General features: G+C 43.9%; 5 protein-coding genes and 2 long non-coding RNA genes across 13 annotated transcripts in view; 5 read left to right on the top strand and 2 right to left on the bottom strand.

Annotated features, from left to right (window-relative positions):
• Nucleotides 1-9,284, top strand: part of TCN2 (transcobalamin 2) — a 38,970-nt gene extending 29,686 nt beyond the window's left edge. The window contains exons 9-10 of the mRNA XM_033957264.1: nt 74-195; nt 8,739-9,284. Coding sequence (XP_033813155.1) covers nt 74-195; nt 8,739-8,800 — 184 coding nt within the window. The 3' untranslated portion in view covers nt 8,801-9,284. The remainder of the gene's footprint in view (nt 1-73; nt 196-8,738) is intronic.
• Nucleotides 9,285-25,368: 16,084 nt separating this feature from the next.
• SLC35E4 (solute carrier family 35 member E4) lies at nt 25,369-50,378 on the top strand. Its single transcript, XM_033955796.1, has 2 exons — nt 25,369-26,298; nt 48,538-50,378. Exons 1-2 carry the CDS (start codon nt 25,794-25,796, stop codon nt 48,951-48,953), a joined length of 921 nt encoding a protein of 306 aa, XP_033811687.1. The 5' UTR covers nt 25,369-25,793; the 3' UTR covers nt 48,954-50,378.
• Nucleotides 50,379-51,225: 847 nt separating this feature from the next.
• DUSP18 (dual specificity phosphatase 18) lies at nt 51,226-95,364 on the bottom strand. 2 transcript variants are annotated; one of them, XM_033955798.1, is made up of 2 exons: nt 95,306-95,364; nt 51,226-53,928 (listed from the first exon to the last, which is right to left on the bottom strand). In XM_033955798.1, exon 2 carries the CDS (start codon nt 53,870-53,872, stop codon nt 53,303-53,305), a length of 570 nt encoding a protein of 189 aa, XP_033811689.1. In that variant the 5' UTR covers nt 53,873-53,928; nt 95,306-95,364; the 3' UTR covers nt 51,226-53,302. The 2 variants fall into 2 exon arrangements, with proteins under 2 accessions (XP_033811689.1, XP_033811688.1); XM_033955797.1 differs by lacking the exon at nt 95,306-95,364 and adding an exon at nt 94,776-94,835.
• On the top strand, nt 95,063-179,712 carry C8H5orf52 (chromosome 8 C5orf52 homolog). The gene is made up of 3 exons (XM_033955799.1): nt 95,063-95,170; nt 148,313-148,421; nt 178,704-179,712. The coding sequence occupies exons 2-3, from the start codon at nt 148,332-148,334 to the stop codon at nt 178,947-178,949; spliced, it is 336 nt and encodes a 111-aa protein (XP_033811690.1). The 5' UTR covers nt 95,063-95,170; nt 148,313-148,331; the 3' UTR covers nt 178,950-179,712.
• On the bottom strand, nt 138,342-193,267 carry LOC117365400. The gene is made up of 3 exons (XR_004540408.1): nt 193,152-193,267; nt 167,129-167,259; nt 138,342-138,557 (listed from the first exon to the last, which is right to left on the bottom strand). It is a non-coding gene; the product is annotated as an uncharacterized LOC117365400 (long non-coding RNA).
• Nucleotides 193,268-206,270: 13,003 nt separating this feature from the next.
• Nucleotides 206,271-539,831, top strand: OSBP2 (oxysterol binding protein 2). 6 transcript variants are annotated; one of them, XM_033956742.1, is made up of 15 exons: nt 206,272-206,717; nt 231,510-231,628; nt 231,884-232,092; nt 289,834-290,084; nt 363,802-364,000; nt 429,806-429,923; nt 439,611-439,677; nt 453,402-453,563; nt 458,283-458,528; nt 463,515-463,635; nt 472,310-472,413; nt 482,787-482,882; nt 507,045-507,229; nt 528,347-528,567; nt 539,483-539,831. In XM_033956742.1, the coding sequence occupies exons 1-15, from the start codon at nt 206,586-206,588 to the stop codon at nt 539,623-539,625; spliced, it is 2,373 nt and encodes a 790-aa protein (XP_033812633.1). In that variant the 5' UTR covers nt 206,272-206,585; the 3' UTR covers nt 539,626-539,831. The 6 variants fall into 6 exon arrangements, 5 of the variants coding, with proteins under 5 accessions (XP_033812635.1, XP_033812633.1, XP_033812634.1 ...); XM_033956743.1 differs by lacking the exons at nt 231,510-231,628; nt 539,483-539,831 and adding an exon at nt 530,892-531,029; XM_033956741.1 differs by lacking the exon at nt 231,510-231,628 and having other exon boundaries at nt 206,273-206,717.
• A 7,614-nt stretch (nt 539,832-547,445) lies between these two features.
• On the top strand, nt 547,446-576,321 carry LOC117365121. The gene is made up of 3 exons (XR_004540358.1): nt 547,446-551,015; nt 552,428-552,430; nt 576,277-576,321. It is a non-coding gene; the product is annotated as an uncharacterized LOC117365121 (long non-coding RNA).
• Nucleotides 576,322-576,716: the final 395 nt, after the last annotated feature.

Below are 576,716 nucleotides of genomic sequence, written 5' to 3'. Positions count from 1 at the left end.
GGTGTATATGAGTGTCCTGGGAGATCTGAGAGAGTAAGTACAGGAGTTAACTGGTATGTCGTCCTTTTGCTAGGTTTGAAACAAAGGTTACTTTGTCTGGGAAAATGCTGACTGCTGTGAAGGGCATTGAAGCCTCGGGAGCTGAGAGAACATATTGGCAGATCATTAAGGCACCAGACACTTCTCTGTTGGAAGGTGAGTCACATAAGTTAATTCCATGTCACCAAAGCAAGGACTGGTAAAATCTCAAAGCCCCAGTTTTTGGTACACTTCATTGATCCCATAGCAAAATAATCACAGTTAGAAATCACTGGAAGAGAATTCTTAGAACTTTTGCTTGCTGGAACATCTCTCCACTTTCTCATAGGATCTCCCCTCTCTTCTTAATAACTAAATCTAGGGCCCCTAAGTATTCTGTTTCCTTTTGAAATAGTTCTATGCTGGGGCAAAATAATTCTCCAAAATTTTACAGGAACAAGACCAAATTTGGCATAGGGGACATCCAGGGTAAAGACACATCAGATCAGAGTCCCAGCACAATTCTATGGGATAAGCAATTCTAAGCTCTGCAGCATAAAAATATCAATACAAGATCATCTTTTGGGGACAATTTTTCCAAACAGGTGAGGTTTGCTCATATGGTGACAGGAATGAACCTCATTCCTAAACCAGGGTATGTGGAGTATGATCTCGGTCTCTCAAATTAAATGCTAACGCTTGCTGTAAAAGTTGCCAAAGAGATCTTCTTTCTGGAGTTCATGAGATGGAACATGTATAGGCAATTTATCCAGGTATGCTTGGAAATGATTTTTGATCAAGCTTGAGGCACCCAAAACAATGGGAAATATCTCTATCTTTCTGCCACATTTTCTTGGTCTTGGTCTAGCGTTTCTTGGTACTGGAGGATCTTCTTTCTCTCCATGCAGAATAATTGCTTGGGATCAACACCTCTATAGTATAATCAATGCCATTCTAGGGTTCTTCTCTTTTTCTACTATATCTGGTTCCTTGGCATCTGCTCTAGACCATTCCCAATGAATGGGGTATATGCCCTCCTACTGAGAACCACTAATGAGGTCACTATGGTCCTATGCCAGTCTCCTCAACAGATGGTAGGTAGTTGCCTGTTCTGTTCTGTCCCAGTGGACCTTTACAGCTAAATTTCCTTGAGAAAAAAAAACCCAACAGGAAAATCTATTAAGGTTGGTCATACTGTTTCCATTTTGATCTTTGGAACAACAGATTGAGCAGCGCTAAGATGATTGCATTTACCACATTCTCTGTCAATGATTTCCAACATTTAATTAAACATTGATTGAAGAAATATTTTCTCTGATTTGTTTTAAATTTACTACTTTGTAACTTAATTGTTTACCCCCTAATTGTTCTATTTTTGGACAGAGAAAACAAGTGATTCACATCTCCTGTGGGCCTCTACAAGGGTGCATTTAGGGAACTGCTCCATATAAACCAGGGTGGATAAAAATCAATGGGGTTCTTTTAATCGGAATTTTTCTAAATTTAAATTGGATGTTGAAAAATAAAATGCTGTTTTGAGCAAAAATCTATCTAATTATAGTTTTCTATTTAAGATACATTATAGTGCAAACGTTATTCATCATAAAATAAGGATTCTTTTTAAATTATGTAACAGAAAGCTGTATATTCATGCAATATTTACATTTTTTGGTAAATGAATTTCATTATTCTATTCATAACATCAAGGGCAATCTTTCTATCTAGAAGATGATTGGTTTTGCAATTCTCAAAACTGTGAATTTGTGTCTGCAGAGAGAACATGCTTCTTCACGGCAAAAATCTTTCTGTAGAAAACCATGATTTAAATTAGAGAATGACACGGTGAAAAAATTGGTCCCCGTCACCGCCCCGTCCCCGTCTCACCATCCCCGTCACCGCCCCGTCCCCGTCTCACCATCCCCGTCACTGCCCCATCCCCGTCTCACCATCCTCTTCACCGCCCCGTCACCGCCACTGCCACCCCATTCACCGCCCCGTCACCGCCACTGCAATCCCATTCACTTTTCTTTATTTACGTATAAAGGAAACATTCTTTAAAACTTTAAAACTTAGTTAAATATTAGTTAATAACTATACAAAAACAAAACACGCAGAGAAAAAATTAATTAATATAAATTCTCAAAACTGACACATTTTGATCACTAAATTTAAAATAGTTATTTTTCATACAGTTTTTCAATCACTAATCTTCCACCACCCCTGGGGCTAGCAATGCAAAAACAAACACGACATGTACTTTAAATGCTGCCGTGATTAGCATAGTGACCGCGGCTACGGCTGCAGTCTCCCCTCCCCCCAGCGATCACGGCAGGAGGGCACCCAACCCCTCCTGTAGACCCCCCCAACGGCCCTCCCGACAATCGCAGCAGAAGGGTACCCAACCCCTCCTGCCGGTCCTCCCAATGGCCTCCCCTAAGATCGCCGGCAGGAGGGTACCCAACCCCTCCTGCTGGACCCCCCCCCCCAACGAACCCTCCCACCCCGGAACCCCCTTAGTCTTACTTTCCAAGTTGGACCGGACGGCTCCTCACACGTATGGCCAGCAGGCTTGCCTCCGTCCAAATGAGGCGGGCCCGCCCCTACCCTGCCCAACCCACAGGATCCTAGGGCCTGATTGGTCTAGGCACCTAAAGCCACTTCCGCTATAGGAGGGGCCTTAGGTGCTTGGGCCAATCAGGCCCTAGGATCCTGTGGGTTAGGCAGGGGAGGGGAGGGGCGGGCCCGCCTCATTTGGACGGAGGCAGGCCTGCTGGCCAGACGAGCGAGGAGCTGTCCGGTCCAACTTGGAAAGTAAGACTAAGGGGGATCCGGGGTGGGAGGGTTCGTTGGGGGGGGGTCCAGCAGGAGGGGTTGGGTACCCTCCTGCCGGCGATCTTAGGGGAGGCCATTGGGAGGCAGGGGAGGGGAGGGGCGGGCCCGCCTCATTTGGACGGAGGCAGGCCTGCTGGCCAGACGAGCGAGGAGCTGTCCGGTCTAACTTGGAAAGTAAGACTAAGGGGGTTCCGGGGTGGGAGGGTTCGTTGGGGGGGGGTCCAGCAGGAGGGGTTGGGTACCCTCCTGCCGGCGATCTTAGGGGAGGCCATTGGGAGGCAGGGGAGGGGAGGGGCGGGCCCGCCTCATTTGGACGGAGGCAGGCCTGCTGGCCAGACGAGCGAGGAGCTGTCCGGTCTAACTTGGAAAGTAAGACTAAGGGGGTTCCGGGGTGGGAGGGTTCGTTGGGGGGGGGTCCAGCAGGAGGGGTTGGGTACCCTCCTGCCGGCGATCTTAGGGGAGGCCATTGGGAGGCAGGGGAGGGGAGGGGCGGGCCCGCCTCATTTGGACGGAGGCAGGCCTGCTGGCCAGACGAGCGAGGAGCTGTCCGGTCCAACTTGGAAAGTAAGACTAAGGGGGTTCCGGGGTGGGAGGGTTCGTTGGGGGGGGGGGGTCCAGCAGGAGGGGTTGGGTACCCTCCTGCCGGCGATCTTAGGGGAGGCCATTGGGAGGACCGGCAGGAGGGGTTGGGTACCCTTCTGCTGCGATTGGCAGGAAGGGTTGATCTGACAAATGAGGAGCACGGTGAAACACAGGTAAATAGCGGTTCCTAGAAGGGGGTACATTGGCCCGCGGGGACAAACCTGTTCACCGTTTCCGCGGTCGGTGAATGGCCTTGTCCCCGTCACCGCAGCGACTGCTAGTTTTCTTCCCCGTTTTTGGCGGTGACCCGCGGCTTAAATGCGGTGGCCGCGGGTAAACCGTCACCGTGTCATTCTCTAATTTAAATCACATCCACCTTGATACAAACTGCCTCTCCCTTCTCTACTCTCCTAATCACAAGCACATACAGAGCGCTGAGAAACACATACAAACAAAACCAGAGATATAGAGTAGATAAATATACACACACAAACATATGCAAAAGAATTAGTTATAATTCCATTGGACAGGGTCTGCATGCTTTCCCTGCTGCTATTACTAATGCAGGTTTCTGCTGGGTGCTCTGAGAGGGTTTCTGAACTGTAAGCATCGATGAGCATCTAGAAAGAAATAAACTTATAATAACAAGCTGTTCTGCCACGTATTTGTCTAACAAGGGTATGTAGAAGTCATCTCCAACAAAGCTTCAGAGTAATATGATTCTTTATTGCATACACATCAGATAATACCAAATAATGCAGATAGACATCAGATAATATACAAGATATAAGTAGAAAATATCTATATACACCGAATAGAATACTTCACCGTCTGCCACGCCCCTCTACAATACTGATCTGGAATCTAGACGCTCAAGGGAAAGGTACAGTCCACGGCTCTCCCATGGCTGCAGCAAGATTCAAAGTCCAGTCTGTGACTCTCTGTCTTTTATAGCACAGAAAGTGCTGAATTTATCAAACACACAGACACTGCTGTTTCTGCAGTAACAACAGGTGTCTCCCTTATCTCCTAACGCTCACAGATGGAATGTGTTCAGGCCCTTCCTAATTGTAGTACCATGAGAAACCTTCCTCGGCAAGACATGAAACAGTATAAGAGATATGATACAAGTTTATAAACAACTTGCTCTCATGAAAGTAAGTTGTTAGGCTTCCTAATTGTCTGGCACAGATGTAAGGCAAGGACTGCAGCTAAAGCAAGCAGACATTAAGATTCATACCTAATAGCCAAAGTGACTACTTGCCATGCCCTGGCCAGCCATGGGCATAACACAAGCCAACATGGCTTCTGCAGGGGAAGATCGTGCCTAACGAACTTATAACACTTCTTTGAAGAAATTAACAAACGTATGGACAAAGGGGACCCCCATAGACATCGTATACTTAGATTTACAAAAAGCCTTTGACAATGTAACCCATGAATGCCTACTTCGGAAACTGAAGAACCATGGGGTGGAAGAAGACGTACACAGATGGATCAAGAATTGGTTGGCAGGTAGAAAGCAGAGGGTAGGAGTGAAGGGATACTACTCGGACTGGAGGAGGGTCATGAGTGGTATTCCGCACGGGTCAGTGCTCGGACTGCTGCTGTTCAATGTATTTATAAATGATCTAGAAACAGGGACGAAGTGCAAAGTAATAAAATTCGCAGACGACACCAAATTATTTAGTGGGGTTAGGACTAAAGAGGACTGCGAAGATTTACAAAGGGACCTGAACAAACTAGGGGAGTGGGTGACGAGATGGCAGATGAAGTTCAATGTAGAGAAATGTAAAGTCTTGCATGTAGGAAACAGAAACCCGAAGTACAGCTATACGATGGGAGGGCTGTTATTGGGTGAGAGTACCCAAGAAAGGGACTTGGGGGGTAATAGTGGACAAAACAATGAACCCGTTGGCACAGTGCGCAGCGGCCGCCAAGAAGGCGAATAGAATGCTAGGTATAATCAAGAAAGGTATTACAATCAGAACGAAAGAAGTTATCCTGCCTTTGTATCGGGCGATCAACCACCCTTTCGGAAAATATTTCTTCACCGAAAGGGTGGTTGATCGCTGGAATAATCTTCCACAACAGGTAATTGAGGCCAGCAGCGTGCCAGATTTTAAGAAAAGATTGGATTGGCATGTGGGATCTCTTCATGGAGGTAGTTAGGGGGTGGGCCATTAGTGTGGGCAGACTAGACTTTTCTGCCATCATGTTCTATGTTTCTATGTTCTATGTTACTGCGTCCAATATTGGTCGCCGTACCTTAAGAAGGATATGGTGATACTCGAGAGGGTTCAGAAGAGAGCGACATGTTTGATAAAAGGTATGGAAAACCTTTCATACGCTGAAAGATTGGAGAAACTGGGGCTCTTTTCCCTGGAAAAGCGGAGACTTAGAGGGGACATGATAGACTTACAAGATCATGAAGGGCATAGAGAAAGTGGAGAGGGACAGATTCTTCAAACTTTCAAGAACTACAAGAATGAGAGGGCATTCAGAAAAATTAAGAGGGGACAGATTCAGAACCAATGCTAGGAAGTTCTTCTTCACCCAAAGGGTGGTGGACACCTGGAATGCGCTTCCAGAGGGTGTGATAGGACAGAATACAGTACCGTGGTTCAAGAAAGGATTAGATAATTTCCTGAAGGAAAAGGGGATAGAAGGGTATAGATAGAAGATTACTATACAGGTCCTGGACCTGATGGGCTGCCGTGTGAGCGGACTGCTGGGCATGATGGACTTCTGGTCTGACCCAGCAGAGGCACTGCTTATGTTCTTATGTTCTCAGTGGATTAGTGACTGAAAAATTTACTGGAATAGCACAGCTAAATTTAGCCAGTCAAAAACATGGGGTCCTAGAGGCATGCTTGGGCAAGAACAACCACATTTTGGCTGGCTAAATGTAAGCGCATTTTTAATTCTTCAATTCTTCCCTTCCCCAACAATGTCCCAACACTTTCTTCGCAATCTTCCTTTAAATCTGAAAGTAAAGAGTAGCTTCGGCAACCACCCAACTTCCAATTTCTCTCATCTATTGTGAAAGTCCAATGCATCCAGCAGCCCCTAACCATTCTCCCAATATTAAAGTAAAAATAACTTGCTGATACACACCTGCTTGATCTTACTTTCATCCCCCAGAGCTCCCAAAAAAAAGTTCCCAAGGCTTGCAGATAGGCTCATTCCTGTTACTGGCCTGAGGTTCAGCATTGCCCAGCACTGAGAAAGTTTGTGGGTACTCTAGGTAAAGGTTCCTCCAGAATTAGCTCTCTGGGACAGGAACACAGCACTAAAAACTCTAGAACCAGAAATAGGCAGGACACAGATTCCCTATTTACCTACTTTATTTATAAATTTAAATGGAAACCTTCACCATAGATTTCTTACTAATAATTTTCCATGCTTAAACATATAACCAGTTGCACAACTTAACCTAAAGCAGTGTTTTTCAACCGCTGTTCCGCGGCACACTAGTGTGCCGCGAGATGTTGCCTGGTGTGCCGTACGGTGCAGACACTGATTAGGCCTCAGGCCGGGTCCCGCACGCGCTCCCATGAGACTCCCCCGGTCCCCGCTGCTGTTCAGTTTCGATCTTCTGCTCTGACGCAACCGGAAACAGGAAGTTGCAGCAGAGCAGAAGATTGAACACTGAGCAGCCGCGCGTGCGCGGCTCTTTGGGAAAGCGTGCATGTCGCCGAAAAACAAAACCTACAAACTAAGGTGAGGCGAAGGGAGAGAGCTGGCTAAACAGTAGGATCGATTGGGCAGGCGAGTGGTGGCTGCGGGGACCGTGCGATCGCTCGTGTTCCCGGCTCAAATTGGAAGGAGGGAGTGAAAGGGAAAAGGATTCTGGGCCAAGGGGATGAAGATGGAAAGAAAAACCCACAGCAGGAAAGAAAGGGAAGGACAGGCAGGTGAGCCAGATGCTAGAAGCAGGGGGGGGGAAGAAAGCTAGATGGGGTTGAAAAGAAGAGACACACTGGTATGGAAGAGGAAGATAGGGGAAATCTGGACACAGGAAGGTAACAGAAAGAGGGGAAATTATGTGCATGGGGCATAGGGACAGAGACATAAAGGGGACATGCCATGGGGATGGTATATGGACACGGGGGGGTAATGACAGATACATAGGGGAGATATTAGAAATGGAGAAAATAGGAGCACAGAAGCGAGATGGTTTGTGGGGATGGGACAGGGACCGAGCTCGCAGGCTCCAGTGGCTTGCACAAATTACATTGTAACGTGCCGTGAGAGGAGCTGAAGGGTAGTAGAAAGGAACAGATGGTAAAGGAGGGAGGGAAGGGTGGTGGTGGAAAGGAATAGGACAGACATTGAAGGAGGGTGGAGAGGAACAGACCCCGAAGGGAAATGTGGAAGACAGAGTGGGAAGAAGACAGATGCCAGACTATGCGGGAGCGGAGGGAAGAAGATGGGTGCTAGACCAATTGGGGGGGGGGGGGGTGAAGGAAGGAATTGAATGAGAAGATGTGGAAAACCAGACAACAAAGGTAGAAAAAAAAATTATATTTATTTATTTATTTTTTGCTTTAGGATAAAATAGTATATTAGTTGTGTTGATAAAACTTTATAAACAAAGCCCTGCCAGCTGAACATCTCTTTCTCTAGTTCAGCAGCGGGAACTTTGATTTATAAGAAAGGAATAAGCTAAATATTACAGTACTAAGGCTTATATGGATGCAGCGGGGACGGTGACGGGGCGGTGAAAGGGATGGCGGTGACGGTGACGAGGCGGTGAAGGGAACGGCTGTTGACGAAGAGCTACATGTGTGTCTTTCTTCGATTCCAGCCAAAATATCAGCTTTGTGTTCAGCCAAACAGGCCCAGGTTTCGCACTGAATAAAGTATTTTATAATTTTTCACTATTCTGTTTACTTAATATTTCAAAATAAAGTAATTATAAAATACTTTCTTTGTGTTTATTTGATTCCTATTCAAGAGAATTACTTTATATATAGTCAATATAGGCACAGAGTTAAATTTTTTAACATTTTCTAATGGTGGTGTGCCTCGTGATTTTTTTCATGAAACAAGTGTGCCTTTGCCCAAAAAAGGTTGAAAAACACTGACCTAAAGAACTTTCCTCAAACTACAACATTCCCAAGATCTTTTCTGTCCAAACTGCAGCCTGTAGATCTAATAGCAAACTCAGCTTTTGGTTCTAATCATCAACTTTGTAGCTTTCCTGGAAATGTCCAGATAACCTCTTATGTAATCTGCCTTGAACTGCAAGGTAATGGTGGAATAAAAATCACTAATGTAATGTTCTTGTTCTCTGCCTGCAGGTATTGAAGATTACGTACCTAAAGATGGTGAACATATTATTCTAAGATTGGCAAAGTGGTAGAAGATGGTCTACCTGAATTTCTCCTTCTATGAACAGATTGAAAAGTAGAACCACTTAGCGCCAACACATAGCTGGAGTGTGGACTTGGCCTCAAGGCTTGATTTATAAGCTGCATTCGACTTGTAATTTTGATCATGCATTTTAGAAAAGGCAATTTATAACTGCAATCAAACTCAAGATTTTTCCAATTATTCGGCTGTGATATGTGTTCCAGCTGGCCCACAGAAAATCACATTTATATTGTAATCCCATCATTAATATCAGTTGATTGCATTATGTTTTTGGGAACAGCTATCCTTATGGGCTTTCAGCTCAACTGGGACCTTTTTTGTCACACACATGGGCATTTCTCATGGAATGACCTTCGTTCATGGCAGCTGGAATTTTCTCTTTTCCATACCATAAATGTTAGATCTGGCTGTGAACTGAAGCCCCCTTTGGAACTTGGTTGAAGGATACCCACTATAAAATCAGTTCATGTTAAGTGGAAAGTGTTGCGTCCTTCTGTCTGGGGATTGTGATGGCTTCTGGCAGAAGGAGCAAGTTTGAAATTTGTATGTGGATTGCCTGTATCACTGTATCAGCCCTCAAATTGTTTTGGTCTTGTGACTAACGCATCTCTTCAACCTTATTTCAGTTTGTGCTTACTGAAATGAGACAAAATGTTACAAGTGTGATAAGGTAATGAAGGGCCAGGATCTTAAAACTACACACATGAAGGTCATATGTTAAATATGTTCAAGGTAGTTTACCATAGGCAGAGCCTTTTGTAAAACACTGATAAGGACTTAATACCACATATAGAAGAAGCAACCATCTTAACAAAAGTAAACTAAACTAAACTAAGCCTTAAGTGTATATACCGCATTTTCTACACAGAAGTGGAGCTCGGCACGGTTTACAAACAAAAGAAGAGAGATTTACAGGAGCATATAAATAGAGGGAATATAAGCAGGGAAATAAAGTTATATGTTAGAGAATAGCCAGGTTTTCAGTTGTTTGCGGAATAATTGGAGGGTGCCCAGGTTCCGCAGCGGGGTAGTGAGATCGTTCCAAAGGCCTGTGATTTTAGAGAGTAGGGATATTCCCAGTTTGCCTGCGTAGAGGATACCGTGTAGAGAGGGGAAGGATAGTTTATGTCTGTGGATGGATCTGGTGGTAGCAGGCCTCGAGGCGTTAAAGGATAGTGGGATTAGGGGAGGGAGGATGCCGTGAATGATCTTGAAAGCCAGGCAGGAGCATTTGAAATGAATTCTGGGAATCACTGGGAGCCAGTGAAGATTGGTTAGGAGTGGGGAGACATGGTCAAATTTGCGTTTTGCAAAGATCAGCTTGGCTGCAGCATTCTGGATAAGCTGGAGTCTTTGAAGATTTTTTTTTGTTAGGCATAAATATATGGCATTACAGTAGTCGAGTTTAGAAAGGATGATGGATTGGACAAGGACTGCAAAATGATTTTGGCGAAAGTAGGATCTTACTTTCCTCAGCATTTGGAGGCTGAAAAAGCATGATTTTGCCAGGGAATTGAGGTGATTGTTGAGGGAGAGGGAAGAGTCAATAATGATGCCGAGGACCTTACTAGAGAACTCAAGGTGTAGAGCGGAGCCTGTGGGTAGTGTGAAGAGGGTGGGCAGGTATTCTAATTTAGGGCCGAGCCAGAGTAGTTTTGTTTTTGACTCATTTAATTTCATCTGTACCGAGAGGGACCAAGCGTGAAGTCTCATTATGCATGAAGTAATGTTCTCATGGAGGTTTGTGAGGTTCTGGTTTGTTTCAAGGGGGATAAGGATGTCGTCAGCGTGTGTGTAGATTGTTTCAAGGGGGGAAAGTTTGAGGAGCTTCAGGGAGGTCATGTAAATGTTGAAGAGAATAGGGGATAGAGGAGAACCCTGTGGGACACAGCAAGATGGAGCGGACCTGGAACCATTTGTGTTGACAATGTAGGAACAAGAGCGAAGGAAGCTTGAGAACCATTTTAGGACGATGGAGTCTATTCCTATCTCAGAAAGTTGGTAGATTAGTATGTCATGGTGGACGACGTCAAAAGCCGCGGAGAGATTGAATTGTAGCAGAACAGCAAATTTGTTTCGAGAGTGTAGTTGTTGCACCTTTGAAATTAGGGAAACTAGGAGGGACTCGGTGCTGAAGTTGGGTCTGAATCCGTATTGGTAGTGTTGGAGAATGGAGAATCTTTCTAGGTAAAAGAAGAGCTGAGTAGCGACTATGGTCTCTAGCAGTTTAGTTAGGAGAGGGATATTTGCTATGGGGCGGTAGTTCAATGGTAAGGTAGGGTCAAGATCGGCTTTTCTCAGAAGAGGGGATAAGGCAATGTGTCCCATTTCTATGGAGAACAGGCCCGATAATAATGCTTTGTTTATAAGGCTGGTAAGGGGGGAGATGGCCTGCGCAGGAATGTTTTCATAAAGGTAGGATGGGAAAGGATCTAGGATGCATTTGCAGGATTTAAGTTTGAGACAAAGTTTCGAGATCTGGGGTTCGGATACGAGTTAGAAAGAGGTCCATGATCTGTCAGCAGGGATAGGGTTGGAGTCATTCGGAGGTAGAGAATTGTAAGAGACAGCTGGGGGGAGTGAACTCTTTATGGTAGTGATCTTTTCATTGAAAAATTTGGCAAGGTCATTTGGAGATGGGAGGGAGGGGGAAAAGGTGGATTCGTTTTTTGAAATTAGGTTGCGCCAGATGTGGAACAATGTCCTGTTTTGGTTTTTTGACCTAGAGATTTTGTCTCCATAGAAATTCTTCCTAGCTTTTTTTAATACGGTGTTATAGAACTTGATGTTGTCTCTCCAGGGTTGTCTGTCTGAAGGGGATTTCGATTTTTTCCATTTTCGCTCCAAGGCTCGACATTTCTGTTTTAATTCCCTGTGGTATGGGAGATACCAGGGAGCCTTGTGGGAGTAGGAGATGGGTTTGGTGGATAAAGGGGCAAGAGCACGGTACTTGGTCCCAGAAAGAGTTACCCAGTTGTGCCAGTTTGAGTCAGAGTCCGCATGTTTGGGAAAAGGAGGAAGTTTGTTGAGGAACTGGGACCAGAACAGTTCACTTGTGATTTTTTTGCGGTAGGTGATAGAGTTTGTGGCTCGGGGTGGAGTACCCAGGTGTGACATGAAGATGGGGAGGCAGAAAGAGCCTAGGAGGTGATCGGACCAGGGGACATGTTCCCAACGGGTCTCATCGGTGGAAGTTTTGTGCTCAGTCAGGTCAAGAAAGCTGATGATGTCAAGAGAGTGCCCCTTATCGTGGGTAGGTGTGGGCGGAGGAGCGGTGAAGCCTAAGGAAGTGAGGAAGTCTTTGAAGTCAGTTGTGTCCTTGTTGGTGTTATCGTCTAGGTGAAGGTTAATATTGCCAATGATCAATAGTCTATGGAATTTTAGGTAGGCCCTTGTTATAGTCTCAAGAACCAATTCGGAGGATTTGTTCCAGGGGGTGGGTGGGCGGTAAAGTAGCAGGATACCTAATGGTTGTGGATGAAGTTCGTCATTGACTGAAGCTAGCATGAATTCTAAAGAAGAATGGCTGCCCTTTTCGAGGAGCTGGACATTAAAGAATGATTTGTAGAGTAGAGCCAAACCTCCTCCTTTCCGGTTTATTCTGGGAGAGAAGAGGTCGTGGTAGCCTGGGGGACAGAGTTCATTTTGTGAGAATAAATCATCTTTTTCGATCCAAGATTCAGTGATGCACAAGAAACCCGGGTCGTACTCTTCGAGTAAATCTTTTACTATTTGGGTCTTATTTCGGACAGATCTGGTGTTACAGTAGAGTGTAGAGACTGGGGTGAGAGAGTCAGAGGAAAGGTTGGGTAGGTTTGCTGGAGAAACAGGCTTTAAGGAGTTGAGGTTGACTCCTCGGTGCTTTTTGAAAGGGTGGGTTCTGGTAAGTACTAGTGTGGGGAGAGTTTGGGGGGAGAGGTTTTTGGCAGTGGGAGGTGTTAGTGAGGGAGCAGAGAAGGAGAAGAAGGGGCCAGAGCGATGGCTTCATGGTGGGGGTTAAGGAGAGCCAAAGAGAGGGGGGTTGGTCGGAGAATTGCCAGGAGGGAGGGAGGAGTGAGAGAGTCGAGGAGAGGGCTGAGAGCGAACGGGAGAGGGACAAAAACTGAAGATGAATTTGAATCCAGCTGTTTCTAGTGCGGTACAGGACAGGTTGGAACTTAAAACAATTGCTAATAGAGCGATGACAAAATGAGGTGGAGCTTGGCTAAATATGCAGTAGCTGGTTAAATACAGGCTGTATAGGTGGTGGCAGGTTTAACATGCATTAGCTGTCTGTATATGCAGGTAGTGGCTAACACGTGCAGTAGCTGGTTATGCAGCTAACCACGTAGTACAGACTATACTGCGGAAACAGGTTTTTCATGCAGTGACAGGCTATAGATGTGGATTTTGCAGAGTTTAAACAGGCTGTAGAATAGATTAATAACAAACTGTAACAAGCTGTAGATTAATAACAAAATATAACAAGCTATAGATTAATAGCAAATTGTAACAAGCTAAAGATTGTGCAAGATTTAACAGGATTATAGATGCAAATTAAAAGAGCATGCAATGGATAGAACGTGCAATTGATAGTAAGTGAAGGAGTACATCCAGAGGCCCGGGAATTTTGTGTGGATTCGCCGACCTGGGGTGGGGGGCAGAGCTGGCTCACACTCTTGGTTGTAGGGCGGCGGTTTTGGGGAGGCTCTGTGGCCGGAGCTGGCCCCGAATTCAAATGCTGCGGATTGCAGCTGAAGAGTGCCCTTAAGGATCAATGTAGGAGCAAAATTGGAAAGCTCTGTGGGGGAGCTGGAACTGAGGACGGTTGAAACCGGCCAGGAGCCCTTCCCTAGTTGAAAACCGCGTGGTTTTGCCGACCTGGGAAGGTACGGAGTTGGCTCACACACCCAGATTAAAGTCGGGCAGAGTCAGCCTGATTAGAAACCTGCACCGGCAGGGGCTTTCCGCGATCCTCGGTGGCTGGAGGAAGCAGGGGCTTTTAAGAGTGTAGGAGCAGAGCCCTCCTGCTTGAAAACGGCGTCGGGCGGAGGAAGGAGGGACAAGATGGCAGAAACTTCCTCCTTCCTCAGCCTTGGAAGTCGCTGGGGGGAGAAACTTTTCGGTGGCCCTCAAAGGCTGAAGAAAATCCGACGATTAGAGTCGGTTAGAGTCAGCCCGATCAGATACCTGCACCGGCAGGGACTTTCTGCGATCCTCGGTGGCTGGAGGAAGCATTGAAAAAAACACATTGAAAAAAAAAAAAAGCATGGCCTCATTTGGGGTCCTGCATGCAGATGTGTGATGGTGAATTATGTAGTCCAGATATTTAAGGACAATCATGTACACAGGTAAATGCTGAACTTCACAAACTGGACCTTCAAAGGGAGACAGTTAAGGAGCCAAGCTTCAAAACTGACATTTTGGGATGTTTGAGGTGGTTTTAAACACCAGCAAGGTAACCCACAGTTGTCTCTTCAATCACTTCTCCAAAGCCCACATTCAAATGACCAGTCACCTGACACTGACCTTTGTGACCTCAGGCCAATGTAAAAATGTCAATGGGAAAATATTTTAAGGTAAATTCACTGTTTACAACCTTAACTTCCTTCATCCTGGAAGGTTATCCAGAATGGACATTGGAGCCCTGGTTCTGTGTTCTAGAGCAGTGATTCCCAACCCTGTCCTGGAGGAACACCAGGCCAATCGGGTTTTCAGGCTAGCCCTAATGAATATGCATGAGAGAGATTTGCATATGATGGAAGTGATAGGCATGCAAATTTGCTTCATGCATATTCATTAGGGATAGCCTGAAAACCTAATTGGCCTGGTGTTCCTCCAGGACAGGGTTGGGAACCACTGTTCTAGAGCACAGTCACACCTTTAGCCCAGGTTATGGCTATGGAGCAGGCTGGACTTTCTAAACTACTACTGAAAAAATATGATCATATTAGCCCATATTATCAGCAGCTACACTGGTTGCCTTTTGAAGCTAGGGTGCTATTTAAATTTGCTTCAAAATGTTGTTTGGCTTGGCTCCAGCTTACCTATCTTCACAGTTTGAACTATATGGGATAGAATAGTCTGCTCGAAGAATCAATTTCTTTGCCTATCCTACACTAAAATATTGCCATTATAAAAGATTTCTTGATAGAATGTTTGCATTTTGGGCAGGCAAATTGAAAAATTGGTTAAGTATAATAATTTCCCAGACTCAGTCTTATTACACTTTTTGAAAATCTATGAAAACGTATCTTTTGGAAATATTTGTAAATTAAACGTCAATTATACTCTGTATTCTCTAAGAATGTATTGTCACTGAACTGTTCAGTTTCTCTTGAATGTGAATCGCCTAGAACTAAATGGTATGGCGGTATACAAGAATAAAGTTTATTATTAGTATTTCTATAGCGCTATCAGATGTACACAACACTGTGCAGAGTCACAAAGAAGGCAGTCCCTGCTCCAAAGAGCTTACAATCTAAACAGACACACCAGATGTCATGGATACAGTTAAGGGGAATGGTTAATCTGCTGGCTGGGTGGTATGCAGCGGGGAGTAGGGTTATGGATTGAAGGTTATAGCAAAAAGGTGGGTTTTCAGTCTGCTTTTAATCAAGGGAAGGGAAGGGGCTTGGTGGCAAACTCGGGTAATTTATTCCAGGTTTAGGGGGCAGCTAGATGAAAGGAAAGACATCTGGAATTGGCAGTGAAGCAGAAGGGTACAGCTAAGAGCAGCATATCTGAGGAACAGAATTCTCTGGGAGGTGTATAAGGGGAGAGATATTGAGGGGCAGCAGAATGAACACACTTGTAGGTCAGCAATAGAAGCTTGAATTGTATGTAAAGGCAGATAGGGAGCAAGCATCTTGCTGAGTTTATCAAGTGTGAGAGGAAGAATCTGTTCCTTTGAGAGGGACCACAGAGTTTTGTTGTGCTCCTTGATGAAAGAAGCTGCTTTGATGATCTTATCCCCAAAACATGAACAAACCTTTCCTGCATGGTGCAATGGAACTCTGATGCTCTCAGCCGTTTAGAAGAAGCTCTAGATGCCATTTAGAAAGCATGAAAGCTTGGCCTGAGCAAATGCTTTCAATACAGTGTCTTATGTACCACAATTCTCTGCAAGGAATCAGTTTACAATAAGAAGTAGATCAGGATTTGCAAGTTACATTATTAGAGTGGGAGGTGGTTTATGGATGAAGATAATAGAGCGGTTATAGGGAGAAGAGGTGTGTCTTAAGTTTCTTCCTGAAGTGGGTTGTCTTTGTTGTAATGTAGGGAGTTTGGTATTCAAAGGTAGCCTCAAACATCTTTCGCTGCATTTTTTGAGGTGATGGGAGGGGTAGTTTGAAGTGTTGTATTACATGTGAATTGAAGAAGGAATGTGGGACTTTGATATCAGATATCCACACCCTTTGCCTGTGGTGAACATAGTTTTGTAGATTTGTCATGAGGGAAAGAATCTGAAGGGCCATGAAGGGCTGGTGAAAAGAGTACTGCAATCAGTTCTGAAATAGGATCTAGTGTCATCGCTTCCTTCCTAGCCATTGCTGTGTCAGATTTTGATTTTTGTATTTCTCATGACATTGACGTATTTGCTGTCTCTAAAGAATTATGAAAATCCTATTGCTTCTATGGCAAGACTCTAGGAATTGACTCTCTGGGTTTAAAATGAGGAGATTTCTAAGTCCAAGTCCAAATTTAGTTGATAAAATGCTTATATAAAGATAGTCTAATCTAATCTAATCTTCATTTTACATACCAAATCTACTCCCTAAGGAGCTCGACTCGTTAAAAAATGAAACATAAGTAAAAACTGTGGGATAAAAACAGAAACTGGTTAGATTAGATGGATGGAAAAAGTTAGAAAAAAAGTATGTTGAATTGCTTAAAATTACTATTCGACAAGTAAAATCAAATTAACTATTGTCGAAACAACTCAGGTTTTTTAACTTTTTCGAAATTGATATAATTGATCTACCAGTCTTAGAGAATCTGGAAGTTCATTCCAAATTCTCACCAATTTAATTGTAAAAGATTTACTAAGCTTCCCAGTGCATTTAATAACTTTCAGAGAAGGAAATGCTGATTTGTGAATTGTTGTAATTCTTGAATAGCAGGATCTAAAGCAGGGGTGCCCAATAGGTTGATCGCGATCGACCAGTAGATCCTGAAGGCAAACAAGTCAAATTGTAATAATACCTCATATTTATTCTGTAACTGTAAATTTTGAATTTTTGCAATTAAAGATATCAAACGAGTTTCTGTACTGAACGTAGGTCTAAAGTACAGCCACACCTTTTCAATTTTTCACATAATTTTAGGACTTGAAGTTCTGAAACAGGATCAAATGCCTTCTAGAGACAGTCCATGAAGATTAGTGTAGGTTCATTAGAACCTAAAGTAAAATCATCAAAATTAATGGCTGGAAAAGTATCTCTAATAAGAGTAATTTTTTTGTTGAAAGATTTTGCTAATTGCTCCGCAGTTGTAGTATTATTATGTTTTGGTTTTGTATTTAATAAAGATAGGGATCGCCAAAGACTTTGATTGTTGGATTTAATTATCTTGGAATCATAATTTTTTCCTGCGGTTCTAATTTCCAAATTATATTTCTTAATGTTAATTTTCCAATTCCTCTTATCAGAATCTAAATTAGTTCCAATTTTCTACAACCATGTTTTAGTGACCGATGTTGGGGTAAATACCAGGGAGCTGAACGAATATAACTCACTCTTTTAGTTGTTGGAGGAGATAATGGTTTACATAACATAACAGTCTCAACAGATAGGGCTATAGGAACCTATTAAAGCTATCTTATATTATTAGAAATTAGTCACAAACGTACTTTTATAGCTCATTTCTGGGTTTTTTAACCAAATTCAGCCACGTTGCATCCACCTCTAATTTATACATACATCTTCAGTTTGTTAAAAAAAAACCCAAACTATAAACTAGGATGGTGGTATATCATACAATGTGAACTGGTTTCAGTGCATAGGACCTCATATATCTATGTTATCCCAGGTCCGTATTCTGTTCAGTTATGAATAATCATCTATACCAAAAAACCTCCTTCCCAACCCTTAATTGATTAATTTAAAAAATCTTTATTAACTTTGACTTTAACATTTCATTAAAAGTGAATTTACTTAATCTTGTAAAACTTCATAAAGTGTCTTATCTTCTGGAAAAAAACTAATATATCATCATTGATTAATCTTCATAGTTACTTCTTTATCTTAAAATATCTTCAATAAATGTCAGCAACGCTTATTTTTAACAGCACATTGCTGGTCCAACGTTAGTTTTTCAATTATAATTGCCCGACACTCTCATTCCGCACGAGCGTTTCAGTCAACAAGACCTTCATCGGGGGAAAATTTCTGGTTAGAACATAAGAATTGCCATCTCTGGATCAGACCCTGGGTCCATCAAGTCCGGTGATCCGCACACACGGAGGCCCCGCCAGGTCTACCCTGGCATAGTTTTAGTCCCCATATCACTGTATGCTTCTCAAGGGAGATGTGCATCTAGTTTACCCTTAAATCCTAGAACGGTGGATTCTGCAATTACTTCCTCTGGGAGAGCATTCCAGGTGTTCACCACTCGCTGCGTGAAACAGAACTTCCTGATATTCGTCCTGGACCTGTCCCCCCTCAGCTTCAGTCTATATCCTCTTGTCCGTGTCACATTGGACATTGTAAACAACTGCTTTCCCTGCTCTATTTTGTCGAATCCTTTCAGTTTTTTAAAAGTCTTGATCAGATCCACTCGCAGTCTCCTCTTCTCAAGGGAGAACAACCCCAGTCTCCTAAGTCATTCCTCGTAGTCCAGGTTCTCGATACCTATCACAAAGCTGGTTTGATCAACAGCGCGACTCGCTGCAATATTACATAACATAACAATCAGCTTATATACAACAGGGCCATGAAGTTTTATGTGGTTTACAAAAGAGAAGATATACATTTAAATTAAATAACCAAATGATTAGAAAATAAGTTTTCAATATCCGTGTAAATTCAAACTAATTACCCAAATATTTAGAGAACAAATACGTCTTTAAATGTCTCCTAAATTCCACATAGGAATTAGAAGACATGATCAAATATTCCAGATCCTTGCCCCATAATGCTGCCTGGTATGATAAAAGATGTTGATGATATATTTTAAGTTTACAACTTTTAACACGTGGGAAGACGAAATTCAAATGCGAACTTCTGTGTTTATTAGTTGCAAAGAAAAAGAGATTGATTAAATATTTAGGGGTAAGACCAACAAAAACCTTGCAACAAAAACAACCAAATTTGAACTTCATCGGTGCTCCCACCGCCAACCAATGCATTTTCGAATTAGAAGGTGTTATATGATCATATTTCTTCAGGCCAAAAATCAGTATAACAATTAAAATATATGTGGGGGAAGCAAACAAATATTATTTTTTTAAAACCCAATAGATTGCAAATATAAAAGAACAATGACAAACACAGGAGAGCAATTATGAAATCACCTATTTCGACACGCTAACTTTGGATAAGGTAAACCCAAATAATCATGTTTAGGAAGATAGAAGGAACCAGGTGAAAGTAGGGAAAATCCTGTTATAAATCCTGTGTTTTAGGGTAGCACTGATAGAACCTGCAGTTTTGTTTAAAATACTGTGTTTTAGGTGGTATAGAGCCTATATTTCTCGTGCCTGTGGCTCAGGGTGACTAAAGTAGGGAAAATCATGTTATAAATCCTGTGTTTTAGAGTAGCACTGATAGAACCTGCAGTTTTGTTTAAAATACTGTGTTTTAGGTGGTATAGAGCCTATATTTCTGGTGCCTGTGGCTCAGGGTGACTAAAGTAGGGAAAATCCTGTTATAAATCCTGTGTTTTAGGGTAGCACTGATAGAACCTGCATTTTTGTTTAAAATACTGTGTTTTAGGTGGTATAGAGCCTATATTTCTGCCTTACTAGTAGTCTTACTTATAGTCAACACCAATGCTTCCCCCATCCCCATCCACTTCACTTTGCACCGATCAGTAAAACCCAAAACCCCCACATATACCCACCACACCACACAAGACTACCCCCAAACCCATCCGCCCATTATCCCCCCTCACCCCCACAAACCGACCAAGCTCCACCCAAAAAAAACAAGAACCCTAAAAAAACTTGCTTACTCCCACCACTCCCCAATCAACCATTCCAACCACCAGTCCCTACTTGGCTTTTACCTAAACATCAGATCAATGCGAAACAAAGCGTCCCTGATCAAAGATTGGCTGATTGAAACTAACCCCGACTTCGTCCTCCTCACTGAAACCTGGTTTCAGATAAAGATATCATCATAAAAGATTGTCTACCACCTGGATTCAAGATTCTCTCACTAGCCAGAACATGGGGAAGAGGAGGAGGACTAGCAATAATCTTCCGAGACCACCTAAACGGTACCATTCTCAACACAATATCTTCGCCCAACTCTGAAATCCTAACCATCTCCCTAACTTCAAAATCTCTGCCCTCCTCACTAACCATAACTTTATTCTACATACCTCCAAAAAAATGGACCACGATCAAAGAGAACTTCGCAGAATCCCTCCTAACCAACTCTTTAACAAGCCCCTATAACCTACTATGCGGGGACATCAACCTACACCTTGAAAAAATGGACCAACCAGAAATCGCGGATCTATGGTCACTGCTCTCCCAACTAGGCTATGACAAACATCCCCCTGTCACAACCCACCAAGGAGGTCATCAGTTAGACCTGGTGACTCTCTCCTCCAAGGAACAGTCTAACCCCACATTTTATTGGAAACAAGGCAACTGGTCAGACTCCCTCTGGTCTGACCACCGCCTATGTACCTTCTCCATCGGATGCCAACACAAACCCCTGAAAAGCGGCAAAACAAGATCCATCAAAATCCACACTACCAGAGGAAAGATTAACCCAACGGAATTCTGGTCCCACTTTGAAATTAACACCAATCCAACCGAAGAAACGGAACAACTCATAACCTCCTGGATCCAGACCAGTACCAACATACTAAACGAGATTGCCCCCCCAAAAACCCGCAGAATTAGAACCCCCAACCAAGAAGGCTGGTTCGACCATGAATTGCTGCTATGCAAGAAAGACCTCAGAAAAGCTGAAAGATTATGGCAAAAAAACGGATCCCCAGAACACAGACTGGCCTGGAGACAAAAAGTAAAAAATTACAAAACCCTCACTAATGAAAAAAGAAAAAACTTCTACTCCCTCAAAATCGGAAACATAAAAACCAACAGCAGTAATCTCTTCAAACTGGTCAATGACCTATATAACTTAGAGACCTTCACAAACATACACGAAGAATCCACCTTAACTGCCGACTCCCTTGCTGACTTCTTCAACACCAAGATTCAAAAATTAAGATTAACACTACCCTCCAGGCCCAATCCCCTCGAGCTGTTCCCCATTTTCCCAGACATCCACTTATCAAACCCAGACCTAGGAGCCAGAGTTGACCTTTGTTGGAAACAATTCGCAGTAATCGACTGGCAAACCTTCAATTCATACTACAACAAATATACACACTCCCATTGCAAATTGGACACATGCCCACCAAATATCATGAAAACTGCACACCCCCCCACTTCAAAGCAAAAATGATGACATGGGTTAATTTCCTATTATCCTCAGGAAACTTCCCGTCTGAGCAAGGCCATATTATGATCACCCCTATTATAAAAAATGCGAAAGAACCACCCAATTCCCCATCTAACTATAGACCGATCACCAGTATCCCCTTATTCACCAAAATAGCGGAGGGGCTGGTAAAGGCGGAACTCTCTGCATACCTAGATAAATTTAACATACTAAGCGACTATCAATCAGGCTTTCGCACGGACCACAGCACGGAAACCATCTTAGCCTCCCTTCTCGACCACCTCCACACGCTCTTTAGTCAGGGCTCAAGTGCCTTAATCATACAACTTGACCTGAGCAGCGCTTTTGACCTGGTAGACCACACCATTCTCCTTGAATGCCTGGCTCACATTGGCATCTCAGACCAGGTCCTTAACTGATTTCAGGGGTTCCTAAGAAATAGATCCTACAAAGTATGCAAGAACAACTCTTTCTCTTATAGCTGTGACAACACCTGCGGGGTCCCGCAGGGCTCCCCCCTATCCCCCACCCTATTCAATATCTACCTGGCCTCCCTAGGCAACCTTCTTCATAACCTCAAGCTCAAATTCTTCATTTATGCAGACGACATCACAATATCCATCCCACTAACCAATTTCTCACAAGAAATACTCGACCACATTACAAACATTCTCAACCAGATTGAACTCTGGATGCTATCATTCAGACTGAAACTAAACCCCGACAAATCTAAATTCTTCCTAGCCACCCCCAATGACAAAATCAAAGAAGCTACAATTCAACTGAAAGGAATGACCTTCCCCCTCGAACCAACCTTAAAAATCCTGGGAGTCACGCTGGGAGTCACGCCATCTATCTCACGCTGGACAAAAATCTTTCCTTAGAAAATCACACCGACCTCATCGTCAGGAAAAGCTTCTCTGCACTTTGGAAACTTCGCACTATAAAAAAATACTTCAATGACACTGCCTTCCGCCTTCTTGTACAATCCTTCATCCTCAGCATTCTAGATTATTGCAACATCATATACCTTAACGCCACGAAGAAAACAACCAGGAGACTAAAAATAATCCAAAATACTGCCGTGCGCCTCATCTTTGGCCTAAAGAAATGGGAACACGTCACCCCATTCTACCACCAACTTCACTGGCTGCCATTCGAGTCTAGAGTCCTTTTCAAATTCGCATGCTTCTGCTACAAGGCTGTAAATGGTTCCTCACCAAGTTACATCAACCCCCACTTCAACCTCTATCGCACCAACAAGAAATCCCGTCGTATTCAGTTGTTCGCCTTCCCCTCGCTCAAACTTTGTCACTTCAAAAGATTCCTTGACAAAACTTTCGCCTTCCAAGCAGCTAAGTTGAACCCATGGCTAGCACAAATGATACTAGAGGCCCCCACTTACCTCGGCTTTAGAAAATTACTTAAAACCTACCTATTCATCAAACAAGACCCGAATTGTCCCCCCCCTGACAATAACTCCCCCCCTCCCCACAATAACTCCCCCCCTCCCCACTCCGCCTCCCTCATGAGGCCTTCCCCTTTTTCCCTACTTCCCTCTTCCTCTGTCTAGTTCGATTAAAGCTGATAAATAATTGTAATTCTGTAATTCTGATAAATAATTCTGTAATTATGTAATTCTGACAAATTATTGTAAATCTGCCTGTCCATGCAGACCCTAATCTAATTCGATGTAAACCGCCTTGAACTCGCTGGGTATGGCGGTATATAAGAATAAACTATTATTATTATTATTTTAAGGATCAATTAAACTCTCTGGTTAAGAAATGTTTTTTCAGCTTACGAATGTTGAGGAAGATCAGATCTCTTTTCCATCAACATCATTTTTCTGTTTTGGTCCAATCTATTACATTATCCCGGTTAGATTATTGTAACGTCATTTATCTTGGCATCACTAAGAACTGCCTTCAAAGACTACAATTGATTCAGAATACCGCCGCGAAACTGATCTATGAAAAGAGCAAATTTGACCATGTGACTCCTTTGCTTTTCTCTCTCCATTGGCTCCCAGTTTATTTTAGAATTCAGTTTAAGTGTTTATGTATTATTTTTAAGATTTTACATGGTATCTTTGCTCCTCTTGTTCTTCTGCTATGGAATATTTATAGATTTTCATATGCGAGAGACATTCATCCATTTGAACTTTCTCTTCCTTCTAGGAAAGGAATTCAAGGAGTTAAGAATTTTAGCAGCTCTCTGGCGTTTAAATTTCCCCAACTATGGAATGAACTTCCCCTAATTTTGAGGTGTCCCAGTTCTTCCAACTCTTCTGTAAACTTCTAAAAACTTTTTTATTCGCTAAACATTTTGAAAACTAACTCTCTTGTATTTCAGTTTACTTTATTTTTTAATTTATTGTTAACTGCGTCAAGCTTCCTTTGGTTTTGTTGTTTTGGGGTTTTTTTTAAGTTTAACGTATTTATTAATGCAAAATCAAAAAGAATACACAGGCAGAATGCCAACAGCAGAAACTTACATCAATGCAAATAGAAAAACAAAGCAGTACCCCATCCTCCCAAATAAATCAACAGAATAGACATACATATAGCAGTCACCCCCCTAACCCGAGTCAAAAAGCAAATAATACAGACCCTCAAATAAGAGTCCACAGTCAGCAGGGGATACCTCTCCACTGACTATAAGAAAGCCAGATGCGAAGGAAGGAGCCATAAGTGTCAGTGCGCAAGGCAGTCATTTTAGACATCAAATAAATCTGGTCAAGCTTAGAAAGAAGGTCAGCTTGGGTGGGAAGGGATGGCTTTTTCCACCATCGAACTTCCTTTGGTTGAAGACCCGGTATATAAGGTTAAGTTTTAGTTTAGTTTAGTTTAGAATTTAAGAAAAACAGGAGAGCATAGAAGGCTCTTAGCATTTGCAGTGCGCAATGGGCCAGAATAATGCTCTAGACTTGCAATTCCCAATGTGATGGCATGAAGGATGGTTTCAGGTTTTGACGGGAACTATAAAAGGCCTCAGAAGCAGGCAATTCCTAATTAGTTTTCTGGGCTTGCAGCAGACTTACCGCCTTTATTTTCTTTCTTCCCTCTTCAGCCTAGTAGTTCTCACTGCTCTGAAAGTACTTCTAAAGGGCATTATCAACATTTTAATACACTTGAAAGAGAAGTGGGAAATGACTCTGCTTATTACTGGTTAGATCTTGGCCTAAAAGCAGAAGATCCCTCAGCTGGTTTTGTGGAGTCCAGTCTGCCTCATCCTAACACCCAGTGGTGTAGCAAGGGTGAGAGGCACCCCTCCCCTGCCCTCATCTCCGCTCCTTCCCTTCCCCCGCACCTCTAGTTGGTCACTGCACAAGCAACAACTTCAGCGTGCTCTTTGCGACTACATTGGCTCTCCCTCTGACATCACTTCCTATGCATGATACCCAGAAGTGACATCAGTGGGAGCTGACGTGGTCACAAGGAGCACATTGAACTTGTTGCTCGTGGCAGTGAACAACTAGATTTACGTGGGAAGGGAGAGCGTGCATGTGGCAATGGGAAGAGGTGGGGTGGCGCCTGGGGCAAACTGCCCCACCCCCTCACTATGAATTCACTCAAGGCGGTGTACAGCAAGAAAAAGTCAAACATAAGCAATAGACAATCACAGCAGTCAAAATATTTAAATAACAACCAATCATTACGCCACGTTTACCTCTGAATGGAACCTGCCTCAGATTCTGAGCCAAATTTAAAACCTAGGATCAGTAATTGTAACTTCTCCCAACCGTGGGATCCCTCACAGGGACTGGCAAAAGTAGGCTGAATGTTTACATATTGAGTTTCACAATCTCTTTTTACAAGCAGAGGGTTCTATAAATATCATGGAAATGAGAGTCTCTTTGCAAAGGTTGGGTACATTATGTACTGCACTGGGACTTCAGATTTGTCCAGTGCACATTATAATGCATTAACACATGGTGGCAACACTACCTGTTGCTTTGTCCCCCACCCCGTTCCCATTACTCTCACATGGGACACAGATGTGGCCCCTGGGCTGGAGCTTCTCTGCTTATAGGATATCTGAAAAAAAAGAGTTGATGCCAAAGAAAAGAGCTGAAGGTGAGTCAGCAGCACAAGGATGCCTGAATCCTTCTCCTTAGCAGCTCCTTTTATTTGTTCCAAATGCAGCAGGAAATGTGCTGGTTTATTGCTCAGCACACAAGAAGTCAGGAAGGGAGGCTTCAGCTCCGATGAGTCACAGGCAAAGGCAGCTCAGATGGGAAAGGGACGATCAGGACTTTAGATGCATTGCAAGCTACGCACACAGAGCCTAGGCGTAGCACCGCCTAACTGATGGAGACACCTTCAGGGTGAGCCCAGCAGACATGAGCTGCCAAGTGCCATGGCTTGTGCCGCGGCAGTTGTTGTCTTCACCTGGTTAATCACTGGCATCACCATTTCCAGTCTTAACAAATGGATCTTTGCTGAGTACAAGTTCAGGTGCCCACTGCTGCTCTCTTCCCTGCACATGCTGGCTGCCATTCTGCTCAGGTTGGCCTTGCTCAAGTTGAAAGCTGGCAAGGATGGGACTCTCACTGCCAAGGCCAGATCTCGAGTCTTCCTCCTCAGCCTGTCCTTTTGTGCCAGCATTGCCTTTGGCAACCTAGGACTGAATGATGTGCAGCTGTCCCTGGCACAGATGGTCTACAGCACCACACCGCTCTTCACCCTTGCCCTGTCCAAGGCCCTACTGGGCACCCAGCATCACACGCTCAAGTACATAGCTATGGTGCCCATTTGTGCAGGAGCGTCCCTTAGCATGATTGGGGAAGCACAATTTCATCGCAGTGGCTGCATCTTCCTTTTGCTTTCCACCTTTTTAAGGGGATTAAAGTCCATACAACAAAGTAAGTACTGTAATTGCATCTTATTCATGCTAGTCAGGGCTTTCTATTTGATGCTGCGGGATAGATTCCAAGTTGGAATTTCCCTGGACAGGAGACAGAATCTACTATTGTCACCAAAAACTCAATCTAGGATTCTTCCCCCACTTGTGCTTTGGGGGGTAATTTTTATAAAACATTTTCTATAGTTAAAAGCTGTTGAACATTCATAGGACTTTTATGAGCATATGCATGTATAAATTATAGGCAAGGAAAGGGTGATCTGTGCATAGGTACTCCGTGGGTGGAGCAAAGGCAGAGCTGCAATACACAGAGTGAGGCAAAAATAAGTAACTTCATAGCAGTGCTGTAGCGAGGGAAGATGGCACCCTCTGCACCACCCCAAAATTACTGCGTTGCACCCTCCCTTTGTCTCTTTCCCATTGAATAATGTAAATTAAAGAGCTAAGGCTTGCACAGTCTGTGTCTCACATATGATGATTTGGTGTAGGATGGCCTGGGGAGGGCATCGATGGGAACTCCACTAACTTGGCACATGGCCAGACTTTATGGTAGATATCCTGCAAACAGGATGGTTGGAAAGACTGGAATGAGCTTGGACAATACCAGGTGGACTTTACAGGCTACGACCCAGAAATATCAGAGAAGAGACAAGTTCATTTCATCATGTATTTTTAATGGGTATAACTAATGGGCAGACTGGATGGACCGTTCAGGTCTTTATCTGCCATCATTTACTATGTTTTGCCTGCAGAGAGCAGGCTGGAATAGCCACTGCTCACACTATCTGATATCACTTCCTGTGCTCAGGAAATGATGTCCAAGGAAGGATGCGGCTGGCGTGACACGTAGGACTGCAGGTGAAATTGTAAAGAGGTATGGGGGGGGGGGCGATGTCAGGGCAACAGGGACGAGCAGGGGAGTGAAGAGGAAAGGTGCGGGCACCTCCCTTCCCCCAAGTCGGCAGTTGGGCTGATCCACATGCCCCATCCCCCCTTACTATGCCTCTGCTATTTTCTCAGCAAATGTTTCAATGTGAAATAGAGAGTTGCGTGGGAACTGAAATCAAAACTGTCCCTACTGAAATTGAATAGATCCATGCTTGTCCCCACAAGTAATTTCTTCTCTCTCCACCCATCCCTGTAAACTTCAGAAGTAGTTATTTAATCTAATTATGCTACTGAATTAAAGGCTTTGGTAGAGACCTGTTTACAGATAAGCAAAGACACATTATTAATTTGAAAATATTAATTGGGAAGAATACTTTTTAAAAAATATATTATTATTGAAAATGGCAGATGGTCCAAACAGGAAATCACAAAGGATAAAGGAGATGTACAGGAGGCATTAGAACACAGGTGTCAAAGTTGGTTCTCGAGGGCCGTAATCCAGTCGGGTTTTCAGGATTTCCCCCATGAATATGCATGAGATCTATTTGCATGCACTGCTTTCAATGCATATTCATGGGGGAAATCCTGAAAACTCGACTGGATTGCGGCCCTCAAGGACTAACTTTGACACCCCTGCATTAGAATAACAGGAATATTCAGCCGAGCCAAACCTCCCCAAACTATAGTACGCCCTCACCTGGAATACTGCATCCAGCACTGGTCGCCGTACATGAAGAAGGACATGGTACTACTTGAAAGGGTCCAGAGAAGAGCGACTAAAATGGTTAAGGGGTTGGAGGAGTTGCCATACAGTGAAAGATTAGGGAAGCTGGGCCTGTTCTCCCTTGAAGAGAGGAGACTAGGAAGAGACATGATCGAAACATTCAAGATAATGAAGGGAACATAAGAACATAAGCAATGCCTCCGCTAGGTCAGACCTGAGGTCCATCGTGCCCAGCAGTCCGCTCATGCGGTGGCCCAACAGGTTCAGGACCTGTGCAGTAATCCTCTATCTATACCCCTCTATCCCCTTTTCCAACAGGAAATTGTCCAATCCTTTCTTGAACCCCCGTACCATACTCTGCCCTATTACGCCCTCTGGAAGCGCATTCCAGGTGTCTACCACACGTTGAGTGAAGAAAAACTTCCTAGCATTCGTTTTGAATCTGTCCCCTTTCAACTTTTCTGAATGCCCTCTTGTTCTTTTATTTTCCGAAAGTTTGAAGAATCTGTCCCTCTCTAATCTCTATGCCCTTCATGATCTGGTAAGTCTCTATCATATCCCCTCTAAGTCTCCTCTTCTCCAGGGAAAAGAGACCCAGTTTCTCCAATCTCTCAGCGTATGAAAGGTTTTCCATACCTTTTATCAAACGTGTCGCTCTCCTCTGAACCCTCTCGAGTATCGCCATATCCTTCTTAAGGTACGGCGACCAATATTGGACGCAGTACTCCAGATGCGGATGCACCAATGCCCAATACAACGGCAGGATAACTTCTTTCGTTCTGGTTGTAATACCCTTCTTGATTATACCTAGCATTCTTTTTGCTCTCTTAGCGGCCGCTGCACACTGTGCCGTCGGCTTCATTGTCATGTCCACCATTACCCCCAAGTCCCTTTCTTGGGTACCCTCTTTCAATAACATCCCTCCCATCGTATAGCTCTACCTCAGGTTTCTGCTTCCCACATGTAGTACTTTACATTTCTCAACGTTGAACTTCATCTGCCAACTCGTTGCCCATTCCCCCAGTTTGTTCAAGTCCCTTTGTAATTCTTCGCAGTCCTCTTTAGTCCGAGCTCTACTAAATAGTTTGGTGTCGTCCGCAAATTTTATTATCTCGCACTTTGTCCCTATTTCTAGATCATTTATAAATATATTAAATAGCAGCAATCTGAGCACCGAGCCCTGCGGAACATCACTCCTGACCCTCCTCCAGTCTGAGTAGTGGCCCTTTACTCCTACCCGCCAACTAATACCTGATCCATCTATGCACGTCTCCTTCCACCCATGGTTCTTCAGTTTCCGAAGTAGGCGTTCATGGGATACCTTGTCAAAGGCCTTTTGGAAATCTAGATATATGATGTCTATGGGGTCTCCTCTGTCCATCTGTCTGTTAACTCCTTCGAAGAAGTGCAATAAGTTCGTTAGGCACGATCTCCCCTTGCAGAATCCATGTTGGCTGGTTATCAGAAGTTTGTTTCTTTCAAAATGTTCATCAATGTTGTCTTTTATCAGCGCTTCCGCCATTTTCCCCGGAACCGAGATCAGATTGACTGGTCTGTAGTTTCCTGGGCCACCTCTTGATCCCTTTTTAAAGATGGGCGTCACATTGGCTATCTTCCAATCCTCCGGGATCTTGCCTGTTTTCAGGGATAGATTGCAAATTTGCTGAAGTAGTTCCTCTATTTCCTCCTTTAGTTCCTTCAGAACCCTTGGGTGGATTCCATCCGGACTCGGGGATTTGTTAGTTTTTAATTTTTCTATCTGCCTGCATACGTCTTCAAGGCTCACTTCCATGGATGTTAATTTTTCTGCTTGATCTCCATTGAAGATTTGCACAGGTATGTTGGATGTGTCTTCATTTGTAAATACAGACGAGAAGAACATGTTAAGTCTTTCTGCCACTTCTTTCTCCTCCTTCACCACTCCCTTCCTGTCTCCATCGTCCAGCGGTCCCACCTCCTCCCTAGTCGGCTGCTTCCCTTTAACATATCTAAAGAATGGTTTGTGCACTTTCCAGTTCTCCTCAGTTTTGTCCTTTTTCCATTTCCTGAATGAATTTTTCTTATTGCCTATCACTTCCTTCACTACTTTAGTTATCCAAGCCGGGACTTTTGTTCGACTCTTTTTGCACCCCTTTCTGAATCTGGGGATATGCAGATTTTGCGCCTCGCTCACCGTGTCCTTGAAAAAAGACCAGGCATGTTCTAGCGTCTGCCATTTCTTGGAAGTGTTCCTAAGTTTCTTCCTTATCATTTCCCTCATTGCTTCATAGTTTCCTTTCTTGAAGTTGAAAGTAGTCGCTATGGTTCTCTTTCCTTTCGGTATCCCTACCTCAACCTTGAACTTGATCATATTATGATCGCTGTTTCCCAACGGTCCTACTACTTTCACTTCCTTTGCAGGTCCCCTTAACCCATTTAGGATTAGATCCAGAGTGGCATATCCTCTCGTTGGTTCTCTAACAAGCTGCTCCATGAAGCAATCTTGTGTAGCCTCCAGGAATTCTGTCTCCCTAGTGCATTTTGAGCTTCCAAGACTCCAGTTTATCCTGGGATAGTTAAAGTCTCCCATAATAACTGTGTTACCGCTATTGCATTCTCGCTTTATCTCAGCTTCCATTTCTTCATCGATATCTCTAGTTTGCCCGGGTGGATGATAGTAGAGGCCCATCTTTATTTCAGGCCCTTTCCTTCCCGGTATTTTAACCCATAGCGATTCCAGATTGTTGATTGTCTCTGCTGTGTCCACTCTTGTCGATTGTATGCTTTCTTTTATGTATAGGGCTATTCCACCTCCTTTCTGTCCTGACCTGTCCTGGCGATAGAGCTTGAACCCTGGCAGTGCTGTATCCCATTTGTTTTCTTCATTCCACCATGTTTCAGAGACTCCAATGATGTCTATGTCCTCTGCATTGGCCATGGCTTCTAATTCCCCCATTTTGTTTCTTAGGCTCCTTGCATTGGTATATATGCAATTTAGATCCTGGTATTTTCTTGTCTTCATTTCCGCTCCCTGTGCTTCGATCTTTAGTTTCTTCTCCTGTGCTATAACCCTTCCAACCTCCTCTTCTGGGTTAGTCAACTCCTGTAATTTTCCCTCTCCAAGGTAGAGAGAACGAGAGGACACTCTCTGAAGTTAAAAGGGGATAGATTCCGTACAAATGTAAGGAAGTTCTTCTTCACCCAGAGAGTGGCCTTTTCTTTATCAGCTTCTACATATTTCTCCCCTTCACCTTTGAGTCTCACAATGCCACTTTTGTACTTCTTCCTATCAGCTATTTTTTCTTCCATTTGCTTTCCTGACTACACGACCATTGTTTGGAATAGTTGAATAGAACACAGAGACATCTGCTATATACATTTCCAAAGCTAAAGTATTTCAGTCAATAAATTCCTTCTTTTTTTACCTTTGTTGTCTATTTTTACCTTTGTTGTCTATTTTTTCATCAAGTCAGTTCATTTTTCTTTTTCTGCTTTCATGTCTTCTGCATTTCTTCCTCTCTCTCCTCTATCCCATGTGCAATATGTCTCCATCTCTCTCTCTTTCCCTCCCTTGCTGCGATGGGAGTGGGAAAGGAGAGAGAGAGAGAGAAAGAGAAAGATATAAAGGGGATCTAGGGTGCATCTCTCCCACCTTCTTTACTGCCAAGTGCAAAATTCTCTCTCTCTCTCATCCCCTGGCTACTGTACAGCATTTTTTTATCCCTCCCTACAGCCCCATACCCAACATACTCTTTCTATCAACCCTCTCCAACACCATTCTGTATCTCTTTCTCCCTTCTCCACCACCAAGTTCAACATTCATTCTTCTTGCATCCCTTTCCATCTATCCCACCCTTCCCTCTCCACTAGAACATCCAATATTTCTCCCTCTTTCCTCTCCACCACTATCATATCCAACAATTCTCCCTGTCTTTTCTCCATGCATACAATCTCTCTTTCTCTTCCACTCCACGCACCTATATATTTAAAATAAATGAGCTTGTAAAATTGTTAGACCATAATTTTATTGATGAGAATAGATGATTGGAAAATGCATTTGCCAAAAGAGTGTAATGTCTTGGCTTCTTTGTCTGAAGGAGCAGAAGCTCAAGATCGTGAACTGCATGAATGCTTGAGGGCAGATTCCACAATTACTGAATGGTGCTGAATTTGAGTTTGTTCAAATCCTGGACACTTATATATTCTATAAATTGTGTCTATCTTTTTAGGATCTACCTGCACTGAGAAGTGTGTTCTCCCAGTTCTTAAATAAAGTATTCTTCATGATCCTATGCAAAGGTACTTTGATGCATTAATTTGGTGATGCTTCATCCATTTTAATGGGCAAAGCCTGACCTATTTGCCTGATAAAACCAGTACAAGAAATACTTTCTGACAGAGGTGGAGGAGAAGGATCAGAAGGTATACCATAGGATTCTTATACTGAGTATTCTAGCAAATTCTTATCTGAATGGTTGGAAATATCCAAGTCGGACTCCTTGAAGTACTCTCTGGTAGGTTAAACAGGGAGTGTGCATCAAGCGGAGTGTTGTCTGTAGTCTGACCAAGGAGATAAATTCTCTGCCGATAATGACAACGATACTCGACGTCGAGCAGGGGTGCATGACCTCGTCCGTGATTGATGCTTTGATGTATTCTTGGGCTGGGATGAGGCAAGCATGAAAGCCTTTAATACCTGTGAAGCCTGCATCTGCAATAACTCCGAGAGCTCTTGTCTGAGCATAGCCCAGATCTCCTCATGGAGTGATGGTGCCAGTACCAGAAGAGACATCAGCATGGAAACAGTCTGCTTTACTGGATGTTGGTTGTGGGAGACTTCACTGTTGAGGCACACCTATGAGGAGACATCAGCTGGATGGAAAAAGAGTGGCTGTGCGTGCATTGAGGGAGTTGACGCTTGGGAGATTGCAGTGCTATGCCTAGAAGGGGAAGCATGATGGTGCTCCTTAGCTTTCTTATGTGCCGTGTCTCTCGACAAGGCATAGTTGAAGATGATGTAGAGTCCTGCCTCTGTAAGGAGCCTGATGCCTGATGCTCTGGATGTATTTTCATGCACTTGGCGCTGATGTTGATACCTGCATCATATGAGGTTGAGTGTCAGGTTCCAAGTCCCCTGCCATGCTTGAGCCAATGCGGCATTGACATGTTTTTTGAACTGAAGTTTTTGGGCTTTCAGAGGCCTCTTTTGCATGCAGGAGCAGAGGTCACAGCGAATGTCCTGATGTTCAGGATCCAGACACTGGACACACTAATTATGTGAATCAGAGCCTGAAATGATCCAATTACATGGGGAACATTTCATAAAGCCACTCAGTACCCTCTTTGACATGGAGGGGAACATGAACATCGCTAAGTCAAAGGGCTCAATGGCCCAGGGAGCTCAAGTGACTAAGATGCCGAAAACAGTCAGAGCTCCTGGGAGAAAAAAGGGTTTAGAGGGTTCAAAGGCCAAAAAAGATAAAGTTCACAAAAATGAACCAAACTTGGGTAAAATACTGAACAGGATGAAAAGAATGAATTATGAGGAAAACAATAAAAGAGTAAGTAAGGGAAAGCACAGAATAATGGTAAAGGTTTGATGTGCTGAAGAGAAAACCAAAGACACAGCTTCTCAGCTCTGTGGAAAATGAAGAACTGATAGTCCCATGAATCGACATCAGGTGGGAGGGCACTGTACATGCATGGTATGGGCACTGCCTAAAGTTTAAAGTGACAACCCTTCTCTCAAACCGTCTCCTGTGGTTTGGGACCTCAATGTTGTCCTTGCTCAACTAATGAAGCCTCCATTTTAACCAATTGATAAGGCTCATCTGAAGTATCTCACTTGGAAAGTGGTGTTTCTCATAGCCCTCACTTCTGCTCGAAGAGTCAGTGAGCTGCAAGCTTTAGTTGCTGACCCACCATTTACAGTGTTCCATCATGACAAGGTGGTTCTTCGTACTCATCCTAAATTCCTTCCTAAAGTGGTCTCGGAATTTCATCTCATCCAATCCATTGTTCTTCCAATGTTTTTCCCAAAGCCTCATTCTCATCCTGGAGAAGTTGCTCTTCATACTCTGGACTGTAAACATGCTTTGGCCTTCTATTTGGAATGCACCAAACCACACAGAACTGCTCTTCAACTTTTTGTCTTCTTCGATCCAAACAAGTTGGGACATCCTATTTCTAAGCATATCATCTCCAACTGGATGGCGGCTTGTATTTCATTCTGCTATGCCCAGGCTGGATTACCCCTTCACAGTAAAGTCATAGCCCATAAAGTCAGAGCTATGGCAGCTTCAGTAGCTTTCCTCAGATCTACACCTATCGAGGAAATTTGTAGAGCTGCTACTTGGTCCTCGGTTCATACCTTTACTTCTCACTATTGTCTGGATACTTTCTCCAGATGGGATGGACAGTTTGGCCAAACAGTATTACAAAATTTATTCTCCTAAATTGCCAACACTCCCACCATCCCATTCTGGTTAGCTTGGAGGTCAGAACTATTGAGGAATGCAAAGATCTACAGAGTGACCTGAACAAGCTGGGTGAGTGGGCAAATAGATGGCAGATGAGCTTCAATGTAGAGAAATGTAAAGTCTTGCACATAGGGAAAGGGAACCGATGTACATCTATAAGATGGGAGGGAGGGTATTGGGGGAAGGCAACCTTGAAAAAGACTTGGGGGTATTGGTGGATACAATGATGATGCCAGCGGCACAATGTGCAGCGGCCTCAAAAAAGGCGAACAAAATGTTGGGTATTATCAAAAAAGGCATCACCACCAGAACGAGGGAAGCTATCCTGCTGCTGTATTGAGCGATGGTGCGCCCGCATCTGGAGTACTGCGTCCAATACTGGTCGCCGCACCTTAAGAAGGATATGGTGATGCTCGAGAGGGTCCAGAGAAGAGCAACAAAAATGATTAAGGGCATGGAAAACCTTGCTTATACCAAAAGGCTGGAGAGGCTGGGGCTCTTCACCCTGGAAAAACGGAGACTTAGAGGGGACATGATAGAGACCTATAAAATCATGAAAGGTATAGATAAGGTAGAGAGAGACAGATTCTTCAGGCTAGCAGGGACATCAAAAACAAGAGGGCACTCAGAAAAACTGAAGGGAGACAGATTCAAAACAAATGCTTGGAAGTACTTCTTCACTCAGAGGGTGGTGGACCCCTGGAATGCACTTCCAGGAGAGGTCATAGGACAAAGTACAATAACGGGTTTCAAAAAGGGCTTGGATGACTTCTTGAAGGAGAAAGGGATTACAGGGTATAGATAGAGGGGTACTATACAAGGTACTTCAGGATTAGGGCATAAACAATTCAGATGGAGGGAACTTACAGGTCAAGGACCTGGAGGGCAGTCGCGGGAATGGACTGCTGGGCGCGATGGACCCTTGGTCTTACCTGGCAGAGGCAATACTTATGTTCTTATGTTCACCCATATGTGAGAACACCTGCCTGCTTGTCCTGGGATAAAGCACAGTTACTTACCGTAACAGGTGTTATCCAGGGACAGCAGGCAGCTATTCTCACAACCAGGCCGAAGGGTAGTACTCTGTATTGAAAATGCAGATTCCCCACCCGAAATCTGAGGTACTGATGGGAGGCTGGATGAATGGGGATATGAGTGTAGGCCTCCTTGAGATCCAGACAGCATAACCAGTCGTTCTGCTCGAGAAGGGGATAAAAGGATGCCAGGGACAACATTCAAAACTTTTCTCTGACTAGAAAATTTCTTGAGAGCCCTGAGATCCAGAATGGGCCGCAGATCGCCCGTCTTCTTCGGAACAAGGAAGTAACGGGAGTAAAAAACCCTGTTCTGCTGTTCCAAGGGAACTGGTTCGATGGCATGGAGACGAAGCAGAGCTTGAGCTTCCTGAAGAAGAAGGGCGGTCTGGGATGGATTGGAAGGATACTCTCTTGGAGGAAGCTCTGGTGGAATCTGAGAGAAATGAAGAGAGTATCCTTCCCTGATGATGGAAAGCACCCAGAGGTCGGATGTAATTATCGTCCATTGGTGGTAAAAATGATGGAGACGACCTCCTTTAGGAGGAATATGAGACAGAGTCAGAACGGTGGCGGTTATGCTCCATTTTAAACAGTCAAAAAGGCTGAGTAGCCTTAGGTGCAGCAGAAGGTTGAGGTTTCTATTGTTTTTGAGGCTGCTGTTTCTTTACAGGAGGGCGATTATAAGGAGCCGTCCTCAGAGTAAAACGCCGCTGATAGATAGGTGCAGGGCGTGCAGGTTTTGCAGGAGCTGGCTTCGGCTTGGGTCTGACAATAGATGCAAAGGATTTCTCATGGTCAGACAATTTCTTGGTGGCTGCCTTGATGGATTCATCGAAGAGGTCATTGCCGTCACAAGGGATATTAACCAAGCGGTCTTGGAGATTAGGGTTCATGTCAATGGTACGAAGCCAAGCAAGACGACGCATAGCCACAGAACAAGCAGCTGCCTGGGCAGTCAACTCGAAGGCATCGTAAGATGACTGCAGGAGACGCAATCTGAGTTGGGACAAAGAAGCCAGGACTTCTTGAAATTCAAAATGATTTTGAGTATCCAGATAAATCAAAAACTTTGGCAATAGAGAAATAAGGAATTCAAAATAAGTGATGAATTGAAAATTATAATTGAGGACTTTAGAGGACATCATAGCATTTTGATAGATGCGACGTCCGAATTTGTCCAAAGTTTTCCCTTCCCTTCCAGGAGGAACGGTGGCATAAACCTTGGAAGGATGGGACCTCTTTAAGGAGGACTCAACTAGCAGGGATTGATGAGATAACTGAGAGTTGTCAAACCCTTTGCGATGCACAGTTTTATACCTAGAGTCCAATTTTCCTGGAACAGTTGGTATAGAAAAAGGTGTTTCCATGCATCGACCAAAAGTCTGATTCAAAAGCTTATGAAGTGGAAGCTTAAGAGACTCTGCCGGAGGTTGAGGAAGATGCATGACTTCTAGATACTCCTTAGAGTATTTGGAGCCAGTATCTAATTGAAGATCCAAGTCCACAGCCATCTGACGAAGAAAAGATGAGAAAGATATATGATCTGCTAATGCTTTGCCTTGAGAAGGACTCGAGGATGTCGAGGCAGCCTGGGTCGAAGATGAAGCTTCTGCAGCAAAAAAGGCATCAAAAGAATATGATGACTTGGACGAGGCAATTGAAACCGGGACATCCTCGAGGTCCGGCATTGGAGACCTCGAACGAGGAATCGGTGGTCTAGTCGAGGTTGGAGTAGATCGAGGCTTAGTGGAAGAAGGTCTTTCTTTAGAAGAAGAACTATGCCTGGAAAGATGCCTCGAAGAAGGCCTCAATCATCAATGAGAACTATGCCTGGAAGCAGATCTCAAAGATCGAGGAGACTTTGCCTCGGAGATAGAAGCAGCCGATGATATCAACGAATGTATGGGACTGGAAGCTGTAGATTGAAGCTCCAGAGGCTTAGTGGAGGAACCTCGATGCACTCCTAAAGACTCTGCTCCTTGTATAGAGTGTGAGGATTCCTTCCGAGGCACTTGCAAAGAATCTCCTCCTTGCTGTACGTGCACTGATGCCAGACCAGACACTCGCAGAGACTCTGCTCCCTGCAAAGTGTGGAAGGTCAGTCTGAGGCAGTGGAAGCGGCTCAACCTTGCGGGATACTGCTGAATGCCCAGGCTGGATAAGAGGAAGAAGCTTCGGTCCCATATTAGTAAGGAACTGAATGAACTGCTTCTCCAACATGGTCTGGAAAGAAACCGGACCACCTGCCTTGGATGAAGGTTCCTTCGAGGTAGTGTGAGTGTGCTTCGACTTGGAAATCTTAGGCACTTTAATCACTACCGCTGGAACTGACTGCTGAGCTATCTGACCTGAGGAAACAGGGGAAGATACAGCAGATGTCGTCGAAGAACGAGCCGCTGCAAACGACAAAGGTTTGATGAGGCTCAAGGTGGAAGCAGTAGAAGCAGGAGGAACCTCGGCAGGAGTTGAGGCCGAGGTTGCTGTTGAGGGATCAGTAGAAGATTCCATCTCGAAGAGCTCATCCACCAAAATACAACGATGACTGAAAGCTCGAGGCTGAAGTGTTTGACAGCGCAGGCACGATCTAGGATGATGTTTAGGCCCAAGGCACTTGAGGCAGCGACGGTGTGAGTCTGTAAGAGAGATCGCGCGCTGACACTTGTCACACTTCTTGAAGCCCATTACAGGCCGGGACATAGAAGTGAAAATAGCCGCCGCAAGATCGAAGCCCTCGGACTGCAGCCGAGCGGCCTGTCCCGTAAAACGGACGGAAGAGGAAAAAAATTATTATTTTTGTTTTAAACTGAAAATAAAAGAAAGAAAATAAGAATAGCGATTCGTGAGGAAAAAATAACAAACCGCGGTTCGGAGAAGGCACAAGTAACGAAGTTAACGCAGAGAGTCAAAGACGGACTTCTCGGCTCCGCAGAAAACTGAGAACTGAGGAGACGCGCCCTGTGCTGGGCGGGAAGGCACTCACGCATACGTGGTGCGGGCGACTCGAAACATCGAGTTTCTTCAAGCAAGTTTGCTTGTGAGGCATCCGCATCCGGGCTCCGTCGATGACGTCACCCATATGTGAGAATACCTGCCTGCTTGTCCTGGGATAATGAAAGTATCTAAGTGGTTTACAAATACTCCCCCCCCTTTACAAAGCCGTGTTAGCAGCTGCAGCAGCGGTAATTGCTCCAACATCCATAGGGAATTAATGGACGTCGGAGTGTTTGCCGAACGGTTTTATAAAAGAAGCCCAAAATGATCAAATTCAAGTAGAAAATGGGGGGATGACCACATGGCAAAAGACCAAAGTTACAACAGCGGCATCAGTGTCAGGTTTTCCTCTTTGCCGGGTCCTGCCTTCGCGGAAGCAGGAAGTAGGTAGGACTGGCAGAGAGGAAGGCTTGACATCGGCAGAGCAGTGAGTTAAGGCTGCTGACAGAGAAAACTCACATACCTCTAGGCCTGCCTTCTTTTTTTTTTTTTAATTATGTTTATTAAAAGAACATTGCACAGAAGAAAAACACAGAATCCATCTCAGAAAAGCAAAAGACATAGTCTCAAACAAGAGATGTCACAAATAAGTACATGTAAATAAATTTCAATAATCACAGCTCTTATAGCAAGTAACTAATATATAAATAATGCTCTTATTAAAATGTGAAGTGCTCAGACCTTATAACCTGTGTTTTTTAGTGTAATCACCAAACGAGGTTAACAAGGGGACCATCATTGCCTTCACTGTCCCCCGACCACCTGCATTATATAAATAAACTTTCAACGTGATTTGTTCATAATGATAAAAAATGTACTTATCTTTGCTAGGTGGTAGTTGATGATGTTAAACCTCGTTCAAACAAACGTGAACCAAGTGGTGTGACATTAAAAGATTTTTTTCTCTATGTGTGCGATTCAATTTATGGTCCCTGTCCCCCCGACCTAGGTTTCGTCTCTTCGTCAGGGAGGGACATTGATGCTAGAGAAAATCAATAAAAACAATAAACTTCTTTATTATAACTACTATTGTTAAAAGATCCAAATTAGTGTCTTAAAGATTACTCGTAATCTTACAATGATAAATATTATACAAAAATTATATAACAAATATCGATAAATCTACATACCTATTACTGGCTCACTAGGATTAGACCGGACCAAAGAGTGGGAGAACTAAAATCCAGAGACCGGGATTGTAATTTTATAGGTAAAACAACCGGAACTGATGAAATGGATCCAACCGGAAATGAGATCAAACAGAAAATGTCATATCGTTCACCATTGCTTTATATTAATAGCCATTCAATGTCTGAATTTAGGCGCACCCTTACCCCAGATGGCCTAAATTCAGACATTGAATGGCTATTAATATAAAGCAATGGTGAACGATATGACATTTTCTGTTTGATCTCATTTCCGGTTGGATCCATTTCATCAGTTCCGGTTGTTTTACCTATAAAATTACAATCCCGGTCTCTGGATTTTAGTTCTCCCACTCTTTGGTCCGGTCTAATCCTAGTGAGCCAGTAATAGGTATGTAGATTTATCGATATTTGTTATATAATTTTCGTATAATATTTATCATTGTAAGATTACGAGTAATCTTTAAGACACTAATTTGGATCTTTTAACAATAGTAGTTATAATAAAGAAGTTTATTGTTTTTATTGATTTTCTCTAGCATCAATGTCCCTCCCTGACGAAGAGACGAAACCTAGGTCGGGGGGACAGGGACCATAAATTGAATCGCACACATAGAGAAAAAAATCTTTTAATGTCACACCACTTGGTTCACGTTTGTTTGAACGAGGTTTAACATCATCAACTACCACCTAGCAAAGATAAGTACATTTTTTATCATTATGAACAAATCACGTTGAAAGTTTGTTTATATAATGCAGGTGGTCGGGGGACAGTGAAGGCAATGATGGTCCCCTTGTTAACCTCGTTTTGGTGATTACACTAAAAAACACAGGTTATAAGGTCTGAGCACTTCACATTTTAATAAGAGCATTATTTATATATTAGTTACTTGCTATAAGAGCTGTGATTATTGAAATTTATATAGATCATCATCACAGAGTATAATTATTTATTCCTCTAGAGTTTTGTTTACAAATAAGTACATGTCCACATTCCAGAAAGCACAAAGCCAATTCCTCAGCAGTAGCCTCCTCACCCAGTCCTCCGCCACCCAGTCCAAGACCCAAGTAGGCTTCCATGTCTTCCCAAGTTTATACCACCCCAATAATGTGTTAAACTCAGAGGTGACGGACCGAAAAGTTTAAGTTTAATTAGGATTTTATATACCGCCTATCAAGGTTATCTAAGCGGTTTTACAATCAGGTACTCAAGCATTTTCCCTATCTGTCCCAGTGGGCTCACAATCTATCTAACGTACCTGGGGCTATGGAGGATTAAGTGACTTGCCCAGGATCACAAGGAGCAGCACAGGGTTTGAACCCACAACCCCAGGGTTCTGAGGCTGTAGCTTCAACCACTGCGCCACACACTCCTGATCCAAGGGAGAAAAAGTAGGAAACGAATTTCCAGATGCCCAGAGCACCAAACAGTAACTGCGAAGTTGAAGATAGGCTAGCACTGACCTCACAGTCCATCCCCACTGGTCCTGACAAACTTGAAAAGAGGGGACCACCCCAAACCCAACTCAGCAACCTGCCCTACAAACCTACAGCCAGACTTTCGGGCTTGTGAAAAAAAAACAAAAACCCTGCAATGAGCCAGCAGGGAACTGAGGGTTACCCACAAACTCTAGAAAGGGTGAGGGACCTGCCGTGCCCCCCCCCCTCCCGAGAAGACCACCACCAGCACCACACCGTGCGTAAGGGCCGAAGCATAGAGGCACAAGTCTGCGTTCAAGTATACCCCCAAATACTTAAGCGTACCCTTGGACCACTGCAATGGAAAGGTAGGGAGGATTGATTGCCAAGGCCTCTGACTTATCGAAGTTAATCCGCAGCCCGGAAAAAGCACCAAATTGATGAATAAGCTTGATCAACTGAGGAACTCCCATTGCTGCATCTCCCAAAAAAATGAGCATATCGTCCGCAAATAAATTAATTTTAAATTCCTGTGACCCCATCCGGATACCGCGCAAGGTCTGGTGCTGGCAAAGTTTTGCTGCCAAAGGTTCTAAGGCCAAGACAAATAACATAGGAGAAAGGGGGCAGCCCTGCCATGTGCCTCTAGCTAAAGTGAAAGAAGTAGTGAGCTCCCCATTGATCAAAATCTGTGCAGTAGGTTGAGCAAATAAGGAGTGGATCCCAGCCAGAAAACTCCCCAAAATGCCTAACTGGGGCAAGACCCTAAAGAGGTAATCTCACAAAACCTTATCGAATACTTTTTCATCATCCAGACTAACAATGGCTGGCCAGGATACCCCTCCAAAAGCCCAGGATTCTGCAACCCCGAGAGTGCGTGCAGGACATTAGCAGACGAATACCAGCCCGGTACAAATCCAGCCTGATCCGAGTGGACCAGGCATAGTAAAACCTGACCTAGTCGAGCAGCCATTATGGCCGCAAACAACTTTATGTCTTGATTAAGCAAAGAAATGGGCCAGTAAGACCCCAACTGGTCCTCCAGCCTGCCCGGTTTCGGTAGAACAACGTGAGCATGGGTAAGCCTATGCAGAAGCAGCCCCCCTCCCAACAAAGGGCCCTACATAGGGCTTGAAATGGACCTACCAACTGAGCCCCTAACAGCTTGTAATATTCAGGATCGAGCCCATTAGGCCCTGGCGCTTTAGCTAACTTCATGGCCCGAATAGCCTTTTGAATCTCTAACCCCTGCACAGGAGCGTTCAACACATCCCGTTGCTCTTGCCCCAAAATCAGAAGTTGAAGGTCCCGAAAGAAAGCAGCCGTTCTGCATCACAAGTCCCCTTATCGTACAGAGCCTGGTAAAAGGCAACAAAACTTTGTTGAATACCCTGCAGTGTCGACACCTCACTCCCATCCGGGGCCTTTATTTTAGAGATAAGGAGCTTTTGAGCTTTCGCAGTAACCAACGAGACCAACAATTTACCTGCCTTATTTCCCCACCTGTGCAGGCAATATTTGTACATCTGGATATCTCTAAGGGCTCTTTCAGCCAGTAAATCATTAATTTGATGTCTTAGAGTCAAATACTGAGTCCTGGCAGTGGGAGCGTTAGACTTGTGTAGACTTGTCCCCCCCCTCACAACTCCCAAACGATGTGCTAAGTCCAACAGTGCCCTATCTTGAACCTTCCTTTTCCGCGCAGTGTACTTAAGTATTTTACCCCATAAAACAGCTTTACTGGCATCCCAAATAACCACCTCTGAAATAGGATTATCCTCTATATAGGAATCCCATTGCTGTCCAAGGAAAGCATGAAACTCTGCGTCCTCATACAGAGTGGGATTCATATGCCAGCCAATGTGCGACCTTTGTGACACCTGTAGATTAAGCAGCTCCATCCAGACCAAGTGATGATCAGACATAATGCCGTCCTCAATCATCACCTTTGTTAGTCCGGACAAAAGGGAAGAGGCCACCAATAAATAGTCCAGTCGACTATAGACATCATAGACTAGGGCAGTGTTTTTCAACCGCTGTTCCGCGGCACACTAGTGTGCCGCGAGATGTTGCCTGGTGTGCCGCAGGGCCGCCATCAGGGCAGTACTACCAGTCCTGCATTCAGGGGCCTGGAGCTGACAGGGGGCCCGAGGCAGGGGCGCCAGTAGCTCGCCAAGGCAAAGTGAGTCGATCACCCAGGACTCACTTTGTCTTGGCGATCTAATCTATCGAGCCGATAAGTCTTCTTCTCCCCGACGTCAATTCTGCAGTCAGAGAGGAAGTTCGGGCCAGCCAATCGCTGCCTGGCTGGGCGGAACTTCCTCTCTGATTGCAGAATTGACGTCGGGGAGAGCATGCGTCGGCGTCGGCTTTGGGGCCTGTTATCCATTGGTGGGTCCTGTTCCCCGATGGCAGCGGCAGTGGCTTGGGGAACGGCAGGGAGAAAGAAAGAAAGGGGGCAGGCAGGGAAACAGAAGGAAAGAAGAGAAACAGAAAAAAAGAAAGAAAGGTCAGGGAGAGAGGAAGAAAAAGTTGTGGGAGGGAATGAGGTGTGGAGGAGAGAAAGCATACAGGCTGATAGAAGGGAAGAAAGATTGGATGCACAGTCAGAAGAAGAAAGTGCAACCAGAAATCACCAGGCAAGGTAGGAAAAATGATTTTATTTTAAATTTAGCAAAGTGGAGGCAGTATTACTACAGTTTTCAAAGGAATTTGCCCAAATAACTTAATAGTTAACTGGGTAAATTCCCAGAGATGAAAACTTCCCTTCACTTACTATGCACAGTTCTGAATTTATATCTGCTGTCTATATTTTACAATATGGTCTCCTTTTACTAAACCGCAATAGTGGTTTTTAGCGCAGGGAGCCTATGAGCGTCAAGAGCAGCGCTGGACATTCAGCGCAGCTCCCTGCGCTAAAAACTGCTATTGTGGTTTAATAAAAAGGATGGAGGGTATATTTGTCTATTTTTGTATGCTATAAAAACCAAATACAGAGAGAGACTGAGAGCTGTTGACGAAGAGCTACGTGTGTGTCTTTCTTCCATTCCAGCCAGAATATCAGCTTTGTGTTCAGCCAAACAGGCCCAGGTTTCGCACTGAATAAAGTATTTTATAATTTTTATTTCGTAATAAAGTAATTATAAAATACTTTCTTTGTGTTTATTTGATTCCTATTCAAGAGAATTACTTTATATATAGTCAATATAGGCAGAGAGTTAAATTTTTTTACATTTTCTAATGGTGATTTTTTTCATGAAACAAGTGTGCCTTTGCCCCAAAAAGGTTGAAAAACACTGGACTAGGGAATGGTAAGTGAAATCCAATTTGTCAGGATGGAGCGTGTGCCACAGATCCACTAGGCCCAGCTGTCATGTGACAAAATTTACCCCTTTGTAGTCACCCCCTTGGGAGGCTTACAATCAATGAGGGGGTCAGCAGTAATGTTAAAATCCCCATCTAACACCAGCTGATATTCTGAAAGAGAGCAGCCACTAATACAGAAAAGAATTTAGGGTCATAAAGGGAGCAAAAGACATTTTTTTCCCCCAAAAAGACCCCGGCTCAAATCACATAGCGACCCTCAGGGTCCTGAACCACTTTATGTAATGTGCAAGGATGTTTTTTTGTGAAAGAGAATCACAACGCCTCGCTGCCTATTGTTGTATGAAGCAGACGCCAGCTCCCCCACCCAATCCCTCTTCAGTTTGGCGTGCTCGGAGACACTTAGATGAGTTTCCTGCAGGAGCAGAACATCAACCTGCAAGTTTTTACAGTATTGAAGCACCTTACTGCGCTTAACAGGGGAATGCAACCCATCAGCATTGAAACTAGCAATCTTAACCATACCTGGCATGTCAGAAAAACCCAAAAGTCAACAGCCCATGTGGGGCAGCAGCATCGGCCTCCCAGCCGGACCAACACGCCACTCACCTGTACTGTGGAACAGACCCAAGCAGAGTCCTAGGACGCACCCCTCCTGCTCCCCCTCCCCAAACTAGTCCACCAAACCCACCCCACATGCTCTACCCCAGGTGGTCCCCCATATCTTAGTCACTCCCCATCCAACCATAGCCCCCACACATACCCAGAGCCCCAAAGCAACCATCTGCCACATGTTACACTCATACAAGTCACTCATGCTCCCTCCCCCATCAGCTCTCCAGATGTAAAAACAGTACCATAAACCAGTCCAGAACCAGTGTCAATATAAAACATTCAAAACAAGTGAAAAGTGAAACAGGGGTGGAAAGCCACCATCAATAGTGCAGCAAAACTTGTTGAACTCAGCGGTGCAAAATCCAAAACTAGCCACCACAAGGCCAGTGAAGCCCCAGAATCAGGCTGCTCAGTCTCCCAATGAAGCAACTTGGTCTTCTGTCAGGCAGGGCTCAAAGAAGGCAGAAGCCGAGACTTCCTGAAGTAAGTGTCAGCAAGTTCAAAAAACAGAGAGGTAAATCCAAAACCCCCGAGCCCTGGAAGAAGGGAGAGAGTTACTTAGCATACTCAAAGACAGGAGCTCCCAAATTCCTACAGTGTCCTTACTCCGCCGGCAGACTCTCGATGAACCGCTTCAACTCCTTTACCGTAGACAAGGTGGGGGTCCGGTTCTCGTGGGTCAGATGCACCTTGGCAGAGTATAGAAACGCCAATCAAATCCCTCACGTGACCAGCTGCGAGCAATAAGGTGTGAAGGTTCTGCGCTGTTCTGCAACTTTAGTAGAAAAGTCCTGGAAGAGCATGAGCTTAACCCCATCATAGGCCAAACTCCTAGATTTCTTGAACAATTCCAGAAGACACACCTTGATTGCATAATTATGGAATCTGGCCAATACAGGTCGCGGGTGGCCATATTCCTCACCCTCCTGGTGCTGCCCCACGTGATGGACACGCTCCACTACTACAGTACCCGCTTTCTCAGGTAGGCCCAGCTCTCTTGGCAGCCATCTCTCCACCACTTGTAAAAGCTCCAAATCTTTCACGCTTTCCGGGAGCCCTATGAGCTGGAGATTCTTCCTACAGGCCCTGTTCTCCTGGTCTTCGACCCTTTCTAGGAGCTGGCAAACTTTAGCTTCAAGTTGGCCGTCTGCTACCACTGCATGGTCTTCTTGGGCCGATATGTGCTCCTCCACATGTTGGATTTGCGCTGCGTGGCCAGGCCAGCCAGGGCATCTTAAGTTCATCCATTGAGGCATGCAACTTTGCTAGTTTGTCGTCAAATAGTTGCGATAAGTGCCTCATGGACACTTGCAGCACCTCATCAGGAGAGCGATCCACCGGTGCCTCCATTTGTGCCATCTTGTTTGACTGGGCCATGTTGCTTTTTGGCACTTTGATACAGCGAGTCAGCATCCCGCATGTTGCCAGGTTGAAAACGCCACCGCGCGGGCCACAGCAGTACACCCATGATCCAGTGAGTTTGTGAGCCTGTTTGTAAGAAGTTCCACCGACTATTAACCAAAATAAGAGGGTTTTATTGGGGAGTGAGAGCAGAGCTGTGCTCGGACATCCGCTTAGGTACCAGCCATCACGTGACCCCCCCAAGCCTGCCTTCTAAAGCAGCAGCAGCAGCAGTGGTGATGGCTGGCCATTGGAGGCAGAACTCTGATCCCTTGCCAGGATCTTCCTTCTGCTGTGTCACTGATGATGCGACAAAGAGAAACTCTAGTGGAGAAGGCCACAAATAGCCTGTTTGGCGCAGCTACTAATTGTTGGCCATTGCCACCGCTGCTGCTGCAGTTGGAGGCCTGAAGGAGTGTCATATCTCACAGTGGGAGTGTCAGTTGGGTCCGGAGGTGCTGCACAGAGGGTTGGGAGGGAGGGATGGAAAACGGGATGGAAAGCTGCTGCACCTGGGAGGAGAGAGGAGAGAGGAAAAATTGTTGGACATGGGCTTTAGAAGTGGAAAGGAGATGCAATAAAGAGAAAGAAAGGGGTGAGAGGGAGAAATCTTGCTTATGGTGGAGGGGAGGGAGACATGCATGGAGAAGAAAGAAGAAATATTGGACATAGGGTGAAGGGTAGGGAGAGAGAAATATTGCACATGATAATGGAGGGGAGGAAGGGAGACATGTAGCTTGGAGGAGGGGAATAGAGATGTTTGACCCAGGGCACAAGGCAAGGAGAGAGATGATAGTGGAAAATAGATAGAAATATTGGATATGGCAATGGGAGAGAAGTTGCAGAGATAGATGGATGGTGAGCAAAGAGAAAGAAGAAAAAAACATCAAATGGGCAGGAGATCCTGGACAAACAGAAACTAGAGCCTAGGGCCAATATGATTTGAATAATAAAATGACCAGACAACAAAAGGTAGAAAAATTAATTTTATTTTCTATTTTGTGATTACAATATGTCATATTTGAAATGTGTATCCTGCCAGAGTGTGAGATAGGACCTAACAGAGAGGAAAAGTCTTTTTTATTTTGTTTACACCATAGCACTAGCATGGGGTTGGAGAGGTTGTAATTCTATGTAATGTTATATTGTAACACTGGGGAGGACGGGCTATAAAAATAAATTAATAAAATTAAAATAATATTAATAAAATATTTTTCTCTATTGGGGTGAGGGGGGGGGGGTGTAACAAATGATAGGCCCCAGGTGTCACATATCCTAGGTGTGCCACTGACTCCACATCTCTAATCTTAATGATAGTTGCAAAGGGTTTAATATCACCCTCTACCAATAATACATTTGTCTTATTGGAGTTTAAGTTTAAGCTTATCACATCAAAAATCTCTTACAAATCCCCACAACTGTCAACAATACGGTCAGTTGGGAGAAGGATGTAATCTGCATAACTGAATAACAATCCCCCCTCCCCAATCTATACAGGTCCATGCGAAAGAGCAACTGTAACCCCTTGAGCTAGTAAAAATTAAACCCAACTTCTTAAAATAAAGAGACATTCATGCTTGTGCCTAGCCAGCTGCGTAACGAGCTCCTTCTAACCTATATTTCAATAGAAATAAACTAGAGATCACACTAAAACGACCCTCCAACAGCCAGGAGTATAAATTAAGAGAATTTGGATTTTACTAGAATAATCTGAAAATTTACTCTGTCCAACTAAGCTTCAGCAAATGTACGATATGCTCTGGTGAATTAGTAACACTGAAAAGACGATATAGGGCTGAGTTCAATAAAGGACACTCAGTTAGGCACTGAACAACTGGGCACTAAGCTATTCTCTTGTGGCACATCTGCACACCAGCTGTTCCAGTGACACATCCAACCTTAGGTGCAAGCACGCCTGCTGTCTATGGCTGGCAAATGATGGCATCTAAATGTGACAGTTGGTAGGCAGATCGCCCCTGTGGCGCTTAACATCTCCTTTGCAGTTGTGCATGAGCATTTAGGCGCTCACTGCTTTTTAATGCCAATTAGCTAATCATGTTAATATTCATGTAGCAGACCCTGTTCTATAAGCAGGCACCATTTCTAGAATTTGGGAATTGTCTGAAAAGGTGTGGCTGATGCACTAAATGGGGCAGATGAGGCATTCTGAATGGGGAGCAGCCCTACAGTACTGTAAGTGGCCTTTTGGGTAAAATGTGGTGTTTTATTTTCTTTCAGGCACTCTGCTGAAAGAAGAAAGAATTAACTCAGTGACTTTGCTTTACCTAATGTCCCTCCCCAGCTTCTGCATCCTTTTCACAGCTGCCCTAGTGCTGGAGAACAGGGCAGTATGGGAGATTCCCTACCAGCAGGACAACACGCTCTGGCTCTTCATCCTTCTTAGCTGCGTGGGCTCGGTCCTCTACAACTTGGCCAGCTTCTGGGTCATTGCTTTCACCTCTGCTGTCACCATCCATGTTCTGGGCAATCTTACCATGGTAGGGAATCTGGTCTTGTCACAGATTCTCTTTGGAAGTCATCTCACAGGCCTCAGCTATGTTGGCATCGCATTGACTCTGATGGGAATGTTGCTCTATCACAACTGTGAACTCATAGCTGGCAGCCTCAGCTCCAGGACTGCCAAATCTAAATGACTTATCTGCTTTTAGGGTACTTTTCTACTGGAAATGTTTACAAAACATCTAGGGCTCAGCAGATGCCTGAATTCTTGAAAACTGATACCAGCAGACTTAGTGGCTAGAATAGCACCCTTTCTCTGCCAGGCTTATCTGAGGAGATGGATGACGGGGAGCTGGTTATGTACCTCTCTTCTGAGTATGCAGATAGGCATAAAGGCTCAGTCAATTCCACATGTCTGCCATACAGGCATCCTGCACAACTGGGGTAGATTCTGTGATAGGAGGACGAGTATAATGACACTCCAGACAATTGTACAATTATTTAAAACAAAAGGTTCCACTGGAAATGAACATCAAATAATTACAAAAAGCAGAAAAATGGTTGCATCATTTCTTCTGGGACACACTCCTTCCCTTCCTTTGCGTCCCCTCTGGCTCTTGCATGAGTCCTGCAGTTGATACTACTAGAAATAGGTCCTATCTGCACAGTTTTTGTTAAGTGATCTCAAAGACTGCCTTTCCACTCCTCAACCACACTTACCCACACAATATAATGATCACCTCTTACCGTTTCTTCTATTCCACCCCTGATCTCCTCTGTTTCTTCACCTCCTTCTGTCAGGGCCCCAATCAATGGCCAAAAGATTCCTTTCTCCAGGTTTCCCCTGCAAGGACCTGATCTTGTGTGTCTATCTTCCATTAGCCTCTTTAGTTTCCATAAGTCATATAGATAAACTTGGAAAATGAGACAGATGAACAGAAAACCCTCAGCAGGAACACAAGATATTCCATCAGCTACATAAAGGAGAGTTTGCCAATCCCCAAATCAGACCTTCATAGAAATCTTCTCCCAAGTCAAGGTAATGTGCAGCATTAGCACCATCAGTACCTTCACTCCTACAATCTTAGGGAGGGGGGGGGGGGAGTGGTTCAGTTGTGGTGAAAGGCAGAATAACCTTTCGAGCACTGAGGTCTGCCACTTGTTATCCCCTGATTATGTGCCCACTTACCAGCAGGGCCATTCCTCTGATTCAGCAGTGGCATGAAGTGTTTATACCCACCAGGCACACTGATGCCTTCCACACCTGGTGGTCAACCATCTCATCCACCCCTTCAGCATAACTGAACTGTCAGAAAGAAATGGTTGTACTGGCAGGCTGCAGATTATTATTGAGAGGCAGGATTGAATTATTTATATACGTAGAATGGAGACCTTTTTGGATGCAAATGAAATGACATGGTTTGGCAATGGGATATGTGAAGCGCCTTATGTGAGGGCAGGTCTCCCTGTAGAATGTCAAAGTGAGCAGCGTATCTTTTGCTGCAACACATTCTTTAAATGAAGACCAAAGGTGCTTCTTAGTTCCGGCATGAAATAAATTATTAGTAGGAAACCATTACTGGATCTGAACACTGCTTGAATAAAAGGCATGTCATGGCTGTGGCTGCATCTTGGTTATTACATCACTGAACCCCCTCCCCGGGTTGCATCTCTAGCATCCTACATGAAATGCCAATAAACTCCATGTGGCTGACTGAATTATCATACATCACTGGCATAGCTAGATAGCCAATCTAGGGCAGGCTTGAAACCAAAATAAGTGGGCCAAAAATGTTTATCTCATCTCATTTCCGTACCCCCTCCAAAAAACATAAAATACCTATGGTGGCAGGGATCACCAAACCTTGCCAGCTGAAGACGGGCTACTGACCCAGTAAGGCTATTCTTTCGGCACTAAGGGCAGACCCTACTGGCTCTCAAAGCTGTAGTCGGTGCTCTCAGGCAAGGCGTACAGCTGAGGCACCACTACCAAGAAGGGGAATGGGGGAAGGGACTCGGCCATCTGAGTGCAACATCCCCGAGGAAAGAAGGGACTCAGCCTTCATCCGGACAAGAAAAAGGGCCAGAAAAGGCCACTGCAAATCCCCTCCAAAAGTCTCTACCTAAAGGCTTAACAGAACTGCATAGGCTTCCCACTTTCACCTGCTGGAGACTTAGAACAGACTGATCTTAAGGGGGACTGCTAGAATTCAGTTTATTCTCAGTCTCCACCTGCTGGCAGAGGAGCATAAACCCATCTGTCTTTGCCAGTCTGGAGGGATGCTAAAGAATTTAGCATTCTTTTGGAGTTCCACATTATAAAAGCATGCTTCCCCTGCACTAAGCAACTGGTATGAATTACATCAGGAGTCAAAAGAAAAGCATGAATTCTTTCCACGTGTGCATTTGAATGCAGTGGTAGCCAAACATTTCATTGGCTTAAGAATAAAATGAAACCAAATATAATACAGTATATAAAACCATTATTTATTTTAAAATGTTTACACTGCCTAAACCTAGGTGGTTTCCAAAAAACATACAAAATATATCAAGACACAACTAACAACCTGTTTACATGAATACGCTAAGAAATAACTGTGTTTTCAATAGCTTAAAACTAACATGATCTGCACATAAATGTAATTGGCCTGGCAAGGCATTCCAAAGTTTCCTGCTACTGAAAACATAGCAGCTCTGGTACTTTTAAAACTCTATCACCAACAACCTCATCCCATTTTCTGTTGTTCTTATGACCATAATTCCCTCCCTGGTGAAGTATTAACAGCACTTTGTACTGCAATCTTTGATACATAGGAAGCCAGTGCATTTGTTTCAAGATAGGTGCTATATGTGCCAGCATTCATCAATAGCTGCAGGTACTTGCTCTTTGGTTAGTAACAGATTGCAAAGGATAGACTTTACAGTTGAAAAAGGATGCTACTGGCACATGGCAACAGCTACTGCAATACCTGTCCAGCTCATTCACATGGCCTAGTGCACAGGATTGGAGTTTAGTGGAGTGCAGGCAGATATAGCATGTATACATGTAGATCATACTCTGTGTGTGCAGATGTCTGGTGTGGGCAGAATTGATTGCAACTACTTTTAAGGCACATTCTCTGCCACATACAAAATTTTAAAATAAGTCAGCGCCTACTTGTCTTTATGAAATAGCACCTACCCATTTATTTATGTAGTCAAATTTCTAGCCCGTCTTCCCAGAAGAGCCCAGAATGGGTTACAAGTTTAAATACACAGTAGAAGGTTTAGCAGCAAGATTACAACTTCATATACAGCAGACAGTCAGAAGAACTAATCAAAAAGATGACGAGCAGTAGTAGAAATTCCTATGTACATGGCAAACGATGGGTAACAAGGATGCAAATTCACATATAAGATATTCAGAACACAAGATTTGGGGGCTGAGCACAATAGCATGGCAACTGATAGACCCTATAAGTAAAGCAGCTAGAATTACAATACATTCGAGGTATAGGACAGATTTAGGCATTTATGGTTTGGGTACATGTGGTAGGGAGATAAGATCTTGCTTAGTTTCGTACCAAGTATGCCCTTCGAGACTTAGTTCTGCCTGTAAGTCAAGTGGAGAGCACATTCAGTGTGGCAGAATCATTTTGCAGAAGTAGAAATAGAGGTTAGGGGCGTGTTGCAAGAGTTGGGTAAAAAGGTGGGTTTTTACTTCTTTCCTGACGTTTAATAAGCCTATCAGTGATCTAATGGTTGGTGGGATTGAGTTTCATAATTTGGGTAGGAAGTATGAGTAGGAGTGACCCCCTAGATTAATTTTACAAACACGGTGTGACCCGATAGGTCAGGCTAATAGGGCTCAAGCACATGCTTGCCAAGTCATTAGGAGCTTTCACAATGAACTAGAGAGGGAACTTTACTGTATGTACGTTCATTTTTGAATTCTCTCTTACGGTTCTGTCACGGTCTGATACAAGGAAGTGTGAAGAGTAAGGAAGTAGCATAAGAAATCTACTGAGATCTTTGCTCCTTCCTGGTCACAAAATAAGATATGCTTCTTCCTTCCAGGGATGTTGCTACCAACCCAGCTAGTATATCCTATCTTGAGGACATGATTCCATATGCAAAATGGAGCTACAGAATGACTATACTTTTGAGTTGCCATGGACTGCTTCTAGCACCTCTCTCCAGTAATTCACAGAGGGCTGCCTCCAAAGTCACTTAAGCTATTACAGGCAGGCTCCAGGTTAAGAATGAGTTATGTTTTTAAAGCTGTTCTTAAATCGGATTTGTATGTAACCCAGATTTTAAGATTCTTGCTTCTCACCTCTGCTCACAGCTGACAAAAGAACCAAGTGTTCCCTCTGAGGTACAGCTTGCACAACCACACACTGTTCTTAATATGGCCATGCATCATTCCTGAACCTGGCACTGGAAATACTGCTCAGTGAAGTTGCAACCACATTCTTAAGTACGAGTCATACTTAAGTCAGGCATCTGTAATTCAGGGACTGCCTGTATTCAAGTCTTTGTTATGCTGTCAGCCTACTTTCTTTCACACATGAATCATTCCTCTAGTTTCTTTTTCATAAATATCTGGTATATCTCCAAATGAAGAGCTGAACATTTTAATTGTGTTTTCCCCAAAAAGTTTAAGCTCGTAACTAATAAGCTGTTTCCAGAAACCAGTGTTGGGCCTAACGATGGGTCGGCAGGATTTCAGCCAAGCATGAGCATCCAGCAGTGACATGGAATTGTACTTCATCAGGTAGGCCAAGCACAGGGTTGCAGACCTGCTGATTCCTGCATCACAGTGCAGTAATGTTTGACCTCCCTGCATTTTAACACTGTGGATTTTATCTGCCAAAGAATCAAAACAATCAGATAAGCATGAATCGGAGGAATCGGACACAGGGACCTGCACATACTCCACAGTGGGAGAGGTGGAGTTCAGCTTCTCCTTAGAAACTGTGATGACGCATGTAATTTCCTTGGCAGACAGGAGAGCTGTGTTATTTGCTGCAATACCATTGCTGATATAGAGACCATTCGTAACCTGGGAGAGGCCAGACAGGGTTGGATTCTTGCTCAAAGCAGGCACGATTCTTCTCTTTGGTATAGCCATTATTTAGAAAATTCAGAGTAGTCATCAAATTTTTACCCTCTGTTTCTTTTCTTCACCTTAAGTTAAAAAAAGAATCAAGATTATTAGTTGGCCTGCTGGCTCAGTGACAGTGCTGTGACCAATCAAATATGCACACATGAGCCTTAGAGCCTGGTCAGCCTAAATGCTCTATACAGGAAAAAAAAGTTATGTTTCCTTCCTTCGGATACTAACTAATAAGGGAGGGTGAAGGTCTTTATTTGCGGCAGGGGAATTCAGAGACAAATGAGTGCAACCATTGGCATATCAGAGAATGAGGCCCAAAGAAAGGCTAGATGGGTCCAATTTCCAGTGACAAAAGTTTTGTACCATTCTGCAATGGTGTTGACAGAATCCAGACTGACAGGGATGGAGAATCAGAGATTTTTTTGAGGTATGAAAGAACAGTCTTTTTAGCCAACGGTGAAGAGGGGTCGAGCAAGTCATTTCTCAGACTGGAAGGCAGCCTGATGAAAGACTGTAGTCGCTGAAATAGAGAGGAGACCTAGAGAAAAAGCCCTAATCAAGAAGAAAGGTCTCTTGGAGGCCAAAATAGTAGAGAACTCCAGAGTTGACTGAGAAGTTGAGTACAAGAGGCACTGGGAGAAGCAACATGAGCTAAACTGAATGATTTGGCAGGAAAGCAAGATCCCGGGACTGAATTGTATAGGTTGGTCTATTTAGCCAAAGAATCAGTACAAGACAAGAAGTGAGTAGAGGCCTATGTAATACGTTTTGTGACTTGTGAAAGATGTTTAGTGGGGTTGAAGGAAAAATTATGTTCTTACCTGTTAATTTGCTTTCCCTTAGACGCAGCAGATGAATCCAGAGACCAATGGGATAGCTCACATCTACCAGCAGGCGGAGATAGAGAAACTGATTAACAGGTGGTCCTATTGGCTGGCACTTCTCCTGTCTCATCAGTATAGCTCCTTGCCCAAGCACACGTAACCAGCAATAGGCATAGCATGTAAAAAACTTCTTTCCCATAACACATCTCAAAATGCAATAATTCAGAAAACAACCTGCCTTAATAACAAACTGCGAAAGTTGCAAAAGAAAAAACCGAGAGACAATATCCAGAAAGGGTGGGGCTCTGGATTCATCTGCTGCGTCTAAGGGAAAGAAAATTAACAGGTAAGAACATAATTTTTCCTTCCCTAGCAACAGCAGCAGATGAATCCAGAGACCAATGGGATGTAGCAAAGCAATCCTCAATCTGGGTGGGAAGCAAACGCCGCCTCCACAACAACCGAAGCACAAAACGCCCCTACCGCATGCGCCCCCACATCCAAGCAGAAATGCAGAGAGAAAGCACTCTCGGAAGACCAATTAGCCGCAAGACAAATCTCCTCCAAGGAAAAAACCTCTGGGCCGAGCCCATGAAGTAGCCATCGCTCCAGCGGAATGGTCATGAAATTCTTTCGCCAACCGCTTCCCTGCCAGCAAGCAAGCATAAAGAATGTCCTCCTGGACCCATTGAGCTATGGAGGCTTCAGATGCCGCCAAACGTTTGAGGCGTCCCTTGAAGAATACAAAAAGGAGATATAAACAACTAAAAGTCGTTAGAAACCAAGCTCACAGAGAACGCTACGTACATATCAAAAAATGCAGGAAATAAAAGTACTGCTCCCAATTTCTCCTCCCAGGAAGAAGGAAGGAAAAGCGAGCATGACATAAAAGAAAGGATGACACCCCCCTAGAAAGAAATAATGATACCATCCGAACTGATACCCCATATTTCGGAAATCAGAAATAGGAATCCCCGTTGAACAAGGCCTGCAACATAGAAAACTGCAGAGCTGAAGCATGGCCACAAGAAACCCCATGTTCAACGGTACAGCCCTTTAGAGTCCCAAAAGACAAGGATGAAATGAAGCCTTCGGTAAACTGAGAAGAAGTACATGAAGATTGTACTCCAAACCGTGCTTTCTAAGAGGCGCATGAATATACCGCACTCTGTTTAGGACCTGAACTACATGAAGCTGAGAAGTAAGCGAAGAGCAATATACTTAGCCCTTGTAACAAGCCAAGAATGGCACTAGAAGCTGAAGGGAATTGAACGCTAAGCCCTCGGCAATACACCTGTGCCAAAAAGGAACTCTGGAGTGGTTCAAACGTTAAGAAGCACCCAAGAAAGGAAAAACCTCCAAAAGGAAGCAGAAGCCACAGGAGAAGAAGTCCGTAGCACCTGGATAAGAGAAGAAACAACCTGCTTCGCATAACCCTTACACTTCAGCCAAAAAAACTAGGTCGTAATACTAAAGTAGTACAAATATCCATGTTGAACGGACCCTAGGCGAGCAAAGCCGGAGATACCAGGAAACTTCTTAGTCCGGCTGTCGAAAGACTCATCAAATCCGCAAAATAAGGATGGCGCCGCCAATCCAGAGATTCTACAAATACTGTGCCCGGAAAGCGAGCTCGAGGTGGCAAATCCAAGCCATCATCAGCCAGCGGAAAACACTGAAAAAGAGAAGGCAGAAGCGAGAAAGGAGCCATGCAGCTACCCCCTCTAACTCCCACTCCCTGGGCCCGCCGAAGAAGCTAGGAAGCTTAGAATTGAGAGACGAGGCCATGAGGTCTAGGTCAAGCAAATCTCACGTCCATAAAAAGAGCTAGAACGCTTGAGCCACAAATCTCAATATCCAGGATGCAGAAGATTACACTATTACTAACATGCACACTTTCCAGAGCGTACACAGCGCTGTACACTGTCACATACAAGAAATGGGCCATGCTCAGATTCCGCGGAGAGAAAGTCTATCCAAAATCTTATCCTGATCCATAAAAGGATCTGCCAACAGAAGACGAAGATGAGAGTCCACCCATTGAAGCAGAACAACTTCACCTGCCAATGAGTACAACACCTACTGCCCAAGCAGTAGAGAAATACCCCCATCCTAATACTGACCAAAAGGACCCTTAGCGGCAATCCGGAAGAATGATCTGAAGCTCCAGAAAGGTAGCCTGACCCTGCTCAAGAGCAGAAGAATGAACAAGTACTGAGTCGCCTCTGAAGACCAGACTCCAGGAGCTGAGGATGGAAGCCACGGAGCCCCCCAACCCGACAGCCCGGGATGGTCGGTGGTCATGAGATAGTCCAGCAAAGACCGAGGCATGCCTTGAAAAGAGAAATCGCGCTGAGCCACCAAATCATACAGAGTGATGCAGGAGGAGCATACCAAATAATTGGTGCTCTGAGATACCGGGAACCACCGGAACAAAAGTGACTGCTGTAGCGTAAGAAGGGGAAAGCAAGCCGAAGTCCCCAGTGGAGTCAGCAATATGGATCCAAGAAACTGTACAGAATCCCATACTCTTGGTCATGGTAAGCGAAGAAGAATACCAATCTGAGACCAAGACCCCACGCCCAAGTCTCCGGAAAGAAACACATGTCTCTCCTATATGAATAAAAACATCACCCAGATATACCTATAAATAGTACAGGAGAAAAGAGCGCTGTGCAAATTCAAAGATGCACGTGTAAAGAACTGAGGAAAAGATATCACCCTTTTCGTGTCAGTCAAATGGCCCGACTGGAAGTCGTCCGAATCAAGCAGGCAGTCAAGAAGAAATTAGATGAATCGCCTGGTAGCGCCAAAACGGTACCACCGCCCACATCACCTAAAACGTTCGTGAAGCCTTGGGTAGGCGAAATGGCATGTGCCAAAACCGAAAGCGCCGCTCCAAGAGAGGCAGGCAAACCAAGTGCCGATTCGGAGTCCATAGAGAAAATGTAAATATACTCCCAGGTTGTCTGCAGAAATGTGTAACCCCGAGAAACTAATTCAGCAGAATGGGATCCAGCCTGCCCAATGGCCCCGTCTCGGGCACCTTGCAGTAAGTGGAACAACGTCCCTTAGTTCCTGAAGGACTACAAGAACTGTCCTGAGGACCAGTAACACTGAAAAGGGAAATACAAAACATAGAGACTCCAAGAACGAACTGGAAACCTGAGGAGGATGCAAAGATGCAAGCATCCTGAAAAATCTTCACAGCCCCCTGACCTGACATTATAGCATCTTCTCCCTCATGAGAAAGCCTGAAGAGTCATTGGAAGAAGTCAAGATCCCCTCAGAATGAAGTGCAGAAGGTCAGGGAATGGCAGGATGAGACTGTAGGATCTGCAAGAAGAGTCTCCTAGGAAAAATCAAGTTTCACAATGTAAAGAGGAATATACTGGAACCATGAAAACAGTACTAACCCCATGCAACATGAGCGAAATACGTATGTCCTTTAAAGTGAATACGTACTAGACTCAATCAAGGTGTTGCATCTACCGCCCTGTGGAAAACAACAGCATCCTTACAGGTAGCAGACAAAGCTCACATCGCTAATGAGAGCTTCAGGGATGAGGCTAACAGCCACATAGCGCGTGATCCTCCGTGGGTTTGATAGAATAGGTGACTGGCTCTTGGTTAAAAGGAGCTGTACAACCCTTCCTGTCTGTTCGGGGGGGCCCGTCTAGCATGTGCCATGAGAAAATGGTGACAGGAGAAACCAGCGTGATAAGCATGGAAATCTGAAGTCCAGTCCCCCTCAGAAATAGAGAAAGAGAGTCCTGGCCACAGGAAGATGCGCAGTGTCATTATGCCCACAGAGACAGCCCAAACTTGGAAACTGTTTGTACTACCTTTAGGCATATATATCCTGTGCCACTACTAGACACATGCAGCTCAGCACAGAGGCCCAAATAAGAACAGTTACCAATAGACAAAGGCTCAATCTGCAGGGACCCCCAAGAGAGACAATGAGATAGATACCTGTGTGAAATACAGGGCACTATCTTACTGCTGATCTCACCGTGCCGTGAGTTGCCGTATGTCGCCCCAGTCCAGAGACAAACCGAGACTGGGTGACCTAGCACAGGTCAGAGTCTCTCTGATAAACCCCTTGAGTGCTAACCCCAGAGTCCGATTAAACAAGCAGCTTCCTTCAAGGGAGTACAGCAGGAACACAAACATAGACATATAAAGCTGCCCAAGCTTGTCCCAAAGCTGGTGAAACACATACAACTTGTCTGAACCGGAAAGGAGAGAAGCCTCGGCATACCCTGAGCAAAGTCAGCTGGAAATAAACTACCGGAACGCCGCAGCTCTCCTGCCATCGCCGGAGACCCAAGCACACGCCTGATTCTGACACGTGGCCGCTGCATCAACGCTCCTAGAAACATAGTCGGATTCAAGCCCCGCAAAATTTACCCTGACGCGGCTTGCATAGAAATAAAATCAGACTCAGGGAATAACCAGAAGAACGGCCCACAGCACCGGAAAAAACATGTTCCATCTCATGCTGCTATAAACTGGCACCTGCACAATCAGCTGCACATGGCCATGACAAACATAGATGAAAGAGAGCCTCAGAATAAACAGGACTACTGCTGCACTGAAACCCAACAATGAGAACAAGTGCGAGCAAGAAATCGCACCGCTACTGCCGCGCTGTAACCAACAAGGAAACCAAGCGCGTGCATGTAAAGGGCGGGAAGTCCTGGCTCCCTCCAAGGATTTCTAGTCATAAAACTTAGCCACAATAAAATATCCATGCCTTAAATGTACCCACAGTACTAAGACTCCCAAACAGAACCTGAAGTTCAAACAACTGTAAAAGCCAGACATACTCACAGCTTGTTGTTAGGGCCGGTTGAAGCCAGTTTGCAGCAAAAGCATGGCAGAATGTAACAACTGTGGTCTCTTTTTTTTTTTTACAGAGAAAGGAAAGAAGAAAAAAATTGAGACCCAGTCAGACCCTCTAGCAATGGAGGGAGGGTGAGGCAGGGACAAGGGGGGGCCCAAGTGTAACCTCTAAAGCTGGCACCGTTCAGCCGGACACCCCTGTCTCACTGAAGAGAAAAATCTCAACAGGAAGATAAGAACATAAGCAGTGCCTCCGCTGGGTCAGACCATAGGTCCATCCTGCCCAGCAGTCCGCTCCCGCGGCGACCCAAACAGGTCACGACCTGTCTAAATCACCAGAAGGGGCCCCCATGCCTCCTTGGTTTCCTAATTGAGTCCTATCTTCCTATCAAAGTCCTAGCCCTCCGGTCTTGCACCTGCACGACCTGGTTGGGTTTCTACATTTATTTTCTGGTTAGCTTTTTCAGTATCCCACGATCCCTTTATCCCTCAGGAATCCATCCAGTCTCTGTTTGAATCCCTGTACTGTACTCTGCCTGATCACTTCCTCCAGTAGCGCATTCCAAGTGTCCACGACCCTCTGGGTGAAAAAAAACTTCCTTGCATTTGTTTTGAACCTATCTCCCTTCAGTTTCTCCGAATGCCCCCTCGTACCTGTTGTCCCCTTCAGCCTGAAGAATCTGTCCCTATCCACCCTCTCTATGCCCCTCATGATCTTGAAGGTCTCTATCATATCACCCCTGAGTCTCCTTTTTTCCAGAGAGAAGAGCCCCAGCCTATCCAACCTCTCAGCATATGGGTAGTGTTCCAGCCCTCTTACCAGTTTCGTTGCTCTCCTTTGGACTCTCTCAAGTACCTCCATGTCTTTCTTGAGGTACGGCGACCAATATTGAACGCAGTATTCCAGATGCGGACGCACCATCGCTCGATACAGTGGCATGATGACTTCCCGCGTCCTGGTAGTTATGCCCCTCTTTATGATGCCCAGCATTCTGTTGGCTTTTTTTGAGGCCGCTGCGCACTGTGCAGATGGCTTCAGTGATGCATCCACCAGCACACCCAAGTCTCTCTCAAGATTGCTTTCTCCCAACAATGCCCCCCCCCAATTTGTAGTTGAACAACGGGTTCTTTTTCCCTATATGCATAACCTTGCATTTTTCCACATTAAAGCGCATTTGCCATTTGTTTGCCCAGTCTTCCAGCTTGTCTAGGTCCCTTTGCAGGTCCTCACACTCCTCCCTGGAGCTAACTCTACCGCACAGTTTGGTATCGTCTGCAAATTTTATAACCTCGCACTTTGCCTCCTTTTCCAGGTCATTGATAAATATGTTGAAGAGTAACGGCCCCAGCACCGATCCCTGCGGCACACCGCTCGTGACTCCCCGCCAGTCAGAATATTGGCCCTTTACTCCGACTCTCTGCAGTCTACCCGACAACCAGTGCTCGATCCATCTGTGCACATCCCCTCCCACCCCGTGGTTCCACAGTTTCCTAAGCAGCCTTTCATGTGGTACCTTGTCAAAAGCCTTTTGAAAATCGAGGTAAATGATGTCGATGGGTTCCCCATTGTCCACCCGACTGCTTATTCCCTCAAAGAAGTACAGAAGGTTCGTTAGGCACGACCTTCCCTTACAGAATCTGTGCTGGCTTGTTCTCAGTAGGAGAAACAGAATGGCAGTCTCACTGAAGAGAAACCTTAACAGGAGAAAATAAAGTTCCAGCCACAGCCAGAATTCAGGAGCTAGTTGAATAGCGACCTTTTCCTGCTGGGAGAAAGAGATTACTGATGAGACAGGAGGAGTGCCAGCCAGCCAGGAGTGCCACCTGTTAATCAGTTTCTCTATCTCCGCCTGCTGGTAGATGTGAGCTATCCCATTGATCTCTGGATTCATCTGCTGCTGTTGCTAGGGAATGAGGAATTCAATTCCTAAAACAGTCCATCTTTGCCTGTTTAAAAAAAAAATTGAATGTACAAAGTTCATGCTTATAATGCAAGTGAAGCTCTGAGAATGATGTTGCTGCAGAAGGAGTTCAGCCCAATTCAGAGAGACATTTTTAAATTTGATCTATTGAATCAATTTTTTCATTCGATTCACTTTTCCTACCCAATCAAACATTCTGGTGGGTTTATTTTGTAGCCTCTCCAACCCCACGCCAACGCTGTTAGGTCTTAGCTCATGCTCATAAACACCAGCTCTGGCAGGTCACACATTTCAAACCTGACATATTGTAATCACAAAATAGAAAATAAAATTATTTGTTTTCTACCTTCCATTGCCATATTCAACATTTGTTTCTTTCCCACTGTCTACCATCTCTCTCTCTATCCCTACCTTGTGCCTTGGGTCAAACCTCTCTATTCCCCTCCAAGCAGCATCTTTCCCTTCCTCCTCTCCATGCACCATCTCTCTCCCAACATTTCTTCCTCTCTCCTCCATGCATGTCTCCCTCCCCTCCACCATATGCAGGATTTCCCCCTCTCACCCCTTTCTACCTCTTCTCTCCCTTCCTCTCCTCCATCTCAACAATTCTTCCTCTCACCCCATGTGCCGCATCTTTCCTCCCCCATGTGTAGAAACTTTCCATCCCTCCCACCCCCTGTACAGTAGTTGTCCATCCCTCGCTCCCCAACTCCCTGTGCAGCAGCACCCCACTAACTCTCCCACTGTGAGACCTGACATGCCTCCTAAAGCAGAAGCAGTGGCCAGTAAGCAGCAGCATCATTCTGAATAGGCTACTTGCGACCTGCCCCGCTAGGGCTTTCTTATGCCACATCAGTGACGCAGCAAAGAGAAAGCCCCATTGGGGCAGGCCGCAGAGCAGCCCATTCAGAACGATGCTGCTTTAGGAAACCTTGGAAGTATGTTAGGTCTCACTGGGTGTGTGTGTGTGTGGGGGGGGGGGGGGGTGTTTGGTATCTGAATCAAGTGAGTCCAATTTTCTCGAACAATGAATCAATTCACTGATGTGAATCAGACAGCATTACTCCAGACCCTTCACTTAAGGAGTTGGAGGCTTTGGTGAAACCAGGGTGCCCTGCATCAGGGTGGGCATGTATTTAAAAGAGAAAGGAAGACTAAATGGCAGCCAGTGTGGTTAACAAGAAAGATGAAGGAAGGTATTTGAACTGTTGAAACTATTCCATTATAGCCCCAACATTCAAGAAGGAACAATCCACCAGGAATGAGGATTCCCCAAGGAGACCCCTAGGGGGCTTCCCAATCCTGTAGTGTTAATACTTTATAATAGCAACAAAAATAAGAAGAGCAAAAAGGCTGAAGTCAACAATTATTTATTAAAAACAAAAAGAGGAAGTTCTAACTTTTGTGCTGTAAGGAAGTGATCTCTCTTAAGTAGTGCTGCCTGATTCAGAAAAAAAATTATTTGATTCAGCCTATTGAATTGAATTTTCGATTTGATTTTCCTGCCCAATTGGGTGTTTTTTTCAAACATCCTAATGGGTTTATTTTATAACCTCTTCACTTCCTTTGCCCTCTCCTACCCACACTAGTGCTGTGGTGTAAACAAAAAAAGACTTTTCCTCTCTCTGTTAAATCCTAGCTCATGCGCGCGGTCAGGATACACATTTCAAATCTGACATATTGTAATCACATAACAGAAAATAAAATTATATTTTCTACCTTTTGTTGTCTGGTCATTATTCAAATCATGTTGGTCCCAGGCTCTGGTTGTCTTCTGATAACTCGCTTGCAAGGGTCTCCTTCCCTGTTAAACCCCAAAATTCTTTTAAGTCGGGTATGCTGGAATGATTCTATCTGGTCAGACCATAGAATTTGTAATTTTAAATTAAGTTGGCAGGTGAGAAAAGAGTGTAATTAAAAACTGACAGGACAGAAAAGAATGTAATTAAAATAGGCTTTGCTGACACGGCAGAATTTTGGTCTCATTATGACTTAGCAGTCAAATTGTACTCCGAGGCAAATTTTCCAAATATGTGGAAAATGATTAGTAATCAAATTTTAGATGAAATAGCTCCATTGAAGATATGTAAAAGAAAACAAAGACCTCAAAACGAATGGCATGATGCGGAATTACTGGTTTTTAAGCAGAAATTAAGAAAATTGGAAAGGATCTGGCTAAAAACAGGTAATGAGAAAGACAAAGAAAATTGGAGATGTAATTAAAAAATTTACAAGAATCTTATTAAAGATAAACGCTCTAATTATTATGCACAAAAAATAGGCACAATCAAGATAAACAGATAAAAAACCCAAAAAAACATTAAAAAGGGGGACAAATCCTTCTTCAGGTATATTAGTGACAGAAAAAGGAACACAGGCGGAAGTTACGTGGAAGCAGATTCCGTTAAAGCCGAACTACTGAATGAATACTTCTGCTCAGTCTTCACCTGTGAGGCACTGGGACACGGTCCGTAGTTGAAGGCAACACAAAGCACAGAAGACCCGTTTCAGAATTTTGAGTTCAGAGGTGAAGTTTACAGTGAACTGGCAAGACTCAAGGTGAACAAAGCCATGGGACCAGACAATTTGCACCCAAGAGTGCTCAGAGAATTGAGCGATGTCCTGGCGAAACCGTTGGCTGAGCTATTCAATCTCTCCCTAAGTAAGGGGAAAGTTCCCCTGGACTGGAAATTAGCTAATGTCGTTCCTCTGCATAAAAAGGGTTGCAGGGCAGAGGCTGCGAATTATAGACCGGTGAGTCTCACATCAATAGTGTGCAAACTCATGGAAACACTAATTAAAAGCAAATTGGACACGATCTTGAATGAAGGGAATCTTCGGGATCCCAGTCAGCACGGATTCACCAAGGGTAGGTCCTGCCAATCCAATCTCATCAGCTTCTTTGACTGGGTAACAAGAAAGTTGGACTTGGGAGAATCTTTGGACGTCGTGTACCTGGACTTCAGTAAAGCTTTTGACAGTGTCCCACACCGCAGGCTGCTAAGCAAGATGGAATCGATGGGGTTAGGAGAGACACTAACTGCATGGGTCAATGATTGGCTGAGTGGCAGACTTCAGAGGGTGGTGGTTAATGGTACCCTCTCTAAAACATCGGAGGTGACCAGTGGAGTGCCGCAGGGCTCGGTCCTGGGTCCACTCCTGTTGATGCCCCTGTACAGGTCATTGGTGAGGCCCCACTTGGAGTATTGTGTTCAGTTTTGGAGACCGTATCTGGCGAAAGACGTAAGAAGACTTGAGGCGGTCCAGAGGAGGGCGACGAAAATGATAGGAGGCTTGCGCCAGAAGACGTATGAGGAGAGACTGGAAGCCCTGAATATGTATACCCTAGAGGAAAGGAGAGACAGGGGAGATATGATTCAGACGTTCAAATACTTAAAGGGTATTAACGTAGAACAAAATCTTTTCCAGAGAAAGGAAAATGGTAAAACCAGAGGACATAATTTGAGGTTGAGGGGTGGTAGATTCAGGGGCAATGTTAGGAAATTCTACTTTACGGAGAGGGTGGTGGATGCCTGGAATGCGCTCCCGAGAGAGGTGGTGGAGAGTAAAACTGTGACTGAGTTCAAAGAAGCGTGGGATGAACACAGAAGATTTAGAATCAGAAAATAATATTAAAGATTGAACTAGGCCAGTTACTGGGCAGACTTGTACGGTCTATGTCTGTGCATGGCCGTTTGGAGGAGGATGGGCAGGAGAGGGCTTCAATGGCTGGGAGGGTATAGATGGGCTAGAGTAAGTCTTAACAGAGATTTTGGCAGTTGGAACCCAAGCACAGTACCAGGTAAAGCTTTGGATTCTCGCCCAGAAATAGCTAAGAAGAAGAAAAAAAAAAAAATTTTAATTGAATCAGGTTGGGCAGACTGGATGGACCATTCGGGTCTTTATCTGCCATCATCTACTATGTTACTATGTCACTCCTTTTCAACATATTCATAGGGGATCTGACTCAAGGGCTTCAAGGTAAAATAACACTATTCGCCGATGACGCCAAACTATGCAATATAGTAAGTGAATGAAGTTTACGGAATTATATGGTGCAGGACCTGCTTACATTGGAAAGTTGGTCCTCAACCTGGCAGCTAGGCTTCAATGCTAAGAAATGTAAGGTCATGCACCTCGGAAGCGGAAATCCATGCAGGACGTACTTCTTGAACGGAGAAACTTTAACTAGGACTTCAGCAGAACGAGATTTAGGAGTAATCATCAGTGCAGACATGAAAACTGCCAATCAAGTGGAGAAGGCTTCATCCAAGGCAAGGCAGATATTGGGTTGTATCAATAGAAGTTTCGTCAGCCGAAAGCCTGAAGTCATAATGCCGTTGTACAGGGCCATGGTGAGACCTCATCTAGAGTACTGTGTGCAATTCTGGAGGCGACATTACGGTAAAGATGTGCACAGAATTGAATCGGTTCAGCGGACGGCCACCAGGATGATCTCGGGGCTCAAGGGTCTCTCGTATGAAGAGAGACTGAACAAATTGCAGCTCTACACTCTCGAGGAACGTAGGGAGAGGGGAGACATGATCGAAACATTTAAGTACCTCACGGGACGTGTCGAAATGGAAGATGATATTTTCTTTCTCAAGGGACCCTCGGCCACAAGAGGGCACCCGCTCAAACTCAGGGGCGGAAAATTTCATGGCGACACCAGAAAGTATTTCTTCACAGAGAGAGTGGTTGATCATTGGAACAAGCTTCCAGTGCAGGTGATTGAGGCAGACAGTGTGCCAGACTTTAAGAATAAATGGGATACCCATGTGGGATCCCTACGAGGGTCAAGATAAGGAAATTGGGTCATTAGGGCATAGACAGGGGGTGGGTAAGCAGAGTGGGCAAACTTGATGGGCTGTAGCACTTTTCTGCTGTCATCTTCTATGTTTCTATGTTAAATTAGTGAAAACGTTGACCGATACTGCTTCTTTAAAGCAATCAAGTAATGAAAAACCTCCGTCTGCTGATACATTAGCAGAATTTTTAAAAATTTGTACCTTAAGGGCCACTTTACAATTTACTAATGATCTTCCCTATTTTCAACCAGTGCGGCTGAGAGAAGGTGTAAGGGCTGATATGCTCTGGAATGAATTTGATATCCCAGATTGGCAACAATTTATTAAGCTGTATAACAAATATGTCAAGTCAAGCTGTTTATTAGATACGGGTTCTCCAACTATTATGCAAAAGGCCCCAGTTACCTTTAAGGCAGATCTGTTTAAATGGATTAGTTATTTTTTGATAAATAGGCTATTTCCGAATGAGTTGGGTCATATTTTGGTTACTCCTATTATAAAGAATCTATATCTACTAAAACAAATTTATAGACCCATTGCAAGTATACCTTTGTTCTGTAAAATAATGGAAGGTCTGGTCAATTTAGAATTAGTTAAACATCTAGAACAATTTCATATTCCTCATGTTCACCAATCGGGTTTTAGACAAGATTTCAGTACAGAAACAGTTGTAGCCTCTTTGATTGATCATATTCACTTCTTATTCAGCCAAGGCACTAGCAAACTAATACTTCAATTTGATCTTAGTAGTGCCTTTGACTTGGTGGACCATAAGCTTCTATTGGGTTGTTTGGATGCTATGGGAATTTCTGGAAAAGTTCAAGACTGGTTTCAGGGTTTCTTGGAAAAAAGATCGTATCAAGTCTTTAGCAATGGTCAGTACTCCAATTCTTGGAGTAACTCTGGTTCACCATTATCACCCACGTTGTTCAACATCTATTTTGCTTCATTGGCCAATCTTTTACATTTATGCTGATGACATCACAATACTGATACCAGTCATTTCTTTTACCACTGAAATAAAAAATCTGATTACTTTTATCCTAAATCAGATTGAACAATGGACCATTGAATTTAAATTGAAATTAAACACTGAAAAAAACATATTCTTTTTGGCTAGTTCCAACAATAAAATTACGGATAAAACTCTCTGTTTAAGAGTACAAGAATATCCAATAGCCTCGTCTCTTAAAATTTTAGGAGTCATACTCGACAACCATTTAACCCTGGGGGAGCATACTGATATGCTTGCAAAGAAATGTTTCTTTGCATTATGGAAGTTGCATTCCATCAAAAAAATACTTTGACCCTACTTTTTTCAGATTACTAGTTCAAACATTAATTTATCTATTCTTGACTATTACAATATAATCTATTTGGGAGCTTATAAAACCGTCTTAGGAAGATTAAGGCTAATCCAAAATACAGCGGTCCGTTTAATTTTTGGATTAAAAAAATAGGAACATGTCAGCCCTTACTACCGTCAGCTGCACCAGTTGCCAATGGAAGCAAGAGTACTTTTCAAATTTGCTTGTATTTGCTATAAGATGTTATTTGGATTAGCTCCGCTGTATCTCCTCTCTCATTTTGAATGGTACCGTTCAACTAGGCCTACTCGGTGTACTGGTTTATTTAGTTTTCCTAATCCCAAAAATTGCCATTATAAAAAATATTTTGATCGATCTTTGGCTTATCATGCAGGTAAAGTTAAAGTATGGTTTGATGACCTGATTCAACAATCTGCATCTTACTGCACCTTTAGAAAATTGGTTAAGACCTATTTGTTCAAAAATTTTGTTACTTGATTGATGACTATGTCATAGTTTCTTATTGTATTTTTCACTATTGAAATATTGTACTGCTTTTCTGTGTGCTTTGTATCATCACTGGAATGTCCAGTCCTTTTTATTCTGTGAACCGCCTAGAACTTTTTGGATGTTGGTGGTATAGAAAAATAAAATTATTATTATTAATCGTTTCCTTCTTTCTCTGTGCTAACCATCCATCTTCCATCTCTGTCCTCCTCTTCCATTTCCCTTTCCTCCCCCGGAGGTCTGGCATCTTTCCTTTTTTTCATCTCTATCCCCACAGCTGCAGCAATGGACCACACCATCCCCAGATCTACCATCTCTCCTTTTCTCAACTACCCTTTATCCAGCATCTCTCCCAACTTCCCCACCACCCCAGGGTCCACCAGCTCTCCCTTTCTCTTCTCAACTACCCTCCTATCCAGTATCTCTATCCCCCACCCCCCTCCACACCATCCCTTGTGTCTAACTTCTCACCCTTTCTGTTCCTTCCCTCCCGCCATCCCATTTTTCACCATCTCTCTCCCTCTCCTCTGTTTTTAGACCCATTATTTCTTCCCCCCCCTCATCCGGTATATGCCCGTCTCTTTGAATCCCCCCTTCCCTCCCTCCATGTACTTCTACACCAGAGATCCCCCCCCTCCCGGAAGAAACAGGGACAAAGTGCGAAATAATAAAATTTGCAGATGACATCAAACTATTTAGTGGTGCTCAGACTAAAGAGGACTGTGAAGAATTGCAAAGGAGCTTGAACAAACTAGAGGAATGGGCAACGAGATGGCAGATGAAGTTCAATGTAGAGAAATGTAAAGTATTACATGTAGGAAGCAGAAACTCGAGGTACAGCTATATGATGGGAGAGATGTTATTGAATGAGAGTACTCAAGAAAGGGGGTAATGGTGGACAAGTCAATGAAGCCGGAGGCACAGTGTGCTGCAGCTGCTAAGAAGGGTAATACAACCAGAACGAAAGAAGTTATCCTGCTGTTGTATCGGGCGATGGTGCGTCCGCATCTTGAGTACTGCGTACAATATTGGTCGCCGTACCTTAAGAAGGATATGACGATACTCGAGAGGGTGCAAAGGAGAGCACACGAATGATAAAAGGTATGGAAAACCTTTCATACGCTGAGAGATTAGAGAAACTCGGACTCTTTTCCCTGGAAAAGAGGAGACTTAGAGGGGATATGATAGAGACCTACAAGATCATGAAGGGCATAGAGAAAATGGAGAGGGACAGATTCTTCAAACTTTTGAAAAACACAAGAATGAGAGAGCATTCGGAAAAGTTGAAAGGGGACAGCTTCAAAACAAATGCTAGGAAGTTTTTCTTCAACGTGTGGTGGACACCTGGAATGCGCTTTCAGAGGGTGTGATAGGACAGAGTACGGTATTGGGGTTCAAGAAGGGATTGGACAATTTTCTGTTGGAAAAAGGGATAGAGGGGTATAGATAGAAGATTAATGCACAGGTCTTGGACCTGCAGGGCCACCGCGTGAGCGGACTGCTGGGCAAGATGGACCTCAGGTCTGACCCAGTGGAGGCACTTCTTATGTTCCCTCCTTTTTGCAGGGTCCTCCAGCTTACCCCCTGGCCTCCCGCTCTTACCTTCAGATACTGGTAATTAAGGCAGCCTGCAGAGAGGATCGCCATTGCTGTAGCAATCCTTGCAGGCTGCCATCGGCCTCCGCAGCACGTTCCCTCTTGCCGCAGTCCCGCCCCTCCTCTGATGTCAGGGCAGGATCGCGGCAGAGGGAACGTACTGCTGAGGACAACCGCAACCTGCAAGGATCGCTACAGCAATGGTGATCCTCTCTGCAGGCTGCTGTAATTACCGGTATCTGAAGGTAAGAGCGGGAGGCCAAGGGGGATGCCGGAGGACACTGCAAAGAGCACCTAAGCTTTGTAGCAGTTCCCGACTGACCCACCCCCTCGCTCCCTAAAGCGGCAGCGGCTGTGGATGGCAAGCAAGAGGCAGTGCTGCTGCTCCTGCTTTAGACCTGAAGGCAAAGGGAGGAGGGTTGGGCACCAAATTGGCGAGGCCGATTTTTTAAAAATACGAATCAATTCACCCTAAGTGAATCAGTAAATTGATTCGAATTGGAAATTGGGCAGCACTACTCTTAAGCTATGTCACATAAATTACAAGACAACAATTTATATAATACTTGTTCCAACCTAATTGCATATACATTTTTGTGGTTACATTTAAATATGCATACATTGTTCCCGGAAGTAAGTAACTTGTCTCTTAGCCCTCTCCTTATATTTCCCTTAACTTTCCCCTTTTCACTGTCCGACATAAGCATGAAATACATACTATTCCAATATTACATTACATTAGGGATTTCTATTCCGCCATTACCTTGCAGTTCAAGGCGGATTACAAAAGAATTATCCAGGATGTATTACAACAAGAACTTACAAAAAAAAAAAAAAAATTGGTCATTTTCAAAGAGAGTAAGAAATGGGTAAGGTTATTTGTTTGGGGTAGTTGGCTTTAGTGAGTGGTGGAGTTTGAAACTTGCGGTATTATTTCTTTTTTCAGGGTTTTCTTGAAGAGTATGGTCTTTATTTCTTTTCTAAAAGTCTTGTAGTCGAGGGATGCCGTCAGTAGATTGGTAATTTGGTTGTCTAGTTTGGCTGCTTGAGTGCTTTCGTACTACAAAAAATAATTTTCCAAAAACTCTTGTTACATATTATAGTCCTAACTCAAATATAGATTTAGAAAAATACAAGTACAAGCTCCAAATTATTACGTCTAGTCTTTTTCATTACTCTAGCTAAAGCAAAGCATCTTCTTCTAACAGCTTATCCTAATAGCTCTAATCTTATTTATCTCTATTTCTAACTAATGACTATCTTTGGTTATATAATGTTCATTTCTTTTCTCCCATATAGCCTATGGGATCTACTATTTGATATATATGTCACAAAGTCAACACCAGATGTCAGTAGGAAGTTTCATATAATACTGTCAATTATTGCTGTGGCCTATTAATAACCAACTTCACTTGGTTTCTACATTGGACTGGTATAGCAACATATCAGCAAGAAACATATAAGTAACACTCCATAGTCTCAACAGAGCTAAAGGAAAATCTTTCAAAAAGCGGAAGGATCCAATTGAAAATAATAGGAAACAGCATAAGGAATGTCAAGTCAAATGCAAAACACTGAGAAGTCAGAGACATTGAAAAGATTACGTTGGAGGCAAACATACATACGTGTTTCCCCAAAAATAAGATCTACCCTGAAAATAAGCCCTAGCATGATCTTCGGGGTAGGTCCTAATATAAGCCCTACCCCAAAAATAAGCCCTAGTTGGATCGACCCCTGAAGCCCCTTCCAAATGTCCCCGACACTCCCCAATTCTCCAGAGGCAGCGCTTTCTCTCCTCCCCATGTGCAGTATCTTTCCTCCCCTCTCACCCATCCCTTTGCACAGCATCTTTCCATCCCTCCCTCCCATCCCAACCCCGTGGGGGGGATGGTTGGCGGGGTCATAGGGAAGATGTGGCATACAAGAACAATACTTAGATCTAATGCAACACAATGAAATTGCTTTCAGGGTTCTGCTGCACAGGAAGGGATGAGAGGGAGGGATAGAAAGCAAAGTTACTTACTGTAACAGTTGTTATCCAGGGACAGCAGGCAGATATTCCCACACATGGGTGACGTCACCGACGGAGCCCCGCAGCGGACAGCCTCGAAAGCAAACTTGCTTGAAGATCTCGAGCTTTCGAGTGCTGCATTGCGCATGTGCGCGTGCCTTCCCGCCCGAACTAGGGGGCGCATCTCCTGTGAGGATCCTCAGTTCAGATACCAAGCCAAGAAGCCAAACAGGGGAGGTGGGAGGGTTGTGGGAATATCTGCCTGCTGTCCCTGGATAACAACTGTTACGGTAAATAACTATGCTTTATCACAGGACAAGCAGGCAGCATATTCCCACACATGGGTGACCTCCAAGCTAAGTAAAAAGGGATGGAGGGAGTTGGCAATTTACGAAAAAAGATTTTGCAAAACAGATTGGCCAAAATGGCCATCCCTCCTGGATAAAGTATCCAGACAGTAATGAGAAGTGAAAGTATGAACCGAGGACCAAGTGGCAGCCTTGCAAATTTCCTCAATAGGTGTTTATCTGAGGAAAGCAACAGATGCTGCCATAGCTCTAACTTTATGGCCCGTCACTCGACCCTGCAGAGAAAGACCAGCCTGAGCATAGCAGAAAGAAATGCAAGCAGCCATCCAGTTGGAGATGGTACGCTTCGAGGCAGGACATCCCAACCTATTTGGATCAAAAGATATGAAAAGTTGAGGAGAAGTCCTGTGAGGTTGAGTACGTTGAATGTAAAATGCCAAAGCACGTTTACAGTCCAAAGTATGCAGTGACGCTTCACCAGGGTGAGAATGCGGTTTAGGAAAAAAGACCGGTATAACAATAGATTGATTGATATGAAAATCTGACACTACTTTAGGTAAGAATTTTGGATGTGTACGAAGAACCACCTTGTCATGGTGAAAAACCGTGAAAGGCGGGTCTGAAACCAAAGCTTGTAACTCACTGACTCTACGAGCAGAAGTGAGGGCAATCAAGAATACAGCTTTCCAAGTAAGATATTTAAAATGAGCCAAGTCAATAGGTTCAAATGGAGGTTTCATCAGTTGAACCAGAACAACATTAAGATCCCATACAACAGGAGGCGGTTTGACCGGAGGGTGGAGATTAAAAAGACCCTTCATAAAGCGAGCAACCAGGGGATGTGCAGAGAGAGGTTTCCCATCCAGAGGTTGATGAAAAGCAGCAATCGCACTAAGATGAACTCTAATAGATGTGGATTGGAGGCCTGATTGTGATAAATGAAGCAAATAGTCCAGAACTGACGCTAAAGAGGAAGACATCGGTTGAAGACGACAACTGGAACACCAAGTCGAGAATCTAGTCCACTTCTGGCCATAACATTGACGAGTGGACGGCTTCCTGGAAGCCAAAAAGACATCTTGAACAGACTGAGAGAATTGAGAAGAGTCTGTTAAGTAGAAAGAAACCAAGCCGTCAAGTGGAGAGACTGCAGATTGGGATGAAGTAAGGACCCCTGACTCTGAGTGAGCAGAGAAGGAAAAACCGGCAGAAGAAGAGGTTCCCTGATGCTGAGTTGAAGAAGAAGGGAGAACCAAGGTTGTTGGGGCCACTGAGGCGCTATAAGAATCATCGTGGCATGATCTGACTTCAGCTTGACAAGCGTTTTGAGAATAAGAGGGAAAGGAGGGAAGGCATAAAGAAACTGACTCCCCCAGTCCAGAAAAAAGCATCTGCCTCGAGTCGATGAGGCGAGAAAATGCGGGAACAAAACAGATGTAGTTTGAAGTTGCTGGGCGACGCAAAGAGGTCTACCCGAGGAGTTCCCCACCGAGCAAAAACTTGACGAAGTGTGGGGGAATTGAGCGTCCATTCGTGAGGCTGAAGCAGACGACTCAATTTGTCTGCAAGGCAGTTCTGCTGACCCTGAATATAGACGGCTCGAAGGAAGATGTTGTGAGAAATCGCCCAATGCCACAACTACAGAGCTTCCTGACAAAGGGAGTGGGATCCCGTCCCGCCCTGCTTGTTGACATAATACATCGCCACTTGATTGTCTGTCCGAACCAGGACTACTTGGTCGTGAAGGAGGTGAAGAAAAGCTTTGAGAGCAAGAAAAATCGCTCTGAGTTCCAACAGATTGATGTGACATCAACGATCTGCGGTTGTCCACAACCCTTGCGTACGGAGACCATCTACGTGGGCCCCCCATGCGTAGTCGGACGAATCTGTCGTGAGCACCTTCTGATGAGGAAGATGGTGAAACTGTAAACCTCTGGAAAGATTGGAAGAGACCATCCACCAGCGGAGAGACTTCTTCAATAAAGGAGTCACCGCTATATGTCGAGCCGGCGGTTCCAGGGCCTGTTGCCACTGAGACGCCAGGGTCCATTGAGGAATGCGAAGGTGTAGTCTTGCAAAGGGAGTCACATGAACCGTAGACGCCATATGTCCGAGAAGGACCATCATTTGGCGAGCCGTGAGAGTCGAAAGGGAAGCCACTCGCTGACAAAGTTGCAAGAGAATTTCTTGACGATTGAGAGGAAGGAAAGCTCTCATTTGAACAGAATCCAACACAGCGCCAATAAATTGGATCGACTGAGTTGGAATCAACTGAGATTTTGGAAAGTTGATATGAAACCCCAGACTTTGAAGAAAAGAAATAGTCTGAAGGGTCGCTTGTGTAACCCCTGGAAGAGAAGGAGCTTTGATAAGCCAATTGTCAAGGTAAGGAAAAACCTGGAGACCCCGAGCACGGAGGGCTGCAGCCACCACGACTAGACACTTGGTGAAGACCCTGGGAGAGGTCGCCAAGCCGAACGGAAGAACCCTGTATTGAAGATGAAGGTTCCCCACCTTGAACCGGAGATATTTGTGAAAATTCGGATGGACAAGAATGTGAGTATAAGCCTCTGAGGTCCAGTGAGCACATCCAATCTCCCTGATCCATGAGGGAGTACAAGACTGGAAGAGAGAGCATGCGAAACTTCTCTTTGACTAGAAATTTGTTGAGAGCTTGGAGATCCAGAATGGGTCGCAAATCCCCCGTCTTCTTGGGAACTAGGAAATATCTGGAGTAAAACCCCAGATTGTGCTTGGAAGGAGGAATCTCCTCCACTGCTCGAAGGCGAAGAAGTGCCTGAGCCTCCTGAAGAAGAAGGGGGAGTTGTGAAAAACTGGAAAGACACTCTTTTGGAGGGTGATCTGGAGGCACCTGAAGCAGGCGCAGAGAGTATCCCTCGCGGATGACGGTGAGAACCCAGAGGTCCGATGTAATGGTTTCCCAGACAGATATATAAAGGGAAAGATGACCTCCGATGGGCAGGGAGGAGTTTGGATGCAAGGAGGTTGGAACGCTCACCACTGGACCGTCAAAAAGACGGAGCGGGTTTGATTTGAGCGGGCGCCTGGGACTTCTGAGGGCGTTGTTGTTGAGGCCGTCTAGGTGGAGGCCGAGAGAAAGCCGGAGTGGATTTCATGGGATAGCGACAAGCAGGAGGCTTGTAAGCTCTAGTCGTAGAAGGTTTCGGCTTAGGGCAAAGAAGAGAGGCGAAGGAGCGCTCATGCTCAGAGAGCCTCTTTGTAGCTGCCTCGATCGAATCATCAAAGAGTTCAGAACCTTGACACGGCAGGTTTGCTAAACGATCCTGCAAGTTGGGATCCATGTCAACTATTCTGAGCCAGGCGAGACGGCGCATGGCCACTGCAAATGCCGAGACCCTAGAAGAGAGCTCAAATGCATCATAAGATGCCTGCAACATGAAAAGGCGTAATTGAGACAGAGATTGAATAATCTGTTTGAAATCCGAAAGACGCCCTCTGGGCAAGTCTGGGCAAAAAGATGACAACTGTTTCAAAAAATAATTAAAATATGAAGTAAATACATAGTTGTAATTCAAAATTCGATTAGTCATCATTGAATTTTGATACAGTCTGCGCCCAAACTTGTCCATAGTGCGACCCTCACGCCCCGGAGGGACTGTTGCAGACACCTTAGAGGGATGAGCCTTCTTAAGGGATGATTCAACCACCAAGGACTGGTGGGAAAGTTGTGATTTCTCGAAGCCCTTGCAGGGAATAGTGCGATACCGAGATTCTAGCTTCAAAGGGATAGCTGTCACAGAGTAAGGAGTTTCCATATTTCGCAGGAAAGTCTGCTTCAACACCGGAGTCATGAGCAGCCTCAAAGTTTCCTTAGGAGGATGGGAAAGCTCCATATCCGCCAAGTATTCAGGCGTGTATTTAGAATCAGAGTGCAAGTCTATTTTAAGAGCCTGCCCCATGTCGAAGACAAATTTAGCAAAAGAAGAAGACTTCGAAGTTGATGCTTCTTCAGGGGAGGCAGAACGAGAGCGAGGAGCCACTGAGAACGAGGGGGAAGCCTCGCGAGAATATTGAGAGACCGGCTCCGAGTCCAGACGTAAAGTGATGGAGGATGCTCCACTCCCTGTCAGAGGCGGAGTGATCGAATGCTTCCGCTTAAGACTTCTAGACGGAGAAGTTCGCGGAGTGCGAGGCTTAGAGAGAGGAGACACATCCCGAGGCAAAAACCTTGAGGGAGGAGTTCTCGACCTCGAATGCCTCGATGATACAGAGGAGGCAACTGTACTCTGAGAGCGAGGCATATGCTTCGAAGGAAGATCCGAAGGCCTCGAGCTCTTCGAGGAAGGGATCTTCGAAGACCTGGACCGATGCTTCGATCGAGGTAAAGAAAGTTTAGAAGCCCGTTCAGGAGAAGAGTCTGATGAGGAGACCCTAGTTCGAGACCTGTGTCAAGGAGACTGCCGACGAGGCTCAGACTGCTGCTCAGGCTGGACTTGCGAAGCCAGAGTCGAGGCCGGGACCAACTGAGCTACGATCGAGGAAATTTGAGTAGTTAAGATTGACTTAAGCATATCAGACCAAGGGACTCGGAGTCACAGGAGGTCTCGTGCGTTCCAAGGAGGGCGACCTCGAATGTGAGTATTCCCTGGACTTGGAAGCACGTTTCGAGGATGGGCGAGAAGACGGAGTCGAACCTGGAGCCCCAGGTTGTGTGGAAATAGACTCCGTCTGCTTCTTGGGTATGGCACCTGAAAAGGAAGCAGGAGACTTACCCCCCAGTCCAGGCTTCGAGGACACCGCCGAGGCCTTCGAGGCCAAGGACCCAGAGGTCTTCGAGGCCGAGGCCGGCAGAGGAGGCGAGGTCGAGGGTTTAGCACTCGATGATTGTCCCGAAGTCGAGGGCTTAGAAGATGCCTCGACCGAGGCCAAAGCTTTGTCAGGCTCCATTCGAGAAAAAAGCTCGAAGAACCTGTCACAGCGGCGCTTAAAGGTACGAGGTTGAAGAGTGAGGCAGCGAAGACAATCTTCCGGGCGATGAGTCGTCCCCAAACAGAGCATACACCGACTATGGGGGTCGGTGATCGAGTTTGTTCTGCCACACTGGTAACACCTTTTAAACCCGGTTACAGGCCGGGACATAGATAGGACAAAGTCCGTGTCGAGAATAAGGGAGAGAGGCCTAAGCCTCAGATCCCCCAGAACCCAACCCCACAAAAGAAAAGAAAAATCAAATAAATTTAAAAAAAAAAAAATTTTAGAAAAACAAATGAATAACAAACACAGAGACCGAAAAGAAAAAACTTCCCAGCCGCGGTGAAGAGAAGGCACAACGCTACGGAGACAGAGTTGACGAGTCTTCTCAGCTCCGTGGAAAACGTTGAACTGAGGATCCTCACAGGAGATGCGTCCCCTAGTTCGGGCGGGAAGGCACGCGCGCATGCACGATGCAGCACTTGAAAGCTCGAGATCTTCAAGCAAGTTTGCTTTCGAGGCTGTCCGCTGTGGGGCTCCGTCGGTGACGTCACCCATGTGTGGGAATATGCTGCTTGCTTGTCCTGGGATAAAGATGCTTCACAAGGGGATGGGTGAGAGATGATCATTGTATATACACACAAAAAAAGACATCCTCGAAAATAAGCTCTAGCGCATTTTTTGGGAGTGTGTAGTGCAGTGGTTAGAGCTACAGCCTTGGCACTTAATCCCCATTGCCCCAGGTACATTAGTGAGAGTGGGAGCCCACCGAGACAGATAGGGAAAAATATTTGAGTACCTGAATAATTTGTAATCCGCATAGAATTGTAGAATATGCGTAATATAAATTATTATTTTAAAAAAATAAGGCAGCATCTTATTTTTGGGAAAACACTGTAGTAAAAACTTTATTCCCTAATTCAGTTCCTCTATTCCTGTTGCTGCCCTGGCCCGCCCACCCCTCTCTTCTATTTTGTCTACAATACAAATTAAGCCCTGACGAGTGTTTTTGCAAAATATCCCTCCAAATTTTCTGAAGAAATTGTAGTACTGTACAACTTATACCAGTGTATAGCAAACTGGGTGCCTCCTAAGATTTCAGGTGTGCCATGGCACAATGGGGAGGAGAGGCGCTGGCTGACTGTCTACAACAATGTATCTCAAACTGTGTGCCTCAGTACACTGGGGAGGAAGAGAGGCGCCGGCACCAGCTGACTGCCTACAGGACATGCCTCTCCTGTCCTGGAAGCAATCAGTGGGCGCCAGCGCCTATCTTTTCCTCTGGCCCTCTTCCCTTCTGGCACCTCCCACTGGTGTCTCAGGACCCACCCGGAGGGCCTTCACACACATGCAGACATCAACATGATGATGTCATGAATGCGCATGATGTCATCATGGCAATATCCGCGCACTTCCAGGTGCCTCGAGCCATGGCTTGGGAAAGTATGGACACTGGTCTAAAGATGTGTCTCTCACGGTAAGAGGCACATCCTGTAGGCAATTAGCCGGTACCAGCATCTCTCCTTCTCTCCAGCCCTCTTCCATGCTGGCACTCCCCACTGGCGTCTCAGGGCCTCTCTAAAGGGCCTTTGCTCATGTACATGACATCATGGCTATGCCCACACATTTCTGGGTGCCTCACGCTGCGGCCACTACCTTTAGTGTGTTGCAGAGTTTGCGGGACTTATCATTATACACTATTCTCTTCATACAACTTGTTTGTACATTAGTGTTATACTCCCACCTTGTGAACCATTTCTGTTATACAGACATCCTGTGGCTTATACTGGCCAGATTAACTCTGGTATCTAAAAGGGTCTCTCTTAGGCTACAAATACTGCATGCAACCCACCCCTTAAGGCTCATCATTATGCATGCAATTCTACACGCGCACCTTAAAGTAACATGGTAAGAGCATATTCTTTTTTTTTTTTTTTTTTAAACTTATGTTTATTGAAAGTGAAAAAGGTTACAACCAGACTCAGGCAGAATACAAAACTGAACTAGAAATACAGCCAAAGGGCCCAAAAAGGCAATCAGAACAATAAACACAACAGCAACATCCCCGGTCACAGCCCCCCCCCCCAAATACTCAGCAGAAGCGAGAATGCTCTATGGGGCAGGGCACAGTAGTCCCAGGGATGGCTCAACCAGCCAGGAAAATACAAAAATAGAAAGATCCAGCGTCACAACCTTCCACTATTTTATATGTAGATGTCCCCAACCGGGACCAATCCCTACACACACTCACCCACTCACACCTACAGTCAAACCATATCTCAGAACAGGCTCCCATACATAACAACCCCCTCCAACCCACCCCCAGAGCGCCACCAGAAGCAAGATCATACAGACCACCGAAAAGAATAGAAAGCAAAGGGGAGGAAGAGAGAGAAGAGGGACGAAAAGAAGAAGAAATGAGTAAAAGGAAGAAAAGGGAAGAGAGAAGGAAAGAAAAGAAGACAAGAAGAAGAGAGCAGAGAGTGCGGGCATGTCAGTACGCCCCCTTGTCTCAAGCACCCCTCAAGCCTCTACCAACTCCTGCAGTTGCTCCCACAAGCGAACATACAGCACAGTTACTTACCGTAACAGGTGTTATCCAGGGACAGCAGGCAGATATTCTTGACTGATGGGTGACGGCACCGACGGAGCCCCGGTACGGACACTTTTAGAGTGATTGCACTCTAAGAACTTGGAAAGTTCTAGAGACCGCACCGCGCATGCGCGAGTGCCTTCCCGCCCGACCCCGACGCGCGGTCCCTCAGTTAAGATAAGCCAGCTAAGAAGCCAACCCGGGGAGGTGGGTGGGACGCAAGAATATCTGCCTGCTGTCCCTGGATAACACCTGTTACGGTAAGTAACTGTGCTTTATCCCAGGACAAGCAGGCAGCATATTCTTGACTGATGGGTGACCTCTAAGCTAACAAAAAGAGGGATGGAGGGAAGGTTGGCCATTAGGAAAACAAATTTTGCAAAACAGATTGGCCGAAATGTCCATCCCGTCTGGAGAAAGCATCCAGACAATAATGAGATGTAAAAGTATGGACTGAGGACCACGTAGCAGCTTTGCAGATTTCCTCAATGGGCGTGGAACGGAGGAAAGCTACAGATGCTGCCATAGCTCTAATTCTATGTGCCGTGACAGAACCTTCCAGTGACAGTCCGGACTGAGCATAGCAGAATGAAATGCACGCAGCAAGCCAATTAGATAGCGTACGTTTAGAAACAGGACGTCCCAATTTATTCGGATCAAAGGATAAAAAAAGTTGGGGAGATGATCTGTGGGGCTTAGTACGGTCTAAATAGTAAGCTAAAGCCCGCTTACAGTCCAAAGTATGAAGAGCCTGTTCCCCGGAATGAGAGTGAGGTTTAGGGAAAAAAACAGGTAGTACAATAGATTGGTTGAGATGGAACTCAGAAACAACCTTAGGGAGAAACTTTGGATGTGTACGTAGAACCACCTTGTCGTGATGAAAGACAGTGAAAGGTGGATCAGAAACTAGTGCATGTAGCTCACTGACCCTCCTGGCAGAGGTGAGAGCAATAAGAAAAAGTACCTTCCAAGTGAGAAACTTGAAAGAGGCAGTAGCCAAGGGTTCAAATGGAGGCTTCATCAAGGCGGAGAGAACCACGTTCAGATCCCAGATCACCGGAGGTGCTTTGAGAGGTGGTTTCAGATTGAAAAGACCTCGCATGAATCTGGAGACCAGGGGATGAGCTGAAAGGAGTTTCCCCTGGACTGGCTCATGAAAAGCCGTAATGGCACTGAGATGAACTCTGATGGAAGTAGACTTGAGACCAGAAGTAGACAGAGAAAGCAGATAATCCAATAGAGGTTCCACAGCAAGAGACCTGGGGTCATGATGATGTAGGAGACACCAAGAAGAAAACCTCGTCCACTTTTGATGGTAACATTGTAGAGTGGCTGGTTTCCTGGAGGCGTCCAGGATGGAGCGAACAGGCTGAGATAACAAAGAATCAGTTGAAGTCAGCCCGAGAGATACCAAGCTGTCAGGTGTAGAGATTGCAGGTTGGGATGGAGGAGGGTTTCCTGATCTTGTGTAAGCAGAGATGGAAACAGTGGAAGTAGAAATGGATCCCTGGAACTGAGTTGAAGTAGAAGGGAGAACCAATGCTGTCTGGGCCACCGTGGTGCAATCAGGATCATGGTGGCTCGTTCCCTCTTTAGTTTGAACAAGGTCCGAAGCATGAGAGGCAGAGGAGGGAAAGCATAAAGGAACAGATTGGACCAATCCAGAAGAAACGCATCCGCTGCCAGACGGTGAGGAGAGTAAAGTCTGGAGCAGAATTGGGGTAACTGATGATTGTGAGGAGCTGCAAAAAGGTCCACCTGAGGAGTGCCCCATTGTGCAAAGATGGACTGTAGAGTCGATGGGTCGAGAGTCCATTCGTGGGGTTGGAGAACTCTGCTGAGCTTGTCCGCTAAGTAGTTCTGTTCTCCCTGAATATAAATTGCTTTCAGGAATAAGCGGCGCGAGGATGCCCAAGACCAGATTCTCTGGGCTTCCTGGCATAAGAGGCGAGAGCCCGTTCCCCCTTGCTTGTTGATGTAGTACATAGCCACCTGGTTGTCTGTGCAAATTAGAAGGACTTGAGGAAATAGAAGGTGTTGGAAGGCCTTGAGGGCATAGAACATTGCCCTGAGTTCCAGGAAATTGATGTGATGCTTCTTTTCCTGAGGAGTCCAAAGGCCCTGAGTTTGGAACTCGTTCAGATGAGCTCCCCATGCATAAGGGGAGGCGTCGGTGGTGATGATCAGATGATGAGGAGGCAGATGGAACAGAAGGCCCCTGGAGAGATTTGAGGATATCAACCACCATTGCAGAGACTGACGAAGAGACGATGTCACAGATATGTGTCGTGAGCAAGAGTCTGTCGCTTGAGACCACTGGAGAGCCAGGGTCCATTGAGGAGTGCGCAGGTGAAGCCGTGCCAGGGGTGTGACATGAACTGTGGAGGCCATGTGACCCAAGAGAATCATCATCTGCTTTGCAGAAATGGAGTGCTGGGACAGCACCTGCTGACAGAGCGATTGGAGGTTGTGAAGACGGTTGTCCGGCAAGAAGGCTCTCATCTGGACCGTGTCCAGTACCGCTCCAATGAATTGAAGTCTCCGCGTAGGAAGAAGGTGAGACTTGGGTATATTGATTTCGAACCCCAGGAGTTGTAGAAAAAAGATGGTCTGGTTGGTGGCCAGAAGAACAGTCTGAGATGAAATGGCCTTGATTAACCAATCGTCCAGGTAGGGAAAAACCTGAAGGTGGTGGGAGCGTAGAAATGCTGCCACCACTACCAGACATTTTGTGAACACTCTTGGAGAGGAGGCAAGACCGAAGGGGAGCACTCTGTATTGGTAATGACAGTGATTTATCATGAAGCGAAGGTACTGTCTGGAGGCCGGATGAATTGGAATGTGAGTGTAGGCCTCTTTGAGATCGAGAGAGCATAGCCAGTCGTTGTGATCGAGGAGAGGATAAAGCGTAGCTAGAGATAGCATCTTGAATTTTTCTTTGACCAAACATTTGTTGAGATCTCGCAGATCTAGAATTGGTCTGAGGTCTCCTGTTTTCTTGGGGACTAGAAAATACCGGGAGTAGAATCCTTGCCCTCTTTGGTCCAGAGGAACTTCCTCTATGGCGTTTAGAAGTAGGAGGGACTGAACCTCCTGACAAAGGAGGGCAGATTGAGGAGTGTGCAAAGCAGACTCTTTTGGTAGACTTTGGCCCGGAAGGGTGTGAAAGTTGAGAGAGTAGCCGTGGCGGATGATGTTGAGGACCCACTGGTCCGAAGTGATAACTTCCCACCGGCTGAGAAAGAAAGACAGTCGTCCTCCTATCGGTTGAGGGAGGAGAGGAGATGGTTGAACGCTGGCTATGCCCTCGAGGATCAAGTCAAAAGGGCTGAGTCGATTTTTGTGGAGGAGGCTGCTTAGCTGGTTGTTGCTGCTGAGGTCTAGGTGTTTGCCGCTGCTGTTGACGCTGCCTCCTAGGTTGCTGAGTGGAAGGCTGCAAGGGGCGAGCCACAAAACGCCGCTGATAGGCCGTTTGCTGTCTGAATGGCCGTGAAGGTGGAGGTTTCTTCTTGGTCTTAAGAAGGGTATCCCAGCGGGTTTCATGAGCCGAGAGCTTCTGGGTCGTTGAGTCCATAGAATCTCCGAACAGCTCATCCCCTAAACATGGGGCATTAGCCAACCGGTCTTGATGATTAACATCAAGCTCAGAGACTCTGAGCCAAGCCAAACGGCGCATGGCCACAGAAATGGCTGTTGCTCTAGAGGTAAGCTCAAAAGTGTCATATATAGACCTTACCATGAATTTCCTAAGCTGGAAAAGAGCTGAAGAGCACTGATGGAAAGCCTCACGATTCCCCACAGGAAGGTACTGCTCAAAGGAAGCCATGGTGGTAAGGAGATGCTTTAAATAAAATGAAAAATGAAAAGCATAGTTACCAGAACGATTAGCAAGCATCGCATTCTGGTAAAGTCGCTTACCAAATTTGTCCATGGCTTTACCCTCTCTGCCAGGAGGGACAGAGGCATAGACACTAGCTCCTAAGGACTTCTTGAGGGTGGATTCTACAAGAAGAGACTCATGAGAGAGCTGTGGTTTATCAAAACCAGGAATAGGGATTACTTTATAAAGGGAATCCAATTTGCGAGGGGCTCCCGGGATGGTAAGAGGAGTCTCCAGATTCTTGTAAAAGGTCTCCCTCAGGATGTCATGTAAAGGGAGTTTCAAGAATTCCTTTGGAGGCTGGTCAAAATCAAGAGCGTCCAAAAAAGCTTTGGACTTTTTAGACTCAGCCTCCAAAGGAATGGAAAGAGATTCACACATATCTCTTAAAAAAGAAGAGAAAGAGGTGGAATCAGGTTTGGAGGAAATATCCTGCAGAACAGGCTCGTCTTCCTCTGATGAACACTCCCCTTCTGACTGAAGAGGTTCTTCAGAGTCGCCCCACAGATCAGGGTCTCGAACATGGGGACCACGGTCCCGAGACTCAGGGGTGGATGGTTCTCGGTGTCGGGACTTCTGTACCGACTTATCCGACCTCACCGACGCGGTACCGGGCGATGTTATCGGTCGCACCGGAGCCGATGTCTGTACCGATTGGTGATGAGACCTAGGCTCCGGTGCGAGGACAGGCATCGATGCCGATGAGGTCAAGTGTACCGGTACCGAAGGAGTGGATGGTGACAATACTGGCTGTTCCACGATCGGTACCGGTTGCTCAGTGGGGACCGATACCGGAGGGCTCGGTGTCAGGAGAGCTGGAAGGAGTTGTTTGAGCTGTTCCTTCAGCTGTACCTGCAAGATGGCCGCAATGCGATCATCAAGGGAGGGCACCGGTACCGCTTTTTTCTTCTGCGGTACCTGCGGTGCCGCTCGACGCCCCGGAGATGAGGAGCCCGATGTCGAGGGACTCACCTCAATAGGGGCGGAGCGCTTCCGCTGGCGCCTCACGGTCGGCAGGATTGGACTCTCTGCAATGGAGACCGGAGGACGTTCCAGCGGGGAAGGCTTCTTAGCCGGCTTACCTGCATGCTGCGACGCCGACGCGGTATCGCGTGGCGTCGATGAGGTGGGTGCCGACGAAACAGGTACCGAGACCGGCGCCGAAGACGCGGGGTCGGACATGTCGGTGCCGAAAAGCAGTCTCTGCTGTATCTCTCGATTTTTGAGAGTCCGCTTTTTCAAAGTGGCACAGCGGGTGCAGGTAGAGGCCTGATGTTCCGGACCCAGACACTGAAGGCACCAGTTGTGCGGGTCTGTAAGGGAAATAGGCCGTGCACACCGCTGGCACTTCTTGAACCCGGGCTGGGGGGGCATGAACGTAAAAACGGCTTCTGCCAAATCGAAGGCCGAGGCCTCGATGATGGCAGTAGGCCCCGCCGGGTCAAATCAAGAAACTTGACAAAAACAAGAGAAATTTTTTTTTTTTTTTTTAAAAGAAAGAAAAACGGAAGGGCAAAAAGAACCCGAAAAAGTTTACGCGAGCGGGAAGGCGAATGAAAAAATATTTCAACAGCCGTTGAAAATGCGACTTCTTAGCTCCGCGGAAACTAAGAAACTGAGGGACCGCGCGTCGGGGTCGGGCGGGAAGGCACTCGCGCATGCGCGGTGCGGTCTCTAGAACTTTCCAAGTTCTTAGAGTGCAATCACTCTAAAAGTGTCCGTACCGGGGCTCCGTCGGTGCCGTCACCCATCAGTCAAGAATATGCTGCCTGCTTGTCCTGGGATAATGTCTCGTATCCCGGTACGGAGATCTAGCATAAGACCGTACCTCAAAGCGGGCCATCTCCAGAAGTCTACTCCGCCACCGAGACGCCGGAGGCGAATCCTCCGACATCCAATAAGTCAAGATCAACTTTTTAACAAGAAGGATAACATTATAAAAGAAACGACACTGAGGGACAAGAAACCCCTGATCCTGGAGGGAATGCTGCAGCCCCAGAAGGAGGAACCCATAGTCCCACTCCACAGTGCGGCCCACTACGCGCTCCAGAAGAGGGAGTGCATCCCCCCAAATACGCAGCGTGGGACACTCCAAGAAGGAATGAAGGTAAGTTCCGGCCTGAGTGTGACACTTTACGCATAGGGCACTATCCCAAAGCCCCAAACGGGCCCCCCGCTGCTTGGTAAAGTATGCTCGATGAAGGATCTTAAACTGAAGCTCCTGAAAGTCAGCGGATTTAGTGTAGGTGTAAAGAGTCTTGAAACAGGTCAAAAAGTGCGGCTCAGGAAGACTCAACCCCAACTCCTGCTCCCAACGAGAGCGTAACGGGGCAAGCACAGTCAAGGAAATGGACGATTTCAACAGACGATACCAGTAAGCCAGAGTGTTAGCAGTCTCAGGGGTCACCGCAAAAAGGGTGTCCAGGCGCCCCCTAACCCAAGCCCCCTCCCGGCCTCTCCGTTCCGCTTCCCAATAATGTCGAAGTTGTAAGTAAGAGAAGAAATATCGGGAGGGGAGATCCCACCGCTCCCTAAGCTGTTGAAAGGAAGGAAAGCCCTCAGGACTCAACTCTAACAGTTGGTCCATACTCACACAACCCCGGGCCGTCCAACCACGAAACACTGATCGACCCCAACCGGGCAGAAATTGAGAATTGCCCTCAAAGCGCACAAAGGGGGAGATCTCCCCGGGCAAACCCTGTCTACGCCGCCACCACCGCCACGCCATCCTGAACGGACGAAGAAAGCTAAGACTTGTCTGGGACCGCCGCGCCAGGTCCGTTTGGGAATGAAGAAGATGGATAAATTGAAAAGGAGAACACCAGCCCATCATCCACTCCCCCGGGGAGTATCGAGTGTGCCCGGTATACCCTTCATGAATCCACCTAAAAAGCGCAGCCACATTATACATCCGAAGATCTGGAAGGCTAAGACCGCCGAAACATTTATCCAGGGTGAATTTAAGCATCCCTATCCGCGGAGCCCTAGCTCTCCATATAAACCGTGAGATAGCTGCTTTAAACGAGAACTCGTCCCGGCGATGAAGCCAGAGCGGCATAGTCTGCAAAGGGTATAAGATATTTGGTAACATAACCATCTTAACCAGAGCCACCCGCCCCAAAATGCCCAGCGGCAAGTCCTGCCAGGACCGACATAACTTCCCGATGGCCTCCAAGGGTCGCTGGACATTGACTTTATAAAGCGTAGCTAAGTCCGTGCTAAGAAAAATGCCCAGATAACGCATAGCCTTAGTGGTAGGGGGAATAGGTAGCAAGGCGTGCCATGATACCGGGGGACCCCCGCCCAACAACAAGAGCTCCGACTTGCTACAGTTGACTTGCAGACCGGACAAGGCTCCAAATGCCCGAACGACATCCAGAGCTCTAGACAAATGGGGGGTGACCTGGTCGAAATACAGCAAGATGTCATCAGCGAAAAGGCTAATTTTACATTCCTGACCCCCTATCTGAATCCCCTGAATCCCCCCATCTTGCCTTATTTTAGCAGCCAACGGTTCAATAGCCAGGAGAAAAAGGAGCGGGGACAGAGGACAACCCTGACGGGTACCCCGCTGCAACCCAAAGTCCATAGTGAGTCCCCCATTAATCAGAAGGCGCGCCCTAGGATTAGTGTATAAAGCAGACACCCAGGCCAAAAACCACCCCTGGAAACCCCCCCGTCCCATAACCCAAAAAAGATAGTCCCAGGAGATACTGTCAAATGCCTTTTCCATGTCCAGACCCGCCACTGCCTCTAACCCTCCCTTCCCCGACCGGGCATAGATGGCCCCCAAGACTTTCATCAAATTCATAGAGGCATAGCGTCCCGGGACAAAACCAACCTGGTCCGCGTGAATCAGGGCCGGAAGATAACGGTTCAACCGGTGCGCCAGTATCATAGCCAAAAGTTTAATGTCCTGGTCCAAGAGGGAAATAGGCCGAAAGGAACCCACCAGATCCGGATCCTTGCCAGGCTTGGGGATCAGGACCACATGGGCCATGTTATCCGGGAATGCGCCTCCCTCCGCTGCCACTGCATTATACATCTCGCACAGGGGCTGCGCAATCAAATCAGGCAGAATCCTATAGTATTCCGGCCCAAACCCATCCGGCCCAGGCGCCTTGGTGAGTGTGAGAGTTTTAACAGCAGCCCTCACCTCCTCCATAGTGATCGGCTGACTAAGAGAAGTGGCCTGGGCATCATCCAACCGAGGAACCTGAAGGCCCCGAAAGAAAGCCTCCAAGGCATCCCTGTCCAGCGGCCGGCGCCCATAGAGAGCTTCGTAATACTGTACAAACTGAGCAGCGATCTGCGTCTCCCCCTCATGCCGAGTCCCCTGGGCATCACGAATAGCCGTGATAATTTGCCATTTTTTGAAGGGTCGCACCAAATTAGCAAGAAGTTTCCCCGCCTTACCGCCCCATCGATAGAGATTATACCGTTGGTAGGAGAGAGATTGTTCTGCGCGTTGAACAAGCAGGGCCTCTATCTTCTTCCTCACCCCCTGATAGGCCAGACGGTCCGCCTCAGATAAAGTGGCTATATGCGCCCTAAGGAACCCATGTAGTTGCTGAGTAAGAGTCAAAAGCTCCCCCTCTCGTTCCCGTCGCTTAGCAGCTGTATAGGCTATAATGTGGCCCCTCATAACCGCCTTGGAAGCATACCAAAAGGACACCGGCCCCACCTCCGGAGTAGCATTAGTAGCCTGATAATCTACCCATCTTGCCCGTAAGAAAGTGCGAAACTCGGGGTCACAGTACAAGTGCGGGGACAATTTCCAGGAGGACGCTGGTCGACCCCTTGATAAAGTCAGGGTGAGTCTCACCATCGCGTGGTCAGAAAGCGTGTTCTCAAGAATCTCAGCTTTATGAACCCAGGAGAACAAGCGTTTATCAAGGAGATAATCCAACCTGGCATAAACCTGGTGAACATGGGAGTAAAAAGTGAACTCAGAGTCAAAAGGGTGTAAGGCACGCCACACATCAATAAGAGCTAAATTGTGCATCAGAAAACCCACACCCTTGTCGTCATGATCCCCCAGTCGAGCCCTAGGAGGCTTGCAGTCCACCCCCGGAGCCGCCGTGATATTGAAATCACCCCCCAGGATCACTTGGTACTCAGGATATGTGGACACTAAGGACAGGATTTTAGAAAAAAATTTATGGCAGTAAACATTCGGAGCATATAAATTACAAAGGAACACTTTCAGGCCCCAGACCTCCCCCAGAACTATGATGTATCGCCCATCCCGATCAAGAATTTGTTTATGCAGCGTAAATGGCAACCTCTTGTGCAGCAGAATCGCCACCCCACGCTGCCTCCCACTAAACGCGGAGGAGTAGACTTCCCCAACCCAGTTGTTCCTCAATTTGGCATGTTCGCTCTGAGTGAGATGGGTCTCCTGCAGATAAACTATGTCCGCCCCTGCCTTTCGCAGGCCAGTCAGAATACGAGACCTCTTAATGGGGGAGTGGATACCATTCACATTAAACGAGACCACTGTCAAGTCCGCCATAGAGAAAGAAGACAGAAGGATACCAAAGCAGAAAGACACTGGAGAAAGAGAAAAAGGAGAGAAGAAGCAAGAAACAAAGGAGGGATACTCCAGCTCCCACCCCCCCTCAGCAAAGAGTGTGGCTCATCCCGGGTCATCAGGCCGCTCATGTGACAACTCAGCAGAATCTGAAAGTAGGGGAGCAAGCCTAGCCTCCCAGCCGAGCTCTGCCGCTCCCAGAAGGTAGTGTCGCAGTCTCTTCTCCCGATGAGCCCTCCCCCTCCCCCCTGCAGTACCCCCAAACATCCCCCATACACACATACACACCCACTCGCAATCTCCTCGCATCCAGCCCACCAACCCACCTCCCCCTCCCCAACCTCCCAAAGCAAGCGCACCCCTACGGCACACAAACCCAAAATCAGATCCCTCCCAGCCTACACAGAGACCTCCCGCCCCCTTCCCCCATAATCTCCACTCCCGTTCCCCCCCAGTCAGCAAGTCCGGACAAATCAGCGGAAGAGTGGAGAAGGTTCAAAGAGAAGCAGGTGTAAGTTCAGGTCCAGGGACCAAAGCAGAGATGGCAGATCTCAGAATTCAAGCGGGTCCCACCGGAACAAGAATCCTAGGTCTCTCCAGATGCCAGTCACGAAAAAAAAGCAGCCAGGCATACTCAACTGCTGCTTGCAAGGCGAAGTGACGTTCCCACACCACCAAGGCCCGCAGAAGGCACACCATGGCACCCAGAACTCAAGCATACCCCAAAGGAACCCCTCCGAAGCATGAGAAGAAATCAAAATCAAACGGCCCCCTTGGTCATCTCAGGCGGGCAGTCGCGCCATCAGTGCCCTGGCTTCCTCAACTGTAGACGCGGTGTGGGTTACTCCAGCATGCCATACTCTCAACTTTGCCGGAAACACCAATGAGAATCGCACCCCTCGATTGTGTAGATCTGTGCAGAATGGTGCCAGAAGCTTGCGTTGAGCTGCAACCCGCACGGAGTAGTCGTTGAAGACCAGCACCCTGGAGCCCTCATAGTCCAGAGCCCCCTTCTTACGGTAGGCCTGGAGGATCAGCTCTTTCTCCCTCCAGTTGTTATAGCGGGCAATGGCAGAGCACACTCTCCTCCCGTCTGCAGGCTTGGCTCCGATGCGGTGGGCTCTTTCACAGCCATAACGTGTCGCCTCCGCGGGCAGACCCAAGGTAGCAGGGAGCCAGACAGAAAAGATGTTGTACAAGTCCTGATCCCCCACCGTCTCCGGGAGCCCAACGAGCCGCAGGTTATTACGGCGGCTTCGATTCTCCTGTTCCTCCAGTTTGTCTTCCAGTGCCTTGGTGGTCTTCCGGAGCTCCGCCATTTGTGCAGCCAGGCCCGTGCACGTGTCCTCCTGATCGGACACTCGCTGCTCCACCTCTAGCAGACGTCGGCTGTGGGAATCAAATTTCTCATTTACCTCGTCCACAGCCGACTGCAGTTTATTCAGCCGATCCGCTAGCGCAGCCGAGACGGACTTAGTGATGTCCGCTATCCAGTCCCCAGCCGGGATCGTAAAGGCAGCATGCTCCGTCGCCATCTTGGGAGCCGCAGGCAGACGCTTGTCCCGAACTCTTCGGGCCGCTCTAATGGGCATACCCGGCGCAACCGTCACCCCCCGAGGGTATCCCCGCGGCGCAGGGAGGTTACCCGACCAGCTGGAGTAGGAGCCACACCGAAGGGAGCGGGAAATAGCAGACGTAATCGCCGATTTTGGGTCAGTGGAGCGGGAGCTCTCCGTCCCTGCGTCCAACTAGGTAGGCTGCATCACGTGACCCCCCCCAGAGCATATTCTATAGAGCATCCGGGCACCTAGATTCCACAATAGAATCCTATATAATAAAAGGCTTGACGCGCATGCGCACTCCTATTTGCGTGCTTCCGTGATCAGTAGGTCTGTGGTCGCAGGAGCCCCGATCGCCTCCACAAGCCGGGATCGCAGCTATCCGCCGATCTCCGTTCCTCCAGCGGGGGGGTGGGGGGAGAGGGATCGCGGCCGCTTAGCGCCCCCACCGAGGAGCACAACTTTCCGCTGCCCGGGACCCGAGTCCTTTGCCGCACCCCCTTCCCTTCCCGTGGGCCCGACTGGCGATTTAAGCAGCGTGTGCAGCAGTCTTCACACGCTGCTTCGGGCCCTTCTACTGCCCTGATTTGCTCTGCCGCATCTCTTATGATGTCATCAGGGACGTGCCAGAGTAAATCAGGCCAGTAGAAGGACCCGAAGCAGCATGTGAAGACTGCTGCACACGCTGCTTGAATCGCCATGTGTAATCGGACCCGCGGGAAGGGAAGGGGGGGGGGCGGAAAAGGACTTGGGACCGTGTTTGTAGTCGGGACCGCGGGAAGGGAAAGGGGGGTAGAGGAAACGCTAATGCTGCTGCACAGAGAACTGGTGTGGGGGGAGGGAAATGGAGGGGGAGGGAATGCTGCTTTGGACAGACAGACGGAGGGAGGAAGGGAGACAGAAAGAAAAGAAGAAAGACACAGGGGCAGGGAGATACACAGAAAGACAGACAGACAAAGGGAGCCAGGGACAGAGACAGACAGAAAGAAAGACAGCGGGAGTCGCATCAGGAGGGGTGCGGGATGCGGCAGAGGAAACTTTTCCAATGGGTGCAACTGGGCGGCTGTCGGGAACCTCTGATCAGGGGAAGAGCAAGGTAAGTGTATCATAGGGATAAGAAGGAGGAGGGGGGAGAAAAAGTAAGGGACGCCTATTGCTGGACAGGGGGAGAAGGAAAGAGGTGCTGATGGACAGGGGGGTGAAGAAAAAGACTAACGGAGGCCTAATGTTGGACAGGGGGAGAAGGAAAGAGGTGCTGCTGGACAGGAGGGAGATAAAACAAAGGGAGAAGGGCTGCTGCTGCATAAGGAGAGCAGTGAAGGGGTGCTGGTGGACACAGGGGACGTAAAAGGAAGGGACAATGGACAGGGGGAGCAGGCAAGGGGTGGACAGCCAAGGAAAAAGAAAGACAGAAAGAAAGAAAGGGGCTAAGGAGAGAGAGAGAAAGAAATAGAAGACAGACATACACACATATATTATAGCACCCGTTAATGTAACGGGCTATAAGACTAGTACTGGTATAAACACATACGTCGCTCACCAACTGCTTATGTGTCTGCAGTTATACCATCAACAGATGTGACGTAAAAGAGGCAAGGGCACACATAACCTAGTTCATTTTGTGGCAGCCCTGCTTATGCCCCTCCCATGCTCTACCTGTTTGAATGCACTGCTTTGTGTAAGTGCTGATTTTCTATACATATAAACGCGAGTGGCTTGTAGCTGTAAGTGCCCTATTACAGAACATGCTACTGTCTCTTTTGGGTCTGAGGCTCTAAGCAGGCTCACTGCAATGTCCTGTAAGTTACATTTTCTTTTTGCCTATATTCAACTCAAATGTTGGGAGACTAGAAATTATCCAGGTCTGGTGATATTTGGTGTCAGTGCCTGGAATGTATAAGTAACAGCTCTAACTTGCTCAGATGGTTACCTGGATACCAGCACTAACACTGGCTACTATCTGGATAACTTTCGGCAGCCAGGCAACACGCAGATATTCAATGCTGGTGCCCGGATTAGCCCTGCATTAAATATCCAGGTCAAATTTAGCCCACAATGGTCAGCGCCTTAAAAATTGCTGGCTAGTACCAGTTGAAAATCAGGCTCTTTATTTCAATTTTTTGAGGCCAAATCCAATTAAACACCAATTACACGATGAACATGAAGTACCAAGCTAACTACTAAGCAACAGAATCTATACACATTGATCTTGTTTGAGACTTCAATATAAGCAGAGGAAGAAGAAAGGGAGAGCCTTTCATTCTGTTACATCTTCACCCATCCCTACCCTCACACAGGGGATGCTGTATTGCCTAGAAAATTATTTAGATGCATTGGGTCATAAAAAGAAAACTTATTAAGAACATAATGTAGCCTTTATAGGGTCAGACCAGTGGTCCATCCAGGGTTGGGCAACGAGGGCCGAATCCAGTTGGTTTTTTAGGATTTCCCCAATGAATATGCATGAGATCTATTTGCATATAATGGGAGGCAGTGCATGCAAATAGATCTCACACATATTCACTGGGGAAATCCTGAAAACCCAACTGGATTGCGGCCCTTGTTGCCCACCCCTGATTCTAGCCAAATATCCTGTCTTCATAGTGGCCAATCCAGATCACAAAACCCAAAGAGTAGCAACATTCCAGAATAGAGAATGACACGGGGAAAAAAACGGTCCCCGTCACCGCCCCGTCTCACCATCCTCTGCACCGCCCCGTCACCGTCATCCCTTTCACCGCCCCGTTACTGTCCCCGCAGCATCCATATAAGCCTTAGTACTCTAATATTTAGCTTATTCCGTTCTTATAAATCAAAGTTCTGCTGAACTAGAGAAAGAGATGTTCAGCTGGCAGGGCTGTTTATAAATTTTTATCAACACAACTAATATACCACCATAATGTTTCTGACAGAGGACAAGTATGCAATAAATGCATTTTGCTGTTTCAATGCCAGTGCTCAGCAGAACAGACAGCAATATGGACATTCACCTTATGGACTGGGTGATATACATTTCAAATGTAGTACTTTTTTAATATATAAAAATAGGCAAAATTAGTTGCTATTTTATCATTATATTTTCTTGCCATTGGTGCCACACATGATTTTAAAATGATAAACCAGTTCTGCTAAAGAGGGGAGAATACCCACAACGAAACAGTATTTATATATTACAGATCTATGAAAGGACTAGCAGCCCCCACCCTCCCTCCACCTCACCTTATATTCCGAGTTTGCTGGCTTTCTTTTTCCTGAGCTGCACGCATTCAAAAAGCCGTGCATGTACGGCTGCGCGAGTTAATCAAACTTCTCCTATCCTGCAACTTCGTTTCCGGTTGCGTCACAGGAGAAGATTGATTGACTTGCGCAGCCGCGTGTGCACGGCTTTTTGAACACGTGCGGCTCGGGAAAAAGGAAGCCGGCAAACTCGGAATATAAGGTGAGGGAGGGAGCTGGCTAAACGCTACGGGCGGACGGGCAGTGGTGGCGGGGACCACGCGATCCTTGATGCCTCACTGCGGAGACAAGACCATTCACCGCTCCATGGGGCGGTGAATGGCCTTGTCCCCGTCCCCGCAGCGACTGCTATTTTTCTTTCCCTGTTCCGGCGGGTTACCCGCGGGTAACCGCCACCATGTCATTCTCTATTCCAGAACCCCAAAGAGTATCAAGATTCCGGAACCCCAAAGAGTGACAACTTGTGGAGTAACAACATTCCATGCTAGCGATCCAGAGCAAACAGTGGCTTCCCCCATGTCTATCCTCCAGGAACTTGTCCAAACCTTTCTTAAAGCCAGCTATGCTACCTGCTCTTAACACAACCTCTGGCAACGCATTCCAGAGCTTAACTATTCTCTGAGTGAAAAAATATTTCCTCCTGTTGGTTTTAAGAGTATTTCCCTGTAACTTCATCGAGTGTCCCCTAGTCTTTGTAATGTTTGATGGAGTAAAAAAATCGATCCACTTGTACCCGTTCTAGTCCACTCAGGATTTTGTAAACTTGAATCCTATCTCCCCTCAAGGTGAAGAGCCCTAACCGTTGTAGTTCCATCCCCTTGGTCGCTCTTCTTTGAACCTTTTCTAATGCGGCTGTATCTCTCTGTAAAGATTTTATGACACATCTGTGGAAACGTATCCCCCTCCCCCAGCGCATTCTTTATGTCATAAGAGACTTTTGAGATATCAGGAAACAACGTAGCTCGTCGACCCGCAAAACCAACTTTGTCGCCTGAGAGAGAGCGATGGGGGAAGGGATTAAGCGAAACCTACCGGGAAAAGGCGCGCGCGCCGCTGTTAGTTCTGCTGGCCACGCCCCCTCCATCAACGGAAATTACAGCGAGGGGGCGTGGCCGGCAGAACTTAGCAGCGGCGCGCGCGGGAAACGGTCTTGCGCGCCTTTTCTTGGTGATTTGAACGCCGTTGACGTCCACGAGCCGGAGAGAAGCGAAGAGAAGGAGCCCAGGGAAAGGAGAACAAGGCCGATGCCGCCTGGAGGAGGCGGACATGATGCCGCCTGGAGGAGGCGGACATGATGCCTAACGGCAGAAAAGAGAAACAGAGGCAGGGGAGAGAGAGAAAGGAGATGACACATATGGGGGGAGGGGGGTCGAGAGGAAAGGAAATGGGGAGCCAGATGAGAGAAAAAGATGGAAAGCTGTAGAGAGGTACAATTTAGGAAAAAAAGGAAATTGAAGAACAGTGGCATAGCTAGGGTGTGTGGCACCTCTCCCCCTCCCTCTTCTATGCCTCTCCTGCCGTGCACGGGCCTTTACCCCCCCTCTCCCCCACCCACACCATACCTCTATGTCTTAGCTGGCATGAGCAACAACTCCAACCTGCTATTCCTGTTAGCTCTCCCTCTGACATCACTTCCTGGGTGTGGGATCCAGAAGTGACATCGGAAGGAGAACCAATTCTCGTGTGAGCAGCAAGATGAAGTTGCTACTCACACCAGCCAAGAGATAGGTGTGGGGAAAAGAAGGTGCCTGTGTGGCAGGAAGAGGGGTGGGAAGGAGCAAGGGGCAGAGAGGAGCAGGGGTGCCATTACCCTCACCAAGACAGCGCCTGGGGCAGACTGCCAGCTCCACCTTACTACGGCACTGTCGAAGAGTGGATAGTAAGAATGAATGTATTCTCAGGCGTGAAACTCTTAGCGTGCCCCTTTATGAGCGCTTCTTGGGCCTCTAAGTTGTGCTTCATATAAGTCATGAATTGGTGTTAGTCCTTCCTATCCTTCCGGGCCCTGTGGCTATAGGTAAAGAGGGTTCTGCTCTGACTAATAATTTAATCCCAGTCTAGCACAGCAGGTTTTCATATATTTAGGCCTAGGGAAATTCTCCCATATCTAGGATAAATCTTACTGACTACTGAAGAGGTCATGCAGTTCACCCCGTTCCCATATCTAGGATAAATCTTACCGACTACTGAAGAGGTCTTGCAGTCTACCCCATTCCATTCCCATATCTACATTACATTACATTAGTGATTTCTATTCCGCCAATGCCTTGCGGTTCAAGGTGGATTTCATCAAAATTACCAAGAATTACATTAAAGTATGAAGGAATAGCATAAGCGAAGTCAGATATTTACTTAAGAAGTACCAAATGGAATAACATAAGCGATGTCATAATATTTACTTAAGAAGTACCAAGGAGTAGTCGAGATCTTAGGTGATAGATGTTGGGTAATAAGAATTACCAAAGAGAAGTCGAGATCTTAAGGTGATAAGTGTTGGGTAAATTAGCAGCATTTTAGATTTTGTTGGGTAGTTAGAAGCGCATTGGGGTGTATTAAGGGTATTGAGAGGGTTGGAGGGGATTGGGTAGGGATTGGTTGTGTTAGATGGATTTTATGTATTTTTTGAAGAGTATGGTTTTAATATCTTTCTTGAAGGTTTTGTAGTCTGTGGTTGATGATAACAGAACGGTGATTTGTCTGTCCAGTTTAGCTGCTTTGGAGGCTATTAGGTTGTCATATAGTTTTTTTCGTTTGACATTTTTGGATGATGGGTGTGTGAATAGTGAGTGGGTTCTCCTGTGCCTGGTTGAAGAGGATTGAGTTAGTCAATTATTACAGTAGGTTGGACTTTCTCCGTTAATAGTTCTCCCCTTTTTTCCCATTGTTTCTCGTGGGTTAAATAAGTTAGTTTACCCAAGTATGTCTCACAATTTAATTTTGTATGTCTAATTTGTTAAAATATTACTTTCCTTATTAACTTTTTAAAAATTTTTGTTATGTACAACGCTTTGTACCTTTGGATAAGCGTTTAATCAAAAACCTGAATAAACTTGAAAAGTAGGCAGTAGAATTTGAAGTGTACTCTTGCTAGTATTGGAAGCCAGTGTGAGTCATGGTAAGCCTCTGTGATATGGTCATATTTTTTTAGTGAGTAGACGAGTCTCAGGGCTGTATTTTGTATTGTTTGTAATTGTTTTATCATGGACGCTGGGCATGGGAGGTAAAGTATGTTGCAGTAGTCTATTGGTCCAAGGATAAAAGATTGTACCAAAAGTAGGACTTGTTTCCTGTCGAAGAATTTTCGGATTTGTCTTAGATTTCTCATGGTCTAGGATAAATCTTATTGACTACTAAGGAGCTTTTCCAGCCACCTGCATATTCCAGTGTTCTTTGGTCAACTCCCTTGTCCACCTCATTCCACTTAGGGTGTCCGCTCCAGGTGTCTACTCTTTTCTCTTTCACCTCAATGGCTCCTGTCACCTCGTCTTGATACTGACTTTTTCCATTCTCTTTCTCCACCCCAAACCACTGAACTCCTAAAGACCACATTGACCACTTTTTGAATTCATCACCTCACTTTCCCTTTTGTCTTCTACCCTCTTCTCAGCTCTAAAGTGTGTGGTGCTGTGGTTAGAGCTATAGCTTCAGCACCCTGAGGCTGTGGGTTCAAATCCCCCACTGCTCCTTGTGACCCTGGGTAAGTCACTTAATTGCCCCAGGTACATTAGAAAGAGTGTGATCCCACAGATAGGGAAAAATGCTTGAGTACCTGAATGTAAACCACTTTTATATAAATACTTAAAAAAAAAAAATTATTTCTCTCATTCATCCATCCCCACTTTGCATCTTCTCTGCGGTACAGTCCTCATGACTCTGCTACTCTTTTCTGTAATCTCTTGCTCTTTCTATTGCTCTCTTTCAAGGATATCAATCCCAATCCTGGTCTTTCTAATCAACTGCTCTACTCAAGCAGGTCACACCACAATGTCTACAATCTTATTTCTGTTCCTCTCCTTCCCACCTATTCTCTGCTTTTCTCATATGCCCTGTGAAATGTCCGCTCCATCTCCAACAAGCTTGCTTACATCTAACACCTCTTTATCTCTCAAATGCTCTACTTGCTTGCACTAACTCAGGGGTTTCAAAGCCCCTCGGGCCGCAATCCAGTCAGGTTTTCAGGATTTCCCCAATGAATATGCATGAGATCTATATGCATGCACTGCTTTCAATGCATATTCATTGGGGAAATCCTGAAAACCTGACTGGATTGCGGCCCTCAAGGAGGGACTTTGAGATCCCTGCACTAACTGAAACCTGGCTCTGCCCTGAAGTCTCTACTGCAGCTGCTGCGCTTTATCATGAAGGTTACCTTTTCTCCCATACACCTCGCTCAGTTGGTTGTGGAGATGGCTTTGGGCTGTTACTCTCACTTTCTTGTAGATTTCAACTTCTTTTACCTCAATCTCGCTTCATAACATAACATAGTGCTTTAGACCGAGTAACTATAAGTTCAATGCGGTTTACAAATGATTATATAAAAAATAACAAAAGAAACACAATTGAACTAATTAGCCAGATATTTTGAAAAAAAAAAAGTTTTCAACTGAGTACTAAAATGTTTATAAGAATAAGCTGTAAGCAACAACGGTTGAAATTCTTTATCGTATGAAGCTGCCTGAAATGCTAATGTATGATCAAGAAATTTTTTGCTTTTACAACCCTGAATGGATGGAAAAATGAACAGGACATGTGATCTTCTATTATACTTATAAGATGCCGTAAGAAATCTATCGGCCATGTAAAGTGGAACAGTATCATACATAACTTTATAGCAAAGACAACCCAGTTAGAACAAAACTCAAGCTTTCATCAGAAGCCAATCGAACTAGCGGTAGAACGGCGTTACATGGTCACTTCTTCAAGCCATAGATCAACCTGACTGCCGTATTCTGAATCAGTCTAAGTCTGGCCATATCTTTCTTGGTACTTGTCAAATAGACACTGTTGCAGTAATCAAGAAGATTCAACAGTGACTGAACCAGAAGTTTAAAAGCCAAAACCTCAAAATACCGCCTTATGGTACGCAACTTCCATAAAGTGTAATAGCCCTTTTATACCACGATATTTATCTGATTTTTCATGGTCAGATGCTGATCAAAAACAACTCCCAATATTTTAATCATTGGGTGAATTGTATGCAGAGTTGCGTCTATACTGATTGATGGTTCATGGGAAATGTTTTGCGGTGATGCAACAAAAAACTTAGTTTTATCATGATTTAATTTAAGCTTAAATTTCTGCATCCATGAATCCATCAATTTCAGTACAGACCCAATCGTATGTATAATATGGGACAAAGCTGTGTTACAAGAGATAATGATGGTAATATCATCGGCGTAGCTGAACAGCTTTATGCCCAAATTACTCAAATGAAGACCCAAGGAGTCCACTCCATCTGTCAGTTTGCTCTACTATCTCTCTGAATAGCAATCATTTATCCCAGGAAAAGCAGGCAGCATATTCTCACATGTGGGTGACGTCATCAATGGAGCCCTGGTCTGGACAGCTTTAAAAGTTCATCACCACTTTTAAGTTTTCAGAAACTTCGCAACTGCCCACACCGCACATGGGCGAGTGCCTTCCCGTCCGACGTAGGCTCGCGATTCCTCAATTCTTCATTTTCCACGGAGCGAAGTTGTTTTTGGACTAAACTCTGTTCAGTTTGCCTTGCCTTCCTGCTTCGTGTCTTTTTCCTTTAAATTTTTTGTCTAATTTTTTTTTAGTATATTAATTTTTTCTTTCTCCAGTTAAAAAAAATCAGAAAACTTTAACTCTTTTTTTCTTTTCTCATTGGCTTCGGCCTTTTTTTCTCTCTGGCAAAATTGAGTTTAATTTTGCTGAAGCCATATTCCCATCCATATCGAAACCGTTAACAGGCTTTAAAAAGTGCTATAAGTGTTAGAGGCCTATTTCCCTCACCGACCCTCATAGTTGGTGTCTCCAGTGTCTAGGCCCTGAATACCAGGTGGAGACTTGCGCCCGGTGTTCCACCTTATAGAAGTGCTCTGTCAAAGCTCATTGGTTTCAGCAGGGGAAATTGTTTGACGCGGCCATGGACATCGAAAAGACCTCGCAGACATCAAAGACTCCTGCATCGACATCGGTATCAGGAGACCTTGCACCATCAGGGAAGCCAGCTAAGAAACCGCCAGCTTTCCCAAAGCGTCGCAGGTCACAACAGCATTAAGTTCCTTGATGCAGACCAAGCACTATTGCGGCTTGTCTCTCCTTCATAGTGTGCATCCTCGTTGAGGTCACCCTCTTCAAGGCAAGCTGCTGCACTGATGGTACCGGCAGATAAGCCAACAGTAATGGCGATTTCATTTCGGGAGAAGCTCGATGAGTTCTTCCAGAGAGAGATTGGTGATATTTTCAAACTCCATGCACCAGTGCTTACATCAACTCCCTCGGTTCCGGCCCAGTCTGAGCATGCTGCCACAAGGTCCCAAAGTACCGCAGTCAGCTATCCTTTGGAACGTCAACATGGATCTTCATCGAGTAATTGATCCTCAACTCGATGTTCTACTCCCCATCAATCATCGCATCGACTGTCCAGTTCTACATCGGTGCATCAATTCATTACTTCGAGACATCGACCTTCTGCTCAATGTTCAAAGTCAAAGAACCATTGATCTTCATTACTTACTTCAAAGCGCAAAAGAGCTTCTCACTGATCCTCATCATCTTCCTCGGATTGGTACCAAAGTCATCGAAAGCTTCGAACCCTCGAAGCACAGCTTCTCCATAGCTTCTCTATGATTCTGATTTACAGTCTGAATTAGAAGGTGACCTTTCTGGTTGTGCAACTGAAGCTTATGATACTTCTTTGGAACCATTTCAGAAAACTCCTCCAAAGACAAGATCTACAGAAAGACTCTTTTACTAAATATATTAAGCAGCTAGGCAAAGACCTGCCTGTCAAACTGGAAGCTGACTTTGGCTTCAATGTTGAATACTTGAAAGCCTTGGACTATGATTAGCTTCCCAAAGAGCTTGTCAAATTACCACTGCATATTATTCTTAAAGAGACTAGTTTCTTAAGAATTGGGAAACACCCTTGACTGTCATAGTAGCTCCAAAAAAGCTTGATTCTTTCTATTTATAGAATCATTTCTTCTCCAGGGTTTGATAAACCACAACTTCAATATCAGTCATTACTTGTAAAATCAACCTTGAAAAAGTCTTTTGCTTCAAAGATCTATGCCTTAGCGTCACCAGGGCAAAAAAGCCAGGCTATGGACAAATTTGGACATCGCCTTTACCAAAATTCTATGTTGGCAAACAGAATCCTTAATTACAATTTCTACATGTCCTTAAACATCTAGTATGAAAATTATCTTCCTTTGACAAATATATTTCTACACAACATCTTCAGGAATTTCATAACATAACATAGTACAGTGGAACCTTGGTTTACGAGCATAATTCGTTCTAGAAGCATGCTCGTAAACCAAATTGCTCGTATATTAAAGCGAGTTTCCCCATAAGAAGTAATGGAAATTCGCTTGATTCGTACCCCCCCCCCAAGGCCACAGGTGCTGCTCCCCCTCCCCCCCATGAGAACCGGCATCGCTCCCCCCTCACTCAAGAACCGGCATCCCCCGCCATCCCAAACAGAAGCCTTACTTCATCTGGGACCGGCCTGCAGCCCCAGGACATGCCAGTGCCGGTGAACGAAGATCCTTCCTGTTGCCTGGGCCTTGAGAATCTCGGAGAGAACGAAAACCAGAAGACCTTGAGCATGCGCAGATGCTCAAGGCCCAGGCAACAGGAAGGATCTTTGTTCACCGGCACGTTTTGTGGGCTGCGTGCCAGTGCCAGATGGGGGTAAGGTGCCAGATGGGGACGGGAGGATGCTGGTGCGCGCGGGAGGAGCAAAGCTGGTTCTCAGGGGGGAGGGTCGTTTGCGGACAGGGGGTAGCAAACTGCGTTACTCGCAAACCAAGGTTTGACTGTACTTTATTTGTAGACCGCACAATGCCTTTCAGTTCTAGGTGGTTAGAGAAGGAATACAATATAGACTGTATTTAACAAGGAGTGAATACAGAATAGAAAGAATTGTTAGCACTAAAATAGATATTCCATAGATATTCCTAACTTTCATAGGCAGGAACACAATATATGCAAATAACATTTAAAATAAATTATAGGTAATATATACGTATAATTGATAAAGGAGTACAGTAGTTAAACACAATAGAGGAAGAAGGAATGAAAGAGGAAGCATTAATAGAATTCCAAAAATTCAAATAATAAAAATAAAAAGAATAGGGGTGAAAAAGGAATAAATTTAAAATAATTTATAAAATGGAATAATTTAAAAACAAAAATCAAATAAGCCTGACTGAAGTCCGGCTTGAATTGTTTTTATTGCTTGGCTGCTAAATTCCCTGAAGCAGCTCTGTTGCCTCAGCATATCTTTAAGCAATCCCAATGGCCAAAGGACAGCTGGCAGGGACCGAAGGCATCCTCGGATGCCAAACCAACACTGGTGATCTCAAGCCGCACAATTCTCTGGACTCCCAAGGGCAGGAACTGACACAGCACACCACAGCTGAGCAGTACAAGAAACAGCCGTGTCGACATCAGGACCTTGTCGTTACCGAAGCCGCAGTACTTCACAGCCAGGTGCTTCCAACAGGGCAGATCCCTCAACCATGACTGCCACGACAAAAGCAACTACTGCGTCAGTCCAGGACTACAGGAAACCCCAAGGCCATGCTCAATGACCACAAAGGAAGGCAGATCTCGCGAAGAACTGGAACTGTGACGACTGAGCTCCACAGGCCAACGGCTGAAAACAAAGTCCGGAACCTCCATCCTGAACCAAAACTAATTCAGGTATAAATTGAAAACAAAACTCAAGAGGAAGAATAAGTGAAAGAAAAAATTAACCCCCTCTTCTACAAAGCTGCGTGGCAACAGCCCCGAAGCCCTTTAAATCTCTATGGGCTTCGGGGCCGTTACTGCATGGCAGCTGCTAGCACGGCTTTGTAAAAGAGGGGGTAAGGGAAATTGAAAATAAAACTGAAGAAAACTAAAAAATGAGGAGAAACTAAAAATGATGTCCTACTCAGACACCATTTTGGGGGGAAAAAACCCACAACTTCAGAACATCTTTTGAACTCTCCCAAACCAGAAAGTATTTGGCAAGATCTGCTTATGATGCCTTTGAGTTATCATCTAGAGCAGGGGTGTCCAACCTACGGCCCCGGTCAAAGGCGATGAAGTGTTTTCCTCTACTGCTCCCGGGTGTTTACCGTCTTGCCGGCTCCCTTCTCTGTCTTGCTGCAGCGTTTGTATGTTTGTGCGGCTCAGAAACATTTTTTTCAGCCAATGCGGCCCAGGGAAGCCAAAAGGTTGGACACCATTGATCTAGAGCATCTGCTATGAAATGCCTAGCGTGGTTGAGGGTCTCAGATATGGACATCAATCTCCAAGACCGATTAGCTAATATTCCCTGTTTGGGAGAAGAACCTTTTTTGTGATTCCATTGAGGTGCCACACAAAAGTTAACATGAAAAGAATTGGAATTCTTTAGTAAGGACAAAGTATAAGTCTCCCTCGGCTTCACGGTCATCTAAACCTCCCTCTTCATATCAGAGGCGATTTTCTGCCAAAACTTACATAGTAACATAGTAGATGACGGCAGATAAAGACCCGAATGGTCCATCCAGTCTGCCCAACCTGATTCAATTTAAATTTTTTTTTTTTCTTCTTAGCTATTTCTGGGCGAGAATCCAAAGCTTTACCCGGTACTGTGCTAGGGTTCCAACTGCCGAAATCTCTGTTAAGACTTACTCCAGCCCATCTACACCCTCCCAGCCATTGAAGCCCTCCCCTGCCCATCCTCCTCCAAACGGCCATACACAGACACAGACCGTACAAGTCTGCCCAGTAACTGGCCTAGTTCAATCTTTAATATTATTTTCTGATTCTAAATCTTCTGTGTTCATCCCACGCTTCTTTGAACTCAGTCACAGTTTTACTCTCCACCACCTCTCTCGGGAGCGCATTCCAGGCATCCACCACCCTCTCCGTAAAGTAGAATTTCCTAACATTGCCCCTGAATCTACCACCCCTCAACCTCAAATTATGTCCTCTGGTTTTACCATTTTCCTTTCTCTGGAAAAGATTTTGTTCTACGTTAATACCCTTTTAAGTATTTGAACGTCTGAATCATATCTCCCCTGTCTCTCCTTTCCTCTAGGGTATACATATTCAGGACTTCCAGTCTCTCCTCATACGTCTTCTGGCGCAAGCCTCCTATCATTTTCGTTGCCCTCCTCTGGACCGCCTCAAGTCTTCTTACGTCTTTCACCAGATACGGTCTCCAAAACTGAACACAATATTCGAAGTGGGGCCTCACCAATGACCTGTACAGGGGCATCAACACCTTCTTCCTTCTACTGACTATGCCTCTCACCTCAGCAGAAGAAGCAAAAGCAATAGTGGCCTCAAAAATCTCAACCAGCAGCTCCTCAAAAACCTGCTCAGTCTCGGGCCAAATCTAATTACCCTGAGGGCCCAATTTGTCCTTGGATAAAACACAGATACTTACCATAACAGGTGCTATCCAGAGACAGCAGACAGATATTCTCACAACCCACCCACCTCCCCTGGTTGGCTTCTTATCTTGCTTACAGAACTGAGGTACCATGAGCAGGTGTCGGGCAGGAAGGCACTTGCGCATATGCAGTGTGGGCAGTCGCAAAATTTCTTAAAACTTAAAATGACAGTGCTCCATGGATGACGTCACCCATATGTGAGATTATCCCAGGACAAGTAGGCAGCCTATTCTCACATATGGGTGACATCATCAACAGAGCCCGGATGCGGAAGCCTCGCAAGCAGACTTGCTTGAAGAAACTAGAAGTTTCGAGACGACTGCACTGCGCATGTGCGAGTGCCTTCCCGCCCAGCGTAGGGCGTGTCTCCTCAGTTCTCAGTTTTCCGCGGAGCCGAGCAGTCCGTCTTTGACTCTATGTTTAACTTTGTTACTTCGTGCCTTCTCTCAACCGCGGTTTGTGTTTTTTTCTTCACAAATCACTTTTTTTCCTACTTTTATTTCTTAAAAAAAAAAATTTATTTTCTTCCTTTCGACTGCCGGGGCAGGTCGCCCGGCCGCAGTCCAGGGGCTTCGATTTTGCGGCGGCTATTTTTTCTCCTATGTCCTGCCCAACTATGGGCTTCAAGAAGTTTAGCAAGTGCCAGCATGCGATTTTCCTTATGGACCCACACCGTTGGTGCCTTAAGTGCCTTGGTCCAGACCATCAACCAAAGTCGTGCGAGCGTTGTGCTACTCTACAACCTCGAGCCCTTAAACTTCTTCATCTTTTGGTGGACAAGCTCTTCGGGATGGATTCTTCCTCCGATCCCTCGACTTCGAAGGCGGCCTCGACCTCACCTTCAACTGAGCCTCCTCCTGCTTCGACTGCTTCCATCTCGAGCCTCATCAAACCTTCTTCGTTTGCAGCAGTTCTCTCGTCGACGAATCCTGCTGTGTCTTCCCCTGTATCCTCAGGTCAGGTAACTCAGCAGAAAGTTCCAGCAGTGGTTCTTAAGGTGCCTAAGACTTCCAAGTCGAAGCACATTCCCACTGCCTCTGTGGAACTTCCAGCCAAGGCAGGTGGGCCGGTTTCAGACGTGGTATCCTCCTTGCCAGCTGCTTTCCAGACCATGTTGGAGAAGCAATTCATGCAGTTCCTTACTAATACGAGACTGAAGCTTCTCCCTCTTATCCAACCTGGGCATTCTGCAGACTCCCACGAGGTCGAGCTGCTTCCTTTGCCTCAGTCTGAGCTTCGACACTCTTTGCAGGGAGCAGTCTCTGCAAGTGTCTGGTCTGGCATCCAAGCACGTCATGCAAGGAGCAGATTCTTTGCCAGTGCCTCAACAGGAATCCTCACACTCTATCCAAGGAGCAGAGTCTTTGGGAGTGTATCGAGATTCCTCCACCAAGCCTCTGGAGCTTCGCTCTACAGTCTCCAGTCCTATCCATTCATTGGTATCATCGGCTGCTTCTGTCTCCGAGGCGAAGTCTCCTCGATCATCAAGATCTGCTTCCAAGCACCATTCTCACAGAAGATTGAGACATTCCTCGAGGCATACTTCCAAGCACAGTTCTTATTCTAAAGAACGTTCTTCTTCAACCAAGCCTCGATCTACTCCTACTTCTACTAGACTGCCTACTCCTCGATCGAGGTCTCTACTTCCAAACCTCAAGGATGTCACGGTTTCGATTGCTTCGTCCAAGTCTCCATATTCATTTGATACTTTTCTTCCGACCAAAGCTTCAACCTCAACTCAGGCTGTTTGAACAACCTCAAGTCCCTTTCGAGGCAAAGCATTGGCCGATCAGCTATCTTTTTCATCCTTTATTCGTCAGATGGCTGTTGACCTGGATCTTCAATTAGATGCTGGTTCCAAATACTCTAAGGAGTATCTCGAAGTTATGCATCTTCCTCAAGCTCCGGCAGAGTCACTTAAGCTTCCTCTTCACAAGCTCTTGTCTCAGACTTTTGCCAGATGCCTGGAGACTCCTTTTACAATTCCAGCAGTTCCAGACAAATTGGACTCTAGGTATAAAACTCTACATTGCAAAGGGTTCGACAACTCACAGTTATCTCACCAGTCCTTGCTTGTGGAGTCATCCTTAAAGAGATCCCATCTTTCCAAGATTTATGCCTTCTGGAAGGGAAGGGAAAGCTATGGACAAATTTGGACATCGCATCTATCAAAATGCTATGATGTCCTCAATTATAATTTTCATTTTGTTACTTATTTTGAGTTCCTCATTAAGCTTTTGCCAAAATTTTTGAATTATTTGGACACTCAAAAACATTTTGAATTCCAAGAAGTCATCGTTTCTCTATCTCAACTCAGACTACATCTCCTTCTATCATCCTATGATGCCTTTGAGTTGTCTGCTAGGGCGGCTGCTTGTTCTGTAGCCATGCGCCGCCTTGCCTGGCTTCGTACTATTGACATGGATTCTAATCTTCAGGACCGTTTGACTAATGTTCCTTGTGAAGGCAATGACCTCTTTGATGAATCCATCGAGGCAGTCACCAAGAAAATGTCTGGCTATGAAAAATCCTTTGCTTCTATAGTCAGATCTAAGCCAAAGCCAGCTCCTGCTAAGCCTCCACGTCCTACACATATATTTCAGAGGCGTTTTGCTCCCAGGACTGCTTCTTACAATCGCCCTCCTCCTAAGAAACAGCAGCCTCAGAAGCAACAAAAACTCAGTCTTCTGCTGCACCTAAGGCTACTCAGCCTTTTTGACTGTTTACAACAGAGCATAACCTCCACCGTTCTGCCTCTGTCTTCCCTTCTCCCCATAGGAGGTCGTCTCCATCATTTTTACCACCGATGGATGACGATTACATCCGACCTCTGGATCCTAACCATCATCAAGGAAGGATACTCTCTTCTTTTCACTCAGGTTCCACCAGAGCTTCCTCCAAGAGAGTATCCTTCCACTCCATCCCAGACCGTCCTTCTTCTTCAGGAAGCTCAAGCTCTGCTTCATCTCCATGCCATCAAACCAGTTCCTTTGGACCAGCAGAACAGGGGGTTTTACTCCCGCTACTTCCTTGTTCCGAAGAAGACGGGCGATCTGCGGCCCAATCTGGATCTCAGGGCTCTCAACCAATTTTTGATCAAAGAAAAATTTTGCATGTTGTCTCTGGCATTCCTTTATCCCCTTCTTGAGCAGAACGACTGGTTATGCTCTATGGATCTCAAGGAGGCCTACACTCATATTCCCATCCATCCGGCCTCCTGTCAATACCTCAGATTTCGGGTGGGGAATCTGCATTATCAATACAGAGTGCTGCCCTTCGGCCTGGCTTCATCTCCCAGAGTGTTCACCAAGTGCCTAGTAGTGGTAGCAGCAGCTCTACGGAACCATGGTCTTCAGGTTCATCAAAGATTCAACTTAGGGGGTTATTGTAGCGACCCAATGGACTATGTGGTTCCTACAAAGTTTGGGGTTCAAAATCAATTTTCCCAAATCCCAACTTCAGCCCTCACAGAATCTACAATTCATCTGAGCTGTTCTGGATACTGTCCAACTCGGTGCATTCCTTCCACAACAACGTCTAGAAGCTCTTCTTCAACTCTGCCACACAATGTCTTCCCGCTCTTCCATCTCAGGGAGACACATGATGGTACTCCTAGGTCACATGGCTTCCACAGTACACGTGACTCCTTTTGCCAGACTTCACCTCAGAATTCCTCAGTGGACCCTGGCATCTTAATGGACGCAAGTTTGCAACCCACTTTCTTGATACATATCAGTCACTCCTTCATTGAAGCAGTCTCTCCGTTGGTGGATGCTCTCTTCCAATCTCTCCAGAGGCTTGCTGTTTCAATCGCCCCCCCCCCCATCAAAAAGTCCTAACAACAGATTCTTCGACCTACACTTAGGGCGCTCACCTCGATGGTCTCCATACACAAGGCCACTTAGCCAGTACGGATCGTCAGTGTCACATCAATCTGTTGGAACTCAGAGTGATCCTCAAGGCTCTCAATGCTTTTCAACATCTTCTTCACGACCTGGTAGTCCTCATTTGGACAGACAACCAAGTCGCCATATACTATGTCAACAAACAGGGAGGGACGGGATCTGCCTCCCTTTGTCAAGAAACTCTGAAGGTTTGGGACTGGGCAAATCCGCCACAACACCTTCCTCAAAGCTGTCTACATACAAGGGGCGAAAAATTGCTTGGCGGACAACTTGAGTCATCTTCTGCAACCTCACGAATGGACTCTCCATTCCTCACCTCTTCATCAAATTTTTTCTCAATGGGAACGCCTCAGATAGACCTCTTTGCAGCACCCCACAACTACAAACTGCCTCAGTTCTGCTCCAGGATATACTCTCCTCATCGCCTCGAGGCAGATGCTTTTCTTCTGGAATGGACGAATCTCTTCCTCTATGCATTCCCTCCATTCCCTCTCATTCTCAAGACTCTGGTCAAGTTGAAGAATGATTATGCCACCATGATTCTGATTGCTCCTTGGTGGCCAAGACAACCTTGGTACTCCCTTCTACTTCAACTCAGCAGCAGGGAACCATACCTTCTTCCAGTTTTTTCCTTCTCTGCATACACAGATTCATTGGTCTCTTCTTCAAACCCAACCTGCAGTCCTTACACCTGACAGCTTGGTACCTCTCAACATGACTCCTCTTCAGTTTTCTCAATCTGTAAGAGACGTTTTAGAGGCTTCTAGGAAACCTACCACTAGACAATGCTATCTCCAAAAATGGACTAGATTTTCTACATGGTGTTTTTCTCACGACAAGGAGCCTCAACATTCTTCCTTATCTGCTGTTTTGGATTATCTTTTGCACTTCTCCACTTCTGGCCTCAAGTCTACATCCATTCGAGTCCATCTCAGTGCAATTGCAGCTTTCCATCAGCCTGTTGAAGGAAAACCACTCTCTACTTATCCGGTGGTTTCCAGATTATGAAATGACTTTTCAATGTCAAACCTCCTCTCAAACCCTTCCTGTGGTTTGGGACCTCACTGTTCTTGCTCAATTGATGAAGCCTCCATTTGAACCAATGTCTACGGTTCATCTCAAGTATCTCATTTGGAAAGTGGTGTTTCTCATTCTCACTTCTGCTAGAAGAGTCAGTGAACTGCAAGCTTTAGTTGCTGATCCACCTTTTACTGTCTTCCATCATGACAAGGTGGTCCTCCGTATTCATCCTAAATTCCTACCTAAAGTGGTTTCAGAATTTCATCTCAACCAATCCATTGTTCTTCCAGTGTTTTTTCTTAAGCCTCATTCTCATCCTGGAGAATCAGCTATTCATACTTTGGACTGTAAACGTGCTTTGGCCTTCTATTTGGAACGCACCAAACCACACAGAACTGCTCCTCAACTTTTTGTCTCCGATCCAAACAAGTTGGGACATCCAATTTCTAAGCGCACCATCTCCAACTGGATGGGCGGCTTGTATCTCATTCTGCTATGCCCAGGCTGGATTACCCCTAACCAGTAAAGTCACAGCCCTTAAAGTCAGAACCATGGCAGCTTCAGTAGCTTTCCTCAGATCTACACCTATTGAGGAAATTTGTAAGCCTGCTACTTGGTCCTCAGTTCATACTTTCACTTCTCACTATTTCTGGATGTTTTCCCCAGACGGGATGGACAGTTTGGCCAAACAGTATTACAAAATTTATTCTCTTAAATTGCCAACACTCCCACCATCCCATTCTGGTTAGCTTGGAGGTCACCCAAATGTGAGAATAGGCTGCCTGCTTGTCCTGGGATAAAGCACAATTACTTACCATAACAGGTGTTATCCAGGGACAGCAGGCAGCTATTCTCACAACCCACCCACTTCCCCTGGTTGGCTTCTCTGCTAGCTATGGTCAACGAGATGGCAGATGAAGTTCAACGTTGAGAAATGTAAAGTATTGCATCTGGGAAGCAGAAACCCGAGGTACAACTATACAATGGGAGGGATGTTAGTGAACGAGAGTACCCAAGAAAGGGATTTGGGGGTAATGGTGGACATGACAATGAAGCCGACGGCACAGTGTGCAGCGGCTGCTAAGAGAGCGAATAGAATGCTAGGTATAATCAAGAAGGGTATCACAACCAGGACAAAAGAAGTTATCCTGCCACTGTATCGGGCAATGGTGTGCCCGCATCTGGAATACTGCGTCCAATATTGGTCGCCGTACCTTAAGAAGGATATGGCGTTACTCGAGAGGGTTCAGAGGAGAGCGACACGTCTGATATTATCCCTTTTATCAGACGTGTTGCTCTCCTCTGCACCTTTCATACGCTGAGAGATTGGAGAAACTGGGTCTCTTTTCCCTGGAGAAGAGGAGACTTAGAGGGGATATGATAGAGACTTATAAGATCATGAGGGGCATAGAGAGGGACAGATTCTTTAAACTTTCAAAAAATATAAGAACAAGAGGGCATTCGGAAAAACTGAAAGGGGACAGATTCAAAACAAATGCTAGGAAGTTCTTTACCCAGCGTGTGGTGGACACCTGGAATGCGCTTCCAGAGAACGTAATAGGGCAGAGTACGGTATTGGGGTTTAAGAAAGGATTGGACAATTTCCTGCTGGAATAAATAGAGGATCACTGCACAGGTCCTGGACCTGGTGGGGCCGCCGCGTGAGCGGGCTGCTGGGCACAATGGACCTCAGGTCTGACCCAGCAGAGGCATTGCTTATGTTCTTATTATCTGAACTGAGGAGATGCGCCCTACGCTGGGCGGGAAGGTACTCGCGCATGTGCGGTGCAGTTGTCTCGAAACTTCTAGTTTCTTTAAGCAAGTCTGCTTGCGAGGCTTCCGCATCCGGGCTCCATTGATGACGTCACCCATATGTGAGAATAGCTGCCTGCTGTTAAGTAACATCAGGGCTTTCAGATCCTGATTTTTGTTGATTGGACTGTGAGTGTTTGTGCTCATAGCTTTCCAGCTACCATTCTATGGCAATCTCATTTTATGTTCGATGTTTAAGGTGTTATAGAACAATTGTCCACTGAATATGCGTTCTGTGCTGCAGTAGCATTGTCCCTCACATGAGTTACACTCGTTAGATAGTTTATGTTTGGGAGTTCTGTCATTGCAGGGTGTTAAGCTTTCAGAGAATTATAATTCAGTGTTTTCTGTGCAGTGCCTGGTGTCTTAGAATACCTTTCCGTTAGCATTAAGACAAGCTTCTACATTTTGGCAATTTCAGAAAGGGCTGAAAACAGTGTTGTTTGAGTGCAGTTTTGGTGTGAGTCCTGTGACAGCTTGAGCGAGGTTTTTTGGGGGGGTTTCTCGACTTTTCCCTTTTGTTTTTTTATCTAGTTTGGCTTATGGGGTTAAAAAAAATTTTTTTGTAATGATTTATTCTTGTGTTGTATTTTAATTGTATGTATTATTTATTGTTATTATGTATGTGGGTTTATTCTCTGCTTAGATTTGTGGATTGGCGGGCTATAGATAAATAAATGTGTATAGTTTTTAGTTTCGTCTCATTTCCTGTTGCATTGCTATGAAGTGAACTGTTAATACTCTATCGCAGTGTTTTTCAACCTTTTTTGGGCAAAGGCACACTTGTTTCATGAAAAAAATCACGAGGCACACCACCATTAGAAAATGTTAAAAAATTTAACTCTGTGCCTATATTGACTATATATAAAGTAATTCTCTTGAATAGGAATCAAATAAACACAAAGAAAGTATTTTATAATGCTGCCACCGCCAACAACACCGTTGGCGGCGGTGGCACTCAAGTGGCTAAAGAGCCGCAGTTTGCCGGCCTAGGGACAACACTGGAGGGTGGCCAGCTGTGCACCCCCTTGGGACGTAAACCCGGGGTGGGGCAGACCGCCCCCCCCCCACCCTGGTATGCCACTATCTGTACCTCACTCCCTCCCTATGACCAAAAATTCTCCTTTCTTCTATTCCCTGTGTACACAACCATCTCTTTCCCTCCCTTCCTCTCTCCAAAGTCCATGCCTTCTGTGTCCAAACACTCATTCCCTCTCCCACCTCAGCATCTCTTTCCCTCCCTTCCTCTCTCCCAAGTCCATTTCTTCTGTGTCCAAAAACGCATTCCCTCCCCCACCTCAGCATCTCTTTCCCTCCCTTCCTCTCTCCCAAGTTCATGCCTTCTGTGTCCAAAAACGCATTCCCTCCCCCACCTCAGCATCTCTTTCCCTCCCTTCCTCTCTCCCAAGTTCATGCCTTGTGTCCAAAACGCACTCCCTCCCCCCTTTTGTGTTCCGTGTTTGCCTCCCAGCCCATCTTTGCAACTTTCTCAGCAAAACGAAGCTCAAGCCGCGAGGCTTGTCTTCTGCTTCCTGCCTGCCCTGCCGCACACAAATAGCCGAACGGAAGTATTCTCCGACGTCAGGCTTTGCTTAAGCCCTCCCTCCGACGTCAGCGCTGACATCGGGGAACGCTTGCGATCGGCTATATGTTAGCTGCAGGGCAGGCAGGAACAGAAGACGAGCCTTGTGGCTCGAGTTGTATTGAACTCCGCGGGTCCCCCGTCCAGCTCTCTCCTGTCCACGTGGGGCGGACCGCCCCTCTCCCTAGACTGGTGGTACTGCCCTGATGGCGGCCCTGACCGTACGGCACACCAGGCAACATCTCGCGGCACACTAGTGTGCCGCGGAACAGCGGTTGAAAAACACTGCTCTATTGTTGTTTTCATTGCTGAGTTTAGTACCATCATATCTTGTCTTGGCCTCTGGAAATGACCTACTTACAATACCCCTCCTTCTAGTTTAAATGCCTAGAAATATATTGCCTGAATTTCTCAGAAAGAATTCTTTTTCCTGCCATAATAAGGTGCAGCCATCCATTCAAGGTCTCTGTGCATTGTACTCTTTCCATAAGTAGGCAATACTTCCGAAAAAGCTACAGTCTTTACAAAAGATTTTAACCGCTCCCTGAGCTCTTGCGTTGCAAGTAGAAACATAGAAAAAAGCAGCAGAAAAGGGCTATAGCCCACCAAGTCTGCCCATTCCAAGTATCCCCTCCCCTGAATTTACTCCCTTAAAGATCCCACGTGAGTATCCCATTTTCTCTTAAAATCCGTCACGCTGCTGGCTAGGTCATTTGTCCAAAGTAGATAACTACATTAGGGTTTGAATCCTATATTAGTATTTGCTAGTGTTCTTGGTAGCCAAGGATCCTGGTAGGCATTTCACTATTTTGGGCTCCTTGTCCTGTGTTCCAAGGTTAATCCCTCTTATGGTGGAATGCCCTAGAAGCAATAATTTTCTGGTTTGAGCTTCAGTCCGTCCTAGTATGGCCATGTTTATGTTCTTATGTAAGTTTCTAACAGCCTATTCATTCATTAACTGCAACTCCATGTTAAAACAAATTAGTGGGGTCATATATTCTTTATCTATAACCGCCATTCCCTGCCTCAGACTTTTATTATCTTTAATTCTGCATGAAGTAGGACGCATAGGGTTACCATATGGCTTCAGAAAAAGGAGGACGGATTGAGACATTGAAAGGAGCGATTGTGGCACATTGATTAAAACTACAGCCTCAGTAGTTGGGGGTTCAAACCCACGCTGCTCCTTGTGACCCTGGGCAAGTCACTTAATCCCCCCATTGCCCCAGGTGCATTAGACAGATTGTGAGCCCGATGGGACAGACAGGGAAAATGCTTGAGTACCTGAATAAACTCATGTAAACCGTTTTGAGCTCTCCTGGGAGAACAGTATAGAAATTGAAAAATAAAAAGCAATGGAAGTAAAACAGATCTCTCAATCCCTCCTCTCTTTTTCTGGACCCATATGGTAACCCTAAGCATAACTAATTTAAGAGGGAGACAGCTGACTACTCTGAAATGTTAGGGAATTGGTAAGCAATAGAAATGGACATTTGTTTTGGTCAAATTAGAGAAATAAGTTGTTTTCTAACACTGCTGTATAAGCTCTTATAGCTTAAGCTTAGGTCAAAGTTTGTCTCTATGACATCATAAATCCTGATGATGTCACAGGATAATCCTCTTTATAAGAGACTCTTCATTAGAAATATTTCTTTTCTATTTGCTTTCTTCAACCTCCTTCTCTTCTTTCTTTGATCTTTACTTGATTAAATGTCAGTAAAATCTTCAGATGGGAAACCAATAGTGACATTCTGCAAAAGGAAAACTGCATTTGGATCTATCCTGTTCAGGTGTGTGGGGGGTGTTGGGGACAGCTACAAATAGGCTACCTTAAATAGATCAAAAACACCAACCTCTTCATTGGTCTATTTTTAAAAATATTCTTTTAAAGTGCTTATTAGTGTGTTTATAAAGAATCTATTTAAAAGATCAAAGATATTGAATAGAAAGCACTAATAAGCACTTTAAAAGAATATTTAAAATATTTAAAAAAGTAGACTGAGAAGAGGTTGATATTTTTGGTCTGTGTGTGTAAAACGCTATACTACACACAGTAGCACCGCTGAGGTTTGTGAGTGCAATATTTAAGGTATAACAGATAATCTATTTTTCAAGATATAGACCTTAAATTAAACACTTTGAAAGTTTGAAGCCTTTGTGTGTTTGTATTTGACAAATAGGCTACATCATTTTTCAAGCAAAAAAATAGGCCACTAAATACCACAAAAATGCAAAGAGAAGAAATACAGTTTCTTATTATATGTACTTTAAGTTGGGAATACTACTCTAATTAAAAACTCATAGAACTTTCAGGAATATGCCTATAGCCACCCCTATCGAAATTACAGGATCAGAGAAGTTGCAAGCCCATGATCCATTCCCAGACATAGCAATTTCCACTTCCTCCTGGCTAATACTATAATTGCTAAAGCTCTGTCACCCAGAAATTTGTCCAAGCCTTCCTTAGAAACCCTGATATACTATTAACCTTTACTACTGTGACTGGGTGTTGGGCTTGGTTGTAAAGATCAAGCCTGTATATATCCCAGCTCATAGGCCAGTTTGAGCAGATGTTTGGAGGGGTGGAGAATGTGGTGCTATAAAGTTTATGAAGTACTAGTTTTTTACATTACATTACATTACATTAGGGATTTCTATTCCGCCTGTGCCTTGCGGTTCTAGGCGGATTACAATATAGAAGATATCTGGGCATTTCCAGTAGAATTACATTACAGGATAAGAGTAAGTTACAGGAACCGTAAAGAATTATGATACTTCAATTTCACGGAAGATAATACATATCACAGAAGATAATATATATCACCATAGATAATACATATCACAGAAGATAATACATATCAACTGAAACAAGTTAAGTCAGGTGGGGTGTAAAAGAGTTACAGTAATTTTAGATCACAGACATAGAGATACTATAGGTGGGTGTTTCCAAAGGTGTTGATTGGGAACTCATTGGATGGTGGTTAGAGTGATGGGAGATATTTTTTGAACAGTAGTGTTTTTATTTCTTTATGAAACTCTTTGATGTCTGTTGTTTTGGTCAGTAGTTTTGAGATGTCAGAGTCAATTTTAGCTGCCTGTGTCCCCAGAAGGTTGTCATAAAGTTTCTTACGACGAGTACCGTTGAGAGGTGGGTAGGTGAAAAGGTTCTGTGTTCTCCTTCTTCTGGGTGAGAGGTAGTAGTGAAAACGGTTGTTTAGGTAGCTGGGTGCCGTGCCGTGGGTTACTTTGAAAAGGAGACAGTAGAGTTTGAATTGTGTTCGTGCTTTTATTGGTAGCCAGTGAGATTCTAAGTATGCATTGGTAATGTGGTCGTGTTTGTTGAGTGAGTATATGAGTCTGAGGGCTGTGTTCTGGATGGTCTGTAGTTTTTTTATTGTGTTGGTAGGGCAAGGTAAGTAGAGGCTGTTGCAGTAGTCTACAATACTTAGCACAAGGGATTGGACAATGATCCTGAATTGGTCTTTATTAAAGAATTTTCTGATTTTTCTTAGATTTCGCATTGTGAGGAATGCTTTTTGGGTGCCCATTACATTAACGGGTGCTAGCAGCCCTTCTTCCTTACTTTTTTCTCCCCACTGTCCAGCAACACCCCCCTTTCTCTGCTCCTACTGTCTAGCAGTAGGCCTTTTCCCTTACTTTTACCTACCCCCTGTCTAGCAGCACCCCTTCACTGTTCCCCCTGTTCAGCAGTAGCCATTATCCTTTCCTTTTATCTTCCCCCTGTCCAGCAGCACCATTTGTTCCAAATCTCCTCCTCTTCCCGTTGCCAGTGTGCCTGCAGTGGCGCTATCTCCAATGCTCACACTCTCTCCCTGTCTTCCTGCTCCAGGGTAGAGAATGACACGGTGGCGGTTTACCCGCGGCCACCGCATTTTAGCCGCGGGTCACCCGCCGAAAACGGGGAAGAAAACTAGCAGTTGCTGCGGCGACGGGGACAAGGCCATTCACCGCTCGCGGGGCGGTGAATGGTCTTGTCCCCGCAGTGAGGCATGAAGGATCGCGCGGTCCCCGCAGCTCACACCCGCCTGCCCAATCGATTCTAGTGTTTAGCCAGCTCTCTCCCTTCTCACCTTAGTTTGTAGATTTTCTTTTTCGGCGACCGGCACGCTATCAGAGAGCCGCGCACGCACGGCTGCTCAGTGTTCAATCTTCAGCTCTGACGCAACCAGAAAAAGGAAGTTGCAGCAGAGCAGAAGATTGAACACTGAGCAGCCGCGCGTGCGGGGCTCTCTGATAGCGTGCGGGTCGCCAAAAAAGAAAATCTACAAACTAAGGTGAGGAGAAGGGAGAGAGCTGGCTAAACACTAGAATCGATTGGGCAGGCGGGTGTGAGCTGCGGGGACCGTGCGATCGCTAGTGTTCCCGGCTCAAATTGGAAGGAGGGAGTGAAAGGGAAAAGGATTCTGGGCCAAGGGGATGAAGTCGGAAAGAAAAACCCACAGCAGGAAAGAAAGGGAAGGACTGGCAGGTGAGCCAGATGCTAGAAGCGGGGGGGGGGGGGGGGGGGGGGAAGAAAGAGGGAAAAAAGCTAGATGGGGTTGAAAAGAAGAGACACACTGGTATGGAAGAGGAAGATAGGGGAAACCTGGACACAGGAAGGTAACAGAAAGAGGGGAAATTATGTGCATGGGGCATAGGGACAGAGACATAAAGGGGACATGCCATGGGGATGGTATATGGACACAGGGGGGGCAATGACAGATACATAGGGGAGATATTAGAAATGGAGAAAATAGGAGCACAGAAGCGAGATGGTTTGTGGGGATGGGACAGGGACCGAGCTCGCAGGCTCCAGTGGCTTGCACAAATTACATTGTAACGTGCCATGAAAATAAGAGGGAGGAAGGTAGATAGATAAGCCAGGTGAGAGGAGCTGAAGGGTAGTAGAAAGGAACAGATGGTAAAGGAGGGAGGGAAGGGTGGTGGTGGAAAGGAATAGGACAGACATTGAAGGAGGGTGGAGAGGAACAGACCCCGAAGGGAAATATGGAAGACAGAGTGGGAAGAAGACAGATGCCAGACCATGCGGGAGCGGAGGGAAGAAGATGGGTGCTAGACCAATTGGGGGGGGGGTTAAGGGAGAGGCACAGTAACAGCAAATGGAAGACGTAGAGAGAAGACACACAGTGGATGGAAGGAATTGAATGAGAAGATGTGGAAAGCAGAAACCAGACAACAAAGGTAGAAAAAAAAATTATATTTATTTATTTATTTTTTGCTTTAGGATAAAATCGTATATTAGTTGTGTTGATAAAAATTTATAAACAAAGCCCTGCCAGCTGAACATCTCTTTCTCTAGTTCAGCAGCAGGAACTTTGATTTATAAGAAAGGAATAAGCTAAATATTACAGTACTAAGGCTTATATGGATGCAGCGGGGACGGTGACGGGGCGGTGAATGGGATGGCAGTGGCGGTGACAGTGACGGGGCGGTGAAGGGAACGGCGGTGACAGGGCGGTGCAGAGGATGGTGGGCCGGTGACGGGGCGGTGACGGGGACAGATTTTTTCCCCGTGTCATTCTCTACTCCAGGGTGCTCAATTTCCCCCCCCCCGAAACGGACGTTAGAGTTGATTGCGCAACTGCGTGCGATGGTCTTTCGCTTCCTGTTTGTCTCCGTAGGCAGCGTTTAATTTTTTTCATGTAGGTCGGCTTCCAACCGCCGCTCGCACCGCAAATAGAATATGGCCACGGAGGCACACATCATGGAGGCAGGGATCACAGCGTTGTAAATGCGCATGCGCGCTTAGGGTTTTATTATAGAGGATAATGTCACAGTATCATCAGAAAACAAGATTTTTCTAGTAACTGGGTCCCAATACCTACCAGCTTCGGTCTAATCAATTGTTCCAGTACTTCCTCTTTCCTTTTATGTCACAAACTTTCTTCTTACTTTCTGTCCATGTTTTGCCACTAGCCTTATCTCTGCTAGCCCAGACTAGAATCTGCTTCAGGTAATGCGTGCAAACAGTTTTTTGGATCCTTTGTGTGAAATGTGAGAATTAAGGGATGGCAAGAGTCCTGAAACACAATTGAACTTTACTTATGACTAAAGCTTAATGGTGTGGGAACGAACCATCCATAAATGACTAGATATAATAATCCTGCCCTATTCCCTTTCAGGTTTCAATATATCAGAAGTTCTGCATTACTACATTTCAGGTGTGCAGGCCCTGCAACATTTGCATTTTATTTTCTTACTATCAAGAGGACTTCTTTTGCTCTGCAACCATACAGTCTGCTAATACTGTCAGCAGCAAGTCCTTTTATCCCATCAATGTGAATTCTGACTTATATCTTCTGTACCTTTTGATTGGGGTGCGGCTTTAACACTTGCCTCCAGAAAACATAGCTTTAGCAATGTTTGCTCATTTTCCAAGGTAGTAAATTAAGAGGGGACAGATTCAGAACCAATGCTAGGAAGTTCTTATTCACCCAAAGGGTGGTGGACACCTGGAATGCACTTCCAGAGGGTGTGATAGGACAGAGTACAGTATTGGGGTTCAAGAAGGGATTAGATAATTTCCTGAAGGAAAAGGGGATATAAGGGTATAGATAGAGGATTACTGTACAGGTCCTGGACTTGATGGGCCGCCGCGTGAGTGGACTGCTGGGCATGATGGACCTCTGGTCTGACCCAGCAGAGGCACCGCTTATGTTCTTATGTTATGTTCTTATTTCTTGTTCTCCATCATACTTTCCATAGGCAGATATTCTGGGCTGAGGTGACCCTGCACCACCCCTTTGAGCCTTTCCCAAACTGCCTCCTGGGAGGCCTCACCACCTACATTCACCTGGATATAATAACTGTCAATAACTGTCTGAATCCTAAGTAAGATCATCTAAGAGGCCATCGTCTAGCCTCCAATAATTATTACCCGTGTTCTGAAAGACCCTATCTACATATACCCACACATGTAAGTGGTCAGACCAGAACTGTGGCTCAATTTCGGCTCAGCCCACTCTGTGTAGCAAATCTTTCTCCACCAAAATGTAATCTATATGAGAGTAGGAGCGATGTACAGATGAAAAATACGTGTAATCCCAGTCCCTAGGGTATAGCCATTGCCACCCATCTTCCAGATATTAAGATCACAGAGGAAGCGGCACAGTTCTATCCCTCCTACATAGGTCACCTGACTGCCAGATTTGTCCAAGGATGGAAAGAGTGTCATATTCAGGTCTCTCCCAACAAATCAGTGAGCCCTCTTTCTATTGCAGTATCTTAGATGTCATCTCGTGAAAAAAAAACCCTTTGCCTCTCATTCGGTGCAAGATTTAACAAAGATATAGGTGCAACCATGGAGAGCTCCCACTACCAAAATATAGTGGACCTGAGGGTCTCGAACCACTATTGACCTCTAGGGACAGGATCAAACAGAATACCCACCCCTCTCTTTTTGGAAGCTCCAGTAGATTCCCAATATATCTAGGGGAATTATAGAGTCCCACAAGTACCATTCATGGGCTCTAGAGAGATGGGATTCCTGCATAAAGCATACCTCCGCTTAATGATGCACTAGCTCTCTAAACAAGGCTTTACATTTGTGTGTGGAATTTAGCCCCCTAACATTAAAGGAAACAACCTTGAAACCTGCCATATATCAAAGTGGAAAAAGAGCCCTCTGCCCATGAAAACAGTGATTTGTGATTCCCCCTCTCATTCAGCCCCTCCAGTGGATTCAACTAGACTTCCCACCATACAATCGGGAAGTAAACATCTTCAGTAGAAAAGATGCAGTAACACACATATGACAGATATTCACCCTACTAGAAGGATTTACAACTCAGGATCACCCCAATCCCTCAGGAACAACACAGACAGTTGCCCCATTACCCCTTAAACTCATAAGGCCATCCTGAAGGGTGGCGAACATAAATAAAAGAGAACTCGGTGCACGCCCTTGAAAAACAAATTCTTTAACGCCCCCATAGTGCTCCACAAAATCCTGGTGAGAGAAAGCTCACACCATCCCTCCATCCAACTCCCCCACCCCCCCCAATATAGACACTCATCAACAACTGTTTACATATATCCCCCTATATAAGGAGCCATAACCTCACCAAATCCCTCTCACACCCCACAGTTTACAGTTCAGGCTTGTGGGGCAGTGAACAGTGATCTTGGCCAACTGTCAGGACAAATTCCCAGAGAAAGCATAAACAGGGCGTTGATCAGCGGTCTCAAATTCAAACCCTTTGCAGGGCCACATTTTGAATTTGGAGGGCTGCAGAAAAAAATATGAAAACTGCCAATCAAGTGGAGAAGGCTTCATCTAAGGCAAGGCAGATATTGGGTTGTATCAATAGAAGTTTCGTCAGCCGAAAGCCTGAAGTCATAATGCCGTTGTACAGGGCCATGGTGAGACCTCATCTGGAGTACTGTGTGCAATTCTGGAGGCCACATTACAGTAAAGATGTGCGCAGAATTGAATCGGTTCAGCGAACGGCCACCAGGATGATCTCGGGGCTCAAGGGTCTCTCGTACGAAGAAAGACTGAACAAATTGCAGCTCTACACTCTCAAGGAACGTAGGGAGAGGGAAATCATGATTGAAACATGTGAATGCATGGTTGAGGAGATGGTGCCAGGAGGAGGGCTTCCACTTTGTGAGGAACTGGACGTCCTTCTGGGGAAAGAGTAAACTCTACCGGCGGGACGGCCTGCACCTGAGCACAGCGGGAACTAGACTACTGGCAGCCAATGTGAGAAAGGAGATCGAGAGTGCTTTAAACTGAGGAGAGGGGGAAAGCCGACAGCTGATCTGATGTTGACGCTTCGGACAACGGTATCCAGAACAGATGCTGAACGGGATGACTTCAAGAAGGAAGTAGAGAGACCGGTGGATCTTATGATCAGACAGCGAGGGAAACATCAGGTAAAGGGAGCTTGCTGGGAGGAGACTAAGGGGCATGGAGACACAAGGGGACTGGGTGGCACGAGGGCGAAAGCTGAGGGCAATATAGGGGTGCCACAAGGCGAAGGGGATCAAACTGAGGCTCAAGGGATGATAGCCCAAGAGGGGGCAGGTAGGGCTAGAAAACCCAGAGGAAAAGCGGGGAAGTGGGGTGGCGGGAAAGTGGGGAAGCCGAAAGCTACGAGGGTAAAGGCTGATGGCAAAGCAGAAGCACAGGAAGCAGAACTGCCCATAATTCAAGGGGAGGCGGCCCAGGTAAATGCGGAGATGGAGGAAAAACGACGGGACCTGCGGTGCTTATACGCAAATGCAAGAAGCCTCATGGCCAAGATGGGTGAACTAGAGGTCATGGCCAAGGGGGAGGACCTGGATATAATTGGAATTATCACAGGACAAGCAGGCAGAATATTCTTGACTGATGGGTGACGGCACCGACGGAGCCCCGGTACGGACAATTTTAGAGTGATTGCACTCTAAGAACTTGGAAAGTTCTGGTAGGCCGCACCGCGCACGCGCGAGTGCCTTCCCGCCCGACAGAGGTGCGCGGTCCCCAGTTTCTTAGTTTCCGCGGAGCTAAGAAGACGCGTTTCCTCAACGGCCGTTGAAGAAATTATTTTGCTCTTTCCGCTCGCGTAAACCTAGCTTGAAATAAAGATTTCTTTATTTCTTTTGTTTTTTTCTTAAAAAAAAAAAAAAAAATTACTTTAGTTAATTTCTTTTTCAGTTTTCGTTTCGCCCCGGCGGGGCCTGTTGCCACAATCGAAGCCTCGGCCTTTGATTTGGCAGAGGCTGTCTTTACTTTCATGCCCCCTCAGCCCGGGTTTAAAAAGTGCCAGCGGTGCGCTAGGCCAATTTCACTGACAGACCCGCATAACTGGTGTCTGCAGTGTCTTGGTCCCGACCATCAAGCGTCCACTTGCACCCGCTGTGCAACTTTGAAAAAAAGAACACTTAAAAACCGCCAAATCCAGCAGCGGTTGCTCTTCGGTGCCGAGATGTCAGATTCCACCGTACCGGCACCGACATCGGTCCAATCTCAATCGGCACCGACTTCATCGACACCGCGCGATACCGCGCCGGCGTTGCATCCAGCAGGTAAGCCGGCTAAGAAGCCTTCCCCGCTGGAGCGTCCTCCGGTCTCCACTGTAGTGAGTCCAATCCTGCTGACCACGAGGCGTCCACGGAAGCGCTCCACTCCGATCGAAGTTAGCCCCTCGACATCGGGTTCTTCGTCGGAGTGTCGAGCGGCACCCAAGGTACCACAGAAGAAAAAAGCGGTACCGGTGCCTTCGCTGGACGAGCGTATTGCTGCTGTTCTGCAGGTACAGCTGAGAGAGCAACTCCAACAGCTACTTCCTGCCCTTTTACCCCAGAACCTTCCAGTTCCGGTCTGGTCGGAGCCACCGGTACCGATGGTGGAACGCCCTCTTTTATCGGCATCCACTTTATCGGTACCGGTTCTTACCACCTCATCGACTTCGATGCCGGTTTTAGCTCCAGAACCTAAATCTCACCACCAGGCGGTACAAACCTCGGTACCAGCACAACAGGTTGCATCGCCTGGTACCGTATCCATGAGGTCGGGCAAGTCTACCCATAAAACCCGACACCTGGAACCCTCCACACCAGAGTCTCGACACCATGGCTCTCAGGTTAGGGATCCTGACTTATGGGGTGATTCTGAAGAGCCCTTTCTGTCCGAAGGTGAATGCTCTTCTGATGAGGAGGAACGGCTAGTTACAAATCCCTCTTCTCATCTGGATTCCACATCTTTTCCATCTTTCTTAAAGGAAATGTGTGAATCCTTGTCTATTCCCTTGGAGGCTGAGTCAAAGAAATCTAAGGCATTTCTTGATGCATTAGACTTTGACCAGCCTCCAAGGGAATTTCTTAAACTTCCTCTCCATGATATATTGAGAGAAACGTTTTATAAAAACCTAGAGACTCCCCTGACTGTCCCAGGAGCCCCTCGTAAACTGGACTCTTTATACAGGGTGATCCCTAATCCTGGGTTTGATAAACCCCAACTCCCGCATGAGTCTCTTTTAGTGGAATCCACTTTAAAGAAATCAGCGGGAGCTAATGTGTATGCCTCAGTCCCTCCTGGCAGAGAGGGCAAATCAATGGACAAATTTGGCAAGCGGTTATATCAAAACGCCATGCTAGCCAACAGATCAGGAAACTATGCTTTTCATTTCTCATTTTATTTGAAACAATTTCTACTTTTGAGAAATATCTTCCTGATCGCAAAAAATCTAATTTTAATGCCTGTACTTCCTCTCTTCTCCAGTTGAGGAAGTTTCTAGTAAGATCAATTTATGACACCTTTGAATTGACTTCTAGAGCCACGGCTATGTCAGTGGCTATGCGCAGGTTGGCATGGCTCAGGGTCTCAGAACTAGAGGTAAACCACCAAGACCGTCTAGCGAATGCACCTTGCTTAGGGGATGAGCTGTTTGGTGATTCTGTGGATTCCACAACACAAAAACTATCGGCGCATGAGACACGTTGGGATACTCTCCTCAAAAATAAAAAGAAGACTCCCCCTACTAGGCCTTTCCGACAACAATCGGCCTACCAACGCCGCTATGCTGCTCGCCCCTTGCCTCAGGCTACTCAACAACCTAGACGTCGGCGACAACAACAACAACGTCAACCTCAGAGGCAGGCGCAACAGCAACAAAAACCTCCACCACCTCAAAAGTCTACCCAGCCCTTTTGACGTGTTTCTCCTGAGCATAGCCAACATTCCACCATCTGCCCATCTTCCTCAACCGATAGGAGGGCGCCTGACCTTTTATCTCAGCCGTTGGGAGATCATTACATCCGACCAATGGGTCCTCAACATCATCCGCCACGGCTACTCTCTCAACTTCCAGACTTATCCCGATCAAAGTCTGCCAAAAGAGTCTGCTTTGAACACTCATCAATCCTCTCTCCTGATTCAAGAGGTTCAATCCCTCCTTCTTCTAAACGCCATAGAAGAAGTTCCTCTAGACCAGAAAGGACAGGGATTTTACTCCCGTTACTTTCTAGTTCCAAAGAAAACAGGAGATCTCAGGCCCATTTTAGATCTTCGAGATCTCAACAAATGCTTGGTCAAGGAGAAATTCAAGATGCTTTCCTTAGCAACTCTTTATCCTCTTCTCAATCAGGGCGAATGGCTATGCTCCCTCGACCTCAAGGAGGCTTACACTCATATTCCCATCCATCTAGCCTCCAGACAGTATCTCCGCTTCATGATCAATCACTGTCATTACCAATACAAAGTTCTCCCCTTCGGACTTGCTTCATCTCCAAGAGTGTTCACCAAATGTCTGATTGTGGTGGCTGCTTTCCTTCGTTCACATCATCTTCAAGTTTTTCCTTACCTGGACGATTGGTTGATAAAGGCCAATTCTCCTCAAACAGTGCTACTGGCCACCAATCAAACCATCTTGTTCTTACAGATTCTGGGGTTCGAGATCAATTTTCCCAAATCTCATCTCATCCCCACTCAGAGACTTCAATTCATTGGAGCGGTGCTAGACACGATCCTCATGAGAGCATTCCTGCCGTCCAACCGTCTCCACACTCTTCAGGTTTTGTGTCAACAGGTTCTTCCTCAAAGTTCCATCTCTGCCAAACAAATGATGATACTATTGGGACACATGGCTTCAACAGTTCATGTCACCCCTCTGGCACGTCTTCACCTGCGCACACCTCAATGGACCCTTGCTACCCAGTGGTCCCAAGCGACGGATCCTTGCTCACGTCACATATCTGTGACATCATCTCTTCGTCAGTCTCTACAATGGTGGTTGGTATCCTCAAATCTATCCAGAGGTCTTCTGTTCCATCTACCTCCTCATCAACTTGTCATCACAACCGATGCCTCCCCGTATGCTTGGGGAGCTCATTTGAACGAGTTCCAAACTCAAGGCCTTTGGACAACCCAGGAAAAGAAGCATCACATCAATTTCCTGGAACTCAGAGCGATGTTTTATGCCCTCAAGGCTTTCCAACATCTTCTCTTCCCTCAAGTTCTTCTGCTGTGCACAGACAATCAAGTGGCGATGTACTACATCAACAAGCAGGGTGGAACGGGCTCTCGCCTCTTGTGCCAGGAAGCCCAGAAAATCTGGACTTGGGCCATAAATCATCATCTATTCCTGAAAGCGATTTACATTCAGGGAGAAAAGAATTCCTTAGCGGACAAGCTCAGCAGAATTCTCCAGCCTCACGAGTGGACACTCGATCCTGTAACTCTACAATCCATCTTCGCTCAATGGGGCACTCCTCAGATAGACCTCTTTGCAGCTCCTCACAATCACCAGCTGCCCCTATTCTGCTCAAGGCTATACTCGCCTTACCGTCTGGCAGCGGATGCGTTTCTCCTAGATTGGTCAAATCTGTTCCTGTATGCTTTCCCTCCTCTGCCTCTCATGTTGAGGACCTTGTTCAAACTCAAGAGGGAACGAGCCACCATGATTCTGATTGCTCCGAGGTGGCCCAGGCAACATTGGTTCTCCCTTCTACTTCAACTCAATTCCAGGGAACCTTTTCTTCTTCCACTGTTTCCTTCTCTGCTTACACAGCATCAGGAAACCCTTCTACATCCCAACCTCCAGTCTCTGCACCTGACAGCTTGGTATCTCTCGGGCTGACTTCGAGTGATTCGCTTTTGTCTCAGCCTGTTCGTTCAATTCTGGATGCCTCCAGGAAACCGGCCACTCTGCAATGTTACCATCAGAAGTGGACACGTTTTTCTTCCTGGTGTCTTCTTCATCATCATGATCCCACTTCCCTTGCAGTGGAGACCTTGTTGGATTATCTTCTTTCGTTGTCCGACTCTGGCCTCAAGTCCACTTCAATCAGAGTCCACCTCAGTGCTATTGCGGCTTTTCATGAGCCAGTCCATGGAAAACTCCTCTCAGCTCATCCCTTGGTGTCCAGGTTCATGCGGGGTCTTTTTAATGTGAAACCACCTCTTAAAGCCCCTCCTGTTATCTGGGATCTCAATGTGGTTCTTTCCGCTTTAATGAAGCCTCCATTTGAACCCTTGGCTACCGCTTCTTTCAAGTTCCTCACTTGGAAGGTACTTTTCCTTATTGCTCTTACCTCTGCCAGGAGGGTCAGTGAGCTACATGCACTAGTTGCGGATCTACCTTTTACAATCTTCCATCATGACAAAGTGGTTCTGCGTACACATCCAAAGTTTCTCCCTAAGGTTGTCTCTAAATTCCATCTCAACCAATCCATTGTTCTACCTGTCTTCTTTCCGAAACCTCACTCGCATTCTGGAGAACAGGCTCTGCATACTTTGGACTGTAAGAGGGCTCTAGCTTATTATTTAAACCGTACTAAGCCCCACAGATCATTCCCTCAACTCTTTCTGTCCTTTGATCCAAATAAATTGGGACGTCTTGTTTCTAAGCGTACGTTGTCTAATTGGCTGGCAGCGTGCATTTCATTCTGTTATGCTCAGACCGGACTGACACTGGAAGGTTCTGTCACGGCCCATAGAGTCCGAGCTATGGCAGCATCTGTAGCTTTCCTCCGTTCCACTCCTATTGAGAAAATCTGCAAGGCTGCTACTTGGTCCTCAGTTCATACTTTTACATCTCATTATTGTCTGGATGCTTTTTCCAGACGGGATGGACACTTCGGCCAATCTGTTTTGCAAAATTTGTTTTCCTAATGGCCAACCTTCCCTCCATCCCTCTTTTTGTTAGCTTGGAGGTCACCCATCAGTCAAGAATATGCTGCCTGCTTGTCCTGGGATAAAGCACAGTTACTTACCGTAACAGGTGTTATCCAGGGACAGCAGGCAGATATTCTTGCGTCCCTCCCACCTCCCCGGGTTGGCTTCTTAGCTGGCTTATCATAACTGGGGACCGCGCGCCTCTGTCGGGCGGGAAGGCACTCGCGCGTGCGCGGTGCGGCCTACCAGAACTTTCCAAGTTCTTAGAGTGCAATCACTCTAAATTGTCCGTACCGGGGCTCCGTCGGTGCCGTCACCCATCAGTCAAGAATATCTGCCTGCTGTCCCTGGATAACACCTGTTACGGTAAGTAACTGTGCTTTACAGAAACATGGTGGACAGAGGAGAATCAATGGGATGTGGCGCTGCCGGGGTACAAGCTCTACAGGAGGGACAGGACCCACAAAAAGGGGGGAGGCATAGCAATATATGTAAAGGACTCTATCTACTCGGTCGGGATGGATATGGCAACGAAGGCAGAGGGGCTGGAATCACTATGGATCAAATTGCCAAGAAACAAGGGTGCAGGCATGAAACTGGGGCTGTACTATCGCCCACCTGGTACGCCAGAAGGAGTCGGACACGACTTGGAAACTGAACTGAGACAGGAATGCGGGACTGGAAGTGTAACAGTGATGGGGGACTTCAACTACCCGGGGATAGACTGGAGTACGGGTCACTCCAACTGCACTAGGGAAACAAGATTTGTAGAAGCTGTGAGGGACTGCTTCATGGAGCAACTAGTCAGGGAACCGACGCGAGGGGGTGCTACTCTTGACCTCATCCTAAACGGATTAGGGGGGCCTGCAAGAGAGGTAGAAGTGGGAAGACCACTAGGCAACAGTGACCACAACACGATCAGATTCACATTAGAAAGGGGGACACCCATAGTAAGAAGGACCGCAACAACTGTGCTCAACTTCAGTAAAGGGAACTATGTTGCTATGAGGAAAATGGTGGGGAGGAAGCTCAGAAACATCTTTAGGATGGAGACTATAGGAAGCGCCTGGACCCTATTCAGGGACACCCTGCAGGAAGCACAAAGAATGTACGTCCCCAGTTTCAGGAAAGGCTGCAAGAACAAGCGGTCAAAGGACCCGGTTTGGATGTCAACAGAAGTAAAGAGGGCAATAAATGACAAAAAAGTATCCTTCCGGAGATGGAAAAAGGACCCAACGGAGGAAAATCACCAGACGCACAGGAAATGCCAAAAGGAATGCCACCGAGAGGTTAGAAAAGCAAAAGGGAAATACGAAGAGGGGCTGGCCAGGGAGGCGAAAAACTTCAAGGCATTCTTCAGTTACGTTAAGGGGAAGCGACCAGCGAGAGAGGAGGTGGGGCCGTTGGACGATGGGGATAGGAAGGGAGCGATTAAGGAGGATAAAGAGGTAGCTGAGAGGTTGAACACGTTCTTCTCGTCGGTTTTCACGAGAGAAGACACATCTAATATACCGGACTCAGAGGAGCTCATGAGTGGGGAACAGGCTGAAAAATTGGAGCACATAGAGGTAAGTAAGGAGGATGTCCTCAAACAGATAGACAGGTTAAAATGCGGCAAATCACCGGGCCCAGACGGGATCCACACAAGGGTTCTGAAGGAACTAAGACAAGAAATAGCGGGCAAAATCCAACATGTTTGCAACCTATCCTTGAAAACTGGAGAGGTACCAGAGGACTGGAAATTGGCAAATGTCACACCCATCTTCAAAAAGGGATCGAGGGGTGACCCCGGGAACTACAGGCCAGTGAGCCTGACTTCAATAATAGGGAAAATGGTGGAAGCTATGATCAAGGACGGCATTTGCGAGCACATCGAGAGAAATAGCCTGAGAACAAGCCAGCACGGATTCTGTAAGGGAAGGTCATGCCTAACAAACCTTCTGTACTTCTTTGAGGGAATAAGCAGTCGGGTGGACAATGGGGAACCCATAGACATCATTTACCTCGATTTTCAAAAGGCTTTCAACAAGGTGCCACATGAAAGGCTGCTTAGGAAGCTGTGGAACCACGGGGTGGGAGGGGATGTGCACAGATGGATCAAGCACTGGTTGTCGGGTAGACTGCAGAGGGTCGGAGTGAAGGGCCAATATTCTGACTGGCGGGGAGTCACGAGCGGTGTGCCACAGGGATCGGTGCTGGGGCCGTTACTCTTCAACATATTCATCAATGACCTAGAAAAGGAGGCAAAGTGCGAGGTTATAAAATTTGCAGACGATACCAAACTGTGCGGCAGAGTTAGGTCCAGGGAGGAGTGTGAGGACCTGCAAAGGGACCTGGACAAGCTGGAAGACTGGGCAAACAAATGGCAAATGCGCTTTAACGTGGAAAAATGTAAGGTCATGCATATAGGGAAAAAGAATCCGTTGTTCAACTACAAATTGGGGGGGGCATTGTTGGGAGACAGCGGTCTTGAGAGGGACTTGGGTGTGCTGGTGGATGCATCACTGAAGCCATCTGCACAGTGCGCAGCAGCCTCAAAAAAAGCCAACAGGAAGCTGGGCATCATAAAGAGGGGCATAACAACCAGGACGCGGGAAGTCATCATGCCATTGTATCGAGCGATGGTGTGTCCACATCTGGAATACTGCGTTCAATATTGGCCGCCGTACCTCAAGAAGGACATGGCGGTACTTGAGAGAGTCCAAAGGATAGCAACCAAACTGGTAAGAGGGCTGGAACACTGCCCATACGCCGAGAGGTTGGATAGGCTGGGGCTCTTCTCTCTGGAAAAAAGGAGGCTCAGGGGAGATATGATAGAGACCTTCAAGATCATGAGGGGCATAGAGAGGGTGGATAGGGACAGATTCTTCAGACTGAAGAGGACAACAGGTACGAGGGGGCATTCGGAGAAACTGAAGGGAGATAGGTTCAAAACAAATGCAAGGAAGTTTTCTTTCACCCAAAGGGTCGTGGACACTTGGAATGCGCTACCGGAGGAAGTGATCAGGCAGGGTACGGTACAAGGATTCAAACAGAGATTGGACAGATTCCTGAGGGATAAAGGGATCGTGGGATACTGAGAGAGGTGCTGGGATGTATCACAGGTATAGAAAGCTAACCAGGTAATAAGTATAGAAACCCAACCAGGTCGTGCATGTGCAAGACTGGAGGGTTAGGACTTCGATGGGAAGCTATGACTTAAATGGGAAACCAGGGTGGCAAGGGGACCCCCTCTGGGGATTCAGACAGGTCTTGACCTGTTTGGGCCGCCGCGGGAGCGGACTGCTGGGCAGGATGGACCTGTGGTCTGACCTGGTGGAGGCACTGCTAAAAAAAACAAATAAGTACCTCGAAGTGGAACATGAAATTTTCTTTCTCAAGGACCCTCGGCCACAAGAGGGCACCTGCTCAAACTCAGGGGCGGAAAATTTCATGGCAACACCAGAAAGTATTTCTTCACAGAGAGAGTGGTTGATCATTGGAACAAGCTTCCAGTGCAGGTGATCGAGGCAGACAGCGTGCCAGACTTTAAGAATAAATGGGATACCCATGTGGGATCCCTACGAGGGTCAAGATAAGTAAATTGGGTCATTAGGGCATAGACAGGGGGTGGGTAAGCAGAGTGGGCAGACTTGATTTCTAATGTCTTATTAAAGAAATGACAACTTTGCATGAGATAAAACTCATTATAGTTTATAAATCTTTCCTTAATTTTTTTAAATATATGATTATTGAAAGTGAAAAGGGTCACAACAGGTCAGAAAGCAAACTCAGAAAAAAATGCAAAAGCAGCTAAATACAGGAAATATACAACAATATCAACGAGTCCTGTAAAAGAGCCACTCATGCAAGAGACCCAGAATTACAGTATGACTAAAAGGAAAAAAAATCATTCCTTAATTGCTTCTGATAATTTCAGCTATACACAGCTGAAAGCAGTGCAACATGCAGAAAGTGAAGTTTAGATAGTTTTTCACTTTCTGCATGTTGCACTGCTTTCAGCTGTGTATAGCTGAAATTATCAGAAGCAATTAAGGAAAGATTTAGAAACTATAAAGAGTTTTATTTCACGCAAAATTGTGATTTAGATTCTAAAGTATCAACTGCAAGAGACAAGATTTTGGTGTAGTCCTCTAGGCTTTTTTTGTAGAGGGGAGAATCAATATCCGACGTGCCTGGAAAACTTGTGCCTTAAGTGTCCGGTGGTCGCATCCACAACCGCCTTCAGCTCTCACCTCCTCCAGCACTAGACACAATCGCCATCTTATATCAGGCAGTCAACGCCAGGAGAGGTGCCGAATTTCACGAACATTCATGAGATTACATACACACACACAAGCTGCACTGCTTCCAATGGTTACCTTATGTTCTGGAATGTTGCCCGCCTCACTGCTGTAACCTCACGCAAGCGCTTTCCTGCATCTGTATGCGATTGTCCTCTCCACTCCACCTCACAATCGTGTACAGACGCAGGCATGTGTTTGCATGAGGTTACAGCAGTGAGGCGGGCAACGTTCCAGAACAATGGTAACATACTAAGGGCCTCAAAATAGTACCTGGCAGGCCACATGCCCCCGGGCTGCGAGTTTGAGACCACTGGCGTAGATAATCTGAGACTAGTATCCACGCTCAATAAATCAGGACGTAGAGCCCGCAGCTGAGGCCGCCAAAGCGACTTCTGCCACCATCTGCACCAGCGATCCCCGTCTATGCTCCACATGCTGCCATCTGAAGGCAGACAAGCCCCGCCACTGGCAGACTCAGCAGGGACCTTAATCCCTTTAGCAAGAAGGTCCCGGGCTTCTCCAATAGTGGCGACTTGCTTAGGGACTCCATTCAAATTGATCAGCCACCTAATGGTTCGTGTCAATGCCCGGGTCACCTCTCAAAACATTCTTCTTTTTTGCAGGATACTAAATGCAAGGTCTTGGTAGAGTTCCACATGGTGCCTGATCCATTGAAGGGATCCCAATTCCCAAACTCTGCAAAGGCCTTTTTCTTTGAATGCAAAACTTTAAAGACAGACCACAATATCATGGGGCTGTTCAGATGGTTTAGGGCTCAGGGCTCTATGTGCCTCTAAGTTTCCAAGTTTATTTATCATTTGATATACCATCTATCAAGCAATAGCTAAATGGTTTAGAATAGGCATAATATAAGAAAATTATGGTAAAGAAAAAAAGAAATTAAAAACAATATCAGATATGATATATTAAAACTGGGGTTAAAAAACAGCAACCATCTGGCTAAGTTGGCCCTCACCGCCTTCACATTTTTGTATTCACTTATGTCTGGGACTCCCCGAATCCATAAATTGTTTCGTCAGGCCCGATTCTAAAGGTCCTCAATTTGTCAATCGGTTCATGCAGTTAAGATCGCACGTCCTCCAGACCTCGCTGCACCCCCATGGCTGACTCCTCACAGGCATCCATTCAAAGCTCAACAGGGGACCCGATTTCTGCAAGATCCTGCTGCAGCTCCCTGATCGCCTCTGTGACTTGAGAGGTCACTGTTGAGATCTCCGACTTAACCTCCATTACATTTCTCAGAAATAGGCCTTAGTGAGAGTTTCCATGGTGCTTCCACTACTCTCTGAGGCTTTCACAGGCAGCGATTGTATCATGTCCAATACAAAGGTAAATTCCATGCTTTCATCCTATGGCACTGCTGTGCGCAGGTCTTTTTGGGCGCGCGACTCTGTTGACAATCACTCTCCATTCTTTTTTGACACCATGAGGTGCACGAGGCTTTAATTCACCAGCCACTCCACCAAAGCTAGCGCTTTCTCAGCTGGAAAATTGCTTTTCAGGGGAATTATGATGGCCAGAAGACGAAGCCTCGAGTTTAGGCAGCCATCTTCGCTGATGACGTCGCTTCCTCTCCACAGTTCCATTTTTAAGGCACAAAAGAAAATACATTTCTGTATTAGAACCCTTGTCTTCTTTGTTTCACTGCTGCCCCACCCCAACAGGGTTAGGATAACCCACTAAGCTCAAGGTCTAACTCTAGTCAGAGAAGAACAGTCCACAAGTTCAATATCTTAGTAGCTTACCTCAGCCAGCAGAGAACCATTCTGTTTCACTCAGCTTTTCCCTCAGTTTCAGAGGCAGCATTCAGATTCCCAAGGCTTCTGCCTTAGCCCACATCTAAGGAAAGCTGGGAAATCTCTCTCTCTCTGCAAGAGACCTCCCTTAACTGATCTCAGGCTAAAGCATATATTCAGCTGCCTGTCTGACAACCGCCACTGTGACTCAGCAGGGTTGCTGAGCCTAGTGTATCCTGGGACCTGTAGTTCATCCCCTCTTGGGCTAGCACCCCCTTCTGCCCAGTGGTTCAACTGCATTTCCAGTGAGTGAGGATCCCTGACTCCCTCACACTATGCAAACCCACACTCACATATACACATTGCACCTACCTAGTATGTGTAGGGAAATAATCCCCAAACCTGAATATGTAATTCATCCTTGAACTTGGATTTGAAAAAAGGTGAGTAATCTAAATTCTAATTCATATGATCCAGGCCCTTACAAAGTTCTAAAGGGTCATGGATTTGATATACCACCTTCCTGTGGTACAAAGAAGTTTACATATATTATGTGCAAGCACTTTCTTTGTCCCTAGTAGACTTGTAGTCTAAGTTTTGTACTTGGAGTAGTGGAGGATTAAGTGACTTGCCCAGGGTCACATAGATCAACAGCAGGAAATGAACCCAGTACGCCAAGTTCTCAACCCACTACATTAACCATTAGGCTATTTCTCTATGGTAAACTTTTTTTCCCAAATTCTCTTTTCACCTTCCTTATCACTGCTTTGCTTTTAACTTGTCGGTCCTGTTTTCTTTATTTGGATCGTTTAATGGTTTTTTGAAAGATTTTTTTTTGGCTCTAATAAACATAGTTCTCGTGCAATAGGTATGTCATTCTGAACAGATGGGTAATATTCCAGTGCTCACAAGTCAAGCAGAAGGAATAATAATAATAAATAATAATAACAGTTTATATACCGTAGGACCATGAAGTTCTATGCGGTTTACAATGATTAGAAATGTTACAGATTGAGTGAATAAACAAAGTTACAGAAGGAATGAATAAACAAAGTACAGACTTAGCGATTGGTGGTTCTTGCGGTCGTTTGTTAAGGACTAAGATTGAATAGGTTGGTTTCCTAAGTATTTCAGGAATAGATGTGTTTTCAGGCGTTTCCTGAATTCTCCATAGGTAGTAGGCACAAGCAATTGTTCAAGGTCTTTACCCCATAATGCTGCTTGATGTGCGGAATCTACTCCAGCTTTTGAATCCCTCCTCCTTTACTTGAGGGCTCTGCTGCCCCTTCAGTTTTACCTTCTGCACACAAGCTTGAAGGAGTCTTTCTGATCTGATCTGTTTATTTCTTTATTTTTCAGTCTTTTTTTGTGGTATTTTGATTGCTTTCAGTGCTAATAACTCCCCTAGTCGAGGGTCTAGCTCTGCCTAAATGGAAGAGAAAGACTGAAGTCTGTAGCTGACAGGCCAATCTCTCTGTAGTATCTGTTGGTTGGCCTACAGAAACCTTTTGGATTTTGGAGTCCATTCCCCTTGTAGCATTGCTCACCTACTGTGTCGCAGGGACTTGAGTGCAGGCCATCGTGCATCTGTTGGAGGCTCAGCGGGATCTTGCAGGGTACCAGCTGTGTTTTGCCTACCCCCATTTCATGTCCACGAGTTTGGGGTGGTTCAAGGCTCAGTCAGACACCGGTCCGACTCATAGCCTGAAGAGTCAGTGCTGGATGAGCAGTCTGTTTGAGGCAGTGGTTTCTTCTCCCAGATCTAGCTACCTTTAGAGCTGAGGTAGGCTGCAGCACATTTCCAGCACAAGTAACAGTGAGTAAGGCTGTTACAGCCTATGAGGAAAATTGGGATGTCTGTAAACCTGTTTTTGTAGTTTTCTGTCTCTTCCCTTAGGTTCCCCCACCTTTAAAATCCTAAAAATTGCAAGTTTTTAAAAAATTTTTTTAAAAGTGTTGGAGCCATGACCAAAATGCAGCTTTGGCGGCCATCTTGGATGTCCCAATTTTTAATTTTATTTTTTAAAATTCTCCAGAAGCTTCAAATCGCCTCATTCTGCCTCAAAGCTGACAGATATGGAGTCCTCAGGCTCCTTTACCCCTAATTCATGCCAGGTTTGTGCTGGATGGGTGTCCGAAGAGCATCCTTCTGTTATGGGAGGTGTGAGTGGTTGGCTTAGCCTGTCCTTTGCTCTCTAGGGCCGAGGAAGTCGGGGAGTCCTTTGGTTGAGATTATATCCCTTCTAAAGCCCTGGAATGATGGTCATCCTAAACACAGGGGTGTGGAGTTCGCAGAGCCCAAGAGAGCACTGCCTAACATGGCATTTTCTCTGGAATTTGTCAATTTAATGTGGAGAGCCTTCCAGGATGGCTGAAATTTCCAAGGAGTTTGGCAGTGCACCAGGAGGCACATGAGGGGGACTGGGGTTCCCAGGTACATCTGCCTCACTTTCAGAAGCTGGCCAGGATCTGGTGGGCCTTTTTTGAGGGAGACTCAGAAGATGAAGGGTCTATTGCTATGCCCTTACTATCACAGAGTGAGCCCTTTCTGTCGGGAGATGCAGGGTCACAGGCAGGTGCATGTGCTAGATACAGTGGTGGCTCTTGATCAAGGGGATGAGCCCACAGTCCGCCAATTGTTTAGATCCTCAGCTCTGTTAGATCTTATTACTGATTCTCTGCGGGAGTTAAATTTGGTCTCCCAGAAGATTCCATCTCCTCCCTGCTCTGTAATGAGCAGAATAAGAGCCCAGTCTTTGTTTCCCTGGCATCCTAATATAAATGTATTGGTCATAGAGCATTAGGATGCTCCTGAAGGGCCTTTTAAAGTAGCCAAGACAATGGCTTCGCTGTACCCGATGGTGCAGGAGTATCAGTAGCTGTTTGCTCAGCCCTTGTTAGTGCACATCCATATCAAGTGAGGGAGGCATGGTATTAAAGGATATGCAGGATTGCAGAGTGGATGTATGTGATTCTCAAAAGACAGTTTAAAGCCTTTTGATTGGCATTGCAGAACTGCAGAAGAGTCTAGAGCAGTGGTTCCCAACCCTGTCCTGGAGGAACACCAGGCCAATTGGGTTTTCAGGCTAGCCCTAATGAATATACATGAAGCAAATTTGCATGCCTTTCCATCATATGCAAATCTCTCTCATGCATATTCATTAGGGCTAGCCTGAAAACCCGATTGGCCTGGTGTTCCTCCAGGACAGGGTTGGGAATCATTGGTCTAGAGCAGTGGCATATGTCAGTCACCAGGGAGGCTGGGTCTGGAATATTGCTTACTATTCAAGTGGACAGAGCTTAATATTCAGGCTCTCTCAATGGCATGTAGTGGGAGTGGATAATGTTCAAGCTTGATTTCCTCAGCAGACAGACACTGGATCATAGCAAGTGGACTCTGTCTGCAGCAGCCTTCCAAGCCATTGCTTGTTGCTGGGGTCACCCAACATTTGATCTCATGGTGACAGCACAAAACAAGAAGGTCGACAGATTCTTCAGTTAAAGGCCTGAGCCCAGAAGCACGGGTCTGGGAGATAAGAGACTGATAAGCATTGACGGAGAGAGGGACCTTGGGGTGATTGTGCCTGAGGATCTAAAGGCATCTAAACAGTGTGATAAGGCGGTGGCTGCAGCCAGAAGGATGCTAGGCTGTATAGAAAGAGGAATAACCATCAGAAGAAGGGAGGTGTTGATGCTCCTATGTAGGTCATTGGTGAGCTGCACTTAGAATATTGTGTTCAGTTTTGGAGGCCACATCTGGTGAAGGATATAAAAAGACTTGAAGCGGTCCAGAGGAAGACAACAAAAATGGTAAGGGGTTTGAACAAAAAGAAGTAGGAGAAGAGACTGGAAGACCTAAATATGTTTAGTCTTGTGGAGAGGAGGGACAGGGGAGATATTATATAGACATTTAAATACTTGAAAGGTATTAATATAGAACCAAATCTTTTCCACAGAAGAGAAAATGGTAAAACTAGAGGGCATAATTTGAGGTTACAGGGAGGAAGACTCGGGAGCAATGTTAGGAAATTCTTTTTCACGGAGAGGGTGGTAGATGCCTAGAATGCCCTCCCGAGGGAAGTGGTGGAGAGGAAAACTAATGGAATTTAAAAAAGCATGGTATAAACATAGAGGATCTCTAATTAGAAAATGAAGGCTGTAAATTAAAGAACTAAGGCCAGTACTAGTGGACAGTCTTGCCCAGTCTGTGCCCTATATGTGGTGATTTGGTGTAGGATGGGCTGGGGAGGGCATCGATGGGAACTCAACTAACTTGGGACATGAGAATTTTACTGGCCATACTTTATGGTAAATATCCTGCAAACAGGATGGTTGAATATGCTGGAGTGAGCTTGGATGGCAACTTCAGCATTTGGAACCTAGGACAATACCAGGTGGACTTTATACTCTATGACCCAGAAATATCAAAGAAGAGACAAGTTAATTTAATCATGTATTTTTAATGGGTATAACTAATGGGCAGACTGGATGGACCGTTCAAATTTTTATCTGCTGCCATTTACTATGTTATTATGTTACTATGGTGCATTAAGGAGAAGGAGAAACCTTTCTCTGCTCCAATCTCCATGGTGTTAGCTTTCCTCCAGGTTGACCTTAACAGAGTCCAAGTGGTGGGACTCTTTTGTTTCAGGGCTCACAACCAAAGCGCTTCGTTGAGATTCCTAAATTGGGCACTGCATCTCAGGCCCCCAATAAAACCCCATGTTCCATTCATGGAATCTCAACATGGTTATGCAGGGTCGCAGTCAGGCTCCTTATGAGCCACTGAAGGAAGCGTCCTTCATGGATCTGACCTTCAAGACATTTTTTCTTGTGGTCATTACCTCAGCGAGAAGAGTCTCAGAGCTACAGGCTCTTTGTTACAGAGAGCTATTTCTCAAATTCACAGAAGCCGGAGTTTCTTTGTGCACCATTCCATCCTGTTTTAAATTCTTTATTCATTTTTGCACATTACAACAAGTGTAGCAGATAAACTCATATGAACTTATAAATACACACTTGATTAATTCTCATATAACACTTTAAGTATAACATTTCATTACAAATTAAAATTCACAGAAGCCGGAGTTTCTTTGTGCACCATTCCATCCTTTTTGCCAAAGGTTGTTTCAGCATCCCATGTCAATCAAGAAGTCAGATTGCCAGTGTTCCAGTCCACATGTTCCAAGAAGAAGAACTGAATTCTGAAAAAGTTGGAAGTGAGAAGAGTATTACATTACATTAGTGATTTCTACTCCGCCTTTACCTTGAGGTTCAAGGCAGATTATATAAGAATTGTTATGATATTAAGAAGTACATATTGTTAAGATATTAAGAAGTACTTAAGGAATAGTTTGAACATTTTGTAATTTGCTAAGGAGTACAAATTATTGCAGGAGGATTTTGGGACCTGTCTGGTTGCGTTATATTGGTTTTATGTATTTTTTGAAGAGTAGGGTTTTTGTTTCTTTTTTGAAGGTTTTGTAGTCTGTGGTCGAAATAAGCAGATTGGTGAGTTGTCTGTCCAGTTTCGCTTTTCTGGTGGCAAGTAGGTTGTCATACAGGTTTTTTTCGTTTGACATTTTTGGTTGGAGGGGTGTGAATATTGTGTGGGTTCTCCTGTGTCTGGTTGAGGTGGATTGAATTAGTCGATTGTTCCAGTAGGTTGGGCTGTCTCCATTTATAGCTTTAAATAGTAGGCAGTGGAATTTGAAGTGTACTCTAGCTTGTATTGGGAGCCAGTGTGAGTCATGGTATGCCTCTGTGATGTCATATTTTTTTAGAGAGACAAGCCAGGGGAGCCGGAGAGAGGAGACAGAGGCCGGAGACCAGCTACAGAAGCGGCGAGGAGCGGGTAGCAGCGAGAGGAGCCTCCGCCCACCCCCACCACGTCAGCGCAGCGTCATCGCCCAGACTCCACCTTGAAGGAGGGGAGCCGCGGCGCGAAGGCAACCAGAGCCACGTGATAGCAGCGGTGAAGAGAGGAGGAGTGAGAGGAGACAGGGGCCGGAGACCAGCTACAGAAGCGGCGAGGAGCGGGTAGCGGCGAGAGGAGGCTCCGCCCACCGCGTCAGCGCAGCGTCATCACCCAGACTCCCCCTTGAAGGAGGGGAGCTGCGGCGCGAAGGCAACCAGAGCCGCGTGATAGCAGCGGCAAAGAGAGGAGGAGTGAGAGGAGACAAGCCAGGGGAGCTGGAGAGAGGAGACAGGGACCAGAGACCAGCTACAGAAGCGGCGAGGAGCGGGTAGCGGCGAGAGGAGGCTCCGCCCACCCCCACCGCTTCAGCGCAGCAGCATCGCCCAGACTCCCCCTTAAAGGAGGGGAGCCAACGGCGCACAGCCGTTCGGCACGCGGCGAAGGCGAGCGGAAAAGGCGCTCGCCTTAGCGAGAGCGCCTTTGCGAAGGGCCTTAAGAAGGGCAGGCCGGGTCACTACAACCAAGGACTCCAAGAAAGGAAGACAGCAAGGTAAGGAAGTATACACATACACGCAGACACACAAGTAAAAAGGCAAAAGGGAAGCAAACACAGAAAAGAAGGAAGGAGTAGGCCCAGGAAGGACCACACTTCAAAGGAACGACAGGCAAGGAAGGCACTGAAGAACAGAAGCAAGGGCAGAAGACAGGGTAGAAGCAGGCCAAGAAGGTAGCGCACACACTTACACAGAGACAGCAGTAACAAGCTCAGCAGGACAAGAAAAGGCGGACTCAAGAAAGAACACGAGCTAAAGGAGGAGGCAGCCACAGAGGGCAAGCAAGAGGCAAATAGCACACGTGCATAAATAAAAGGAAGCGGAAGACGAAGAAGGTAAGAAAGAGCCAGGCACAGGAGTGATCACACTAGCAAAGAGCAACAGGACTCCTAGAGAGCAGACAAATATGGAAGCGGAAGGAACCCGAAGGATGAGCTTCCCAGTGTACTGCATGGACTGCCACATGTATGACTACCTCCCCTCCGGGCGGCAGTCATATGTGTGCGGACGATGTCAGGAACTGGAGAGCTTGAAGAGCGAAGTCAGTCGTCTGAAGCTCAGGATCCAGGAGCTGGAGGGACTCTACATCTCAGAAGCCCCCTTCCAGACAACCGAAGACCCCATGAGAGAGAGGTGCATCGAGGAACAAGTCAGGGAGCTCGAGAAGTTCATCGAGGATGCATACAGGAGAGTGGAAGAACAGGAGCCCGGAAATGAGGAAGACACACAGAGCAGAGGACAAGAAACTTCTGACACCAAGGTAGAGGATACCCACGGAGGAACCTTGCTGGAAGAAACGAAGAACACCAAGGACACAGACCTGCGACCGAAACAGAGGCTGAAAGAAGGGAAATCTGCAATCCTGGTGGGAGACTCAATCCTGAGGCACGTTGACAGTCACATAGCAGGAGGGAGAGAGGATCGGCTAGTGACCTGTCTCCCAGGAGCAAGAATGAAGGACATCGTTGACAAGATTGAAAGAATCCTGGAAGGAGCAGAGACGGAAGAGACAGCAGTGATAGTCCACATCGGGACGAACGATGTCACCAGGAGAGACTACAGCAAGAATGCACTGACTGAACAGTTCAAGATTTTAGGAAGGAAACTGAAGATGAGGACCCAGAGGATAGCCTTCTCAGAGATCCTGCCAGTACCAAGGGCAGAAACGAAAAGGTAGACGGAGCTACAATCAATTAATGCATGGATGAGAAGATGGTGTGAGGAAGAGGGTTTTCTCTTCGTGAGGAACTGGACAACGTTCTGGGGAAAGAACAAGCTTTTCAAGAAGGATGGTCTACACCTGAGCAAGGCGGGAACTAGACAACTAGCAAATAACGTCAGAAGAGCGATAGAGCAAGCTTTAAACTAAGTAGAAGGGGAAAGCCGACAGTCGACCTGGTATCGACGGTTCAGGAAACAGTATCCAGTGAGGGTACTGAGGGGGAAGACTGCGGGGAAGACACAAGTGGCAAGCAACAGACTATGAACAAACAAGGGAATCAGATGAAGCAAGAGGGGGACAGGATGAACATACTACAAGGGGAAGTCAAAATGGGACTGGATGACGAGAAGGAACAAGAGGAGGACAATAGGAACACGACACAAGGGGAAGGCAATAGGAATCTACCACAAAGAGAAGACAAAAGAGACAATACTCAGGAGTTGGCAGGTCAGGAAGGGGACAAAATGAAGAATGGAATGCAAGGGAAAATAGCAAGGAAGGGAAAATGCCAGGACTTGAACTGCATGTATACTAATGCAAGAAGCCTAAAGAACAAAATGGGAGAACTAGAAGTCATGGCCAATAATGAGAGACTAGACATCCATAGGGATCACGGAAAATGGTGGAACGAGGAAAACAAATGGGACATAGTACTACCAGGATACAAACTCTACCGAAAAGACAGGACTTACCAGAAAGGAGGAGGAATAGCACTATACATAAGGGACACCATTCACTCAATCACTGTGGACACACCAGCGACAAATGCCCAACTGGAGTCATTGTGGGTCAAAGTACCAGGAAGCAACGGATCCGAGATAAAGATGGGACTGTTCTACCCTCCACCTGGGCAAACTGAAGCTGAGGATACAGAAATAGTAGCTGTCACAACCCTAGCCCTGAAGCCCGGCTTGTGTTAGGGAAGGCTGCGCCTAACCCTAAACTTACCTTGATAAGGGCTAACCAGAGTGACAGGCTGAATACAGATAAGCAGATTCTTATTGGTGCCTTTAAAGAAAGAACAGCCTAAGAGGCAGGCACACAGCACAGCTAAGACACAACTGCTGGACCCAATTAGGGCTAATCAGAAAGCCCAGCAGAAGCAGCAGATTGTCCCTCCCCCTTTCAGGTTAGGGCGTACCCAGCTCAGGAATTTAGAGGCTGAACTAAGGAGAAACAAGTCAGTCTGTCCTGGGGCAGCCCAGGAAGGAGGCTCAAGGAACTGGGCTCCTGAATCCTCTCAGTTTCAGGATGTTGAGATGGCAGATGTTACCTCTGTCCCTGAGACCAACCAGCCAGCCAGCCAGGATACCATAGAACTCATGGACACTTCCCTGGAACCAGAAGACAGCTTCATGGACCAAAGCTAAGTTTGATTTCTTTGTGGTTTTTGGTGGCTGCTGAATCTGGTTTTCTTTTAAGGCTGTCTGGAAGCATGAGGCAAGGGCAGGCAGTGTGAGCAGTGCTAGGTTCACAGCTGCAGGTGTGCCTTATTGCTGAGGACAGTGAAGAAAGTGTTTTTCTTGTTTGAACATTTGGACTTTTATTTTTCTTCTCTGTTGGGATGTGACTTTGTGGCTGCCCGGGAGAAAGGGGTAGTACTGGGGAAGAATCCACACAAGATCCTCAGGGAGGGATTGCGGGGCCAATTTTTGGCAGTCTTTAAATTAGTGGATTCAGCTACTCCCCTCCCCCACCAGCTAGTTGTTAAGTTGGCTGGGGAAGGCCGGCTAAAACCCAGGCTTAGGCAGCAATTGCTAACTGTGTTTAACAAACCCATTGTAAAGAACCAGTGTAAAGACTGGGGAATTTTGGTAGCCTTAGGTTGCCCTTTATGGACTGTGGAACTATCAGGGCAAGGCTACCATAGAGACATTATTTTTGCACTTACCTGCAAGAAAGGTGAGGGCTGTAATTTTTGTAAGCCCAGTTTTTTTTTCTTTTGGTTTGTGTTTGAATGCAAAGACTGCACTATAGCTGTTTGCTATCGCAGGAATAAAGTTGGACTCAAATACTTTTGAAAACCTTTATTGGTCCTGACGTTTGTTTTGTTTTATATTGATAAGAACCAGCAGGATCTTCAATTTCCGTTGAAGGCACGTCTAAATCGGTCTTTGCTGAACCCTGGTCGGTGGCCTTCTGGAAAACCCAGCACCGGCAGGTCCACATAGCCGAGCTGAGAAGGGAATGCAAGAACCCAAACACCATAGTTATGGGAGATTTCAACTATCCTGGGATAGACTGGTGTCTTGAAAATTCAAAATGTGCAAGGGAAACGGAGTTCCTGGAAGCTGTTCAGGACTGCTTCATGGAACAACTTGTCGAGGTACCAACGAGAGGATCAGCGATTCTGAATCTGATCCTCAATGGGCTGAAAGGACCCGCAAAGGGTGTGGAGGTCGTGGAACCACTAGGAACCAGTGACCACAACATGATTCAGTTCAAAGTGCAAGTAGAATTGCCTAAGGGAAAGAGAACCAAGGCAACAACGTTTAACTTCAAGAAAGGGAACTATGATGCCATGAGACAAATAGTGAGAAAGAAGCTCAGAAACAGCTCCAAGGAAACTCGGACTGTGGAGCAAGCCTGGTCCCTATTCAAGGACACAGTAAACAAAGCGCAAAACCTATATATACCAAAATTTAGGAAAGGATCCAAAAAGAATCAGATGAAGGACCCTGCATGGATAACCAGTGAAGTAAAGAAAGTGATAGGAGACAAGAAAAAATCATTTCGGAAGTGGAAAAAAGACAAAACCGAAGGAAATTGGAGAGAGCACAGGCAGCATCAAAAAGAATGTCACCGAGTAGTCAGGAAAGCCAAGAAAGAGTTTGAGGAGAGACTGGCCAAGGAAGCAAGAAATTTCAAACCATTTTTCCGATATGTGAAAGGGAAACAGCCAGTGAGGGAGGAGGTGGGGCCCCTGGATGAGGGTGACCGGAAGGGAGTGGTGAAAGAGGAAAAAGAGATGGCTGGTAGGCCAAACAAGTTCTTCTTGTCGGTCTTTACAATAGAAGACACATCCAGTGTACCAGAACCGGAAAAAATCTTCAGGGGATATCAAGAGGGGAAATTATCATGCATGGAGGTAAGCGTCGAAGATGTTCTCGGGCAGATAGATAGATTAAAAACTGACAAAGCTCCGGGCCCAGACGGGATCCACCCGAGAATACTGAAAGAGCTCAGAGATGAAACAGCAGAGTTACTGCGGCATATTTGCAACCTGTCCTTGAGAACAGGGGTAATCCCGGAGGACTGGAAGATAGCGAATGTTACACCGATCTTCAAAAAAGGATCGAGAGGCGACCCGGGAAACTACAGACCGGTGAGCTTAACCTCTGTTCCGGGGAAGATGGCCGAATCACTGATCAGGGAAGGTATCAATGAGCATATAGAAAAAAAATAATCTGATGAGATCAAGCCAGCATGGTTTCTGTAAAGGCCGATCATGCCAGACGAATCTACTGCATTTCTTTGAGGGGATAAGTAAACAATTGGACCAAATTGACCCCGTTGACATTGTATATCTAGATTTTCAGAAAGCCTTCGACAAGGTGCCCCATGAATGCCTACTGAAGAAACTGTGGAGTCACGGGGTGGAAGGGGACGTGCACATATGGATCAAAAATTGGCTGGCGGACAGGAAGCAGAGGGTAGGAGTAAAGGGGCACTACTCTGACTGGATAGGGATCACAAGTGGTGTTCCGCAAGGGTCAGTGCTGGGACCACTGCTATTCAATATTTTTATTAATGATCTAGAAACGGGGATGAAGTGCGAAGTTATCAAGTTCGCGGATGACACAAAACTCTCCAGCAGGGTCAGAACTGTTGAGGAATGCAAAGAACTGCAGAGCGACCTGAACAAACTGAGTGAGTGGGCAAAAAAATGGCAGATGAGCTTCAATGTGGAGAAATGTAAGGTCTTGCACATAGGGAAGGGGAACTCCAAGTACAGCTATACGATGGGAGGGAGGGTACTCGGGGAAGGCAGCCAAGAAAAAGATCTGGGGGTATTGGTGGATAACATAATGAAGCCGGCGGCGCAATGTGCAGCGGCCTCAAAAAAAGCGAGCAGAATGTTGGGCATTATCAAAAAAGGTATCACTACCAGAACGAAGAAAGTTATCCTGCCACTGTATCAAGCAATGGTGAGCCCACATCTGGAATACTGCGTCCAATACTGGTCGCCATACCTCAAGAAGGACATGGCAATACTCGAGAGGGTCCAGAGGAGAGCAACGAGGATGATAAAGGGTATGGAGAACCTTTCATATGCCGAATGGTTAGACAGGCTGGGGCTCTTTACCCTGGAAAAGCGGAGACTGAGAGGGGACATGATACAGACTTATAAAATCATGAAGGGCATAGAGAAGGTGGAGAGGGGCAGATTCTTTAGACTAGCAGGGACAACTAAAACAAGAGGTCACTCAGAAAAACTGAGAGGAGACAGATTCATAACGAATGCAAGGAAGTTCTTCTTCAATCAGCGGGTGGTAGACACCTGGAACGCGCTTCCCGGAGAGGTGATAAGACAGAGTACAATTCTGGGGTTCAAAAAGGGACTGGATGACTTCCTGGAAGCGAAGGGGATAACAGGGTACAGATAGAGGTTTACCTTATAGGACATTGAGCGAATAGGGTATGGACATTTTAGGTTAGATAGGGAACACTTTCAGGTCAAGGACCTGGAGGGCCACCGCGGGAGCGGACTGCCGGGCACGATGGACCCCTGGTCTGACCCGTCAGAGGCAATGCTTATGTTCTTATGTAATAGATAAGTCTTAGGGCTGTGTTTTGTATTGTTTGTAGTTGTTTTATCGTGGTTGCTCGGCAGGGGAGATATAGTATGTTGCAGTAGTCTATTAGGCCTAGGATCAGTGATTGAACCATGAGTTGGAATTGTTTTCTGTCAAAGAATTTTCGGACTTGTCTTAGGTTTCTCATAGTTGCAAATTATGTTTTTATTATTTTGTTGATTTGTGGTTGCATGGTACAGCCTCTGTCTATCAGCACTCCGAGGAGTTTTTGCGTGGGTTGAATGGGGTATGAGATTGAGTTTATTACTAGGTTAATCATGGTTGGGGTTTTGCTATTTTCTAGGAGGATGAAGTTTGTTTTGTCAGGGTTAAGCTTTAGTTTGTGTTCTTTCATCCATGTTGCTACTGTTTCAAGTGTTCTGTGTATTGTGCCTACCATGGAGGGTGCTGATTGGTCGAAGGGGAGGAGTATGGTGATGTCATCTGTGTAACTGTAGGAGGTAATGCCTAGTTTGTCTAGATAGGAGCTTAGGGAGGCAATGTATAGGTTGAAGAGTGTGGGAGACAGAGGTGATCCTTGGGGAACTTCACATGGGTTGGATCATAGTTCTGATTTTTCTTTGTTTGTTTTGACTCTATAAGTTCTGGATTGTAGGAATCCTTTAAACCATATTAGTATCTTGCCTGTAATTCCTATTTACAGTACTTCTCCATTATCTTGAGGTCATCAATGAAATCAGGCTATTTGACCATTTTTTTGTCCTTACTAGTCAAGCTAGACGTCATGCACCGGCTTCCAAAGACATGATCTCCAGATGGATCTATAGGGCCATTTTGTTAACATACATTGCTTGTGGAAAACAGTCACTAGGTGCATGCAACTAAAAGCATGTCTTCTTCATGGGCGAAAGTTCAGACAGTCTCCTCTGAGGAGATTGTAGGGCAGCAATTTGGTCCATCCTACAAACATTTTCCAAGTTTTACAGAGTGGATGTAGTGGCAAGGGAGGACTCTGTCTTTGGGTCCTCTGTGTTACGAGCTGGCATAGTGGTCTTGTCCTAGATTTCTGGGACTGCTTTTGTACGTCCCATCTGTCCAGAATGATATACCTATTGCAGTAGAAAAAGAGATTAGGCTCTTACCTTGCTAATATATTTTCTAGTAGATAGGTGTGTCATTCTGAAGTCTGGCCTTTCAGTTATTTCCTGCGCCTGCTTAATGTCTCAATCAGAAAGTTCGTATCCAAACCTAAAATTTGGATGTCAGTCAGATATTAAGGGTATGAAGAATAGTCTATTGCTATAATACATTGGGGTGTTTAAGCTTCCTAAAGGTTTCTGTTTGGCATGTTTGTTTCACTGTAGGGAGAATGAAAGGGCACTCTCTAAAGTTAAAAGGGGATAGATTCCATACAAACGTAAGGAAGATCTTCACCCAGAGAGTGGTGGAAAACTGGAATGCTCTTCCGGAGGCTGTAATAGGGGAAAACACCCTCCAGGGATTCAAGACAAAGTTAGACAAGTTCCTGCTGAACCAGAACGTACGCAGGTAGGGCTGGTCTCAGTTAGGACACTGGTCTTGGACCTAGGGGCCGCCGCAGGAGTGGACTGCTGGGCACGATGGACCACTGGTCTGACCCAGCAGCGGCAATTCTTATGTTCTTATGGTTGTTCAATGGCAATGTTTAACATGTTTGTTATGCTTTCAGAGCAAAACAGAGTTGTACTTTGAGGAGTTTCCCCGTTCCCTCCTTCACATGTGTTTCTATATGGGTCTATCGCCTGCTTTGGTACAAACTGAAGGGGGCAGCAAAGGCTTCTAGTGAAGTAAGACGGATTCAAACACTAGAGTGGATTCCTTCTGCATGGCTTGTGGGCACTGGGATATTACTCGTCTGTCGAGAATAACACACCTATCTACTAGAAAAGATATTAGTAATCTGTTTCTAGGTATTATTAGTCATTTGTAATTTATCTTTGAAATCCAGCTTGGTACCAGAAGACTGGAGGTTGTCCAGTGTTATGCCATATTTTTTTTTTAAAAGGGTTCCAGAGGTGATCTGGGAAATTATAGACTGGTGAGCCTGACATCAGTACTGGGCAAAATGGTAGAAACTATTATAATTTTAGAGACTATTGTTATTTTACCCATCACTTACGACCTTAAGATCTTGACAACTCTTTGGTAATTCTTATTACCCAACATTTATCACCTTAAGATCTTGACAACTCTTTGGTAATTCTTATTACCCAACATTTATCATCTTAAGATAATGACAACTCTTTGGTAATTCTTATGTAACTCTTATGACATCTCTTATGCTATTCCTGTAAAGTTTTATGTAATCTCTGAAAACTTTTATGTAATCCGCCTTGAACCGCAAGGTATTGGCGGAATAGAAACCACTAATGTAATGTAATTAATGTAATAAAGAACAAAATTATAGTGAGGCTTGAATCATGTGCGTTGCATAGGAGGCAAGATGCTAACATGCCTCTCCTCTCTCCAGTTTTTTGCAAAACAACGAAATGGCTGCACAAGGAATAGCTTCCAAGACTCACTTGTCTAGGGTCATCATTCATGACAATATCAGCGAGCGACGCATCCTGGAGCTCAAGGTAAGGTGCAAGATACTAGGTAGAGGGTCCAGGAAGTAGGGACATGGGGGGGGGGGGAGGCCTGCCTCAGCTGCTGCTTGAGACTGCTGCATTCTGCCTGCTAGCTACATAGAGAGGGCTTGGGACTGGAACAGAGACCCTAGCACTGTGAAGCCTGCATTGGAAAAACACCGAAATGGAACAGCAGAATCATGGAGGGAATTAAAAAAACCCAAATATCTGTTTGTGGGTGACAAATGGGAGTAAGACCTTACAAAAGGCATGTTTCTATTTCATTATCTCTAATCACCTCTGCCTTTACCCTAGTTCCCAGCTCTCTCCCCTTCTCCCTCCTCCCACGCCAAGCTCTTTTATCTCTGCCTGTGCCCCTTCCCATGTTCTTTTCTCTTTAACTGTGCTCCTTTTACTTCGTGGCCACCAAGCCTTTCATCTGCTAAGCCACCTCCTCTGATGCCCTATTTTACTTCCTCCTGATAATGCACTGAGTAGAAACAGATAGAAGCTGCCATACTAGGTCAGGCCAGATGCACATTGGTGGCCAATCCAGATCATAAGTACCAAGTTGGATCCCAAAGGATCAATCTGTCTCTTTTTATTTACACATAAAGATAAGCTGTGGCTTTCCCAAGTCTACCTTTTGGATACAAACTGTTTTATGATTGTTCAATTAAAGACTTGGCATCTTATACATCACTACTGCAGTTTTTGCCTTTGTTCTTCTACGTGATACTTCACTGCAGTTCCGTTGGATTTTTGTTTGTTATTGCCTTTCGGACTCACACTTTCTACCATAAATGTACTGGTTAGAGAGGCTACCATAAATGTACTGGTTAGAGAGGCTTTCTTTCACTTGCACATTTGGAAGTGGTTTTTGCATCCTGCTGCTGGGGTGCATTGCTCAGTTTGTGGATTGCTACCAACTGTTCATCTGTCTCACTAAGATGATTCATAACGACTTCTGATGACAACACGTTATTTATGTATCAGAACTGGCTGTGTCAAGCTGAGTTGTGTTCCTTTTTCATGTGATACTCCAATAAAGATTGTGTGTTCCTATGGAAGGGCTATCCTTTGTCATCACTTTTTTCTTTTAGAGGGGCTTATGGGCCTGGGTCCTCCTCTCTATGGCTCATTAGCTCTTCCACCAGGCTACTTAAGACACCTGTGTGATGCTCTACCACCCTTTCCCATACCAGATGCTGCTGTTCTAGAGACAGGTATGTACTCTTTCATTCATATTTTTGGGGGTAGGAGGAGGTTAGTGACCACTGGGGGAATGTTGGGGGGGGATCATTACTTAATCCCTCCAGTGGTCATCTGGTCAGATTGGGTTCCTTTTTGGCACTTAGACACTTTTAAAACAGGTCTAGTTCAGAACATCTAAGTTCATCTAAGGACATCTTGGAAAAGGTTTGATAGGTGCAGGACATCCAAGTCTAAGCACGCCCGAAACCTGCCTCCCAACATGTCCCTTAGATCTTTGGATGCACAGCGGCTAGAATGCCTTGCAAGTTGTCCAGAAAGCTGGTTTTGAAAATCAGCACTTGAACGTCCCAGCGATTAGGACATCCAAGTGCCAACTTATGATGGTTTTTGGATGTCTTTATTTTATTGATTATGAGCCACAAAATATAGTTGTTTAATTTCACAAGATGTCCCAGAAAAGAGGACTAAGTGGTTTTTTAAAAAGTGCATTATCCCAGGACAAGCAGGCAGCCTATTCTCAACATGTGGGTGACGTCATCCACGGAGCCCGGATGTGGATATCTTCGCAAGCAGACTTGCTTGAAGAACTTTAGAAAGTTTGCGACTGCTACACCACCCGACTCAGGGCGCACGTCTTCTCAGTTTTCTGTGGAGCCGAGAAGTCCTTTTTTCAATGCTCTGTGCTAGACTCAGTTCTACTTTGTGCTGTCTCTCACTGCAGCTCATGTTTTATTTTTTACAGGGTCGCTGTGATTCTTTGCTGAGGCTATTTTTCCGTTTATGTCTCAGCTGGTCACAGGCTTCAAGAAGTGTAAGAACATAAGAAGTTGCCTCCGCTGGGTCAGACCAGAGGTCCATCGCGCCCAGCAGTCCGCTCCCGCGGCGGCCCATCAGGTCATTGCCAGCGCACAATCTCCCTCACTGACCCACATAGGTAGTGTGTTCAGTGTTTGGGACCTGACCATCGTCTGGAGTCGTATGCCCGCTGTGCTACCCTTCAACCTCGAGCTATCAAACGTTGTCGGTAATATGCTTGCCAAACATACTCCTACCTCGACTCTGCTTCCTGCAGTCCAGTCTGAACACTTAGCAGTATCACGAGGAGTCGAGTCCTTGGGAGTGCCTCGAGCTGAATCTACTCACTCTATACAAGGAGTCAAGTCCTTGGGAGTGCCTCAAGAGGATTCTACACACTCTATGCAAGGAGTCGAGTCTTTGCGAGTGTCTCGTCTGGAGCTTAAGCACGCTACTCACCTAAAAACGCAAAACACCTAAAAACCTACCTGTTCTTGAAATACCTAGATAACGAACCAGAACATCAGCCCCCCTCATAATACCACCACATACCCAAATCTGTAAATTGTAAACCACAACCCAATCACTAACCATGAACACTTCATTCAATTTAAGGAATATTTCTAATCTTGTGTAAGCAGCATGGCACACAAACTGCTGTTAATATTATTAATGTTGGAATTACCAGATGTACAATGCTATACCCTTTAATTCGCTGTATGTACAGTTTCTCTTTATTGTATCTACAGTTTCTCTATATTGTAAACCACTTCTCTTTATTGTAAACCGCCTAGAAGTCGCAAGATTGTTGGCGGTATATAAGAATAAAGTTATTATTATTATTATTACTCAGGGAGCTGAGTCCTTGTCAGTGCCTTGAGATACCTCGACACCAGGAGTTCAGTCCCTTTTGGTGTCTCGATCTCGATCTCCAACCTCCAGCCCTCCTTCCTCGCATAAGGCATCGCCCTTTCCAAGGCATAGGGCGAAGACTCCTCGACGTTCCTCTCAGCGAGACTTGCCTGGTTCGAGGCACAGTTCTCCACATCAGTCGAGGCATCCATCGAGGCACATATCCTCTTCTTAAGACAGGCCTCATTTCTCCAGGCCTCAAGACTCTTCCAGCTCCGAAGTTGAGGACACTACCTCCAGAGCCTTATACCTATACTTCTCCTGCGAGGGATTCTATATATTCTCTCAGTGAGTCATCTATACCTGCATATTCAGACCTCAGGTATCAGTACTCCAGAGAAGCTTCACCTTCGTTCTCTGCCTTGCGAAGCGCCTTGAGGTCACCTTCCCCTTGAGGTCAACCTTCCTTGGAGCAGATATCTTTTTCTTCTTTCCTACGTCAAATGAGTAAGGACTTCAATATTACTTTGGACTCTGATTCCATAAGAACATAAGAATTGCCGCTGCTGGGTCAGAACAGTGGTCCATCATGTCCAGCAGTCCACTCATGCGGCGGCCCTCTGGTCAAAGACCAGCACCCTAACTGAAACTAGCCATAACAGCACACGTTCTTGTTCAGCAGGAACTTGTCTAACTTTGTCTTGAATCCCTGGAGGGTGTTTCCCCATAACAGCCTCCGGAAGAGGGTTCCAGCTTTCTACCACTCTCTGGGTGAAGAAGAACTTCCTTACATTTGTACGGAATCTATCCTCTTCCAACTTTAGAGAGTGCCCTCTCGTTCTCCCTACCTTGGAGAGGGTGAACATCCTGTCCTTATCTACTAAGTCTATCCTCTTCAGTACCTTGAATGTTTCGATCATTTCCCCTCTGTTCAAGGGAGAAGAGGCCCAGTTTCTCTAATCTTTCGCTGTACAGCAGCTCCTCCAACCCCTTAACCATCCTAGTCGCTCTTCTCTGGACCCTTTCGAGTAGTACCGTGTTCTTCTTCATTCCAAATACTCTACGGAGTATTTAGAGGAAATGGGTATGTCTCCTCCTCCTGCGGAGTATCTTAAATTGCCCATCAATAGACTTATTTCTCAAACTTTCCAGTGGAATCTTGAAACACCTTATTCCATTCCTGCTGTACCAGGAAAGCTGGAATCTCGTTACAGGATGGTCCACTGCAAGGGCTTCAAGAAATCTCGGTTATCCCATCAGTCCCTTCTCATGGAGTCTTCTCTGAAAAGGACCGATCCTGCCAAAGTTTATGCCACTGTCCCTCCTGGAAGAGAGGGCAGGACCATGGACAAGTTTGTTTGTCATTTGTATCAAAATTCTCTTATGGCAACTAGAATTACAATTTTGTTTTCATTTCTTATTTCAAGCATTTGGTTGACACACTGCCTGAATTTTTCAAATATATTCCTCAACACCATCTTCCAGAGTTTCAGCATGTGATTACCATTCTGACCCAACTCCGCATGTATCTCCTTCAATCTTCCTATGATGCATTTGAACTTTCCTCGAGGGTCACTGCCTTCTCAGTGGCAATGTGCCGGCTTGCCTGGCTCCACACTGTAGACATGGACCCCAATCTTCAAGATCATCTGGCCAACATCCCTTGTCAGGGCAATGAATTGTTTGATGACTCCATCGAGGCAGCTACTAAATGATTGTCTGAACATGAGAAATCATTTGCTTCCATCATTCGCCCAAAGCCTAAGCCTTCTACCTCTAAAGGCTTCAGGCCTCTTCCATCTTACCAGAGGCGTTTTCCACAGAGAGCAGCTCTTATACACGAGCGCCTCCTAAGAAACAACCACAACAGCAGCAAAGGCAGCAAAAAGCTCAGATTCCTGTTGCACCTAAGGCCTCTCAACCTTTTTGATCATCTAATACAGAGCATAACCTCCATCGTTCTGCCTATGTCCTCTCCCCTTCCCATTGGAGGTCATCTCCATCATTTTTACCACTGCTGGGAGATGATTACATCAGACCTCTGGGTGCTGTCTATCCTCAAGGAAAGGATACTCTCTTCGTTTCCTCCAGATTCCACCAGATCTTCCTCCAAGAGAGTATCCTTCCAATTCATCGCAGACCGCCCTTCTTCTTCAGGAAGCTCAAGCTCTGCTTCGTCTCCGTGCCATCAAAGAAGTTCCCTTGGAACAGCAGAACAGGGGTTTTAACTCCTGTTACATCTTAGTTCTGAAAAAGACGGGCGATCTGTGCCCTATACTGGATCTCAGAGCACTCAACAAATTTTTAGTCAAAGAAAAATTTTGAATGTTGTCTCTGGCGTCCTTATATCCCCTTCTAGATCCGAACGATTGGTTATGTTCTCTAGACCTCAAAGAGGCTTACACTCACATTCCCATTCATCCAGCCTCTTGACAGTTCCTCAGATTTTGGATGGGAAATCTGCTTTCCAATACATAGTTCTACCCTTCAGCCTGGCGTCATCTCCAAGAGTTTTCACCAAGTGCCTTGTTGTAGTAGCAGCAATTCTGCAGAACCATGGTCTACAAGTGTTCCTGTACCTGGATGACTGGCTCATCAAGGATTCAACATCTCCAGGAGGTTATTGTAGCAACCCAATGGACTATTTGGTTCCTCCAAAGTTTGGGGTTCGAAATCAACTTTCCCAAATCCCAGCTACAGCCGTCTCAAACTCTACAGTTCATCGGAGCTGTCTTGGATACTGTACAACTCTGAGCATTCCTTCCTCAATAGCGTCAGAATGCTCTCATTCAATTTTGTCACAAAGTGTCTTCTCTCACTTCACTTTCAGTGAGATGCATGATGGTTCTCCTGGGTCACATGGCCTCTACAGTTCATGTGATTCCTTTTGCCAGACTCCACCTCAGAATCACTCAGTGGACCCTGGCATCTCAGTGGGCTCAGGCTTTCGACCCACTCTCAACATATCAGAGTGACTCCGTTGAGACAGTCTCTCTACTGGTAGATGCTCTCTTCCAATCTCTCCAGAGGTTTACTGTTTCAAACGCCCCCTCATCAGAAGGTCCTTACGATAGATTCTTCGACCTACACTTGGGGGGGCTCATCTCGATGGTCTCCGTATTCAAGGCCATTGGTCCAGCACAGATCGTCAGTGTCACATCACTCTGTTGGAACTCAGAGTGATGCTCTCAAATGCTCAATGCTCTCAAAGCTTTTCAGCATCTTCTTCATGACCAGGTATTCCTCATTTGGACAGACAATCAAATCGCCATGTACTATGTCAACAAGCAGGGAGGAAAAGGATCTCTCCCTCTTTGCCAGGTAGCTCTGAAGGTTTGGAATTGGGCAATCCTTCACAACACCTTCCTGAAAGCTGTCTACATTCAAGGAGAGAAAAACTGGTGGACAAATTGAGTCGTCTTCTACAACCTCACGAATGGACACTCAATTCCTCGTCTCGTCATCACATTTTTTTCTCAGTGGTGGACTCCTCAGATAGATCTCTTTGCGTCTCCCCACAACAACAAACTGCCTCAGTTCTGCTCCAGAATATACTCCCCTCACAGACTGGAGGCAGATGCTTTTCTCCTGGAATGGACAAATCATTTTCTCTATACGTTCCCTCCATTCCCTCTCATTCTCAAGACACTTGTCAAACTCAAACAGGAACATGCCACCATGATTCTGATAACTGCCCAGGCAACCTTGGTTCTCCCTTCAATTTCAACTCAGCAGCAGAGAGCCACTATTTTTACCAGTTTTTCCCTCTCTGCTTACACAGAGTCAAGGGTCTCTACTTCATCCCAACCTGCAGTCTCTACACCTGACAGCTTGGTACCTCTCAACCTAACTGTCACTCTACAGTTTTCTCAATTTGTACAGGACATTTTAGAGGCTTCTAGGAAGCCTATAACTAGACAATGTTACAATCAGAAATGGACTAGATTTTCTGCTTGGTGCACCATTCATCATAAGGAGCCTCATTCTACCTCCTTGTCTTCAGTTTTGGATTACCTGTTCCATTTGTCTCAGTCGGGTCTCAAATCCACATCCATTCGAGTCCATCTTAGTGCAATTGCTGCTTTTCAACAGCCTGCTCATCCTGTGGTTTCCAGATTTATGAAAGGTCTTTTCAATGTCAAACCACCTCTCAGACCTCCTCCAGTGGTTTGGGATCTCAATGTTGTTCTTGCTCAATTGATGAAGCCTCCTTTTGAACCAATGGCTTCGACTCATCTCAAATATCTCACTTGGAAAGTGATTTTTCTCATTGCTCTCATGTCTGCTCGCAAGGTCAGCAAGCTACAAGTTTTAGTTGCAGACCCACCTTTCATAGTATTCCATCATGACAAGGTGGTCCTCCGTACTCATCCTAAATTCTTACCTAAAGTGGTTTCAGAATTTCATCTCAATCAATCCATTGTACTTCCAATGTTTTTTCCAAAGCCTCATTCTCATCCTGGAGAAACAGCTCTTCATACTCTGGACTATAAGCATGCTTTGGCTTTTTACTTGCAAAGCACTAAGCCACACAGATCTGCTCCTCAACTTTTTGTCTCCTTTGATCCAGACAAGTTGGGACATTCAATTTCCAAGTGCACCATCTCCAACTGGTTAGCTGCTTGCATCTCTTTCTGCTATGCTTAGGCTGGACTGCATCTATAGAGTCGAGTCACAGCTAATAAAATCAGAACCATGGCAGCATCAGTAGCTTTCCTTAGATCTACTCCTATTGAAGAAATCTGTAAAGCTGCCACTTGGTCCTCGGTTCATACCTTCACCTCTCTTTTTTTTTCAATTATCTTTATTAACAATTGCAAAGGGAACATACAACCAGGAGCAGAGTAAGCATAAAAACAGATCAGCCAGAAAAACAGCACTTGAAAACTATAATAGCAAAAAGTGCACCGTACAAGAACCCAATGGGAGTATGCCCTTCACAAGTGACATTTTGAAATATCAAATCCCCCAATCAAATCCACCCATACCTCAAGCATACGGCATCAAATCCCAACTAACAGACAACAAACACTCCACAAGCTTACCTCCACACAGCCAACCACCCAAATACTCACACCCGCACACACACCAGTGCAGCCACCCTGTGGAAAAGCAAAAACAAAAAGAGCAAGAGAGAGCAACAGCCCTACCAAGAAGAAATTTATAACAACCTGACCATCCTTCATGTATAAAGCAAAACAGAGCGGCGACATTATAATAGCGCAAATCAGGAAGGTTCAAACCACCCCTATATTTATCCAAAGCTAAGGTGGCATAGCTAATCCTGGCCCGCTTATGACGCCAAATGAAAGAGGAGATAATCGAACGAAACAGACGCACCTCTTTATCAGTAACCCAAAGCGGCCTGCAACGGATACAAAATCTTGGTGAGAAGTACCATCTTAGTCAAAGCCACACGACCCGAAACACCCCATGGAAGATCTCTCCATTTATCATACAAACGCTGAATCGCTTCCAAATGGCGTGTCACATTAGAGTGGTACAAAAGCTTGAGGTCCGGGCTTAAATATACACCAAGGTAACGCATCGGCCCCTTCACTGGTGGTATCTCTAGGCTCGCATGCCAGGTCTCCACCTTAGTGGACCGTAAGGGAAGAAGTTCAGATTTATCACAGTTAACGCGCAGACCAGAAAGATCTCCAAAGGAAAGGACCAAAGCAAGTACCCACCCTAAATCCCGTCTGGGTTGGTCCAGATAAAGGAGAATATCATCGGCAAAAAGATTAATGCAACTCTCTGTGCTCCCAATGCGAATGCCCTGAATATTCGGATCACCTCTAATCCTAGCAGCCAGTGGTTCGATAGCTAACACGAAAAGTAACAGGGACAACGGGCAGCCCTGTCGCGTCCCCCTTCCCAAAGCAAACTGAACAGTAAACTGACCATTGACTAAAAGTCTGGCCTGCGGCTGTATATATAAGCTACTGATCCATTGATGAATAGAACCCTCTATACCAAACTGACGCAGAACCCAGAAGAGATATTGCCAAGAGATACTATCAAATGCCTTCTCCATGTCCAGGCCTACAATAGCCGATTCGCCCTCCAGACCACGCCTGGAGTGAAGGGCCATCAAAGCTCTGACCAGATTCATCGACGCATAGTGGCCTGGCACAAATTCTGCCTGGTCTTCATGGATCAACAGCGGCAAAAAGGCATTCAATCTATGCGCCAAAATCGCGGCAAAAAGTTTAGCATCTTGATTAAGGAGGGAAATAGGCCAATAAGTTTCAAGTTTATTTAACTCTTGATGGATCGCCTATTACAAATTTTCTAAGCGATGTACATAATATAATAAAACAACTTTAAACATAATAACATAAAAATCCAATAATAACTAACATGAAAAGAAGGAAAGGCGGTGTAGTTACAATAAGGGCATGGAGAAAAGGAAAAAACAAAAGGTAGGGTAAAAGTTTACAAAGCACTTTTGTAAATATTAATTAAAACAAAATGGATAGTTTAGAATTATTAAAGGTCATAAGCATCCTTAAACAAATAAGATTTTAATAGTTTTTTAAAGGTTGAAATATCTTGTTCTATTCTAATGTATTGGGGAAGGGAGTTCCACCATTTTGGACCTGCGACAGTAAAGATGTCTGCTCTTCTCGTTCCGATAATTTTTAAAGAAGGGACTGATAGTAAGTTTAACTCAGATGAACGTAAAGATCTTTGGGGATTGTATGGGATCAATGATTTAGATATGAATAGTGGTTCACTAGATTTGAGGGTCTTAAAAATTAAGAACATCAATTTATACAGAATCCTATGGTTAACAGGTAACCAATGTGCGTCTATCAGTAATGGGGATACATGATCAAATTTTTTGCCGTTGTAGATAAGTTTTATAGCCGTGTTTTGGACGATTTGAAGTCTCCTTTTTTCTTTTTGAGTAATGTTTAAGAATAGAGCATTACAGTAATCGATTTTTGCGATGATGAATGAATGTATTAGGATTTTTAAAGAAGAAGGATTAAGGAATTTAGCAATGGCTCTTATCTGACGTAGTTTAAAGAAACAGTTTTTGATGATAGAAGAAATGTGTTCGTGGTAAGACAGGTTTTCATCAAATATTACCCCCAGAATTTTAATTGAGGATTCCATACTGATAGGTAAGTTATTGAGAAGGAATGGGTTTGTGAGAGAGATGTCTTTTTTCCAGTTAAATAAAATGGATTTAGTCTTGTTAATGTTTAGTGCTAATTTATTTGAATTCAACCAGTTATATACTTGTTCTAATTTGTGATTTATGGAAATGATGTCTGTGCTATTTTCGGGATTCAAAGGGTGGAGTAATTGAATGTCATCAGCATAGGAGAATGGAATGAAACCTATGGCCTGACAAATTTCTAATAGTGGCGATAAAAAAATATTAAATAATAATGGAGATAAGATGGATCCTTGAGGGATACCGAATGTTGAGGAAAAAATAGTGGAATCTTCGTTGTTAAATCTCACAGATGAAGTGCGGTTGTTAAGATAAGATTTAAACCAATCTAAGACTTTGCCGCTTATTCCTTTTTCTTCTAATCTGTTTAGGAGTAAGTCATGATCGATAGTGTCGAAGGCAGCAGATATATCTAAAGAAAAGAGAATAACCGATTTATGGTGGTCGAGATAGTATTGGATGTTAGTGGTTAAGCCTATTAATGAGTATTCTGTACTATGATTTTTTCTAAATCCAGTTTGATGTGGGTGTAATGCATTTGTTTTTTCAAAGAAATCGGACAGCTGATTGAATATTAATTTTTCAGTAAGTTTGGCCAGAAATGTAATATTCGCAATCGGTCTATAATTGGATAACTCGTTGATACTGATTTTGTAATTTTTAACAATAGGAGTAATTGATGCAAACTTCCATTGAGGTGGGACTGTGGAGGTACGCAAACTGTTTTGAATGATGGACAAAATAAAAGGGCCAAAATGTGAAAAGTATTTTTTCAAATAGAAAGGTGGAATTAATTCTGATCGAGAACTTTTTGTATTAACTTGGGAAAAGAGGGATTCAACATCTTGAAGTGAGGGGATTGTAAAATTTGAACATTTTGCTGTCGGTATGAGATTTGGTTGATCAGCGTTAGAGGAGATAGTAGATGTATTTTGGGCAAAAGAATTGCGAATATTATTTATCTTAAGAATGAAAGAGTCAGCTAGTTCTTGAGCTTTAAGGGAGGATATTCGCAAAGAGAGTTGTGATTTGTTTGTAGGGTCCATTGATTTTAAGATGTTATAGAGAACAGAGGAATTTTTTGCTGTTTCGATTTTTTTAGAGAAGTAGGATTTCTTTGCAAGAACCCACCTGGGCCGGGTCCTTGCAAGGCTTAGGCAACAGCACAACATGAGCCATATTAGGAGTCCCCAAACCCCGATTCTCAGAGAGCGCTCCCGCCAAAGCAGGAGAGATTAGAGATCTGAACGGGGACGACGGGAATCCCGCGGGACCCGCGGGCATCCTGCGGGTTCCCTCTTCGGGTCGCGGGGATCCCGTGGGGACGCCCCTAGGGTCGCGGGGATCCCGTGGGGAAGCCTCCGAGGGTCGCGGGGTTCCTGCGGGGCTGGATGTACTCATTCACGCGGCTCTTCTTCTCCTTACCTGCTCTGCTTGCAGCACAGAGCCGAGCGGAAGTCTTCCCGACGTCAGCGCTGACGTCGGAGGGGAGGGAGGGCTTAAACAAAGCCCTCCCTCCCTCAGACGTCAGCGCTGACGTCGGGAAGACTTCCGTTCGGCTCTGTGCTGCAGGCAGGGCAGGTAAGGAGAAGGAGAGTAGCCTCGAGGTTCGAGTGGCTACCAAGGGAGGGGGGCGGTTGGCTACCAAGGGAGGGGGCGGGTGGCGGTCCGCTCCGCCCCGGTTGCAGCACAGCCGGCCAGGTCCCCTTACTTTTGTGGCACTTCCCCGACCGACCGACAACAGCCCCGGTCCAACAATCCTCCCTGCCCTGTAGCCGCGAATCTAAATTACCTTCTTACAGCAGCTTTAAGAAGGTAATTTATATTCGCGGTTAAGGGCAGGGAGGTTTGTCGGACCGGGGCTATTGTCGGTCGGTCGGTCGGGGAAGCGCCACACAAGTAAGGGGACCTGGCCGGCTGTGCTGCACCCGGGGCGGTAGAGAAGGAGGGGGGAGAAGGACGCTGAAAGCACTGAAGACAGAGGAGGGAGAAGGACGCTGAAAGCACATGGGGAAGACAAAGGGGTGGAGAAGGATGCTGAAAGGCCATGGGGAAGACGGGCGGGGGGGGGGGAATGACTCTGAAAGTACTTGAAGACAGAGGAGGGAGAAGGACGCTGAAAGCACATGGGGAAGACAAAGGGGTGGAGAAGGACGCTGAAAGGCCATGAGAAGGGCGGGGGGGAAGGACTCTGAAAGCACTTGTGGAAGACAGAGGGGGGAGAAGGATGCTGAAAGCACATGGGGAAGACAAAGGGGTGGAGAAGGACGCTGAAAGGACATGAGGAAGACGGGGGGGGTGGAGAAGGACGTTGAAAGGCCATGGGGAAGACAGAGAGGGAGAAGGACGCTGAAAGGACATGGGGAAGCAGAGGGGGAGAAGGACGCTGACAGGACATGGGGAAGATGGTGGGAGAAGGACGCTGACAGGAAATGGGGAAGAGAGAGTAGGGAGAAGATGCTAGCAGGGAAGAAGACAGATGCCAGACTATGGGGGGAGCGGAGAGAAGAAGATAATAATAACTTTATTCTTATATACTGCCATACCCAGCGAGTTCTAGGCGGTTTACATCAATTAGCAAGTGATCTGCATTGAGAAGCAGATTTACAATAAATTACAACAATTTACAACAGTCTGCAATGAAATTACAGCAATTTACAACAATCTGCAATGAAGGGAAGATTTACAACAATTTAACAGAGATTGCAGGTTTATTATTATTATTATTATTATTAGAAAAATTTGATTAATCGCCTATCACATTTCCTAGGCGATGTACAATCTCATTAAAAATCAGTTGGGGTGACAAATATAACAAACAATATTCAAAGTGAGTTAAAAATAATAATTACAGACATTGCTATACATAATTTCTACATATCATTTCAAAGCAAAGGAAGGTTTATTAAAGGGTTACAATCAATATTAATTTAATTTAATTACATTTAAGGAAAAAACAATAGGAGGGGTAACAAATAAAATTTATATTTAATATATAGAATAAAAAGTGAAAAGTAAAAAAGTTTTAGGATATAAAATTTATACATTAAAAGCATCATTAAAAAGGAAGCTCTTAAGTTTGGATTTAAATTTATCTAGGTTCCTTTCCTCTCGAAGAAATAGTGGGAGATCATTCCAAGATTGAGGAGCTGTTATTGAGAACATGGTGTGACGCCTTGTATTGATAACTTTCAGTGAGGGTATTGCCAATAAGTGTTGATCCTGCGATCTTAACTGTCTCGAAGTATGATAAGGAATTAAAACTCTAAAAATAAAAGCGGGGGTTTTAAATAATAATGATTTAAATGTAAGCAGACATATTTTAAATAAGATTCGGTGTGTAACTGGGAGCCAATGTGCTTTTTTGAGAAGTGGAGAGACATGATCAAATTTTTTGGCTTTATAAATTATTTTAACAGAGGCGTTCTGAATAATTTGCAGACGTCTGATTTCTTTCTGCGTTATACCTTTAAATAAAGCACTACAATAATCAATTTTGGAAATTACTAATGAATGAATTAAAATATTCAGAGATTTTGCACATAAAAATTTTGCCACTGAATGAATTTGTCGGAGTCGATAGAAAGTACATTTGACCACATGACTTATGTGATCATGATAAGTTAATTTATTATCAAATATCACTCCGAGAATCCTAATATTGCAGCTTTGATCGAACTAGACAAGGGAAGTAGAGAGTAGGAAAACGGGAAGATCTGGTGAAGGAGGAGGGGGGCAGGGGTGGGGCAGGTGTTATGTGGGGTGAAGGGATTATTAAGGGTCGTGTTTGCTGAATAGGTAAGTTTTTAGTAGTTTTCTGAAGGCAAGGTAAGTGGGGGCCTCGAGTATCATCTGGGCTAGCCATGGGTTCGACTTGGCTGCTTGGAAGGCGAAAGTTCTATCGAGGAATCTTTTGAGATGACAGTGTTTTAGCAAAGGGAAGACGAACAGTTGAATTCTGCGTGATTTCCTGTTGTTGCAATAAAGGTTAAAGTGGGTATTGATGTAACTTGGAGAAGAACCGTTAACCGATTTGTAGCAGAAGCATGAGAATTTAAAAAGAACTCTAGATTCAAATGGCAGCCAGTGTAGTTGGTGGTAGAAAGGGGTGACATGTTCCCATTTCTTTAGGCCAAAGATGAGGCGCACTGCAGTATTTTGGATTATTTTTAGTCTCCTGGTAGTTTTCTTTGTGGCGTTAAGGAAAATGATGTTGCAGTAGTCGAGAATGCTGAGGATGGAGGATTGTACAAGTAGGCGGAATGCAGTGTCATTGAAGTATTTTTTTATGGTGCGAAGTTTCCAAAGTACAGAGAAGCTTTTCCTAACGATGAGGTCGGTATGGTTTTCTAGGGATAGGTTTATGTCCAGCGTGACTCCCAGAATTTTTATGGTCGGTTCGAGGGGGAAGGTCATTCCTTTTAGTTGAATTGTGGTTTCCTTGATTTTATCTTTGGGGGAGGCTAGGAAGAATTTTGATTTGTCGGGGTTTAATTTCAGTCTGAATGAAAGCATCCAGAGTTCTATCTGGTTGAGAATGTTTGTAATGTGGTCGAGTAGTTCTTGTGAGAAGTTGGTTAGTGGGATGGCTATTGTGATATCGTCTGCATAAATGAAGAATTTGAGATTTAGGTTGTGTAAGAGTTTACCTAGGGAGGCTAGGTATATGTTGAATAGGATGGGGGATAGGGGGGAGCCCTGCGGGACCCCACAGGTGTTGTCCCAGCAGTAAGAGAAAGAGTTATTCTTGAATACCTTGTTTGATCTATTTTGTAGGAACCCCTGAAACCAGTTGAGGACCTGGTCTGAGATGCCAATGTGAGCTAGGCATTCAAGGAGAATGGTGTGGTCGACCAGGTCAAAAGCACTGCTCAGGTCGAGTTGTATGATCAGGGCACTTGAGCCCTGACTGAAGAGCGTGTGGAGGTGGTCGAGAAGGGAGGCTATGATAGTTTCAGTGCTATGGTCCGCGCGAAAGCCTGATTGGTTGTCACATAGAATGTTGAATTTTTCAAGGTATGCGGAAAGTTCCGCCTTTACCATCCTTTCCGCTATTTTGGTAAATAGGGGGATGCTGGCGATCGGTCTATAGTTAGATGGGGAGTTAGGTGGTTCTTTCGCGTTTTTTATAATTGGGGTAATCATAATATGACCTTGCTCAGATGGGAAGTTTCCTGTGGATAATAGGTAATTAACCCATGTCATCATTTTTGCTTTAAAGTGGGGGGGGGGGGGCAGTTTTCATGATATTTGGTGGGCATGTGTCCAAATGGCAATAGGAGTGTGTATACTTGTTGTAGTGAGTATTGAAGGTTTGCCAATCGGTTAATGCGAATTGTTTCCAGCTAAGGTCGACTCTGGCTCCAGGGTCTGGGTTTGATAAATTCATGTCTGTGAGGATGGGGAAGAGCTCGAGGGGGTTGGGACTGGCGGGTAGTGTTGTTCTTAATTTTTGGATCTTGGTGTTGAAGTCGGCAAGGGTGTTGGCGGGTAAGGTGGATTCTTCGTGTAAGTTTGTGAAGGTTTCTATGTTGTATAGGTCGTTGACCAGTCTGAAGAGGTTACTGCTATTGGTTTTAGTATTACCGATTTTGTGGGAGTAGAAATTTTTTCTTTTTTCATTAGTGAGGATTTTGTACTTTTTAAATTTTTGTCTCCAGGCCAATCTGTGTTCTAGGGTTCCGGATTTTTGCCATAATCTTTCGGCTTTTTTGAGGTCCTTCTTGCATAGCAGCAGTTCAGGATCGAACCAGCCCTCTTGGTTAGGGGTTCTTATTCTGCGGGTTTTTGTGGGGGCAATCTTGTTTAGTATGTTGGTACTATCTTGTATCCAGGAGGTCATGATTTGTTCCGTATCTTCTATTGGATTGGTGTTGATTTCGAAATGGGACCAGAATTCCGTTGGGTCAATCTTTCCTCTGGTAGTGTGGGTTTTGATGATTCTTGTTTTGCCGCTTTTAGGGGGTTTGTGTTGGCATCCAATGGTGAAGGTACATAGGCGGTGGTCAGACCAAAGGGAGTCTGACCAGCTGCCTTGTTTCCAATAAAAAATGGGATTGGCCTGTTCCTTGGAGGATAGAGTTACCAGGTCTAACTGATGTCCTCTTTGGTGGGTTTTGATAGGGGGGTGTTTGTCATAGCCTAGTTGGGAGAGCAGTGACCAAAAATCCGAGATTTCAGGTTGGTCAGTTTGCTCGAGGTGTATGTTGATGTCTCCGCACAGTAGGTTGTATGGGCTTGTTAGAGAATTGGTAAGTAGTGATTCAGCGAAGTCATCTTTGGTCGTGGACCATTTTTTGGGGGGTATGTAAAATAAAGTGAAGGTTAATGAAGAGGGCAGAGATTTTGATGCAAGGGCAATGGTTAGAATTTCAGAATTGGGCGAAGAGGTTGTGTTGAGAATGGAGGTGTTGAGGTGGTCTCGGAAGATTATTGCTAGTCTTCCTCCTCTTCCCCATGTTCTGGCTAGGGAGAGTATCTTGAATCGTGGTGGTAGACAATCTTTAATGATGATGTCTTTGTCTGATAGCAACCAGGTTTCTGTGAGAAGGACAAAGTCGCGGTTAGTTTCGGTCAGCCAGTCTTTGATCAGAGTGATCTGATGTTTAGGTAAAAGCCCAGTAGGGACTGGTGGTTGGTGTGATTGAGTGGAGAGTAGTGGGAGTACGCAAGTTTTTTTAGAGTTCTTGGTTTTTTTGGGTGGGGCTTGGTCGGTTTGTAGGGTGAGGGGGGCTGTTGGGCGAATAGGCGTGAGGGTGGTCTTGTGTGGAGTAGAGAGTGTATGTAGGGGTTCTGGGTTTTACCGATCGGTGCAGCGTGAAGTGGATGGGAATGGGGGATGCATTGGAGTTGTCTGCGATGCAGAGCCTGGAGGAGAACAGGAAGAGTAGAAGTAGAGCTGCGCATTGGTGTGTGTTTGGCCTGGCCATTGTGAAGGGCTCGTCCAACCGCAGTGGGAGAAGTTTGGGGGTTTCCTGCGGGCGATTGTAGGGGGATAAAAAAGGGAGCAAGTTGACTCAGTATGTGGTGGTTTTTTTTATTTTTTTTTAAATTGTGTTTTTGCTTGAATGGTCAGGATTAGTGCAGAGAGGTAGGCGCTAATTGGGGGGTACTAGATTCGCAGGTCGAAGAGCGGTATAGTAGATTCCTATATAATATCCTATAGAACAGTGAAAGGATAAACAATGGGTGCCAGACCAATTTGGAAGGGGGAAGAAAGGGAGAGGCACAGTAACAGAGCAAATGGAAGATGCAGAAGGAAGAGAGACAGTGGATGGAAGGAATTGAATGAGAACATGAGGAAAGCAGAAACCAGGCAACAAAGGTAGGAAAAGAATTCTATTTCTTCTTTTTTTGCTTCAGGATAAAGTAGTATATTAGTTGTGTTGATAAAAATTTATAAACATTAGAGGCTCTGGTAAAAACCCGTTTACAAAGTATGTATTCTTCCCAATTAATATTTTCAAATTAATAAAGTCTTTTTGCTTATTTGTAAATGGGTTTCTACCAGAGCCTTTAATTCAGTAGCATAATTAAATGAAATAACTATTTGAAGTTTATAGGGACGGGCGGGGACGGAGGGGATTCCTCACGGGGACGGGTGGGATTCCTCGTGGGGACGGGTGGGGACGGAGGGATTCCTCATGGGGACGGGTGGGACTTTGGCGGGGACAGGTGGGATTTCTGTCCCCGCGCAACTCTCTAGGAGAGATCTGATCCGACAGAATCTTGTAATACTCAGATCCAAACCCATCTGGGCCCGGTGCCTTAGTTAATTTAAACTTCTTAATACCAATCCTTACGTCATTGGAACTAACAGGGGCATTCAGTTGCTCCAACTGGGCTTCTGTCAACCCAGGGAGCTTGAGCCCCTGAAAGAAAGCATCCCTATCAATGTCCGAGAACGGTCGGTTAGCATACAGAAATTCATAAAAGTGAACAAATTGCTGTTGAATCTGCCGTTCCTGCATGTAACAAGTACCCTTCAGGTCCCGGATGGACAGGATAACCTGACGGGTGCGCAGAGGCCGGACCAAATTGGCCAACAATCTCCCTGTCTTACCCCCCATTCATACAATTTATACCGTTGAAAATAGATATCGCGAGAAGCCCGCTGTGTCAAGATTGTATCTATCTGCCGCCGGACAGTCAGCAAACGAAGTTTATCAGCCGCCGAAAGAGAAGTACAGTGGCGTGCCCTCAACTGCCGAAGCTCCCCCGATAGAGTCAGTAACTCCGCATCCAGGGACTTCCGCTTGCGAGAGAGATAAGCAATAATGAACCCCCGCAGAACTGCCTTGGAAGCCTCCCAATAGGTCACTGGATGAACATCATCGGTATTATTATGAGAACTATACTCCAACCACTGTTCCCGAAGATATTTATGAAATTCGAGATCTCTATAGAGGTAACACGGAAATTTCCAATAGCGCTCCTCGGGTTCCGGCGTAAACTGAAGTTCCATGACAACAGGCGAATGGTCCGACAGGGGAAACTCCTCAATATCTATCCCAGACACCCTGGGGAGCAGAGAGGGCGATACCAACAGGTAATCCAATTTAGCATATACATTGTGGTGATGCGAGTAAAAGGTGTAAGTACGTTCCGTTGGGTGCAAAATCCTCCAGGTGTCCAATAACTGCAACTGGCTAAGCAAAAAATTTACCCCCTTAGCTCCATGGTCCCTGGCCCCTGTCTTTGCTGGACTGCAATCCAGGGCAGGATCTGCGGTAATGTTGAAGTCCCCTCCCACCAATGGCTGGTAATCTGGATACATGGCTATCTTGGCAAGCAGAGCTGAAAAAAATTTATGATTATACACATTAGGAGCATACAGATTACACAATAACCATTTGTGCCCCCACAATTCCCCCAACACTATAACATATCGGCCATCCTGGTCTGGGAGAACTTTATGAGTGTGGAAGGGCAATTGTTTGTGAATGAGGATGGCAACCCCTCGCTTCTGGGTGCCAAAGGAAGACGAGCAGACCTTGCCCACCCAGTCTCTCCAAAGCCTGAGATGTTCCGATATGGAAAGATGGATTTCTTGCACAAAGGCGATATCAGTCCCCCTCCTGCGGAACCAGGTCAAAACTTTCTTCCTCTTGATAGGAGAGTGAATCCCGTCCACATTTAAGGTAGCTATAGTCAACTTAGTTATTAGGAACTAGTTCCCCAAGGTGAATAACAGGATACAATATAGTATAATAAACAGGCAGCCCCCCCAGCTAGGCCCCCCATCCAGAAATACTGGAGCTGGAACACTCTAAAAAAGAGCATGGGACACGAAGGCAAGGCCAACCGCCCCCAAGAGAGCTGCACCACCACTCACACATCTCTCACCCCTACCCATACATACAACCACCACACAGATCCAGTCAGACACACCAGCCACTCTCCCACAACCCCACCCAAACATCCCCCCTCCCCTCCGCCCTAACCTCCCCCCTGAGAAAGACTTCCCCAGAGCCGTCCCCCAAACCCCCCAATACAAAAGAAAAAACTGAAAACAAAAAGTTCCACTCCCAAAAAGCGGAGCATCCTAAAAGTCCTGAACTGAGCTCTCAGGGGCCCACAGTCTCCCAAAAAGACAGTAACTACCCATAGGAAAAGAAAATCCAGCCATCGGTGAAACAAATCGGCCGTCCTCGAGCAGCCCAATCCAAACAAGCCCCAGCAAGGGCGGGGCAAATGTAATAGATTCAGAAATGTAAAAGGTGCGCACCAACCGATCAGCCACCCCGAAGGAGAGAACCTAGCGATTCCCGTCAGCCCTTCATGAATAAAACGCATAAGGGCCGCCACGTCATAAGCACAAACATCGGGGAGGCCCAAACCCGCCTCCCTCTTAGAAAGTGTCAACATTGCATACGCAATGTGCGCCAAACGATGACGCCAAAGAAAAGTAGTAAAAAGAGAACGCAACCTGCGGATGTACCGCTGGAGCACCCAAAAGGGCACCGTTTGTAAAGGATATAATATTTTAGGAAGAAGTATCATCTTAACCAATGCTGCCCTCCCCATCAAGGACAATGGGAGATCTCTCCAGGCGGCGCAAAGAGCTCCAATTTTATCTATAGCAGCCACCACGTTACTGTGGTATAGAACTCGAGGATCCATATGTAGATAGATGCCAAGATAACGCATCGGTTTACGTACTGGGGGGATTGGCAAGGCGTCATGCCAGGGCTCCCACCCCAGCCCCAACAAAGGTAGCAATTCAGATTTCATGCAATTCACTTTAAGACCGGAGATAGAACCAAATTCGGTCACCAAGTGCAACGCCACTGGCAAATGACTGGGGGCCTGATCCAAGAATAGCAAGATATCATCGGCAAATAAGGTAATACAACACTCCGTGTTCTCCATGCGGACACCACGAAGGTCAGGGCTAGAACAAATTTTAATGGCTAAAGGTTCAATAGCCAGGACGAACAGCAGGGGCGAAAGGGGGCAACCCTGGCACGTCCCCCGGCAAAGCTGGAAGGGAGCCGATAAACCACCATTGATGATAAGACATGCCTGTGGCGCGATATAAAGGCCCTGAATCCATTGGAGGAAAGGTCCTGCAAGACCCAAAAAAGATACTACCAAGAGATACCATCAAAGGCTTTTTCCATATCAAGGCCGGCTATCGCAGAAGTGCCACCCCCACCCCTATGCTCATGGTAGCGCCGTCAATGCTTTAAGAAGGTTCATAGAAGCGTAACGCTGAGGGACAAACCCTACCTGGTCATCCCCTATGAGCCTGGGTAGAAATACATTCAGCCGAGCTGCCAAAATAGCCGCTAAAAGCTTGACATCTTGATTCAGCAGCAAAATCGGGCGATATGAGCCAACCTGAGCAGGGTCCTTCCCCGGTTTTGGGAGCAAGGTAATATGGGCTAAATTACAGCATGGACCCGAAGCAGCGGTGGCCAAGAAATTGAAATGGTTCCCCAAAGGTTGAGCAAGAAGATCAGGCAAGAGTTTGTAGTATTTCGGACCAAAATCATCGGGGCCCGGTACCTTCAACTTCAACTTCTTAATCCCCAGTCGGATTTCCTCCAAAGATATGGGAGCATTCAACCGCTCCGCCTGTTCTCCGGAAAGCTGCGGAATAGGGAGATCCTGGAAAAATTTATCCCATTCCTCATCAGTAAAGTCCCTCTGCTCATAAAGAACGCTATAGAACTCTACAAATTGCTCCCGTATCTGAGCCTCCTGAGTAAAGCATTCTCCCCTAGAGTTCTTTATCCATCTAATAATCTGTTTTTTTCCAATACAGCCTAAGCAGAGTCGCAAGAAGTTTACCCGCTTTGCCTGCCCATTGGTAAAGACGAAATTTTGGATGATAAATGTCTTGGCGCGCGTGTTGGTCCAGTATCTCATTGATCTGGAGACGGAGAGATTTGATTAACTGGCCTCCGTCCCATCTAAACTTACCCGATGACGTCTACGCAGTGCTTCCAGCTGAGCTGAGAAAGCAAGAAGTTGTTCCCCCTGCTTTATCTGTTTGGTTGTTACAAATTGGATAATATGACCCCGCAATACCGCCTTAGAGGCGTCCCAAAACACCTCTGGATCCACCTCCACGGTGTTGTTAAATTCCTCATAGTCCAACCATGTGGCCCATAGGAACGCATGGAAATCCTTATCAGAGTATAAAGCCGTGGGAAACCGCCAAGTCTTATCCCCCGGCTGATCAGTGATCCACAAGGTAAGAAACACCGCCGAATGATCCGACAGCAATAGAAACCTGATCTACTCGGGAAAAGAGATTTTGCGACACCAAGACATAATCCAAGCGAGAGTACAGAGAATGAGGATTAGAATAAAACGTATACTCCCTGTCGAAAGGGTGAAGGGTTCTCCACGTATCCACCACCGCAAGATGATCACAGAGAAAAGGCACCCCCCCATCGAGCGGAGTCCCTAGGGCACAGCTTGGCAGGAGAGCAATCCCGAGTAGGGTCGGCGGTGACACTAAAGTCCTCCCCAACAATCAAGTGATATGAGGGATATTGAGCTATAATGCCCAAGAGCCCAGAATAAAATTTATGACTGTATACATTGGGAGCATAAAGATTACAAAATAAAAGCTGAAAATCCCAAAGCTCCCCCATTACAAGCATATAGCGACCCTTTTTATCTTGAATGGTCTTATGAATGTGGAGCGGCAATTGTTTCTGAGCTAGAATCGCCACCCCCCTTTGTCTATTATAGGCAGAGTATTTCACATCACCCACCCAATCTCTACGCAGCTTCTCATGCTCAGCAGCAGACAAGTGGGTCTATTGAAGAAACGCGACATCAACAAGGCATTGCCGGAGCCAAGTAAGAATTTTCTTACGCTTTACAGGGGAATGTATACCATCAACATTAAGGGTAGCAATTTTCAAATTAACCATAGCTACTAAGCAAAAAGAGCCACCACTGCACCCAAAGGGTGAGGAAAAACAAATAATCCGAGGATTGGACCCCCCCAGCTAGGACCGACTCCTAAGAATAGCAATGAAGAAATGGACCTGGCCCCTGCAATCCCCCCAGTCTCCCTTCTGCTAAAGTCCCCCTACCCTCTAACCCTCCGCCACTAACCATACAACAACCACAAGCACATTACACACACGCAGCCATTCTCTCCTCCCCCCACCCCCTCCCAGAAGTCCATCCCGGGACAACCATATACCTATTTCCAAAAGAAACCACCCGTACTCACCCGTCCAGCACCTCTCCCAAACCCAATAAAGGGAGTAAAGAAGAAAATAAAAGGAGAAAAACAAGAAAAAGAAAGAGGCATTCCCTGACCTACTATCCGCGCCACCAAAATTTCAAGGGCTACCTGCGGAGCAACCCACAAAAAAAAATCCCCCCTAAAAACTAGCAGAAGGAAAGTATCCCTCCCTTCCCCTTCCCTATCAATAAAGAGGAGTAACACAACTGCCCCCGCCTCCCCCCAACAACCACCATTGCCACGGAGCCAAGAATACCATCTAGCACCTCTAGACCATAACCCATTCCCCTCCCTATCCAGCTCCCTCTCCACCGTATCCTTGATGCCATCCACGGTAGATTGTAAGCGAGTCAGTTTATCATTTAGAAAAGTGGTAAGATATGTTTTTAACTCCTCGATCGCATCCGCTGGCAAGGTGATTGTGGAGCTAGGCAGGGCCCGCGCAGGAGGTGTCGATGCCGCCATCTTAGCAGGGGTAGAAGGGCCTCTCAGAAACCTAGCAGGCTTCGAGGCTCTGGTCGGCATACCGCAGTAATCGCTTCAGAAATGAGATAGGCAGGCAGCCCACAGAAAACCCTGCATTATTCAAAAAGCGTGGGACCCGCAAATCAAAAAATAAAGTGAGAAAAAGCCATTAAAGAAGCACTGGGGTCAGGAGAGGTGCTGAAACACGTCTTCCTAGGCTGAGTGCATCAAGTGACCCCCAGGATCTCTTAAATGCTTTCTTTTTAAAGATGCTTTTGAATTCACCTCTGCAATGTTAAACATTATTCTGCTCTTTCCACTTTTAGTTCTTTTTTTCCCTCACTTCTCATTCTGCCCTTATATGTTTCTTTACTATACAAATTGTAGTTGTCCCTTTTCCTTATGTTCCAGTTTGTAATTGAAGTCTCTGTCTCTCATCATGTTTTATATGATTACTTGTTTCCCTCTCATTTTAATTGTAAATCGCTTAGAATTTTATGTAACGCAATCAATTAAATTTTAATAAACTTGAAACTTGATAGCATAGTACTGCTCTCCTAGTGTAGTAAACAGGAAAGGAAAGGGTTACTGGTTTTCTCCTCCTCCATACTGCAACAGCAATGTGGCTGCTGGAAGTCTGTTAGCTTTAACTTCCTTTCTTAGGCTCCCACTGTCTGCAACACAGTTTGAACAATGAGCTTCCCAGTGTGAGCAGGAATATCACCTGACAATCTTTCAGCTTTTAAGGGAAACCAACAATCATACCAGGTTTAAGGCAACTCTCCTGTATCTTCATCTGGCTCCCATAACATTTCTGTACTATTGTTTATACTAAGAAAAACAAAAGACCTTAGGGCTCAAGCTTTTTATTAATTCAAGACCCGACATGTACATGTTTCGGCCGTATGGTCTGCCTCAGGGGTCTTATCCTCAATGCAATGCACTTTATTTGCAATTGTCCTCTTATAATGAACAATCTAAATCTAAATGAATAATTGTGGTTTAAAAGGATAACCTTTAAAAGCCGATCAACTGAGAACAATGCCATGCATCCACTAAACAGAAAGATTGAGTACCACAGGTCGCCTCTTTTGGTTTTCTTTGTTATACCTTGAGGGGGTGGAATCTCCTGTTTGGGTGTACTGTCTCTTGTACTAACAGACACATTCTCATTGCATTCCATGCACTCATCTATCACTGGTTCTTCTTCACTTTCTTCTAGCTCAGAGATCATTTCTACATTGTGGACCACTGGCAAATGGATCCTACTAATGCTGCCCGATCCATGGAAAAATTATTCGATTCAATTCAGTCTATTGAATCGATTTATTTATTTAATTTGCTTTTCCTGCCCAATTGGGTGTGTTTTCAAACATCCTGATGGATTATTTTGTAGCCTCTTCACCCCTCCACCCCTTTTGCCATCTCCTACCCATGCTGGCGCTGTGGTGTAAACAAAATAAAAAAACAAAAAAGTCTTTTCCTCCCTCTGTTAGGTCCTAGCTCACGCTTGCTGTCTAACACCAACACTGGCAGGATACACAACATGCGCGGCTAGAGCTTTATTATATTAGATACAGGAATCAGTTTGAGTGAAAAGAGAGGTTTATGATCACAAAACAGAAAATCAAATTATTTTTCTACCTTTTGTTGTCTGGTCATTATTCAAATCATGTTGGTCCCAGGCTCTGGTTTCTATTTGTCTTCTGATAACTCTCTTGCCAGGGTCTCCTGCACATTTGACGTTTTCTTCTTTCTCCTTGCTCACCATCCATCTTCCATCTCTGACCTCTCCTTCCATTTCCTGTCCCTCCCCTGGAGGTCTGGCATCTTTCTTTTTTGTCTCCATCCCCTCAACTCCGCGGCTATACTACTACTTTATTCTAAATCTAAAGCAATAAAAAAAAATTTTTTTTGTTGTTTCTCCTTTAATCATCTTCTCTTCACTCTCTTCTTTCCATTCAGTGTCTGTCCTCTCTCTCCCTTCTATGCATCTGTCCTCTCTCTGCCCCTTCCATCCACTGTCCGCCCTCTCTCTCTCTTCCATCCACTGTCTACCTTACATATGGCATCTTCCCTTTTTCTATGCTGCTTCCATAAACTGTCTATCCTATGCCCCCTCTCTCCTTGTACATGATTCATTTCAGCTCTGTATCTCCTCTCTTTCCTTTTCCTTCCTCTCTCCCTTCTTTCCTCAGGTCTGGCATCTCTGTCTCCTTCCCTTCCATCCCTCCATGCTCTGGCATCCCGCTCTTCTCCTTCCCTTCCATCTCTTCCTCCTCCTCCATGCTCTGGATCTCCTATACTTCCTCCCTCCCTCCTTTCTCCCTGGTCTAGCATTTCTGTCTATTTTGTTTATTCCACTCAATCTGTAATACCTTTTAATCATTGTAAACCGCATAGAACTTCACGGTCCTGCAATATATAAACTGTTATTATTATTATTAAATGTGTCTGCTGGGAATTATTAAAAAAGGGATGGTTAACAAGACTAAGAATGTCATAATGCCCCTGTATCGCTCCATGGTGTGACCTCATTTGGAGTACTGTGTTCAATTCTGGTCTCCTTATCTCAAAAAAAGTTTCAAAGAAGAGCAACTAAGATGGTAAAGGGGATGGAACTCCTCTCATATGAGGAAAGACTAAAACAGTTATGGCTCTTCAGCTTGGAAAGAGACGGCTAAAGGGAGATATGACTGAAGTCTACAAAATCCTGAGTGGATTAGAACGGGTACAAGTGGATTGATTTTTCGCTCCGTCAAAAATTACAAAGACTAGGGGACACACATAGAAGTTACACGGAAATACTTTTAAAACCAATAGGAGGAAATTTTTTTTCACTTGGAGAATAATTAAGCTCTGGAACATGTTGCCAGAGGACGTGGTAAGAGCGGATAGCGTAGCTGGTTTTAAGAAAAGTTTGGACAAGTTCCTGGAAGAAAAGTCCATAGTCTGTTATTGAGAAAGACAAGGGGGAAGCCACTGCTTGCTCTTTATTGGTAGCATGGAATATTGCTACAACTTGGGTTTTGTCCAGGTACTAGTGACCTAGATTGGCCACCGTGAGACTGGGCTACTGGGCTTGATGGACCATTGGTCTGACCCAGTAGGGCTATTCTTATGTTCTTATCTTTCCTTCCTTCTGACCCAGTAAGGCTATTCTTATGTTCTTATCTTTTCTTCCTTACTTCCTCTATTTTGGAATTCTACAAGATCTGAGATTACCAGATCTACTCAAAAACTCAAATTATCTTTTCCTACACTGAAAGGCTTCATCTATACTGGTAAATTCGGAAAGTCTCTTCTTTTCAAAATTACTGAGCTCTGGAATAATTTTCTTGTCCAGTTGCGTGATCTGGGCTTTCTTCAACTATTCCAAAAACATTTGAAAACTTGGCTTTTTGCAAAATTGTAAACTTTGCTTCCCTCTATATTATCCTTATTCTGATTGTATGTATTCTTTTTAATTTCTGTAAACTGTACCGAGCTCTATTTTTATAGAGAAGATGCGGTATATAAGCCTAAGGTTTAGTTTAGTTTTAGTATAGCTTCTTCCATTTCTTCCCCCCCCTTCATGATCCGACATTTCCCCAACTCAATCACCAGTTTCCAGTCATCTTCTGCTCTGTTCCCCTAAACCCTCCTGTAGTTACATTCATCTTCTACACTTTTCCCTCACCCCTGAGTCTCATCTTCTAATCTTTCCAGGGTCTCTGGCCAATTTGATATTTCTTCTCCCTCCATGTCCACCATCATTTCCTCTTTGTCTCTATCTGTTCTGTCTAGTTTCAAACCCTCTGTATGTGCATCCCTAATCTCCCCAGGTTCTGTCTATGGTGTTCCCACCTCTCCTGTCCAGTTTTCCCCCTATTCCCTTTCCTCCCTTACACTATGTTATATACCAGTACCAGATGGAAGTATTATGTTTACTGGTATCGCCCTATTAAGACACCAGGAATAGGAAAAGGATCTTCTGCCAATAAAATCTTCATGGAATCTTCGAAGCCATCATTATAGAATCACAGAAATGCTAGGCATCTGTAACCTGGTCAAAAAAATGAGTTTGGACATCATGCGAAATATGCAATTTAGCAGAATATAGCAACGCAAAACGGATCTGATGTTCATGAAAACAGAGCACTGGTTTGTTCTGGTAAGACAAAGTTTTCCGGATTTCACAGCTTGTAAAATGCGCTGTTTATGTTGGAAATTGAAGACTCGAAAGATCACTACACGTGGCCGTGCCATGTCCTCCCTAAGAGATCCCAAGCGGTGGGCCCTTACAATTTGAAATGAAGTGAAGGAGCTCTCAAGGGCTAAAGTAGAGGGAATCCAGTTCTCCAAAAATGCCAAGAGTTCTTTATCTAAGATTGTTTCAGGCAGTCCCACTAATCTCAAGTTGTTACGTCTTGAACAATTTTCCAAATCGTCCAATTTGTGTTCTAAGTCCTGCACTGTCTTCTGGAGGGCCACTTGAAATTGTTCCAACTGGTTTGTATGGTCTTCTACCTCCGACGTTCTCTGAAGGCCCGCATCTAGCTCCAAGGTCAGGCTAACATTCCTCTCATGTGTCTCTTCCGCCCAATCATAAAGTTGTTGGAGCTTTTTATCCAATGCTGCCTTGACAACAGCTGTTACCTCAGCAGTTATCTCCACTATCCAGGCCGAGCTGATGGTATACATTGGGGGCGAAGATGGCGCCGTCATTTTCAAGTCTGCCTGATGCTGTTTGTCTTTGTCTTTTTTAGTTGTTTTGAATGCTATAAGGGGCCAATTTGTAATGGATATGTTGATCAAGTGATAAGAAAGCAGTAGAGGCTTAGAATAATGTCTTATTGATTTGAAATCTGGCATTTAATGTATAGATTCTGAAGGGCTGCCCGCCCAACCTTGCTGCTCCGTGGCATGGCAACACGCGACCCCCTCCACATAAGTATCTTAATATAAATTCTGGACGTTAATCATACTAGTTTAATTCTTTCATTTGCTTTTTTTTTTTTTTTTTTTTTTTAGTATTTGTTGTGATTTGAAATTGTTTTATAATTTTTGATACTAATGAGAGTTTTAATGTTAACATTTAAAATACTTTATATATTTTTATATACTATATATGTGTGTTCTCCTATATTTGATGCTTTACAGTTACTTTTTTTTTATTTGATTATCCCTTTCTTCCATTACTTAGTTGTACCCCTGATGAAGACCATCAAATCGTGGCCTTGTCTGGTTTTATGTTGAATTAATTCATTAATGAAAAATTTTTGGATATTTCTTAGTTGTTTTTTTAATTTCTTTTGGATCCTCTTTCTTTGGTCTGAAACCTATATGGATCTTCACCTCTGTTCACCTGTGGGCTCCAAGAAAGTAATATGAAGCTGTAGGGACAAGGGGTAAATAATCTAATCTAATCTTTGATTTATATACCAGGTCATCTCCCAGTGGATCTCGACTTGGTTCACATATAATTAAGACTAGAGTATATAGCAGAAAACATAGGAGAAGGAAGAACTAATTAAAAACTAAAGTGCATAAGAAAAGCATAAGAAAAATAACTATAATATTATCATTTCATTGAGCAGGAAAGATGAGCAATCTGAGAAAACAGGAAAAGTGAAGGGTGAAAAAAAAATTAAGAAAAGCAGGTTAGAGAGAGGAATCTAAGGGCAGGGAAGATGAAGATGAACCTGGGGAAACAGGAAAATAGAGGGATGAAAAAGAACCTAAAAGGAAGAGAGGAATTCAAGGACAGGGGAGAAGAACCTAGAAAAACAAAAAGAGAGGGATGAAAAAGAAGAAGAGAAAGGAGGCTAGAGAATGAGAGGCATCCAAGAGCAGGGGAGATAGAGGACTAGTGGGGAAGGAGGAGAGTTAAAAGGAACCCAGCGGAAGGAAGAAAAACATGGAAAGGAGATAGAGCAGTGTAAACTTTGCTCACATACAGTATATACCAGTCCACCACAGAACAGATGCTGCACAGGCAGCTCCAGCACTTGCAAACTTTTGTTATAAAGAGGATTTATTAAAGCAGAACATAACATTACTAGTGTTTAAGCCCGTTAGATTAACGGGTGCTAGAATTTATGTGCAGACTTAGGCTTTTCTTTTCTTTCTTTCTTTCTTTTTTTTCTTTCTCTCCCCCCTGTCCAGCGGCACCCCTTTCCCTGCTCCCCCTGTCCAGCAGTAGCCCTTCTCCCTTGCTTTTACCTCCCCCCGTCCAGTAGTACCCTTTCCCTGCTCCCCCTGTCCAGCAGTAGCCCTTCTCACTTGCTTCTACCTCCCCCTGTCCAGTAGTACCCTTTCCCTGCTCCCCCTGTCCAGCAGTAGCCCTTCTCCCTTGCTTTTACTTCCCTCCCTGTCCAGTCCTGCTTTTAACTAACCATATTCAAGATCCCATTTCCCCTTTACCTTATCTATTTCCGTCTGGCGCTGTTGGGATTTGGGCTCCGGGGGAGCTGGCTTCTGCATCGTTTGCCGATGCACTTTGGCACGGGGCCTCTGCTGGGCCACGGGGAACTGGTTTGGCCACACTGCATCTGTGGAGTTCGTTGTCCGGGCCGTGGGAGGAGTAGGTTGTGTGTGGGAGCCAACAGAATAGCGCCGTGGCTCCCTTCGTCCCTTGCTGCCCCGCCCCTTCCCTTCCCGCGGTCCCGTTGACACATTTTTGGGTTTGAGGGTGCTGGGTGTCTTCTCTCACGATCGCGCCTTTGTCGGAAGCCTTCTCCGACACAGGAGTGGCTCGTGGGAGGAGCTGTCGTGGCGTGTTCTTTTAAAATAAACTCCGGACTGCGCGAGGTGGAGAGCAGGCAGGCCACTGGCACAGCTAGGCGCACATGCGCACTCCTACCTGCAAGAGACCTACAGCTCACGGAAAACCGGCGCACGCAGGTGGGAGTGTGCATGCGCGCTAGAGCTTTATTATATTAGATACAGGAATCAGTTTGAGTGAAAAGAGAGGTTTATGATTAAAGAGAGAGTACCGTACTGTGATTCTTCTGTAATCAGCATTTCCTTTCCCAGAAAAATTAGATTTTTTTTTTATTCTTTGTTTTACAATTTAAAGGAAAAACATGAAGAAGATCTAAAAAAGAAGACAGAGATATTCCATGACAGTCTGAAGAAGCGCTTCCTGAGCAATCTGCAGAAAAAGAACAGCCGTTGGGCCCGGGAGCATGACCACTTCATTAGGTACCTGGAGATGGAGCACAGAAACAAAAAGAATGTTGCTGACCTGAGTGCAGGCCAAGGGCCCCCCAAGAGCCATAAGAAAACTGTAGGGCCCACACCCTTGCAGCGACGTATGCGGTAATATACAATAAAACACCATCCCTGAAGAGCTGCCCTGTTGGCACCTGTGTCAGCGAGACAGAAACCAGGCCTGTATCCTTCCTAATTCTCTTTTTTCTTTAATAAACTGATTTCTTGCAAAATAACATGGTCACAGTATGCAGATTCTCCATTTTCCTGATTTGAAGCCAACAAAGTCTCGTGAATGGGCTGAATGGTCCTTACAGGCCTTGTCTGCTGTCATATTCTAGTTGCGGGCGCAGAGTTTGAAATAATAGTATTGCACACAACTTATCTAGAAGAGGGGCAAGAATGAATAAAAGAAGCTCAGCCAAATGATACTGCAGACCATGTGGTAGCCATGTTTCTACTAGCAGGTTGCAAATGCCCAGAAGCCAGCTTTGTCAGTAGCAGCAAATTGATTGTGACCACAGCATGCAGTGAGGTGGGCAGACCTACAAGGCTGTATTTTTAGGCAAAATGATTTCTGATTTTGGTATTTAGATCACCACAATGCTTGGATGTGATATTTTCTTACCTCTGTTACTCTATCTTATCTATCTATACATTCTGTCTTTGCTTATATCCTATGCTGTCTATTAAAATGTTTTATCGCATATTGTATTGACATTGTAATGTAACATTTATGCTATACTTTGTATTGTAATTTGAATATTTTTACTGCTGTAATTGTCTGTTCCTTATTTTTGACTTATCCTTGCTGTTTACCACCTTGGGTGAATTCCTTCAAAAAGGCAATAAATACATAAAGGGTTGCAGGGTGATGGATTCTGTATATTTATTTTATTTCTTTATTTAAAAAGCTTATATCCTGCAACATCCCACAGTTCTGTGCGGGTTATAACAAAACATGCATAATAAAATTACAAAAAAACAAACAGTTATATAAAATCCCATTACCAACACACAAATAAACCATACTGAAATTAAAATAACTATAAATCTATTTTCAAAATTACAACCACCACCCAGTTAAATACCATGATCATTCTTAAACTGAGATATCTATAAATACTCTCTTTACACCCTTTCTAAACTGTAAGATATTAGTGGCATGCTTGATCTCCATCCTGAATGGTGCGTGAAGAACCAAGGAGTCCATATTCAGCTAGGTTAGAGAATTGAAAGTTAAGTAAAAGACATCATCTGCTTAACATTCTCCATGTATTCAGCCACACATACCTAGACAAACCAGAATGCACAAAACTTGCACTGTTAGTCATCCATCCCAGTGGTGTCATCTGCGCAGATTGAGCTGCATGCAGTGATGGTGTTGAATGTTGTGCTGGCTATCTAACCTGTGGAGACCATTCCCAGCACAGCCCTCTTTAATAATGATTTTGTGCAGAAAATCTTAAGGGAATATTGATAGCAAAAATTGCCTGTGTTGGTGAATGAGAAGGACTTGCAAGTGTTGACTTGTTAGGAAATTGCCTAGAAAAATCATAGTCTGAGATAATTTTCAACCTTATTTTATTCACCCGGGCCAGTGCTAAAAAAGGCAGATTGCATTTTTTAGTGAAATGTATTTTAGCCAAGGGAAGGAATGGTTAAGCACTGGTACCCATGGACCTCAGAGCTGCTCAGCCCACACATTTTTTACAAGTGTTAGATAATATTTCACATTTAATATTCTATTGTCCCTGTATCAAGGCCTTTTGGAAATCAATTTGGTCTCAAATTAATTGTTTACTAGAAAACCATGTAGCTTTATCATATGATACAATTCTGTTCGGGATGTCAATGAGAGCAAAAAGTCAAATTTCATCAAGTAATAATAAACACCAACTGCCAGTTTCACTAGTGGCCAGATCGGGAGCCCTTTCCAGCAGGGCACCTAGCATCATCTATACCCCTCCCCCGTTCCAGCAGGGGAGAGAACTACGGGAGGAGCAGCGCTGACGGCGCTCGGCACCAACGGCCAGATCGGGAGCCCTTTCCAGCAGGGCACCTAGCATCATCTACACCCCTCCCCCATTCCATCAGGGGAGAGCCGACAGAGGAGAGCTGCAATCCGATGCTCAGACCAACGGTCGGTTCGGGAGCCCGTTCCAGCAGGGTACCCGACACCATCTTCACTCCTCCCCCATTCCGAAGGGTCTACCTCTGAGGATCTCGCATCATGTGCGGCAGCGGTAGAGATTACCTTGCCAGAGATGTCGCCTGTTCTTGGAGGAAACTCGGGACCCAGATGAAAGCCATCGGAACTGGGGTTGATGGCAGTTAAAGAATAGAAAGGGAATGGTGGTTGAAGTGAATTGGGGTGGAGATAGAGGTGGGTATGGAGAGGGAGAGGGAGAGGGATAAGGATATGATGTATTCCGGAAAGGCATTTAAGATCTGGTGTTAAATGATCATAATAATTACAAGTCAAAGATCTTGATGCTTTTTTGGAGTGTGTTTCTGTTTCTCTCTAAGCTTATTTTTATCTCTATTTTGTTTACTTTAATTATTATTTTAATTCTATCTTTAAATTGTTTATTCATTACTTGTTGGAATATTTAATTTCTATCTCTATCTCTACCTGTCTTTTTATTTTTATTTTTCATACTGTTTCTTCAGGTACTTTAGTTAGATTGTGAGCCTTTGGGACAGTTAGGGAATTTCCAAATACCTATCTTATTTATTTAGTTTTTATTTATTGTATCTTTAATGCATCATTTTTGTAAACCGCTTAGAAACCTCACGGTTATTAGCGGTATATAAGAATTAAATTAAATTAAATTGACAGGAGTCGCCATGCAACATATCACCAGTAATTGGAAGAATTACAGTAGACTTAACTATATATTCTGGTGGAATTCGTTGTGCCACATTTATAAAATGGAAAGAATAATTGCCATACAAAAAGGGAATTATAATAATTTTACAAAGATTTGGGGGCCATTGACAAATTATTGCAATGATTAGACACCATTTTCCACTGAAAGTACATTTATACATAGGGGGGGAGGGGGGATAGTATAAAGTTCTATTAAAGGTTTAATCAAGTTATATTAAAGGTTTAATCAATAGATAAGAATATAATATTTATATGATATTTTTGATTAAAATATTTGTGGGAAGGGTGGGTGGAAAGGGTATAAATTTATGTATTTAAGATGATATTAGAAAGAAATTCAAGTGATGTATACAAGGTGTTTGTTTTTTTCCAAATCTTTATTCATTTTAATACATACATCAAGTGTACATTAAATACAAACTATCATAATACATTATCACTTGAAAATTCCATCACAATATGTATCTAAAAGCTTTATATCCCACCCCCTCCCATAACCATACACAAATAATAAAATTCATATGTACATTAATCATTTAAAAATATGCAATATATATATGCAATTCTCCCTAATTCCCCCACCCCTCCCTTCCTTCAATTATCTCATAAGGAAAAAGAATAATAAATTAACATTAATCATTATAATATTTTATTATTGGCCCCCACACATCCTGAAATCTATTAAAATAACCATTTTGTACTGCAATTAACCTTTCCATTTTGTACAGTTGACACACTGAGTTCCACCAGAAGCTGTAATTTAGTCTAGAACAATTCTTCCAATTAAGTGTTATTTGTTGTATCCACACCTGTAAGGATCATCAGAAGCTTATTTGCTGCAGATATTTGGCTTTTAGATCTCATACACATTCCAAATAGAACTGTATCATATGACAATGTCACATGATTTTCCATTAAAAGATTAACTTGATCCCAGATTGATAACCAAAATGCCTGAATACATGGACAATAAAATAAAAGATGATCTAAAATTCCAATTTCAATTTTACAATGCCAGCACCTATTAGACTTAGAGCAATCTAATTTTTGTAATCTAGTAGAGGTCCAGAATGCTCTATGCAACAAGAAAAACCATGTTTGCCTAATAGATGCCGACATCGTACCTTTAATTCTCCAAGACCAAATACGTGGCCATTGAGATACATTAATATGGTGCTTAGAAACATAGAAACATAAAAAGAAAGATGACGGCAGAAAAGGGCCACAGCCCACCAAGTCTTCCCACACTACTGACCCACCCCATTAAGTCTGAATGCTGATGATCTAGTTCCTTAACTCTCGTAGGGATCCCACGTGGATATCCCATTTATTCTTAAAGTCGAGCACGTTGGTGGCCTCGACCACCTGCACCGGAAGTCTGTTCCAGCGATCTACCACCCTTTCTGTGAAAAAATACTTCCTGGTGTCACCATTAAATTTCCCTCCTCTGAGTTTGAGCGGGTGCCCCCTTATGACCGAGGGTCCCTTGGGAAAGAATGTCGTTTTCCACTTCGACATGACCTATGATGTACTTAAATGTCTCAATCATGTCACCCCTTTCCCTACGCTCCTCTAGAGTGTAGAGCTGTAATTTGCCCAGTCTTTCTTTGTATGAGAGACCCTTGAGTCCGGAGACCATCCTAGTGGCCATCCGCTGGATCGACTCAGCTCGAAGCACATCTTTACGGTAATGTGGCCTCCAGAATTGCACATAGTATTCCAGGTGAGGTCTCACCATGGTTCTGTAAAGTGGCATTATGACTTCAGGTTTGCGGCTAACGAAACTTCTTTTGATACATCCCATCATTTGCCTTGCCTTGGATGAGGCCTTCTCAACTTGTTTGGCAACCTTCATGTCTTCACTGATGATTACTCCTAAGTCCCATTCTTCTGAAGTCCTAGCCAGTGTTTCTCCATTCAAGGTATAAGTTCTGCATGAATTTCTGGTACCAAGATGCATGACCTTACATTTCTTAGCGTTGAAGCCCAGCTGCCATGTCGAGGACCAGTTTTCCAACGTGATCAGATCCTGCATCATATTATCCTTGAGAATGCTTTCACTTACTATATTACATAGTTTGGCGTCATCGGCGAACAGTGCTACTTTACCCTGAAGCCCTCGGGTCAAGTCACTTAAGTCTTCCACTCAGCCAATCGTTGACCCATGCAGTTAGTTTCTCACCTAACCCCATCGATTTCATCTTGTGCAATAGTCTACGGTGTGGGACACTGTCAAAAGCTTTACTGAAATCCAAGTACACTATGTAATCTCAATGCTCCAAATATCTCTTAATCCATTTTTAGGTTTCTTATTCAAATAATTAGATAAAATTTTATACCACTTTGCGACCTGGTGTCCCAGAAAATCTGCCTGGAAACATAGGAATTCTAAGCTATAATGATTATTTAAAGATTTCCATTCAGGGAACCCTACCTGAATAGCCTGCTTCAACTGCAACCATTTATAACTTTGTTTTTTATTTAGACCATATTTATGTTGCAATTGTGAAAAATCAAGCAGTTTACCATTATGAATAACTTCATTTAAGGATCTTATATCTGCTTTAATCCAATCTTTCCAGACAACCTTAAACCCGCCTATTTGTATCTTGGAGTTTACCCAAATAGATTGATGTGTAGATTTTCCAATAGACTCAGGAGTTAATTTGTCTACAAATCTTAATGTTTTCCAAGTATCCATTAATACTCTATTGTCCTTATGTATTCTAGGCATCTTTATACTGAGCAGAAGATCAAGTCTAAGTGGGAATATAAGCGACCTCTCAACCCATAACCAGTCTGGCAGTTGTTCCAAAAGCTCTGGGAGGACCCAATACATACCTTTGCGCATGATATAGGATTGGTGATACCTATAAAAATTGGGGAAATTTACCCCACCCTCCTTAATTGGCCTTTAAGAGACACTAGAGCAACTCTTGCAATTTTACCCAGCCAAATAAATTTAACCAGAATACTATTTAACTTTTTATAGAAAGACCCCTGAAAAAACACTGGTATCATGCCCAATTGGTAACAAACCACAGGCAGAATCATCATTTTAACAGTTTGAACTCTTCCCCACCATGACAAATACAAAGGATTCCATTGCTCACACAACTCTGTTACTTTTTGTAATAAAAATTTTTCATTTACTCTCATTGTCTCTTCGAGAGTATTTTTCAACCAAATGCCTAAGTATTTTATTCCATCTTCTTTCCAAATAAAAGGAAAAGAATCAAATATACCTTTTGTACAATACACATTTAAAGGTAAAATTTCCGATTTAGTCCAATTTATTTTGTGTCCTGAGAATTTTCCAAATGTATCAATTACTTCAAGTAGACATGGAATTGTTGTTTCCGGATTTCTCAAATGAAGCAAAATATCATCCGCATAAGCGGATACTTTATAATCCACTCCCGCACATGGAATACCCTGTATGTCCCTTGCCTGTCGAATAGCTAATAACAAGGGTTCAAGTACTATATCAAAAAGCAAATGAGATACCGGACAACCCTGTCTAACCCCCCTCTGCAATTTAAAAGCATCCGAAAAATTATTATTTATATATAAACGAGCAGTCGGGGAGCAATACAGTGCTTGAATCATTTGTACAATTCCGGAACCAATACCAAACCATTCCATAGCTTGATACATGAATTTCCATTCTACACAATCAAAAGCTTTCTCAGCATCTAATGATACCGAAAAAGCCGGGTCATTAATTTGTTTTGTTAAATAATACATCTGAAATGCCAATCTAGTATTATTGGAAGAGTGTCTTTGAGCAACAAATCCAGTTTGATGCATACCTATTATATGCGGAAGAGCTTTAGCCAATCTTAATGCTAAAATCTTAGCTAATAATTTACCATCTACATTTATTAAAGAAATAGGCCTGTAATTTGAAACCAATGTTGGATCTCTATTTGGCTTTGGCAAAACAATAGTTAAAAATTCTGCCATAGTGCCTGATATACAACCTTTATTCAGTTGATTCTGATATAATTTTAACAAATATGGTAAAAGGGAAATTTGAAATTCTTTATAAAACTCTACCGTAAATCCATCCCCACCTGGAGCAGTCCCAACTCTAAGGGACTTAAATGCTGTTTGTAACTCTTTTAGTGATATAGGTTCATCTAAACTTCTTTTTATATGATCAGGAACCTTAGGACCTTCAACTAAACTCAAAAAATCCAACCCATCTTTCTCTTTATTTGCATAAGACTCAGAACAATAAAGGGACTTATAATTCAAAAATTGTTTTAATATATTTTCAATCTGAGAATTCCCTAAATCATCTTTAATTATGCCTATTTTCTCTTTCCTTTGCTTTTAAATAATTTGCCAATAATCTTCCAGCCTTATTTGAACTACCATAATACAATGCTTGCTGAGCAAAAATGTCCTTCCTTACTACCCTAGAGGAAACCTCATTATATTCACATTTTTTTAACAATATTTGAAATGTAGCCTGTTCCCACTTGTTAACCAATTGTAATTCTAAATTTTTAATCTCTTTTTCCAAGCTTACAAACTGCTTTCTTAGCTGTTTCTTATTATATGCAGAATATGAAATAATTTGTCCTCTCATAGTTGCTTTGAAAGCATCCCACAAAATTTCAGTCGATATTTCCTCTAAATCATTAAGTATAAAATATTCATTAATTTTGACCTGAAATTCTGTACAGAATTTAGAATCAGCAAGCAATGCATTATCAAACCTCCATACAGGTTTGGAATTATCTTGATCTACTAAATTTACTTCTATATACCACCATGATCTGATATTACTATTGGTTCTATGGCAGCTTTTTCAACTTGCTGTAACATCTGATCTGAAACAAAAATATAATAAATTCTTGAAAATGATTGATGAACATGCGAACAAAATGTAAATTCCGATCATTAAAATGAAGAATACGCCATATATCTTTTAAATTACATGATTGTATTAAATTATCTAAACCCATTGATTTCATAATTCTACTAGGTTTTTTTATCCATTATTGGATCTATAACAGCATTAAAATCCCCCGCCACCACTAAATTAGTAGCAGCCAGTGGTAATACTAATTGTTATAGAGATTTAAAGAATTCACTTTGATTCGAATTAGGGGCATATATATTTAATAACGCCATTATAGTATTTATTACCCATGCTCATGTCAACAAGTACCCACCTTCCTAGAGGATCTGCCTTAACCATATTAAATGTTGCCGAACATTTTTTGTTAATCAAGATTGCTACTCCTGCCTTTTTTTTTTTTTTTTTTTTTAATCGCTGGTGCAAATAAACACTTTTTTATCCAATTACCTGACAGCTTCATGGATTCTGAACCAGACAAATGTGTCTCCTGTAGAAAACAAATATCTATATTCTGTTGCTTAATATATGACAATACCTTTTTCCTTTTTATTGGGTGATTGAGGCCATTTACGTTCAAGGAGAAAATTTTAAAACCCATTATATAAATGAAATTTATTATACAAATATATCCATCTCAAAAATAAAATATAAACTTTTTCCTCATACCAAAAACTTACACCAACCCTTAAATCCTCATTCTTCCCCCCCCCCCCAATATCTCCTCCCTCATTCCCACCCCTTCTCTCCCCAAAATAAATGCAAACTTCGAAACGCCCATGGTGGCCAAGCAAAAGATAAACTCCCCACAGGCAAATTAAACCCATTCAATAATTAACTTAAAAAACCTTTATAATAAAAAGAGAATCATCATAAGCAAAGGGATAAAATTTCATAACATTCCAAATCTCTTTTCCGTAATATTTATTTTTCCCTAAATACTTTTTTTTTTTCCAATCCAAAATCAGACCCATTCTTTATATTAACTATATTCAACATCCATCTTATTGGAACCAAGACATTTTTAGTCTTATAACTCTTCCATTCTATAATATAATAGTACCTTACCATAAAATAAAAATATTAGTACTTACTTCTTTTCTAAGTTTCTTTAAAACTTAAAACTTCTTAAACTATATAAGAAATACTTCAGTTTAATCATATATGTTAAACTTATACAAGTATCTTGTTATATTTTATATATATACCTTATGCAATATATAATATTTCTCTATTTACCCCATGTATCTCTGAACATTCTCTAATACATCCTAAAAGAATAAATTAAACATTAATTTTGTTTATTATATATCTCAAAATCCTAGTACCTTGTTCAGACATTCACACCATTCACATTATCCACTCACACTTATTATTACATTCTTTATTAATTCATATCCCTTATGTAATAACTTACTAATTAATTTTCATTTTATAATGTCAATGTCATCTATACTCCCTTATATATTAAAATATTCATATGTTAAATGCTCAGAGAGTAAATCTTATTTTATAATCATTTAATAACCATAAAATCTCTGTATCCTATATTATCAATATCTACTTTTGTATCCAAAAACTCCATTAGTGTATTGCTTTTAATATTCTATCACATATCATTGTCCCATCAAAAGTAATCTATCCAATTTTCTTCCAAAAGCCGTCTTCCATGTTCATTCTCTTCTTTTCTTCTAAATTCTGCTCTTCGTTGTTGATTTCCTTCAAACGTATGGCAACTTTCAAAGAGCAGGTCGTATCATACAGACTCACACTCTATATTTCAGTTTGCCATATTCACCAATCTTACTCAACAACATTTAGATTTCTTTAATTCCCATTGCCTTTCTTCATTAAGGGCTGCATGTACCATTTTCATTTTATATCTCAGTTTCACTCCTTGTAGCACACAGCGCCCCCTTCTCTTTCAGGCAAAACCATGTTATTGCAATCCTTAGAATGTCGAGTTGGTTTTTTTTTTTTTAAGTCATTTGAAACTGTTAACTGAAATTCTGAATAGTCTATCAAATCTTTTTTTCTCTCCAGCATCATTAAAAAAAAAAAAATACCAGTATTCTTCAAATAAAATATGTTCAATAGATAACATATATCATTTACTTTCATTTCCTTTTATGTGTTCATTGGCACTTCACATTTTTCTATAAATTCTTTTGATTTACTGGCCTCTTCAAAACTATAAGTTTTATTTTCATACGTAACCTTCATGACTGCTGGGTATATTAATCCATATCTCGCACCCAGAGCTCTCAACTGGGCGCATTTCCAGCAACATCTTCCTTTTTTGAGCTGTCACTCTTGCAAAATCAGGCACTATTGATATTTTTGAGTCCTGACATTTTATATCTTTATTCTCCTTAGCCAACGCTAATATCTCAGCTACTTGCTGATATCTGAGCAACTTTATAATCATTGGCCTTGGTCCTTTTTGTGCAGTTAGTCTTTTTGTCGGGATCCTATGTGCACGTTCCACTTCCAACTGAAATTTGCTTTTAATCGGTAGAATCTTCATTAAAAAGTTAGTCATGAACGTGACTGAATCATTTTTTTCTACCCCTTCAGGTAGACCAAGAACCCTTAAATTGCACCTCCTCTCGCGGTTGGACAAATCTTCAAAATCTCTCTTTAATATTTCAATTTCTTTCTGAGCCTATTTAAACTGCCCTGATTCCACTTCCATTTTTTCCACCTTTTTCTCTAGAGTATTCATTTTCAAATCCACTATATCCATTCTGCTTTTTAACCCTGCTATCTCATCTCTAACTTCTTTTATATATTTTGAGTTCTCTAACACAATTTCTTGTACTTTTTGAACTTCCCGCAAAAGATCTGTTATCTACCTCCTCCACAGGCAACGGAACTGATTGAGGGGAAGTCACTTTCAGCTTTGACCTTTTACCTCCGCTTGATCCGTTTGCCATCACACTTTTGTTTCCTTTACCCGAACCCGATGCCATTTTAACAATCGTAATGCTCCTTTTCTTTTTAAATTCTCTTTATTTTTTTCCCCTTAAAAGTTCAGTAAACTGCCTGCTTTCACGGAGCCGATCTCCTACGTGGCCATCTCTCAGCGCGTCGAAGCCACGCCCCCATGTATACAAGTTTTAATTGATGTAATATTGTGTACTTGATGTAAGATGGAAAAATGAATAAAGAATTTGAAAAAAATAAGATATTTCACAATATATTATAGTGCCTCATGGATCAGCAACAAACCTTTAATTTGATAAGAAAATACATAGGTAGCAGGTACAATGCCTTGAGTTATGTGACAGTATGTATGTGCTTGTTAACCAACTGCAAAACTTTTTATTAAAGAAAGCAGTACATTAGCTCTTTATCTGCAGGAGTCCTTTTAATTGTGGTTAATCCTTTTAATTTTTTAATTAACTTCTGTGGTTTACCTTTTGTTGCAGTGTGTCCATGAACAAGTTCACCATCGGTTGTTTTTTTTTCAGCAAAAGGGATGTTACATTCATATGGAATGCTCTCTTAAAACTGAATTCTTCCGTTGCCAAATCTTCCCCAGAGATCACAACACTTGTGAGTACTGTGAATACTTTGGCAGAAAAACTTGAAGGGACCAAACAACATTTTGCACTAGAGGTTAAGCAAGTTAAAGAAAAGGTGGAAGATTTTCAATCTTCATCCATTGGAATTATTAAAGATAAAATATTGCTTAATGAAAAAGTAGAACAACTAGAAAATTATAACAGTAGGCTTAATGTGCGTCTCCTGAACTTTCCAAAATCATTTGGAGTGACTCCTATGGAAATGCTGAGAAAATTTTTGATTCAAGATCTAAAATATTCTCCAGATAATATTCCGCCAGTTAACTGTATATATTATATTCCTACAAAAAAGGAAATAGGAGCCACTCCAGAAGAAGACGTTCATGTTGGAGAACCTTTGAACCTTACGGATTTTCTTGAAACTTCAATATCCGAGGCTCCGAGTGAGCTACACTAATCTCCTCCCATGGCTTCCAGTATCACCTTTATGCTGATGACTCCCAGCTCTACCTCTCTACATCTGAAATTTCACCTAAAGTCCAAGAAAAAGTTTGTTTGGCTGACATTACTACCTGGATGTCCTGCCGTCATCGGAAACTAAATATGTCCAAGACTGAGCTGCTCCTCTTTCTTTCTAAACCCTCTTCTCCTCCTCCTCCTTTCTCCATCTCTGTAAATAATACTGTCATTGTTCTAGTCTCCTCTGCTCGCAACCTTGGAGTTGTCTTCGATTCTGACCTCTCATTTTCTACTTATATCCAAAAAGCTGATAGGACCTGTCGCTTCTATCTCTTCAGTATCACCAAAATTTGCCCCCTCCTCTCTGAGCACACTTCCCGAACCCTTGTCCAAGCTCTCATAACCTCACACTTAGATTACTGTAATCTACTCCTAACTGGTATCCCTCAGTGTCACCTCTCCACCTTGCAATCTGTGCAAAACTCTGCAGCACGACTCAACTTCTACCAACCTCACTATGCTCATGTTACCCATCTCCTTAAGTCACTTCACTGGCTCCCTATCTGCCATCACATAATAATAATAATAACTTTAGGTTATGAGAAAAGGGTCCGGGAAGTGTGCTCAGAGAGGAGGGGGCATACAGTTCAAGATTTTATTGCTGACCTTCTGCTGCCCCTGAATATTTCTCCTCGCTTCTCTCTCTTTATGCACCTCCCAGAGAACTCCAAACCTCATATATGTCACTCTTAACTTTACCCTTCTCCTCCACTGTCAATTCCAGACTTTGTTCCTTTCATCTAGCTGTCCCCTATGCCTGGAATAAATTACCTGAGTTTATCCGCAGGCCCCTTCCCTTCCCTTGTTTAAAAGCAGACTGAAAATCTTTTTTATATAGCTTTCAATCCTTAACCCTACTCCTCTGCCCTCCAACCAAGCCAGCTGATTAACCGTTCCCCTTAACTGTATCCATGACTCAAGTGCTCAATAGTTAATGAAGCCGCTCCTACCTCAGTACTATCTGTAGCTCATCTTGCTATATTGTTGTATTTTCCCCTTTATTTTTTTTCGCCAATGTGTAATCTTGGAATCACAGGTTGAGGACTTCAGTGAGTTAGTTAAAAAAAAAAAGGTTTTCTTGTTTCTTTTTGTAACTGTATTAAGGTGTAATGTGTTCTACACTTTATGAAGCTGTATTCTTACTAACTCACTTTCTGTACAAGTGTTTTACTTGGTATGTAATAATGAAAAGTTATAAATAAATAAATTATTTAAAAAATACCCCAACAAACTGTATCCATGACATCTTGTTTGTCTGTCTTGCCTGTTTAGATTGTAAGCTCTTTTGAACAGGGACTGTTTTCTTTCTCTTTGTGACTGGGCCAGTTTCCAAGTATGAGGGAAAGCCCGGCTCGGACCACAAGCAAGAATTTTGAAACGCCTTTTATATGGATGTAGGAAGGAAAACCTGGATACCGGATTTCTTAGAAAACAGTATCAAGTTTATTAGTGTCCCAAATAAAAATAGGAAGAAAAATATTCACCATGGGTTTCTTAGACTCTGTTATAGCTCAGTCCAGGTGAGTCATATGGGCTTTAACTGAAGAACGGGATAGCCCATCTTAATCAAAAGGAATATAATTCAAATTCAAAACTTTGCATTAGTCCAGTGCCCTCACGGCCTCGTATCTCCTCTGGGATTTATCAGTCTCTCAAGACTATAGCAACTTATTGTTTTATAGCTGATCACGGCTCATGCCAGCATTTTCACATATCAGCTTTTTTCATAGTCCCACATTCAAACAAGGTGAACTTGGTTTCTTGCTCTAACCCACCCTGCTCCCCAAGGAACCTTCACAGCCTTGCCTGTCAGACTGTGCGGGCCACGCCTCCCATTTAGTTTGAGGTCTCCAGGCCCACCCAAAGTGACCCTTATCTTCAAGTTTATTAGGATTTTATATACCGCCTATCAAGGTTGTCTAAGCGGTTTTTTTTACAATCAGGTACTCAAGCATTTTCCCCTCTCTGTCCCGGTGGGCTCACAATCTATCTAACGTACCTGGGGCTATGGAGGATTAAGTGACTTGCCCAGAGTCACAAGGAGCAGTGCGGGGTTTGAACCCACAACCCCAGGGTGCTGAGGCTGTAGATCCAACCACTGCGCCACACACTCCTCCTTGGTTATCTCCGGCTCCTAGGGAGTCTGAATAGGGGTTTATTCACACAAGCTTTCTCCCTTAATTAAGCAGGGCTGCCTCAGCCCTGTCTGCAGTCATGCACTGGCTTAAGTTCAAAAGGGAAACAGAAAACTTTCTTTATGAAACCAACTGGGACTCTCACACACTATACCCTCCCAGGTCCATATCTTCCCCACACATACTCTCCCCAGGGTCACTATACATTTCCCATTCACCCTCTTGGGAACCCTGGCTTTCCATTTCTATATCCATTCCCCGCTTTACATCCCATCCCCCTCCCTGCAGGTCTGCCAAATCTCCTGCAGCATTTCCATGGGGGTAAACTTCCAGCCCTTCTCCCTGGGGTTTAAGCTGCCAGTCACTGTACCTCCCGAGTGTCATCCTGCCTCTCCTTATGAGCTGGCTTCCTGCACCACGGTCCTGCTGGGGTTTAGGTAACTTGTGAGAGCTGGCAACTCCATGATTCGTTTGGCTTCTGTAATCAGGGCCAGCTATGTCCTCCCCTTTCCACTCTAACTGACTTTGCCTTTGAGGCTTCTGTGCTTGCAAACTCTGGGGTCTGACTCCACCCCTTTGCAAATTGGTGTCAGGTTTCTCTCTGACTTGGGGAAAGGAGTGATAGGGGAAATTAGTGGTTTTCAGAGCCCTCCCCATCTGGCTCTTGAGTTGTGCTGGGACCTGCCTTTTCTTGCATTCTTTTGGCTGAGCCAGCTGTCCTGGCTCCATGCCGGGTTTTACAGGACCCTGTGCTGCATGTTGGGGAGTTTTAGCAGTAGTTTTCACTGTGACAGGAGCTTCCCTGTCACACTGTACAGCACTGCATGCGTCTGGTAGTGCTATAGAAATAATTAATAGTAGTAGTAGACAATATTTTCATAATTCTCAAGTCTTATTCCTGGGGGAAAAAAGTGTGGATCTATCCAGATGTTACTAGACAAATACAGGAGCGCAGGAAATTATCTCTAGTCATGAGAGTTGAAACAGTAGCTTTGGGTGCAAATTTCCTCTTCGCCTATTCCTGTAAATTCATGGAGAAACACTCAGGGGTTAAATATGTATTTTTTCTACCTGAGCAGTTGCGGGTCTTCCTGGACACGAAGTAATTGTCTGTGGGGGGAGTTTAGTAATTATAGAACAGCATTCATAAATAGTTGGAACTGTCAGTTAAGCCAATTTCTATTCTTTTACTTTTAATTGGGTTCGCTTCTGTTATGCCACTAATTTCTGACAGGTGGGATTATCAGTAACACTCAGAAAAGCACCCAGACAATATAAAGCATAAACAATAACACTTTATTATACATATATATATATATGATAAGAATTAAATACCTTCACCGTATCCCAGGCAAACACCTTCACAATTGGAGAATCCATACAATTGATAGGTGAGTGGACACGGGAGACTGACCCTTTAGCCTCGTGGCTTCTGTTCCTGTAGCCGGCTAGGATTCTGAATTCTAGGAGCAGAATTCCGTCCTTATAAGCTGCTGAGTTAAACAGCTGGTCCTGCAGTAACAGCGTCCTTTGATTCAGGCACACCCCAGGTCGGTCCCTTTGAAGTTGTTTGGACAATATTCAGGTCAAAGAGGTCAAGATAGCAGATCTCAGTTCTTTTGATGTTACGGGCCTCTTTTGTTATCTGTTTTGACAACACCCAGGTCAAAAGAGGTCAAGATAGCAAATACTTGTCAACGTCCCTTTTCTTTTTGATGTAGTTTCCCATCTGTCTTTACTGATGTTATTTGAGCGGCAAGGAGGTCAAAGAGGTCAGGATCTATTGTCTCTTTGATGCTATCCAGTTGTCATTCAAATAAAGGAAGTCAGGATAGGTGTTGCACTGTCTCTTTGATGCTATCAAGAAGGTGTTACATAGGCCATCTATCCTTTTGGTGTGATCAAAGAAGTCAGATCAAAGAGGTTAGGATCTACAATAAGCAATGTTATTGTAGAGACCATCTGGTCTTGGGGGTCAGGAGTTCAGGTCAGCAGATTTGAGAATACATATTAGTAAACAAACTTATCAGTAATATGCTGGGTCAGCAGACTTGAGAATACATAAACAAAATTATCAGTAATATGCTGGGGCATAACTGGCATAACATTCCACCCTTGGATTCTTAAGTCTGTTCCCATAAAAAGTTCTCCTAATAGCTAAACACCTTTTGTGCCATATCACAGCCTCTAGTAATAGCATCCCACCCATGGAGTGCAGTGGTAGCTTCAATATAATCTGCCACAGAATGCAATTTATTATTTCAAAATTCAGTTGCTCACTGCAACACATTAACATTCTGTAAACATACTGAAAAGGGAGCTTGACTAGCAGGAATCACAAGTTTAACAGTTTTCATTTCAAAATTTACACCATTTTCTATCTAAGGGTACAGAATGTGATGTGGTTTTTAAATCAATGCGATAAAGTTAATTCTTTGTGATATCATTAACGACATGTAACATTAACTGATCATATCATAGCGTTAGTTCATAATTATGTACAGTATTTGTCACCCATTCACCTTCCCTTCTAAATACATCTGCTACTCTGGAGTCAAAATATGCTTCTTTGCCAGCCAGTATTTCCGAAACAATAGTATCTATTCTACTTTTAAGCAAAAGGTAAAATGGGAAAATTAATTTTCCCTTCATAATTTCTTTCCTTATGGGCTAAACCTGGTATTCTTGCATTCCCTAATATTTCAAGCTAATTAGGCATTTTACTTGAAAGTATCACGTATTGGGAATCATGAAAATTAATAATCTTATCAATATTATATTTGTGCTCTTACTCATGGCATACATTTAGGGTAGCTTCATATTCACCATCGATCACCGCAGTTATCTGGTATCCCGTTTTTCTTAGCATCTTTGGTTAGGGTCTGGCTATGCTCCGGTTTCAATAGGCTTGCTATGCCACTCACATGCCTTCACTCATGTAAATTTCAGGCACCAATTTCAGGCACCACCTCCAGAGACCAGCCCTACTGTGAAGTGGCAGGATATATGCTCAGTTCTATTCCCAAGTCGGTGCCATATAATAGCCCCATGGCACGGCACTGTATGTCTGGTTGCGTCTTCATCTTCTCGGTCTGGTGAAATTTTCTCTTAACCCAGCATGTTAGCCAAATCATCAGAATGAGAGAGCAGAGCTGACCAATTTTATCAGAAAAGGATGAAAGTCTATATGGAATAACATTTCCCAGTACGTGATTTTTCAAGGAAAATATTTCCTCATGATTGTTTATCTTCAATGCTTTAGTTACATTAAACCCCCCTAGTGGTAAAAGAGAGTATAAGAGAAAAAGGAGAAAAACCACTTTCTGTACAGAAGGTGATAACATGTGACACAATACTTGTGTGTAAAGTAGTATTTGCGTGAGATGAGAGAAACAACACTAATGCACTTAAAGGTAGTCTGTAGGACATTCAGAAAATACACCTTTTTATGTTCTGGACATAATTATTATGTCATTTAAGAGAGACCATACACACGTACAGAATGTGATACCATTTGACACAATACTTGTGTGTAAGGTAGTATTTGTGTGAGATAAGAGAAACAACACTGATGCACTTAAAGGTATTCTGTAGGACATTCAGAAAATATACCTTTTTATGTTCTGGACATAATTATTATGTCATTTAAGAGAGACCATACACACGTACAGAATGTGATACCATTTGACACAATACTTGTGTGTAAGGTAGTATTTGTGTGAGATAAGAGAAACAACACTGATGCACTTAAAGGTATTCTGTAGGACATTCAGAAAATATACCTTTTTATGTTCTGGACATAATTATTATGTCATTTAAGAGAGACCATACACACGTACAGAATGTGATACCAAAATAACTTATGTCAGAGATGTGCACTGCACTGTTTATACCTGGTAAGTTAAATAAAGAGAGACCATTTTTTTATTTTATTTAGCAAATATCAAATACCAATGAACACCATTTTACCAGGTATAAAGCTTTCTAATTATTTCTCTTCAGATATCCTTTTATAATATAACCCCTAACTAAATTATCATTGGGCTGTATAGAAACATAGAAACATAGAAAGATGACGGCAGAAAAGGGCCAAGGCCCATCAAATCTGCCCACTCTATAGACCCTTTGCCCTTAAGATTAACCAATGTTTTGCCCTGACCCACGTAGGGATCCCACATGGGCGTCCCCTTTATTCCTAAAATCTGGCACGCTGCTGGCCTCGATTACCTGTGAGCCATAGCATAAAATCATTGTGAGCATGGTTTTCATAAGATATTTTCTGGTATGTGGGGGAATCTTTTTTGAAAAGGGATATGGTACCATTTGGACTAATAGAAGGGGTGGAATAAACTCTGGAAATGGCCAATGTACAATGTTGGGGTACCCCTTAAGCTAAAACAGACAACACATAACAGAAACAGACAAACACAGAGCTCCGGCATGCTTTCTTCCATCAGTAATGATTCAGGGTTGAATTTAATCTGTAAATAAGCACACTATTAATCAAAAGAGTCACAAACAAATGTGGTATCCATTGGATTCCCACTATCAGGTCACATTGCTGGAAGTATTTTAAATGTGGCACAGTGAAATTGGTTCTCCGGACCATGTCTTAGATAATAAGCTTCTAAAAGAAAGAGAGAGATAGAAACTTAAGTTAATTGCTCTATATAGTTTTACTGGTCTTCTTTTCTATTTTCTTCCATTTCAAAGCTCTGTCACTCAATCGTAAGAGAATGCACGCAGGGAATTTTTAATCTATAAAATATACAAGAGAGGTTTACGTGCAGTTACAGTGGTTCACAATATTAGTGTTTTAGGTAAAAGACACATTTGCAAAATTACTTGGAGTGCAACTTCCTTATACTATCTAACAAAACTTTATACATTATAAAGGTCACTTAGCAATATTTCTACTTTTTTATTGTCCATAACCCTTTTTGGATATCTGGCAAGGAATCCCATAGATTAATCCCAAATTGGTAATTGTCCAATTTTAAAATTTGTAAAATTTTTTCTTCCTGCTTGTATAATTTTCCCCCCAATCCTGATATTTATATTCCTACACCCCAGTGTCCACTACATCTTGTACCTTTTGCTCCCCAGATTTCTACTAGGTATTTATCTCTACCTGGATAAAGAATGGAAGCAATTTCCTCAGGGGAAGCCGTTGGCATCCTCTCTCCTTTGTTCACTTGTGCTTGAGGCATAGATTTCTTTCCCAGTCCTCTACTTTTGTACATTTCCCATAATGTCCTTGTATCTTTTCCATCTATTTCTTCCCTCTTTACACCATCTTTTATTAATGCCAAAAACATATTCCTCCGAGACACCCGCTTAGCCTTGTTTGAATTGGATTGTCCTGTTCTCTTTTTATCAAAAGTATTTTGAGGTCCCCAGTCCCCCCGATCTCCTAACTGTCGGACCACTTCTAAGGCTTCCAAAATAGTCTTGTCTATTTGATTGATCAACAAAGTTATCATTACCTGTTTGTATGCCGGTGCAGCATGCTTAATAATTTTATTTCTCATGGACTCAGTAAAAGGTAATGACATATATGTGTCAGCGTGACCTATTACTAAGGCTGCCTTCATAGGCTCCTCCTTAATTCTCATTTGAGCATCTTTTAATGTATACCAAATCTTATCATTTGAGGGCCAATCAGATTCAAGTGGATATCGCCTCGTGACACCCCTACTAATTATCTCTAATAAAGACCATTGGGCAATTTTTGCAGGATAAGGATCCTTCTGCAACGCATGTTGCACTGCTATTTCTTGACAAATTTGAACAAATTTAGGGGCATCTGTGGCATCTAACATAATCCCTGCTGCACCCAGCTCCTGCACCCGAACTACCCACTGTATTAGTGGTTCCCCAGGCTGCTGTGTAAAGCGTGCCATCATATCCATGATTTCATGTGGAGTAACATCCTCCCTGTTATTAGAATTTGAATCCCAAATATTCCCATCCCATTTGTTTGGATTCCAATCATTCGGCAGATGATAAATTAAGATTTTAACTTTTCTGTAACTCATTTTCCACCTGCGTTTCTTGTATTTATATCGTGCATATTGCATAGCTGACTGTTCTATTACATTTTGATAGGTTTCTACCTTATCCATTAACAACTCATTCTGACATTGTAGCATTGTAATGGCATGCTGTTGTTTATTCCTTTTCTTTTCCAGCTCTTCTAATTTCAATTGTAATTCCTGTTTAGCTTCATGCAAATTCCTCCAGTCTGACAAAATCATCCTTCCTTGTCTAGAAATTACTTCTTGCTCTTCTCCTTTTGAGATTTTCACCTTTTGTAAGGAGGCACATAATTCATGTGGATCCCCACTTCCAAAAGTACAGGATTCACACAACCCTGCTTCTACAGACCACTCAGTGGTCATTAATTTTCCCTTAATTTCATTCCCATTTGGAATGGAGGGATTGGGAGCCTGCTCCTCCACCCCTTGTTTTCTAGTTACCTTTTCTGACCACATGATTACCCCACTTCCTGGTACCAATTTGTTATGCCACTAATTTCTGACAGGTGGGATTATCAGTAACACTCAGAAAAGCACCCAGACAATATAAAGCATAAACAATAACACTTTATTATACATATATATATATATGATAAGAATTAAATACCTTCACCGTATCCCAGGCAAACACCTTCACAATTGGAGAATCCATACAATTGATAGGTGAGTGGACACGGGAGACTGACCCTTTAGCCTCGTGGCTTCTGTTCCTGTAGCCGGCTAGGATTCTGAATTCTAGGAGCAGAATTCCGTCCTTATAAGCTGCTGAGTTAAACAGCTGGTCCTGCAGTAACAGCGTCCTTTGATTCAGGCACACCCCAAGTCGGTCCCTTTGAAGTTGTTTGGACAATATTCAGGTCAAAGAGGTCAAGATAGCAGATCTCAGTTCTTTTGATGTTACGGGCCTCTTTTGTTATCTGTTTTGACAACACCCAGGTCAAAAGAGGTCAAGATAGCAAATACTTGTCAACGTCCCTTTTCTTTTTGATGTAGTTTCCCATCTGTCTTTACTGATGTTATTTGAGCGGCAAGGAGGTCAAAGAGGTCAGGATCTATTGTCTCTTTGATGCTATCCAGTTGTCATTCAAATAAAGGAAGTCAGGATAGGTGTTGCACTGTCTCTTTGATGCTATCAAGAAGGTGTTACATAGGCCATCTATCCTTTTGGTGTGATCAAAGAAGTCAGATCAAAGAGGTTAGGATCTACAATAAGCAATGTTATTGTAGAGACCATCTGGTCTTGGGGGTCAGGAGTTCAGGTCAGCAGATTTGAGAATACATATTAGTAAACAAACTTATCAGTAATATGCTGGGTCAGCAGACTTGAGAATACATAAACAAAATTATCAGTAATATGCTGGGGCATAACTGGCATAACAGCTTCACTAATTTTCTGATATCTCTCCCTGAAGTTACATAGTAACATAGTAGATGACGGCAGATAAAGACCCGAATGGTCCATGCAGTCTGCCCAACCTGATTCAATTAAATTTTTTCTTCTTAGCTATTTCTGGACAAGAATCCAAAGCTCTACCTGGTACTGTGCATGGGTTCCAACTGCCAAAATCTCCGTCAAAACCTACTCCAGCCCATCTACACCCTCCCAGCCATCGAAGCCCTCCCCAGCCCGTCCTCAGCGGGACACAGACTGTGCAAGTCTGCCCAATACTGGCCCTAGTTCAATATTTAATATTATTTTCTGATTCTAGATCCTCTGTGTTCATCCCACGCTTCTTTGAACTCTGTCACCGTTTTCCTCTCCACCACCTATTTCGGGAGCGCATTCCAGGCATCCACCACCCTCTATGTACCTATTGTGGTCTAAGGAAGATATTTTGTTGCTTAATGGTCAATTTTTGTTAATTTTTATTTTCTTCTGTATTTCTGTGGCAAGAGTTATCTTGTTCATTATTAAATAAATTCAGTAAATAAATATTGGATTCACAGTCAGAAGGAAGTGCAGCCAGAGACTCATGAAATCACCAGACAGCAAAGGTAGGATAAATGATTTTCAATTTAGTGATCAAAATGTGTCAGTTTGGAGAATTTATATCTGCTGTGTATATTTTGCACTATATTTGTCTATTTTTCTGTAGGTGTTACCAAGGCGACATTGCATATTTTAAAGTCATCTGCCTTGACCTCTGAAAAAAACTATATAATTGATAATTAACATTTTCTCTACATACAGTGTGCTTTGTGTTTTCTAATTTTTGTGGTTGCCATTATGTGTTAAGTTTATATTGTGTGTATATGAAAAATGGATGGAAGAAACTGCATTATAATTAGTAGTATTATTATGGAAGTGGGGTCAGGTGCGGAGCTTGGGCAAGAGTACTCAGTTGATATTTATTAGACTTAGGGGGTACTTGGCTTGAAGAAGCTGAGAAACACTGCAATAAAGTATCCTTCTTCCAAAAACAAGCAGCTCTATCGACACCAGTGTCAGCCTTCATTGAAACTAGAATCCCTTCCACTCAACACTGCTATCTTTTCAGCTAGACTCGCTTCGCAGTCTGGTATAATCATCACTTGCTAAATCCTATCACTTATTCTCTACCTTGGTGCTCAACTATCTTCTGCACCTTTCCATCTCTACTCGTTAAACCTTTATCCTTCCTTCCCTATTACTCCATTCAAAACTCTGTCCTCCCTGAACTGCTATAAAGTAGCAAAAAGCAAGTATAAAAAGCAAAAAGCAAACAGAATGCTGGGCATCATCAAAAAGGGTATCACAACCAGGACAAAGGAAGTCATCATGCCGCTGTATCGCGCAATGGTGCGCCCGCACCTGGAGTACTGTGTTCAATACTGGTCGCCGTACCTCAAAAAGGATATGGCGGTACTCGAGGGAGTGCAGAGGAGGGCGACTAAACTGATAAAAGGTATGGAAAATTTTTCATACGCTGACAGGTTAAAAATGCTGGGGCTGTTCTCCCTGGAGAAGAGGAGACTTAGAGGGGACATGATAGAAACCTTCAAAATCCTTAAGGGCATAGAGAAAGTGAATAAGAACAGATTCTTCAAACTGTGGGGAGCCACAAGCACTAGGGGTCACTCGGAGAAATTGAAAGGGGACAGGTTTAGAACAAATGCTAGGAAGTTCTTTTTTACCCAGAGGGTGGTGGACACATGGAACAAGCTTCCGGAGGAGGTGATAAGCCAGAACTCTGTACAGGGGTTCAAGGAAGGTTTGGATAGGTTCCTGGAGGATAAGGGGATAGAGGGGTACAGATAGAACTTGAGGTAGGTTATAGAAGTGGTCAGTAACCACTTCACAGGTCGCGGACCTGATGGGCCGCCGTGGGAGTGGACCGCTGGGCAGGATGGACCTCTGGTCTGACCCAGTGGAGGCAACTTATGTTCTTATGTTCTGTAATTCCTTATAAATTACCTTGTATTTATTAATTAAATTTTTTATACCATTCTTCCAGGGGAGCACAGAACAGTTTACATGAATTTATTCAGGCACTCAAGCATTTTTCCCTGTTTGTCTCTGCGGGCTCACAATCTATTTAATGTACCTGGAGCAAATGGGGGGATTAAGTGACTTGCCCAGGGTCACAAGGAGCAGCGTGGGTTTGAACCCACAACTTCAGGGTGCTGAGACTATAGCTTTAACCACTGCACCACACTCTCTCCACCGATTGACTGGCCCGGAATCTTCTCTTTGACATCAGAATTGATGTCGGGGGGAAAGGCTTGTGGGCTGGCCGCTGCATGCGCCATGGCCCGGAATTGCTGCTGGGGAGGGGGATGGAGCGTGTCTGCTCCGGGTCTGCTTCAGGGGTGGGGGGTGGTACAGCAAGTGTGCAGATGGAGGCATCCCCGGCAGCGTCGGCTTCAGCGGGGGCCCTGCAGGCAGAGATCCCCGGCAGCGCCTGTGGCTTCTGTGGACGGGTCGGGTTCGGGGGAGGGAATGGAGTCCAGAGGAGAGGAAGCGTGCAGGAGGCAGAAAGGAAGAAATATTGGAAATGCAACCAGAGACTCATGAAATCACCAGACAACAAAGGTAGGAAAAATAATTTTATTTTCAATTTAGTGATCAAAATGTGTCAGTTTTGAGAATTTATATCTGCTGTCTATATTTTGCTCTATATTTGTCTACAATATTTCTATAGTTGTTACTGATTGCATATTTTAAAGTCATCTGCCTTGACCTCTTTGCTATAACTTGTTCTGAAAACCTTGCACCATAAGGACAACTATAGCAAATTGTAACCAGTAAATTGTATATTATGCATATTAATATTAGACCCTAATACTGTACGTATCAAGTTAGGATAAAAACTTGTATCGTAAACTTGTACGGAAATTATGTTCTGAGCTTCTGGGGAACAATGGGATAGAAATCTAAATAAATAAATAAAATAGATTGTGTGTCTAGGCCAGAGTCCTTATTTCCTTTTTGCTAGGTTCCTAGCTATTTGCTAATTCCAGCTTTAAGAACATAAGCAATGCCTCCACTGGGTCAGACCTGAGGTCCATCATGCCCAGCAGTCCGCTCACCTGGCGGCCCCAACAGGTCCAGAACCTGTGCAGTAGCCCTCTATCTATACCCCTCTATCCCTTTTTCCAGCAGGAAATTGTCCAATCCTTTCTTGAACCCCAGTACCGTTCTCTGCCCTATTATGCCCTCTGGAAGCGCATTCCAGGTGTCCACCACACGCTGGGTAAAGAAAAACTTCCTAGCATTCGTTTTGAATCTGTCCCCTTCCAACTTTTCCAAATGCCCTCTTGTTCTTTATGTTCTGAAAGTTTGAAGAATCTGTCCCTCTCTACTCTCTCTATGCCCTTCATGATCTTGTAGGTCTCTATCATGTCTCCTCTGAGTCTCCGCTTTTCCAGGGAGAAGAGCCCCAGTCTCTCCAATCTTTCAGTGTATGAAAGGTTTTCCATGCCCTTAATCATTCGTGTTGCTCTCCTCTGGACCCTCTCAAGTATCGCCATATCCTTCTTAAGGTACGGTGACCAATACTGAACACAGTACTCCAGGTGCAGGCGCACCATTGCCCGATACAACGGCAGGATGACTTCTTTCGTTCTGGTCGTAATACCCTTCTTAATAATACCCAACATTCTGTTTGCCTTCTTCGCGGCTGCTGCGCATTGTGCCGTTGACTTCATTGTTGTGTCCACCAGTACAACCAAATCTCTTTCAAGGTTACTTCCCTCTAATACTAATCCCCCCATTTGGTAGCTGAACATCAGGTTCTTTCTCCCGATATGCATGACCTTGCATTTCCCTACATTGAAGTCCATCTGCCATTTAATCACCCACTCCTCCAGTTTGTTCAGGTCCCTTTGTAGGTCCTCACACTCTTCCGCAGTTCTAACCCTTCTCAGAGTTTAGTGTCATCCGCAAATTTTATAACTTCACACTTCGTCCCTATTTCCAGGTCATTAATAAATACACTGAACAGCAGCGGTCCGAGTACCGACCCCTGCGGAACTCCGCTTGTGACCCTCCTCCAGCCCGAGTAGTGACCTTTCACTCCAACCCTCTGCCTTCTGCCTGCCAATCAGTGTTTGACCCATCTGTGTACGTCCCCTTCCACCCAGCTTAGGATGAATCCTGGTAGTGCCAAAGAGTTACACTGCAGCTGTGGAGGACCCAGGAAGTGGGATCACTTCAGCATCCCCACCTTGAAAACTAAAACTGAACAGTTCCAGACTCGCTCAGTGAAGATTCAAAGGCTCTTCCTACCTTCTGCTGTTTCTGCATTACAGCCTTTAGTGCTAGGAAAGGAATTAAGTCTGAGTGGGTGAGGGTGTTTCAAGACAGTTAGAAGATTTCTGCCATTCTTGGTCAGGAAGATTTTTACAAATAAAACCACCCCATAGGAGTCAATTTCTGACAAAGATTAGAAAGAGGTGTTTGTGAACAATGGGTCCTGGTATTTCATAAAGAACCCTTTATTTGGAAAACAACATCTGTTGACTTTTAATAAAATTCCTGATTTTCTGTACATCATCTCTGCAGTTTTCTTTTGTGAACAATGGGTTTGAAACCAGCAATTATCTGTTTGTGCTGAAACTGAAAAGGGGTTTTTATTTGCCATTTATCTGACTGCAGGAGGATTGTATCCAATTTATGAAGGTTACTTGGCCGAGTGTGCAGAGAGGGTGGGTAACTCTACATGCAAATCATGCACTGAGGGATGAACACTCGACAGGGGTGAAATGTTAGCATTTTAAGAGATTATCTAATGAATGAGAATAAAGTTTGTGGGCTAAAATTAATGTGGGGATGTGAGTTGAGCAGAGCTAAATCAGAATAACAGAAATGAATATTTACTGAGCACAAGTTGAAGAAATGGTGTGGATAACAGAGCCAGCATGCTGAAAAAGTCTGGAATCTATGAGTTCCTGTGCATTTGGGAGGTAGCTGGCTGACATAGAATTCTTTTTACAGCTGTGTACCAACGCAGATGTATCACTAGGGACACTCTTGAAAAAATGGGTCCCCCTGATATTCTGGACCTCCCACCAACACACCCACATTCCCAGCTCTGGATGAGATAATGGCAGGAGGAAAGCCAACTCTCTCCTGCCTACAGGGCTGCATGCTGCAAATGACAGGGCTTCCTCCTCCCAATGCATCCCAACATGCCTCGTTGCTCTCTAGACACACAGCAGGTTAGAAGTGCTGCTGCATGTCCAGAAAGTTGGTTTTGGATAGGTTGACAAATTCCTAAAACCAGTGGTTCTAAACTCAACATGTTACTTCGTCCTAGATACAGTCGTTGGTTTTGCTCAATACTGCAGGTTCTTCTTAATGTCTCACCTGTGACTTTATACTTAACTCTTTATGCTCTAGCCTGAAAAGAAAGTTACCCATAAAAGCTATTTTTATTGATTTAATTTTCTATACCGTTCTTCCAAGGGAGCTCAGAACGGTTTACATTAATTTATTCAGGCACACAAGCATGCTATTAACTAAACGTAAATGACAGCCTCTATTCATTTGATAAATCATATTCCTTTTGTAAAAATAATTAATGCACAAGTACATACAAAAGGGTCTCAAACTCAGTAGATCTAAAATAAACCACAACCGCCCGTCACGTGCCGGAGACATGGCTAAAATGTCTGGATAAATACGGTTTTAGCCCTTTTTTCTGCAATCCTCCTGTTCCTTTAAGCAGAGGAAGGAAGGACGGAAAAAACTACACCCAGTACTACATATTTCTATATTCAAATCACAGTCCCTGCTCAGAAGAGCTTATAATCTACTGAAGGAGCAGGAATGAAGAACGAATGAACAGAAAATCCTTATCCCGGAAAAAGCCCAGGAGGGCCGGTGCACACGTGTCTCTGACAGTCGGGGAATTCCTCTCCCCAGGAAAGCCCTTGCAGCCTCTTTTAAAGTCCCGAGGGCACGTGACGCGGATGTTGTGAAGCCGCTAGGTCACGCCCTATCACGTGACACTGGCGCTCTCCAGAGGGATTTGCAGCGCTCTACTGAATTCACCCAGAGGGCAGTTGCTGCGCGTCCCTTCGCCCTGTCTCGCGGCCCCCAGCTCTGCTGCTGCTCCTGCTCCTCCTCCTCTTCGGAGCTCCGCCCCCGTGCTCTGACAGCCGCATCCCGCCGCCCCTCCCTCCGGCCGTCACGTGCCGGCGGCTCCGGAGCGCGGGGCGCTGTGCATGGGGAGAGGGTTCGCTGCTGGCGCAGGCGTGCGCGCGCTGTTCTGTTTCCTCGCGCCGGGGCTCTGTCGCTCCTGTCAGCAAGCAGCGCGCGAGGCGGGCATGAGCGAGGGCGCCAAATGCGTGGGCCCGGCGGGGGCGGCTCCGGCCACCGACACCTACAAGGGCTGGCTCTTCAAGTGGACCAATTACCTGAAGGGCTATCAGCGGCGCTGGTGCGTCCTCAGCAACGGCTTGCTCTCCTACTACAGGTGATTGACAGGAGGGGATGGAGCCTGCAGAGTGTGTAGGAGCAAAGGGGACCAGGTGCTCTGGAGAGGGGGAGGGGAAGCAGGGACTGGAGAGTGGGGGGAAGGAGAAAGAGCAATAGGGGAGCAGGGACTGGAGAGTGGGGGGAGAGGGGAAGAGCAATAGGGGAGCAGGGATTGGAGAGTGGGGGGAGGGAAAAGACCAATAGGGAGCAGGGACTAGAGAGTGGGGGGGAGGGGAAAGAGCAATAGGGGAGCAGGGACTGGAGAGTGGGGAGAGGGGAAGAGCAATAGGGGAGCAGGGACTGGAGAGTGGGGGGAGAGGGGAAGAGCAATAGGGGAGCAGGGATTGGAGAGTGGGGGGAGGGAAAAGACCAATAGGGAGCAGGGACTAGAGAGTGGGGGGGAGGGGAAAGAGCAATAGGGGAGCAGGGACTGGAGAGTGGGGGGAGAGGGGAAGAGCAATAGGGGGAGGGACTGGAGAATGGAGGGGGAAGGAAAAGAGCAGTGGGGGAGGGACTGGAGAGTGGGGGAGGGAAAGAGCAATAGGGGAGCAGGGACTGGAGAGTGGGGGGAGGGAAAAGACCAATAGGGAGCAGGGACTAGAGAGTGGGGGGGAGGGGAAAGAGCAATAGGGGAGCAGGGACTGGAGAGTGGGGAGAGGGGAAGAGCAATAGGGGAGCAGGGACTGGAGAGTGGGGGGGAGGGGAAGAGCAATAGGGGAGCAGGGATTGGAGAGTGGGGGGAGGGAAAAGACCAATAGGGAGCAGGGACTAGAGAGTGGGGGGGAGGGGAAAGAGCAATAGGGGAGCAGGGACTGGAGAGTGGGGGGAGAGGGGAAGAGCAATAGGGGGAGGGACTGAAGAATGGAGGGGGAAGGAAAAGAGCAGTGGGGGAGGGACTGGAGAGTGGGGGAGGGAAAGAGCAATAGGGGAGCAGGGACTGGAGAGTGGGGGGAGGGAAAAGACCAATAGGGGAGCAGGGACTGGAGAGTGGGGGGGGAGGGGAAAGAGCAATAGGAGAGCAGGGATTGGAGAGTGGGGGGAGGGGAAAGAGCAATAGGGGGAGGGACTGGAAAATGGAGGGGGAGGGAAAAGAGCAGTGGGGGAGGGACTGGAGAGTGGGGGAGGGAAAGAGCAATAGGGGAGCAGGGATTGGAGAGTGGGGGAGGAGAGATGAAGAGAAATAGGGGAGAGGGACTGGAGAATGGAGGGGGAGGGAAAAGAGCAATAGGGGAGCAGAGACTGGAGAGTGGGGGGAGGGAAAAGAGCAGTAGGGGAGCAGGGATTGGAGAAGAGGATAGGGGAAAGAGCAATAGGTGAGCAGGAACTGGAGAGGGGGTGGGGTGGGGGAAAGAGCAATAGGGGAGCAGGGACTGGAGAGTGGGGGGGAAAGAGTAATAGGGGAGCAGGGACTGGAGAGTGGGGGGGGGAAGAGCAATAGGTGAGTAGGGCTGGAAAGTGTGGGAGGGCGGAGTACAGCAATAGGGGAACTGATGGGGTTGAGGATGGTGTGAAGCTCCTGAGACTGAAAAGGAAAAAGAAAAATCATTTTGTAAAGCCGAAAATAGGTAAATTATAGGACTAAGTGGTAATTTTGCACAGTAGAACAAGATCATTTGGCTCACAGGTCAGCACTACCCAGCTTACTCATAAATCATCTGGAAAAGGAAGTATACAGTGAGGTAGCAAAATATGTAAGATAATAGAAACCAAATACTGATGGGGAATAACTGCAAAGGGAATTTCATAAAGCTGAGTAAGGATATGCGGAATATAAATAATAAAAATAAGCAGGAATTCAAATACAGATAAATACTTTCTCCAAACCATATACTATGCTATAATTGTATGCCTACAAGAGCACAATCCAAGCTATCATGTCATGAACCCTAATGAAATCATGTAAATTCTGGACATGGCCAGGCTCTTCTGATTGCGAATCTCATTGAACTCCTTCTGGACCATATTAGTAATCCATAAATACTAATGTAAAGTATATAGTAATTCACGTGGAGGAACAAATCTCAAGCAGGAGACATTTGTCAATGAACTGCTGATTTCTGCTGTGATTTTAATGAAGCAATAATTTGCATACACAATGATTACTATATGCCATGGCAAGTTTTTTGCAGGAACCCCACATGCAATCAGAAATTCCAATACACTGTTTTCAGCATCGGCCTCCTAGTGAGCTAATCAGTTTTCTGAGGCAGGAAGGTGTGTTCAGATTTAGAAACATAGAAATCTGAAGGCAGATAAACGCCAAATGGCCCATCTAGTTAGCCCATCTGCAGCATCTATCTCCTCCTCTCGGATTACATGTGCCTGTCCCACGCTTTCCTGAATTCGGACAGTTTTTGTCTCCACCACCTCTACCAAGAGACTATTTCACGCATCTACCACCCTTTCTGTAGAAAAGTATTTCTTTAGATTACTCTGAGCCTATCACCTCTTAACTTTATCCTAAGCCCTCATGCCAAAGTTTTCCTGTATTTGAAAAAGGCTTACTACCTGTACATTAATACCACAGAGATATTTAAATGTCTCTTATCATATCCCCTCTTTTCTGCCTTTCTTCCAGAGTATACATATTGAGGTCTCTTAAGTCTGTCCCCATACGCTTTATGACAACTACCACAGCTCTCTAGACCGGCTCCATCCTATTTATATCTTTCTGAAAGTACGGTCTGCAGAATTGCACACAGTATTTCAAATGGAGCCTCACCAGAGACTTGTCTTGTACAATGACACTGTCACCTTTTTCCTACTGGCCATTCCTCTCCCTATCCACCCAAGCATCTTCCTGGCTTTGTCCATTTTTCTACTTGTTTTTCCATCTTTAGATCATCTGACACAATCACCCCCAAATCCTGATCCTTTTTGTACATAAAAGTACTTTGCCCCCTATTTTATACAATTTTCTTGGATTTTTGCAGCCCAAGTGCATGACCCTGCATTTTTTAAACTAAATCTTAGTTGCCAGTTTCTGGACCATTCTTCAAACTTTGCTCAATCCTGCCTCATGTTATCCACACCATCCGGGGTATCTACCCTATTAGAGTTTGGTATCATCAAGTTTCAAGTTTATTAGTTGACTTGATTAACCGCTTAATCCAAGTTTCTAAACGGTGTACACTTAAAATTTACATATATTAGGGAACAAAACAATACATACAATTAATAAATAAAATTAGTATATCAAAAATTAACAATACAAAAACAATAGGTAAGGAGGGATGAAATACAATTCTTAAAGAAGAGGAGAAACATCAAGGGAAAATACAAAAGGGTAATAAGACATATGAGGAAAATAAAACAAGCCAGAGCAATAAGATAAAAGATTAATTTGCAAATGCATCTTTAAAAAGGAAAGTTTTTAACTCATTTTTAAATTTTGCAAACTCCTTCTCCTCCCGTAAAAACATAGGGAGGGCGTTCCAGGTCTGCGGTGCTGTACAGGAGAAGATGAATTGTCTCCTCGTATTAATAATTTTCAGTGAGGGAATTGATAAAAGATTCTGTTCATTAGATCGTAAGATTCTTTTTGCAGAATAAGGGATAAGTAACCTAAATAAAAAAGCTGGAGTCTTATTATATAAGGTTTTAAAAATAATTGTACATAATTTATGAGTAATTCTATATATGACTGGAAGCCAGTGAGCCTTTTTGAGAAGAGGTGTTACATGATCAAACTTTTTGGATTTTGTTATTAATTTGATTGATGCATTTTGAATAATTTGTAATCGTTTTATTTCTTTTGAAGCAATTCCTTTAAATAGGGAATTGCAATAGTCTATTTTAGAAATCACCAGAGAATGAATCAGTATGTTATTTTTTTATTATTATTTATTTATTATTTTCAACTTAAATTTCAAGTATTACACTTGTACAGAAAGCAAGAATAGGATAGATATCAAATACAAAGCAATATAAATCTTAAATTAAACAAATTTACTATTTATGCTCAAGTCCACAATTAGGATCCAAGAATTATTGAAAATTGGCGAAATTATCTAAAAAGAAAATTGTAAAAGAAGCTGAGAACTATAGCACTGAGATGAGGTCACAATATCCTAAATTTAGGGCTCAAAGATTGTTAACATTCAGGCGAGACATAGCCACGAAATTTGTCAATTGTGATGGTTCAAAAAACACATATTTAAGAGTACGGTGATATACAATACATTTACACGGATGTCTCAAATAAAAGGTTGCTCCCAAAGATAAAACCCCAGGTTTCAAAAGAAGAAATTCACGGCGACGCCTTTGCGTCTCCCGTGCCAAATCTGGGAACATTTGTATTTTATAACCAAGAAAGCTTTTTTGTCTATTTTTAAAGAAAAGTTTTAACAACCATGTTTTATCAATTGGCAAAGCTTAAGTAATAATCATGGTGGCTGGTGATGCTAAATCCTTCTCAGATGTTTCTAAGATCTGTGATATATTTGGAAGTTCTTGATCTGAAGGTTTTTCTTTTAGTTGTTGATTTTGTTCTTTATCAGGCAAATAATAAACCTGTAAAAATGGTGGTAATGAATCTTCGGGTATCTCTAAGTTCTCTACTAGATATCTCTTTAGCATTTCTCTAGGTGTTACTAACTCAAGTCTTGGAAAGTTAATCAACCTTAAGTTATTACTGCGTGAATTATTCTCAAGCATTTCAGTCTTCTTCCTTAGGTTAATATTATCTTTAACTAATGCCTCTTGAACTTGTTTCAGTGATACAATTTCTTTTTCCATTTTTAGAACAGATAAATTAGAAGTATTTGTTTCTTTTCTTAAATCCTTCAATTCTTTATCATGTTCCTTAATTTTCCCTTCAATTTGTTGAAGTGTAGGAGTAATTTTTTTAACAAAACCAGCCAATAAGTCCCAGATAGAGTCTAAAGTCACTTCTGCAGGTTTAATCAATTCAATTGAGGTTTGTGTAAATGTAGAGTGCTCACCGTTCTGAAATCCTTCGGGGGGTGTCTTCAGCTCTTCCCCCTCATGTTGAGATGATATTCCCCCAGGTACCTCCATAGGGGCCCTGGAAAAGTGGGCCCCAGTCTCCAAACTCTCCAGTAAATCTTCCCTTGCCTCTGGAGAGGAAAAAACCAGTGAATCCGGGGTTTCCCCGCCCCTGGGAGAGCTGGTCGTCTGGGGTTGCGGGGGCGGTGCCCTAACGTCGGGGCTCAGTGTGGTGTCGGGCCCAGGAACATCCACGTTGGTTTCGCCTCCCTGTGTTGTCAGCGGGCCGCCATCCGACGTTACTGCGACCTCCTGCATGCGCCGCAGTAAATCCTGAATATTCCCGAGACCCGGGGCTCCAGGACGCCGCGAGGCAGAAGCGGCACTCCGGCCCCGTCTCTTCGGCATCGCGGTAAGTAATTACCGTTAAGGAAATTGAAAGAAGCACAATCCTGGGACACGCAGCTCAGCGCGTCCTGTCTCAGATCGCCATCTTGGATCCTTCAGTAAGGCTTAGTATGTTAAGTGCTTTAGGACAAAGAAACTTAGAAATGGAACGAATTTTACGCAGTCTATAGAAGGTGGTTTTCACAATGCTACTGATATGATCATGATAATTAAGTTTATTATCAAAGATTACTCCTAGAATTTTTATATTTTTAACTAATTGAAGGGGAACGTTTAGAATTGTAATAGGAGTAACAAGAGAAAAACTATCCTTCCAAGGAAAAAGCATAACATTTGTTTTTTTAATATTGAGAGCCAATCTATTTTTGTCCAGCCAATGATGAACTTGATCTAGTTTATTATTTATAACCGAAATATCATCTGCAAAAAGACAAATTTAACCAGACAGTCCTTCCACAATATCATTCACAAAGATGTTAAAAAGAGCTGGCCCAAAGACAGACAGATCCCTGTGACACTTCACTAAACAGCATCCTTTTCCACGAAGCAAACTCCATTTACCACTATCCTTTGCCTCCTTCTACTTACTGTGTATACTTGAATATAAGTCGAGACCCCCTTTTTCCCCCCCCAGAAAAGGAAGAAAAATGGTTGACTTGAATATAAGTTCCCCTTAACCATTTTAGTCGCTCTTCTCTGGACCCTTTTGAGTAGTACCGTGTCCTTCTTCATGTATGGCGACCAGTGCTGGACGCAGTATTCCAGGTGGGGGCGTAACATGGCCTGGTACAGCGGCATGATAACTTTCTCCGATCTGCTTGTGATCCCCTTCGTAATCATTCCTAACATTCTGTTCACCCTTTTCGCAGCCACTGCGCATTGTGCGGACAGCTTCATCAACTTGTCAACCAGTACTCCCAGGTCTCTTTCCTGGGGGGTCTCTCCGAGTACCACACCAGACATCCTGTATTCGTGTATAAGATTTTTGTTACCGACATGCATCACCTTACACTTATCCACGTTATACCTCATTTGCCCTGTCACAGCCCATTTCTCAAACATGTTTATGTCACGTTGCAGGTCTTCGCAATCCTTCTGTGTCTTCACCACTCTGAATAACTTCGTATCATCCGCAAATGTAATCACTTCACTTGTTGTAACAATTTCCAGGTCATTTATAAATATGTTGGAAGAGCACCGAACCCTGCGGCACTCCACTTGCTTTTCCAGTCCTAGTATAGTCCATTTACCCCCCACTCTCTGTTTCCTATCCACCAACCAGTTTTTAATTCACATGAGTATTTCCCCCTCGATTCCATGGCTTGGAATTTTTCGAAGTAGTCGTTCATGCGGGACCTTGTTGAACGCCTTCTGAAAATCCAGATATACAATGTCGACCGGGTCACCCTTGTCTATCTGCCTGTTTACTCCCTCAAAGAAGTGCAGCAAGTTCGTTAAGCAAGATCTTCCTTTGCTGAAGCTATGCTGGCTGGTCCTCATCAGATTGTATCCATCAAGGTGATCAATGATGCAGTCCTTTATCAGCGCCTCTACCATCTTTCCTGGTACCGAGGTCAGACTTACCGGTCTGTAGTTTCCAGGATCTCTCCTTGAACCTTTCTTGAAGATTGGCGTGACATTCGCCACTTTCCAGTCTTCCGGATTCCTTCCCAATTTGATCGACAGATTGGCTATTAGTTGAAGCAGTTCAGCTATAGCCCCTTTCTGTTCCTTGATTACTCTTGGATGGATGCCATCCGGTCCCGGGGATTTTTAGTTTTTAAGCCTATCAATCTACCTGCATACCTATTCTAGGCTGACCATCAATCCTGTCAAGTTTCAAGTTTCAAGTTTATTATATTATTTGATTAAACGCTTTTCAGGATACAAAGCGTTTTACAAAGAAATAAAATTGGATTTCTTAAATCACAAATACATCGTAAATAAAAATAATTACTTTAAAATTAAAAAAAAACGAACTGGGGTAACAAACACATGAAACAGTAGGAAAGGAGGGAAAAAGAAAAAATACAATAAAAATAAAATAAAAATGTGTTAATCAGATTAGGTTAGAACATAGGGATGGTGTGAGGAAAAGAATTTGAAAACAGGAAAATCTAAAGAGAGGGGGTAGATAATCTGAATTTAATACAAGACGATGAAATTAGAAATCAACCGGAAAATAAACTTTTAGTTAAAGGCTTCTTTAAAAAGAAAACACTTTAAGCTATTTTTGAATTTTTTCAAATCTTGTTCAAGTCGTAAATATAGAGGGAGTGAGTTCCAAATAGTTGGGGCTGTAACCGAGAAGATCAGGTCACGGCGAGTACCAATGATTTTTAAAGAGGGGACATATAGGGAAGCTTGTGAGGATGATCTGAGAACTCTTGACGGGCTGTAAGGAATCAGGAGCCTATCTATAAATGCAGGAGTATTATTTCTTAGTGTCTTAAAGACTAATAGAGCTATTTTATATGTTATCCTATATGAAATTGGTAGCCAGTGAGCGTTTTGAAGCAGAGGTGTAACATGATCGAATTTTTTTGAACCTGAGATTACCTTTATTGCAGTGTTTTGTATGATTTGGAGGCGCCTTATATCCTTAAGATATGCCCCCTTTAACAAGGAATTGCAGTAGTCTAGTTTTGAAATCACTAGAGAGTGAATTAAAGTATTGAGCGAAAATGAATCGAGAAGGGGAACCAGCGAACGAATCATTCTTAGTTTATAGAAACAATTTTTAACCAAAGCACTGATATGTAATCGGAAAGTAAGATTATTGTCTATAATGACGCCCAAGATTTTTGTATTGGTAGTGAGATTTAGGGGTTTGTTATCTATTAAGATTGGGTTGATGAGTTGTACACCTTCTTTCCCTGAGAAAAGCATAGATGTAGATTTATTGATACTTAAAGAAAGTTGATTATTGTTCAACCAATCATGAACTTTGGCCAGCTTAAGGTTAATTTCGAATATATCCTGGGAACTTGAGGAATCTATGGGGTGCAAAAGTTGAAAATCATCCGCGTAGGCATACACTGTGAATCCTATAGATTGACATAGGGTTAAAAGGGGGGCCAGATAAATGTTAAATAGTAATGGGGACAATATGGACCCTTGTGGTACTCCATAATTTGTTTGATATGGCTTTGAAATAGAATTGTTAAAGTGTACTGTAGAAGATCTATTGGTAAAATATGACTGAAACCAATCTAAAACTTGGTCTTTGATACCAATGGAAGAAAGGCAGTGAAGTAATAAATGGTGATCAATTGTGTCAAAGGCTGCCGCTAAGTCTAATGAAATGAGAACGACAGATTTATGTTGGTCCAGAAAGTAATGAATAGTTGTGACAAGACCTACTAAAGAGTGTTCTGTTGAGTGATTCTTACGAAATCCTGCTTGATTAGGATGTAAGACATGAGTTTTGTCTACAAAATCTGACAACTGTTGAAATACTACTTTTTCAGTTAATTTTGCTAGGAATGAAAGATTCGCTATAGGACGATAGTTAGAACAATCGCAAGGACTAGTTTTGGAATCCTTGATAATTGGTAGAAGAACTGAATGTTTCCAGTCTTTTGGAATTGATGATGTAGACAAACTTTTGTGAATAATTTGTAGAATAATTGGACCGAAAATTGAAAAGTAGCGTTTAAGAAGAAAAGGAGGAAAAGCTTCGTTTTTAGAACCTTTAAGTTTTATTGTTTGAAATAACTATCTTAGTTCAGATAGAGTAGGAAGGATAAAGTTGGAACATGTAGCTTGAAAATTAATTTGATCTTCATCAGAAACAGAAGAGGAATTGTTAATTATATTAGCTTTGATAGTGGTAATTTTTGTGTAAAAAAAATTAGCTAAACAGTCGGCAGTGAGGGAATCATTTGCAGAAATATCCGGTTTATCAGTTTCTTGTCCTTTTTTCCTGCGTAATGTCCGTGGGTCTATTATTAATAGATGCACCTAATGCACGATGAGCCTTTTCAAGCTGAATAGAAGAAGCTTCCTCCTTCAACAATGCACTCACAGTCTGCTGGACGACATGCTCACAATCCTTATAAGTAGGTGAATCGGGTAAGCCCCGAAAACACAAATTGTGTCGCCTGCTCCAATTTTCTAAATCCTCCAGTTTATCTTGTAGAAACGTATAATTATCCCTTAGGGCCATAAGATGTTTGTCAGTAGCCTCAAAAAGCTCCGCGTGCAAATCCAATCACTGTTCAGCTTCCTCAATCTGAGAGCCCAACTCATGGATCTCTGCCTTAAGCTCCACTCCCAATTTTGTCACCTCTGTTCTCACTGCCTTAAGATCCTCATGGATTTCCTTCATCCAGTGATGCATTTCCTGCATCGGGTCTCCGGGAGAATCATCTGCAGCCTCTTTAGTAAATATAGGACCCACAGGTTCCGAAGTGCTCAACTGCGGGGAGATAGATTGCTGTTTCAACGAGGCCTGCATAGTAATTCTTGTGGTAGGCCGAGACTTGGGCACGTAGGCAAAATTAGAGAGATCCACCCTCCGCACTCTCTCGCTCATCAACCGATAAGAGAGCTATCTTCAGCAGCTAAATGCCATACGGTACATAAATTTTTTCGCAGCATGGCAAAGAAAAAAGAATGCTTTTGCCCGGAAGGTAGCAGAAGCTAAAACTTCACGCAGCCATCTTGACTCGAGCCAAAATCACGCCCCTCCACTTTGATTATATCTTTAGCTCTTTCAATTGATAAAGTTTGGCTGATGAAACTTTTTTTTTTTTTTTTAAATAGACAGAAAGACTTGGGGCTCCTTTTATCAAGCCATGCTACAGGGGTTAACGCATGCGACGTTTCATCACGCGCTAATCCCCATGCTGGCCAAAAACTACCGCCTGCTAGTGCAGCTTGATAAAAGGAGTCCTTTATTGGCTTTAAAGTACAAATGTTTTCTGATCTCACACAAGAGAGAAGCGCCTTTGTGAGTTTCTCTTCATAAAACCTGCGGTTACATCTTTGGGTTCTACTTTTTATCTATTTCTCTCTTGTTAAGTGCGTGGAGGAACATAATCAAAAAAAGCGTCTAAGTCCCCTTTTGGCCTAAGTCCTTAAAAGTTCAATGCAGAAGCAGGGAAAGTGTCAATAACCAAACTAAACGTCCTTGTTTTGATTATGGCCTTCCTCTGCCTATACGTCCAATCACCACTACGTCTAAAAGTACACCCACACCACGTCTACACTTTTCAGCCATAATGAAACAAAAAAACGCCTAAGCCACAAACGTCCAACAGAAGGGCTTTCAGGCGAAGGAGGAGCCAGTCCTTCGCCTAAAAGCTGGATTCTGTAACCGGTGTCTGTCAAAAACAACACCGGTTACAGAACCCCCCTCACACACACAACGATCCAGGCAGGAGGGTGCCCAAGCCCTCCTGCCATGTCGAACCGCGACCCCCCTCCCCCCACCCCGACAACATCAGGGCAAGAGGGAGCCCAAGCCCTCTTGCCCTGCCGATTAACATCGGGCCAGGAGAGAGCCCAAGCTCTCCTGGCCCCAGCGACGACCCCCCCCCCGCGACTGGCTTGGGCCAGGAGAGAGCCCAAGCCCTCCTTGCCCTGGCGACAACCCCCCCACGACTCATTCAGGCCAGGAGGGAGCCCAAGCCGTCCTGGCCCCGGCGACCCCTACCCCCAACCCCCACTACAATACGGGCAGGAGGGATCCCAGGCCCTCCTGCCCTCAACGGAACCCCCCTCCCCTCAACGACCGCCCCCCCAGAACCCCCGATCGCCCCCCCAGCTGACCTGCGACCCCCCCATCCCCCTTCCCCGCACCTGTTTTCCAGTTGGCCGGACAGACGGGTGTCCAAACCTGCCTGTCCGGCAGGCAGCCACCAGCAGAATGGGGCCAGATTGGCCCAGCCGTCCCAAAGGCCCGCCCACAGGTGGGCTCTCTCCTGGCCTGATGTTAATCGCGAGGGGGGGGGGTGATGGATCGCGGCAGGAGAGATGCCTCATCTCCCCTACCGCGATGCCATCACTCCTCTACCGGAACTGCTGCGACCCGCGGCAGGAGAGATAAGGCATTGCCAGAGGTTGTGGTAAAGGCGGCTAGTGTAGCAGGTTTTAAGAAAGGTTTGGACAAATTCCTGGAGGAAAAGTCCATAGTCTGTTATTAAGATATGGGGGAAGCCTGTGCTTGCTCAAGATTGGTAGCATGGAATGTTGCTACTATTTGGGTTTTGGCCAGGCACTAGTGACCTGGATTGGCCACCATGAGAACGGGCTACTGGGCTTGATGGACCATTGGTCTGACCCAGTAAGGCTATTCTTATGTTCTTATGACAAGACCTACCTCTAGTGAATCTATGTTGCCTCCGGTCCTGTAATCCACAGGATTCCAGAAACTTGACCATTCTCTGTTTTAAAAGCGTTTCCATTAATTTGCTTGCTACAGAAGTCAGACTTACCGGTCTGTAATTCCCTACTTCTTCCTTACTTCCCCTTTTGTGGAGAGGGACCACATCTGCCCTTCTCCCTTCCTCTGGTACCACTCCCGACTCTAGAGACTTGTTGAAAAGGTCAGTCAGTGGAGCTACCAGAACTTCCCTAAGTTCCTTCAGCACCCTCGGATGTACACCATCCAGCCCTATCATTTTGTCTACCATTATTTTAGCTAGCTCCTCATGAACACAACCCTCATTGGGGTATATTTTATGTGGAGAACTTATGATAGTGACCAATCAGACTTCATGGTTCATTTTCTGAGAGAAAAGATGAAACTGGATTGGTCACTGTGGGCAATTTTTGTAGAGAACTTGCTTTTTCTCCTGTTCTTATAAATAAGCTTGCTCTGTTTCATTTGTTTGTTTTTATTCAATTTGTAAGAATAACATTCCAATTCAAGGGCCAAACAGTTTATATGAATGAAATATAACAAATGATGCCACATGTGTCTTGGTGTGTGTTTGTTTGTTACCTAGTTAGTTAAACTATTTAACAATAAAATGTCAATTTCAAAATCTTTGCTGTTCTGAGCTTGGAGGTACTTAAGAACATAAGAAGTTGCCCCCGCTGAGTCAGACCAGAGGTCCATCTTGCTCAGCGGTCCGCTCCCGCAGTGGCCCATCAGGCCTAGTGCCTGAACAGTGGTCCCTGATTAATTTTGTAACTTACCTCTAATCCCATCCCTATAATCTACCTCTACTCTTATCTGTACCCCTCAATCCCTTTGTCTTCCAAGTACCTATCCAAAGCTTCTTTGAACCCCTGTAGCGTGCTCCTGTTTATCACATCCTCTGGTAGCGCGTGCCATCTATCCACCACCCTCTGTGTGAAAAAGAACTTCCTGGCGTTTGTTCTAAACCTCTCCCCTTTCAATTTCTCTGAGTGCCCCCTTGTACTTATTGATCCCCTTAATTTGAAAAATCGTTCCCTGTCTATTTTTTCTATGCCCTTCATGATCTTGAAGGTTTCTATCATGTCTCCTCTAAGTCTCCGCTTTTCCAGGGAGAAAAGCCCTAGCTTTTTCAGTCTGTCAATATATGAGAGGTCCTCCATGCCCTTTATTAGCTTAGTTGCTCTTCTCTGGACCCTCTCAAGTACCTCCATGTCCTTCTTGAGGTACGGCGACCAGAACTGAACACAGTACTCCAGGTGCGGGCGCACCATAGCACGATACAGTGGCAGGATGACTTCCTTTGTCCTGGTCGTGATACCCTTCTTAATGATATCCAACATTCTGTTTGCTTTCCTTGAGGCCATGGCACACTGCGCCGACGCCTTCAATGTTGTGTCTACCATCACTCCCAGGTCTCTTTCAAGGTCGCTCACCCCTAGCGCTGATCCCCCCCATTTTGTAAGTGAACATCGGGGTTTTTTTCCCTATATGCATGACCTTGCATTTCCCTATGTTGAAACTCATTTGCCACTTTTTGGCCCATTTTTCCAGTGTTGTCAGATCTTTTTGGAGATCTTCGCAGTCCTCCATGTTATTGACCTTGCGATATAGTTTGGTGTCATCTGCAAATTTAATAACCTCACATTTTGTTCCTGCCTCCAGGTCGTTAATGAATATATTGAATAGGAGCGGTCCCAGCACCGACCCCTGTGGAACTCCGCTCGTGACCCATTGCCAGTCTGAGTAATGTCCCTTTACTCCAACCCTCTGTTTCCTGTCCGCCAGCCAGTTTTTGATCCATCGGTGGACCTCCCCTTGCACCCCATGGTTCCATAGCTTCCTTAGTAGTCTTTCGTGTGGCACCTTATCGAAGGCTTTTTGGAAGTCAAGGTAAATGATATCTATGGATTCCCCTTTATCCACCTGGCAGGTTACCCCCTCAAAGAAGTATAATAAGTTCGTGAGGCATGACCTGCCCTTGCAGAAGCCATGCTGGCTCGACTTTAGCTGCCCATAGTTGTCGATGTGTTCCCAGATGCTGTCTTTAATCAGCGCTTCCATCATCTTTCCCGGGACCGAGGTGAAGCTCACTGGCCTGTAGTTTCCTGGGTCTCCCCTTGAGCCTTTCTTGAAGATGGGCGTGACATTTGCTATTTTCCAGTCTTCCGGAATCTCTCCAGTTTTTAGGGATAGGTTGCATATTTGTCAAAGTGGCTCAGCTATTTCGTTCCTTAGTTCCTTGAGTACCCTTGGGTGAATGCCATCCGGACCTGGCGATTTGTCGCTCTTTAGCCTGTCTATCTGCCTGAGGACATCCACCTTGCTCACCTCTAGCTGGACCAGATTTTCATCCTGCTCTCCTTTTACGATCTCCTCGGGCTCCGGAATGTTGGTTGTGTCCTCCCTCGTGAAAACTGACGTGAAGAACTTATTTAGCCTGTCAGCTATCTCCTTTTCCTCTTTTACCACTCCCTTTCTGTCCCCATCATCCAAGGGTCCCACTTCCTCCCTTGCTGGTTGCTTCCCCTTAACGTACCTGAAGAATGATTTAAAGTTTGTTGCTTCCCCTGCCAGTCTCTCTTCATATTCTTTTTTTGCTTTCCTAACCACTCGATGACACTCCTTTTGGTGTTTTTTGTGTTCCTTTTGGTTCTCCTCTGTTTTGTCCTTTTTCCATTTTTTGAATGATGCTTTCTTGTCACTTATCGCCTTTTTCACTGCATTTGTTATCCAGACTGGGTTTTTTGTTCTATTTTTTTTGCACCCTTTCCTGTACTTGGGGATGCACAGGTTCTGTGCTTCGTGCACTGTGCCCTTGAGTATGGTCGAGGCATTTTCTACGGACTCCATCTTCCTTGCGCTGTCGTTAAGTTTCTTTCCCACCATTTTCCTCATGGCATCATAATTCCCTTTTTTGAAGTTAAGTGCAGTCGTTGTAGTTCTTTTCACCTTTGATGATCCAATTTCTAGCCTGTACTGGATCGTGTTGTGATTGCTGTTTCCTAGTGGGGCTAGTACCGCCACCTCCTTAGCGGGTCCCCCTAGTCCAGGGGTCTGCAACCTTTAAGACATAAAGAGCCACTTGGACCCGTTTTCGAAAAGAAAAAAAAACTTGGAGCCGCAAAACCATTATAAAACAAATCTAACACTGCATATATTGTTTCTTATCTTAATGCTATTTACAGGATCACTAAATTGAAAATAAAATCATTTTTCCTACCTTTGCTATTTGGTGATTTCATGAGTCTCTGGTTGCACTTTCTTCTTCTGACTGTGCATCCAATCTTTCTTCCTTTCTTTCAGCCTCCTGTATGTTTCCTCTCCTCCAGACCTCATTCTCTCCCCCAACTTTTTCTTTCTGTCTCCCTGTTCCCCCTTCTTTCTGTCTCCGTGCCCTCCCCCAAGCCACTCGGTTTGCTGCCACCGCAATCGGGGAACAGCCCCCAAGCCACCGCCGTCCCAAGCTTTCCCTGCAGAAGTGTGGCGCTGACCAGCATTCCGCTCCCTGACGTCAATTCTGACGTAGGAGAGGAAGTTCCGGGCCAACAAGGCATTTCTCCTCATTCCGTCCAGCCTGAGCCCCATCTCTCCTTGATCCAGCATTTCCCTTCTGTGTCTGTCAGAATTACCATTCCACCTATTTTCCAGCATCACCCTTCTTTGTGTCCATCTCACCTATATCCCTATCTCACCACTTTTTCAGAATCTTCATTTGTCTCTGTCCTTATCTTTACGCCATGTTCACCATTTGCCCTTTCAATGTCTTTATCTCCCCCCCCACTTTTTCAGCATTACTTCTATGTCTCTATTTCACCTCCTCTTCATGTCCCCTCTGTATCTCTATCCTTATTAAGTAGGTCCTGCTTACCCTTTCTCTTCTTTGTGTCACTATCTCCATTTTCAGCTTTCCCCCCCTTTTCCTTTGTTACTGCACCCTGTAGCTAGAATCTTTCCACCCTCCCTCCACTCCGGCCCAGCCCAGTATGAAAGATTTCCTTTTGTTTCCCTCCCCTCTCTCTTTCTCTCTCTCTTCTCCTCCCTCACCCACGAGTCCTGCATCTGGGTCTCTCCCTTCTACCTGCACCTGGCAACACCCCCCTGCTCCGCGGCTCTCTTCAGCAACTCGTCAGCAGCAGTGATCAAGACAAGCTGCCGACATCGAGGCCTTCCCTCTACGAGTCCCGCCTTTGTGGAAAAAGGAAGTTGAAACAAGCGGGACTCGCAGAGGGTAGGCCCCGACGTCAGAAGCTTGTGTCGATCGCTGCTGCTGAGTTGCCGAAGAGAGCCGCGGAGCAGGGGATGTGGCCGGAAGCAGGTAGAAGGGAGAGGGAGATAGGAAGGCTGTAGATCTCCGGAGCATGACACCGACCCCGGCCAGGATGATTTCTTTTTCAGGCACCTTACAAGTCCAGCGTCGCGGCGGGAAATAGCCATGCTGAGCAGTGAGCTCAGCACTACACAGATGAAAGCCTTGCTTGCTGATTGGTCCGGCGGCACGGCGGGGCGGGGCCGCCGGACCAATCAGCAAGCAAGGCTTTCATCTGTGTATGTGCTGAGCTCACTGCTCAGCATGGCTATTTCCCGCCGCGACGCTGGACTTGTGAGGTGCATGCCTGCGTGACACACTACCGGAGCCGCAGCAAAGGTGGAAAAGAGCCGCAGGTTGCCGACCCCCGCCCTAGTCCGTTGAGGATTAGGTCAAGAGTGGCATCACCCCGTGTTGGTTCCGTGACCAGCTGTTCTATGAAACAATCCCTCGTGACCTCCAGGAATTTGGTCTTCCTCATGCAGTTTGAGTGCCCAATACTCCAGTTTATTCCCGGGTAGTTCAAGTCTCCCATCACCACCACACTTCCGCTTTTGCATACCTGCCTCAGTTCAGCCTCCAGATCCTGGTCGATTTCTTCCGTTTGTCCAGGTGGGCGATAGTACAGACCCAATTTTATGTCTGCTCCAGTTCCTCCTGGTAGCTTAACCCATAGTGATTCCAAGTCGTCCGCCCTTACAGTTGTTTTCATCCTGGTTGAAGGTATGGAATCTTTTATATATAGTGCTATTCCTCCACCCTTTTTGTGTGACCTATCTCTCCTGTAGAGTTTGAATCCTGGTAAAGCCACATCCCATTCATTGTCATCAGTCCACCACGTTTCTGTGACTCCAATTATGTCTAGGCCCTTTTTGCTGGCTAGGATTTCCAGCTCTCCCATTTTAGCCCTTAGGCTCCTAGCATTAGTGTATAGGCAAAGTAAGTCCCGTTTGTTCGCCTTTCTTTCTGTTTTTCCTCATGGGTTGGCGCTCCTGGCCCCCTCGTGAGTTGCTAGACCCCAAGCCTCGTCTCGGTCATCCTCCTCCTGTGGTGTGTCTGTCTCGCCCTCAGCCTGTTCCCCTGTTTTTGGTTGTCACTCTGGATTCCGTTGTTCTCTATTAGTGCTGCTTGCCAGTTTTATTCATGCACTAGACCCCTGCAATTCTCCCTTAGGACCTTTTTCAAAAAGTTCCCACTCAGTCCTGAGCCCTCTTTTACAGTGTCCTTGCTTGGCTTGAAGACGTTGGAAAACAGTGCTTTACATAATATTTTCTTTCAAGAATGAAATACAAGCTTGGGCAAACAACGTTTTTCTAATTTTCAACTGAATTATATAATTTTTTTCTCTCTTTTAGTAGCATTGTACTGTTTTTTTTTTTTTGTTTCCTATCCTTCTGATAAACAGCTTGACCCTGAAGTTGGCTTGGGCCAGCAGTGAAAGCTGTGGTTTGTCTACTTTGAATGAGGAGAGGATGTAACTAACTGTCCTGTGTATTTGCTGATCTCACAGAATGTGTTGGGCACACTAAACATGTTTTGAAATGAAGCCCAGAAATGAGCTTTATCTACTCCCAGATTTTTGGCACGGTCATATTGGCAAGATATTTGTTTCGTTGCACAAAATTAAATATTTAACAACCACCTCCACTAATTTTCCTTCTGCCATGTTTGATGTTTTAATTTTAGATGTTTATTTATAACTACATTTATTTGGAAAGAATGCAAGTTTTTTTTAATTTCATTTTTTTATTTTTACATCTCTAGAATTATAGGAAGAAATGTAAGAGGGTGTAAAGGACGGTTTTCCAGGCCTGTATCTTTTAACATCCCTGAAGCGAGGTCTGGCAGACAAGGCCTTCAAAGGTGCCTTAGGCTTATCTTCCGGCAATCCCTACATTATCCCAGGACAAGTAGGCAGCATATTCTCTACATGTGGGTGACGTCATCCGCGGAGCCCCGACACGGACAGCTTTTCAAGCAAACTTGATTGAAGATCTCAAATTTGCTAGTACTGCCTATGCATGCGTGCCTTCCTGCTCCACTAGAGGGCGCATCCCCTCCTCGTGGTCTTCAGTTCTTAGTTTTCCGCGGAGCCAGAAAGCCCTGTCTCTCTTCTCTGCGTTCTTCTTAGTGCCTTTCTAGCACCACGGCTTCTTTGTTTTGTTTGAGAGTCGCTGTGCGGTTTGTTACTGATCGTGTATTTTCTTTGAAAAACAAAACAAAAAAACCCCCCAAATTAGGATTTTTGTTGTGTTCCTGCTGGTTTTCCACACAGGAGATAACTAGAGCACAAGATAAGAATAAAAATCAATGAGATTGTGAACTGTAATACTAGCAATAACCAAAGAACAACTCTGAATCGAGCATCTTTCCAAAAACCAGAAATATCAGTCATGGATCTTAATACATCAAGCAACCTAATCCTAATAAAAGGAGTTGCAATGGTTAGGTCTTCACCGCATGGTGGATTTTCAGTAATACCATATTTTCACGCATATAATGCGCGCGTTATACACGATTTTACAAACCGTGCATAACCATGCGCGTTATATGCGTGAGCGCATTGTACAAATTTTTTTTTACATAGTTCCCCCCCGACGTCCGTTTCATCACCCCGAAGGACCGCTCGCACCCCCACCCCGAAGGACCGCTCGCACCCCCACCCCGAAGGACCGCTCGCACCCCAAAGCCTCCTCCCTCCCCCTCCCGCATGGAGAAGCTGCCTACCGTTGTTTCCGGATGCCAGTGAGCCCAGCTGCTTCCTCTGCCGGCGGTCCTGCCCCTTCTCTGAGCCCTGCGCTGCGCTGCTTCCTCTTCCGGCGGTCCTGCCCTTTCTCTCTCTATATCCTTCTATCCCCTTTTCCAGCAGGAAATTGTCCATTCCTTTCTTAAACCCCAGTACCGTACTCTGCCCTATTACGTCCTCTGGAAGCGCATTCCAGGTGTCCATCACATGTTGGGTAAAAAAGAACTTCCTAGCATTTGTTTTGAATCTGACTCTTTCAATTTTTCCAAATGCCGTCTTGTTCTTTTATTTTTTGAAAGTTTGAAGAATCTGTCCCTCTCTACTCTCTCTATGCCCTTCATGATCTTGTAAGTCTCTATCATATCCCCTCTAAGTCTCCTCTTCTCCAGGGAATAGAGACCCAGTTTCTCCAATCTCTCCGCGTATGAAAGGTTTTCCATCCCTTTTATCAGACGTGTCGCTCTCCTCTGAACCCTCTCAAGTAACGCTATGTCCTTCTTAATATTGGACGCAGTATTCCAGGTGCGGGCGCACCATCGTCCGATACAACGGCAGGATAACTTCTTTTGTTCTGGTTGTAATACCCTTCTTGATTGTACCTAGCATTCTATTCGCTCTCTTAGCGGCCGCTGCACACTATGCCATTGGCTTCATTGTCATGTCCCTTTCTTGGGTACTCTCATTCAATAACATCCCTCTCATCATATAGTTGTACCTCGGGTTCCTGCTACCCACTTGCAATACTTTACATTTCTCAACGTTGAACTTCATCTGCCCTCTCGTCGCCCATTCCCCTAGTTTGTTCAAGTGCGTTTGCAATTCTTCGCAGTCCTCTTTAGTCCGAGCTCTACTAAATAGTTTGGTGTCGTCTTGTAAATTTTTATTATCTCACACTTTGTCCCTGTTTCCAGATCATTTATGAATATATTAAACAGCAGCGACCTGAGCACTGAGCCCAGCAGAACACCACTCATGACCTTCCTCCAGTCCGAGTAGTGGCCCTTTACCCCTACCCTCTGTTTCCTACCCACCAACCAGTTTCTGCTCCATCTATGTACGTCTCCTTCCACCCCATGGTTCTTCAGTTTCCCGAGTAGATGTTCATGAGGCACCTTGTCAAAGGCTTTTTGAAATCTAGGTATATGATGTCTATGGGGTCTCCTCTGTCCATCAGTTTGCTAATTCCTTCAAAGAAATGCAATAAGTTAGTTAGGCACGATCTCCCCCTGCAGAAGCCATGTTGGCTGGTTATCAGAAGTTTGTTTCTTTCAAAATGTTCATCGATGTTTTCTTTTATCAGTGCTTCCACCATTTTCCCTGGAACCAAGGTCAGACTCACCAGTCTATAGTTTCCCGGGTCCCCTCTTGATCCCTTTTTAAAGATGGGTGTGACGTTGGCTATCTTCCAATCCTCCGGGATCATGCCTGTTTTCAGGGATTGGTTGCAAATTTGCTGCAGTAGTTCCGCTATCTCTTCCGCATCATTGATCACCTTGATGGACACGGTCTGATGAGGACCAGCCAGCATGGTTTCAGCAAAGGCAGATCTTGTCTGACAAACTAGCTGCACTTACATAGAAACATAGAGTATGATGGCAGAAAAGGGCCGGCGGCCCAACAAGTCTGCCCACTCAAGAACCCTCCCTCCCTTGAGAATCTATCTTTTAAGCCTAACTGTAACAACTCCATCTGTTTGTCCCATCGTCTCTTGAAGTCGAGCACGCTACTGGCCTCGACCACCTGGCGTGGAAGACCATTCCATCGATCAATCACCCTTTCGGTGAAGAAGTATTTCCTGGTGTCACCATGAAATCTTACCCCCTTAAGTTTTAGCGGATGTCCTCTTGTTGCTGTGGGACCCTTAAAAAAAAAGATTTCTTCCTCTACTTCAATGCGGCCCGTGATGTATTTGAATGTTTCTATCATGTCCCCCCTATCTCTGTGCTCCTCGAGAGAATATAAGCGCAATTTGCTCAGACGTTCCTCATATGGGAGATCTTTAAGTCCTGAGACAATCCTAGTGGCCATTCTCTGGATCGACTCCATTCTTTTCACATCCTTTTGATAATGTGGCCTCCAAAACTGGACTTAGTACTCCAGGTGAGGCCTCACCATGATTCTGTACAACGGTAGTATGACTTCAGGCTTTCAGCTGATAAAGCTCCTTCTGATGCAACCCAGCATTTGTCTAGCCTTTGCTGAAGCTTTCTCCACCTGATTGGCAGCTTTCATAATCTTCCCGGATAAGTACTCCCAAGTCCCTTTCTGCAACAGTTCTTGTTAAGTTTTCACTGCAACAGTTCTTCGAGGGAGTGAACAGGCAGATAGACAAGTGTGACCTGATCAACATTGTATATCTGGACTTTCAGAAGGCGTTCGACAACGTTCCGCATGAACAACTACTTTGGAAAATTGCGAGCCATGGAATTAAGGGTGAAATACTCATGTGGTTTAAAAACTGACTGGAGCATAGGAAACAGAGAGTGGGGGTAAATGGACAATACTCGGACTGGAAGAGCATCACCAGTGGAGTGCCGCAGGGCTCGGAGCTTGGACCCGCGCTCTTCAACATCTTTATAAATGATCTGGACATAGGTATGATGAGTGAGGTGATTAAATTTCCGGATGATACAAAGTTATTCAGAGTAGTGAAGATGCAGGGAGATTGCGAAGATCTGCAACATGACATAATGGGCATCAACATGGCAGATGAGGTTCAACGTGGACAAGTGTAAAGTGATGCATGTCGGTAACAAGTATCTCATGCACGAATACAGGATGTCTGGGGCAGTACTTGAAGAGACCTCCCAGGAAAGGGGACTTAGGAGTTCTGATCGACAAGTCGATGAAGCCGTCCATGCAATGTGTGGCAGCGGCGAAAAGGGCAAAGAGAATGCTAGGGATGATAAAGAAGGGAATCACGAACAGATCCGAGAAGGTTATCATGCCACTGTACCGGGCCATGGTGCGCCCTCAGCTGGAGTACTGCGTACAGCACTGGTTGCCGTACATGAAGAAGGACATGGTACTACTCGAAAGGGTCCAGAGAAGAGCGGCTAAGATGGTTAAGGTGTTGGAGGAGCTGCCGTACAGCGAAAATTAGAGTAACTGGGCCTCTTCTCCCTCGAACAGAGAAGATTGAGAGGGGACATGATCAAAACATTCAAGGAACTGAAGGGGATAGGCTTAGTAGATAAGGACAGGTTGTTCACCCTCTTCACCCTCTCCAAGGTAGGGAGAACGAGAGGGCACTCTCTAAAGTTGAAAGGGGATAGATTCCATACAAACGTAAGGAAGTTCTTCACCCAGAGAGTGGTAGAAAACTGGAACGCTCTTCCGGAGTCTGTCTTAGGGGGAAAACACCCTCCATGGATTTAAGACAAAGTTAGACAAGTTTCTGCTGAACAAGGATGTACGCTGATAGGGCTAGTCTCAGTTAGGGCGCTGGTCTTTGAACAGAGGGCAGCCGCGTGAGCGGACTGCTGGGCATGATGGACCACTGGTCTGACCCAGCAGCGGCAATTCTTATGTTCTTATATCTGAATTCAAGAGGGCCTGTGGGATCTCTTAGAGAGAGGAAGAGATGGTGGTTACTGTGGGTGAGCAGACTAGATGGGCCATTTGCCATTATGTTTCTATGTTAGCTGTTACATAACCTTGCCGCATCAACCCAGCCTCTTTCAATTGGTTAATAATCTCTATGATATAAAGGTATGTACCTGTCTAACTTCAGTCTCCTCCATCTGCGGAAGCTTTGGCTGAGTATTTTAAGATCTAATCTATCCATTTCTTCTAAAAGCTATTTGAACTTTCCTGTTGCTCAATACATTAAGAATCTCAGGGTAGATATGCTCTGGCATAATTTTACAATTCCCAAATGGCACCAATTTTGTAAATTTTGTATTAAGTATGCTAATTCTAGTTGCCAATTAGATTGCTGTCCATCCAATATTATGAAAGTTGCTCCTGTTACTTTTAAAGCCAGGTTGTTTGATTGGATTTCCTCTCTATTACAGAGTGGTACATTTCCAGAGGACTTGGGTCACATTTTGATAACGCAGATTGTAAAAAATCCTAAGGAATCTATTGCTCTGATACCCAATTATCGACCTATTACAAGTATCCCTTTGTTTGTTAAGTTAATTGAGGGTATGGTCAACCAGGAATTGGTAGCTTACCTTGACAAATTTAGTATATTGCAGGATAATCAATCTGATTTTTGAGCTGGTTTTAGTACAGAAACAGTCTTAGCCTCGTTGTTAGATTCTCTTTTGAGTTTATTTAGTCAAGGTACTAGTGCTCTGGTTCTGTAGTTAGATTTGAGTAGTGTTTTTGACCTAGTCGACCATGTGCTTCTTATCGACTGCTTGGAATCCATTGGTATTTCTGGTAATGTTTTAAAATGGTTTCAGGGATTCTTAACTAAAAGATCTTATCAAGTTTATTTTGAAGATAAGTTTTCTCTTCATTGGGAAAATTCCTGCGGTGTTCCTCAGGGTTCCCCTTTATCTCCCACGTTGTTTAATATTTATCTTGCTTCATTGGGGAACTTACTTCATAGTTTAAAAGTGAAATTTTATATCTATGCGGATGATATTACCTTAGTTGTTCCCTTTACCAATCTGACTCCTGAGATTATTAACCATCTATCCTCTATTTTACACCAGATTGAACTTTGGATGTCCAATTTCAAATTGAAACTTAATTCTGAAAAAACAAGTTTTTTCTGGCTACCCCTAATGACAAAATTAAAGATGCATCGATTTTTCTGAATAGTCAAAATTTTCCTGTAGCCGATTCTATAAAAATTTTGGTTGTGACATTGGACCAACATCTTACTTTAGATAAATAAGCACTCGGACCATTTAGTTAAAATGTTTCTCAGTTTTGTGGAAACTCCGGACCATTAAAAAAAAAAATAAAAAATATATATATATATTTCGATGCATTCTCATTTCATTTGCTAGTCCAATCTTCCATATTGAGCATGCTTGATTATTGTAATATCATCTACTTGGGAACTTATAAGAAAATTTTTAAAAGACTTCAAATCATTCAAAATTCAGCAGTTTGGCTGATTTATGGTTTGAAAAAATGGGAGCATATTAGCCCCTATTTCAAAAAATTACATTGGTTGCTGATGGAGGCAAGAGTTCTTTTTAAATTTGCTTGTATTTGTTTTAAATCACTATTTGGTATGGCACCTGAGTACTTGGTCTCGCATTTTTCTCTGGACTGCTCCAAAAGACCTACATGTTGAATCCATCTGTTTACTTACCCAACAGTAAAAACCTGTCGATATAAAAGATTCCTGGATAGAACTCTTGCCTTTCAAGCAGGCACAATGAATAACTGGTTGGCCAACTTTTTTAAACCTGCTGCTTCTTATTATACTTTTAGAAAATTGGTAAAAACGCAGCTGTTTGATCAATTTATATCATAAGGTTTTATTAGTTTTAACATTATTCTTCTCTCAATGTATTTCTGTTTAATTTCATTTTTATTCTTTGTATTTGGCGGTGTATAAGAATAAATTATTATTATTATTATATGCAAAGGAGATAGTCTGCTGACCAAGTGCAGATAGACTAGGAGTTGGTTTCCAAAAGAAGGACTTTGTTTGTCATTTAATCCAGTCCAGTTAGTATGCCAGAGCACACTTGCAATCCATGGTGTGAAGGGCTGCTTCTCCAGGATGAGAATGTGGCTTTGGAAAGAAAACAGGCAAAACAATGGATTGGTTGAGGATGAATTCTGAGACTACTTTAGTGTGGAATTTCAGATATGTTTGAATGACTACTCTGTCATGATAAAATCTTGTGTAAGGGGGATCTGATAGAAGGTCTTCAAGTTCACTCACTTGGGACTATGGACTATGAGAAAAATGACTTTCTAAGTGAGTAGCTTGAGACAGCAAGATGTAAACGATTCAAAGGGAGACATTCAGCCAACATTAACTGCATCAGTTGTTCTGAATAAAGATTGTCTAATTTTACCTAAATGGCCTTTACAGTGCGGAGAGCTTGAGGAAGATGGGGACCTGTTTGCAGCTGCTTCTGGATCTTGTGAAGTGGATCCTTCCCCACTCCTGGTGTCCTTTTTAGACTTTGGTGCTTATGCCACTACTACAAGGTTTGTGCATAGTTACATACAGAAAATGCCATGGAGTTGCTCAGAATGTTCCACCTAAGCTTCTGCAGGAAACAGGTTACTTTGGGTACAGAGCTCAGGATGATGGTATCTCAGGACAGTTCATTATTCTGGAGAATGTGCTTTAGAATTATGACTAGATGGGCCTTGATGGCATCTGTTTTGGGGGCTAACACTGTACGGTCATTCATGGATGCTTTTCATAGAGACTTCAGTTTTTCTTTTTCTTCATCACAGGACTCAAGCTGAGATGGCCCACACATGTCGTGGCACCATCAACTTGTCGACATCTCACATTGATACAGAAGATGCCTGTAACATTGTCCTTTCCAGTGGGGGCAGGGCATATCACTTGAAAGCAAGCTCTGAAGTAGAGAGGCAGCGTTGGGTGACTGCTCTGGAGCTGGCTAAAGCCAAAGCTATTCGTATGATGAACAACCAGTCAGGTAAAATCTTTTGAACACAAATATATCATCAAATATATCATGTATCACAACAGTGTTAAAAAGTGTTTTTTGTATAGTGGAGAGTTGTTGACAAAGTTGGTGATTTTTTTTTTTTCCCTCCACTCCTCCTTTAGTAGGATTGTAACCAATACATTCAACCATTGAAGCAAGGATTATGATAACAAATAAGGACCTGAAGGTCCTTACTAAATTTATTTTTTGGTTCATATCAGTTTACATTTCTTTATAACTAGGGATCATCTGTGCTACATATCCTATGTATTCTTAAATTCTTTTAGTTCCTCAACCACCTCCCCTGGAAGACTGTTCCAATGTTCCATGCATCTATTATCTTTTTTCCTTGAAGAAATATTTTCAAAAGTTTATGCCTTTTATATTTTGTTCAAGAATTTTATTTCTATTGAAGGTGGTCTGCTGTTTGTGCATTACTGATTGCTATTCAATTAAGAATATCTTTCACATCATCATCTCTCTCTTTAATAATAATAAATTTATTCGTTTATACCGCCATTACCCAAGAGTTTGAGGCGGTTTACACCATAAGAGACTGAACAATCAGCGAAGTACGTACATATCATAAGATAAAAACAGGATTAGAAGTTAAAAAGACCTAATTATGTGATAAATTTGTCAAACAAAGCAGATTTAGTAATTTTCAAAAAGAACAGTAAGACATGGCTTAAATCTTTAAGTCTATATGACTTTTGGTGCAGATTTGGGTTTCACTCTATATCTTAGGGCATGGGTAGGAAACTCCAGTCCTCAAGAGCCATATTCCAGTCGGGTTTTCAGGATTTCCCCAATGAATATGCATTGAAAGCAATACATGCAAATAGATCTCATGCATATTCATTGGGGAAATCCTGAAAACCTGACTGGAATACGGCTCTCGAGGACTGGAGTTCCCTACCACTGTCTTAGGGCTATGGCCTCTGGAATTAATGAGATGTCAGTGACCTGTGCAGTGGCCTGATTACCTCCCTTGTAACATAGTACCATAGTAGATGATGGCAGTAAAAGACCCGAATGGGTCATCCAGTCTGCCCAACCTGATTCAATTTAAATTTTTTAAATTTTTTCTTCTTAGCTATTTCTGGGCAAGAATCCAAAGCTTTACCCGGTACTGTATTTACTAATTATTCTCCTCCTTACATGTCATAGCATTACTCTGTCCATTGTCCTGAGAAAAAAAAATTCAGAGGGGAAATAGCTCATGACAAAAAAGTGAATACATTATTTTTATTTAATGGGCAGATCTCATCAAGCTACTTTTTAATCATTCAACATTCAGACAAGAAATAATGGCTCAGTGCTCTTGGGTGTTTGTACTTGATCTGTGGTTTCACAACTTCAAGAATAGGCATGAATAATCTTATAAAATTTTGCATTTTATGATGAAAAACCAAAACAAATGACAGCAGTGGCATAAACATTTGTCCTCTTAACCTCATGCTGAATTGAGCTTGGCCTAGGAGTGGAAAAAAACAGCAAGTAGGTGGCTTAGACTGCTTCCTATTCCCTTGTTGCCTGATCAGTGTTTAACTTGAACTACATGGCCCTATAATGTCCCTTGTAGCTCAAAGCACAAGGGTCCAACTGTGGGAAACAGAGGAAGCGGCCTAAGTCATTAAGTTGCCACTGCCCTTGTCCTATTACCAAACCAAGATTGGGGGAAAGGAGCTTAGAGAGGAGATGATCAGGGTAGCCTGTTCCCGTTATACTCTAACTGACTTGTAGTCAAGATCTCTCAAGCCTTCTTAGTACTCTGCTTACATGTACTTGAAGACTTCACAGTGTGCCTATTTTCACTGATTGTGTGCTGATTGTCCCAGCTCCTCTTATCTCTTTATCCTGCTCACTTGTATTCAAAGACGTTTCATTGTACCTATTTTTGCTGATTGTCCAGCTCTTCTTATTGTAAACCGCCTCGAACTATTATGGCTTTGGTGGTATATAAGAATAAAATTATTATTATTATTAAATGATGGGGGTGTGATTGCTTGCAGGGGGTATAGAATGAATAAGTATGTAAGGGAGGGAATCAGAAGGGCTGGGGGAAGAGTAAGAGGGACTTTGGTTATGTTAGTCAGTGAGGAGATTGGAGGGAATATGGGACACATGTATGTGTGAGAGAGACAAGATTGAAAAGAAGGGTGTGAGAACGCCCCTTCCTTCTGATTTCAGATTCCCCTTTTATTTTTCCTATCTTTTAGCTCAGTGTCTCTCAAACTTTTTTTAGCTCTAGCACACTAAACAGAGCAAATGTTTTTCATGGCACATTATAATTTGAAATTATAAAATTGCAAAACCAACAAAAAATTAACCCCCCTTTTTTTTTAAACATAGTAAATAACAGCAGAAAAAGACCTGAATGGTCCAACCAGTATGCCCATTAGTTTTCTCTCAAGAATCAGAATTCATTGAAAAAACACAAGCCCTTCACCTCAATCAAACTGGATTCAGACAACACCACTCTAAGGAGCTCCCATTGATTGGATTAACCACAAACATTCTCTACCACCTCAATCACCACAAATCTGTGGCCCTTATCTCCCTGGATCTATCCACAGCATTCGACACACTAGAAACATAGAAAAAGACGGCAGATAAGGGCCGCGGCCCATCTAGTCTGCCCACCCCAATGACCCTCCCCTATTTATCTCTGTGCATAGAAACATAGAAAAAGACGGCAGATAAGGGCCGCGGCACACTAGATCATAAACCACTACTTCAGCGCCTGTATGACATTGGAATTAGAGATCAAATTTTAGATTGATTCACCTCTTACTTCTTGGACAAAACTTCTACAGTTATCTTTAACGAGACTTCCTCTAACTCCATTTCTAATAGTTCAGCATTCCCCAGGGCTCCATTCTATCACCGTTACTGTTTAATATTTTTCTGGCTCCCCTCTTGATGCTGGGACAATCCATAGGGCTCACCATATTCGCATACGCCAATGACATCCAGTTAGTCCATCAAATTGATCTTAACAACCCAGAAGATACCTTCTTCATTAATCAAAAGCTTGAAAAAATACATAACTGGCTTGTCGCTAATATATTAGCCTTAAATATCAATAAGACAAAAGTTTCCAGTAAGAGAGGGCCAATCCTTATCTGCCCCAATCTGTTTCATCAACTCCCTTGCAAACAGTTCCTACACTTAAACTTCTAGGTGTCACGTTTGATGCAAAACTAACTTACCACAGCCAAATTAGCACAGTAGTCCAAAGCTGCTTCCAAAGACTACGCGCTCTAAAAGAGAGGCTGGGGAGAGGAAGTGACTTCACTGATGTGGCAGGTCGCTAGGGGCTGAAGCTCCTTCGGAGCCGATGTGGAATTAGCTTATACGGCTGGGTTGGAGCTATTTTTGATCACCCCCACATAACCCCGGAGGGTGTGTGCGATGGCCACAACTACCAGGCGCAAATTGGAGCCGCTTAAGAGCGCTGGTAGCAAACCGGGAGCTGGTGCTGATAAACTGCCGGAATCCCCGAGTGTATTTAAGATGGCGTCGGGGCTGGCGGCTGAGTGCAGCGTGGAGGTGCGGCACTTGGAGGCTGGGCTGCGGTCTGGCGAGTGCGGCCTGGATGAGCAGGGTGGCTTTGCTGAACTGCTGGCCAGCTTACGGGAGGACATCCGCTCCATCCGCTCTGATATTAAACAGGCGGTGGTGGACATTAAATCAGAATTGCAGGAGGTCTCCCGCAGACAGGGTGAATTGGAGACACGGGTGGACGCGGTGGCGGAAGATCTTATTGATACACAGGGCGAGGTGGTGGCCCTTCAGAAGGATCGAGTGGACATTTGGGACAAACTTGAAGATCTTGAGAACCGCACGCGACGCTGTAATTTGTGGCTGCGAGGAGTGCCGGAGGAGGAGAGATTTAAAGATGTGCGGCAAGTGGCGCAAGACATCTGTGCCGACCTCCTGAGGCTGGCGCAGAAAGAACTTGAAGGAGGACCGGGTGTATATATTGAACGAGTCCACCAAGCCCTTGATCGAGTCCAGGGGAACTTTCCTAGGGACATTGTACTTTGTCTTAGTTCCTTTGTGGTGAAGGAGACCATTTTACAAACAGCCCGACAACATACGGATTATAAGTGGAATGGGCTCCCGGTTGCTGTTTTTCAGGATCTGGCGGCCATTACCCTGCAGAAACGGTGTGATTTTCAGGGAGTCACACAATATTTACGACAGGCTGGCTATAAATATCGATGGCAATTTCCTTTTGCTCTGTTGATGACTATTGGGACTGAGCACAGAAGGGTGCGGACCCCGACGGAGGCGTGGAGTGTATTGAAGGAATTGTTGGGAGATGCTGTACCGGCAGACGTGTCTAGTGAGGTGGGACGGCGTGATGGCAGAGTCTGTCCATCTCAGTGGCAGAGAGTGCGCCCACAATGCCAGCGGCGAGGTGTCCCAGCTGAGCCTGCAGTTGGTTGATCGTTTTGATGCGGCAGTGGAGGATCTGCACTGGACTTCTTTTCCTGTCTCTTTCCCTTGGTTGGATGAGTGTTCCTGTTGTTTGGAGTTGGGTGGGCGCTGTCAATGTGGTGGTAGACTGGTTGTGGGGTAGTATGTCTGTGGAGTATGGGGGTGGATGGGGGTTTCTTTGTATGGGGATGTGGGGGAGTGGGGGAGTGGGGGTGTGGTGGTTTGTGGGGTTGTTTGAGTAGGTCGTATGAGTGGGCGGTATGTTGCGGCCTTGCTGCTAGTGGGCCTTCCTTGACCGGATAACTCCAGTCATTCCTGGGGCTGGAGAAACCAGGGGGAGGGGATTGGGGGGGAATTGGGGTTAGGGTATGGGATGTGGGGGGGTTTGTTGGGGTCGGTTCCTTTTCTATTGTAGGGGGGTTTGGGTATTTGGGGGAGAACGCAGTTGGAGGCTGGGCTGACTGCGTTGTGGTTTGGGTGGTAGGGGGTTGTGGGCTTGTGATTTTGGGTCCTGATGGTTAAAGTGGTTACTTGGAATTTGGGGGGTATAAATTTGCCGATTAAACGGTCTAAAATTTTACAACATTTGCAGCGGCATCGGGTTGATGTGGCCTTCTTGCAGAAAACTCACTTGGATGAGAAAGAACATTGTAAACTTAAACGCTGGTGGGTAGGTGATTATATAGCGGCGGATGGGGTGGGAAAGAAAAGAGGGGTTGCTATTTTGTTTCGGAAAGGGGTTGTGACTGATCTTACGTTGTTGGAAAAGGATGTTGGTGGGAGGTATGCGATCTGTAGGGGGGTGGTGGACCGGCAGCAGTTGCTTTTTTGTTGTATATATGCTCCAAATGTCTATGATCCCCTTTTTTATAAAACCATGGTGACGGTACTGTCCTCATATCGGGGAACTCACATAATTGTAGGAGACGATTTTAATGCTGTTTGGGACCCCGATATGGACTGTTCGCTGAAGCCGGGGGCTGGGAGGTTTTCTGGTTCCCTGGGTTTACAGAATTTGGGCCAATTGTTGGATTTGGTGGATGTCTGGCGGGTGTTATACCCTGATGTGAAGGATTATACTCACTTACCTCAGGCGCATAATACACAGTCCCAAATTGATTACCTCCTGGTGTCCAGCTCGCTTTTTGGGTCGGTGGGGAAAGCAGAACTTGGTGCAGTGGTGATTTCCGATCATGCTATGGCCTGGTTTACTTTAGAGGGTGGGCCCCCGAGTGTTCGTAGCCAGCGCTGAGTGTTCGTAGCCAGCGCTGGGTGTTCCCGCTTTCCTTTTGTAATGACCTTAAGTTTCAAGAGATGTTGAGAGACAGTTGGAGGACTTATGCTCTTACTAATGCAGCTCATCAGGATCACCTGGTGCTTTTTTGGGACGCTGCTAAGGCAGTGTTGCGGGGGGCCATCATCATCATCCGAGAGTACTGAAGGAACTTGGGGAAGTTCTGGTAGCTCCGCTGACTGACCTTTTCAATGAGTCTTTAGAGTCGGGAGTGGTACTGGAGGACTAGAGAAGGTTTGGACAATTTCCTGGAGAAAAAGTCCATAGTCTGTTATTGAGAAAGACATGGGGGAAGCCACTGCTTGCCTTGGATCGGTAGCATGGAATGCTACTCCTTGGGTTTTGGCCAGGTACTGGGGACCTGGATTGGCCACCATGAGAACAGGTTGCTGGGCTTGATGGACAATTGGTCTGACCCAGTAGGGCTATTCTTATGTTCTTATGACAGAGTACAGTTGCTCTGAAGAGGGCAACTACAGCAGTGGGCTCCCCAGCCGCTCAGGCTGGCATTGGTCGTGAAGGTCACCCAAAAGGAGATTCTGAGGGGCATACTCCTCAACAAGGCATCCCCTTGGAGCCACCAGTGTAAGCTGTGTCTTGCCCCCAAAGACCAGGGGAGCTGCATCTGTAGGGAGTGCCTTTGGGGGACTACCTGGAAAGGAGAAAGTCCTGGAGTGTTCCCCTGCTCAGGGGACAACTTCCAGGAAGGCCACCATCAAACCTAATACCTGAAGGTAATGCCAGGCTCTGGGTCTCAGTAATGCTAGGATCTCTAAGATATACTTCCTGAGTTTCTGTTTGCATGGCTTAGAAAGAAAGATACAGCTTTGTGCTGTGTCGAAGTGGACTCCCAGATTTTCCAAGCACTGAGCTGGCTGTAGCTGACTTTTTCAGAAGTTGACTATTCAACCAAGTTTCTAGGGGAGATCCACCATTTGCCGGACAACATGCTCACCTTCCTGACAAGAGGGAGCACTGATAAGCCAATTGTTCAGGTAAGGATACACCTGTATACCGATCCTGTGGAAGAGAGCCGCTACTACCACCAAACCAGGTGCCATAAGGCAGTAAGAGGGGCCAAAAGAGACTACAAGGAAAAAATAGCCAAGGAGTCAAAAAAACTTCAAGCCGTTCTTTCAATATATTGAGGGGAAACAACCCGCGAAGGAAGCAGTGGGGCCGTTGGATGAACATGGAATAAAGGGAGTGCTAAAGGAGGACAAATCCATTGCCGACAACCTGAACATATTTTTTGCGTCTGTATGTACCGAAGAGGATATACACAACATACCGGAAGCCGACGGGAAACTGACAGGGTTGATGGTTAGTCTAGACGAGGTATGCAGGCAGATTGATAGGTTTAAAAACGATAAATCTCCGGGACCGGATGGCATCCATCCAAAGGTAATCAAGGAACTGAAAGGGGCTATAGCTGAACTGCTTCAACTAATAGCCAATCTGTCGATCAAATCAGGAAGGATTTCGGAAGACTGGAAAGTGGCGAATATTATGCCGATCTTCAAGAAAGGTTCGAGGGGAGATCTGTGAAACTACAGACTGGCGAGTCTGACCTTGGTACCGGGAAAGATGATAAAGAGGCGCTGATAAAGGACCGCATCATTGATCACCTTGTCGGACACAATCTGATGAGGACTAGTCAGCAAGGCTCCAGCAAAGGAAGATCTTGCTTGATGAACTTGCTGCATTTCTTCGAGGGAGTAAACAGGCAGATAGACAAGGGTGACCCGGTCGACATTGTATATCTGGATTTTCAGAAGGTGTTCGACAAGGTTCCGCATGAACGACTACTTTGAAAAATTGCGAGCCATGGAATCGAGAGTGAAATACTCACATGGGTTAAAAACTGGCTGGCGGATAGAAAACAGAGAGTGGGGGTAAATGGACAATACTTGGACGGGAAAATCGTCACGAGTGGACTGCCACAGGGTTCGGTGCTTAGACCCGTGCTCTTCAACATATTTATAAACGACCTGGAAATTGGTACGACGAGTGAAGTGATTAAATTTGCAGACGATATGAAGTTATTCAGAGTAGTGAAGATGCAGGAGAATTGCGAGCACCTGCAATACGACAAACACGCTCGAGAAATGGGCTGCGACATGGGAAATGAGGTTTAACATGAATAAGTATAAGGTGATGCATGTTGGTAACAAAAATCTTATACACGAATACAGGATGTCCGGTACAGTACTTAGAGATACCCCCAGGAAAGAGAATTTGGAGTACCGGTCGACAAGTCAATGAAGCCGTCTGCGCAATGCATGGCGGTGGTAAAAAGGGCGAACAGAATGCTAGGAATGATTAAGAAGGAGATCACGAATAGATTGAGAAGGTTATCATGCCGCTGTACCGGGCACTCTCACCTGGAATACTGCGTCCAGCTCTGGTCACCGTACATGAAGAAGGACACAGTACTACTCGAAAGGATCCAGAGAAGAGCGACTAAAATGGTTAAGGGGCTGGAGGAGTTGTCACACAGTGAGAGATTAGAGAAACTGGGCCTCTTCTCCCTTGAAAAGAGGAGACAGAGGGAACATGATCGAAACATTCAAGATAATGAAGGGAATAGACTTAATAGATAAAGACAGGTTGTTCACCCTCTCCAAGGTAGAGAGAATGAGAGGATGTGGTTCCTCTCCACAAAAGTGGAAGTACCCTTGGTGAATCCGTGTTGACTGGGATCCCGTAGATTCTCCTCATCCAAGATAATTTACGTTTGATTAGTGTTTCCATGAATTTGCATACTATTGATGTGAGACTCACCGGTCTGTAGTTTGCAGCCTCTGCCCTGCAACACTTTTTGTGCAGTGGAACGACATTAGCTGTTTTCCAGTCTATGGGGACTCTCCCCGAACTTAGGGAGAGATTGAAGAGTCCTGATAGCGGTTCTGCCAGGACATCACGCAGCTCACTGAGCACCCTGGGGTGTAGATTTTCCGGTCCCTTGGCTTTGTTCATCTTGAGTCTTGCCAGTTCGCAGTAGACGTCGCCAGGTGTGACCTCGAAATTCTGAAACGGGTCTTCCACGCTGGGCCTTGCCTGCAACTGCGGACCGTGCCCTAGTGCCTCGCAGGTGAAGACCAAGCAGAAGTATTCATTCAGTAGTTCTGCTTTATCGGAATCTGATTCTGCGCAGTTCCCATCTGGTTTTCTAAGGCGTACTATCCCATCTGTGTTCTTTTTCCTATCACTAATATACCTGAAGAAGGATTTGTCCCCTTTCTTCATGTTCTTTGCCAGAGTCTCTTCCACTTGAAAGTTTGGCCTCCCTGACTGCCGTTTTGACCGCTGCAGACCTCGCCCTATGTTCTAGTTTAGCTTCCCTAGTCTCCGTTCGTTTGTAGGAAATAAATGCTTTTTTCTTCTCCTTGACGAGGTGCGAGATTTCTGCGGAGTACCATTGGGGTTTGTTGTTTCTCCGCCGTTTGTGTACTGATTTAATGTAGAGGCTTGTCGCTTCATGTATGGTAGATTTCAGGGATGACCACATAGCTTCCATATCATCAGTCTTAGCTTGGTTCTGCAGTGTCCGGTGGACGAAATCTCTCATGTGTTTGAAGTCAGTGCCTCGGAAGTTGAGTACTTTTGTTTTCGTGTTTGATCTAGGGAAACCTTTCCTGAGATAGAACCACACCATGTTGTGGTCGCTGGAGGCTAGCGTATCTCCTACCGAGACCTTCGAGACACTATCCCCGTTGGTGAGTACCAGGTCCAGGGTCGCCTGGGCCCTAGTGGGTTCCAATACCATTTGTTTGAGTCGTGCTCCCTTTATGGATGTTAACAGTCTCCTGCTGCCGCTGGTTGTTGCTGAGTATGAGTTCCAATCTGCGTCAGGCATGTTGAAATCCCCTAGCAGAACAGCGTCTCCCCGTAGAATGATATTCTCTGTCTTCAATTAATTCGGAGTCTTTGTCTTCCAGTAGTCTTGAAGGTCTATATACTACACCAAGATACAGGCATTTTTCCCTGCCTCTTGCCAGGTTCACCCAGAGGGATTCCCCGGTGTACTTGACATTTGTGATTCTGGTAGTTTTGATGTCTTCTTTAATGTATAGTGCAACCCCTCCCCCTGACTTTCCCTCTCTGTCCTGACGAAATAAGTTGTATCCCGGTATAGCCATATCCCACCCATGAGAGTCTGTGAACCAAGTTTCGGATATTGCCACCACATCAAGGTCACTACAGTACTATCAAAACAAAATGAATTCAAAAGTAAGCTTGTTAGCAATTTTTCTTTTTTGAACTCTGCTCAGAGACATGAAGGCTGATTACTCCGCCTCACCACCCAATCATTGCAGTGTTCAAGAAAAACTGACTCTGTGAACATTCAATAACTTAAGTGCTAGCCCAAAATTGCTATGCTGACACTGTAAAATGTATAAATATCTTCAAACATGAACTTAACTTTGGAAAAAATGTGACTGGTTCCAACATGCCACGTTTCCTTGCTGCTTCAGGGAACCGACAAAACAGCTATCTTAAAGCTGGAGGTGAAGTCACATAAATTTGAAAAACTCGGGTTCGTTAAGCATGTACTTTAACTTTAAGAAGAAGTACATGCTTAACGAACCCGAGTTTTTCAAAGTTAAATTCATGTTTGAAGATATTTATACATTTTACAGTGTCAACATAGCAATTTTGGGCTAGCACTTAAGTTATTGAATGTTCACAGAGTCAGTTTTTCTTGAACACTGCAATGATTGGGTGGTGAGGCGGAGTAATCAGCCTTCATGTCTCTGAGCAGAGTTCAAAAAATAAAAATTGCTAACAAGCTTACTTTTGAATTCATTTTGTTTTGATAGTACTGTAGTGACTTTTTCAAGTATCACTATATCTCTTTGGTCACTCTGCAATTTACAACGTTGTAGTTTGAAGTATTTACCCCGATTTTTTGGTGACCACGTCAAGGTCGGCGTTCATTATTTCGGTCTCTAATTCTAGAATCTTATTACCTAAACTGTGTGCATTAACATACCTAGTCCTCCATACCCCGTGATTGCTAAGTCCCTGTGTGGAGTTTCCCACCTGGGGTAGTGTGACTCCTAGAGAATTGTTTGCAATGGGGGCACTTACTTTGGACTTAGAATCGGAGTTTCGACTCACCTCGTCAGGATCGTTCCTTACTGCACTTGTATCTGAGTGGTCCTCGTAGTCCATTTAGAATTAAGTCCAGAATTGCATTTCCTCTGGTATTTTCCATGACAAGTTGTTCCAGGAAGCAATCGCCTACAGTATCCAGGAACTTGGTCTCTCTATTGCAGCTGGAGTTGCCTAGGTTCCAATTTATCCACGGATAATTGAAGTTGCCCATGATAACTGTGTTGCCTCTCTTGCAGTCATGTTTAATCTCGTCCGTCATTTCTCCATCAGTCTCTTCGGACTACCCTGGAGGTCGGTAGTAGATGACGATCTTTGTATCCGTTCCATTTGTACCCGGTATTTTGGCCCATAGAGACTCTCCCTTATTGTCCTTTTCTGGCGTGTGTTCTCTGGTAGACTCAATTCCCTCTTTTATGTATAGGGAAATACCCCCACCTTTTTGTCCTACTCTGACTCTGCGGTATAGCTTGTATCCCGGTAGTAAAGTGTCCCAGCCGATGTCCTCGTTCCACCATGTTTCCGTGATGCTGATGATGTTTAGGTTATCTTTTTGTGCCATAGCTTTCAATTTCCCCATTTTATTCCTTAGGCGTCTTGTGTTTGTGTACATAAACTTAAGTTTGCGGACTGTTACTTTCTTGTACTTTCTTCCTCCTCCTGTCTCTCTCGCTTCCGTCCCTTTCGATCCGTTGGAATTTCTATCTTGCCTATGATCCGGTGAGTCTTTCCTACAATCTTCTTGCAAGGTATCCACTGGGTATACCGTTTCCCGAACCATCGACTCTTGTTCGGCTTTCCCCTTCTTTTTAGTTTAAAAACTTCTCAATTTCTCGCTTGATGTTGCTTGCAAGTAGCCTCGTTCCGTCTCCGCTGAGGTTGAATCCATTCTTCCTGAATAGCTTGCTCTTCCCCCAGAACTTTGTTCAGTTGTGCACAAAGTGGAATCCTTCTTCCTCACACCAGCGTCTCATCCATGTGTTGACTGCTTGCAGTTCCGTCTGCCTCTTCCTGTCAGCCCTGGGTACTGGCAAGATCTCCGAGAACGCTACCTTCGGCGTTTGGATCTTCAGCTTCCTTCCTAGCATCCGGAACTGGTCTTTCAGTGTTTTCCTGCTGTAGTTCCTGTTGCCCACGTCGTTTGTCCCAACGTGGATCACCACCGCCGTATCTCCCCCTTCCGCACTGTCGATGATCCTGTCGATGCAGTTCACTATATCCTCTACCTTGGCTCCTGATAGGCAGGTCACTAGTCAATCCTTTCTTCCTCCTGCTATTTGGCTGTCGACTTGTTGGATGATGGAGTCTCTCATGACGATTGCTGTCTTCTCTATCTTCTCATGCCTCTCTAGCCGCAGGTCCATGTTCTCGGTGTAAGTCCATCTCTCTAGCTGCAGATCCGTGTCCTCGGTGCACTTCCATCTTTCCTCCTCTTGGCATTGGCTTGCACTGGACTCGTCTTCCTGTGGGTTCCCCCCACTGTTTCCAGGTCCTGATGCTGTGTCATCTAATCCTTTCTTGTGATTGTCCTTCAGGTGGTCCTCACTCTCTGTGGGTGTATCTTGGCAGTTCCTCTGTTGTTGGTGATGTTCCATGGCCTCTCTGTATGCCTACTCGATGAACTTCTCTAACTCCCTGACTTCTTCTTTAATGTTCCTCTCTTTCATGAAATTTTCTGCTTCTCTGATCTCTTCCTCAACTGCTCAAAGTGCTTCTAGTTCTAATACTCTGTCCTCCAGTAGTCTGACTTGCTTCTTCAGGCCCTCCAGTTCCTCGCATCGAGTGCATACATAAGACTGCCTCCCAGAGGGGAGGAGTCATACATATAACAAATGGTGCAGAAAACTGGGTAGCTCAACATCCTGCTTCTATCTGCTGCTTCCATTGCTGTCTGCTTGCCGGTCTGTTGTTTGAAGTGGCTTCTCCTTGTTTCCCTGGTCCTCTGCTCCTTGTTCTTCCCTATATGCCTTCTCCTGCTGCATGTAGCGTCCTTGGTGCTGTCACTGTGTAGTCTCTCTCCTAATTATATACCTGCTACCCCTGCTTCTTTTGTGTGTGTCCTCTGTGTTTGCTGTGTTTGTCCTCCGCAACTGCTGTGTTTATTTATTTATCTGCTGTTTGTGTCTGTCCTGTTGTCCTTATGGTACTTGCCTGTGTATGTGTCTTTCCCTGGTGTTTCTTCAGTGCAGTGACTTGTCCCTTCTTAAGACCCTCTCGCTAAGGTGAGCGCCTTTGACGCTCGCCTTCGCGCGCCAAATGGCTGAGTGCCATTGGCCCCTCCCCTTTTAAAGGGGAGTTCCAGATCAGCAGCCGATGATGTCAGAGGGATGGGCGGAGATATCTCTCACCACTGCCCCTCCTTTGCTGCTTTCTCTTGCCTCCTCCTCTCTCTGCCCGACTTTCTCCTGCTCGCCTGCCTCCTCTTCCTGCCCAACTCTCTCCTGCCTGTCTGCCCCGCTCCCATGGCAACTCCACTTGTTTGTAGATAGATTTGCTTCTGATGCATGAAAAAGTTTTCTTTCATGCAAATTCTAGATAGTTTCAAAATAAATTCACTCGGGACTCTGTGGGGTCTCACTCTTCTATCTAACAATTCTTTAATGACATCTAATGCTTCATCTTGTGGAATAGAGGTGATATCCAGAGTTGCCATCAAAAATTGTTGATCGGAAGATTGAACAGATTGTAAAAACCTTATGACATGGGAGATGTCTATAATATATGTTTTATGGTTCACCACCTCTGGTCTTAAAAACCAATCCACATATGCTGAAATAGGCTCAAACAATGAACCTCTGGATGAAATGATCGGATGGCCTGGGGGATGAGGATACTTTTATGAATTTTGGGCAAAATATATATAACAGGAATAACTGGATGTTGAATACTGAGAAATTTAAATTCCTGTTTTTAAACTATCGTTGGTGAGTCTGTTTATAATTGATTTGATTCTTTTGGTAGGATCTAGACTTAATTTCTTATATTCTGTGACAGTTCCGACTCCTGAGTCAGCCAGGACCTGGAAGAACATGCCACTAAGTTAAGCACACCTTTAGTAAAAGGCACTCAAGCTTCAAAAGCTGCCTATTCTCTAGCCTAGCCGAGACAGATCCCGTTTAGCAAGCAAAAGGAAAATTTCCACACTGACCACCAGGGGAGCCAGAGAGAGGGAAATCCTACTACCACTTCAGCTAAGTTTGGGTGTGGTCCAAACAGACAGAAAGCTAGCTTACAGAAACTAGCAAAGGCAGTGGAGGAGTGGTGTTTGAGGAGGGCTCTCCAGTCCAAGTTGCGGGCCCAAGAAGGAGACCCCATGGAATGGGTAGATGCTGGAGATTCCCAAACTCCAGGCCTGGAACCAGTGGAGGAAAACATGGACTGTACAGAGCCTGAGCCAGTTCCTGAACCAGTGGAGGTTATGGATGTGAATTGCTGTAAAAGGGGCAAGTAGCCATTATGTGGCAGTTTTTTTTTTTTCTTTTTGCTTTGAAAAGAAAAGCCAAACCCACAACCTAGTTTTGTTTCTTGTGGGATTTACCAGAGCCCTGAATGGAACTTTGCAAGGAGGCCTGGTGTGTTGCTAGCAGTGCTGCTGTGTAGTTTTTTTGTGCTAGCAAAGGAACTGCTTCTATTGAGGAAATTTTTGTACTGCTGTTTGTGTGCCTAATTACCATCACTGAGGAAATAAGAAGTACTGTGGAGAGATATGCTAGGGGATGTATGCTGTTTCTTCCAGGTGGGATATTTGTGAGGGTCTTCTCCTCCCCTATAGTTGTTAGGAGGAGATGAGCGAAGCCACTCAGCAGCCTATGCCCCACAGTGGCTCTAGGGAGCCATCACACACCTGTCTATAGTAAGGGAAAGCAAGTATTAGAAACAGTGATTTTTGGTTTCACAAAGAAGTTCTTTTTTGATTATCTTCAAGAAACTGGCGAGGAGAACTGTATTCTGTTGATAGCAAGACCAGGAGTCTTGCAGGGCTGAGGTCCGTGCGCCAGCCCCAAAACCCTAAAGGGGAAGTTTGGACTTGATGTAATTGTTTGTTTGTTTTTTTTGGAAGAACTGTTTGTTTGCCCTGGTTGGGAGAATTTGCTGGGCCTAATTAGGAACTGAACTCTGAAAATGCTAGCCTGAAGGAGTTACAAGAAAGTGTTCTACTTGTTTGAGAATATTTTTCTGTTGGCTGGACATGCTAATAAACAATGTATTTTTTTGTGTGAAAAATATAAAGTGTTCAAGTGTGGTTTAATGTTATATGACTTTGTTTTTCCTGAAGGGTCAGTCACCCATTAGAGTGTCACGCAGCGAGCTGTCTTATCACCCTGCCCGCGTCCTCGCTACCCAGCGCCAAACGGGAGGGTGACAATACTAACGTATTGCCCAGTTGTGACTATGAGAAGGAGATTGAGAGACATCTATTCAGAACAACTATGGCTCCCCTTATCCGCTTGTCTTATAATTATATCAGGCGAATCTCTTAGTTGTTCCATTGCCGTTGTTTCCAATCTATTTAAGTTGTTATTCCTGTATGTGAAGTTCAACGTTTTAACTTCTTGCATAACTACATTTCTAAAGGTCATGAGTACTAGGTCTAAAGGAGTTGGGGGTATCCAAGAAGATTTGCTTCTAGCTATTGATGAGTCTGGTTGTGGATCAACATCTGAAAAAAGATTTTAATTTGTAGGTTTCTTAAAAACCTTTCAAGGTCAATTTGAAATTGAAAAATATCAAAATGGTTGGAAGGAACGAATGGCATGCCTTTTGAGAGAACATCAATTTCCACTTGGGTCAAATCTTTGGAGCTTCCCTGCAGTTCAAGGCTGCAAGAGGTTGATAACCCTGTCATGAAGCTTCCAGAGGATATTTATAAGAAAGAAGATTAGCAGAGGTAAGTAACCTAATCTTTCATTTTGATTTAAAGCACTTATACTGTGAGGTTCAGAGATGTTTCACAATAAGTTACCCTTTTGGGTGAATGATTAACAACTCTTTTCTCACAGGTGTTCCTGTGCAGAGTTGTGAAAACTGAAGACTCTCAGTATTACATTTTACACGTTGTTATTATCATTATATAATAGGTTCAGCAAAATGTTCAGCTGAATAAGAGTATTTCCCTCTTTATATTGAAATAATTTTTCATTTTTGTGAGCAGAAGATGGCGGTGTTGTGTAAGAAAGTACTACAGATTGCTATCAAGCAGACGAACAAGAGAAAATGTACAATTCTTTCTCTACTACTTGTGGGAATTGCAGTTCCTCTTGCACTCAGTCAGGAACCGGCTATGGGAAGAACACACCTGGAGCCATCCAAATATTTACCTCCACCCGGCCGCGGAAACTGCCAAGCAAAGTCCGCCTTAGGAAGAAATCACACTACCGCTGTGGCGCTGCTGCCAGAGTATGAAAACAAGCGCGCGTCTACAACACGTGGGAAGGCACTAGTTCTGTCAACGGAGCTCTATCATAAGAACATAAGCAATGTCTCCGCTGGGTCAGACCCGAGGTCCATCGTGCCCAGCAGTCCGCTCACGTGGCGGCCCAACAGGTTCAGGATCCTTTATCTATACCCCTCTATCCCCTTTTCCAGCAGGAAATTGTCCAATCCTTTCTTGAACCCCAGTACCGTACTCTGCCCTATTACGCCCTCTGGAAGCGCATTCCAGGTGTCCACCACACGTTGAGTGAAGAAAAACTTCCTAGCATTCGTTTTGAATCTGTCCCCTTTCAACTTTTCTGAATGCCCTCTTATTCTTTTATTTTTCGAAAGTTTGAAGAATCTATTCCTCTCTACTATCTCTATGCCCTTCATGATCTTGTAAGTCTCTATCATATCCCCTCTAAGTCTCCTCTTCTCTAGGGAAAAGAAACCCAGTTTCTCCAATCTCTCAGCGTATCAAACGTGTCACTCTCCTCTGAACCCTCTCGAGTATCGCCATATCCTTCTTAAGGTACTGTGGGGCATAGGCTGCTGAGTGGCTTCGCTCATCTCCTCCTAACAACTATAGGGGAGGAGAAGACCCTCACATTTGAGAAACACACAAAGATATGTTAGCCTTTTCTTCCTTTAAGGGAATTAAATCTGCTGGGAAGCTCAATCAATCTTTTTTTCAAGTTTGTAGAGATCTGGAATGAACTTCCCAACTCCATTAGGCTTTTAGGCCAGCTGCAATTATTTCGTAAATTCCTGAAAACTTTGTTCTCGCAATTTTTAAATGGTTTAACTACAGCCTCAATGAAATGATAATATTATAGTTATTTTTCTTATGCTTTTCTTATGTACTTTAGTTCTTAATTACATTACATTACATTACATTACATTAGGGATTTCTATTCCGCCTGTGCCTTGCGGTTCTAGGCGGATTACATTATGGAAGATATCTGGGCAGTTCCAGTAGAATTACATTTCAGGATAGGAGTATATTACAGTAACAGTAAAGAGTTATGATATTTCAAGTTCACAGAAGATAATACTTATCACAGAAGTTATTACATATAACAGAAGATAATGCATTTTGCAGAGGTAATACATGGCAACTCGGTCGTTTAAATCGGGTGTAAAGTAGAAGAGTTACAGTACATTTTAGGTCACAGACAAAGAGATAGTATAGATAGGTGTTTCCGAAGTCGTTGGTTGGGAACTCATTGGGTGGTGGTTAGAGTGATGGGAGATATTTTTTGAACAGTAGTGTTTTTATTTCTTTGCGGAACTCTTTTATGTCTGTTGTTTTGGTCAGTAATTTTGAGATGTCAGAGTCTATTTTAGCTGCCTGTGTCCCCAGGAGGTTGTCGTAGAGTTTCTTACGACAAGTTCCGTTGAGTGGTGGATAGGTGAAAAGGTTCTGTGTTCTCCTTCTTCTTGGTGGGTGGTAGTGATGAAAACGATTAATTAGGTAACTGGGTGCCGTGCCATGGGTTACTTTGAAAATGAGACAGTAGAGTTTGAATTGTGTTCTTGCTTTTATTGGTAGCCAGTGAGATTTTAGGTATGCATTGGTAATGTGGTCGTATTTGCTGAGTGAGTATATGAGTCTGAGGGCTGTGTTCTGGATGGTCTGTAGTTTTTTTATTGTGTTGGTCGGGCAAGGTAGGTAGAGGCTGTTGCAATAGTCGACAATACTTAGCACAAGGGATTGGACAATGATCCTGAATTGGTCTTTGTTAAAGAATTTCCTGATTTTTCTTAAATTTCGCATTGTGAAGAATGCTTTTTGGGTGACCTTTAGGATTTGTGTTTGCATTGTGCAGCATCTGTCTAAATGTATTCCTAGGATTTTGAGGGAGTTCTGTATTGGGTACTTGATTGAGTTTACTTCCAGTTCTGTTAGGGATGGTTTTTTGTCCTTCTCTAATAATAAGAATTTGGTTTTGTCAGAGTTCAGCTTCAACTTGTGATCTGTCATCCATTTATCCACTGTTTCTAATGTAGTTTTCAGGCGTTCTGTGGAGATTGGGTTGTGTATGTCGAATGGAAGGAGGATGGTTATGTCGTCTGCGTAGCTGAAAGAAGTAATATTTTGGGTGTCTAGGGTGGTGCCTAGGGAGGATATGAATAGGTTGAAAAGTGTGGGAGAGAGGGGAGAGCCTTGTGGTACTCCACATGGATTGGACCATGGTTCAGATAGAATGTCTTTAGATTTGACTCTGTATGTTCTAGTTTTAAGGAAGCCTTGGAACCAGTTATGAACTTTACCTGAAATTCCTATTGCGTCTAGTTTTTGGAGAAGAATGGAGTGGTCCACTAGATCGAATGCAGCTGAGAGATCAAATTGGATGATTAGCAGTCTGTTTCCTTGGCTGAGGTGACTTCGAGCTATGTCTAGTAGAGATACCAGGAGAGTTTCTGTACTGTAGTTGGTTCTGAATCCGGATTGGGATGGATGTAAGATATTGTGGGCTTCAAGGTAAGTGGACATTTGTTGTGCAACTAGTCCTTCTATTATTTTGACGTATGTTGGGATAGAAGCGATTGGTCTGTAATTTGATGGGTTATTTGTTAGACCTTTGGGATCCTTCAGTATAGGCGTGATTATAATTTCTCCGAGCTCTGGTGGGAACTGGCCTTCGCTGAGTGTGGTTTGCAGCCATAATGTGTAGCTAGCTTTGAAGTTGGTGGAAGCTGTTGCTAGTAGGTATGGTGGGCAGTTATTCAGATCACATGATGATTTGCAATATTTTTTGTATAGCCTGTCCAGTTCAGTCCACTGGGTTTTAGGGAAGTCGGTCCAGAACCTGTCAGCTGATATTGCTTCATCTGATGTGGGTTTTATTAGAATCTTGTCTGTGTTGTTTTGTGAGTTGTTGAATGTTGTTCTAATTGAGATGATTTTATTTTTGAAGTGGTCTGCTAACTGAGAGGCTGTAGGTGTTAGGTTTTCCTGGGTGGCTAGACATGGTTTAGTGTCGGTAAGGTTTCTTACTAGGTTGAACAGTATTTTTGTGTCTGGTTTGTCGGTGCCTATGAGGTTGGAGTAATAGTCTTTGCGTTTTTCCTTCAATTTAATTTTGTATTGTTTGATTTGGATTTTCCATTCTGTTTTAGTAATTTCTTGTTTTTGTTTTATCCATGCCCTTTCTAGTTGTCTACATTTCCTTTTTAGTTGTAGGAGTTCATTGTCAAACCATTTATCTGATTGTCTGTGTATTTTGTTTTTTTCTTTTAGTGGTGCTAGTTTGTTCAAGGTCGATTCGCTGAGAGAACGCCAGGTGTTTATGAATTCACTAGGGTTGCTGGAGTCTATTTCTGGGTCCACTGCGTTCCAGAATGTGTTCGGTTCGATTTTCTGTCTGGTCATAGAGCTTGTTTTGAGGGAAGTGAGTTTATTTTTGTTATGTTCCCAGTTGATAGTGAAGTTGTATTTATAATGGTCCGACCATAGGGTGGGTTGCCAGGTGCCGTTGGTGATTTGGATGTTTTGTGAGTTGAGGTTTGGGGATGAGTATGCTGCAATATCGAGTTGATGACCTTTTTCATGTGTTGGTTCCGGGTTGAGGATCTGGTACGATAAGGTACTGAGGTATGATATAATATCTACTACTTGTTTGGAGGTGTGGTCTTCTAGATGGAGGTTTAAATCACCAAGGATCAGATTGTTTGTAGAGGAAAGAGAGTTCTGGAGGATGAACTCTTCTAGCTCGTGTTTAGTGTTGTTCCATTTTCCTGGGGTGATGTAGCATAGAAGGCTTCCTTCTCCTATGTTTTCTGCTATGTACTCTAGTCTCAATTATATGTGAACAGAGTCGAGCCCCACTGGGCGATGACCCGGTATATAAACCAAAAATTAGATTAGATTATAGACAGGATATAATAAGGACTTACAATAAAAACAAAAGGTAAGTTAGGTGAAATACTCTAACCTACTACTGAAGGCTGCAAACAGATCCAGAAGGCCACTGCTTGCCTTGGTAGCATGGAATATTGCTACAGCTTGGGTTTTGGCCAGGTACTAGTGACCTGAATTGGCCACCGTGAGAATGGGCTGCTGGGCTTGATGGACCATTGATCTGACCCAATAAGGCTATTCTTGTTCTTAAGGCTCTTCGCACTAACAAAAAATTTCTTCACTGCATCCCAAGGAAATGACTAATCCCTACAAACAAGCCTAAATAGTGAAACATTGTCAAACTATGCTAATTTATCTGGGTGTAAAAACCTGGAATGACCTACCAGAAACCATCAGGAAAGAAACAAACTACAGTACTTTCAGAAAAAACCTGAAGACTCACCTCTTTGACAATTAACTGTCTTCAATTCTATATAGCACCCCCTACTTCTAGGTCCCTCCTATTTCTTCTCCATGCCCCTTCCCCCACTACTTTTCTCTTCCTCTTTGATCTGTCGTCTTGAGCCTGTATAGTTATGCGCAACTCACAAACGGAAGATTAGATTCGATTAGAAACTTCCACGACAAAATACAAAAAATCTGCTTTAACCTTGACTCGGCTGTTAACCAATCACAAATCACCACTACCATAACACCACCAAACACCATCCCAGCAGCAAACACCATGGGAGCGCAGGTGGTCTTCTCATCAATCCTCCTAGTAAGAGGCAAGGGTAGAGCCCGGGAGGAGCGTATCCAGAGGACTAACGAGTGGCTACATGGATGGTGCAAAGAGATGAACTTTGGATTTCTAGACTATGGAGAGGCACTGCAGAGATTTCAGGGACCAGACGGACTCCACCTGACCAGAAGAGGTAAGGACGTCTTCGGACGTCGACTAGCCCGCCTACTTCGAAGGGCTTTAAACTAGGTAAGTTGGGGGAGGGTACCCACTCATACTCTGGAGCAGTAAGTAACTATCCTGAGGAGGTGAGTTGCCACTCTGAGTCCGAGGTAAGTGCACACACTGAAAACAATACATTAGGGGTCACACTAACTCAGGCGGGAAACTCTGTACAGGGACTTAGCAAACATAAAGTATGGAGAGCTATGTATGTCAATGCACACAGTTTGGGCAATAAAATTCTGGATTTAGAGACGGAAATAATGAACGCCGACCTAGACGTAGTGGCGATATCCGAGACTTGGTTCACGGACTCACATGGGTGGGATATGGTTATACCGGGATACAACTTACTTCGTCAAGACAGGGAGGGCAAGTTAGGAGGAGGTATAGCTCTATATTCATTTCAAAGATCCTAGAAAGAGTTGTCCTACAACAACTACAAGACATCATAGACAACCAAAAAGCTCTGTCAATTTACCAATCGGGATTCAGGAAATACATTACATTACATTAATGACTTCTATTCCGCCCGTACCTTGCAGTTCTGGGCAGATTACAAAAAAACAGCTGGATATTTCCAAGAGAATTACAAGAAGATTGGAGAATTAAAATTTAGGGTTTTGGATACAGAAAAGATGACTGGGCTATTCCAGTAGATTTACAATTTGGGGAGCTATACAAATAGGAGATAGTGCAATTCCAGTAAATATACAATTTGGGAAGCAGTTGATATGCTTGAGGCTTTGAAGAGAAAGAATAACTGGAGATGAGGAGAGGTTTGGGGGGGGGAATTACACGGAGGGGAAAACCAGGGTTAGAGTTAAGACATCTGGATAAATTTTTTGAATAGCAGGATTTTTATTTCTTTTCGAAAAGATTTGAAGTCGCTCGTTGTTATCAGCAAGTTGGAGATGGTATGGTCAAGTTTCGCTGCTTGCATCGCTAGTAGGTTGTCAAACATCTTCTTGCGCTGAGTGCCTTTGAGTGGGGGGGTAGGTAAAAGGGGTCTGATACCATAGTACTGAAACAATCCTATTAGACATTATTGACAATTGCTGGAAATTTCTTGACCAGGGAGAAGATGTGCTGCTTGTCCTCCTTGACCTCAGTGCCGCTTTTGATAACATTGACCATACTCTCCTCATCTCCAGACTTGCCGGCATCGGTGGCACGGCATTACGCTGGTTTTCCTAATTCCTTAAGAACAGATCACAGAGTGTACTGCTAGAATCGGACCTCTCACATCCCAAACCACTCAAATATGGCGTGCCCTATGGCAGTGTTTTTCAACCTTTTTACACCTATGGACCGGCAGACATAAAAGAATTATTCTGTAGACCGGCAGTTGAAGAACACTGGGCTAAGTTGTAGGCCAGACCCTGCCCATCTCTACCCAATATCCACCCCAGACCCCACCCCCATAATAGTACTAATTGCACCTTGCACGTCCCGTGCCTCATCTGGAAGCATTCCCTCTGACGTTGCAACGTCAGAGAGAAGGCTTCCGGTTCAGGCGCAGGATGCCCGTAGGAGCTACTGCTTGTGGCTCTATGCACTGAATCAGTTAGGAAGAGGGAGTTGGCTTGAAGATAACGCCGCATCGATCGCACCATGGGCCGGCGGTTGAAGAACACTGTTTTGGGCCTGAGGCACGTGCTGGCCCTGTGGACCGGCAGGAAATTTCTGTGGACCGGCACTGATCCATGGACCAGTGGTTGAAGAACACTGTCCTATGGCACTTTACTATCACCACTGCTCTTCAACTTATACATCAGACCAGTGCTTGATATTGCATCAAAACACAACATCACGATTCACTCATTTGCAGACGATATTCAACTCTAACTCCCACTTGGTAAGAACCAAGACACCCAAATAAAAAAAACTACAATGCTGCCTTTCCGAAATCAAAAACTGGATGACAATAAGCAAACTTCCAACTAAATGCATCCAAAACGGAACTACTTTGGATTTGCAAGAAAAACTGAACCTTGCCCAGTCTTCTCCTGGGATAACTCAACCTTCAGCGCTAAGGATCAAGTACGCAGCCTTGGAATCCCCCTAGATGCAGACCTATCACTAACAACTAAACAAACTCAAGGAGCAAATGTTGTCATTACTTGTGCTGAAATAAACATTCAGAAAATTCTCCTCAAGTTACTGCTGTTAAATAAGTAAAAAGGATAAATAAAGTGCATAGTGCTGTAAACTACTGATCAATTATCATAAAGTGCTCAGTCACCAACCAAAAAGTGCTTTAGTGCCATCATATGTACCAGCTGGTTGTAATGAGGGACCATCATTGCACTAAATAGTCCCTCTTACTGCCATTCAAAAGAAAACAAACAATAAAATTGCTGATATGTATTATTGTACTAAAAATTCATTCTATTCAATATGCTGTGAACGCTCTATAACCCCATATTCTCTTAAAAGCTGGCCTCCCTTCGACTCGAGCGTCTGAAATAAAACTCTTTATAGTTTATAAATCTTTCCTTTTGACTAAGTCTTAATAATATTGTCATTTATAGCTAAAGAGACATATGATCATGAAACTGTTTTATTTTACTTTTGTGATTATAATAAACATACCCGAGGGCCTCAAAATAGTACCTGGCGGGCCACATGTGGTCCCCGGGCCGTGAGTTTGAGACCACGGCTTTAAATTATTGGTTTAATTGTTACTATTGAATCTTCTCAATTCCTGTAATATTATCTACCTGACAGTCACCAAGAAAAAATTAGCAAGACTTACAATAATACAGAATACAGCGGTCAGAATGATTTATGGCCTGAAGAAATTTGATCATGTTACACCCTTTTACTGTGAATTGCATTGGCTGCCAATGGAAGCCCGGGTGTTGTTTAAATTGGGCTGTTTCTGTTATAAGGCTGTTTACAGTACAGCCCCTTCTTACTTAGTTAATAGATTCACTTTAGCATCATACAGACACAGTAGAAGAACTCATCCTTTGTTTAATTTTCCATCCGTCCAGGGCTGTAGGAGTAAGAAATTTCTCAATCATACTTTGGTATCTCAGGCAGCTCTTCATGACAACGAATTCCGAATATTGTTGCTTACTACCCATTCTTATTGACACTTCAGAAAACAATTGAAGACCCATCTTTTTTCTAAATATTTGACTGCTTAATGAATTATCTTATTCTATGTAACATGTTTACTTTTATAACTTTTTGTAAACCGCGTTGAACTTCTGGTTACGCAGTTAATAAGCACTATGTTATGTTAAATCAAAACATTTACCAACCTGAAGATCCTACCTGTTTAAACATGCTCCTTTTATCATCTTCATCAAAGCACTAATCATGATGTTTCTTTCAGACCACCAGGCCTTGCATTTCTTTGTTGCAGTGTTTGCATTTTGCACAAATGTCTGCCTTACCCCTAGGTAGAGGAACTTAATTAAAATTTTCCTAAACTGGGTCTCTTATGACCTGCTACTATTATAAGTTTTTTCCTCCAAGGAGGGACTAATATGATAAACCTCAAGCTATACACACAAAGATCCCAAGATTTGTAGAATATTCTCAGAAGGTTTCACTTTCATTTTTACTGCTTGACCATCCCTCCTTACATATAGCTCCTTGTGTAGACATATAAACTTAGCACTTAAGAGGTAAAGGGTTGATTCTGTGTACATCAGTTTGCAAAGGAACCAATGGGGCTACAGTCTTTCTCAACTCTGTATATTTTATAACATTTTTGCTGAGAAGAAGCATGCTATCTCTGCAGATGACAAATTCACAGTTTTGTGAAATGCAAAACCAAGCAACTTTGGTAATATCTTCTAGATCAGGGGTGCCCACACTTTTTGGGCTTGCGAGCTACTTTTAAAATGACCAAGTCAAAATGATCTATCAACAATAAAATTTAAAAAAAAACACAAAGCACACTGTACGCATAGAAAATGTTAATCATCATTCCTATTCCAGGGTTTTTCAAAGAGGTCAAAGCAGATGACTCTATGCACTGTCACCTCACTAACAACCATACAAAAACAGACAAATACCCTCTTCCCTTTTTACTAAACCACGATAGCAGTTTTTAGCGCAGGGAGCTGCGCTGAATGCCCAGCGCTGCTCTCGATGCTCATAGGCTCCCTGCGCTAAAAACCTCTATTGCGGTTTAGTAAAAGGGGACCACAGTGTAAAACATAGACAGCAGATATAAATTCAGATACATTTTGATCACTAAATTTAAAATAAAATCATTTTTCCTACCTTGTCTGGTGATTTCATGAGTCTCTGGTTGCACTTTCTTCTTCTGACTATGCATCCAATCTTTCTTCCCTTCTTTTAGCCTGTATGCTTCCTCTCCTCATTCCCCCCCCCCCAACGTTTTCTTCCTTTCTCCCTGCCCTCTCTTTCTTTCTCTCTTCATGCCTCCTTTCTTTTTTTTTGTTTCTCTTCTTTCCTTCTGTCTCCCTGCCTGCCCTCTTTCTCCCTCCCTGCCCTCCCCCAAGCCACTGCCATCGGATAACAGGCCGCCGGCCAAGCTCTCCCTGCTTCGGGCCCACCAGCATTCCTTTCCCCGACGTCAATTTTGCCGTTGGAGAGGAAGTTCCGCTGGCCAGAACTTCCTCTCCGACGGCAGAATTGACGTCGGGGAGAGGAAGGCTGATTGGCCCAAGATCGACCTGTTGGGAGAAATGCTGACGGGTCCTGCCTTTGAGGAAACAGAAAGTAGGCAGGACCTGGCAGCAAGAAGAGCAAATCGCAAGCTTAACTGCCCTGTCTCCCGCTTTAGCCCGCGAACGGGGCTCTAACATGTGCGTGCCGGCTTCCCTTCTCTCCCCCCCACAACATAACTTCCGGTTTCAGAGGGAAGAGAAGGGAAGCCAGTACAAGCACATGTTAGTCCCCGGAAGTTCTTCAAGCCGGTTTTTTTTTAAATGTTGAGCAGCGGCGGCAGCAGCAGAATTCAGGAGTGGGCTAGTCAGGAGGGGAAAAAAAGAGAAGGGAAGGGAACCCGCTCTGTGATCGACCTGTCGATTGCGATCGATGTGTTGGGCACCCCTGTTCTAGATAGAAAAATTGCCTGTGACATTATGAATGGATTAATAGAATTCATTTACCAAAAAATTTAAATATGAATATAAAGCCTCATGCTTCATAATTAAAAACTAATTCTAATTTCATGATGAATAACTTTTGGACTATAATGCATCTTAAATAGAAAACTATCTTTAAATAGATTTTTCCTAAAAAAAAAAATTGATTTAAATCAAAAAGAATCAGATTTTTTATTTTTTTTTTTAAATTATCGATTTTTATTTACCCTGACAAAGAACCATTCCTTTCAGCATTCCACTGGTAATATACTTTTCTTCAGAGTGGGCTTCATACACCACTATTCTCTGTTGCCTTACATAATCAATTTGTAACCCAGTCCATACTGAGGGCACTCAGTTTATTCAGAAGTTGTCTGTGAAACAGTGTTGAAGACTACTAAAATTTAAATACACCACATCTAGCACTCTCCCTTGATCCAACTCTTGAAAAATGGAAAGTTACAAAGCCAGGGTTTGGACAGGATCCATCCCTGGATACTGAGGGAGCTAAGACTCTGATAGGTCCTCTTGAAGATTTTTTTTTTTTTTTTTTTTTAAATAAACCCATGGAGATGAGAGAGGTTCAGTGGGACTGGAGAAGAGTGAATGTGGTCCCTCTTTACAAAAGTGGTGACAGAGAAGAAGCTGGAAACTACAGGCTGGTAAGCCTCACTTTGGTTCTTGGAAAAGTAATTGAAGTACTGCTGAAGAGAAGGATAGTGGAATCTAATGGGTTACAAGATCCTTCCAAGACAACGTGATTTTACCAAATTTAAATTGTGCCAAATGATTCTGGTTGAAGTTTTTGACTGGGCTACCAGAGAATTGGACTGAGGACATGCGCTTGATGTAATCTACTTGGATTTCAGCAAAGTCTTTGACATGGTTACTCATAGGAGGCTCTTGAATAAACTTGACATGCTGAAGTTGGGACCCAAAATAGTGAACTAGATTAGAAACTGGATGTCAGATAGATGCCAGAGGTTGGTGGTTATTGGAATTCAATTAGAGGAGGGAATGGTGAGTGGTGGAGTACCTCAAGCATCAGTGCTAAGGCTGATTCTGTTAATATTTATTTATTTAGTATTTATATACCACATATATCTTAAGTGGTTTACAGATTTGTGAGCGACATTGGCGAAAGGTTGTAAGGTTTGCCTTTTTGTGGATAACAAGATCTGGGGGGGATGGGTTTTTGTTTTTTTTAGTGACGATTGCTGACTTTAGTTAATCGGGGCCTTAGTATGCAGTACTGACTCTTGCATAAGAATTACACTACACCATATAGTAGCTTGAGGAAGTCACATAAATGACTTTGAATTCTTGTAATTAGGAATTTGTGAGCTTCATTAGCCTGGCTCTATAATTACCTTGATTGCAAATTGCTTCTGAATGGTATAATCATTGCTTCGAAGTTTTCGGCACCTTGTCACTCGTGAATAGATTTGCACATTCACTCTGATTCTCATTTCATAAGTTTCCTTGTACATGTGTGTATGCTTGCAGATGACTAGTTTAACATGAGCCTTGGGAATAAATAAGAAAATATTAGATAATATAACATGCACATGTAGGTAGATCTGTCTCTCAGTATATCAGAGGAAATACAGCTGTGCTTATATTGCTTAAGAATTATTTCATTGACTAAGGGTTGCCCTTTTCTGTGTAAATATCACAGTTTGAATGTAGAATGCTTCCTTTCTGATTCCTCTTACAGAAGAATTGTGCTGCTATTTTGAGGGTAAGCATTGTAACCAGAGGGAACTAATAGCAGTGAAGAGAGGAAGTATATTAGTGAAAGGAGGAAAACAAAAAATGGAATTACTAGACTGAAAGAAGGTACGAATCGCTATGTGAAGAGTAATGAGGAAAAAGCAAATGTGTTAAACAAATGCTTCTGTTCGGTGTTCATAGAAGAAAAACATGGAGAAGGACTGCGATTGGTCAGCAAAGTCACACCTGAGGATGCAATGGATACTGACCCGTTCACAGAGGAAAGCGTTTATGAACAACTTGAAAAATTGAAGGTGGACAAAGCTATGGGACCGGATGGGTTCCATCCCATGATATTGAGGGAGCTCCGAGAGGTTCTGGCAGGTCCTCTTAAAGAATTGTTCAATAGATCTTTAGAGACGGGAGAGGTTCCGCAGGACTGGAGAAGAGTGGATGTGGTCCCTCTTCACAAAAGTGGTTGCAGAGATGAAGCGGGAAACTACAGGCCACTAAGCCTCACTTCAGTTATTGGAAAAATAATGGAAATGTTACTGAAGGAAAGGATAGTGAAATTCTTAGAATCTAATGGATTACAAGATCCGAGGCAACATGGATTTACTAAAGGTAAATCGTGCCAAACAAATCTGATTGAATTCTTTGACTGGGTGACCAGAGAATTGGATCAAGGATGTGCGCTAGATGTAATTTACTTAGATTTCAGCAAAGCCTTTGACATGGTTCCTCATAGGAGGCTCTTAAACAAACTCCATGGGCTGAAGTTAGAGCCCAAAGTCGTGAACTGGATTAGAAGCTGGTTGACAGACAGACACCAGTGGGTGGTGATAATGGAATTTACTTGGAGGAGGAAAGGTGACTAGTGGAGCACCTCAGGGATCATTGCTGGGACCACTTCTGTTTAATATGTTTGTGAGCGATATTGCTGAAGGGTTAGAAGGTAAGGTTTTCCATTTTGCGGATGATACCAAGATTTGTAACAGAGTGGACACCACGGAGGGAGTGGAAAACATGAAAAAGGATCTACAAAAGTTAGAAGAATAGTCTAACATCTGGCAACTAAAATTCAATGTGAAGAAGTGAAGAGTGATGCATTTGGGGGTAAAAATCCAAGGGAACCATATGTGCTGGGAGGTGATAGGCTGATAAGCACTGACAGAGAGAGAGGGACCTTGGAGTGATTGTGTCTGAGGATCTAAAGGCATCTAAACAGTGTGATAAGGCGGAGGCTGTAGTCAGAAGGATGCTAGGCTTTATAGAAAGAGGAATAACCAGCAGAAGAAGGGAGATGTTGATGCCCCTGTATAGGTCGTTGGTGAGGCCGCACTTGGAGTATCTGGTAAAGGATGTAAAAAGACTTGAAGCAGTCCAGAGGAAGGAGTGAAAATAGTAAGGGGTTTGAACCAAAAGAAGTATGAGAAGAGACTGGAAGACCTAAATATGTATACTCTGGAGGAGGGACAGGGGAGATATGATACAAACATTTAAATATTTTAAATGTATTAATATAGAACCAAATCTTCCAGAGAAGAGAAAAGGATAAAACTAGAGGGCATAATTTGAGGTTGCAGGGAGGAAGACTCAGGAGCATTGTTAGGAAATTCTTTTTCATGGAGAGGGTGGTAGATGCCTGAAATGTCCTCCCGAGGGAAGTGGTGGAGAGGAAAACGGTGATGGTATTAAAAAAAGCTTGGGATAAACATAGAGGATCTCTAATTAGAAAACCAAGAATGTAAATTAAAGAGCTAATGCCGGTACTGGACAGACTTACACGGTTTGTGTCCCATATGTGATGATTTGGTGTAGGATTGGGCTTGGGAGGGCATCGATGGGAACTCCACTAACTTGGAACATAAGGATGTTACTGGCCAGACTTTATAATAGATATTTTGCAAACAGGATGGTTGGATAGGCTGGAGTGAGCTTGGATGCCAACTTCAGCATTTGGAACCTAGGACAATACCAGGTGGACTTTATAGTCTATGACCCAGAAATATCAAAGAAGAGACAAGTTAACTTAATTATGTATTTTTAATGGGTATAACTAATGGGCAGACTGGATGGACCATTCAGGTCTTTATCTGCCATCATTTACTATGTTACTATGTATAATAGTCCCCTGAATAGCTCCATACACTTCATCCACTTTTCCTTTAATGACTTTAACCCCTTTGAAAATAATTCATCTGTTTTACCTTCAAACCAGGATGTCATAGCTTCCTTGACGTCTTCATCACTTCAAAACTGCTGTCCATGGAGAGATTTCTTCAAAACTCAGAACAGGAAATAATTTGAGGGGTGTAGATGGACTGGAGTGAGATTTGATGGAGACTTCAGTAGGTGGAATCTAAGAATAGTACCGGGCAGAGCATTGGATTCTTGCCCAGAAATAACTAAGAAGAAAAAAAAATAAATACATTTTTAGATTGAACAAGGTTGGGCAGACTACCGTATTTTCGCGGATATAACGCGCACCATTGTAAAACGCGCACAGGGGTATAGCGCGCAGAAATCACGATGATATGTACAAAAACTTTTCTATACCGCGCTCAGGCATATAACGCGCATGCTGCCCGACTCTCCTTTCGCCCGCCCTGACTTTCCGTGCGCTGTCCCGACTCTCCGTTCACCCCCCCTGACTTCCGTGCACTGCCCTGACTTTCCGTGCGCTGTCCCGACTCTCCGTTCACCCCCCCTGACTTTCCGTGCACTGTCCTCCCTTGAAGTCCTGTCCCCCCTTGAAGGTCTGTCCCCATCCTGAAAGCCTGATGCCCCCCCCGACGTCCGATACATCCCCCCCCGGCAGGACCACTCGCACCCTCACCCCGAAGGACCGCCGACTCCCCAACAATATCGGGCCAGGAGGGAGCCCAAACCCTCCTGGCCACGGCGACCCCCTAACCCCACCCCGCACTACATTACGGGCAGGAGGGATCCCAGGCCCTCCTGCCCTCGACGCAAACCCCCTCCCCCCAACGACCGCCCCCCCCCCCAAGAACCTCCGCCCGTCCCCCAGCCGACCCGCGACCCCCCTGGCCGACCCCCACGACACCCCCACCCGCCTTCCCCGTACCTTTGTGTAGTTGGGCCAGAAGGGAGCCCAAACCCTCCTGGCCACGGCGACCCCCTAACCCCACCCCGCACTACATTACGGGCAGGAGGGATCCCAGGCCCTCCTGCCCTCGACGCAAACCCCCTCCCCCCCAGCCGACCCGCGACCCCCCTGGCCGACCCCCACGACCCCCCCATCCCCCTTCCCCGTACCTTTGGAAGTTGGCCGGACAGACGGGAGCCAAACCCGCCTGTCCGGCAGGCAGCCAACGAAGGAATGAGGCCGGATTGGCCCATCCGTCCTAAAGCTCCGCCTACTGGTGGGGCCTAAGGCGCGTGGGCCAATCAGAATAGGCCCTGGAGCCTTAGGTCCCACCTGGGGGCGCGGCCTGAGGCACATGGTCGGGTTTGGCCCATGTGCCTCAGGCCGCGCCCCCAGGTGGGACCTAAGGCTCCAGGGCCTATTCTGATTGGCCCACGCGCCTTAGGCCCCACCAGTAGGCGGAGCTTTAGGACGGATGGGCCAATCCGGCCGCATTCCTTCGTTGGCTGCCTGCCGGACAGGCGGGTTTGGCTCCCGTCTGTCCGGCCAACTTCCAAAGGTACGGGGAAGGGGGGTGGGGGGGTCGTGGGGGTCGGCCAGGGGGGTCGCGGGTCGGCTGGGGGGGAGGGGGGTTTGCGTCGAGGGCAGGAGGGCCTGGGATCCCTCCTGCCCGTAATGTAGTGCGGGGTGGGGTTAGGGGGTCGCCGTGGCCAGGAGGGTTTGGGCTCCCTTCTGGCCCAACTACACAAAGGTACGGGGAAGGCGGGTGGGGGTGTCGTGGGGGTCGGCCAGGGGGGTCGCGGGTCGGCTGGGGGACGGGCGGAGGTTCTTGGGGGGGGGGGCGGTCGTTGGGGGGGGGGGGTTTGCGTCGAGGGCAGGAGGGCCTGGGATCCCTCCTGCCCGTAATGTAGTGCGGGGTGGGGTTAGGGGGTCGCCGTGGCCAGGAGGGTTTGGGCTCCCTCCTGGCCCGATATTGTTGGGGAGTCGGCGGTCCTTCGGGGTGAGGGTGCGAGTGGTCCTGCCGGGGGGGGGGATGTATCGGACGTCGGAGAGTCGGCCGGGCAAGAGGGCTTGGGCTCCCTCTTGCTCCGATCGTGGATGCGGGTGCGGGTGGGAGCGCGTGCGAGCGGTCGTTCGGGGTGGGGGTGCGAGCGGTCCTGCTGGGGGGGGTGAATCGGGCGTCGGGCGGGGTGGGAACTATGTTTAAAAACTTTTCTATACCGCGCTCAGGCATATAACGCGCGAGGGGTATGCGCGGTACGTAAAATCACGTATAACGCGCGCGTTATATCCGCGAAAATACGGTAGATGGACCATTCAGATCTTTATCTGCAGTCATCTACTATGTTACTATGTTTTTTATCAAAAGCTTTCTGAAAATCTAGGTACACTATATGAACCGGCTCATTTTAATCCACATGTTTATTCACATCTTCAAAGAAGTCAAGCAAATTGCTGAGGCAAGATCTCCCTCAGCTGAACCCATGCTGACTCTGTCTCATTAAATCATGTTTGTCTACGTGTTGCACAATTTTATTTTTTTATAATTGTTTCTATCATTTTGCCGGCACTGAAGTGAGGCATGCCAGTCTGTAATTTCTCAGATCTCCCCTGGAGCCCTTTTTAAAAATCAGCATAACATTGGCCACCCTCCAGAAACCAGATAACAAAGGTAGAAAATAATTTATATTTCTTTTCTTTTTTTTTGCTTTAGGATAAAGTAGCATTGTAGCTATATTCAGTATAAAACTATTCGAGGCTTGTGTGGATGGGATCAGATGATTTGCGGGGATGGTGCAGGGACCGAGCTGACGGGGATAGGGACCGAGCTAACAGGGATGGGGTGGAGGCGGGGTTACTTTATGGTACGGCCGCACCTCGAATACTGTGTGCAATTCTGATCACCGTATCTCAAAAAAGATATAACGGAATTAGATAAGGTACAGAGAAAGGTGACAAAAATGATAAAATGGATGTGGCGACGTCTCTATGAGGAGAGGCTAAAGCGGCTAGGGCTTTGAGAAGAGACGGCTCAGGGATGTAATGTAATGTAATGTAATTTATTTCTTATATACCGCTACATCCGTTAGGTTCTAAGCGGTTTACAGAAAATATACATTAAGATTAGAAATAAGAAAGGTACTTGAAAAATTCCCTTACTGTCCCGAAGGCTCACAATCTAACTAAAGTACCTGGAGGGTAATAGAGAAGTGAAAAGTAGAGTTAGAGGAAAAATAAAAATAAAATAAACATTTTAACAAGACAGCATTGATCTAAATGCTTTGGAAGGTAGAAGAGAGGAGAGAAAGGAATAGAAGCAGAAGGGGAATACACACTCTTGGTAGGATCGGGTCTGTGTGCTCTCGGTGGTTGTGATATGATAGAGTGTATAAAATAATGAGTAGCATGGAAAGTGTAGATGTGAATTGCTTGTTTACTCTTTCCAAAAATATTAGGACTAGGGGACATGTCTAAACAAACCGGAGAAAATATTTCTTCAAGGTTTAAAGGTTTTATTAAAATTTGATTTAATTGCTTATCTAAAATTTCTAATTAACAATACCATTAATACTTACAAAAAGAAAATAATTACAAAGAAACATCAACTAATAATTGGCATATTAAAAAGGAATAAATGAGACATATGGACGGGAGACAAAAGGAAAGAGGGTTAGAAATACAATTTGGATAGGAACGAAAGACAAGGAAAAAAAACAAAAGGAAAGGGCTTGTTGCTGCTTAATTCCTTAAGGGAGTTAAAAGGGATACTGTAAAATTTAAATCAAATGTTAAAAGCTTCTTTAAATAAATGACTCTTGAGTAGGCTTTTGAAACATTCGAGATTAGCTTCTTCTCTAACAAAAGCTGGTAGGTTATTCCAAAGTTGAGGGGCTACGACTGAGAAAATGTCATGCCTTTTGGTTCCTATTATATGAAGGGAGGGGACCGTCAGCAATTTACAATTAGATGATCTAAGACCGCGGGGTGGGTCATATGGGATAAGATAGTTATCAATAAATTGGGGCAGTTTAGAATGAATTGTTTTAAATGTTGAGAGAGATTTTGTAAGAAATTCTTTGATTAATTGGCAGCCAATGGGCATTTCGAAATAGGGGGGTAACATGGTCATACTTTCTAGATTTTGTTATTAATTTTATTGTGGCATTTTGAATTATTTGTAAACATTTTAATTCTTTCTGTGGTACTCCTGTAAATAAGCTATTACAGTAATCTAATTTTGCAATGATTAATGACTGTACCAGAATGTTAATGGATTTTGGTTCTAAGAATTTAGAGATTGAGCGAATCAGTTGCAGCTTGAAAAAACATGATTTAATTACAGAACTTATATGGTTATGGAAGGTTAGGTTTTTTTTCAAATATAACCCCTAGTCAACATGTAATTAAACTCTGGAACTTGTTACCGGAGAATGTGGTGAAATCAGTTAGTTTATCGGAGTTTTAAAAGGGTTTGGATAATTTCCTAAAAAAGAAGTCCATAGGCCATTATTGAGATGAATTTGAGAAATCCACTGCTTATTCCTAGGATAACCAGCATAGAATCTGTTTTGCTACTTGGGATCTAGCTAGCTACTTGGGACCTGGGTTGGAAGCAGAATACTGGGCTTGATGGACTTTTGATCTGTGCCAGTTTGACAATTTTTATGTTCTTATTCCTCTTGTGCTTCATCTCTTTCCCTCTCACTCAACACACTCATGCCCAACAATTCTCCCTTTTATTTCCCTCCATCCTATGTTCCAAGTTCGTGCTCCCTCCCTTCCTTCTGTTTCCAAACATGCTCCCAACTTCCCTCCCTCCCTTCTGTGTCCCAAGTTTGTGCTCCCCTCCCTCCTTCCAGCCTTTGTCCCAAGTTTGTGCCCCTCCTATGTCCCTGCGTGCTCCCTCCTTTATCTCAAGTTCATGCCTCCTCTCTCTCTCCCTTCATTGGTCCAACGTGCACTCACTCCATCCCTCCTTTCTGTGAACCAACTACCTCAGTGTCCCCCTCTCGCAAAACTAGAGGCATGATGGCAGATAAAGGCCAAATGGCCCATCTAGACTGTACCGGTTATCCAGGTCGGCCGCCCCCTTCCTGACTTCCAGCTACACTTTTTTGTAGGGCAGCAGGCGCTGCACGAGGTTGACCTGGAAGCCCCTCTAACATCGTCCCTGACGTCGGAGGGAAGGCATCTGGGTCTGCTACAGGTGGTATACTGGGAGTGCTGCACGCTGCTTTCTGGAGGGGCAAGAGCGGCTAGAGGGTAAGAAAAGGAGGCAAACCAGGGCTGTGGAGTCGGTAGATAAATGTTCCTGTTCCGACTCCGACTCCTCAGTTTTTTGTACTTCAGACTCCGACTCCAGGTACCCGAAATTTCCTCCAACTCCGACTCCACAGCCCTGAGGCAAACTAAGGTATTCGAGCTCCTCGAGGTGCCTCCAACCCTGGGGGATCCCCAAAGAATTCCTGCGACTTCAGGGAGAACCCCATGGGTTCTGCGGGGTTCCCGTTGTCCCTATTCCCTTGCAGTTTTCTAGTGTTGATCCGAAAAGTACTGCAGGATGCCAAGCATGTCCTGAACCTGTGGTAAGCACAAGTTAGTACTTACCGTAGCTTGGATTTAGGAGCCCAACCTAAACATCTAAGTGGCCATACCATACCATTGCATAGGTTTTTAAACATGTGCTAAGACCATTTTTACCTCAGCAGTAAAATGGCCAATTTTTTTTTTTAAATTAATGGCCATGTGCTAATGCTGCCATTAATGGACAGCTGCTAAAAGAACTTACTAAAACCTATTTTGTAGGCAATAAGGGCTCATAAGGCAATTCTGTACTAACCAGTTAGTATGTGGTAATGTGGCTGCGCTGATATCACAGGAACACCCATCCTGTGGATGCTCATAAACATTTCATCTATACTGAGTTCTTTAAAATAATCATTCCGTGCCTGGCAAGCATCTTTTCTCCCCCCTCCCCATCCCCCCCCCCAATCACACTTTGTCTTTCCAGTGTGTGAAAATTGCATGTAACGATTAACTAGGCTTTCTCTATACATGTGAGGACTTCCATGGTGTGTTTTCTTCTGAATGATGGTGAAGGACAGCAATTTAATCCAATGGAATAAAACTACATCCATTTTAAAAGGTGCAAAGATAACAGGAGGGTGATGGAGCAAACCTCTTCACTGTTGTCAAGTCTAAGAATATAAATTCTTTTTTGATATGCAATAAGTTTAGATGGCCCAGTCACACCACATGATCTTAGTTGAAAAACGTCCCTATTTTATATTATGTAGTGCTGAATGTGATGATTTTCTTTGGTTTATTTTAGTTATTTTTATTCTGTATGTGAATCTGTTCTGAACGATTTTCCCTTCTATTTTTGATGAGCATTTAATTTCTTTCATGTTCCAGCTTAAATGCTGTTTTCTCTTCTCACTCCCCATCCTTTCAGAATGTGTGCTTATTTCTGTAACGCTTCAAGTGGAGCCTTGCATTAGCTGCAAGCGAGTTTTAGTGGGAGGATCTCCTCTGCTCCCCTCCTGGTGCTTTCCTTTCAGTGACCAGGCTAAGTCTGGTGTCTTGTCCTGGGGCAAGCGGCCATTGGCCTCCCTGTCTGCGAACATCCCCGAGATAACTGCATGGAGCCAGATTCTGTAATGTGAGATGAGGATGTGTAAGTGCAGCCGTGCAACGTGGGAGCTGATTGCTGAATAAGGACTTAGCTGATGGTTTTCTTTTCCATCCTAAGGCTGCTGCTAAGCATGTAGAGGCTTAATATCTACAATCGCTCCGGCAGAGGGGATGAAGGGTAGGGGCTGCTGGGAGACGTCATCCGTTCGCTACATCTGCAATTCCGGCTGCCTGAATACATTTAAGAAGGGTTAGTGGCCTTGCTGGCTTCTGGATGGAGGCCTGTGCTTATCACATATCACATACCTTTCCTGCTGTTTAATGCATGCACCCTTGGCACAGGTTGGATCATATTGGGATGGGGGGGGGGGGGTTCTTTTTCCTTATTAATTCTCCAGTGATTCACTACTTTTGTTTGCAGTATTCTGACATGTTGTGCAATGCATGTGGGGAATGCTCTACGGATCTTGTTTACATGGGGGGGGGGGGGTTTCCATCAGTAGTTCAAAAATATCAGGAGTAAAAATCTGTTTATTGAAAGTCTTTAAATGGATCTCTGTAAAACATAAGGACATAAATACAAAGCAGAAAAATGAAAAGGAGCAAATTGTTTTTTTGCATGATAGTATCCATTGTCTATTTGATAAAACAGTCCGTTCTCGTTATTCGCAGTGGTATGGTTTGTGAAAATGTTTGTGAACTGTGAAAACACAAATAATGAAATGCTGATTCTATGGGAAAATAGGCTAGGTTCCAGCTGTACACCTTCCGCCTCCAAACTGCAGAAAGTAAACAGTGGATCCTATTGGGAGAATAGGGTTAGGTTCCTGAGTGGGACAGCACCCACCGTCCAAGCCAGGAGACTTCCCCCACCACCACTTTCTGTCTAAGGGAGATCATAGACTTGACTAGCAAAGTCTGCTTCCAAGAGGTTGTCTGCTCGGCAGTGCTCCCACCTTGACAGCTTGCATTCACAGCTAGAGGCTCAGGGACCATTCCCTTGGGAGCATTGCTCACCCCAGATTCGTTGGCTAGTGGGTTTGAATGCAGGCTGGATGGCTCCATGGCGCTGTTTCTAGGATCAGGGCCAACTGTGTCCCCCCCCACCCATTTGCATGCAGAGCATTTCCAGGTGAGATGGAGGTCTCCGACCAGAGCGTTGGGCCCGAGAGGCAGACTATGTGGCTGATACCCTGTATGACCTATTAATAATAATAATAATAACAACAGTTTATATACCGCAATACCGTTAAGTTCTATGCGGTTTACAATAGATTAAACGAGGTACAAATTGATTGAATTTAAGAGGGGGGAAGAGGAGAGTTGGCCTGGAGGGCCGCCGCGGGAGTGGACCGCTGGGCGGGATGGACCTCTGGTTTGACCCGGCGGAGGCAAATTCTTATGTTCTTAATAGGACCGGAAATGCGTTGTTGAGGAGAAATAGGACAGAGGAATCACCTCAACTATTGTAACTCTCTATTCAATGGACTCCCCCAAAAAGAACTCCGATGCTTACAAATAATTCAAAATACAGCAATAAAACTCATCTATAAATCTGGCAAATTTGACCATGTTACTCCACTTTTGAAGGAAGCACACTGGCTCCAGTGCTCCCTCTAAGCGGGCGGGTGTTGTGAGCAAACCTTTTTTCGCTGTGAGCTAAAAATATCGGGCGCCAGCAAGTTATGAGCCAACTCGCCCGATTCTCCTCTCGCCGCCCTGCCATCTGCCGTACGCCGTGCGCTGTGACGAGAAACTTGTGCGCTGCGATGTATATTTTGTGCGCCAGCGCACGCCAGCGCAGCTTAGCGGGAACACTGACTGGCTCCATATTACACACCGTATCACCTATAAAACCATTCTGCTCACCTTTAAAATAAGACTTTCCCACCAGCCTTTATATCTTGATAAGCTTCTTATCCCACAATGTCCAACACGCCTACTGAGGTCAGCAGATCAGAAACTCTTGCTAATTCCTTCAATAAAAGACTTCTTCTACACTAGGAAAATAAACTTCGCAGTAACTCCAACTCTGTGGAATGCTCTGCCACAGCAACTCCGATTCGAACAACAACTTAATAAATTCAAGATAAGCCTGAAGACTTTTTTATTTAGCGACGCTTTCTCCTGTATTTAGAGACACCTTTTTTTACGTGTTTTATATATTTTATTCAACTATTTTTTTTTTATTTCTTTCTCTTTTTTCTCTTTCTTCTCATTCTTTTCTATTTTTTTTCTTTCCTTATTCAACAAACCGCTTTTATAAAGCAATCCCGCCCCACATGTTTTACCCTCTCCCCTCTCTCTCCCTTCTTCTTTTAACATGTAACTCTCCCCCCCTTCTCCCTTTTTCCCTCACTTTCATGTCTGTCCAGTTTATGTCCTTGGTGTGCACTTTCATTATTTTTTTTAATTATTTATCTTTTTAAATTTTTATTGTAAACCGGCCAGATACTTGCTGATGGTCGGTATATTAAAACTCAATAAACTTGAAACTTGGAGGAGAAAGAAGATGAGTGGGTCAGTTGTCTAGATACTTTAGGAACAGTTGAGTTTTTAGACGTTTTCTGAATTCCTCATAAGTAGTGGGCGAAAGCAGTTGATCTAGGTCTTTACCCCACAATGCTGCTTGATGTGAAAGGTGTTCATGGTGTTTTTCAGTTTACAACCTCTAACCGGGGGGGGGGGGGGGGGGGGGAGGGAGAAACGAAGTAGGAATGTGAGCTTCTCTTGTGTCTGTTGGCAGAAAAGGAGAAAAGGTCAATTATGTATTTAGGGGCAAGTTTGTTTAGCGCTTTAAAGCAGAAGCAGGCGAATTTAAACTTTATAGAAACATAGAAACATAGAAAGATGACGGCAGATAAGGGCCATATAGCCCATCAAGTCTGCCCACACTATTTACCTACCCCCTTAAGTCTTCTGACCCCTTAAGTATAATTGTAATTATACTGTCACTCTACTGACCCGCTCATTCAAGTCCTAGTGACCCTATCCCTTGGCATGACCCCGTAGGGATCCCACATGGGTATCCCACTTGTTCTTGAAGTCTGGGATGCTGCGTGCCTCGACCACCTGCACTGGAAGCTTGTTCCAATGCTCGATCACTCTCTCCGTGAAGAAGTACTTCCTTGCATCTCCACGAAACTTCCCTCCCCTGAGTTTGAGCGGATGTCCTCTTGTGGTCGAGGGTCCCCTGAGAAGGAAGATATCCTCTTCCACCTCGACCCGTCCCGTGATGTACTTAAATGTCTCAATCATGTCTCCCCTCTCTCTGCGCTCTTCAAGAGTGTAGAGCTGCAATTTGCTCAGTCTTTCCTCGTACGGGAGACCCTTTAGCCCCGAGACCATCCTGGTGGCCATCCGCTGAACCGATTCAATTCTGAGCACATCCTTACGGTAATGTGGCCTCCAGAATTGATGAGGTCTCACCATGGCTCTGTACAATGGCATCATGACTTCAGGTTTCCTGTTGACGAAGCTTCTCTTGATACAACCTATCATCTGCCGTGCTTTAGATGAAGCCTTCTCCACTTGAGTGGCTGCCTTCATGTCAGCACTGATGATTACTCCTAAGTCTCGTTCTGCCGTAGTCCTGGTTAAAGTTTCTCCATTCAGGGTGTAAGTTCTGCAAGGATTTCCGTTACCGAGATGCATGACCTTACATTTCTTGGCGTTAAAGCCCAGCTGCCACATCAAGGACCAACTTTCTAAAGTACGCAGGTCTTGCTCCATAGCATCTTGTAGATTATGGCCGTTTACTATATTGCATAGTTTGGCGTCATCAGCGAATAAGGTTACTTTGCCTTGAAGCCCTTGAGTCAGATCCCCAATGAATATGTTGAAGAGGAGTGGGCCCAGGACCGAACCCTGTGGCACTCCGCTAGTCACCTCCGACATTTTAGAGCGGGTACCGTTAACTACCACCCTCTGAAGTCTGCCATGAAGCCAATCTTTAACCCATGCAGTTAGAGTCTCTCCTAATCCCATCGATTTCATCTTGTTCAGCAGCCTGCGGTGTGGGACGCTGTCGAACGCTTTGCTGAAGTCCAGGTACACGACGTCCAAGGACTCTCCTGAGTCCAGTCTTCTTTTTACCCAGTCAAAGAAGTTGATTAGATTTGACTGGCATGACCTACCCTTGGTGAATCCATGTTGGCTGGGATCCCGGAGATTTCCCTCGTTCAGGATCGTATCTAATTTATACTTAATTAGTGTTTCCATGAGTTTACACACTATTGAGGTGAGGCTTACCGGTCTATAGTTCGCAGCCTCAGCCTTGCAACCCTTTTTATGTAGAGGAATGACGTTGGCTGTTTTCCAATCTAACGGAACTTTCCCCGTACTTAGTGAGAGATTGAAGAGCACTGCTAACGGTTCCGCCAGAACGTCTCTCAATTCTCTGAGCACTCTTGGGTGTAAATTGTCCGGTCCCATGGCCTTGTTTACCTTTAGCCTTGCCAGTTCGTTGTAAACGTCCCCAGGTGTGAACTCAAAATTCTGAAACGGGTCATCCACGTCTTGTTTTATCATCAACTGTGGTCCGTGTCCCGGTGCTTCGCAGGTGAAGACTGAGCAGAAATATTCATTTAGTAGTTCTGCTTTTTCTGAGTCCGCCACCGTGTAGTTCCCGTCCGGTTGTCTAAGGCGTACTATACCGTCTGTATTCCTTTTCCTATCACTGATATACCTGTTTTGACCGTTGCAGATCTGGTCTTATATTCTACTTTAGTTTCTCTTCTCTGCGTACGTTTGTAGGAAAGAAATGCTTTTTTCTTTTCCTTAATGAGGTGCGAGATCTCTTCAGTGAACCATTGGGGTTTGTTGTTTCTTTGTCGTTTATCTACTGATTTTATGTAGCGATTAGTTGCTTCGTGTATGGATGATTTTAGGTACGACCACATAGTTTCCACATTGCTGGTCCCTGCATGGTCCTGCAGCGTCTGATGAACGAAATCCCCCATGCGTGCGAAGTCGGTGCCCCGGAATTGGAGCACCTTTGTTTTTGTAATTGATTTAGGGGATCCTTTCCCAAGGTTGAACCATACCAAGTTATGATCGCTGGAGGCTAGCGTATCTCCTACCGAGACCTCTGAGACGCTTTCCCCGTTGGTGAGTACCAGGTCTAGGATTGCCTGGGCTCTAGTGGGTTCCGTTACCATCTGTCTGAGATGTACTCCTTTTATGGAGGTCAAAAGCCTCCTGCTGCTGCTAGTTGTTGCTGAAAATGTGTTCCAGTCTGCATCAGGTATGTTGAAGTCCCCTAGCAGTACAGTGTTGCCCCGTAGAGTTATATTCTCTATGTCTTCAATTAATTCTGCGTCCATGTCTTCCGGTTGTCTTGGAGGTCTGTATACCACTCCAAGATACATGCATTTTTTGCCACCTCTTGCCAGGTTTACCCAGAGGGATTCCCCGGTATACTTGACATCAGTGATCCTGGTGGTTTTGATGTCCTCTTTAATGTATAGTGCTACCCCTCCACCTAACCTGCCCTCTCTGTCCTGACGAAGTAAATTGTACCCCGGTATAGCCATATCCCACCCATGTGCATCCGTGAACCAAGTCTCCGATATTGCCACCACGTCCAGGTTGGCATCCCTTATTTCAGTTTCCAGTTCTAGAATTTTATTGCCTAAACTGTGTGCATTAACATACATGGCCCTCCACACTTTGTGTTTGCTGAGTCCCTGTAAGGCTATTCCTGACTGAGTCTGTGTGACTCCTAGAGAACTGTTTGCATATTGGGTCCTTACCTCGGAAACAGAGTGTCGACTCGTCCCATCAGGATAGTTCCTTTCCACACCAGTATATGAGTAGGTCCCCTCCCCCAACTTACCTAGTTTAAAGCCCTGCGAATCAGGCGGGCTAGTCGGTGTCCGAAGACGTTCTTACCTCTGCTGGTCAAATGGAGTCCGTCTGGTCCCTGTAGTCCCTGCAGCGCCTCTCTATGATCCAGGAATCCGAAGTTCATATCTCGACACCATCCTTGTAGCCATTCGTTCGTTCTCCGGATGCATTCATCTCTGGCTCTTCCCTTGCCTCTAACTGGGAGGATTGATGAGAAGACTACCTGCGCACTTGTCTGCTTCAGCCTCTCACCCAAGGCTCCGAAGTCTCTGGTGATGGTCTCTGGGGTGTTCCTGGCAGTGTCATTCGTACCTATATGGATAAGAAGCATAGGAAAATGGTCATGAGGTGTAAGTAGTTTACCCAGGCTGGTGGTGACGTCCCGTATTTTGGCTCCAGGCAGACAGCAAACCTCTCTTGAGTGAGTCTGCAGATTGGTCCCTCGGTGCCCCTCAGCATGGAGTCCCCAATGACTATAACTCTGCGCTTCTTCCGTTGTGGAGGGGGAAGTCGGTCAGAAGATGGGGTTGCGTGTTGGGCCTGCTCCTGTTCTTCGTGCTGGGCCTGCTCCTGTACCTCGTCGGCGGCTTCTTCCTGAAGAATCTGGAATCTATTCTTCAGGACGAGTTGAGGGGTTGATGTAGGGTTGACCTGTTGGGAAGAAAAAGAAGAGGATGAAGAGATTGAAAAAAGGGGGGGGGATCTTCTATGTTTACCTGTGGAAGAGGTCACCAACTGCCAGGTGTCATTACCGCCAGCCATTTCCTGTATCCCAAATGTTGTCTTCAAAGCTGATGATTTGGGTGTCTCAAGAATGGACTTGTCGTGGGTCTGCTCAGTAATTTGGGACAACTCCTGAACGACTCCATCGATGTAGGCTTCATCCTCTCGGATGCTTCTCAGGCGAACCACCTCCTCCCTGAGGCTCCACAGTTCCTGCATGAGGGCTCCATCCAGCTGAGCAGCCTCCTCTGTCTGCGTGCTTCCATTGGTAGCCAATGCAACTGCCGGTAGTAGGGTGATACATGATCGAATTTCTTTAGTCCGAAGATTAATCTGACTGCTGCATTTTGCATTAGTTGTACACGTCGCATATTTTTTGGGAAATGGCTAAGTAGGCGATGTTACAGTAGTCAAGTTGACTTAGTACGAGGGATTGGACCAGGGTTCTGAATGCCGACGTATCGAAATAAGCTTTAATGGATCTGAGTTTCCAGAGAGTGAAGAAACCCTTTCTGATTAAAGAATCCACCTGGTCTTTCATGGTTAGGCATTGATCTAGAGCAGCGGTCTCAAACACGCGGCCCGTGGGCCGCATGTGGCTCTCCAGGTTTTATTTGCGGCCCACGGTCTGGAGGCATCATTCTCTTCCTTTTGGAGCAGCAGCCGGCTCGTTCGCTCAAAGCTGCGGGTTGGCGGCTCCTTGCGCTATCCACTCCTGCATCGGAAGCCTCTCTGATGTCACAACATCAGAGAGGCTTCAGACGCAGGCGCGGATCTCGCAAGGAGCCGCCACCCGCGGCTTTGAACGAACGAGCCGCCAGACATGCTGCTGCTCCAGTGGCGTACCAAGGGGGGGGGCAGTCCACTGTTCTCTTCCCTGCAGGGCCGACCAACTCTGGCGGCCCGACGTCAATTCTGACGTCGAGAGGGCGTTTTGGATAGCCAATCGCTGCCTGGCTGCCCGGAACGTCCTTTCCGACGTTAGAATTGACATCGGGCAGCGAGAGTTGGTCGGCCCCTTGCAGAAGAGAAGCAGGGAATGGCCTATTCCCGATAGCAGCAGCAGCAGCCTATTCCGCCGCGGCGGTGGCATGGGGGAGGGCAGGAAGGAAGGAAGGAAGAAAGAAAGAAGGTGGGGTGGGGACAGGGAGTCAGAAAAAAAAGCAAAAAATGGGGCACGGAGGAAGGAAGAAAGAAGGAGGGGGGATAGGGAACCAGAAACAAAGCAAAAAAATGGGGCACGGAATCAGAGAAAGACAGACAGAGAAAGAAAGAAAAAGTTGGGGGAGGGAATGAGGTCTGATGGAGCAATGGATGACAAACTTCAAGCGGCCCGCTCAAAGCTGCGGGTTGGCGGCTCCTTGCGCTATCCACTCCTGCATCGGAAGCCTCTCTGATGTCACAACATCAGAGAGGCTTCAGACGCAGGCGCGGATCTCGCAAGGAGCCGCCACCCGCGGCTTTGAACGAACGAGCCGCCAGACATGCTGCTGCTCCAGTGGCATACCAAGGGGGGGGCGGTCCACTGTTCTCTTCCCTGCAGGGCCGACCAACTCTGGCGGCCCGACGTCAATTCTGACGTCGAGAGGACGTTTTGGATAGCCAATCGCTGCCTGGCTGCCCGGAACGTCCTTTCCGACGTTAGAATTGACATCGGGCAGCGAGAGTTGGTCGGCCCCGTGCAGAAGAGAAGCAGGGAGATGGCCTATTCCCGATAGCAGCAGCAGCAGCCTATTCCGCCGCGGCGGTGGCATGGGGGAGGGCAGGAAGGAAGGAAGGAAGAAAGAAAGAAGGTGGGGTGGGGACAGGGAGTCAGAAAAAAAAAGCAAAAAATGGGGCACGGAGGAAGGAAGAAAGAAGGAGGGGGGATAGGGAACCAGAAACAAAGCAAAAAAATGGGGCACGGAATCAGAGAAAGTCAGACAGAGAAAGAAAGAAAAAGTTGGGGGAGGGAATGAGGTCTGGAGGAGAGGAAGCATACAGGAGGCTGAAAGAAGGGAAGAAGTATTGGATGCATAGTCGGAAGAATAAAGTGCAACCAGAGACTGATGAAATTACCAAACAAAGGTAGGAAAATGATTTTATTTTCAATTTAGTGATTGAAATGTGCCAGTTTTGAGAAAGAAAAGATATTAAACTTTGAATGTGAGTGCTGCAGAATAAATAGAGTACAGTGGTGCCTCGCATAACGAACGCCTCGCACAGCGAACGCTGCGCACAACGAACTTTATGTCTTGCTCCCTACAACGAACTTCGTTTCACACAACGAAGTCGCCCAACCCGACCATGTGCCTCAGGCCCTGCCCCCAGGAGGGACCTAAGGCTCCCGGGCCTATTCTGATTGGCCCAGGCGCCTTAGGCCCCTCCAGTAGGCGGAGCTTTGGGACGGATGGGCCAATCCGGCCTCATTCCGTCGTTGGCTGCCTGCCGGACAGGCGGGTTTGGCTCCCGTCTGTCCGGCCAACTACAGAAAGGTACGGGGAAGGGGGGTGGGGGTGTCGTGGGGGTCGGCCAGGGGGGTTGCGGGTCGGCTGGGGGGGGCGGTCGGAGGTTCTTGGGGGGGGGGCGGTTGTTGGGGGGAGGGGGGTTTGTGTCGAGGGCAGGAGGGCCTGGGATCCCTCCTGCCCGTAATGTAGTGCGGGGTGTGGTTAGGGGGTCGCCGTGGCCAGGAGGATTTAGGCTCCCTCCTGGCCCGAACAACTAGGGGGGGGGAGTCGCCAGGGCCAGGAGGACTTACCGTAAGCACCGTAAGGAGGTAAAGAAGGAGATGTTAGGGCATGTAAAGTAAGGGCATGTAAACAGTACCCGGCGTATAAGACGACCCCCGACTTTGGGGAGGATTTTAAGGTACTGAAAAGTCGTCTTATACGCCGGCAAATACGGTATGTTTTTAGATGTATCTAAATAAAAATAATAACAAAAAATTTATCTTTTTTTATGTCATCTTAGCATATTTTATGCTACAGAACGAATTATTTTTTTTAACATGTATTGTTATGGGAAAACGCGTTTCACATAACGAACTTTTCGCATAACAAACTTGCTCCTGGAACCAATTAAGTTCGTTGTGTGAGGCACCACTGTACTTGGAGGGCCGCAGAAAAAATAGTTAATGTCTTATTAAAGAAATGACAATTTTGCATGAGGTAAAACTCTTTATAGTTTATATATCTTTCCTTTTAACTGTTAAAGGAAAGTTTTATAAACTATAAAGAGTTTTACCTCATGCAAAATTGTCATTTCTTTAATAAGGCATTAACTATTTTTTCTGCGGCCCTCCAAGTACCTACAAATCCAAAATGTGGCCCCGCAAATGGTTTGAGTTTGAGACCACTGATCTAGAGTTATGCCTAGTATCTTTATGGTGGGCTGGATGGGGTAATTAAGTTCATTGATGCATAAAGGTGTTTTGGTGTCAAACGGATGTGGTGAAGCAATGAAGAATTTTGTTTTTTCTGAATTAAGTTTGAGCTTGAAGTTTGTCATCCATTGCTCCATCATGTTTATGGCTTCTGAAGCCTTGAGAAACGTTTCCGAGATAGAGTCAGCAGTGGTGAGCAAGCTATCTGAGTATTCTATCTCCGTGCACCAGATGTGGATAAAGCAGTGGTCTGGTGATTCCTCATCTAAGGCAACCCTCAGTAAGCTGCCCTTTAAGGGGAAATTACTGGTCAGTAAGGGTCTAGATGACCTTATGGCTAATGTTCTGGACTGTAAACCTAGGTCCTTGCCAGGCAGCAGGCCCTGGTTCTCTAGGAGACGGGGCATTCTCATTTTTGTGCTTCCAGGCAATATCAGTACTCTGGAGGTCCTTCGGGTCAGAGATCTTATCAGACAATCAAACCTCAGTTTGGTGGAGTTAGGCAGCTGCAATCTTCGGGAGCTCGCCCTACTTCCACCTCAAAGAAGCAGTTATAATACCAGACCCTCGGCCGACCCTCCGCAGATTGGAGGGAGACTGTCTGCATTCCTGGTGGAGTAGATGGACATCACCAAAGATCACTGGGTGCTAGACATTCTGCGAGATGGGTACAAACTCTAGTTTTATTGGCCTCTTTCAGAGTTTTTCCTGGAATCTCCAGCAGGACAGCTCTGGCAGATACTCGATATACTTCATCGTGCCAGAGAGGCTTCAGAGACTAGAGAACAATCCTGGATCTCAAAGTGGTCAATTCAGCCCTCAAAGTTCCCCATTTCAGAATGGAAATGGTGTAGTTTGTGATTGCCTCGGTAGCACCACGGAAATTTCTGGCCTCTCTGGATTTGATGGAGGCCTATCTTCATATCCCCATTTTTCTAGAAGTTTAAGTTCCAAGCTTATTTTAAAATTTTTTTATACCGCTCAATCAGACTTTTGAGCGGTGTACAGTAAAAACACAGCTTTTGACAGGTAAAACAAGGTTAGAACTTAAGAACGTAAGAATAGCCTTACTGGGTCAGACCAATGGTCCATCAAGCCCAGTTTTCCGTTCTCATGGTAGCCAATCCAGGTCCCTAGTACCTGGCCAAAACCCAAGGTGTAACAATATCCCATGCTACCAATACAGGGCAAGCAGTGGCTTCCCCCATGTCTCTCTCAATAACAAACTATGGAATTTTCCTCTAGGAACTTGTCCAAACCTTTCTTAAAACCAGCTACGCTAGCCACTCTGACCACATCCTCTGGCAACATGTTCTAGAGCTTAACTATTCTCTAAGTGAAAAAATATTTCCTTCTATTGGTTTTAAAAGTATTTCCCTGCAATTTCATCGAGTGTCCCCTAGTCTTTGTAATTTTTGACGGAATGAAAAATTGATCCACTTGTACCCATTCTACTCCACTCAGGATTTTGTAGACTTCAATCATATCTCCCCCTCAGCCATCTCTTTTCCAAGCTGAAGAGCCCTAACCATTTTTAGTCTTTCCTCATACAAGAGGAGTTACATTCTCTTTACCATCTTGGTTGCCAATGTGCTTTGCGCAGGAGGGGGGGAAATGTGGTTGTATTTTTTAGCATTAAATAGAATTTTTATTGTGGTGTTTTGCACAATTTAGAGGCGCCTTAATTCTTTTTTTGTTATGCCTTTATAAAAGGGCATTGCAATAATCAATATATGATATCACTAGGGAGTAGATTAGTGTGTTTAAAGAGGAGGGTTCCAGCAGTTTGGCAAGATATCTGATCATTTGTAGTCTGTAAAAACAGTGCTGAACTACGGTACTAATGTGAAGATGAGTAAATTTACTATCGAAGGTGACCCCTAGTAATTTTAAGAAGGTTACAGTTTTAATGGGTGATGAGTTGAGTTTGAGAGGAGCCTGTATAGATAGACCTTCTTTGATAGGGAAGATCATTAATCTGGATTTTTCCACGTTAAGGGATAACATATTTGAGTCTAGCCATGATGTAACTTTCTCCAGTTTCTGATTTATAAATATTACTTCATCTGGGTCATTAAGGTTAATTGGGTGAATTAGTTGAACATCGTCCATGTATGCAAACATTGCAAAGCCAATGGATTGGCCTAAGGTTAAAAGTGGTGCCAAAAAGATGTTGAAAAGCAGAGGAGATAAAATGGAACCTTGTGGGATACCATGTTTGTTTTTAAAGGATACTGAAGATGAGGTGTTGAAAACTACCTTAGATGATCTTTTGGTAAAGATGGTGGAAAACCATTCCATAACCTGGTTCAAGATCCCAATTTCTTGGAGACGTGACAGAAGGAGTTTATGGTCGATTGTGTCGAATGTGGAAGAAAGATCAAGTGAAATAAGCAAGACTGATTGGTGGTGATGGAGATGGTAAAGTATCTTTGTGGTCAGACCTGTGAGTGAAAGTTTGGTTGAATAGTGCTGGCGGAATCCTGTTTGGTTAGGGTGCAGGACCTTTGTTTTTTCAATGAAGTCAGTGATTTGGAAGTAGGTGATATTTTTTCAGTGAGCTTAGCTAAAAAAGGGATATTGGCTATGGGCCGATAATTCGATATTTCCTGAACGCTGGTTTTGTGGCCTTTAATCTTAGGGTAGATGACTTGATTATTTCTCTTTTTTGGGTAGGAATCCAGAGGCTAAGCTAGACTTGACCAGGTCTAGTATGTGTGGGTCGAAAATTGAGAAGAATCGCTTCAAGAGGAAAGGTGGGATAACTTCATTACTGGCTCCTTTGGTGTTTAGGCACTTCTTGATTTCTTGAAGGGTTGGCAGAGTAAATCGTGAACATTTGGAGAATGGAAGAATTAAGGGTTCATTCCCTGCGGTAGAATTTTAGATCCTGTCATGAAATGAGTTTGTGTTGTTACTATCCCTCTGTGGGATGGTGTCTCTAATTTTCTGTATCTTATTAATAAAGTGTGTGGCTATAGCCTGAGCTTTAGGGATATGATCAGTTATGTTAGTTTCATTCTTTTTTGTCATGAAGGATTTAGTTATAGCGTACAGAGCGGCCGTATTTTTGGCTTTTTTAATTTGTTTGGAATAATAAGTTTTTTTGTTCTATTGATTTCCATCTTGTAGTATAGAGCATGCTCTTTAAATTTGTTCAAATCAGTTAATGTTTTATTGTGTCGCCATTTTCTCTCAAGGGAGTGCAGTTGTTTTTTGATCAGGCTCAGAGGAGGGGTATACCAGGGATTTTTTTGTTTGTGCGGGCAAATACTTGTTATTAAACGCTATGGGGAAGAGAAAAGCAAAGATAATTCCATCATCTTTAACCATCATCTCCCCATTACGGTAGCATCTAATGACATTTCAAATTTATCTTCTCAATCTTCTTCCTTGTCATCTGGCGAACTGTCATCTCTTCTTCAACCTGGTCTAAACTTTGAAAGGAGAAATGATTCTGTAACCAAAGATGGGAAAGAATCACTCCTCCTACAAACATCTGGCATGGATCCATTTTTAGAGTCTTCGGAGCAGAGCAAGGGAACAACTAGTGTGTTACTTCTAGCCCCCGTACAAATGCCTTTGGGGCCAGATGTAAGTTTTGTCCAAGGAGATAAAACAATTAGTTTACAAGACGTCTGGTTAGTGATGAACCAAATTGAAACCTCATTACAAGGTACTGTTTCTAAGCTTTGCCAGTCTTCATCAGAGATGACTACAAAATTAACTGACCATGACTCAATTGACTTTAATTGGGAATAGATTGGATAAAATAGATTCTTCTGTATCTACTTTGCAATTGTCAGCTACTTCACATATTAAAGATTGTACATTATTACATTCTTAATTGGAGAAAATGGAAAATTTAATGAGAGCCAAGAACTTTTGTTTCTTGAATTTTCCTTTCTCCCATTATTTAGTACCATTGGAGCTTCTGAAGATGTATATTAAAGATGTTCTTCAATATACTCAGGTAGATTCTTTTACACCTGATAATGTTTATTATATCTCCAGGAGCTCCAGGTGTGTTACTGAAGAGGGAGGTATGGATCAGCTGCATCTCCTGATAGATTAAATGTCTCGCAATGTCTAGAATCATCTGAGGATTATATAGCTAATCGAGCTACCTTGTTGGTTATTTTTAAATCAGAAATGGAGAAACAAGCTATTCTTAAATTATACTTTGCTAAAAAAACAAGCCATGTTTTGTGGTCAGCAGTTGAGGGTATTTTCAGATGTATTATGTGCCCAATATTTCCCACTTATAACTAACTATGAATAAGGTTGTAAATATCGTAATCTATGAGAGATAGCCTCAGCAATGGAGCCTACGCGTAGCCATTCAATGACTGGGGTATTCAGCGTAGCTATAATCGCTCCTTTAATCTCCAATCATTGGCCTCACTCTCATTTTATATTATTCAACACTTATAAAAAAAATTTTTTATTCTTAATATTTATTCTTTTTTTGAAAAAATCCTTAAAACATCTATTTTCATACACTTCCTATCATACTATATTTAATCATACACTTCCTATCATCCTTCCTTATTCACGTTTGAGACTACACTATCTATATTTCTCGTTTTATCTCTAAATTTCTTTTCTCCAACGTTATGTGATTGCTCAAAAATATTAGTTTTCAACAAGTATTGGCTTATACAAGCCTACTTATCTTTTAGAGCTTATCTTTAAGTCAGCACTCATCTTAAGACAGCACTTGTATTTCACAAATAAAGCCAACATGGCCAACGTTTCGTGGGCGAAAATTCAATCTTGAGACCGCTAGTAAAATGTACTCTGAGCACATCTTGTTTCCTAAATAACTCGGCCCTGATGCAGTGAGCTTGAATTTTCGCCCACGAAACGTTGGCCACGTTAGCTTTATTTGTGAAATACAAGTGCTGTCTTAAGATGAGTGCTGACTTAAAGATAAGCTCTAAAAGATAAGTAGGCTTGTATAAGCCAATACTTGTTGAAAACTAATATTTTTGAGCAATCACATAACGTTGGAGAAAAGAAATTTAGAGATAAAACGAGAAATATAGATAGTGTAGTCTCAAACGTGAATAAGGAAGGATGATAGGAAGTGTATGATTAAATATAGTATGATAGGAAGTGTATGAAAATAGATGTTATAAGGATTTTTTCAAAAAAAGAATAAATATTAAGAATAAAAAATTTTTTTTATAAGTGTTGAATAATATAAAATGAGAGTGAGGCCAATGATTGGAGATTAAAGGAGCGATTATAGCTACGCTGAATACCCCAGTCATTGAATGGCTACGCGTAGGCTCCATTGCTGAGGCTATCTCTCATAGATTACGATATTTACAACCTTATTCATAGTTAGTTATAAGTGGGAAATATTGGGCACATAATACTATATATACGTTTTCCCACTGGGGATCTTTATCTAGTGTATTTTCAGATGTAGCCAGATCAACTCGATCTCAGAGAAGACAGTTCTTACGGCTTAAGCTTAAGGTCTTGGCTGTGGGAGGCCACATTTTTTTCTTAAATTTCCATGTAAATATTTGATTTCTTATGGTAATATTTGTGGATCCATCCCAATTGGAGATTTTTCTTACAGATAAACCTTTACTTGAAAATGTTTCAGAAAATAATGTGATGGTTGATGATGATAAGTGACTTTAAAAAGTATATTTTTGCCTGTCTGTTGCCACGATAGTACTGAGAATGTTTACTGGGTGATATTTTTCTACCTCATTAAGGACTAAGATAGTTCCAATAATGTGAACTAGATTAATGGAATAATTTTTTGTTGTTTACTTTTTTTCCTGATTATGTCAATATTTTGTTTGATTTCTATAATGACTCAGTCAAATAAATATAGATGGGGCAATTGACTCAATATTGTATAAGCATTGAGTGACTAAAGAAATAATGTCAAGTCCAATAGAATAATCACTCTTCAAGAAATTTCCAATAAACTATTTTAAGCGTACATCAACTGCTAATAGAACTTATGCTCAGAGACATGAAGGCAATAACAGGGGAAACCCCCAATACTACTGCCTTACCACCCAATCATTGCTTGTTAAAAAACAGTTTGAAGTTAATAATCAAATTTGTTGAATATTTAGCTTGAAATGCTACACAGGCTATAAGATCTACTTTATGCACTTATAGATTGAAAATACATGGAACCTGCAAGCTGAAAGATAAGTTTGCTGACGTGACACGTCTCGGTACTGCTTCAGGGAGCCAACAATGCATTTCAAAAAAATTTTCAAAATTTGGGTGATGTAGTCTCTGAAATATATGATTAAATGAATTAATGCTTTATTCATAATAAATATAAAACTTGTTGACTTATAACTACTTAAAACTAATCATAGCTATGAAAAAAGGACTCACCAAAAAGATTATCATACATCTTGCATACTCGCCAAGAAACATGTATTATCCGATAACATGTATTATCAACAAATCAATCGCGATCCTACTGCTGAACTAGAGGCAGGCATTTCCCACATTTTGTTACAAGCTTTAGAGACAGGCATTATAACAGAGGGCAAATATAAATTTTTACGATGCCCCTGTCCAGTTATCCCAGTCATATACTTCGTGCCTAAAATACACAAGTCATTGGTGGACCCTCCTCGTGGCCCCATAGTAGCAGGTTTTGGATCAATTTTGGAACCGCTATCGGAATTTTTAGACCGTCAATTAAAGGACCAAGTACCACAAATTGTCTCTTATGTTAAGGATATAGGTACCATGATTAATTTATTGGACACATTTCAAAACATTCCAGCTCATGCCATTTTAGTATCTTTTGACATCACTGCATTGTATACTAACATCCCGCAGGAGGCGGCGATAGATATTATTAAGCAACATCTTCAACAAATGGAATTATCTCCCCGGCGTGTAGAATTTTTGGTTAATATAGCTCAAATAGCTCTGAATAAGAATTATTTCCAATTTGATCAATCATATTTTTTACAAATTAGAGGTACTGCTATGGGAGCAAAGATGGCACCCAGTGGCATGTTTGTATGTTGCTGCATTTGAAGAACAATATCTATATCCTAATATCCACGATATCCTAATTTACCAACTTTCTGAGATAGGCATTGATTCCACAGTCTTAGACTGGTTCTCAAAATTTTTACGATCCCGCTCTTACACTGTTAACATTAATGGAACCATGTCTTCTCCTTGGAGACCGCTATGTGGTGTTCCCCAGGGATCACCCCTGTCCCCTATTCTTTTCAACATTTATATGTCTTCTTTAAAATTCTTCCATTTATCTCCCTTTGAAACTCTATTTACATATGCAGATGATGTCCTTGTCCTTCTCGAGATAGATTCGAACCTCACTAAACTCACCGAAAATATAACAGCTTGCAAAACGAAACTCCGATCCCGGGCCCTCTCTGTACAAATGAAGCTGAATGAGTCCAAAACAAAACTACTCTGGCTTGGCCCAAAATTAGATCATTCCACTACCTTCAGGTCCCTTACTGCAGATCGAATTCTCAAGCAAAGTTTTGGGCATCATTATTGACTCTACACTTTCCTTTAATGATCATCTCAACTCTCTGGTAAAAAAATGTTTTTTTTAGTCTTCACATGCTGAGGAAAGTGAGATCCTGCTTCCGCCAATAACATTTTGCTGTCCTTGTACAATCAATCATTCTTTCCAGACTGGACTATTGTAATTCCATCTATCTAAGTCTAACCAAGAAAAATCTTCAAAGACTTCAGTGGATCCAGAACACTGCGGCTAGGTTGATCTTCGCAAAAAGCAAATTTGATCATGTTTCCCCACTTCTGTCAAAACTTCACTGGCTTCTGGTGATTTCTAGGATTCATTTTAAATGTACCTGCCTAATTTTCAAGATCCTACATGGCATTCTTCCTCCCCTAATCCCACTATCCTGGAATTCTTCGAGACCTGACACTACCAGATCTGCCGACATACTCAAACTATCTTTCCCCTCGTTAAAAGGTATCATGTATGCAGGTAAATTAGGGAAATCTCTTTTCTTCAAATTCACTGAGCTTTGGAATAACCAACCTGCCCCGCTGCGGAACCTAGGCTCATTCCAATTATTCTGAAAGCATCTGAAAACCTGGCTTTTCTCCAAAACGTAAAGCTATCTATTTAAAATGTAAAGCTTGCTATCCTCTTCATAACCTCTAATTTCTTATTATGTCCTTCCCTCATTTATTTGAATTACCTGTAAACCGTGTCGAGCTCTATCTTTACCGAGATGATGCGGTATACAAACTTAAGGTTTAGTGTAGTTTATATCCTCCTGTATATTTCACAAAGTTGCTAATGTGGAAACGATACATCGATGATGTGTTTGCAGTTTGGCTTGGCACTGAAGCAGAGTTGTCTACTTTTGTGATATGGTTAAATCAGGGCGACACGAATTTGAAGTTTACAACCAATTCCAATACTCAATCTTTGCCCTTTCTAGACATCAACATCTCTTTGAGTAATGGTAGGTTCAATACTACCATTTTCAGAAAATCCACAGATTGGAATAACCTTTTAAGATACGAGAGTCACCACCCCAGACATTTACGCAATAAAATCCCTATGGGGCAAATCTTAAGGTTACGATGCCTGTGTTCTACTTGTCTTGAATTTGTGGATAGAGCTGATGAGATGAAAGAGCGATTTAAAGAAAGGAGATACCCTGATGCAGTCATTAAAATGGCATATAAGAGACCATTGCATTCTCAACAATATGTTTTATTATCTCCAAATAATAAAACTAATGAGGCATCTACAGTGTGTGTCATCCCATATTCTCAACATGCATTCAAAATAAAGCAAATCATCAATTCTCACTGGGGCATTCTACATTACCATGCTATATTTGAAAATCCACCACGATTTGCATACTTACGTGGACGCAACCTTAAACAATATCTCACTAAAGCCCAATTCAATTCCAAGATTAGTCCAGCCATAGGGCATTCTCCATGTTCATCTTGTAAAGTCTGTCAGTACAGTGTATCATTGAATGACATCAACGTTCCTGATTGGGTGAGAAAGCGTAAATCAATAGTTTCCACAAATTGCTACACGAATGGAGTGGTATATGTCATTCAGTGCCCTTGCAAGCTGTTATACATCGGCCTTACCATCAGAAGTATTCATACCAGGATCGGGGAGCATATTAGCAGAATAACCAAGGAAGTTTTGGAAGCCCCTTTGACGCAGCATTGGCTCAATGAAAAACATCAAGTATCATCTTTATGCTACTCCATTTTGGAAGCTCCCGTTCTGTCTTGGTGAGTAATCTGAAAGCCAGGCTGTACGTTAAGGAACAAAGTTGGATTTTTAAGTTGGTCACATTACACCCGAAAGGGCTGAACAGTGAGATTGAGTTGCAGGCTTTTTTATAAGTTCCGCCTTGCCGAGCTGAGCACTGATACTTTTCAGTCAGTTTTCCCAATATATTTGTTAGCTTCTAGTTGTCTATCTATGATTGAAATTATTTCGTTTATGGGTCAACAGTTCGCGATTGCCCTTTAAATTTCTATCTGATATAATGAAGTTCTACTTTGTTCAGTGTAGTACGCTGAAGACGCACCCATGCAACCAAATACGTGGTGACGTCTAAGGTTTTTTAAAAATAGCTTCACGGTGTTCTTGCAGCTGTTGTAATGATAGGAAGAAGTTAAATTTCTTGGCGAGTATGCAAGATGTGTGATAACTTTTTTGGTGAGTCCTTTTCTCATAGCTATGATTAGTTTTAAGTAGTTATAAGTCAACAAGTTTTTTATTTATTATGAATAAAGCATTAATTCATTTAATTGTATATTTCAGAGACTACATCGCCCAAATTTTGAAAATTTTTTTGAAATGCACTGTCTGCTCCCTGAAGCAGAACCAAGACGTGTCATGTCGGAACCTGCAAGCTGAAAGATAAGTTTGCTATCTATTTTCAATCTATAAGTGCATAAAGTAGATCTTATAGCCTGTGGAGCATTTCAAGCTAAATATTCAACAAATTTGATTATTAACTTCAAACTGTTTTTTAACATGCAATGATTGGGTGGCGAGGCAGTAGTGTTGGGGGTTTTCCCCTGTTATTGCCTTCATGTCTCTGAGCATAAGTTCTATTAGCAGTTGATGTACGCTTAAAATAGTTTATTGGAAATTCCTTGAAGAGTGATTATTCTGTTGGACTTGATTTCTATAATGAACATATATAAAATAAAAAATTTAAAAAATATATATACTGTATATATGTTATGCTCTCCTAACAAGTGCTTCTGAAGAACTGCTAGACTGACTGTTGGGCAGCCCAATTAAGGGCCTATAAATCCCATTTCTGGCAGCATCTCCCAATTCAACTGAGAAATACTCTGATCTGGTATGTTTTGTTGGGATTTGTATGTCAGCAGGAACCATTTTGGCATAGCACATTCAAGGCCAGGACTTCAAGTCCTGAATGCGTTAATTTTGTAACATTGAAAACCTGTAGAAGATCTCTGTAGAAATAAATATCTCAGTGTACACCTTGCCTAGACACCTACATATCCAAGGCTTGAGTGAGTTGTCTTCTTCACTTCATGACCTTCAATAGCAGATAACAGATCTGTCAACATCCTGCCATCCATTGGGGACTGGCTTTTATAAGAAGAACCAAGTATCATAAGAGAATCTGAAACTGGGCGTCCACTGACATTCTAGCTGTGTTTTTGATACTTCTGTTTATAACTAGGATGTCTCGTGTCCATTTTTCTTCATCTGAGAATAATTGAGGCAGTTCAAAGAGCTTCTACAGGAACAGGAAAATGTCTGAAGATTCCTAGTTCTGCAGAAAACCATCTGCTGCTGATTTAGAAGGCAAAGATGTTAAGTGAAGCAATTGTTATACATTTTAAACTTGAAGATCTAGCAGCACTTTTATTGCACCAGATCAGTGAACTTTGTAGTAATAATAATAATAATAATTTTATTTCTTAAATACCACTAAAGTCGTAGTAGTTCGAGGCGGTTTACATCAAAGAGGGCTGGACAATCAGCGAATATAAATACAATTTATAGAGGTAAGCAGGATACAGGTACAATATATAGGGGCCATATGTGAAGGGGAGCAAGAAATAGGGGATGGGCTTAAAAGATCTTGGGAAGCAAGTACATACCAGTAATGGCAACTATTTTCCCTTGTCATTTCTTACAGATGATTCTGGTGATGAGGATATCTCCTCACAGTCTGACAAAAACGAGCTCCAGAGTACCTTGAAGTCCCTCGCCAATAAGCTGGATGATCTGAGCACATGCAATGACCTTATTGCCAAGCACGGTGCAGCTCTCCAAAGGTCTTTAAGTGAACTGGAGAATCTTAGACTACCTGCAGAAAGCGGAGAAAAAATTAAAGCAGTCAATGAGAGAGCCACTCTATTTCGAATCACTTCCAATGCGATGATAAATGTGAGTCCACACTCAGAAATGTAACTGCAAAGCAGTGCCTAGTATGACCCCCAAACATATGTGACTTTGCTATTCCAGAAATGCCAAAACACAAAGCAAGTTAAAACCTTTGTTTATAACAGTAATGAGTACACTAATCAAGGCTTTTACCCAGTGTGATTGTTATGTCCAGGTCCTTTATTTGTACCATGGGTGGTAGTAACATTATCCGAAGACAAGCAGGCAGCATATTCTCACATATGAGTAAAGTCATCCACATAACCCAGCATGGACAGTCAAAAAGTATACTGTCACTTTAAATCTTTAAAACCACCCATACCATACACATGCTGGTGCCTTCCTGCCTGACTTCGGCTTGTGGGACCATCATTTTTCAGTTTTCCATGAAGCAGAGAAGCTGTTCTTGGAGTCTCTCTAAGTGTGTCAAACTTATACTATTTTTGTGCCTTTCTGTTTCTTTTTTTCCCTTCCTTTCATTCTTATTTTTCTGTTTTATTTCTTTTTCTTTCATTCGATTCAAAAATTTTTAATTTAGATTTTTTTTTTTTCTTCATTTTGGGTCTTCAGGCTCTTTTGAGCCTATTTATAGGCCAGGAGCATTGACTCGTTTTCAGTATAACATCTATTTGACCTCTCTGGACCATTGAGTCCTTTGACCTCACATTGGCGGTTTTCCTTTGGTTGTCCAAGGCTCCTAGCAACTTCAAGTGGTGCACTCAATGCCACAGGACCATTTCAGGCAAAGATCCACATAACTGGTGTGTCCAATGCCTAGGATAATCATCGGGATAATTCTTGTATACTCTGCTCTCCCTTGCAGAAGAGGTTGCTTAAAGCCAGGATGTTGCAATTCGAGAAAATTTTGTTTTACTATGGCTGGAGAGTGAAGCTTAGCATCACTTGATACCGGCATTGATGATTTTGATGATAAACTCCACCTCTTCATCAATTCATAAGAACATAAGAATTGCCGCTGATGGGCCAGACCATTGGTCCATCGTGCCCAGCAGTCCGCTCCCGCGGCGGCCCTTAGGTCAAAGACCAGTGCCCTAATTGAGTCTAGCCTTACCTGTGTACGTTCTGGTTCAGCAGGAACTTGTCTGACTTTGTCTTGAATCCCTGGAGGGTGTTTTCCCCTAAAAACAGCCTCTGGAAGAGCGTTCTAGTTTTCTACCACTCTGAGTGAAGAAGAACTTCCTTATGTTTGTACGGAATCTATCTCCTTTTAAATTTAGAGAGTGCCCTCGCGTTCTCTCTACCTTGGAGAGGGTAATCAACCTGTCTTTATCTACCAAGTCTATTCTCTTCATTATCTTGAATGTTTCGATCATGTCCCCTCTCAGTCATAAGAACATAAGAAATTGCCACTGCTGGGTCAGACCAGTAGTCCATTGTGCCCAGCAGTCCACTCACGTGGCGGCCCTTAGGTCAAAGAAACTTGTCTAACTTTGTCTTGAATCCTTGGCCCAGTTTCTCTAATCTCTCACTGTACAGCAACTCCTCCAGCCCCTTAACTATTTTAGTCACACTTCTCTGGACCTTTTCGAGTAGTACTGTGTCCTTCTTCATGTACGGCGACCAGTGTTGTACGCAGTATTCCAGGTGGGAGTGTACCATGGCCCAGTACAGCGGCATGATAACCTTCTCCGATCTGTTTGTGATCCCCTTCTTAATCATTCCTAGCATTCTGTTTGCCCTTTCTGCTGCCACCACACATTGAGCGGACGGCTTCATTGACTTATCTACCAGTACTCCCAAGTCTCTTTCCTGGGGGTTCTCTCTGAGTACTGCACTAGACATTCTGTATTCGGGTATAAGATTTTTGTTACCGACATGCATCACCTTGCACTTATCCATGTTAAACCTCATTTGCCATGATGCGGCCCATTTCTCGAGCGTGTTTGTCACGTTGCAGGTCTTCGCAATCCTTCTGTGTCTTCACTACTCTGAATAACTTTGTATCTTCTGCAAATTTAGCCACCTCGCTCATTGTACCAATTTCCAGTATTTTATAGACTTCTATCATATCACCCCTGAGCCGTCTCTTCTCCAAGCTGAAGAGCCCTAGCCACTTTAGTCTTTCCTCATAGGGAAGTAGTCCTATCCCTTTTATCATTTTTGTCACCCTTCTCTTTACCTTTTCTAATTCTGCTACATCTTTTTTGAGTGCTTGTGTCAGATCCTCCTTACACAACCTTCTACCATGATAGGGTGGATCTTTGCACTCATCCCAAGTTTCTCCCTAAGGTCATCTCGGAATTTCATCTGAACCAGTCTATAGTTCTCCCTGTCTTCTTTCAAAGACCACACTCTCACCCTGGTGAATTTACACTCCACACTCTTGACTGTATGTAAACGTGCTCTTGATTATTATTTAGATCAGACCAAACCTCACAGAACTTCCACTCGGCTGTTCCTGTTATTCAGTTCTAACAGAACTGGAGCTCCTATCGCCAAGAGAACTATCTCCACATGGCTGGTGTACTGTATCTCCTTTGCCTATACTTGGGCTGGTTTTTGAAGGCTGTGTCACTGCACATAAAGTTTGAGCAGTGGAAACTTCAGAAGCTCATCTATGTTCCATTCCTATTAAGGACATCTGTAAGGCAGCCACCTGATCCTCAATTCATACATTCACATCCCCCTGTTTGGAGAATAATTCCAGATGGGATAGTTGGTTCGGCCTAGCAGTTCTGCAAAATTTACTTTCTACTTAGATGCCAACTTCCCTCCAATCCCTTTGGTTTTACAAGGCTCATGATAGTTGCCAATAACCCTCTTCTCATAAGCATGATCCTAGAAGCTAGGGAGTCTCATATGTGAGAATATGCTGCTTGCTTGTCCTCAGGTAAAGCATAGTTACTCATTTGTAGCAGGTGTTATCCGAGGATAGCAAACAGATATTCTCACAACCTTCCTACCTCCCCAAGGTGGCTTTTTAGCTTTATTACTGAACTGATGGTCCTGCGAGCTGACTTTGAGTAGGAAGGCACCAACACATACGTGGTATGGGTGGTCATAATGATAGTACACTTTTTGACTGTTCATGCTGGGTTTTGTAGATGATGTCACCCACGTGTGAGAATATCTTTCTGCTGTCCTCGGGTAATACCAGCTACAGGTGAGTAACTATGCTTTTGTTAAATAAGTCTGCCTAAGACTTAATGCAACAAATTATCTTAACGATTATAATTATCTTAATGATTATAATGAGATCCCTAATTCTAAAGGGGCTGAGAAGAATATTGCTGATGTGGCAAATTCCATAGAAGTTTTCACAGTCTACACATAGCCCCATTCCTATGTCCTACCAAATCTGGCTGAGCCATGATACAGAAATAAAACTACAAAGGAAGGTTGATATTGACTGTTTGAATGTTAGTCATCAAGTGAATTAATGACGAAGTTATTACTAATCTCTTATTTATTCAATACACTTGTATCCTACTTACAACTGAAGCAGCTTACAATAAAACCCATGTAATTAATTATACTTTCAGTAATGGGGTAGTTTAGGGACTGTGCCATTCAGATATATTGAGAGAATACTATGTGCCATGTTTTCATAGAGAAAAGAGACACTGGAATCTCCTGAAATAGGCTTTATTTTGGTGAGCTCTCTGTAATGCAAAGGGGAAAATAGATGATTCTACGTTACATTTTGGGGGTCACAATATGTTACTTTCTCTATGTAAAACATTTTTAACTTGTGGAAAATGGCTTATAAAATTGCATACATTTATGCACACAAAAAGTAGGTGCTTTGCAAGACTACATCTGCTGCTACATAGTTTGTACATAAGAATTCCTAGGGCAGAGTTACCGTAATTTTCGCTCTATAAGATGCACCTGACCATAAGACGCACCTATGCATAGAGAAGGAAAAAACAAGAAAAAATGATGTACCCTGTCCCACCTCTGGTGGTCTAGTGGTAGGAGAGGACGGCATAGGGCAGGTCTAGTTGTAGGCAGACCCCCCCGGACTTTTTTTTAAACCAGCGCTGTATTGGCAGGAGCTTTCCGTGCTCCTGCCCCTCCCTCGCTGGATGACTGCCTCCTCATCTCCTGCGGCAAAGTGGCACACAAGGCAAGCACAAGCTTTTCATACTTCTGCATGGTCTCATGCTGCTCCCTGAATGGCTGCCGTCAGTTCTCATGAGTCCCATAAGAACTGATGGCAGCCATTCAGGGAGCAGCGTGGGGTCAGGCTGGCTTCGGTGCCGGTCACCTTCAGGGGAAGGAGGAAGGGGGTGGGACAAAGACTGGAAGGCAGTGAGGGGGAGGAGGCACGAACTTGGGAAACAGAAGGAAGGGGAGGGGGCATGAACATGGGACACAAGGGAGGGAGGAAGGGGGCACTAACTTGGGCTATAGGAGGGAGGGAATAGAAAGGGACAATTGTTGGGCCTGAGTGTGTGAGTGAAAGGGAAAGAGATGGTACACATGGGGAAAGGAAGAGGAAAATTGGGCAGAGATAGAGAGAAGCGAGGTAGAGATGCTTGGGGAATAGAAGGATGAGAGGGAGAAATGTTGGCTATGGTGGTAGAGCGGAAACAGAGGGATAGATTGAAGGGGATGCAAGGGGGAGGAATGTTGGCAATAGTGATGGAGGGAGAGATGTGGCATGGTGTTAGAGAGGGTTGATAGGAGAAATGGGCATGGGACTGGTGGGCAATGGTAAAAAAATGATCTGGGGGATGAGAGAGGAAGAAAAGTTGGACTCGTGGAGGGACAGAGAGAGATGGGGAATGGAATGAGGTCTGGAGGAGAGGAAGCATACAGGAGGCAGAAAGAAAGAAATATTGGATGCACAGCCAGAAGGAAGTGCAACCAGAGACTCATGAAAACACCAGACGACAAAAGTAGGAAAAATGATTTTATTTTCAATTTAGTGATCAAAATGTGTCAGTTTTGAGAATTTAAATCTGCTGTCTATTTTGCACTATATTTGTCTATTTTTCTATAGTTGTTACTGAGGTGACATTGCATATTTTAAAGTCCATCTGCCTTGACCTCTTTGAAACCCTCCCCCCCAAATACAAATGATAATTAACAGTGTGCTTTGTTTTTAGAATTTTGTGGTTACCATCATATATTAATGAGATTATATTGTATGTATATGAAAAATGGATGGAAGAAATTGCATCGGGGCAGAGTTTAGGTGGGTCTGGGGCAGAGCTTAGATGGGGTTCGATTCTTGGGCCTGTGCTCTTCAACATATTTATAAATGATCTAGAACTTGGTACGACGAGTGAGGTGATTAAATTTGCGGACGATACAAAGTTATTCAGAGTAGTAAGGACACAGAAGAAGTGCGAAGACCTACAAAGAGACATAAATACGCTCAAAGAATAGGCCACGAAATGGCAAATGAGGTTCAATGTGGATAAGTGCAAGGTGATGCATGTCAGTAACAAAAATCATATGCACGAATACAGGATGTTTGGTGCTATACTCGGAGAGAGCCCCCGGGAAAGAGACTTGGAAATACTTGTAGACAAGTCAATGAAACCGTCCGTGCAATGTGCGGCAGTGGCAAAAAGGACTAACAGAATGCTAGGAATGATTAAGAAGGGGATCACAAACAGATATGAAAAGGTTATCATGCCTTTATACCGGGCCATGGTACGCCCCCATCTGAAATACTGCGTCCAACACTGGTCTCCGTACATGAAAAAAATGACATTGTACTACTGGAAAGAGTCCAGAGAAGAGTGACAAAAATGGTTCAGGGACTGGGGGAGTTGCTGTACAACTAGAGGCTAGAGAAACTGGGCCTCTTCTCCCTTGAGAAGACTGAGAGGGGACATGATCGAAACATTCAAGATATTGAAGGGAATTGACTTAGTAGAGAAAGAGAGACTGTTCACCCTCTCCAAGGTGAAGAGAACGAGAGGGTACTCGCTGAAGTTAGAGGGGAAAAGATTCCGTATAAGCGTAAGGAAGTTTTTCTTTACCCAAAGAGTGATAGAAACCTGGAATGTTCTTCCAGAGGCTGTTATAGGGAAAAACACCCTTCAGGGATCAAGACAAGGTTGTATAAGTTCCTACTGGAACAGAACATACGCAAGTAAGGCTAGTCTCAGTTAGGGCACTGGTCTTTGACCTAAGGGCCGCCGCGTGAGCGGACTTCTGGGCACGATGGACCACTGGTCTGACCCAGCAGCAGCAGTTCTTATGTTCTTATGGTACTCGGTTGGTATTTGTTAGGCTTAGGGGGTACTTGGTTTGAAAAGATTGAGAAACACTGCTTTAGTGAATATGCCCCATGGTGATGTAACACTTCAGTGACTGAATTTAGGACAAGCATAGTGGGGAGAAAAAACATTGAATGGGATTGTGATTTTCTCTGTATTGTAGCTACACTTTGTCAGCTGAGTTGATGAGAAGGATGCAGTCAAGGGGTAGTGTTTCCAAATGTATTAGTGTTACACATTCCTTATCAGTAATGAATCTTATTTCTAAGCTGGGGATATAGTATCTCTTTCAGGTTTTCTGCTAATGCTTGTTGTAGTACTTCTATTATGCCAAAGAGAGCTTCCTTCTGGAGTTTATAAGATATTAGGAAGGAAGCTGGAGATAGAACACCGAAGGTAGCGTTCTCGGAGATCTTACCGGTACCCAGGGCTGACGGGAAGAGGCAGACGGAACTGCAAGCAGTCAACGCATGGATGAGATGCTGATGTGAGGAAGAAGGATTCCACTTCATGCGCAACTGGACGATGTTCTGGGGGAAGAACAGGAAGGATGGACTCCACCTTAGCGGATACGGAATGAGGCTACATGTAATCAACATTAAGCATGAAATTGAGAATGTTTTAAACTAAGAATAAGGGGAAAGCCAACAGTTGACCAAGAGTCGATGGTTCAGGAAACAGTATACCCAGAGAATACTATGCAAGAAGATTGCAGGGAAGACTCACCGGATCATAGGCAAGATAGAAATCCCAATGGATCAAAAGGGACGGAAGCGAGGGAGACAGAAGGAGGAAGGAAGTGCAAGAAAGCAACAGGCTGCAAACTTAAGTGTATGTACACAAATGCAAGGAGCCTAAGGAATGAAATGGGGGAATTGGAAGCTATGGCACAAAAAGATAACCTAAATATCATCGGAATCACGGAAACATGGTGTAACGAGGACAAAGTCTGGGACACTGTACTACCAGGATACAAGCTATACCGCAGAGACAAAGTAGAACAAAAAGGTGGGGGTATTGCCCTATACATAAAAGAGGGAATTGAGTCTACCAGAGAGAACACGCTAGAAATGAATAATAAGGTATAGTCTTTATGGGCTAAAATACTGAGAACAAATGGAACTGATACGAAGATCGGCATCTACTACCGACCTCCAGGGCAGTCCGAAGAGACTGATGGAGAAATGACGGACGAGACTAAACACGAATGCAAGGGAGGCAACACAGTTATCATGGGCGACTTCAATTATCTGGGGATAGATTGGAACCTAGGCAACTCCAGTTGCAGTAGGGAGACCAAGTTCCTGGATGCTATAGGTGGTTGCTTCCTGGAACAACTTGTCATGGAAAGTACGAGAGGAAATGCAATTCTGGACTTAATTCTAAATTGAATACGAGGACCAGAACAAGGTATAGAAGTAGAAGGGACGCTGGGAAATAGTGATTACAACATGATCCACTTCAACCTAGATACAGGAACAAAAAAAAATCAATCCATAACGACTGCCACAGCACTGAACTTCTGAAAAGGAAACTACGAAGGGATGAGAGTCATGGTGAGGAAGAAGATTATGAAGAGGATAAGCACTGTAAATATGCTAGAGCAGTGTTCTTCAACCTTTTTACACCTATGGACCGGCAGAAAAAAAAAAACTATTTTGTGGACCAGCAAACTACTAGTACTGAAATTTTAAAACCCCGTTTGCACTCCGTCTCCGCGAGCTCGGTCCTCGCAAACCATCTGATCCCATCCGCACAAGCCTCAGTTATGATTTTATATTGAATGTATTTTATTAAAGTATAAAAAGAAACAATATTCTGTACAATTGTCATTTTATAAATACAAATAATACAGAGCAAGGATCAACAAAACCCGTCTCCCCTCCCCTTCACATATATCCCCTCTACTATCAAGAAAACTGAATAAGCCAAATTATTACAGAATGCTACACAGAAATATCATGCTAACAGAATACCGCAGTCACACATAGCAGGAATAGTGTTAGGGGATGCAACTAGGGCAACTGCCCCCTGGTCAGAGAGAGCCCTAAGCCAGCTGGAAGCTAAAGAAGCACTGCCTGGGCTTTGCAGTCCCCAGTTATGTCTAACACCAGCTCTAGCAGGATATATATTTCAAATCTGATATATTCTAATCACAAAATAGAAATAAAATTTATTTTTTTCTACCTTTTGTTGTCTCTGGTTTCTGCTTTCATCTTCTTTACACTCTCTTCCTTCCAGCATCTGCCCTCTCTGTCTCTTCAGTCCAGCATCTGCCCCTTCCATCCACTGTCTGCCCTTTCCCCCTTCCATATGGTATTTGTCATTTTCTATGCCTCTCTCCCCTTTCCATCTTGCCTGTGCCCCCTCTTTCCTTTTTACATGATTCATTCCAGCTTTACTGCTCTCTCCATTTTTACCTCTCTTACACCTACATCTAGCATCTTTGTCCCTCTCTATTTCTCTGCTGACCTCTTTCCCATCTCTCATTCATGTCTCTCCCCTTCTCCTCCTCTAATCTTCCTGCCAGCTGTTTCCTTCCTTTTTCCTTCTCCCTTCCCTCCTCCCCCTGTCCAGCAGTAACTCTTTTCCCTTCCCCCTCCTCCCCTCCCAGCAGCATCTCTCCTTCTCTCCAGGTCCAGTAGCATCTGTCCCTTTTTTTCCCTTGTCCAGCAGCTTACCAGACTGCTTTCCCTTCTCCCCTCCCAGCAGCATCTCTCCTTCTCCCTCCCTCCAGGTCCAGTAGCAGCTGTCCCTTTTTTTCCCTTGCCCAGCAGCTTCCCAGCCTCCAACAGTGGCTTTTCACCCACCGAAACAGCAATTGCTTCTGCAACTCAGCTGCCACCTCTGCTGAGACCGAGAGATTCAAAATCTCAGTCTTGGTTAGATTCACCTTAAACTCTGAGAGAGCACCATAGAGGCTCATCTGGCTCTGGAAAGCTGTCAGGGAAGTCTCCAACCCCTCAATAATAGCAAGAATATCATCTGCAAAAAGTGACACTTTATATTCCTCCCCGTTTACTCGAATCCCACGAATACTGCTCGTTGCTCAAATACTCTGTGCCAGAAGCTCAATAACCAAAGCGAACAGAAAAGGGGAGAGGGTACATCCCCACCTAGTCCCCCTCCAAAACTCAAAGACTGAAGAATACACCCCATTAACCTTAACACAAGCCAGAGGTGTGTTATATAAAGAATGAATCCACAAAATAAAGCGGTCCCTCAACCCCATTGTATCGCGCAAGCCATAAAGTGCCAGTCCACCTGGTCGAATGCCTTTTCAGCATCCACCGCCACCCAAGGTGCAGACCCCATGCGAGACTTCCAAACCAAATTCAACACCCTCCGGATCCCATCCGCAACCTGCCTACCCCCTGTAAATCCCACCTGATCCGGATGGATCAAAGAAGATATACAAACATATAAACAATCTGTAAGCACCCGTGCCATCAATTTAGTATCAATGCCCAACAGAGAGATGGGGCGATAGCTACCACATTGTGTGACATCTTTCCCAGATTTGGGAAGAATAGTAATCCCAGCCAACTGTATAAAGTAAGACAGCTTCTGCCCATCTCTCAAAGAATTATATAAACGGACCAACAAGAGTGCCACCAAAACTCCCAGTTTCTTATAGAACAGGCCTTTGAACCTGTCCAGCCCCAGAGATTTTCTTGACTGAAGAGACTTAATCACTTGTTGTGTCATATCCGCATCTAAAGATTGCACTAACAAAGTAGACAGGGAAGAGAGATTCAAAGCCCCTAAATATGAGAGCATCTCATCCTCCGTTTTCTGGTGTTTTGGAGTATAGAGTTCTTGATAGAAGTCTCTAAACCACGACTGAATCTGCTCATCCTCAGAAAACAGCTGACTGTGTTGATCTCTAATAGACATGATATTAGATTGAGTTTGCTGCGTTTTCAACCTGTGAGCCAAAACTTTGCCCGCTCTATTGCCCAACTCAAAATGTTTAAGGTGTAAGCACTCCAGATTAAATTGAATGGTCTCATCTTCCAATTTACCCAAGCTCATTTTAAGCTACTGAATCCTACGGCGAGTGCCCTCATTCCCAGCCCCTGCTTGATAGAAACATAGAAATAGACGGCAGATAAGGGCCACGGCCCATCAAGTCTGCCCACAGTAATGTCCCTCCCCTACCTTTGCCCTGTGAATAGATCCCATGTGTCGATCCCATTTGGCCTTAAAATCAGGCACGCTACTGGCCTCAATCACCTACAGTGGAAGACTATTCCAGCAATCAACCACCCTTTCAGTGAAAAAGAATTTCCTGGTGTCACCTCGTAGTTTCCCGCCTCTGATTTTCCTCGGATGCCCTCTTGTTGTCGTGGGACCCCTGAAAAAAAAGATATCTTCCTCAGCCTCGATGCGGCCCGTGAGATACTTGAACGTCTCGATCATGTCCCCCTCTCTCTGCGCTCTCGAGCGAGTACAGCCACAATTTGTCTAGCCGTTCCTCGTACGGGAGATCCTTAAGTCCCGAGACCATCCGGGTGGCCATTCTCTGAACCGACTCCAGTCTCAGCACATCCTTGTGATAATGCGGCCTCCAGAATTGCACACAGTATTCCAGGTGGGGTCTCACCATGGATCTATACAATGGCATAATGACTTCTGGCTTACGGCTGACGAAACCCCTACATATGCAATCTATGATTTGTCTTGCCTTGGATGAAGCTTGCTCCACTTGATTGGCAGCCTTCATGTCCTCACCGACGATAACCCCTAAGTCTCGTTCTGCTACCGTTCTTGCTAGGATCTCGCCATTAAGGGTATAGATCTTGCATGGATTTTGGCTGCCCAGGTGCATAACTTTGCATTTTTTGGCATTGAAGCTGAGTTGCCAGGTCCTAGACCAGTGCTCCAATAGGAGTAGGCCGTGTATCATGTTGTCGGGCGTTGAATCTTCGTCCGTTGTGCATTTGCCCACTACATTACTTAGTTTGGCGCCATCGACGAATAAAGTTATTTCCCTCGAAGCCCTTCTGCCAAGTCCCTTATAAAGATGTTGAATAGGATCGGGCCCAAGACCGAGCCCTGTGGCACTCCACTGATCATCTCCGTCATTTTGGAGGGGGTGCCATTCACCACTACCCTTTGAAGCCTACCTCCAAGCCAGTTCCCAACCCATTTCGTCAATGTGTCTCCTAATCCTATAGAACTCATCTTGCTCAGCAACCTGCGGTGTGGTACGCTATCGAATGCTTTGCTAAAGTCCAGGTACACTATGTCCAGGGACTCCCCAATATCCAGCTTCCCCGTTACCCAGTCAAAGAAGCTGATAAGGTTGGATTGGCATGATCTTCCCCTAGTAAATCCATGTTGACAGGGATCCCGTAGATTCTCCTCATCCAGGATCTTATCCAACTGGTGTTTGATTAGAGTTTCCATTAGTTTACTCACTATCGATGTTAGACTCACTGGTCTGTAGTTTGCTGTCTCCATCTTTGAGCCTTTTTTGTGGAGTGGAATGACGTTGGCCATCCTCCAGTCCAACGGGACGCTGCCTGTACTAAGGGAGAGGTTGAAGAGCGCTGACAGTGGCTCTGCCAAGACATCACTCAACTCCCTAAACACCCTGGGGTGTAGGTTGTCAGGCCCCATTGCCTTGTTAACCTTGAGCTTTGACAGCTCACCGTAGACACTGCTGGGCGTAAATGCGAAGTTACTAAACGGGTCAACTGAGTCAGCCCTTGTCTGTAGCTGAGGGCCAAGCCCCGGCGCTTCTCGGGTGAAGACTGAGCAGAAGTATTCATTTAATAGTTGGGCTTTTTACGAATCCTTTTCCACATAGTCTCCGTCTGGTTTCCTAAGACGTACAATCCCGCCTGAGTTTCTACTTCTGTCACAGATATACCTGAAGAAGGATTTATCTCCCTTCCAGATGTTCTTTGCCCGAGACTCCTCCATGTGGAATTTAGCCTCCCTAACTGCTGTTTTGATTTGGTCAAGTAGTCTGCTCTAGAGTCCTGTTTCCCCGATTGTTTGTAAGAGATGAATGCTTTTTTCTTCTCCTTGATGAGGTCTGAGATCTCCGCAGTAAATCACTGCGGTTTGTTGTTCTTTCGCCGTTTGCTTACTAATTTAACATAGCGGTTTGTCGCTTCCTGTATGGTGGCTTTCAAAGTCGACCACATTTCTTCTACGCTATCGGTTTCTGTTTGCCTTTGTAGTGCCTGGTGAACAAAGGAACCCATGTCTAGGAAGTTTGTGTCTTTGAATTTGAGGACCTTGGTTAGTGTGGTAGATTTAGTGAAACCTTTCCTAAGATCGAACCATACCATGTTGTGGTCACTGGAGGCCAATGTGTCCCCCACCGAGACCTCTGTTACACTTTCCCCATTGGTAAGTAATAGGTCCAGTAGTGCCTGATCCCTCGTAGGGTCCAACACCAGTTGCTTGAGACCATCTCCCTTCATAGAGTTTAATAGCCTCCTGCTGCTGCCGGAAGCAGAGGTAAGTATATCCCAATCCACATCAGGCATGTTGAAGTCACCTAACAATACCGTGTCCCCACGCAAGGTGATATTGTCTATATCTCCGATTATTTCCATATCCAGGTCATCCTGTTGTCTTTGGGGTCTGTAAATCACGCCAAGATACAAGCATTTGTCCTTCCCTCTGGCCAAATTAACCCAAAGGGATTCCCCAGTGTACTGGATATCTGAGATTCTTGTGACCCTAATGTCTTCTTTAGTATATAATGCTACACCTCCTCCCATTCTGCCCTCCCTGTCCCGACAAGTTGTAACCTGGTATGGCCATGTCCCACCCGTGGGAGTCTGTGAGCCAGGTCTCAGATATCGCCACCACATCAAGGTCGGCATTCCTTATTTCTGTTTCCAATTCCAGGATCTTGTTTCCCAAATTGTGTGCGTTGATGTACATAGCCCTCCATGTTGTATTTTTGTTACGTCTCAGTGGGGATATTCCTGTTTGAGCTACTTGAACATCTTTAGCATTATTTGCATTATTTGTGCTCCCCCTAGACTCAGAACTACAGTGTGTACTCCACATATACCCAGAATTGCAATGTGTACTCCCCCTAGACCCGGAATTACAATGTGACCCATAATTATGATGTGAACCTACCCCCTGATGAGCCGCTACCTGATGGGAAAGTTCTTCCTGCAAGGCTCACTCCTCAGCCTCCTGTCTTCTCTTCTTATGTGCTGCAATAGAAATGAGTTCCCCTCTCAACACTGTTTTCAAACTCTCTAATATAATAAGGGGAGAAAAATCATTAATATTATTATGTTCCAAAAAATCCATAACTCCCTCCAACTTGTGCACCACCAAAGGATCCCTCAGCAAGCTATCTTTCAACCTCCAGTATCTCATACCTGGCTGAGGAGCCCCCCAGCTGAAATCTACCCAGACTGGCACATGATCAAACCAAGTAATACTTTCTAACTCTGCCGATCTGACCTTACTCCCCCCCAAAAAACTCTTATCAGGGTAAATAAGATCTATCCACAAGTAGGTGTCGTGTGCCGAGGTAAAAAAGGTATACTCCCTATCCCCCCCAGTGCTGGTCCCTCCATCCACTGCCACATTAAGGACATCCATGAAAGTCCTCAATTTTTTCCTATCAGATTTTAGCCTCTCTCCGCCTCCCCCTGTAGAATCCACCCAGGGATCCAAAACGAGATTGAAATCCCCGCCCACTGTAAGTTGCCCAGACTTAGCCTCCAGGATCCCCGGGAGCAGTTTATCAAAAATCACCCCTTGTTGACAATTTGGACCATAAATGTTCAACAAAGTAACTTGTAACCCATTCAGATTCATCACCCAAATAAGCCACCCCCCCTCATCTTTCCACTTCTTATCAGTATGAACCTTGAAGTAAAAAGGCTGCTAACTTTTCTTCACTGGGAGTGTCCGATGTGATGGGAACCTCCCCCCCCCCAAATATAAAAATAAACACCAAAAATATTACATTGTATATTCCAAAGCAAATAACTTTTGATTCTAGTAATTAGTATTATAGCAGCATTTGTCAAATCAGAAATAAATCAGTTTGGACATATACAATGGAGAGAAAAAAACCTCATACCAACAGTGCCGGCATCTTTCTGTAAGCATGACGCAGTTTCTCTAAGGAATCTCTGCCACAGCATGGGGGTTTTATACAGAAAGTATCTTTTTCTAGTAAGACCTTCCCCTGGCTACTATGTACCACTCTATTGGATAATCCAAATGCTTATCTAACTCCCTCTCCTAGTCCATGCCTTCATTCTTCCCTGGAGGGCCCTGGGCAGGCATAGCTTATAGAACTTTCTTCTTCTTGAAGTTTCCATTCTTCACACGGGTACAGCATGGCTTTATCAGTTCTTAGGTTCCCAGATGGAGAGTTCTGCTGAGTTGCATTTTCCTTTCAGCACAGTTTGGTGTCCTTGAGAATACACACTCACATGCCACACATTAGCATCTCAGCATCTGAACTGAAACCAGTTTGCACAAGCCCGTGACTAACAACTTCAGCAAAATATAAGAATAGGTCTCACAACCTGTAAAAGTCTCCCATAGGCTCCTGCCATTTATCTCAACTTTTAGCAATCCCCACCCCAGCCTTCTTTCATTCCCACTTATTCGATGCCCAACACTTCACCCCATATTCTTTAGCAGTGAAAAGTTTCTCTTCCGTCTTCAGGAAATGTGTTTCTTGAGCCATGCCCACATCAACATGCAAACATTGAAATTCTTTTAGCAACAGCTGCCTCTTGCGAGGGATATTTAAAGCATGAACATTGAAACTGCAGACCCGTACTGTGTTACCAGTCCGACCTCCCCCCATGTCTCAGGCAATTCCCAAACCACCCCACATAGACAGCCCCCCTCCCCTATCAAGTCTACCTTCCACCAAGACTTAAGGAAACGTTCCCCCCTTGTCACATCATAGCATATCCCAAACCCCTGTCTCACACCCATAACCACCTCCAACCCCCCCCCCCCTCCGACTCCCACACCCAAGCAAGCACTCATATGTAGTTACCCCACATTCCCTCCATCCACCTCATCCACACCTACTGACACAGTCAAACCATACCAGCAAGTTGGCATGAACTGCTCCTCACCCCCAGACCCAACTCAAATTAAGGCCCTGCCCCAAAGCAGTAGCAACAGAAGTCTCTTCAAGTGTCCTCCCGTGAAACTCCAGAATCCCTGGCCTGTGACATCTGGCCAGGCTGCACTCCCTTCAGTCTCGAGCCTCTGATTACAGTTTGCCAGCAAAACTTCCCCAGCTGAGAGGCTGCCACTTTCCTGTGCTCTTCCATGCCTGGCATCTCCAGGCCCTCTTTCTTCAAGATCTTCCATGCCTCAGCAACCTGGGTGACTTTTTTTTTTTTTATGGGATCCATTGATAGTAAACAGCAGGCCAAAGGGAAATAACCAACAATACTTGATATTATGCTGCTTCAAAGCTTCAAGAACAGGGCGGAACTTCTTCCGATGCTATAATGTGATGGACGAAAGGTACTGAAAAATCTCCACTATTATTCCAGGCAATGTGGCCCATCATACGCGCTTTCTTTAAAAGTCGCACTCTGTAAAGTTATGAAGACGTGCTATGATATCCCGGGGGGTGTCGCTGCGCTGCGGGTCCAGCGCCCAGTAGCTCTTTCGATTTTAGGTGGGCCCGTAGAGGTCGAGTCTGAGCCATGAGAAGCCTACTGCACAGAATCAGGTTCAGACTCGCTCTCTCCTGTCTCTCCCGTCTCTCTGTCCGCCATGTCCGAGGCCTCTCCCATGCAGTGGAGCAGGCTTTTTCCTAACTCGCCTCGCAGCAGCTTAAAACTAGCGCTTTTCTTATTTGGTGGCATATATCTGTGCAGCAAGTATCCCGCACACTGGAGGTTGAAAAGCTCTCCTGGGGAGTTGAGATTAGCTCAGAATAAGGGGTTTTGCAGCTTGCACAGGTTGGAGCTCGTGCTCTCACCGGCCATGTAGTCGGGTGACGTCCCCGGAAGCCGTGCTAAAATATTAAGCCTTGTGTTGCTACTCTTTGGGTTTTGGCCAGGTACTAGTGACCTGGATTGGCCACCATGAGAACAGGCTACTGAGCTTGAAGGACCATTGGTCTGACTCAATAAGGCTATTCTTATGTTCTTATATTGTTGAACCAATTTTGAACCCAAATGTAAGGGTATAACTGTAATTACATGAACTCTGTAGCAGATCTCCATTCACTGTATTAATGAGTGATTTCTGCCTGTTTCACTCCAGTTGGAAACCTATTGGGCTGTGCACAGTCCATGCACATACAGCCACCCCACCCTGGACCACTACTGTGTTATAAATGGAGGCTTATCTAACAATCACCATCATTTCTCTCTTACAGCTCAGCACAAGTTGTTCTCTTCTTTTAGAATATTTTTCTGTGCATTTTGTATCTCTATATTCAGTGTTAATTAGGAAATGAAGCACAGAGTGAAACATCTGTTTGCAGCTCTCTGGTGTACATATTGAGGAATCCAATTATTTCTGATTGAGCTTTTGCAGTTTCCTTTGACGTATGTGTTCTTCCCTGATTTGTAGGATTTTTTCTTAGTTTTACTTTCTGCCTGTTTAGCATAGCAATTTAAAGGAATTCAAGAGATTGGAGCCACAGCCGAGGCACCTGCTTCTTGGCCGATCACGATGTTGAGGAACTATCAGTAATAGCCCTGGGAGGGAGAGGATTTTCTTTAAGAATGCTTTTATGGTGTCCTAGAGATGGAGATATCTCTATTCGGATGCAGCTTGCTATCTTGGTTATAGATCAATGAAATTCTTTTGTTATGATCTGTAAGCAAGAGAAAATAGAGATGGATATCTCTCTATTCAGATGCAGCTTGCTATCTTGGTTATAGATCAATGAAGTTCTTTTGTTATGATCTGTAAGCAAGAGAAAATAAGTAACACAGTGAAGATGGGGGAATGATGTCTCCTAGACGAAAGCTGGGTGAGCAAATATCTGTCGAGTCAGGATAAAAACTTGTATTGAAAAATCTTGAACTGCAACTATGGTCAGGGCGGATTAATTCTTCGAGGGCCCCTAGGTACACAAGTAGACTGGGCTCTCTGGCCCTGCCCCACTCCCATTTATTTTCCTGTTTTCTTCTTTACTTCATTTCCACTTGATTTCTTTTTTTTTTTTTCTTTTATTTTAAAATTCAAAACAAGCAACAAAGATTACCATACCAGTGCCAGTGTGTACAGTTTTTCTTCTATGCAACCCAAAACATCTCTGAACAAATACCACATTCACGCTGCCTATGGCCGCAGCATGGTGAACAAGCACTGGATCTCAAAGGGGCTGGGGGGGGGGGGATGGGACACCAGATAGGTGCACAGTTAAGGCGGGAGCAGGGGACGCCGGCTAGGTGCACAGGCCTTGCAATGACTGCTGTAGGGTTTCCAGATGTCCAGTTTCCCTGGACAGAAAAAGCAAACTAGAAAAGAGTCTTCCAAAAGAGGACATGTCCAGAGAAACCAGGCCATCTGGCAACCCTAGTGTTATTAGCAGGCCCTTGCACTCACGAATGGCCTTTTGCTCCCCACATGTTCAGTGGGCTCTATATTATATATTATATATAGCATCTGTTTCTGCATTTGATTACCAACAGAAACTAAAGGAAAAAATAATTTGAGACTTAATGGTTAAAGCACTAGGCTTTGATATCCAGAGCCGCTCCTTGTGATCTTGGGCAAATCACTTAACCCCAGGTACAAAATTAAATTGTGAGCCCTCCAACGTCAATGAAATGCTTTGTGTACCTGAAAGTAACTCAGGCTTGAGCCACCACTACCGAAAAGTATAAGCGAAATTCAAATAAATGAATAAAATACCAGAAAAGACCTAACAGCAGTGCTGCAAGCATTCAAAGAAAAAGTATCGATACAAACACGTCATTCTGGAAGGCCTCAAGAGATCTCCTCCGCCAACTCCCACTCACCTGCCAATATGAATTTAGCCGTCAGCTTCACCATCCCAATGACGATAAGAGTTATCGAAACGCAAAATAATTTGAGGCCGATGAATAGGTTAACATGCCTCAGAGAGGGGTGACTACGCCGCCGTAAAAGTAAACCAATCTGCTGCTGAACCCTGTCGGCATTGCTATGGCAACAGCAAATTTGCAGAAACAGCACAGCATTGGAAGCCGGTTGGACAAACGATTTGTCCATCAAGAGTAGCGTGAGAACTCATTGGTCAATTAGTTGTAAAAAAAACAACCTCCCCCTTTTTTTTTTTTCTAATTGCAGTGCCTCTCATTTGACAACAGTGGTATCTATTGATCACTCTAAACTTGGCGTCCATTGGGTAAAACTATCCCAGGCTTTAGCCAAACGGTGTTTTGATTAATGGTGTTGCTCGCAGTGGCGCTGGAACCTCTCTTCCCACCCAGTGTGCCTTCTGAGATTAATTTGTGTACAAACCACGGGCCGCAAAATAATACTTGGAGGGCTGCATGCGGCCTGTAGGCTGCGAGTTTGAGACCGCTGGTGTAGATGGACTGGAGTGAGTTTTGACGGAGCCTTCAGTAGTTGGAACCTAAGAACAGTACCGGGCAGAGCTTTGGATTCTTGCCCAGAAATAGCTAAAAAGAAGAAGGAACCCCCCCCAACCCCAACAAGTTTTTGGATTGAATCAGGTTGGGCAGACTAGATGGACCATTCATGTCTTTATCTGCTATCATCTACTATGTTTTACTATGTTTCCCACCTACCTGCCTAGGACTTAAACTCTGAACCTTTCCATACGTATACAAAAGTGTACTGCAACCTTGATTCATCATCTCTCCAGGTCCATCCCTCTCCAGCAGAAGCTCCCCCTTCACCATCCTCTATTTCCAGTCCAATGTGAAAATTTGGGGTGTTTACCTGGATAAGAATTTAACTATGAAACAATTTACAAAAGCCTTGATTAAAAAATCTTTCTTCACTCTTTGGAAGCTATGCATAATTTAAGTCTTTTTTTTAGTTCCATTGCATTCAGGATACTGGTCCAATCTCTGGTACTTAGTAAACTGGACTACTGTAATTCAGTTCATTTGGCAGGTCTTCAGTCAAATTTGCATAGATTGCACAAAATCCAGAATCATGTTGCTCCATACTACAAACAACTCCATTGGTTGCATTTTGAGGCCAGGGTTTGTTTTAAATTTGGGACACTCTTGTAAAGCTGTACATGGTCAGGCACTTGGTTATTTACGAGAGCAATTTACATTTTTTAAGGCAGTTCATCCACCAAGGATAACTTAATTGTTTGTGTTCTCTCCAGTACAAGGATGTCTTTACAATAAATTTTTGCACCGAACAATTACATATCATGCTGCTAGTTGGGATTCGGAACTGCGAATTTTGTTTGTTTCTTCGATTTCATATATGCATTTCCGAAAACTATTAAAGACATCTATTTTTGTAAAATTCTTAGGGAAAGTAAGGAGGAAGATATTTCTTTTGAATTTCACTGTGATGTACAGTCTCTTGATGATGTAAACCGCATCAATCTGGAAGGTATTGCGGTCTAGAAATGTATTTTAATGTAATGGAAATAAGGTGATACCATAGTCCAGTGTGGCAACTCTCTTTCTTCCCTGACCAGCAGAAGCAGTGCCCTCAGACAGTTCTAGCTCTCCCTTCTCCTTTCACCCTTAATATCAACAGCTCCCCCTTCATCATCCTCTGTTTCCAGTCCAGTGTGGCACCTCTATATCCCACTCCTGAACACCAAAAGCAGCTTCCCTTTTCCACCAACCAGCTCTAGCTCTCTTTCTCCATTTCACCCCTAACAGCAACAGCTCCCCTTTCCACCTCCAACAAGTGGCAACAGCACCTTCCCTTAACCGGACTAGCAGCAGCAACTCAGTATTTTAACTTATCTGCAGCAGTGTCAGTAGCGTCAGCACAACGATTCACTTAGGCAGCCTTGGGGCCTTTGCTAGATCACACCTGGCTCCAAGGAAACAGGAAGTTGCATCAGATGCGGGCTGCGACCCAGCAGAAGTCCCGAGGCTGCCTAAGTGAATCACTACGCTGATGCTACTAGCACTGCTGCAAGCAAAGTAGAACACTGAGAGTTGCTGTGAGGGGAGGGGGGGAAGCAACCGTTAGTCTGGAGGGGAAGAGAGCCACTGCTATTTGACCAGGGGAGGGGGGGAGCGAGGGAGAGGAAAGCAAAACAGCAACTGCTGCACAGGAGGGAGAAGGAAGGAGGGAGGGAGGGAGACACACGTGCACCCAGCTCATCAGACCTTGGGCCTGAGACACATGCCTACTGGGCCTACCCTGACTATGGCAAATTGTAACCTGTAAACTGTATATTATGTATTGGTATTAGGTCCTTAGTATGTGTCAAGTTAGGATAAAAACTTGTACTGTTACTATGGCAAATTGTAACCTGTTAACTGTATATCATGTATGTTAACCTGTTATGAGCTCTTTGGGGAAAATGGGATACAAAACGAAATAAATAAAAAGGAAAGAGAGAGAGAAATCTAATGACTGCCTGATAAGGGCAGTAGGGAGGGGGTGAAACGTCTCCAAATCAGTTAATTTTGCACATACTGTAGACTTATCAGGCACCCATGGGGATTGGTGGATGCCGGATAACTGTAGTTTCTAGTTGCTTGAGAGTTACTGTAAAAATGGTTGTGTCTCCCTTCTCACTTTACTCATTATTCCCGCCCCCACTTGTAGGTCTAGCATCTGTTCTTCTCTTCTTACTGGGTCACCTTCTCTCCCACTTCTCTCCCCCCTTATGGGTGCAGCATCCATCCATCTCCCCTGCCCTTTACCCTGCAAGACTGGTATCCAAGTCTCTTCCCTCCACCACTCATATGGGTCCAGCATCCATCCCCTGCCCTTCACCCTACAGGACCATTATCCATGTCCCGTCCTTCCACTCCTGAACCCCCACACTTACAGGTCCAGCATCCAAGACAGCTGGTCCTGACAACACCCCTCCCTCTGCCCACTAAGCAGCAGAGCCAGTCCTGACAATCCCCCCCCCCCACTCACCCAAAGCAGCAGAGCTGATCTTGACAACCCCCTTCCCTCCCTCACTTACCTGAAGCAGTAGCAACAGCCAGTGAGCAGAGGAAGCGCCATAAACAGGCAGCTTCTGGCCAGCCCTGGCAGGACCTTTCCTCTGCTGGGTCGTAAGAACTAAGAAACCATGGAGAAAAAAAGACCTCAGTCAAAAAAGAGCTATACAATTAGAGCCTCTCACTATTCTAATAGTAAGCTCACATTAATGATTAGTCAGAAAAAACTCCACAGAATATAAAAAATGTCCAAAAGCAAGCAGCAGTTCCAAAGTTCCCAGAAACTCACATTGGATAATAAGCAGCACTGTCCAGTCAATGAAACACAAATGTCATCAGGTAAATTGTTTATAGCAATAATAAATAATTATAAATCAATTAAAAAATATACTAATTTGATACTGTGAAATCTTGCATCCTCGCTCTAATCCCAGAAAGAGTACCATATTTTTCAAAAGTGTCTTTAGTAGATGACTGCAACTGGAACTCCTTTGCTCTGGCTGTTTCAAAATTGCTTATAACCTGGACCAATTTAAATGATCGGCTATGCCTAGCAGAGATGTGGAAACATGATGGGGTGGGAAGAAAGATTAATGGTTTCACAGCAAATGCAACCACTGTTCTGTGTCACATGATGCTGGAAACATCTTGTTTTCAGGATGTACAAACTGGAAAAACTTTAAGTGTTTGATTTTTGTGCTTCTTGCAATGTCGTCTGTTTATTTATTTGTCCTTGTGGGCTCTGTTAGGAAATGGTTAAGTGAAAGGCGACAAAGTGGTAAATGGGGCTTAATTTGAAGAAAGGTTATGTTACCAGTGGTGTGCCACAAGGTTGAGTTATTGGGACTGTTCTTTTTAACATTTTTGTGATATTGCTGAAGTGCTGTCTGATAAGGTTTGCCTCTTTGCAGATATCAAAATCTGCAATAGGGTAGACACCCCTGATGGTATGGAGAACATGAGGAAGGACCTAGTGAAGTTTGAAGAATGGTCTGTAATTTGGCAAGTAAGATTTAGTGTTAAGAAATTCAGGGTAGTGCAAAAACCAAAGGAAATGAAACAGTTTAGGAGGTGAAGAACTTTTGTGTACGAAAAAGGAGCAGGATTTGGGTGTGAATGTATGTGATGATCTTAAGGTACGCTTCAATTATGAGCTTTTCGATACCTGGAGCAATCCATCCGGTGTGCCACAAGGGTCACCATTGTCTCCATTGCTATTTAACGTCTACATGTCCTCACTGAGCTTGCAATTAACTCAGCTGGGGATAAAACTATTCAGCTATGCAGATGACTTCGCGATTATAATCCCATTTGCTGACTCTTTCTCGGAAACTATTCCCAAGGCTTCAGAAGCCATAAACATGATGGAGCAATGGATGACAAACTTCAAGCTCAAACTTAATTCAGAAAAAACAAAATTCTTCATTGCTTCACCACATCCGTTTTGACACCAAAACACCTCTATGCATCAATGAACTTAATCACTCCATCCAGCCCACCATAAAGATACTAGGCGTAACTTTAGATCAATGCCTAACCCTGAAAGACCAGGTGGACTCCTTAATCAGAAAGGGTTTCTTCACTCTCTGGAAACTCAGATCCATTAAAGCTTATTTCGATACGTCAGCATTCAGAACCCTGGTCCAATCCCTCGTACTAAGTCAACTTGACTACTGTAACATTGCCTACTTAGCCATTTCCCAAAAAAATATGCGACGTGTACAACTAATGCAAAATGCAGCGGTCAGATTAATCTTCGGACTAAAGAAATTCGATCATGTGTCACCCTACTACCGGCAGTTACATTGGCTACCAATGGAAGCACGCATAAAGTTTAAATTCGCCTGCTTCTGCTTTAAAGTGCTAAACGGACTTGCCTCTAAATACATAATTGACCTTTTCTCCTTCTCTGCCAACAGACACAAGAGAAGCTCTCATTCCTACTTCGTTTCCCCCCCCCCCCAGTTAGAGGTTGTAAACTGAAAAAACACCATTAACACCTTCTTTCACATCAAGCAGTATTGTGGGGTAAAGACCTAGATCAACTGCTTTCGCCCACTACTTATGAGGAATTCAGAAAACGTCTAAAATCTCAACTGTTCCTAAAGTATCTAGACAATTGACCCACTCAACTTCTTTCTCCTCCTATTAATCTCTTTCTCCTCAACAACGCATTTCCGGTCCTATTAACTCTCCTCTTCTCCCCTTTTAAATTCAATCAATTTGTACCTCGCTTAATCTATTGTAAACCGCATAGAACTTAACAGTATTGCGGTATATAAACTGTTATTATTATTATTATTATTAAGGTGTCATACAAATAGAAAAGGCGATGGCGAAAATTAGAAGGATGGATGCTTGGGTACATAAGAGGAATGGCCAGTAGGAAAAAGGAAGGTGTTGATACCTCTGAATAAGACTTTAATGAAATCTCATTTAGAATTTTGTGTACAATTTTGGAGACCGCACCTTCAAAAAGATATTAGAAGGTTGGAGTCGGTCCAGAGGATGGTCACTAAAATGGTCAGTTGTCTTCATCATAAAATGTATGGGAACAGGTTTCAAATGTATACTTTGGAAGAAAGGCAGGAGAGGGGGCGATATGAAAGAGATATTTAAAAACCCTAAGTGGAATAAATGCACATAAAGCTAGTCTTAATTGAAAGGAAGCTCTGGAATGAGGGGGCATAGGATGAAGGTGAAAGGGGATAGACTCGGAAGTAAGCTCAGAAAATACTTTTTCATAGAAAGGGTGGTGAATGCTTGGAATGACCTCCTGGTGGAGGTGGTAAAAACAAAAAATGGCTAGACTCAAATAGGGTACTGGTCTTTGACCTAAGGGCTGCCGCGTGAGCAGAATGCTGGGCATGATGGACCACTGGTCTGACCCAGCCACGGCAAATCTTATGTTCTGGAAGACTGGAAAATAGCAAATGTCACGCCCATCTTCAAGAAAGGCTCAAGGGGAGACCCAGGAAACTACAGGCCGGTGAGCTTGACCTCGGTTCCGGGAAAGATGATGGAAGCACTGATTAAAGACAGCATCTGGGAACACATTGACAACTATGGGCAGCTAAAGTCGAGCCAGCATGGCTTCTGCAAGGGCAGGTCATGCCTCACAAACTTATTATACTTCTTTGAGGGGGTAACCAGCCAGGTGGATAAAGGGGAATCCATAGATATCATTTACCTTGACTTCCAAAAAGCCTTCGACAAGGTGCCACACGAAAGACTACTAAGGAAGCTATGGAACCATGGGGTGCAAGGGGAGGTCCACCGATGGCGGACAGGAAACAGAGGGTTGGAGTAAAGGGACATTACTCAGACTGGCAATGGGTCACGAGCGGAGTTCCACAGGGGTCGGTGCTGGGACCACTCCTATTCAATATATTCATTAACGACCTGGAAGCAGGAACAAAATGTGAGGTTATTAAATTTGCAGACGACACCAAACTATATTGCAAGGTCAATAACATGGAGGACTGCGAAGATCTCCAAAAAGATCTGACAACACTGGAAAAATGGGCCAAAAAGTGGTAAATGAGTTTCAACATAGGGAAATGCAAGGTCATGCATATAGGGAAAAAAACCCCGATGTTCACTTACAAAATGGGGGGGGATCAGCGCTAGGGGTGAGCGACCTTGAAAGAGACCTGGGAGTGATGGTAGACACAACATTGAAGGCGTCGGCGCAGTGTGCCACGGCCTCAAGGAAAGCAAACAGAATGTTGGGTATCATTAAGAAGGGTATCACGACCAGGACAAAGGAAGTCATCCTGCCACTGTATCGTGCTATGGTGCGCCCGCACCTGGAGTACTGTGTTCAGTTCTGGTCGCCGTACCTCAAGAAGGACATGGAGGTATTTGAGAGGGTCCAGAGAAGAGCAACTAAGCTAATAAAGGGCATGGAGGAGCTCTCATATACTGACAAACTGAAAAAGCTAGGGCTTTTCTCCCTGGAAAAGCGGAGACTTAGAGGAGACATGATAGAAACCTTCAAGATCATGAAGGGCATAGAAAAAATAGACAGGGACAGATTTTCAAATTAAGGGGATCAATAAGTACAAGGGGGCACTCAGAGAAATTGAAAGGGGAGAGGTTTAGAACAAACGCCAGGAAGTTCTTTTTCACACAGAGGGTGGTGGATACATGGAACGCGCTACCAGAGGATGTGATAAACAGGAGCACGCTACAGGGGTTCAAAGAAGCTTTGGATAGGTACTTGGAAGACAAAGGGATTGAGGGGTACAGATAAGAGTAAAGGTAGATTATAGGGATGGGATTAGAGGTAAGTTACCAAATTAATCAGGGACCACTGTTCAGGCACTAGGCCTGATGGGCCGCCGTGGGAGCGGACCGCTGAGCAAGATGGACCTCTGGTCTGACTCAGCGGGGGCAACTTCTTATGTTCTTATCTGAATTCAAGAAAGCTTAGGACAAGTGCATTGGATCTCTAAGGTAACATAGTAAATGATGGCAGATAAAGACCTGAATGGTCCATCCAGTCTGCCCAAACAAACCCTCTCTTTAAATTACTGTCCTTTTTCCTAGCTATTTCTGGGCCAGAACCCAAAGCTCTGCCCAGTGCTCTGCTTAGGTTCCATCTACTGAAGTCTCCATCAAAGCTCACTCCTGCCTATCTAAACCATCCCAACTGCCGAAGCTCTCCCCAGCCCATCCTCAACCAAATGGCCATATACGGACAAAGACCATGCAAGTCTGCCCAGTACCAGCTTTAGTTCTTCAAATATTGTATACCATTATTTTCTGATTAGAGATCTTCTGTGTTCATCCCACTCGTTTTTTTTACTCTGTCACCATTTTCTTCTCCACCACTTCCCTCAGGAGCGCATTCCAGGCATCAACCACCCTCTCCATAAAGAAGAATTTCCTAATAATAATAATTATTAATTTCCTAATATTACTCTTGAGTCCACCTCCCCTCAACCTCAAATTTTGTCCTGTGGTTTTACCTTTTTCCTTTCTCTGGAAAAGATTTTGTTCTACATTGATACCTTTTAAGTATTTGAATGTCTGAATCATATCTCCCCTGTCCCTCCTTTCCTCTGGGGCATACATATTCAGGGCTTCCAGTCTCTCCTCATATGTCTTTTGGTGCAAACCTCCTACCATTTTTGTTGCCTTCCTCTGGACCGCTTCAGGTCTTATGTCCCTTGCCAGATACGGTCTCCAAAACTGAACACAATACTCCAAGTGGGGCCTCACCAATGACCTGTACAGTGGCATCAATACTTTCTTTCTTCTACTGGTTGCACCACTCTCTATACAACCTAGCATCCTTCTGGCAATACCACCGCCTTGTCACACTGTTTCTTTGCTTTTAGATCTTTGGACACTATATGCAGGTTATTCGGCCAGGGAAGAAAAGGGCTAAAGACAAATGTTGGGATTGAGATCAATGTTTTATACCTCTTGGATGTGCCCTCTAAAACAAGTCTTCTCTCATAATACTGGAGACTGTGGAAGCTCCTTTTCTCTTGTAGCAGTCAGTGATGTCATGATAAGCAAAAGTCTCAACTGATAATAGGAGTGATAAGTGAAGATGTCACAAAAATTATTCAAAGTTGTTAAAACTGCTGTGGAAGGATTTTGTGACATCTGAACAGCAGATGAACCCTTCCAGCAGTTAAAAAAGAAGAATTTTAATACCAGCCACACTAGGTGGTTCAGGTTTGTAGGTCTGTTTGAATTGGACCTTTTATTTATAGCTGTTGTCATTCGGCTGTCTTGGGAGTTAAAAATCCAGAATATGTCCCTATTTTCCTATTCAAATGGTCTATTGTTAGAGTGCTGAGAGTGTGTGGGAGAGGAGACAAGATGCTTTTTTTAGCTGCATCCAATATAGAAGGAGAGAAATGTTTTTGGTCCTTTTACTAAGGTGGGAAAATGCTAATTAGCAAGTTAATATTGTGTAAAATGGAAAGGCTGAGATCAAACTGCCAGAATGTACGTCTGTTTTCATTGGTTTGAAAGGATATTGAGTAAATACTGTGGTTGCTGTGTGCCTGGCAGAGATGCAACTGTGGGGGAAGTTCCCTGCCTCCCGTCCTCTCGGCTTTAGTCTGTGCCTGCCAATGAATTCTACACCCTTAATTTCGAGTGAGAGGTTTACTGATGGAGCTCCTTGTGCTACTTTAAATCAGGCTGCATCAGGTATGTGCTTCAACTGGTTTCTGTCGATACAAGTCATGTGTTGCATCCAGTGGACCACAGTGCTGCCTACTACTACTTATCATTTCTATAGATGTACATTAAAACATGCCAGAGACAGTCCCTGCTCAGTAGAGCTTAACAATCAGGCAAACAAGACAAGTAGGCATGGGTGCTTTACAGGCGAGTGGAATTAGGACATGTTCCTTATAGGAAGGATGATTTTCAAAGTGAGTTCCTTCATTTTATCTGCATTGACGGCTACTTGAAAATTGCCCACTGTGTGTGGCTAAAAAGACATTCCAAGGAGCATGTTTAGGTCATAAAAAGAAACAAACTTACATGTATAAACTGTGTTCACATTTTTTGCTAGCTTTTGTTTTAAACAAAATTATAACCATAGAAAATGAAGACACAGATTAACTGCACTTGACTTTGTCCCTGTGGCAAAGTTCAAAGGGAAAGGGGCATACATGGATTCTCTTTAAAAATTGGTACAAAGCCTGGATTAAAAAAAGTAGGCACAGTCTTTGTCCTAGTGCCCATGTTTTGAGAACTGCCCCCACAAAACTTTTGTTTAAACTCCCTTTAAGATTTTTTTTCTTTTTTAGTTTTATGCCAGGGAGAAAAAAAGATCGCTAAAATTCCAAGATGGCTACCGGTACCAAATTCATGATATTTTTTACACTTCCCAAAACTTAAAACTGGCAATTTTATGATTTTTCAGGAGGGGGAACACAGGGGAACACTTATAAACACAGAAAACCCCTTGTTTAAGCTTTCCCTGATGTCTCTCACAAGCTGTCAGTTCTGCGTTACTCACTTTGTGTGACCTTATACACTGGGCTGCACCTGCTTCCAGCTCTCTTGAGTAGCCGGAGAAGAATTTACTGCCACAATGCTGGGAATGCTCTCTCAAAGCTGATCTTCAGGCTGCTGGTCAGACTCCACTGTCTGACTCTGCCTCCACCCCTGTGGACCACCAGACGTGCACCAGGATGTCAGAGGCGTGAAAACACAGCTGGCATGCTGCAGAACACCGCTGAGCCCCCTAAGCATGCCTAACAGTCTGCACTCGACCCCTGCTTAACAGAAGGCGAGATTACTTCAGGGACGGCCCTGAGCTCCAATGAAAACTATGTAGACTGGCTAACAGGTACCCAAAAGGGATCAGCCTGTCAGCTACAAACTGAAATCTGTGAATTCTCAAGCAGGCAGAGCTCCAAATTTGCTTCAGATGCAAAAATACCCACAAAGAGGATGAAACTACATCAAATTTAAAACAGTAAAATAAGGAGAGCAGAACATACACAGCTGCAGTCATGTGTACAGAAAGAAAAGTCTGTAGAGGGTGCTAAACTGGTCTGTGAAGTATATTGGAGGCAGAGTGAAAAATCCGGATTGGATTCCTTCTGCAGCGTGCAAGTATGGAAAAATAACCCTATTGTCTAGAATGTCTCACCTATCTACTGGAAAAGAGCTTACCAGGGTAAGTACATAATCTCTTTTTATATTACAAGAGAGGGATGGCAGCTTGCTTGTTTCCTTAGGGTCCATCAAAATATTAATCCTACACTGATGCACTTTATTAGCGTATGTGGCTAATAAAGATTATGGGCTTCAGGAGCTTGACTAATCCTAGCTAAGCTAATGGCCTTGGTCATATTTTCCACCACTTTGGGCTCAGGTCCAACTTGTAATGGGATCATTCCATGTCAAGTGGACCAATACTGAAAACTGCCCACGCTCGATCCCCTTGAAATCCAACCAAATTTTACAGGGGTGTTGTCTAGGGTCTCAAATGAAACTCTGCAGAATTTTTTGGATCTATCTCAATTTGGTCAGGAGCTAGAGGTGGTTGAATAAAAGCAATCAATCCACTCCCATGCCTCGTGTGACCTAAAACTCCAACTTTGTTTCATTTTGGACTCAACCTTTCTTTGGTGAGAATTGATGATTTAAAGATAAGCATCATGTGCTTGCGTAAATATGTTATGTTGAAGGGTCATTGGCACTTCATTGTGAATGTGCAGTGGAACTATATTGATCTGAAAACTCATAACCAAGCTTTGCCAGCCACTGGTACTCATCTCATACTATGCTCAGCGTTTGACAAACTTACTGTGCACTTTTGCAAGATGACAGTCAAAACATACATTGGCTTGCACCAACTACTTACTGCGTGCAAGCCCAAACGCATGATCATGTGATTCACAAGAATATATGCGTAGCTGTAGTAGTATGTCTGATACATGTAGCTTTTCTGAACATGTTCTGACTTTCAACTATGACATCATAGTGGTTGTATGAACAAGTCTGGCTTTAAGGTTCATCATGACCTTATAACACCTTATGACTTCATTATTTGACAAAGCTTGCCTTTGGCGTGTTGCTTTCCATCTATTCTTTCTGTGCAGCATCTGGTTCTTTCCCTAGTTAACTAGGCTATCCTTGTGTGGATTTTGGAAACTTACTCTGTACTTGCTGACATGTACAACTTGCTTTGCTCTATTTTCATTGTGTTCTCACACTGATATTTTTCACCTTACTTTTATTCTGTATTTTTAGGTGACTCTTATCTTATGGAGACTAATAATAAACTAGAGCCCTGCAGTATTGGAATCTATGATAGTTCTGAGTGCCAGAAACCATCTACCTTCTATTCTGGAGAAAGTTGCTTAAAGCTTATTTATGATTTCTCTTTGCCTGACCAAGAATTAATTAAAAGACGCTCTGGACTTTCTACTTTGTCCGTGGAATCTAATATCTGTACTCATCATGAAGCCTTGATTCAGACGAAGTTTGAATTTCTACAGAAAAACTGCTGTAATCCGTTCAGAAAACAGAATCACAGCAATATCAAAGGTCTACACCCAATTGATCTTCCTGCAGCTGATCATTTAAAAGCTATCACAAAGCACGAGTTTAAACCAAGCCAAAAGCTTTGCCTAAGATGCAGGCAAGACTTGCATGTCAAACTGCAAGATCTAAGTAGCCCTAAGATTGATTCTGACAGTGATGACCCTACCAATACATCTGAAAACCTCAATGCCAGCTTTTCACCACTAGGAATCTCTCCTCTAAAGATTCAATGGATTAGCAAGCAAAATTCCTTAAGTTATGCTAAACGCAAACTCTCTGAAGCCCATAATGCAATTGCAGACAAAATTGCAGTTATTGGTGACTTAACTCCAACTGATATCAAAGCAGAACCAGAAAGTGGTCAATGTAAAAGGTGTTCCAACTATGACCTTCTATTGACTGAACTGAAGCAGAAGTTGGAACGATCTAGTAATAGGGAGAAAATACAAATTCTCACTCTTGCTCCACATAGCTGGACTATTGAGAAAACTACTTCGGAATTTGGTGTTTCAACAAGAATGGTTAAAAAGGCCAGGAAGCTGAAACAGCAGCGTGGCATTCTTGCTGTTCCAGCAATAAAGAGAGGAAAAGTGCTTGCTCAGCAGATTACACAGAAAGTCCTGGATTTTTATGAAGATGATGAAATCTCTAGAACAGGGTGCCCACACTTTTTGGGCTTGCGAGCTACTTTTAAAATGACCAAGTCAAAATGATCTACCAACAATAAAATAAAAAAAAAAAACACAACGCACACTGTATGCATAGAAAATGTTAATTATATTCCTATTCCAGGGTTTTTCAAAGAGGTCAAAGCAGATGACTCTATGCACTATCACCTCAGTAACAACCATACAAAAATAGACAAATATACCCCCCTCCCTTTTTACTAAACCACGATAGCAGTTTTTAGAGCGCAGGGAGCTGCGCTGAATGCCCAGCGCTGCTCTCGACACTCATAGGCTCCCTGCGCTAAAAACCTCTATTGCGATTTAGTAAAAGGGGACCTTAGTGTAAAATATAGACAGCAGATATAAATTCAGACACATTTTGATCACTAAATTTAAAATAAAATCATTTTTCCTACCTTGTCTGGTGATTTCATGAGTCTCTGGTTGCACTTTCTTCTTCTGACTGTGCATCCAATCTTTCTTCCCTTCTTTTAGCTTGTATGCTTCCTCTCCTCCAGACCTCGTTCCCTCCCCCAACTTTTCCTTCCTCTCTCACTGCCCTTTCTTTCTCTCTGCCTTCCTTTCTTTTTTTCTGTTTCTCTTCTTTCCTTCTGTCTCCCTGCCTGCCCTTTTTCTTTCTTTCTCCCTGCCCTCCCCCAAGCCACTGCCATCGGGGACCAGGACCCAAACCGCCACCAATAACAGGCCCCAAACCGCCACCAATAACAGGCCCGAAAGCCGCCGCCCGCCCCAACCTCTCCCTGCTTCGGCCGACCAGCATCGCGATCGAGCTGTTGGGGGAAATGCTGCCGGGTCCTGCCTTCGTGGAAACAGAAAGTAAGCAGGACCCGGCAGCAAGAAGAGGAAATGCTTCACTAATCTGTCTCCCGCCTTAGCTCATAGCGAATGCATGCTTCAGGGCTCTCAACATGTGCGTGCCGGCTTCCCTTCTCCCCCCCCCCGGACATAACTTCCGGTTTCGGAGGGAAGAGAAGGGAAGCCGGCACGCACAGGTTAGAGCCACGGAGCATAAGTTCGCTACGGGCTGAAATCTCCAAGCCGGTTTTTTTTTAATGTTCAGCAGCGGCGGCAGCAGCAGATGACAGCTGGGCGGACCGCCCAGATAAAAGGCCGTAGAGAGAACACTGGAGAGGAAGGCTGATCGGCCCGGTAGATCAGGACAGCAACACGAGTCTATCACGGAGCCCGGGATGGGCTCCGCGATCGACTCGCTTTGCCTTCCTGAGCTACTGGTCGATCGCGATCACGTGTTGGGCACCCCTGCTCTAGAATATGCCCAGGCAAAAAAGATTGTCTCTGTTCGGATCAGTGGTGAAAAAGTACAAAAGCAGAAAAGATTGCTATTATGCAATCTAAAGGAACTGTACACCACCTATTGCAGTCATCATGGGCCTGAAACTGGGTTCCCAAAGTTCTGTGAGCTTTGGCCAAAGTGGTGTGTCAGTCAGTTCATCAGGGACTTATTCAGTCTGTATCTGCACAATCCACCAGAATGTGAAACTTATGCTTTCAGCAATTGCAGTTCCAGATGACTACAAGGTGCTTCTGAATAAAACTGTCTGTGGTATGAACTCAAAGAATTGAATTGTTGAAGCGGTGTGAAATATGTCCTTTGGTGAACATGATCCAGATGATATCATTGAATTTAAGCAGTGGATTCACACTGATTGGGATATACTGGAAACTCGACAATTATCCATAGAGGACTTCACTTCCGAATTAATTGGAAAAATTTCTAATTTGGCCAGCCACCATTTTATTTCCAAGTACCAAAATGCTTATCTGAAGGAACTGAAAGCAAATATAAAGGAGGGGCATGCTATTGTTTTGATGGACTTCGCTGAAAATGATTCCTTCATCTTTCAGGATGCAATACAGGGGTTTCACTGGGAAAATAGCCAAGCAACATTACACCCCTTCGTTGTCTACTTCTGCAATCCTGATATCCAAAGCCTATGCATGATCAGTGACTACTTGCGTCACGATACTATTGCTGTTCATGCATTTTTGAGGAAGCTTATTCTGCATCTGAAGGAAGTCTTGTCAAGTTTCAAGTTTTATTACTTTTGATATACCAACCATCAAGTTAATATCTGGCTGGTTAACAATATGTTTAAAAGAAAGAGAAATTATACAAAACTAAAAAAAAAAAAAGGCATTGCGTATATACATATAACATCATAAGACGAACTTATGTCTGTCTTATGCCATATTCACTACTTTAGTGATGGTTCTGCTGTGCAATATAAAAACTTCAAGAATTTCATTAACCTCTGCAGCCATGATACTGACTTTCAAATTACTGCTGAGTGGAACTTCTTTGGCATCAGCCATGGCAAATCTCCATGTGATGGGATTGGGGGAACAGCCAAGTGTTTAGCTGTCCATGCCAGCTTACAACGCCCTCTCAATAACCAAATTTTGACACCAAGGGATCTATTTGAATTCTGCGATAAATCTGTCTAGAGAATCAAATTTTTCTTGCTAAAGAAGATATTGAAGCAATCTAATCTAATCTAATCTAAACCTTAGGTTTGTATACCGCATCATCTCTACATTCGTAAAGACCTGCTCAAGAGCAAAGGCTTAGTAAGGGCCACAAAGTGCTGGAACAAGAGAAAATCACTAATTTAAGCCCATAGACACTGCTAGACTCTGCATTAGCAAAATTTCAAGTGACACCAGCTCATTCATTGCCAATGTCTTAGAGTCTGATACTGATCCTGAACATGTCCCTATCTTTCAAGCATCCAGCTTTCAACCTGGACAATATTTAGCTTGCATATATGATAATTCTTGGAGGATTGGTCCCTATTCACAAAAGTGATCACAGGGATGAAGCGGGAAACAAAAGGCCGGTGAGCCTCACTTTGGTTGTTGGAAAAATAATGGAAGTGCTGCTGAAAAAAAGGATAGTGTACTTCCTTGAATCTAATGGGTTACAAGATCCGAGACAACATGGCTTTACAAAAGGTAAATCGTGCCAAATGAACCTGATTGAATTTTTTGATTGGGTGACCAGAGAGCTGGATCGAGGACATATGCTAGATGTAATTTACTTAGATTTCAGCAAAGCCTTTGATACGGTTCCTCATAGGAGGCTGTTGAATAAACTTGAAGGGCTGAAGTTAGGACCCAAAGTGGTGAACTGGGTTAGAAACTGGCTCTCGGACAGACGCCAGAGGGTGGTGGTTAATGGAAGTCGCTCGGAGGAAGGAAAGGTGAGTAGTGGAGTCCCTCATGGTTCGGTGCTGGGGCCGATCCTGTTCAATATGTTTGAGTGATATTGCTGAAGTGTTAGAAGGAAAAGTGTGCCTTTTTGCAGATGATACCAAGATTTGTAACAGAATAGACACCGAAGAGGGAGTGGAAAATATGAAAAAGGATCTGCAAAAGTTAGAGGAATGGTCTAATGCCTGGCAACTAAAATTCAATGCAAAGAAATGCAGAGTAATGCATTTGGGGATTAATAATCGGAAGGAACCGTATATGCTGGGAGGTGAGAAGCTGATATGCACGGACAGGTAGAGGGACCTTGGGGTGATAGTGTCCGAAGATCTAAAGGCGAAAAAACAGTGTGACAAGGCGGTGTCTGCTGCCAGAAGGATGCTGGGCTGTATAAAGAGAGGCGTAGCCAGTAGAAGGAAGAAGGTGTTGATGCCCCTGTACAGGTCATTGTTGAGGCCCCACTTGGAGTATTGTGTTCAGTTTTGGAGACCGTATCTGGCGAAAGATGTAAGAAGACTTGAAGCAGTCCAGAGGATAGCGACAAAAATGATAGGAGGCTTGCGCCAGAAGACGTATGAGGAGAGACTGGAAGCCCTGAATATGTATACCCTAGAGGAAAGGAGGGACAGGAAAGATATGATTCAGACGTTCAGATACTTACATAAGAGCATAAGAACATAAGCCGTGCCTCTGCTGGGTCAGACCTGAGGTCCATCATGCCCAGCAGTCCGCTCACGCAGCGGCCCATCAAGTCCAGGACCTGTATAGTAGGTATTAACGTAGAACAAAATCTTTTCCAGAGAAAGGCAAATGGTAAAACCAGAGGACATAATTTGAGGTTGAGGGGTGGTAGATTCAAGAGCAATGTTAGGAAATTCTTCTTTACGGAGATGGTGGTGGATGCCTGGAATGCGCTCCCGAGAGAGGTGGTGGAGAGGAAAACTGTGTCTGAGTTCAAAGAAGCGTGGGATGAACACAGAAGATCTAGATTCAGATAATAATATTAAATATTGAACTAAGGCCATTACTGGGCAGACTTGCATGGTCTGTGTATATGGCCGTTTGGGAGAGGATGGGCTGGAGAGGGCTTCAATGGCTGGGAGGGTTTAGATGGGCTGGAGTAGGGTTTAACGAAAATTTTGGCCGTTGGAATCCACGCACAGTACCGGGTAGAGCTTTGGATTCTTGCCCAGAAATAGCTAAGAAGAAAAAAATTTAAATTGAATCAGGTTGGGCAGACTGGATAGACCATTTGGGTCTTTATCTGCTGTCATCTATTATGTTACTATGTGAAATTTCAATGGAAGAATGCAACATCCTGGTTAATTTTTTTGCATCCACAAGGTCTTGCATGGTCATTTCACTGGCCTGATATCCAAAGCCTATGCTGGTTTTCACAGGGGGTGCCAGTTGCAGGCAGAACCAAAACTGGTCCTTGTACTTGTTGGATATCTCCTCCCCCACCCCCGTCGCCACTGTAGATTCCATCAGAATGTCGAAAGACTTGCAGTGATCATTCAAGACCAGTAGAGCTTGCAGGACCTCCCAGCTGCCTGTGTGCTGATGGCCTTTCAGTGTTCTGCCCCTCCCTCCACAATACAGGGGTAGTATGCTCCAGAGTCATCAGCATCCACATGACTGGGAGGGCCTGCATTGCTGTTGCCTGGTGATGACTGAATTAGGAGCTAGCTAGGCTACAGGGAATAGAACTGCTGCAGGAGACAGGGAAATTTGAAGGCGCTAAAGCAGGGGTGTCCAATGTCGGTCCTCGAGGGCCGCAGTCCAGTCGGATTTTCAGGATTTCCCCAATGAATATACATGAGATCTATTTGCATGCACTGCTTTCATTGTATGCTAATAGATCTCATGCATATTCATTGGGGAAATCCTGAAAACCCGACTGGATTGCGGCCCTCGAGGACCGACATTGGACACCCCTGCGCTAAGGACACAGAGGAAAGATGCACAAGGGAAATAAAAGATAGAGAAGAAGACAGGGGAACAAAGAGAAGATACTGGAATGGGGTGAGTAAGGAAAGGGATTATAGAGAAGGCATGCTGGACAGACAGACACACAGACAGACAGACAGACAGGTCTGCAGCGGTCAAAACAGCAGTTAGGGAGGCCAAACTCAGAGTGGAAGAAAATCTAGCAAAGAACATTAAGAAAGGGGACAAATCCTTCTTCAGGTATATCAGTGATAGGAAAAAAAAACACCAGCGGAATAGTATGCCTTAGAACACCAGATGGGAATTATGTAGAAACAGACTCCGACAAAGCCAAAGTACTGAATGAATACTTCTGCTCGGTCTTTACCTGGAGGCACCTGGACACGGCCCTCAGCTGGAAGCAAACCCAAACGCAGAAGACCCATTTCAGAATTTTGAGTTCACACCAGCTGACGTTTACAGCGAACTGGCAAGACTCAAGGTGAGCAAAGCCATGGGACCAGACAAATTGCACCCAAGAGTGCTCTGAGAGCTGTGCGGTGTCCTGGCGGAACCACTAGCCATGCTCTTCAATCTCTCCCTAAGTACGGGGAGAGTCCCCCTGGACTGGAAAACAGCTAATGTCATTCCTCTGCACAAAAAGGGTTGCAGAGCAGAGGCTGCAAATTACAGACCGGTAAGTCTCACATCGATAGTGTGTAAACTCATGGAAACACTACTTAAACGTAGGTTAGACATGATCTTGGAGGAGGGGAATCTAAGGGATCTCAATCAACATGGATTCACTAGGAGTAGGTCGTGCCAATCCAATCTCATCGGTTTCTTTGATTGGGTAACAAGGAAGTTAGACTCCGGGGAGTCTCTGGACATAGTGTACTTGGATTTTAGTAAAGCTTTTGACAGTGTCCCACACCGCAGGCTTCTAAACAAGATGAAATCAATGGGGTTAGGTGAGACACTAACTACATGGGTCAATGATTGGTTGAGTGGTAGACTTTAGAGGGTGGTGGTCAACGGCACCTTCTCCGAAACATCGGAAGTGACCAGCGGAGTGCCGCAGAGCTCAGTCCTGGGTCCACTGCTTTTTAACATATTCATAAGGGACTTGACACGAGGGCTTCAGGGTAAAGTAACATTATTCGCTGATGACGCCAAAATATGCAATACAGTAAGGGAAAGTAATTTGCAGGATTGTATGACGCAAAGAAATGTAAGGCCATGCACCTCGGTAGCAGAAATCCGTGCAAAACTTACTCCTTAAATGGAGAAACATTAGCTAAGACGACAATAGAACGAGACTTGGGAGTGATCATCAGTGCAGACATGAAGACTGCAAAACAGGTAGAGAAAGCATCATCCAAGGCAAAACAAATGATGGGATGTATCAATAGAAGTTTCGTCAGCAGGAAACCTGAGGTCATAATGCCACTGTACAGAACCATGGTGAGACCTCATCTGGAGTACTGTTCTGGAGGCCACATTACCGCAAAGATGTGCTTAGAGTCGAGTTGGTTCATCGGATGGCCACTAGGAATATCTCGGGGCTCAAGGGCCTCTCGTACGAAGAGAGACTGAACAAATTGCAGCTCTACACTCTGGAGGACTGCAGGGAGAGAGGGGACATGATTGAGACGTTTAAATACATCACAGGTCGTGTCGAGGTGGAAGATGACATCTTCCTACTCAAGGGACCCTCGGCCACGAGAGGGCATCCGCTCAAACTCAGAGGAGGGAAATTTAAGGGTGACACCAGGAAGTATTTCTTCACGGAAAGAGTGGTGGGTCACTGGAACAAGCTTCCAGAGCAGGTGGCCAAGGCCACCAGCGTGCTTGACTTTAAGAATAAATGGGACATCTACGTGGGATCCCTTCAGAGGCCTAGTAAGGCACTCAGACTTGATGAGGTGGGTCAGTAGAGTGGGCAGACTTGGTGGGCTGTAGCCCTTTTCTGCCGTCATCTTTCTATGTTTCTATGACATAAGGGAGGGAATAGGGGGAAATTTGGACACAGAGAGGGACAGAGCATGGAAAGCATTCTAGGAATGAGGGAAAGGAAGGGAGAAGATGCCGGATGTAGGAAAAGTTAAGGGCAGGAATATGGAAAGGAGATAGATGGTGTAAATGGAGAAGAAATGTCAAATAGGAGATCTAAAAAGAGAAGTCAGGAATACATAACCCAGAGTCTAGGACAACATGATTGGAAAAATAAAATGCAAGACGACAAAGATAGAAAGAAGATTTTTTTTTTCTATTTAGTGATTGGAATATGTCAGTTTTTGAAATGTACATAGCTGCTGTTAGATATGGTGCAAGGTAAAAATTTGGAAGGGGCCAAACCAATTTTAGCTTGAGGCTTGGGGTGTTATCTAGCCTGCGGCCCAAAGTAATTGCCTGGTTGTTCAACCCACAAGGGGAATACAAGGGGGAGGGGGAAATATATTTATTAATTTATTTATTTTTATTAAAAATGGTGGGGGTGGAGGGTACAACCAGGCAATTACTTTGGGCCTCAGGCTAGTGAAAACCTCAAGCTGAAATCAGTTTTGGGGTCCCTTCCAAAATTTTATCCTGCACCATATCTAACAGTAGCTACGGTATGTACATTTTAAAAACTGACATATTCCAGTCACAAGAACATAAAAACATAGAAGGCCATTTTGATTCTCAAAAGTAGTAGCTGAGAAGGTAAGGAATAAGAGGTTAGCTTTCATAAACTACAAAAGTCGCAAAAAGAGGAAGACAGGTAAAAATATCTGGAAAAGCTAAGAGAGACTGGTCGTGTAGTCAGGAAAGCAAAGATGCAAATGGAAGAAAAAAATAGCCGACACGGTAAAACAGGGAGACAAGACTTTTTTTTAGATATATTAGTGATAGGAAGAAGTGCAAAAGTGGCATTGTGAGACTCAAAGGTGAAGGGGAGGAATATGTAGAAGCTGAAAAAGAAAAGGCCAAATTGCTTAACAAATGTTTCTGTTCTGTGTTCACTGCTGAAGCGCCGGGAGCGGGACCGCAGAAGACAAACGTGAATAGGGATGGAGGAGTAATAGACTCTGATCGATTTTCAGAGAGTTGTGTTTGTGAGGAGCTAGCTAAAATAAAGGTAGACAAAGTGATGGGGGCCGGATGGTGTACATCCGAGGGTGTTGAAGGAACCTAGGGAATGGCAGCTCTGCTGACTGACTTTTTCAATGAGTTTCTAGAGTCGAGAGTAGTACCAGAGGACTGGAGAAGAGCAGATGTGGTCCCTCTCCACAAAAGTGGAAGTAAGGAAGAAGTAGGGAATTACAGGCCGGTAAGTCTGACTTCTGTGGTAAGCTAAGAACATAAGAATAGCCTTACTGGGTCTGACCAATGGTTTATCTCACGATGGCAAATCCAGATCACTAGTACCTGGCCAAAACCCAAAGAGTAGAAAACTTCATGCTACCGATACAGGGCAAGCAGTGGCTTCATAGAAACATAGAAATAGACGGCAGATAAGGGCCCACGGCCCATCTAGTCTGCCCACCTTAATATCCCTCCCCTACCTTTGCCCTGTGAATAGATCCCATGTGCCGATCCCATTTGGCCTTAAAATCAGGCACGCTGCTGGCCTCAATCACCTGTAGTGGAAGACTATTCCAGCGATCAACCACTCTTTCAGTGAAAAAGAATTTCCTGGTGTCACCTCGTAGTTTCCCGCCCCTGATTTTCAACGGATGCCCTCTTGTTGTCGTGGGACCCTTGAAAAAGAAGATATCTTCCTCCGCCTCGATGCGGCCCGTAAGATACTTGAACGTCTCGATCATGTCCTCCCTCTCTCTGCGCTCCTCGAGCGAGTATAGCTGTAATTTGTCAAGCCGTTTTTCGTATGGTAGATCTTTGAGTCCCGAGACCATCCGGGTGGCCATTCTTTGCACCGACTCCAGTCTCAGCACATCCTTGCGATAATGCGGCCTCCAGAATTGCACACAGTATTCCAGGTGGGGCCTCACCATGGATCTATACAATGGCATAATGACTTCCGCCTTACGACTGACGAAACCCCTTCGTATGCAGCCCATGATTTGTCTTGCCTTGGACGAAGGCTTCCCCCATGTTTTTCTCAATGACAGATTATGGAAACACTTTTAAAACAGAGAATGGTCAGGTTTCTGAAATCCCGTGGATTACAGGACCAGAGGCAACATGGATTCACTACGGGTAGGTCTTGTCAGACAAATCTGATCAATTTCTTTGATTGGGTAACTAGAGAATTGGGTAGAGGTTGTGCACTAGATGTGTATTTAGATTTTAGCAAAGCCTTTGACAGTGTTCCACACAGATGTCTAATAAATAAACTGAGTGCCCTCGGGATGGGTTCATGGACCTGTTTTTTTAAACATTTTTATAAACAATATTGCTGAAGGGTTGTTAGGTAAAATTTGCCTCATTGCGGATGATACCAAATACTGCAATAGAGTAGACATGTCGGATGGTGTGAATAACATGAAGAAAGACCTGGCGAAGCTTGAAGAATGGTCTGAAATTTGCTACAATTTAATGCTAAGAAATGCAAGGTCATGCATTTGGGCTGCAAAAACCCGAGGGAATGGTACACTTTAGGGGGTGAAGAACTTATGTGTATGATAGAAGAGCGGGAATTGGGTGTAATTGTATGTGATGATCTTAAGGTGGCTAAACAGATTGAAAAGGTGACGGCGAAAGCTAGAAGGATGCTCAGTTTCATAGGGAGAGGTATGGCCAGTAGGAAAAAGGAGGTATCGATGCACCTGTATAAGACTTTGGTGAGACCTCATTTAGAATATTGTGTACAATTCTTTATTAAAGTCACCTTCATCCCTGACTCCATTTTTCTCAATGGCACACAAGAACCAACAGGGCTTCCTTCCTCTTTAAAGCTGAGAGCATGTAAACTCTCTCCACCAGCTATACAAATCGAAATCTCTGTTGGTGATTAAGGTACACTGAACTTCAAAGGATTTCCAATCAAAATCTATCTCAGTTTTCTGACAATGCTCTTAATCTCATTTTATGCCCTCTGGAGTTTCCTTTCAGTCTGTGAATGAGTACTGAGCCTTGGGAAAGGGGGTAGGGTGGTAGTAAAGATAACTGGAGGAGTCAATGTCAAACCACCCAGTGATAGTTTGGTTAAGTGAGGACACAGAAAGATTGCGAAGACCTACAACGAGACAAACACACTCGAGGAATGAGCTGCGAAATGGTAAATGAAGTTCAACATGGATAAGTGCAAGGTGATAAATGTCGGTAACAAAAGTCATATGCACGAATATAGGATGTCCGGTGCTGTACACGGAGAGAGCCCCCAGGAAAAAAACTTGGGAGTGCTTGTAGACAAGTCAATGAAGCCGTCCGCGCAATGTGCGGCGGCGGCGAAAAGGACGAACAGAATGCCAGGAATGATTAAGAAGGTTCTGAGAAGGTTATCATGCCTGATCTGAGAAGGTTATTATGCCGCTGTACCGGGCCATGGTACGCCCCCCACCTGGAATACTGCGTCCAACACTGGTTGCCGTACATGAAAAAGGACATAGTACTATTCGAAAGGGTCCAGAGAAGAGCGACAAAAATAGTTAAGGGACTGAAGGAGATGCTGTACAATGAGAGGCTTGAAAAGAGGAGATTGAAAGGGGACATGATCGAAACATTCAAGATATTGAAGGGAATTGACTTAGTAGAGAGAGAGAGATTGTTCACCCTCTCCAAGGTGAAGAGAACGAGAGGGCACTCCCTAAAGTTAAAAGGGGATAGATTCCCTACAAATGTAAGGAAGTTCTTTTTCACCCAGAGAGTGGTAGAAATTTGGAACGCTCTTCCAGGGGCTGTTATAGGGGGAAAGCACCCTCCAGAGATTCAAGAAAGGGTTAGATAAGTTCCTGCTGAACTAGAACATACGCAGGTAAGGCTATACTCAAATAGGACACTGGTCTTTGACCTATGGGCAACTGCATGAGCGGACTGCTGGGCACGATGGACCACTGGTCTGACCCAGCAGCGGCAATCCTTATGTTCTAGGTGGCATTAAGCAAATGACAGCCCCAATACATCATTTGCAATTTAGCACTTGTGTACATGGAATTAACTACCTTTTCCTATGTCCTAGAAGATATACTTAACTACTAAACATTTTCCAAACCTCCCATTTAGCCATTTTATTCTTTAGTTAGGCAGCTAAGTCATTTTGAAAATCCTGCCATACACAGAGCTCGTTTGCATTGACAGCTGGGGCACCTAACGGAGGAACAGTTTGGGAAACTGAAGTTAAGAGATGGTGTTCAAAAATGATGTGCTGTTACTTCGCAGACTCTCTGCCACGTGGATAACCCTTTCACTTAAAAAAAAATAAATTTGGTTTGTCCTAGTTCCTGAATCTAGATTGAAGATTCCAGCTTTGGCAGTGAATAGTGCAATGTGTAAGACAAGGAAGGGGCTTTGCAGATCCTAAGAACAGCACATATCAGTCTCCAGCTTAGTCTGTAGGTGGGAGCAAGAGATCTGAGCGACCCTGGGCTGCCTCTGAGCGTCGGCTTTTCTTGCATTGTTTCTGAGCAGCAGAAAGCACAAAGACATTTGGAACAGAAGCTATTCTAAATGTTGAATCTCTCCTGCAAAGAATTTAAACCAAGGTATGGTTTTGCATTTGTATATTTGTTTGTGTTCATGATTTATTCATTATGCAAGCTTGCCTATAGCTATGGGAATGATTTAAATCCTTGTATTATGATCTCAGCAGTTTCCTCCAGACATTGTACTGGAAGATTCCCTTAAATTGTGCAGAGGATTTTATCATTGTTCCAAGATTTAACTCTCTAGCTATAAATTTAATTTTTATTAAACCATATCATTGTACATATAAATATGGTAATAGCAATAGTCCACTGTCTGTATGGTTGAATAGCACTGGGATTTCAGTCTTACTGGCTTGCTAGAACTTCTTTTCTAGTGCAATTTATTCATTCCTTAAAAAAATGTGTCATTTCTGAAGACTCCTGAAGAATTCTTTAAATCTGTCAGAAAGCAAATCTATGCTTTTAGCAGTATTTCTGAGAGATTATTCCTGCATTTTTATGAACCCAAAATGTTTAACTCTTGGAAGCTGAATATTTTATTTTATTTTAAAATGGTTTTGTTAAAAAATTGATATAGTTTATTAGAGGAAGAATCCTGTTAATCCTTGGAAGTTGTGATCTGTGGAGAGGTTTCTCCTTTATGATAAGAGATTTAGGTCAGATCAATCGAGGCAGGAATAGCAATCTAATTTTAGCTCATTGACTGAGGTGCCCAGAAATTTTGACACATCTGGCTCAGTATCTCATTAGAATCGATGTACTGTGTGAGCAGGGCTCAGGCAGCTGGGGGGGTGGGGGTTGGCAGTGATATGGATTAGCTGATAGCCATCATAGATTAAGATATCAAGTGTTTGGCTGTTATAATCACACAATAGTCAAGGTGCTGCTTTGTTAGTGATTTTCAACATGCAGCAGAAAAGCGCTTTGAGGGAGTGATTCCGTCCATTTATCCTTATGGAACACAATTAACTGTAAACTACAGAGATCAGCTGCAAAATTGGGGTGAAGGTCACCCTTAGTCCAGTAGATAACTATTAAAAACCTGATGAGTCACTGTTGAAAGCACTCCAAATTAGAGAAAGACACGGGGACAAATTGGTCCAAGTCCCCGCAGGGACTCAATTTCACCGTCCTATCCCTACGAATTTTGTTGCTGTCCTTGTCCCTGCCCCAGTCCTGCTAGCTCTGATTTAACCGCACAAGCCTCAAACACTTATGATTTTAAAGTGTTTGAGGCTTCTTCAGATGACAGAGCTTGCAGGAATGGGGCAGGGACAGGAAAAGAACTGAAGGGGACAGGAAAATGAGTTCCCGCAGGAACAGGGAAAAATTTGTCCCCCGTATCATTCTCTACTCTAAATCTAAGTACTGCATGGTTTGTTCATCGTTAATGAATCAGTGTGCATGTGTTGAGACTTGCCCTTAACTGGAATCGGTGTATATCTTATTTAGCCACTGTTACATAACTTTATACTCAAATAGCAAAAAAGGATTCTAGAAATTATTAAAAAAGGAATGGTTAACAAGACTAAGAATGTTATAATGTCCCTGTATCGCTTCATGGTGCAACCACATCTGGAGTATTGCGTTCAATTCTGGACTCCTTACCTCGAGAAAGATATAGTGGCTCTAGAAAAGGTTCAAAGAAGACTGACCAAGATGGTAAAGGGGATGGAACTCCTCTCGTATGAGGAGAGACTAAAATGGTTAGGGCTCTCCAGCTTGGAAAAGAGACGGCTGAAGGCAGATATGATTGAAGTCTACAAAATCCTGAGAAGAGTAGAACGGGTACAAGTGGATCGATTTTTCACTCTGTCAAAAATTACAAAGACTAGGGGACACTCAATGAAGTTACAGGGAAATACTTTTAAAACCAATAGGAGGAAATTTTTTTTCACTCAGAGAATAGTTAAGCTCGGGAACACGTTGCCAGAGGATGTGGTTAGAGCAGATAGCGTAGCTGGTTTTTAGAAAGGTTTGGACAAGTTCCTGGAGGAAGAGTCCATAGTCTGTTTTTGAGAAAGACATGAGGGAAGCCACCACTTGCCCTGTATCGGTAGCATGGAATGTTGCTACTGCTTGGGTTTTGGCCAGGTACTAGTGACTTGGATTGGCCACCGTGAGAATGGACTACTGGGCTTGATGCATCATTGGTCTGACCCAGTAAGGCTATTCTTATGTTCTTATTTTCCTGAAGCCAGTCTCGTATTTTTTCCATTTTGTGATTGATGTCCACAATTTCTTTTTGGTCATTTGTAGCTAGAGGGTGAAGTAACTGGAGATTATCAGCATATGCGAATGGCGTGAAGCTTATTGATTGACAAATGGTTAGAAGTGGAGCTAACAAAATGTTGAAAAGAAGTGGGGACAATATTGAACCTTGAGGGATACCGTAATTTGTACTGTGAGTTAATAATAATAATAATAATTTTATTTCTTATATACCGCCAAAGCCATAGTAGTTCGAGGCGGTTTACAATGAAGAAGGGCTGGACAATCAGCGAAATTGGTACAATGGTACAAACAGAGTTCTTGATTTAGTGCTGTCACAACATACCCTAAAGGATTTTTCATTGAAATAGGATTTGAACCATTGTAGTATCTGATCTGTGATTCCTTTTTTTTTTTTTTTTTTTTTTTAGTTCAATAATTTTATTGAATATTATAAGAATTATAAACAGAAAGCAGCTCAAACACATAGAATCATAATAAAAATCATGTATCAAATGTTTGTATCTACAATCGTTTGAATAAATCTAGATTAATGAAAAGGATCCAGAGTATCTGGAACTGCTTAGAAAAGGAATAGAAAAAGACAGAGAAACAGGAGGGATAAGAGAAAGAGAGAGAAAGATAAAGGAAGAGAGAGAGAAAGAGAAATAGAGAGAGAGAGAGAGAGAGAGAGAGAGAGAGAGAGAGAGGCAGAAGTGTCTATAGAGCAGAACGAACATATAAATCTAAGAATGACCAAGGTGATTTGTTTCGTGTCAAGTTTGTAGAGGATCGAGAAAACAATCTCTTTTCATATGCATAAGATTCAAATTTGTGGTACATACTTAAAGAGTTCCACCAGAAGGTGTAATCTAGTAATGAGGATGATTTCCAGTTTTTCAGAATATGCATTAGAGCTGTCACAAACATGGTGTCAATGAGTTTAGGCGGGCAGTTTGATTGTGCAAAACATGGGTGTTGAGAACGAAGAATTATAATGTCCATGGAGATCACTTCTGAACATTTAGTAATAGATTTTATGGTATCCCAAATACGGAGCCAAAAGGAATGAACCATATTGCAGTGGAAAAGCATGATCTGTGATTCCTATAGATTCCAAACAATGTAGAAGTAAGGTATGATCAATTGTGTCGAAGGCTGCCGAAAGATCTAGTTAAATAAGCAGGGCAAATTTATGGTAATCTATGTAATATAGTATTTTTGTTGTGCATCCTAATAAGTGCTCCATAGAATGATGCTGTCCAGCAGGGGAGAACACTTTGAAAGAAGCGGTGCTAACGGTTCACCGAGACCAGCAGCAGTATCGGGAGCCCCTCTCCAGCAGGGCACCTGATCACAGTTATACCCCTGCCCCGATCCAGCAGTGGAGAATACTTTAAATATATATTTTTTATTTCTCTTGATACTTATTTTTTATCTCTATTTTTTATTTATTTTACTTATTTATTTTTAATTCTATTTTAAATTTATTTATCCATTACTTTAAAAAGGGGTCAAGAGGTGACCCGGGAAACTACAGACCAGTGAGTCTGACCTCGGTTTCGGGGAAAATGGTGGAAGCACTGATTAAAGAAAACATCGATGAACATTTTGAAAGAAACGAACTTCTGATAACCAGCCAAAATGGTTTCTGCAAGGGGAGATCGTGCCTAATGAACTTATTGCACTTCTTCGAAGGAATTAACAAACAGATGGACAAAGGAGACCCCATAGACATCATATATCTAGATTTCCAAAAAGCCTTTGACAAGGTGCCCCATGAACTCCTACTCCGGAAACTGAAGAACCATGGGGTGGAAGGAGTGATCTAGTGATTTCAAAACTAGACTACTGCAATTCCTTGTTAAAGGGGGCATATCTTAAGGATATAAGGCGCCTCCAAATCATACAAAACACTGCAATAAAGGTAATCACAGGTTCAAAAAAATTCGATCATGTTACACCGCTGCTTCAAAATGCTCACTGGCTACCAATTTCATATAGAATTACCTATAAAATAGCACTATTAGTCTTTAAGACATTAAGAAATAATACACCTGCATTTATAGACAGGCTTCTGATCCCTTACAGCCCCTCTAGAGTTCTCAGATCTTCCTCACAAGCGTCCCTTTATGTTCCCTCTTTGAAAGTCATCGGTACTCGCCGTGACCTTATTTTTTCGGTTACAGCCCCTACCATTTGGAACTCCCTTCCTCTTCATTTAAGACTTGAACAAGATTTGAATAAATTCAAAAATACAGTGGTGCCTCGCATAACGGACGCCTCGCACAGCGAACGCTGCGCACAACGAACTTTATGTCTTGATTCGTACAACGAACTTCGTTTCACACAACGAAGTCGCCCGAGCTGCATCCTTCCGCGCAGGCACTGCGCTTAACTGCCCTCTCTCCGCCTGGCTCCCTCTTGCCCCCCCCGACTCCCCGACACGATCGGGGCAAGAGGGAGCCCAAGCCCTCTTGCCCCCCCCCCGACTCCCCGACACGATCGGGGCAAGAGGGAGCTCAAGCCCTCTTGCCCCCCCGACTCCCCGACACGATCGGGGCAAGAGGGAGCCCAAGTCCTCTTGCCCCCCCGACTCCCCGACACGATCGGGGCAAGAGGGAGCTCAAGCCCTCTTGCCCCCCCGACTCCCCGACACGATCGGGGCAAGAGGGAGCCCAAGCCCTCTTGCCCCCCCGACTCCCCGACACGATCGGGGCAAGAGGGAGCTCAAGCCCTCTTGCCCCCCCGACTCCCCGACACGATCGGGGCAAGAGGGAGCCCAAGCCCTCTTGCCCCCCCCGACTCCCCGACACGATCGGGCCAGGAGGGAGCCCAAGTCCTCCTGGCCACGGCGACCCCCTAACCCCACCCTGCACTACATTACGGGCAGGAGGGATCCCAGGCCCTCCTGCCCTCGACGCAAACCCCCCCTCCCCCCAACGACCGCCCCCCCCAAGAACCTCCGACCGCCCCCCAGCCGACCCGCGACCCCCCTGGCCGACCCCCACGACACCCCCAACCCCCTTCCCCGTACCTTTCTGTAGTTGGCCGGACAGACGGGAGCCAAACCCGCCTGTCCGGCAGGCAGCCAACGACGGAATGAGGCCGGATTGGCCCATCCGTCCCAAAGCTCCGCCTACTGGTGGGGCCTAAGGCGCCTGGGCCAATCAGAATAGGCCCGGGAGCCTTAGGTCCCTCCTGGGGGCGGGGCCTGAGGCACATGGGCCCAACCCGACCATGTGCCTCAGGCCCTGCCCCCAGGAGGGACCTAAGGCTCCCGGGCCTATTCTGATTGGCCCAGGCGCCTTAGGCCCCACCAGTAGGCGGAGCTTTGGGACGGATGGGCCAATCCGGCCTCATTCCGTCGTTGGCTGCCTGCCGGACAGGCGGGTTTGGCTCCTGTCTGTCCGGCCAACTACAGAAAGGTACGGGGAAGGGGGTTGGGGGTGTCGTGGGGGTCGGCCAGGGGGGTCGCGGGTCGGCTGGGGGGGCGGTCGGAGGTTCTTGGGGGGGGGCGGTCGTTGGGGGGAGGGGGGGTTTGCGTCGAGGGCAGGAGGGCCTGGGATCCCTCCTGCCCGTAATGTAGTGCAGGGTGGGGTTAGGGGGTCGCCGTGGCCAGGAGGACTTGGGCTCCCTCCTGGCCCGATATTGTCGGGGAGTTGGGGAATCGGCGGGGCAAGAGGGCTTGGGCTCCCTCTTGCCCCGATCGTGTCGGGGAGTCGGGGGGGCAAGAGGGCTTGGGCTCCCTCTTGCCCCGATCGTGTCGGGGAGTCGGGGGGCAAGAGGGCTTGGGCTCCCTCTTGCCCCGATCGTGTCGGGGAGTCGGGGGGGGGGGGCAAGAGGGCTTGGGCTCCCTCTTGCCCCGATCGTGTCGGGGAGTCGGGGGGCAAGAGGGCTTGGGCTCCCTCTTGCCCCGATCGTGTCGGGGAGTCGGGGGGGCAAGAGGGCTTGAGCTCCCTCTTGCCCCGATCGTGTCGGGGGTGCCAGGGACCACACGGAGTCACCCACCGTACCACCCGATTCGGGTAAGCGCAGGTATCGGTGGGTGGCTTATTTGCGGAGGGGGTGCCTTATTTTACATTTTTTTCTAAAAAGGGGGGGCTGTCTTATTTGATGGCCCTGCCTTATCATCGGGGAAACACGGTAGAAAAAAAAAAAAATGAACAGTTAAGTCCCAGTTTTTGCCGCTGAGACTCTGCCCTCTCTCACTGTAAAATTAGACTCTACTTAGTCTGTCTTTAAATTTAAAAAATGTGTGTTGTTTTAAAAAACAATTATGTTTTTAGATGTATCTAAATAAAAATAATAACCAAAAATTTATCTTTTTTTATGTCATCTTAGCATATTTTATGCTGCAGAACGAATTATTTTTTTTTACATGTATTCTTATGGGAAAACGCGTTTCACATAACGAACGTTTCGCATAACAAACTTGCTCCTGGAACCAATTAAGTTCGTTGTGTGAGGCACCACTGTAGTTTAAAGTGTTTTCTTTTTAAAGAAGCCTTTAACTAAAAGTTTATTTTTCGGTTCATTCCTAATTTTATCGTTTTGTATTAAACTCTGAGTATATATCCCCTTTTTTTTAGATTTTCTAGTTTGTAAATCCTTTTCTCACATTATCCTTATGTTCTAACCCAACCTGATTAACTCATCTTGTTTTTTTTTTTTTTTATTGTATTTTTTCTTTTCCCTCCTTTCCTACTGTTCCATGTGTTTGTTACCCCAGTTCGTTTTTTAATTTTTTAAGTAATTATTTTTATTTACGATGTATTTGTAATTTTAAGAAATCCAATTTTATTTCTTTGTAAAACGCTTTGTATCCTGAAAAGCGTTTAATCAAATAATTTAATAAACTTGAAACTTGAAACTTGAGACGTACATAGATCGATCAGAAACTGGTTGGCGGGTAGGAAACAGAGGGTAGGAGTGAAGGGCCACTACTCAGACTGGAGGAGGGTCACGAGTGGGGTCCCGCAAGGCTTGGTGCTCGGGCCACTGCTATTTAATATATTCATAAATGATCTAGAAACAGGGACGAAGTGTGAGATAATAAAATTTGCGGACGACGTCAAACTATTTAGTGGAGCTCGGACTAAAGAGGACTGCGAAGAATTGCAAAGGGACATGAACAAACTAGAGGAATGGGCAACGAGATGGCAGATGAAGTTCAACGTTGAGAAATGTAAAGTATTACATGTGGGAAACAGAAACCCGAGATACAACTATACGATGGGAGGGATGTTATTAAATAAGAGTACCCAAGAAAGGGACTTGGGGGTAATGGTGGACATGACAATGAAGCCGACGGCACAGTGCACAGCGGCCACTAAGAAGGCAAATAGAATGCTAGGCATAATCAAGAAGGGTATTACAACCAGAATGAAAGAAGTTATCCTGCCATTGTATCGGGCGATGGTGCGTCCGCATCTGGACTACTGCGTCCAATATTGGTCGCCGTACCTTAAGAAGGACATGGCGTTACTTGAGAGGGTTCAGAGGAGAGCAATGCTTCTGATAAAGGGGATGGAAAACCTTTCATACGCTGAGAGATTGGAGAAACTGGGTCTCTTTTCCCTGGAGAAGAGGAGACTTAGAGGGGATATGATAGAGATTTATAAGATCATGAAGGGCATAGAGAGAGTAGAGAGGGACAGATTCTTCAAACTTTTGAATAATAAAAGAACAAGAGGGCATTGAGAAAAGTTGAAAGGGGACAGATTCAAAACAAATGCTAGGAAGTTCTTCTTTACCCAACGTGTGGTGGACACCTGGAATGTGCTTCCAGAGAGCGTAATAGTGCAGAGTATGGTACTGGGGTTCAAGAAAGGATTGGACAATTTCCTGCTGGAAAAGGGGATAGAGGGGTATAGATAGAGGATTACTGCATAGGTCCTGGACCTGTTGGGCCACCGCGTGAGCGGACTGCTGGGCACGATGGACCTCAGGTCTGACCCAGCAGAGGCATTGCTTTTATTCTTATATTCCAAGAATTCTATAGAGGAGATACTAGCTAATCGTTATTGGTGTTCATTTAATCCAGTATCTGAACTTCAAGTTTCTAAACTCTGTGAAAAGATGAGAAAGTGTAAATGTTCACTGGACCCTTTTCCATCATATCTATTTCTTAATATTTCATCTCAAGCTATATAACATGGTTGACTACTTTATTGAATTTCTCTTTGGAAAATGGATACTTCTCACAATCCATGGGACAAATAACACTTATTCCTCTTCTAAAAAAAAGTAGATTTAGATTCTACTATCCCTTCTCACTACCGACCAATTGCCAATATACCTTTGTTAACAAAAATGGTAGAATCAATTGTAGCTGGTCAACTTACTGATTATTTGGAGAAATTCTCATTACTCCAGCCGTTTCAACATGGGTTTCGTTCTAATTATAGCACTGAAACCTTATTGATCTCTCTTCTTTCAAAAATTCAACAATTACATCTTCAAAATAAATGTTATATTTTGCTCCAGTTTGATTTATCTGCGGCGTTCGATGTAGTACATCACAACATTTTACTTCATTTACTTTCAGATATAGGTCTCCATCAGGTTGTTCTGGATTGGTTCTCTAAATTTATTTTGTCTTCTCTTATTCAGTGAATATTGAAGGTGATATCTCCAGTACCTGGTGGCCTCCTTGTGGGGTTCCCCAGGACTCTCCGCTTCTCTAATTTTATTTAATCTCTTTATGACTACACTGAATACTTTTAAATATCTGCTTGGGAAACACTGTTCACCTATGCGGATGATACCTTTATATTGATTGAGATTGATTCGGATATTACCAATTTAGTTTCCAAAGTAAATCATTGCATTTCCAAACTTCATGCCTGGGCTCTTTCTGTCCGGGTGAAGATTAATACAACTAAAACTAAACTTCTGTGGTTAAGTCCAAAATTGGTCTGTCTTCCTCCTACTGTAGCTTTGGAATCTGGGGCTTCTTTGCAGATTGAGTTCTCATCTAAGATATTGGGAGTCCTTTTTGATTCCTCTCTTACCTTTAAGGACCAAATAAATTCCCTGGTCAAGAAATGCTTTTTTAGTTTACGAATGTGGAGGAAGGTTAGACATTTTTTTCATCATCGACATTTCTCTGTCTTGTTCCAATCAATCATATTATCTCGACTAGATTACTGTAACGCTATCTATCTTGGCATCACAAAATCTGTCTCTAAAGATTACAATTAATCTAGAATACTGCTGCGAAGCTGATATTTGGAAAAAATAAATTTGACCATGTGACCCCTTTGCACCTGAGTCTTCATTGGCTCCCGGTTTATCTTAGAATTTAATTCAAATGTGCCTGCATCTCTTTCAAAATTTTATATAGCATTTTTATTCCCCTCGTTCCCTTATTATGGAATGCTTACAGATTTTCCTTTGCAAGAGGCATCCAATAATTCAAACTCTCCCTTCCATCTAGAAAAGGAATTAAAGTAGTTAAGATCTTCAGTCAATCTCTGGCTTTTAAACTTTCTGAAATATAGAATGAACTCTCTTTAATTCTGAGGAGCCCCAGTTCTTTCTAATCTTTCCACAAACTTCTAAAAACTTTTCTTTTTGCCAAACATTTTGAAAACTAATCTTTTTGAAACTTTTGCTATTACTTTCTTTAGTTTTTATCTAATTGTTGTAAACCAAGTCAAGCTTCCTTAGGTTGACGACCCGGTATATAAAGTTAAGCTTTAGTTTAGTTTCTTTGAAGGTGTGAATAAACATGTGGATAAAGGTGAGCCGGATGATATAGTGTATCTAGATTTTCAGAAAGCTTTTGATAAAGTTCCTCAAGAGAGGCTCCTGAGAAAATTAAACAGTCATGGCAGTGTTTTCCCTAGTGCCTTTTAGCCGGGCGCTCCGCCCAGCTAATTTAGATAAGCGCCTGGCTGTTATCTGTTGTGAATCCTGCTGCCGCCACTGCTCAATATTTTTTTAAAAACCTCTCACTGGCTTGGGAATTCCACGGGCTGACTCGGCACAGCCTGAAGAGCCGCCGAAAGTTCAGCGTTTGACTCCCTGATTTTTTTTTTTTTTTTAAGGCAGCAAGCAACTTGAACCCGTGCTCTGGGGCTCTAACAGTACCACTGCGTATGCCGGCTTCCCTTCTCATCCCTCCGAAACCAGAAGTTACATCCCGGGGGGGGGGGGAGGGAAGAGAAGGGAAGCCGGCATGGACAGTGGTACCATTAGAGCCCCGGAGCAGGCGGGAAATAGGTCAGTGATGGAGGGAAGCTTACAACTTGCAGCTCTTTACTTCAGGCCTTTCTCTCTGTCGGGTCCTGCCTACTTTCTGTTTCTATAAAGGCAGGACCTGGCAATGAGGAAGGCCCGAAGCAAGCAAGAGCAGCAAGTTGTAAGCTTCCCTCCATTGCTGACCTATGGGAGATAGGTCAGCGATGGAGGGAAATTTATAACTTGCCTTGGTCTGTCTGTAGCGAATCTGCTGATGGGTGTGTGAGACGGGGAGGGGGGTGGGAAGAGAAATGCTGCTGCTGAACCCAATTGGGGAGGGGAAGAAAAATACTGCTGCTGCTGCACCAAATTGGGGGGAAGGGGGACGAGAAATGCTGCTGCACCCAATGGGAAGGGGAAGAGAAATGCTGCTGCTGCACACAGTTGGGGGGAGGGAGAGGAGAGTAAAGAGATGCCAAGTCCATGGGAGGGTGGGAAAGGAAAGGAGATACCAGACCGTGGAGGGGGAGAGAGAGAGATGTCAGGGCATATGGGGGGAGGAGACAGATGCCAGAACAGGTGAACGGAAGGAAGGAGGGAGGGAGAGAAAGGAAGGAGAAGAGATGCCAGATAATGGAGGGGGAAGATGGAAGGAGAGGAGAGAGATGCCAGGGCATAGGGGAGGGGGGGGTGAAGCTGAAATGAATCATGTATAAAGGAGAGAAAGGGCACAGGATATACAGTTTATTGAAGCGACATAGAAAGAGGGAAGATGCCATATGGAAGAGAGAGAGAGGGCGGACACTGGATGGAAAGGACAGAGAGGGTGGACAGTGGATGCAAGGGGCAGAGAGAGGGTGGAAAGTAGTTGGAATGGGGAGAGAGAGAGAGAGAGGGCAGAGGGTGGGTGGAAGGGGCAAAGAGAGAGGACAGATGTTGCATGGAAGGGAGAGAGGACAAACGCTGAATAGAAAAAAGAGAGCGAAGAGAAGATGATTAAAGCAGAAATGACAAAAGGTAGAAAAAAATTTACATCTACTGTCTTTATATTTTGCGCATGTGTCACTGTTTCTGTGGTGTTGCATTGTATGCAGAGTCTGATTTCTTAATGGTTCAGTTTAACTTTTGTCTACATATTTCTAATTTTAGTTTGTGATTATTCCATATTGGGCGAGGGTGTATCTGTGTTCTGTGTGTATGAAAAGGACATGGTTTTCTGTTAGCATCAACTATACAGGATTAATTGACTGTGCAGAATCTGGCTTGTTTAGTTTTACAATGTGTGTGTTGGTGTTCTAGTGCTCACTGCAGTGTTTAAGTTGCTTCCTTTTCCTAGGTGCATCCTTTTTGTGTGACTCATGGATTATTACTAAAAATAATTTTTTTTTTATATAGAGAGGGGAGTTGTTAAAAATATGATCAGAACTGGGTGTCATATATACTAGGTACGCCACTGGATTTAATGACCCTATTCTAACTTTACTGTTGACGTAAGTGGTGTTGTCCCCACCCCCGCAGTATAAAGAATTAAATGAAAGTTGTATTAACATCAAGCTACTTTCAAATGACATTATAAGCAAATAGAAATAAAATATTTTTAATACATTGCTATTACCTGCATCTTTACCTAAACTGTTTTGCCCTAGCTCTCACTATGATATTTATCTGCTACTTTTTTATTTTGCTGTAGTACAGTCACACAGGTCTCCTTCAAGGCTCAGTAACACCTCTCCATAAATTATGTGGAAGAGGTCTGGAAGTTGGGATCGCATCTATTTCATATCCTCAGTGATACCTCAGGAAGGACCCTAGTGATCAAAACATTATTAGGGGTGCTGTAGAGCTGTTTCTTGTATGACTGGATGAGCTATATTTATCTTTTTTTTTTTTTTTTTAAATTTAAATTCATGCAGAAATAAATGGCTAGATTGAACCTAATGACTTCATTAACGCATTTCCATTTTCTTTAAACCTCTATACCATTTGAAAGAGGGCAAATATCTAATTATTCACTTCTAGAATTGGATACTTCTTAAATTTAGTAAAAATATTCTGGCACAAGTGTCAAACCTTAAAAAAGGAAGTCATATTGAGCATTGGAAAATAATAATAATTAACTAATAAAAATAGCACACATTTAATTTTCCCACCACCAAATTTCCCCGTCCCGGCCCTCCCCACCTGGCTACTTTTTCATGCCACCCAGCTGGAAAAATTTCTGGGGAGAACACTGCATGGGATAGGTGACAAAGTTCAGTTGTGGATTAGGAATTGGTTATCGGATAGAAAACAGAGCGTAGGGTTAAATGGTCATTTTTTCTCAATGGAGGAGAGTAAACAGTGGAGTGACGCAGGGGTCTGTACTGGAACCGGTGCTATTTAACTTATTTATAAATGATCTGGAAATTGGAACGACGAGTGAGGTGATTAAATTGGCAGATGACAATAAACTGTTCAAAGTTGTTAAAATGCATGCGGATTGTGAAAAATTGCAGGCACAGAAGACCCATTTCAGAATTTTGAGTTCACACCAGGTGAAGTTTACAGTGAACTGGCAAGACTCAAGGTGAACAAAACCATGGGACCAGACAATTTGCACCCAAGAGTGCTCAGAAAATTGAGCAATGTCCTGGCGAAACCGTTGGCTGAGCTATTCAATCTCTCCCTAAGTAAGGGGAAAGTTCCCCTGGACTGGAAATTAACTAATGTCGTTCCTCTGCATAAAAAGGGTTGCAGGGCAGAGGCTGCGAATTATAGACCGGTGAGTCTCACATCAATAGTATGCAAACTCATGGAAACACTAATTAAAAGCAAATTGGACACAATCTTGAATGAAGGGAATCTTCAGGATCCCAGTCAGCATGGATTCACCAAGGGTAGGTCCTGCCAATCCAATCTCATCAGCTTCTTTGACTGGGTAACAAGAAAGTTGGACTTGGGAGAGTCTTTGGACGTCGTGTACCTGGACTTAAGTAAAGCTTTGACAGTGTCCCACACCGCAGGTTGCTAAGCAAGATGGAATCGATGGGGTTAGGAGAGACACTAACTGCATGGGTCAATGATTGGCTGAGTGGCAGACTTCAGAGGGTGGTGGTTAATGGTACCCTCTCTAAAACATCGGAGGTGACCAGTGGAGTGCCGCAGGGCTCGGTCCTGGGTCCACTCCTTTTCAACATATTCATAGGGGATCTGACTCAAGGGCTTCAAGGTAAAATAACACTATTCGCCGATGACGCCAAACTATGTAATATAGTAAGTGAATGCAGTTTACAGAATTATATGGCGCAGGACCTGCTTACATTGGAAAGTTGGTCCTCAACCTGGCAGCTAGGCTTCAATGCTAAGAAATGTAAGGTCATGCACCTCGGAAGCGGAAATCCATGCAGGACGTACTTCTTGAACGGAGAAACTTTAACTAGGACTTCAGCAGAACAAAATTTAGGAGTAATCATCAGTGCAGACATAAAAACTGCCAATCAAGTGGAGAAGGCTTCATCTAAGGCAAGGCAGATATTGGGTTGTATCAATAGAAGTTTCGTCAGCCGAAAGCCTGAAGTCATAATGCCGTTGTACAGGGCCATGGTGAGACCTCATCTGGAGTACTGTGTGCAATTCTGGAGGCCACATTACAGTAAAGATGTGTGCAGAATTGAATTGGTTCAGCGGACGGCCACCAGGATGATCTCGGGGCTCAAGGGTCTCTCGTATGAAGAGAGACTGAACAAATTGCAGCTCTACACTCTCGAGGAACGTAGGAAGAGGGGAGATATGATCGAAACATTTAAGTACCTCACGGGATGTGTCGAAGTGGAAGATGATATTTTCTTTCTCAAGGGACCCTCGGCCACAAGAGGGCACCCGCTCAAACTCAGGGGCGGAAAATTTCATGGCGACACCAGAAAGTATTTCTTCACAGAGAGAGTGGTTGATCATTGGAACAAGCTTCCAGTGCAGGTGATCGAGGCAGACAGCGTGCCAGACTTTAAGAATAAATAGGATACCCATTTTGGATCCCTACGAGGGTCAAGATAAGAAAATTGGGTCATTAGGGCATAGACAGGGGGTGGGTAAGCAGAGTGGGCAGGCTTGATGGGCTTTAGCCCTTTTCTGCCGTCATCTTCTATGTTTTTACCTTAGGAAATTGGAAGACTGGGCGTCCAAGTGGCAGATGAAATTTAATGTGGACAAATGCAAAGTGATGCACATTGGGAAGAATAACCTGAATCACAGTTACCGAATGCTAGGGTCCACATTGGGGGTTAGCACCCAAGAAAAGGATTTGGGTATCATTGTAGACAATATGATGTGACCTTCTGCCCAATGTGCGGTGGCAGCCAAAAAGTAAACAGGATGCTGGGAATTATTTAAAAAAGGAATTTTAACAAGACTAAGAATGTCATAATGCCCCTGTATCACTCCATGGTGCAACCTCATTTGGAGTATTGCATTCAGTTGTGGTCTCCTTATCTCAAGAAAGATATAGTGGCGCTAGAAAAGGTTCAAAGACGAGCGACCAAGATGGTAAAGGGGATGGAACTCCTCTCGCATGAGGAGAGACTAAAACGGTTAGGGCTCTTCAGCTTGGAATAGAAACGGCTGAGGGGAGATATGATTGAAGTCTACAAAATCCTGAGTAGATTAGAATGGGTACAAGTGGATCGATTTTTCACGCCGTCAAAAATTACAAAGACTAGGGGACACTCAATGAAGTTACAGGGAAATACTTTTAAAACCAATAAGAGGAAATTTGTTTTCACTCGGAGAATAGTTAAGCTCTGGAAAACGTTGCCAGAGGATGTGGTAAGAGCGGATAGTGTAGCTGGTTTTAAGAAAAGTTTGGACAAGTTCCTGGAGGAAAAATCCATAGTTTGTTATTGAGAAAGACAAGGGGGAAGCCACTGCTTGCTCTGTATTGGTAGCATGGAATGTTGCTATTCCTTGGGTTTTGGCCAGGATCTGGTGACCTGGATTGGCCACTGTGAGAACGGGCTACTGGGCTTGATGGACCATTGATCTGGCCCAGTAAGACTATTCTTATGTTACCAACATTGAAGAAACATCCTGGTGATTAGATTCAGAGGTGATTACCATGTCTAAGGTGTGCCCTCCTAGATGGGCTGGCTCGGTTATTAATGGACAAAGTTTAATTTGTATTCAAGTTTAATTTATATTTGATAAAACACTTTTTTCAAAGATTATAAAGTAATGAACAATAAAAATTAAAATAGGGGAGACACACAATTTTTGGGGAATCACAAACGTACATTCGATAAAAGGGAAATGCAGGGAAGAACTACAATTTGGTATGGGAAAGAGAACAAAGAAGGGATAAAACAATAGGAGATTTATTAGATCAGTTCTTGCCTGCTTTGAGTGGATATGTTAACTGAACTTTGAGGGCAAATTAATTGAAGGCATCTCTTGGGCCAATCTTATTCAATATATTCATAAATGACCTGGAAGAGGAAACGACGGGTACTATAATCAAGTTCGCAGATGACACAAAACTATGTCGCTCAGTGGGGTCACAAATGTACAGCGAAGAACTCCAAAGAGCTTTGAACTAGCTAGAGAAGTGGGCAGAAAAATGGCAGATGAAGTTTAATATAGATAAATGTAAAGTGATGCACCTAGGCACAAAGAACAGGGAACATGAATATAAAATGTTAGGTGTGACATTGGGCAAGAGTGAACAAGAAAGAGACCTGGGGGTACTGATAGGACCCTGAAGCCGTCGGCACAATGTGCAGCGGCGGCAAAGAAAGCCAATAGAATGTTGGGCATGATAAAGAAGGGTATCTCGAGTAGATCGGCGGATGTCATAATGCCGCTTTACAGAGCAATGGTCAGACCACACCTGGAGTACTGTGTCCAACACTGGTCCACTCACCTAAAGAAGGATATAATCCTGCTGGAGAGGGTGCAGAGGCGAGCCACGAAGCTAGTAAAAGGTATGGGAAATTTGAGCTACAAAGAACGCCTCGGAAAACTGAGCTTGTTCACCCTTGAGAAGAGAAGACTGCGAGGGGATATGATAGAGACTTTCAAAATACTAAAAGGACTCGACAAAATAGAGCAAGAAACATCGTTATTCACGTTGTCAAATGAGACTTGGACAAGAGGGCATGGGCTGAAATTGAGGGGCGACAGGCCCAGGACGAATGTCAGGAAGTTCTGTTTCACACAGCGAGTGGTGGACTTTTGGAATGCTCTCCGGAGGAGGTTGTGATGGAAACCTCCATTATAGGATTCAAGTGCAAGTTGGATGCGCACCTCCTTGCAAATCACATTGAGGGATACGGCTAAATATGATCATCAGAAGGGAACACTTAGGTCTCCATCAAGGAACACCTAGATTGGCCTCCGCGTGTGCGGGTCACCGGACTGGATGGACCAAAGGTCTGATTCGGTGAGGGCATTTCTTATGTTCTTATATAGGTAGCTTTTAAATTTTGATTTAAACTTTTCAAGAGTTCTTTCTTTTCTTACTGAGGCTCGTAGTAGGTTCCAGATTTGGGGAGCAGTGATAAAGATGAAGGTTTTCAAAAAGTGTGTTGAATTCTTTTGTAACGGTGTTGGTTTTATCATCGAAGTGAACATTAAAGTCAGAAAAGCAAAGATACAAATGGAAGAAAAAATAGCTGACACGGTAAAACGGGGAGATATGACATTCTTTTTAGATATATTAGTGATAGGAAGAAGTGCAAAAGTGGCATTGTGAGATTTTAAGGGGAGAAATATGTAGAAGCTGATAAAGAAAAGGCTGAATATTTTTGTTCTGTGTTCACAGCTGAAGCACAGTTGAAGAACTAGAAGTGGGACCACAGAAGGCAAAAATAAATAGGGATGGAGGAGTGGTAGACTCTGATCGATTTGTGTTGTGTTCGTGGGGAGCTTGCAAAAATAAAAGTAGACAAAGCGATGGGTCCAGATGGTGCACTTCCGAGGGTGCTAAAGGAATTTAGGGAAGTTCTGGTGGCTCTGCTGACTGACCTTTTCAATGAGTCTCTAGAGTTAGGAGTGGTACCAGAGGAAGGGAGAAGGGCAGATATGGTCCCTCTCCACAAAAGTAAAAGTAAGGAAGAAGTAGGGAATTACAGGCCAGTAAGTCTGACTTCTGTGGTAAACAAATTAATGAAAATGCTTTTAAAACAAAATGGTCAAGTTTCTGGAATCCTGTGGATTACAGGACTGGAGGCAACATGGATTCACTAAAGGTAGGTCTTGTCAGACAAATCTAATCAATTTGTTTGGGTAACCAGAGAATTGGATAGAGGTAGATATAATAGGCATCTCGGAGACCTGGTGGAAGGAGGACAATCAATGGGACACTGTATTACCTGGGTACAAATTATATCACAAGGATAGAGTAGATCAAATTGGAGGTAGGGTTGTGCTATATGTTAGAGGGAATTGAATTGAAAAAAATAAACATTCTGCATGACATAGATAGCAGTGTGGAATCCATATGGATAGAAATTCCATGCGTAAATTCAAGGAATTTAAAGGTAGGATTATACTACTGTCCCCCGGGATAAAATGAGCAGACACATGAAGAAATGTTTTCAGGGATTAGGAAAGCTGGAGAATTGGGCAACAGTATTATAATGGGTGATTTTAATTATCAAAAACAAACCCACAGACTTATTCACTATCAATACAGGAGACCAATCAAACGCAATGCAGTTGCCAGAGCTAAGAAACCAAACAACTTTCTTGGAGATTCAGAAAAGTGGGTAAAAAAAGACCTCAGTTATGCTTCGTATTGCTAAAAAAAAAAAAACTCCCAGTAAGAAAATTCTTCAAACTGTTCTTTCTTGAAGCCTCCAAAAAAGGCAATTGCACATAGAAGCACAGCATAGATTAATCATCCTTCAAGCCAACCTCAAAAAATGAAACCAAGCACTTAGCTTGCTCTGGCTCCACTCCGTCCACTGTGAATCACTCATAGGCTGTTACCAGCAGCGTTTCCAACTGCTGCTGCAATCTTCCTGCAGATGACAAGCAGAGATCCAACAGGATCATCCCCGTTTTGCCCACTGGCTTCTTCAGGAATCTCCTGCTTCAATCTTTATCCAGAATGTTCAGACAGCCAAGAATCAAACAAAAAAAGCAAACCACAGCTTCAGAATAAGAACCTAAGAATAGCCTTACTAGGTCAGACCAATGGTCCATCAAGCCCAGTAGCCCATTCCAGGTGGGAGACGGAAATACACTCACTAAGCATTAGCTCTGCCCCTTCAGATGTCCACAGTCAATAGGGACTAGATTTTACTTCTATGGAATACTTTTTAAAAATGCCGCTTCTTCAGTGTAGATGTTTAAACCCTCTGGATGAATTGATTTCAGTTCATATATCTAGTGCTGCTTTCGTTGCAAAAGCTGACGCTGCCAATCCCCATGACGTGGTGATTCACTAACTTTCTCCAAAACCACACTTCTCGGAGCGTAACAGTAAACATTGTGTAACCAGTGGCTCCTCTGTTCTCCCTGTATTCAAACTGGAACGATGCTCTAGAATCCTCTTCCTCAGCATGTGTGAGGTCTATCCTACATATAACAACTGACAGGGACACCAAATCAAATAAACAACCCCTTTCGTTAAACATGAGGACTTTCCAGCCAGTTCATATATTTTATCTGTATGGGGATGAATAAACCTAGATGTTTCTTCCCCAACTGCACATGGGCTGTAACCTCTCCCCTCAACATTCACAGTAGACTGTCTTGGGATCTCCATATTAGGACTCAACAGGTCCCCCAAATTCCAATTACTATAATCTTTTGTTTCTGAAGGTTTGTTTTGAGTTTAAAATGGACAACTACCTGTGCATTTTTAGTCTGGATTTTAATTCTGTTCATTTAGAAATAGGGAAGGAATATTGTTATTGCAGATGATTGTTTATGACAGGTTTTTTTATATGATTTGTTCTCTTCTTAATTTATATGGAAAGATATGTTTCTTGGCTGATGTAGTAGTTGGTTTTATTTTAAAGGGTTTTGTTTTTTTATGTTTTTCTTTTGGGGGGGGGCATTACAAGGATCTACACCAATGAGCTTTTGTGTGCTTATGATTGTTCAGATACCTTTTTTATGTTTTTATTGATTTTAAGATTTTTAAAATTAATTTATTGATACTAGAAGGTGATTAAATTTGGAGGGTTTTTTATAGTTATCTTTTTTTTTTTTAAAAAAAATGCATACATTTATTGGGACACTTGAGAGTTATTTAAATCCCCTTTTACAAAGCCGCATTAGGCCTTTTTTTATCGCTGTCTGCAGTGGTATCAGCTCTCGCCCGCATCTGGAGTACTGCGTCCAATATTGGTCGCCATACCTTAAGAAGGATATGGCGATACTCGAGAGGGTTCAGAAAAGAGCGACGCGATTGATAAAAGGTATGGTAAACCTTTCATATGCTGAAAGATTAGAGAAACTGGGGCACTTTTCCTTGGAAAAGCGGAGGCTTAGAGGGGACATGATAGAGACTTACAAGATCATGAAGGACATAGAGAAAGTGGAGAGGGACAGATTCTTCAAACTTTCGAAAACTACAAGAACGAGAGAGCATTTGGAAAAATTAAGAGGGGAGTTTCAGAACCAATGCTAGGAAGTTCTTCTTCACCCAAAGGGTGGTGGACACCTGGAATGCACTTCTGGAGGGTGTGATAGGACAGAGTACGGTATTGGGGTTCAAGAAGGGATTAGATGATTTCCTGAAGGAAAAGGGGATAGAAGGGTATAGATAGAGGATTACTATACAGGTCCTGGACCTGATGGACCACTGTGTGAGTGGACTGCTGGACGTGATGGACCTCTGGTCTGACCCAGCAGAGGCACTGCTTATGTTCTTATGTTCTCTGACGCTCATAGGAATTCTATTAGCATTGGAGCTAATACTGCTGCAGCCAGCAATAACAAAGCCTAACACAGTTCATAAAAGGGGGAGTTAAGGAAATAAGAGTAGTTCTAAGTGTAGTCCACATAATATACACACTGAATACAAACATAGAAATACAGTAAAACCTTGGATTGCAAGTAACTTGGTTTGCAAGTGTTTTGCAAGACAAGCAAAACATTGGATTAAATTTGAACTTGATATACAAGCAATGTCTTGCAATACAAGTACAGTGGTACCTTGGTTTACGAGTGCACCGGTTTGTGAGTGTTTTGCAAAACGAGCAAAACATTTGCAAAATTGGCGCCTCAGAAACCGAGCATGGCTCGATTTACGAGTGCCTCCCCACAATCCGGCACCTTCCCCCGACGCGATCCTGCACCCCCCAGCCGCGATCCTGCACCCCCCCGCCGCGATTGGGCACCTCGCGCCGCTTCTTACTGTCATCTGGGCACTGGCACCAGCATGTCCTGTGCTTGGTGCCGGTGCCCGAAGATTGGCCTCCTTTTCTGCTGGGCCTTGAGCATCTGCGCATGCTCAAGGCCTGTGAGTTCACGGATCGCAGGGGGGCCTTCGGGGGGGGAGCAATGCCGGTTCTCGTGGGGGGGGAACGTATCAAAGCGAGTTTCCATTATTTCCTATGGGGAAACTCGCTTTGATAAATGAGCATTTTGGATTACGAGCATGCTCCTGGAACGGATTATGCTCGTAATCCAAGGTACCACTGTACATATTACTGCACATGCATCACACCTGAGCCGATGGTTCTTCTCTCTCTGAAGCTGCAGGAGTTTAGTGACTGTTCCAAATGAGCGAGATCTTGCAATACAAGTACATACAGTATACACACATCACAACTGAGCTGATGGTTCTTCTCTCTCTGACGCTGCAGGAGTTTAGTGACTGTTCCAAATGAGTGAGGTCTTGCAATACGAGTATATACAGTATACACGCGTCGCATCATCACAACTGAGCTGATGGTTCTTCTCTCTCTGATGCTGCAGGAGTGTAGTGACTGTTCTAAATGAGCAAAGTCTTGCAATATGAGTACATATAGTATACATATAGTATACATAGAAACATAAAAGGTGACGGTAGAAAAGGGCCACGGCCCAACAAGTCTGCCCACTCTAATGACCCAGTCCCTAAATTCTTCCCTGAAGTGATCCCATATGCTTATCCCATTTTCTCTTGAAGTCCAGCATGCTGCTGGCCTGGATTACCTGCAGTGGAAGGCTATTCCAATGATCAACCACCCTCTCGGTGAAGAAGTACTTCCTGGTGTCACCATGAAATCTCCCACCCCTGAGTTTCAACGGATGTCCTCTTGTCGCCGTAGGTCCCTTAAGAAAAAAGATATCCTCTTCCACCTCAATACGACCCGTGACATATTTGAACGTCTCAATCATATCCCCCCTCTCTCTACGCTCCTCGAATGAGTATAGCAGCAACCTACCCAGCCTTTCCTCATATGGGAGATTTTTGAGTTCTGAAACCATCCTGGTGGCCATTCGCTGAACCGACTCCATTCTCTGCAAATCTTTTTGATAATGCGGTCTCCAGAATTGTACACAATATTCCAGATGAGATCTCACCAAGGATCTGTACAACGGCATTATAACTTCGGTCTTCCGGCTGATGAAACTTCTTCGGATACAACCCATGATTTGTCTAGCCTTGGATGAAGCTTTCTCCACTTGGTTGGCAGACTTCATGTCTTCGCTAATGATTACTCCCAAGTCCCTTTCTGCAATGGTTCTTGCTAAGGTCTCACCATTTAGGGTGTAAGTTCCGCATGGATATCTGTTGCCAAGGTGCATGACGTTACACGTTTTGGCATTAAAACTTAGTTGCCAAGTTGCGGACCAATGTTCCAGTAAGTGTAGGTCCTTCGTCATGCAGTCGGGCAGTAAGCAGTTGCCTACTATTTTGCATAGTATGGCGTCATCGGCGAATAATGCAATTTTCCCTCGAAGCCCTTGAGCTAGATCCCTTACGAAGATATTAAATAGGATTGGACCCAAGACCGAACCCTGCGGCACACAACTGATCACTTCTGACGTTTTGGAGAGAGTGCCGTTCACCACCACCCTCTGAAGTCTACCACTGAGTCAGTCTTTTACCCATGCAGTTAATGTTTCTCCCAATCCCATCGAACTCATCTTGCTCAATAACCTTCGGTGTGGGACACTATTAAAAGCCTTACTGAAGTCCAAGTACACGATGTCCAGGGACTCCCCCCCATATCCAGCTTTTTTCGTTACCCAGTTGAAGAAGCTGATCAGATTGGATTGGCAGGACCTTCCCTTTGTAAATCCATGTTGATGGGAGTCTCATAGATTCTCGTCATTCATGATCGTATCTAGTTTGTGCTTCATTAGTATTTCCATAATTTTACACACTATTGATGTGAGACTCACCGGTCTGTAATTCTCAGCTTCCGTCCTGCAACCCTTTTTGTGAAGTGGAATGACGTTAGCTGTTTTCCAGTCTAATGGGACTCTTCCTGTACTCAGGGAAAGATTGAAGAGCGCAGATAATGGTTCCGCTAGGACGTCACTCAACTCTCTAAGCACCCTGGGATGTAGTTTGTCAGGTCCCATGGCTTTGTTCATTTTGAGCCTTGAAAGTTCGCAGTAGACGCTGCTGGACGTAAACTCAAAATCTCGAAACGGGTCTTCCGAGCTTTCCCTTGCCTGCAGCTGTGGGCCGGATCCCGGCGCCACGCAGGTAAAGACTAAGCAGAAGTATTCATTTAGTAGTTCGTCTTTATCGGAGTCCGATTCTACATAGTTCCCGTCTGGTTTCTTAAGTGTGATATGCAGACTGTGCCTGCTAGGTCTGGCCCTAGGGTTAGACCTGTATCAAAAGCAGACAGTTCCCAACCTGCTCAGGTTAAACCCCAATTTAGCATGTTGCCTGACGTATCTTCTGTTACCAGTAGGGGAAGCCCTAGGGTTAAGCAGCAGTTTTCCCTTCCCCCACATAATCCCAGAGGAAGGAACCGGATATCCTCTACACCTGAGGGTTTGGGGCGTGGTTGTCAGCTCCTAAACTAGAGGTCTGAGCTGCTGGAGAGACAGAGGGAGAGTTGGAGGGAACAGAAGCAGCTGCAAAGCTCAGGGCTGGGAGCTCTGCAATAGAGAATGACACGGTGACAAAATTCATCACCGTTCCCGTCCCCGTGGATAACCGCGGGAAACCATCTTCATGTCATTGTTTAAGGAGAGAGGAAAGAATCAGAGTATAATTAGGCACAACCACTGACCCGCAGCTTTTCTTTGAAGAATGCTGGTGTAGAAGGACCGAGGTTGAAATAGACACTAGAAAATGACATGGGATTATTTCCCGCGGTTATCCACGGGGACGGGAACGGTGATGAATTTTGTCACCGTGTCATTCTCTACTCTGCAAGGCTGTTCTTCACCTGAATGTATGGAGATTACAGAGGCTGAGCAGAGCTACCTTCTGACCCTTTAGAAGAATCCCAAGCCATGGAACTGGAGCCGGAGCCAATTACTGAGGTACCTAACGGTGTTCAGCCCATGGAAATATGCTGGTCCAAGGCAAGTGTTTAAAACTCTTAAGTGGATTACAAATCCGGGTTTTGCTGGTTGGACTATTTTTTTTTTTTTGATACTGTGCCTTGTCAGTCTTGCTATGTTTAAAGCAGGATAGGATTCTTTTGACAAGGGCTGTGCTGGACTTATCCTGTTGTGGAGTAGTTTTTCTTTTCTTCCTTTTTGAAGTTTGACTGTTTTGTATCTAAGGTGGTGGGGTTTTCCCCACGTTCATGCGGTGGGATCGCGGGCCAAATCTTGGCAAATTATCACCATGTGGAGCAAGCCACCTTGTCTCCACCTGCTGCTGGAGGAATCAGTGCTGGTGCACTGATACAAGCACAAGTCTTCCTGGGGAAAGTCAAGACTTATGTTTGTACTATTTTTGGTTTGAGTGAAACCTTATGTTTTGGGACTTTATTATTTGCTGCTGAATCCTGACAAAGTTTATGTTTGATTTATTTGAGGACTGGGTTAAGAACAAAAGAGGGAAGCAACTGTTTTATTTTGTTCTGAAGAATAAATCCAGTCCGGGTTTTGATTTTCACCTTCCTAGTTTGTTTGTGTTTCTTCCACTAAACCTGACTTTCTTTTTCCTTGTATTGCCCTCCGTGGCACACAAGAGTATTTCCTTGTCCCAGCAGTCCAGGACCCATTGCCCTGAGCCCGCTGGTGTTGAACGTGGTATCACTCATGGGATTTCATGTTTACTGCCTTCAGTGAGAGACTGCGAAGGGAAGAACACAGAATCAGAATTTAAGTTTTTTTTTTTGGATTATTCATTTGGAGTTCGTTACACCTGTTGGAGTGGACCAGGACCAGAACTACAGCAAAGTGCAGTCATCAGCTTTGCCAGTGAAGTTCGTGGAAGGAGGACTGAGGAACCGGACCGGAGCGATCCCAGCTGTGTTCCAGTGTGCCAAGCCCAGTTACCGATACCCTAAGGCTCAGACTCATCAGTCTGTCGGGTAAGAGTACCCTGGGGACAGCTGGTTGAGGATAAGGGTTTGGTAAAGGCTTTGGCTGGCGGAGGTTGGGTTTAGCTTGCGGGAATGGGCCAAGAAAAAAAAAAAAAGGCTGCACTTGGGTTTCCTTTTCTTCCAGGATTTGCCATGGATCTCCAACAGCTGTTCACCCTTTTGGCTTCCGAAAGACAGAAGCAAACCGAAGACCTGAAGGTCGTGCTGCAAAACAACCAGGACCTCTGGCGTGCGAGTCAAGCAGAGACCGGTCGGAAGCATGACGAATTGATTCAGGCTATGGGTGACCAGACGCGAACACTAGCCCAGTTGTTTCAAGGGACTACTAGTGGACCTGTTGCTGGAATACCGGCACCTGTGGGAGCTCCCGTAGGACTACATTTACTGAATAGTATGCAAGTGTGTAAAATGGGTCCAACTGATGCTCCCGATGACTTCTTACTAGCATTCAAAAGAATGGCTGTGGCAGCAGGCTGGCCAGAGCAACAGTGGGTGACGAGAATGATACCGTGCCTCGAAGGAGCAGTGCTCACGGTGTATCAGACTCTCAGCCCTGAGCTAGCCAGTAATTACAGGGCCATAATCATATCCTAGACTATCTAGGCTTCACTAAGGAGCACTACCGGCAAGAGTTTAGGGGTGCCCAAATGAGGGAAAAAGAAAGGCCCAAGGCACTCTTACACCAGCTAAGAAAATTAGCTGAAAAGTGGCTACAACCCTGTCTTGGGGATTCCCAGGCTTTGCTCACAGAATTGTTGCATGAGCAGTTTCTAGAGGCTGTGCCTAAAAGTTTGAAGGCCTAGATCCAGAGACAGGGTCGTCGCGCCTTAGCCCAGGTGATCGACCTAGCAGAGGCCTATTTAGACTCCCTGACCACTACCGCGCCTGCGGGAGATACACATGGGAGTATGTGGTCAAGTAGGGGGCAAGCAACACAGACAAGGCCCCATAATAGGTCTCAAGAGAGTATACCCCAACCCTTGAGAAAGATTCAGGACCCTCTCACACCCGGGAAGAAATCTTTCACTTGTTTTAGGTGTGGGAAAGCCGGGCATATGCAAAAGCAATGCAGGGTCAAATTGACGCTTACCACCTCCCGTGGTGAAGCAGGTAATCATCCGGGTCCCTATGAAATACAGGTCCACATAAATGGCTTGCCGATTAAGGCTTTACTGGACACAGGGGCAGAGCAATCTGTCATGTCTAGGGCTTACTGGGATCAGGCAAGGAAAAGAGGTCCCTTTAGAAAAATACCAGGCAAGATGACTGTGGTCTATGTCCATGGGGGAAAAAAGGCCTATCCTAGATATCTCATCCCGATTCAGTATAAGGGGGAGGTGCAAATCCTGAGGGTGGCCTTTATTCCCAATGCTCCTGCTGCTCTGATTCTGGGTTGCGATTGGACAAATCTGGGAGAAGGCATCCAGCAGAGGAAATTCTCTTGAGCCCAGGGGGTAGGAGAGAGACCCAAGTGTATCCTTATGGCGAGGGACGGTTCTAAGGAAAGGCCCAGGAGAAAAGGGTTCCCATAGATGGTATCCTCCGCAGGGAGGAAGGGCCCATTCTTGCTGGCGCCCCACGATTAGGTGGGCTCCCTTGTCAGAACATGCGCAAGCGCCCACGTATGCATATGATAAAGCTGCGGGGTGTGATATTTATGCAGCTCAGGATGCGGTGGTGGAGGCTAGAGGTAGTTTGTTGATACCGACCGATATTCAGGTATCACCGCCACCAGGGTCTTACTTGAGAGTAGCCCCACGTTCAGGACTAGCCTCACAACATGCTATTGATATAGTGGCGGGAGTGATTGACCCGGACTATCGGGGTAATGTGACCGTCCTACTGATAAATAATGCTGAGGAGGAGTTTCAGGTGAAGAGAGGTGACCGCATTGCACAGTTAATTTGTGAGCGGATTTGGCACCCTAAGTTAGAGCAATGGAGACAATTGTTGCCCACTCATAGAGGAGTCAAAGGCTTTGGGTCCTCTGTTGCTCTGGTGGAAGGGGAAATCAGCTCTCACCAGACTTTGACAGCACTATCTAGTCCTGACCCACTGGCAGAGATAGAGAAAGCTGTGGAGCAACAGTTTAACAAATTACACCAAGAACTGGCTCAAAGCCAGGAAGGTCAGCAACTACAGTGGGAAAGGGTAGTACAAGAAGTACAGGGTAGCTTAGGCAACCGATTAAATGAAACTATTTCCCAAACTGATCAGTTGCTCAGAACTGCCCTGGAGGAGAATCTGCAACAATGTCAGAAAGATTTGCAGGAACTAAAGTCTAGTACCCAAGGCCTCAGAGAACAGATAGAGCATATTGAATGCCATGTTGAGGAACAACCGGACCCCACAGCCAAAGTAAAGAACATTGCATGCGCGATTAGTGAGGTACGGGAGGAGGTTAAAAAAGTACAGGTTCAAGTGTAACAAATCAGGAGCAAAGATCTAAAGGAAATGTGCGAATTAATCGCTGGGTTTGAAGCCCGATTAGGTTCCTTAGAGGAAGATTACCTTCCAGTAATGACGGCGCCAGCAGAAATATCTCAGTCGCAGGAATTACATTGGGACGGAGACTTCTTTACTGCTGGTCCCATTCACCCTCCAGGGAGAAGGGGGGGGGGGAGTAAAAATAGGAAACATTAACGCTGACGCCTTATCTCGGATTGGAAAAAAAAAAATCCGGATAAGCATAGGCCCACCCCTAGCAGTCATTTAAGGGGGGGGGGGGGTTGTGATATGCAGACTGTGCCTGCTAGGTCTGGCCCTAGGGTTAGACCTGTATCAAAAGCAGACAGTTCCCAACCTGCTCAGGTTAAACCCCACTTTAGCATTTTGCCTGACTTACCTTCTGTTACCAGTAGGGGGAGCCCTGGGGTTAAGCAGCAGTTTTCCCTTCCCCCACGTAATCCCAGAGGAAGGAACCGGATATCCTCTACACCTGAGGGTTTGGAGCGTGGTTGCCAGCTCCTAAACCAGAGGTCTCTGAACTGCTGGAGAGACAGAGGGAGAGTTGGAGGGAACAGAAGCAGCTGTAAAGCTCAGGGCTGGGAGCTCTGCAAAGGCTGTTCTTCGCCTGATTGTATGGAGATTACAGAGGCTGGAGCAGAGCTACCTTCTGACCCTTTAGAAGAATCCCAAGCCATGGAACTGGAGCCGGAGCCAATGACTGAGGTACCTAACGGTGTTCAGCCCATGGAAATATGCTGGTCCAAGGCAAGTGTTTAAAACTCTTAAGTGGATTACAAATCCGGGTTTTGCTGGTTGGACTATTTTTTTTTTTTATACTGTGCCTTGTCAGTCTTGCTATGTTTAAAGCAGGATAGGATTCTTTTGACAAGGGCTGTGCTGGACTTATCCTGTTGTGGAGAAGTTTTTCTTTTCTTCCTTTTTGAAGTTTTACTGTTTTGTATCTAAGGTGGTGGGGTTTGCCCCACGTTCATGCGGTGGGATCGCGGGCCAAATCTTGGCAAATTATCACCATGTGGAGCAAGCCACCTTGTCTCCACCTGCTGCTGGAGGAATCAGTGCTGGTGCACTGATACAAGCACAAGTCTTCCTGGGGAAAGTCAAGACTTATGTTTGTACTATTTTTGGTTTGAGTGAAACCTTATGTTTTGGGACTTTATTATTTGCTGCTGAATCCTGACAAAGTTTATGTTTGATTTATTTGAGGAAGAACAAAAGAGGGAAGCAACTGTTTTATTTTGTTCTGAAGAATAAATCCAGTCCGGGTTTTGATTTTCACCTTCCTAGTTTGTTTGTGTTTCTTCCACTAAACCTGACTTTCTTTTTCCTTGTGTTACCCTCTGCGGCACATAAGAGTATTTCCTTGTCCCAGCGGTCCAGGACCCATTGCTCTGAGCCCGCTGGTGACATAAGGTGTACAATCCCATCCGTATTCCTTTTTCTGTCACTGATGTACTTGAAGAAGAATTTATTCCCTGTTTTAATGTTCTCTGCTAGATTGTCTTGCATCCGGAGTTTGGCCTCTCTGACTGCTGTTTTGACGGCTCTCGACTTGGTCTCTCGTGTTCCTAATTGTTTGCAGGAGATAAATGCTTCTATCTTCTTTTTTACGAGGTCCAAGATCTCTGCAGAGAACCACTGAGGCTTATTGTTCCTCCGCCGTTTGCTTACATTTTTATGTATAGGTTGGTTGCTTCGTGTAGGGTAGATTTCAGAGCTGACCACATTGCCTCTACATTATCAGTTGCGGCCTGATTTTTGCAGTGCCCGATAAACGAAATCATCCATGTTTTTGAAGTTAGTGCCCCTAAAGTTGAGGACCTTTGTGAATCCTTTCCTGAGGTGAAACCACACTATGTTGTGGTCACTGGAGGCCAACTTATCGCCTACCGAAACCTCTGTGACACTTTCTCCGGTCCAGTATCGCCTGATCCCTAGTGGGCTCCAACACCATCTGTCTGAGTTGTGCTCCCTTTATGGAGGTTAGTAGCCTTCTGCTGCCGCAGGTTGTAGCGGAAAGTTTGTTCCAATTAGCATCAGGCATATTGAAGTCCCCTAGCAACACCGTCTCACCGCGCAAAGTGATGGTCTCTATATCTTCGATTAGCTCCATGTCTGTGCTTTCCTGTTGTCTTGGAGGTCTGTATACAACCTCAAGATAAAGGCATTTGTCATTCCCCCTGGCCAGGTTCACCCAAAGGGATTCTCCGGTGTACTTGACGTCCCTGATCCTGGTAACTTTGATGTCCTCCTTAGTGTAAAGTGCTACCCCTCCCCCTGTTTTGCCCTCTCTGTCTCGACGAAGTAAGTTGTATCCCAGTATAGCCATATCCCACCCATGGGAATCCGTGAGCCAGGTCTCGGATATCGCTACCACATCTAGGTCGGCATTCCTCATTTCCGTTTCTAATTCCAGAATTTTATTACCCAAACTCTGGGCATTAACATACATAGTCCTCCATACTTTGTGTTGTTTGGCTTCCGTGGCGATTTTTCACATCACATCATCACAACTGAGCTGTTGCGGGAGTGTAGTGACTGTTCTAAACGAACGAGGTCTTGCAATACAAGTACATATAGTACTTCCCTTCCCTCTATCTCATTTCTTCTAATATTATGTAACTTCTCCCTTCCTCCCCATTCATCCTCACTTTCAGGTTTGTCAGTACATGTTTTATATGTTTTCTCTAATTTTTCTAATACACCAAACAACTAGTTCTTTCTAACCTATTTTAAATTTTATTGTTAACCGGTCAGATATTTGTTTTATGATCGGGATATTAAAAACTAATAAACTTGAAACTTGATATTTTGTATTAAAGTTTTGGGGTTGTGGAAGAATTGTCTAGTTTCCATTATTTCCTAAGGGGAAATTTGCTTTGATGTACGAGTGCTTTGGATTACAAGCATGTTTCTGGAACAAATTATGCTTGCAAACCAAGGTTTTACTGTATGCATAATGTATGATGTTTTATATATTTTTATGCTTAATTATGAAATTTTTAAAATGATTATTATTTATGGCATGATCCCTGACAGACAACACTCGTATATCCAAATTTCTAATTTCAGTTTATATTAGTCAACCTTTATTCCTCCTTTATTTCCTCCTTGTTCGAGTTGGATTATATTTGAGTATATATGGGTATATCGAGTTATGTTTAGGAATTTTTGTTGCTTGAGGTAGAGAATGGCACAGGGACAAATTTTTCCCCGTCCCCGCAGAAACTCAATTTCCCTGTCCCCGTGAGTTTTGTCACTGTCCCTATCCCTTCCCCATTCCTGCAAGCTCTGCCTTGACTACACAAGCCTCGGACACTTATGATTTTAAAGTGTTTGAGACTTATGCAGATGAGGACAGAGCTTGCAGGAATGGGGCAGGGACAGGAAAAGAACATGGGAAAATGAGTTCCCGCGGGGACGGGGAAAACAAGCTGGCCTATAGAAATAGTGGAAAATACTTTCTGAGCAAAAGAATGTATGAACATATTTTATGTTATATTGCTTCTTATCATGTTTTCTGTATTTTAGGATGTAAATTGTTTTGGGTCCCCTTTAGGGTAAAAAGGCAATACATAAGAATGAATATGAAAAACATTTAGCAGAAAGACAATGAATATAGTGGGAGTTAGTTACTCCAGAAGATGTGAGGACATGAGGATTGCAAGGTATTAATATTGCTTTTCATTTTCCCAGACATGTCGCGATTTCTTGGAGTTAGCAGATACGCACAGCCGGAAGTGGCAGCGCACCCTGCAGTACGAGCGTGAACAAAGGATCCACTTGGAAGAGACTATTGAGCAACTGGCAAAACAACACAACAGCTTGGAGCGTGCCTGTAGAGGAGCTCCTGCTCTGTCTACCGATGCTGCCAGCATCACCAGCACAGCCAAAGGTATTGGGTCCTATTTACAGTTCTTTAACATGTTCTTCATGATTTGGGTGGCTTTCCGTTAAGATTACATGTTGCACTTTATAAGAACATAAGAATAGCCTTACTGGGTCAGACCAATGGTCCATCTAGCACAATCCAAGTTACAAGCACCCAACATAAACCCAAATAGTGCCTGGCAAAAACTCAAGATGTTTGAACATGTCTCCCCATTGCTGAAAAAATTACACTTCCTGTCCATCTTAGGATTCACTTTAAATGTGCACGCATTGTCTTTAAGATCTTGTTTAGTTTTTTCGTGCCTCTTGTTCCTCTATTCTGGATTGCTCAGAGATCTTGTTTTGCGAGAAGTACCCAAAGATTCAAACTCTCATTTCCCTCATTCAAGAGAATTAAAGCTGTCGGTAAACTGAGCCAATCTTTCTCCTTTAAATTGACTGAAATTTGGAATGAAATGCCGTTTACTAGGCTCTTTCCAATTATTTTGCAAAACTCTGAAAACATCTCTGTTTGCAAATCATTTTGGAAATCATTCTTAAGTTTCCTGGGACTTTTTGTCCTGTATAGTCTTTTTCTTCATATCCCTTTTTTTATGTATTTTTATTTTTAATTACTGTTAACCAAATCGAGCTCCTGTTTTGGTGATGTCCCAGTTTATAAATCCAAAGTTTAGTTTAGTTTATTATGAGGACGGGTTACATTTTACAACCTCCATCAGTGATGGCTTTGCTGGATTACAGTATTTTCCTTTTACTCTTATTGAGAACACTTTTCTACCAACTACTTGTTCACCAATTTCCTTCTCCCTATCAGATGGCATGTCCAAGCTCATTCAGTAGTACTGCACTATTTATTCTTTATTTAGAGGCGAACTCTCCCTCTATCCTTTTCTGTTAAGCGCAAGAAGATGTATGGCAACCTACTAGCAACGCAAGCAGCGAAACTTGATCACCCCATCTCCAACATACTGACAACAACAACCAACTTCAAATCATTTCGAAAAGAAATCAAAACCCTGTTATTCAAAAAATTTATCAAGAAATCATAACACATCTCCATGTCTATCCCCACTTTTGTAAATTTCCCTTCAAAGTCTCAACCATATAAACAGCACCCTAATTTGTAATTTTCCTGGAAATGTCCTGTTATCTTCTTTTGTAATCTGCCTAGAACTGCAAGGTACTGGCGGAATAGAAGTCACTAATGTAATGTAATGTAATATGCTGCCTGCTTGTCCTGGGATAAAGCACAGTTACTTACCTGTAACAGGTGTTATCCAGGGACAGCAGGCAGATATTCTTACATCCCGCCCACCTCCTAGTTGACTTCTTCACTTGGGCATAGAACTGATGACCTTGTGAGCCGACATCAGGCAGGAAGGCACTCGTGCATGTGTGGTGTGGGCTATCACAAAGCTTCACTGTCTGTTCTTGGCTCTTTGGATGACATTACCCATCTGTGAGAATGTCTACCTGCTGTCCCTGGATAACACCTGTTACATGTAAGTAACTGTGCTTTTAAGTAGTTGGGTGTGTCATTCTGGTCCCCCGTCTTGTGTCCTTTTGTGCCTGTCCTTGGATGCCAGTTAGCCCTGTGGGCCCCGAAGAATTCTGAATAATATGTTTATCCCAGGACAAGTAGGTAGATATTCTCAGCATATGGGTGACATCAAACACAGAGGCCCGATGTGGACAGCTGACAAGCAGACTTGCTTGAAGAACTTTTAGAAAGTTTGCAATTGCCACACCGCGCATGAACGAGTGCCTTCCGGCCGACGCAGAGCGCATGTCTCCTTAGTTCTAAATTTTCTGCGGAGCTGAGAAACACTCGTTTCAAGGTTCTGCACGAGAGTTAGATCTACTTGTGCTTTCTCTCACCAAGGCTCATGTATTTTCTTTACAGGGTCACTGTGTTATCTGCGTGTTTGATTAAAACGAAAAAAAAAAAAGGTTTTGTTTGTTTTTTCGATCATGTCACGGCAAGGCCTACTCTGTGGCCTCAACCTGCGAGCTTTGATTTGGCCATGTTTCATTCCATGTCCCAGGCAGTCACAGGGTTCAAGAAATATAGCCGGTGTAAATGCACAGTCTCCATCACTGACCCACATAAGTGGTGTGTACAGTGTTTAGGACCTGATCATCGTCCGGAGTCATGCGCCCGCTGTGCTACACTTCAAAATCGAGCCCTTAAACATCGTCAAGTTCAGATTGAGAAAATCTTCGGGGGAATGGATCAGTCTTCAATTAAAACCTGGACCCCAATTCTGACCTCAACTCCATTAAAGTCTTCTATGGGGCCAAAACCTTCAACCTTGACCTCACTCAAACCTTCCTCGATGGGGAAGTCTTCGTCTTTGAGGAAATCAGCTAAATCTTCTCCTGAGACACCGTTATCCTCAGTGTCTCCATCAGGTAAGATAACTAAGCCAACCCCTCCGGACATGCCACCCTTAGAACCGGTGGATTTGAGACTACTCAGGAAAACGTGTCTCAAAATCGAGGCAACACTCTTCCTCTAGGTCATCTTCCTCAGAGTCCATAGGCGCACCAATTGTACCAGATCCAGTGGTCTCAGTGCCGGCTTTTCAGAATATGTTGGAAACTATTCTGCATCAGGAGTTTGGTAACATGATTGCCAAATTGACTCCTGCCTCAACCCTGCTTCCTGCAGACCAGCCTGAGCACTCAGCAGGTATTACAAGGAGTCGAATCCTTGAGAGTGCCTGGAGCTCAATCTATACACTCTATGCAAGGAGTTGAGTCCTTCAGAGTGCCTCGAGATACCTCTACACAAGGAGCTGTGTTCTTTTTAGTGTCTCGACATCGTTCTCCGACTTTCAGTGCTACCTCGACACATAAGGCATTGCCTTTTTCGAGGCACAGGATGAGGACTCCTTGACATTCATCTTCAAGGCTGGATTCGACTTGATCTCGGACCGTGATTCGAGGCATAGTTCTTCCCCACATCATTTGTCGACGCATTCATTGAGGCCCAGGTCCTCTATCGTCGTTTATCGAAGCATCGAGACTCTTCGAGACCACCATCTCCTTTTTCGAGGAGATCTGTTGTTTAGCCTCACCATTCTCATCAGTTGAGTTCTTCTCCTGCAAGGTTTTCTTCACCAGCTGGTTCTTCAAAACGACAACGTTATGCTTCTTCGACTCATTCCAGAAGTGGGTGTTCGTCTTCATCTTTGCCTATGGATTCGGATCTCAGGTATCAGTACTCCAGAGAGGCTTCACCTTCGTTCTCTGCTGTGAGAGGTACCTCGAGGGGTTCTCATACACCTTCTCCTCAACGGGGTCATACCTCTTCAAATCCGGTGTCCTTTACAAAATTTCTATGCCAAATGAGTAAAGATCTTAACATCACTTTGGAATCTGACTCAAAATACTCTAATGAGTATACTGGGTATGTCTCAACCTCTTAGAGATTCTCTCAAATTACCCAGGAACGTAGGGAGAGGGGAGACATGATCGAAACATTTAAGTACCTCACGGGACGTGTCGAAGTGGAAGATGATATTTTCTTTCTCAAGGGACCCTCGGCCACAAGAGGGCACCCGCTCAAACTCAGGGGCGGAAAATTTCATGGCGACACCAGAAAGTATTTCTTCACAGAGAGAGTGGTTGATCATTGGAACAAGCTTCCAGTGCAGGTGATCGAGGCAGACAGCGTGCCAGACTTTAAGAATAAATGGGATACCCATTTTGGATCCCTACGAGGGTCAAGATAAGAAAATTGGGTCATTAGGGCATAGACAGGGGGTGGGTAAGCATAGTGGGCAGACTTGATGGGCTGTAGCCCTTTTCTGCCGTCATCTTCTATGTTTCTATGTTTCTTTCTCCAACTTTCAAAATAAATCTTGATACACCATACTCCATTCCCGCTGAGCCAGCAAAGCTGGAATCTCGATATAAGATGGTACATTGTAAGGGTTTTGAGAAGTCTCAATTATCCCATCAATCTCTTCTCGTGACATCTTCTTTAAAAAGAACCAATCATGCCAAAGTTTATGCCGCCGTCCTTCCTGGCCGAGAGGGCAGGACCATGGACACGTTTGGTCGTCGACTGTATCAAAATTCGATGATGACAAACTGAATTTTGACATATAATTTTGTCTTTACTTCTTATCTGAAGCATTTGGTCAATGCCATGCCTGATTTTTTTCAAGTATCTTCCTCAACATCAACTTCCAGAGTTTCAACATATGCATCACACTTTGGGTCAACTTCGAATGCATATGGTTCAAGCTGCATATGATGCGTTTGAAATGTCCTCTAAAGTCACTTTGTTCTCAGTGGCAATGCGCCATCTTGCCTGGCTCCGCACCGTAGATATGGACCTGAATCTACAAGATCGACTGGCCAACATCCCATGCCAGGGCAATGAGTTGTTCGAAGACTCTATTGAGGCAGCTACAAAGCGATTATCTGAGCATGAGAAGTCGTTTATTTCCATAGTCAGGCCAAAGCCTTCCACTGCTAAGGGTTTTAGGTATCCTCCATCTTACCAGAGGCATTATCCTCCAAAGTCAGCACCTTATTCATAAGAACATAAGAAGTTGCCCCCGCTGAGTCAGACCAGAGGTCCATCTTGCTCAGCGGTCCGCTCCCACGGCGGCCCATCAGGCCTAGTGCCTGAACAGTGATCCCTGATTAATTTTATAACTTACCTCTAATCCCATCCCTATAATCTACCTCTACTCTTATCTGTACCCCTCAATCCCTTTGTCTTCCAAGTACCTATCCAAAGCTTCTTTGAACCCCTGTAGCGTGCTCCTGTTTATCACATCCTCCGGTAGCGTGTTCCATGTATCCACCACCCTCTGTATGAAAAAGAACTTCCTAGCGTTTGTTCCTAAGAAACAGCAACAGCAATGGCAGCATAAACCTCAGACCCTTGCTGCACTCAAGGTCTCTCAGTCTTTTTGACCATCTAACACAGAGCATAACCTCAATCGTTCTGCCTCTGTCCTCTCCTCTCCCCATTGGTGATCATCTCCATCATTTTTATCAACGATGGGAATAATTACATCAGACTGCTGGGTCCTCACATTCATCAGGGAAGGTTACTCTATTCACTTAATCCAGGTTCCACCAGATCTTCCCCAAGAGAGTATCCTTCTAATCTATCACAGACCACCCTTCTTCTTCAGGAGGCTCAAGCTCTGCTTCATCTCCATGCCATTGAGGAAGTTCCCCTGGAACAGCAGAGCACAGAGTTTTACTCCCATTACTTCCTTATCCCGAAGAAGACAGGGGATCTGCGACCTATTCTGGATCTGAGAGCTCTCAACAAATTTCTTGTCAGAGAAAAATTTTGGATGCTGTCTCTAGCATCCTTGTATGCCTTTCTAGATCACAACGATTGGTTATGCTCTCTGGATCTCAAAGAGGCTTACACTCACATTCCCATTCATCCAGCCTCTCGCCAATTTCTTAGATTTCGGTTGGGAAACCATTATTTTCAATACAGAGAGCTACCCTTTGGCCTGGCATCATCTCCCAAAGTGTTCATCAAGTGCCTAGTAGTAAGGAGCTCTGTGTAACCGTGGTCTTCAGGTTTTCCCATTCATGGACGACTGGCTCATCAAAGATACAACATCTCAGGGGGTTATTGTAGCGACCCAAAAAAAAAATCTCAGGAAGGATATACAAAACTCCTAAAACTAATAAATTATGCCCTATTGGAAACCATAGGAGGGACCTACCTAGACACTACCAGGTCTACCCACTGCACTCATACAAAGACCCACTCATTCACTTAACACACAAAAAAACAAGAGAAAAAGAAAGAAAAAAAAAAGGAAAAAAGTGGAGAAAAAGCCTGTTCATCTTCATATGGCAAAAAACTCCACTTATAAACAACCATTAAGCAAGGTCCAAAATGTATCAGTTCACTCAGCAGTGAGAAACACTATAGTAGCCCTCGTAGGAACCACCTCAAAAAAACTCTAGCACACCAAATTACAAAACTTCAAAATAAAATGTGAGTAAAGCAAGCAGCACATATATGAGTCTCAAATACAGTCAATGGTAAGCAGGAAAAAACAAACCAACACTTAGCTGCAGACGGTGTCCAGGCTGTCTTCCATGCATCCAAAAAATGCAAGCCTGCTTGGCCCCGCAGCCACTCTTCCCGACGGGGAAACCTCCGTTTTGCTGAGCTGCGTCAGGGGAATGATTCTAGCCTACTCCACCAGCAACTGTAGAGGCTCTCCAAGTGTTCCAACTGCTCACATCCACACACATAGAAGCTGAGTGAACTGATACATTTTGGACCTTGCTTAATGGTTGCTTATAAGTGGAGATTTTTGCCATATGAAGATGAACTGAGGCTTTTTCTTTCTTTTTCTCTTGTTTTTTTGTGTGTTAAGTGAATGAGTGGGTCTTTGTATGAGTGCAGTGGGTAGACCTGGTAGTGTCTAGGTAGGTCCCTCCTATGGTTTCCAATAGGGCATAATTTATTAGTTTTAGAGGTTATTGTAGCGACCCACCAGACTTGATTTATGTCACTATAAGAGGTTTCTTGAAAGAACCCTCTCTTTTCAGGCTGCTAAATTGAATGTTTGGTTTGGAAAAATCATGCTAGGAGCTTCTTCTTATCTCTATTTTACAAAATTATTTAAGACACAACTATTTGATAAGTTTGTATCCTAACGCATTCTTTTGTCTTTTAAAGTAACTATGTTTTATATTTTATAATTTGATGTATTTTTATTATGAATTGTATTTTTTCTTTTTTTGCTGTATTCTCAGCTCTACTTGTTGTGAACCACCTAGAACCATTTGGCGGTATATAAGAATAAATTATTATTATTTGGTTCCTCCAAAGTTTGGGGTTTGAAATCAACTTTCCAAAATCCCAGATACAGCCCTCTCAGACTCTACAGTTCATTGGAGCTGTACTGGACACTGTGCAACTCAGAGCATTCCTTCCTCAACAACGTCAGGATGCTCTCATTCAACTTTGTCAAACAGTATCATCCCTCACTTCACTCTTAGCGAGACACATGATGGTTCTGCTAGGTCACATGGCATTTACAGTTCACGTGACTCTGTTTGCCAGATTTCACCTCAGAATTCATCAGTGGACCCTGGCATCTCAGTGGGCGCAGGCTTTTGACCCACTCTCTCAGCACATTACAGTGACTACTTCTTTGAGACAGTCTCTCCATTGGTGGATGCTCTCTTCCAATCTCTCCACAGGTTTACTGTTCTAAACGCTCCCTCATCAGAAAGTTCTCATGACAGATTCCTCGACCTACGCTTGGGGGGCACATCTCGATGGTCTCCGTACTCAAGAGCATTGGTCCAGCATAGATCGTCGGTGTCGCATAAATCTGTTGGCACTCGGAGCGATATTCAATACTTTCACCCAAAGCTTTTCAGCTTCTTCTTCACGATCAAGTAATCCTCATTCGTACAGACAATCAAGTAGCCATGTACTATATCAACAAGCAGGGAGGAACATGATCTCTTCCCCTTTGCCAGGAGGCTCAGAAGGTTTGGAATTGGGCAATTCTTCATAATATCTTTCTGAAAGCCATCTACATTCAAGGAAAGAAAAACTTTTTAGCGGACAAAGTGAGTCATCTTCCACAGCCTCACGAATGGACACTCAATTCATCACCTCTCCATCACATTTTTCTCGGTGAAGAACTCCTCAAATAGATCACTTTGCGTCTCCCCACAACAACAAACTGCCTCAGTTTTGCTACAGGATATACCCTCCTCATTGCCTCGAGGCAGATGATTTTCTTCTGGAATGGACGAACCACTTAATGTATGCATTTCTTCCATGTCCTCTCAATCTCAAGACACTTGTCAAACTCAAACACGAACATGCCACCATGATTCTCTTAGCTCCTCGGTAGCCCAGACAACCTTGGTTCTCCCTTCTTCTTCAACTCAGCAACAGGGAGCCTCTACTTCTACCAGTTTTTCCGTCTCTGTTTACACAGAGTCAGGGTCTCTGCTTCATCCCAACATGCAGTCTCTGCACCTGACAGCTTGGTACCTTTCAACGTAACAGCCAGTCTGCAGTTTTCTCAATCTGTCAAAGACATTTTAGAGGCTTCCAGGAAGCCTATTACTAGGTAATGTTACTATTAGAAATGGACTAAGTTTTCTGCTTGGTGCGCCCTTCATCACAAGGAGCCTCAATCTACTTCCTTGTCTTCAGTTTTGGATTACATGTTGCATTTATCTCAATCAGGCCTCAAATCCACATCCATTCGAGTCCATCTCAGTGCAATTGCTGCTTTCCATCAACCACTAGAGGGGAAATCACTATTTGCTCATCCTGTGGTTTCCAGATTTATGAAAGGACTTTTCAATGTCAAGCCACCTCTCAAACCACCTCCCATGGTTTGGGATCTCAATGATGTTCTTGCTCAGTTGATGAAGCCTCCATTTGAACCAATGTCTATGGCTCATCTGAAATATCTCACTTGGAAAGTGGTCTTCCTTATTGCTCTCACGTCTGCTCGCAGAGTCAGTGAGCCACAAGCTTTAGTAGGGGACCCACCTTTCACAGTATTCCATCACGACAAGGTGGTCCTCCGTACTCATCCTAATTTCTTAACAAAAGGTGTTTCAGAATTTCATCTCAATCAATCCATTGTTCTTCCAGTGTTTTTTCCAAGGCCTCATTCTCCTAGAGAAACAGCTCTTCATACTCTGGACTGCAAGCGTGCTTTGGCCTTCTACTTGCAAAGGACTAAGCCACAAAGATCTGCTCCTCCACTTTTTGTCTCTTTCGATCCAAATAAGTTGGGACATCCAGTTTCCAAGTGCACCATTTCCAACTGGTTGCCTGCTTGCATCTCTTTCTGTTATGCCCAGGCAGGACTTCATCTAGAGGGTCAAGTCACAGCCCATAAAGTTAGTGGCATGGCGGCATCTGTAGCTTTCTTTAGATCTACCCCTATTGTGGAAATCTGCAAAGCTGCCACTTGGTCCTCGGTTCATATATTCACCTCTCATTATTCTCTGGATTCTTTTTCCAGACGGGATGGCCACTTTTGGCCAGGCAGTATTACAAAATTTATTCTCCTGAATTGCCAACACTCCCATCATCCCATTCTGGTTAGCTTGGAGGTCACCCATGTGTTGAGAATATGCTGCCTGCTTGTCCTGGGATAAAGTACAGTTACTTACCATAATAGGTGTTCTCAAGGGACAGCAGGCAGCTATTTTCACAACCCACCCACCTCCCCTGGTTGGCTTCTTAGCTAGCTATCTGAATTGAGGAGATGCGTGCCCTGCGTCGGACAGGGAGGCACTTGCGCATGCGCAGTGTGGCAGTCGCAAACTTTCTAAAAGTTCTTCAAGCAAGTCTGCTTGTTAGTTGTCCACATTGGGGCTCCATGGTTGACCTCTCCCATGTGTTGAGAATATCTGCCTGCTGTCCCTGGATAACACCTGTTACGGTAAGTAACTGTGCTTTATAGCATCTACAGGGGTAGTACCTGAGCCCCTTTGATGCTTCTTTGGCTGTTACTTGTTCATCGATTGTTCAAGTGTTGTTATGTTTAGCAGAACAGTTGATTTGTTTAGGTGGATTCCTTCTGCATATGGCTCACGGCCATGGGGAAATATCTCGATTGTCCAGCATGACACACCTATCTATTGGAAAAGATATTATCAAGGTAAGAACATAATCTTTTTCATGTCTTTAGTGACAGCCTTGTACTCTTTTAATCTTTCCTCCTTTGCGCTGTTCTTTTTGCTGTAAGTCAATGGTTCCCAACCCTGTCCTGGAGGACCACCAGCCTGACGGGTTTTCAGGATATCCCTAATGAATATGCATGAGAGAGATTTGCATACCAGTCACTTCCATTATATGCAAATCTCTCTCATGCATATTCATTAGGGATATCCTAAAAACCCGTCAGGCTGGTGGTCCCCAGGACAGGCTTTGGAATCACTGCTGTAAGTAATGATGCTGAGGATCTCGTAATGACTTACAGTTCTTAAAATATAAGATTCTTATGGATACATGTCAGCATAACCTTCCTTTTGACTTTTTTAAATTAGTGAAAAGGTTGTGAAATTTTTTTAAGAACACATTGGTATAGTTATTGTATATCATTTAATTTAGGCACCCCTCTTACCTCGGCAGTTATAGGGGTCCTGAAGATATTGAATATAATCATCTTCAGCGGTTTTTTCTATTTTTGGTTTAATTAGTCATGGTCTTCTTCCTTTTTTTTTTAAAATCATTGTCTTTTTATTGGTGTCGTCCTATGTGAGACAGTGGCTTGAATGAATTCACATTTTGGTTAAATCTATTTTAATGAGTTTGGAAGTTGTCTATTGAGTACAATTATTGGTTTATTCACCAAATGTTGTTACTATTAAGCTGTCTGACATAGAAACATGATGGAAGATAAAGGCCAAATGGCCCATCCAGTCTGCCCATCTATATAAGAACATAAGCAATGCCTCTGCTGGGTCAGACCTGAGGTCCATCTTGCCCAGCAGTCCGCTCACGTGGCGGCCCAACAGGTCCAGGACCTGAGCAGTAATCCTCTATTTATACCCTTCTATTCCCTTTTCCAGCAGGAAAATGTCCAATCCTCTCTTAAATCCCAGTACTGTATTCTGCCCTATAACGTCCTCTGGAAGCGCATTCCAAGTGTCCACCACACGTTGGGTAAAGAAGAACTTCCTGGCATTTGTATTGAATCTGTCCCCTTTCAACTTTTCCAAATGCCCTCTTGTTCTTTTATTTTTTGAAAGTTTGAAGAATCTATGCCCCTCATGATCTTATAAGTCTCTATCATATCCCTAAGTCTCCTCTTCTCCAGGGAAAAGAGACCCAGTTTCTCCAATCTCTCAGCGTATGAAAGGTTTTCCATCCCTTTTATCAGACGTGTCTATAGTAACCATTATCTCTTCCTCTAAGAGATCCCATGTGACTATCCCAGGCTTTCTTGAAATCAGACATAGTCTCTGTCTCCACCACCTCTTCCGGGAGACTGTTCCATGCATCTACCTCCCTCTCTGTAAAAAATATTTCCTCAGATTACTCCTAAACCTATCACCTCTTAACTTCATCCTATGCCCTCTCATTCCAGAGCTTCCTTTTAAATGAAAGAGACTCAACTCATGCTCATTTATATCACGTAGGTACATAAAAACATAAGAATAGCCTTACTGGGTCAGACCAATGGTCCATCAAGCCCAGTAGCCCATTCTCATGGTGGCCAATCCAGGTCACTAGTACCTGGCCAAAACCCAAGGTGTAGCAATATTCCATGCTACCGATACAGAGCAAGCAGTGGCTTTCTCCTTGTCTTTCTCAATAACAGACTATGGACTTTTCCTCCAGGATCTTGTCCAAACTTTTCTTAAAACCAGCTACGTTATCCGCTCTTACCACATCCTCTGGCAACGCATTCCAGAGCTTAATTATTCTCTGAGTGAAAAAAAATTTCCTCCTGTTGGTTTTAAATGTATTTCCCTGTAACTTCATCAAGTGTCCCCTAGTCTTTGTAATTTTTGACGGAGTGAAAAATCAATCCACTTGTACCCATTCTACTCCACTCAGGATTTTGTAGACTTCAATCATATCTTCCATCAGCTGTCTCTTTTCCAAGCTGAAGAGCCCTAACCATTTTAGTCTTTTCTCATACGAGAGGAGTTCCATCCCCTTTACCATCTTGGTCACTTTTCTAGCGCCACTATATCTTGAGATAAGGAGACCAGAATTGAATGCAATACTCCAAATGAGGTGGCACCATGGAGCAATACAGGGGCATTATAACATTCTCAGTCCTTTTTTAATAATTCCTAGCATCCTATTTGCTTTTTTGCCCTCTGACACACATTAGGCGGAAGGTTTCATTATATTGTCTACGATGACACCCAGATCCTTTTCTTGGGCGCTAATCTCCAAGGTGGACCCTAGCATCCTGTAACTGCGATTCAGGTTATTCTTCCCAATGTGCATCACTTTGCATTTGTCCACATTAAATTTAATCTGCCATTTGGATGCTAGTCTTCCAATTTCCTAAGGTCCATTTAACAACTTTGAACAACTTTGAAGTTTAGTGTCATCTGCAAATATAACCTCACTCATCGTCCCAATTTCCAGGCCATTTATAAATAAGTTAAATAGCAAAGGTCCCAATACAGACCCCTCCAGCATTCTACTGTTTACTCTCCTCCATTGAGAAAAATGATCTTTAACCCAACCCTCTGTTTTCTATCCGATAACCAATTCCTAATCCACAACTGAACTTTGCCACCTATTCAGTTCCCCCGCATCATCACCCTTGAAAAACATTTCCAGTTCAGGTAGATATCTTGCATCTTCTTCCATAAAGTCCGAAGGAAAGATCTCTTAAGAAAGTCCTCAGGTATTTAAACATCTCTATCATATCTCCCCTCTCCCACCTTTTTTTTTTTTTTAAATTCATCTGACTTTCCATTAATCTTTGTTTGATTGGAACAAAATTTTGTTTTACTTAGAATACATTTTATGATATTAGGTTGGTAAGTTTTTTTCTATTATAAAAAATTTTTAAATGCTAACCTATTATACACTACTAGTCTTTTAGTCTTCTTTCTTTCTGTCTCTCTCTCTCTCTGTCTTTCTCTCTCCCTGGCCCCCTTTCTTTGTCTGTGTTTCTGTGTCTTTCCCTGCCCCTGTGCAGCAGCAGCATTTCCCCCCACCCCACCCTTCTCTTCCCGCGGTCTGGCCTTCTTCCTTTTTCTTCACCCCCCCGTCCATCAGCACCTCTTTCCTGCTCCCCCTATCCAGCAAGTAGGCCTCCCTTCCTTTTTCTCCCCCCCTCCTCCTTCTTATCCCTATGATACACTTACCTTGCTGGATCACCGCCTGATGCTGCTCCGCAGGAAGCTCGCGAACTGCTGGGCCATGGCGAGCCAAACCGAGCCCCAGCGCGCACTTCTGCACTCCTCCGCGCTTTCACTTTCTCCGTGGCAGGGAGGGAGGGCTCCTTTAGCCCTCGCTTGCCGAGGTGCTGGCAGCCCACCCCATCCATATATTCTCTCTCTCCTGCCTACCCTCCAAATGCCTGATTCTCTCACCCACCCAAAGCCTCTCTCTCTAGTGGCTATCTCATGTTTTTCTTCTCCTCACCAACCCAGGCCCCAACTCTAATCCCAACTCCCCCACCCAAATATCATTCTCCTCCTTGTCAGGGGAAGTGCTGTGGCAGTCTCATACAATCGATCTGCCCTTTATTTCTAAGGATGGGACATGGTGGTAGATGATGTTGGTATTGGTGGACGGTTGAAGGTTGAAGGTTGAAGACAAAAACTGGCCACATTGTTTGGACCCCTTTTAAATGTCCAACACCACAGCCTCTAGGATTCAGCAGACTAAACTCGGTATTCTAGTTACTAAGTCTGCAAAGACCTTCATGATTTTCTTCCGTGGGTTACCACTTTGGGGGGGGAGGAGTCACAGCCGCAGACATCGGGAGTTTTTTTTTGCTGCTTGGGGGGAGAGAAGCCCTGCCCAACCCTGCCGCAACCGGAAGTGCCTCTTTCCCCCTACGTGCCAGCGATTGTTTTATTTTCTTTTGGTTTTTTTCGGCAGACAGAGAGAGAGCGGGAGTGGCCACCGTGGTGATCGCAAGTGGCTCTGGACTCGCAGCGTCGGCAGCGGTTGGTGAGTGGGGGGGGAAGCTCCAGAGACACAGCCTCGATCCTCACCAGGTTCCTTTCAAGCAGTGTGTCGGATGGGAGTTTGGGTGCGCCGGGGGGAAGGGTGCGACGACGACGGAAAGGATCGGGATTTAAGGAAACACGTCCATACAGCCAGCGACCGCTGTCTTTCCGCCTCTGCCGGCAGGGACCGCTGGGGCCTGGGTGCGGCGAGGAAGGGGGGTCTTGCCTGGCTGGGCCCAGCCAAATTCCGGGCCTGCTCTCCTTCCCCTAAGTCCCGGCCCCTCACTCCGCGCCATCTAGCGCATGCGCACTCGTGCCGCCACATCGCGACGGATCAGGGAACACGCGGCGCGAGTGCGCATGCGCACATAGCGTTTTATTATTATAGATATAAATTTCTGACTAGTATATTAATCTCTGACTATGGGTTTTTTGGGGGCATTAGTTATAACATGGCATTTTCATTTTGTGGCGATTTTAAGGAATATAAAGGATTGTTTATAGACATGAACTAGTACAACATTTTAAAACTTTATCTTGGCTGAAGAGTTAATAAATGGAAATGTTTTTATGCCACTTTTAAGTAAGCAGATGCACAATCTCTTTGTGACACTAAAGCATCTGTTCTCATTTCGGCCTTTGCAAATAATTTCTGGGCTATTGAACACCACTGCTGGGAGCGCTGTAGTCCAACTGTTTTAGCACCTTTATAAAAAAGATCAACAATAAACTTCTATGCAGCTTATATATGGTAGTTTGAATATAAAAGTTGTATTGTTATATTTTCCGATTTGATCCTAATATCGGCATTCTGTGATTCTCTTAGAACCCTTATTTGAGCTCATCTTAAGTATTTTTATGTTGACTATTAGCATTCCTCCTGATACTTCAGGGGTAATCACTCATTGTGCTGTCATTAAATTTTTAAGTGGTAAAGGGAAAGAAGTAACTTATATGAGAATAAACATTTTAAATTGGAAGACTGGGCATCCAAATGGCAGATGAAATTTAATGTGGACAAACGCAACTGCAAGGGAGGCATCGCAGTTATCACGGGTGACTTCAACTATCCGGGGATAGACTGGAACCTAGGCACTTCCGGCTGCGCTAGGGAAACCAAGTTCCTGGATGCTGTAGGCGATTGCTTCCTGGAACAACATGTCAAGGAAAATACAAGAGGAAATGCAATTCTGGACTTAATTCTAAATGGATTGCGAGGACCGGCGCAAGGTGTATAAGTAGAAGGGATGCTGGGAAGCAGTGATCACAACAAAATCTGCTTTAACCTGGACGCAGGGGCGAAACATCGGTCCAGAACGACACTGAACTTCCAAAAAGGGAATTACGAAGGGATGAGACTCATGGTGGGGAAGAAGATTAAGAAGAGGATCAAAACTGTAAAAACGCTAGAGCAAGCATGGTCCCTCTTTAAGGACACGCTCACTGAGGCGCAAAATCTATATATACCGCGTATCAACAAGGGATCCAAGAGGAAAAAGAACAAAGAACCTGCGTGGCTAACTGTAGCAGTGAAGGAAGCGATCAAAGACAAGAAGACTTCGTTTAAAGAATGGAAAAGGTCAAAAACGGATGAAAATTGGAAAAAGCACAAACAACATCAACGCAGGTGCCCATAAGGCAGTAAAAGGGGCCAAAAGAGACTACGAAGAGAAAATAGCCAAGGAGGCGAAAAACTTCAAGCCGTTCTTTTGATATATTAAGGGGAAACGACCTGTGAAGGAAGCGGTGGGACCGCTGGATGACCAAGGAATAAAGGGAGCGCTAAAAGAAGACATAGCAATCGCCGACAAACTGAACACATTTTTTGCAACTGTATTTACCAAATAGGATATACACAGCATACCGGAACCCATCAGGCTATATGATGGAAGCGAAGAAGGGAAACTGACAGGGTTAACGATCAGTCTAGAAGAGTTATGCAGGCAGATTGATAGGCTTAAGAGCGATAAATCCCCAGGACCGGATGGTATCCATCCGAGGGTCATCAAGGAACTGAAAGGGTCTATAGCTGAACTGCTTCAGCTAATAACAAATCTGTCGATCAAATCGGGAAAGATTCTGGAGGACTGGAAGGTAGCAAATATTACATCGATCTTCAAAAAAGGTTTGAGGGGAAACCCGGGAAACTACAGACTGTTGAGTCTGACCTCGGTACCGGGAAAGATGGTAGAGGCACTGATAAAGGACCGCATCAATGATCACCTTGATGGACACGGTCTGATGAGGACCAGCCAGCACGGTTTCAGCAAAGGCAGATCTTGTTTGACAAACTTGCTGCACTTCTTCAAGGGCGACCAGGTCGACATTGTATATCTGGATTTTCAGAAGGCATTCAACAAGGTTCTGCATGAACAACTACTTCGGAAAATTGCGAGCCATGGAATCAAGGGTGAAATACTCATGTGGATTAAAAACTTGCTGGAGCATAGGAAACAGAGAGTGGGGGTAAATGGGCAATACTCGGACTTGAAGGATGTCACTAGTGGGGTGCTGCAGGGCTTGGTGCTTGGACCCGTGCTCTTCAACATCTTTATAACGATCTGGACATAGTGAGGTGATTAAATTTGCAGACAATACGAAGTTATTCAGAGTAGTGAAGACACAGGGGGATTGCAAAGATCTGCAACGTGACATAATCAGGCTCAAGGAATGGGCATCGACATGGCAGATGAGGTTCAACGTGGATAAGTGTAAAGTGATTCATATCGGTAACAAAAATCTCATGCATGAATACAGGATGTCTGGGGCGGTACTTGGAGAGACCACCCAGGAAAGAGACTTGGGAGTTCTGATTGACAAGTCGATGAAGCTGTCCGCGCAATATGTGGCGGCGGCAAAAAGGGTGAACAGAATGCTAGGAATGATAAAGAAGGGGATCACGAACAGGTCGGAGAGGGTTGTCATGCCGCTGTACCGGGCCATGGTGCGCCCTCAGCTGGAGTACTGCATCCAGCACTGGTCGTCGTACATGAAGAAAGACACGGTACTACTCGAAAGGGTCCAGAGAAGAGCGACTAAAATGGTTAAGGGGCTGGAGGAGTTGCCGTACAGCGAAAGATTAGAGAAACTCTGCCTCTTCTCCCTCGAACAGAGGAGATTGAGAGGGGACATGATCAAAACATTCAAGGTACTGAAGGGAATAGACTTGGTAGATAAAGACAGGTTATTCATCCTCTCCAAGGAAGGGAGAATGAGAGGGAACTCCTTAAAATTGAAAGGGGATAGATTCCGTACGAACGTAAGGAAGTTCTTCTTCACCTAGAGAGTGGTAGAAAACTGGAACACTCTTCCGGAGTCTGTCATAGGAGAAAACACCCTCCAGGAATTCAAGACAAAGTTAGACAAGTAGGGCTAGTATCAGGGCACTGGTTTTTGACCAGAGGGCCGCCACGTGAGCGGACTGCTGGGCACGATGGACTATTGGTCTGACCCAGGAGCGGCAATTCTTATGTTCTTATGTTCAAATGCAAAGTGATGCACATTGGGATGAATAACCTGAATCACAGTTACCGGATGCTAGGGTCCACTTTGGGGATTAGCGCCCAAGAAAAGGATCTGGATATCATCGTAGACAATACGATAAACCTGTCCATCCAATGTGTGGCGGCAGCCAAAATGCAAACAACGTGCTAGGAATTATTTTAAAAAAGGGATGGTTAACAAGACTAAAAATGTTATAATGCCCCTGTATTGCTTCAAGGTGCGACCTCATCTAGAGTATTGTGTTCAATTCTGGTCTCCTTATCGCAAGAAAGATATAGTGGCACTAGAAAAGGTTCAAAGAAGAGCAACCAAGATGAAAAAGGGGATGGAACTCCTCTCATATGAGGAAAAACTAAAGATGTTAGGGCTCTTCAGTTTGGAAATGAGAGAGCTGAGGGGAGATATAATTGAAGTGTACAAATTTCTGAGCAGTGTAGAATAGGTACAAGTGGATTGATGTTTTACTGCATCAAGATTTACAAAGGCTAGGGGATACTCATGCTCAAGTTACAGAGTAATACTTTTAAAACCAATAGGAGGAAATATTTATTCACTCAGAGAATAGTTAAGCTTTGGAAAGCATTGGTAAAAGTGGTTAATATAGCTGGTTTTAAAAAAAGGTTTGGACAAGTACCTAGAGGAAAAGTCTATAGCAGTGTTCCCAACCCTGGCCTGGGGAACCCCCAGCCAGTTGGGTTTTCAAGATATCCGTAATGAATATGCATTTCCTGCTCGAGTCATGCTTAGTTTACTGGTAGGTGAATAGTGTTTTAAAGATTTTGGTGCAGTTTTAGTATGAATGAAAGGGAATGTATGTGAATTATTTTGTATTGTAGGTGAAGTTGTGATGTTGGTGAGCCTTGCAAATACAGCTCCTGAAGATGCCAGGTGGCGAAACACAGTCTTGTGTTGAGCTGAATGCTTTATGAATTGAAGAACAAGACCTTCATGAGGACAGAGAGGCCTGCTGGTTGTGTTTAAGAAACTGTGATTCTCATGTGCTAGACTGTTGTGCAAATCTCATTTTGAAGCCTCTCTGACTAGACGATCAAGGACTCATGAACTCATGAACTAACCAATAAAAGTAATCACAATGAAAGTTAAAACATTGAGATCCAAGATGGCTGCTGATGCAAGTTGCTGAGCAGACGCTGAAGCGGATTACTACTGATAGCTCATTTCGGAGCTTTTCGTTGATTATACTTTTCCTGACATGCCGAAAAGAAGGGGAAGGAGCACTGGTGGAGCCTCTCAGCGCTCTGGAACACCTCCCTCCAGCAAGTATTGCTTCGGCGAATGCAGGACATCATGACGCCGTCGGGAGTATCGCAATTAGAGACACTCCAGGCAAGCGGAATGGAGGTGTCTCATCAAAGTTTGGAGACCACGCTAAGCCCCGACGTTAGACCTCCCCCTTTGCACCCCTGAGCAACCAGCTCCCCAGAGGTCGAGAATCTACCGGAAGTCGGGATGTGTTCTCCCCTGGAGCTGCGTTGGGAAAGCCGACTCAGGCTCACAGGCTCTGCAGGAGAGCCTGAGTACGGACGGGGCTGCTGTAACACCAGAATCTGGACCTACCCAGGCTGATGGAAGCGGAGGAGAGTCGTCGGCTGGTGAGCATAGACTTTTATATACCCATTTGCAATGTTCTGTTACAGTTAAACCCCAAGAAGTTACTTTGGACGCTTTGTGGGACCTGGTGGTCAACCTGGTGAAAACAATGAATATTCAACAGGTGCAAGTGGAGGAGAAAATAAAAGATCAAGAAAAGGAAATTACCTTAATAAAACAAGATATTGGTGACTCTAAGATATCTATAGACAGTATTAAAAATGAATTAAAATCTTCCAAACATCTCCAAGAAACTTTAATTAAGGATAATGTGAATTTAAGAAGGAAGATTGAAACATTTGAAAACTTTTCAAGAGGTAATAACATCAGATTGATTAATTTTCCACGGATTACAACAATAACTCCTCGTGAGATGTTAAAACGATACTTGGTGGAAATATTGGAAGTTCCTGAAGGTTCATTACCTCCATTTACACAGGTTTACTACTTACCCAAGAAAAATCAAATTCAACAACAGGAAAATAGCCAAGGACCAATAGATGTATCAGCTTTGCTGGAATTATCAGACAGAGAAACGGCTACTCCTACAACACTGGTAGCAACTTTAGCCCTAACGATGGATAAGAATTGCATTTTGAGACTTTTCTTTAAAAATAGAGTGAAAGAATTCTTGGGACTTGAGATACAAATGTTCCCAGACTTGGCTAGAGACACACAAAAGCGAAGAAAAGAATTTCTTATGTTAAAACTGGGAATTATAGCTCTTGGAGCAACTTTTTACCTCCGATATGTTTTCTTTGAGCCCTACCAGATGATGTCTTTCCTATCTCTATCTCGGCTTGAGAAGGAAAAGAAAGGAGGAGTATAGAAAAATGTAGTTGCCCTATCAGTTAATTTGCATCACTTTTCCTTAGTTAATATTTCCTAGTTTCCGTTTTATAAATTACATTTTGAATCTTTTGTGGACTTGAGCTGATTTAAGTTAACTTAATACCTCTGAAGTTATTATGTTATTGTTTGGATTTTTTGACTTAAAAGCTTTCTGTACAAGAATATCTTGAATTGTATTATTGAAATGAATAAATAAAAAAAAATAATAATAAAAAAAAGTAATCACAATGACTGTAGTATGTGTGTGAAAGTTGGGAAGTGAGTGTGAGTTGATGGGGTTTAGGTTCACTGACTAAATTATTCTGATATTTATTAATAAATTAAGTATTGATAAGTTGTATTGTAATGAAATGAATTGTGGGAGATAATATTAAAATTAAATTAAGATAATACTTGTTTGTACTAAATATTTAATAGTTGGTTTTAAGAATTTTGAGTTATGCATATATATTAGGGATATCTTGAAAACCCGACTAACTAGGGGTCCCCCAGGACAGGGTTGGGAACCACTAGTCTATAGTCTGCTGCTGTTTCAAGTTTCATGTTTATTAAAAAAATTTCAAACCACTTAATCAGATTTCTAAGCGGTGTATAATATAAAAATTACATAAAAACAAAATTAAAAGTTAGGGATACTAAACGATACCAAAATAGATTAGTAAGACACATAATAAGACGTAAGGACTAACTTCAAATAGTAGGGAAGAAGGGTGAGAACTTCAGTCGTGAGAAAAAGAGCACAATAAAAGGGAAAAAGCAATAGGTTAGGGTAAAAAGCGATAAAGCTTGTTTCAGTCCTTAAAAGGACAGTTATTGTCCAAAAGCATCCTGGAACAAGACTGTTTTTAATTTTGATTTAAATTGATTTATTACGGATTCAATTCCCAAATGATTAGGCAGTGAGTTCCAAAGAGAAGGGGCAATGACAGCAAAATTGTTGGATCGCAATGTGTTGATTGATTTTAATGATGGTACGACAAGGTTCTGTGACATTGAATGAAGCGATTTTGAAGGACTATAAGGAATTAAAAGTTTATCAATGAACTCTGGTTGATTATTTAAACGTGTTGTAAAAGTTAAAAGACATGGGGGAAGCCCCTCTTTGCTCTGGATTGGTAGAATGGAATGCTGCTGCTATTTGTTTTTTTGCCAGGTACTTGTGACTTGGATTGGCCTCCATGAAGACAGGATACTTACTGGTCTAGATGGACCATTGGTCTGACCCAGGAAGGCTATTCTTATGTCCTTATATTCTTATTTAGGTCCCTATATAGTGGTATTTTGCCTTTTAATCTTAGGATAGCAATTTCTGTTTGGATGATCATGAAACTGTGTAACTGCCCTTCTGGGTATATATACATAAACAGAGAGTCATATTCAGACTGTAGGAGATCGCCGGTGGTTCACAGCAATACCAGAAATCCAGTGTCGGTGCCGTGTCCAACCACTGGCACAGAATTTCCGGTCTGTTTTTGACTGGCCAGGACATACCTGGCTATGGCAATATTCAGTAGTTTGCCAGCTAAGTCACAATGGCCAAAGATATACCAACCTTTTAGGCGGTTGTCTTTTACTGTCAAACTTAGCCAGCAAACTGCTGAATATTGGTGGTGACCAGCTATGTTGCACGACATAGCCGGTCACAACCCATCTGGGGACCAAGATATTCAGCATGAGATAGCTGGCTATTCCCTGCTGAATATTGCAGATAATCAGCTATGTGCTCTGTAGATGGCTAGGAGACCCTTCCTGACCATCTAAGTAGCACTGAATATCAGGTCCATAGTGTTTAGGAGGCTCATTGGAATCCAGGTCTCTGTTATGGAGGATCCATGGCAAGACTTGTTATACTATTAAAGTTAAAGGAGAATCCCAGTCCAGAATTGATGATCCTAAAATAGCATATCATTCCAAATAAATGTTTAACCCAAATAGGCAGATGGCATTAGTTCTAATATAGATGCACAGACTTCTTTATACAGCGCAGAACAGAGGTGAAATAATTTCTTTTACATAGTTCTGAGATACTTTCCCCTTTCTGTGGACTTCAGCTCCTTCTGAATCTTTACTGGACTCTGATGCCTCGAAGCAAACTTTGTTCTTTCTGTTCTCCTGGACGTGCTGATTAAGTGATTTATTCCTTACGTCACATAAACACATAAACTCTTGGGGAGCAATTCTCTGAAATACAAGAAATACCCTTACAAAAGACCTCAGCAGGGTTCTCCACACTTAGTGAAGAAATAAATAATATTCCTTATTCTCCAGTTGACAATTCTGAACAAAAGACTTGTTTTTTTTCTTTAGGATTCTTCAGGACTCTTCCAGGAAAGAGTTTATATTCCTCCTTCCCTTCTTCTCAGCAAAATTTCTTGACTGTTCTTTCTTTTAGGCAAATGTTTTTGGACATTAATAGAGAATCTTGTTTTTTGGTAATGGCCCCTATTTTGTGGAATTCTCTCCCACTATATTTAAGGGTTGAAACATCATTTAAACATTTCAAGTCACAATTAAAGGCCTATTAAATTACAATGACTTTTGAGTCAGCATCTTCATAACTTCCTTTTTACTTAATCTGGTCAAGCTTTCATTTTTTCCTTTTTACCTTTTGTGGTTTTCTTTCCCTTTTTACCTATAATATATTGTAAATCTTTTGCCTTTTATATTGTAAACTGCTTAGATTTAACATTTTTCTTAATATTTGAGGTATACCGGGGCAAGTCACTTAATCCCCCCCACTGCCGCTGGTACATTAGATAGATTGTGGGACAGACAGGGAAGATGCTTAAGTACCTGTATGTAAACCACATTGAGTGTGGTTACAAAACTACAAAAAGGTGATGTACAATAAATAATAATAATAATTTTATTTTATATACTATCATACCCAAAAAGTTCTAGGCAGTTCACAACAATTAATTGTAATACAAACAATGCAAATCACTGAAAATCAACAAGTTATATGCATATAAGAAAAATACATACATGCCATATAAAGAGGGTACAATAATCTTAAAAGAATAAAAGATTATAATAATAAAATATGTTAAGAACTCAGCCTGTTAAATAATTGAGTTTTTATCTGCTTTCTAAAATCAAGATAAGAAGAGGTATCTAACACAATTTTGAATTTAGTTTGGCTGCCTGAAAAGAAAAGGTTCTTTCAAAGAACCTTTTATAATGGCATAATTTTAATGAGAGAAAAGCAAACAAATGTATTCTTCAAAGCTCTTATTGTTATAACTCAAAGTGAAGTGGGGGTTGAGATACCCGGTGACATACCAAATACTGTTTTGTAGCAGATGCATGAGAAGTCCCAATCCCTTCCCTATATCAAATAAACCAAACTGAAACGATCTCTTGACTGACTCTACAAGGGACTGTCCTTCTCCAGGTTCTCCTGAGACTGCCTGATCCTCCTCATGAACACTGACCAATGCCTTGGACTATGCTAGCTATTAGAGAATGACACGGGGACAAATTTTCCCCTGTCCCTGCGGGAGCTCATTTTCCCGTCCTGTCCCCACAAGTTCTTATCCTGTCCCTGCCCCATTCCTGCAAGCTCCATCTTCATCCGCACAAGCCTCAAACACTTTAAAATCATAAGTGTTCAAGGCTTGTGCAGTTAAGGCAGAGCTTACAGGAATGGGACAGCGACAACAACAAAATTCATGGGGACAGGACTGGGAAATTGAGATCCTGCAGGGACGGGGACAAATTTGTCCCCATGTCATTCTCTACTAGCTATGTGACTTCTTGAGGGGCACCGTAATACGTTCTCTCTTTCTCTCTGCTGGGAGGCACCTAGAAGAGGATTGCACAGCCCCTTTAGACGGTATATAGAGGGCACAGTTAGGTGACATCTGCAGTAGATTTGATGACATCTTTTTACCTTTTATTCTGCTAAGCCTTTTTATACCCAATAATGAGCCCTCTAATTGTCTCCTTTTTTACTTTGTGGCAGGAAGTAACAACAGTTGAAGTCTGCAAGACAGAATGCAGTTGAGTCTCTGCCCACCCAGACTCTAATATGGCCATGCCATGGTTTATCATACTATCAATGAAATCAGAGTTTGTTTTTATTCCCAAAGGCTGAGAATATTGGATCTTGGATGTTCTACACCCTAATAGACAGATTTCTTCTTATAGGTGCCAATAGTGTAAAAATGCAGCGACAAGGTAAAATACACTATAGTTTCTAGTGATTTAAGCTGACCAAACACAAATCATCTTGGAAATAGTAGCAAAAATGTTGATATTCAAAATGTTTAATACAGCCTGTGGTATGTTGTTGGATTATCAAATTGCTCTGCCTCAGAGGATGGCTGGGTGGGGACCTCTCAGCATCTTAGGTTGCACTTGAATCGGTGTATGAACTGGGCTAATCTAACATTAACTCCCATGTTGACGGTTTGGACAGCTGCAGAGATTTCTTATTTAAAAAATTTCTATCCTGCTCTATATAACAATTTTAGCCCCTATTTGAAATAATCCTTTGCAGGGCCACTGCACATTTCATCAGGATTTTCATCAGTGGAAGGCCCCTAGATTTAGGCCCCTGACCCAGTTTTGAGATGATAATGCATCATTCAAGGATCTCAAAGATGAATTTTGGCCTGATTTTGATCTTTCAAATTTATTTGCAGTTGAAACAGGCAGTTCAGAATAGAAGAGTTCCAAAATCAAATCTCTTTGAAGACGCTGTAAGTCAAAGTTCACAGTGCCTCAAGGGGACAAGCCATACTTACAGCAGGGGAATTATGAATGCTAAATAGAGAATCTTTCCAGCCAGATATTTAGTACAAGCTTGGAATGTGAACTTGGGTCTAGACTTAGATCAGTATGATTAGGAGCACTATTGCATAAAGACAAAATTTATATCTGTACTATAGGAATGGAGCATGTGGTCCAACTTCTAAATGGAATCTACAGAACCACGATGCTTACTTTGATGCCTATGTCTCAGGATTAAGTTGTGATGGCAGAGGTCTATACCAGGTCTGGGATCTGGTGAAGCAGGGGTGTTGTATAGCTTCTGCTTCTCCTGTCCCTGCAGCAGGGCTTTTGGGGTGGTGGGATGTTGGCTGATGTAAACAACAAGTTTCTCAAATGGTTCTAGCAGCCATGTTCATCTTTGGCCTGTTTTGCCAATTCCTTACTGGATTAATTATAAAATAGCTGTTCTCTCTTAAGTCTCAAAATACTAAAGAACCGGCCTTTATCCATAAACTTCTTATTCCACATGAACCTACTTGAATCTTAAGATCTGCCTCGCAGTATCTACTCCATATACCATCACTGAAAATCATTCGCTATTACAGCCCCAGGATATGGAATTCTCTACCTTTTCATATCAGGGCGAAAAAAAATCTAGACAAATTTAAGGGAAATTTAAAAACTTACCTTTTCCACGATGCATTTGATTCTTAAAAAGATCTTGAATATTGCCAGAGTTGCTCAACAATCTTGATTGTTTTCCCTCCCCTTTGTGGTTTACCTTCTATGTACTCTTTACTTTAAATTTTGTAGTTCCCCCCCCCCTTATTTCCTATTGTTTTCTTTGTATTGGTCAAGTTTTGTTAACTGAATATTCGTCTGTTTTGTCTTTCCCTTTTTAATACAATTTGTAAAACACTTAGAAGTTCTGATTTTTGTTTAATCAAAAATTTTAATAAACTTGAAACTTGTTAAAACTTGATTATATTCTCTAGTATCACCTGTCATAATCAGCTTTAAGACGTTCAGGTCAATATTCAAACACCATAGTTAATTTGATTTTTAAGAACTGGTTAGAAAGCAGAGTAGGGTTAAATGATCAATATTCTCAATGGAGAAGGGTAAATAATAGGGTTCCCCAAGGGTCTGTGTTGACCACTGTTTTTTTTACATATTTAACTTTAACCAGATCTGTATATAGGTCATTGACTTTCCTATTTACTTTTAGACTAAGTCTTATCTATTTACTTTTAGACCAAGTCTTATTAAAAAAAAAATTTAATAACCCTCCTGATGCTGTTCTTTCCTAAATGTTTTTCTAAAATTTATTTAATTTTTTTCTTTTTTAAACAATTGTTATTTATCCCTGCCTTCCTTATGTATCACTAATCAATTATGGATAAAATTGTATGTTAATTGTTTGAAAAGGTTTTATCTGTCCCCCCAAATTATTATTATTGTTATACGCATTGAAAATACTTGATATTGCGTTTACATCAAAATTTCAATAAACTTGAAACTTGATGATCTAGAGATGGGAATAACTAATGAGATAATTAAATTTGCTGATGACACAAAGGTGTTAAGTTGCAAGAGGATTGTGAAAAATTGCAAGACGTTGGGAGACTGCATCACCTGGAGTATTGCGTCCAGCACTGGTCACCATACATGAAGAAGGACACTGTACTACTAAAAAGGATCCAGAGAAGAGCGACTAAAATGGTTAAGAAGCTGGAGGAGTTACTTGGACCCGTGCTCTTCAGCATCTTTATAAACGATCTAGACACTGGTACGACATAAGAACATAAGAAGCGCAATCTCCGGATCAGACCTTCGGTCCATTAAGTCCGGTGATCCGCACACGTGGAGGCTCTGCCAGGTGTACACCTGGCTTAATTTTTAGTCAATACAACACAAGCCCACTCGAAAAACCAAATATACTCTCAAACTACACTCTCGATCCGGTTCACAGCACAGTAACCATATATCCATAGACAACCAAGGAAACCGCAGAGAAAGTATTGAATGTTGCTGAGACCACTGGAAGTTGAAATCGCAAACGGACAACCCTCAGCCTGCACCCCAAAACACTTCTTCCCTGAAAATTATAATGAGGTAGGAAAAAGCCTCAGATCCCCCCTCCACCAAACCCAATAGTTCAGGTTGTAAATAAATAGGTGGGGATAACCGGGGTATGTTAAAGTCATTGGCATAAAAAACCTCATTATAATTTTCAGGGAAGAAGTGTTTTGGGGTGCAGGCTGAGGGTTGTCCTTTTGTGATTTCAACTTCCAGTGGTCTCAGCAACATTCAATACTTTCTCTGCAGTAACTCTCCGATTTCAACCTTCAATTCTTTTAACACTCTCGGGTGAATTCCATCCAGTCCAGGGGATTTGTCACTTTAAGTTTGGCGATCTGGTAGTATATCTGGTCCAAGTCTACTTCTACTGTGGTGAGGCTGTCTTCTATTATTCCTTTAAACACTTCCACTGCTTCTAGTATTGTTGAGGTGTCCTCCTTCGTAAAGACGGACGCAAAGAAGGAATTTAGTCTATCTGCAATTTGTTTGTCTTCCTTGATGTACCCTTTTCGTCCCTGGTTGTCCAGGGATCCCCTCTTTTGCGGGGTTTTTCCCTTTTACGTATCTAAAGAAGGGCTTGAAGTTTTTGGCCTCTTGCGCTATTTTCTCCTCATAGTCCTTTTTGGCATCCCTCACTGCCTTGTGACATTTCTTCTGATCATCTTTATATTTGTTCCAAGCTTCGGTTGTTTTCATGCATTTCCATTTTTTGAAAGAGTCCTTCTTTTCTTTTATGGCTTCCTTCACCTGTCTGGTAAGCCATGCCGGTTCTCCTTTGCCTTTAGTTCTCCTCCCAGGAGCGAGAACCAAGGACATCGTGGACAAAATTGGGAAGGTCCTGGAAGGAGCGGAGACGGAAGAGACCGCAGTAATGATCCACATCGGGACGAATGATGTCAGCAGGAGAGACTACAGAAGAGGCACGCTGATAGAACAGTTCAAGATTCTGGGAAGGAAGCTGAAGATGAGGACCCAGAAGATAGCATTCTCAGAGATCCTACCGGTACCAAGGGCAGATGTGAAAAGGCAGGAGGAACTACAATCAATAAATGCGTGGATGAGGAGATGGTGTGAGGAAGAAGGGTTCCACTTCGTGAGGAACTGGACAACGTTCTGGGGCAAGAGCAAGCTCTACAAGAGAGATGGACTGCACCTGAGCGCGGCGAGAACAAGACTTCTAGCAAACAACGTCAAGAGAGGAATAGAACAGGCTTTAAACTAAGAGGAAGGGGAAAGCCGACAGTCGACCTAGCGTCGACGATTCGGAAGACGGTATCCCATGAAGATACTAAGGGGAAAAAAGGCTGGGAAGAAACAAGGGACAAATTACAGGAGTCAACTAATCCAGAAGTGGAGGTTAGAAAGATTGTAGCAAAAGAGAAGACACCAAAGACCGAAGCACAGGGAAAGGAAATGAGGAGGACGAAATGCCAGGATCTAAATTGCATATATGCTAATGCAAGGCGCCTAAGAAACAAAATGGAGGAACTAGAAGCCGTGGCCAATGCAGAGGACAGAGACATCATTGGAATCTCTGAAACGTGGTGGAATGAGGAAAACAAATGGGATACAGCACTGCCGGGATACAAGCTCTATCGCCAGGACAGGTCAAGACAGAAAGGAGGAGGAATAGCCCTATACGTAAAAGAAAGAATACAATCGACAAGAATGGACACAGCGGAGACGACCAACAAACTGGAATCGCTATGGGTTAAAATACTGGGTAGGAAAGGACATGAAATAAAGATGGGCCTATACTATCGTCCACCCGGGCAAACCAGAGATATTGATAAAGAAATGGATGCCGAGATGAAGCGAGAATGCAAAAGAGGTTACACGGTTGTTATGGGAGACTTCAACTACCCCGGGATAGACTGGAGTCTTGGAAGCTCAAGATGCGCTAGGGAGACAGAATTCCTGGAGGCTATACAAGATTGCTTCATGGAGCAGCTTGTTAGAGAACCGACGAGAGGAAATGCCACTTTGGATCTAATCCTAAATGGGATAATGGGACCTGCAAAGGAAGTGGAAGTAGTGGGACCGTTGGGAAACAGCGATCATAATATGATCAAGTTCAAAGTTGAAGTAGGAATACCGAACGGAAAGAGAACCATAGCGTCAACTTTCAACTTCAGGAAAGGAAACTATGAAGCAATGAGGGAAATGGTAAGGAAGAAAATTAGCAACACTTCCAAGAAATGGCAAACGGTAGAACATGCCTGGTCTTTTTTCAAGGACACGGTGAGCGAGGCGCAAAATCTGTACATCCCCAGATTCAGAAAGGGGTGCAAAAAGAGTCGAACAAAAGACCCGGTATCGATGACTAAAATAGTGAAGGAAGCGATAGCCATTAAGAAAAATTAATTCAGGAAATGGAAGAAGGACAAAACTGAGGAGAACTGGAAAGAGCACAGGAAGTATCAAAAAGTATGTCACAGTGTGGTTCGAAAAGCCAAAAGAGAGTACGAAGAGAGGCTAGCCAGGGAGGCACAAAATTTCAAACCGTTCTTCAGATATGTTAAAGGGAAACAGCCAGCTAGGGAGGAGGTGGGACCGCTGGACGAAGGAGACAGGAAGGGAGCGGTGAAGGAGGAGAAAGAAGTCGTGGAAAGACTTAACATGTTCTTTTCGTCTGTATTTACAAACGGAGACACAACCAACATACCGGAACCTGAGAAAATCTTCAATGGAAATCAAGCAGAAAAATTAACATCCATGGAAGTGAGCCTTGATGATGTACACAGGCAGATAGAAAAACTTAAAACTGATAAATCCCCTGGTCCGGACGGAATCCATCCAAGGGTTTTGACGGAATTAAAGGAGTAGATAGCTGAACTACTGCAGCAAATTTGCAACCTGTCCTTGAAAACAGGCATGATCCCGGAGGATTGGAAGATAGCCAACGTCACGCCCATCTTTAAAAAGGGATCAAGAGGTGACCCGGGAAACTACAGACCGGTGAGTCTGACCTCGGTTCCGGGGAAAATGGCGGAAGCACTGATAAAGGAAAACATCGATGAACATTTGGATAGAAACGAACTTCTGAAAACAAGCCAACATGGTTTCTGCAAGGGGAGATCGTGCCTAACTAACTTATTGCACTTCTTTGAAGGAATTAACAAAAGGATGGACAGGGGAGACCCCATAGACATCATATACCTTGATTTCCAAAAAGCCTTTGACAAGGTGCCTCACGAACGTCTACTCCGGAAACTGAAGAATCATGGGGTGGATGGAGACGTACATAGATGAATCAGAAACTGGTTGGCAGGTAGGAAACAGAGGGTAGGAGTGAAGGGCCACTACTCAGACTGGAGGAGGGTCACCGAGTGGGGTCCCGCAGGGCTCGGTGCTCGGGCCGCTGCTATTTAATATATTCATAAATGATCTAGAAACAGGGACGAAGTGTGAGATAATAAAATTTGCGGACGATACAAAAATATTTAGTGGAGCTGGAACTAAAGAGGAATGCGAAGAATTGCAAAGGGACTTGAACAAACTGGGGGAATGGGCGGCGAGATGGCAGATAAAGTTCAACGTAGAGAAATACCTTGCATGTGGGAAGCAAGGTACAACTATACGATGGGAGGGATGTTATTGAATGAGAGTACCCAAGAAAGGGACTTGGGGGTAATGGTGGATATGACAATGAAGCCGATGGCACAGTGCGCAGCGGCCGCTAAGAAAGCAAATAGAATGCTAGGTATAATCAAGAAGGGTATTACAACCAGGACAAAAGAAGTTATCCTGCCGTTGTATTGGGCGATGGTGCGCCCACATCTGGAATACTGCATCCAATATTGGTCGCCGTACCTTAAGAAGGATATGGCGTTACTCGAGAGGGTTCAGAGGAGAGCGACACGTCTGATAAAAGGGATGGAAAACCTTTCATACGCTGAGAGATTGGAGAAACTGGGTCTCTTTTCCCTGGAGAAGAGGAGACTTAGAGAGGGGATATGATAGAGATTTTTAAGATCATGAAGGGCATAGAGAGAGTAGAGAGGGACAGATTCTTCAAACTTTCTAAAAATAAAAGAACAAGAGGGCACTCGGAAAAGTTGAAAGGGGACAGATTCAAAACGAATGCTAGGAAGTTCTTCTTTACCCAACGAGTGGTGGACAACTGGAATGCGCTTCCAGAGGGCGTAATAGGGCAGAGTACAGTACTGGGGTTTAAGAAAGGATTGGACAATTTCCTGCTGGAAAAGGGGATAGAAGGGTATAAATAGAGGATTACTGCACAGGTCCTGGACCTGTTGGGCCGCCGCATGAGCGGACTTCTGGGCATGATGGACCTCAGGTCTGACCCAGGAGAGGCATTGCTTATGTTCTTATGTTCTTATGTTCTTTCCTTGGAAATCTGTGGAATGTAGAGATTTTGTGCTTCCGTGATAGTAATTTTCAGTAGGGACCATGCCTGATCTACCATTTTAAGTTTGTCCACCTTTTCCTGAGCCGTTGTTCTACCATGGCTCTCATGCGATCGTATTTACCCTTTTTAAAGTTTAAGGTCGTGGTTAAGGTTTTGGTATGTTTCCCTTTCCCGATGAGGTGATTAAATTTGCAGAAGATACAAAGTTATTCAGAGTAGTGAAGACGCAGGGGGATTGCAAAGATCTGCAACATGACATAATCAGGCTCGACGAATGGGCATCGACATGGCAGATGAGGTTCAACATGGATAAGTGTAAAGTGATGCATGTAGGTAACAAAAATCTCATGCACAAATACAGGATGTCCGGGGCAGTGCTTGGAGAGACCTCCCAGGAATTAGACTTGGGAGTTCTGATCAACAAGTTGATGAAGCCTAGGTTCCAGTCTATCCCCGGATAATTGAAGTCACCCATGATAACTGCATTGCCTCCCTTGCAGTTGCGTTTAATCTCGTCCGTCATTTCTCCATCAATTTCTTCGGACTGCCCGGGGGTCGGTAGTAGATGCCGATCATCGTTTCCATTCCATTTGTTCCCGGAATTTTGACCCATAGAGACTCTACCTTATTTTTTGTTTCCAACATGTTCTTTCCAGTAGACTCAATTCCCTCTTTGATGTATAGGGCATTACCCCCACCTTTTTGACCTACTCTGTCTCTGCGGTATAGCTTGTATTCTGGTAGTACAGTGTTCCAGAAGTTTTCCTCGTTCCACCATGTTTCCGTGATGCCAATGATGTCAAGGTTATCTTTTTGTGCCATAGCTTCCAATTCCCCCATCTTATTGATAAGGATCTGATTGTGGATATCCAAAAGTTTGGAAGGAAAGAGGAGGTTCTGCTGTTGGGAGATTTCAACCTGCCGGATGCGGACTGGAATGTTCCGTCTGCGGAATCGGAAAGAAGTAAGGAGATTGTGGATGCCTTTCAAGAGGCTCTGCTCAGACAAATGGAGAAGGAACCCACAAGGGAAAAAACGATATTGGATCTGGTCCTCACAAATGGAGAGAGTATCTCTATTGTTCGAGTGGGTGCTCACCTGGGAAGTAGCGATCATCATACGGTTTGGTTTGATATAACGGCTAAAGTGGAGAGCGGCCGCACGATACTTAAAGTCCTAGATTTCAAATGGACGGACTTTAATGCAATGGGAGAGTACCTGAAGAAAGAGCTGTTAGGATGGGAGGACATAAGAGAAGTGGAAAGACAGTGGTCTAAGCTGAAAGGAGTGATAAAAATGGCTACGGACCTTTATGTGAAGAAAATCAATAAAAACAAGAGAAAAAGGAAGCCGATATGGTTCTCCAACCTAGTGGCTGAGAAAATAAAGGCGAAAGAGTTGGCGTTCGTGAAATATAAAAAAAACCCATGAAGAGGAGAGTAGAAAGGACTACAGGGTAAAACTGAAAGAAGCCAAGAGAGAGATACGTCTGGCGAAAGCACAGGCGGAAGAACAAATGGCTAAAAATGTAAAAAAGGGAGACAAAAATTTTTTCTGATATATTAGTGAAAGGAGGAATATGAAAAATGGAATTGCTAGGCTAAAAGATGCTGGGAACCAATATGTGGAAAGTGATGAGGAGAAAGCAAATATGCTAAACAAATACTTATGTTCTGTGTTCACAGAAGAAAATCCTGGAGAAGGACCGAGATTGTCTAGCAAAGCTACACGAGAAAATGGAGTAGATTCTGCGCCGTTCACAAAGGAGGGTGTTTATGAGCAACTTGGAAAAACTGAAGGTGGACAAAGCGATGGGACCAAACGGGATCCATCCCAGGATACTAAGGGAGCTCAGAGAGGTTCTGGCGAGTCCTATTAAAGACTTGTTCAACAAATCTCTGGAGACGGGAGTGATTCCTGGGGATTGTAGGAGAGCGGATGTGGTCCCTGTTCATAAAAGTAGTCACAGGGATGAAGCAGGAAACTACAGGCCGGTGAGCATCACTTAAGTTGTTGGTAAAATAATGGAAGTTTTGCTGAAAAAAAGGATAGTGTACTTCCTTGAATCTAATGGGTTACAGGATCCGAGGCAACATGGCTTTACAAAAGATAAATCGTGCCAAACGAACCTGATTGAATTTTTTGATTGGGTGACCAGAGAGCTGGATCGAGGACATATGCTAGATGTAATTTACTTATATTTCAGCAAAGCCTTTGATACAATTCCTTATAGGAGACTGTTGAACAAACTTGAAGGGCTGAAGTTAGGACCCAAAGTGGTGAACTGGGTCAGAAATTGGCTGTCGGACAGACGCCAGAGGGTGGTGGTTAATGGAAGTTGCTCGAAGGAAGGAAAGTTGAGTAGTGGAGTCCCTCAGGGATCGGTGCTGGGACCAATCCTGTTCAATATGTTTGTGAGTGACATTGCTGAAGGGTTAGAAAGAAAAGTGTGCCTTTTTGCAGATGATACCAAGATTTGTAACAGAGTAGACACTGAAGAGGGAGTAGAAAATATGAAAAAGGATCTGCAAAAGTTAGAGGAATGGTCTAATGCCTGGCAACTAAAATTCAATGCAAAGAAATGCAAAGTAATGCATTTGGGGATAAATAATAGGAAGGAACCGTATATGCTGGGAGGAGAGAAGCTGATATGCACGGACGGGGAGAGAGATCTTGGGGTGATTGTGTCCGAAGATCTAAAGGCGAAAAAACAGTGTGACAAGGCAGTGGCTGCTGCCAGAAGGATGCTGGGCTGTATAAAGAGAGGCATAGTCAGTAGAAGGAAGACGGTGTTGATGCCCCTGTACAGGTCATTGATAAGGCCCCTCTTAGAGTATTGTGTTCAGTTTTGGAGACGGTATCTGGCGAAGGACGTAAGAAGACTTGAGGCGGTCCAGAGGAGGGCGACGAAAATGATAGGAGGCTTGCGCCAGAAGACGTACGAGGAGAGACTGGAAGCCCTGAATATGCATACCCTAGAGGAAAGGAGAGACAGGGGAGATATGATTCAGACGTTCAAATTCTTGAAGGGTATTAACGTAGAACAAAATCTTTTCCAGAAAAAGGAAAATGGTAAAAACCAGAGGACATAATTTGAGGTTGAGGGGTGGTAGATTCAAGGGCAATGTTAGGAAATTCTACTTTAAGGAGAGGGTAGTGGATGCCTGGAATGCGCTCCCGAGAGGTGGTGGAGAGTAAGAACATAAGAACATAAGAAGTTGCCTCCGCTGAGGCAGACCATAGGTCCATCCTGCTCAGCGGTTCTCACCCGCGGCGGCCCATCAGGCCCATTGCCTGAGCAATGGTCTATACCTATCTATACCCCCCAATCCCTTTTTCTTCTAGGAATCTATCCAAACCTTCTTTGAAACCATTTAATGTTTTCTTGTCTACAACAGCCTCTGGAAGCGCGTTCCATGCATCCACCACCCTCTGAGTGAAAAAGAACTTCCTAGCGTTTGTTCTAAACCTGTCCCCTTTCAATTTCTCCGAGTGCCCCCTTGTACTTGTGGCGCCCCTTAATTTGAAAAATCTGCCCCTGTCTACTTTTTCTATGCCCTTCAGGATCTTGAAGGTTTCTATCATGTCTCCTCTAAGTCTCCGCTTTTCCAGTGAGAAAAGTCCCAACTGCTTCAATCTGTCGGTATATGGGAGATTTTCCATTCCCTTTATCAGTTTAGTCGCTCTTCTCTGTACTCCCACAAGTACCGCCATGTCTTTCTTGAGGTACGGCGACCAGTACTGGACACAGTACTCCAGATGCGGCCGTACCATTGCACGATACAGCGGCATGATGACTTCCTTCGTCCTGGTCGTAATACCCTTCTTAATGATACCCAGCATTCTGTTTGCTTTCCTAGAGGCTGTGGCGCATTGCGCCGATGCCTTCAGTGTTGCGTCTACCATCACTCCCAGGTCTCTCTCCAGGTTACTGACCCCTAGTGATGTTCCCCCCATTTTGTATGTGAACATCGAGTTCTTTTTCCCCACGTGCATGACCTTGCACGTGACTGAGTTCAAAGAAGCGTGGGATGAACACAGAGGATTTAGAATCAGAAAATAATATTAAATATTGAACTAAGGCCAGTACAGGGCAGATTTGCACGGTCTGTGTCTGAATATGGCCGTTTGGTGGAGGATGGGCTGGGGAGGGCTTTAATGGCTGGGAGGGTGTAGATGGGCTGGAGTAAGTCTTAACAGAGATTTCGGCAGTTGGAACTCAAGCACAGTACAGGGTAAAGCTTTGGGTTCTTGCCCAGAAATAGCTAAGAAGAAAAAATTTAAATTGAATTAGTTTGGGCAGACTGGATGGACCATTTGGGTCTTTATCTGCCGTCATCTACTATGTTACTATGTATAAGAACATAAGAATTGCCGCTGCCCAGCACTCTGCTCACGCGGCGGCCCTCTGGTCAAAGACCAGCGCCCTAACTGAGACTAGCCCTACCAGCGTAGGTCCTTGTTCAGCAGGAACTTGTCTAACTTTGTCTTGAATCCCTGGAGTGTGTTTTCCCCTATGACAGACTCCGGAAGAGCGTTCCAATTTTCCACCACTCTCTGGGTGAAGAAGAACTTCCTTATGTTCATACGGAATCTATCCCCTTTCAGCTTTAGAGAGTGCCCTCTCGTTCTCCCTACTTTGGAGAGGGTGAATAACCTGTTCTTATCTACTAAGTCTATCCCCTTCAGTGCCTTGGATGTTTCAAACTAAAACTAAACTAAACCTTAAGTTTGTATACCGCATTATCTCCACAGAAGCAGAGCTCGACACGGTTTACAGGAATTACAAAAGAAAGGAACTCCAATGGGAAGAAGAAGAGCTTGGTAAAAAGGGAAGAGGGAGGGGATTAAGTGTAGAGGAGAGGGAGGGAGAAGTTACATTTTAGAGAAAAGCCAAGTTTTCAAATGATTTTCTGAAGGGTTGGAGGGAAGTCGCACTCCGAAGAGGGGCAGATAAGCTGTTCCACAGCTCGGTGATCTTGAAGAGGAGGGATGATCCGAGTTTTCTTGTATGGGATATGCCTTTTAAAGAGGGGAATGATAGTATGAATTTTTGAGAGGATCTGGTGGAGTTAGGATTCGCAGAGAGCCAGGATAGTGGAAACAGGGGAGGAAGGATGCCGTGTAGAGACTTGAAGGTTAGGCAGGCGCATTTGTAGTGGACCCTGAGGAGAACTGGGAGCCAGTGAAGCTTAGTTAGGAGCGGGGAGACGTGGTCAAATTTGCTTTTTGCGAAAATTAATTTAGCTGCGGTATTCTGAATCCGCTGGAGTCTGAGAAGACTTTTCTTTGTTAGGCTTAAGTAGATGAAACATAGAAACATAGAAATAGACGGCAGATAAGGGCCCACGGCCCATCCAGTCTGCCCACCTTAATGTCCTTCCCCTACCTTTGCCCTGTGAATAGATCCCATGTGCCTATCCCATTTGGCCTTAAAATCAGGCACGCTGCTGGCCTCAATCACCTGTAGTGGAAGACTATTCCAGCGATCAACCACTCTTTCAGTGAAAAAGAATTTCCTGGTGTCACCTCGTAGTTTCCCGCCCCTGATTTTCAACGGATGCCCTCTTGTTGTCGTGGGACCCTTGAAAAAGAAGATATCTTCCTCCGCCTCGATGCGGCCCGTAAGATACTTGAACGTCTCGATCATGTCTCCCCTCTCTCTGCGCTCCTCGAGCGAGTATAGCTGTAATTTGTCAAGCCGTTTTTCATATGGTAGATCCTTGAGTCCCGAGACCATCCGGGTGGCCATTCTTTGCACCGACTCCAGTCTCAGCACATCCTTGCGATAATGCGGCCTCCAGAATTGCACACAGTATTCCAGGTGGGGCCTCACCATGGATCTATACAATGGCATAATGACTTCCGCCTTACGACTGACGAAGTTGCAGTAATCCAGTCTGGATAGAATAATGGATTGAACGAGAATGGTGAAGTGTTGTTGGTGGAAGCAGGATCTGACTTTCCTTAGCATGTGAAGGTTGAAAAAGCATTTTTTTACTAAGGAGTTGAGGTGATCGTTGAAGGATAGTGTAGAGTCAATGATGATTCCCAGAACTTTGCTAGAGTGCTCAAGCGGCAGTTTGGTGCCTGAGGATAGTGGGATGAGGGAGGGCAGCTGATCTAGTTTTGGGCCTAGCCAAAGAAGTTTTGTTTTGGTCTCATTAAGTTTCATTTGAATGGTCTCATTAAGTTTCATTTGAATGTTTCAATCATGTCCCCTCTGTCTCCTCTGTTCAAGGGAGAAGAGGCCCAGTTTCTCTAATCTTTTGCTTTACAGCAGCTTTTCCAACCCCTTAACTATCTTAGTCGCTCTTCTCTGGACTCTTTCGAGTAGCACCATGTTTTTCTTCATGTACGGCGACCAGTGCTGTGCGCAGTACTCCAGGTGAGGGCGCACCATGGCCTGGTACAGCGGCATGATAACCTTCTCGGATCTGTTCGTGATCCCCTTCTTTATTATTCCTAGCATTCTGTTCGCCCTTTTCGCTGCTGCTGCACATTGCGTATGTGTACATACACTTTGGGTTTGCGGCCTGTTACTTTATTGCATTTCCTTCCCTCTTGTGTCCCTTTCGATCCGTCAGGATTTCTGTCTTGCTATGATCCAGTGAGTCTTTCTCACTATCTTCCTGCACGGAATCCTCTGAGTATACTGGTTCCCGAACCATCGGCTCTTGGTCAACTGTCGACTTTCCCCTTCTTCTTTGTTTAAAAACTTCTCAATTTCTCTCTTGATGTTGCTTACAAGTAGCATCGTTCCATCTCCGCTGAGATGGAGTCCATCCTTCCTGAATAGCTTGCTCTTCCCCCCAGAATGTTGTCCAGTTGCTCAAGAAGTGTAATCTTTCTTCTTCACACTAGCACCTCATCCATGCGTTGATTTCTTGCAACTCCATCTGCCTCTTCTCGTCGTTCCTGGGTACCGGCAGGATCTTCAAGAATGCTACCCTCGACATTCTGGTCTTCAGCATCCCTCCTAGGTTCTTCCCTGCTGTAGTTCCTGTTGGTCACGTTGTTTGTCCCCATGTGGATCACCACCGCAGTATCTTCTTCTTCCACGCTATCGATGATCCTGTCGATGTGGCTCACTATATCTTCTACCTTGGCTTCCAGTAGGCAGGTCACCAGCTGATCCTGTCTTCTTCCTGCTATGTGGCTGTTGATTTGTCTGATGATGGAGTCCCCCCACGACGATTGCTGTCCTCTCTATCTTCTCTTGCCTCTCTAGCCGCAGGTCCATGTCCCTGGTATATGGCCATCTCTCCAGCCGTAGGTCCGTGTCCTCTGTGAACATCCATCTTCCCTCATCCTGGCATTGGCTTGCACCGGATTCGTCTTCCTTGTGGTTGTCCTCCAGGTGGTCCTCACACTGTAGGTATATCCTGGTCCTCACTCACTGTAGGTGTATCTTGGCAGCTCCACTATTGTTGGTGATTTTCCACAGCCTCCCTGAATGCCTGTTCGATTAACTTCTCTAACTCCCTGACTTCTTCCTTAATGGTTTCCTCTGTCATTAATTTTTCTGCCTCTCTGCCCTCCTCTTCCACTGCTCAAAGTGCTTCTAGTTCCAGTATTCTGCCCTCCAGGAGTCTGACTTTCTTCTTCAGGCCCTTGCATCAAGTGCATACATAAGACCGCCTCCCAAAGGGGAGGTAGTCATACATGTGGCAAACGGTGCAGAAAACTGGGTAGCTCAACATCCTGCTTCTGACTGCTGTATCCATTGCTGTCCGCTTACCGGTCTGTCATCTGAAGTGGCTTCTTCTTGTGTAGGAATCTGTGTAGCATCCTCGGTGTTATTGTGAAGTCCTTTTCTTGATTTTAAACCTGCTACCCCTGTTGCTTGTGTGTGTCCTCTGTGTCTGCTGTGATTGTCCTCTGCTACTACTGTGTTTATCTACTGCTTGTCTGTCCTGTTGCCCTTGTGGTACTTGCCTATGTAGGTGTCCTTCCTTGGTGTTTCTTCTTTGCTCATCCCTTCTTAAGGCCCTTCACAAAGGCGCTCTCGCCTTTAATGCTCACCTTCGACGTGCGCCGAATGGCTGCGCTCCGTTGGCCACTCCCCTTTTAAGGAGGAGCTCTGGTGGTTGAAGTCAAGGGATGGGCAGAACTACCTCTCACCGATGCCCCTTCCTCTCTCCTGCATTCTCTTGCTCCTTCTTCCTCTCTCCTGTTCTGTTCTCTCCTTCTCCTTTTTTGCCTCCTGCGTGCCTGCCCAAGCCTGTTTAACTGAGCTCCGTTGTCCCCTCCCCTTTTAAGGAGGAGCTCCAGTGGAACCTAATCTTTGAATCTTCTCTTTCACAAATGTTGAAAAGCTTGTTGATAAATGTTTGATTAATGATTAATCTAGCTATATATACTTTAAATTATATTTTAATGCTGCTACTTACAGTATTGTATTATTCTGGTACTTAATTGTATTGTACGCTACTTTGGACTATATTTTTAAGGGATTAAGCAGGTTATAAGTTGAAATTTGTTTTGGAAGAGTGTAATTAGTAATGGTAGCGCCCATTCCTTACTGCCCCCCATGTATGGCTGTGAGTGGTAGGTTCCCGTGGAATTCTCTCTGTGATGGGATTAAGATTCTTTTCCACTGCCTGAGAAACTCAGGTGACACTTAGAAGCTGCCTTCTCACTCACCCACCCACTGGCTCTCTCCCAATGTTGTTGCGTGGAACACTGTGCAATGGAGCGATTTGATGCGCTCCCAGTCTCTCCATTTTTGCTCATTCTGCCCCCATGCACAGACCCGGAGCGAGGAAGTAAGTGAGGGTGGCGATGGGTGAGTGGCATTTCTTTATGGTTCTATAGTATTTTCTCCTTTAATCAAAAGTGACCAGACAGCTCCATGTCCTAAAGGAGAGATTGAGCCAGTTCTGGTTTTACCCAAGTTTTTTTTTTTTTTAATGTATTTCACTATTTATTACTTTCTAAAAAATTCTCCAGTAGGGATGCATTATTATAATAGCAAACTTAGGGCTCCTTTTACAAAACCGTGGTAGAGGTTTTTGCTGTGGGCCAGCGAGCTAAATGCTCCGATGCTCCTGGGAATTCTATGAGCATTGGAGCATTTAACTTGCTGGCCCGCAGCAGAAACCGCTTTTGCGGTTTTGTAAAAGCCAGTGATAATTACAAAGAAATGAGGACCAGGTTCTGTGAAAAATGACCCTGAAATAGAAAATTAGAAGTCCTTAAAACATAAGAACATAAGCAATGCTTCCGCTGGGTCAGACCTGAGGTCCATCGTGCCCAGCAGTCTGCTCACGCGGCGGCCCAACAGGTCCAGAACCTGTGCAGTAATCCTCTATCTATACCCCTCTATCCCCTTTTCCAACAGGAAATTGTCCAATCCTTTCTTGAACCCCAGTACCGTACTCTGCTCTATTACGCCCTCTGGAAGCGCATTCCAGGTGTCCACCACACGTTGGGTAAAGAAGAACTTCCTAGCATTCAATAATATGAACTTAATGTTTTGGGGGGTTTATTTTTAACTTTAATAAGGTCATATAACAAAAACACTAGAACTACCATGGGGAAAGGAAGAAACAGGGAGCAGGTGAAGATTGTTCTGGCTTTTGTTTTTACCTCACCTAGACTATTGTAATAGTCTCTCTTCTTAACTCGCAGTTAGTTTGTATTCAAAACATGGAATGTTGCTTGCTGCTCCTTAGGTTTTGGCCAGGTAGAGACCTGGATTGTCCACCGTGAGAACGGGCTTCTGGGCTTGATGGACCATTGGTCTGACCCAGTAAGGCTATTCTTATAAAGTTTCAGATACTTAAAACATGACTGCTAAACTTATATTCTATCTTAAAGAAGTTTGATAGGGCATCTCTGGTGCTATGCACCCTTCACTGGCTTCCTGTGGAGACTTGTATTCTTTTTAAATTGCTGTACTTGGTGTTTAAGAAGTTTCAAGTTTATTAAAAATATTTTTATATCGCTTAATTACTTAATTACTTGCACCTTAAGCATTGGATAACATATTATGTACTTGCATGACTCCACTGTTTAGGCTCAGATAGTCTTAATAAGTGAATCCAAGTTGCATAAATATGTTATAATACAACTTATACACTCATGTATAGACCTTCAGACCACCTATAGGGTACAAACCCCAGGCTGTTATACTCTTCGTCAGTCCAACTTTATTCATTCAAATTTTATTTAATTTTTATTTTTTATTAAAGGCCATTTTTTTAAAACCAACAATACATCACTTAGCTGTAGCTTATAGTGATGCTCTTCAATCTTCACCCCTCCCGACATGCATGTTTCACACAGAGAAACTTTCTTCAGGGTCGAGGGATACTAAAACAAACAGCAACCAACAACTGTCTTAATTTCTCTACGGCCTTGATTTCCAACATTTCCAGACAAAACATCCAACTAAACAGCCCCCCTTCCTTAGTAATTTACAAACTTTCAACCCCACCAGCTCCCCCGAATGAACAAAGAATTTTTTAGCTTACCAAACAACAGGAGCTACTTCACGACATGATACAAAGCTGCGAATGTTTTAAAACAGAGTTTTTTTATACAGCTGGCCTACCGCACATAATTGGGCGTGAGAAGACGTCAACCTACGTCCAACGTGTGACGTCAACCAACCCCCGTGCAAGACTCAGCTAGGGCTGTCAAAAGAGGACCACTATATGATAGCTAGCCACTCGATTTCTTCATTAAGCCCTGCAGGTACAAGAGTGTTTAAACTATAGATCCATTTTTGCTCCTTATATGCTAATGCTTTTTGAATATAGGTGGTCTGAAGGTCCATACATGAGTGTATAAGTTGTATTTTATAACATATTTATGCAACTTGGATTCACTTATTAAGACTATCTGAGCCTAAACAATTGAGACAATCATATTTTATTTGAGGACATCAAAGGTACAACTGAGGCATTTGTAGTGTTTTGAACCTTGCATGACTCCAGACATCTCTAAGCTATCCTAAATTTCCAGAACATTCGGTTACCCCATTATCTGGTTGCTTCCTTTAAGTACCTGGTTAATTCCTACATTTGGTTAAGCCCTACAAGTACTCGCAGGGTCAACAAACTACCAGCTCCTCGTTTCTTCAGCAGGACACCCAGACACCTTCTTATTATTATCCCGACCCAGCTTGTGGCCCTTCCCGCCTGCTCAGTGAGGGGAAGGGCAGTTAATCGTCCCTCTTTCCCCATTGAATTCAGCCATCCACACCTCCCTACGATCGACAAGTTACCTATTTCCATTCCCTCTAATTCTTCTGTCAACCCAGAGCAAACACGACCAACTCCACAGGAAAGCTTATAGCCCTCCTCCTTCTCTACCTAATCGGCACGAGAAACTGGATCCCAAAAGCCTCAGCATTTGAACCTATCCCAACCTACTTCACTTGGAACAGAATCACTAGGCCCGAAAAACCACTTTGCCCCCCTCATTTCCTCCATGACTGCATGAAATCAGGTCCCTTCCCTATCTCCATGGTTACTGCCTCCAGACACCCCTCTAGACCACCGCACAAAAGAAAACGACTCCTTAAAAACATACATCGTGCAGATCCTTCAACACCGTCGGAACATCACATCATTGCCGGGGCTTACCTGAACATTCGCTTGGTTAGAAACAAAGCCCAACTGATCAAAGACTGGCTAGAAGAATCCCACCTAGATATACTACTCTTAACCGAAACATGGCTAATTTCCGATCAGGAAGCTATCATAGGTGATCTACTACCTTCAAATTACAAAATTATCCCTCTATCAAGAAACTCAAAGAGAGGAGGTGGTTTAGCAATTATCCTCCGAGATCACTTCCAGTTTCAAATGCTTGACTCCAAACTAACCAATGACCTGGAAATTCTCACCTGCAAAATATCCAACGAGGACTGTAAAGATAACTTGATCATCACAGTATTCTATACCCCTCCTAACAAATGGAACCTAGCAAAAGAAGATCTCTATGAATTCCTCCTTACAAATTCCGTAGCCAGCGCCTATATCCTTCTCGCCGGTGATGTCAACCTACACCTCGAGCAGGAAGAGAACTCCAACATTACAGATCTACTTTCCTTCCTCACATCTCTAGGCTTCTCCAGACCACCTCCAACAAAAGCTCACAGGAAAGGCCACCACTTAGACCTGATCACATTTCTTTCCAACACCCCTACCACCCCCAGTGTAAGCTTTAAAGGTGAAACCTGGGCCAACACCCCCTGGTCAGACCACCTCCTATGTAATTTTGAATTACACTGGCTCAAAAAACAAATCAAAAAGAACCCTAGGATCATTCACAAAGAGAAAACGATATGGACTAGAGGACAACTTAACCCAGTTGAATTTTGGTCACACTATAGCCTAATATCCATCCCTGATTCAGCCCCAAATTTCATCCTAGAATGGAAAAATTTCAGTAATCAGATCCTTAACGACATACATTGCACCACTGAAAGTATGTAAAAAAAGACACCGTTTATCAGCCAGCTGGTTTGATGCCGACCTATTATCTCTAAAACGAGAAGTACGTAAATTAGAAAGAATATGGTGCAAATCAGGAAAAGATATTGACAGGCACACTTGGGTCTAAAAGATAGAGTACAAAAGTATGATCAAAGAAAAGCGCTGCAAACATTACTCCCAAACAATCAACTCCCCTTCGCTGAACAGCAAAGAACTCTTCAAAATAGTCAATTCCTTATTTGATATTAATCTACACAAACGCTCCCACACAGATCTCCCACCCTCCGCCACAAACCTAGCCGACTATTTCGGCCAAAAAATTTGCACTCTGAAAACATCTCTTGTAACTACAAGCTCAGACCCGTCAATCAATCTATCTGCCCTAGAAAATGAAGGCTCAACTACTGACATGATCTGGAATCACTTCGACAACCCAGATTGGAACCGATTCCTCATGCTCTATTCTAAATATACTAAATCCAAATTCTAACCATACGTAAATTAAAAAACCCTTGGTATTCCAAAGACCTATCTTTACTAAAAAGACAACTTCGCGCCTCAGAAAGAAAATGGCGCGCTTCTAAAACTCCTCTTCATCTTCAACAATTCAAAGACAATGCTTCTTTCTATAAAAACAAAATTTGCCAAGCAAAAAAAACATATTACAGTAATAAAATCCAAAAAGCCAACAACACTTCGGTTTTATTTAATATTTTAAAATCCATTAAACCAGAATTACAAAATACAACCAGTAAGTTAAAATCAAATCTAACAGCCCAAGAAATAGCAGATTATTTCTGTCAGAAAATCTCCACAATTAGACAAAATTTTACAAACAATACATCAAACACACTTATATCAGAAGATGCAAGTACTAATATTCCTACAGCGAAATGTAGCAATTTCAGAACACCTTCCTTGCAAGAAATAGAAGGACATCTTAAAAATATTAATCTAAAAGGCTCTTCATCAGAAATCATTCCTCCAATATATTTAAAAAAATTTTTTTCTTATCTTGGCCCTTGTATTCTCTCTCTTATTCAAAATAGTTTCTTATCTGCAACTGTTCCTATATCTTGGAAAACGTCTACTGTCATTCCTATTATAAAAAATTTCAAAAATAGTCAAGATGATACTTCCAACTATCGACCGATTTCTAATTTACCGTTTTTAATGAAATTATCCGAAAAACTAGTGTTTGACCAACTTTCCGACTTTATCGAATCCTCAAATGCCCTTCACCCCAACCAAACAGGATTTCGCAAACACCATAGTACAGAATACTCGTTGATTGGTCTTATAACAAATATACACTATTACCTCGACCATCACAAATCAGTTGCTCTTTTCTCTTTAGACTTATCGGCTGCATTCGATACAATCGATCATGAACTACTCTTAAATCGGATGCAATCACTAGGCATAGATGGTCAAGTCTTACAATGGTTACATTCATTTCTCTCTGACCGCATTTCCAGAGTCAAATTTAACGATGCTTTCTCTTCAAACTATACTACTACCTATGGAGTACCGCAAGGCTCAATTTTATCTCCTCTCTTATTTAACATTTTCTTATCACCACTTCTTACTATTTCCCAATCACTTGGCTTTACAACTTTTTCCTATGCGGATGATATACAACTTATACACCCCATTGACCCTGAAAACGACGAAGAAATTCAAACCATAAACAAAAAACTGGAAATAATAAAAAACTGGTTAACTTGTAACAAACTGGCACTAAATATACAAAAATCCAAGACCATGCTTTTCATCTGGAAAGCAAACCTAGCACTATCATCACCATTTACTCTAAACAATATTCCTATAGAATCTGTATCTCAACTTAAAATTCTTGGAGTAATACTTGATGTAGACCTATCATTTCACAGTCATATTAGTGAAACAGTTAGATCTTGCTTCTACAGATTACGTCTTATAAGATCAATCTCTACCTTTCTTGATTCTAAATCTATCAATATTCTAATTCATTCTCTTATCATATCTAAATTAGATTATTGCAACTCCCTCTTCATTAATATAACCCAGAAAGAAAAAAGACGACTTCAGATAATTCAAAACACTGCAATAAAATTAATCCATAAAGCTAAAAAATATGATCACGTCACTCCACTGTTGATTAAATCACACTGGTTGCCCATTTCGCATCGTATTACTTTCAAAATTATACTTTAAGTACATAAAACACTCACCTTCAACGAACCACAATTTATTTCTAAAATGCTCATTCCATATAATTCAGTACGCTCGTTACGTTCATCTACTTCAAATTTATTATCTATCCCCTCCTTAAAAATCATTGGCATAAGAAGAAATGAAATATTTTCTGTTATGGCTCCCACATTATGGAACTCATTACCTAATTACATAAAAATAGAAAAAGATTTACATACATTTAAAAGATTTTTAAAGACTTTCTTATTTCAAGATGCATTTGAACACATTTTATAACACGCATAATTTTTATACTTCTTAATACAAATACTGTATATTTCAATTCCCCTGTTTCCCATTGTGTTTTCCCTTTATGTAAATATCAATATTTAAAAATGATGTAACTTTCCCCTTCTTCCCTGCCTACTCTTATCATTCCTTAACCCCAAATGTTTTGTAATGGTCGTTCTCTAAAATAGTTTTAAATTGTCTGTATTATGTCAAAAGTATATGTGAAACCACTACCTGTGGCTTTTAGAGTGTACATCGTCTAGATATTTTGATAGGCGATTCAAAAAATGCTAATAAACTTGAAACTTGAAACTTGAAACTTCTAGATAATTGTCCTCCGGCTATCATGAAAACAGCCCCCCTCCCATTCAAAGCTGAACTTTTCAACTGGGTCTCTCTCTGCCTGTCCACTGTCCACTTCCCGTCAGAACTCGGCCATATTCTTGTGACTCCTATCATCAAAAACCCCAAAGAACCAGTCTCTTTGACGGCCAACTACAGACCCATTGCCAATATCCCTCTCTTCTTCAAACTAATGGAAGGTCTAGTTAATCTTGACCTTACGAAACACCTCGAAGTTTAACATTCTACATGACTCTCAGTCAGGATTTCGTACAAACTTTAGTACAGAAACTGTCCTAGCATCATTGTCCGATCACCTCTTCCACTTGTTTTTTCTGGGCAAAAGCGCACTGGTACTTCAATTCGACCTAAGCAGTGCCTTCGACCTTGTCGACCACGACATTCTGATCAGATGCCTAGATTCCATTGGCATCTCAGGACAGGTACTAACCTGGTTCACTGGCTTCTTAAAAAACCGCACCTACCAAGTCCACCAAGTCCCAACCCTGGAGCAACCCCTGCAGAGTCCCACAGGGCTCCCCTCTCTCCCCTTCTCTGTTCAATGTCTACATGGCACCATTGGCTTGTATGCTATCCGATCTAAAACTGAAAGCATACATCTATGCCGATGACATTACTATCATCATCCCTATAACCTCATTGACACAAGAGACTGAACAACTCACCTCTTCCGTTCTCAGTAAGGTAGAACAATGGACCACTCAATTCAAACTAAAACTAAATCCAGAAAAAACCAAGCTTTTCCTGGCAAGTCCCAATCACAAGTTAACGAATACCTCTCTGAAATTAAATGGGCTTACATACCCAATCAACTCTACTATCAAAATCCTCAGAGTTGGGAAAGAAGAGCAAGAACTACAATCTTTGAGATAAAGAGCACATTTAGGGGGAAAAACAATAGGTAAGAGTAAAAAGTTATAAAGCTTGTTTTAGTCCTTAAAAGAACAGTTATTGTCCAAAAGCATCTTGGAACAAGAATGTTTTTAATTTTGCTTTAAATTGCTTTAACACAGATTTGATGCGTAAATGATTAGGGAGCGAATTCCAAAGAGAAGGTGCAGTGACGCCGAAGTTGTTGGATCTCAGCGTGCTAATTGATTTTAGTGATGATACGACAAGGAGATTCTGTGACATAGAACGAAGCGATTTAGAGGGACTATAAGGAATTAAGAGTCTTATCAATGAACTCTGGTTAATTGTTTGAACGTGTTGTAAAAGTTAAGAGTAAGATTTTGTAACTAATTCTAAGTTCAACGGGTAGCCAGTGTGCGTTGAACAGGAGAGGTGAAACAGGATCATATTTTTTAGTACCATAAATAATCTTGATAGCTGTATTTTGCACTATCTGAAAGGCGTCTTATTTTCTTTTTTGTAATGCCCTTATAAAGAGCGTTACAATAATCTATACAGGAAATTACCAGAGAATGAATCAGTGTATTCAAAGAAGCTGGGTTAAACTGCGGAATATTTAATTGGTTTACTTTCATTTCCCTTTTAATGGAGGAGATTTTAGGATTAGAGATCCCTTTCTTGTATTTTCCCCCCTCTTTTCTAGGGATTCATTGTAGGGATTCTTTTAGCTAACAGGCAGTTTGATTTTGGCTATCTTTACCTTTAGACTTATAAGCATTTTCGTCTTTTACGTTTTATAAGAATCTGAAGATGTTTCTCCTCTTTTTCTTTTTTTTTGTTAACTGCTTTGAACCACCATTTGGTAGAATTTATTTATTTATTTGGTTTTTAGTAATTCCCTCATGAAAAATAATTTATTCAAGGAGGGATATGATCTTTTCTGTTACAGCTCCTCAAATTTGGAACCTGCTTCTTTTCAACATAAGAGAAGAAAAATTACTTAATAAGTTCAAAGGCCTACTAAAAAGTTGGCTGTTTAAGGATGCCTTTAGCTGACCCATTTAAAATCATATGACCTCATTCTGGAATTTATCTGGACACTGTTAAGCAGAAATTAAGTGGGTAACATTTCCTAACCTTTTGTCTCCTTACCCATCCTTTTTCATTTATTTTGGAATTGTATTTAATCCAATTTTTTTTAACCCCCTCCGTCTCAATTGCATTTTTATGTCATAATTGTTTTTAATCTCCTGTTAGTTGGATTTTTTATTTTTCCTATTTTTAATCTTTGTAAATCGCATTGGATTTGGATATTGCGATTATATCAAATATCTTAAATAAACTTGAAACTTATGCCCGTCCTCCCCAAAGAGCTCAGAATGGGTTACAATTTCCAGTCATAGCTTTGCGTTGCACCATCACATAAGATTGCTCTTAAACTACCTTTCTATGCATTGTTCTATCTTGCATGGCTATACACAATTACAGAAATACAAACTTACAAGTAATATAAAGAAATTGTTTAAGAGATGCATAAGGCACAGATTATCCTGTTGGCAATGACTTTCGGATAGTGTGGATGAAATGCGGAGTAGGGGAAGCTTGGCTAATAATATAAGGTTTGTAAGGGATTCTTGAATCTAGCAAATGGTAAGGATTTCCATGTATATAAGTTCCTTAGTTGCAGACTATGGAGCAATCTGCAGAGACAGGTGCGTTAGGGGTAGCTTGAGGTCAAGAGGAGGAGTAGAAGAATCCTATTACTATTACTTCCTCCCCATCTAAGTCCCTTAGGACATAAAAACATGATGGCAGATAAAGGCCAAATGGCCCATCCAGTCTGCCCATCAACAGTAACCATTATCTTTTCCTCTAAGAGATCCTGTGTGCAGTGGCGTACCTAGGGTATGTGGCACCCGGGGCCCATCATTTTTTGACACCCCCCCCCCCCCTATGTAAAAAAAAATTTTTTTTATTTTTTTTTTTGCAATAACCATGAAATGGAATAAATGGTCAGAATAGAAACAGGCAGTGAAAATTTTCTTTTATTGAACCTCATATATGTAACCATTATTCCAAACATAACATAACATAAATTATGTCTGAATTGTCATGACATCAGAAGTACATATGGAGTAGTTGCAGGTGATGCTTGGGACAGTTCTGATTGTGTTAGTTCGGTTTTATGTGTTTTTTGAATAGAAGGGTTTTTATTTCTTTTTTTAAGGTTTTGTAGTTTGTGGTCGAGGTCAATAGGTTGTAGAGTTGGGGGTCAAGTGTTGCAGCTCGAATGGCTAGGAGGTTGTCGAACAGTTTTTTTCTTTTGACGTTTTTGGTTGGAGGGTGTGTGAATGGTGCACAAGTTCTCCTATGTCTGTTTGAAGTGGATTGAATTATTTAGCTGAAGAAATTAGTTACCCCCTCATCCCACACACATTAATTCTCTTCCATTTTTGTTCCCATTATAAAAAACACTGATAAGTTCCCAGAAAAAAAATACATTAAAATAAGAAGTGAAAACAAAGGCCCCTACAGATGAGAACATAACATAAGAATAGCCTAACTGGGTCAGACCAATGGTCCATCATGCCCAGTAGCCCATTCTCATGGTAGCCAATCCAGGACACTAATACCTGGTCAAAACCCAAAGAGTAGCAACATTCCATGCTACCGATCCAGGGCAAGCAGACACTTCCCCCATGTCTTAATAACAGATTATGGACTTTTCCTCCAGGAATTTGTCCAAATCTTTCTTAAAACCAGCTACACTATCTGCTTTTACCATAACTTCTGGCCACTTCATTTTTAAGTTTAGATCTTTCCTTTCAAACAGAGACCTTGCTAGATGTCAAATACAGCACAAGGTAACTTCACATGGACTTAGCTGTGCAGGAAATGTGAATCTCCTCATACACCCACCATATAGTGCAAAAATGTGCAAAGGTCTGTTTTTTTCTTTCAATCACTACATAGCCTAATGCCACACAAGCAGCGCTGTTACAAACATATTCTGTAGGTCAATGCTAAGGATAACAAAGTTTCCTTCCTTGGACCAGAAGGAGATAAACCACTGGAAGAGATCCCAAAACAACACCCAAAGACCCACTCAGTGTGTGAATCAGTTGAGTGGAGTGGACTAACTGGGGGGTGGAAATGGGCCCGGAGTTTGCTCAGCAGAATTTCCCAGACCACCTCTTCCTCTCAACACATTGACACGCTGCCACCATCACCACTAGGAACACCTCACTGGGTAGGCCAGCTATGCTATAAACTTTATAAAACACATTATTATATTTTCTTATAAAGCACATATTTTAACTGACCTCTCTGACATCCTCAGCCTTTCCATTCACAAAAATAGAAGGAAGAAAAGTTCCCATTTCCTGCTGTCTCATGTCCCCGGCCTATACAATATTTTTTTTCTGTAGACCCTTCAAAAGTCTGACCAAATCCTCGTTTCACTTGCATTATAAAGTACTGAGGATGCCATCTCTCCCCAATCCCAGGTCCTAAAGTCTAAGACAGTAGCGCAAACTAATGCTGCCAGATACAGGAAAAAAAAAATTTGATTCGATTCAGCCCTATTGAATTGGTTTTTCAATTCAATTTTCCTGCCCAGTTGGGTGATTTTTTTCAAAACTCCTGGTGGGTTTTATAGCTTTTTCACCCCCTTTGGCTTCTCCTAACCACACTGGCGCTGTGGTGTAAATAAAATAAAGAAACAAAAAGGACTTTTCCTCTTTCTGTTAAATCCTAGCTCACGTTTGCAGTCCAACACCAGCTCTGGCAGGATACACATTTCAAATCTGACATGTTATAATCACAAAACAGAAAATAAAATTAATTTTTCTACCTTTTGTTGTCTGGTTATATTTCAAATCTTGTTGGTCCAAGGCTCTGGTTTTCTTCTGATAACTTGCTTGCCAGGGTCTCCTTCTTTCTGCATGCTAACCATCCATCTGCCAACTTTGTCCTCCCTTTCCATTTCCCTTCCCTTCCCATGAAGTCTGGTATCTTTCCTTTTTTTCATCTCCCTCCACAGATCCACCTTTTCTTAAATACCCTTTCATCCGGCATCTCTCCCTCCTTCCCCACCATCCCAGAGTCCACCATCTCTCCCTTTCTTTTCCTAATTACCCTCCTATCCAGTATCTCTATCCCTCCTCCACACCATCCCTTGTGTCCAATTTCTCTCCCTTTCTGTTCCTTCCCTCCCTAAATCCCGTGGTCCATCATCTCTCTCCCTCTCCTCTATTTTCAGACCCATTATTTCTTCCCCCCCCCCCCAAAGTTTGGCATATGCATGTCTCTTTGAACACCCCCTTCCCTCCGTGTACTTCTAAATCATGGTCCCCCCCCAAAGGCCTGTCCCCCCTTAAAGGTCTGCCTGTCCCACCTTGAAGGCCTGCACCCCCCTTGAAGGCCTGTCCCTTCCCCTTGTAGGCCTGTCCCCCCCTTGAAGGCCTGCCTGCCTGTCCCCCCCTTGAAGGTCTGCACCCCCCGAAGGCCTGCACCCCCCCCGAAGGCCTGTCCCCCACTTGAAGGCCTGTCCCACCCCCTTGTAGCTTCTCCCCCCCCTTGTAGGCCTGTCCCCCCTTGAAGGCCTGCCTGCCTGCCTTTTCCCCCTTGAAGGCCTGTCCCCCCTTGAAGGCCTGCACCCCCTTGAAGGCCTGCACCACCCCCCTCGAAGGCCTGCCCTCCCTTGAAGGTCTGCACCCCCCCCGAAGGCCTGTCCCCCCCTTGAAGGCCTGTCCCCCCCTTGAAGGCCTGTCCCACCCTTGTAGGCCTGTCCCCCCTTTAAGGCCTGCCTGCCTGCCTTTCCCCCCCTTGAAGGCCTGTCTCCCCCTTGAAGGCCTGCACCCCCCTTGAAGGCCTGCACCCCCCCTTGAAGGCTTGTCCCCCCCCCCCTTGTAGGCCTGTCCCCCCCCCTTGTAGGCCTGTCCCCCCCTTGAAGGCCTGCCTGCCTTTCCCCCCTTGAAGGCCTGTTCCCCCCCTTGAAGGCCTGCACCCCCTTGAAGGTCTGCACCCCCCCAAAGGCCTACACCCCCCCCCGAAGGCCTGCACCCCCCTGAAGGCCTGCCTGCCCCCCTTGAAGGCCTGCACCCCTTGAAGGTCTGCACCCCCCCCCCCCGAAGGCCTGTCCCCCCTTGAAGGCCTGCCTGCCTGCCTGTCACCCCCCTCCCCCTTGAAAGCCTGCTTGCCTGCCCGCCCGCCCCATCCTGAAGGCCTGATGCCCCGACCCACCCCGAAGGACCGCTCGCCCCCCTGGCCTCCCCGCACCACCTATGAAGCAGCCGCAGCAGGATCGCGAAGTCAGCGTCAGCTATCCCTGCGCTGCTTCCTGCGCCACGGTCCCGCCCCTCCTCTGACGTCAGAGGAGGGGCGGGATCGCGGCGCAGGAAGCAGCGCAGGGATGCTGACGCTGACTTCGCGATCCTGCTGCGGGCTGCTTCACAGGTGGTGCAGGAAGGTCAGTGGGGCGAGCGGTCCTTCGGGGGTGGCGGGGGACTGAACGGCAAGGCCGGGAACACCCCCTTAGGGCTGGTACCCGGGGCGGCCCGCCCCCCCCCGCCCCCCCCTAGGTACGCCACTGCCTGTGTGCCTATCCCACGCTTTATTGATTTCAGACACAGTCACCATTTCCACCACCTCTTCCGAGAGACTGTTCTACGCATCTACCACCCTTTCCGCAAAAAAGTAGTTCCTCAGATTACTCCGGAGCCTATCACCTCTTAACTTCATCTTATGCCCTCTCATTGCAGTTTCCTTTCAAATGAAAGAGACTCGACTCATGCACATTTATATTACATAGGTATTTAAACATCTCTATCAAATCTCCCCTCTCCCGCCCTTCCTTCAAAGTATACAGATTGAGATCTTTAAGTCTGTCCTCCCATACACCTTATCACGAAGACCACACACCATTTTAGTAGCCTTCCTCTGGACCGACTCCATCCTTTTCATATCTTTTTGAAGATGCGGCCTCCAGAATTGTAAACAAGTTTCAAGTTTCAAGTTTATTAGATTTTAATATACCGACCATCAAGCAAATATCTGGACGGTTTACATTGGATTTAAAAAATTTACAGATAAGAGTAGAAACAATTGAGAAAAAATAAAAAACAAAAGATATTAAATAAATTAAATAATGTATAGTGAACATTAACGACAATAACAAGACAGACTTGACAGTGAGGAGAGAGGGAATGGATGGGTAAAGTTACATTGTAAGTAAGAAAAGGAGAAAGAGGGATTAGGAAGAAACATGTTGGATGGGGATAAGATATATTGAATGTTTAAAAGAGCAAAATTAGATAGAAAAGAAATTGAGAGGATAGATATTAAGTGGAAGAGAATGCATCTCGAAATAAGAAAGTTTTTAAGTTTTTCTTAAATTTGTCTAGGTTTTGTTCGTCACGAATTGGTTGTGGAAGGGAGTTCCACAATGTCGGGGCAGTTACTGCGAAGTTTATTTTGCGTGTGTAATAAAATTCTTTTATTGGCGGAATCAATAAGAGATTTCGATTTGAAGATCTTAGAGTTCGAGTAGAGCACTGAGGGATAAGAAGTTTGTGAAGAGAGTTTCATAAAGATAAAGCACACGATCCAAGATGGCGATCTGAGAGCAGGACGCGCTGAGCTGCGTGTCCCAGGATCGTATTCGTTTGAATTTTTCCTAGCGGTTTTTACTTACCGCGATGCCGAAGAGACGGGGCCGGAGTGCCGCTTCTGCCTCGCGGCGTCCTGGAGCCCCGGGTCTCGGAAACATACAGGATCTCCTGAGGCGCATGCAAGAGGCCACAGCGACGTCGGATGGCGGCCCGCAGAGGACACAGGGAGGCGAACCCGTTGTGGATACTCCTGGGCCCGATACCACGCTGAGCCCTGACGTTAGGGCACCGCCCCCGCAGCCCCAGACGACCAGCTCTCCCAGGGGCGGGGAAACCCCGGATTCAATGGTTTTCTCCTCTCCAGAGGCAAGGAAGGATTTACTGGAGAGCTTGGAGGTTGGGGCCCACTTTTCCAGGGCCCCCATGGAGATGTCTGGGGGAACACCATCTCAATCTGAGGGGGAAGGACAGAAGACTCCCCTCGAAGGACTTCAGGACGGTGAGCAATTTACACTTACACAAACTCCAATTGTACTGATTAAACCTGCAGTAGTGACTTTAGACTCTATTTGGGACTTAATGGCTGGTTTTGTTAAAAATATTACTCCTACATTTCAACAAATTGAAGAGAAAATTAAGGAACATGATAAGGAACTGAAGAACTTAAGAGAAGAAACAAATACTTCTAATTCATCAATTCAAAAAATAGAAAAAGAAATTGAATCATCGAAACAAATTCAAGAGATCTTAGTTAAAGACAATATTAACCTAAGGAAGAAGATTGAAATGCTTGAGAATAACTCACGTAGCAATAATTTAAGGTTAATTAATTTTCCAAGACTCGAGTTAGTAACACCTAGAGATATGCTTAAGAGATATCTAATGGAAAATTTAGAGATATCCGAGGATTCATTACCACCATTTTCAAGGGTTTATTACTTGCCTGATAAAGAACAAAATCAACAACCAAAAGTAAAATCTTCAGATCAAGAACCTTTAAATATTTCACAGGTTTTAGAAACATCTGAGAAGGATTTAGCATCACCAGCCACTATGATTATCACCTTAGCTTTGCCAATTGACAAAACATGGTTGTTAAAACTTTACTTTAAAAATAGACAAAAAAGCTTTCTTGGTTATAAAATATTAATGTTCCCAGATCTGGCACGGGAGACGCAAAGGCGCCGCCGTGAATTTCTTCTTTTGAAACCTGGGGTTTTATCTTTGGGGGCAACTTTTTATTTGAGACATCCGTGTAAGTGTATTGTATATTATCGTACGTTTAAATATGTGTTTTTTGAACCATCACAACTGACTAACTTCGTGGCTATGTCTCGTCTGAATGTTAACAATCTTTGAGCCCTATAATTTAGATATTGTGACCCCTATCTCAATGCTATAGCTCTCAGTTTTCTGTTATTATTACTGTTCTTTTTTTTTTTTCTTCGCCAAGTTTCTTTAATTCTTGGATCTTAATTTGTGGACTTGAGCATAAATAGTATAATTGTTAACTTAGGAATTATATTACTATTGTATTTGATATCCATTCTATTCTTGCTTTCTGTACAAGTGTAATACTTGAAATTTAAGTTGAAAATAATAAAAATATAATAAAAAAAAAAAAAAAGAAGTTTGTGAAGAAATAATGGCAGTTGAGAAGATTTTATTTTGAATGACAAAAGGATGATTTTGTAGGTGATTCGGTGCATCACGGGTAACCAGTGAGCATCTTTCAAAGCTGGCGTAACATGATCATATTTACCTAGGTTATAGATGAGTTTTATTGCAGTGTTTTGTATAAGTTGAAAGCGGCGAATTTCTTTTTGTGGAAGGCCGTTGAGTAGGGAATTACAATATTGTAAACAATATTGTAAATGAGTTCTTATATGGAGGTATCAATACCTCCTTTTTCCTACTGGCCATACCTCTCCCTATGCAGCTTAGCATCCTTCTAGCTTTCACTGTCACCTTTTCAACCTGTTTGGCCACCTTAAAATCATCACATACAATCACACCTAAGATCTGCTCTTCCGTCATTCACATAAGTCCTTCACCCCCTAAACCAGGGGTGTCCAACCTGCGGCCCAAGGGCCCCATGCAGCCCCATGAAGTATTTTGTGCGGCCCCGGTCGAGAGCGATGCAGTGTTTTCCTCTGCTGCCCCCGAGTGTTTACCATCTTGCCGACTCCCTCCTCTGTCTTGCTGCAACGTTTGCGCGGCCCCAGAAACATTTTTTTCAGCCAGTGTGGCCCAGGGAAGCCAAAAGGTTGGACACCCCTGCCCTAAACTGTACCGTTCCTTCTGGATTTTGCAGCCCAAATGCATGACCTTGCATTTCTTAGCATTAAATTTTAGATGCCAAATTTCAGACCATTCAAGCTTCGCCAGGTCTTGCTTCACGTTATTCACACCAAACAACGTGTCTACTCTATTGCAGATTTTGATATCATCCGCAATGAGGCATATCTTACCTTACCATTTTGCTAGATTTATAAAAATGTTAAAAAGAACAGGCCAAAGAACAGAACCTTGAGGCACACCGCATAACATCTCTTTCCTCAGAGCGATCTCCATTGATCACTACCCTCTGTTGCCTTCCACTCAACCAGTTCCTGACCCAGTCTTTCACTTTGGGACCCATCCTGTCAAAGGCTTTGCTAAAATCTAAATACACCACATCCTCTATCCAATTCTCTGGTCACCTAGTCAAAGAAATTGATCAGATTTGTTTGACAAGACCTACCTCTAGTGAATCCATGTTGCCTACGAACCTGTAATCCACAGGATTCCAGATACTTAACCATTCTCGGTTTTAAAAGTGTTTCCATTAATTTACTTACCACAGAAACATAGAATATGATGGCAGAAAAGGGTCGATGGCCCAACAAGTCTGCCCACTCGAGAACCCTCCCTCCAATTAGTCTGGCTGCTCAAGGACCCTTCTTCCTTGGAGTATCTATCGATTGAGCATAACTCCGTAGTACTCCCACCTGTTTGTCCCATCGACTCTTGAAGTCGAGCACGTTACTGGCCTCGACCACCTGATGGGGAAGATCATTCCATCGATCAATCACCCGTTCAGTGAAGAAGTATTTCCTGGTGTCACCATGAAATCTTCCTCCCTTAAGTTTTAGTGAATGCCCTCTTGTCGCCTTTAGAAAAAAGATTTCCTCCACTTTGATGTGGCCCAAGATGTATTTAAATGTTTCTATCATGTCCCCCCTTTCTCTGCGTTCTTCAAGAGAATATAAGCGCAGTTTGATCAGACGTTCTTCATATGGGATGCCTTTAAGTCCTGAGACCATCTTAGTGGCTATTCTCTGTATCAACTCCACTCTCTTTACATCTTTTTGATTATGTGATCTCCAAAATTGGACACAGTACCCCAGGTGAGGTCTCACCATGGATATGTATAATGGCAGTATTACTTCCGGCTTCCAGTTGATAAAGCTCCTTCTGATGCAACCCAGCATTTGTCTGGCCTTCGCTGAAGCTTTCTCCACCTGGTTAGCAGCTTTCATATCATCCCGGATGAGAACTCCCAAGTCCCTTTCTGCAGTAGTTCTTGTTAAGTTTTCGCTGTTTAAGGTGTATGTTTAGCATGGATTTCCACTCCCAAGGTGCATCACTTTACATTTCTTGGTATTAAAGTTTAGTTGCCAAGTACTGGACCATTTTTCCAATACAAGCAGGTCTTGCTCCATAGTGTTGGGCCTGGTTGCACTATCAGGTTCTGAGGCCCTGCCCACAACGCTGCAAAGAAGTCAGACTTAACCAGCCTGTGATTCCCTTCTTCTTCCTTACTTCCACTTTTGTGGCGAGGGACTACATCTGCCCTTCTCCAGTCCTCCGGTACCACTCCTGACTCTAGAGACTCTCTGAAGTTAAAAGGGGATAGATTCCGTACAAACGTAAGGAAGTTCTTCACCCAGAGAGTGGTAGAAAACTGGAACGCTCTTCCAGAAGCTATTCCCGTTTCTTCCTCATTCCCAAAAAGACTGAAGGTCTCTGACCTATTCTAGACCTCAGACCTCTAAATGCCTGCCTCAAAAGAGAAAAATTCCGGATGATATCTCTACCAACTATCTTACTTCTTTTGAAACAATACGATTGGATAGCTGCCCTAGACCTCAAAGATGCCTATACCCACATTCTCATTCATACTTCTCACTCGCACTTCCTACGGTTCAAATACCTGACTCAGCATTTCCAGTACAAAATGCTGCCTTTCAGCCTTTCTTCAGCACCAAGAGTTTTCACAAAGTGCCTGGCAGTGGTAGCAGCACATCTGCAAAAACAACAGCACATGGTCTTAGACGATTGGCCCCTGTGGCACATTCCAAAGACCAGTTGCTTCTAACCATCCAGGCCACAGTTCAAACCATTCAGTCTCTAGGATTCATCATCAATCATAAAAAGTCCAATCTAATTCCAACTCGCTCTCTTACATTGATCGGAGCACTCCTGAATATGGAAGATGCAGTATGAATGGTTCTCTACCACCCAGATACTTTTTTCAAGCTTGGGACTCACCTACAAGTATGCCTGCATATCCCCTGCTTGTCTCCAGAGAAAGCAAAGTTGCTCACCTGTAACAGATGTTCTCTGTAGACAGCAGGGGAATGCAGCCACACTTGCCCGCCCGCCATCCCCTCTTTTTCAATCCTTACATATTGCTAGGGACAAAACTGGCATTCCAAGGGGAGGGGCGGTGGGAGTACTGACTCCCACACATGCCCAGTAAGTGTAAAGCTTACTTAGCTAGGGGGAGAGCACCGGCCCATAGGCTTCATCAGCAGACTTCAACTACAAGTGTGTCTGCATTCCCCTGCTGTCTACAGAGAGCATCTGTTACAGGTAAGCAACTTTGCTTTCTGGTCGCCTTATCTCAAAAAAGATATAGCGGAATTAGAAAAGGTCCAGAGAAGGGTGACGAAAATGATAAAAAGTTTGAGATGACTTCCCTATGAGGAGAGGCTAAAATGGCTACTTCTTTTCAGCTTGAAGCAGAGGCTGATCTGCTCGGTTCCTCCATTTATCCTTCTCTATAGCCCTATTTTGCACATCCCAAGGCATTGCAGAGCATTCACAGTTTGTCGGACTGTGTCCTGAAGCACTTTAATGTGAAACACTGGTGTCTGTCTCCACTATGGCGGTGAAATCAGTGCGGAAAGATAAGGAGAAAGCACATGGAGGAGAGGCAAAGATGGCGGACCCTGAGCCCTTCCATTAGCTTGGAGTGGACAGTGGAGATCGTGGTCTAGGTCTGCTTGGTGGTAGAGGAGGCTCTGTATAAAATGTTTCAGCAGCTGCAGGATAAAATAGTATCTGTCCATAAGAGTTTGGACTCAATGGGCTGGGAAATGGACGCCCATCTTCAGTGCACCGAGGGCCTAGAAACGTCGATGGAATCTACTGCACATGACCATAAGTGTCTCCAAAAGTGGGTTTTGCTGTTGGATAACCTAGAAAATAGATCCCTCCATAACAATTTATGTTGAATAGGCATACCAGAATCTGTTAAGGACCATGAGCTTTTGGTTTCATTAACTATGGTTCATAGTCATTTGTGCGCAAGACAATTGTGGGCAGACAAACGCGCACGGTCAGATGCGCGCAAGTCTTTATAGCGCAGGACTTTATAGCACGTAGGACTTTATAGCGCAAGACAATAGCGTGCAGGATTTTATAGCGCAAGGTAAATGGGCGCAGATCTATATTGTGTTTGCAGTATTGTGGTCTGTTGCCCCATGTCTTGCACTGAGTTGTCTTATGCTCAATTGTCTTGCGCTGAGTTGTCATGCGCGCAATTGTAGTTGCGCTCAGTTATCTTTGCAATTTTCCGCGCACTTTTGTCTTGCACACATTTGACTTGCCACCTAATAGAGAGGTTTTTTGGATCGATGAAAGACAACGGAACCCTATATGATACTTTTGAATAAGACTGTCCGTTGGGGTTACTGAGATCCTTTTTCCTCTGTCAGAATGACCTCTTATTGATATTGAGACCATTGAATGAAAGGTTATTACAGATCTATTTGGGCCTCTTAATCCCATCTTGTACCCCCTGGGGAAGGCCCAAGGATCCGATGTTTTTAGAGACGAGTTCTACAAGTTACTTCAGGAGGAGATAGTTCCATCTTTGATCCTTTTATTTAATGAAGCAGTTCACCAGAGGAAACTGCCTTCTTTGAATTTAGCACAAATCATAGTTCTGCTGAAATCTAATAAGGATTCTTTGGAGGCAGGTTCTTATCGGCCTATCTCATTAAGATGGCAAAAATTCCGGCCCGTGTTTTTCCAGACCTTTTACATTCTTCCCAGGTGGCTTTGTTCGAGGGTGTCATGCTGTGAAAAATGTGAGATCTATTCTGGCTTCCTTGGAGGCAGTCGAGCAGACTCAAAAGCTTTCCCTGCTGATTAGTTTTGATGCGGAGGTTTTGATCAGGTGCATTGGGGATTTATGTATGTAGTGCTGACAAAATGTGGTTTAGATCAGTGTTCTTCAACCACCGGTCCACAGAAATTTCCTGCCGGTCCACAGGGCCAGCACATGCATCAGGCCCAAAACAGTGTTCTTCAACTGCCGGTCCAAGGTGCGATCGATGCGGCGTTATCTTCGAGCCAGCTCCCTCTTCCTAACTGATTCAGAGGCAGTGGCTCCTACGGGCATCCTGCGCCTGAACCGGAAGCCTTCTCTTTGACATTGCAGAGAGAGGGAAGGCTTCCAGATGAGGCACGGGACGTGCAAGGTACAATTAGTACTATTATGGGGCGGTGTCTGGGGTGGAGATTGGGTAGAGATGGGCAGGATCTGGCCCACAACTTAGCCCAGTGTTCTTCAACCACTGGTCCACGGACCGATGCCGGTCCACAGAATAATTCTTTTATTTCTGCAGGTCCATAGGTGTAAAAAGGTTTAAAAACACTGGTTTCGATTACAGGTGTCAAATTCAAGGCCCGCGTTTTATGTGGCCTGCCCTCCAGTGTTATCTTGTGGCCGGCTCCCTCCTCCTCACACAACTTCCTGAAGGGCTTGTTTACTAAACTGTGCTAAGACCCATGCTAACAGTTACTATACTGTGAAACCAGCCAGCAAGTAAAAAATCTTGTGATAACCTCATAGTCCAGGGGGAGATGAGGCATGGCCTGTTAAATATAGCTGGTGTACCTCTACATTTTCTTTCTTAATAAAACATTTTCAAATAAAATAAATTTCCAGTAGGGAATTGAGTGAAATGGCAGCAGTCCCCCCCCCCCCTTGGGATTTTAAAGCTACATGTGCTTTATTTTTAATATTTTTTTGCTCTGTTTGAAAATATGTGGATTTTTTTCAGCATCTAAATTTGAAAAGCAGTAAAATTTGAAATAGATATGGCACAAAAATAAGTGCTTAATAAAAATTTTCTCAAAAAAATATAGAAAGAGTTTGAGAGACCAAGGAAAAATACTAAAATCTACATTAGAGACAAATTTTTAAGACTTTACTAAAGTTGCTGAGGTCTTTCTCTCTCTTGTTCAATTGATGAGTAATATCACAACTTTTTTAAGTGCTTTGAGTAGGTTTGTGGTGCACAAGTGTTTGCACTTGGTAAGAACATAAATCAAACGCCATTGGACTATCCCTGCCACCTCTTTTCCCTATACCACCTGTATTTCTGTTGCTTTCATATTTTTTTGATGTAAAGAGTTACTCCTACCAATTTTGGAATCTCTAGCCTTTCTAATATTCCGATATATAAGTGGAAAAAAACCCAGGCAGAATTTATTAACAGAAAATGGACAGCTCAGAGCAATAAGATTCTCCCCTTCACCATCCTCCCCCTCCAAATGTTTAAAAAATATTTAACCAAAAATGAAAAATGGGTAGAAAAGTAAGTAAGTAGGCCCAACACCAAGATATGTCAATATATATTGTCAGAAAAACGTAAAAGCTCTGTATTCCTTCTGAAAAGAGTTGCTTATATGCCAATTAAATGAACATGGAAGAAAGCTAAGATGATCCAACTCAGTAGTATCCAACTTTTTCACAGATAAAGGACAACAGTGAATATGAGAAAGCTCTGAGGGCCACCAAAAGATTTCAAGTTTCTTTGTAAACCGCCTTGACTTAAACATTCAAAATAAATACTACACTTCTCCCTCCGAATCCGCGGGTTTAGTACTCACGAATTCGGTTATTTTTTAATGTTTTGCCTCTTCAAAATAATGATACATGTTATAAAAAGTGCTTTATATTCAATCCAGGCAGACCAGATGGTACCCATCAAACAGTTAAAGTTTGCATTCAAAATGAGCCTACTCCACTGATTACTCCAAAACCGATGTTTTGAATGTAAATTTTACCTGTTTGGTAGGTACCATCTGGTCTGCCTGAATTGAATATAAAGCACTTTTTATAACATGTACGATTATTTTGAAGATAAAAGTTTAATGTATTTATATTTTTAGAGACACCACTGCTCTTCAGTGAATGTGTACAATATTCAAATTCGTTTGCTTATGCAGGATTGAAACGAGCCCTGTCAGAACCTTTAATTAAGTTAAGTGTTCTGCTTCAAATAATTGAATCCACAAGTTAGGAATGTTTAAGCTAGACTACAGCTATAAGTTGTGTAATTCGCTGAACTTCACAATATGCAGTGATTGGGTGGTGAGGCAATTTTTCTTGGGCCTTTGGCCCTTAGCTGTTTGCCTTTGTGTCTTATTTTTTAAAGTCTGAATCTGATCCATCCTCCCCAGACCTTACCTGGTGGTCTAGCAGTGATGCTGGGCAGGAGCGATCTTCCTATGCTCCTGCCCCGTACAAAGCCATCATTAAAAATGGCTGCTGTGAGTTCCCATGATCTCACGAGACTCCAATGGGAACTCACGGCAGCCATTTTTTTATGACAGCTCTGCATGGGGCAGGAGCGTAGGAAGATCACTCCTGCCCAATGTCAATGCTAGACCACCAGGTAAGGTCTGGGACGCAGGAGGGAGGCGGAGGTGAGTCAGAGTTGGACCTAAAAGTTATCCGCAATTTTCCTTATTTGCGGGCCAGCTCTGCCCTTAACCTTCGCGGATTCAGAGGGAGAAGTGTATTATTGATTCTATAACACTTCAAGGATATGTTTTAAAAGCTCACTTTATTTTGGATTGTCAACAGTAGCAAATTCTATAAATGATACCTGCACTTAAGAGATTTTTTGCAATTACTATATCAAGTGGGCAAGATTGAAATTATCTCATTTACAGAATCTGAAGAGCATTTCAGCCAACTGTTTGAGGGCTGCTGCATAGGAGGATTTTTGGGACTGCATGTTGGAGACCACTGCCCTAACTCCTTTGGATCTTCTCTCTTCAGACTCTGACTCCTCTCCAAGCTTCATTGTCACCCCTTTTCTCACTTGGTTCCTTGAATCTCCTCTTTTTTACACTCTTTGAACACGCTTTGTATCCGTGGATTAGAAACCCAGATTTATGATACCTTCTCACAAACGATGGCATTCTTAGCTCAAGGATCCCATCATCCTCCTGAGCATAGATAACTCCTCCTTTAGGTCCTAGCTCTCCAAAGGCTCCGACTCCTCTCCCAGCTTCATTGTTGCCCCTTTTCTCACTTGGTTCCTTGAATCTCCTCTTTTTTACACTCTTTGAACACACTTTGTATCCGTGGATTAGAAACCCAGATTTATGATACCTTCTCACAAATGATGGCATTCTTAGCTGAAGGATCCCATCATCCTCCTGAGCATAGATAACTCCTCCTTTAGGTCCTAGCTCTCCAAAGGCTCCGACTCCTCTCCCAGCTTCATTGTTGCCCCTTTTCTCACTTGGTTCCTTGAATCTCCTCTTTTTTACACTCTTTGAACACACTTTGTATCCGTGGATTAGAAACCCAGATTTATGATACCTTCTCACAAACGATGGCATTCTTAGCTGAAGGATCCCAACATCCTCCTGAGCATAGATAACTCCTCCTTTAGGTCCTAGCTCTCCAAAGGCTCCGACTCCTCTCCCAGCTTCATTGTTGCCCCTTTTCTCACTTGGTTCCTTGAATCTCCTCTTTTTTACACTCTTTGAACACACTTTGTATCCGTGGATTAGAAACCCAGATTTATGATACCTTCTCACAAACGATGGCATTCTTAGCTCAAGGATCCCATCATCCTCCTGAGCATAGATAACTCCTCCTTTAGGTCCTAGCTCTCCAAAGGCTCCGACTCCTCTCCCAGCTTCATTGTTGCCCCTTTTCTCACTTGGTTCCTTGAATCTCCTCTTTTTTACACTCTTTGAACACACTTTGTATCCGTGGATTAGAAACCCAGATTTATGATACCTTCTCACAAACGATGGCATTCTTAGCTCAAGGATCCCATCATCCTCCTGAGCATAGATAACTCCTCCTTTAGGTCCTAGCTCTCCAAAGGCTCCGACTCCTCTCCCAGCTTCATTGTTGCCCCTTTTCTCACTTGGTTCCTTGAATCTCCTCTTTCTTCTTACGCTCTTTGAACACACTTTGTTTTGTATCCGTGGATTAGAAACCCAGATTTATGATACCTTCTCACAAACGATGGCATTCTTAGCTCAAGGATCCCATCATCCTCCTGAGCATAGATAACTCCTCCTTTAGGTCCTAGCTCTCCAAAGGCTCCGACTCCTCTCCCAGCTTCATTGTTGCCCCTTTTCTCACTTGGTTCCTTGAATCTCCTCTTTCTTCTTACGCTCTTTGAACACACTTTGTATCCGTGGATTAGAAACCCAGATTTATGATACCTTCTCACAAACGATGGCATTCTTAGCTCAAGGATCCCATCATCCTCCTGAGCATAGATAACTCCTCCTTTAGGTCCTAGCTCTCCAAAGGCTCCGACTCCTCTCCCAGCTTCATTGTTGCCCCTTTTCTCACTTGGTTCCTTGAATCTCCTCTTTCTTCTTACGCTCTTTGAACACACTTTGTATCCGTGGATTAGAAACCCAGATTTATGATACCTTCTCACAAACGATGGCATTCTTAGCTCAAGGATCCCATCATCCTCCTGAGCATAGATAACTCCTCCTTTAGGTCCTAGCTCTCCAAAGGCTCCGACTCCTCTCCCAGCTTCATTGTTGCCCCTTTTCTCACTTGGTTCCTTGAATCTCCTCTTTCTTCTTACGCTCTTTGAACACACTTTGTATCCGTGGATTAGAAACCCAGATTTATGATACCTTCTCACAAACGATGGCATTCTTAGCTCAAGGATCCCATCATCCTCCTGAGCATAGATAACTCCTCCTTTAGGTCCTAGCTCTCCAAAGGCTCCGACTCCTCTCCCAGCTTCATTGTTGCCCCTTTTCTCACTTGGTTCCTTGAATCTCCTCTTTCTTCTTACGCTCTTTGAACACACTTTGTATCCGTGGATTAGAAACCCAGATTTATGATACCTTCTCACAAACGATGGCATTCTTAGCTCAAGGATCCCATCTTCCTCCTGAGCATAGATAACTCCTCCTTTAGGTCCTAGCTCTCCAAAGGCTCCGACTCCTCTCCCAGCTTCATTGTTGCCCCTTTTCTCACTTGGTTCCTTGAATCTCCTCTTTCTTCTTACGCTCTTTGAACACACTTTGTATTTGTGGATTAGAAACCCAGACTTATGATACCTTCTCACAAGCGATGACATTTTTAGCTCAAGGTTCCCATCTTCCTCCTGAGCGTAGATATTCCTCCTTTGGATCCCAGCTCCTCCAAAAGAAGGATCGAGAGAGAGAGGGCATGGACAAAGATATCAACCTTCCAAGAGTTTTATATTCCTAGTTTCATCATTCATGCATTCCATTTTCTAGGCCGTTCTCCCAGGGAAACTCAGAACGGTTTACATGAATTTATTCAGATACTCAAGCATTTTTCGCTGTCTGTCCCAGTCTATCTAATGTACCTGGGGCAATGGAGAGGATTAGGTGACTTGCCCAGGGTCACAGGGAGCAGCGTGGGTTTGAACCCACAACTTCAGGGTTCTGAGGCTGTAGCTTTAACCACTGTGCCACACTCTCCCCCCATCATCATGATACCATTCTCTAGAGAGCGTTCTGCATATGGCAGCATCAAAGCCAGTTACAACCTGAAGATACTATTACAATCTGCAGACAATTCATGTCTGAGGCCATGAACAATAATTTTAAAAAAAATTTTGAGTTAAAGGGTCATATGCACAAAGTGCTACTACTCATATACAGTAAGAAACACTTTGTAAATGGCACATTTAATATATCTACCATGTGTCTTGCCTGTGGAAGTGACTGAACTGACTTTGTATTTGCAGGGAATGTGCTGCCTTTAAAAGGGGAACCCAGTGATGAAGATGATGAGACAGAGTATTTCGATGCTATGGAGGATGCCGCAGCTTTCATCACAGTAACCACAGACCTTAAACAGCACAGGTACTTTGTGGAGCCTAAAAAGCCCAGTCATCACAGCATAATATTTCATTTTAGTATGAGCCTGTAGAGATCAGGCACTGTGGATCTGTTTAGTTTGGATTACAGACCAGGCGTGCAATAACATTTTGTGTTAGGCTGATAAGAACATAAGAATATCCTTACTAGGTCAGTCCAATGGTCCATCTAGCCCAGAAGCCCATCTTCACTGTGGCCAATCCAGATCACTGGCAAAACCCCAAATAGTTATTAACAGAGAAAAGGGGTATAAAGGATAATTTATGATATTCACTTTAAACAATCTTTTTTTGCACATCAGTGTCTTAATTTGTTTATATTAATATTTCATTCTTATTCACCCACTATCCTAATCATTTAGATAATATCCTAATTGGACAATAGAACTCATCTCCAAATTTAATAGAGAGATTGAAGTATCATAAAATATGCATTGTTCTCAGTAAAGAGACCTCTTATAACTTAGATGTTATTTCAAGTCCTCATCCTGAATGCATGTGGTATAATCATTTACTTCAAAATCTCCTTCCTAACCTTAATTATTTATTTACTAATTTTTAATTAATTAAAAGAGCGATCTAACTAACTGGGGGTGCAATCCTTTAATCAAATTTTAAAAATATTATTTCATTTATTAATGTGTTATCAAACCTTAAAATCCATTTATTAAATTATATGCTTCTAAATGTATACTTTATAGAAGAGCAACAACACTTATCTTAGTGGCCTTCCAGCCAGACCAACATTAGGGGACCATGAACTACCTGACGCTCAAATTAATCTTGGAGCATTTCAGCTATCAAATAGCCTTCATCGGGGGACAATATTATTGTTGTGCTACTGTAACATGTTCTGAAGGTCACAAATACAATAAAATATCATTCAAGAGGTGATGGTAACATTCAGAGGTATCAAGAGATAATGGAAATTTCAATGCATAACCTTTGACTTCAAAATCACACAGGGGGTAATTAATTATTCCATGTGTAAACCTTGTTTTACTCATTGATGCCTGATATATCTAGATGCTGGTTTTCTCACTTAGCATTGCACCTCTTGTCAGCAGGAACTTTACAGTGAATCAGTGGATATGTACTGAAGTAAATGATTATACCACATGCATTCAGGATGAGGACTTGAAATAACATCTGAGTTATAAGAGGTCTCTATACTGAGAACAATGCATATTTTATGATACTTCAACCTCTCTATTAAATTTGGAGATGAGTTCTATTGTCCAATTAGGGTATTATCTAAATGATTAGGATAGTGGGTGAATAAGAATGAAATATTAATATAAACAAATTAAGACACTGATGTGCAAAAGAAGATTGTTTAAAGTGAATATCATAAATTATCCTTTATACCCCCTTTTCTCTGTTAATAGATATTCAGTTGTGGGTTGGATAATCTAGAAGTTGATCCATGTGTGTTGTTGTGAAAACCCCAAATAGTAGCAACATTCCTTCTGTTATGTCCCTTCCAGATTCCATACTCCAGGTGTTTAATCCCTTCCCGCAATCAGAAATCCAAACACTTCTGAGCATGTGCTCCTCCTAACTTAGAAGAAAGTTAGAGCTATTTGTGTCCTATGTAAAAGTCTCTTTGGATTTCAGGGTGCAGACTGCATTTGCTGCCTCCAGTCATGTGGAGAGGTAATGTGGGGACTGAGGTTACAGTCGGAGTCCGAAGATCTTTTAAGTCTGGTCATTTTAGAGCAGTTCTGAGGCAGAAAATCCTTTTCCTTCATTCAACTGCAGGGTACAGAGGTGACAGGCACTTCATAGACTGTGAATACACCTTCATTATTTTCTATGGGAGCTTCAGGGGTGGTATGTCACTCTTTTTTGAGGGTTTCTGAGGGTAGGGTTCAGGTCTCCCACCTCCTCAAACACCAAATCGCTGTTTTTTCTTTTTGGAAAGTGTTTATTTTTCCCATTTTTAGCGCAAATTCACTGGCGGTGGCCATCTTGGATTTTTATCAGTCTTTTTTTTTAAAGCTTGATTTCTGCCTCAAAACCCCTCAATTTTGTTTAACGTCAATTGGGATGAACTCAGCCACTAATCTGTTGACTACATGTATGGATTGTGCCGGTTTGGCACTGGAACAGCATCCGTGTACTGCGTGCCACAGCACGCTGGGGGGAGAAGTGGCAGCAGCTTCGGGCTTTGCTACCTCCAAGTCCTCCAGGGCTGAGGAGCCAGTCTGGGATATGGGCAAAATGTCTTGGCCACAGGCTGTTCTGGACACTGGCACCAAACACCTGTTTACCAAGTCTGGGGACTCATTTGGTGTGGCACAGGCACCTCAGCAGGACCCAGCAGTAGCCACAGGGTGTGATTTTTCTCTGGATTTCATTCAGCTCCTCTGGAGAGCATATTCTTTGGACCCAACTCATTTAATACAGCCAGGAGGCGCATCACCTTCTTCTAACCTGGACATTCTTGTGCCAGGGGCCTCTGTGCAGGAGGCATCTCCGGCTACGTCTGATCTGGATTGCATTAGTTGTCCTATACCCTATTTTCACGCATATAACGTGCGCGTTATACACGATTTTTACAAACCGTGCATAACCGTGCGCATTATACTTGTGAGCGCGTTGTACAATTTTTTTTCATTCCGATCCGGCATCCCCCCTGCGAACCGGCATCCTCCCCCACGCTCACGTCACCCCCCCTCCCCCGCGATCCTACATCCCCCCCAGCACCGCAAAACATCTCTTACCCGATTGGGCACCGGCACCAGCACCAATGCACAGGACGTGCCAGTGCCCGAAGATCCTCCCTCGTTGGGCTGGGCTGGGCGGTGCGAGGGAGATCCTCCTTCTTCCTTGTGCTGGGCTGGACTGGGCTTTGAGCATTTGCGCATGTTCAAAGCCTTCTGGTCTCACTCTCTCTACTGTAGTAGACATGGTTTTCCTGTTAACTAATTTGACTTATTTTATTCTACTTTTTAAATCTTGGATCCAATTATTGAGGACTAGTGTGCGATCAAATCAGATCATTATTACTTTATTCATGTATTTTTATTTTTAAATTTAACTATGCATTATGGTATATTTCAATTTTGGAAACTTAGTTTATTATGTTATTGATCGCACAATCGCACTTTACTGTACAAGATGTATATGCTTGGTAATATTATAAAATTCTATAAATAAATAATGGCTTCATCTACCTTCATAGATTATATTTTAAAATTCCTCAATCGGCTAATGTAGTTGGAAAAATCTCACTGCAACCCCTCCCTTTTTACCACAACTGGGAGTGAGCCTCGTGTACTGTCTGTTCTTCTAAGCTCTATACCGGAAAAAGTAATCCGTCCCTTTGCCAAAATCTAATCTTTTTTTTTTTTAATATTAACATACATATACACAATGGCACGTTCCCTAATTCTGTACATGTTCACCTCTTTGCAATCCCCTTTGTTTTTCAACAGGAAACATTTCTAGCTTCCTAAGTGTTACATGCTATTCTCCTACTAATTTCATGTACTTCCTATAATACTGGACACACTGTCATTATCACTGCAGGATCCTCTCTAAGGGCTTTTCCAGAGGATTCCTGTCTGGGGAGGTCTCTCACTTCTGCTTTACTCCTCATTCTGTCCCCTTGAGCCACCCGCAGAAATCTTTTGCTTTGTCCGTCTCTGGCCATGCCCTTCGCAGGACAATGGAAACGCAAATAAGGACTCTCTCACTTCGTGCCCCTGGCACGTCTCATACACACACAATTGCAGGGTGCTCACAGAAAAATCTCAATCCAGATCTTGACTCAACCCTATTCTTTCTCCTAATATATATATATACAGTATATATATACAAATGTACAATGTCAACTGTCTTTCCCTATCACTAGCCTGACGTCTAATATATAAAAATTAAAATAAAAAGGTTGTACTTACAGTTTGTACAGTATTAATTCCGTACGGTCTCTGTGTGACTAGAAATATATTTTTGTGGAGTTTTGGTGTCCAATTACGGCACAAAAGTGGACCACGATGTGGCCCCAGTCCCTGCCACAACTGGCCCCCAAAACCCCCCTCACACAGGAGCACCATTCGTCCAGCACCAAGGCGCAATACCCCGCCCCCTGAACATGTTACTCTTTGAAGTTCACCAGAACACCTAAAAAATAAAATCCGTTAATCACGCAAGTGCGTGAAAACCAAGCATGATCACGTCGGGCAGTCACCACTGAAGTAAATGCTGCTTTGGTTACCTCATTGGAATGACTACGAGACGGCATTGTATGTTCCAAAAACAGACAATATTTGTTTATTGTTAGTATAAAAACTTACAGAATTACAGCAGCAAAGGCATAGCAGAAAGGTATATTGTCAGTTCAGAATATGCAATGGAGAGTAGAACTTGCACTCGTATGCTTAGCAGGGGGCTAGCAGTTCCCCGCAGCATAAGTAAGTGAATCTCTCTGGCTCTACCTGTGATGCATGTGTTTTTTATACAGAGAAATTCTTCCTTTGTTTCAAAAAGCACATCCCCGAACTCTGGTCATGTACTTCCCTATTGGTACAAAAATGTATACCTAACTATTCCTCCACTCAGTCCATGCCTGTCTCACTTCCCCCCCCCCCAGGAGGGGGGGGGCCTTGCAGAAACTGAGAATTCTTCATGAACTTTCTTCCTCCAGCTCTGAGATCCTTATCACCTTGCAGATGCTAATTTGTGGTTTTACACCGCTGTACATCTTCAGGATGGCGTCCTTGTATGCTGAAAGTTGGCAAGGGTGACCTTTCAACACCCCAGCTGTGCTTGGATCCCATAACTCACTTCAGAGACAGGCAGCAAATGTTGTGGTACCAAGTTCTCTCATCTCTCTACACCAACATCGTCCTGCAGGGATCCTTGCTAGTTATAAATGTTTTATGGCTGTCCAGGGTGCCTGGCATATGTGAAGTCATACAGCACTGATAACAGTTCAGCAGAACCTTGGAGAAATATCCTCCCAGCAGGGAATGGAGACAGGAACTTTGCAGCACAAAGGCCAGCTGGGTTAGCATTTCAAAGGATACATGTGTTCACAGACAGCAAGGTACAGGCTGGGCCTGGGTATGGGAAAATATATGTTTAAAATGTCTAGTGTCCAGCATACACAAGTGAGGCCAGTATGTCCAGTTTATCCATCTCACTTACCATCCAATGAAGTCTGTTTCTGTCCACCATTTCATTGCTTATGCCCTGAAAGAGCTTAAATTGGAAGCTCTGTAATGAGAGGGCATAGGATGAAGTTAATGTAATGTAATGTAATGTAATTTATTTCTTATATACCGCTACATCCGTTAGGTTCTAAGCGGTTTACAGAAAATATACATTAAGATTAGAAATAAGAAAGGTACTTGAAAAATTCCCTTACTGTCCCGAAGGCTCACAATCTAACTAAAGTACCTGGAGGGTAATAGAGAAGTGAAAAGTAGAGTTAGAGGAAAAATAAAAATAAAATAAACATTTTAACAAGACAGCATTGATCTAAATACTTTGTAAGGTAGAAGAGAGGAGAGAAAGGAATAGAAGCAGAAGGGGGAGCCGTTGAACAGTAGAAAGTTAAGAGGTGATAGGATCCAGAGTAATCTAAGGAAATGCTTTTTTACAGAAAGGGTGCTAAATGCGTGGAGCAGTCTCCTGGAAGAGATGGGGGAGACAGACTGTGTCTGAATTCAAGAGGGCCTGGGATAGGCATGTGGGATATCTTGGAGAGAGAAAGAGATAATGGTTAGAACATAAGAATTGCCGCTGCTGTGTCAGACCAGTGGTCCATCGTGCCCAGCAGTCCACTCATGTGGTGGCCCCCAGGTCAAAGACCAGTGCTCTAAATGAGTCCAGCCTCACCTGTGTACGTTCCAGTTTAGCAGGAACTTGTCCAATTTTGTCTTGAATCCCTGGAGGGTGTTTTCTCCTATAACAGACTCCAGGAGAGCGTTCCAGTTTTCTACCACTCTCTGGATGAAGAAGAGCTTCCTTACGTTCGTACGGAATCTGTCCCCTTTCAACTTTAGAGAGTTGGAGAGGGTGAACAATCTGTCTTTATCTGCTAAGTCTATTCCCTTCAGTATTTTGAATGTTTCAATCATGTCCCCTCTCAGTCTTCTCTTTTCAAGGGAGAAGAGGCCCAGTTTCTCCAATCTTTCACTGTACGGCAACTCCTCCAGCCCCTTAACCATTTTAGTTGCTCTTCTCTGGACCCTTTTGAGTAGTACTGTGTCCTTCTTCATGTATGGCGACCAGTGCTGGACGCAGTACTCCAGGTGAGGGCGCACCATGGCCCGGTACAGTGGCATGATAACCTTTTCCGATCTGTTCATGATCCCCTTCTTTATCATTCCTAGCATTCTGTTTGCCCTTTTTGCCACCGCCGCAATTCCAGATGTCCTCAAGCATCTGACTCCCATGCCTCTGCTGCCCCTAAAAAGCCCCAATGACGCCAAAAGTCAAGTTTGGCTCCCTCATATCAGGGCTCTCTGTTTTACCAGGAGTGGACTCTTAATATCCTCAGACCAGTAGGTGTTGGACATCATTCGGGAAGGACACAAAATCGACTTTTTATCTCCCTCTGGGTTTGTTTCTGGACTCTCCGGCAGGTTGGCAAAGAAGGAGTCGAAAGTCCATGCTACCCTGCAGCATCTCTTGGGCATCTGAGCAGTAGAGTCCGTTCCAGATACTGAATCGGGCTTAGGCAGATACTGCTTATACTTCAGTGGCCTCCCTTGCGTCATCCTTTCCCTACATGGAAACTTAACATCGTTCTGCAGGGCCTAGTGGAAGCCCCATCCAGCCACTAAAGGATGCTTCTCTTTTAGATCTGCTTTCTGGTTGCCATTGTCTCAGCATGGTGTATTTTGGAGCTTCAGGCTGTTTTGTGCAGGGAACCCTTTCTACGGATCATGGAAGCGGGAGTGATTCTTCATACAGTACTTTCTTTTCTACCAAACGTGGCTTCCGATTTCCATGTCAAGTTGGACATCGATAGGCATATTTGGAGGCTAATGACTTTTGGCTGTCTGATCATTTCTTTGTCCTGATTGCTCCATCTCGACATGGTAGGCCAGCTTCTAAGACCTCACTCGCCTGTTGGATTCATATGGCCATTTCAGCGACTTACCGTATTTTTTGCTCCTTAAGACTCACTTTTTCCCCTCAAAAAAGTGGGTGGAAATAGGGGTGCATCTTATGGAGCGAATACCCTCCTGTACCCCTGTACCTTTTGAAAAATCCTGCTGTCCAGCGCTGTATGGCAGAAGCTTTCAGCATTCCTGCCCTTCCCTCCGCTGACTCCCGAACTCTCGTGGCAACATCAGAGGGGAGCACTTTTTAAAATCCTGCCATCCAGTGCAGTACAGTAGGAGCTTTCAGTGCTCCTGCCCTCCCCTCAGCTGATTCCAAAACTCTCGCGGCAGCATCAGAGCGGAGCACGAGACAGGTGTGAGCTTTTCACGTTCCTGCCTGGTTCCACTCTGCTCCGTGAATGGCTGCCGTCAGTTCTCGCGGGACTGATGGCAGCCTTTCAAAAAGCAGAGCGGAACCAGGCAGGAACGTGAAAAGCTCACGGCTGCCTTGTGCTCCGCTCTGACGCTGCCGCGAGAGTTTGGAAGGGCAGGAGCACTGAAAGCGCCTGCCATACTGCACTGGACGGCAGGATTTTAAAAAGTGCTCCCCTCTGACGCTGCTGCGAGAGTTCGGGAGTCAGCAGAGGGAAGGGCAGGAGCACTGAAAGCTCCTGCCATACAGTGCTTGACAGCAGAATTTTAAAAAAGGTACAGGGGCCTGCCTGCCTTCTTGTTTGCCTTTGGGTGGGGGGCCTTGTCTGCCAGCCAATAGCCCTGCCTGTCCTGTCCCTGTCTGCCTGCCAACCACTAGCCCTGCCTGCCCTGTGCCCTGCTTGCCAGCTATTAGCCCTGCCTACTCTGTGCCCTACTTGCCAGCTATTAGCCCTGCCTGCCCTGTCCCTGCCTGCCAGCCACTAGGCCTGCCTGCCCTTTGCCCTGTCCCTGCCTACCCTGTGCCCTGTCCCGGCCTACCACTAGACCACCAGAGGGGGGACAGGGTTCAGAGCTTGGTAAGGAGTGTGGGGCTAGGTACAGAGCATAGTAGGGAGAATTTGGTTCAGAATGGGGTTTTTTCTTGTTTTCCTCTTCTAAATTTAGGGTGTGTCTTATAGAGCGAAAAATACGTTACATCACCGTGGCAAGCAGCCACCAGTTTCTGTTAAAGCCCACCTCACTAGAAGTGATGCTGCATCGTGGGCAGAGTCTCGAGCGATTTATACTGATGAAATTTGCAGGACAGCTACTTGAGTGGATGTGGCGGCTCACTCTGATGCTGCTTTTGGGACCTCGGTGTTAAGGGCAGGCTCTTCTGTCCCTCCCTAGATACTGCCATTGCTTTGGTACATCACCTGGAGTATGGAATCCAGAAGGGATGTAAAAGAATGGAAGATTAGGTTTTACCTTCAATAATCTTCTTTCATTTAGTCCCTGTAGGATTCCATGTGGCCCACCCTCTCTGTGTAAGCTCAGTTCTGAATCGCTTGCTTTTCTGCCTCGGTTCTTTTCCTTACAGACTTAAGTATCTTCCAGCTAGTTGACGGTTCCTGTGGAGGGTTCGCTCTTCTGTGAGTATGCCTCTTGCCGAAGGCTGTTCTCTGTAAAATACTTTTTTACAGAAAGGATGGTAGATGCGTGGAACAGTCTCCTGGAAGAGGTGGTGGAGACAGACTGTGTCTGATTTCAAGAAAGCCTGGGATAGTCACGTGGGATATCTTAGAGAGAGGAAGAGATAATGTTTACTCCCCTTTACAACATACATACCTTTGAACCCTGGTGGTCTAGCGGTGAAGTGGGACAGGAGCTGTCTTCGTTCGCTCCTGCCCAACGCAGAGCCAAATCAGAAAAGGCTGCTGCAAGTTCCCGGGGCAGTCTTTTGAGACTGAAAATTTACAAGACTGCTGCAGGAACTCCCAGCAGCAATTTCTGATCATGGCTCTGCATGGAGCAGGAGTGAATGAAGGTCGCTCCTGCTTTGCTTCAACGCTAGACCACCAGGGTTCAAAGGCATGTTGTAGAGGAGTCCGGGAGGGAGGTGAGGTGGTTAGCAGTTGGCCGGGACAGGACGCAGGAAGGATCACTCCTGTCCCAGCTCGCCACTGGACCACCAGGGTTTAAGGCAGGCCTTCAGGAGGCCTGCAACAGGGGGGGGGGGGGGGGGGAGGAACACACAGACCTGAGGATACAAATATAAACAGAGATCCTCATTTTTGACCCTCAAAATATCTGTTTGTATTCGCATATATACAGTATATCAAGTACATTTAGGAAATGTACATCAGCAATTTTGTTTAGCTGTATTGGTCTACTGGAAATGAATAATGATACTTAGCACTTAGGGGTGGATAAAGGAGAAGGGAGTATGTTGTAGTTGGTTATCGTTGCTATTACATGAAAGGAACACAGTATAAAAGCTCATAAAAATGTTCTTTAAAAACATGCTGAGATTGTTGTCTAGAAATCAAATACTAGGTGCAGTAAAAGATGTCAAGTTCACAAATGCTAGTAAATACATCATAATTCATAGCTGAGTCTTTAGGTTATACTACGAACCCTATATGCACTCATTTGTGCTTGTTTTTAACACGTTTTTTTCTCTCTCTCTCTTTCTGCAGACGTTCTGGGAGTAACCTGAGTGCGGCTAGTGGGAGTCATGGTGAAGACTGGACCCTGCAGAACAGTGTGAGTGGGAATGGGAATGGGAATGGGATTATGAAAGGTCAACGCCACTAATTGAAATGTTCAATGGAAAGAAAACTTAGGATACTTGAGAATCGTATCGTTCGACTGAAGAATCAAAGGCCTTAGGAACAGCCATGGGAAACACTTCACCCACCCATCAAAGGAAATGAACCCGATATCAATGGGGGGGGGGGGCAGCTTACAACACTCTAACCTCTTGCATAATATATTCCCCCAAGCTGTACTATGATAAAAGGGGAAAGATAAAAAATCATTTGCTATAATCAAACACTTTCCATGTTAAAACTAGACCCCCCCCCACCGCCCCGAGCTGGAGTCTGATGATATCTATACTACTCGTTGCAGATAAGCGTGAGAATCTTTACCACTGCATAAATCTCAACTGCTCCTCAGCCACCAGTCTATCTATCAGAATCTATGCAAGAACCTTAACATCCACATTTGGCAGAGAAATAGTATGAGAGGAAGCTTTGTCTTGTTTGGGAATCGCTGTGATCAATGCTTGATTAGAACACAGCTCAAACCTAACCTTCCTGAATCGCTTGATTGAAGTATGCCTCCAATGAGCCAAAACTTACCATTGCAAAAACCCCACTCATACCATCTGATCCCAGGCGCTTACGTACTTGCTGAATCTCTATCCCTCAGATAGATGAATTCAATTTATCCTGCACCTGTTGCAACTATCAGGGAAAGGATGCAGAATTGCAAAACTTGTAAAGATAATAGGATTACTTTGCGCTTGCAAGGAATATAACATCTGTTAAAAATTAGAAGAGTTTTGCCATATCTTACTGCTTCCATCCCTCAAGGCTGAAATACACTTGGGGCCCATCCAAGTCTTTGTCAGATTAACCAGCATTCCTATTTGGACTCTTGCTAAGCGTTTAGAAGCAATACATAGTAACATAGTAGATGATGGCAGATAAAGACCCAAATGGTCCATCCAGTCTGCCCAACCTGATTCAATTTAATTTTTTTTAATTTTTTCTTCTTAGCTATTTCTGGGCAAGAATCCAAAGCTTTACCCGGTACTGTGCTTGGGTTCCAACTGCCGAAATCTCTGTTAAAACCTACTCCAGCCCATCTACACCCTCCCAGCCACTGAAGCCCTCCCCAGCTCATCCCCCACCAAACGGCCATACAGAGACACAGACCGTGCAAGTCTGACCAGTACTGGTCTTAGTTCAATATTTAATATTATTTTCTGATTCTAGATCCTCTGTGTTCATCCCACGCTTCTTTGAACTCAGTCACAGTTTTACTCTCCACCACCTCTCTCGGGAGCGCATTCCAGGCATCCACTACCCTCTCCGTAAAGTAGAATTTTCTAACATTGCCCCTGAATCTACCACCCCTCAACCTCAAATTATGTCCTCTGGTTTTACCATTTTCCTTTCTCTGGAAAAGATTTTGTTCTACTTAATTATTTTGTTCTACTTAATGATAGAACCTGGCCAAATTAGTTCTCTCTTGGGTTAAAGTGTTTAAGATAGCCAGTGTGGTATTAAGGGCATTCTTTCCTTGCATCTGGAGGAAAATGAATAAGCATTTGATATCTCTTTTCGCAATTGTGCTTCTAATGTCGACATACAGCTGCCATTGACTTTCTCTGACGAGCAGCATATGCAATTAGTTAATCTTTAAGCACTGCCTTAGTGGAGCCCCAAAACATGGCTGGGGTTTTGGTGTGGTGTCTTTTTTTGCAAGACTCAGTTACTTTTCAAAGTTGCTTTAGAACATGATTGTATTATTGCAAAGTGATATCACTGTTTCATGTGGTTAATTGTAAGATAAAATATTTTAGCTCCAGTGCTAATGAACATAGAGCTGTGAAGTGTGGAGGATGTGAGATTCTGTTCCATTCTGGTTAGACACCAGTCTTCACAGCCAGGTAGAATTCATTAAATGTTTCCATCAAATAATTAATTATAATAGCAGTTTATCCCTGATTGATGTGCACGGTTCCATCCCTACTTTCTTTGTTTATAACTGTCTCTCATGAGGATGGGTTTCCTTGTTCGTTTTCTATTTTGCAATTCCAACATGTTACCCCTGCTTTGTTTGAATTGTACTGTTAGAGGATTTGTTTAAGGTATTCAGCTTACATCTGAGCTTTTCATGTGTGCATATGGTCTTGAGGTTTAGGGAGAGTATCTGATGATGATATGCTAGACCAGGGGTGCCCAATAGGTCGATCGCGATCGACCGGTAGATCGCCAAGGCAAAGTGAGTCGATCGTGGAGCCCATCCCGGGCTCCATGATAGACTCACTTTGCCTTGACGATCTACCGGGCCGATCAGCCTTCCTCTCCCCGATGTCAATTCTGTCGTCGGAGAGGAAGTTCGGGCCAGCCAATCGCTGCCTGGCTGGACCGGAACTTCCTCTCCAACGGCAGAATTGACGTTGGGGAGAGGAATGTTGGTCGGCCCAATGAAGGGAAGCAGGGAGAGTTTGGGGCGGCGGCGGCTTTGGGGCCTGTTACCCGATGGCGGCGGTGTTGGCGTTTTGGGGGCCTGTTCCCCGATGGTGGCAGCAGTGACTTGGTGTAGGGCCGGGAGAAAGAAAGAAAGGGGCAGGCAGGGAGACAGAAGGAAAGAAGGGAAACAGAAAAAAAGAAAGGGGGCATGAAGAGAGAAAAAAAGAAAGGGAGGCAGGGAGAGAGGAAGAAAAAGTTGGGGGAGGGAATGAGGTCTGGAGGAGAGGAAGCATACAGACTGAAATAAGGGAAGAAAGATTGGATGCACAGTCAGAAGAAGAAAGTGCAACCAGAGACTCAAGAAATCACCAGACACAAAGGTAGGAAAAATGATTTTATTTTCAATTTAGTGATCAAAATGTGTCTGTTTTGAGAATTTATATTTGCTGTCTATATTTTGCACTAAGGCCCCCTTTTACTAAACTGCAGTAGCGTTTTTTAGCGCAGGGAGCCTATGAGCGCCGAGAGCAGCGCTGGGCATTCAGCGTAGCTCCCTGTGCTAAAAACTGCTATTGTGGTTTAGTAAAAAGGGAGGGGGGTATATTTGTCTATTTTTGTATGGTTATTACTGAGGTGACAGTACATAGAGTCATCTTCCTTGACCTCTTTGAAAAAACCCCGGAATAGGAATGATAACTAACATTTTCTCAGTGTACAGTGTGCTTTGTGGTTTTTTTTAAATTTTATTGTTGGTAGATCATTTTGACTTGGTCATTTTAAAAGTAGCTCGCAAGCCCAAAAAGTGTGGGCACCCCTGTGCTAGACTTCGTAAGTGGCTAGCTCTCTGCGTTTTTTGATGTTTTATATGAAGTATGTTTTTGTACTGTGTTTTTATTTAATGTTTTATGATTCTGCATGTTTATGTATTTCCACTTAGATATAGAAAGGTTATAATTGTGCCCCCTCCTTTGGATGCAGGCAGCCAAAGAAATCTTCTGCCTGAACTGTCTCTGGAGTGAGGAAGTCAGTGGCATGCTATCCAGTTGCTGATGCCAGTGCACTCTGCATAGGCTTAGTTTGCGTGTGAACTGAGCGTGCGTGGAAGTGCTAGTATTGGCAGTTGGGAAACAAGCCACTGTCTTCACTGCTAAGGCAGCACTGAGGGCAGTTCAGGCAGTAGATCTCTGGCATCCCCGTTAGAAAAGGTATGACTTCAGACACGGTGGAATGGGGGGGTAAGGGAGAGCAAACAAGAAATACAGTAAAACCTTGGTTTATGAGCATAATTCGTTCCGAAAACATGTTTGTAATCCAAAACACTCATATATCAAAGCAAATTTCCCCATAAGAAATAATGGAAACTCAGACGATTTGTTCCACAATCACAAAACTTTAATACAAAATACTGTATGTACTTGTTATTACAAGGCCTTGCTCATTTAGAACAGTCACTACACTACAGTCAGAGAGAGAAGAACCATCGGCTCAGTTGTGATGATGCAACGTGTGTATACTGTATGTACTTGTATTGCAAGACTTTGCTTGTATATCAAGTTAAAATTTAATAAAATGTTTTGCTTGTCTTGCAAAACGCTTGCATACCAAGTTACTTGCAATCCAAGGTTTTACTGTATATTGCTTCCCCCACTCAATAGACTGCTGGGTACACTTCTCCCTCCGTATTCATGGTTTCAGCAATCACGGTTTCGATTATTCACAGTTTTTAGCTTGCTGGCTCCTCTCCCCAAATTACATCAGCTTGCATAGAGAAATCGCTGATTCCCAGCACTTTCTTCATAGTAACATAGTAGATAATGGCAGATAAAGACCCGAATGGTCCATCCAGTCTGTCCAACCTGATTTAATTTAAATTTTTTAAATTTTTTCTTCTTAGCTATTTCTGTGCAAGAATCCAAAGCTCTACCTGGTACTGTGCTTGGGTTCCACCTGCCGAAATCTCCGTTAAAACCTAATCCAGCCCATCCTCCCCCCAAACGGCCATATACAGACACAGACCATGCAAGTCTGCCCAGTACTGGCCTTAGTTCTTCAATATTTACTATTATTTTCTGATTCTAGATCCTCTGTGTTCATCCCACGCTTCTTTGAACTCCGTCACCGTTTTCCTCTCCACCACCTCTCTTGGGAGCGCATTCCAGGCATCCACCACCCTCTCCGTAAAGTAGAATTCCCTAACATTGCTCTTGAATCTACCACCCCTCAACCTCAAATTATATCCTCTGGTTTTACCATTTTCCTTTATCTGGAAAAGATTTTGTTCTACATTAATACCCTTCAATTATTTGAACGTCTGAATCATATCTCCCCTGTCCCTCCTTTCCTCTAGGGTATACATATTCAGGGCTTCCAGTCTCTCCTCATACGTCTTCTGGCGCAAGCCTCCTATCATCTTCGTTGCCCTCCTCTGGACCACTTCAAGTCTTCTTACGTCTTTCGCCAGATACGGTCTCCAAAACTGAACACATTACTCCAAGTTGGGCCTTACCAATGACCTGTACAGAGGCATCAACACCTTCTTCCTTCTACTGGCTACTGGCTTCTTCCTCTCTTTATACAGCCCAGCATCCTTCTGTAGCAGCCACTGCCTTGTCACACTGTTTTTTCGCCTTTAGATCTTCGGACACTATCATTTAAAGATCTTTTTCTCCATCCATGCATATCAGCTTCTCACCTCCCAGCATATACGGTTCCTTCCGATTATTAATCCCCAACACATTACTCTGCATTTCTTTGCATTGAATTTTAGTTGCTAGGCATTAGACCATTCCTCTAACTTTTGAAGATCCTTTTTCATATTTTCCACTCCCTGTTCGGTGTCTACTCTGTTACAAATGTTGGTATCATCTGCAAAAAGGCACACTTTTCCTTCTAATCCTTCAGCAATGTCACTCACAAACATATTGAACAGGATTGACCCCAGCACTGAACCCTGAGGGACTCCACTACTCACCTTTCCTTCCTCCGAGCGACTTCCATTAACCACCACCCTCTGGCGTCTGTCCGACAGCCAGTTTCTAACCCAGTTCATCACTTTGGGTCCTAACTTCAGCCCTTCAAGTTTGTTCAACAGCCTCCTATGAGGAACTGTATCAAAGGCTTTGCTGAAATCTAAGTAAATTACATCTTGCATATGTCCTCGATCCAGCTCTCTAGTCACCCAATCAAAAAATTCAGTCAGGTTCGATTGGCACGATTTACCTTTTGGAAAGCCATAGAAACATAGAAAAATGACGGCAGAAAAGGGCCATAGCCCATCAAGTCTGCCCACACTAGTAACCCTCCCCAAACTACCCTCCAAGTGGTCACCCTCTGATGGTATCACCTCTACACTACCCTCGTAGAGATCCGACGTGGGCATCCCATTTTTTCTTAAAAGCTTGTACGCTGCTGGCCACGATTATCTGCACCGGGAGCCTGTTCCAATGGTCTACCACTCTTCCTGGTATCCCCATGAAATTTCCCGCCCCTGATTTTCAGCGGATGTCCTCTTGTGGCCGAGGGTCCTTTGAGAAAGAAAATATCGTCTTCCACCTCGATGCAACCAGTGATATACTTAAATATCTCAATCATGTCACCCCTTTCCCTACGTTCTTCGAGAGAGTAAAGCCGCAATTTGTTCAGCCTATCCTCATACGAGAAATCCTTGAGCCCCCAAGACCATCTTGGTGGCCATTCGCTGAACTGACTCAACTCTCAGCATATCTTTACGGTAATGTGGCCTCCAGAATTGCACACAGTACTCCAGATGAGGTCTCACCATGGTTCTGTACAATGGCATTATGACCTCCTGCTTCTGGCTAACAAAATTTCTACGAATACAGCCCAGCATTTGTCTAGCCTTGGATGAAGCATTCTCCACCTGAATGGTAGTTTCATATCTTCACTAATGATCACCCCTAAATCCCGTTCTGCTGCAGTCCTAGCCAAAGTCTTGCCATTCAGTGTGTATGTTCTGTTCGGATTATTGTTGACAAGGTGCATGACCTTGCATTTTTTCGCGTTGAAGCCCAGCTGCCAGGTCGTGGACCAATGTTCCAGTAAGAGCAAGTCTTGCTTCATGGTGTCAGACAAATCATTTTTACTTACAGTGTTACATAATTTGGCATCGTCGGCGAATAATGCAATTTTACCTTGAAGCCCCTGAGTCAGGCCTCCTATGAATATGTTGAAAAGGATCAGTCCTAGGACCGAGCCCTGCGGCACTCCACTGGTCACCCTCAACGTTTTTGAGAGGGTACCGTTAACCAACACCCTCTGAAATCTACCACTTAGCCAGTCATGGACCCATGCAATTAGCGTTACACCTAATCCCATTGATTTCATCTTGCTCAATAATCTACGGTGGGGGACGCTGTCAAAAGCTTTACTGAAGTCCAAGTACACGACATCCAGGGACTCTCCCAGGTCCAGCTTTCTAGTTACCCAGTCAAAGAAGTTGATAAGATTGGATTGGCATGACCTACCCTTAGTGAAACCGTGTTGGTGGGGATTGCGTAGTTTCTTTTTGTTCAGGATCATGTCTAATTTATGTTTGATTAGTGTTTCCATGAGCTTACTCACAATCGAAGCGAGACTCACCGGTCTGTAATTTGCAGGCTCTGCCCTGCAACCCTTTTTGTGCAGAGGAATTACATTAGCTGTTTTCCAGTCCAAAGGGACTTTTCCCGTACTCAGGGAGAGATTGAAGAGTACGGCTAATGGTTCCGCTAGGACGTCACACAGCTCTCTGAGCACCCTGGGGTGCAGATTGTCCGGTCCCATGGCTTTGTTCACCTTGAGTTTTGAGAGCTCGCCGTAGACATCCCTGGGTGTAAACTCGAGGTTCCGAAACGGGTCTTCCAAGTTATGCTTCTCCTGAAACTCTGGGCCAGACCCCAGCGCCTGGCTGGTGAAGACTGAGCAGAAATACTCATTTAGTAGTTCGGCTTTATCCGTGTCTGATTCTGCATAATTCCCGTCAGGTTTTCTAAGGCGTACAATCCCATCTGTGTTTCTTTTTCTGTCACTAATATACCTGAAGAAAGATTTGGCCCCTTTTTTGATGCTCTTGGCTAAGTTTTCTTCTACTCGAAGTTTGGCCTCTTTGACTGCCAGTTTAACAGCTGTAGACTTGGCCATATATTTTATTTTAGCCTCTTTTTCCTCCGAGCGTTTGTAGGAAATGAATGCTCGCTTCTTTTCTTTAACGAGGTCTGATATCTCTGCGATGAACCATTGAGGTCTGTTGTTTCTTCGCTGTTTACTTACCGATTTTATGTAGTGGTTTGTTGCTGCGAGCAAGGTAGATTTCAAGGTTGACCACATAACCTCCACATCGTCGGTCTCCGCTTGGTGATGCAGTGCCCGATGGACAAAATCTCCCATGCATTTAAAGTCAGTGCCCCGAAAGTTGAGTACTTTTGTTCTCGTGCTTGGTCTAGAGCAGGGGTGCCCAATACGTCGATCGCGATCGACAGGTCGCTCGCTCAGGCAACACCAGTCGATCGCAGAGCGGGTTCCCTTCTTCCCTTCTCTTTTTTTCCCCTCCTGATTGGCCCGCCTCTTGAAGAACGCCAGCCAATCAGAGTGCTGGCAGAGCAGGGTGAAGGTTGGTGGCTAGGGTGCACAGCCGGCCAGGTCCGGGTCCTCCTGCCCTTCCTTTCCCCCAGTCCGCGCTCGGGGCTCACGCCTGCCTGGTCCTGTGCCGCTGCCCAAATGGTGCTGTTGGTTCTTGCGAGACTAGTGGGAGTTGACTGCATCATTCGAGCGGCGGTGCGCTCAGGGCTCGCGTCTGGATTTCACTTCCGGCACAGATGGGGGAGCCTGCCAATCTGACACCATTCGGGCGGCACGAGACCAGGCAGGCGCGCTCGGGGCTCACACCTGCCTATTACTGCCACGGCAGGTGGGGACTTGGGCGGCTGTCCAGCAGGGAAGGCTGCCGATGCAGCGCTGGACCGCCAGGATTGCATCAAGGTACCGGGGGGTGAAGGGATGCTAAAATACCAGGATAGCCATCTATGGAGGGAGGGAGGGAGGGATTTTAAAATACCAGGTTAGCCGTCTAGGGAGGGAAGGAGGGATTTTAAAAAGTACAGGGGGTATGATTAAAAAAGGTACTGGGGGTACGAAGGGGGATGATTTAAGGTACTTGGGGGTATGGGGGATGGTTTAGGGTACGAGAGGGGTATGGGGCCTGCTTGTCACTAGGCCTGCCTGCCTGCCCTGCCTGCCTGCCTGCCTGCCTAGCGGCAGTGGTTTGGGGAAGGACAGGGAGACAGAAGGAAAGAAGGGAAACAGAAAAAAAGAAAGGGGGCATGAAGAGAGAAAAAAAGAAAGGGAGGCAGGGAGAAAGAAAGGGAAGGGAGAGAGGAAGAAAAGTTGGGGGAGGGAATGAGGTCTGGAGAAGAGGAAGCATACAGGCTGAAAGAAGGGAAGAAATATTGGATGCACAGTCAGAAGAAGAAAGTGCAACCAGAGACTCATGAAATCACCAGACAACAAGGTTGGAAAAATTATTTTATTTTAAATTTAGTGATCAAAATGTATCTGAATTTATATCTGCTGTCTATATTTTGCACTATGGCCCCCTTTTACTAAACCGCAATAGTGGTTTTTAGCGCAGGGAGCCTATGAGCGTCGAGAGCAGCGCTGGGAATTCAGTGCAGCTCCCTGCGCTAAAAACTGCTATTGTGGTTTAGTAAAAAGGGAGGGGGGTATATTTGTCTATTTTTGTATGGTTGTTACTGAGGTGACAGTACATAGAATTATCTGCCTTGACCTCTTTGAAAAAACCCCGGAATAGGAATGATAATTAACATTTTCTCAGCGAACAGTGTGCTTTGTGGTTTGTTTTTTTTTATTTTATTGTTGGTAGATCATTTTGACTTGGTCATTTTAAAAGTATCTCACAAGCCCAAAAAGTGTGGGCACCCCTGGTCTAGAGAAACCTTTTTTGAGGTTGAACCATACCATGTTGTGGTCGCTGGAGGCTAGCTTATCACCTACTCAAAGATGGCTCAAAGAGGCTCAAAGATGGAGACAGCAAACTACAGACCAGTGAGTCTAACATCGATAGTGAGCAAACTAATGGAAACTCTAATCAAACACCAATTAGATAAGATCCTGGATGAGGAGAATCTACGGGATCCCCGACAACATGGATTTACTAAGGGGAGATCCTGCCAATCCAACCTGATCAGCTTCTTTGACTGGGTGACGGGGAAGCTGGATATTGGGGAGTCCCTGGACATCGTGTACCTGGACTTTAGCAAAGCATTCGATAGCATACCACACCGCAGGTTACTGAGCAAGATGAGTTCTATAGGATTAGGTAACACATTGACGAAATGGGTTGGAAGCTGGCTTGGAGGTAGGCTCCAAAGGGTGGTGGTGAACGGCACCCCCTCCGAAATGACGGAGGTGATTAGTGGAGTACCACAGGGCTCAGTCTTGGGCCCAATCCTATTCAACATCTTTATAAGAGACTTGGCAGAAGGGCTTCGAGGTAAAATAACATTATTCGCCGATGACGCCAAACTGAGTAATGTAGTGGGCAAATGCACAACAGACGAAGATTCAGTGCCCGACAACATGATGCACGACCTATTCCTACTGGAGCGATGGTCTAGGACATGGCAACTCAACTTCAATGCCAAAAAATGCAAAGTTATGCACCTGGGCAGCCAGAATCCATGCAAGTCTTATACCCTTAATGGCGAGATCCTAGCAAAAACGGTAGCAGAACGAGACTTGGGGGTAATCGTCAGTGAGGACATGAAGTCTGCCAATCAAGTGGAGCAGGCTTCGTCCAAGGCAAGACAAATCATGGGCTGCATACGAAGGGGTTTCGTCAGTCGTAAGGCGGAAGTCATTATGCCATTGTATAGATCCATGGTGAGGCCCCACCTGGAATACTGTGTGCAATTCTGGAGGCCGCATTATCGCAAGGATGTGCTGAGACTGGAGTCGGTGCAAAGAATGGCCACCCGGATGGTCTCGGGACTCAAGGATCTACCATATGAAAAACGGCTTGACAAATTACAGCTATACTCGCTCGAGGAGCGCAGAGAGAGGGGAGACATGATCGAGACGTTCAAGTATCTTACGGGCCGCATCGAGGCGGAGGAAGATATCTTCTTTTTCAAGGGTCCCACGACAACAAGAGGGCATCCGTTGAAAATCAGGGGCGGGAAACTACGAGGTGACACCAGGAAATTCTTTTTCACTGAAAGAGTGGTTGATCGCTGGAATAGTCTTCCACTACAGGTGATTGAGGCCAGCAGCGTGCATGATTTTAAGGCAAAATGGGATCGGCACATGGGATCTATTCACAGGGCAAAGGTAGGGGAGGGACATTAATGTGGGCAGACTGGATGGGCCGTGGGCCCTTATCTGCCGTCTATTTCTATGTTTCTATGTTTCTACTGAGACCTCTGAGACGCTTTCTCCGTTGGTGAGTACCAGATCCAGTATTGCCTGGGCCCTAGTAAGTTCCAATACCAATTGTTTGAGTTGTGCTCCTCTTATGGAGGACAATAGCCTTCTGCTGCTGCTGGTAGACACTGAAAGTGTGTTCCAATCTGCATCGGGCATATTGAAATCCCCTAGCAGTACCGTGTCCCCCCGTAAAGTGATATTCTCAATGTCATTGATTAATTCTATGTCCTTGTCTTCCAGTTGTCTTGGAGGTCTGTATATTACACCAAGGTACAGGCATTTTTCATTGCCTCTGGCTAGGTTAACCCAGAGGGATTCCCCGATGTACTTGACATCTGTGATTCTCATAGTTTTGATGCCACACGAAAGACTGCTAAGGAAGCTATGGAACCACGGGGTGCAAGGGGAGGTCCACCGATGGATCAAAAACTGGCTGGCGGACAGGAAACAGAGGGTTGGAGTAAAGAGCCATTACTCAGATTGGCAAAGGGTCACGAGCGGAGTTCCACAGGGGTCGGTGCTGGGACCGCTCCTGTTCAATATATTTATTAACGACCTCGAGGCGGGAACAAAATGTGAGGTTATTAAATTTGCAGATGACACTAAACTATACAGCAGGGTCATAACCATGGAGGACTGCGAAGACCTCCAAAAAGATCTGACAACGCTGGAAGAGTGGGTCAAAAAGTGGCAAATGAGCTTCAACATAGGGAAATGCAAGGTCATGCATATTGGGAAAAAGAACCCGATGTTCACTTACAAGATGGGATCACTGCTAGGGGTGAGCAACCTTGAAAGAGACCTGGGAGTGATGGTGGACACAACATTAAAGGCGTCGGCGCAGTGCGCCACAGCCTCAAGGAAAGCGAACAAAATGTTGGGTATCATTAAGAAAGGTATCACAACCAGGACGAAGGAAGTCATCCTACCACTGTATCGTGCAATGGTGCGCCCGCACCTAGAGTACTGTGTCCAGTACTGGTCGCCGTACCTCAAGAAAGACATGGCGGTACTTGAAAGAGTCCAGAGAAGAGCAACTAAGCTAATAAAGGGTATGGGGGACCTCTCATATACTGACAGACTGAAAAAGCTGGGGCTTTTCTCCCTGGAAAAGTGACGACTCAGGGGAGACATGATAGAAACCTTCAAGATCATGAAGGGCATAGAAAAAGTGGACAGGGACAGATTTTTCAAACTAAGGGGAACCACAAGTACAAGGGGGCACTCGGAGAAATTGAAAGGGGAAAGGTTTAGAACAAACGCCAGGAAGTTCTTTTTCACCCAGAGGGTGGTGGATACATGGAACGCGATGCCGGAGGATGTGATAGGCAGAAGTACGCTACAGGGCTTCAAAGAAGGTCTGGACAGGTACCTAGAGGACAAAGGGATTGAGGGGTACAGATAGGAGTAGAGGTAAGGTTATAGGGACAGGATTAGAGGTAAATTATAAAATTAGTCAGAGACCACTGTTCAGGCAGTGGGCCTGATGGGCCGCCGCAGGAGCGGACCGCTGAGCAGGATGGACCTCTGGTCTGCCCCAGCAGAGGCAACTTCTTATGTTCTTATGTTTACTCCCTTCCTGTTTTTTTTCACTCTAACAAGGAATTGTAACTTTTCCCCTATATCCTCCACGATTCATGTTAGTCTTATTTTGTAAGTCTGAAGTTAGTTTTTCTGTATCCACAACCCTGTTTTTATAATGTTGTACATCGCTTAGTAAATTAAATAAGCGATCCATCAAATACTAATAGAAACTTGAAACCCCTCCTCCTACCTTGCCCTCTCTGTCTTGACGGAACAAGTTGTAACCCGGTATAGCCATATCCCACCCATGAGAGTCCGTGAACCAAGTCTCAGAAATTGCTACAACATCCAGGTCAGCAGTCATTATTTCGGTTTCCAATTCCAGAATTTTATTGCCTAGACTGTGTGCATTAACATACATAGCCCTCCATACCCTGTGACTGCTAGAATCCCGAGCTGATGTGGCACCTAAAGAGTTGTTTACAAAGTGAGTACTTACCTCGGGCACAGAAGTGGAGTAGCGACTCTCCTCCTCCGGATAGTTACTTACTATACTGGTACCCTCCCCCAACTTACCTAGTTTAAAGCAGTCGGGCCAATCAGTGTCCGAAGACGTTCTTACCTCTACTGGTTAGATGGAGTCCGTCTGGTCCCTGAAGTGCCTCTCCATTGGTTAGGAATCCAAAGTTCATCTCCCTGCCTCGGATCCTGTAACCCATTAGATTCAAGGAAGTACATTATCCTTTCTTTCAGCAACACTTCCATTATTTTTCCAACAACCGAAGTGAGGCTAACGGCCTGTAGTTTCCTGCTTCATTCCTGTGACCACTTTTGTGAATAGGGACCACATCCGCTCTCCTCCAATCCCTGGGAACTACTCCCATCTCCAGAGATTTGTTGAACAAGTCTTTAATAGGACTCGCCAGAACCTCTCTGAGCTCCCTCAGTATCCTGGGATGGATCCCGTGTTTTGCCTCTCCTTCAGGAACAGGCCTGGTTTCCCATCATGTTATTCACAGTTTCACCATAGTCACAATGTGAAAAAGTTATTTTCTGTATTTATGGGTCTGTTAATCTCTTATCACAGCGAATACGGAGGAAGAAGTGTCTATACCTGGTTGGAACTTTTTTTTTTTTTTTTTGCATTACCTGTTGTAAGTAATTTAAATCTGATTTGGTAGGCATGATGTGTAGAAATTCCCCCCTCCTCCTCCCCCTTTTTCCAGTACTTCTGTCTACAGATGCCACCGATGCCGTTGTGTTTTCTCTGGTCTTCCTCTCTGTTCTTTTTATGTAATTGAATGCTATTTTTGTTCCCAGGTATTTTACAGTCCACAGACATACAATGACTTATCAAATAAGGAGGTCCAGCCCAAGAAAAGGAGACGAACTCAAATCCCAGACAAACCAAACTATAGCCTTAACCTCTGGAGTATAATGAAAAATTGTATTGGAAAAGAGCTTTCCAAGATCCCTATGCCTGTACGTAAGCATTGCATACCTGTGTATAACAGATCCTTGCATATGTGTGAAGAGTCTCTGGCGCTGTACAGAGGTCTCATTTAATGTCTTCACCAAGGGGCTAATTCTATAAAGACTTGTATGATTTTGGGTGATAGGGAGATATGTTAATAATGGCAGCCTTCTAGTCATCTATGCAAATAAGTAGTCACTTATCAAATACTGCCTAGTGGAAAAGTATATGGCATGAGACAGCTTGTTCTTTGCCAGTGGACAAGGGCAAAGTACATGGTTATGTGCCTAAATTATAGAATGCCATCTAAATTAAACTAAAGCTTAACTTTGAATACTGAGTCATCATTCTGAGAAGGCTCGACTCAGTTTACAGCAATTAAATAAACAGGGAATGATTTACAAATGATAAATAGAAGATAATAGCAAAATTTCAAAAGAATTAATTTTCAAAATGTTTGGCAAATAGAGTAGTTTTTAAAGATTTACAGAAAAATTGAAACGAACTGGAACTCAAGGCGAGATCATTCCAGAGTTGAGAGAATTTAAAAACCATAACCATGCTTGTCTAGATGTAAACTAAAACTAAACTAAACTAAACCTTAAGTTTATATACCGCGTCATCTCCACGGAAGTGGAGCTCGACACGGTTTACAGGGATTAAAAATAAAGAAGAGGAACTACAATGGAAGGAGGGAGAGGTGAAGTGAACAAGGACGGAGGAGGACGGAGGAGGTACATAGAATAGTGGAGAGGGAGGAAGTGGTTACATTTTGGTGAAAAGCCAGGTTTTCAGATGTTTTCTGAAATGTTGGAGGGAGGTCGAACTCCGAAGATGGGCCGTAAAGCTGTTCCACAACTCAGTGATCCTGAAGAGGAGGGAAGTACCGTGTTTTCCTGTATGGGAGATGCCAATTAGAGAAGGGAAGGATAGTTTGAATTTCTGAGTGGATCTGGAGGAGTGAGTGCTTGAGAGCCAAGATAGTGGGAAGAGGGGAGGGAGGATGCCGTGAAGAGATTTGAAGGTAAGACAAGCGCATTTGTAGCGAACCCTGAGGAAGACTGGGAGCCAGTGAAGCTTAGACAGAAGCGGGGAGACGTGGTCAAATTTGCCTTTTGCGAAGATTAATTTAGCTGCGGTGTTCTGAATCCGCTGAAGTCTGAGAAGATTTTTCTTTGTTAGGCTTAGAAAGATGGAGTTGCAGTAATCGAGTCGGGATAGAATGATGGATTGGACAAGGACGGCGAAATGTTGTTGGTGGAAGCAGGATCTAACTTTTCTTAGCATATGGAGATTGAAAAAGCATTTTTTTACTAGGGAGTTGATGTGGTCGTTAAAGGACAGTGTAGAGTCAATGATGATTCCCAGAACTTTACTAGAGTGCTCAAGCTGCAGATTGGTGCCAGAGGAAAGTGGGATGTGGGAGGGTAGCTGATCCAGTTTTGGGCCGAGCCAAAGTAGTTTTGTTTTGGCCTCATTTAGTTTCATTTGAACAGTGAGGGCCCAGGATTGTAGACTTGTTATACAGGATGAGATGTTAGCCGAGAGGTTGGTGAGGTTAGAGTCGGTTTCAATAAGGACGAGGATGTCGTCGGCGTAGGTGTAAAGTGTCTCCGAGGTGGAAAGTTGGAGGAGTTTCAGGGAGGACATATAGACATTGAAAAGAATCGGGGATAAAGGTGAACCCTGCGGGACTCCACAGATCGGTTTCCAAGGGGAGGATGAGGAACCCTTCATGTTAACGAGGTAGGAACGGGACCGTAAGAATTTTGAGAACCAATCTAAGACAGTGGAATTTATGCCAATTTCAGAAAGTTGGAGGATTAGTATGTCATGGTGGACAATGTCGAAAGCTGCGGAGAGGTCGAATTGGAGAAGGACAGCAAATTTGTTGGAGGAGTGAAGTTGTTGGACCTTTGAGATTAAAGAGGCTAGAAGGGATTCAGTGCTGTAGTTGGGTCTAAATCCATGTTGGTAGGGTAGGAGAATGGAGAATCTCTCGAGATAGGATGAGAGTTGGGTGGCTATGATGGATTCCAGCATTTTGGTCAGGAGAGGCATCTACATCAACTATAGGATGGTGTAAGTGATTTGTATCACTATTACAACTGCTACTATTAATTCTATAGCGCTACCAGACGTATGAGCGCTGTAGAGTCACGAAAAAGACAGTCCCTGCTTAAAGGAGCTTACAATCTAAACAGATAAGAAGACAAATAGGATGTCATGGATAAAGTTAAGGGGAATGGTTAATCTGCTGGCTGGGTTGGCGGGGAGTAGGGTTATGGATTGAAGGCTATATCAAAAAGGTAGGATATCAGTCTGCTTTAAACAAGGAAAGGGAAGGGGCTTGGCAGACAAACTTGGGTAATTTTTTCCAGGCATAGGGGCAGCTAGATGAAAGGAACAAAGGGCAGAATTTTCAAAAACTTGCGTTAAAAAGCGACGGTCTGCTAACGCAGCCGTTTTGATAGCGAATCTAAAAAAGCGAGACATTTTCAAAAAAACCCACAGGCAAATAAGATCAGCGGACAGCAGCAAAGATTCGCTAAATTTGCATGTACCCATCGCTGGTGACAGCAATGGGCACATGCGCAAAAAAAACACGTTAAAAAAACCCCAAAACACAACAGCAGGAGAGATGTTCAGTCAACCAACAAATGCCCCCTCCCCCTGCAGCTGGAGAAATGCCCACACTCTTCTGCTACACTAAATTCCCCACCACACAATCCTGCTGACCCCACCCCCCCCCCCCCTCTGCACTGGGAGAGATGCCCACTCTCCCCCACTGGCAAGTAACACCCCCCCCTCCAGAACTAAGAGCAAGGTGATTAAATTGGCAGATGTCATTAAACTGTTCAAAGTTGTTAAAACACTTGCAGACTGTGAAAAAGTGCAAGCAGACCTTAGGAAATTGGAAGACTGGGTATCTAAATAGCAGATGAAATTTAATGTAGACAAATGCAAACTGATGCACATTGGGAAGAATAACCCAAATCAAAGTTAGCAGATGCCAGGGTCCACCTTGGGGGTAAGCACCCAAGAAAAAGATCTGGGTGTCATTCTTTTACGTCCTTTCCTGATAGATGTTCAATCCCAACCCGCAATCTGGGAGTTGCAGAAATCCAACACTTTTCTGAGGACATGCTCCTCCCCCTTATACTGAGAGCTAGAGCCATATACAATTTCAATTTCTGCAAACAATCCATGCAGAAGAATTTTGAATTGCTCTGCTTCTTATTTTTTGTGCTTAAAGTTTGTCTTTTTCGGTGGCTTCAGTGCCTTAAGACCCCATTCCAGTGGTCCCCTGTCGGAGGAAAGGATGCGGTCTCACAGAGCTGGGCTGCTGCTTCACGGAGAAACTGGATCTGTGGAGCCAGCCTACTGTGTGCCACCATTTTTGGACTCTGGGTCCATTCCCCTGGGAGTTTACTTGCCTGCTGACCTGGTCAGGGCTTTAAGCACAGGCTGTTTGCGTCCGGAGTGAAACTCCCTCGTGTTTCAGGGTGCGGGCTGTGTTTCCCACCCCCGATTTTGTAGCGAGGATCTGTGGGGTGGAGGTTACAGTTGGGCAGGCCAAAGATCCTTCCTGCTGTCATTTTAATGTAGAGGTATGGGAGTGGTTTGGGGGATGGGTGGTTTCAGGAGGGCCAGGAGTAGGGAGGCAGTAGGGAGTGAACATCCCTCCTGCTGATTTTTTTGTAAAGTGGGGAAGGGGAGAGGAAAGGTTAGTTTTGGGGGATCCTGGCTGGGGGGGGTCAGTTTGGTGGCAGCAGGAAGGAATGGGCAGAATGGGGAGGGGGGGTCCTGCAGATGGAGGTCAGTTTGGAGGGTGGGGGTCGCAGCAGCAGATGGGAGTGGTTATCCCTCCTGCTGATTTTTATTGAAGTATGGGGAGGAGGATTTCTGTAGGGGGGCAGTTCGGCTCGATGCAGTGGAGTGTTGTAGGGGCATGAGGGAGTGGGCATCCTTCCTGTCCTCTATTTTGGTTCTGGGGGTTCATTGGGGTGGGGCCATCATGGACAGACACCCCTACACATTCGCACCCCTACACACACACACACACACACCCCTACCCATACACACCTACCCACACACCTATGCCCATAGAAAAATAATGAAAAAACAGGCAGATTGTTCCCGACAGGTCCAGCTTGAGCCGTCTTTTTTTTTTCCAGGTCAGTATTAGCGATCCAATTATGGCAAGCATGTGTTAGACCATTGATCAGATGGCTTGTTTTAATATTAATGACCTAATTTTAATAGTAATGAGATCGTTTGCATGCCAGAGTTGGAGAATGTACAAACGCACAAAAAAAACACACAATGAGCTGTTTTCAACATTGGATTGGCAAATTCAGTCAGTCTCTAAACCAGTCAAACTGGTTTAGCAACCATCGGTATATGATCAGAGCGTTTAGTGCATCTAGCCCTCACACTGATCTTCCCAAAAGATGATTGCGCACTTCTAGCGCTGACCCTGCCTTAGCTGGGTTCTCCTCACATCACAAAAGAATCCATGGGACCAGTCACTACGGGCACCAGCACTTTCTCATAGCAGTAACTTTTCCAAACAGGTAGCAGAGTTTCAAAAGTCAGCATGCCATCGCCATCTTGGATCTCCTTAAATGATTTTTAAAATAAAATGTGTCAGTAGGTGTTTATGCTTCCAGCACAGAACTAACTCTAAATATATGTTTTGTTTTTGTTTTTAATGTTAACATTAGGTAAATTTTAATGAGCCACTCTCCATGCTCCAGAGGTTAACAGAGGACCTAGAATATCATGAACTGCTGGACAGAGCTGCCAAGTGTGAGACTTCAACAGAGCAATTGTGTTTTGTAGCTGCATTCTCTGTATCTTCATATTCAACCACAGTCCACCGCACAGCAAAGCCATTCAATCCCTTGCTTGGCGAAACCTATGAACTGGATCAATTGGAGGAAATGGGTTTCCGATCCCTCTGTGAACAGGTAAGAAAGAGTTAATTTTGTTATTGGGCTTACAAACTATGGGGCTAATAATCGAAAAACATCCAAAAACCAGCCTAAGTCGGCACTTGGACGATCATAAACGAAAGACGTCCAAGTGCCGATAATCGAAACAGGTTTTGGAAGTGTTTACAAACAACCTAGGCCTTCCCCGTGCCGCTGAACAACCAGAGCTAAATGGGGCGTTTCAGGAGGAATATCGAGGGCGGGATGTGGGCCGTGCTAGACTTAGTCGTACTGAATGTATAACCAAAAGTTTTACAACACAGCCTAGACCAGTGGTCTCAAACTCAAACCCTTTGCAGGGCCACATTTTGGATTTGTAGGTACTTGGAGGGCCGCAGAAAAAATAGTTAATGTCTTATTAAAGAAATGTCAATTTTCCATGAGGTAAAACTCTTTATAGTTTATAAATCTTTCCTTTTGGCTAAGTCTTAATAATAATATGGTAATTCATAGCTAAAGAAACACATGATCAAGTTAACTGTTTTATTTTACTTTTGTGATTATGATAAACATACTGAAGGCCTCAAAATAGTACCTGGTGGGCCGCATGTGGCCCCTGGGCCACGAGTTTAAGACCACTGGCCTAGACGGTTCTTGGAAGTTGTGACTTAGGCCTTTTAAAACATGGTATAAGTCACAAAACCCTATATAAGCACTGCAAACACATAGTACAGAGTCAGACCCCCACACACTACCCCAGTGATCACCGACACCCCCCCCCCTAAAAATCATAATCACAACTTTAAATATCTGCCTCCAGAATATCAGCACCTGGCAGCCTGTCATAGGAAAGCCTAGTAGAGCTGCACAGAGGCGGCTTAAGTCGTCTTGGGGGTGGATTAGGGGCCCTTGGAGAGGAGAACCCAGGCCCATAAGCCACTGTAATCACTGCATTCATTATGAAACATGTGCACTCCCCCAAAAACCCCAAACCCTTTTGTACTGCCATATAAGTGGCTCCTGCAGCCATAAGGGTTATTGGGGTTGTAGACAGGTGGGTATAGTACGTTTTGGGAGGCTCACCATGACCTATAAGGTAGCTGTAGTGAGATGTTTATAGGGCACCCTTTTTGGGAAGTTCACAGCAGTGCCTTGTAAGGTACCCCTCTATTCAGGTGCCACGTCTGGGTGTCCAGTCCATCACTTTGCTGACCCCTCCCATATCCAACAGGGCTTATTCTAGGAATTTTTGACTTGGGACGAATATTTGGATGAAAATGTGGTATAAAGATGGACAATTTAGCTGCTTGGACAATCAGACGGCTGGACGTATAGCTACACAATTTTTGAAAAAAAAATATTTTGGGCGTATTTTTCGAAAATGTGTCCTAAGCTGTGTCTGACTTTGGATGACTTACAACTTAGGCGAAAACGGACTTAGATGTTTTTTCGATTGTGCCCCTCCCTAGGTCTATTTATTTACTTCCAAAATGTACATTCTTCAATATCTTTTCCATTCTAGGCCCTCTTTCTTCGTCATCTCCCCTGGTATTTTTCTATCATTTCTTCTTCACCAACTCCTGCTACACATTAACAGCTGAAATACAACATAGTACAGTTAATTATTTTTCATATTCTTCAGCTTATGTAAGAAGTGTTAGTTTGGAATCCCAAGAATGTACTCTCCCTCTCCTTTGCCATGTTTGCACTAGAGGAGATGGGAGGTAGAGAAACATAGAAACATGATGGCAGATAAAGGCCAAATGGCCCATCTAGTCTGCCCATCTGCAGTAACTATTATCTCTTTCTCTCTCTGAGAGATCCCAGACCCTTTTGAATTTGGACACAGTCTCTGTCTCCACCACCTCTTCTGGGAGACTGTTCCATGCATCTACCACCTTTTCTGTAAAAAAGTATTTCCTTAGATTACTCCAGAGCCTATCACCTCTTAACTTCATCCTATGCCCTCTCATTGCAGAGTTTCCTTTCAAATTAAAGGGACTCGACTTATGCGCATTTACATTTTGTAGGTATTTAAACGTCTGTCATATCTCCCCTCTCCCACCTTTCCTCCAAAGTATACAGATTGAGATCTTTAAGTCTGTCCCCCATACACCTTATGATGAAGACCACATACCTTTTTAGTAGCCTTCCTCTGCACCGATTCCATCCTTTTTATCTTTTTGCAGGTGCAGCTTCTAGAATTGTACACAATATTCTTAATGAGGTCTCACCAGAGTCTTATACAGGGGCATCAATACCTCCTTTTTCCTACTAGTCATACCTCTCCCTATGCAACCTAGCATCCTTCTAGCTTTCGTCATCACCTTTTCAACCTGTCTGGCCACCTTATGATCATCACATACAATCACAGCCAAGTCCCACTCTTCTGTGGTGCACATAAGATCTTCACTCCCAAATCTGTACCGTTCCCTTGGGATTTTACAGGCCAAATTGTTCACCCTCGAGAAGAGAAGACTGCGAGGGGACATGATAGAGACTTTTAAAATACTAAAAGGATTCGACAAAATAGAGCAAGAAACATCGTTATTCACATTGTCAAAGGTGACTCGGACAAGAGGTCATGGACTGAAACTGAGGGGCACCAGGCCTAGGACAAATATCAGGAAGTTCTGTTTCACACAACAAGTGGTGGACGCTTGGAACGCTCTCCCGGAGGAGGTCATGATGGAGACCAACATTCTGGGATTCAAGGGCAAGTTGGATGCACACCTTCTCGCAAATCACATTGGGGGAGACAAGTAAACAAGGTTTCTCAGCAGGGAACACCTGGCTTGGCCTCTGCAGGTGCGGGTCGCCGGACTGTTAAATCCATGGTCTTTCATTTCTTAACATTAAATTTTAGCTGACAAATTTCAGACCATTCTTCAAGCTTCGCCAGGTGTTTGTTCATGTTACTCACACCATCTGGCATGTCTACTCTTACAGATTTTGGTATCATCCAGAAAGAGGCAAATCTTACCCAACAACCGTTCAGCAATATCATTTATAAAAATGTTAAAAAGAACAGGCCCAAGAACAGAAACTCGAGGCACACCACTGGTAACATCCCTTACATCAGAGCGATCTCCATTGATCACTACCCTCTGTCGCCTTCCACTCAACCAGTTCTTGACCCAGCCCATCACTCTGGTACCCATCCCGAGGGCACTCAGTTTATTTGTTAGACGTCTGTGTGGAACACTGTCAAAATCTAAATACACCACATCTACCGCCCATCCTCTATTCAATTCTCTTGTCACCCAGTCAAAGAAATTGATCAGATTTGTCTGACAAGACCTCCTTCTAGTGAATCCATGTTGCCTCTGGTCCTGTAATCCACAGGATTCCAGAAACTTGACCATTCTCTGTTTTAAAAGCGTTTCCATTAATTTGTTACCACAGAAGTCAGACTTATCGGGCTGTAATTCCCTACTTCTTCCTTACTTTCACTTTTGTGGAGAAGGGACCACATCCACCTTTTCCAGTCCTCTGGTACCACTCCTAACTCTAGAGACTTGTTGAAAAGGTCAGACAACAGAGCTACTAGAACTTCACTAAGTTCCTTTAGCACCCTCAGATGTACACCATCCGGCCCCATCGCTTTGTCTACCTTTATTTTAGCTAGCTCCTCACAAACACAACCCTCTGAAAATCGATCAGGGTCTATTACTCCTCCATCCCTATTCACGTTTCTCTTCTGTGGTCCCGCTCCCGGCGCTTCAGCCATGAACACAGAACAGAAATATCTTTTGAGCATTTTGGCCTTTTCTTTATCAGCTTCTACATAAAGTTTCTGTTCACATACCATATCTTGCTTTGCTAAAATCAGCAAACCAACACCTTTTTTTTTTTTTTTTTTACCAGCTCTAGATTGAGTGGAATGTTTTTCACTGTAGCCATCTGAACACAATTGGATAACTAACATCATATCACAGTCCTGCAACCAAGTCTCTGTAACAAACAGCATGTCAGGATGACCAGGCATTCACAAGCATCAGAACTCAGTATCAAGTCCACAACTGAGACCCATGGAGTAATAGCTATGAAAATCATATTAGATCTTGTTACTGAGGGTAATTTCTTGGTAGCAAAAGGGTTATATCTGCCTCTACTAGTAATCACAAGAGTAAATGACATACCAAGAGCAGTCCTGAAGAACTTCACTTACTTTTAAAGCAGAAAGCCAGAATGCATGGCCCAATTCCGCATGAAGGAAACGTAGAAACATGATGGCAGATAAAGGACAAATGGCCCATCCAGTCTGCCCATCTGCAGTAAACACTATCTCCGCCTCTTCCTAACAGATCCCATGTGCCTGTCCCATGCTTTCTTCAATTCAGACAGTCTTTTTCTTCACCACCTCTGCTGAGAGACTATTCCTTGCATCTACCACCCTTTCTGTAAAAAGTATTTCCTTAGATTACTCCTGAGCCTATCAACTCTTAACTTCATCCTATGTCTTCTCATCCAGAGCTTCCCTTCAAATGAAAGAGACTTGCCTCATGTTAATTTATGCCACTTAGGTATTTAAACAACTCTCACAAGTATTGTTGTATATGGTATTTAAACAACTCTAGCATATCTCCCCTCTCCTACCTTTCCTCCAAAGTATACATATTGAGATCTTTAAGCCTGCCCCATATGCCTTATGATGAAGACCATGCACCATTTTTAGTAGCCGAAAGAAATTATTGTAAGAGCGACAAATTATTTTGTGAGGTAAATAAAAGTAAGAGAAAAAGAAGGCCGCGTTGGTTCTCAAAAGTAGTAGCTAAGAAGGTAAGGAATAAGAGGTTAGCTTTCATAAACTACAAAAGATCACAGAAAGAGGAAGACAGGCAAAAATATCTGGAAAAGTTAAGAGAGGCTGATAGAGAAGTCAGGAAAGTAAAGATGCAAATAGAAGAAAAAATAGCTGACACGGTAAAACGTGGAGACAAAACATTTTTTAGATATATCAGTGATAGGAAGAAGTATAAAAGTGGCCTATTAATTCATTTTTTTTTTTTTAACTCATAGGTGAGCCATCACCCACCAGCAGCAGCCCACCATGTATTTTCCAAACGCGGATGGACTCTCTGGCAGGAAATCACCATTGCCAGTAAATTCCGGGGAAAATACCTCTCCATCATGCCACTGGGTAAGTAGAACGGTTCCCAGCAGGGCATCCAGTTAATTGCCCAGCACACAGTAGTGAAAGGTGGAGGGAGGAAGGAAGGAGGCTGCTATATAGAGAGGGCTATAGTAATATGGTAAATGACGGCAGATAAAGACCTGAGTGGTTCATCCAGTCTACCCAACCATACATGATCCATAAATTAATTTTGTTTAAATGGTCCTTTTTCTTGGATATTTCTGGGCCAGAAACCCAGAGCCCTGCCCAGTACTGTGCTTAGGTTCCAACTACTGAAGTCTCTGTCAAAGCTCACTCCAGCCCATCTTAACTATCCCAGCCATTGAAGCCCTCCACAGCCCATCCTCAACCAAAAGGCCATATAGAGACACAGACCGTGCAATCCTGCCTTAGTCCTTCAATATTTGCTATTCTTTTCTGATTCTAGATCCTCTGTGTTCATCCCTTGCTTTTTTGAACTCTGTCACCGTTTTCTCCTCCACCACCTCCCTCGGGAGCGCATTCCACGCATCAACCACCCTCTCCATAAAGAAGAATTTCCTAACATTATTCTTGAATCTACCACCCCTCAACCTCAAACTATGCCCTCTGGTTTTACCATTTTCCTTTCTCTGGAATAGATTTTGTTCTACGTTAATACCTTTGAAGTATTTGAACATTTGAATCATATCTCCCCTGTCCCTTCTTTCCTCAAGAGTATACATATTCAGGGTTTCCAGTCTCTCCTCATATGTCTTCTGGCACAAACCTCCTACCATTTTTGTTGCCTTCCTCTGGACTGCTTCAAGTCTTTTTATGTCCTTCACAAGATACGGTCTCCAAAATTGAACACAATACTCCAAGTGGGGCCTCACCATTGACCTGTAGAGGGGCATCAACACCTTCTTTCTTCTACTGGCCTCTTTCTATACAGCCTAGCATCCTTCTGGCAACAGCCACTGCCTTGTCACATTGTTTCTTTGCCTTTAGATCTTCATACACTATCACCCACGTCCATACATATCAACCTCTCACCTCCCAGCACATACGGCTCCTTCCGATTTCTAATCCCCAAATGCATTACTCTGCACTTCTTTGCATTGAATTTTAGTTGCCAGATATTAGATCATTCTTCTAACTTTTGTAGATCCTTTTTCATGTTTTCCACTTCCTCCACTCCCTCCTTGCATCTGTTACCCAACCCCCTCAGCAGCCATCCTCCTGTAGGAGACAATTTATGTCTTGTGAAAGTGCTCAGAAAGATCCTGTGATGTTGCTCTGTGCAGCTGAACTTTGAATTTTAAATTGTTTTTGCTCAGCTTACAGGTTAAAATATTTTTTTATTTTTTTTAACATCTGAGTAATGCAGAGTGGCAATGGATTACAAACCTCTAGCTGTTTTCCTTTATCAGACACTAGAACATCCCTTGCTTGATGATCTAACTGAAACAATATCACAGCTCAGGAACCTTCCTCATGGTAGTATTGTGTTCTACCATGTGGCGTTACCTGGGTTTGATTCCTAGCATAGGTCTTCTGCTTCCCAGGACAACCAGAATTGGGGAAACAGTGCGAATGAGCAGCTGAAGAGAATTGTCATATAGCCTTCTGCCACTTGATTTTTAACTCTGTTTCTCCACATAAATTACAGCCATCTTGAATCTTAAGATGTCTTAGGATGGTGGTAAGAAGCCTGAATTGGTAAAGTAGGCCCTAGCTAGAGATGACTCCACTGAGGAGGAGGAGGAGGAGGAGGAGGATTTGGTGCCAGAAGTGGTCCAGTCACCTAAGCTGTTTGGAACAATTGAAAATATAAGGGACAGGCTCATGGCAAAAATTATACCATGCTGGAATCCTGGTTGAAAGCCATCATGGAGAAGTATTTTCTTGATATCAGACACAATACTAAGGATATGCATTTATTTGAAAAACATGATAAATGTCAGATTTTTAAAGTAAACACTAACCAAAATCCAGTGAGATGGATTCTATTGAATGTGGGGTGTCAGATTGACCACATCAGCGGGTCTGTCAATTCCTCATTCATCCCCTACAGACAGTATTCTTTATAACTTTTTCATATGCTTTTTTTATATATATATATTTTCTTTTTTATAAACTTTCATTTTTGACGTTGTTCATAATAAATTAAGTAATAAGTTAAATATTAAAGGTGACTTAGCTTCTTTCAGTAAGTTGTGTAAGTCATACTGTTTGAATATGCTTTCTCCAGTGTTATACATAGAATACTCCCCTCTGTAATATTTAACTTATTACTTAATTTATTATGAACAACGTCAAAAATGAAAGTTTATAAAAAAGAAAATATATATATATAAAAAAAGCATATGAAAAAGTTATAAAGAATACTGTCTGTAGGGGATGAATGAGGAATTGACAGACCCGCTGATGTGGTCAATCTGACACCCCACAGTCAATAGAATCCATCTCACTGGATTTTGGTTAGTGTTTATTTTGATTTAGTCTTTGTCTACTTTCTAATTTTGAAGAATGGCTCAGATTTTTAAAGTCACTTAACCCTCCATTCTCCCAGGTACAAAATAAGTACCTGTATATAATATATAAACCGTTTTGACTATAAGCACAGAAAGCAGTATAGCAAATCCAGTCCCTTTTCCCTTTTCTAAAATAACAGGAAACAATACAAAATTTTGTCTGTTTATGTGTGTGTGTGTGTGGGGGGAGATTCTTAATAATTTTGCTTCCAGATGGAAAACTTCTGGCCTTAAGTTATTGGCTTTATGCTTGGCCAAGGCTCTCCCTTATATCATTGGTATGCATCAAACAGGGTTCGTTGTTCAAAGACATTCTTCAAACAACACTAGATTGGCTTTACATATGTTAAACTTGACAAAAGTTATGAATGATCCGGCTTTCTCTTTCTCCTAGATGCAGAGAAGGCCTTTGATTGTGTTGAGTGAACCTTCATGTATTACGCAGTGTATTGGTTTGATATTGGTTCCAGATTTATTCAAATGATTCAAACCTTGTATAGTTCCTCTTCTGCCAGATTATACATTAATAATAATTTTTCTGAACGTTTCTGTCTGAAGAGGGGAGTTAGGCAAGGGTGTCCATTGTCTCCTTTGCTTTTTGTTATTGTTTTGGAACCCCTGTTATTGGCTATTCAGCAGGCAAAGGAGATTCAGAGTATTCCTTATGCAGGTCGGGAATATAAAGTCTCTGCATATGCAGATGATATTTTGCTTCATTTGAGGAATCCCAAATCTACTATTCCGCATTTACTGGATTTGATTGCTCGATTTTGTGAATTTTCAGGTTATAAAATAAATTGGAGTAAATCGAAGGTTCTTCCATTGAATGTGCATTGTGCAAAAGGATTATTTGATTCATTCCCCTTTCTTTGGAAGGAAGAGGGTATAAAATATTTAAGTATATGGAAAAAAAGTACATTGGAGGAAACAATGAAAGTAAATGAAAAATCCTTATTGCTAAAGGTCACAGAAATGTGTGAGCAATGGAACCCATTATATTTGTCTTGGTGGGGGAGAGTAAAAACTGTCAAGATGATGATCCTGCCTGTAGTTTGTTACCAAATGGGTATGTTGTCGGTTTATTTTCAGGGGTCCTTTTACAAAAAAATAAATAGTATTCTCTCTAAATTTATTTGTGTGGGGAAAGATGTGAGAATTGCTTTCGTATCTTTACAAAAGCCAATTGAGGATAGTGGGGTAAATTTTCCTAATTTTTATAGGTACCATCAAGCCTATATTATGCGTCAGGGTATATATTGGGTCCTCCCCGAGCTTATGGAAAATCTGCCGGATTGTGGTTGGAATGGCAACTCCTATCTCCACTGAGACTAAGTCATGTTCTGAGTATCAAGTTTCCAAGATTATATAAGGACAATAGGATTTTACTAGACACATGGCAGACATTGAAATATATAAATAATTTGACACCTATTCCAATACTTAAATCCACCTGTCAGTCCCTCTGGCTAAACTCTAAGATTCAAATTGGTGGATTTAAGGTCATCTGGAAGCATTGGATGAAGGCAGGTATGTAATATCTGATGGTAAGCTGCTTGACTTTTCACGATTGCAACACAAATTTGGCCTTAATAAATCACAAAATTACAGATGGTTGCAGTTGAAGCAGGCCATTCCGTGAGTGGAAAAATCGTACAAATCAGTATAGCTTGCCGATTTTATATTTTCAGGTGGACTTCTTGGGGCACCAGGCCGCTAAGTGGTATAAATTCATATCTGGATCTTTGAATAAAAAACCAAAAACTGGTCTTTGTAACATTTGGAGCATTGAGATAAAGCATCAGATTACTGCATCTCAATGGCCATGGATTTGGGCTTGGAGGATGAGATGTACGGTGCCTGCATCTAAGAGACAATCTTGGTTTTTCTTATTACATAGAGCTTTTTGGACCCCTGTTCGATTACATAAATTAGATAGTTCCAAGTCTAATAGATGCTGGCACTGTCATCTCGAAGCTGGGAATTGTCCCTTGATACTGCAGTTTGGGAAGTCTATTTGGGATCAAATAAATCATTTATTAGAGAATCCAGTGGCTTTATCGTATGATACTATTTTATTTGGTACACTTATGAGAGCTAAAAGTCAATTATCTGCGAGAAATAATAAGCTACTTTTTGTAATGACCGGGTAAGCCATGCAACTGATTTTAGGAAACTGGAAAAACTGGGATAGGTTGAGCTACACATTCTGGTGGGGATGTTTTATGGATGTTTGGGAGCCATTGGCTAAATTTTGTAAAGAGGAATAAATGAGTTTTATTTTATAGACATGAAAACATACATATCCAGGGAGGAGGAAGGCGGGGGGGGGGGGGGGGAGAGGAAATGGAATGGGAACTTGATTTAGGAATTTCATGAATAGTTTTATTAAGGTTTTATTTTACTTGTACTGTATATCAGGTGGGAGGGTGGGGATAATATAATTGTACGTTGAAGTCTTGTGCTTGTTTTTAAGGATCCATATTTGTGAATCATTTGTTGCACAGTTGTAGTTGAAAAACTTAATAAAGTATTTTTAAAAAATAATAATAATTTTGCTTCCATAATAAAGAAAATTAGAAAGAAGAAAAGAACACAAAATCCCTGAACACCACAAAAATTCCTGTCACTGACATGGGAAGCAATACAAAATGAAAATCCATATGGTACATAGAGGAAAAATATCGAGCCTCTCATGGCAGTTAAAGCTATCTTTGTTTCATTACATCTATTATAAGTAGCTGCATTCATCCTGATTGTATTACTTATTTTTTGTTGACCTATGCAAAAGACATTTTCTATTTGAATCATGCTTATTGTAATCCACCTTAAGCTGATTGGTTAAGCAGAATACAAAGGTTCTGGTTAAACTAGATCAGATTAGATCCTTCTCAGTTAGTGAGCAGGTGAGTATATTTAAGATGACACTGTTTCTTAAATTTATTTTGTTTATATATTTAAAAGTATCTAACACCTGCCTGCGGTTGGCAGTACAGAGGCCCGGATTCTGCAAAGTGCGTCCCGATTTTAGGCAGCTGTAGGCATCCTACAGCTGTCTAATCAGCCAATCGGGACCCATGTTTTTTGTTGTTTTTTTTAAATGCTCCCCAGGCAGGCCCGCAAGAACCTAGGCGGCCCTATGCGTCTCCCTAGTAGAGGGAGAGACGCTTACAATGTAGGCCAGCAAAATGCTGGTCTACATTGTAAGTAGCCACGGCAGGAGGGTGGAAGGTGCCCAACCCCTCATGCCGGAAAGCCGCCCACCCAATATCCCCGATCACCGTCAGGAGGGTGCCCAACCCCTCCTGCCGGAGGACGGCCTCCTCAAGACCCCCCCCCCTGCACTAATGCCCCCCTACGCTAACACCCCCCGATGACTTCCCGTAACCCCCCCCCCAACTAACCTCTAAATTGTTGTCCGGCCGGATGGGTGTTGTTGCCAGCCAGCAGGTCTGCCTCATCGAAATGAGGCGGGCCCGCCCCTTCCCAGCCCATCCCCACTAAGCCTAAGGCCTGATTTGCCCCAGGCTTCTAGAGCCTGGGTCAATCAGGCCTTAGGCTTAGCAGGGATGGGCCGGGAAGGGGTGGGCCTGCTGGACGGACAGCAGATAGACCCGGCCGGCCAACAATTTAGAGGTTAGTTGGGGGGGGAAGTTAGGGGGGTCATCGGGGGGCATGTTAGCACAGGGGAGCATTAGCGCGTAGGTGGGGCGTCCTCTGGCAGGAGGGGTTGGACACCCTCCTGCCGGCGATCGGGGGGGAAGGCAGCCACAGACTCTATACTTATCGTGACAGGGAGATCCCTTGCTGCGATAAGTATAGTGACTGCGTCTACTTACAATGTAGGCTAGCATTTTGCTGGCCTATATTGTAAGCGTAGGGCCTTAGATGAGCTTAGGCGGTCTTGCGGGCCTCCCTAGGCTCCCGGAGGTGCCTTCAATATAGGCAGCCTTCCTGGGGAGCTTTTTTTTTTTTTTAAACTTGCATACCGATTTGCTGATTAGACAGCTGTAGGATGCCTACAGCTGCCTAAAATCGGACGCACTTTGCAGAATCCGGGTCAGAATGCGCTTGCTGCTGTGAAGATAGCGGTTGTGTGGTAGGCGGCACAAAATGCGTTTGCTGGTGTGATAATTGTGCTTGTGCGGTATGTAACACAAAGGGTTCCTCTTACTAAGCTGTGCTAGCGGTTTTAGTGCATGCTGCATTGCCACACACGCTAGACGCGAATACCACCATTGAGCTGGCGTTAGTTTTTACGCATAGCGTGGGGTGCAGCGCACACTAAAAACGCTAGCGCACCTTAGTAAAAGGAGCCTGCTGGTGTGATGATTGCGCTTGTGCAGTTGGCGGTATAAATTGCACTTGTTACCGCACAGATGCTGGAATTGGTGCTTGTGGTAGTCATCGCAGAATGCACATGTGCAAAGGCATCTGGCGTTGCTTCTTTGAGGAGAAGATGCAGCAGCATTGGAGGGGGAATAGTGCTTGTGCTTCTCAGCCCCCAATGGTGGCAGCGTCAAAGTAGCTGAGCTAGAGCTGGACATTGAAGTTGATGACCCTGGAATAGGGCTGCAAAGAGGAGCTTCAGTGTCTTCGACACCACTTCAAAAACTGACCCAAAAGTGTAAAAATGATCAGGAGGGTAATGACTCCGAGAGAGAAACCACTCATACATGGTTCCTCAGTGCGTAGGCCAAAGTCTAAAAGCATCTCCTTTCAGTAATACTAGCAAATAAAAGTAAATTTAAGGCACAAAACACACAACTAATACATGCAGAAAATAAATGCGTATAAATATGTATGTTAAAGAGAAAAAACAGAAGATGACTTCTCCACTCCATGGAAAACAAAGAGCTGGAAGCAGACAGGAGGGCAGCCACACATGTGCGGTACAGACAGTCTTTGAATTCTTAAAGTGACGGTCTGTGCCGGGTGAAAAGGTTGTGGTCCCAATACTGCCTCACACTCTCTGCCGTCTGCAAGTCAGATGCATCTGGGGACAGTCTCTTTAGAAAGAATAAACACACATGCAGACTGTTTGCATATCCAAAGAGAGGTCCCGTTTATTTAGTAAACAAGCACGTATTTATAGTCTCCCCCCCCCCCCCCTTTGTGCATGCACATTCACAAGCTAGTTATGGGTGTAGTTTCTGAGGAAAACAGTTTCATTTTACAGGCAAGCAGGGAGGGGGGAGAAAAATTCCACAGCCAATACAAGCAGTAATAGTTACAGATAACAAAAAGAGAAAAAATGTTATGTGATTTCTTGTGCAGCAAAATAAGCTTACAAAGAATATACCCCTACACCGGGTTCCGTGGATGACGTCACCTTCGTGTGAGAATAGGTTACCTGCTTGTCCTGGGATAAATATTTTTTCACTCAATGAATAGTTAAGCTCTGGAACTTGTTGCCAGAGGATGTGGTTACAGTGGTTAGCATATCTGAGTTTTAAAAAAAGGTTTGAGAAAGCAATTTTAAAAAGGGAAAGGGATTTAATGCACCACCTTTCTGTGGTTACAATCAGAGCAGTTTCTATATTATATAAAGTTCTTTATTTTGTACCTGGGGTAATGGAGGGTTTAAGTGACTTGCCCAGAATCACAAGGAGCTGCAGCAGGAATCCAGCCTGGTTGCCCTGGTTCTCAGTCCTACCACTGGTCTGCAATTGAGGTAGACAGGGGGAATCCCACTGCTTGCTCTGGGATTGGTATCATGAAATCTTGCTACTTACTATTTGGGACTCTGCCAAGTACGTGTGACCCGGATTGGACACTGTTGGAAGCAGGATACTGAGCTAGATGGACCATCATCGGTCTGACCTCGTAGGTTCTTATGATAGAAAAGTTAGCGTGTGTTTTTTAATTTACTTACTACTGAGTAGTCTGCTTAGAATTAGCTTATCAGATTGTTGTAAAAAAAATATCTTCCAGAATTAATAAAGATGATGTGAGTTTAGCCCATATTAATTATGGCTGTTTATTTTCATTGGACATCTGTTATTGCAACATCCCTGCCCTGCAGCTCCCTAATTCCCCCCACTGCTGCTATACCACCTCTGTATTGCTACTGCCCAAACCCTGTAACCATCATCTCCCTTGCTGCTGCTCCTTTGTCATTTGTCGTATTCCTGCCTGGATGGTGCCCCATAACTACCTGTCTGTGACAACTTCATTTGCATTCTCAGGTGCCATTCACTTAGAGTTCCATACCAGCGGGAATCACTATGTGTGGAGGAAGGCCACCTCTACAGTACACAACATCATTGTGGGCAAGCTTTGGATTGACCAGGTGAGTGCCCAATGCACCAAAATCCCTGTCTAAAGGCAGATGATGTGCTTGGGATTATGAGGCTGCTGTATTGTAGGGATTATATATGAGGCCAATTACATTTCTCAAAAGATAGTTTAACGGCTAATTTCCTTATAAGAACTTTTGAGAATGTAATAAGGTGCATCTACCCTGACGCAGTTCATTCAAAACACAATCGTGTCAGGAAGCTGGAATTAAGTGGCGTTTCCTTTTTTCTGTATAAGTTAATATTTTGGATAATGCTTGTAAATTAGATTTCAATGAAAATGGATCAAAGATGAAGTTGGTGGTATGTCAACGTAATTGAATTGCAGTGCTTGCCATCTGAGGATCTTTAGGTTCCATTTTGTTTATACTCAAAACATGCGATCCTAATCTAAATCATGAAAAGAAAGATAACTCAAAGAAAAAGATATACTGTATTTTGATTACTTATCGTTGAATCTTTTGTTGTTGAATAAATAATCTTCTGTAGAAAACTGAGATCCCTTCAGTCATTCATGGTGACATCTCCTTGAGCAGCAATAACTGTTTCTTGTACCTGTTGATCAGTCTCATATCACTTTTGAGGAATTTTGGCCCATTCTTCTATACAGGACTTTGAAGGCTTCATTGCATAATCAGTTCGCTTCAAGCCAAACCAGCTTACTTCCATTTGGGACCAACAGAAAGAACGGTTGAGGCCTATTGGTCTTGACTGGATTTCAAGACAATTTTTAATATGTGGGACTCCTTCCATCCATTATCAGACAAAAAGTCTACAAATAGAACATGTTGGAGACTACAGTGACTGTACCCTAGTCTACCCCAAGCACAAACTGAAAATCATCTACAAAGTCACAAAGAATCCCAGCATAACATCTGAAAAACTACAGACTTCTTACTATGGCTGAATGAGGAATTCTTCGTAGACAGCGGGGGAATATAGTCACACTTGTTGGTGAAGTCCCAGACTAATCCTGTGTGTCAGTGATCTCCCCTAGTTACAGGAAGCTTTTGCCTTACTGGGCATCTGCAGGGACTCCTGCCTTCCAAAGCTCCACCCTTTGCTTTGCCAATTTTTTTCTTAGCCACTCCTTACAAGTTGCAGCTCTCTTCTCTCTCTCTCTCTCTCTTCAAAATAAATACAAATATATCTGAATAGCAGAAAAAATGTATATTAACTGATAAAAAAAATTCAATACAGTTCTATGGGAAGAACAAACCACTGCAGTAGCCTACTTAAGATTTTTGTCTAAAAAAAAAAATTAAATTAATAAAGAATCGAAAAGGCAGGAATAACAAGAAGAGCTCCCATAAGCCACATTGACAGCTTCCTCCCCCAGGGCCTAGTTTTGGCACCGCTGGGGGAGGTGGTGATCTGCTCCCTGACATCATATCAGAGTAAGTCGGCAGAGTCTGGTGGAACATCATGCAGCCAAGACTACAAGGAAGCTGCCAAAAGTTTCATCCCCTCACCACTGACTAGCACAACATTGGAAGAGTGGCCTTGGAATGCCTCTGCCTCAGGATACCTGCAGTCAAAGAACAAGGTTCCTGTGGGCCCATACTTGGCCTCACAGTCCTCTCAGCAAATAGCCAACAGCCTTAAAATGTAAGGCTCCAAAATCTACTAAAACAGCCCCTCCTACTCCTGCCACAAAGGCTGCTTCGCACAACCACAAGCATCCAGCACAGGAGGGCCCAGAGTTTTCAGACCCCACCACCACATAAGCAGCAGCCTCTTCTCACCCCACATGCTCCTCAAAAGCAGACTCTTCCTCAACAGTCAGCCTCAGTTTTTTCTTTTAGTGCAGCGGTTTCTGCAGGATAGTGCTGCTCTTTTGCAAGGGATTCCAACTTCTACCCCAATCCCTCTCTCAAAGCCCCCAGTCACTGTATGAGCTGACATCTCATCTCAAACTTCAACTTCAGGATCCCTGCCTATTCTACCTACAGATCCTCCTCTATCCACAGAGTGGGGACCATGTTATTCCATCTGTTCCTCCCCACCTCACATTTCACCTCAGACACATGTCACACCAGATTAGGAGCCACTAGAACCCCTTCAGCCCAGAAAACAACTGGTATCTCAAATTCCTGCAAAAAGTCTCCACTTTTCTTAGCCTCAGTTGAGCTTCCACACCAGTGGACAAACAGAATTTCTAGGCAATTTTTCAATCTTGTCAAATGCCCTCACAGCACAATATTGCACTTTCGGTGCAATAGATCCTTCAAGACCTGCAACTTTCAAATTGGCAGAAACCTCACTCTGTTTCTACCACCTCCAAGCATCTGGACCTCAATTACAAGGTTCAAAATGTTCCTGGTTACAATGTACAACAATTACCATACCATTCTATCATCTCAGAGTTAGCTATCAAGAAGCCAAAGACTGCAAGTAATCAATTTAATGTGCCACCAGGAAAAGGCTGTTGCCTTTTAGATTCAGTAGGCTGAAAAGTAGACCAGGGGACCATGCTGTCATCCAGGATTATAGCCCATCAGCTTCAAATCCTGCATTATGAGCATTCAATCCTACAACAACTAATATCCTATATAATAAAACGCTAGCCGCACATGCGCACTCCTACCTGCGTGTTCCGTGATCAGTAGGTCTGTGGCAGGCAGGAGAGCGGATGCGCGGTTAGGGCCCACACTCGAGCGCTGTGGCCGACTCAGGATCGTGGGAGGATGCGCCGCGCAAAGTGGTGCACAGGTACTGGATGGGGAGGGACATACCGCTTCTGCACATACCGGCACAAACCTCCTTCCAGCGTTGGCAGCCGCAGCACGCTAAACAGACTGCTTCACGACTTTCTCCTGCAGTGGAGTCCCTCTGCCGCGTCACTGATGACGTCATCAATGATGCGCTAGAGGGACTTAACGGCAGAAAAAAGCCGCGAAGCAGCCTGTTTAGCGTGCTGCGGCTGCCAACGCTGGAGGAGGTTTGTTATTAAAGTCATTTCGCTGGGAGGGTCGCAGAGTCAGCGGGGGTTGGGCTAGGAGGGGAGAAAAGTGTCTGCCTCAGGTGCTTCAGGCAGCAGCAGCATTTACAATTCACTGCTGTTGCCGGCTTCAGGCCTTCCTCTCTGGCCAGTCCTGTTTTCATGAAGACAGGACTGGCCAGAGAGGAAGACCTGAAGCCAGCAACAGCAATGAATTGTGAATGCTGCTGCTGCCCCATGAAGTAGTTCAAGGAGAAAAAGGAACAGAGGGGGAGAGAATGGCTTGGAGGGAAGAAGAGATGGCAGGGCATGGAGGGAAGGAGGAAGGTATGCCAGACCAAGGGAAAAGCAAGGAGGAGATGGAGAGAGGCCATATGGAACAGAGAGAGAGAGGGCGGACACTGGATGGAAAGAGAAGAGATGGCAGTGAATGGAAGGGGCAAGACAGAGGGTGAACAGTAGATGGAAGGGGTAGAGAGAGGGAGACAGACACTGAATGGAAGTGTGGAGGACAGGGGGAACAGACGTTGGAAGGAAGTGGGGAGGAGAAAGAAAAAAGGGCACATGCAGGATTGAGGGAAGAGGATAGAGTTAGAAATAAAGATAGACAGACAGGGGGCCAGGGAAAGACACAGACAGAAAGAATGATAGCGTCCAAGGAGAGAGAGACAAAAACAGACAGACAGACAGTCATCTACTCTAGCACCCGTTAATGTAACGGGCTAAAACACTAGTAATAATAATAACAACTTTATTTTTCAATACTCCATAGTGGGAAGACTTCTAGGTGGTTCACATTGAGAGAAGACTGAACAATCAGCGAATTACAGAATGCAAGAAGAGAAATGTAACATAAGAAATAGGAGTTACATAAGAAATTATATCAAGGTTGGTAAAGGGGAAATATCATAGTGAGTGAAGGGCATCTGTTTAGGAGATGAATTTGTCAAATAGAATGGTTTTATTTGATTTTCTGTTCTATTTGACAAATTCATCTCCTAAACAGATGCCCTTCACTCACTATGATATTTCCCCTTTACCACCCTTGATATAAGAAATAGGAGTTACATAAGAAATTATGTTACATTTCTCTTCTTACAAATCTCCAAGTGGTACTTCAGGAAGCTACATATCACTTTATTAAGACCAAATATGATGCTTCTGGTATTATATTCCGTACAGCAACAATTGTCATTGCAACTCATCGCACAGCTTCACTTAAGACCTCAGATCTCGGAGAGATGATCTTCATGATTGACTGGCAGATGCTCCTTGCTTGGGAGACAGCCTCTTTGGTGAAAATGTTAAGGATACAGTCTCCCAAATCAGAGGATTCCAAGCTATGCGTGAACTCTCAGCACACTCCACTGATCAAGCTCCACAATATCACAGACCTTTGTCCTCTACCAATTATCGCAGGTCCTACAATCAACATTTCTTCCAGCAATACTACCCTAGATGGCAATTTATCCCTTACAATATATCCAGTCCCCAACAAGGTGCAACAGTCTTCCTACTCTCAAAAACAACGTTCCAGACATCAGAAACAGGCCTCCAGCAATCTGAAGCCCAACCTTAGTTTTTGACAAGCTGCCAGTGGGAGGCCAGCTCAATCATTTTTTTTTTCTGGCATGGCAGCCATTACATAGAAACATTACATCAAAGGAATGGGTCTTGAATGTAATTTCTCAAGGTTATCGCCTCTATTTCCATTCAAGAACCCAGATTGTCTAGACACCTCTACCATCGTGCACACCTTATCACATTCCATTGCTAGCAGCAAAACTTATCCTTCTTCAGAACACAGTGGGGACAGTACCAACTCATCAAGAAGGTACTGATTTCTACTTGAACTTTTTTCTAATATCCAAGAAAACTCAGAGCCTGCGCCCCATTCTAGACCTCCATTTACTCAATGCCTGTCTCAAGAAAGAAAAGTTCGGGATGATCTCACACTCTACCATATTCCCCCTTCTCAGACCCACCAACTGGCTGGCCACTCTAGATCTCAAAGATGCCTATGCCCACATTCCCAGCCATCTGACCCACTGGAAATACATTTGTCTCAAATTTCTAAACCACCACTTTCAGTACAAGGTGCTTCCCTTTGGCCTATCTTCAGCACCACGAGTCAGTAATTCAACCACCTCAAGAGATGCCTTCTCCATTCCTTGGATGGGACACATACTATACACTTTTCCACCTGACCCACTCCTTTCTAAGGTCCTGTAGAAAGTCATCATGGACTCTGCTCATCTCATTCTCATTGACCCACGTTGGCCCAGGCAAATCTGGTTCCCACTTCTGGACCTTCTTGAAGCTTCTCACATCCATCTGGTGACCCATCTCTCTCTCCTCACGTAACAGGAGGGACAGATTTTTCATCTAAATCTGGTAACAGCATGGAAATTGAGAGGATAGTCCTGAATAAAATCCCCGTCTCAGTTCATAGAAGAAATTTTACTGGCAGTTGAGCGACAATCCACTAAAAAATCATACCAATAATAATAAATTTTTATTTTTATACTGCAGTACCTCTCAGTTCTATGCGGTTTACAATAAAGAGAAGCTGGACAGCACAGCAATGATGCATCAATAGCATTGAAATTCATATAGTTAATAAAATGTCAGACAAATTTATCAAAGAGATAAGTTTAAACATTTTTCCAAAAATCTTGATAGGAATAAGATGTCGTAATTAGACCACTTAAAATTTTACTCCATTTACCTGCTTGGAAAGATAATGTTCTTTCAAGAAATCTTTATACATGCATCCTTTTAAGGATGGAAAGGAGAATAAAGAACAGCCATGGGTACGGCGGTCAGTATCAAAAAGTCTGAAATGTTTCAGCATGTGCCAAACAGTGTCTTATAGCTGATACAAGCAAATTTGAAAAGTATTCTCGCTTCAACTGGGAGCCAATGTAATTTCCTAAAGTAAGGTGTTATATGTGGGATCCCTACAAGGGTCAAGATAAGGAAATTGGGTCATTAGGGCATAGACAGGGGGTGGGTAAGCAGAGTGGGCAGACTTGATGGGCTGTAGCCCTTTTCTGCCGTCATCTTCTATGTTTCTATGTTATGTTTCTATGTTCAGATTATAGATTAGCCAAACAGACGTATTTTGAACAACTCTTAAGTGGACACGTTTTTCTCAGTGGGCATCTTCCCCCAAACCAGGATCTCCTCACATGTCCACTTGAACACATTTTGACTACCTCCTCCATCTGTCAGATTCAGGCCTCAAAACAGATTCCGTATGTATTCACCTAGTAGCCATACCTGTCTATCATATACCAATAGATGTAAAATGAATTTCTCAGCAACCTCTAGTTTCTCATTTCCTCAGAGGCCTTACCAGTCTCCGACCCCCCACTTCATGGTCCGCCTCTATCATGGGATCTTAACATTGTCTTGGACCAACTCATGACAGACTCCTTCTAGCCACTAGGCAATGCCTCTCTTGCTTTTCTCACATGGAAAACAGCTTTTTTGATAGCCATTACCTCATCACGCCAAGTCGGTGAACTCCAGGCATTGGTGACTTATTATCCTTATATGCAATTAACCGCTTCGAATTTCACAGTATAGCGGTATATAAGAAATAAATTATTATTATTAATATTCTTTCTTAATCGTGCCCTGCTAAGCACGCATCCAAAGTTCCTCCCTAAGGTGGTTTCTGATTTCCACCTCAATCTCCGCAACACTGAAACCGTGCAGCATACCAATCAGATATTTGTCACTTTTAACTTGGCTAATCCAGGTCAACCAGCCTCCAAGCGAACTATCTCCATGTGGATTTCCCATTGTATATAATTCTAATACATTTAAGCAGGTCAGCCATATCCTTGAAGGATCAGCACCCATAGATTATGGGCTTCAGCTTCTGTGGCGAACTACAGATCGATTCATATCTTCAGAGTCTCCTTAGTCTACCACCATCACCTCTTATATAACTTATAGCTTGGGATTCGCCAACAAGTGTGCCTACATATCCCCTGCTTGTCTCCAGAGAAAGTGAAGTTGCTTACCTGTAACAGGAGTTCTCCATAGACAGAAGGGGAATGCAGCCACACTTAGCCTCCCACCATCAAGTTTAAGTTTCAAGTTTAATAATTGTTTTGATTAATTGCTTAATCATATTTCAAAGCGATGAACAAATTAAAATTACAATTTCTGGGAAACAATACATGACAGAACAATACATAATAACATTCAAAATTAAAAAATTACCATTACAAACTTATATACACAAGGAAGGGGGGGGGGGAGATGAAATACAAAATCAATATAGAAAAGTAGAACAAAAAAGGAAAAATACAAAATGAGTAACAAAAAAAACAGTATAATATAGTACAATAAAATAATCTGAGCTGCGGTGAGTTTCGTTAATTATCAAAAGTGTCTTTAAAGAGAAATGTTTTTAAGTTACTTTTGAATTTCTCAAGATTCTGCTCTTCCCTTAAATAAATTGGAAGGGCGTTCCATAGCTGAGGTGCAGTAACGGAGAAAATGAATTGTCGTCTTGTATTGATGACCTTAAGGGATGGAATAGTTAGTAAATTCTGTTCGTTGGATCTCAGGGTTCTGTTTGGAGAATATGGAATCAATAGTTTATAAATAAATGCTGGGGTTTTATTAAGAAGGGCTTTGAAGGTGAGTATGCATAGTTTGTATGTTATCCGATGGGAGACTGGAAGCCAGTGCGTGTCTTTTAAGAGGGGTGTTATGTGATCAAATTTCCTAGTTTTAGTTATAAGTTTAATGGAAGCGTTTTGAATGATCTGTAAGCGTTTTATTTCATTTAAAGAGATTCCTTTAAAAAGAGCATTGCAATAGTCAATCCTGGAGATCACCAAAGAGTGAATTAGAATATTAAGTGATTTAGAACATAAAAATTTTGAGATTGATCGAATCTGTCTTAATCTGTAAAAGGTTGTTTTAATAATGTTACTAATGTGATCATGAAAATTCAGTTTGTGATCGAAGATCACCCCTAAAATTTTGGTATTACTAACTATTTGTAGGGGAACATTTTTTATAGAAATGGGAGCAATAAGGGAAGAACTGTCTTTCCAGGGGAAAAGCATCACGTTAGTTTTTTTTATATTGAGTGCTAATCTGTTTAAGTCTAGCCAGTGGTAAATTTGATCGAGTTTCTCATTGATCGCTATGATATCAGAAGTTTTTGTTAGCGTCTAATGGATGTAGAAGCTGGATATCGTCAGCGTAGGCAAAGACTTGGAAACCCACAGATTGGCATAAAGTAAGCAGAGGGGCAAGGAAAATATTAAGTAATAAAGGGGAAAGGATAGACCCTTGAGGGACACCATATGTAGACTGTGAAAATTTGGATATTGAATCTTTAAAAGAAACAGAGGAAGTACGATTTGTAAAATATGATACAAACCAAGAAAGTACTTGGTCTGTAATACCTATGGATTGGAGTCTATCCAGAAGAAGTTGGTGGTCGATCGTGTCGAAGGCTGAGAGAGATCAATGGACTGTATTTGCTTCATACCTTCATTAGCTAGAGACAAAACTGGCAAGGCAAGGGGTAGAACCTGAGAAGACAGGAGTCCCTGCACATGTCCATAAGCCAAAAGCTTACTGTAGCTAGGGGAGAGCACCGACACACAGGATCAGTCTAGGATTTCACCAAAAAGTGTGGCTACATTCCCCTGCTGTCTATGGAGAACACCTGTTATAGGTAAGCAACTTCACTTTATACATCATTCATCAGAAGGATAGGGAAAGAAAGTACTTCTCTTTAAAGAGATCATTGTTCATCATCTCAGGTTTACCAAAGACTTCTGGAATAATGTCCCCTGGCCAGAAGATTCAAAAATAACAAAGGGACAGGGAATATACATATTGTACAGTTCATATAATATTCAAACAACTTTGATTGTACCACACCAAAGTGGTATATCAAGATTCACATAAACATAAACCTGTAACATTTATTCCATAGACAGGATTAATCAGACACACAAGTAGGTAATGTCATCCAGCAACAGCACTGGGATGAAATAGCTCTCCCAGTTTTCTGCTTTGCAGATACTTTTAGCTCTGTTGGGTAGAGAAATACCAGCTTGTATTATAAATCAAAAACAAAATGAGGAACCTCAGTCAGGTGATAATGCAGGAAAAATTGTTTTTTTAAAAAACCCTTTTTTAGAATATATAGAAGAAAACATTTTTTTAGAAAGTATCCTGTATTAAGGTGTTTATGGCACAAGAAGCTGAATGTAGCTAAGAGACTCGCAGCCTTAATTCATAGAATCATGTTTCCAATCCAGGTCACAAGAACCTGGCAATCCCAAAAGAGTCAAACACAGAAAAAAGGGAGAAAGACTATGTTTAGTGAAGCAATCAGACCAAGAGAAAGGGCAAGGCTGATGTCCAATGCAACCAAGGTAAACTTTATTGTATAAATATGACTATATGTAGTCCCAACAAGGATCCTGGTTTTGGCAGAAGGAACTGCCTTCAGGGGACAAAACAACTGATGACATTGTAATATGATAGACTAAAAGTAAGACCTTTATGAAACCATACAATCTGTTTTAATCCATTAGAAGGTAGAGTATACGCTTTGTTGTCTGCTTGTCTCAGGAATGAGAAGTCCACTGTAATAATGGTTTATGGGTTCTTCTTTTAGGAACTTGTCCAAACATTTTTTTAAAGCCTTCTAAGCTAACTGCATTTACCATATTCACAATATTTGAGGTGCAGTCAAAATGAAATGTTGTGGCAAGATCTGAAGCAAATTTGAAGGCTCTCAAATGTCAGAGATGAAGCAATTTTATATAGAAAATGGGCAAGAATTCGCCAAGGGTACTTGAAGAGACTGATCAACCATTACAGGAAATATTTCATTGAAACTGCTGCTGCTCAACACTTGCATCAGTTCCAAGGTTACACAAAGATGCCTTTTGTTTAATTTTTTTGTTGAAAAGTATAAAACACATCCTTTTGTTGGAGTTATTTATTCAGTGAGAGATATCTTATCTAATCCATGTTCTGAGTATAAATTTGGCTAAAATACAGAGCATCCTAGAAGGTTTACGGAATTATTCTCAGCGCTGTAGAAAATATCAGAAAAGGGTTATTTGGTATTTGTAGTCTGTCCATTAAATTCTGCACATCTTGTGTTCTCAAAATGTGCCCAAGCCTATGAAAAAAATATTAGAAGAAAAAGGAAAAGAGAGTGGAGGAAAAGGAGAAAAGAAGCAATGAATGTGAGAAGTACAGTAGGTGCAGGTACACCCAGCAGGCTCCAGTTTTTAAGAGGTTGTAAATTGCTTGGCTGCCTGCATGGACACTGCTAAAGCTTTTTATAGCAATGACATGAAAAAAATCACAGCAGCCTCGAGGCGTATCTGACTTTGTTCTACATCTTTTTCTGTTTCTGTCCAGTCGGGAGAGATTGAGATCATCAACCACAAAACGAAAGACAAATGCCAGATGAAGTTTATCCCCTACAGTTACTTCTCACGGGACACCCCCAGAAAGGTCTGTACCCACAAAATAACACCCTGCCTACAACTTCCATCTCATAAAGATTTATATCTGCAAAGTAACATCCAAGCTAGAGCTTCTTTTCCAGGAATATCACTAGAAAGAGTGTTGTATATTTTATTAAACTTAATATACTACCTACCAGCAATCATATAAAGAGCAAGCATAATACCAAGGGTGTAGTTAGGGGTGTGAGGAGGACAGTGCCCCCTAAACAGCTTTCCACCTCTGGCATCAACCCTACAGCATTTCCCTTTCTTATTCCACCCCCTTCTCTGCAGGATTCATTATCACTCCCTTTCTCCCTCCCTCTGCTCTTCAATCTTTTCAGGCAGCATTAGCGTTGTAAGCACACTGCCTTTGGCCTGCCTTGGAAGCCGCCTTTCCATAGTAACTTCCATGAAACCCAGAATGGACACATACCAAGTGCATTGTCACTTTAAATTCTAATAACAAAAACGATCCTTAGCAAAATGAGAAATAAAACTTACAGCATCAAACTCTCAACAATCAAACATATTGAAAAATTAACAAAATATGTGAATAGAAGCCCTCAGTTTTCTATGCCATTCTTTGAAAAGCACTGTGCTCTGACCGGAGCTCTTTTTAGCCCTCCGAAGGGAGTCGTAGTCACACAAACATCAATGGGCTTCTAACTCTGTGCATGAATGTGCTATGAAGTCAAATATCAAAAATCACACTTGGTCAATTTAAAAGGTGAATATTAATCTCTGTAAGAGTTCAATAAGCATTAAGTCCAAATCCCACAATAAGGCATAGTCCATAAAAAAATGCAGCATGGCATATTAATCAAAATTGGTTCAAAAATATTTTTCTAAATGAAATCACACTTATCTGAATCAAATCCTCGACTAGAATTCTGAGTTTTACAGCTCTGTTTCAGAAATGCATAATCCTTCTTCAGGAGCCCACTTCACAGTAAGAGGAAGAAATTTGGTCACCCTGGGCAGTTTAATGGTGGATTATGAGTATAATCTGCCATTAAACTGCACGGGATGACTAACTAGTTTTTAGAGTGAAGGGACCACTTCACCCTCCTTCCTGATCAGCGTTTTCAGGAGGCCTTTTTCTTTTGCTTACCTTGGGTGGGGTGCAACATCCATCCCTTGCTGCCTCTGAGGGGGGAGAACTAGGAAAAAAGTGCTGCCTTTTGGGAGGTATTTGTTTCTCTCCATGTGGCATAATATGGGGAGTTGCTGGTAAAGAAATTGAAAGAGCTGGCATTTGGAGGAGAAAAAGAGGGGAGGGTACTGATAGGCCCCGGAGAGGGGTGGGGAGGGAAAAAGTACACTCTCCCTTTACTAATTCATGTTCTGTTCCAAAGACTTATAAACTGAAAGATTGGATTGGATTTAGGATTCTTTACGGAAGCTGTTATCCTCCTCTAGTCACAAACTTTGCAGAAGGGTGTCAGTCGTATCTTTCAACTCCTCCCCTTCACCAGTGGAGAATGTCCCTCTTCAGTTTTTCCTACTAAAATTGAACTGAGAAGGTGTTGTTACATTACATTATTATTGGTATTCCACCAAAGTCCTTATGAGTTCATGACAGATCACAATGAATTCAAGTACTAGAAACAGGCCCAGTTAAACATAGTATACTACCAAATACCTTAAAATACAATAAACAAGTCATAATCAATTTGAAGATAGAAATTTCTAAAATAAAAATGTTTTGAAAAGCTTCCTAAAAACCGTATAACGAACTTCTGATCTAATTAAAAATGTTAAATCATTCCCTATAATTGCAAAAACTGCTCTATCAAAATATTTACGTACTGCCCGCAATTTCCTTAAAAGGTCAAAAACTTTCCTACTAACCAATTTAGTCTGATGTTCCATATTCAATCAATTATCCAATTGAACTCCCAAAACTCTAGTTTGCATATCAAAGACATAATTATTCTGAGCTATAATTACATTACATTAGAGATTTCTGTTCCGCCATTGCCTTGTGGTTCAAGGTGGATTACAAAAGAATTACAAAAAACGTATTATATGAAGATGTCTGATAATTTCTAGAGGAGAGACAGCTGATCTGATCTGGCTAGTGAAACTTTTTTTTTTATATATATATAATTTTTTTCTGGGTCGATACCTGTTGTTTTACAGTGTTAAACACTGTTTAGCAACTCTCCAGACCGGCATAGGTTAATCTTACAAGCGTGTTATATCTCATCATGACCAGCAAGTGGAGACTGAGACAAAACTTTGGAATGGTACTTAATAGGTTACTCCCTCTAATTACCTCAGTCTTCTCTCAGTCTCCAGCAGGTGTGAGTGAGTTGTTCCCATCTCCCTTCTGTAGGGCTATTGGAATTTTTTCAGGACTCCTAGTCCTGCTCAGCCGGACTGAGCTTGGGTGGGCCCTGTTTGGGGATCCGTCCGACCTCAGGGTGTCAAACTTGGTGGGTCTCAAGTGGTGTCCCTCCCCCCATTCCTCCACCTCCCCAATATTTTTTTAGAGGTGCTTCAGCAGTAAGCCTTGCCCCCTAAATCAAGCAAGGCATACTGCTTTGAGAACCAGTGGAGTCTGTTCTGTGTAAAAAAAATCCTGAGGCATTGCTGGTCTGAAGGGTTGCTTTCCCTTTAAATATGCTGTAAATTACTGTATTTTTTTTTTTTTTTTTTCAACTAACCAGCACTTTTTCTTAGATAGGTCGCATATGGAGCAATGAGCACTTTGTAAGGGAAAAGATGCTCATTGTGATCCAGACAGCTGTTCGGGCTGGTGCAGTGGAGAAGCCTCGTCAGCGGGGGGTTCCAGCATCCAGGGCTCCCCGCCGCTAGTGCCTCGCAAGCCCGGTCTTCCCTTGCTGCCCATGGAGGGATTTCCTTAGCCGCCGATGGTAAGGGTAAAAAGGATTCCCTTACCACCGAAGCGGCTGGGGATTTCCTCTTAGCTGTTTTCTCTCACAGCTGATACCTGCTTGCCTGCTTTAGTGGCTGGGACAGTTCAGGCTTCCCAGCCACTACAGGCCCTGGAGGGGTTATTTTTGGTGCAATTTTCGCATTTTTTTGTCAGGAAGCCCCCTCCATCTTGTATGTAGCTTCAGATGACCTTCTCCCTGTTTTGGTATAACAGAGACAGGTTTCAGCTGGGTGCGTAAAGCATATATTAAGGCAGCCGGTGGTCCTGCTTGTGCCCCGGGGTCTCAGGGGGTCTGTTCTCTCCATGCCCCCTGATGTTTTGACCCCTTAACCCTTTCATGTCCCCCTGCCTTTCATGTCTGCCCGCGGGTGGTCTGGGATGAGGACTTGTTGTTTTGAGGAGCGTTTTAACCTATGCATGAGGACCTGGACCCTTGGGGAGACCTCCAGAATCTTCTTGAGGGGATGGCCGCTGGTACTGGGGGCTCATTTTTTTTCTGTCTACCAGCGAGGAGGCATTCATGGTGTGCCTTTTTTTTTTCAGAGGGACGAGCTCCCAGTTCTGATTCAGGTCTCCTCGGTGTTGCGCTTTGAGTAGGCGCCACCTGATATTCCGTATGTGGAGAACCCTATTCTTTAAGGGATCTGCTCTGCGAACTGCTCTTTTCCTATGTTTCAGGATATTCGGTTTATTATTCTGGCGCAGTAGAATACACCGGAGCAGCTGTTTTGGTTTGCGAGCTCCAGGCCTCATTTGTATCCCATCCCAGAGGGGGATAGGGCCACCTTGACGATGCCAGTGGTGGATGCGGTGGTCTCAGCTATTGCTAAACACCATACTGTGCCTGTTGAGGGCGATTCTGCCTTATGGGACTTGGGGGAGCGTATGATGGAGACCATTCTTAAGCACAATTTTAATGACTGTTCCTTCATGGATCAGGAAGTGGCAAAGAATCAGATGGCAGCCTCTTTCCTCTCAGATGCCCTCTAGCAATTGGTGCTGATGTCCGACAAGTCTATAGTTTTTTGGGTGATCGCTCGTCGTACCTTGTGGATTCGCGCTTGGTCAGTGGCTGCAGCGTCCAAGACTAAAAACTTACTAAATTTCCCTTTAGGGGGTCTTTTTTGTTTGGAAAGGTTTTGGATAAGTTGGTTCAGACTGACGGACTCTAAAGTGCCCCCCCTGCCTGAAGACCGTGCTCGCCCAGCTGTTAGGGCTGGCACTGCTCAGGGATGTTTGTGGGAGTTCTGCAGATACTGCCCTGGGCATGGGGCTGCTCAGTTCTCCTCTTCTGAATTTTCCAGGGGTCATTTTCTTTCAGCACATGCAGTCCTTTTAGGGAGCACTTCGAGGAGCTTGGAATCCCTCCACTGCTGGCGCCCCCTCTGATTCTGGTGGGTGCCCGGCTCTGCGATTTTTTTTTTTTTTCTCCAAAATGGACAGAAATCACGTCCGATCAGTGGGTCTTGGAGGTGATTTGGGACGGTTATGTCCTGGAGTTTGCTCACTCCCTGCCAGATCTTTTCCTAGCTTCGCCTTGTCAGGCACCGTGGAAGAAGCAGGCTTTTCGCCAGACCCTTCAAAGATTGTTAGCTCTCAAAGCAGTAGTTCCAGTCCCTCCTCAGGAGTGTTTCTCCAGCAGGTATTCGATTTACTTTGTGATGCCCAAGAAAAAGGGACCCATCTTAGTTTTGAAAGGGGTCAACAAGGCTCTCAAGGTTCCTTCTTTTCACATGGAGACACTGAAGGCTTACTTGCATGTTCCATTCAGGGCCTTCCATCAGTGTTTTCCTTCGCTTTGCGACCTTGGGTCAGCACTTTCAGTTCTGTGTACTTGCTTTCGGTCTGGCCACGGCTCCAGGGATGTTCACCAAGGTTATGGTAATAGTCGTGGGGGCATTTCGCAAAGAGGGCATTCTAGTTCATCCCTGCCTGGACGACAGGTTGCTTCGAGCGAAGTCGTTGCAGGAGAGCACTCGGGTCACAGCTTGGGTGGTGGAGTTCTGCAGTCACTGGGCTGGGTTGTCAACCTTTCCAAAAGTCAGTTGACCCCCATCTCAGTGCCTGGAGCATCTTGGAGTTTTGTTCAACACCTCCTTAGGCAAGGTCTTTCTCCCAGAGGCCCAGGTAATAATAATAATAATAAATAATAAACTTTATTTTTGTATACCGCAATACCACAAAACAGTTCAGAGCGGTTTACAGGATCTAATCCTAAATGGGCTAATGGGACCTGCAAAGGAAGTAGAAGTAGTGGGACCGTTGGGAAATAGCGACCATAATATGATCAAGTTCAAGGTTGAAGTAGGAATACCAAACGGAAAGAGAACCATAGCGACAACTTTCAACTTCAGGAAAGGAAACTATGAAGCAATGAGGGAAATGGTAAGGAAGAAAATTAGGAACACTTCCAAGAAATGGCAAACGGTAGAACATGCCTGGTCTTTTTTCAAGGACACGGTGAGCGAGGCGCAAAATCTGTACATCCCCAGATTCAGAAAGGGGTGAAAAAAGAGTCAAACAAAAGACCCGGTATGGATGACTAAAATAGTGAAGGAAGCGATAGCCAATAAGAAAAATTCATTCAGGAAATGGAAGAAGGACAAAACTGAGGAGAACTGGAAAGAGCATAGGAAGTATCAAAAAGAATATCACAGTGTGGTTCGAAAAGCCAAAAGAGAGTACGAAGAGAGGCTAGTCAGGGAGGCACAAAATTTCAAACCGTTCTTCAGATATGTTAAAGGGAAACAGCCAGCTAGGGAGGAGGTGGGACCGCTGGACGAAGGAGACAGGAAGGGAGCGGTGAAGGAGGAGAAAGAAGTCGCGGAAAGACTTAACATGTTCTTTTCGTCTGTATTTACAAACGAAGACACAACCAACATACCGGAACCTGAGCAAATCTTCAATGGAAATCAAGCAGAAAAATTAACATCCATGGAAGTGAGCCTTGATGATGTACACAGGCAGATAGAAAAACTTAAAACTGACAAATCCCCTGGTCCGGATGGAATCCATCCAAGGGTTTTGAAAGAATTAAAGGAGGAGATAGCTGAACTACTGCAGCAAATTTGCAACCTATCCTTGAAAACAGGCATGATCCCGGAGGATTGGAAGATAGCCAATGTCACGCCCATCTTTAAAAAGGGATCAAGAGGTGACCCGGGAAACTACAGACCGATGAGTCTGACCTCGGTTCCGGGGAAAATGGCGGAAGCACTGATAAAAGAAAACATCAATGAACATTTGGATAGAAACGAACTTCTGAAAACAAGCCAACATGGTTTCTGCAGGGGGAGATTGTGCCTAACTAACTTATTGCACTTCTTCGAAGGAATTAACAAAAGGATGGACAGGGGAGACCCCATAGACATCATATACCTTGATTTCCAAAAAGCCTTTGACAAGGTGCCTCACGAACGTCTACTCCGGAAACTGAAGAATCATGGGGTGGATGGAGACGTACATAGATGGATCAGAAACTGGTTGGCAGGTAGGAAACAGAGGGTAGGAGTGAAGGGCCACTACTCGGACTGGATGAGGGTCACGAGTGGTGTTCCGCAGGGCTCGGTGCTCGGGCCGCTGCTATTTAATATATTCATAAATGATCTAGAAACAGGGACGAAATGTGAGATAATAAAATTTGCGGACGATACAAAAATATTTAGTGGAGCTGGAACTAAAGAGGAATGCGAAGAATTGCAAAGGGACTTGAACAAACTGGGGGAATGGGCGGCGAGATGGCAGATGAAGTTCAATGTTGAGAAATGTAAAGTATTGCATGTGGGAAGCAGAAACCTAAGGTACAACTATACGATGGGAGGGATGTTATTGAATGAGAGTACCCAAGAAAGGGACTTGGGGGTAATGGTGGACATGACAATGAAGCCGACGGCACAGTGCGCAGCAGCCGCTAAGAAAGCAAATAGAATGCTAGGTATAATCAAGAAGGGTATTACAACCAGGACAAAAGAAGTTATCCTGCCGTTGTATCGGGCGATGGTGCGCCCGCATCTGGAATACTGCGTCCAATATTGGTCGCCGTACCTTAAGAAGGATATGGCGTTACTCGAGAGGGTTCAGAGGAGAGCGACACGTCTGATAAAAGGGATGGAAAACCTTTCATACGCTGAGAGATTGGAGAAACTGGGTCTCTTTTCCCTGGAGAAGAGGAGACTTAGAGGGGATATGATAGAGACTTATAAGATCATGAAGGGCATAGAGAGAGTAGAGAGGGACAGATTCTTCAAACTTTCTAAAAATAAAAGAACAAGAGGGCACTCGGAAAAGTTGAAAGGGGACAGATTCAAAACGAATGCTAGGAAGTTCTTCTTTACCCAACGAGTGGTGGACTACTGGAATGCGCTTCCAGAGGGCGTAATAGGGCAGAGTACAGTACTGGGGTTTAAGAAAGGATTGGACAATTTCCTGCTGGAAAAGGGGATAGAAGGGTATAAATAGAGGATTACTGCACAGGTCCTGGACCTGTTGTGCCGCCGCGTGAGCGGACTTCTGGGCATGATGGACCTCAGGTCTGACCCAGGAGAGGCATTGCTTATGTTCTTATGTTCTTAGAAGAGACTGTACATATACAGTGAAGTTACAGAGTATCAGAAAACGGTTCAGAGTAGTTTACAGGAGATAAGAACTGTATTTATGCAATGAAGGTACAGATAATTAGTTATCAAGTGTATGGTATGGTAAGCAAATTGCAATCTCAAATTTGCCTGCTTATGGTGTCTCAGTGTCCTCGGGCGCAGGATTTTCTCCGTCTTGGGGTCGATGGCGGCTTCCCTCGACATGGTGAGATGGGCTCGGGCCCATATGCGTCCGCTTCATTATGATCCTCTTCAGAGGTGGTCACCCCAGAGGCACAGTCTGGATCTTCCTGTTCCTCTGAAGGGCTTGGCTAGCTGCAATCTTCATTGGTGGCTCCAGACTTCTCATCTAGTCCAAGGGGTGAGTGTGGATCAGCCACTGTGGACGGTGCTGCTCATAGATACCCATCTCCTTGGTTGAGGAGCTCAGTGTCTCAGTCTCTCAGCTCAGGGCACTTGGTCCATAGAGGAGGCGACCTGGTCACTCAATGTCCTGGAAACCAGAGCCATCCGTATGACGCTGTTAGCCTTCCAATCCTTCTTGATGGGCAAGTTAGTTTGAGTTATCTCAGACAATGCCCAGCCGTAGCCTATGTCAATCGTCGGGGGGCACCAAGAGCACTCTGGTGGTGCAAGAGGCAGCTCTGCTCATGGTCTGGGCAGAGCCTCATCTTCGGGACATTTCGGCCTCCCACATAACTGGAGTGGAGAATGTTCAAGTGGACTTTCTAAGTCATCACATATTAGATCCCATAGAGTGGTGTCTAAGTCATATGGCTTTTCAGTTGATAGTGCAAACTTGGGGTCAGCCCCTCATAGACCTGATTGCCACAAGTGTCAATGCCAAAAAAAACCCACTTCTTCAGTCGTCACAGAGACTGTCAGGCCGAGGATCTGGATGCTCTAGTCCTACCATGGCCAACGGAGGGTCTGGTGTATGTATTTCCTCCGTGGTCATTAGTGGGCAGAATTTTACTTCGTGTTGTGTGTCATCCGTATCTTGTGACTCTGGTGGCCCCAGATTGTCCCAGACCTCCGTTGTATGCGGATCTGGTGAGGCATCTGGTAGCGGATCCTCTGCCTCTCTCGCCCGACCTTCGGATTCAGGGTCCTGTTCCCATGTTCGATCCAGGTCCCTTTTGTCTTACGGCTTGGCTCTTGAAAGGGAACGCCTAGGTAAGAAAGGATATTCAGTTAGTCATCTCAACTCTATTGGGGTCCCGCCGACTTTCCATTTCTCAAGCTTATGTATGGGTTTTGGTGTATATTTGAGGAGTGGTGTGCTGCTTGTGGAGTGGTCTCTTTTCGTGCTTCCCTGCCTAACATCTTAGAGTTCTTGCAGGATGGCCTGGACTGGGGCCTGGCTTGGTCTTCTCTTCGGGTTCAGCTTGCAGCCTTGTCAGTCTTTCGGGCATTGTTACAGGGTCAACGTATGACTGCCATGCCTGATGTCATTCACTTCTTGTGGGCGGCTAAGTTGCTCAAGGCTCCTGTTAGACCGTCTGTTCCTTCTTGGGATCTTACTCTGGTCTTGTCTGTGCTGGTGCGCCCACCTTTCAAGCCTTTGGGTGCCTGCACATTGAAGGATTTTATTCTTAAAATGGTCTTTTTGGTGTCAATTTCTTCTGTTAGATGTGTTTTTGAGTTGCAGGCTTTCTCTTGTAGGTCTCCGTTCTTGGAGTTTTCTAGGGAGCGGGATATTTTGCGGACTGTTCCTTCCTTTCTGCTTAAGGTAGTTTCTCCTTTTCATGTCAATCGGTCAGTGGTCCTCCTGCTGTTGGGTTCTCGGGACGGATCTGCAGAGCAGAATCAGTTGCGCAAGTTGGATGTTTCTCAGGTTCTTTGCTCTTATGTCCAAAGGACCCATGAGATTAGAAAATCAGATCATTTCTTTGTCCTTTTAGCGGGTCCTCGTATGGGAGATGGCGCTTCCAAGGCTACCATTGCACGCTGGCTCAAGGAGACTATTGCTTCCGCATATCTTCTTTACAAAAAGCTTGTTCCGGAATTTCTCAAAGCTCTTTCAACTCGGGGGTCAGGCGGCTTCTTGAGCTGAGTCTTCGCTAGTGCCTCCAGTGGACCTTTGTAAGGCTGCTGTTTGGTCTTCCTTGCATTCCTTTGTCAGACACTACCGTGTGGACGTTCAGGTGCGCCGGGACGCGGTGTTTGGTGAGCGTGTTCTGGTATTGGCCCATCAGGGCTTCCACCCATGATGGGGACTGCTTTGGTACATCCCGCTTGTAAGATTAACCTATGCTGGTCTGGAGAGTTGCTAAAGAAGGAGAAATTAGGTTTTTCATGCTAATTTACTTTCTTTTAGCCTCTCCAGACCGGCATAGTACCCCACCCTATCTATTGTCGTGTTGTTCTTGTTTGTGTTGCGTGTGCAGATTTTGTTTTTTCTGCGGGTTCTAGTATTTTTCTAGGACCAGGGAGAATTAAAGAACAACAGCTGTGGCTCGGCTGGCAAAGCTGGCGAGCTGTGGGGACATTTTTCTTGCTGGGATCTCTCCTTTGCATTTTCCAACAGCATTTATGTATATTAGTTGTTACTCCTGTTCGGAGTCTTGTTTATTTCTGTTTACAGTTCTTACTTCTGCTTGGCTATTCGGCAGACTGAGGTAATTAGGTGGAGTAACCTATTAAGTACCATTCCAAAGTTTGTCTCAGTCTCCACCTGCTGGTAATGATGAGATATAACCCACTTGTAAGATTAACTTATGCTGGTCTGGAGAGCTTAAAAGAAAGTAAATTAGCAGGTAAGAACCTATTTTCTCCTTTTAATAAGATCCAATCTAAATCTGCATTGCCAAAATGTAAAAGCATATTAATGCCATCTGCATAAATATAACTAAATACATTATACTTCCAATGCTCTACCCAAAGATTGCATCATAACATTAAATAATATCGGGGAAAGGGGTGAACCCTGTGACACCCCACAACCTGTTTTCCAACTAATAGATAATAGACATTCAATGAGACAAAACCCCGCTTATCCAGTTTAATACTTGACCCTCTAAACCCAAATTTTGTGATATATGTAAAAGTAAATTTTGATCAACAAGGTCAAAGGCACTAGAGAGATCAAACTGTATTAATATAGCATTCTGACCTCGGCCAAGTAATTAACGATTTGCCTTTAGCCACTAGCGAACAAAGCAAGGTCTTGGTACTAAAACCAGACCTGAACCCTGATTAAATTGGATGCAATAAATCAAATTTGTCCAAATAATTCTGTCAGTTTCATTGCAACCCGTCATTCCTAGAAAACAATAGTATTGAAGCTACCAGTTGATGATTTGTGACATTTTGCATCTTTTGTTTTTGATTTTTTTATTATTGGAGTCAATATTACATTCCCACCAGACTCATTAAACACACTACTTTGCAACTCTTCATTTAATGATTAATGATTCTTCATTAATGATTTTTGTCCACCTCATGTACTCCAAAACTGTCCACCTTTACTCTTAATGGCCATAATGGACTGATTAAATTTTAATCAGTCCATTATGGCCATTAAGAATAAAGGTGGACAGTTTTGGAGTACATGAGGTGGACAAGAATCTAGCATACGATAGGACTTAGCATATTTATTGAACAGCCTTTCTGCTTCTTGAGAGTTAACTACCTCAAAAGTGCTCCAAATTCTATTCACAGGAATTGCCGAATTTCTCACATCCTCTAATAATAAGAGATGATCCCAGTAAAACTTCTTTTCTTAATTTCTCTACCTTTGATTTAAAATAATTAACTAAATCATTGGCCAATGGTAAATTTAAATTAATATCTGTAGTTACATCATCAACTTTAGTTAAGTAGTTTATCATGGTAAATAATCTAATCTAATCTTCATTTTATATACCGAATCTACTCCCTAAGGAGCTCGACTCGTTAAAAAAATGAAACATAACAAGTAAAAACTGTGGGATAAAAATAGAAATTGGTTAGATTAGATGGATGGGGAAAATTAGAAAAAATATGTTGAATTGCTTAAAATTACTATTTGACAGTTCAAATCAAATTAACTATTGTGAAAACAACTAGGTTTTTAAACTTTTTTGAAATTGATATAATTGATCTACCAGTCTTAGAGAATCTGGAAGTCCATTGCAAATTGTCACCAATTTAAATGTAAAAGATTTACTAAGCTTCCCAGTGCATTTAATACCTTTCAGAGAAGGAAATGCTAATTTGTGAATTGTTGTAATTCTTGAATAGCAGGATCTAAAGGAATTCCCACTAAGGGGAATCAAAGAGTCAAATATTCCATAAAGGAGTTTGAAAACCACACATGCACACTTGAACTGTATCCTATGATGGACCGGAAGCCAATGGGGAAACATGATCGTACTTTCTCTTTCCAAAAATAAGTTTGGCCACTGTATTCTGTATTAACTGGAGACAATCTAAACTGCCATGTTTAATACCAAAATAAATAGAATTATAGTAGTCTATTTGCTTTAAACCAATGTAATTCAAATAATAATCTTTCTTAGCTAATATCAATCAACTTCTTTTTATAAATATAAATCATAGCTCTCTATTTAACTCTAGCTTCCTCAATTCCAACTTTATTCCAATATCTTTCTAAGTTTCTACATTATCTTTTTAATGCAGCTAGTTCTTCTGAGAACCAACTGCAAGATTTTCTTTTCCAACCAAGTTTTTTCTTTAAAGGAGCTATTTGATCCCAAATACTCCTTGAATTCTGTGTTCTAATCATTTCAGCACCTGCATCCTCATTATATAATTTTGTGACTTTTTGCCAGAGCATATTCTGATCTATTTTTCCTCTTGACCAACTTTCTTGTTTTACTTTACTTTTATCATTTAAATTCCTTTCTTTCCAATTAATTACGAAATTCAGCATATAATAATCTGACCATATTACTTTATCCCAAAAATTATTCTGATAGGAAATATAGTCTAAAGAATGATTGGTAAATGAAAGTAAATCAAAATGATGACCCTTTTCATGTGTTGTTATAGGTTCAGGTTGATGTAATTCCAAAGAATCTAAAAATACTAAAAGGTCTTCTACATTCGAATCATTCCTATCTTCAAGATGCAAATTAATGTCGCCTAACAATAATACATGTTTACTATTAAGGGAGTTATGTGCACAGTATTTTTCTAGCTTCATTCCATTTACCTGTTGGGCAATATAATACCATATAGCATAATGCTTCCCAATGTGAATCATATTCAACATCAAATGCCATTATTTCGGTGGAGGAGAAATTAATTCTTTCTCTTAGTTCAACTTTAAAACAACTTTTTTAACATACTGCTACTCCTCCCCCTTTTTTTCCTGTCTGTGGCATATGTAAAAATTTATAACCCATTCTGATCTGCTCTACTTCGTTTTATTATTTTCAGGTATTTTTGTCCACTATTTTCTGCATGGCTTTGGTACCTGTGGATCCCCCCTCTTGGGGCTACTCCACCAGGAAAAGGACGTGGACCTGTAAGGGTGGGTCATTTTTAAGTTCTTGTAAACCATGCCGAGCTCTACTTCCGTGGAGATGATGTGGTATATAAACTTAAGGTTTAGTTTAGTTTGATGCTCTCAGGCCAATCTCTTAGAGTGCCTATGGAGCCAACCTGCTTTGTGATCCATCAAAAGCATTCACCTGGAAGCTTGCTCACCTGCTTATTTATCAGAGGCTTGAGCGCAGGCTAAGTGGCCCCCTGTGTTAACAACCCTTTGTATATCAATGAGCCAGCTGTGTATAAACACCCTCTGATGCACCGCATGGATATATGGTATGGACGTTGGAGTCAGTCAGTCAGTTCCTTTGACCGGCAACCAGAAAAGTTCCAGTGGTGAATGTGTTTTTTCTAGTCTTCTGAGACAGAAATCCTTTCCCTGCAGGCAAGCTGCTACAAGCTGACAGGCACCTGAGAAGCCACAGGGAGTACTCCTATTTTTCCCTATGGGGAAAATTGGGTTGGGGGGTCAAAAAGGTAGATCAAGGGTTTCTGGGATTAGGATTAGGTTCCCCCACCTCTAAAACCCTTTTTTGAGTCTTTTGAGTTTCAGGGAAGCTCTCATGGGCCTTTTTTGGTGTGATTTTACTGACAGCAGCCATCTTGGATTTTTAACAATCTTTTTTCAAAAGCTCCATCTGCCTAAAAACCCCTTGTTTTGATCAGGGATCACCTGTTTTGGATTCCTCAGGCCAATATACTCCTGTTTCATGCCATTTTTGTGCAGTTTTATCAGCAGAAGAACGGCCGTTCCACGGGGCACAGGAGGAAGGGACAGGAGCTTCAGGCTCAGCCTGTTTAGAGTACTCCAGCGTGGGAGAACCCCAAAAAGCTCAGCCAACAGAGAAGAGATCCCATTCAGATGCTGCAAGTAACGAGCGTGAGAAATGCAAGCACGCGGAGGTCCAGAAACCCCAGTCAGGGATTTTCAGGCTTGGTCAGTCTCTTATGGAGAGCCAATTTGACAGGCCCAGGGAGCACTGCTCTGACTGCAAGATCACCAGAACAGGGAGAGTTCCTTCCCATGATGGCTTCTCCAACTCGGAACAAACCAGCTGCAAGCATTGGTGACCAATTGAAGCAAGACTGGGAGGACTGGAGGTCCATTTCCATGCCTTTATTATCCCAAGGCTCAGCTGCATACTTGGATGACTAAGGGTCTCTATTCAAGGCTGGAGGTCAAGAGGATGTGGCTGATCTTGATCAGGGGACAATCCCTCTGTGCGCCATCTTTTCAAGTCCACAACAGTTTCACTACTCCGAATTGAAGTTGGACACTCAGCAGCCCTCCACCTCCCTGTGTTAAATCATGAGCTGTACGAACTACTTTCAAACACATATGGGCATCCCCTCGTTAGTCACTAACTATGAAGGCTCCCTAAAGGTGGCAAAAGCTGTATTCAGACTTTACACTATGACTCCATCAGTCATTGTATTGGTGGCTCCAGGGGAATTTCTAGCCTCACTGGATTTACCAGAGGTATACCTTCACATTTCCATTTTTCTAGACCACAGAAAATATCTGAGATTTCATGTTCTCCAGAGACGTTTCCAGTTTGTGGCGCTACCTATTGAATTGGCTATGGCCCTGAACACCTTCATAAGAACATAAGCAGTGCCTCTGCCGGGTCAGACCACAGGTCCATCCTGCCCAGCAGTCCGCTCCCGCGGCGGCCCAAACAGGTCAAGACCTGTCTGAATCCCCAGAGGGGGTCCCCTTGCCACCCATTTAAGTCCTAGCTTCCCATCGAAGTCCTAACCCTCCAGTCTTGCACATGCACGACCTGGTTGGGTTTCTATACTTATTACCTGGTTAGCTTTCTATACCTGTGATACATCCCAGCACCTCTCTCAGTATCCCACGATCCCTTTATCCCTCAGGAATCCGTCCAATCCCTGTTTGAATCCTTGTACCGTGCTCTGCCTGATCACTTCCTCCGGTAGCGCATTCCAAGTGTCCACGACCCTTTGGGTGAAAAAAAACTTCCTTGCATTTGTTTTGAACCTATCTCCCTTCAGTTTCTCCGAATGCCCCCTCGTACCCGTTGTCCCCTTCAGTCTGAAGTATCTGTCCCTATCCACCCTCTCCATGCCCCTCATGATCTTGAAGGTCTCTATCATATCTCCCCTGAGCCTCCTTTTTTCCAGAGAGAAGAGCCCCAGCCTATCCAACCTCTCGGCGTATGGGCAGTGTTCCAGCCCTCTTACCAGTTTGGTTGCTCTCCTTTGAACTCTCTCAAGTACCGCCATGTCCTTCTTGAGGTACGGCGACCAATATTGAACGCAGTATTCCAGATGTGGACGCACCATCGCTCGATACAATGGCATGATGACTTCCCGCGTCCTGGTTGTTATGCCCCTCTTTATGATGCCCAGCATCCTGTTGGCTTTTTTTGAGGCTGCTGCGCACTGTGCAGATGGCTTCAGTGATGCATCCACCAGCACACCCCTCTCAAGACCACTGTATCCCAACAATGCCCCCCCCCCAATTTGTAGTTGAACAACGGATTCTTTTTCCCTATATGCATGACCTTACATTTTTCCACGTTAAAGCGCATTTGCCATTTGTTTGCCCAGTCTTCCAGCTTGTCCAGGTCCCTTTGCAGGTCCTCACACTCCTCCCTGGACCTAACTCTGCCGCACAATTTGGTATCGTCTGCAAATTTTATAACCTCGCACTTTGCCTCCTTTTCTAGGTCATTGATGAATATGTTGAAGAGTAACGGCCCCAGCACCGATCCCTGTGGCACACCGCTCGTGACTCCCCGCCAGTCAGAATATTGGCCCTTTACTCCGACCCTCTGCAGTCTACCCGACAACCAGTGCTTGATCCATCTGTGCACATCCCCTCCCACCCCGTGGTTCCACAGCTTCCTAAGCAGCCTTTCATGTGGCACCTTGTCGAAAGCATTTTGAAAATCGAGGTAAATGATGTCTATGGGTTCCCCATTGTCCACCCGACTGCTTATTCCCTCAAAGAAGTACAGAAGGTTTGTTAGGCATGACCTTCCCTTACAGAATCCGTGCTGGCTTGTTCTCAGTAGGCCATTTCTCTCGATGTGCTCGCAAATGCCGTCCTTGATCATAGCTTCCACCATTTTCCCTATTATTGAAGTCAGGCTTACCGGCCTGTAGTTCCCGGGGTCACCCCTCGATCCCTTTTTGAAGATGGGTGTGACATTTGCCAATTTCCAGTCCTCTGGTACCTCTCCAGTTTTCAAGGATAGGTTGCAAACATGTTGGATTGTGCCCGCTATTTCTTGTCTTAGTTCCTTCAGAACCCTTGGGTGGATCCCGTCTGGGCCCAGTGATTTGCCGCATTTTATCCTGTCTATCTGTTTGAGGACATCCTCCTTACTTACCTCTATGTGCTCCAATTTTTCAGCCTGTTCCCCACTCATGAGCTCCTCTGAGTTCGGTATATTAGATGTGTCTTCTCTCGTGAAAACAGACGAGAAGAACGTGTTCAACCTCTCAGCTACCTCTTTATCCTCCTTAATCACTCCCTTCCTATCCCCATCGTCCAACGGCCCCACCTCCTCTCTCGCTGGTCGCTTCCCCTTACCGTAACTGAAGAATGCCTTGAAGTTTTTCGCCTCCCTGGCCAGCCCCTCTTCGTATTTCCCTTTTGCTTTTCTAACCTCTCGGTGGCATTCCTTTTGGCATTTCCTGTGCGCCTGGTGATTTTCCTCCGTTGGGTCCTTTTTCCATCTCCGGAAGGATACTTTTTTGTCATTTATTGCCCTCTTTACTTCTGTTGACATCCAAACCGGGTCCTTTGACCGCTTGTTCTTGCAACCTTTCCTGAAACTGGGGACGTACATTCTTTGTGCTTCCTGCAGGGTGTCCCTGAATAGGGTCCAGGCGCTTCCTACAGTCTCCATCCTAAAGATGTTTCTGAGCTTCCTCCCCACCATTTTCCTCATAGCAACATAGTTCCCTTTACTGAAGTTGAGCGCAGTTGTTGCGGTCCTCCTTACTATGGGTGTCCCCCTTTCTAATGTGAATCTGATCGTGTTGTGGTCACTGTTGCCTAGTGGTCCTCCCACTTCTACCTCTCTTGCAGACCCCCCTAATCCGTTTAGGATGAGGTCAAGAGTAGCACCCCCTCGCGTCGGTTCCCTGACTAGTTGCTCCATGAAGCAGTCCCTCACAGCTTCTACAAATCCTGTTTCCCTAGTGCAGTTGGAGTGACCCGTACTCCAGTCTATCCCCGGGTAGTTGAAGTCCCCCATCACTGTTACACTTCCAGTCCTGCATTCCTGTCTCAGTTCAGTTTCCAAGTTGTGTCCGACTCCTTCTGGCGTACCAGGTGGGCGATAGTACAGCCCCAGTTTTATGCCTGCACCCTTGTTTCCCGGCAATTTGATCCATAGTGATTCCAGCCCCTCTGCCTTCGTTGCCATATCCATCCCGACCGAGTAGATAGAGTCCTTTACATATATTGCTATGCCTCCCCCCTTTTTGTGGGTCTGTGGGGTGTTCCCTCTAAGCTGAGCAGGAGTCCTCCACCCACAGTCTCACCAATAGAGGGTGCTGTTTTACTGTCACATTTTTCAATTGTGAGGGACAGGCAAGTTCTGCAGGACTCCAGGGAACATACCTGTCCTTAGCGACTGAAAATATTCCACCCCCTAGTGGTAGCAATGCAGCTGGAGGACACCTGCTCAGCTTAGAGGGAACAGTGGCTCCTGTCCCTCCTGTAGAGCTTGTACCCCGGCAGCGCCACATCCCATTGATTCTCCTCTGTCCACCATGTTTCTGTAATTCCAATTATATCCAGGTCCTCCCCCTTGGCCATGACCTCTAGTTCACCCATCTTGGCCTTGAGGTTTCTTGCATTTGCGTATAAGCACCGCAGGTCCCGTCGTTTTTCCTCCATCTCCGCATTTACCTGGGCCGCCTCCCCGGGCCGCCTCCCGCATTTACCTGGGCCGCATTTACCTGGGCCGCCTACTACCAAGGTGATGGTAGTAGTAGCAGCTCACCTTTGCAGGATGAGCCTACAGGTTCAGCCATGCTTGGACAATTGGCTTCAAAACAGGAATGTGAGCACACAGTGAAGCAAGTGGTGGATCTGCTCCAGGGCCTCGGTTGAATAGTCAACTTCAGGAAAAGTGCTTTACCCTTGTATTCTTTACTATTAACATATTGTATTTCTCACCCATATTCTTTATGTATCGTGTTGATTGTGGGATTTTTTTTTTATTCTCTGTATTTGAATTTTAAAATATATTTACTTATTTTTAATGTAAACCGCTTAGACATTTGATGAGCAGTAAATCAAATTTGAATAAACTTGAAACTTAAAGCCAACTCAGTGCCTGGGAGTCTGTTTTGACATGGTTAGAGGCCGCCGTGTCAGTCTTCCCGAACCATGCAAACAGAAGCTCAGGAAGCAGATTACAGAGATTTTAGTAATACTGAAGCCCACAGCCTGGCACTATCTTCAGGAACTGGGCTCCATGGTGGCCAATGTGGAAGTCGCCCTCTGGGCAAGAGCGCATATAAGAAATGCCTCCGCTGGGTCAGACCTGAGGTCCATCGCGCCCAGCAGTCCGCTCACGCGGCGGCCCACCAGGTCCAGGACCTGTGCAGTAATCCTCTACCTATACCCCTTTATCCCCTTTTCCAGCAGGAAATTGTCCAATCCTTTCTTAAACCCCAGTACCATACGCTGCCTTATAACGTCCTCTGGAAGCGCATTCCAGGTGTCCACCACACGTTGGGTAAAGAAGAACTTCCTAGCATTCGTTTTGAATCTGTCCCCTTTCAACTTTTCCGAATGCCCTCTTGTTTTTTTATTTTCTGAAAGTTTGAAGAATCTGTCCCTCTCTACTCTCTCTATGCCCTTCATGATCTTGTAAGTCTCTATCATATCCCCTCTAAGTCTTCTCTTCTCCAGTGAAAAGAGACCCAGTTTCTCCAATCTCTCAGCGTATGAAAGGCTTTCCATCCCCTTAATCAGTCGTGTCGCACTCCTCTGAACTCTCTCGAGTAACGCCATATCCTTCTTAAGGTATGGTGACCAATACTGGACGCAGTACTCAAGATGTGGACGCACCATTGCCCGGTACAGTGGCAGGATAGCTTCTTTCGTTCTTATTGCAATACCCTTCTTGATTATACCTAGCATTCTATTCGCTCTCTTAGCGGTCGCTGCGCACTCTGCCGTCGGCTTCATTGTCATCAAGTTTCAAGTTTCAAGTTTATTAAGTCTTGATGAATCGCCTATAAATTTGCTAGGCGATGTACAATAAAAATAACATGTATTAATAAATGAAACAAGTACAATATTAAAAATGACATAAAAAACAAATTTGTTGTGTAGACAAGAAACATACTTTGCAAACTACTCAAAAAAACCTATATTCACAATAATGTGAGGGTAAAACATACAAGACATGTGAGGATAAATAGGGAAATAGTTACAATTTTGATAGAGGAGAGGAATAAACATAAAAGGAAAAAACAAAAGGTGGGTAAAAGATGGCTGTTGTTTTTTTTTTTTTTTTTTTTTTTTTTTTTTTTTTTTTTTTAAAAAAGAGAAAAACCGAAAATGTAAATAAGAATGTCAAATTTTTACTGCTCATAATAACCATACGCATCTTTGAAAAGAAAAGTTTTTAGCATTTTTTTAAATTGAGTTAGGTCTTTTAGTTCTCTGATGTCCACCATTACCCCCAAGTCCCTTTCTTGGGTACTCTCATTCAATAACATTCCTCCCATCGTATAGCTGTACCTCGTGTTTCTGATTCCCACATGCAATACTTTACACTTCTCAACATTGAACTTCATCAAGGCTCACTTCTATGGATGTTAACTTGATTGCCATTGAAGATTTGTTCAGGTTCCGGTATATTGGTTGTGTCTTTGCTTGTAAATACAGACGAAAAGAACATGTTAAGTCTTTCTGTGACCTCTTTCTCTTCCTTCACCGCTCCCTTCCTGTCTCCGTCGTCCAGCGGTCCCACCTCCTCCCTAGCCGGCTGTTTCCCTTTAACATATCTAAAGAACGGTTTGAAATTTCGTTCATCTGCCATCTCTCTGCCCATTCCCATAATCTGCCATCTCTCTGCCCATTCCCCTAATTTGTCCAAGTCCCCTTGCAATTTTTCACAGTCCTCCTTTGTCCGAGCTCCACTAAATAGTTTGGTGTCGTCCGCAAATTTTATTATTTCACTCTTCGTTCCTGTTTCTAGATCATTTATGAATATATTAAACAGCAGCGGCCCGAGCTCCGAGCCCTGCGGAACACCACTCGTGACCTTCCTCCAGTCTGAGTAGTGGCCCTTCACCCCTACCCTCTGTTTCCTACCCACTAACCAGTTTCTGATCCATCTATGCACGTCTCCGTCCACCCCATGGTTCTTCAGTTTCCGGAGTAGATGTTCATGAGGCACCTTGTCAAAGGCTTTCTGGAAATCTAGGTATATGATGTCTGTGGGGTCTCCTCTGTCCATCTGTTTGTTAATTCCCTCGAAGAAGTGCAATAAGTTGGTCAGGCACGATCTCCCCCTGCAGAAACCATGTTGGCTGGTTATCAGAAGTTCGTGTTTTTCAAAATGTTCATCGATTTTTTTCTTTTATCAGTGCTTCCGCCATTTTCCCCGGAACAGACTAACCGGTCTGTAGTTTCCCGGGTCACCTCTTGATCCCTTTTTAAAGATGGGCTTAACGTTAGCTATCTTCCAATCCTCCGGGATCACACCTATTTTCAGAGATAGGTTGCAAATTTGCTGTAGTAGTTCCGCTATTTCCTCCTTTAGTTCCTTCAACACTCTTTGATGGATTCCATCTGGACCCGGGGATTTGTCAGTTTTTAGTTTTTCTATCTGTCTGCGCACATCATCAAGGCTCACTTCTATGGATGTTAACTTTTGTGCTTGAATGCCATTGAAGATTTGTTCAGGTTCCGGTATATTGGTTGTGTCTTTGCTTGTAAATACAGACGAAAAGAACATGTTAAGTCTTTCTGTGACCTCTTTCTCTTCCTTCACCGCTCCCTTCCTGTCTCCGTCATCCAGCGGTCCCACCTCCTCCCTAGCCGGCTGTTTCCCTTTAACATATCTAAAGAACGGTTTGAAATTTCGTGCTTCCCTGGCTAGTCTCTCTTCATACTCTCTTTTGGCTTTTCGAACCACACGGTGACATTCTTTTTGATACTTCCTGTGCTCTTTCCAGTTTCCCTCAGTTTTGTCCCTTTTCCATTTTCTGAATGAATTTTTCTTATTGCCTATCGCTTCCTTCACTATTTTAGTTATCCACGCCGGGTCTTTTATTTGACTCTTGTTGCACCCTTTTCTGAATCTGGGGATATATAGATTTTGCGCCTCGCTCACCGTGTCCTTGAAAAAGGACCAGGCATGTTCTACCATCTGCCATTTTTGGGAAGTGTTCCTAAGTTTCTTCTTTAGCATTCCCCTCATTGTTTCGTAGTTTCCCTTCCTGAAGTTAAAAGTTGTCGCTATGGTTCTCTTTCCTTTCAGTATTCCTACTTCCATCTTGAACTTGATCATATTATGATCGCTGTTTCCCAACGGTCCCACTACTTCCACTTCCTTTGCAGGTCCCCTTAGCCCATTTAGGATTAGATCCAGAGTGGCATTTCCTCTTGTCGGTTCTCTAACAAGCTGTTCCATGAAGCAATCTTGTACAGCCTCCAGAAATTCTGTCTCCCTAGCGCATCTTGAGCTTCCAAGACTCCAGTCTATCCCATGGTAGTTGAAGTCTCCCATAATAACCGTGTTACCGCCTTTGCATTCTCGCTTCTACTCGGCTTCCATTTCTTCATCGATATCTCCGGTTTGTCCGGGTGGACGATAGTATAGGCCTATCTTTATTTCAGGCCCTTTCCTTCCTGATATTTTAACCCATAGTGATTCTAGCTTGTTGGCCGTCTCTGCTGTGTCCATTCTTGTCGATTGTGTGCTTTCTTTTATGTATAGTGCTATTCCTCCTTTCTGTCCTGACCTGTCCTGGCGATAGAGCTTGTACCCCGGCAGTGCTGTATCCCATTTGCTTTCCTCATTCCACCATGTTTCAGAGATTCCAATGATGTCTATGTCTTCCGCAATGATCATGGCTTCTAATTCCCCCATTTTGTTTCTTAGGCTCCTTGCATTAGTATATATGCAATTTAGCTCCTGGCATTTTGTTGCCTTTATTTCCTTTCCCTGTGCTTCGGTCTTTAGATTCTTCTCTTTGGCTACAATCTTTCTAACTTCTTCTTCTTGGTTAGTCGACTCCTGTAATTTGTCCCTTGTTTCTTCCCAGCCTTTTTTCCCCTCAGTATCTTCACGGGATACCTTCTTCCGACTATGCGTCCACTCCAGGTTTCCCTCCTCTCCAGGTGTTCCCTGCAATGGCATTCTCTTTGGATGCAGCTCCCCTGGACAAGGGAGGCAAGGAACAGCTTACGTTGGTGGCTCCAGAGGCATGCCCCACCAGATCATCATGACTGATGCCAGCCTGAGCGGCTGGAGGGGGGGGGGGGCAATTGCTATGCTCTGCATGTGTGACCAAGGCCAGGTGTTCTGGTAGGAATGAATGTTGAGAAGCATACAGCGTACTTTGTGTAGTTTAATTTTGTGATTAACCATTATGTGGTGTTAATAAGATTAGATTGTGTGTATATATATGAAAAATGAATGGAAAAATGGTATTACAGTTGATATTATTGTTATTATGGGAATGGGGGTCTGGAGTGGAGCTTTGCCCCACTCCACCCAAACAAAAAAGCATTCCACTGCATATGAAACAGAGGATTTATTTATTTAAAATGTCTAACCCACTTAAGTCTAAGCAGTTCACAATATACATACAAAATCATCAACAAGGGACATGGATGTCTGTGTGGCAGCGTTCTTTGAAAACGACCACTCAGATGTTCATGCAGAGTGTGAACCAAGAAAGCTCAGATTCAAATCCTATTGTAACTTTTATTTTGAAATTGTGAGCCCCCCAGGAACAGCAAGGTGCCTTTTGTACCTGAATGAACACAATGGGATGTAGTGGCTTTTCTCTAAAAAAATTTGTTGTAGAGATATTTAATAAGAAACTTGAATTGTGATTATTGCACTATACTTAGTGAAGATTGACAACATAATTTCCTCCAGTTCTTGACGCTACCTTTAGTGGGTTAAGCTGTTATGTGATTGAAAGTATTTTCCATTTATGCTGTCTTTGAACTATTGTGAATGTCTCATTTGTTAACCACTTAGTTATAGGCAGTCTAGAAATTTTAGAAATAAACTTGTATAGCCTTTAAGCTTGCAGGTAGCTTATATATTTAGATGCAGTAGATATTTTTCTCTTTCTGGAGGGCTCACAGTTACAAAAAAAAAGTACTGAAGAAATAAGAGCTGAAACTGAATTTCAACCTGGGTCCCTTGGTTTTATAGTCCACTGTACTAACCACTAGGCTGCTCCTTGGACTTTGTTCCTGCTTTAAGAATGAGCCTGGTATCCCTTTTTGGTTTCACTTTCGGGGGGAGAGGAAGGGGGAGTCAGCATCCACTGGAGGATTAAGGAGGTGTCATGTTTTAATCCCTTCAGTGGATAACTGCTCAATCAGGGCCCCTTTTTGTACACTGGACATGCCTGAAACAGATCTTAAGGATGTCCTCCTTTGTAGACATGGACATTGCTTCCCCTTCAGTAGCACTGTTGAACATCCAGATTCCAGGCCCTCCCTAATCCTGCCCACAAAATGCCTTCTTGCTATTTGGATGTACTACACTGTTGGATATCCCTTTTCTGCCTTTGTGGAATCGGTTCTCAGATGTTTCGAGCACATGGACATCCATTTTAACCTTTTGAGACAAGAACGTAAGACTTGCCATACTGGGACAGACGGAAGGTCCATCAAGCCCAACATTCTGTTTCCAACAGTGGCCAACCCAGGTCCCAAGTTCCTAGCTAGATCCCAAGGAGCAAAACAGATTCTATGCAGCGTGTCCTAGGAATAAGCAGTGGATTTCCCCAAGCCATCTCAAGAAGGCCTATGTCCATATGCTTAAAAAATAAGCACCAAAATCTTAGAGGACTTGGTTCCTGGCTTGCCGGTATGAGTGATATCACTTAGTGAACAGAAGCAAGTATAGTTTCCAAGTGGACATCAGTTGCTTATGTGAGTCATGCATGACAGGATGGTTTTCTCTCACCTCTGTAGGTGACAGGTTTGGTGACAGGTGCGGATGGTAAAGCTCACTTTGTCTTGTCTGGAACCTGGGATGAAAAGATGGAGTATGCCAAAGTCGTTCAGAGCACCCGAGGCAACAACAGCTCAGAGGGCAAACAGAAGATGGTTTACCAAACGCTGCCCCCCAAAGTCATCTGGAAGAAATACCCCCTCCTGTAAGTCTCTCCTACACAGCTTACTAACCACAAGAACTGCCCCCTCTTATGAGTCTCATGCACCAATCCATTAACTGCAGAACAGCCCCTGACCACGAGAACTGCCCCTCCTATGAGTCTCATCTGCCCACCCACTGACCACAAGAACTTCCCCAGCTTTTAACCTTTAAGTGTCCTGTGTTCACTCTCCTTCTCCGTTAATACATCCTGATTGGGAGAGTCTCACATATGATGTAACATCTGTTGCCAATTCCTTCCAGAACAGATGGTCTCTCTAAACACATTTTATATAAAATCATTGCTTGTGCCTTTTATAGAATCTTAAAATGGTCTTCTGAAAAGCACCTGTGTGAATGCAATGGGGTGCTACTATGGAACTCAGGTTATTTTATAATAAAATCTGAACTCTTAGGAGAGAACAAATATTTTGGTAGGCTAAAGGCAACACTGCTTTTATTTTCATTTATTGAATTGAACTCTGATAGAAATATAGAAAATGATGGCAGCTAAAGACCACATGGCCTATCGAGTCTGTCCGTCCATAATAAGCTGTACCTTCTGTGCTTTCGTGAATTTGGATATTGTCCTTGTTTCTACCACTTGTACTGCATCACTGGAAAGCCATTGTGCCAACTCAAATGGAGCACACCAAGTTCCATTTTTCTCCCTCCTCTCAGGATGGAATTAGAACAAAATGACTATTTCCTTCATAGATTAATAAGTTTACTGCAGTACACATGAGACGAGAAAATGTAAGGGGTGAATATTTACAGCAATAACCCTGCAGGCATATTTATGAGCTGCTGACAGGACTTCAGAAACACATTATCATATTTTGTCTTGAGCAGTGTGTTGAAAACCCAATTACCTATGCTATCAAGGGACAATACAGTTACAGCCAATGTCATACACCTTTGTTGGTTTTCGTATAGCAAAACTAGCAATGATGATGTTGGTGTGTGATGACAATCACTCCCTCTCCCTCAGAGATCCCATTTACTTGTCCCATGGGGGCAATAAGAGGGAACGTTTCAAATTGTCTACAATAGGGCAAAATCCATTCATTTTTTTAATATACAGACTTTGGACTAATTTTCAAAGAGAAAACATATGCAGTGCAGTTTTTTATACAGGGTGCAAAGTAACAGGCATATGGAAAGCATCGGCAGAAACATTTTATCACAGCCCTTCATTGGTTGTGATCATCATCTTCCCTCTGTCAGATTAGCAGACCTCGTGTCCCCCCAATGTACACTTGTTCTCTACTAATGTTCTAAAAAATCTTGGATATGTGCAACCATTTTTTCTGTGGTATTTTTTTCCCTGTGTAATTGTGAAATTGCAATCTATGTAGGTGATTCTCAATTAGCCTTTTAAAAGTTTTGCATTTTGGTGATTTCATGGGGAGTCTGTTAAATAATAATAATAACAGTTTATATACCGCAGGATCGTGAAGTTCTATGCGGTTTACAATTATTAATAATGCATCAAATTGAGTAGAACTAACAAGTTAAAAACTAGTGACTAACAGCTCTAGATATCAGTTATTGTGGGAGAGATTGTACAAATCAGCTGCCTAAGTACTTCAGGAACAGATATCAGTGTTCTCCCCAGGGCCTTTTAGCCAGGCGCTCCGCCTGCCTAATTTAGATGACCGCCCAGCTGTCATCTATCGGGAATCCTGCAGCTGCCGCCACTCAATGTAAAAAAAATCCCTCCCAAAAAACCACCTCTCACCGGCTTGGAGATGCGAACTCATGCTTCGGGGCTCTAAGATATGTGTGCCGGCTTCCCTTCTCTTCCCTCTGAAACCGGAAGTTACATCCGGGGGGGGGAGAAGTGAAGGGAAGCCAGCACACACACCTTAGAGCCCCGAAGCATGAGTTCGCTGCAGGCTAAGGCAGGAGACTGGTCAACGACGGATGGAAGCTTACAACTCGCTGCCAGGTCCTGCCTACTTTCTGTTTCCGCGAAGGCAGGACCCGGCAACGAGGAAGGCCCGAAGCAAATTGTAAGTTTCCCTCCGTCGCTGACCTATGGAGGGAAGCTTACGATTTGCCTAGCGACTTTGCCGAGAGAGTGGTTGATCCTTGGAACGAGCTCCTGGTGCAGGTGATCGAGGCAAACAGCGTGCAAGAATTTAAGAGCAAATGGGATGCCCATGTGGGATCCCTTAGAGGGTTAAGCCAAGGGAACCTGTCACCAGGAGTGGGATCCCTAGGATAGTAGACTTGGGGGTGGGTCAGTAGAGTGGGCAGACCTGATGGGCTATGGCCCTTATCTGCCGTCATCTTCTATGTTTCTATGGATGTGTGAGTTGGGAGGGAAGGGGCGGCTGGGCAGGGCTGATGCTGTCAATGCTCATCTCTCCGCCCTTGTTCTCATTGCGCGGCCGGTGGTGGAAACAGTGTAGAGCTAGAGCTGGCTGTGGACCGGGAGCGGGCGTTGCTGGCTCAGCGGCGGCATTTGCACGTGCTTTTCACACGCTACGGCGACAACAGCTCGCTGACGGTGCAGCTCCTGCTGCAATTTCGGCAGCTCCTGCTCATCATCGGTTTGGGGCAAGTCAAATCAAGTGGCTACCGGGGGAAGAGGAGGTGGAAGATGCCTGGCACCGGGGCTGGAACCACGGCGGCCATGGCTTTGGCTGCCCAGCTCCTGTTGCCCACCGCAGCTTGGCTCTGGCAACGCCACAAGCCCCGAACCGCTAACCAGACACAACTATCCCAAGGCCATTTACAGCCGGAGCCCCAGGAGGTGAGACACCGAGTGCCACTGTGACTAAACTAATTCATTATTTGCCTGTGACTTTCTGGTATTTAGGATTAACTCTTTCCATTCAACCCTTGACTTTAAACACACAAGTCTGGAAGTCTAAGCACATTTATTTATTTATGTTTACAGGTATTTGGGAACCTAAAACAGTGAAAGCTACTTCCGACCAGTGATAGGACAAAAGCGCTCGAGACTTCGGCGCGCCCACATTTCAGCACAGACAAATCAGCGCAAGACCCCAGTGCGCAGCCTAAAAAGTTACTTTTAAAGAGCTCTGACGGGGGTGTGGGGGGGGGAACCTCCCCACTTTACTTCATATTTTTTGTGCTGCCGTTGGGGGGTGTCATTATAGAGAAAACTGAACTTTTTCCTAAAAAATCGGGAAAAAGTTAAGTTTACTCTATAATGGAGGGTTCCAACCCCACAACTCCCCCCAATGGCAGCGCGAACAGTATGAAGTAAACTGGGGGGGTTCCCCACTCACACCCCGCGTCGGAGCTCTTTAAAAGTAACTTTTTAGGCGGCCTGCTGGAGTCTTGTTCTGATTTGTCTGCGCTGAAATGTCGGTACGCTGAAGTCCCACGAACGACTATGAACCGTTGCGACCTTGTCCCCCCTCCCCCGAAAAAAATGATTTTGCAGTGGGAGGGTCGTAACTGGTGTTATTTAATAGAGTAGGGACTGGATGTTTGAAGAATGTATGGTAGTTCTGGGGTTATTGATGCAGTTGCAGTGCTGTAGAGAAACACTTTTCTAGATTATACATCTTATTGTTTGGGGGAGGCTTATCCTTGCTTTTAAAGTTGGACTTATAAATGTATTCTACATTATTATTATTTTTGTATTAATAGGATTTTTATAATTTTGACATTGGGGAGGAGTATTTTAATGGTTGCAGAGTAGGGTTGTGGGTCCATGAAAAATGAATGGAAGAAATTGCATTCCAATTAATACTATTATAATGGGAGTGGGGTCAGGGACTGTTGGTATTTGTTAGACTTAGGGGGGTAAACATTGGTCTCTAGGTGACTAGTATGGAGTTCACTCAGTAAGGGTCCCTTTTCCAAAGCCACAGTAGCGATGCTCCAAAGTCCATTCAGTTCCTATGGGCTTCATTCAGTGTATTTGCTGTGGCAGACCTGCTATTGCAGCTTTGTATAAGGAGCCCTAAGGCAGTAACTACTGTAAATTGCCGGGGATGCAAAGCATTAACTGATTCAACATGAGTTTGAAGTTGGTTTTGAAAGAAATGGAAGGTTTGATACTGGTCATTAGTTCTTCGGAATAAGAGGATCTGCATTACTTTTTTTCAAGGGTGGCTTAAACGCTACTGGAACACTGCCTAAGTGTCAAACCTTAAAAAAGGAAGTCATATTGAGCGTTGGAAAATAATTAACTAATAAAAATAGTGCACATTTAGTGATCTTTTTACTAAGGCGTGCTAGCTATTTTAGCGCACACTAAACGCTAACGCATTCATAACCTGTAATGGACACAGCGTTTAGCGTGTGTTAAAATGGCTATAGCAAGCCTTGGTAAAAGTACCTTTTCATTTTCCCCACCACCAAATTTCCCCATCCCGCCCCGACCGGCTACTTTTTCATGCCACCCGGCTGGATAAAATTTCTGGGGAGAACACTGGATATGTTTTTAGGTGTCTCCTAAATTCCCCATAAGTATTAGCAAGCATAAGTAATAGTTCCAGATCTTTACCCCATAATACTGCTTGATATGAGAAAAGATGTTGATGATGACTTTTAAATTTACATCCTCTAACCGGTGGAGAAAAAGAATTCAAGTATGAACTTCTCTTAGTCTATTGGTTGAAAAAGAGAAAAGGTCAGTTATATATTTGGGGGCTAGATTGAATAGTACCTTAAAGCAAAAACTTAAACTTCACACGTGCCTCCATTGGCAACCAGTGCAGGAGTCGGTAGGAAGGAGTTACATGATCGAACTTCTTCAACCCAAAAATCAGCCTGACTGCCGTATTTTGCACCAGTTGTAATCGCTGCAGATTCTTCTGGGAGATTGCTAGATAGGAAAGTGTTAATTGCATTCATTAATATTTAGAGACCATATTGATCAAAAGCAGAGCAGTAATTTACATCCAAAAATTGTTTTTCTGGGAATGACCTAATATCTCTGTGGCAGTTCCTTGAACTGCTGTGTGAAAACTGTTTCTTTGATTTCCAGGCCTGGTGTTTAATCCAGACTGACTTGGGTATAGTTGGTTGGTACATGGTTCACCTAACTGCTAACAGCTGTATAACTAACTGGCTTTGTCTGAAGTATCATCAACATTTTAATCACCAAGGCCCGAATTCTAGAAATGGCGCACTAAAGTCGGCAGTAAGTGACGTACTGCCATCTAACTTAATTGGCTTGATTGATTTTAATTAGCATGGTAATTGACTGCGTCATTTAAAATGAATTATTTTCTCATTTAAAAAATTGGAGATGCCTCCAGCATTGGTGCCGTGCTTCCATCTATGGAGGCACCTAAGGTCACAGAAGGCGTGGTTAATGTTGGAGGGGACATGATCAAAACATTCAAGATAATGAAGAGAATAGACTTAGTAGATAAGGACAGCTTGTTCACCCTCTCCAAAGTAGGGAGAACGAGAGGGCACTCTCTAAAGTTGAAAGGGGATAGATTCCGTACAAAAGTAAGGAAGTTCTTCTTCACCCAGAGAGTGGTGGAAATCTGGAACGCTCTTCTGGAGTCTGTTATAGGGGGAAACACCCTCCAGGGATTCAAGACAAAGTTAGACAAGTTCCTGCTGATCCGGAACATACACAAGAAGGGCTGGTCTCGGTTGGAACGCTGGTCTTTGACCATAGGGCCGCCGCGTGAGTGGACTGCGCGGCAAGATGGACCACTGGTCTGACCCAGCAGCGGCAATTCTTATGTTATGTAACCTTAGGCGCCTCCATAGTAGCAATTCATGTCACAGATAGGCACTAGAAATGTCGGCCTTTAAAATCCTGGCCTACTTTTCTGGTGCCTATTTTTGCTGTGGTTGTGATTCTCAAAATAGTGCCATTGCATGACTGACACACATTCGGCGCCACTTTTTTATGTGCCACACTACAAACGGTGCCGTTTTGAGAATGTGGCACTAGATGACTGTTGTTTTGTTCTTCCCAGTCCCTCATGTGCTTTTTGGGAATCAACTAGAAGAAGCACTTTTTTTTGGCCCCTTTGTCTTCATTCAGAATCATCTTTTAAAAACATTTCTCTTCAATCAAGCCTTCAATACTTGTTAGATACCATTTGTCATCAGGCCCTGGAGACTCTATCAAAAGAACAGCCTACAGTCAATGTTACTTGGTTATCTGAAAGTTCTCTCTGAATGCTTGAGGTTTTTTTCCCTTTTATAATGAAGTTCATTTCGAATCGCTTTCCTTTTAACTTTTGGTTTAATTGTACATTACATGAATTTGCTTTGTAAAAAAAAAGAAAGGCATTTTTTTGGAAATTCAGATAAACATTTTGGAAGTTCCACAGGATATTGATGCTAGCATTGGCTAGGATTACTGTATGTGTCAGCTTTCTCTAAAATAAGTTTTACCTTAACTGTAGAAGTTATTATAGTGCAGTATTTTGCAGCCTAGCAAAAACCTAAAAACAGTATTCAACTGGCTAAATTTGTTGAAATCATAAGAACATAAGAGTTGACACCCCAGTATCCTGTTTCTACCAGTGGTCAACCCGGGTCACAGGTACCTGGCAAGGTGCAACAAATTTCAGAGTTCAATTATACGTTGAGTAAAGAAATATTTCTTCAAGTTTCAAGTTTTATTTATATTTGATTAATCGCTTAATTAAAATTATATCTAAGCGAAGTACAGTGTATGAATAAACATAATACTAAAGTAGTAGGTAACATGAAATATTATAAAATTAACAAATTTATACTAAAATTTACTAACATAGTAAATAACATAAAATATTATAAAAATTAACAATTTATACATTAAGTAATAGTATATATTTTAAAAAAAAGGGATAAAAGTTATAAAGTAAAAGTTCAATTGAAAATTTTTCTTAATTATTATATAACTAGTATTTAAGCCCGTTAGATTAACGGGTGCTAGATGTCTCCTGCTTTTGAACTTGGTCAGGGGCAGAGGCAGAGCCGGGGCGGGAGGGAGTGACGGTGGGAGAGCAATTTCAAAGCCTCAGCAGCGGCGGCTCCTTGACCAATCCGCGCTTACAACGTCCCCACACTTGCGGTCTGGCTGGCTCCCCCACCAAAGCCCTTCGCAGCGGCAGCCCCTCCTGCATCCGTCCCCACGTCCCAAGCCTCTCCGAAGACCGGCTCCCACGAAAATGGTACCCCTCTGTCCAAAGCCGTGGCAGCAGCCTCCCTCAAGACACATTTCAAATCTGACATATTGTAATCACAAAACAGAAAATAAAATTATTTTTCTTACCTTTTGTTGTCTGGTCATTATTCATATCATGTAGGGGTCCCAGGCTATGGTTGGCTTTTGATAACTCGCTTGCCAGGGCCCCTTCTTTCTTCTTCCCTCCCTCCATCCTGGCAGCTGAAGACAGGCACCTCCCCCCAGTGGTCTGAGACAGGAGGGAGCAGTTAGGAGAGGGTCTGAGGGCAAAGAGGGGCTCAACAGCGCACAACCACCTTTCCTTCCCTCCCTCCATCAAGTGCAGTGCAGCTCCACCAATGTTAAAAGGAGCCGCGTCGAAATCGGAGGCCTGCCACTGCCGTAGCACGTTCCCCTCTGCCTTGGTCCCGCCCCTTCTCTGACATATGGGACCGCGGCAAAGGGAACGTGTTACGATGGCGGCAGGGCTCCAATTTCAAAGCAGCTCCTTTTAACATAGGCGGAGCTGAACTGAAGGGAAGGAACGGTGGGGCCGGGTGAGGAAGGCCGCCTGCTAGGTAGGGGGATAACAATGGCGCTTATGCTCAAGCCCCCGCCGCAGCTCCTCTCTCGATCCTGGTGCGGTTCGAGAGAGGAGTCGTGGCGGCGGCTTGAACATAAGCGCGATTGTTGTCCCCCTACCTAGCCGCGAGGCTGCGGCGGGGTTTCCATGGCAACCCGATCGCAGATCTCAGTGTAGGGCCGGGTCTGGCAGCGCCGTGTAGGGCGGAGGCGGGACCTCAGCACTGCACTGCCGGGCGGCTCACGCCGCCGGCCCCCAGGAGCTCGAGGCCGGTTGCGGACATGCCTGGCGTGGCATAGTGCAGGAGGAGTGATCGGTGGCGCGAGGTAGAGAGCAGGTGATGACAGTGATTGGTGGCGCAAGGTGGAGAGTAGGTGATGACGTAAAACGCGCGCATGCGCACTCGTGTTTTCGGGACGGATCAGGGAACACGTTTTTTTTAGTGCGCATGCGCGGCCTAGCATTTTATTATATTAGATAGGCTAAAAGTTTATAAATGATGTAAAAAAATAGTTACATGTAAGAGGAGCTCATAATTAATTCTAAAGCTAAACATTAAAAGCATCCTTGAATAAAAAGCATTTTAAATTCTTTTTAAAATCGTTTAAGTTATTTATTTCTCTTAAATGTAAAGGTAAAGAGTTCCAAAGTTGAGGCGCTGATACTGAGAACATATCCTGATGGCGGGTTCCAATCATTTTTAAAGAGGGAATAGTTAAAAGTTTATGGTTATTTGAACGTAAAGGACGTAAGGTATTGTATGGAATAAGTAGTTTATTTATAAATTGAGGTTCATTAGTGTCGAGAGTTTTAAATGTTAATAATAGGATTTTATAAGTAATCCGATGATTAATGGGGAGCCAGTGTGATTTAATCAAAAAGAGAGTGACATGATCGTATTTTTTTCCTTTATGAATAAGCTTAACGACAGTGTTTTGTATAATTTGTAAACGTTTCTTTTCTTTTAGTGTAATATTTAACAGTAGAGAATTACAATAATCAAGTTTAGAGATAACCAAAGAATGTAGTAAGATATTTAGCGATTTTGGTTCTAAAAATTTTTGAGATTTCTTCTAGTTTGTTTTAAATTTACTACTTAGTAGCTTTATTACATACTCCCTAGTCCTACTATGTTTGGAAAGAGTAAACAAGCGATTCACATCTATCCGTTCCACTCCACTCAGTATTTTATAGACCTCTATCATATCTCCTCTGAACCATATCTTCTCCAATCTGAATGGTCCATCTAGCCCAGTATCCTGTTTCTACAGTGGCCAATCCAGGTCACAAGTACCTAGCAAAAAATACAAATGCAGTGTTCCCCCAGTCATTCGCGGTCGGCGGTTCATGGTCCCGGTCAATTATGGTATTTTCTGACCGCGAACCACCGACCAGGAGAGAACAGCTGGAGAGGCAGGAGAGAGCAGCCGGAGCGCCGGCAAGTGAAGGAAATCACTCACTGTATGCTCTGACCGCCTCTTCCTGCACTAAAGTCAGGCCTTACCAATCAGGAGCTGCTTTATACAACGGACTACTGGCCACTCAGGCAGCGAAGATAGACAACCAAGTCTCCAACCTATTGACAACAACCCCAGACTACAAGATGTTCAGAAAGGAAATAAAAACTATACTCTTCAAGAAATCCCTTAATAAAGCTTAATACTATGATAAAGCTTAACCCCCCTCTTACCATCCCCTCCCTAACTCCAGATCCTACTTTTCCCTCTCTTGGAAACCTTCTCTGATCTAACGTTGTAACCCTTCTTCCATAACTCTTTTTGTAATCCGCTTTGAACCGAAAGGTAATGGCGGAATTTAAATCTGTAATGTAATGTAATCAAGCACAAAAACAAAGGTACTCAACTTCCGAGGCACTGACTTTGAACGCATGGGAGATTTTGTCCATCGGGCACTGCAGAACCAAGCTGAGACAGATAATGTGGAGGCTATGTGGTCAACCCTGAAATCTACCCTACACGAATCAACAAGCCGCTACATAAAATCAGTAAATAAATGGCAAAGGAACAATAAACCCCAATGGTTCACCGCGGAAATCTCGTACCTCGTTAAAGAGAAGAAAAAAGCATTTATATCCTACAAGCAAATGGAGAAAAGGGAAGCCAAACTAGAATATACAGCCAGGTCTACAGCGGTCAAAACAGCAGTTAGGGAGGGCCAAACTTCGAGTAGAAGAAACTCTAGCAAAGAACATTAAGAAGGGGGACAAATCCTTCTTCAGGTATATTAGTGACAAAAAAAGGAACACAGACGGGATAGTACGCCTTAGAAAACCAGACGGGAATTACGTAGAATCAGACTCCGATAAAGCTGAACTACTGAATGAATACTTCTGCTCTGTCTTCACCTGCAAGGCACCGGGTCACGGTCCACAGTTGCAGGCTAAGCAAAGCGCAGAAGACCCGTTTCAGAATTTCGAGTTCACACCTGGCGTCATTTACGGCGAACTGACAAGACTCAAGGTGAACAAAGCCATGGGACTGGACAATCTGCACCCCAGAGTGCTCAGAGAGTTGTGTGATGTCCTGGCGGAACCATTATCCGTGCTCTTTAATCTCTCCCTAAGTAAGGGGAAAGTCCCCTTGGACTGGAAAACAGCTAACGTTCCACTGCACAAAAAGGGCTGCAGGGCAGAGGCTGCAAATTACAGACCGGTGAGTCTCACATCAATAGTGTGTAAACTCATGGAAACACTAATCAAACGTAAATTAGACACGATCCTGGACGAGGAGAATCTACAGGACCCCAGTCAACATGGATTCACCAAGGGTAGATCCTGCCAATCCAATCTCATCAGCTTCTTTGACTGGGTAACAAGAAGGCTGGACTGGGGAGAATCCCTGGACATCATGTACCTAGACTTCAGTAAAGCTTTTGATAGCGTCCATATCGCAGGCTGTTGAGCAAGATGAAATCGATGGGGTTAGGAGAAATACTAACTGCATAGGTCACTGATTGGCTGAGTGGTAGACTTCAGAGGGTGGTGGTTAACGGTACCATCTCTAAAACATCGGAGGTGACCAGTGGAGTACCGCAGGGTTCAGTCTTGGGCCCGCTCCTTTTCAACATATTCATAAAGGGACCTGACTCAGGGGCTTCAAGGTAAAATAACATTATTCGCTGATGACGCCAAACTATGTAATATAGTAAGCAATTGCAATTTACCCGATAGTATGACGCAGGACCTGCTTTTGTTGGAACATTGGTCCTCGACCTGTCAGCTGGGCTTCAATGCTAAGAAATGTAAGGTCATGCACCTCGGCAACAGAAATCCTTGCAGAACATACACCTTGAATGGCGAGACCTTAGCTAGGTCTTCAACAAAATGAGATTTAGGAGTGATCATTAGTGTAGAAATGAAAACTGCCAATCAAATGGTGAAGGCTTCATCTAAGGCAAGACAGATGCTGGGTTGTATCCATAGAAGTTTCGTCAGCCGGAAGCCTGAAGTCATAATGCCATTGTACAGAACCATGGTGAGATCTCATCTAGAATACTGTGTGCAATTCTGGAGGCCACATTACCGTAAAGATGTGCTGAGAGTCAAGTCGGTTCAACGGATGGCCACCAGGATGGTCTCAAGGCTCAAGGATCTCTCATACAAAGAGAGGCTGAACAAATTGCGGCTCTACTTTTTCGAAGAACGTAGGGAGAGGGGAGACATGATTGAGACGTTTAAATATATCACCGGACGTATCAAAGTGGAAGATGATATTTTCTGTCTTAGAGGACCAACGACCACAAGAGGGCATCTGCTCAAGATCAGGGGCGGGAAATTTCATGGCGACACCAGGAAGTATTTCTTTACCGAAAGAGTGGTTGATCATTGGAACAAGCTTCCGATACAGGTAATCGAGGCCAACAGCGTGCTAGATTTTAAGAGTAAATGGGATGCCCATGTGGGATCCCTAAGAGGGTAGAGTTAAGGAGTTGGGTCGTTAGGAGTGGGATCTCTAGGAAAGTAAACCTAGGGGGGTGGGTCAGTTGGGTGGGCAGACTTGATGGGTTATGGCCCTTTTCTGCCGTCATTTTCTATGTTTCTATGTTTCTTCTTGAATTCAGACACAGTCTCTGTCTCCGCGATCTCTTCCAGGAGACTGTTCCACACATCTTCCACCCTTTCTGTAAAAAAGTATTTCCTTAGATTACTCCTTAGCCTATCACCTCTTAACTTCATCCTAAGCCCTCTCATTCCAGAGTTTCCTTTCAAAAGAGACTCGACTCATGCACATTTATATCACGTAGGTCTTTAAACATCTCTATCATATCTCCCCTCTCCTGCTTTTCCTCTAAAGTATACATATTGAGATCTTTAAATCTGACCCATATTCCTTATGACGAAGACCACACACCATTTTAGTAGCCTCCCTCTGGACCGACTCCATCATTTTTATATCTTTTTGAAGATGCGGCCTCCAGAATTGTACACAATATTCTAAATAAGGTCTCACCAGAGTCTTATACAGAGGCATCAATACCTCCTTTTTCCTACTGGTCGTACCTCTTTCTATGCACCCTAGCATCCTTCTAGCTTTCGCCTTCACCTTTTCAACCCGTTTAGCCACCTTAAGATCATCACATACAATCACACCCAAGTCCCGCTCTTCTGTCGTGCACAATGGAAAAAAGATATCACAGCAACTGGAATCCATCAATGCTGGCTGACTATTGTTAGACACTGTAACGAGATGCACCAGACAAACATCAGCAGGAAAACACTTTTAGCCATGGCAAACTATCACAGCATATCAGAAACATCAGAAACTTTGTGAATTAAAACATGTTATAGTCAGTTAAAAGTACTATTGTGTTTCTCAAAATTCCTACAGTCAGTGGGGAACTATATTTGTACTTTTAAAAAATTTTTTTTAATTATTATACTTTTCAATCATTTACATTTGCCATAATAACAAAAAGAAAAAAAGGCATTCTTAAACATATTTACCTTAATCATTTCCATACATAATTCCTTTTCAAGCCCACAAAGATGGAGAGACATACTAAACTTTCAGATCAAGATTTAAAAGTAAAGAAAAGGAATAATTTCAAGTTCTACCCTTGTGGATCTTGATATATTCCTAACTTAATAGGGTTTATTCATTTTCTCCTCAATATTTCTCAGTTGTGAACATAAAAATCATCATTCATAACTAATAAGTCACTTCTTTTCTCTAGCAATTAAAAATTGTTGCAATTGTATGGGATCCCAAAATACAAATTCAGGATCTTGTAACTTAACAAGACACTTACATGGGAATTTTAAATAAAACGATGCCTCAAGGGCTAAAACTCTAGCTTTTAATTTCAGAAATTCTTTTATCTTTAATTGAGTAGCTCTAGAGACATCTGGAAAATCCTAACTAAATCACCACAAAATTTCATTAACCTGTTTTTAATAATATCTTATCCATCTCACTCATACATGTTATCACCAGGGTGGACCGAGTCTGGATCATATCCTGACTATCTTCCAGAAACTCTGTCAAATTAATTTTAGTTGATACCAAATGGTCCACATCCTGGGCAGATTCTAACTTTTTCTGAGGAACATAATAAAAATTATTAATAGGAAAATTCTCCGAATTGGGTAATCCCAGTATTTCTTTAATCCCAGAATTTCCTTAACAAAATTTTCGGTGTGTTACTGGGAAATTAACCAAGCAGAGATTCCTTGCTCTATATAGATTTTCCATTACTTCCATTTTAGAATGTATCACTGTAGAATCCTTAATCGCAGATACTGAGACAGCTTGAAGTGTAGTAAATTGAGCTTCCACCACATTTAACCTTTTATCCAAATAACCCAGGTTGGAATCCACATTTTCAAACTTTTGAGAAACAGATTGTAAAAATTCTACTGTTTGTTTCACTGTTGACCTGAAAAACCCTTCCACTCTAGAAATACCTAACCATAAATCTTTTAAAGTAATATCTTGTGTTTATATAAGAATATAAGAATTGCCATCTCCGGATCAGACCCTGGGTCCATCAAGTCCGGCGATCCGCACACGCGGAGGCCCCGCCAGGTGTACCCTGGCATAGTTTTAGTCCCCATATCACTGTATGCTTCTCAAGGGAGATGTGCATCTAATTTACCCTTACCCGTATCACTCTATGCTACTCTTAAGGAGATGTGCATCTAGTTTACCCTTAAATCCTAGAATGGTGGATTCTGCAATTACTTCCTCTGGGAGAGCATTCCAGGTGTCCACCACTCGCTGCGTGAAATAGAACTTCCTGATATTCGTCCTGGACCTGTCCCCCCTCAGCTTCACTCTATGTCCTCTTGTCTGTGTCACACTGGACATTGTAAATAACTGCTTTCCCTGCTCCATTTTGTCGAATCCTTTCAGTATTTTGAAAGTCTGGATCAGATCCCCTCGCAGTCTCCTCAAGGGAGAATAACCCCAGTCTCCTAAGTCGTTCCTCGTAGTCCAGGTTCTCCATACCTTTCACTAACTTTGCTGCTCGTCTCTGCACCCTCTCTAGCAGTTTTATATCCTTCTTTAGGTATGGAAACCAATGCTGGACGCAGTATTCCAGGTGCGGTCTGACCATGACTCTGTAGAGCGGTATTATAACTTTCTCTGATCAACTTGTAATTCCCTTCTTTATCATGCCTAGCATTCTATTTGCTTTCTTCGCTGCTGCCGCACATTGCACCGACGGTTTCAGGGTCCTATCTATCAGTACACCCAGGTCCTTTTCCTGTTCGGTCTTTCCTAGAGTTACACCTGACATACTATACTTGTGATCTTTATTTTTTTTGCCTAAATGCATCACTTTGCATTTTTCCACATTAAAATTCATCTGCCATTTATCTGCCCACTTCTCCAATTGATTCAAGTTGCTCTGGAGTTCCTCACTGTCCTTCTGCGATCTGGTTGCCTGGCATAGCTTTGTGTCGTCTGCAAACTTGATGATTTCACTGGATGTTCCTTCTTCCAGGTCATTTATGAAAATACTAAATACCAAGTACCGAGTCCTGGGGTACACCGCTAGTCACTTTTTCCCATTCTGAGAATTTCCCATTTATGCCCACTCTCTGTTTTCTGTTCTCTAGCCATTTGCCTATCCATTTTAGTATATATCCCTCTATTCCATGGCCTTGTAATTTCCTGAGAAATCTTACATGTGGAACCTTGTCGAACGTTTTCTGAAAGTCCAAGTATACAATATCCACCGGTTTTCCACTATCAATTTGTCTGTTCACTGTCTCAAAAAATTGAAGTAGGTTCGTCAAACATGATTTCCCTTTCCTGAAGCCATGTTGACTGGCTCTAATCAGGTCGTGTGTGTCTAGGTGCCGGACTATCTTTGATCAGCGCCTGAACCATCTTTCCAGGGACAGACGATCCTTTTTAAAATATCGGCATGACGTTCGCTATCTTCCAGTCATCCGGTATCTGTCCTGTTTTGATTGACAGGTTGGCAAGTTTTTGCAATAGTTCTCCAATTTCAAATTTCAGTTCTTTTAGGACTCTCGGATGAATTCCGTTTGGTCCAGGAGATTTATCATTTTTAAGTTTGTCGATCTGGTGGTAAATCTGGTCCAAGTCCACTTCTACTGTGGTGAGGCTTTCCTGTACGACTCTCTTGAACACTTTCACTGTGTCAGGTATTGCTGCGGTGTCTTCCTTTGTAAAGACAGACGCAAAGAAGGAATTCAGACTGTCTGCAATTTGTTTGTCATCCTTGATGCACCCTTTTCCTACCAGGTCGTCCAGCGGTCCCACCGCCTCCCGTGCAGGTTTTTTTCCTTTTACATATCTAAAAAAGGGCTTGAAATTTTTGGCCTCTTGCGCTATTTTCTCCTCGTAGACCTTTTTAGCAACCCTCACCGCCTTGTGACATTTTTTCTGATCATCTCTGTTTGTTCCAAGCTTCGGATGTTTTCGTGCGTTTCCATGTCTTAAAGGAGTCCTTCTTTTCATTTATGGCTTCCTTCACCTCTTTGGTAAGCCACGCCGGCTCTCTTTTGCCTTTGGTTTTCTTTACTTTGGACATCCGCAGACTTTGTGCTTCCATGATAGTATTTTTTAGTAGGGACCATGCCTGTTCCACCGTTATGACTTTGTCCAACTTTTTCTTGATCCGTTTTTTCACCATGGCTCTCATGCTGTCGTATCTTCCCTTTTTAAAGTTTTAAGTCGTGGTTGAGGTTTTGGTACCTTTCCCTTTCCCAACATCAAGTTTGAAGTTGATCATGTTATGATCACTCATCCCCAACGGGACCGTGACTTCTACTTCCTTTGCCGGACCCTTAATGCCATTTAGGACCAAGTCCAAGGTGACATTTCCTCTTGTCGGCTCTCCTACCATCTGTTCCGAGAAGCAGTCCCCTAGAACTTCCAGGAACTTTGCCTCCTTGCCACAGTTGGAGGTTCCCAGGTCCCAATCTATCCCCGGGAAATTGAAATCTCCCAAGATTATGACATTACCTGTATTACATTCTTGTTTAATTTCCTCCATCATTTCCGAGTCTGTCGCCTCCCTCTGTCCCGGCGGTCGGTAGTAGAGGCCGATCTTTATGTCAGCATCGTTGTGTCTGGGAATCCTGATCCAGAGGGCTTCCAGCTTCTTTTTCTCTTCCGCCATAGTCTCTCTCACGGATTCTAATCCTTCCCGAACATATAGGGCAATACCTCTACCTTTCTGCCCCACTCTAACTTTTCTGTACAGTTTGTATCCCTGTAGTACTTTGTCCCATTTGTTTTTGTCATTCCACCATGTTTCTGTTATGCCAATGATTTCCAGTTCGTCGTTTTTTGCTATTGCTTTTAACTCTCCCATTTTGTTTTCCAAACTTCTAGCATTCGTATACATACATTGGAGTTCCCTTTGTGTTACCTTCTTGGACTTTTTAAGCTTAGCAGTATCTACTGTTTCTTCCATGGTATCCTTTTCTGCTGCTGTGTTGTCTTCCTCATTTGCTTTGTGGTCAACCCCTCCCGTGTCTGAGTAGTTGTCTGTAATTCCTTCTACGGGGCATCCTGTCGCCCGGGCCATCGACTGGTGGTCAACTGTCAGCTTTCCCCTTTCCTTTAGTTTAAAGCCTTCTCTATAGCCCTCTTCATGTTGCCTGCCAGTACTTTTACTCCTTCCTTGTTGAGGTGCAGTCCGTCTTTTCTATAGTACTTTTTTTTTCCCCAGAATGCTGTCCAGTTGCGCATGAAGTCAAAGCCTTCCTCTTTGCACCATCGTCTCATCCAGGCATTGATTGCTTGCAGTTCCCCTTGTCTCTTTGCATCCGCTCTTGGTACCGGGAGGATCTCAGAGAAGGCCACCTTCACCTCCCTGATCTTCAATTTTCTTCCGAGTGAGCGGAGCTGTCCCTTCAACTCTTCCCTGTCGTACTTCCGTCCGCTCACATCGTTGGTTCTCACGTGGATAAGCACAGCAGTGTCCTCTCCCCCAGCGCTGTCTATGATCCTGGAGATCCTGTTGGCCACATCCTTCACTCTTGCTCCAGGCAGACAGATGACGATTCTATCCTCTCTCTCTCCTGCGGTGTGGCTGTCCACATGACGTATGATGGAGTCTCCCACGATGATCCCCATCTTCTTTATTCGGGGGTTCCTTGGGGTCGTAGGTCGACATCCATGGTATAGAACCAATCTTCTCCCTCCTGTGGTACTCTTGAGGTTGTTTTCTGTTCTTCGGGTGGAGGGACATCCCCATTCAGTCTCCCTCTTACTCCTGGTGTGCGATCACCCCTTATCTTGCTTCCGTTCCTCCAGAATTTGCAGGGGTGTCTTCTCTTCTCTCGTCCAGGCCTTCTTCCTGAATTGTTCGAGTACAGTTCTCCACATGCTGTTGGTGAGCTTCCTCGATGTATCTCTTAGCTTCTTAACCTCGTTGTTTGGACTGTACTCCACTAGAAGCTTCTCCTGTTCGCGGATTTCTTCTTCAAAGGTGAGGAGTTCTTTTAGTCTCAGCACTGTGTCCTCTAGCAAGCTGGACCTTCCTTTTCAGGCTATCCAGCTCCATGCAACGACTGCAAATGAATGCCCGAATCTCTGAAGGGAGGTAGTCATACATGTTGCAGCCGGTGCAGAAGACTAGGAAGCTCATTTTCTTGCTTCCTTGGTCGTCCATCTCTTGCTCCCCTTCTGCGTTGTCTGAGCGAATCAGTTGTGAACCTTCTGTCTTTGTCAGCTGGACATTTTCTGGCTTCCTGGTATTTGTCTTTCCGTATGTTGTGAGTCTGCTTGTGTTACTATGTTAGTGCTAGTGAGTGCTTGTTTCCCCTCTAGGTGTGTGAGGGAGTGTGCCCTGTTGCCTAGCTAGCTAAAGACTAGGGCTTGTAGCTGCCTTCCTGTTTGGCGTGAGTTTGCTGGTGTTGCTCTGCTGGGAGTCCTAGTTTCCCGGCTCCTTCTAAGGCTCCTTCGCACAGGCGCTCTTGCTAAGGTGAGCGCCGAACGGCTGCGCGCCATTGGCTCCTCCCTTTTTAAGGGGAAGCTTGGATGATGACTCGGTGGGGGTGGGCAGAGCTTACTCTCGCCTCTGACCCTGGATCTCTCTCTGCTTTTCCTTTCTTTCTCTGCTCCCTGCTCTTATCTCCCTACTGCTGGCTCTCTTTCTCTCTCTCTCTCTGCTCCCTGCTCGTTTCTCCCTTAGTGCTGACTCCTGCTTCCTCTGATAGTGGTTGATCCTCTACTGCACTTGAAAAATCCAGTGCCTTAGGAATTTCAGTAAAAATTAGCTTACTTGTCTGAGTGGAGGATACCACATACTCGGTGGAAATAGTAGGATTAGTCTTGATCCCACTATCATTCGGTACTGGGGGAAGAGGAAGAGTTCGATCCAGGAAACTCATTGAGGCACCCGATATAGATGAATTCATGTCAAGAGCAAAAGCTGAGGGATTATCCATTAATAATGTCAAATGCTTGTCCATGGGTCCAGTTACAGCTGGCGTTGAACTTTTAGGCTTAATTTTCCTTTTCCCCATATTTAAGCTAATCAAATAATATAATATGACCTTAACTTCCAGCTCCCTTGCTCCATGTGGCTCGAAGGGGCTCCCAAGGGGCATAACATGCCCCTTAGGGCACGCTCTGCGGCCGCGTGCCACAGCAGCAGCGAAGATTTAAACTGGTGGAGACGGACCCAGTGACGTCAGGGGTCTGTCTTTTCCAGTGCCTGCAAGGCAAGCACCAGCCAAGGCAAAATCGGCAGTTCAGCTGCTGCGGGAAGCTCCGGGGCAGCAACAAAGTCTCCTGAGGTATTCCTTTGATAGCAGTAAGCTCCCCTTGTACTTTTTTTGAAGGGGTTTATTATAATTACCAGTTTGTTTTAAGGAAGCAAAACTTTTGGAAAAATTTGTTGTCCAGTGAAGTATAAGAACATAAGAAGTTGCCGCTGCTGGGTCAGACCAGTGGTCCATCATGCCCAGCAGTCTGCTCCCATGGCGGCCCCCAGGTCAAAGACCATTGCCCTGAGACCAGCCCTACCTGCATACGTTCCGGTTCAGCAGGAACTTGTCTAACTTTGTCTTGAATCCCTGGAGGGTGTTTTCCCCTATAACAGACTCCAGAACAATGTTCCAGTTTTCCACCACTCTGGGTGAAGAAGAACTTCCCTACGTTTGTACAGAATCTGTCCCCTTTTAACTTTAGAGAGTGCCCTCTCGTTTTCCCTACCTTGGAGAGGGTGAACATAAGAAAATGCCTTATTCCTAGTGGTTGTCAGTTTAATACACTGTAAAGATGGTAGTAACAACAAACAGCATTGTGAGGACCACAATGATAATTCATGATTCTGTATGGTAAGTTAATTGCTAAAGTAGAACCTAAATGCCTTGAATACCAGGTATAAAAGCTTGATAGAGATTCATGCGGAGATAGGAAGCCAGTGTAGCTCCACCAGAAGTGGTGTAATATAATATTGCCTCTTGTTCATGACCAAGCAAGCTGCAGTATTATGCACTAATTAGTCAGCTTTAGGGAGACCAAAGAAATGTAGTAGATTGGTGAGGCAAGATTTCCCTTGACTAAATCCATGTTAGCTTTGTCTCATTAATCTATGCGTACGTATATGTTCTGTCATTTTGTTCTTTATAGTAGTCTCTACCATTTTGCCCAGCACCAACATCAGACTCACTGGTTTATAATTTCCTGGATCACCTCTGGAACCCCTTTTAAAAATCACTCTCCAGTATTCCAGTACCATGCTGGATTTAAAAAATAAATTACTAATTACTAACAATAGCTCTGCAAGTTCATTTTTCAGTTCCATCAGCGCTTTTGGGATGTCCAGGTGATTTGCTACTGTTCAGTTTGTTAAATTGACTCATTACATCTTCCAGTGTTAGAGATTTGTTTCAGTTTCTCTGACTACTTGAGATCTAGTTAGGTAATTGGAACCTGGGAACAGGATTCTGGGCTTGATAGACCTTTGGTCTGTCCCAGTATGGCGATTCTTATGTTCCTAATACCATTTCTGGCATTGGTATCTTCTCCACATCTTCCTTGGTGAAGATCAAAGCAAAGAATCCATTTAATCTCTCTGCTATGGCCTTGTCTGAGTGCCCCTTCTACCCCTCGGTAGTCTAGCAGTCCTACTGATTCTTATATTGGCTTTTTGCTTCCAACACAATCTCCTTTTCAAGGTTTCTCTTTGCCTTTCTTTTCAGCGCCATTCCTTATGCTGTTTCCTATTATTTTAAGTTGGTCTTTATTCTTTTTTCTGAAGGCTTCTCATTTAGCCCTCGTAGCTTCCTTCATCTCACTTGTTAACCACACCGGCTGCCTTTTGGTTGGTCTTCCTCCTTTTTTAATACATGGAATATTTCTGGTCTGGTCAATAACATCCACACTTGATATAAATTTTTGACCTTTGCAGCTGCTCCTCTAAGTTTCTTTTTTTACCATTCTCCTCTTGTTATTATAGACTCCTTTTTTAAAGTTAAATGTTGCTGTATTGATTTCCTTTATGAAATTTGATCACGTTATGATCACTGTTATCATGTGGCACCAGCACCATTATGTCCCACACCATTCATGCGTTCCACTAAGAACTAGGTCAGTTCCTGAACCAACTGCTTCATAAAATACCGTTTTAAATGGAGGGTCTTCCAATATGGTATTCGTTTAGATAAATTCTGAGCTAACAAATATGGCTTTTGTACTCAGGATTAATGAGCATGGCAGCTTTTACTGTAAATCATTCTGGCTATTCCTCTCCTTCTAGTGGCTACCAAATTCTCTTACTACTAGGCATCCTGATGACAAAGACCAGAGTATCCCATGCATTTATAAGAACATAAGAATAGCCTTACTGGGTGAGACCAATGGTCCATCAAAATTTCTGTAGCGCTACTAGACATATATAGCACTTTACATCAAAACATAGAAGAGACGGTCCCTGTTCCAAAGAGCTTACAATTTAGCCTCCTTTCCTGACAGGGAGAATGCAGAAAAGATGTACTGCTTCTCAGAGCTGGCACTGATGTTGAATGAACCAGTAGAGAAGATTGCACCCACAGACAGCAGGCTTCGCCCTGACCAGCGGCTCATGGAAAATGGCAAGTGGGATGAGGCAAATTTGGAAAAACAGCGACTGGAGGAGAAGCAGCGAGCTGTGCGACGCCAGCGGGAAGTGGAGGCGGTCCAGGCCTTGGAGCATGGTGAGTGTCTGCAAGCTACTTAGCAGAAAGTACCAGAAGCAACAGCAGTCTCAGTGGTACGCAGAGCATAGGATAGAAATATGGGAGAACAAGATCAGGGGAGCTGCAGTTTATATCAGATATATAAAAACATGCAGATGTATGGGAGAGACGACAATGCACAGATCCAGGGACGTCACATCACGTACTAGGGACACAACAATCAAGGAGAGCACAGAGCAGTCCTAGAATAAACTGCTTCACTACATGTTTAGCTGCTGAATATATTTCTAAGCATGGCCAGCATTTGACAGCCACAGCAGAATATTGATCCAATAGAATATATACATATTGTAAGCACAGAGATATTCCAGTATGGCTGTATCCAGCAGCATCCAAGCGCATGTCTTCTGTTAAGTATTGCCCGATAAAAGAAGTATTGCGATAATCTGAGCTAGTTACTCTGAAATATTCAGGCAAATTCTTGAAGATTAAGGCAATCACTTAGAACAGGAGGAGAGTCATTCATGCCGGCTGACTGCCTACAGCACATGTGTCAAACACAAGGCCCGTGGGCCGAATCCAGCCCATTTGGCTATTTTATGTGGCCCGCGCTTCAGGGCCGGCATTACGGGGGAATAAACAGGGTTTCACGATGTCGCCTTGCTTTCTGTTTGAGCCCTAACCTGACAGCAACAATAGCACTTGTGGGCCATGTTGATGGGCTTGTGCATGTCGGCAACACAACAAAAACTACCCCAGCAACGCACCCCATTGCCAGCCAGTAATTTACACCGCCGGTGTGATTGTCAACTTGCGCGTGCCGGCAGCGCAGCAGATGTGAATTTAACTGTGCCGGCCCCAGCTGGGAAGCATCGCTGGGGCCTGCACAAGTTGACACCACACCAGCGGTGTAAATTACTGCTGAAGAGAGGAGGAAGCCAGACATAAGAGAAAATTGAGGTGAGGGGGACGCTGATTATAACCGTAGGCTTGCCCTCTTGATTTCCACCTCCCCTCCTGACTTCCTCCTCCCGCTCCACCTCCCTACTGGTCTGGCCCAGCAGTACAATGTGCGCAGGGGTGGGGGAGCATGAGTACCTCTCCTGCCTCCAGTAATATTCTGCAAAGCTGCAGTGGTGAGGGAGAGAGACGACAAAGGTAGGGGGGAATTATTTGATTTTCAATTTAGTGTTTGAATTGTGTCAATTTTGAGAATTTTAATCTGCTCTCTTTTGCACTGCTCAGGAAGAAATACATTTATTTGTTTTTCTCTGGGGTTGTACTACATGCAGAGTCTTGAATCTTAGGGTTTCCTTTGTATATCATAGTACTTTTAGTTTGTGGTCCTGTATTTGCCTAGGGGTTATCTGTGTTCAGGTAGGAATGAATGTTGAGAAGCATACAGTGTGTTTTGTGGAGTTTAATTTTGTGGTTAAACATTATCATTTTGTATTAATAAGATTATATTGTGTGTGTGTGTGTGTGTGTATATATGAAAAATGAATGGAAAAAATTGTGTTAAAATGAATACTATTATGGGGCGGGGTCTGGGGCGGAGATTGGCAACTTTGCCTGTGTTTTGGATTTCGAACCCTTAGTGTGATTGAGTTTGACACCCCTGGAAGTCATCCGGTGCAGATGATTCTCCTCCTGGCCGACGTCTCTCCTCTCCCCGCACCTCCCAGATACCTCTAGCGAAGTTGGTCGCGGCCAGATGGGCCTCTGCGCACTTCTGGCCAGGGCACTGGATTTAGTGTGCCACCAGCTGGAAAGTTTGTGAGACACTGACTTAGAACCACCACATTCTATGAAGTAAGAGCCTGATCTAGACATACTGCACCGTGTGATCCAATACTGAATTGAGAACTCCAGCATAATGTGTGATTATAAGACCCTGATTTAGAAGTAAGACATTGGTACAGAAGAATAACCAGTCCTGCTTTTAAAATAAATTATCGTGTGTGTCCTGCTTAAGAAAGAGTAGGACATATAGAGGGATAGTTAGTACAGCTTAATTTACCATGGGAGTGGCTAATTCAGTACTGAAAGTTAGTAATTCCCACAGTAAATAACACAACTTGCATTCAACCTTGCCAGCTGCATTAGTTTTCTAATCTAATCTAGTATTTCTGAGTTGCCTTGTGCCTAAACAGGTTCATGGTGACTTACAATGTAAGGAATTGTAGAATGTAGATAATGTTTGTTATGTTATTTTTCTTCCTTGGGAGCACTGATCCACCAACATCTGACTCAGGGCCAGATTCTCAAAACTTAAGGTGCCTTTAACGTGGTCGCATGCATTTTATCATCGGATTATCAAAATGGCTTATTGTGGTCTTTAGGGAGCTTTCCAGGAGTCACCGACACTGCCATGCAAATCAGATCTTCTATACTGAAATGAGCACTCCGGTGGATTCTTAAAATCGCTGAGCCATTCTCCAAGAGCGGCGTTGGTTTTGGCAACAAAAATCAGCAACTGGTCTAGGGGTGCCAATACAGTGCCAACACTGTTAAAAGTGTATCTTGTGGCGTGTGTTTTGACTGTGGCTAATGAAAAAAATATATATTTATGATTCTCATAAATTGTAGTTACTTTTTTTTAATGAGAGTGGTAAAAGAAATGTTTCTTGAGCACATGTATTATAGCCCCCCTCAGCAGCGGGAGAGATGCCTGAATTCTCCCGTCACCAGCCAACACCCCCCCCCCAGCAGTGGGATAGATGCCCAATCTCTCCCACCGCCAACCAATACACCTCCCCAGCAACAGTAGAGATGCCTACGCTCTCCCACTACTATTCAACACTCCCCCCTCATACCCCCAACAAACCCCACTCTCCCCCCTTACCTTACCTTACTTTAGATGGCTGGCTGGAGAGAGGGATGCCTACTCCCTCTGGCCAGCTGGCCTGCCTCTTCAAAATGGCGTGTCTTCCCCTCCCCGGTGCATTCTGGGATGCACCGGTTAGGGGCCTGAGGCTCTGATTGGCCCAGGTTGTTTAAGGCCCCTCTCATTGGCCTTATACATTTGGGCCAATCAGAGCCTCAGGCTCCTCCCCAGATGCACCAGGAAAGAGCCTAAGGTTCTGATTGGTCTAGGTTGTTTAAGGCCCCTCCTATGGGGCTGTCGGGGGGGGGTTGGTTGGTAGTGGGAGATATTGGGCATCTCTCCCACTGTTTTGGGGTGGGATTTTTTTCATTTATTCTGCGCATGTGCCCATCACTGTCACCAACGATGGGCACACTACTCTCCGCCAACTTTCATGAGTGTTTTTTGGAGACTGACTTGCTTTTTTAAAATTGCTACTATAATGGCTGCGATAGTAGCCTGTTTTGTTTTTTACTATGTGTTGTTTTGGGTTTTTTTGAGAATCTAGCCCTCAATGCTCTCTGGAACCATCCTTAAAAGACACTAGATTTTCTAATACTAGTGCATACCTATGAACCCTATCCAGTCAGATGTCCCTCGGTAGACATCCCACTGTCCCCTATATAAAGAAAACCCTTACTTCCCTTCCCCCATCCTACTGGGCCTATTCTTAGTATCTAACAGTAGAGAAGGGAACAAGACAGGAGTAAATCCCCAATTTATCCTGCCCCCATGCTGCCAGATTAAAAATGGCACTGGTGAACTCTAGTGGTAGTCTTGTGGCACTACTTCTAGGGGGTCAAGTTGCCAAACACAAGTCCATCACTGTCTCATCCCCTTCCTGCCCTGCAAAACACCGGGGTCAGGGCCAGTAGGTCATGGGGGGGGGGGGGACAGTGAGATGTCTATTGGAAAGGGGAGTCTGATCTGGGTGCAGTTTTTAGTAAGCAGAAGGTCAGGGAAGGTATGAGTATTAGAAAGGTTCCTGCCACTTTAAGATGCTTCCAGTGAGGAAAAAAATAACACCATATTAAGCTTGCATTATTTTTCCGTGAATAACACAGCTTGCAAAGTTAAATGCAAATTATGCTGTTCTATATGCACAATAATTAGAAACTTTGCATGCATTTGAATCTCATTAGCTTTTATTGTGGTAAAATAATGTGTGTTATGATTTTAAAAAACACATGTTTTTGTCATTTGGCAAATATCAAGCAATATTCCCTTAGTGCATGTTAGTCGCTGCCCTCATAATCGCCCCCTTTTCAATCTGACCATACAAAGAAAAATCTATTTGACTGAATTTCACAGATGACCAGATCTAATATATTGTGAAGAACAGTGTTGATAGTATGGTGGATCAGAATCTCCATACTACTTGCTCTCTACTTCTCTCCTTCCTTTCTGCTCCTTCCAGTATCCTCCTCTTCTCTTCTTTCCCCTTTGTAGGGTATTCTTCCAGTTCTCTTGGTCTCTTCTCCATCTACTGGTGCCCCATAATGTATCATTCCAGTGCAACAGGTGAGACAATCTAGACAAATAGGTTCTATACCAATGGCATGCCATATGCAGAAAGAATACACTCTGGATTTTTTCTGTGACTCTCTTGTACTTCACTGGGAATTGTAGCATCACCCAACAGTTTTTCCCTTCTGCACGCGTGCCTGAAGAAGTGTTTCTGTTCTGCTCTCCCCTTTTTCTTATTTTATTCAATATTTTCATCCCTTTTCAGGTTTTCTTTGCACTCAGAGCGATTCTTCAACTCTTCCTGCATTTAGAGCACACTGACTTCCATCTGCAGCTGACAGGCTGATCCCAGAGGGTACCTCTTAGCCAGACTGCATAAGTTTCTTGGGAGCTCAGGTCCATCTCCATGCTTTTTCTTCCCCTTGCCGAACTGAGATTCAAGCGCAGGCCATTTGGCCTACCTAGGAGGCTCAGTGGTGTCTCACAGGGTGCTGGCTGCATTTTTCACCTCCACCCTTTCCTGAGTGCGTCTTATCGATCTGCGAGGGTGGAGGTATGGTCAGACACCTTGTATAACTGTAGTCAGAAGATCAGTATTGAAGAGGCATTCCAAGTATGATGCAGTGAATTTCTGATTCCAGCTATTGTAAGAGAGCTGAGGCAGGCTGCAGCACATTTCCAGCACAGGTCACAGTGAGTAAGTCTGTCATAGCCTGTGAGGTGGTTCGGGGAGTGCTCTGAATTTGGCAGTTTTTGAGGTATTCCCCCATCTGAAAAATTCTAAAAATAAGGTAGAGTCCCTATGGGCCAAAATTCCAGGAACTAATGGAATGAAAATGAAGATCGTCATCCACTACTAATCCCCAGGGCAGTCCGAAAAAATGGATGGTGAAATGACGGACAAGATTAAACACAACTGCAAGGGAGGCAACGCAGTTATCATGGGTGACTTCAATCATCCTGGGATAGACTTGAACCTAGGCACCTCCAGCTCCAGTAAGGAGATCAAGTTCATGGATGCTGTAGGCGATTGCTTCCTGGAACAACTTGTCAAGGAAAATACAAGAGGAAATGCAATTCTTGACTTAATTCTAAATGGATTACGAGCACCAGCGCATGGTGTAGAAGTAGAAGGGACGCTGGGAAGCAGTGATCACAATATGATCCGCTTCAACCTGGACACGGGGGCGAAACATCGATCCAGAATGACGGCCACGGCACTGAACTTCCGAAAAGGAAATTACGAAGGGATGAGACCGCGTATCAACAAGTGATCCAAGAGGAAAAAGAACAAGGAACCGACGTGGCTCACTGTAGCAATCAGAGACAAGAAGGCTTAATTTAAGGAATGGAAAAGGTCCAAATCGGATGAAAACTGGAAAAAGCACAAGCAACATCAAAGCAGGTGCCATAAGGTGGTGAGAGGGGCCAAAAGAGACTACGAGGAAAAAATAGCCAAGGAGGTGAAAAACTTCAAGCCATTCTTTCGATATATTAAGGGGAAACAACCCGCGAAGGAAGCGGTGGGGCCATTGGATGACCATGGAATAAAGGGAGTGCTAAAGGAGGACAAAACAATCACTGACAAACTGAACACATTTTTTGCATCTGTATTTACTGAAGAGGATATCCACAACATACCAGAAGCTGAGAGGCTATATACAGGAAACGAAGAATGGAAACTGACTGAGTTGACGGTCAATCTAGAAGAGGTATGCAGGCAGATTGATAAGCTTAAAAATGATAAATCTCCTGGACCAAATGGCATCCATCCGAGGGTAATCAAGGAACTGAAAGGGGTTATAGCTGAACTGCTTCAACTAATAACCAATCTGTCGATCAAATCGGGAAGGATTCTGGAAGACTGGAAAGTGGCGAATGTTACGCCGGTCTTCAAGCAAGGTTCGAGGGGAGATCCGGGAAATTACAGACTGGTGAGTCTGACCTCAGTACCGGGAAAGATGGTAGAGGCGCTGATAAAGGACCGCATCGTTGACCACCTTGACGGACACGATCTGATGAGGACCAGCCAGCACGGCTTCAGTAAAGGAAGATCTTGCTTGACGAACTTGCTGCACTTCTTCGAGGGAGTAAACAGGCAGATAGACAAGGGTGACCCGGTCAACATTGTATATCTGGATTTTCAGAAGACGTTTGACAAGGTCCCGCATGAACGACTGCTTCGAAAAATTGCGAGCTATGGAATCAAGGGTGAAATGCTAACGTGGATTAAAAACTGGTTGGCAGATAGGAAACAGAGAGTGGGGTTAAATGGACAATACTCGGACTGGAAAAGCGTCACGAGTGAAGTGCCGCAGGGTTTGTTGCTTGGACTGGTGCTCTTCAACATATTTATAAACAACCTGGAAATTGGAACGACGAGCAAGGTGATTAAATTTGGATACGACACGAAGTTATTCAGAATAGTGAAGACACAGAAGGATTGCGAAGACCTGCAACATGATAAACACGCTTGAGAAATGGGCTGCGACATGGCAAATGAAGTTTAACGTGGATAAGTATAAGCTGATGCATGTTGGTAACAAGAATCTTATACACAAATACAAGATGTCCTGTGCAGTACTTGGAGAGACCCCCCCCAGGAAAGAGACTTAGGAGTACTAGTCGACAATTCGATTAAGCCGTCCACGCAATGTGTAGCGGCGGCAAAAAGGGAGAACAGAATGCTAGGAATGATTACAAACAGATCGGAAAAGGTTATCATGCTGCTGTCAGCACTGGTCGTCGTACTTAAAGAAGGACACGGTACTACTTGAAAGGGTCCAGAGAAGAGCGACTAAAATGGTTAAAGGGCTGGAGGAGTTGCCGTACAGTGAGAGATTAGAGAAACTGGGCCTCTTCTCCTTTGAAAAGAGGAGACTGAGAGGGGACATAATTGAAACATTCAAGATAATGAAGGGAATAGACTTAGTAGATAAAGACAGGTTGTTCATCCTCCTCAACATAGGGAGAACGAGAGGGCACTCTCTAAAGTTGAAAGGGGATAGATTCCGTACAAATGTAAGGAAGTTCTTCTTCACCCAGAGAGAGAACTGGAACTCTCTTCCAGAGGCTGTTATAGGGAAAACACTCACCAGGGATTCAAGACAAAGTTAGACAAGTTCCTGCTGAACCAGAAAGTAAGGTAAGGCTAGATTCAATCAGAGCACTGGTCTTTGATCTACGGGCTGTCGCAGGAGCGGACTGCTCGGCATGATGGACCTCTGGTCTGACCCAGCAGTAACAATGCTTATGTTCTTATGTTTTCCGGCTACAGGCTTGCCCAGCCTTCTGCCTCCCATTCAGCTCCCTCTGCCAAAAAGACGCAATGACGCCAGACCAATGTATGCCCCTCTTCGAATAAGGGGCAGACTTTCAGCGTTCCTGCAGGCCTGGAAACGCATTACATCCAAGTAGTGGGTTCTGGACCTTATTTGGTCAGGCTACAAACTGTAATTTGGACAGCCTCTGATGGATTGGTTAGTGGACTCTTCTGCCCAGACAAAGCGGTCAGAGTGCAAGCCACTGTTCAGATTGTTGGATATTCAGGCCATAGAGCCCGTGCCACCTGAACTCTGGGCCCAGGCAGATACTCCATATGCTCGGACCTTCACCAAGATGATGGTGGTGGCAGCTCACTTGAGGAAAATGAGTATGCAGGTGCACCCATACTTGGACGTTTGGCTGATCAGAGCTCCCTCGTTTGCCAAGAGTAATAAGAGCACTGTGGATCAGGTGATCTGGATTCTGAGGACCTTGGGTGAATTGTGAATTACAGAAAAAGCAGTTTGTTACCCATACAATCTCTGGAGTACCTGGGTGTTCTGTTCGATAAAGCAGCGAGCCACATCTATCTTCCAGAGGCAAGCAGATAGAAGCTGTGTGCTCAGATTTCTTCTTTTCTGGACAAGGCAGCTCCATCAGTGTGGGACTATCTTCAGGTCCCTGGCATTCATTGCTCTGCCGCTGGGCTTCACATAAGGATGCTTGCAGATCTCTCTTCCATGGACTCTGGAGGCCAGAGCCAGCATAAATTGGTGGCTCCTTTCACAGTCTCAATAGACATGCCATTGTGGATTGCTTCCTGGGTCTTTGTGATGACAGATGCCAGCCTTTGGGGTTGAGGAGTCCATTGCAATCATCATCTCATCCAGGGTTGCTGGACCCCCTTCTCAGAAGAAATAGTCAATCAAGTTGGAGTTGAGGGATGTGGTTTAGCAATAATCCACCAAGATTCTTTGCTCTCTAAGATAGAATTATCTTCCCCTAGCAGTATCCTAGAATCTATTCAATTTAAAATAAAATCCAACTCTTCATTAGATTATTTACTATTTTACCTCCCCCCCTTCCAGTTAATAACTAATCATTATTCTTACTTCAATCTGTTAGTTTTGATTTTTGCACTTCATCCCTCAACCCCATCATCTTAGGAGATTTTAATATTCATTTTGATGATCTTAATAATACTTTTACGTCAGATATTTTTACTCTCTTAAAGGATTTAAACCTTAGCCCATTGGTAAACTCTCCCACGCATATAGCAGGGCACACTCTAGTCATGGTTCTTGTTCCATCACCAATCAAAGCTTACAGAAAAAATAGTTTTCCGTCAAATCTCAGATTTTGTAGAACAAACAAAAGTGCTCCATCCAAACCAAACCGGATTCCATCAACATCATTCCACAGAACTTTCACTTATTGGGTTGACCACTAAAATTCTCGACCATCACCAATCTGTTTTACTTATTTCTTTAGATCTATCATCGGCATTTGACACGATAGATCATTTGAGTGAAATTGGCATTAAAGATCAGGTCCTAGACTGGTTTTTATCTTTTTTTACAGATCGTTCTTCCAAGGTAGTGTTTAATTCTACATCATCTGACTCATTTACAACTGATTATGGGATTCTTCAGGATTCTATTTTATCTTCCTTACTTTTCAATATTTTTTGGCCCCCCTTTTAACATTAGGGCAATCTATTGGGTTTACAATGTTTGCCTATGCAGATGATGTCCAACTAATACACCCGATAGATCTAAATAATCCTTTAGAAATAAAGTTTATAAACCAAAAATTGGAAAAGATTAATTCCTAGTTGGACTTACATATGCTTTCATTGAATATTGAAAAATCAAAAGTAATGATTTTTCCCAACAAGGAAGGACTTTCTTTGCAATCTCCTCTTACTTTCAAATCTCAACCTATTAAAACCGTACCTTCACTTAAATTACTTGGAGTAACTTTTGATAACAAATTTAATTATCATCTTCATATCAGTACAGTGGTCCAACGTTGCTTTTATAGGCTACGTATGATCAGATCACTATCGAAACTATTAGATGCCGCAGCTTTGAATATCTTGATTCACTCTCTTGTGATTTCTTGCATCGACTATTGTAATGCCCTTTATAAGGGTATAACTAAAAAAGAAATACAAAGAGTTCAGATAATACAAAATACCGCTGTAAAAATCATATTCAATGCAAAGAAATCTGACCATGTCACTCCCTTGTTGCAAGAAGTCCACTGGCTGCCAGTGGAACTAGAATCACTTACAAAATTCTTCTGTTAACATTTAAGACTAGACAAATCAATCAGCCGGAATTTATAAATAATCTTCTTACCCCTTATATTCCTTCTAGGTTCCTAAGATCAACAGCTAATAACCTCTTCTCTATACCGTCATTGAAGTTTATATACACTGCCCCCTCTCTTTGGAATAGTATTCCAAATGATTTACACGAAGAATGAAATCTTAATAACCTTAAGACGAAGCTAAAAACATTTCTCTTCTGTGATGCCTTTGAGGCCTAACTGTTCTTTTAAGGGCAATTGAGTGAAAATACTACTGAGCTTACAGCAGCCCTCCCGCTTGTTTTTCCCTTAATTGTTTTCTTTTACTTTGCCTTATATAGTTCTTGCCTTTTACGTTATGTTCTTGTTTGTCTGTGTTTTTAATAGTTTTTATAGTTAGAGTTTGGTGATGTAGTGTCACTTCAAACTTTTATTTTATTTAAAGTTTGTCCTTTGTTTTTACAAATTTGTACACCGCCTAGAAGACTGATTGGCGGTATAAGAAATTTTAAATAAACTTGAAATTTGAAATTTGGCTCTGCAGGGCCAAGCAGTCAGGGTCATCTCCAACAATACAACAGCGTCAATCACGTTGCCTATTGGAGCTCTCGGGGCTTGGGTTCTAACTGTAGGTGGTGCTATAACTCCCAGTGAAGTACAAGAGTCACAGAAAAAATCCGGAGTGGATTCCTTCTGAATATGGCACGCGGCCATTGGGATACAACCCACTTGTCTAGAATGTCTCACCTATCTACTGGAAAAGATATTATCAAGGTAAGAACATAATCTCTTTTTTATTTCTCCCCTAAAGTTCCTTTCTATCTGCTTTTCCGCTATCAGAATTCTTCTCTGTGTTCATTTCATACCACCCACGTGAGGATTGAGGATTAGCTATGGGCAGAAGAGAAGGAGTTAGGCATTGGAAGGGCATAGGAGATGAGGCAGAAGGCTGCTTCTTTGTATTCAGCTGGTGATGGGAGTCTTGTGGTTGCCACTTACTTTTGATTCTGCTCCTCCATACAGGGAAGGATTATGAGGGATACCAGCCATTATGGTTTGAGAGGAAGTTGGACTCCTTGACCGGTGAACTTATGTGTGTGTACAAAGGGGGCTACTGGGAGGCGAAGGAGAAACAGGACTGGTCCATGTGCCCTGACATCTTCTGAGCCTTTCCAGCAGCCGAACGCCTCTGTCAGTGCTGGAACCAGGGAGGAAGGTGAAGAGTGGGCAGCGGACTGCAACCTGCTTAGCGCCCAACATCATGCCAGCAATGCTGAGAAATACCAAACACCATTCAAATAAAAGTTACGCCAAAACAAACAGGGATTCTAAACACAAATTTAAATGCTAATGAAAATTTCCTTGTTTTCTTGTTCTATAGTGGTGTTTTAAAAATTATTTAGGAAGTGAGAGAGCTTGATTATATTTTTATCAGTACATTAATAACCTTTTTCATTCTTATTTTTACTGAAGCTAGTGAATTTCAGTGCTGGTGAAAGATGGCAGGTGGACAGTTCTGAGAAATAGTTGCATTATTTATGCACAGAATAGGTAAACAGGCCGTGCAAGCTTTCCTGACATACCTCCCTGCTGCGCTCTGAGCCCTGCTGTGACGATTGCAGGAGAGTTTTTTCTGTGCCCAGTCAATCCATAGCCTCTTTAAAGGCTATCAGTTGCATGATGTAACATTGAGCAACTGTTTTTCCTGTGTCTGAAGCACTCTGTTTGGTGTCTCTAGCTTTCAATAGATTTGAAACACACAGTAGGCAAAACTGTGAGGTCCTTTTCATTTTTCACATAGGATAGAATTCTTCCTGTACAGTATTTAACAAATAAGCAGTCCCCAGGCAGTGGCTCTCTGCTTCTGGTATCATTGCTGCTTTTAACCATACTAAGTTAAGTAGAGCCTGGCTGAGGAGCAGGTAAAGGGAAGGTTGGTGCTGTTCTCACTATGGTTATTACAAAATCTGACACTTAACCCCTTCTCCATTTTGCCACATTAAGAAACCCCAGAGGATAATTTCCTTCCATATGAATGAGAGTTTAGGAAGGCTGTGTACCTCATGTATGGAGAGCAGGGTCAAACCTGAGCTGCTACATCTGTACATAGTGCTAAGCCTGGCAGCAGTACGGTTCTATCCACTGCTGAAAGCTAAAACTTATGCATTATTTCACTGGCTCTGTAACAGCCCACCCTCCAGACCATTAATAGGGGATACAGTATGCTATTAGCAGATGTAGGACTAATAGAGTGCGAGAGAGAGCTTTCTGCCCTTTGATAGCTCAGAAGCTGAGGTGTGCAAAGTGGGATGTAATGAGAATTTTATTCCTAGCACTCTCCTGCTCATTTCTCCTCAATTTATGAAAGGAAAAATATCCCATTTTTTAAACTATAACAATGATTCATGTGATCAGAGCTGTTGAATGAGGAACACAGCCTGTGCCTCAAAAGCCAGTCATTGTTCATTAACACTAATAAAAAATAAAAAAAGGAATGGGTTAAAAAGAGAGGAGGGGAGGGGAGGGAAGGGAAAGAGATTTGGATTTAGGTCACATCTTTTCAGGAGTGGCTCAGTGAGCTACATCAAAGTTTCCTTTATTGCCCAGTGCAGTCAGGGAAGCTCCCATTAGTTCATTGTAAAGAACATAATTCTCCATTCCATCTGAAGGAGACGGAAGGAACCATTTTTTTAAAGATTTGGAAAAATTATCTGGTGTATACTTTTCCCTCAATATTCACGGGGATTAGGGGCAGAGTCAGCCCACGAATATTAAAAAACCGCGAATAATATTCGGGCCGGTTCTGACCCACCCCCTGCCTTCCCTTGGACCTTACCTTAAGCCCTCTGAGACTCCCCGGAATCTTGTCTGGTGGTTTAGCGGGCTTTTGGGGCAGGAGCGATCTTCCTACGCTCCTGCCCCATGCAGATCACTCATAGGAAATGGCTGCCATGAGCTTCCTTCATAGTCTCGAGAGACTACGGGAGCTCACAGCAGCTATTTCCTATGAGTGATCTGCACGGGACAGGAGTGTAGGAAGATCTCTCCTGCCCTGAAAGCCCGCTAGACCACCAGGTAAGGTTCCAGGGAGTTTCAGAGGGCTTAAACATAGCCCCAAAAATTAAAATCGCTTTAAAAAAAAAATGGCGAATAACCGAATCCGCGGATTCGGAGGGAGAAGTGTAGTTCTCTTTTCAACAAAAGCTCAGGCCTCCTCCAAGCAATGTTCTACTACTTATTTCTATAGCACTGTTAGACATACGCATTGAAGAGACGGTCTCTGTTCAGTAGAGCTTACAATCTAATCAGACAAACAGGACAAGTAGGGGGTTAGAGAGTTTCTCAGGTGTGGGGCTTAGGACTTAAAAGCAATCTTTAGCCCAAAGTGAGGAGTGGCCTCGTGGTAGAACTGATGCTTTAGCACCCTGAGGTTCTGGGATCGATTCCCAGTGCTGCTCCTTGTGACCCTGAGCAAATCACTTAATCCTCTGTTGCCCCAGGTACAAAATAAGTACCTATATATATGTAAACTGCTTGGAATGTGTAACCACAAAAAAAGTGGTATACAAGTCACATTTGAATACTGCCAGGGAAGAGCTTGACATACTGAATCAGGCAGTCTGTTCTAGGCGTATGGTGCAGCAAGAGAGAAGGAATGTAGTCTGGAGCTGGCAGTACAGGAGAAGGGTACAGATAAGAGAGATTTGCCAGGTGAACAGAGATTCCGGAGAAGAATAAAGGGAGGGATAAAAGAGGAAAGATTTTGGTTATTTGAAGATTCACAGGAGGTGGGGGATTATGTCAGACTGTGATACCTTTTACTGGGGCAGCAGCAGAATTATCACAAGATGCTATTTCTTCTAAGCTTTAGAGACCACCACACTGGTTTGTGCTTCAGGTGTAGGAAAAATAATGACCAACAACTCTGGCTGGTATCACAGCCTGTGGAGAATCCTGCAATTAAAAGTATGTACAGAAGGACAGAGGAGGGAAATATGATAGCACATAGGGAGAGATTTAACTTTCCTGCTTTATTCAGAGGAAATAACTCACCCCATGACTGCTTGAAAATGCAGGGTCAACTATTCACAGTAAGAGCAATGAGTGCAATTCCTTGACAGTTTGAGAGTCTGCTGTAGTCCTGGGTTTCTAATTTCCCACCAAGTGCTAAAGTAGAATAAGGACTAGAATAGAACTTCTCAAATCTGTCCTGATGGCACCAGTGATCAACAGATTTTTCAGTATATTCATAATGCATATGCTGGAGATAAAGTGGAGCCTCAGTAGATGCTGATTTATCCAGTGTAGGGAGGAAACAAGGTTTCAGGGTGATATAGAGGAATCAGCAGAAGAACTTTTCAAGATAAGAGCTTCTTCATACTAAATATGTTTACAGATGCCAATATACTCTCTGAGTATCTGACTGTACATTTTTAGACAGTTTGAAGAGAGTTTTAAAATGTAATATGTAGCAAATGTTTTTTTTGCTTATAACCAAATGTTCCTTAGATGGCTTCAGAAACTGTGACTGTACTTTAATTTCTCAAACTTTTTACTGCTCTTGATTTGCTTGTCAATGCTTGGACATACCCAATAGGTCCTTGTGACATTGTATAGACTGCTACTCATCGCCTTAGCCCAGTGTTTAAGCAACAGAACTTGGAAAGAGTTTGGTTTCGAAAGCTATCAGATACAAGGCTAAATCAGAATAATTAATTGTCAAAGGATGATTGGATTTAAAATCTTATATAGTGAGAAAAGACAAGTTACATACAGATGCATTTGTGGCTTACCAAGGGCCTTGCAAGCACTACAGCCTCACAAGGCACAAAATTGGAGGGAGACAATTGCTCCCAGCGCACCATCTCCTCTCAATGGTGATGATGTGAGAGGGGGAACCAGTGGGTGAATCTATAGGACACAACTAAAGCTCGGTACGGTATACTAACCACCACCAGCCTTGGGGTTCTTAACTCTTCTCTGAAAGTCTACAAAGATGTGTTTCAGGGTAGCCAAGCTATGCAAATTAGCCTTGTTCAGATCAATTACATTTGATGAAAACCAGACGTGTAGGTGTTGTATAATACTATCCGTCATACACAGTGCTATGCAGAAACACCTAAGAGGCAGCTTCCACTCCAGAAAATCTTGGTCTTGCTTCACTAAATCATCTCTCCTTCTTTCTCCGTGTAATCTTAATAACTTGAGCAGCATCACACTTTACAGTTACAGAAATAAGTCATTAAAAAGCATTTATACAAATTACTAATAGCAATAAAAGAAAGTAGAATTTGTCTATTAGTTTAAAAGTTGGAGGCATCACTGCTGTTCAGTCCTGAGTTTCAAGCTTAGGTGGCCCTAGCCCATCGGGGCCTTCAAAAGCCATGAGTAGTCATTCATAGAGTCCAGATTTTTTTTTTTTTTTGTTTCCACCCTTTCCCTAGTCTGTACATTAATAGAGTTGCTCATTATCCCAGAAGCATGGATCCTAGCCATCTTTGGGAGTCTGATGCAATTGCACACTAGCCAGCCAGTAGCTGATACCAGTGGCAAAGGTTGGAGAACTCTTGGGAACATGAGGGCTGCCTCCAGCTCAGAACTGGTCCTTGAATCTATCCCATGGCTTCAGAGAATCGGGTCAGCTCAGAAAGGTGGGTGTGTATATATGTTTGTTTGTATATATGCAATGTAGTAGGGATGGTATGGTGAACCATAGGGTTGTCCATCTGTGCTTGCGAACATACTGCAGAAGATGTCAATCACAGCTTTTCAACTCCTCCTCCTCCACGGTCCCTGCTGCCCCCTTCAGTTCTTATTTCTGTAGGCAAACATGAAGGTGTCATTCTGATGTGTTTCATTTATTTCTTTGTTTTGTGGGTTTTGTTTGCAGTTTTTATGTAGCTCAAGGGACTACTCTGCTTGCTTGGAGAGGAGCAGACTTTAGTCTGCATCTGGTAGGTGTATCCTTTGGGGACCTGTGCAGCTAGCCTGCTGAAGATTGTGGAGGTAAGGGTTTCGGGGCCCTCAGCACTTGCTCGCTTCCTTGACTTGGTCAGCAACTTGAGTGCAGGCTGTTAGGTATCAATAGCGTACTTCAGGGCACTTAGGGTGCCAGCTGCAGCTTTGCCTCCCCCCTCCCTTTTCTCCATTTGCCACGACACAGGAGGTAGAGAATCAGTCTGACTACAGTCCGACTGGCAGCCTGAAGAAATTGGCCGCTGACCAGCAGCTTGAGGCAGAAAATCACTCCAGATCCAGCTACACTTTAAAGGAGCTGAAGTAGGCTGCAGCACCATTTCTTCAGCACATGGTCTGTGAGTACAAGCTGTGACAGCCTATGGGGAAAATCGGAGGGGGGTGTCATGAAAACAGTGTTTTCACTGTTTCTGAAGTTAGGTCTTAGATCCCCCTTCTTTAAAATCCTATTTTTTGAAGTTTTTGGTCAGGCTTGAAGCATTTTAAATCCTTGTTTTGGTGCCAAAACATTGCCGTGGTGACCATCTTGGATTGCCCAAATTTTTTTTCCCAGTGCTGATGCATCAGAGAAAAATTTAGAGCCAAACAGTGTCCCCATCTCGTTAGTACTGGCATTCTTCCAAGAGGGCCTTGACGAGGGATTGGTAGTGGCATTCCTTAGAGTTCAAGTAGCAGAGCTCTCATGCTTCTGGAGCTGAGAGAAGAAAGCTTTCCTAGCAGCCCACCTGGACATAGTCAGATTCCTGAAGGGCACCCTGAGACTATGGCCCCCGATTTGAGACCTGTTTCCATCCTGCTTAGCTTTGGATTTTTGCAACTCAGTTCATCTTGCTGGTCAGACTAAGCAAAATCCAAAATGTGGCCTTTCATTTGATCTTCAGTCTGAAGAAATCTGATCACGTCACCCAGTACTATAAAGAACTTCACTGTCTTCCTTTTGAAGTCAGGGTGTTGTTCAAATTTGGATCTCTCTGTTATAAAGTCCTTCAAGGACAGGTTTGGTGGTGCAATTTAGCTTATGAATTACTTCATTATGAATTACTTCATTTTTTTGTGTTCCCTTCAGTACAAGGTTGTGTTTATAAGAAATTTTTACAATGATTATCCGCTTTTCAGGCAGCAAGCTGGGACGACGAACTTCAGAAATTGTTATCGTTATCTTCGTATTTGCATTACAGAAAATTGTTGAAATCATCTCTTGTTAGTTTGATTTCTAGGAAATTGATGGTCTTGGTAATATGTATCTCTTTAAAAGTTTGGATTATTTTCAGTGAGTTGTGTAGGTCACTGTTTCTTTAAAGTTTCTCTTGTTATTCTCAATACACCACATTGAACTGAAAAGTATTTGCAGTCTAGAAATGGAAATATAGTTTTAGAGTGACCCAGCAAAGCTCCATAAGAGCCTTTACAGACGGTCTCCCTCATGGATCCGACAGTCAAAGCAGTCTTCTTGATGGCAATTACTTCTGCCAGGGGAGTCTCAGAATTGTATACCCTGGGGAGCAATCCAAGATGGTGGCAGCATGGTTTTGGCGTCTCTAATGGATATCAGTAGAGGGATTCAGCTTTACCTGTTTTGCCAATAAGCCTCATTCAGAACGCAAGGGTAATGTCCGCTCCGACCCCTTTGTGGTGAGGACCTCTTTTCCTGCAAAGTGGTCGATTTTGGATTTTGCCACTGCCACTGTGGATCCCCATGTAACCAGAGTGTATGTCTTTGTTGTCTACGGCAGGTAGAGTTGCCGAAGATCTGGACTTATAGGTGTCTTTTCCACCGCTTGATCCAGCCGTGACTCAGTTGGAGGAACCCTGCACAGCTATTCATGCAGGGGAGACCCCAATTCAAGGAGCTGAAACCGCGAGAAATGGGAAGGAGCAGGGAGATCTGGGAGTTAGCCTGGAGGTCTCCTCTCAATTGAAGAGGTGGTGATTTTGGAGAGCATTTGGAAGTGATGATAGGGATGGTATGCTGAACCCCCCACCCAGCAAATTTATCTGATGCACCTGCTTTCTGATTCAAGCTTAATGTTCAGTCTATAGCTAGGATTTTACTGTCAGACTGTTGGATAATAAAGAGTCTTGTGTATATGATTACAAAGGAGGAATTGTAGAGCTCCATAAATGCTCAGGCTGTTTGTTTATTGACTAAGTTGTATTTTCTTACATTCATTGTTCCTCTCAGAGACTTGTTAATGTTTTAACTATTTTACTGTTCATTCAGTGATTGTTTTTAATTCATCTGAGCAGATCAGATACCTGGTTTCGGGGAGTTCTCTGTCTCCTTCTGTAGGGCTGTTGCCGGCTTTGGTATGAACTGAAAGGGGCAGCAGAGACCATGGAGAAGGAGGAGGAGTTGCAAAGCTGTGAGTGTGCTCATCTGCAGTATGCTCATAAGCACAGATGGATAACCCTATGGTTCAGCATACCATCCCTATCTACTGGAAAAGATATGATCAAGGTAAGAACCTAATCTCTTTTTATATATATATATATACATACATACATATACATACATATATATATAAAACTAGTCAGTTGACAAGGTAACTGTTATTTAGGCAAAAGGAGAGAGAGGAGATTCTATGAAAAACAAGACCAAAAGATCTTTGTCCCAGCAGGATTTTGGGGTCAGTATAGAAAGCTGTGTATTAGAGCTGCTGAACACTTTGCTTCTAATGCGAGCTTTTCATAAAATCTTACAGCCAAGATAGTATAATCAATGAGCATGTACATTATTGCCACATTTATAAAAAGTTGTGCTGTCAGAACCCCCCCCCCCCCAGTGCATATTGTGGCATGTCCCTCTTCCTATCAGTGCATGAGTGGTGATCAGCTCATACACTGACAGGAAGACATTTTTAAAAACTCACTGCTAGGTGAGGGGCCTCTAACCACTCCCCCTCCTCAAAAAACTTCCCTTGTTGGGCAGGTTGACTCTGCACATTGCATCCCAGGATGTACCATACAAAATCAGGTGCCCTCATTTTTTAAGATGGCAGCACAGAGGCAGAACTGATTGAACATTGCTCCTGCTGCTGCTTGAAGGTAGGGGGGTGGAGGGAGGGAGATCTATGGGGTCACAGAGGTTGGGCATGCCACTAGACAGCAAGGCTATTTTTTGAGAAGAACAAGGCAACGGGCTATTAGGATCAGGGCTGTGGGTCTGAGGATTGGGTTATGGGACTTGAAGTGCCACTAGACACTAGGGCTACTTTTTGAGAGGACCAGGTAGGGCACAAGGCATCAGGGCTATTGGGATCAGGGGTAGAGGTCAGGATTGGATGGTTATCTTGGGGAAGGTTAAGGTTATGGGGTTGCATTGAGGAAATTGGAGGCTGGGGAGGGGGGACCTATTACCTTTTTTTGCCTTGATGCAGCTGGTACAGAAAGGCCTAGCTAACCCTTCTGTGCCACCTCAGCCCAAGTGTTCAACTTCCTGCATTGTTCTTGCCTTAGTCTTCTACATCTGGATGGATTAGCTAAGAGCCTCATTTGAATATGTTGTATGCTGATGTGTACTGTGCGAGTTGACTTCTGCATCAAACCCTTTTCTGCCTCATGTGCCCAGTAATGTGTGTGTAGACTCATTACAGTCTGTTTTCATTATTCGCAGTGGTACCGTCCCCCAAATAACAAAATGCTGTGTCTATGGGAAAATAGAGGTTAGATTCCAGCAGTACAACTTTTCCCACATTAACTGATCTCTAGAGCCGTTATTCACCAGTTTTAACTTGTCAGTTCTACTCAATTTGTAGCATTTTTAATCTTTGTAAACCGCATAGAACTTCACGGTCCTGCAGTACATAAACTGTTTATTATTATTTTGCACCTCAAAATCACATAAACTGAATAATGAATCCTATAGGAAAAATAGTTAGGTTTCTGCTTGAGACAGTATTTGACAAAAACCATAGTAGAACATTTACAATGTCGTCTCCGAATCCCTGGTTAGGACTTCCTTCCCAGACACTTAACTTGATCTTATCAGAGGTCTCCTCTAAACTGGCAGACCTTAATAGCACAGTCACCCATCTCAGTTCTCTCAAATCTCAGGGAGTCATCTCCTCATACCATGTCCATTAGGGTAAGAAAAAAATTGAAATCAGTTCATCATCTTCACTCTTAGTAGTTCCTCCCCAAAATGAGAATACTTTTCCCTAGGTTCCAAATTCTTCATCACAGTTCGTATAGCAGACAGAATTAGCTGATTATGCAAATTTAGTCCATAACTCACCAGAATCAAACAGGGCTTTGCCAGAACATAGAATTGCCACAGGCACAAAGATCTCCAGGAATGCTCTGGTTTGTCAGAATTTGGCACCTGGGCACAGAGTCCATTGGAGAAAGTCACCACCCACACGGAACACTTGTAGCATCCTCTTGCCCAAAACGTACTCCTCTCTTTTCTATGATCTGTAAGTTACTCTGTCTCCCAAATCATTTCCTCCTCGTCTACAGGTAGGAACCTATCCCTCATTGGCTATTCCTTAGATATACCCTTTATTTCTCTAAGTTCTCTGAGAGGGTTAAATCTGAGACACATTAGGGTTTTCCATGAATAAGGTAATTTTCTAGAGTATTCCTGACTTACAGGAGATGTATGGGATGGGGGTCAAGGAGTTGTGACATCTTTGGGCAGTCGTTAAGAGGTGGGGTTTGATTCCCTCCCCCTTTCCGCTGAACCCCTTTCCCCTTATCATAAATGTTGCAAACACATTTTTTTTTTAATTTGCAGCACTGCTTATAGAAGTAGCATTCTTAAAAGAATTACACAGAACAGTGCTGGAAAATAAATACAGTAATGTACTAGTGTACAATAGAGTCACAAGACAAGTCTATGGCACCTTACAGTACAGTATTGCACAACTACAGTAAGCAAGTAGTCTCATCAACCAATGCAATGCACTTTAGAGGTAATGTTAAAAGAAAAAATTGCCCACCGTGCTGAAAAATAAACATGGTAATAAACCGTACAGTATTCCACAATCACAGCAAGCAATTAGGGCCCCTTTTACAAAGCCACGGTAGCGATTCTCTTGTGACAAATGCACCAAAGCCCACGCTGGGACATACTATTGGGCTTTCTAAAAGGGACCCTTAGTGTGCCCACCCCGGGACATACTAATAGGCTTTCTAAAAGGGGCCCTTAATGTGCCCACCATTAGGACAATACTTTTCAGAGGATGCTACAGCGTAGACTGAGAAATAGATATATAAAGAGATGGTACACTACCATTATGAAAACATTGAGCTTTAAAGAAATATGGGTGTACAGTATCACTCGGGTGAACTGTCAGATCAACCACTGGAGAGGGAGAGGCTTGCAGCTTGTAGAAAACGATTCATTCTTGTATTTGTTATAAATTATGTATGTTTGTTGGAACCGCCTAGAAATGTTGATAGAGCAGAATATAATTTTTTTTAAATAAATAAATAAGACATTGATGCTGATAGGTTGACCTCAGCCTGATCAACCTCTGGCACATGAGTCAAGGCTAGTAAGTCGACTTCTGACAGATTAGCCTCTGGAGGGGACAGGCGTTGAGTTCCAGAATGACAGTATCTGTAGAAGATGAAGATGTCGGCGCTGGTAGGTCGACTTCAGCCTGCTCAACCTCTGGCGCGTGAGTCTCGTGACTTGTTGATTGAAAAAATTGTCAGCCTTCTTTACTTGGCTTTTCTTTTCAAGTCATTAAATGTCGTAGGTTAAGGGGCAAACGCAGAGCTTGTCAGATGCTTGAATTTTAGACTGTGCTTCAGCATTGGATTACATTCCTCCTTGTCGCTGAACAGTTTTTCCAATGGTTATTCTCTAAATTGTAAACTTATTGGGGGGGTCCTTATTTTTAATTGATGTAAACCGAGTCGAGCTTTATTGTATGAAGATGGCCTGGTCTATACATTTAAGTTTTAGTTTAATTGCCCATCCTGCTTTTTTGCTGACATAAGAGACACTATTTTTGGATTTTTTGATGCCTCTCCAACATCATAGTCTCTTGACGCCTTGTTGCACCATCTTGTCCAGGTCTTCATTGATGGGCTCTATGGCTCTTTCTTCTAAAATTTCTTCCACTTCTTCATGTGTCATGTCTTCAAAGCCTTCGCTGATTTTTCGAGCACAGCATGTGATGGTTTCCATATTTCTATTTGTGTTTTCTGCAGCACCTTCAAAGTTTGTTACAGAGTCTGACCAATTTTTTTTAAAGCAATAGTTCAAAGTAGCCTGTGTGATGCCATCCCAGACTATGCTAACATGTCTGTTACATTGCATATTGTCACTGTCTTCCAGTAATCAAACATGGTGGTTTCCTGGTCAGCTTCTAAAGTTTCACAGGCCTTGCTGTACAGCTCTTGCATATAGTGGCTCTTGAAAGACTTTATTATTTCCTGATCAAGGGGCTGGACGAGAGTTATGTTTGGAGACTAACGTCAGGGTGTTCATTTTCCAGGTCATGCTGACAGTGTACTGGTGCATTATCCAAAATTTGCAAGACCTAAAATGCAAGGCCTTTGTGGTGGAGATAACATTCAACTTCTTGAAACGAAACAGTTGTTGAACCAATCCCAGAATAAAGTGGATGTCATCCAACTTTGCAGTGCAATCTCCAATGAACTGGCATGCAGTTTAGGTTCTTTCAGTGTGCAAGGATTTTGGTCTCTCTAAACTAGGGCCCGATTCTCTATAGGACGCTGATCTCGGTGGTTGCCGCTCACATGTCAAGCACGCATTGATGTCCTATGGAGAATCATGGCTAGTTTTCCTGACAGATGCCTTAAATGTAAGCAAGCATTTACCAGGCCTATATTTAAGGTGTCTGCCTCTTGTCTATGGAGATGCGTAGGGACGCTTACCAAAGCCCAAGACCACTTCTGGGGGGAACCACACCATACATTGGGCATCCGTAAGCACCCCTATACATCTCCGTAGATGCGCATCAGATGCCTACAACGTAGGTGTCCTTCCTCACCCGTGTTTTTAGAAAGCTGCCAGACAGCAGTAGGACGCCTACTGCCGTCTAAAATCAGGATGCACAGTTAGAGAATCAGACCCTTAGAGGCTTACATTTGAAATCATCCTTAGCATTGGCACACGGTAGCAGGGTGATGCGATCTTTAAATGCCTTGAGTTGTGGGGGATTTGCTACCATTTTCATTATACTGTATATGTTCGTTTCCCAATCTGGTTATAAAACAAGCCAGTCTCATCCATAAGAACATAAGAATTGCCGCTGCTTGGTCAGACCAGTGGTCCATCGTGCCCAACAGTCCGCTCACGCGGCGGCCCTTAGGTCAAAGACCAGTGCCCTAACTGAGAATAGCCTTACTTGTGTACGTTCTGGTTCAGCAGGAACTTGTCTAACTTTGTCTTGAATCCCTGGAGATTGTTTTCCCCTATAACAGCCTCCGGAAAAGCATTCCGGTTTTCCACCACTCTCTGGGTGAAGAAGAACTTCCTTACGTTTGTACGAAATATAACATAGTAACATAGTAGTTGACAACAGATAAAGACCCGAATTGTCCATCCAGTCTGCCCAACCTGATTCAATTTAAATTTTTTTTATTTTTTTCTTAGCTATTTCTGGGCAAGATTCCAAAGCTCTACCCGGTACTGTGCTTGGGTTCCAACTGCCGAAATCTCCGTTAAAACCTACTCCAGCCCATCTACACCCTCCCAGCCACTGAAGCCCTCCCCAGCCCATCCCCCCACCAAACGGCCATACACAAACACAGACCGTGCAAGTCTGCCCAGTACTGGCCTTAGTTCAATATTTAATATTATTTTCTGATTCTAGATCCTCTGTGTTCATCCCACGCTTCTTTGAACTCAGTCACAGCTTTACTCTCCATCACCTCTCTCGGGAGCGCATTCCGGGCATCCACCACCCTCTGTAAATGTAATGTAATGTAATTTATTTCTTATATACCGCTACATCCGTTAGGTTCTAAGCGGTTTGAAGAAAATATACATTAAGATTATAAATGAGAAGTAAGAAGGTACTTAAAAAATTCCCTTACTGTCCCGAAGGCTCACAATCTAACTAAAGTACCTGGAAATTAATAAAGAAGAGAAAATAAAGATGGTTGAAAAAAGAAAAATTCTATGTGAATTTATAGGATGGAAATTAAACTGACAGTGAAGAACTGTATGAAAAATACATATGGAATTCAGTTAGAGAGGGTAGGTTACAATCTATTTATGGTATTTGTTTAATCGGAAGGTGTTAAGGTGGGTCATTTGGGGGAAGGTTATCTGAAGGTAGGTGAATCTTCTGGAGGTAAAAGAGGAGGGGTTAAGATATTTGGATGAATTTTTTGAAAAGCAGGGTTTTGATTTCTTTTCTGAATGTTTTGAAGTTGTCTGATATTGTCATAAGATTGGAGATGGAATGGTTGATTTTTGCTGCTTGTGTTGCTAGAAGGTTGTCAAACATTTTCTTGCGTTGTGTGCCTTTGAGTGGGGGGAAGGCGAAAGGGTTCGATGTTCTTCTGTGTCTTGAGGTGGAGATTTGGTTTAAGCGGTTATTTAGATAGGAGGGGGAAGAGCCGTGTAATGCTTTGAATATCAGGCAGTAGAATTTGAATTGGATTCGTGCTTGTATGGGTAGCCAGTGAGAGTCTAAAGTAGAATTTCCTAACATTGCCTTTGAATCTACCACTCCTCAACCTCAAATTATGTCTTCTGGTTTTACCATTTTCCTTTCTCTGGAAAAGATTTTGTTCTACGTTAATACTCTTCAAGTATTTGAACGTCTGAATCATATCTCCCCTGTCCCTCCTTTCCTCTAGGATATACATATTCAGGGCTTCCAGTCTCTCCTCTATCCCCTTTCAACTTTAGAGAGTACTGTCTCGTTCTTTCTACCTTGGAGAGGGTGAACAACCTGTCTTTATCTACTATATCTATTCCCTTCATTATCTTGAATGTTTCGATCATGTCCCCCCTCTGTCCTCTCTCAGTCTCCACATTGAAGACCTGCTCTAGCAGGTACATTTTAAATTCCTCAGCAGCTTCATTGTCACCTGAACCTGCCTCCACAGAAAGGCTTACATTTTTTAGCACATATCCCTTTTTAAAACGTGTTAGCCAACCTGAACTCTCAAAAAAGGGTTTAATGTTTTTCTGTCTCTAGGTAATGTGTTTGTAAATGTTTTTGGCTTTCATCCTGACAACATTGCTGTTCACTGTGCTTTTTATAATAATAATAATAACAACAGTTTATACACCGCAGGACTGTGAAGTTCTATGCAGTTTACAATGATTAAAAGATGGTACAAACTGAGTAGACTTAACAGAGTTAAAAGCTAGTGATTAATAGCTCTAGGGATCAGTCATGTATCATTTGCATTATCCACTTCTCCATTGACTGATCACGAACCACAAATGTTGTTTTGGAGCTTTCCGGTGCAGTTTCATGAACAGACCAACAATTATCTTCCTCTTTTTGCCGGATGGATCTTATTGTGGATTCATTCACATTGAACTCGCCACTGACAGCAGAAACAGACTTACCAGAATGAAGCCTGTCTAAAACACATATTTTGTCACTCAGACATATGACATGCTTCTTTCTCTTTGGTTTGTAACTCAACTCTCTTCATGCTTGGTGGCCATTTCTGGAAGCAAATGCCAAAACCACAAAGCGAAAGCAAAAGAAGCTTTTTTTCTAAGATCAGAGATCCATGAATATGCGAACACACCACAAATGGCGAATAGCAGTCACAATGCATGCAAATATGTGTAAGTGTTTGTGTTCAAGCCACATGGGTCACTTACATTGGCCTGGCAGTAGCCAGGACTCGGAAATACAGATTGTATGTTATGGTAGCACCTCTTTATATATATATATTTATGTGTATTCCTAAAGAAATCCAAATCCCTTCCCCCCTCCCCCTGTGCCAACGGGATTACTGACAAGCAAATAGACCAGGCGCTTGATGATAGCAAAATAGAGAATTTAGTTATATTGCAAGTGACAAATAATTAGGTACAGTTACAAGATCCTTTTCTTGGGCGCTAACCCAAGGTGGACCCTAGTAGGAACATTGAGGCATCCGAGACACTGGGCAAGGGCACTCCCTGTTCGGGTCTGACATGCCAAATCGATCAGTGGTCGGTGGGCAGGCAGGAAAGAGTTCAGTTTTTTCCCCTCTGGAGGGGATGCTGTGTGGAGGACAGAATCCAGTTCTCAGTGGAGACGACTAGGCAGAGATGCAGGCAATTCAATTGCTCCTGCCTGGCTTTTAAGATCATTCACAGCATCCTTCCTTTCCTAATCCCACTATCCTTTCACTCCTCGTGCACTGGCTCCACCAGACCCGCCCAAAGATATAAACTATCCTTCCCCTCCCTACACGGTATTCTCTATGCAGGTAAACTGGGAAAATCACTTCTCTTCAAAATCACAGGTCTTTGGAACGACCTTACTATCCCGCTGCGGAACCTGAGCTCCCTCCATTTATCCCGCAAGCAACTGAAAACTTGGCTCTTCTCTAACATGTAATTCTATTTTCCCCTTTACTCTTCCACTCTATTTATAAGCTCATGTAAACCTTTTCCTGTCTCTTCTTATATTTTAAGTTCTTGTAAACTGTGCCGAGCTCTACTTCCGTGGAGAGAATGCGGTATATAAACTTAAAGTTTAGTTTAGGCAGGTATGCTATTTACCCTTTCTCCCTCAAAACCCAGATATCTCCTGTCCGAGAGATTGCTGGCCCCTCAACTTTTCTCTCTCCACACAAGTGGTCTCAAACGCAAACCCTTTACAGGGCCACATTTTGGATTTGTAGGTACTTATTTATTTATTTAATTTTCTAAACTGTTCTTCCAGGAGAGCTCGGAACAGTTTACATGAATTTATTCAGGAACTAAACTAAATCTTAAGTTTATATACCGCATCATCTCCATGGATGTTGTGGAGCTCGGCACGGTTTACAAGAACTTAAAATATAGGAAGAGAAGGAAAAAAAAGGTTTACATGAACTTATATATAGAAGAGAAGAGTAAGGGGGGATAGAATTACATTTTAGTGAAAAGCCAGGTTTTCAGTTGCTTGCGGAATAATTGGAGGGAGCCCAGGTTCCGCAGCGGGGTAGTAAGGTCGTTCCAAAGACCTGTGATTCTGAAAAGAAGGGATTTTTCCAGTTTGCCTGCATAGCGAATACCGTGTAGAGAGGGGAAGGATAATTTATACCTTTGGGCGGGTCTGGTAGAGTCAGGACTCGAGGAGTTATAAGATAGTGGGATTAAGGGAGGAAGGATGCCGTGAATTATCTTAAAAGCCAGGCAGGAACATTTGAAATGGATTCTGGAAATCACTGGGAGCCAGTGAAGTTTGGCTAGGAGTGGGGAGACATGGTCAAACTTGTGTTTTGCAAAGATCAACTTGGCTGCAGTATTCTGGATTAGCTGGAGTCTTTGAAGACTTTTTTTTTGATAGGCTTAAGTAGATGGTATTGCAGTAGTCTAATTTGAAGAGGATGATGGATTGGACAAGGACGGCGAAATGTTGGCGAAAATAGGTTCTACCGAGTCCCGCCCCTCCTATGACAACAGGGGCAGGATCGCGGCAGAGGGAACATGCTGCTGAGGATGACGGCAACCTTCAAAGATTGCTACGGTACCAGCAATCCTATCTGCAGGCTGTGGTAATTATCTGAAAGTAAGAGCAGGAGGCCAGGGGGGAAGCTGGAGGACACTGCAAAGAGCATACAGCACTAGTTCAGACCGTGGGCTGCAAAATAGTACCTGGCGGGCCACATATGGCCATCGGGCCGCAAGTTTGAGACCACTGCTCCACGAAACACAAACACACAAGACACACACACAATAGACAGGCAAGGAGAGCAAATACAATACCATTTAGACTTCCAGCGAGGGCACCCCCTTGGAAGACAGACTCTGGGGGGTGCCAAGGTCTGTCTCATGCAGACCAGCTCTACCAGACAGCCAGGCTATTACGTCTGACAGGCACCAGTCTAAAATTGAAAGGGGATAGATTCTGTACGAATGTATGGAAGTTCTTCACCCAGAGAGTGGTACAAAACTGGAACGCTCTTCTGGAGTCTGTCATAGGGGAAAACACCCTCCAGGGATTCAAGACAAAGTTAGACAAGTTCCTGCTGAACCGGAACGTACTCAGGGCTAGTCTCGGTTAGGGCACTGGTCTTTGACCATAGAGCCACTACATGAGCGGACTGCTGGGCACAATGGACCACTGGTCTGACCCAGCAGCGGCAATTCTTATGTTCTTAAGTTCAGTCAAGAGGCAGCTTTTCGTCACAACCTCTTATAGCTTGGAGGCGGGTAGCAAGTCTGGCCACATTCAGACTTCCAGAGCCCTGCCCGGTGGCCAACGGTAGTAACACACCCAACAGGCATGAACCGAGAAGCAACTTTGGAACTATGGCTCAGATCAAGGAGCAGGCCCAGCCCCTTTAAGACTTCCATAGACTCAGAGAAGACAAGTAGGCAGAGATGCCACTCTACCTCATCTACCAAGAAATCAGGGATACTTCCACAGAACGGGACAGACCTGGTCTACCGTCTGACCTCATTTGAACTTCCAGGATCCTGCCTCGGTGGCCAATGGCAGCATTGCGCCTGACGGACACCAGCCAAGAAACAGCTTTTTGGCTCGACCTCCTGGAACTGCGGCTTGAATGCAGGTAGCCCAGCCCTTTTAGGACATCCATAGTCAGAGGAGACAGGCAGAGATGCCACTCTGCCTCATCTACCAAGAAATCAGGCCCTCCCCCCCCCCCCCCACCCCTGAAGGGGACAGACCCAGTCTTCTCCCTGACCTGGAACTGCAGTTCGGATACAGGGAGCAAGTCTGACCTCTTTAGGACTTCCAGGGCCAGCATTCTCTGGTGGCCATCAGTGGTACCTGGTACAAGATCCTTTATCCAAAATCCTTGGGATCAGGCATATTTTGGTTTTTGGAATTTCGGATAAAGGATCTTGTATCAGTATGTAGACAGGCTACAATGCATAAATGAATACAATTATGCATTATTGTGGATTATTAGGAAAGCAAGCATACGTTTTCCCTACAGGCTAATAAATGGGCCTCCTGCCTACTCCCATAATTGCACAGAAAAGCTGATATGACCTGTGTACATGGGGAAAATGTCCTTCCTCGGCCAGCTTGGTCTTTCACGGTGCAGGATCCCAGGGATACTGTCCCACATGTGTTTGGGAGGAAGCCTGGCATTAGAACAGCTATAGTTTGGGTCCAGCATTCTCTTCAGGCCTCAGTCGTATGCTCAAAGGGTAGAAGCTGAGGACATAGCAAAGCCAGAAGGTCTCAGGATCAGGAACCAGCAGTATGCCCCTTTCTTAGTGATAGCCAGACCCACCAGCATGAGGTCCCCTAGCATATGGTTGCCAAGAACCACCAGCCCTCTTGAGAGTTAATTTTTATAGTCTTTTGCACATTGTTCCTATCTGGGAAGATGATGCTTTCCATGGCTCTTGAACCAAGCATCTCCAGAAATATTCTATAGACATTACTTCAGGGAAATTCCAGGAACATTGGTTTGGGCACCAAGTTATCTAAAAGGCCCAGCGTGCCCCAGATAAGGCTCCAAGCTGGAACACATGATAAGTCCCAGTTGCTTAGCTTCAGTGTGTCACTGATAGACACTGAAGAAGTAGGACAGAGGTTTGTCCTGCTTCAGGCACATTTAGCAGATGAAATGTATTTAGTTTCTATGTAAAAATCTATATGTGGGCCTGACTCCTACAATCCCTCTTCTTTCCAGCTGATTGGCATAAAAGTGTCTATCATACTGAAATACTAACAAGAGGTAATGGTACCTACATTTACTTGCAATGCAATAGTGAAAGTGACCTAACTGCATAAAAGCCAGCATATACTAATACTGCAAAAATATTTCAAGCCATGCAATTATCTGTAACATAAGAATACTTGAAATAACAGTAAATGAACAAGCATATGAATAAAAGAAGCAGATGGCAAATAATGCACATTTAAGAATAGTCCATTGGTGCAGTTAAGCAATGAAGAAGGCATATCTTGAATATTTATAAATCAAATGTCCAATTACTTGAAAGTTCGTGAAGGCAAAGTCATTTTAACACATTTGCCCACTTGCAATGAGGAATGTGGCAAATGTGTGATGAGATGATTGTGTCCATGGCAGGATACAGACCATGACTAACAGGCCAATTGTCAATAAGAAAAAAAACCCATAATTTTGGCACACAGTAAATTAATAATTGAAATGTATAAGGCAATTTCCATATCAAATCAGTAGATGAGAAATGTGCATTAAATAGCAGAGCTGTTCTATGTTCTGACAGTATTATGAATAGGTAGGCAATATTACATAACAGTATGTTATCCCAAGACAAGCAGGCAGCCTATTCTCACATATGGGTGACATCATCCACGGAGCCCGGATGCAGACAGCCTCGCAAGCAGACTTGCTTGTAGAAATGTAGAAGTTTTGAGTCAGCCGCACTGCGCATGCACGAGCGCCTTCCCGCCCAGTGCAGGGCGAGTATCTTCAGTTCTCAGTTTTCCACGGAGCTGAGAAGTTCGTCTTTGAAGTTCTGCATTTAACTTTGTTACTTCGTGCGTTCTCTCACCGCAGTTTGTGTTTATTTTCTTCGTGAATTGCTGTGTTAATTTCTTAACAGTTTTTACAAAAAAAAAAAAAAAAGATTTTATTTTTTTCTCCATTCGACTGGCAGGCCAGCCTGCGGGCTTCAACTTCGCTGCGGCTATCTTTCCTCCTATGTGACGGCCAGCAACGGGCTTCAAGAAGTGTAGCCAGTGCCAGCGTGCGATTTCCCTCACGGACCCACACTGTTGATGCCTCAAGTGCCTTGGGCCAGACAATCATCCAAAGTCGTGCGAGCGCTGGTTTACTCTTTAACCTCGAGCCCTTAAACGTCATCGGATTTTAGTGGAGAAACTTTTTTGGGATGGACTCTTCAGTCACACCCTCGACCTCAAGCGCGGCCTAGGTTCCACCTTCTACCGAGGGACCTCCTGCTTCCACGACTTTGACATCAAACCCTCATCAGATCTTCCTCGTTTGGGACGTCTCGCAGCTCGAGTACACCTGCTGTATCTTCCCCTGAATCCTCAGGTCAGATAGCTCAGCAGAAAGTTCCAGCAGTGGTCCTCAAGCTTCCCAAACTGCTAAGTCGAAACACATTTCCACTGCCACTTTGGAGCCTATAGCCGAAGCAAGTGGTCCGGTTTCAGACGCAGATCCATCTTTGCTGGCTTCTTTTCAGAACATGTTAGAGAAGCAATGTGTTCAGTTCCTAACCAAAATGAGACTGAAGCTGTCTTCTCTAATCTAGCCTGGGCAATCTGCAGACTCCCGCGAGGTCAAGCCTCTCCCTATGCCTCGAGCTGAACTTTTACATTCTAGGCAAGGAGTAGATTCTTTGCGAGTGCCTCATAAGAACATAAGAGATGCCGCTGCCGGGTCAGACCAGTGGTCCATCGCGCCTAGCAGTCCGCTCAAGTGGAGGCCCTTTTGGTCAAAGACAAGTGCCCTAACTGAGACTAGCCTTACCAGCGTATGTCCTTGTTCAGTAGAAACTTGTCTAACTTTGTCTTGAATCCCTGGAGGGTGTTTTCCCCATGATAGCCTCCGGGAGAGCGTTCCAGTTTTCCACCACTCTGGGTGAAGAAAAATTTCCTTACGTTTGTACAGAATCTATTCCCTTTCAACTTTAAAGAGTGCCCTCTCATTCTCCCTACCTTGGAGAGGGTGAACAACCTGTCCTTATCTACTAAGTCTATTCCCTTCAGTATCTTGAATGTTTCGATTATGTCCCCTCTCAATCTCCTCTGTTCGAGGGAGAAGAGGCCCAGTTTCTCTAATCTTTTGCTGTACAGCAGCTCCTCCAACCCTTAACCATTTTAGTCGCTCTTCTCTGGACCCTTTCGAGTAGTACCCTGTCCTTCATGTAGGGCAACCAGTGCTGTACGCAGTACTCTAGGTGAGGGCGCACCATGGCTCGGTACAGCGGCATGATAACCTTTTCCGATCTGTTTGTGATCCCCTTCTTTATCATTCCTAGCATTCTGTTTGCCCTTTTTGCTGCTGCTGCACATTGTGTGGACGGCTTCATTGACTTGTCGATCAGAACTCCCAAGTCTCTTTCCTAGGAGGTCTCTCCAAGTACCACCCTGGACATCCTGTACTCTTGCCTGAGATTTTTCTTACCGACATGCATTACTTTACATTTATCCACGTTGAATCTCATCTGCCATGTCAATGCCCATTCCTCGAGCCTGGTTATGTCACGTTGTAGATCTTCGCAATCCCCCTGCATCTTCACTACTCTGAATAACTTCGTGTCGTCCTCAAATTTAATCACCTCGCTCATCGTACCTATGTCCAGATTGGTTATAAAGATGTTGAAGAGTACGGGTCCAAGCACCCCACTGGTAACGCTCTTCCATGCTGAGTATTGCCCATTTACCCCCACTCTCTGTTTCCTATGCTCCAGCCAGTTTTTAATCCACGTGAGTATTTCTCCCTCGATTCCATGGCTCGCAATTTTCCAAAGTAGTCATTCATGTGGAACCTTGTTGAATGCCTTCTGAAAGTCCAGATATACAATGTCGACCGGGTCGCCCTTATCTATCTGACTGTTTACTCCCTCGATGAAGTGCAGCAAGTTTGTCAAACAAGATCTGCCTTTGCTGAAACCATGCTTGCTGGTCCTCATCAGACCATGTCCATCAAGGTGATCAATGATGTGGTCCTTCATCAGCGCTTCTACCAACTTTCCTGGTACCGAGCTCAGACTCACCGGTCTGTAGTTTCCTGGATCTCCCCTCGAACCTTTTTTGAAGATCAGCATAACATTCGCCACCTTCCAGTTCTCCGGAATCTTTTCTGTTTTGATCGACAGATTGGCTATTAGTTGAAATAGTTCAACTATGGTCCCTTTCAGTTCCTTGATGACCCTTGGATGGATGCCATCCGGTCCCGGGGATTTATCGCTCTTAAGCCTATCAATCTGCCTACATACCTCTTCTAGACTGACCATCAACCCTGTCAGTTTCCCGTTTTCGCTTCCAGCATATAGCCTGATGGGTTCCGGTATGCTGTGTATATCCTCTTTGGTAAATACAGATGCAAAAAATGTGTTCAGTCTATCGGCGATTTCTTTGTCCTCCTTTAGTGCTCCCTTTATTCCTTGGTCTTCCAACGGTCCCACTGCTTCATTCGCGGGTCGTTTTCCTTTAATATATCGAAAGAACGGCTTGAAGTTTTTCGCCTCCTTGGCTATTTTTTCCTCGTACTCTCTTTTTACCACTTTTACCGCCTTATGGCACCTGCATTGGTGTTGTTTGTGCTTATTCCAGTTTTCATCCGTTTTTGATCTTTTCCATTCCTTAAACGTGTTTTTTTTTTGTCTTTGATCTCTTCCTTAAAAGAAAGGAAAATGGTAAAACTAGAGGACATAATTTGAGGTTGAGTGGTGGTAGATTCAAAGGCAATGTTAGGAAGTTCTACTTTACGGAGAGGGTGGTGGATGCCTGGAATGCGCTCCCGAGAGAGGTGGTGGAGAGTAAAACTGTGACTGAGTTCAAAGAAGCGTGGGATGAACACAGGATCTAGAATCAGAAAATAATATTAAATATTGAACTAAGGCCAGTACTGGGCAGACTTACACGATCTGTGTCTGTGTATGGCCGTTTGGTGGGGGATGGGCTGGGGAGGACTTCAGTGGCTTGGAGGGTGTAGATGGGCTGGAGTAGGTTTTAACAGAGATTTCGGCAGTTGGAACCCAAGCACAGTACCGGGTAGAGCTTTGGATTCTTGCCCAGAAATAGCTAAGAAAAAAAATTTAAAAATTTAAATTGAATCAGGTTGGGCAGACTGGATGGACCATTTGGGTCTTTATCTGCTGTCATCTACTATGTTACTGTGTTAACCTCTACAGTGAGCCATGCCGGTTCTTTATTTTTTTTCCTCTTTGATCCTTTGTTGATACGTGGTATATATAGATTTTGCGCCTCGGTGACCGTATCCTTAAAAAGAGACCAAGCTTGCTCCAGTGTTCTTATAGTGTTTACCCTCTTCTTAATTTTCTTCCCCTCCATGCGTCTCATCACTTCATAGTTTCCTTTTTGGAAATTTAGGACCGTGGCCGTCGTTCTGGGCCAACGTTTCTCCCTTATTTCCAGGTTGAAGCGTATCATATTGTGATCGCTATTTCCCAGCGTCCCTTCTACTTCTACATCCTGTGCCGGTCTTTGCAGCCCATTTAGAACTAAGTCCAGTGTTTTCCTTGACAAGTTGTTCCAGGAAGCAATCACCTATAGTTTCTAGGAAGTTGGTCTCTCTAGCACAGCCGGAGGTGCCTAGGTTCCATTCTATCCCCGGGTAGTTGAAGTCGCCCATGACAATTGCATTGCCTCCCTTGCAGTTGCATTCAATCTCATCCGTCATTTGTTCATTAATTTCTTCGGACTGCCCTGGGGGTTGGTAGTAGATGCCCATCCTCGTTTCTGGTCCATTTGTTCCTGGAATTTTGATCCATAGAGACTCTAACTTATCTGTTCGTTGTGGCATGTTCTCTCCAGTAGATTCAATTCCCTCTTTGACGTATATGGCAATGCCTCCTCCCTTTTGAGCCACTCTGTCTCTGCGGTATAGTTTGTATCCCGGTAGCACCGTGTCCCAGACATTTTCATCTGTCCACCATGTTTCCGTGATGCCGATGATGTTGACGTCATCCTTTTGTGCCACAGCTTCTAGTTCACCCATCTTATTTCTAAGGCTCCTTGCATTCATGTACATACACTTGAGTTTGCAGCCTGTTCCCTTGTGTGTCCTTCCCTCTTGTGTCTCTTTCAGTCTGTCCTGATAGGAATCCTCACACTCCATAAAAGGAGCAGAGTCTTTGGGAGTGCTTCGAGATTCCTCCATCAAATCTCCTGAGTTTCGATCTACGGCTTCTAGCCCTATCCATTCACTGGTAGCATTGCCTGCTTCCATCTCTAGGGCGAAGTCTCCTCGATCCTCGAGACCTGCTTCTATGCACCACTCTCGTCATCGATTGAGGCCTTCATCGAGGCACACCTCCAAAGAGCATCCTTCTTCATCTAAGCCTCATTCCACACCTTCCAGCTCTTCCAGACCACGACTCCTCGATCGAGGTCTCCGCTTCCAGACCTCGAGGACTCAGCTGCTTCTATTGCCTCATCCAAGTCTCCATATTCTTTTGATGATCATTTCCCCGGGGAGGCTTCACCTCAGACCCAGGCCGCCTTGAGGTCGAGTCCCTCTCGAGACAAGGCCTTGGCAGATCAGCTGTCTTTCTCTTCATTTCTTCACCAGATGGCTGATGACCTGGAACGTCAATTAGATGCTGGTTCTAAGTACTCTAAGGAGTATCTCGAGGTCATGCATCTTCCTAAACCTCCTGCAGAGTCACTTAAGCTTCCTCTTTACAAGCTTTTGTCTCAGACTTTCACACGCTGCCTGGAGACTCCTTATACCATTTCTGCTGTTCCAGGCAAATTGGACTCCAGGTATAGAACTCTGCATTGCAAAGGATTTGAGAATTCGCAGTTGTCTCACCAATCCCTGCTTGTGGAGTCCTCCTTAAAAAGATCCCATCCTTCCGGAGTTTATGCTACCGTTCCTCCTGGAAGGAAAGGGAAAACTATGGACAAGTTTGGACGTCGCCTTTACCAAAATGCTATGATGTCCTCCAAAGTCCTTAATTATAATTTTAATTTTGTTACTTATCTCAAGTTCCTCATTGATCTTCTTCACAAATTTCTCAACTATTTGGATACACAAAAGCACTTCGAATTCCAAGAAGTCATCGCTACTCTGTCACAACTCAGATTACATCTTCTCCAGTCTTCTTATGATGCCTTTGAATTGTCAGCCAGAGCCACTGCTTTTTCTGTAGCAATGTGCCGCCTGACCTGGCTTTGCACCATTGACATGGACCCTAATCTTCAGGACTGCTTGGCTAACATTCCTTATGCAGGCAATGACCTCTTTGTTGAATCTTTCGAGGCAGCCACAAAGAAATTGAACATGAAAAGTCTTTTGCTTCTATTGTCAGACCAAAGCCTAAACCAGCTCTTGTAAAGCCTTCACGCCCTCCTCCAATTTTCCAGAGGCGTTATGCACCAAGGGCAGCTCCCTACAATCAAGCGCCTCCCAAAAAACAGCAGCAACAAAAGCAACAGAAACCGCAGCCTTCTGCTGCACCTAAGGCTGCGCAGCCTTTTTGACTGTTTAAAACAGAGCATAACTTCCATCGTTCTGTCTCTGTCCTCTCTTTCCCCCATAGGAGGTTGTCTCCATCTTTTTTTTTATCACCAATGGAAGACCATTATATCTGACCTCTGGGTGCTGTCAATCATCAGAGAAGGATAGTCTTCATTTCACTCAGGTTCCACCAGAGCTTCCTCCAAGAGAGTATCCTTCCAGTCCATCCCAGACCGCCCTTCTTCCTCAGGAAGCTCAAGCTCTGCTTCATCTCCGTGCCATCGAGCCAGTTCCTTTGGAACAGCAGAACAGGGGGGTTTTACTCCCGTTACTTCCTAGTTTCAAAGAAGACGGGCGATCTGCGACCCATTCTGGATATCGGGGCTCTCAACAAATTTTTAGTCAAAGAAAAATTTTGCATGTTATCCCTGGCATCCCTATACCCCCTTTTAGATCAGAACGATTGGTTATGTTCTCTGGGTCTCAAGGAGGCATGTACCCATATTCCTATTCATCCGGCCTCCCGTCAGTATCTCAGATTTCGGGTGGGGAATCTGCATTACCAATACAGAGTGCTACCCTTTGGCCTGGCTTCATCTCCCAGAATGTTCACCAAGTGCCTGGTGGTGGAAGCAGCAGCTCTAAGGAACCATGGTCTTCAGGTGTTTCCCTACCTAGACGACTGTCTCATCAAGGATTCCACATCTCAAGGGGTTATTGTATCGACCCATCGGACTATGTGGTTCCTACAAAGCTTGGGTTTCGAAATCAACTTTCCCAAATCCCAACTTCAGCCCTCTCAGAATCTACAGTTCATCGGAGCTGTTATGGACACTATCAAACTAAGAGCATTCCTTCTGCAACAACATCTGCAGGCTCTTCTTCAACTCTGTCATGCATCATGTCTTCCCGCTCTTCAATTTCAGCGAGACACATTATGGTACTCTTAGGTCACATGGCCTCCACAGTACACGTGACTCCTTTTGCCAAACTTCACCTCAGAATTCCTCAGTGGACCCTGGCATCTCAGTGGACGCAGGCTTGCGATCCACTCTCTCGACACATTATAGTCACTTCTTCATTGAGACAGTCTCTCCACTGGTGGATGCTCTCTTCCAATCTCTCCAGAGGCTTGCTGTTTCAAGCACCCCATCATCAGAAGGTCCTCATGACAGATTCCTTGACCTACGCTTGGGGGGCTCATCTAGATGGTTTCTGTACTCAAGGCCACTGGACCAGTACAGATCATCAGTGTCACATCAATCTGTTGGAACTCGGAGCAATCTTCAATGCTCTCAAAGCTTTTCAACATCTTCACGACCAGGTAGTCATTCGGATGGACAACCAAGTTGCCATGTACTATGTCAACAAACGGGGGGACGGGATCTCCCTCTCTTTGTCAAGAAGCTCTGAAGGTTTGGGACTGGGCAATCTGCCACAACACCTTCCTCAAAGCTGTTTACATCCAAAGAGCGAAAAACTGTTTGGCTGACAACTTGAGTCATCTTCTGCAACCTCACGAATGGACACTCAATTCCTCGCCACTTCATCACATTTTTTCGCAGTGGGGAATGCCTTAGATAGATCTCTTTGCAACTCCTCACAACCACAAACTGCCTCAATTCTACTCCTGGATCTTTTCTCCTCATCGCCTTAAGGCAGATGCTTTTCTACTAGAATGGACAAATCTTTTTCTCTATGCATTCCCTCTCATTCTCAAGAATCTGGTCAAGTTGAAGAACGATCATGCCACCATGATTCTGATAGCTCATGGGTGGCCGAGACAACCTTGGTACTCCCTTCTACTTCAACTCAGCAGCAGGGAGCCATACCTTCTACCAGTTTTTCCGTCTCTGCTTACACAGTCAAGGGTCTCTACTTCATCCCAACCTGCAGTCTCTGCACCTGACACCTTGGTACCTCTCAACATAACTCCTCTTCAGTTTTCTCAACCTGTAAGAGACATTTTAGAGGCTTCTAGAAAATCTGCCACTAGACAATGCTACCACCAAAAATGAACTAGATTTTCTATGTGGTGCATCTCATGATAAGGAGCCTCAAGATTCCTCCTGTTCTAGATTATCTTTTGCACTTATCCACCTCTGGCCTCAAGTCTACATCGATTTGAGTCCATCTCAGTGCATTCGCTGCTTTCCCATCAGCCTATTGAAGGGAAACCCCTCTCTGCTCATCCGGTGGTTTCCAGATTCATGAAAGGACTTTTCAATGTCAAACCTCCTCTCAAACCGCCTTCAGTGGTTTGGGACCTCAATGTTCTTGCTCGATTGATGAAACCTCCATTTGAACCAATGTCTACAGCTCATCCAAAGTATCCACTTGGAAAGTGGTGTTTCTCATCGCCCTCACTTCTGCTCAAAGAGTCAGTGAGCTTCAAGCTTTAGTTGCTGATCCACTTTTCACTGTGTTCCATCATGACAAGGTGGTCCTTCGTACTCATCCTAAATTCCTACCTAAAGTGGTATCAGAATTTCATCTCAACCAATCCATTGTTCTTCCAGTGTTTTATCCAAGGCCTCATTCTCACCCTGGAGAATCAGCTCTTCATACTCTGGACTGTAAACATGCTTTGGCCTTCTACTTGGAACGCAACAAACCACAAAGATCTGCTCCTCAACTTTTTGTCTCCGATCCAAACAAGTTGGGACATCCAATCTCTAAGCGTACCATCTCCAACTAGATGGCTAATTGTATCTCTTTCTGCTATGCCCAGGCTGGATTACAACTACATGGTCGAGTCACAGCCCACAAAGTCAGAGCAATGCAGCTTCAATAGCTTTCTTCAGATCTACACCTATTGAGGAAATTTGCAAAGCTGCTACCTGGTCCTCGGTTCATACTTTCACCTCTCACTATTGTCTGGATATTTTCTCCAGATGGGATGGCCATTTTGGCCAGACGGTATTACAAAATTTATTCTCCTAAGTTGCCAACGCTCCCACCATCCCATTCTGGTTAACTTGGAGGCCACCCATATGTGAGAATAGGCTGCCTGCTTGTTCTGGGATAAAGCACAGTTACTTACCGTAACAGGTGTTATCCAGGGACAGCAGGCAGCTATTCTCACATCCCACTCACCTCCCCTGGTTGGCTTCTCTGCTAGCTATCTGAACTGAGGAGACTTACCCTGCGCTGGGCGGGAAGGCACTCGCACATGCGCGGTGCAGCTGACTCGAAACTTCTATGTTTCTACAAGTAAGTCTGCTTGAGAGGCTGTTCACATCCAGGCTCCGTGGATGACGTCACCCATATGTGAGAATAGCTGCCTGCTGTCCCTGGATAACACCTATTACTGTAAGTAACTGTGCTATATTGTGTACATTTTTTTAATATCTTTATTCATTTTAAAGCCAAAAATAAGTGCAACATATACAGACATTTTATTTGTAATTTGTAATTTTATTTTTTGTATACCGCCATACCCAGGGAGTTCTAGGCGGTTCACAACAAATAGAAGAGTTACATACAGTGCAGTTGAAAAAAAGAAGAACATAACAAGTCAATCAAAGGGTCAAAAACTAGTTTATATTGACAATTTAAGTGAAGGAAGGGCCAATACAGAGCACATATGGTATGTACTGTAAGAGAGTACAATTGAATTTATGAGAGGGGGAACAAAGCATATTGTATGAGAGGGAGGGGGCAGGGATCTTGGGGGGGGGGGAGGAGGGGGAAAAAGTAAAGAAAGGTGGGCCGTGTTGAGGGGGGGAGGGGAGAGTTAACAGCACTTAAATTCTATAAAATTATATTTTATGACAAATACATATATCATCCTCCCCCCCTTTCTACATAGCCAACAATTGCATTCTAATTAAAAGTATCTCCCCACCCACCATGGACATGTATGCGATGGCGAAGATCTGCAACGTGACATAATCAGGTTCGAGGAATGGGCATCAACATGGCAGATGAAGTTCAACGTGGATAAGTGTAATTTGATGCATGTAGGTAACAAAAATCTCATGCACGAATATAGGATGTCTGGGGCGGTACTTGGAGAGACCTCCCAGGAAAGAGACTTGGGAGTTATGATCGACAAGTTGATGAAGCCATCCACACAATGTGCAGCGGCAAAAAGGGTGAACAGAATGGTAGGAATGATAAAGAAGGGGACCACGATCAAATCGGAGAAGGTTATCATGCCGCTGTAAGTACACGATACTACTCGAAAGGGTCCAGAAAAGAGCAACTAAGATGGTTAAGGGGCTGGAGGAGTTGCTGTACAGTAAAAGATTAGAGAAACTGGGCCTTTTCTCCCTCGAACAGAGGAGATTGAGAGGGGACATGATAGATTCTGTACGAATGTAAGGAATTTCTTTACTCAGAGAGTGGTAGAAAACTGGAAGCTCTTCTGGAGTCTGTTATGAGGGAAAACACCCTCCAGGGATCCAAGACAAAGTTAGACAAGTTCCTGCTGAACCAGAATGTACGCAGGTAGGGCTAGTCTCAGGGCACTGGTCTTTGACCAAGGGCCGCCGCATGAGCGGACTGCTGGGCACGATGGACTACTGGTCTGACCCAACAGCGGCAATTCTTATGTTTTTATGATCAAAGGGCAAAATCAACAATTACTCCTTACAGAATTTTGTCAATGGCTCCCAAACATCCATAAATTTCCTATAATGTCCCTGTTGTATGGCCATCATTTGTTCCATTTAAAAGTGTGGCATAGAGATTCCCACCAGAAAGTATAATTTAACCGATCCCAGTTTTTCCAGTTCCTCAAAATAAGTTATATGGCAACCCCTGTCATAATAAAGAGAAGTTTATTATTATGGGAATATAGTTGGCTTTTAGCCCTCATTAACGTGCCAAATAGCATGGTATTGTACGTCAATGGCACTGGATTTTCCAATAATTTATTCACTTGACCTCAAATGGATCTCCAAAATTTAAGTATCAAGGGACAATAGAACAGTAGATGATCCAATGTCCCTACATCAAGATTACAGTGCCAGCATCTATTAGACTTAGAACTATCCAATTTCTGTAAACGAACAGGGGTCCAAAAAGATCTATGTAACAAGAAAAACCATGTTTGTCTCATAAATGCAGATGCCATACATCTCATCCTCCAAGTCCAAATTTGTGGCCATTGAGACGCAGAAATCTGCTGCTTTATTTCAATGCTCCAAATGTCATGAAAACCAGTCTTTGGTTTCTTATTCAAAAATTCAGATATTAATTTGAACCACTAAGAGGCCTGAAGTCCCGGAAATCTGTCTGTAACATAGTACCGGCACACTATACAGCCCAATCTACCTAAACAACCACCTCAACCAAACTACTTCACCCAGACATAGAAAAACACACACCCCTTTCACACACCCTCCAATCAAAGAAGTCAAATGGAAAAAACTGTATGACGGCCTCCTAGCAACACAAGCAGCGAAACTAGATAACCAAATCTCCAAATTACTAACCCCGACTACAAGATATTCAGAACAGAAATAAAAACGATACTCTTCAAGAAATCACTGTAACACTCTTAACATCTCAAATACCTTCCCTCCTCCCACCTTCGTCCTGCCCCACAGATCCTACCTGTTCTTCTCCTCAACTTCCCTTGAATTCACCAATGATCTTCCATTGTAACCCACCATTTATAACTCTTTTGTAATCCGTCTTGAACCGCAAGGTAGTGGCAGAACAGAAATCTCGTAATGTAATGTAATTTTTAAGATTTTGCCAATCAGGGAACCCCTTCGGAATGGCTTGCTTCAACTGTAACCTATAATTTTGAGACTTAGCAATACCAAATGTTTGTTGCAGTCGTGAAAAGTCAAGCAGCTTTCCATCTGATATTGTGTACATTTCAATAGGCAGCTGAAATGCAACAGCTGATCAGTATGGGAAGAAGAAAAACCAACTTTAAAACAAAAATGGAAAAACCCTCATAAGTTTATTATAGCTAATTAGTATGGGGTAAAACCATTTGTAAAAACGGAATAGAAAAAACCCCTCAATTATTATAAAAGCCAATTCGCATAAAATAAGTTGGCATCATGTGTTAAGTATGTGCACATGTTAATAGAAGGAATGTCCCCTTGTGACCTAACAAGACAACATAACATAAAATCGGGCTTCTATACCGCATAACCATAGAGTTCTATGCGGTTCACCAAAGATTAATTAAAAAACAAAATGGAGGAATCAGAGAAGACTAATTGATTATAAATTTTGAAAAAAGGTAAGTTTTTAATTGACTTCTGAAATTTAAATAAGAATGTGATGTAAGAAGAAGGTGACAGAAGGCAGCAAATCTGGAACATGCAAATAACAAGAACAGACTGTAACTGTACACTTCTGCTCACAATAGCGTTCTGTATGTGGCCCGTGTACTTAAAAAGGCATCCCACAGCTATGATAGGGCTTTTTATGTTTATCAAATTAAGCAACTCAGATGAAGTTAGTCCAAGAAAACCTCTTTCTTTCTTCTAAGACATCTGGAAACACGGAAGGATGTCATGACTGCAAAACTGAATCATTTGGCTGATTGTTTACCCCCCAAATGAGAACTTGAAACTCAATGACCAAAATGAGCAAACGTACCCCTAGTTGAGGACCAGATAGTGCAAAGGGCTTTCTGAAACAGTTAACCCTTTCTTACCTGACTCATTTCCAAAGTAAGAGTCCTTATAAAAACAGTGGCCTTAAGTATAAGTACATGGCTGGGGAACTAAACTAAACCTTAGGTTTGTATACTGCACCATCTCCACAAGCGTAGAGCTTGGCACGGTTTATAGGGTTAGGTTGCAAAGGAGCTACAATGAAGGGTTATAGGAAAGGAGCTAGGAAGATAAAGAGGGACGGTACCAAAGAGTGGGAGGTGTTAGATTTTTGAAAAGAGCCAAGTTTTCAGGTGTTTGCGGAAGGATTGGAGGGAGCTTGAAATTCTGAACGGGGATGTGAGGTTGTTCCAGAGTTCTGTGATTCTAAAGGGGAGGGATGTTCCTAGTTTTCCTACGCAGGATATACCTTTTGCAGAGGGGAATGATAGTTTCAGTTTTTGGGAGGATCTAGTGGAATTAGGGTTAGAGGAGTTCCAAAAGAGTGGGATAACGGGAGGGAGGATGCCATGTAGGATCTTGAAAGCTAAACAGGCACATTTAAAAAGGACTCTGGAGTGAACTGGGAGCCAGTGAAGTTTGGACAGGAGTGGGGAGATGTAGTCGAACTTGCCTTTAGCGAAAATAAGCTTGGCTGCGGCGTTCTGGATTAGCTGAAGTCTATGGAGTTTTTTTTTAGTTAGGCTTAAATAGATGGAGTTGCAATAATCCAATCTAGAGAGGATGGTGGATTGAACAAGAACGACGAAGTGAGAATGATGAAAGTACGATCTCACTTTCCTCAGCGTATGAAGACTAAAGAAGCATTTTTTTTTATCAAGAAGTTGAGGTGGTCATTGAAGGAGAAAGAGGAGTCTATGATGATGCCAAGGACTTTGCTTGAAAACTCAAGCTGAAGAGTGGAGCCGGAAGATAATGGGATGGAGGTGGGTAAATGACCTAATATTGGGCCGAGCCAAAGTAGTTTTGTTTTGGACTCGTTCAATTTCATTTGTACAGAATGTGCCCAGGATTGAAGGTTCATTATACATGCGGATATGTTTCAAAGAGGACATGTAAATATTGAAAAGGATAGGAGAGAAGGGTGAGCCTTGCGGGACTCCACATATCAGCTTCCAGGGAGAGGATGAGGTACCGTTCATGTTAACGGTGTAGGAGCGTAAGCGTAGGAATTTCGAGAACCAGTCTAGGACTGTGGAACTTATGCCTATTTCAGAGAGTTGGAAGATTAGGATATCATGATGGACGACGTCGAAAGCTGCGGAGAGGTCGAACTGCAGCAGAAGGAAAGGAACAACTCTAAGATAATTAATCCTAGGTGTTAATAAAAACAATACATCTAAAATTAGTGAGCTTTGAAACATGAAGGCAAAATGGTCCTTGCAGTCTGCCCATCCACAGTAACCATTATCTCTTTCTAAGAGATCCCACGCCTTCTTGAATTCAGAATTCACACCTGCCCTGAATGCTCCATCAGTGTGTTTCAAATTTTCAATAGGGTGCCTAACAGCAGAAGTGTTACACATATACTTTTATTCTAACATTAAATAAGCTAGTTTTTAAACAAAATATCTGCTATAAGTGTACTCGTGATTACTGATAAAATGGTATTTTCTAAGTGTGATTAAAAGTATGGCTCCTGCCATGGGCTGAATTAGAGGTGAATCAGTGGTAGAATGGGACAATTTATCACAACCATTTCATTGCAGGACATTTCATCATGGCCGTGATGAATCATCTCCATGACAGCCACAATGAATCGTGGCCCTGCGCCAGTACCTCTCCTCTGACACACACACCCGTCTCTCCTCTCTGCCCCCTGCTGGTGCCTCTCCTCCCCTTCCATCAATGCCTCTCCTCTCCACCCCCTTGCCAGTGCCTCTCCTCTCTACCCACCCCCCTGCATTCCTCTTGAAAAGATTGCCAGCATGAGCAGCAGCATCTACTCCCTGTTCAGCCAACCTTGGTTCCCTTCTGATGTCACTTTCAAGTCACAGGACCAGGATATGATGTCAGAGGGGTGCCGAGGCTGGTGTGAGCAGGAGCTGGAAGCAAACTTTTCAGATGAAAGCCATGAAAATGTCAATTATCCTCAAAGCAACTAACCAAAAGATGACAGGAGCAATAAGTTATCAGCTTTTTAAAGGAAATGACACTGAATATTAATGTCAGCTGAAACATCATAGATGTGGCAGAAAGGAGTTCCATGCCACTTGTACTAGCATTCTGTAATTAGCATATGTTATGGCCCATAATTATGTACAACATGTACAAAAATTTAATTAAAAATGTCCAAAATTTTAACACTAAACGTGAGCCATGTTTTACCACGTTTTGAAATCTGAAGTTGCATGTTTGATTTGAGAACAGCCATGTTCAGAATAACTGCCTATATGGAGAGGGGGGGGGGGGTGTCAAATTTGAAGAAAAGAAACATGGTCATAGAACTGGTCCTTTAGGCAGGACTTCTGTCTCTTCATGTTTGGAAAGTCTATGAGTAATATGCAGTCCTTTTTTTAGGTGCTAAGGAAAGCCATCTCTGAGTGATTTTAGCACATCTATGAACATTAAACCAATCATATAGGCAATGGGGTAATTTTATAAACTACCTCTCATAGGATAAGAGGTCTTTATAAGATTGCTTGATTGCACATAACTATGCTCAAAGAAAGAATGCAAAACCTTGGAGGTGGACTGTGCATTTCACAGAGGTAGTGTAGATGGAGTTTGGACAAAGCTGTGATGTACGTGTGCAGAGATGCCAAGTCTTACTCATTAGGAGTGACCCACTCATTTAAAAGATCTCTCACTCATTAGAGCTTCAGTACCAGTGCACGGATCCTGATCACTTATCATGTAGGAAGAAATCTGAGCACACTTTCCTGTCTACTGCTTCCCCTGTCCCTGCTCCTTTCCCCTTTGTACTCTGAAACTAAAGGACATACTTTTTATTTACTAATGGAAGGCAATTTTCAGCTCACATTTACCCAAACTGCTATTTCAGAGGCTCCAAAGAAAAGCCAATACCATTTAATGCTGCTTTGCTTCATTTGCAAAGCAATACTAAAATCATTTTTCAGTGCAGTAGCTGAGACATTCTAGTCAGATGGGCTATTTCCCCCCATAGCTGTGTGTTGCAGAAGGAATCCAGTCTGTATTTTTCATTCTGCCTCTGCTGTACTTTACTGGGTTCTCTAGCTCCACTTACCGTTCTTTCCTTCTGCGCACGTGCCTGCAGGACTGTTCTGCTCTCCCCATTTTATTATTTTATTCAGTGTAATTTCATCTCTTGGAGATTTGCAGGGCGGCAATGTGGTCTTCTCTCCATACATTTGCCAAGTTCTACAGAGTGGATGTGGCGGCAAGACAGGACTCTGCTTTTGGGTCCTCAGTCTTAAGGGTCGGCACAGCAAGCCCGCCCTAGCTTTTTGGGGACTGCTTTTATACATCCCATCTGTCTAGAATGTCTCACCTATTGCACTGGAAAAATATTATGTACTTACCCTGGTATGCTGTTTTCCAGAAGATAGATGAGACACTCTAGACCCCTGTCTGTTTATGCTTCTCCAAGCTGATTCTTGGATGCCTGTCAGCCCTTGGGGGCTAGGAAGACTTTGTATATATGTTTCAGTTTTATATGGGAGCAGTTTCTGAGCTCCTTTGAAGATTGTTGGCGATTAACATTACTGTTGAGTTAATTCTTGAGCAGAACCGTTGGTTTATGCCTGTTGCTGCAGATGCCTCTATATCACGTGTACTGGGTGGCTTTCAGTTCTTGGGTACTAACTGTAGGTGGAGCTAGAGAACCCAGTGATGTACAGCAGAGGCAGAGTGGATTCCTTCTGTAGCACTTGGCTATGAGAATATAAACCAACTGTCTAAAATGTCTCACCTATCAACTGGAAAAGAGCTTACCTGGGTAAGTATATAATCTCTTTTTAAATTTATACCCTAGATGCACCATTTGAAAAATCTCACCTTTGGCCTTCAATCTCACTTGGCATGGTAAGTCTCACACTTTGAGATGGTTTTACCCTTGGCATCTCTGCATGTGTATCTTATAAAATTCACAGCTACATGGGTACAATAGTGTCCCAATCTAACTCTCTCACCAACACGAGTACAAAACAAACAGAAAGCACCCAAAATTGGTGCTGGTGTTTACAAAATAACTTGCCAATCAATCTCTGAACACTGCTGCCTTATAACATTTATGATACTTTCCCAAAAAAACTTGAGTGCAAAACTGGTTGGAGTAGGGTTACCAGACGTCCTGGAAAACCTGGATCTGTCCTCTGTGCAGATGATATCACATCTGCACATACTTGAGGCCCTCCAGACATGGCTGGAGCTTGTTGGGAAAGAAGAGGTTTTGAGGGGGTGGGACTGGGGACAGAATGGGGTAGGGATAGGGCTCCAAATATAGTAACCCTAGGTTGGAGCTGGATTGATATGGCAGTATGAAATATTGAGATATTGTGGAGTATCCACGTGTGAAATTTTCTTTTTCTCTATTCCAGTTTGGCATGTTTTGAGAATTGTTTCACACTTGAGAGCCTTTTAATCCTCTCAGAGACTGCTGAGAGAGTTAAATTAGAAAAAGTAAAAAGCTCAGTGCTCCAAAATGTCTTTGATGCCTTTGTAAAGGTGTTCAAGAATACCACCTTTTGGACACTGTTTTAAACCTAATTTGGGTTGATAGTTTTAATTTTTAATTACCAGATTGTACTTCGAAACACAGATATGCTAAACACATATGTATATTGTATCTTTGGAGCAAGCTTAAATTTGTGTAGGTGAATCTGCATGGTGTCAAGGCTGACTCTGGGTGGCTATTATAAGGAGCTTGTGATAATGTGAGCGAGGGTTGAGGATGGGCTTGCAGATTACACAGCCAGACAAGGTTGCAAAAGTAAAGCAAAACTGTTTATTCACTCACCAAGGCTGAAGCCCTGTTACTTCACTGATATATAAAAGGATTCATAGGAAATCTAAACATAGGCCTGTGGCTTACAGAACATAAGAACATAAGAAGTTGCCTCCACCGGGATCAGACCAGAGGTCCATCGCACCCAGCGGTCCGCACCCGCGGCGGCCCATCAGGTCCATGACCTGTCAAGTGTTCCCTGCCCTAAAAAACCTATCCTTACTTCTATCTGTATCCCTCAATCCCCTTTTCCTTCAGGAATTTATCCAAACCTTCTTTGAATCCCTGTAGTGTCTTCTGCCCCACCACAACCTCCGGGAGTGCGTTCCATGTGTCCACCACTCTCTGGGTGAAGAAGAACTTCCTGGCATTGGTTTTAAACCTATCCCCTTTCAGTTTCTCTGAGTGCCCCCTTGTACTTGTTGTTCCCCACAGTCTGAAGAATCTGTCCCTGTCTACCTTATCTATGCCTTTCAGGATCTTGAAAGTTTGTATCATGTCTCCTCTAAGTCTCCTCTTTTCCAGGGAG

This window comes from Geotrypetes seraphini, chromosome 8, assembly GCF_902459505.1.
Source record: "Geotrypetes seraphini chromosome 8, aGeoSer1.1, whole genome shotgun sequence".
NCBI lineage: Eukaryota > Metazoa > Chordata > Amphibia > Gymnophiona > Dermophiidae > Geotrypetes > Geotrypetes seraphini.
The sequence above is the reverse complement of the archived record's forward strand: the minus strand, read 5'-3'. Positions and strand labels throughout refer to the sequence as shown.

Excerpts from the sequence above, each read along its gene's own strand:
- SLC35E4 (XM_033955796.1), top strand. The coding sequence starts at position 25,794 with ATGGCTTGTGCCGCGGCAGTTGTTGTCTTCACCTGGTTAATCACTGGC. Across the intron at positions 26,299-48,537 it reads ATTAAAGTCCATACAACAAA|GCACTCTGCTGAAAGAAGAA; the intron begins GTAAGTACTGTA and ends ATTTTCTTTCAG.
- DUSP18 (XM_033955798.1), bottom strand. The coding sequence starts at position 53,872 with ATGGCTATACCAAAGAGAAGAATCGTGCCTGCTTTGAGCAAGAATCCA.
- C8H5orf52 (XM_033955799.1), top strand. The coding sequence starts at position 148,332 with ATGGCTGCACAAGGAATAGCTTCCAAGACTCACTTGTCTAGGGTCATC. Across the intron at positions 148,422-178,703 it reads GACGCATCCTGGAGCTCAAG|GAAAAACATGAAGAAGATCT; the intron begins GTAAGGTGCAAG and ends TACAATTTAAAG.
- OSBP2 (XM_033956742.1), top strand. The coding sequence starts at position 206,586 with ATGCGTGGGCCCGGCGGGGGCGGCTCCGGCCACCGACACCTACAAGGG. Across the intron at positions 453,564-458,282 it reads TTTCCAAGATCCCTATGCCT|GTAAATTTTAATGAGCCACT; the intron begins GTACGTAAGCAT and ends TGTTAACATTAG. Across the intron at positions 507,230-528,346 it reads TGGAAGAAATACCCCCTCCT|GGAGAATGCAGAAAAGATGT; the intron begins GTAAGTCTCTCC and ends CTTTCCTGACAG.